The 478,630-nt window shown below is 50.4% G+C and overlaps 5 protein-coding genes, 2 long non-coding RNA genes and 1 pseudogene across 8 annotated transcripts; 3 read left to right on the forward strand and 5 right to left on the reverse strand.

Annotated features, from left to right (window-relative positions):
* The first annotated feature begins 34,697 nt into the window (after positions 1-34,697).
* On the forward strand, positions 34,698-48,586 carry GATA2 (GATA binding protein 2). 2 transcript variants are annotated; one of them, XM_030307534.1, is made up of 7 exons: positions 34,698-34,999; positions 40,026-40,234; positions 40,909-41,185; positions 41,621-42,262; positions 44,024-44,169; positions 45,998-46,123; positions 46,624-48,586. In XM_030307534.1, the coding sequence occupies exons 3-7, from the start codon at positions 40,957-40,959 to the stop codon at positions 46,921-46,923; spliced, it is 1,443 nt and encodes a 480-aa protein (XP_030163394.1). In that variant the 5' UTR covers positions 34,698-34,999; positions 40,026-40,234; positions 40,909-40,956; the 3' UTR covers positions 46,924-48,586. The 2 variants fall into 2 exon arrangements, with proteins under 2 accessions (XP_030163394.1, XP_030163395.1); XM_030307535.1 differs by lacking the exon at positions 40,026-40,234.
* LOC115508624 lies at positions 35,896-38,669 on the reverse strand. Its single transcript, XR_003967057.1, has 3 exons — positions 38,517-38,669; positions 37,865-38,155; positions 35,896-36,989 (listed from the first exon to the last, which is right to left on the reverse strand). It is a non-coding gene; the product is annotated as an uncharacterized LOC115508624 (long non-coding RNA).
* A 17,407-nt stretch (positions 48,587-65,993) lies between the features above and the next one.
* Positions 65,994-66,686, forward strand: DNAJB8 (DnaJ heat shock protein family (Hsp40) member B8). The gene has a single exon (XM_030294488.1). It carries the CDS (start codon positions 65,994-65,996, stop codon positions 66,684-66,686), a length of 693 nt encoding a protein of 230 aa, XP_030150348.1.
* A 39,875-nt stretch (positions 66,687-106,561) lies between these two features.
* LOC115500140 lies at positions 106,562-108,362 on the reverse strand. Its single transcript, XR_003964403.2, has 2 exons — positions 107,884-108,362; positions 106,562-107,327 (listed from the first exon to the last, which is right to left on the reverse strand). It is a non-coding gene; the product is annotated as an uncharacterized LOC115500140 (long non-coding RNA).
* Positions 108,363-115,310: 6,948 nt separating this feature from the next.
* EEFSEC (eukaryotic elongation factor, selenocysteine-tRNA specific) lies at positions 115,311-367,313 on the reverse strand. The gene is made up of 7 exons (XM_030307536.1): positions 366,998-367,313; positions 280,703-280,910; positions 255,546-255,642; positions 253,125-253,289; positions 181,095-181,751; positions 163,278-163,434; positions 115,311-115,860 (listed from the first exon to the last, which is right to left on the reverse strand). The coding sequence occupies exons 1-7, from the start codon at positions 367,311-367,313 to the stop codon at positions 115,670-115,672; spliced, it is 1,791 nt and encodes a 596-aa protein (XP_030163396.1). The 3' UTR covers positions 115,311-115,669.
* A 13,687-nt stretch (positions 367,314-381,000) lies between these two features.
* Positions 381,001-425,291, forward strand: RUVBL1 (RuvB like AAA ATPase 1). The gene is made up of 11 exons (XM_030307537.1): positions 381,001-381,237; positions 384,972-385,058; positions 393,640-393,772; positions 402,315-402,466; positions 406,280-406,369; positions 407,161-407,310; positions 409,058-409,121; positions 410,548-410,746; positions 419,400-419,502; positions 423,772-423,863; positions 424,909-425,291. Exons 1-11 carry the CDS (start codon positions 381,097-381,099, stop codon positions 425,066-425,068), a joined length of 1,371 nt encoding a protein of 456 aa, XP_030163397.1. The 5' UTR covers positions 381,001-381,096; the 3' UTR covers positions 425,069-425,291.
* Positions 416,764-417,385, reverse strand: LOC115527266 (annotated as a pseudogene).
* Positions 425,292-434,277: 8,986 nt separating the features above from the next.
* SEC61A1 (SEC61 translocon subunit alpha 1) lies at positions 434,278-451,436 on the reverse strand. The gene is made up of 12 exons (XM_030307538.1): positions 451,301-451,436; positions 450,973-451,040; positions 447,481-447,546; positions 447,313-447,391; positions 446,210-446,341; positions 444,418-444,527; positions 443,967-444,120; positions 440,199-440,359; positions 438,773-438,970; positions 438,309-438,500; positions 437,844-437,920; positions 434,278-436,395 (listed from the first exon to the last, which is right to left on the reverse strand). Exons 1-12 carry the CDS (start codon positions 451,305-451,307, stop codon positions 436,209-436,211), a joined length of 1,431 nt encoding a protein of 476 aa, XP_030163398.1. The 5' UTR covers positions 451,308-451,436; the 3' UTR covers positions 434,278-436,208.
* Between the last annotated feature and the right edge of the window lie 27,194 nt (positions 451,437-478,630).

Consider the following 478,630-nt stretch of genomic DNA (forward strand, 5'->3'; position numbering starts at 1 on the left):
ATACAGGCAGGGAAGCATTTCCCTGGGGTCTGTGCTTAAAGTTGTACTGTGGAAATATTGCTGCTGGGTAGAAAGGCATTTCAAGTTCAACTCTTCTAGATGCTGCCAAATAGCTATCAAGAGCATTCCATTCATCTTCCTTTTTTTTCTTTCTTTAACATTAAAAAATTTTAACCAAAGCTTTATATATATATTGATTTAAAGAGCCATATAGTTCTGCAAGAAATTTTAGGAGATAGCATTCTGTTTCAAGTTGTCTCTTTCAAATGTCCTGAGTTATTTTTCTGATATTTACCTCCATATCTCTAAATCATGTACTTGCCATGATACTTGAATATCAGCTGTAAATTGTCATGTGAGAGGAGGATTTAACCTCCACTTGTCCTCTATGCTCCACCCCACCCCGTGTTCTCCTAATCTCCCACTATAGTGAGAGCATAACTTTAGTTACATCATTGTGATGAGTATACAAACACTGCCTGAAATAAACTATGCTTGTATTTTCTTTCTTGCACAGCTTTCTTTTTTCCCGGAGTTGGTTTGTCTTAGGTTTCTGTTCTTTTTGTTTAGTCTTTGATGTATGTTTACTACTAAGTTAACCTCAGATGCTCAGCAGATTGTCTAGCTATCCCATCAAGATGTTCAGATGCATCACACATTATTCTCAGTTTCAACTTCTTGGTAACACATCCCTTGAAGCCCTTAGGCTTGCTCCAATCTCCCCTGACTTGGTGCATATCTGGGGCCTGGGAATTCTCTTCATTTCTCTCATCCTTGTTGGATCTTCTGTTTTTTCTGTGCCAGGCCCTCATCTCTCTTGGTTTCCTCCATTGTTATGGTGACACACATCCTCCAGGAATTTCTGAAAAAGGTAAGTAGAAGACACATTTTTTAAAAGAACTTGCATGTCTGAAAATGTCTTTATTTACCTCATACCTGGTTGATAGTTTGGCTGGGTATAGACTTTTAGGTAGGAAATCACTTTATGTTTTCATCCTCTTAACCCAATTCCAGATAGAGCCAGTGCTGCTCCTTCACGTGCCTTGAGGGTTTCCTGGTTCAGTTGCATGAGTTTTCAGCTTTCCCCCCTTCCAGTTTAGGACTCAGCTTTGTTGGGCCTGCCACATCCCTTCTCCCAAGACTCTCTGTAGAGTTGTCTTGCTGGGGCTTTGGTCTCAGGAGCCAGAGGCAGAAGGTGTATGAAGAGTTTCAGGGAACTGATGTTCAACGTTACGTGAGGAAGACCTTTCTCAGTCAGAGCTCCGAAGGGTCTTCTCAGAAGGAGGGAATCTCTCACCAAGGGAGGCATGTAAGCAGAGTTTAGAAGACAATCTGTAGAAGTGTCAGTGAAGGACTCTGCAACTTTCTGAAGGGTTGTTCTTAAGGACCCTCCAGGCCTCTTCCAGACAGAGTCTGAGAGTCCCTGAATTAAAAACCTCAACGTTCCCATTCAGGGTTCTTTCCAGGGGAGAAATGCTCCAAGAAACCCAGGAATTGAATTCTGGGAGTTGGAGTTGAAGGCTCCAACCTTCTGGCTGTGAGAGGGTCTCACCGAGGCTGGGAATAGGGCCCATCCTTTGGGGGGAGCATTGGCCTTCAGCCTTACTGAGAGCACTGAACAGAACAGCTCTGGGTCACTTCTCCCCAGATCCATCCATTAAAGGCTGGCTCTTCATGTGTAAAGTACAGTTGCAAGAGGAACTCATTCCTTCCAAGTGTTCCTTAGAGCAAGTAGATAAATTGCTGAGTTTGGTAAAATTGGTGAGACAATTGAGTTTCAGAAAATTGCTTCTTTTTCTTCTTGCTGGCAGATTGGCCTGCTTCCGAGGGACATCATCCTGGGAAAGACTAGCAGGGCATTTCTCTTTACCCCTTTCAGAGGTCTCCTGGGTCCTTGCTTCTTCACCCATAAAGGGAGAGAAATGCCAGTTCTGAGATTTCGTAACTACTTTCACATTTAGGTATGTTCTTTCACCACATTATGGAGGAATGAAGTGTGAGGATTCAGGTTGCTTCCTACTCACTTTTTCCAGCTTGGGCTTCTCTCTTGAGCTCCTGTGTGTCCAACAGCCCCAGGAACCCTCCCTTCAAGTCTGTCACCCCAACTCTGGACTTCTGTCTCAGATCGGGTTTCCTAGAAGCAGAGCCTGAGGCAGGGGTTTGGGTGTCTGTGGTTGGTTGAGGAAGGCCCTCTGAAGAACCCTGGAAGGGAAGAGGGGAGCAGGGCCAGGCAGGGGAAGGACGTGAGCAGGAAGATGGACTGGCACCACAAGGTTAGTCCCCTGCCCTCCATGGAAGCAAGGCACTGGCCTTTGGGACCTGTGTCAGGTAGCCATTTGTACTGGGCTGCCTCACCCAGAGGGGTGTGATCAGATCCGAGTCATTCTATGATGCTGCAGAGAAGGGGTAGCAGCGAGCCTTAGCAGTCAAGGCTCACCACAGCTGGGTGCGCTGGCTCGGGACTCCACGCTCCCCACTCCCGGCTCCTCTTCCATCACTCCAGACATCCTTAGTCAAGGAGCTCCATTCAGTTGAGGGGACCCGCCCCCCCCCAGGAGGGTTACTCCAGCTGCTGTGGAAGAAGGGCCTTGGTCCCGAAAGGGATCTAGGTGGCACACCACAACATCTATGTCCTCTCTGTAGAGATCACTCGCATTTTCCGGAGGCAAAAACCGAGTTCAGAGAGGCGAAAGAACACGGGTCACACAGTTACTAAACCCAGAGCCATGACGGGCACCAAAGGATAAAATTTCTGAGTCATCTGCAGTGGTGTGGTAGCAAATGTGTACTAAAAGAAAAACCCCTGTTTGTGGTGCTTGCCGGTTTCCACCACTGATTTCAAGGGATGTGACGTCACCGAGTGCAGAGCTGGGAAGAGCCGAGCATCACTGTGTGGTATTTCCACCATGCAGATATAATAGACATAAATGGTCCCAAGAACACACGTAATAGTCATAGGAAGTGGTACATTTTGAATATTTTTTTTACCGTTGTTTGAATAGAAATCACTTAATGATACGTTCATGTAATTTAATTTTTATCAGTAGTGTGTTTAACAACTGACCCACACGTTTCCCATACATTTAACTGTCAGTCTTGCAAACTGGTATGCAATTTGCACACTGGACAGTCTCAGTGTCATGGGGAAGCAGTCTTCCCCAAGCTCAATTCTGATCACATGTCTCCCTCACTCAATGACTGTCAGTGGCTCCCAGTGCCCCAGGAGAAAGTCCAGAATCAACTTACTTTTCCAACCTCACATCTAGACCTTTGTCTCCCCGATTCTTCTCCTGCCAGTCGGTGACCCAAACGAGCTCCTTCATTCATTCTGATCTTCCTACTCTGCTCTCGGTGCCTCCTCTCCTCTGACTCATCCTCTGAGGTCCAGAGTGGGCCCACACCCCTGAGCATGCCCCTGAACTCAGGGAGCCCTTCCTTCTCTGAACACGTGCAGGTTAATATCCCCGTTTCCCTACTGATCTCTGATGGGTGTGACTCACACTAGCTTCTCTTACAGATCTTAGGGGGTTAATGCAATAAAAATGTACAGATTTTCCATTCAGTGGCCCGGGGTGTGGTGGAGGAGGAGGCTCAGCTCTGTGCTGCTGTTTGGGGATGCAGGCTGACAGAATCCCAACCCCCTTGGACGGGGAGTTTCCAAGGCTTTCCCAGCTGACTGACATCCAGCTGGGCAGAGAGAGTAGAGGAATGGGGCTGAGGCTTTTGTAGAGCTGGCCTGGAGTCCGCTGACATCATTTCTGCCCACATTACTTTGCCCCGTACGCAGGCTGATGGCCCATCTAACTGCAAGGGAGGCTGGAACATCGAGGCTAGCCAGCGTGCAGAAGGAAAGGGGAATCGTTTGGGTAAAGAGCCGGCCCATCTCTGCAGTCACTTCCACGCCCCATGCCCGACCTCGTTCACCGACCTTCCCTGTGCCTCGGGGACGTGACTTCCAACAAGGGTGGGAGATCCCCAGGCTGTAGCCACTGCGCCATCCGTTTAGACCCAGTAGACCCTCAATGTGAGTGGCAAGGAAATCATATGCGATTCCCAAACAGCCCCACGAAGTAGGAACTCTTGTTGCCATTCTACAGGTGAGAAAACTGAGTTTCAGAGACGTTCGTGTCAGAGCAGGGCTCAAAGCCTTTTCTCTCTTCAACTGCAAACCTTGGGTTTTCTCCCTGACTCCACAGATGAATCAACGACTGAGTACCCTCTGGGTATCTTATCTCTGTTATCTCATTTCATTTCTACAATACCCTAAGTCAGATACGATTTTATGCAAAGTTTACAGATGGGAAAACTGTGGCTGTGTTAAGAAACACATCTGATAATATCACACAAGTCTTAAGACCGCAGCCGGAACGTGAGGCCAGAGAGTCTTTGGCTGAGAGAAGAATGTGGCCCCCTGAGCCAGCGTCCCTTGGTTCAAGTCTGTCCTTTACTCACTGTGAGATCTTAGCCAAGACATTTCACGAGCTCATGCCTCAGTTTCTCCATCCATGATGGTGATTTTACACATCACCTTGGCTAAGCTACAGTCTCGGTTATTCAATCAAATGCAAATCTAGGTGTTGCTATGGAGGTGTTTCATAGATCGGATTAAAGTGGTCCACAGTCGGTTGACTTCTAAGTAAAGGGGGTGATCCTAGATAATCGGGGTGGGCCTGATTCCACCCGTAGATAGCGGCTGCTGGGCTGGCCCGCCCTTCCTGCCTGGCTGCCCTAAGGATTTGGGACTTGCCCAACCAGCCCCAACATCAGGTAAGTCAATCCCTTGCAATAAATCTCTTACTGTACATCTCCCACTAGTTCTCCGGCTGAACCCTGCCTCATACACCACAGATACTACCTTCTTCATGGGACTGTGGTAGAGAGTAAATGAGCTGATATATAGTCTAAAATTATGCTGGTACACAGTGAGCTCTAGAAAACCATTCATAGTGCAGGCCAGACCCTGCCTGATGCTGCTTGTGTTCAGAGGGCGAAGCCAAGGGCTCAGTCTGTCCCACGGAGAGCCCACAGCGGGCTGGCTCCAGGGGGACATAGAACACAGCTCCCTGACTTGGGGGCAAGGGCTTGTGCCTGTCAGCACCCGTCAGTCCCCATCCTACCAGATACACTGTGTGGGGCTCCTGGGCTGCCCAGTGACCCTGCAGCTGAGACAGTGAGGGGGCCAGGGTCTCACGATCCTCCAGATGTACCCGCTCCCTGCTGCTGCTCACCTGAGCTCCATGGGCCATTTATGGAGCCCCCACTCTGCATCGTATTGAAGCTCAGACGTCACTGCTTTTGCAAGACCTGCCTTACCACGTTTCCTAAAATAACATCCCCCAGGCAGCAGCATCTAGCAAACTCTCTTTAACCTATCACTGTGAAAATGCCCTAACAACCCCCAAGACGTCCACATCCTAAGTCCAGACCCTGGGGAATATGTTGCTTTACTCAGCAAAAAAGATGGTGCAGGGGCGCCTGGGTGGCGCAGTCGGTTAAGCGTCCGACTTCAGCCAGGTCACGATCTCATGGTCCGTGAGTTCGAGCCCCGCGTCAGGCTCTGGGCTGATGGCTGGGAGCCTAGAGCCTGTTTCCGATTCTGTGTGTCTCCCTCTCTCTCTGCCCCTCCCCCGTTCATGCTCTGTCTCTCTCTGTCCCAAAAATAAATAAAAAACGTTGAAAAAAAAATTAAAAAAAAAAAAAAGATGGTGCAGATGTGATTAAAGTTAGGGACCTTGAGATGGGAGTTTATCCTGGTTTACCCAGAGGGGCCCAATCTCATCACATAAATCCTTAAAAGCAGAGAGTCTTTTCTGACAACTGTCAGCATTGCTGGCGTTGAAGACAGAGGAGGAGGCCACGAGCCCGGGAATGTAGGCGGCCTCTAGAGGCTGGAAAAGACAAGGAAATGATTCCACCCTAGAGCTTCCAAAAAGAGCACACCCTTGCTGACACCCTGATTTTAGTTCAGTGAACCCTGTGTCAGACTTCTGACCTCCAGAACTACAACATAAGAAGTTTGTAGTGTTTTAAGTCCCTGGACTTGTGGTCATTTGTTACAGCAACAATAGGAAAGCCATTTCCCCTCTGTACCCTCCACCCAGCCTCGACGATGACCGACAAACAGCCAGCCTGAGCACCCCACCCCACACACCCTCTCCCCTGGGTTATTTTGAAGCAAATCCCAGACATCACATCATCTTATTATCTGGAAATGTTTCAGTATGTATTTATAACAGATAAGGGCTTTTAAAACATTACCACAATAAAGTTATCACACTCTAAAAAATCAACAGTAATTACTTAACAATATAAAATATCTAGACATTATGATCGTCTCATAATTCTTATCTTATAAGTGTATTTGTTCGAACAAGGACCCAGATAAGATCTGTAAATTGCAGATTGATACAATTTGTCAGATTTCTTTTAACCCCCGATGTTCCTCTTTTGTTCCTTGTAATTTACTTGTTGAATTTTGCTACTTTGCATCCCTTTGGTGTCTTTTACCCTGTTCCTCTCTCTATTTCCTGTTACGTCCTGATGAGATTCAAGTTTTATTTGGGGGAATAAAAATTCTTTCATAGGTGGTGATGTCTATCGCCCTCAGGGACACATAGCATCTGGTTCTTCTGTGATGTTAGCAGCCACTGATGATAGCTGCCCAGATCTTTTTTACTTCGTTACTGCTTGCACACTAATGGATATTCTAATTCAATCATTCATTCATCATTCATAAGCTATCAAGACACACTTCCATTCATCAACTGTTTGATGGCCCCAAGGGGCAGTTTATATAGGAAACGCAGAATAAATGCTTGCTTCTTTCCCTTTTTCATTTTTATTTTTTTTATTTTTTATTTAAAAAAAATTTTTTTTAACGTTTATTTATTTCTGAGACAGAGAGAGACAGAGCATGAGTGGGGGAGGGGCAGAGAGAGAGAGGGAGACACAGAATCCGAAGCAGGCTCCAGGCTCTGAGTGGTCGGCACAGAGCCCGACGTGGGGCTCGAACTCACGGACCGCGAGATCACCACCTGAGCCGAAGTCGGATGCTTAACCGACTGAGCCACCCAGGCGCCCCTTCTTTCCCTTTTTTAAAAACTAGTTTTCGCTGGGGCGCCTGGGTGGCTCAGTCGGTTGAGCGGCCGACTTCGGCTCAGGTGGTGATCTCGCGGTCTGTGAGTTCGAGCCCCACGTCGGGCTCTGTGCCGACCACTCAGAGCCTGGAGCCTGCTTCGGATTCTGTGTCTCCCTCTCTCTCTGACCCTCCCCCACTCATACTCTCTCTCTGTCTCAGAAATAAATAAACATTAAAAAAAACCCTAGTTTTCGGGGGGTGCCTGGGTGGCTCAGTCAGTTAAGCGACAAACTTTGACTGGAGTCATGACCTCGCAGTTCATAAATTCGACCCCGGCATGGAGCTCTCTGCTGTCTGCACAGAACCCACTTCGGATCCTCTGCACCCCACCTCTGCCCCTACCCTGCTTGCACTCTCTGAAAAATAAATTAAAAACATTAAAAAAAAAAAAAAGCAGGTTTTGGAGTGCCTGGGTGGCTCAGTTGGTTAAAAGTCCAACTCTTGGTTTCAGCTCAGGTCATGATCTCTCGGTTCGTGGGTTTGAGCCCGTGTCAGACTCTGCGCTGATGGTGGGATTCTCTCCGCCCCCCCTCCCCCACCCCTCTGCTCTCTCTCTCTCAAAAATAAACTTAAAAAAAAAAACCAGTATTCAAAATAGTGAGTTGGTTCCTTAGTGCTCTCCAGTGAGGTGGTTGTTGCTAAGTATCATTATGAACATATGATTAAAAAATTTTTTTTAAATGTTTATTTATTTTTGAGAGCCAGAGCATGAGTCGGGGAGGGGCAGAGAGAGAGCACGGGGACACAGAATCTGAAGCAGGCTCCAGGCTCTGGGCTGTAGGCACAGAGCCCCATGCGGGGCTCGAACTCAGGAACTGCGAGATCAAGACCTGAGCCAAAGTCTGATGCTCAAACGACTGAGCCACCGAGGCACCCCTGAACATATGATTTAAATATATGGCCAGGGTAGACTGGCAGAGGCAGTTCCCTAGCCGTAGCAGCCTCTGAGAGACATGTGGCTTCTGGGGCTGCACCGTGCAGAGCTGGGTGCTGGCAAGGAGTGGGCACCTGATCAGCAGGTGCCCCGGGCGTGAGGGAAGCCTGAGGTGCAGGAGAAGGTTGATGGCGGGAAAGACGGGATCTCGGGAAGCGGCACTGGCCAGGCAACCACAGGTGTATCAGAGATGGGTTGCTGTCTAAGAACGCGGAGCCCAGGGCTCTGGTAGGGTGGGTTCCAGCAGCCTTTGTTAAGGGAAGGAGAAGCAGACTGATCCCCAGGCCCCACCCCGAGCCTCTATCATTCTCACTGCCTCTCTGTTCCTGCAACCTGGGACAAGACCGGTGTCAGTGCCAAGCCCCTGAGCATCATCCCAGGGCTCTCACCCCACTGAATCAGTTAGCTTCCGCTGGGTAAGGAACTACCCTAGGACTTAATAACCTCGAATGACAACCATTTATTATTGCTTACAAGTCAGTAGGGGCAACTGGGTGGCTTTGCTGATCTGGGCTGAGATCTGCTAATCTTGTCTCTGTCCCTGTAGTTCTGCCAGAATGTCATGTAAGTGGAATCGCATGGTATATGACCTTGAGTCTCACTTCTTTTTTTTTTTTTTAATTTTTTTTAATGTTTATTCATTCTTGAGACAGAGAGAGAGAGCATGAAAGAGGGAGGGTCAGAGAGAGAGGGAGACACAGAATCTGAAGCAGGCTCCAGGCTCTGAGCAGTCAGCACAGAGCCCGACGCGGGGCTCGAACTCATGGACCGTGAGATCATGACCTGAGCCGAAGTCGGACGCCCAACAGACTGAGCCACCCAGGCGCCCCTCACTTCTTTTTTTATGAAGTTTTTATTTTAGTTCCAGTATAGTTGACATACAGTATAATATTAGCTTTGGGTGTACAATAGAGTGATAAAACACTTACATACACCAGCCAGTGCTCCTTAATCCCCATCACCTATTTAACCTGTCCCCCACCCACCTCCCCTCTGGTAACCACCAGTTTGTTTTCTATAGTTAAGAGTCTCTTTCTTGGTTTCCTTCTCTTCTTTCTCTTCTCTTCTTTCTCTTCTCTTCTCTTCTCTTCTCTTCTCTTCTCTTCTCTTCTCTTCTCTTCATTTGTTTTGCTGTTGTTGTTGTTGTTCATTCCTCATGTGAGTGAAATCATATGGTATTTGTCTTTCTCTGACTTATTTCACTTAGTGTAATACTCTCTGGCTCCGTCCATGTTGTTGCAAGTGGCAAAACTTCATACTTTTTTATGGCTGAATAATATTCCATTATATATATCTTCTTTACCCGTTCATCTATCGATGGATACTAGGACTACATTACTGTCGTAATATGCAGCCAATGCTGCAGTAAACATAGGAGTGCATATGTCTTTTTGAATTAGTATTCTTGTTTTCTTTGGGTGAATCTCAGTCATGGAATCACTGGGTCATATGGTGATTTCTAATTTTTAATTTTTCAAGGAATCTCCGTACTGCGTTTCACAGTAGCTGCACCAGTCTGCATTCCCACCAACCGTGCACGAGGGTTCCCATTTTTTTGCTTCTTTTTAAAGTAGTCTCTATCCCCAACGTGGGGCGTGAACTCACGGCCCTGAGATCAAGAGTCACACGCTCCTCTCTGAGCCAGCCAGGTGCCCCGAGGGTTCCTCTTTCTCTGCATCCCTGCCAAAAGTCTCGCTTCTCTCATCCACCATAACTGAGATTCATCCATGTTGTCATGTGTATCAGTAGTCTATTCCTTTCTGTTGTGTGTTTGTTTCTGTAACAAATTGACACAGTGGTTTAAAACAACACAAATATATTATCTTATCATCCCCAAGAAATCAAAGTGCTGGCAGGTTGGTTCCTTCTGGAGGTTCTGAGGGGAGAATCCATTTCTTTGGCTTTTTTCTAGTAGTCATCGGTATTCCTCGGCTCATAACCCCTTCCTCCAATCCAATCACTTCATTCCAATCACTGCTTCCAACATCACATGGCTTTCTCTTCTGACTCTGACCCCTCCTGCCTCCCTCTTTGATTACATGGGGCACATCTGGATAATCCAGGAGAACCCCCTGTCTCAAGATCCTTAACTCAGTCACACCTGCAAAGCCCAGTTTTGCCATCTGACTCTTGCTTTCAGCTCAGGCCATGATCTCACAGTTTGTGAGTTTGAGCCCTGTGTCGGGCTCTGTGCTGACAGTGCAGAGCCTGCCTGGGATTCTCTCTTCCTCTGAGAGAGAAAGAGAGAGCAGGAGAGGGGCAGAGAGAATCCCAAGCAGGTTCCTCACTGTCAACGCAGAGCCCAACGTGGGGCTCGATCCTACGAACCAAACCATGAGATCATGACCTGAGCCAAAATCGAGTCGTATGCTCACCAACTGAACCACTCAGGCACCTCCTAACGTAGCGTATTTTAAAAATTCATTTATGTCATTGTGTAAATTAATATTTCGTTCTTCTTAATTGCTGGGTAATATTCCATAGCATGACGATACCACAATTTGTTTATCTGTTCTCCAGATGATGAACATATGGGTTGTTCCCAGTTGGGGGCTATTATGGATAATGAACGTTTACATGAAAGTCTTTATGTGGACCTATGTTTTTATTTCTCTTTTGTATATATCTAAGAGTAGGGTTGCTGAGTAACATAGTTAAGCATATGGTTAGCTTTATAAATTACTACTGTGTTCTTTCCCAAAGTGCCCAAACCATTTTGCATCCCCACCAGCAATGTGTGAGACTTCTAGTTGCCCTACATCATTGTCAACACTTGGTATGGTCAGCCTTTTTGGCTGTAGCCATTTTGGAGGGTGTATTTTTATATCCACTAACTTTTTTCATATTTTATAAAACGTTTATCTTTATACAAAAATATTTTAATATTTTAAAGTGCCTTTAATTTGCATTTCCTTGATGACAAGTGATGTGAGCATCTTCTTCTTCTTCTTTGTTTTTTAATGTTTATTTATTTATTTTTGAAAGAGAGAGAGAGCAAGCTGGGGAAGAGGGGATGGAGGGGGGAGAGAATCCCAAACGGGTCTCACACGGTTAGTGCAGAGGCCGACACAGGGCTCTATCCCACGGACTGTGAGATCATGACCTGAACTGAAATCAAGAGTTGGACGCTTAACTGACTGAGCCACCCAGGTGCCCCTCTTGTCATGTTTGTATTGGCCATTTTATGAAGTGGCTGTTCAAATTGTCCACTTTTTAAAAAAATCAGATAATTTGTCTTATTATTGAGATGTAGGAGTTTTCCTTAACAAATAAATGCTGGATACAAGTCCTAATCAGGTATATATTTTTCCTAGTCTAGTACTTGATCTAAGTTTCAATCTTAAGAAATTAGAAAAAGAGGGGCGCTTGGGTGGCTCAGTCGATTAAACGTCTGCCTCTTGATTTCGCCTCAGGTCATGATCTCATGGTTCGTGAGTTCGAGCCCTGCATCAGGCTCTGTGCTGACAGTGTGGAGCCTGCTTGGGATTCTCTCTCTCTCTCTCTCTCTCTCTCTGCCCCTCCCTTGCCTGTGCTCTCTCTGTCAATATAAATATATAAATTTATAAAAAGAAAAAAAAGACCCGTTAAAAAAAATAAAACCTTCCTATAAAGAAAATAAGGAAAAATAATATAAAGAAGGAAAAATAATATAAATATACCTATAAAAATAATATAAATATAAATAAAAAATAATATAAAAATAAAAATACAAACTACTTCAGAAAATAGAAGATGGAAGAAAACTTCACAACTAATTTTATGAGGCAAGTGTTATCACCCTGCCACCCAAAACAGACAAAACATCTCAAGAAAAGAGAAGTATGGACCCAAATCCCCCATGAACATAGATGCAGAAGTCTTCAACGAAACTTTAACAAATTGAATACAGCAACATATAAAAAGAACAATATATCATTAGCATGTAGGGCTTATCCCGGGAATGCAAAAGTGATTTTCTTTTCTTTTTTTTAATGTTTATTTATTTTTGAGAAAGCAAGCACATGCACGTGAGAGAGAGCGAGGGAGGGGCAGAGAACAGAGGGAGACAGAGGTTCCGAAGCGGGCTCTGTGCTGACAGCAGAGAGCCGAATGTGGGGCTCGAATTCATGATACCGTGAGATCATGACCTGAGCCGGAGTTGGACGCCCACCTGACTGAGCCTGCTCAGGCACCCACAAAAGTGATTTTCATGCCCCCAATAATTTCATGTAATTCTCAGTATTAATGGAATAAGAGGGGAAATCCATATGATCATTTTGAAAGCTGCAAATAAAGCATTTGACAAGATTTAACACTGATTCACAACAACAACTCAGCAAACTAGGAACAGAAGGGAACTTCTTCAGCCTGATGAAGGATATCTATGAGAAACCTTAGTTGACATCATACGCAAAAGTGAAACACTCAATGCTGAGATTAGGAACGAGATACAGATGTCACAACTTCCAGTCCACATTTATACTGAAGGTCCTAGCCGGTGTAATAGGCAAAGGAAAGAAATAAATGGCTCAAAGATAGAAAAGAAAGGTGTGAAATTGTCTTTATGTGCAAAAGCATGATTGTGTACACAGAAAACCCTAAGGAATAATAATTTTTTTTAAAAGCTACTAGAACTAACAAGTGAGTAAAAGCAAGTTTTTCAGGATGAAAATCAAACTACGAAAATCCATGTATTTCTATATACTATCACTGAAAAAGTAGAAAGTGGAATTTAAAAAATAATTCAATTTATAATATCGTCAAGGACAAAATACTTAGGAATAAATTTAGTAAAAGATATGTAATGTGTCCTCTCAAAACTACAAAATCTTTTTTTTTAATGTTTTCATTTATTTTTGAGACAGAGAGACAGAGCACGAGCAGGCGAGGGGCAGAGAGAGGGAGACACAGAATCTGAAGCAGGCTCCAGGCTCTGAGCTGTCAGCACAGAGCCCCACGCAGGGCTCGAACTCACGGACCATGAGATCATGACCTGAGCTGAAGTCGGATGCTTAACCGACTGAGCCACCCAGGTGCCCCTCAAAACTACAAAATCTTACACAGGGAAGTTAGAGTAGATCTAGTCAAATGGAGATATATACCATATTCATGAGTCAGAAAACCCTATATTGTTAAGGTGACAATCATCCTTTTTTTTTTTTTTTAATAGTAATCTTCTTTTTTATTTTTAGGTTTTTTTTTTTTTTTTTTTTTTTTTTTGAGAGAGAGAGTGCACAGACAAGAGAGAGGGGCAGAGGGAGAGAGAATCTTAAGCAGACTGTGTGATCAGTGCAGAGCCAGACGTCAGGCTCGATCCCATGACCCTAGGATCATGACCTGAGCTGAAAACAAGATTGGGTTGCTCAACCGACTGAGCCACTTAGGTGCCCTGAAAGGTGACTATTATCTTTAAAATGATTCAAACATTCAATACAATTCTAACAAAAATCCAGGCTTTATTAAGAGATAAATTGGGGTGCCTGGGTGGCTCAGTTGGTCAAGCGTCCAACTTCGGCTCAGGTCATGATCTCCCGGTTCGTGGGTTCGAGCCCCGTATTGGGGCTCCATGTGCTGACAGCTCAGAGCATGGAGCCTGCTTTGGATTCTGTGTCTCCCTCTCTCTCTGCCCCTAACCCGTTCACGTTCTGTCTCTGTCTCTCTCAAAAATAAGTAAACACTAAAAAAAATAATAATAAAAATAAATAAATAAAAGGGGTGCCTGGGTGGCTCAGCCGGTTGAGCGTCCGACTTCGGCTCAGGTCATGATCTCGCAGCTCGTGAGTTGGAGCCCCATGTGGGCTCTGTGCTGACAGCTCAGAGCCTGGAGCCTGCTTCGGATTCTGTGTCTCCCTCTCTCTCTGCCCCTAACCCACTCTCATTCTGTCTCTGTCTCTCCCAAAAATAAATAAACATTAAAAAATAAATAAATAAAAAATAAACAAAACATTACAAAATTAAAAATAAATAACTACAAAGAAACAGATACATTGACAACCCAATTAAAAAAATTACATGGAAATGCAAAGAACCTGGAAGAACTAAGATAATCCTGAAAAGGAGGAACAGGGTCAGAAGATTTACACAATCTGATTTCAAGACTTTCTATAAAGCTAGAGCAATCAAGACAGTTCGATACTGATGTAAGGATAAACCAATAGATCAATGAAAAAGAGCCCCCAAATAGAGCTACATTTGTATGGTCAATTGATTTTTTTACAAAGGTACCGAAGTAATTCAATGGGGGAATATGTTGCTTTTTCAACTTATAGTAACATAGTTTTAGTGCTTAAACAATTGACTATCTTTCTGGGAAGAGGGAACTTCCTTGGGTTGAAAACTTAGCCCAAAGGGATCACAGATCTAAGTGTCAGAGCTAAAACTCTTAAAAATCTAGAAGAAAACACAGGGGGGAAAAGAATCTCTGTGACACTGGGCTAGGCAAAGATTTCTTAAATAGGACAGAAAAGACACAGTCTAAAGAGAAAATAAATGTCATTTTATTATAATAATATTATTAGAAATAAATACTACTACCAGAAATAAATGTCATTTTATTATTTTTAAATCTCATACTTATGACACAGTCTTTACTAGGTTTTAAAAAGTCTTTATTGTTTTTTAGATTATGAAAGAAATATGTCTGTTATTACGATTCAAACGAGGAAGCTCATGGACAGCCCTGAGGAATACATACACACATTATCACATAGGGTTTTTAGAAAACAGTAATGGGACTATAACATACCTCTTATTCTATAACTTGGTTTTTCTTCCCTTGAAATAAACTGTGGACAGTGTTCCCTATCAGCACATGCAGTATTTTTGATAACAAGGTTTGTACATTCATTTTCTCATGTGCTAGTATTTCTGCACCATACATTGCTAAGTGTGTGGTTGTGGGTAAGCACACTTTAAATTTAGAGAGGTCCTAGCTAATTGCGCTTGCTAAAAGTTGCATCAATTTATATTCCCACCCATAGTAGAGGAGGATGCTTGCTTTCTGATAGGCTCGCTGTCGATGGCTGTTATCACTCTTGTCACTTGTATAATTTTTTGTGGGTGGCCAATCTGCTAAAGGAACAATGGCACCTCGTTGTTGCTTTTAATGATCATTTATTTGATTAATTGTGCTTTCCTTTCATATGTGGATGGACCATTATATTTCTTTTCGTGGGAATTGCCTATATTTCTGTTGGGTTGTTTGTCTTTGCCTTATTGATTTTTAGGAACACTTTGCATATTATAGATATTGACTGCTACTTCATTAGAAGCACTGCAAATACCCTCTCTCAGTCTATTGTTTGCCCTTTAAGTTTGCTTGTGGTCTCTTTCACTATACAGAAGTTGGAAGTTTTTGTGTAGTCCAATGAATCAATCCTTTGCTTTATATTTTCTGATTTCTATGCAATGCTTAGAAAATCTCTCCCTATCACAAAGTTACAAAATAGTTGTACTTTTCCTTCAAGTATGTAGTGAGTTCCTGTGTTTCGACTATATTGGTGATATTTTAATGCTTGAGGTGGGTGTTGGGTACATTTTTAATATATATATACACACACACACACATATATACATATGTATATTTTTTTTTTGCTTAACCTTTTGCATGCCTGATACCCTTTACAATATCTATCTATCTATCTATCTATCTATCTATCTATTTATTTATTTTAGAGAGGGAAAGAGCACATGAGTGGGGGAGAGGGGTAGAGAGAAAGAGAGAGAGAAAGAATCCCAAGCAAGCTCCACATTCAACACGAAGCCTGACGTGGGGCTTGATCTCATGATCCTGGGATCTTGACCCGAGCCAAAGTTATAAGAGCCGGATGCTCAACCAGCTGAGCCACCCAGGCGCCCCTTCAACATGCGTTGGTAAAGAAATAGAGGGGAAAACCTAAGACGTTGTTGACGGGGTTGCCCTACCAAAGAAAACTCCAGGTCTGGCAAACACAAACACAAACACAAGCCTATGTGATATTATCCCTGAGTGTAAGCCATCTCTAACATTTGGAATCTGCACCATGTGGAACTGGTGACTGAAGAGGTGACAGCCCCAGTGCCCACTGTAGACTTGGCCATGGAGCAGGATGGGCAGGCAGGAAACACGTCTCCGTTTGAACTGGCAACTGAACTGGCTGCCTGAGAAGGTGGCAGAGGGGGCACCTGGGTGGCTCAGTCGGTTGGGCGTCTGACTTCGGCTCGGGTCACAATCTCGCAGTCCGTGAGTTCGAGCCCCGCGTCGGGCTCTGGGCTGATGGCTCAGAGCCTGGAGCCTGTTTCCGATTCTGTGTCTCCCTCTCTCTCTGCCCCTCCCCCATTCATGCTCTGTCTCTCTCTGTCTCAAAAATAGATAAACGTTAAAAAAAAAAAAAAAGAAGGTGGCAGAGAGCCCCTGATGCACACCATGGCACGGATGACCTTGCCTGCGTTACGCTAAGTGAAAGATGCCAGGCACAAAAGCCCGCAGAGCGTATGGCTGTATTTATATGAAACGTTCATAATAGAGACAGAAAGTAGATTAGTGGTCGCCAGGGCTGGGGGGTAAGGTGAGGTGGAGGGTGATTGCCAGTGGGTACAGGGTTTCTTTAGGGGGGTTGTTAAAATCTTCTCAACTTAGATTGTGGTAATGGCCGCACGACTCTGTGAATACACTAAAAACCCTGGGATACCCGTTTACCACTGCTCTGCTTTTCCATGTGGTAGCATGAATCAGCACGTCATTCCTTTTTATGCCAAATAATATTCCATTGTACGGATAGACTAGTTTGTTCGCCAGTCGACTGGCATTTGCTTCTAATTTTTGGCCATCCCGAACAGCGCTGCTTTGAACGCTCGTGCAAAGCAGTGTCCGTGTGAAAACGTGTTTCCAAGAGCCCCGGGTACGAACGAAACTTGGAGTTGCGTCGCTGGGTCACATGGTAATTGTATGTCTAACATTTTCCAGTGTCCTAAGCTGGACTCTGAGCTAGGGCCCATGGGGCACTCTCCCCTTTCCCACACAGGAGTTGATATCATACTCCTTTCGTCTCTGCCCGAGTCATGTGGGGATGGCTGACGCGTTGCAATCTCAACCGGGGGTCACCGGAATCTGGTCCTGGGGACGTGTGACTGGAAGAGATAGTGTGTGGCCTCCAGTACGCTTTTCCGTTGTGGTTGTAACTGTGTACCCCAAACCAAGAGGCTCCCAACAGCCTCCTTTCGGTATCTCACAGTTTCTGTGAGTCAGAGATCCTAGGCGGCACACGACTCCACTGGGTTTTTGCTTAAAGGGCCCCAGAGCTGATCAAAGTGTCAGCAGGTTGGACTCTTTCCTGGAGGCTCTGAGGGAAGAGACGCTTGCTTGCTGAGGTTGTTGGCAGACTTCAGTTATTTGTCCTAAGACTGGGGTCCCCGTGTCTTTGCCAATATTTCTTTGCAATTGTGCTTCGAACCCTTCTCAAGCTTTGCATCTCTCTTCCCCTTGCCTGCCCCACTCTAACTTCCTCTTCCACTCTTCTTCGGCCCCCTGCTGGGGAGCGCTCTCTGCTTTTGAGGGCTCGTGTAATCGCATGGAGCCCGTCAGGATAAGCCAGGATCATTTCCCTACTTTAAGGTCAACAGATTAGTAATGTTAACTGCACCTGCGAAGCCCCATTAACTACGTGAGGAACAAATTCAGTTTAAGGTGGGCAGCCTGAGGGGCCATGGTTCTGCCTATGAGACCTCCCGCAGGAATGAGCATGGGAAGAAGGATGTTTATAGCAGATGGATAATCAAGATGTGAGCTGAGTGGGCTTCTGTGTTTTTTGCCACCCAACATCCATTCCCATATCTTGATCGTTCTGGCACCGCCGGGCTGAGGGTGGGCTCCTGGGTCAGGCCTGGTCAGTGTGGCCACTGTGTCCCAGAGGCCCTTTCAAGGATGGGCACACGACTGAACTAAAGCTAATGAGAGTTGTCAGAAGCTTATAGAAAGAGATCCCACATTGTCCCCGCTGGGGACAAAGGGATGTAGGGGCTGGAGCTGCTGCAACCATCTTGCAACCATGAGGACAGAGCCTGTCTGGGAAGGGACTCACGGTGGAAGCCAGAGGAGCCCGTTTGGAAATAAGGATGTCATTTGCATCCTGATTCAACCACCTGAAGCATTCCACCCTAGAATTTTCAGTTCTGTGAACCAATGAATTCCTTTTTTCTTCTCTTCCTTTTTTTTTTTTTTAAAGTTTATTTATTTATTTTGAGAGAGAGAGCGCATGAGAGTGAGAGTGCATGAGCAGGGGAAGGGCAGAGAGAGGGAGAGACAGAGGATCAAGAAGAGGGGCTCGAACCCACAAACCGCGAGATCATGACCTGAGCCAAAATCAAGAGTTGGATACTTAACCGACTGAGCCATGCAGGTGTCCTGGGTTCCCTTTTTTCGTAAACATATACAACCAAGTGGACACCTAAAGTGAGTGCTTGAAGATACACATCTGTGAAAACATATGGCCTTTGAGTGTTGGATGCTAATTGGAGCCACACAGATAAGAAGCAGAGGCATGGGCCCAGGATATCTCATGTGTGGGGAGAGGCTGTGCTGGGAGGAACGTTAGTGGGGGTGGGGGGGTATTTTTATAGAAGAGATTTTTTTCATTTTGGATAACTTTTTATTTTTTATTTTTTTTATTTTTAAAAAAAAATTTTTTTTCAACGTTTATTTATTTTTGGGACAGAGAGAGACAGAGCATGAACGGGGGAGGGGCAGAGAGAGAGGGAGACACAGAATCGGAAACAGGCTCCAGGCTCCGAGCCATCAGCCCAGAGCCCGACGCGGGGCTCGAACTCACGGACCGCGAGATCGTGACCTGGCTGAAGTCGGACGCTTAACTGACTGTGCCACCCAGGCGCCCCTTGGATAACTTTTTAAAATATTCATTCTTTATTTTGGGAGAGAGAGAGAGAGAAAGAGAGAGCACGAGCGAGGGGGTGGGGGGGGGGCAGAGAGAGAGAGAGAGAGAGAGAGAGAGAGAGAATCCCAAGCAGGCTCCGTGCTGTCAGCACAGAGCTGGACCTGGGGCTCGAACTCACAAACCGTGAGATCGTGACCTGAGTGGAAATCAAGAGTCGGACGCTTAATCTACTGAGCCTCGCGTGCGTCCCTTTATCCTTCCTCGTGTGGGGATTGTTGGACTGGCTGTTTTCAGGGGTGTTGTTACTTTCGTTGTGTGTATTTCAGCATCTGTTGGTGCTGCTGAGAACTTTGCCCATGATCAACACCTATGTCTGTATTAGTATTGCTGTCTGCCAAGACTTTCCACTCCACTGTGCCAAGTGTGTGTAAGAGGGAGTCCGCAGTGTGTAAGAGGAAGTGAGCCAATCCTATGGAGTCTGCGGCCTCGTCTCTCTGTCTCACTTCTCAATCCAATAAGTGCATGTGGCTCTTTGCAAATACCTGTTGTTCCATTTAGTTGTTGCTGCATTAAAAAAAAAAACTCGCCTGGGGCGCCTGGGTGGCTCAGTCGGTCAGGCGTCCAACTTCGGCTCAGGTCATGATCTCAAGATTTGTGAGTTCAAGCCCCGCGTCGGGCTCTGTGCTGATGGCTCGGAGCCTGAAGCCTGCTTCGGATTCTGTGTCTCCCTCTCTCTCTGTTCCTCCCCTGTTCCCTCTCTCTCTCTCTCTCTCAAAAACAAATAAACATTAAAAAAATTTTTTTTAAAGCTCCCCTGAAGCTTAATGGCTTAAAACAGGTCATTATTATTAGATCTCACAAAACTGTGGGTCTGGAATTTGGACAGGATGCAGCAGGGACAGCCTCTTACTGCCCCATGATATCTGGAGCTTCAGCCAGGACGGCTCAAATGGCCAGGGGTGACTACTCCTCGGCACACGGTGTCTCCACCTGGCTAGCTTGGTGGCCTGGTGACCTCAAGGTAGCCGAGCTTTTTACATGGCAGCTCAGGACTCCCATGGACAGGGTTTCAAGGGACAGGGGGTGGAAGCTAGCAATCTAATCCCTGAGCCTGGAAACTCTAGTGCCCCTCCCACCATCTTCTCTTGTCAAGTAGTCACAGAGACCACCCAGGCTCAAGGGAAGGGGATGTCTCTCTCAGTAACAGTAATCATCTTTAATCTATCATAACTCGGATTACCACGACTCCTTAGCTGGGAGATACAAAAACACCCACCTCAGACTGGCTAAAGGGAAAAAATGAGGGGGTCTGTATTATTGGCTCATGTAACTGAAAGGCCAGAGATATGTCTGGCCTTAGGCACAGGGGTTTAGGCATCTGGGGGAGGCTTGGTCTGCCCAGATGCAGCACAGAGCCTGTAGGGCCTCTAGGACCATCTGTACCTTGGCTGTCACCCACAGCTAGCTTGGCCTTCACCAGAAAGGCCTCTTGGGGAAGGCAACATTTGGGCAGAGACCTGAAGTAAGGGAAGAAGCCATGTGGATATCTGGGCAAAGGCAACAACAAGTGCAAACGTCCTGGGGTGGACACGTGCCAGATACATTTGAGAAACAGCAAGGAAGCCAGTGGGGCTGGAGTTGAGTAAGCAAAGGGGATGAGATGAGAGAGACAATGAGGGAACAGATGGCATGGGTTCCTCTGAGGGAGGCAGGAGCCATGAGAGGGTATGGAGAGGAATAGGGACAGGGTCTGGCTCACATTTTCACAGGATCTCTCCAGCTGCTGTGTTCTTAATAGATGGGGAGAGCCTGGGGGGCTTCCACTGAGGAAGCTAGTACAGAAATCCCAGGTGAAATGATGGCGGGGCAGTAGCTGTGTTGATGCTGGGATGTGGTCAGATTTGGGAATGTGGGAGAAGGGAAGGGGAGGGTGTGGGTGGCCCTGGCTTACACCTCTCTATCTTCTATGAATTGTTGCTCGGGCCACTTCCCGGCTGATTCCTTCCCCATCTTACCCCCTCCAGTCCCTCCTGCCCACAAGGTGGCAGAATGATTTCCAAAATGCAAATTTAGGGGGGCCTCGGTGGCTCAGTCGGGTTGCTTAACCGACTTTGGCTCAGGTCATGACCTCCCAGTTCGTGAGTTTAAGCCCTGTGTCAGGCTCTGTGCTGACCAGAGCCTGATGGCTCTGAGCCTGGCGCCTGCTTCAGAATCTGTGTCTCCTTCTCTCTCTCTCCTCCACTCATGCTCTGTCTCTGAAAAATAAATAAACCTTAAAAAAATTTTAAAAAGTAAAATAAAATAAACAATATGGAAATTTAACCCATCCTACCGCAGTAATTCCAGACCTTTTCATTTTTCATCTTAATAGTCAACTTATTTATTTCCATGTGATTCAAAAAAATATATGACTGGGGCGCCTGGGTGGCTCAGTCGGTTAAGCGGCCGACTTCGGGCCAGGTCATGATCTCGAGGTCCATGAGTTCGAGCCCCGCGTCGGGCTCTGTGCTGACTGCTCAGAGCCTGGAGCCTGTTTCAGATTCTGTGTCTCCCTCTCTCTGACCCTCCCCCGTTCATGCTCTTTCTCTGTCTCAAAAATAAATAAACGTTAAAAAAAAAAATTAAAAAAAAATATATGACTACCTCATTGAACCCATGATTTTGCCAGTGATACAAATTTGCCTTTTAAACACAATTTGCTTTACAAAGACAGGGATTGATTTAAAGGAAAGAGGTTAATGAGGGGCAACTGGGTGGTTCAGTTGGTTAAGTATCTGACTCTTGATCTCCGCTCAGGTCTTGAGCCCAGGGACATGAGTGCAAGCCCCATGTTGGGCTCTGTGCAGGGCATGAAGCCTACTTTATTATTTAAAAAAAATTTTTTTTAAACATTTATTTATTTTTGAGACACAGAGTGAGTAGGGGAGGGGCAGAGAGAGAGAGAGAGAGAGGGAGACACAGAATCCAAAGCAGGCTCCAGGCTCTGAGCCATCAGCACAGAGCCCGATGCGGGGCTTGAACCTACGGACCATGAGATCATGACCTGAGCTGAAGTCAGATTTTAACCGACCGAGCTACCCAGGAGCCCCACATGAAGCCTACTTTAAAAAAAAAAAAAAAAAAAGATTAAAGAAATAGCACAGGGGTGAAAAGGTATGGCAAACAATTCTGAAGATGGTAATTCGTGTGACCAGGCTTTGGGGAGGCTTTCCACACACCTGGGCCTCCCCTTTGCCCTGGCCATCTTGAATATCTGCTTTTTCCAGAACACGCTGAGGCCTTTTCCCCCTGGTGTTCTCATATGCTACTCTCCTGGCCAGATCTCCAGTGTCGCCTCTGGGAGTTTCTTTGCAAGGCATTTATTTTTCACATTAAACTTTTTAATCCATCTGGAATTTATTTAGGTATATGAGGGGTCCAATTTTATTTTCTTCCAGATAGATACTCACCTGTGCCAGCACTGAGTATTTCACGATCTACCCTTCTCCGACTGAACTGAAATACTACCTTTGTCAAGAATCACATTCTTGCATATACCAGAATCTATTTTGGGGTTCTCTCTTTCCCGTTGCCCAGTCTTGTGCCAATGCCATGTTGATTTGATTACAGCGGCTTTATAGTATGTTCTTCTTTCTGGTGAGGTGAAAAAAAACCCATGTTATTCTTTTTCTGATTTTCTTTGGTTATTCTTGGGTATGTATGCTGCCACACGATCTTTGAGGTCATCTCATCCAGTTTTGAAAAAAAAAAAAAACCATCCTAATCGTATTCTAATTTGAATTACATTAAATTGACACAGAAAATATGGAGGAATTGACATTTTACGGTATCCCCATCCAGGAACATGGCATGGCTTTTGCTCTTTTCCAGGTCTTATTTTGAGATCTTCCAGAAGATTTAATTCCATTTATGTTTCTATACTTTTATTCATATGCTTCATCTCCATAAACAACACACAGGACTGTTTCATGTTTAAAATTCTGTCAGTTCTTTCCTTGGCTAAAACATTATGTGCCTTCTCCCTTCCAGACAATTGACTGCTGTATAGCATTCCATTCAAAGAACTTTCTAGTTGTTTATCCAGTACCCTCAAGGTGGGCCATTAGCTTGCATCCAAAGTCTCCCTCTCTTTTTTTAATGCTTATTGATTTTTGAGAGAGCGCAAGCTGGGGAGGGGCGGAGAGAGGGGGCAGAGGATCTGAAGAGGGCTCTGTGCTGACAGGCTGACAGCAGCGAGCCCGATGCGAGGCTCAAACTCACGAACCGCCAGATCACTACCTGAGCTGAAGTTGGATGTTCAACCAATGGAGCCACCCAGGTGCCCCCAAAGTCTCTTCTGATTTTTTTTTTTTTTTTTAGCAAACAGTGCCCCATGAATATCTTTGCCGACATGTCTTTTGTTCATGTGAGATTTCTCACATGCCTAGAAGAGGAATTGCTGGGTCGTGTGGCATTTATATCTTTAACTTCACTAGGTACAACCAAACTATCCTGCAAAATACTTATGCCAGTTTACATTCTGGCCAATAGAGCAGGAGAATTCTGGTTTCTCTACGTTGTAGTCAGCAATTGGAAATTTCTCTCCTGACTTTTCTTGGCACACTCCATCTTTATTTTATTTTATTAATAATTAAAAAAATTTTAATGTTTTATATATTTTTGAGACAGCGAGCGAGCAAGAGAGAGCACACACCCGAGCATGAGTATGGGAGGGGCAGAGAGAGAGAGGGAGAGACAGAATTCGAAGCAGGCTCCAGGTTCTGACCAGAGCCCGACTCGGCGCTTGAACTCACAGGCCGTGAGATCATGACCTGAGCCCAAGTCTGACGTTCAACCGACTGAGCCAGCCAGGCACCCCCCCCCCCATTTTTTTTAACGTTTATTTATTTTTGAGACAGAGAGAGACAGAGCATGGGCAGGGGAGGGGCAGAGAGAGAGGGAGACACAGAATCCAAAACAGGCTCCAGGCTCTGAGCTGTCAGCACAGATCCCGACACAGGGCTCAAATTCACAGGCCGTGAGATCATGACCTGAGCTGAAGTCAGACGCTTGATCAACTGACCCACCCAGGCGCCCTTCCATCTTTATTTTTTTTTTTTTGAACAAAAAGCTATTTTTTCATTTTGGTTTTTAGTCTTTATTTTTTTGTATGGGATATATATGGAAATACATGTGAGGAGGCATGAATGTACATATCTATCTCTAACTCAATCTCTATCTGTGGAAGTTCAACAGAAATAGAAGTTTACACAGTGAAAAGTCTTCTCCGATCCCTATCCCTGGCCACCCACACCTTGGTCCTTTTGTAGGTGCCAGCAATTGTTAATGGTTTCTTTTGTTTTCCATCCAGAGAAAGTCTATCAATATGTAAGCAAATATGTATACATGTTCTTTCCTTATCCCGGTTTTAATCAAATGGTAGCAGACCACACTCTTCTGCACTTTTATTTCTCTACTAAATCTATTTGGGGATCATTCAATATCCTTTTTAAATTTTTTAAAGTTTATTGTTTTTATTTATTTTTAGAGACAGAGATAGAGAGCAAGCAGGGGAGGGGCAGAGAGAGAGGGAGACAGAACCCCAAGCAGGCTCCGTGCTGCCAGCACAGAGCCCGATGCGGGGCTCAAACTCACAAACCGTGAGATCATGACCTGAGCCGATGTGAAGACTTGAACACTTAACCGACTGTGCCACCCAGCTGCCCTTATCCTTTTTAAAAAAATGTTTGTTTCAGACTTTAAGCTGTATTACAAAGCTGTCATCATCAAGACAGTATGGTACTGGCACAAGAACAGACATTCAGATCAGTGGAACAGAATAGAGAACCCAGAAATGGACACACAAACATAGGGCCAACTAATCTTTGACAAAGCAGGAAAGAATATTTAATGGAATACAGTCTCTTCAGCAAGTGGTGCTGGGAAAACTGGATAGCAACGTGTGTGGAAAAATGAACTGGGACCACTTTCTTATACAATACACAAAACTAAACTCAAAATGGATGAAAGACCTCAATGTAAGACAGGAAGCCATCAAAATCCTTGAGGAGAAAGCAGGCAAAAACCTCTTTGACCTTGGCCACAGCAACTTCTTACTCAACATGTCTCTGGAGGCAAGGGAAACCAAAGCAAAAATGAACTATTGGGACCTCATCAAAATAAAAAGCTTCTGCACAGAGAAGGAAACAATCAGCAAAACTAAAAGGCATCCGACGGAATGGGAGAAGATATTTGCAAACGACGTATCAGATAAAGGGTTAGAATCCAAAACCTGTAAAGAACTTATCCAACTCAACACTCCAAAAACAAATAATCCAGTGAAGAAATGGGCAAAAGACAGGAATAGATACTTCTCCAAAGAAGACATCCAGATGGCCAACCAACACATGAAAAAATGCTCAACATCTCTCATCATCAGGGAAATACAAATCAAAATCACAATGAGATACCACCTCACACCTGTCAGAATGGCTAACATTAACAACTCAGGCAACAACAGATGTTGACAGGGATGTGGAGAGGATCCTTTTTGCACTGCTGGTGGGAAAGCAAACTGGGGCAGCCACTCTGGAAAACAGTATGGAGGTTTCTGAAAAAACTAAAAATAGAACTACTCTACGACCCAGCAATTGCACTACTAGGTATTTATCCAAGGGATAGAGGTGTGCTGTTTCGAAGGGGCACATGCACCCCAATGTTTATAGCAGCACTATCAACAATAGCCAAAGTATGGAAAGAGCCCAAATGTCCATCGATGGGTGAATGGATAAAGAAGATGTGGTATACAGATACAATGGAGTATTACTCGGCAATCAAAAAGAATGAAATCTTGCCCTTTGCAACTACGTGGATGGAACTAGAGGGTATTATGCTAAGTGAAATTAGTCAGAGAAAGACAAATATCCTATGACTTCACTCATATGAGGACTTTCAGATACAAAACAGAAGAAGACAAGGGAAGGGAAGCAAAAATAATATAAAAACAGGGAGGGGGACAAAACAGAAGAGACTCATAAAAATGGAGAACAAACTGAGGGTTATGGGAGGGGTTGTGGGAGGGGGGGATGGGTTAAATGGGTAAGGGGCACTGAGGAATCTACTCCTGAGATCATTGTTGCACTATATGCTAATTAACTTGGATGTAAATTTAAAAAATAAATTAAATAAAAAAATCATGACCAATCGGGGCGCCTGGGTGGCGCAGTCGGTTAAGCGTCCGACTTCAGCCAGGTCACGATCTCGCGGTCCGTGAGTTCGAGCCCCGCGTCGGGCTCTGTGCCTACGGCTCAGAGCCTGGAGCCTGTTTCCGATTCTGTGTCTCCCTCTCTCTCTGCCCCTCCCCCGTTCATGCTCTGTCTCTCTCTGTCCCAAAAATAAATAAACGTTGAAAAAAAAAATTAAAAAAAAAAAATCATGACCAATCAGTAAAAATTAAAGGTATTACATAGGAAGAGATCTCAGAAATATTTAAGTAATTGCTTCTGTCCTGAGATTAAAAAACACCAGAAGAAGATGGCTTCTTAGGTATCAATAAGTAATGAGAGGACAGCAGAAAAGAGGGGGCATGTTTTCAGCTACATTCTCTTCATAAAGTTTCTAGCTGTCTCAATTGGGCATTGTGGTATGTTAGTGAAAATGCTCGCATTAGGGTTCTGAAACTATTATTTTAACTAGTCAAGTACTATATAAAAACTATTTTGAGAGGCACCTGGGTGACTCGGTTGGTTAGGCCTCAGATTTTGTCTCAGGTCAAGGTCTCGCAATTTGTGAGTTCGAGCCCTGTGTTGAGCTCTGCACTGGTGGTGTGCAACCTGCTTGGGATTCTCTCTCTCCCTCTCTCTCTCTGCCCCTTCCCCACTTGCACTCGGGCTTTCTCTCTCTCTCTCTCAAAATAAACAAATAAGCTTTAAAAAAATTAAAAAAGCTATTTTGAAAAAATAAGTAAAATAAAAAATGTTTATTTATTTTTTGGCGGGGGGAGGGGCAGAGAGAGGGAGACAGAAGGATCCAAGCTGGCTCCACACTGTCAGCACAGAACCTGATGCTGGGCTCGAACTCATGAACAATGAGATCATGACTGGAGTCGAAGTCAGACAGTTCAAAGTCAGACACTTCTGACTGAGCCACCCAGGCGCCCCAGATCATTCAATATCCTTACATAAAAAGCTTCCCCTTTCTTTCTTCTTTTGTTCCTTCCTTCCTTCCTTCCTTCCTTCCTTCCTTCCTTCCTTTCTTCCTTCCTTCCTTCCCCCACTCCCTTCCCCCCCTCTCTTTCTCTTCTCTCTCTCTCTCTCGATAGCAGCATAACATTGCACTATTTGGTTGTATGACTATACTTTTAACATCTCTTCTAGATAAGCATCTTTCATTTGCAATCATTTGCCATAATGTACAAGGCTGCAGTGAATTTCCTTACAAATTCCACAAGCGTGAGAGCCTCTCTGTATCCTGTAAACGAAACTCTTGGTTCAAAGCAGAAACGTGTTTGTAATCGTGTCACATTGCCCATCCCACCCCAAGACTGCATCTGTTGACACTCCCCTGCAGGAACATATCAGGTAATCGAATGTTTGGGTGTGGCTAATACTGATTGATATAAAATGGCATCTCAAAGTATTTTAAGATGTGTGTTTAAACAGCATTATGTGGTATAATTTACACACCGTAAAGTTTATTCGTTTTAAATGGACGTTTCATGAATTTTAGCAAATTTATGGAGTTGCAGGCATCACTACAATCTGACTTTAGAACATTTCTCTCTTCCCAAATCTTTCAATGTGTTTTACATCTTCGTTTCTCTGAGTGAGACTGAGTATGTTTCCATCCATCTAAGAGCTGTGTCTAGTTCCTTTTCTGTGAATTTTCTTTTCATACCCCTGGCCTGATTTTTTCGGTTGTATTTTTGCCTTATTGATTCATTGGCCCTCTTTATATATTATGTTCTCAAACTAGGGTTAAGTGTCACTCCTTCAAGCACCCTGTGCTTCTAATTCTCATCGGCTGGAATGAACAGAATCTATTAATGTGTCTGCATCTCCACCATCCTGTGAGTTGTCTGCCCACAGTGACAGTATCTGGTTTCTGCCCACAGTGAGTTGGGCAGTATCTGGTTTCATTCCAGGCCCCCACCTCTCGGCACAGGACCTGACCCAGAGTTGGTCTCTGCAAATAAGCTTGGTTCCGGTATCTGTAAATATGTGTTCCTTGACCCTCAAGGTTCCTATCACAAGTTTTGATGATGTGTTAATCTGTGTGGTTATGTCTGAGGGCCAGGCACCACGGCGGTTTTATTCAATACCGTATACCCACAGTGCCAAACCGTGTGGCCAGATACATTATTTTCTTTAATTAACTTATTTTTTTAATGTTTATTTTTTGAGGGAGAGGGAGAGTAGGGGAGGGGCAGTGAGAGAGGGAGACAGGATCCCAAGCGGGCTCCTCACTGACACCAGAGAGGCCCGATGTGGGGCTCGAACTCATGAACTGTGAGATCAGGACCTGAGCCAAAGTTGGACGCATAATTGATTGAGCCACCCAGGCACCCCAACTCTTTTTTTTTTTTTTAAGTTTATATATTTATTTTGAGAGGGATAGAGACGGCATGAGCCGGGGAGGGGCAGAGAGGAGGAGAGAGAGAAATCTCAAGCAGGCTCCGAACTATCAGTGCAGAGCCCGATTTGGGGCTCAAACTCACGATTAGAGAGATCATGACCTGAGCCACAATCAAGAGTCGGCTGCTTATTCAAATGAGCCACCCAGGTGCCCCTACAACTCTTTAAATACATGTTCACGAGTAACTCTCATAATAACCCGGGAAGGAAGGTTGCGGAAGCAGGCCTGAAGCTCAGAGTAGGAAAGTGATGCCTAAGGCCACCCGGCCAGAAAGGGTGTGAGTGTGTAGGTTGGGGGGAGTGGCCTGGGAGCTCCTCTTCTGGGAGGCAACTGGGGCATTTCTGACAGAACAGAGCACCAATTCTCTGAGTCCTTGGGCAAAGCCTCTCACAGGGTTTGTCGCCAGCCCACCTGAGCAGGGCGAGGCTTGGCCTTGTGCCTGATTAGCCCCTTCTGGCCTGGAGATGGGCTGGCTGGACTCCCACCTGGAAGCCCAGTCGGGCTGTGGCCTTCTCTCCGTTCTCGATATTTCGCCATCCATGACTCATGCACGGCAATTAATCATCACCGCCTCATGACAACTCAGGTATAATTATCTTGTATCATGAGTGAAGTCTCAACCGGCAGCCCCGGCCTTCCCAGAGAGACCACGGTTCCCTGAGAATGCAGGGTGAAGGGTGAGAAGTGTTCTCTCCCCCCCAGGCAAGGCAGGCAGGCCAACCTTGTGGAGGGGCCTCCATGGTGCTCTCTCCCTTAAATATCCGGGCCCCTCTGGACTTTCTGGCGGGAGCAGGCATCCTGGGACTGGGGTGAGCAAAACACAGGGGCAGCTAAGGGGGGGGAATGGTATAATAGTAAGGAGAAATGATAAAGATAGCAGGGCATGGTCTGGCCCACTTGCTCTGGCCTCTCCGTGTCCTCATTCACTCATTCCCGAAGTTGTGACTAACGCCAACCAGTTGTTAGAGGAGACCCCAGCCTCTGAGCTACTGCTGGGAAGCAAAACAGACTCCCTTTCCCCAGGGAGCCTAGCATTCCAAGGGAGCAGGGGAGCTGGCTGCAGGCACACCCTGAGAGGAGACTATTTTGCAATGTGCCAAGTCCTTACTGTAAAAGAAATGCCTAATGCCGACCAAGGAAAGTCGGAAGGCTCGGTTTTTGCTCTCTGAGGGGTGCCATCTGAGCAGAGGCAGAATACACTCTTGGTAAAAGGGGCAGCAGACACAAAGGCCTGAGAGTGGGAATGTTCTGGTTTGTTCAAAGAACAGAAGGTAGGCTGCTCCCGCTGGAGCAAGAAAGGGGGAAACCAGGTCTGAGTGGTCAGCAAAGGCTATTGCACAGTTTGGCTTTTATTCTAAATTCAGTGGATACAGTCTAAGAAGTGATTTCTTGTGGCCAACTAAGCTGCGTGACCTTTGACAGTTTGCTGGGTCTGTAATTTCCTGCCATCCATCTCTCCTTTCAAGAAACACTTAAGGAGCATCTACCGTGCGTCAGCCCAGCCCTGGGGACACAGCAGTGACAAAACAAAGCCCCTGCTTCTGGGAGAGTCCACCTCCTGGAGGAAAGGACCCCTGCCACAGCTCTTCTGCCTGGTGACTCCGGTTCAGGCTGCCGGCTCCCGGAGACCCCAACTCGGGCCACCCGTGGCCGCCAGGTGGCGCTCTGCGCCTGCGCAAGGGCCGCAGCTCGAGGGTCGCCGGGCAGAGACCGGACCCCGGCGGGGGAGGGGCGGCCGGGCGGGGGGCGGGGCCCGCGCCGCAGGTTGTGTGACTTTGGGTTTGACCTGCCTGGAGATGAGCTAATCCCGCCGTATAATAGACTCCGGGGAGATAGGGAAAATGGCTGCGGCGCTATCTGCGTCGCCATGGGGACCATCGCGCGCGCGCGGGCGGGGCGCGAGCCTGGAAAAATACAGCCTTTGTCGGCGGCGCGTGTCACTCACTGCGCGGGGACCTCAGGCGGCGGGGCTCGGGTCTCTCTTTCCCTAGGTCCGGAGCGGGGAGCTCTGGGGCCCCCGGCAGGGCATGCCTGTTGAGGCTATTGGGACCCCTGGGTGTCCCCAAACTCCTCGAAGACCTTTCTCCCTTACACGCCCCCACACCCCGTTTTCTGTCACTAGCACATTCCACCCCTTTTGCTGTGGAGTCTGTCGCACCCGCACACACCATTCTCTCCCCTCTGGCTGTCTCTTTCCCACGCTGGAGAGGGGTCCCGGCCCGTGTGTCCTGAGCCTACCCAGGCAGGCGCAGGGACAGGCCCCAACGACCGCCCTTCCCCCGGCCCCTCCTACGGCACACCCGGGCACACCCAGGCACAACAACACAACCGCCCTCACACAGATCCGTGCACCCCGAAGGCACACACTGGGGTGAACTCTGACCCGCGGCACACTCACTCCTGACAGTCACAGGAATGCACGGATGCGCATGCTTACAGGCACGTAGAAACCCAGAGCACTGAGTAGGGTCGGACACCTGCAGGCACACACCCGTGTCTGAGTATACACACACGCACGCGACCTAGTGGCAGATGACACCGCCTCCTGTGTGCACTCCTCAACGGCCTCCTCGAGGGCAGGTACACTGTGGCACTCAATACGCTCATCCACCACACCTGTACACACGGATTTGCACACCCACTCCTTCACACACCTGCCTTCCCACCCTGAGTGACACTCGTGCCTACGCACTCACGTGCAATACCCCCTCCTCTGTGCACCCTCCAGCAGCCTCAGCTGGGCCCCCTCCAGGCATTCACAGCACACACGCCCACCACGCCCGTGAGCATGGGCTTGCACACCTGCGCTTTCTTGTAGCACACTTCTTTGACATGCCCGCGTGCACACCAATACCCTTTCTTGTTCAGTGCCCATCCACTGGCACACGCGAATGTCCATGCAAACATGCCAGGCACACCCGGGGGCGCACGCGCGGGTGCCCCCGGCAGGCAGGCAAGCAGGCAGGCAGGCGGCGCGGGCACAGGGCGCCCGGCGTGCCCCCCGCGGACGGCTATCTGCCTGCCCATCAGCGCGCGGATCTGCGGTGGTAAATGATGCATTCGATGGCGGGCGCATTTGTTGTGCGCGCTCTGAAAGGGCTCCGATAATCTGGAAGGCAGAGATAAGGAACACCATTTATTCCGCGGCACTTTGGAAACAATTCCCAGCCCTGTACAACCCCATTCTCGGGCAGCCTCCGGGAGCCGGGCAGATAACGATTGGCTATTCATTATCTTCGCCGGGAACAAAGATTAGCCGGCCGAGATGAAAAATTACCCCGGACAGCGGCGCAGCCCCGCTCGGACCCCCCTGCCCGCCACCGCCGCCCGCGCCTCGGTGCCCCGCCCGGCCCGCGGGCTCTGCGCTCACGCCCTCCCGGCCCGCAGCCTGGCGCTCGGCCTCCCGCGCTCGCGTCCGCGCGGCGCTCGGCACTGCCGCTGTCCTCCAATCGGTCTGTCCGTCCCACCCAGCCCGTCTTCGGCCTCCCTACTTTTCCCTCGTTCTCTTTGGGGTCCTTCCCGCTCTCCCTCTTCTCCCCACTGCTCCGGGAACCTGCCTGGGTTCCCCTCTCCCTTCCCATATCTCTGTTTTTGTTGTGTTTTGCTCTCTCTCTCTCCTCTCTGTATCTCTCCTCCCTTGTTTCTCTGTTCATGGCTGTGTCTGGTTAGCGCGTTTGCTGCTTTTGTTCCCATCGCTCCGACTCTTTCTGCCACTTTTAAGTTGTTTGTTTTTGTCTGTTCCTGCGTGTCCCCAACCCACCCCTCCAGCCCCTACTGGCGTCTCTGTCCCTCTATGGCCGGTGCTTTTTAAAATCTGTCCTCGGGTCTCCCTGTCCTCCTCTCCCTTCTCTGGGTCTTTCCATCCCTGGGCCTCCATGTCTCTCAGTCCACACCCCCTACCCTCTTAAGACTGTATTCCTGACAGCAGACCAGAGGCCAGCCCAGCCCAGCAGAGAGATGGCAGGTGGGGTGGGGGTGTAAGACTGGAACGCCCCTCTGAAGAAACAAGACAGAAGTAGAAAAGCTTCTGTAGACACTCAGGCGCTGCTGGGTTCACGGGGATTTGCTCTCGTGCCCCTGAACTGGCTCCCTCATGCCCCTCCTCAGTGAGGCTGGGGGCCTTGGGAGCGGGTGGTCCCAGCGAGGCCACCTCATTAGAGCAGTTATTCAGCATGGCGCTGGCGTCGGCAGATAAGCCTTATCAGCTCATCTCCCCCTCCCACAGACAGACAGAGAGTGCCCTGGCAAATGGCACCCCAGAGCTCCACTGGCCGCCTGCCCTGCCGGTTAGGGATGGTGGGTGATCTGGGAAGACACACAGTATGTGTGTCACCCAGAGACACACGCCTCCCCAGACGACAGACCCAGGGTAGTACTGGGTAGAGAAGTACATACACATAGTTCCAAGATACATTCATACACACAGATGTCCACACCCTAGATAAACAGACACAAAAACCCACCCCAACACGTATCAGTTCATACGTGGAGCTGTAGACAGATGTGCAGACACACTTGGATACACTGTCCACGCTACTATCATCCGTCCAAAGATACAACGTTACACGCCCAATACCCAGTGCTGTTAAAGAAGGACGGAACATACACACACACACACACACACACACACACACACGCACACACGCTCCGATTCATAGACACAGGATACCCAGACACACACTGCTACCGACCCACATAGGGACACACATCAATTTATAAATAAACACTTGGAAATACCCACTTCCCATCGTATGATTCACGAACACAATGATCTCACAGATACACAGCCACAGGGACACACATCCAGTTCCACAGACACACTCTCCCACAGGCACTTTTGGGGTCATGCTCTGAAACAGCCACACATAATGAAGCACAAACTCTCAGGGACCCACAAAACACAGACTCTCGATATAAAACTCCCAGGGACCCACAAGAAGAAATGGGCGTGCTAATATACTCAGTTTTGTAGACTTCCCACGTGCTCACAGATGCACACAGACACACAGGGGCCCTCAGGATAGATCTTCTCCCGAGCGCACACAGCACATACACGTGCAACAGAGTCACTATCAGCTTCAAAGAAAGACCCACAGATAGCAGATGGCCACAGAGATGGGGGGGCTGGACACTTCTCTTGGGCACACACTAGTTTTCCCAGGACCAGTCCTTCCAAAGCAAAGCACTTTCTCTCTGGGCGGAAGATCCCCAGGCCACTTTCACTCCCCAGGGCAGCTGGAATGGGACGGGGCAGGGTGGGGTGGGGAGCGGAGGACCCCCACTGTGGAGTTGAATTTTGATGTAGGGACTTTGGAAGCTCAAGGACCAGATTCCCCTAGCATTCTTGGGGTGAAGATTCCCACACCCCAGCTCCTCTGCCCAGCCTTCCTAGGACAAGCCCTCTACTCCCTCTCTTTCCTGAGAGGGTTCCTTGGGGATGGGCCAGGGGGCCGCCTCAAACTCCACTCCTGAAATGCTCTGGTCTCCTTGGGAGTTTGGGAATTGGGGCGAGAGTATAGGTGGCTTGGAAGGGAGAGGCCATGTGTCTACATTTAGCCAAAATCAGCCTGGAAGTGAGGGAGGTGTGTGTGTGTGTGTGTGTGTGTGTGTGTGTGTGTGTGTGCACGCGTGTGTGCCAGATTGTCAAGCTACATTTGGGTGTATGCCCGTGTGCATGTCAGTGTGACCCAGATCTCCTGGCTGAGAATTTCCACGTAGCCACAGCTGTGTGCGCTAACGCGTGTGCACAGAAGTGTGCATGTGTGAGCACTACTGGAAGCGAATTGGAGAAGGAGGAGCAGGCGTCTGTGTACATGCGTGTGTGTGTGTGTGTGTGTGTGTGTATGTGTGTGTGTGAGCGCTTGTGGCCACGGCTCATGAGGGTCCCCGGGGAGAGTCTCCAAAAAGAGACGTCCCGGGCTTTCTGAGCTTACACCCCTGAGAGAATAGGTGCTCATTCCTGCGCCCCTGCGAGGGCGGGAGTAGTCTGGAGTATGGGCGAGTAAGGTATTGCGCCTTGAGTGCCTTCCGGCCCTCGGCCTGCCGCCCGGCGGCTGGACCAGGGAAACGGGGCGCAGAGCTCTGGGCACCCTCCTGCCCCCCTGCGGCGCTCCCGCCCCCTCAAAGTGCTGTCGAAATAAAAAGCAGCGGCCGCTGCGGCCGGGGGAGGGGAGGGAGAGGCAGCGGGAGCGAGAGGGAGGTAACGAGGCCAGCGCCGCCCGGGCTCGCCGCTCAAGTCTCTATCTCCAGGCTGCCTTCGCCCCCACCCCAGCCGGCCCCCGTCGGCCACCAGGCGAACAAAAGCGGCCCGCCGCGCACCATGCGGCCACTCGGCGCGCCACCCGGGCCCTGCTGGTGAACGCCGACAGCTCGCATCGGGGTCCTGTGGGCCCACCTAGCCACGCACCGCGCTGTGCGCCCCGCTCCGGCCCCGTCCACCCGGGGGCGCCGCCCGCCGCACCTCGCTGGGTAAGTACCCCCACCTCCGCCTGGCCCCAGGGCCCTTCTAGTCCCCAGGTTTGAACCACCCGGCCCCCTAAACGCAGTCCCCCTAGCCCGTGGCCCCTGACTTGTGGCCTTCGGGGTTCGCCCTGGTCCTACCAGCGGCTCGAACCCCAGGTCATAGGGGCCTGATGCTGAGGGAGTATTTGCGGAGTCGAGGACAGTAGGCCCGCGTCGGGCCTCTTGTTTTCCCATTTCTCGGATGCAGCCACACATAGGCCGCGAGCCCCGGTTATTCCCGATGCCTCGCAAAGCGCCCCACCTCCCGGCCCCCGAGCTGGGGTCTTTGTCTCGGCCGCCCCCACCTCTGGGCCAAGGCGGCGGAGGCGCCCAAGCCCGGCCGCCGAGCCGCGGCTGCACCTGCCGGCTGGTCCCGTGCGCCGGCTTTGCGCGGCTTAACCCGGCTCGCTCCTGCGTGCGCCCCCGCGCGCTGCGCCCCGCGGCCCTTTATCCTGTGTGGCTGGGGTGCGGGTGGGGGAGAGCGCCGGGTCTGGAAGTCTCCCCCCTGCCCCAAGCCGGAGCCGGAATCTGTTTAGTGGGATTTCAATAAGAATGGGGCCGCCGCGGGCTCCGAGATCTGCCGCCGGGAGGCGTAGACGGCGGCGGTCTGGGTCTGTCTGGACGCCGGGCATTCAGAATCCTTCGGCGGCGGCCAGGCTTGAACTCCAGGTTGCCCCAACCGCAAGGGGAAAGATCCGGCGTTCAGGGCCCCCGGGAGTGGCGGCCGCTCCTTTCCCGGAAAACACGGAAGGAAATTCGTTGTTTTGGAAAAAGCTACGTCTCCCGGGGATCGGGAACATCTGGCGGTGAGCTCCGGGTCTACACAGGCACCTAGCGCTGGGATTCGTTTATGAGTGGGCAGGATTTGAGAAGCAGGTAGGGCCGTTGCGGCTACCCAGGCGTCTGGAGAGAGTTTCCCAGCCGGGTCGACAAATTGCAAACAAATTGCGTCTAACGAAACGGATTTACCAGTTGTCATGCTGCCGGGCCGCAGGACCGCCAGGCTCTCTGAGTAAACCGTGCCTGTGCTTGAAGGAAGGAGAAACGCTGACCGATTGTCTGCAGGTCTCAGCAGGGCCTATGGGGGAGGCTGTACGGCTTGGAGGTGGGTGGTTAGAACCTGATAAGGAGATACATGATCTCGCAGGCACCTCAGCCCAGGGCGCTGAGACTTCTCAGCCCGGGTTTTACGATTCGAAACGGCCCTAAAGACGTAAAGGGTGGGAAAGCCATCATGGAGGCCAGAGAGGAGAAGAAGCCTTCACATTTGGGGGGCTGAAAATGAACCCCAGCGAGCAGAAGGGGCTGTTGGAGTCCTGGTCCCTCCATTGCAGAACCCCTGGGTGGGGGGATGGCTGCAGGCCTGAGCAGATTTGAGGCCTTACCCTATGGGGACTTCTGAACCCCTCTGGCTAAAGCAGGCCCCCTCTTCCTCCTCAGTACCCCTCAAGGCACATCCCCAGTGTGGGGCTCGAAGGTCGCTGGGTTGCCAATTAAATATCCCTATGGAAGGCAGTCCTTAAGCAAACTGATTTCTTTGAATCTCCCCTCCACCGCTGGCCAATTAGATGCCCATAGGAAAAGGCGAGAAGAATTAGGTTACAAAGAGAGGGCAAACTTATGGTCCCAGAGGGGCCACCTTGGATGAGGGAAGTTTAAACAAAGGGCACGGAGGGGAGGGGAAGACCGGGCAGGGGCAGCTGAGAGCCGAGGCCGGTGGGTGAGGCCCACTAGAACCTGGCCTTGGATCCCTGAGCCTCCAGCTCCCCGGAGAACGCATCTTGAGCCGTTAGGACCCATGCTTTCTCGGGGAATCTCAGGCTACTTGAAAAAGGCTGTTGGAACATTCAGTTTCTCTGCTGCCCATTGCCAGTCCTTCCTGAAGTCTTGTTCTCATGTAAGGAAAGTGACAGCTTCTCAGTGCGATCAAAACGCAGCACCCGCATTAGCAACAACCCTTGGAAACCAACAGAAACATGGAAAAGGGGTCACGTCCCTCTGAAGGTGTTCTGGAGACCCTGAAGTCCCAGGCTATAAACCAAAATAAATCTGCTTTCCTCATGTGTGAGGGTGCCCCCCACAATCCTAGCTGATTGGGGGGGCTGCCCTGAGCCTCCCCGGACGTTTGTTTGCGTACAAGTGATAGGATGGTCTTTGCTGCCTACTGGGCAAGATGCCTGACTAGTGGCCCTTGGTCTGTCTGGCATACGCACACACTCATGATGGGGGAGGTGTGTTTTACTGACCAGCTGGGCCTTCTCCTGCCTGGTGCCCCTCTTCTCTCTCCCAGGCGGGTTCGTTCCTGCGGGAGAACGCAGTGGTCCCGCGTCCAACGCAGGAGCTCCAACCATAGTGGAGGCCTCCGCCAAGCCGGCTGCCTGCCTGCCTGCCTTTTGGAGGAAGGCAACCTCGGGGTCTCAAGAGACCTGGCAGGGCTCCCTCCCCCCCCCCCCTTTTTTTTCCTCCCCTCTAGGCCGGGATTGCGGGAAGGGAGACCCTTGCGGATCTCCCGAGGCCCCTGCTCAAGCATTGCTTAACTGCCCTGCTAAGCTCCTCTGCGCGGCGATTTTCTGAGCCGCCGAGCGGGGTAATTAAATCCCCGCCAGCGCTCGCTTCTGCGCCAGGCCAGCGGGCAGCTCAGGGCTGCCGTTCAGGCGGGGGGCCCGGCCAGGCTGGTCACCTCCACTTCTGCGGTGGCCCAAGACGCTGCCCCAGAGGGGCTTCAGGTTGCCTCGGAGGGGCTTCTAGCCGAGTTCGTAATGATGAAACTGCAGACCCACCCCGAACGGGGGTAATTTGAACCACGCCTTTGGGGAAAATAAAGCGAATTACCTGCTTTCCCGAGCGCCCAGAGTAGCCACCTCCCTGCGAGCCGAGGCGCGGATCGCAGACCCACGGAAATCTTCCGCTCGGCTCCGGCGTTCACGGCCCCGGGTCTGGCAAGCGGCTGGCTGCCTCCTGAGCTGGGTCCCGGGGTTCGAGCTGGCGGGGCAGTCTTGCCTGACACCAGGGATTGTCCCCGGGGCGGCGGTGTCTTTGATAAGCTCCTGCTAGGTTCCAGGGACGCAAAACAGTCTCGGGGCTCCGACGATCGCATTTTACGCGTTGATGAAGAATCATAAACTAAAGGCAGGGAGGAGAGACAGACGAACAGAGAGGCAGCGAGTCCCGGCCAGACCGCGCGCGTTTCGGGTAGCGCGAACCGGAAGGCACTGAGGCCAATCACCTGCCCGGCCTGGCCGCAGAGGCCCGGCGCCCGCGGCCTCGCGCTCCCACTCCCGGCCCCGGCGCGCTTTACTCAGTTGGCGCCGGCCTCCTCTTATGCGGAGCGGAGTTCCGAGTAGACCAGGCGGGCTCCGCGCGCCCCGGAGTGGAGCGGAGCGGGAGGCGCAGCGGGCCGCCAGGGCAGGCGGGTCCCCAAGCGCCCAAGACGCGCTGGTTCCCAGCCAAATGGGGCTCCGCGCCTCCAGCCCCGCGTCTTTACCTGCCGCCAGGGCCTCGGACAGATCAACGGACAGCCGGACGCAAAGGCAGGAGGAGGCCCCTAGCCTGTGCCTGCGCCCCCCGGCGCTGCCCAGAGCTGGTCTGGGAGAGGGTGACGGGCGCTCCCGCGGAGCTGGGCCTGGCCGGGAGCCCCCCGAGCCGAGGGGACCAAGGGCTTTCCTCCCTCCTCGGATTATTAAAAAGTTCATTTCCTGGCGAATCGGGTGACGTCAGGGCCCCGGCGTCGCGGTGGCGGGGCCGCCCGGCCGGAGAAGCCGCCTCCAGTTACCCAATTACCGACTGTCAATCCCGCCGCCCCTCCCCCCACCCTCCCGGGGGTGGCCCGGACCCCCGCCCTCTCCCCTGTCCCGGACCCACCTGGGATCCCTCTGGGCTCCCACTACGAGAGCCGTAGACCCAGCTAAGGGAGAGGGACTGGAGGACGACGATTATTCCCCCCTTACCCCCGCACCTGTCTCAATCTCCCCAAAGTTCTTTGTTTCCGACCCTCCCTCCCCCCCCCCCCCGGCGGCCATAGGCTCCCTTCGAGCCTCGGTCTCCTATGTCTGTACAATGGGAGAAAGCAAGGAGATTTGTGCACGGGGGCCCACTCCACCCACAGAGCTGGATCTGTGCATTGGAGGTGTGTGGAGAGCAGTTCCAGGTGACTTAGGGGACAGAGCTCTCAGTCTATCGCCTCCCTCTCCCCAGGGGCCGCCTTAGGGACCCCCAGGAGGGAAAAATGCCTTCTCCTGCCCGGAGGCGTCTCCTTCGAGCCGGCGCCGGCGCCAGTCCGGGTCTCCATGGCCTCGCCCCAGGCAGTTCGGCCCGTTGGTCTGCGAAGGCCACGCCCGGGAAGGGGACGCCCCCTCCCCCTCTCTGGAGCCGCCAGCCAGGCCACCTCCACCCGGTCAAGCACAGTCCTAAACGGCCTCTTGTCCGAGGCCCAGGTGCCCACTCGAGCCCCGTAGTTCCTGCCCTTCACCGCTCCTGCTGTCTCGAAGCTGTCCTCCCAACCCCCTGCTCAGCCATAGCCCGAGTCGGGGGAGGGAACGGCCTGGGTAGGTAGTTGGGACTCCAACTGGCCACGTTCAGTGGTAAAGGAGGTGGGATCTGAGAGAGTGGAAGAGCGGGGGTCCTGGGGAGAGGACACCCAGACGCCCAGAGGGTGCGGGACCCAGGCTGCCGGGGAGGGGGTCCCCAGTTGGTTAGTAACTGGGAAGAGGGTCTTGGGGTTAGGCGGATCCAGGAGTGTCCGCAAGAGGGGGCGCAGCAGTCGGCCGGTGGGGTGAGGGTCCCGGCGGGGGGCACTGGCAGCAGGGGCCGCCGGGAGGGCGCTGGGAGGGGGCCCGCCGGCGGAGGGGGGCAGGCCTGCGGGTCAGTCCGGGAGTCCGGCGGTCCGGGAGTTGCGGGCGCAGCCAATGGGGGGCGGAGGCTGGGCGGCGCGCGGCGCTGATTGGCTGGCGCGGGCTTCTTAGGCGTGCACGGCCCCCGCTTCATGTCTGTGCAGGAGTCGCGAGCTGGCGCCAGGGCGGCCGGAGGATGCCGAGGGGCCGGAGCCGGGCGGGCCTGAGGCCGAGGCGCGCGCTGTCCCCCGCTCCTACTCCGTGAGCCCAGCCGCCTGAAGCGCGGTTCCTGAGCCCGCCACTCCCGGGGCTCCCGCCGGTGCTGAACCTCCGTCCCCGAGGCCGTGGCCCCCCTCCCTGCGGCGTTGCGTGTGTAAGTTTGGGGTGCGAGAGCTGGCGGGGGGCCTGGGGCGCGCCAAGCTCTGAGAGGTCCTTTCGGTGGGTCAAGGCCGGGGCCAGGCTTCGGGTGACTGCTTTGGTGTGCCTTGGTGAGAGGTCTTGATTGTGCCTCCTGGGAGTGAGCTGGGGCGGGGGTTGGGAGGAGGCTGGCTCCCAGCCGCTGGGGCTTAGTGTGTGTGGTTTTTTTTGGGGGGGGTGGGGGTCGTCAAGCTGGTATGTGTATCCGGCGCCAAGTGCAGGTATGTGCGTGTCGCTAAGATCATGTGCCCAGTGGGTGCCCAGGCGCCTGTCTTCAACTTTCAGTCTGTGTTTATGCGTTTGTGTCCCGGGAAGGAGGGGGGGGGGGTCAGTGTGAGTGTCCGATTTAAAGTGAGACTCTGTGTTTGTTGGGGTCACTGGTGTCGGGGCTTGTGCCCGTGTGTGAGCCGGTGTGCACGGATGTGTGGCTCTGGGACTGGGGGTCACCATGTGAATGTGAGCGGCTGACCGATCTCCTCCGCCTTCCTTTCGTTTTGAGCTTTCCTCCCACCCGGGACTGTGCCTCGGCCGGGCTCTACTGGGGCGCAGCGGCGTGCGGGACTCCGCGTGGCGGGACTTTGGGGGTGTCAGGCCTTGGCGGCGCCCCTCACGCCCCCTTCCGTCGCGCAGGGACGCCGCCACCGCCTCGGCCCAGATCCCGAGCCTCCACTCCCCGCCATGGAGGTGGCGCCGGAGCAGCCGCGCTGGATGGCGCACCCCGCCGTGCTGAACGCGCAGCACCCTGACTCGCACCATCCGGGCCTGGCGCACAACTACATGGAGCCCGCGCAGTTGCTGCCTCCCGACGAGGTGGACGTCTTCTTCAACCACCTGGACTCGCAGGGCAACCCCTATTACGCCAACCCAGCCCACGCGCGGGCGCGCGTCTCCTACAGCCCCGCGCACGGTGAGCCCAAGGCCAGTGGGTGACTGGGAGCCCAGGAGCCGTGCGCCGCGCGCCAGGCGCGGGAGGGGAGGAGGGCCCGGCGGCCTGCTTCCCGGATGTGAGCTCCGCAGGAATCGAGGCAGCTGAAAAATTGGGGCGGGAAAGGTGGGGGCAGCAGCCTCTTGAGGAGGGTCTGGGCACCGCAGGGTGTTTGCCCAATTCCCAGCTGGCCTGTGGCGGGTTCCCTCGAGGCCCTGGTCTGGTGGGGTTCCTCGGGTGCCACTTGTCCTTCAGCTCCGGACTGACATTCTTGATTATTACCGGTTGGGGTATTATGTTTCTGGTTTTCTTTGGGAAGAATGTTACTGCTAGCTGTTTTGTGAGTTGTGGTCCCGTGTATCTGTCATGGCGCGACTCGGCCTCTGCGCACCCTGACCCCTCTCCCTCCTCCCGCAGCCCGCCTGACCGGAGGCCAGATGTGCCGCCCACACTTGTTGCACAGCCCGGGGTTGCCCTGGCTCGATGGGGGTAAAGCAGCCCTCTCCGCGGCTGCAGCGCACCACCACAATCCCTGGACCGTGAGCCCCTTCTCCAAGACGCCGCTGCACCCTTCAGCTGCTGGAGGCCCCGGAGGCCCCCTCTCCGTGTACCCAGGGGCAGGGGGTGGGAGCGGGGGAGGCAGCGGGAGCTCTGTGGCCTCCCTCACTCCCACTGCAGCCCACTCTGGCTCCCACCTCTTCGGCTTCCCACCCACTCCGCCCAAGGAAGTGTCCCCTGACCCCAGCACCACCGGGGCTGCCTCCCCAGCCTCCTCTTCCGCAGGGGGTAATGCAGCCCGGGGGGAGGACAAGGATGGGGTCAAGTACCAGGTGTCACTGACCGACAGCATGAAGATGGAAAGCGGCAGTCCCCTGCGCCCAGGCCTGGCTGCCATGGGCACCCAGCCTGCCACACACCACCCCATCCCCACCTACCCCTCCTACGTGCCCGCCGCTGCTCACGACTACAGCAGCGGACTCTTCCACCCCGGAGGCTTCCTGGGTGGCCCTGCCTCCAGCTTCACCCCTAAGCAGCGCAGCAAGGCACGCTCCTGTTCAGGTAAAGACAAGTGCCAGGGAGTCAATGGGAGTGGGGTTGGTCTGTGCTTTTGTTTGTGGGGGTCGGGGGCTATGATATGGGAGGCGGGGCAGTGCCAGTCTTCCAGATCTGGGGATGGGTGAAGTCTCTCTCTAATAGACCCCAACAGACGTTTGAGAACCCAGAATGGGGGAGAGGGAGCCCTAAAACTTTTGTCCTTTCCTTAACTGTCCAGGGTTGCCCCCAAAGTTCATTTCCCTTCCCCCTCCTCACCCTCCCTTCCAAGGTTGGCCACTGCCAGACTGAACCCAGACCGGGGATTCCCCCTTCCCTTCCCTGAATCTTAAGTGAAAATTTGAGCAGCCTCTTGACTTGTGTGAGGGAATGCAGTAGCAAGTGACAGCAGCGAGGCTGTGTGTGCGTGTTTTTGTGCGTGTTTTTGTGCGTGTGCGTGCTGTGGGTGCTGTGGGTACGCTCCAGACCCTTAAGGAATCTGGTTCTCCAAGTCAGGCAGTCCAAATCGTGGGATTTCGATGTTTCCCAATCTCCTTGGGAGATTTCCCCCAAAGCAGCATTCCCGGGAGTCGTTCCTGCTCCCTGCCCGCTGGCGCATCCTTCACTCTCCCTCCCCGAAGGCTGGAGTGAGGCGATGAAGCTGTAGGTAGCTTTGCCCCTTTGCCGGAGGAGACGGCTGGGGCCACACTGGTTCCGTCCGAGAACCTGGCTGGAGAGCAGAAACCGAGCTAGCGCGGGGCTTTCGCTGTCAATGCCTCCCTTCCAATCCCTTTAAACTAAGGAAGAAGAAGATTTTTAAAACCTTTACTCCTGAGTCCAGGAACCTTTCCTTGCCCAGATATATCGACAATTTAGTTTAAACTAAATAGGGAAAAATTTTTCCCGGGCAACACGATGTAAGGCATCCAGCTACCCTGCCTGATTGCCCCCACCGTCGCTGGCACCCACCTCAGCCCCACCCCAGGGCCCCTGTTCGCAGGCCAGCTACCTTGCCTTAAATTAGCCCTTTCTCCCAAGTTTGTTTTACGTTGTATTTGAATTCCAGATGGCCTTTTAAAACAACAACAAAAACCAAAAACCAAAAACACCACCACCGACAGAAGACCAAGGTCACTTAGTCTGCTTAACTTCAAAACGAAAGGGCTTGGGATGTGTTTTATTTTAAAGAGCAACACCTTGTATCCGAGTCCGGGACTGAATTCTAGGGCCTCAGCGGAAAAGAGGGCAGCTGGGGAGAAAGAAGGAAATTCCCTTGCTCCGAGAACAGAAAGAGGGTAGGAACTGAGGGCAGAGGACGCGGGGCAGAGAATCAATCGGAAGGTGGCAGACGAAGTTGGGGAAAGGGACAGACCGAAGAGGCAGAACTAGAAAGCAAGGCAGAGTCCTCCCGGGCCCAGCCGGGTCGAGCTGGGCCACTCCTGCCACCGCCCTGCCTTCGGCGAAGTTTGCTGTAAATACCCTTTCATTGTCGCGCCCAGAATCCCTGGGGCCCTGGCCCCACTCCTCCCTCCAGCCCCATTTCCCTTCCTTCAAGCCAGGGTTTTGAAGAGGGAGACTTGGCCTTAAAGCTACTTTCTGAACTCATCTCCTTCGGCGGGGAAGCCTCCTCTGGGTCCCTCTTCCTGCCCAGGGTTGGAGCTAAAAGTCACCCCCTGAAGCATCCGGGCCGAGGCAGACGGCTGCCTGATTGGCGCTGGCCCACCCCTGCCTCTCTCCCCTCGACCTTATCCGTTAAGCGGGCCTGCGTCTCTCCCTGTCCCCCTTCAGAAGGCCGGGAATGCGTCAACTGTGGGGCCACAGCCACCCCTCTCTGGCGGCGGGACGGCACCGGGCACTACCTGTGCAACGCCTGCGGGCTCTACCACAAGATGAATGGGCAGAACCGGCCACTCATCAAGCCTAAGCGGAGACTGGTAGGTGCGGGGCAGCAGGTGGCTGGGGAGGGGGCCGGTGGGCAGCACCCTGACGCTGACCTGGACTGGAGCCGGCAATTTATTTAAAAAATAAGAGTAACACCACCAAACCCTTCAAATGCAGCTGCGTTGCCTCTTGAAACCCTCTTATCATTTAAATCGCTTGGGGTCACCCTTCTTTTAGGCCAGATTTTTTTTCAGGCCAGATTTCCCCCTCTGCAGCCCACCAGGTACCCTCCCCCCACTGAGCTCAGGGCTCCCCAAAGTTGAGTGTCCAAGGGCCCAACTCCTGTCCCCTGGCCTCTGTTTAACTCTCTTTAAAAATAGGGCCATGAAGTAATTTTCCTTGTAGCCCAGAACACAGTCTCCTCACGCTTATTTAAATAAAACACACACACCAACCACCAAAAAAACCTGCCCTTTATTATTTTTCCATGGAGTCACCTATACTGTGTATTTTCATTTGAGTGATTTAAAAAAATGCCCTTTCGGATCTCCTGCCGGAGTTTCCTATCCGGACATCTGCAGCCTGAAGATAAGGAAACTTCGCGTATCTGTTTCCGGACTCCGCGAGTTTTAGAGCCTCTCCTCGGCTCAGTCCTGCCTCTCGCTGGGCTGTTTTGAAATTTCTAATACCCTCCGCTCTGCAAATAATGCGTAAAATGCTAAGAATAATAAATATATTTTTTTCAGGGCGAAGTGATTTATGAGGCTTAAATCGCTGGCCGCTTTGGGGGCCCCCTTTTTTTTTCCCCACCCTGAGCGCGGGCGGGGTGAGGGCCCGGGTGGGGGTAGGGGTGGAGGATACGGTGTTGGCCCCTGAGTCAGAATTCCAGCTTCAGGCTGCTTACTCACCCTCACCCTCCCCGCCTCTGAGGCAGCCGACCGGCAGGTCCCTCCGCTGTTGCTGTCGAGGAGGTTGGAGCTCCGGCCTAGGGCCCTCCTGGCCTTTGCTGGTCTCATTCCCCCAACCCCAGCCCTGCTGCCTGCGGTTCACTGGGGAGTGTTGCGGGGGACAGACACATTCTGTCACTGTGGGGCTGGGCCGGTGGGCCCACAAGAGGAGATCTGCTTTCTTGGGTGAAGACTCTCTTACTTTCTCTCACTTTTCCCTTTTCCAGAAACCAGGCACTTATTCCCAGACATCTCTGGCCTGCATTCCCTGAGGGGCTGCGGGGCAGTGAGCACTCTGGTTTGGGGTACAGGGTGTGGGACAGACCAGCATTGCGGTGATGGAAATGTTCTGGATCTGCACTGCCCACTATGGTTGGGGCTATGGGTTCCTTGAAATGCGGCTGTGCAAAGGAAGGAACGAAGTTCTAATTTTATTAAATCGTAGTTCAGTTGAATTTAAACAGCCCCACCTGGCTAGTGGTGATCATATTGGACGGTGCGGCTCTAGACTCCCTAAACATTTGACGTCCCTGCCCTGGCCTCAGGTGAGGTCACACCCAGGACTGTGGGTCGTGGAGAGTCATGCGGACATGTGAGCCAGCCTTCTAAACCAAAAGAGCCCTTCTCAGGGCCTCAGTTTCCCCTTTTACAGAGTTAGTTTAAGGGTTGGGGGCGGTGGCTGATTTTTCCCTTCAGCTCTTGCGCCCCTGTTGATTCTGAGATCAGGCTTCTGAGAGTTCTTTATTCTGAGTTCTGCGATGGCTTAGGTCTCAAATTCTAAAATTCCACGGCTTCTGAGATGCTTGGATTCCCCTGTGAGATTTCCCGCTCCTGGGCTAAGTTGGCAGGGACGGGGGGTTGGGGTGAGGGTCGGGGAGGGAGGTCGAGGTGGGGCGTGGGAGCCCAGCCTGCTGACGCCACCCTCCCCTCCCAGTCGGCCGCCAGGAGAGCCGGCACCTGTTGTGCAAATTGTCAGACGACAACCACCACCTTATGGCGCCGAAACGCCAACGGGGACCCTGTCTGCAACGCCTGTGGCCTCTACTACAAGCTGCACAATGTGAGTCCGCCCCTCCCCGGCCCGCCCCGCCCCTCCCCGGGGACCGCGGCTCTTTGTGCTGCCAGGCGCGGGGGCCCCAGCCACAATCTCCAGCGTGGCTTGGCTTGGGAGGCGGCTGTTCCCCCGGCGGGCAAGCCCCAAGTGCCAGAAGGGCTTCCCATAAGAGGGGGCAAGCTGGCTGCAAGTGTGGCCTCCACGGCGGCGGTCTGGGGAAGTGGTGTCTTTTTAAAACAAAAGGTGGGTGTGGAGTTCGGTTGTGTCGATGGGGGGCAGTGCTGGCACTTAGTGGGCTCAACGGCCTGGCCTGCGGGTCCCACACAGTGAAAGAGACCTTTCTTGAAAGGGCGGCAGGCTGATGGGAAGACCCTGGCGGGCCGAGGGTGTTTGCAAGTGGGGTCCCGAGCCCAGACCCGCCTTTGGCGCCACGTGGAAGCTGGGGGGTGGGGTCTTGTTCTGGGAAGGGAACTAGACCCCCCTGACGGTTTTGTGGTTGCCCCCAGGTGAACAGGCCGCTGACCATGAAGAAGGAAGGGATCCAGACTAGGAACCGGAAGATGTCCACCAAGTCCAAGAAGAACAAGAAAGGTGCAGAGTGCTTCGAGGAGCTGTCCAAGTGCATGCAGGAGAAGGCCTCCCCCTTCAGCGCCGCCGCCCTGGCTGGACACATGGCGCCCGTGGGCCACCTCCCACCCTTCAGCCACTCGGGACACATCTTGCCCACCCCAACGCCCATCCACCCCTCCTCCAGTCTCTCCTTTGGCCACCCCCACCCATCCAGCATGGTGACCGCCATGGGCTAGGGACGGCCCCCCACAAATGGACGGATGGATGCCGAGGAGGGTGGCCCGCGGTGCGAGGCTGGGCGCCCCTAGGCAGGGTGGGGTGGGGGCAAACCCTTAGCTGCCTGCCCTTCCCTGAAGACTGATGGCACTCCCGCCAGCCCAGTCGGAGCCCCAAGCTGCCTCTCCTGTGGGCGCTCCACTCGGCCGTCAGCGGTCACGGTGAAGATCCTCACCCAGGCTGGGGGGCGGCCTTGGCCCGGCTTCCTGCCCAGGTGGGGTTTCCATCATGGACGATTGTTTGGAGAACAGGACGGACAGCTTTTTGAAGAGAAAAGGAGGGAGGCAGGGGACAAATGAAGAAGACCGTTTTTGGGAGAAGGGAGTAGGCAAAAGTAATTTATTTTGCTCTTGTTTCTAACAAGGACTGGGAGACTTGGAGGTCCGCGCTGCCCTAGGTTCTCTGGGTCTTTTTGCGCCAAGTACCGCTTGGCCCACCTGCTTGCTAGGGCTCTGGGGGCAGGTGTGCGGGGCCCTCGGCCCACACCTTCCCCTCTGGCTTCCCTCTCTGAAACAGCTGGAGCTCAGGTTGGGCTGAGCCAGTATAGCCGGACCACCACCGGCCCGGGGAGGCTGAGCGGTGTGTGCCCTGGTGGCCCGGCCCTGGAGGGCAGAGACAATCATGGGCGGTCCTGCGCAGATTCCCAGGCCAGGGCTGGGTCACAGGAAGGAAACAACATTTTCTTGAGAGGGGAAATGTCTCCCAGATCGCTCCCCTGGCTCTGAGGCCGAAGCTGGTGTGACCCGTGTCCCCTTAACGAGCCTGAGCCACAGCCTGACTCCTCTGCCAGGTGGACCCCTGTACATAACATCCTTTTTCTGCTCACTCCTTGACCCCCTTCCCTCCCACTCTGAGACAAAAGAAAAAAAAAAATATATATATATATATACAAAAGACTGCATAAGCTTAACTCGCTGAGGAGTTAGTTGTTTTATTTTTAAACTCATTTTGGGTCCAGTCAATTGTACGTTGCCACGGAAGCCCTTGCTGTGGAAAGGAATAAAACCTACAAACCAAGGCTGTAGCTTCGCAATTATTTTTGGAAAAGTTCTTGGATCCCACAGCCCTCGAAAGGGGAGCCGGGGGCCTGGGGAGGGGCTTTGGCTGCTCTTGGCCTCCAGGGGCTGGTCTGGCAGGTGGCAGAGGCAGGAGTTGGGGGGTGGGTCCAGGGAGAGGCCACGACCCTGCCGGGGTCCCTGGAGACGCCTGGGTTGTGCTCTGCTTTGCTGTGGCTGTCTGGATCCTTCCCAAGGTACAGCTGTACATAACCGTGTCCGAGCTTAGATTCTGTATGCGGAGGTGGTGGGGTGCGGCGGCCAGCGAGGGCCGGCCCAGGACCAGGATTGTGCTGATGTAGTCGACCAAGTGCAATATGGGTAGGCGATCGCTGCGGGGGCACCACAGCCAGAAGTAACTTATTTTGTACTAGTATCCGCATAAGAAAAAGAATCCGCAGTATTTTCTGTTTTTATGTTTTATTTGGCTTGTTTTATTTTGGATTAGTGAACTAAGTTATTGTTAATTATGTACAACATTTATATATTGTCTGTAAAAAAATTGTATGCTATCCTCCTATTCCTTTGAAGTGAATACTGTTAAGAATAATAAAATACTTTTTGTGAATGCCTCTGGCCGATCTTGTGGGCTCCCAGGCTGCTGAGTCCTGTGTGTGGAGATTAGTGGTCAGACCTAACGGGTTCTGCGGCCCAGTGATTTGGAGAGAAGGGCTCCTGTCTGGCTGGGGTCTGAGACCCTGATGCCCCTCCCCTGCATTGCTCCCATCTGAATTTCCTCATTGTCACCTCATTGGGGGTCCTGATGGCTGGGTGGATACTGGGGATACAAGGGGAGGCCATGGTTTCTCCAGCCTTTGGCCTACACACTGATCCTTTTCCTGGGGCTCTTGTAGAAGACTGCCTCCGCCCCTGTCCCCATCCACTTCCTCCCAGATGATCAGCTCTTGTTTCTGTCCTCTCTGGTCCTCAATATTCCTGTTCATTGACAAACCTGATCACCAGTGTTTTTGATCACTGATGTCATTGATTGCTGTCATCCTCAATCAACGAGGTTGGTCATTGGAGATAGCCACCATGACTGATATTCGTGGTCAGTGACCTGTCTGATCACCAGAGCCTGTGACCATAGACATCTGATTACTATAACACTGGTCGCCAACACTCAGTCAACCAATGTTTTATCAATGCCTCTGACAGTGACATGTCTGGTCACGGACAGCCACAAAATGTGATCACCAGGGTCTCCAGGGACTGTTTTGGCTCGCTGGTAACATACCTGGTCATGAGTATCTCCTACCACCGATCAGCACCTCTATTCATCGATATTTATATTCAGTGTGTCTGGCACCAACATCTCTGACCATCACTGCGTTTTCCCAGTACTTCTATTCACCATGTTGTGATCACTGGTGCCTCTTGTCACTCATGTTCCTGATTTCCAATTGTGCTGGTCCCCAATGCACTCAGTCATCAATGTCCTAGTTAACCAAGAAGCGTGACCATCAACGTCACTGATCAATGGTTTTCTAATAGTTGATAGATCTGAGCACTCACATGTGTCTCCAATATCACCAATCACACTATTTTCCTCACCGGTGTCTCCTTAACAATGACTTTGGTCACTTGTCTCCGGTCGCCAACATCTCTAACCAACAAGGTGCCTGATGACCAATATCACTGATCATGGGATCCTCTTCTACCACATTTTCTTGACTGTCCGTGTGGTCACCAGTGGCTCTGGTGCCCAACATCCCTGTCTCCTCAGTGCTAATCACCCAGCTTTCTAGTGTCCAGCATAGGGGTTGTGGAGTCTTATCTTCCAGGACCCTTATGACCAGTGTCCCTTATATCCTGATCACCAGGAACACTGACTGCCAGCCCCCTGGTCATCGGTATCACCAGTCACCTGTGTCTCCGGTCACTAAATTCTCTAACCATTGCTGCCTTTGGTCCCCAGTAGATCACCCACCACCAGGATCTCTGGATGTCTCTAGCCCTTGAATGTGATCACTGATGTCCCCTCTGCATTCAGTCGTCAAGAATATGAGCACCAGATACTTCCTTCACAAACGTTCCTGTGGCTCACACCCTCAGTCCCCCATGTCCCAGAACAATGACGAATGATATATGCAATCAACGATCATGCTGATCACCAAGACCTCTGAACACCACCTCCTGATCCTCAATGTACAGCCACCACCTCTGATCACGTGCTTGAATGATGTCATCTCCCATGACGCCACTGTCTCTAATTACATTACTCTATTCATATGTCTCTGATGGATGACTCCTTTTGGCCCTAATCACCATCTCTGGTACCCTGAGTCCTTGACGATTAGGCTTTCTGATAGCCAACCTCCTTGTTCTCTGGCAGCCCTGATGTCTACATGAGCCAGGAGGCCCTCCTGTCACTCTTCCCATTGCGGACTGCCGGTGCTGGCAGGGTGCTTGCTTGGGGCCGGGGAAGCAATAGTCCCGTGGAGGCCAGCATGCCTCCTGTGAAGTCCCAGATACCTCAGCCCAGCAGGACAGAGTGGGAGGAGCATCCCTGGGTCTCTGACTCAGGAGCCCTCTGCTCCTGCTCTGCCGCCACCACCCTGCACACGTCCTTTTCCTGTAGAATGGACACCTAGAGCAGGCGGGAACTGACCTGGTGTGTAGCTGGGTGTGCACTTGCCTGCCCATCTGAATCCATAGTGGCTTTCTCAGCCCTTCCCCAGCTCACAGCATTCTGGCCCACCCTCCCCCATCAGCTATTATACCCACACTGAGGGCAGGGATGGTCGTGCCCTTCTGTGCCCTGGCTCTTGATGGCGGGATTGTGTGTCTATATGATCACGTACTCAAGTGAGCACGTATGTGTGCCTGCTGATCCCTTCGTCCACACCTGGCCGTGTTCTAGGCACGGGGGCTACACCACCCGATGAAACAAACAAGAATTCCTCCCCGTGAGCAGTTGACGCAGTAACGACTCTACCTGGCCTCTGGCAAACAATGCTATTACCTGGCCCCAAATCCAGAACCAGAACCTGGGAGTCCAGAGTTTTGAGTCCACAACTCTGTACCCCAGTACTCAGGAAGCAGACCCAAAACAGAGCACAGCTCCTGTCCTCCCAAATCCAGAATTTAGAACTTGGAGCTCAGAATCCAGAACTTACATCCAAGAACTCTGAGATGGTGGCTTAGAACTTGAACCTCAGAATCCAGATCCCAGAACACGGAGCCCAGGACCTAGGGACCTGAGCACGGACCCCCCCCAAATTCACAGCCTAGAGCGTGGGGCTCGGAACCCAGAGTGTAGCACCAAGGACGTGGAGCCCAGGGCCTAGACTCTACATCCCCGAGCTGGACCTGAAGACCAGAACCCAGAGCCCAGAAGAACCACAGAAAGAACCCCCGGCCCACCCTTGTTTCTCTATTACTACCCTGGTCTTATTTCCTTCCTACAGCCAAGCAATATTTTGGGAGCACCCAGTGCCAGAAGCAGCCAGCAAGAAATAAACAGAGGAGCGGATCCCCTCTCCCTGCCATGTCAGGTCCAAGAGAGCAGGGACTGTGTCTGTCACTCTTGTGTCTCCATTGTCTCTAACGGGCCTGCAGTAGGTGCTTCCCAAATGTCTGTCGAATGGATTCATTCACTTCTCCCCAATGTTTGTCGACCCTGGTAGTTGTTGGCGTTCTGGTGGGGACAAAACACACCCGTCTTGTCCCCATGAATCCGCTCTCTCTGGCTGCCAGGAAACTCACGGAGGGAAGGGGTTGTTTCTGACAAAGCCAGCAGCCAGAGCTGGGGAAGACTGTGGGCGTAGGGATGGTGTCCGGTGAGCGACCACCAGGAGCGAGGGAGGTATGGTGGCTTCGGAGGCCCTAAGTTCAAGCCCCAGGCACTCGTGCCACTACAGTTTCTGTTCCCTCTTCCATAAAATAATCAGTGCTAACAATGACTCCTGCTGCCCGAGTCATTGTGCGGGTAAATAGTTTCGATTCTGTGGCCTCAAAGCTCCCGGGCAGGGCAGGGCAGGGCAGGCAGGCAGGCCAAGTGTCGCAAGTGGCCGCCTTAGCTGGGAGATGGTGCCTTTATGATTCCGCGGGGGCCTGGCGCCAGGGCGCCTGGGGTGGGTTGGCCTTTGTTCCATCTGTTTGCACCCAGGTGGGGCTGGCTGGCCCAGGGCCCCTTCCTCCCTTCCTTCTACAGAGACGCTTCCAGGCCCAGCTTCTTATTCCCATTTTCTGTAGTGAGAAACCAAGCCCCCTTTGTAATTCATAGAGACCATCTCAGTCCTTCCCCAGAAATTCCTCCCACCTCCTGGTGACCACCACTAGAAACAATCAGTGGACACTGCCCCAGGGGAATAAGATTTGGGAGGAATGTCTGCCATCCACCTGATGGAAAGGAAGGACGAATCCCCCGAGAGGCAAGGAAGAAGGCAAACACCCAGAGAGCTTCTCCTAAGGTGAGTGGACTGCCCTAAGTGACTTCATAGCACCAGGCAGTAGATCAAAAGTCCACTGTGTGTGGGTTTTTTTTTTTAAAGCAAAATGATAAAATAATTCCAAACTTCATCTGCAAAAACTAACAAGACCAGCACAAGTCAGAAAATTAAGGAACATAAAAGCGAGGTGTATGTGTAAAGCATTCCAATATTAAACAAGATTCTATGATCACAATCTCTTTTTTCTTTCTTTCTTTTCTTTCTTTCTTTCTTTTTTTCTTTCTTTCTTTCTTATGTTTTTTAATTTATTTTTGAGAGACAGAGACAGAGACAGAGTGCGAGCAGGGGAGGGGCAGAGAGAGAGGGACACGCAGAATCCAAAGCAGGCTCCAGACTCTGAGCTGTCAGCACAGAGCTCGACGCAGGGCTCGAACCCACGAACCGTGAGATCATGACCTGAGCTGAAGTCGGCCGCTTAACTGACTGAATCACCCAGGTGTCCCAATCACAATCTTTCAAACCTTGTGGTTCTACTGTAAGAATCAGGAGATCAGTGGCTCAGACTCCAGTAAGCCCAAAATAGACCCTAGGATTTACAAGATTGTGGATGATGAAGGAGGTATCCTGAGTCAGTGCAAGGGGGAAGGATTATTCAAGCAAGGGGAGTTGGAAAAACTCACTGGTTAGCATCTCACTGAGGGAACACCTAACTCAGAGATCTGAAACCAGCAGCATGTGGCCTTATCCAGCCAGCAGACAAATTTTGCTTGGCTGCATGATGTTTTGCAAACGTATAGGTGCATTGCAAACGATTTTGAGTCAGGTGAGTCACTTAAAAATGGGTCTGGTTCTGAGGGGACTCTTATGTCTGCAGGGCCATTTCTCCATCTTTCCCCTCAGGAAAGAAAAGTACACGGGTTCAAGCCCTGCGTCAGGTCAGAGCCTGGAGCCTGCTTCGGATTCTGTGTCTCCCTCTCTCTCTGCCCCTCGCCCACTCACACCATGTCTCTCTCTGTCTCTCAAAAATGCATAAACGTTAGAAAAAAATTTTTAAATATTTGTGTAGATATGGAAAATAATGAGGGAAGATACATACCTAATGAATAATAGTTGTTAGTTTGGGGAAGTGTGATAGTCTGGGGATGGGGGAGAGGGTAATTTTTGACTTTATAAACTTGTGCTATTATTATTATTATTTTTAACTTTAAGAAAGAGAGAGAGAGAGATGGGCAGAGGGAGAGAGAGAATCTTGTGGAGTCAGACACAAGATCCCACTACCTTGGGATCATGACCTGAGCCAAAGTTAAGAGTGGGATATTCAACTGCCTGAGCCACCCAGATGCCCCTGTGCTATTATTTTACTGTGTTACGACTTTTTGCCACCTTTGTAACATAAAAAATAAAGAATCATCACAAACACCTATGTTCTTTTCTCTGCCTTATTTCTGACTGGTCTTTCTCCCTGAGATGTCCTCCCCTTCATCCTTCAAAATCCCAGAGAGCCTAGAGAAAACCTTGAGTTCTCCTTTTCCTTAGCCCTTCAGGGCCTCCCCAGGCCCTAACCAATGTCCCTCAAGGACAAGGCCTGGGTGTGGTGCGGACACCCTTGCCTCTCCCTTGCTGTGCAGCCCTAAGGAAGTGGATTAGCTTCTCTGAATCCTGACTCCTCACCAGTAAAACGTGACCACACCTTGCAGGGTTGTTTTACGGATGAGGGGGCCAAGGGGTCTCAGTCCTTGGAGAGCCTACCTAGCAAGGAGATATCCTTCTGATGCTATTTCAGCCCACTGCTCTTCAGACAGAGTTCCCTTGTCTACTAGAAGTGTCTCTACTCCTACTCAGTGTCCTTCTCTACTCCTAGAAGTGGGCAAGCCGCCTGACCTTCCTGTTCTTCCTTCCCACACATCCCCTAAGGCTGTCAGGGTCCCTTAGGAGTGCCAGTGGGATATACCTGGCTACTTAGTAGGTGTTTTCAGTATTTCCCCCCCAGCCTGTCCCCAACCAGTCGGGGTCCACACAGATCATCCCTCCTGTACAGCTGGGGAAACTGAGGGCCAGGCAGGGATGGGGGTCTCATTTCCTGGGGATGGGGGAGAACAGGATGGCTCCCTCTGGTATGCAGGCTAGCGGTGGGGGGGTTTCCTTCTTGAAGAGGGGACTTGGCGGACCCTTCGCAGCTGTTTCCTTCCGCCGTCCCATCTGTCCCTCCCCAGCCCGCACTGCGGGGCTCCCTCGGGGACCCTGGGAAAACACTGTCCCTCTCCTTCTCCCCGCCCCTCCCACCCAGGTTTGGCTGTACTGATTTGGGGTGGGGGCTGTGATCCAGGTCTCCCAGGCTTTGAGGGGCTGCTGGGACGGGCCCCTCCCTTTCCTCAGAACTCAGGAACGGAGGAGACGTTTTTACACAAGCACACATCACACTGCACCACTGCCGATACCGTCCGGACAGCATCAGAGCGTCTCCTCTGCACCTCACACAGCCCCGTGCTGTCCCTTTGCCTGCTGTAGCGCCAGACTCCTCCCTGGCCCTTGCCCCCGGCTGGTGCCCTGCAACTTGTCTCTTCCGCCAAAGGGATCTTTCTTAACCTTTTTATTTCAATGATGAAATATTTCAAACACCCACGAAGATAGCTAATACTAGAATAAATACCATGGTACCCCCCAGTTATTGGTTTTCTTAAAAAAATTTTTTTTTAATGTTTATTTATTTTTGAGAGAGAGAGAGAGAGAACACGAGCAGGGGAGGGGCATGGAGAGAGGGAGACACAGAATCCAAAGTAGGCTTTGGGCTCTGAGCCGTCAACATAGAGCCGGATATGGGGCTCGAACCCATGAACTGTGAGATCATGACCTGAGCTGAAGTCAGACGCTCAACCGACTGAGCCCCCCAGGCGGCCCTAGTTTTCTAAGCTGCACAGCAAATCCCAGACTCGGCAGCTTAAGACCACGCACACAGTGCAGAAGCCCAGGCGTGCCTTAGTGGGGTCCCACAAGGCTGCCCTCAAGGCATTGACCAGGACTGGGGTCTCGGCAGAGGCTTAACTAGGGAAGGGTCTGCTCTGCTACCAACCTCGCTCAGGTTCTGGCACAACCGAGGACCCTGTGGCCGTAGGATTCACAGCAGCTTGCTCCTTCAAAGCCAGCAACACACAGACACTCTGCAGGAGAGTGGCCAACACCAGGGAGTTTTATATAATGTCCCGCAATCCCGGGAATGGCAGCCTATCACCTTTGCTGTATTCTATTGGTGATATACATGCCCCAGGTTCTGCTTACCTTCCAGGCTGCAGACACCAGGAGGCAGGAGAACCGAGGCAGCTTGCAGTCCCTCTGACGCCCCCTCATCTCAGGTTAAGAAAGAAAACATCACAGGGGCGCCTGGGTGGCTCAGTCAGTTAAGCGACAGACTTCCTGTCAGGTTGTGATCTCGCGGTTTGTGGGTTCGAGCCTCACGTCGAGCTCTGTGATGACAGCTCGATGCCTGGAGTCTGCTTCGGATTCTGTGTCTTCCTCTCTCTCTCTCTGCTCCTCTCCTGCTTGTGCTCTGTCTCATTTGGTTTATTTAACCCCCCCCCCCAAATAGAGAAAACATTACAGGTGTATTGAACCCTCTGAACCTTCTTACCCTTACCTGCCTTCCTTCCCTGAAGTAGCTAGGGCTTGATGACTCCCATGTAGGTTACATTTTTTTGCTACATGTGTATGAATCCTTATGCCATAGCTCACGTTATTCTGCACGTTTTTACATTTTGCAAAATGGTATCTTAGCAGTAGATTTTTTTTGCTATGGCTTACTTTTTTTGGTTTACTATCACGTTTATGATATTCTTTCACACGAATATATGAAGTTCTGTTCCATTCATGTTTCGCTGCTGTATATACCGTCATCGTATAAATATAACACAATGTATTTGCCAATCCTCCTGTTTTCTATTATTTAATTTTTTAATGTTTATTATTTTTCAGAGAGAGGGAGAGAGAGAGAGAGAGAGACAGAGAACAAGCAGGGGAGGGGCAGAGAGAGAGGGAGACACAGATCTGAAGCAGGATCCAGACTCCGAGCTGTCAGCACAGAGCCTGATGCGGGGCTCAAACTCACAGACTGTGAGATCATGACCTGAGCCGAAGTCGGATGCTCAACCGACTGAGCCACCCAGGCACCCCCCTCCTGTGTTGTATTATAAAGAGAGCATATGCTTGCTGTTCTCATCCCTCCGCCATGCATGAGGGTTTCTCTGGGCACAGAAGCCTAGAAGTGGAATTGCTGAGTCAAAGGATTTAGTACCCTCACATCTCCAAGATAAGGCCAAAGAATTTTCCAGACTCGTTGTTCCCATTGACACTCCCACCAGCAGGGCAGGGAATCCCCGTTGCTCTATCCATATCCTTGCCAGCACTTGGTAATGTCAGCCTTTTACATGGTTACCAGTTTGTTGGGCATGAAATGGAACATCATTGCTGTAGAGAGATTGTTCTAGAACATGCCATTGATCACATTCTCCTTGTGCTTCAAATCCACCCGAGGGCTCCCCAGCTCGGGACCTGATCCAAGCTCTTGAGTTTGGCATCTGAGCCTTGCATGACCTTTGCACCCTCATAGACCCTGCCCCCTCATTGTCTCCTCAGTCCCAGGCACAATAGACCACAGACGAGGTTCTCCCACCACGCGAGGCTTTGTGCTCGCTGCTCCCTCTGCGTGAAACCACCCCCCCGTTTCAAGGCCCCTGCTTTATTAAGAAATAAATAACCAAACAGGCCGCCTGTATGTTTTGAACATTCACATTAAAGAAATGAATGCCTTAGGCACAGTAAAAACACAAATGCTATATAACCGTACTTTTCAAATGGTGGCTTCAGGGTTCAGACCAGAGTTCTCCACCTCGATAGCACTGACGCTGGGGACTGGATCATTATTTGTGGCGGAAGGTTGTCCTGTACCTCGTAGGATGTTTGGTGGCATCCCTGACCCCGCCCCATGAGATGCCAATAGCAACCCTACCCCCTTGTCATGACAATTAAAAATGTCTCCTGTCATTTTCCCCTGGGGAGGGAGGGCTGACCCTGTTGAGAGCACTGATTTAGGAAGAGATTCATTTATAATGCACTCCGTGGTCTGAAAGTGCTTACAGCCCTATGATGAACATTTTCTTCCCACTTGGAAATACTGTTTTTTCCACAACCGAGCAATTTATACCATTGGGAAAGGACATCCAGAGTCTAAATCCGAGGACCTTCATATGTGTGAGGCCCTAGCCAAAGGCTAATGTCACCTCTCTCAATAGACCCTGCTGGAACTGCCCTGTTTAAGCCCTGCCCAGATGTCACCCCAGGTGTCCCCAGTGCTTGTTGCAGCTGCCTTCACGTGTTTGTGGGTCTCTGCTCCTTTCCCACAGCCTGGGATTGGGAGGGCCTTCTGTGGGTGTGGGTGACAGCTGAATTCTGCTGTTTCCAGCTCGCACCTACACCAGCGCAGAAAGATGTGTGGATCTGAATTGCGAATTGCATGGAAGTCACCTAGGCCCTTCTCCAGTTGACCCAGTGAAACCCAGATGTGTGCTGGGACCCCAGTGAGCAGGCCTGGAGAGGGGATATGGGAAGGTCAGGGTGAGGAAGAAGGAAACAGTTCTGGCCAGAGAGGTGGGCCAGACCTCCCTAGTGTGGGTGGGCAGGGACATCTTTGGAGACACCGTACCCTCAATGCACAGCAGGGATGCAGGCCTTGTGGGAGGCACCTGTGTGCCTGTGTGCACACGTGGACACTTGTGTTCGTGTGTATAGGCACACACATATTGCGTGGGGGCATGGATGCCTGATACGCATGTGGAGGTGGGTGGGGCCCTATCTGCCTACCCTGTCTGAAAGAGAAGGCTTGTCATCCTCCTTCTGCTTTGTTTTTCCTCATGGCAGCTATCACTACCTGACATTATATTATGTTTATTTATTATTAGTTTCTTGTGTCTCTCCCACTAGCTGTCAACTCCATGAGGGCAACGCCCTGGCTAGTGTGTTCACTGGCATATATACCTGCAGCACCCAGAGGAGTGCCTGGCTTATAGTACATGTATGCATAGGTGCTCAAGAAACATATGGGATAAGTGGTTGGATGGATAGATGAAGGGCTGGCTGGCTGGATGAGTAAGTGGATGGATGGATGGATGGGTAGATGGATGGACGAGGAAGTGGATGGATGGATGGATGGATGAGTGGATGGATGGATGGATAGGTGGATGGATGGCTGGCTGGATGGGTGGATGGATGGATGGGTGGATGGGTGGATGGATGGATGGATGGGTGGGTGGATGGGTGGGTGGATGGATGGTAGGTGGATGGATGGATGGATGGATACGTGGATGGATGGATAGGTGGATGGATGGATGGATGGATGGATGGATAGGTGGGTGGATGGATGGATGGATGGATGGATAGGTGGATGGATGGATGGATGGATAGGTGGATGGATGAATGGATGGGTGGATGGATGGGTGGATGGATGGATGGATAGGTGGATGGATGGATGCATGGATGGATGGATGGATGAGTAGATGGATGGATGGATAGGTGGATGGATGGATGGATAGGTGGGTGGATGGATGGATGGATGGATGGATGAATGGATGGACGGGTGGATGGATGGGTGGATGGATGGATGGATAGGTGGATGGATGGATGCATGGATGGATGGATGCATGGATGGATGGATGGATGAGTGGATGGATGGATGGATAGGTGGATGGATGGGTGGATGGATGGATGGGTGGATGGGTGGGTGGATGGGTGGGTGGATGGATGGATGGATGGATGGATAGGTGGGTAGATGGATAGGTGGATGGATGGATGGATAGATGGATAGATGGGTAAGTGGGTGATGGGTGGATGATTGCTGGTATGAATGTGCGCATATGCATGTAGGTCTTGACTCTGGAAGATACTTCAGGCTTCTTTGTTCTATACTCTTTCCAGAAAGACCCAGGATGCCCCACATTCCAGAAGCTACAGAGGTCCATGGTGTGTATGTAGGCAGTGGGGGTTGAATCCTCCTGGAGGCTTAGGATGAGCTGTTGGAAGTGGGATCAGAGCTCTGCCTAGAGTTGCCCCATGCAGGTATGGGCTGAAGACTAGGGCACTATGGGTGGGGAGAGGAGAGTGGCTGCCCTAACATGCTGGTGCACTTTGGAACTTGGCAGGGGGGGTCCCCACAAATGATGCTTTTGCTCAGGCAGTAACCCTCGACTGGAGGCTAGAACTGAGCTTCCAGAGACCACGTGGACCACCACCAGGAAAGGTGTTACCCGGGTAGGGGTTGAGGGGAAAGGATCCTGAGGACCCAGTGGGCACCCATTACCACGGGCCAGGAGGGTTGAACAGGACACTTTCCTGGATGTCTTGGGGGAGGGAAAGCAGGTCTGAGCCACATCTGTGTCAGGACCTAAGCTGAGATTGTCTTGTTACCTCTGGAGAAGAAGAGAGGCTGCCCCCACTTCCCACGCCTCCCTGCCTGGCACTGGGCGTTCACTGTCTCTTCTACCTGTCTAGTAACCCACCACCTGACCAGCCCTCCATCAGTGCACCAATTTATATGCTCATCGACCCTTCTACCCATCCTTCCACAGACCTGTCCATCTACTACTCCTTCCCTTCATTCATCTGTCTGTTCTTCCATCCATCCATCTGTCTATCCACCCGTTAGGCTAGCAAACCCACATACACAGCCTTTTCTCTGTTCTAAGCTGTCCTCACAGCAATCCTATGAGGAAATGCTATTATTATTCCCACTTTACAGATGAGATGTAGAAAGTGAGACACAGAGAGGTTAAGTGACTTCCCCAAGAACACACAGCTGGTAAATGGCAGAGCTGTCTGACCTGACAGGCTGAGCTCTGAACCTCCCAGTTTTCTGTTCAGCCATCTAGCCACCCTTATAGCTGTCCATCATTCAGTCCCTTCACTCACCTGTCACTGTCCATCCAGTGGCCCATCCATCGCTGTCACCCATCCATCCTGAAGGTAATGCAGTTAGAGAACCAGGGGCCCTGAGGGGAGAGAAGGCCCGGACTGCCCATCTGGCTGGGCTGGGGTGGACTGGGGGGGTGGGGTGGGCTGCCCCGGGCTGGGCAGGGCTGCATGAGGCTGGAGGGAATTAGCCGAGTGACTGCCAGGATCATCTAATTAGGAACGCTAGTGATAAGAAGATAGGATCGAGGGTGATTAGAATCCTTTTAAAAAGCCACTCCATTAATTACAGAGACAGAGAGGGGCCTCTGGCTGCTCAGAATACCAATTGGCTGCCTAATCGGCCTCCATCAGCTCGCCCTGGGGAGGGTTCCTGGGACCGCTGTGTGACCTTGGTTGTGCCCTGCCCTCTCTGGGCCTCCCCGTGCATGCACTGGATCAGGCTCTTCCTGAGATCACCTGGTCACCCAAGGTCCTCTTTCTCTTCCCAGGCCATGGCTTGCGGGGGGGGCAGGCAGGCCCGCCTGAGGCCCTGAGGGTGGGCCTCAGACTGGGGACACAGAGGCCGCAAGCCAGGGAGGTTAGTCTGGCTCCCCAGGGAGGAGGCAGTCCTGACGGGGAGGATTTTTCCCACCGCACCGGTGAATGAGGACAGCAAGGGTCAGAGAGGGAAAGTGAGCAAACAGCCAGTGGTGGTCAAGGCTGTGGGGGCTGAGCTCAAGTCATGCCTGCACATCCCTGTGTCCTCACGCAGGCCCTGGGGAGGGACCCAGACGCCTCTGCTCTTAACACTTTTGGTCTTAGGATTTCAGAGGACATGACTCAGAACCATTTTCGGCAGGGAAAATCACCTCTGCCAAGTTCCACACCTTCGTCTGTAGGAAGCTCGCCCCACTTCGTCCTTGGTAAGCTGGAGAGGGCCCCCCATCTTCTGGGCTCCTTGGGCAATGAGCAGCTGAGATCTGCCTCTGTGTTGTATGCCCATCCTATAAGCCCTGGGACAGCCCTGAACCCTGGGGGTCTCCAGCCCTGTCTCCATCCTCGCTGCCTCCTACAGACGGACCACCCTAGGGTGGGGCCTCAGGCTGAGCACAGGGCCTGGGGTCAGAACAGTGCTGATCTTTGCTGGGGGAGCTCCAGGACCACAGGAAAGTTCCTCTTTGCAAAGACATTACAGGTCAAGTCTCAGGCAAGGCAGGCAGAGGGGACCCTGGGTCGAGGGAAGCATCTCATCATCCTGGGTCCCTTGTCTCTTAATTGGATGTAACCAGACACACAGCGTCCTGATTGCGTGGCCACGGGACCCTCAGGCATCTCCTGTAGTGGTGCCATTGCCACCAACTCCCCGACGGATGTTGCATGACCCCATTAGCATCACCGTAAACGTATGACCATCCCTATGTCCACCATCAACCTCCCTCTTCCCCACCATCGCTGTTACCATCGGCATTATGACCGTCCCCGCCTCCTCCAGTATCGCCAGCGATCGCACCAGGTCACTATCATCACACCGTCACCACTGCCACATCCCGCCTCTGACGCCACCGCCACCGTCACCACCCGCCTCCACCTCGACAGTGTTCACGTTACGCTGACCCACGTCACCGCCATTAGTGTCACCAACACCATCTTTGTCTCAGCCAGTGTCACCCTCGCCACGACACCATTGCTACCGTCACTGCCGCTACCATTACTGTCGTCACCACCACCGTGTCACCACCGGTGTGACCTGGCCCAGTGTCCCCACTGCCCACCTCCCTCTTCATGCCCACCGTCTTTGTCACGTCTGTCACCCCCACTGCCTGCACCACCTTCCCCTGAGCCACTGTCACCATGACCGCGTGCACACAGCTGCTGACCGTGACAGGTATGAAGACACAAAGTGTGAGTTTTCACGACCAGGGGACGACCTCGGCGCGTAAAGATCAGGGAAACGAGGCATCGCTGACGGTCTTGGTCTGCTGCCCCAAAGTGGCGAGATCTTAAGAGTTTGCCTGGAAGCTGCTGGAATCTCACGATCTTCCGGGAAGCCCCCCCCCCCCGCTGCCACCCCGCCCCTAAGCATCTCAGCCTGCATCTGTGGAGGGGGGTTGTTCTCAGAGGGTTGCCCAGAACTTCCTGCAGACCTCCAGTTGCCATCGGCCCACAACGGCCTCTCTCTCCGCTTTCTGTAGCTCATGCATTGGCAGACTCCACCCTGGAACCACATGGGGAAGGGGATTCTGGAAAATCTTCCCAAATTCTCTAGGACGCCGAGGGGACCATGGAGGAGGGAGGTGGCAACGCTGAGTTAGCAACAGAAACTCCAGGACACCACACCTGCTGCTTCATCACCATCAGCATCAACACCGTAGCTAGAGCACATCGTGACTGTTGTCAGCAAGCCCTCCATTGCTGTCACAGGTCCTGTCGTGTTGAGCAGCACTTCTGTCACCAGAGCATTGCCATCGCCGGCAGCACCAGGGCCACCCCCCACCCCCCGCATGCTGCAGGATCACCCACTCCCTAAGAGGATTGTGCCTCCCCACCTGTAGCCTGAGACGTGCGAACCCTTCCTGAAGGAGTGCCATTCCCCACCTCGCTGATGCTGGCCTTGGCCTCATGGCATGAGCAAGGGTGACGTACATCCCATCCCGGGAGAAGTTTCCAGAGGCACTCCGCCTTTCGCCCGGCTCTTTCTCCCACCCTCTCTGCCACGAGAATGCCACGTTCCAGACCGGAGCCCTTCCTCATCCGGAATCCCAGATGAGAAGACGTGCGAGTTGGAACCCCAGCAGCTGACAGAAGTGGGCAAGGCCTAAATGGCTGTCATAAGGCTCTGGGATGTGGGGGTTGTTACCAAAGCAAAGCTGTACAACACGCAACTTCCTCTACTCCATTGCCTTCGTCACCATCACCGTCACCAACGTCACCACCTCCAGGACCATGGCTGCCATGACCACCCTCCCCAATAGTAGCCTTTCCATCACCTCCCCACCACACCTCCACTGTCGCTATCAATGGTGCCCAATGACCGTCCATCCCGTCCATTGTTACACGTCCAGGGTCAGTGTCACCACCACCAGCACCTCGTCTGTCATTATCAACTCCACTATCACTGCCATACTTACTCTCACCCTCACCACTGCCTCCACGTCAGAAATGCTACCCTAATCACCTCCACCATGTTAACGATGCCTTACTGGCCACCACACACCCCCTTCGCCATCACTGTCCCCACAGTCGTCACCGAGAACTGGGCAGGCAGGCAGCTTTCCCCAGCTCCAATGGGCAGGCCCGTCGAGAACAGGTTGTGACTGCAGTGACAGAAACAGTTACAAAAATAAAGAAGCGTTTTCATCTGTAGCTACACTCAGTGGACTTATTCTCGGTTGTCTATTTCCTCTACTGAGTGATATGTGTTAGGTGTCAGCCCATGTGGCAGATGGACACGGGGCACAGAGGACAAGTCCTGCTCCTGGGGAGGTGTATGGGGGTGACAGCGTCTCTCACTCTAGGTCAGGCTTGCAAAGTGTCTCCAGATTCTGTGTTCCACCTCCTGGCATTTGGGATTGGCCAGAACCTGCTGTTCCCTGTTAGGTTCTGGGAATGTAGCACTGACAGGAAGGAAAGGAAGAGAGAAAGAGAGAGAGAGTACAGACAGGGGTATGGGGTAGGGACTAGAGAAAGGAAGACGGGCAGGGAAGGAAGGAAGGAGAGAAGGCAGAGGAATGCCTTCTTAAAAAATTTTTTTTATTACATTTATTTATTTTTGAGACACAGAGTGCAAGCGGGAGAGGGGCAGAGAGAGAGAGAGAGAGAGAGACAGAATCCAAAGCAGGCTCCAGGTTCTGAGCCGTCAGTACAGAGCCCAACTCAGGGCTCGAGCCCAGGAAGCGTGAGATCATGACCAGAGCTGAAGTCAGACACTTAACCGACTGAGCCACCCAGGCGCCCCAGGAATGCCTTCTTAGGTAGGACTTAGTGATCCCAACAGCTCTCTCCTCGCGGGTGCGCTTACTAGGCAGTTTAGCCTGTGTTCCACCCCAGCTGGAGGAGGGTGAGGGGAAGGGAGTAAGAGACGTCAATCAGTAAATCAGTATAGTTCCTTGCTATTTCTAAGTACGATCATGGGATCGTAGAATTAAGGATCTACATGGGAGCAAGAATTAAGGAAATGTAAATGCCTAGGAACCTGTGGTTACCTCACTCACCTTGCTAGCTTACTAAGTCACAAACTGGGTGACTTAACAGAGGGGCGCCTGGGTGGCTCAGTCAGTTAAGCGTTCGACTCTCGGTTTCAGCACAGGTCATGATCTCACGGTCCATGAGTTCGAGCCACGCGTCGGGCTCTGTGTTGACAGTGTGGAGTCTGCTTGGGATTCTGTGTCTCCCTTGCTCCCTATGCCTCCCCCACTCACACTGTCTCTGTCTTTCTCACAAATAAATAAACTTAAAAAAAAAAAAAAAAGAACAAAAGCCCCAAACGGCAGAAATGTAACCTCTCACAGTCCTGGAGGCCGGAAGTCCAAAAGCAAGGTGTCACAGGGCCACACACCCTCCCTCTGGCCTCTGGCGACTTCGGGCTCTCCCTGCGCCACACTGCTACCCCTCTGTTCTGTACGTCTCTGTAAGGACACTTGATAATCCAGGATGCTCTCATCTCGACACCCCTAATTTAATTACATCTGCAAAGATCTCTCCTCCAAATAAGATCACATTCACAGGTTCCAGCGATTAGGACAGGGACGTAGCTTTTGGGGAGGCCACGATCTAACCCACTACACCCATCATCAATCCTGATTTCTCTTTCTTCCAGAGTTTCGCGGAATGCTTCTTTCAATTTGCTGTCCTCAGGCAGCCCTGGGTTTGCCTCTGTCTCTCTCTCACTGACCTGCTGTGTGACCCTGAGTACATCCTGCATGTCTCTGAGCCTCAGTCATTAAACAAACATTTACTGATAGCCAGGGACGGAACACCTCTGCCTTTGTGGGGCTGACCTCTGAGGATCTGACCCGATTAAGGGGTACAAGAAGAATGAATTCCCGCGCCTGCCTCCCTGCCTGATTCCCCACTTCGGGCCCCCTCACTCCATCCCAACAACCCAGCCAGCGGGCTAAGTGGGCCTGTGGCAGGAAGGCCTCCCTCCCCCTCCCTGACCAAGGCGCACCTAGGCCCCATCCTGCGACAGATTCTGCCTCTGCTCCTTGGCTCCCAAGAGCTCAGCCAACAGACCCGGCGTGACCAAACTCCAAATTCCAGGCCCACCAAGGTGCCCACCTCTTTGGCAGGGGCAGGCCAGGTCCAGAGCTGGGGGATTTGCCCCGCCCGGGGGGGCTGATGTCACAAAGGGCCCAGCCTCTGCTCCGCAGGGGGGCCTGCCACTGGCCTGGCCCCACTGTGGCAGTGCTCCCTCCCCCTCCCCCTGTCAGTGGAGGCGCCCACCTGTCCCTGAGAACTGGTATTATGAAAGGGTAGACTCACTGGGCAGAGCCGTGCCCGGAGCCAGTAGATTCCAGCAAGGCCCCCCCGCTGAGGGAGCCACACCAGCTGCCGCCTCCTCTGAGCCCATCCCTGCCACCCAGGCCACCGGTGCCCACCTCGCCTTCTCCCCCACCTTCGCCTCCCCCTTCTCCCCACCCCCGCCTCGGCATGGCCAACTATTACGAAGTGCTGGGGGTGCAGGCGAGCGCCTCCCCAGAGGACATCAAGAAGGCCTACCGCAAGCTGGCCTTGCGCTGGCACCCGGACAAGAACCCCGACAACAAGGAGGAGGCTGAGAAGAAGTTCAAGCAGGTGTCCGAGGCCTACGAGGTGCTGTCTGACTCCAAGAAGCGCTCCGTGTACGACCGAGCGGGCTGCAACAGCTGGCGGGCCGGTGGCGGGGCCAGCACCCCCCACAGCAGCCCCTTCGACACCGGCTACACCTTCCGTAACCCCGAGGACATCTTCCGCGAGTTTTTCGGCGGCCTGGACCCCTTCTCGTTCGACTTCTGGGACACCCCTTTCAACAGCAACCGCGCTGGCCAGGGCCACGGACTGAGGGGGGCCTTCTCGGCCGGCTTCGGCGAGTTCCCGGCCTTCATGGAAGCCTTCTCGTCCTTCGACGCCCTGAGCCGGGGTGGTGGTGCCAGCCACACCACCTTCTCATCCACCTCCTTCGGGGGCTCCGGCAGCTCGGGGTTCAAGTCGGTGATGTCGTCTACCGAGCTGATCAACGGACACAAGGTCACCACCAAGCGCATCATGGAGAACGGGCAGGAGCGCGTGGAGGTGGAGGAGGACGGGCGGCTCAGATCCGTGACCATCAATGGCAAGGAGCAGCTCAAGCAGGTGGACAAGTGACCCAGGCCGCCTGGGCCCCTGGCCTGCCACCCGCCGCCGCGCCCCAGGGTGTGAGTGCGGCTGATGCTTAATAAAGGTGCCAAGTGAGTTCATGAGAACAGCTTGCCCACATGTGGCTGGGGTGGGGGGTTGCTGGGGAGCGTGGGGAACCTGCTCGGCAGGCCGGGCCCCAGCTGCAGAGGGGCGTGTGCGCTCTGGCCCGTGGGTGCTGCCTGCACACGTGGGCCGTGTTCGTGGTTTGTGACCCCTCTTGTGCCGTGACTGCCTATCCTTCTCGGCCCAGCCTTGTGACTCTGAGCCTGCCGTTGGCTCTCTAATGGGGCCGCATCATCCTCCCAGGGCCTCCCAGCTCCACGTCTCAGCCCCCTGCCCCCCAGTGATTTTTCATTCGGCCATCGTGCCCAACCCAAGCTGCATCACTTCACCTGCCTTGCTGTAAACCGTCAGTGGCTCCCACTGCTCTAAGCATAAAGACCTCAGGCCTCATCCTCACCGTGAGGCCCTAGTGGCCTGGCCCCTGAACGCCTTCCTGGTCTCACGTCCCGGCAACCCTCACTCTCTAAGCTCCAGACATACTGACCTCCTCTCTGTTTCTCCAAGGAACCAAACGTCTTGCAACCTCAGGGCCTTTGCACACGCTGTTCTCCCTGGTAATTGCCCACTCATCCGTAGGCCTTTGCTCAACCACCACCTCTTCAAGTAGGCCTTCTGAGGACTGGGACCCTGTTATATAATTTCCAATTGACCCCCAAAGTAACCCTATGTAGGAGGGACTTTTGCCTGAGGGTCACATGTGTGGACACTGTGCACACGTCTCTGTCTGTATATGTCCAGCACAGAGAAGTGGAAGATGGTTTGAGTTCAGTCTGCTGCCCCAGTGGACCATAAACACAAAAACAGGAGCTCTGATCCTGTTTTTGCTCACGTCCAGCACCTACCCCAGGGCACGAAGATAGTAGATACACAGTAAATATTTGTTGTATGAAGGTGTTTGCATGGGCATGCTTGTGTGTGTTTGTCCACGACCCTGAGTGGGGTTGCTCCAGCTGGCCCACAGGGCTCTGTCCTCGGCATTGTGTCCTCAGTGTTGGCACTAGGGCTTTGAAGGAGCCACAAAAGGCACGGGCCTCACATTCTCAGACACACTCCATTGGGAGTGAGCTTCCCATCACGGAAGGAGTGACAGTGCCGAATTCTGATTCTGTGTGGGCCTGCCGAGTGCTAGTCTTTTAAAAATATTTTTTAAGTATATTTTTATTTTGAAGCAATCTCCAGTTTCAGATGTGTCCTGCACTTTTAATTCAGTGCAATTCAAGAGATATGTATTGGGCGTATTATTATATGCCAGGCACAGCACCAGGTCCTGGGGATACAGCAATGGGCAAGACAGACTCCTGCACCGATGAGGCAGACGTTGTACTGGGGAGCCAGAGAACAAGCAGGTGCGTGGAACATTGTCCCCTGTCCCTGTCATAATGAATGCGAGGGAGGAAATACAGGCAGGTAGGCTCATGGAGAAGGATGGGGTCAAGGGCACGGGCAGGCGAGTTTTCATTTGGGGAATGGAAGTGAGATCATGGACCATGTAGTTATCTGGGGGAAAAGCATTCTCGACAGAGGGAAGAGTAAACGCAAACCCTGCCCTGTTGAGGAACAGCAAAGAGGCCAGTGAGGGCCATACCCACAGTTCCATTTGATGCCCACGCTCTCCCAGATTGTAGTCGTTGACCCACGTTACATAAGAGGAAACTGAGAGGAGAGTCACATAACTGGCAAGTGGCTGAGCCAGGATTTCATCCAAAGGATTTACCTTCAAAATAATAATGGTAACAATAACAATAATAATCGCGGCAACAAAGGTGAAGTGTGCCTGTGAGTGTGTCTGCCAGTGTGTGTGTATGTGTGTGTGCACGCACGCACAAATGCATCTATGAAAGACCGGCATGCTGGCAATTCCTTATTCCTTGGGGGCTGGAGTGGAGCCAGAAATAGAGGCGATTCCAGGCTTCAGGGTTCAAGGCCGATTAGTGACAGGGTCTTTGGTACCCAAGCTGCGAAGAGGGGGTGTGTGGGCATGGCCAGGAAAGGCACTGTGAGTACCAATCATCCTGGGGCCTGATCAGGTTTTGCTCACCTATGCATCTCGATTCCTGGCCTGGCAAGTAGTAGGTGTCCAATAAATGATGTGGAATGAAAGGAGGTCGGAGCACACTGTTCCAGGGAACAGCAAGAATCAAGGGGTGTGTTCAGAGGACAGCTTCCAGAACTCATGATGGGTGAGACTTCTGAGGAGGCCATAAACCTATAGGGGAGGGTGGGATCTGGTCAAAGACAGACCTGGGAGGAATTCATTCCCATTTCCCGATGCACACTTAAGCTGAGGAGCACCCATCATGGAAGTCAGGGTGTGGTGCTGGAAGCCTGCAGGTGGGCCTGGGTACTTATCTCCAAGGGGAACCTGTTAAAGGTTTCTTCTAAGAAGTCAAGGGGCACCACCCCAGATCTCTAGGGGATACAAAGCCCCTTGGGTGCTGCAAGTGCCCTGGCCGAGAGGACACTGTAGGTGACCTGGCTGTTGGCCGCACCTCCAGGCTCTGCCTAGCCTCTAGCTTCTCGGGTCCCGCCTCCGGGAGCCTCTGGGACAGACCAGCAGCTGGAGGTCTCCTAACCATGTTACCGGAGGAGCAGGAGAGCCCCATGACGCACAGAAGGTTGAACCCCAGCTCCCAGCCCTGCAATGGGACTAACTTCATCAAAGCCCCCACTACAGCATTAACCACCTGACCTGTGCCCCTGCCGACCTGCTAATTTCACCAATTACTGGCCAACCGCGGCTGCATCAAGTGGGCCCGCTTAGCTCTGACAGCTGCTGGGCAAATCCAATTACGGCCGGCCGCCCAGGCGGTCGCATGGCCCTGGAGCTGGGTGCACAGCACAGATCCGGGTGCTTGCAAAGCACTGGTGTTCCCAAACACCCCCAGGATCCCCGGGCCAAGGCTCATGGCCGGCACTCCCTTCCTTTCACCAAGCCTGGCCCCAAAGCCCATGCTTTCTCTCTCCAGCTCAGACCTGTGACCAATCATGGCATTCCCCTCCCAAACTCCTCCTGCGGCTGCCCGACTCAGTGCCTACTGTATCCGGCCACGCGTGTGCCGGGTCATCAGCCACCCGCTGAATCCTGTCTCAACGCTTAGCCCCATCTGACAGACTGAGGTACTGAAGCCCGGACAGGTTGGGGTGCATCTAGGGATGCACAACCGAAGATAAAGTCCAAACTCCCCAAACGGGCATTCGGGGGCCCTGCTGCCTTTCCAGCTGCACGTCTCACCCGCCCCCCACAGGCACTGGCTGTCGGGCCTGTACGAGCATCCACGGCTCGTACATTCTGTTCCCACACTCTGAGCCACCCTTCTCACCTCCTTTGGCCTGCCTGTTAAATTCATCCTTGGGGGCCTTGCTTCCATTGTCACCTCCTTGCAGAGGCCTCCCCGGGCCTCACCGGAGCAGGACCTTCTGGCCGAGGGAACCCGGCCGTCTGGGCCTGGCTTTGTGCCAGGTGCCGAGACTTGCGGCAGCGAGGAAGCCTGGGGCCCCCACAGAGCCCCCATGGCCCAGCACGCACACCCTGACTTGGCCAGGCTGGTTGGGTCCAGCTCTGTCCCACTTCTCATGCAAGAGTGCCCTGGGGGGGGGGGGTGACATTGAGGGCCCGCTCCTGGCCCAGCCTCAAGGGGCCTCCTAAGGGGTGAAGGGCCCCACCTTCAGAATGTAGCTCCTCATTTCCACTGCTGCCTCCTGGACCCCCCCATCACTCCCCTGGACATTGTGTCAGCCTCCCCCTGGGCTGCCCTGCCTCCTCCTTTCTCCTCCTTCATGCTGTTCTTATCCTGGCAGCCAGAAGGATCTTGTGAAAAACAGTCTGAGGAGACACTCAAAGGAAAAGCCAAAGTCCTAATGGTGGCTACAAGGCCCTGCATCAAGGGCCCCCCGCGACATCCATGGTTTTCCCATTGCTAGCTCTCCTCCAGCCCCACTTGCCTTCTCACCAGCCTGTACACATACCTGGCATGCTCCTGCCTCAGGCTCTTTGCACTGGCTGTACCCTCTGCCTGGAACCCTCCTCCCAGCTTGCTAAGCAGTCACCTCTTTCCACACTTGCCTTCCGGTCTTTGTGCCTCTCCCTAGGTCCCCCTCACTCTCTCTGCTGCTGTCCTGCCTCGGGACTTTTGCACATGGTGACCCCGTTGCCTGAAACACCTCTCCCCACTCAGCCCCACCCAGCTAAACTCCTACCAACCCCTCTGGTCTCTTCCCAGATGCCACTTCCTCAGGGAGACCTCAGACCTAGTTAGGCTCCCCCTTCTCCACCCCTCACCTCACCCCAGGCCCCCCCCATCCCTCCAGGGCCCCTGGAACTTGAAAGGGACCCAAATCCGGTGGGGAAGGAGTGGGGTCCCCATCACAGGTTGGACAACATGGCATCCCAGCATGTTCTTCTGGCACTACGATTTCGTGACACTGGAACATTTTACAAGTCAGGGCACCAGAGCCCTGGGGAGGGATGCTCTCTGGTTCACAGAACAGGTGGGGAGCCAGCTCTGCAACCTGTCTGCTATGAGTAGCCTCAGGCCTGGCCAGCAGTGTGACCCCCACAGGCGTGTTTCCACTGGAGTCTGGTTTCTGCATGGACTGGGGTTGGGGGGCAATGTTCTCAACCCTACTGAGTCCCCAGGAAGAACTTTGTCTGCATACTCTCCCCAGGGACTTGCACCAGCCCAAAAGAGGGCTATGTGCCCCCATTTTACAGATGGGGAAACTGAGGTTCAGAGGGTTAGAGACTTGGTCAAGGTCATACTGCCATGCGGGGGAGCCTGTTCTGTCCTCCCCATCCTTCCCCCCACCCCTGCACCCAGGGCCTGGGGCGGGGTGGGTGGGGCCCAGGCAGCCTCTGCCCGCCCTCCCTCCCTCTGGCCAGTCGATGTTATCGCAGCTGATTTAATTTCAAAGACGGATTGAGCCTTGGCGGGAGGGAGAGAGGCTAATCGCAGCCGCCATCTGCCCCGTTGTCATGGGGATGGGCTCCCAGCAATTGTGCAGGGGCTGGACCCAGATAAGGGCAACACAGTGGGCTGGAGGGGACTGCAGTGGGTGGGGTGGGGATGGGCAGGACGATGGGGGAGCAGGGCGAGACACAGGAGGAGGAGAGACCCACGGCCCCAAGAGAGGCAGGGGGCACTGAAGCACAAGGGCACAGGGGTGTCAGGGAGCTGGGGGAGAGGGCTCAAGGGTGCCCGAGCACAGAGAGACACAGGGAGACTGAGAGACACCGGAAGGCAGCTGGCAAATGGATGGCTGAGCAGAGGCTACGGGCAAGGCCGGTGATTGCAAGTCGGGTGACAAGAATGCCTTGCTCGCCCACTGCCCTCCTGGCCAAGGACTCGGACCGTGGCTCCAGGGCCCTGCTGAGCCAGGCCGCTCAGCCATGCCATCGTCTCCCACAGCGGCACTGCCACTGGGCCGGGGCCTTGGTGGGATGTTCAGACCTCCCCAGCCTGCCCCTCTATCTCAACGTCACAGACCCCGGAGTCCCTCCCTGGCTAGGCAGGGTCCCAAGCTCGGCAGGAAACTGGCACCCTAGCTATTTCTACCAAATAGCTGCCAGAGCCCTTGGTCTGGCTCTTAGGACATCAAAACTTGCTAAGTCAGCAAGGCCTCATCTTGGGGGTGGAAGGGAGGTGCTGAGCACCTCACGGCACACTTGGTCCACCAAATGTCATCCGCGTCCCCATTTTACAGGACAGGGGTTTGCAAAGAGAGCTCCCCTTGTAACTCATTCGACAAATACTTATCCGTCACCTCCTGTGTGCCAGGCCTGGGAAGGTGTTGGGACAAGACCTCCGGGCTCTGCTCTGCTGCCCCCACCGCCCAGGCTCCACGTTCCCGGGGCTCAGGGCCTGGCATGCCTTAGCTCCATCCTCAAGGTGCCCCCGCTCTGCTTTCACAGCTGAAGCTCTAGCACATTCCACCTCGGGTCTGTGTACCTTTGCAGATGTTGGCCCCTCCCCGGGAACCAATGGCGAATCAGCGATTTCAATTTTTTTTTTCTGACGTTTATTTATTTTTGAGAGATACAGAGACAGAGTGCGAGCGGGGGAGGGGCAGAGAGAGAGGGAGACCCAGAATCCGAAGCAGGCTCCAGGCTCTGAGCTGTCAGCACAGAGCGCGACGTGGGGCTCGAACTCACGGACCGTGAGATCATGACCTGAGCCGAAGTCAGACGGCCAACCAACTGAGCCACCCAGATGCCCCTCGAATCGGCAATTTTAAGACAGCAGTTTCCTGTGGCATCTCAGACCTCAGCCCGTAAGGACCTCCTGATTGCCCTTCCCTTACTGTCTGCCACTGTTTGGTCCTGCGTCTGCATCAGACCAGCAGAGGTGAGTGTCACTCTCTGTCCCGTCCAGTGCCCAGCTCACAAGGGCCTCAGGAATGCTGCCTTCTTCATTCTCCGCAGCAGGGTCAGACTTCAGATCTATCCACCCACTGTGTGCTAACCCGGGGAGGTCCCTGGTGGATTCTAGGAAGGAACCACTGCCCTAGCCTCCTCCCTGGGCTCTGGGCCGCCAGCCCCAACCTGCTGGAGGTGGCCCTCCAGGGACAACTCCTTTGACCTTGTCACCCCCCTGCTCCAGCCCTCAGAAAAAAACAAGGCACTTTGTTCCTTCCTGAAGGCCACGATCATTCTACCATCATCTGTTGCTGGAAGTCTAAAGTCCAAACTCCCCAGAGTGGCTCATAGGAAAATACCTGCATCTCCTCCGACTTGGGGACAAATGGGAACCTCCCAGTATACCCGCAGGTGGAGGTCTCCAAACCCCTCTTCAATACCCAGGACAAAGTCCCAACACCTGCCGAGACCCCGAATTCCAGCCTCCTCCTTACCACCTCCCACATCCCTCTTTTATCCACAATGGATGATTATTTGTTATCTGTCTACCTACCTACCTACCTGTCATTGTGAAATATACATAACACAGAATTTACCATTTTAACCATTTTAAGTGTCCAGTTCAGTGGCACCAAGTATACTCACACTGTCGTGCAGCCGTCCCCAACCATCCGTCTCCAGACTTCTGCATCTCTCCAAACTGAAACTCTGTCCCCGTTAAACACTAACTCCCCGTCCCCCTCCCCCAGCCCCTGCACCCACTACTCCACTCGCTGTCTTTGCGACTTTGGCGACTCCAGGGACCTCGCGGAAGTGGAATCATGCAGTATTTGTCCTTCTGTGGGGCTTTTGTTGCTCGGACTTGCCCTTTTCTCTCCTGACCCCATGGACAGGCGTCTCCATCTAAAGTGCTCGGCATGGCCGTGGGTGATTCGGCTGAGGCTGACCCCAGCCAGAGGCTTCAGTGAGAAGCAGTATTTCGGAACAGCTTTAAAGACTCCCGGCACCCTCTACGTACTTGGCAATTCTTTACGGACAAGTTTGTAGGACAAACCCGAAATTTCTTTTTACAGCTCGTGCTTATTACAACAAGTAAAAAACGTCTAGAATATAAAATAAAAACACCCCCATAGACACACCCCTCAATTGGCTCCCCAGAGTTTCCACTGGTGGCAGTTTCCCGAGGCCCATGGCCAACGTTTTGGAAAGCTGTACTGTGCGTGTGTAGATTTTTCCTTTTTAACCAAAAGGGGCATCATTTTACCCGTGTCATAACAGCCCTTGCTTTGTCCACAAAACGATATGCTGTGGACAGTGGCTGCCCTCCATAGCATGCAAAGGCGGCTCCGACAGGCGGGGATCCTCACCCCATCTCACGGGAGGGGAAGCTGAGGCCTCGTGGTGGAAGGGAGTTGCTTGGGCTCGCCAGACAGGAGGAAGAGGAGTGTGGCCCGATCCCAGGTTGGCCGGACAGCCAGCCTCTGATGCCCCTGAGTGGGTCTTCTCTCCTGGAGACAGATGCCCGACAGCCCAGGGGCTGAGGTCTGCAGACCCCTGTTTCCATCATCAGGCCTGCCAGAACTCAAGTGGACGGAGTGGGGACACCCCCTTGGGAGTAGCAGAGAGGGGGCGGGCGCACAGGCCTCCAGCTGCAGGCAAGATGTGCACCATCTTGTTCTGGAAGGAAGAAGGAGGTAGAGTCAGATAGATGGGAGTCCATCCCGGGACAACTCACCTCAACCCTCCGCACCTCGGTTTCCTTGTCTGCCCAAATGAGGAGTTACTACCCACTACGCGGTGCCCCTCACACTGGCACTGGGGGGTGTGGGGATACGTGGGCAATGCTCATGTATGCCTTCCTCCCCTCAGGGTCCCCGGGGCTGGCGTGAGGGTAGGGGCAGCCGGCTGGCTTCCTGCGGCCCTACAAACCACCCTCCCAGGTCCCACCCGCGGCCTTTGCTCTCTCCTCACTTCTCCACATCTCTTCCTTGGCAATCCAGGGCTCTCGCTTTCTTCGGGATTTCTCAGGGAAGGAGCCTGTAATGGTTTCCTCTGGCTGCTGTAACAGATTACCACACACTTAGGGGCTAAACGCAGCACAGCTTTATTCTCTTAGAGCTCTGCAGGCCAGAGTTCCAAAGTGGGCCTCACTGGGCTATTGGCAATTCCTTCTGGAGACTCCAGGGAGAAGTGTCTCCGTGCCCCTTGAGGCCGCCTGCATTCCTTAGCCCGGGGACCCGTCATTCACCTTCAGAGTGGACAGTGTAACGTCTCCAGTCACCCTCTCTGACTCTGACCCGCCTGCTTCTCTGTGACCCTTGTGGTTATACTGGACTAACCTGGATAATCCAGGATGATCTCATCTCAAGACCCTTAACTTAATCACACGTGCAAAGTCCCTTTTGCTACTTCCGGTAACAGGCAGGGTCTGGGGACTAGTACGGGGACACCTTTGGGGCTGTTATTCAGCCCACCACAGGGCCTGGAGAGAGGACAGGGGACGGAGGGGCTGGTAAGAGGCCAGCTCATGGCCACCTACTTCTCCAAATGCTTCCTGCCTGGTCCCCGGTGCCCATCCCCTGAACTGGTGGATGCGGTGGGATGTGTCTGGATCGGAGCAAAGGTGAAGAGATGAGGGGCTGTGGCTGGGAGCCAGGACTAGGAGGGCGGCCCTGCAAGGTGTGGCTGGAGCCAGCACCTGGGTGTGCAACGAGGCAGGCAGGCAGCTGGCAGGGTCCCAGCCCTGCTCGGCCCCCCATCTGGGGACCCCAGACCTGTTCCTCCCCCTGTCTGGGACTTGCTTCTCCATCTGCCAAAGCTCTCCCTCTCTCCTCTCCCCTGGCGCTGAGAGCCCCCCACCCCAGAGCCCCTGGCATCTCGTCCATCTGAGGCATTATTCGTCCCTTTGATTGAGCCCTGCGAACGGTCTGGACACAGGTCTCGGTCAAGGCCCGGGATCACAGCGCAGATCTAGTCCCGGTGGGACGTCCACAGGGGCAGTGTGGCTGAGGTTTGGCCAGCACAATGGGCCTCTCCTCCACAGGCCTTGCGAGGCACGGGAGTCGGGCGGCGCCGGGCCAGGGCCACCCTGCCCGTCAACCACACTGTGCTGTCACACCCCAAAGCAGGAACCTGGCACCGCCAGCCACTTGAGCCCCCAGGCGCCGTGGTTATGCCTGCGGTCACCCGAGCAGCCGGTCAGGAAACCCCTGGGGTCGTGGGGTTCTGGGGTGGCAGCGAGGGTACATACAAGCCACCTTCTCCAGATGCTCCGGCTGCCCTTTGCCACACCGAACCCTCTCCACACCCGCACGCGCTCCCTGGCGCCACACCTCCAGCCACGCGGCTCCCACCCCCAGAGCATCCTCCCAGCCCTTCCCCATCACGGCCAAGGAGAGAGGCCTTCTTACGGCCACGGTCCCCGCACCCCGTTCCTCCCTCGTTTGGAACCCAGGAATCAGCCTCTCTTCATGTGCGGGTTCCTGGGCGTCTTGCACCCGGCATCCGAGTTGCCAGCACCTCGAGGGCACGGACCGTTTTGCTCTGTCTCCAGAGCTCGGTAGTGACCAGAGTGGAGACAGTCTTCCCCCGCACGGCCAAAGGAGACGGGCCTGGTGTCCCAAGGGTCCCTGTGGCTAGGGGAGGGGGAGAAGCCGACCGGGCCCGGGTCCCTGCCCCACTCTGGCGCAGCCCTCCAGCCATGTGGCCCCGGAGCCGGGGCCTCCGACGGAGTCCCTTAAGAGAAGGAGAGCAGGGACATTAATTGCAAGGGACCGCTCCCCATACTTGTTTTAAATTGATATTTAATTAAAAAGTTAATTATTCATCAGGGTTATCGATCACCTGCCCGTTGCCGGCTGGGAAAGGCTGGCCTGTGGATTCGTCCGCCGCAAGAGGGTCTGTGCTTCTTGCCGAGCGGGGTCAGTGGCGCTGTCTCTGTTCAGATTTGCTTGGCCGCTGCTCTTGCTGATGGGCTGGATCTCTGCCCGGAAGGCCCGGCTGACGCGGGATGTGGGTACCGTTCAGATCTAAGGGTGACCCTGGGGGTGGCGGTCTCAGGCTCTCCATGGCTGCCACTGCTGGCCCAGGCACTGCCTCCCCACTCTCCTTTCCGTCTTGAGCTCTAGGCTATGGATCCGTTGGCCTGCACTCTGTCAGCCTTCCTCCTGGACGTCCCACAGCCGCCGCTCACTCCCGGGGCCAAGCATGAGCTTGGCACTTTCCTCACCAAATCTCATCCCCACTCTGTGTCCCTTCTCAGGGGTGGCCCCTCTGGTCAGCTGGTCACCCACCCGGGCAGCTGGGAATCATCCCGACTCTTCCCTCTCAGACTCTGCGTCCTCTGGATTCTTCCCCCGTGTGCTCTGTGCCACTACCCCGGTCGAAGCTGTCATAAACTCTCACCTGGAAGAGGGGAGGAATCAAGCCAGGGGAAGGCGTGGGGAGAGCATTCCCCGCAGAAAGCACAGTAAGTGCCAAGGCCCTGAGGCAGCGGCATTGACTGAAAAGCAAAGAATGGAATGAGGAGTAGTAGAAGAGTAGATTATGTACAAAGACTCATGGGCCCTTCAAGGGCTGCCTTCTTCGTTGGTCAGATGGGAAGCCATCACAAGGTTCGGGGCTAAGGAAGGGCCAAATGGACTCCATCTCAGTTCACCGCTCTCTCTCCCCTTCTGTTCCAGCTAGAGCTACCTGGTTACGAGAGAGAGAAAACCACAGTAGCTAACGTAAGTTAAAAGGGGGTGGGGCGCTACTGAACAGATACAGGCTGGGTCAAAGGAACAAGAAATCCCGACACGTGTGAGAAGGCCAGGAGCCCGGGCAGCTCCCGAATTGAGGGGGTGGACTCTCTCGGTTACTCTGCCTCCGGAGCGATCGGCCCTGACAGCCCTCTACCCTGTGTGAATCTGATCAAGGGTCTATTGGCCAGGTGTGTGTGGAGAAGGGCGGGCACCATGGTCAACAACACTGCCATCGCCACCATCATCCCCTCCACCACCATCAACACTCCAGCCATCAGTGCCATGTGCAGGGTCTCTGTGCCAGGAGGGACACGTGAGTACAAGGTCCAGGAGGGAGAGAGCCAGGAGCATGGTGGCAGGGACCGGACAGTGTGCAGGGTCTGGCATGAGTGTTGCCACCTTGATCTTCATGGCAATGGGGAGTCACAAAATGGCGTGAAGCCGGAAGGTGACATCAGAATTTGGATGGTGAAAAGACACATCTGACAGCAGGGTGCAGAGAGGATGACAAGGGGCCAGGATGGCAACAGGGAGACCAGTTAGGGGGACGTCACCGTCATCCAGGTTGAGGCTAACAACCCACCTAGGGGGGTGGGGGTAGAGATGGGGAGGCGAAGAGAGGTTCAACGGCTATTGGGAAGTAAGTCCTATATCAGCATCCAGCCAATCTTATTTCAACGATATCCCCATCTACTCCTCCAACCCTGGGCTATTTTAAGCAAATCCCTGATGTCCTATTATTTCATCCAGAAAGATATGATAAAGACTTAAAAGCATAACCGTGGTGTCTTTACCACACCTAAAAAGCAATAAATCTCAGGTCACCTGGGTGGCTCAGTCAGTTGAGCGTCTGACACTGGCTCAGGTCATGATCTCCCGGTTCGTGGGTTCGAGCCCCACGTCGGGCTCTGTGCTGGCAGCCGGAGACTGGAGCCTACTTTGGATTCTGTGTCTCCCTCTCTCTCTGCTCCTTCCCCATTCATGCTCTGTCTCTCTTTGTCTCTCAAAAATAAATAAAAATTTTTAAAAAAGCAACAAATCTTAGTATCATCGTCAAAAACCTAGCTATCATTCAAATTTCCCTAGTCATTTTTGATTTGTTCAAAACAGATTTCAAACAAGATCCTCCCGTTGCCTTTGACCAATATGTCTTTCAAGTTTTTAAGTTTACAAACCCCCCTTCCCTCCGTTTTTCCTTTCATTTGTTAGAGAACCTTGTATCTGACCTATAGAATGCCCATTTTGTAATTTGCTAATTGCAATCCCTGTGGTGTCATTTAACATGTTCCCTTGAGTCTTGTATTTCCTGTAGTTCTAGGGGCTTGAGATGGGTCTAGAGGCTTGATCGGATTCAGGCAAGAGTTTTTGGCAAGAAGCTGCATAGATAGCAATGTGTCCTTCCTAAGTAGCACTCCAGGAGGTCCCTAATATCTGATCACTTTCCTTTTGTGAAATTAAGGTTGAACCATGGTTTGGGGGTTCTCAGCTTGGCCCATCCAAGTGCCCCACCTGCTTCTCACTAATAATTTTGGTAAACACTGATGATCACACCTACTTCCAGGGTTGCAAAGTGGTGACTCTCTCTCATTTCCTTTTCATTTACTGGCTAGAATTTTCCTAAAGAGAGTCTCTGTCATCAACCAGTTATTCTGAGAAATAGTTCACAGAAGGAATGGAAGATCATCTGATCGTTCTTTCCTTTATTGAAATGTTCTTGGAATAATAAGCTCATTCCTAGCCAACCCAATGTTGACCAATAAAGTTTTTTAGCTACCTTTCTCTACACATGGATTTTTAGCATCTTTGTTGTGTTTCAGTCTACTGCAGAATTTTTTTTGATGTTCAAACTGTCCCCACCTTTGGCCAGTGTGGGAGCCTCTGCAAGTTAGCTCCTGAGTCCCATCCTCACAACCCCACAGACTATGATCAAGATTCCCCTCGCATTCTGCATGTGAGGTTCATCTTGAATATTTCCTTTCCTGGCCTGGAGCCAGACATATATCCAATGAGCCCTGCTCTTCTGTGTGGGACGTGATGTTCAGAGGTCACAGGAACCATGATCTGCGAAGGAGTCTGCAGTGTATAGGAGAGAAAGGGGTGAATGCCACAGTCCCTGTCATGGGACTCAAGGAGGTCCCATGGGGTTCAAGGAGGGCAGTGGAAGAATAATGGAGGCCTGAGGAGGCTTCAGTTTTGTTGAGAAGAATACAGTTGTATGAAATAGGAGGAGTGTGTGTGTGTGTGTGTGTGTGAGGGGTGGGAAGGAGGGAGGAAGAGAGAAGAAGAAGAAGAAGAAGAAGAAGAAGAAGAAGAAGAAGAAGAAAAAGGAGAAGGAGGAGGAGGGGGAGGAGGAGAAGGGGGAGGAGGAGGAGGAGGGCCGGGGAAGGGCTGGTTGATAATATAATGGTTAATTCCATTGCACTGATAATTGCAGTGGAAAGGAGAGGGGACTGGGTACAAGGCCCAGGGAACGGATTGGCCTTGGGTGGAAGTGACAATTCCTCTACTGCAACAGCAGAGAGGGAAGGTGGATACATGTGTGCTTGGTCCCAGGAAGATGAGGGACTTCCCGTAGCTTCTACTATTTTTCTGTGGAATTGGAGGTGAAGCCGTTTTCTGAACACGAAGTGAGAGAAGAGAGCAGGAGGGAGGGCCAAGTTTTGAAATGGCTGTTTAGAGAGTTGGAGGATAGTTAGGCCAGAGAGACACAACACAGTAGGTGGCACCCTACCTGGCAGTGTGGAGGGCCTTGGGCACTGGCGATCACGAATGCACACTGAAACCAATCTGCCCTGGTGTGTGGCTTTCTCTTTCCGGGCTCCATTGCTCTGGAGCTGACAAGAAGGCAGACAGCTGTGGGAGCCAGCATCCAAGATGGCCTCATGATAGTCAGGTCTCTGCGTGGTCCCTTCCCACAGCGAACAGGCTCACATACGGAACCAGAAGCGACAGTGTGACTTTTGAGGGGAGGTCGTGGAAGCTATTGTGATTTCCATCATCTGCTTCTGGGTCACTCGCTCTGGGGGAAGTCAGCTGCCATGTCCTGGGGACCCTCGAGTCGCTCCATGAGCCCGGCATCAGCTTGCAGCCGGGTGAGTGAGCCTGCTTGGAAAGCCTTCAGATGACGAGAGTCAACATCTTGATTGGAACCTTGGGCGAGACCATAGGTCAGAATCACCCAGCTAAGCTCCTGGGCTCCCGACCCACAGAAACTGTATTAGATAATGTGTGTTTGTTGTGGCTTGAAGCTGCCAGCTTCTAGGGTGATTTTTTTTTTTTTTAACCAGCAATAGACATCTAATAACATGAGTGTGATAAAAGACAGTGGGGCAGGAAGGAGATAGTGGCCAGGGTGTGGGGTGTTTGAATGAGTGATCTGGAGAAGTGTGGAAGAGCCCAGCGGGAGGAGCTCTTTTAAGCTGAAATGGTCAAGGAACGGAAAGACCAGATATGGGACAGATTGTCCAAGTGGATATTAAAATTCTCCCGGAAAGGGTGCCTGGGTGGCTCAGTCGGTTGAGCACCCAACTCTTCATCTCGGCTCAGGTCACGATCCCAGGGTCGTGGGATCGAACTCCGGTGTCGGGTTCTGTGCTGAGCACGAAGCCCGCTTGGGAGTGTCTCTCTCTCTCTCCCTCTGCCCCTCTCCCCTGCTCTCTCTAAAATGAAATAAAATAAAATAAAATCCTCCAGGAAGACGGGACAGCTTGGGATCCAGGCTTGGACTCTGGGTGTCTGTTTTTGCATGAACAGGATGAGTACCGCTCAGAATGGAGTGAATGGGCAGGAAGAAGACCAGTTCGACTCCCCGGCTCCGGAATGAGTGGGAATGGAGAAATGAAAGTCATCACCGGCACTGTTGCCATTACTCCGCCACCACCGTCCCCATCACCATAGGAGCCATCCTCATCGGTGCCGGCCAGATCCTGATCACCACCAGACACACCAGCGTCCCCACCAGCGCAGGCGCCATCCTCATCACCATAACCATCGCCACCCACCTTCCCCATCACCGCCCCCACCATCGCGAACAGCACCACGGCCACCGCAGACCTCATTACCGCGTCCACCTCTGCCATCGTCCACAGCCTGACCTCCACCGCCGCCGTCAGCCAGCATCGTCACCCCCGTCGATCACACATCACAGGGACGCAGCCGCTGGATGTCTGCTTCATGTTCTGTCCCCCTTTTCATCCTTAGAAACAGGGTGCCAGATTCTTCAGCGGGCACAAGGTCCTATGGAACAAAGATCATGATTCCCAGGCTCCTCTGCTGATGGAACATGAGAAGAAGCGTGCCCGGGGTGGGGTGGGGGCTTCCAGGAAGTCTGCTCAAAGGAGGAGGGGCAGCCCCTCACCTCCATTGTCATCACTGTGAGCAGGCAGCCATTATTGCTTGCCCACTTTGCTATAATAGCCTCCGAATGGATCTTTCTGCTTCTCCTTTGCCTCCTGACTCCATATAGCACCGACGTGTCCCATGAAAAGGTAAATCAGACCACGTGACTGCCTTGTTTAAAACCTTCCAATAACTTCTTAATGCATGTAGCATAAAATCCAAACTCTTTATCCCAGCCTATGAGGTTCTAAGAAATGGAGTCCCTGCCCACGTCTTGGTTCCCATCTCCCACCAGACTCCCTCTTGCTTACACTCTCTAGCTATGCTGCACTCCTTCTGGAGTCTCTCATGAACTAATCTCTTGCTCACCACAGGGCCCTTGCATGTGCTGTTCCCTCTGCCCAGAATGTTCTTCAACCCCAAACCTCTATATATTCTTCAGGGTTCAGCTAAAATATCTTTTGTTCCAGGACCCCTGCCCTGACCGCCGAGTCAGGTCAGTTTCCTATATACCGTTGCTTCATGGCAAGGATTGTTAGTGATGATGTATGTGCGCACTTACATGTTGAATGTGTATCTCTCCCACTAGACTAGAACATCTTTCTGGGCAGATATGTGAGTGGATGGGGTATGTGTTTGCTAATTTCTATAAATATTTGGTGAAAGAAATAAAGGCACGAGTGCATGCATGCTGGCCCATCTCCAGAGCTATACTCCTGCCTCCGTTTCCTTCTGGCAGGCTCTTAAATTGTCCCTTGAATCAGTTTCAACTGTAAAATGGGAATAGAAATAGACTACCTTCTGGGTTGTTTGGAAAATTGAATGAGCTAATATGGATAAAGTGTTTAGAACACCGCATACACTAAGGGCCGCATAAATGTTTTCTATGACTGGTTTTGTTCTTCCTGTCCACTGAGTCGGCTTTAATGGCACTGGAGCCTTCTCTCACTTCCAGGCTGCTTGGCTGGATGTTCCCTGGGGCCTGGACCAGCTCCCTACATTCCAGCTCCTAGAAGGTGGAGACTGTCACAACCCCTGCCCCCCCCCCCCCGCCCCTCACTGATCGTGCCTCCTTGGTGTAATCCTGGGCCCAATGCATGGCCAAGTTCACCTCCAACCCCCTCTGGGGCATCCCTTCCCTTCAGTGCCAGTGTCTGCAGTCAGAGCTGGTTCCACCGAAATGCACCTGATCGCAGCAGGGAGTCTTAAATGATGGATTCAGCAGTGTTCACTGAACTTTTTAAGATGTTCTTTCATAAAAATTTAGGATACTTAATTAAAAATTTTGAATGGCAGAAAAATGAAAAAGCGAAATTAAATAATTATTCCCGGGTTCCCCCTACCGCAAACAATTGTCCCCAGCCTTGGAAGGAACATAATTCCAGACACCTCCCAGAGAGGCTCAGAAACATGGAGCTGGGTCACTGGTGTAGAGGTGGACCGTATTATGCTGTCAGTTTAACAGCGTTGAAGGATTGCATTTAGTTTCACTTGGATTGAATCTGAGAGGAAAAAAAGCTTGACAAGCCACAGAAGGAAGCGCCGGTCTGGATGTGTGCAAAGTGTCATGCTGGTCCACTCTACGGGTGACGTCAGGGTCCTCGGACCTGGGACTAGGTTGTGCAAGCACACTTGTAACCCTAGTGAATCACGTGAGGCTTGCCATATCGGTGAAGATTTTTAAGAGTCTCAAGGCCTAGGGCATGCTGGGAACTCCCTTCTGGGGCGGGGGAGGACAAGCTCCTGTCCCTTATACCTCCAGCCATGAAGAAAGAGGCGAGGGGCACTCAGGGGGCCCCAGGATGCAGCAACATCACTCCGGGGAATGCTGCCCCAACCCATTCATCAGGTGACTGCATAGGTGGGGCCCAGAGCAAAAGTCTCTCTCGGCAGAAGGTTCAGACTGTGGTCAGGCTGCTCCTCAGTCATGTGATCTGCAGATCTGACGGGGGCAGACGCGGCCCCAGGTGGAGCTGCGGGCCAGCCCTGGCGAGAGGTTGCTATGTAAATGCTCAGAGGACCGCAGCAGAGCTGTTTCAGGAGCCGAGCTTCTGGAATGCTACAGGGGCCCTGCAGGGCCTGAGCGTGTGGTGATGTGGCATCATGTGACTGTGTGCCTGGACATGGCCACCATCAGATCCTCTAATCACAAGACAGCCGGGTCCTGCAGTGATCCGCTGTGTGATAGAAGGGGGGCACTGAGGATCGGGCTGAGCACGTGTGGACACGGGTCCGCAACAAGGCGGCCCGGACGCCCACCCACGTTCCCTACTTCTGTTGCTCTGATGCCTAATCCGCTGCCCGCCTATAGCTCCATTGGGAGGGTTCCCTCAGGTCAACTGAGGGGAGGAGGAAATACGGAGGCCAGGCTCACAGATGAGTCTACGACCAAATATGGACCTCCGCCGTCTTACAGCCCCCTCGGGAGCATCCCTGAAGGAGACTGGTGAGGGCAGACGGTCCCGGGGCAGCGCCATGAGCGGGACACCGGGCTACTCTCTGAGTAGGAGGGAAAAGCAGCCTGAGCCATGGCTATGTGTGGACTCCGGGGCAACAGTCAGTAGCCTGGCTGTTTGGTCATGCGCTTGGAAGTAGGGAAGATCTGAGTGGCGGAAATCTGCGAGTCGATCACCGGGTGGGCCCCACGTGTGGGCACCCGGCCTGGAGGAGAGGGGGGACAGCCAGGGGAAGACTGACTTGCCCTGGGGCCACTTCTAGCATTGCATGATGGGTCTGTGAACAGAGCAGCCTGGTGGCAGGTGGCAGGACGGACACCGTGCGTGTGCCCCAGTATGCCGCCACCGTCGTGGCAGACGACCACCGCTGAGTCCCTGGCGGGGTCACCCCTGGAGGAGACTGGCCAGCCGCCCGCAGGCGAGTTGGTCATACTGGATCCCTTCCACCCTGGAAAGGCCAGCAACTGACCTTTACTGGAACCAATACCCTCTCCGGGTGGCCTCCCCGGCTGTAGGGCCTCGGCCACGTCACCACCTAGGGGCTCACACAGGTCTGACGGCCACATTTTTTTCAACCAGGGTAGATGGCTTGTCAGTCGCTTTCCCATCTGAACCAAGCACCCAGGAAATGATTCAAGTGATTGTTTGCTCAATTTACCCAAGGATGGTACATCATTAGGACCATTCGAGATGTACAGGAGAGAAATTAGGTCATGAGATACAATAAATACCTTAGGTTATTGAAGATTCATTCTCTCAAGGAACCCTGGTGCCCTTCACCATACTGTCTCAGACCAGAGACCATAAGGAGGTGACAATGGAATATAACCAGAGGTCGATTGGTCACAGCCATCTAGAAAGAATGGCCCGTTAAAGGCTAGGCTCAGGTGCCAGTCTGGGACATCCCGAGGGCTGGGGGCTTGTCTTCAGCCACACAACGCATGCACAGAGCCCAGGTGGACACGCAGCACAGGGCTCCCTAACTGGAGCACGGCCAGGGGTGGAGGAAGGAGGGCCTGTCTTTCCCGCCATCATGCCCTGTTGCGGGATCCTTTCCTCCTGCCCCACAGTCCTGTCTTGGCCAGAACGGAGGTCCTGGTTTGGGGACTGAATGAGGGGACACGGCGACACTATATGATGAATTTGCAGCTACAGCTATGGCCTGGGAGCTAACTTGCTGGTAAGGATAACCGCTCGGGGAAGACACTGCTGTCGCACAGAGGGGACAGGGAGGGGTACCTCCGGAACTCCGAATTCTCTGGGGCTCCTGCTGGTCCATCTGTGCCCAGTGACAATGACGGCGGGCCGTAACCACGGCTGGACAGGGCAAGGCAACCGAGGTCTCAGACCCCTGGAGAAGATCCAGGGTATCCCACCAGGCAAACCGAGGGCCGCGGGAGTCCCGGCTGAAGAGGCGAGAGATCCAGAACAGGTGGCAGGAGGAGATGGTGAACATCCCTTGCGGCTTCAGGACCAGGTGTCGCAGGAGGGACCACGGCTCATTCTACTATTTCCTATATCACAATCTGACAGAGACCAAGGCTGGCCGTCACCCTGAATTGGACTCTGGGACATGCTGGATCTAACGGAGGCGGCGAGTGGAGCTGAGGAGGGGTAAGAGACGGGTTTTTGTTTTCTGTGTCTGCTGCTCTGACCTCTGGGCCTGGCTGACCCCGGAGGGACTTCTCCTCCCAGGACTGGCCAATTCCTAGAGAGTAAACCACTGGCCCAAGAGTGTGCTTTTCAAATGTAAGCCAGCCGATCCAGAGCCCCCAGCCCCAGCCACCTCCTCTAACTGGGCTCTCACACTCGGGGCCACTAACTCCCCCCTGCTCCCCCCCACCAGCATCCCCAGAGCCCGGTCCCAAACAACTCAGGACTGCCCTAGGCTCCAGAGCCTACAAGTGGTTCAAACCAGCCAACCCTAAGCCTCTTACCCCCGTACCTGTTCCTTCCCGAGGAAACCACAATAAAAGCTCCTGCCCGCATCACACCCCCCCCACCCCCCACCCCTGGCCACCGGTGCCCCCCCAGGCAGCCCCTCGGGGTGCGGCAACCACCTCCTCTGGGAACTACGACTATCTTTTCAATGACGGTCATCTGTTCATCTTTTGGCCTCATGAACCTCAAATTTTCTATGAAACCATGGACCGTACGGGACGCCTCTGCGGCCCACTGAGAGTCCTCCTGATCGGGCTTATCCCAGCCATGGCACTGTGGTGGCCATTCCCTGCTGTCTCTGACCTGCTTTGTGCAGGTGCGGGCTGACAGCCCAGTTCGCTCCTGCCCATGGCTTCTCTGACGCAGCAGGAGGACTGCCTATAGGTCCTGCTTGGCACTTGGCTATGTGAGTCTACGAGTGCGGGGGCTGATGGGTCACCCCCCCAAGCAACGGGGTGGAAGCCTTTGGCTACATATCCCCTTTTGTCCCTCTCGGGGGTGGAGTGTGGAGTCAGGATCCCACTGACTGTGGTTCAACAACACCTCCTTCTGCCGGCTTCCCCGCGCCCCCACTTCCTTGCCAGCCCTGGCTCCCCCAATCCTCTGGGACCACCTTCCTCAGATACTTCCCGCATGCATACAAACCCCATTTCTCCGGCTCTGCTCTCAGTCCCATGGGCTGCCTTTCCTGAGGTCTGTGCTGAGAAGGAGGGAAGTCCATGTCCAAAGGAACTGAGGCCCCTACAGGGGGCTCCCCCTTATAAAATGGGGCAACCATGAGTGCTCCCTAAGGCTGTGAGGATCCCAGAAACTTATTGGTCAGGGTCCTGGCAGGAAAGAGGTGACACTCAACCAAAGTGGAAGGGTTTCAAGAAGGGGCTATTTATAGGGGCACCTGGGTGACTCAGTTGGTTAAGCGTCTGATTCTTGATTTCGGCTTGGGTCTTGATCTCATGGTTCATGAGTTCAAGCCCCGCATCTGGCTCCGCGGCAACAGTGTGGAGCCAGCTTGGGATTCTCTCTCTTTCTCTCTCTCTCAAAATAAATAAATAAACTTTTAAAAAGGTGGGGCTATTTATAGGCACTATTTAGGACATGGTGAAGTTAGAGACACTAGGAGGGCCTTGGCCCCTGAGAACCAAGCCCATGAGGGCCAGCGGGTCCAGCCAGGCTCCCGGGGACTCCCAGGATATCTGACAGGCACGAGGCGATCCAAACTGGGCCCACCCGCAACGTGGAGTCCTGAACAACCTCACGCCCGGGCAACCTCAGTCTGTACTGCCTCTTGGCTTTAGAACGTCATCACGTGCCTGTACAAACTCTTTCCTGCAGTGCAGCCTGCCTGGGCAACCTCAGGCCTGGTCACCCTGGGATCGGCCCTTCCTGTGCCACCTCTCACCGCAGGCAGGGGTGGGAGGTGCCGAGACAGCACCTGGATGGCCCCCCAAAAGCCGGTGACAGCTGGGACAAGACGGAGGCAGACCCCAACCCACCTCTGAATCAGGCTGTGCCTGGGCCACCCCCAGCCTTTGCCCAGCTTGGGTCTCCTGCCCAGCCCAGCCAATCTGCACAGACCTTATCTCGGCCATCCATCGAGGGCCACCTGGACTAACCAGTCCTGCCAGAAACTGGATCTGGCCATAAAGGCCCCTCCCTGGAGGTGTGTGTGAGATAAACCCCCACCTTCCACTGGCCTCTACTGGAGCCAGAGGGCCAAGGCCTGGGGTGAAGGTGGTGGGTAGCTGGTTTCTCCTCCCCCTCCCCTGCTCTCTCCTATAAGGTTGTCTGATATCTCTCTCCCCACCAACCTCTTCCGCCTGAGCTGGCTCCGCTCTCAGAGCTAGGGTGAGGGAAGGCAGGGGTCAGAGGATGGGGCCACCGGGGTGAGCCCAGGAGCCACCCAGTGAGCTCCCAACACCAATTTTCTTCATTCAGAAAGGACACTGAGGCCCAGAGAGGTTTTTATGTCCCTTTGTAAAGACTGCTAATAGCCTATCACATCAAAAAACCCTGCTTTTCTGGGGTGCCTGGGTGGCTCAGTCTGTTAAGCATCCAACTCTTGATTTCAGCTCAGGTCATGATCTCGCGGTTTGTGGGATCAAGGCCCATGTCAGGATGTGCCCTGACAGTGTGGAGCCTGCTAGGGATTCTCCTTCTCCCTCCCTCTCTGCTCCTTGCCTACTCACGCTCTCTCTCTCTCTCTCTCAAATAAATAAATAAACTTAAAAAAAAAAAAAAGGACTGCTTTTCCTTCATGTAAATCTGTCCACCGCGAGCTCCTAATGTGCCCTGCGGTAAGGGCCCTGCGTACTGTGGCCTCATGCGGAAAAGACCAGTGTGGCTGTTATTCCCATCTTCTGGATGAGGAAACTGAGGTCAGCTGCCCCAGGTCTCACAGCCCGAAGTCCCACATGGCAGAGTTGGGACCAGAGCTCCCATCTGCCTGCAGGGCTGCGCTCTGAGGGACTCCGGAAGACTCACCACCATATGCATGCTTTCCCACTTGCCCTGTTGGTTCCCTTTAACGATAAATTCCTGGAATATGATCACTGGACCAAAGATCCAGCAGGATTTTGGGCGTGATTCCCACTGGCAAGCCGAGCACCAGCGGTGGTGCCCATGGGGACTCACCGTGGCAGCACGGAAAGGACCCCAGTCCGACAGCTGCCCGCGTTCCTGCTCTGCACCCAACTGGTGGGCAGTGACGCCATGTGACTCCCTCTGCGCATCCTGGGCTCCAAGCATCTTGTCTACGCATGTCGTCCGGTCATTTCTGTTGCTTCTGGTATGAATTCCAGGCCTCCATTCTTTGCATGCAAAGACAAGGGCTGGGGAGCCACAGTCCCCACTGCTCTCTGGCCTCGGGCTCCTCGGCTGCAAAATGGGGAGAGGGTGCTGCAGGGAGGGCGCCAGGACAGCAGAGCCTCTAGGCCTGATTCCTGCTGCAGGAATGCTTCTTTTCAGGTCTTGCCTCAGGCCTGACGCCTGATACTGGGCAGTAAATAACTTTCCGTTTGGTCACCTCTGTTTTGGTGAATCTTTTGCTCTGGGGAAAGGGGGCGTGTCTCCAGTCAAAGACCCACACGAGCTACTACCCCTCCATGGGGCCAGGAGGGGTAGGGAGAGGGGCAGGGAGGGAGTCCTGCCATCTTGAGCTTCTGTGCCATTACCAAGGGTGCCCACGGGGGTGCCAGGCGTTTACACCCCATGTCCATCAGCCTCCCTTGTGGCCTGTGAGGCCACAAGCATCATCCAGTCCTTCTCCCTGCCTTCCAGTCCCAGCCCTCAAAGTACAGATGGGGAGACTGAGGCCAGCGTGCCCAAGGATGGAGTCCCAACGACCCACAGTGCCCGCAGAGGTCTGGATGGCAGCGGGCCTGCTCTGCTGGTCTGGCGGGAGGGTGCGCACAGGAGCGATGGGGGCTGGTCCCCAAACGTGCTCCACACCGGCGGTGGCAACTTCAGCCTCTGCTCCCAGCCTCCAGGCCCCAGTACCCGCAGATTCCTTTGCCTGGAATGCAAGGAAGCAGACAGGTCCAGAGAAGCCCAGCGACCTGAGCATGGGGCCCAGCATCAAGGAGATCGGGTGTCCCCGCGGGAGGATAAAGCGGGTCTTCACCGCCTGCCTGGGCTAGATTCGGGAGCCCAGACCCCCACCCCCACCCCCACCCCCCGGGTCAGCTGCGGGTGCGGAGGCGCTCGGCCGATTACGGAGCACGGCCGCCAGCGGGCCATCTGCATGACAAAGGCGCGGCCGGCGGCCGGGGCGGGAGGGGCGGCGCGGGGGGCGCCTGGCCGGGCTCAGCCCCCGCCCCGCCCGCAGGCCCGCAGCTGCCCCGCTAAGCCTCCGCCCCGCGGCCCGAAGATTTGGGGGGCGGGGGCGGCACGCGAGCCCCGGCGCTCAGCTGTGTTTGCTCGGGGGGCGCCACGCGGGGCGGCGGGGCTGCGGCGCGGGACAAAGGCCCGGATCTGACCGACCCCGCAGGTGGCGAGGGGGGAAGGGAGGGTGCGCCGGGGAGTGAGCACGGGGCGGGGGGAGGGGAGGCCGCAGCGGCGTGGGGGATTGGGGATGCAAGCCCGCCGGCCGGAGTCCCGGGACCCGAGACCCACCCTCCTCTCAGGCTGCCAACCCCAGCGACCCGGCCTGGGTCAGGGCCCCCACGATCAACAGTGTCGGCTGGCTCCTCGGGTCTGCGTTCCGGAGCTGCCTCCGGGCCCCCTTCCTTTCCTGGAACCCCAAATGACAAACGATACCAGCGTCCAGCCTCTCTGGCCTGCTGTGAGCCACCGACCGCTAGAAGCCATGGGTCCTCACTTCCGGCGACACTTGCTGTCATCTGCACTTGCTCCCTGTGACTCAAATAGGCCCGATGTGATGGCCCTCTTGGACCCTCTTTCCCCAGTCTCCTCTCTCCACCTGCTCTCCCTGCACTTCTAGCCCAGCCCTTTCTCCGCCTTTCCCTCCCGGGAAATGGCACTTCTGTCTTCCAGTGCCTGGACCAAACCTGGGCATCCTTGACTCGGCCTGCACCCCGCCTCCCTTCTGCCGGCTTGACCTTCGAAATGTAAAGCCTAACCAGCTTCTCCCAGCCCCACTGCGGCCCCTTGGTCTAGCTCCCATCACTTCTTGCCGGGATGATTGCAGTAGCTTCCTTCCTGTTCTCCCTGCTTCTGCCCCAGCAGCAACCAGAAGGATCCTGTCAAAACCAAAGTCAGACATCACCCCTGCCTTGCCTTGCCCTCCATACCCTCCCATGGCTCTCACCTTACTCAGAGGAAAAGCCCGAGTCCTCACAGCGGCCACCAGGCCCCATTCGATCTCCTCCCAACCCCCAGCTCCTTCCCTTTCTGACCCCATTCTTTCTGCTCCAGCTACACCAGTCTCCTGGCTATTCCTTGAGCAGGCAGGCCTCAGGGCCTTTGCACTGACCATTCCCTCTGCTTGGAGCACACTCCACCCTGCTAGCCATGTGCCTTTCTCCCTCATTTCCTTCAGGCCTTTATTAAAATGCCACCTACTCAGTGGGGCCCGCCTTGGCCACCTGATCTAAAATGTCAACCCTCCCCCTCAACTCATCTTGTGTCCTGTTTTTCCCTATTTCTTCTCCTTGGCCCTTCTTGCTACGTGGTGTTTCTACATGTTTATCTTCTATGTCCTGTGGACTATAAGAGGCACCAGGGCAGAGACTTCTGTGTTTTCCCCTTTTATAAATAAATACATAAATTAATTAGTTATTTTTATTTTAGAGCGAGAGCATGAGCTGGGGAGAGGGACAGAGAGAGAGAGAGAGAGAGAGAGAGAGAGAGAGAGAGAGGGAGTGTGGAGCCTGACGTGGGGCTCGATCCCACAGCCCTGGGATCATGACCTGAGTCGAAATCAAGAGTCAGAAGCTCAACCGACTGAGCCACCCAGGTGCCCCAAAGACTTTTGTGTTTTCTGTTCACTGTGGTACCCCCATCCCCCAGGCCTGGCACTGTCCCTGGTACACAGTAGATGTTCAATAAATATTTGCGGAATGAATGAAGATTCAAGTTTTCGTTCCCCCCAAGGTGAGCCTGTAAGGTAGGTACCATTCCCTCCACTTTACAGATGAAAGCGCTGAAGTCCAGAAGTAGCAAAAGCAACTTGTCCAAGATCGAACAGTTAGAAAGTGTGGGGAGCAGGCACAGGATTTGAATCCAGGCCCTCGCTTCCTAGTGAGGTCTCCAGCTAGAGGCCCAGAGGCTAGTTTGGGCCCCCCAGAAAGGTTTTGTGTGGCTCGAGCACTTCCAGAAAAAGTTGAATCACCTTTGGCCATTTAAAAAACCAGAAGGTTTTATGCAAAAACAAAACAAAACAAAAAAACCCTAAACCTTCAGCTTTTCTGGCAAAATTGAAACCTTTGGGCCCTCCTGGGTCCTCAGTCCCACAGACAACCGTGGGCTGGAGCTGAGCAGCCGCTGGCCCTCAGGTGGGGGTGTGGGCTGCCTTGGGGCTTTGCCCCAGGCTCCACCAGGCTGCTTACTGGCCTGGCCCTGCAGACCTTCACCCTGCCCGGGGCCTCCTTCCTGTGAGCGTTCAGTCCTCTGGGCCTCTGCCCTTGGTGGTCCTTCTACCTAAAATCCTCCCCCATGATTCTTTGCTGAGCTGCCTCCTTCTTGTCATTCGGGTGACCTCCTCAGAGAAGCCCTCCCTGATTAGTCTGGCTAATGATCATGATTCAGAATTCTCCTTGGTGCCTGCGTACTGCCTGTCTGCCCCAGTGGAAGGGCAGCTCTAGGAGGGCAGGGCCTGGGTCAGTCTTGCCATACCGGTCCAGGACAGCGCCTGCAAGCATTGGGCACAAGCCTGTGCACTGACCGACTGAATGGGCAAATGAGCGAATGGAGGGCTTGTCTATAGCATCCTCTGCTCTGAGTACTTCCCGGGCATGAAACCCTCACATTTGTGCACAGTAGCCCTCCACAGGGTTCATGGGATTCGTGGGGCCAGGTCACAGTCCCCTTGTTGGGGGCAGGCGCGGCGGGGGCGGGGGGGGGGAGACAAGCCTCAGTGGCTCCCTGCTCCCCGGGGTCTTGCCACAGAACAGGGGCTCTGCATCTCCTGGATCAGCTGAGCTGCACTGCCCCACGGTTGCCCCCCTGGTGTTCCAGTTGCAGCCTTGCCTCTACTTTTCCGTTTGCATCGAGGGGCAGGCCCCCTGCAGGTTAGCTTTTCAGGGCTTGAAGAGACAGAGGGGTGGGCTGGCTGGTGAGGCTGAGTTCCAGGCCTGGCTCCATTCATTTCTGCCCGTGCGACCTTGAACAACTTAATTCGCCTCTCTGAGCTTCTTTCTCCGTCTGTAAGAGGGACTCCTGCCTTTTCCCGAGATCCGTGAGAACTCCTGGAGCTTGTGCGGGGCCCCCAGCACATAGTAGATGCTCAGGACGAGGGCAGCTCCCGTCCCACATGTGGCCCCCCTGGCTGGCTGGGTGCCCAGGAGGAAGAGCAGGTGGATGGGACTGCTGGCACCCACTCCATGACCGTCACTCATCTGTATGGGCCAGCCGGCCGTGCTCACTTGTGTGGGTGGTCTTTGGTGACCACATGTGCAAAGGTGTGTGTGAGTGAACACACGTGTGTGTGACAGAGCGGCTGTGAGTGACCGTGTGCTTGTGTGAGACAATGGGGGGGGCGGTGAGGTGCCCCGGTGGCCCGGCCAGTCCTCGCTGGCCAGTGTGCAGTAGGTGGGAGCAGGCTCGCCCGCCCCTCCGGGCAGCCTTGGGGGCAGGAGTCCGCTGGGTCCCAGCTGACCAGGGTTGGCTGGTCAGCCTGAGCCAGAAGTGACCGGTTGGTGTGGAGAAGGGGGGAGCCGTACCCCAGGGCAGTCAGTTCCCAGGATCTGGCTCCACTGCTCCTGTTCCAAGTCCCAGGACCAGGCACTGGGGTGGAAGGCAGGACCCTGGGTGGAGGGAGGAGGAGTGCCGAGCTCGCATGTGGACTCTCCACCCATGCCTGGTGACCCACCCAGAGGGCTGCAGCCCAGCTTCCCAGCCACCCCCACCCCCCTACCATGGGCGCCTGGTGAGGGCAGGGACCCCCTTACCTCACTGCTGTGTGCCTGCCAGGCTCAGTACCTTCATTCAACATGCATCCAACCCGTCTGTGTTTGCTGATCGGGTGAATAAACCAGATGTGTGGAGGGAGCGGAGATGTGGCCACTTCTAACCCCAGTGGGGCGGCCTCAGAACTGTCCCTGGGCCCCAGGGAGGCACGAGCTCCCTGCCCCCAGCTTTCAGAGTGGCGCCACGCGATGCACTCACCCCCCACCCAGCCGCCGTTCATCTCCACTGAGCCATTTCTGACTTTCAGCTTCAGAACCAAATGAATCTTGCTTTCCCCTGCCAAGAATCCAGTCTCGGCAGGTGGGGTCTGCCATGTACCCCCCTCCTACAGAAAGCTTCCCACCAGCCTGGACCTATCAGAGAACACCAAGACTCCATAGGGACTCAGTTTCCCCACTGGGCTCTCTGGGGCCACTTGCCCGAGGAAGGCCTCCCTCAGCCTTGACTCTGATCAGAGGAGGAAGACTTGGCTTGCCGGTGGGGGGCAAGGCAAAGACCCCAAGAAAAAGCGTCCTTCCTGTCTGCTTCTCAGCAGTAGGAGGAGACCTAGGAGGGAGGGCTGGGGCCCAGGGCACCGTGGAAGCAGGAATGGCCAGAGGAAGCTGCCTGCCGGGTTCCATTTCTAGAAGCATCAAGCCTGGGATAGAGGCACAGAGATAGAGACAGAATAACAGCGACACACACACACACACACCCACCCACACGTGCGCGCACTCAGAGTCAGCTGGAGATGGGACACGGGCCAGGCAGTCTCTGGTCTTCTCAGATTCAGACTGAGAATGCAAATTGTTAACCCCAGCCCAGACCGGCTTCAGCCGTCAACTTCCACACCATCTTGCGTGCACGTGCACGTGTGTGCGTGTGCACGTGTGTCTATTTGCAGGTGCAAGAAGTGTCAGGGGGAGCGGGTCTGTCTGTAGGGCCTGGCCCTGGGAGCACATAGGCAGGCCTGTCGGGGTGTGGGGTACAGGTCCAGGTGTAGGAGAGGTGACCTATGGGTGTCTGTGACCAAGTTGGAATGTGCTGTGCACCGGATGGCCACACCAGAGCCGGCCCAGGGCCGGAGTGAGGACCCTGGGCAGCCCTGACCCCAGCCCTGGCCTAGGCCCTGGACCCCCAAGCCAGGAGCTCCGGCCCGCCCACCCCGGTGCTTTTGTCTGTTTCTGAAGTGACAAGAGACACACAAAAGGGCTTTTAATTAAATCAAAGGAGGGGGAAACGGGCCAGCCGGGCCACTATTATGTTACCCAACGTGAAAATGAAAACTTATTTTTAAAGCTCTGGTATTAATTTGAGATTATTCAGATAGTTAATTAAAAGTGCAGCATGTGTTAAATATTATTTCAACAAAGATTATCATCGGGCCTCCATGTAATGCGATCCGCGGGCTTGGGGAGCTTTATGCAAATGCTCTGCAGCCAGGAGGAAGGGCCCACAGCGGCCTGGTGGCGGGCAGGGTGGGCAGCGGAGGGCAGGGCCCCCAAGCAGGCACACCAGCTCACCTCGGTTCCGGCTCCTGCACACAGAGATGGGGTCTCGGTCGGACCCTCCCAAGTCCACGCCTGGATGAGCAGGGGGACCATCAGGCCCAGCAGCGGGACCCCCAAAAGTCCTCCAGATGGCACTTGGGGGGTGCAGGTGTGTGTGTGTGTGTGTGTGTGTGTGTGTGTGTGTGGGCGTGAGCAGGGGGCCATGCACGTGAGTGTGGACACGTGCTCGTGAGGCTATCACCGGACCGGATGCAGCCATTTTCACGTGCGTCCGCCGGGACACAGGTGGCATATGTCTGTGCACGGGCCCGTCCATCTATTACATGTGTATCTGTGCACTTGTGATGCACATTTGGGCACTTGCCTGTGTCATGCGTGTGCACATGTGTACCTGGGCATAGGGTGGCTGGCATGCTTGTGGGGCGGCACTGCCGGGTGTGCACCCGTACCCAGCCCCGAGCGAGTCATGTCACCGCTTGGGGCCTCAGCTTCTCCATCTGTAAAATGGGGATAATAGTACAGGCCTCATGGAGAGGACTAGGTGAGCATCAAATGGGCTAACAGACATAAAACATGTAGACGAGCACATTCTGTGCAAAGGAACACAAGCCACACGTGTGTAGTTTAAAAATTTTTTTTTTAAATTTTTTTAATGTTTATTTCTGAGACAGAGCATGAGTGGGTGGGGGGGGGGGCGCGGCAGAGAGAGAGGGAGACACAGAATCCGAAGCAGGCTCCAGGCTCCGGAGAGTCAGCACAGAGCCCGATGCGAACTCACAAACTGGGAGATCATGACCTGAGCTGAAGTCGGTTGCTCAACCGCTCAACTGACTGAGCCACCCAGGTGCCCCTGTAGTTTTAAATTTTAAATAGCTACATTTAAAAACATTAAAGTGAAATTAGTGTCTGCATTTTATTTAGCCCCGCATATCCTAGATAACTGCCGTTTCAACATGTGATCAATATAAAAAATGATTAATGTGATAGTTTAGAATCCATTGTTCGTATTAAGCCTTTGAAGTCTGGGGTGTGCTGACCATTCAGCGCATCTCAGTTCAAACTGGCCACATTTCAAGTGGACTTCACAGGCTTTGAACCCGGTAAGAGCTCTCTGTAAGTGAGGGCCAGTTTTCCCAGGTTCTACAAGTGGCTTTCCTGGAGGAAGCCTCCCCCTTGCACCACGCAGGGAGGGCAGGGACCTGCTGTGATGTCCCCCCTCCCAGGATTCAGCTGCAGAGGTGGGGGCAGCCCAGAGCTGGGTGGGTCTGAGAGGACAGTCTTCCAGGCCTGGGAACGCTGGCACTCTAATGCCGTCTGCACCCCTACTCCTGTCCTTAACTGGGTCCCCGTCCCTGGGTCGTCCCAGTCTTACACCCCACGTAGGAGTACTTAAAAGGGGTGCCCACGTCCTGAGAGTACCTTGGGGCATGACCCAGTGCAGCGCCCGCCCGGCACGGGTCCCAGTTCCCAGACCAATGCTGCGCCCTTGCTACTCCACCGTGCGCTCTCGGCCAGGCCGCGGAGGCGCGGGCCGCTCCTGCCCTCTGTCGGCGCCCGGTGGCAGTGCAATGCTCACCCTCCTCAGGGGCCTGGCTGCTTCTGTCCCTGCCACAGGGAACAGCCGTGTGCCCACTGCCAGCACTTCTGTGCCAAGACGATTCCCAGAACAGTCTTCAAGGCAGGCAAGCCCTGCTCAGTTTCACAGGTAAGAAGGTGGAGGCTCAGAGATGGCCTGTGATCCACCGGGGTCACACAGCAGGACTGCAGGGAGGGACTCCAGTGAAGGTCAGAAACCCGGTGTTCAGCACACTTCTATGAGTCCCACTGGGTTGAAACCCTGGCTGTGCCCCTCATGGCCCTGAGACAGGTGACAGCTCTCTGAACCTCATAGTTTCTGGCTGTAAGCTGGGGATGACTATGATCCCTCAGCTTTGGGTTGCCATGAGAATTAAATAGGAAGATGTCTCTAAGGTTTTTATCACATTCCCGGCACACAGTTAAGTTCCAACAAATCTATCATAGTCACAGCATCATGAAGTGCCTGCCACAGGGCCTTTGCACCTGCTCAGTCCCCTGCCTGGAACCCTTTCCCCTGGATCTTGCACTGACTGGATGGGGCCTCCTCATCCCTAGTCTCAGTTCAAACTCACGTGCTGAGGGAGGCCTTCCCTGATCACCCCCTCCTTCTGGTCACCCTCCTTTGTACCCTCAGAGCTCTTATCCCTATCTGACATGATCCTGTGTGTTTATGAGTTTTCTTGTTTCTTATCTGCTTCCCCCAATGGACTGGCAGTCCCAGGAGGGCAGGGCCTTACTCATCCTGGCCGCTTTCATCCCTGGCCTTGCTCAGTGCCTGGCCCTAAGTGGGTGCCTGATAAGAAGGTGTTGATTGACAGAATAAAAACGCTGACTGTATACTTATAAAGTGTATACTTATAATATACTTATAAGATACTTATGAAGTGTATACTTACACACATATCATACAGCCCAAACATTTCCTCAAGCAGAAATCGATGAATATGTCTATAAGCTTTATTTATAGTCCCCCCAAACTGGAAACCATCCCCGCTCAGCTGGCGGGCTGGGGTACACTCACGGGGTGCAATGCTACACAGCGGTGGCAGGAACCAACCTTGACGGACGGGCGACCGACCGTATGACGGGATTCCCATTTACATGACATTCTAGGTGATGCAAATAGGGACAGAAAACAGCCCGGTGGCGGTGCAAATATAGCCCAGCGGGACGACCGGGTGCAGGGGGCATGAAGGATGCTGGAGGTTGCAGCTCTCATGCATTCCGGCCATGGTGAAAGTTGTACAACGGTATGTTTTTCAAAACGCACAGAACCATACCTCGAAGAGGGTGCTTTTCACCGTATGCACCAAACAACAGGGTTTGAAATGCAGGGTTGTAGACTTTCAGAATGGTGGGGCCCCCGGGTGCCCCGTGCCAGAAGCAGGGGAGGCCTGGCGAGGTTCGAGTTTCCATCGGCCCAAACCTGGAATTAGAGGAGGGACCGGGTCCCCCTGCCTCCCTGAGTGGGGCCGCCTCCGCAGCGAGGACAGGGCCCCGGGAAGGCCAGGACTGTGGAGCCTGTCAGGCTCTGTCACTTCTCATGGCTCGAGCTGGTGTTGGGGCATGGGAGTTCACTGTTTTATGCGCTTTGCGTTTTTTGCATGTTTGAACTATTTCTTTCACAGAAACGACAAATAATAAGCCCGCCTAAAAACAAGAACAAAATGATTTCCACTGCAGTCTCGCCAGCCGCTCCTGCAGCCCTGGGAGGAGGTATTGGGAGACCCACTGGACGGAGGCAGAGACTGAGGCTGTGAGAGCGGCCTGGCTGGCTGGCCAGGGCAGGGTGGGGTGCGGGAGTACGGGGTGGGGGTGCGGGGTTCCTACCAGGGGCAGAAGCCGGGGGGCCTGCACGAATGTCCCTGGGTGGCCTCCCGCACGCAGCTCTGTCCCCGTTCTGTCCCTCAGCCCCCAGGGAACGGGACACTGGTGCCTCATGCAGCCAGGCTCTGGCCCAGAACCAAACTTTCTGCATCTATTGGTTTACCTGTTCTGGACATTCTGTGCAAGTGGAATTATTCAACGTTTGACCTTTGGTGTCTGGCTTCTTTCACGGAGCGTGGGGTCCTCAAGGTTCATCCACGTTGTGGCGTGTGTCAGAATTCCACTCCTTTTCGCGGCCGAATAATATTCCATCTGTTGGAGAGACCACATACTATTTGTCCATCCATCAGGGGATGGACACTTGAGTTGTTTCCACGGTTTGGCTGTTCTGAATCGTGCTGCTGTGAACACAAATGTACAGGTTTTTGCGTGGACGTATGTTTCCAATTCTCTTGGGTAAATATCTAGGAGCGGAATGGCCGGGTCGCAAGGTAACTTCATTGTTTTTGCAAACAGCTTTCTTGAGATATAATTCACATACCATACCATTCACTCGTTTAAAGCGTGTGATTCAGTGGCTTTTAGCACATTCACGGCCTCGGACATCATCCATCAGCGTGATCAATTTTAGAGGATTTTCATTACCCCAAAAAGAACCCTCCACCTCTTCCAGCCCGTCATCTCTCAGCCCTAGGCACCCACTCATCCACTTTCTGTCTCTGGGGGACTGCCTTTTCTGGGCACTTCATATAAATGGAATCAAACAGTATGTGATCTTTGCGCCTGGCTTCTTCTCAGTACAAGGTTTTTGAGGTTCATCCATGTAGCATGCCCCAGTATTTCATTCCTTTTTATTATTATATTATCGCTGAATAAATTCTATGTAATTAGTCCATGGGGATGTGGGTATAGCACATTTTGTTCATCCATAAACGTTTGGGTTCCTACCACTTTCTGGCAGTAACTCTGTGTTTCACTTTTTAAGAAACACCCAAACTGGTTTCCCAAGTGACTGCCATAGAGCGCTTAGTGAGTACCGGCTGTGTACCCCTTTCATGCTCACCACTACCCAGTGAGGCAGGTCTAATATTCGTTTTGTTTTGTTGAGGCACAGAGAGGGTGAGACACTTGCTCCAAGCTTCACTGGATCCCAGATCTGTCTGTGCTGTTAAAAGCAGGGCTGCTGTGGTTTGCCGTGGGCTCTGGGAACCAGCCCCTTGCTCACACAACTGCTGGGGTGCTGCCGGGTTGCAGTGGGTGTCTGTGATTTCTTTTATTACCCGGTGCCCCCAGCAGATCTGGTGGGTACAGAACGAAGGATCTGGGCATCTGTCCCGGGCTTACCCTGGGCGCTGTCTCCCGGGAGGTGGGCCTAAGGCTCTCAGACATGATGGTGTAGAGGGTGGGCAAGGACATGTGGGCCTCTGGCCAGGGTGGCAGCTTGCCCAGCCCTCCTGGGTGCCCCTCATCAGGGGAGGGGCTGTTCCAAGCCACGCCGGGTCCCTGGCAAAGGTTCAGAAAACCTTGGTCCAATTATTGGTTGAACAAATGGACAAAAGCCAGCAGCCAATAGCAGCCAGAGGCATTTCAGGACGTCCGGGGCGAAGGCAAAGGACCCGAGGGCCCAGCTCTTTGGAGGTGACGGTCCTGCTCTGCGTGGTTCTGCTCAGAGTTCTGGGGCGACGGCAGGGTGAGGGGTGAGCTGCTGGCCTGGGGGCGCTGTCCCATCTCTGCCCCAGGTCTTTGTCCCAGGGCCACGGGGACAGGTGGAGCTGCGGGCGCAGAGGGCGGAACTGAAACCCACGGGCGCGTCTCAGAGAGACCACCGCGGCCCCCGGCGTGGGCGTCTAGTCTTCATGACTCGGTGGGGTTGCTGTCTTCTCCCAGCTGTCAGTCGCCCGGGGGAGTGTGCAGGGAGTGCTCAGGGCCTGGAGGTGTGTAAAAGGGAGACCGGACTTGGAGGGAGGTCCCGGTGGTGGGGCCAGGCCCACCCCCGGTAACCTGGGCTCGGGGACGTGATGCAGGCCGAGGTCCTGAGCACGTGGGGTCCGCGGGGGGGCGGGGCGGGGAGGGGTGGCCTGGGGCTCCTGTCGTGATGGTGAGATAGGGTGAGATAGGCCGAGGCCGCTGGGCAAGCCCAGGAGGAATGCGCTGGCCCCTCTGCTCATAAACCTGCTCTTCCCTGTCCCTGTGTGCTCCGGAGGTCGTGCAGAGGTCGCCCTCAGGAAAGGCTGGCCCAGGAGGCACGGTGGCCAGATCCAGGCCGTTCGCACCCAACGGGCTGTGGCCGGCCCCCGGCGGACTCGGGCTGCGCGGGGCAGGTGGCTCCCAGGGTGGGGCCCGCAGTGCAGCACGGTGTGTCCCAGAGGCACAGCAGGCCGAGAGCCCAGTCCTAGTTCTTGGGGGTCCTCGAGGCCTCGCTCAGGGCGTGCGGAGCACAGCCCCCCCACCCTTCGGAGGCCAAGATCTCAGAAGACCGCAGACAGAGACAGCGGGCTTCCTCTCAGCTGCGGCTGTCGGACTGTTCACACGGGGCCCCAGCCGGAGGGTGAGGCGGGGAGACAGGCCGTGCTTGCGCGGGCCGGGACTCTGAGCCCAGCTCGGTCACCCGGCCTGAGCAGGGTGTGGGCCTGGACAGCGTGGAGGCAGCGATGGACACCTGCCCCCAGTGCACCCAGGCCTGAGGATGCCACACTGGCTCCTGGGGGGCAAACGTGTGGTTGGGCTCGCTCGCTCCCCCGCTCTGGCTGGTGTTCTCCTGGGACTGAGCAGGCCTCTCTGAGGGGTGGTCCCCGGGTGGTCAGGCTGCTCCTCTCTGGAGCCTTCCTATGTGGCCGTGCTTGGGAGTATCCCCAGAGAAGGGCCCAGGATTGGGGGTCTGGGGGTGCCCAGGCCAAAGAGACAGGAGCACCTCCTGGGCTCCAGCATGTATATCCTCCCAGGGAGGCCCTGTGTTAGTTCCGGGGCTCAGCTGGCTCTGCTGGGGGTTGCAGAAGGAGGCCGGCGGCTGGGAAAGGAGCCACCAGGGAGAAGTGCTTCCCACTCCTCCCCTCAGGGGCTCTCCTACCACCTCTCCCTGTGGCTTTCTGGATATCAGACCACGGTGGGGACTGATGCGTCATGGCGCCTGCCCTCCCTGCTTTGAAGCCAGGACTGGAAGGGCTCTTCAAACGTGGATTAATGCCCTCCAGGCTCTGCAGCAGTATCAAATAGCCGGCAGCCCGAGGCTCAGAGAGGCCCCGAGTCCCAGAAGGGCAGACTGGGCCCCTCCGGGCCTGCCGTGGGGGCACAGGGGCCTGGAGGCTGTCGTCTTCCGGGCTGCTCCCTGCTCCGGCCTCTCTCCCTGTGCAGTGGAGGCTGGGGTTCCAGGCCCCAAAGGCTGCCCCACCCCCAGCCCACCTGCCAGGGCTGAGATTTCTCCCCAGCAGGGCCTGTTCTCCTGTGTGCAGTGAGGAAGGAAATTGCAAATTAATCTTTATTTCCATCTTGGAAGAAAACCTTAATTCTCTGCATTGAAATGATCCTCGTCATCCCAGGGAATCAATTATGGGCTTTAATTGCAGCCAGTCCCAGCCAATCAGAACAGGGCAGACCTGCCAGGCCCAAAGCACACCTCTCTCTCCTCCCCGTGCTGGTCTCTGTCTCCGTCGCCCCTTCTGCAGGTGCACGGAGCGGAGCGATCTGGGACTCTCCGTGTCTCTTTTCTCTCCCTATTTCCTTCACTCTGTCTCTCTTGGTATCTCTCTCACTCTTTCCCTTGGTATGTCTCTCACTGTGTCTCCATCTCTGGGACTCAGCTGCCCCTCCTGCACCAGCACGGGGTGCAGGCATGAACCCCCAGGTCTGACAAGCCCCACAGGGGCTAGCTGGCCCCCGGCCTTTTCTTGCAATCAGTCTCTGGTCCCAGAACTGCAGCTTTGAGGGGGTGCTGAGGGTGAGATGAGTTTTTAGCCTGTCCCTGTCTCCCTGGGTTGCCCAGACTTACCCACACACTCACCCAGAGTGGTCATCCCTGGCCCCACCAGTCATGTCAGGCCACCCTTCCAGGCCAGAGTCATGCTGAGCTCTGTGCCTGGAGATTTGGGTGGAGGTCACACAATGGGGGAATATAGTGGGGCCCAAAAGATCTGGGGCCCCGGAGATGCCCGGGACTTCAGGGCAGCCACTGCTCCGGGTTAACCTGGGGACAGGGTCCGGGAGGGAATCCAGGGAAGTCACAGAGGAGTGTCAGGGCCTCACCCTTCAGGGCCACCCTTTTGTCTACAGACACAGGACCGCCCTGAGGGCTGGTCTTCTGGAAAACTGGGCCAAGTGGTGTGCCTAACAAGGAGCTCTCAGGACTCCCCTCATGGCCCACGCCTCTGCGTCTGCGCCTCACAGAGCTCTGTCCCTCATTCATCTTTACTTCCTGGCTAATACGCCACACGGTCTCTTTGAGCAAAAACGGAAACATGAAAGGTAAGGCGACAGTGCCCTTTGTCCACCACCTTTCCAGCGGCCTCTGAGGGACAGTCACCGGTTGTTGGCTCGGAGCGCATCCTTGCTCACCTAAATACATACACCTGTGTTCACAGAGCGCATGGATTGCTTAACGGAATTTCTTTCAAGGGGCAAATGTCTCATTCTTCAGGTAGCCTTTTGCAACCTCTTTTCACCTGTTTTGGGATCCAGCGCAGGATTCTGGGGGTTCATTCCCTCCACCTGCTGTAGAATACTCCTACCTAGGGCACCCACTGTGTTTGGGGACCGCTCCACACCGATGATGGTTTGTTTTCTCTGCTCCTCCTTGGGCGCACGTGCGGGCGTGCGGTCCTGCCCACGGGGCACTTGCGTTTTACCTTTAGTGGATGCAGCAGCTTGCCCTTCAGAGCAGCCGTGCGACATCCCCTCCCTAAACACGTGGGCAAGACCTCCCATCACCCCACCTGTCCACCAGCTCTTGATGTTATCACACTTTTTAAGTCTTCACCAGTTTGACCAACGCGACACGGCATTTGTTGCCTTAATTCGTATGGGGATGAAGATCATGGCTGCCTAGCATGGCGTGGGGGAGGGTGACAGGGGTCCCCTGGTCTTGGGGAGGTGGCATGGGGGGGCAGAGGCCCAGATCCGGGGTGGGGAACAGCAACATGTAAAGTGAGAGGATGAGAAACACCGCTAAGGAATCGCCAAGTCAGTGCATGTGTCGTTCCAAATTCTTGCAGCAACCCCGAGGCAGCGATAAAATCCCGTTTTTCGGAAAAGCCCGTCCAAGGTGATGATGGTCAGAGTGGGCAGGACAGGGAACTGGGTCTGCCTGACCCTGCAGCCCTCACTCAGGCTGGGTGTAGGGAAACACATGTGCAGAGCCCCACACACGTGCCCCGCACACCTGCGCACACCCCTGCTGAAACCCACATACGCAGCTTCGTGGACCCACACCTGGCAGGCTCCAGAATCACCCAGCACATGCCAGAGGGCACCTGCCTGGGCCATTACACAGACTTGTGCATACAGCCCGGCCCAGAGATGTGATCAGACTCACCCGAACAGGTGTCCCATGCTGGCACATGCAGGTGCGTGCCAGCTTCCCCACAGGTGTCCCAGCCTTGCATGTGCTCCCGCTCCTGTGCACAGACCCCCCCCTAAAAACTCTGGCCCATTCACGATGGCCCCTGTGGTCAGGCCGAGACCCACACACAACCGACCTTTGCAGACCTTCCTGCACACACCCCCTCCCAGGCTCCCTGGGCAACTCCTGCTCTAGACTATTAACATATTTGCTCAGGGATCTGTGGTCCTAACCAGCATCTTCTGAACTGCACTCACCAGGTTTGCCTGGGTGGGAGAGGGGGCAGGGAGGGACAGGCTGGGGGCCAGTAGCGGGGAGGGAGGGTTGTGGCTGTGGGTATCTGCCTCCATTTCTGGTCTCCTTCTCCTCCAACTCAGAGACCTTCCTCTGTGACCCCTGGGGGCTCCCTGTGCCCTTAAGAAGTCCCGGAGACCAACTCAGTGCACTAGGGCCCCACGCCAGGCCTGCATCGGCCAAGGATGGCCCCCACAGGAGGTACCTCTCACTGATGAGCTTGCTGTGAAGGCTGGCACCATGCATTCTCCCAACTGATTCAGCCTGCATTTATGGGGCGCCTACTACGTGCCAGGCTCTGTTCTGGGCACTGGAGCAGAGACAGACCTCTGCTGCCGGGAGCCTCATGCTCTTGTGGGGGGCCCTCTGCTAACCAGGGGAACCACTGAGAAACAGCCCTGCAGATAACTAAACTGGGGGCCGTGGATGAGAGGGACAGGAGGAGCACTTCTCCCCAGGGAGGTCAGCCGTCTCTTCGGAGGTGATACCTGAGTGGAGAGAAGGAGCCAGCAGGGCAAGGGCAGCTGGTGGAAAGAACAGCTAGTAGGAGGGGCAGTAGGGGACAGGGTGAGAGGGCCAGCAAGTGCTGGGAAGGGGGGCAGCCCTGACTCGCAGTGGACGGACAACCCTGGGTATTCGTGCTCTGGCTCCCTGGCCCTGGAGGAGTCGTTCCCAGGACCGAGAGCACAGCTGCCCAGCAGGGTGATTCATGATAACACAACTTTTTGGCACCCGCCCTTCCCCCCGCTCACTCCCTCTCCTGCTGGTGCTTCCCCCCAACCCCACTGCCCGAAGGTGAAAGTTGCTGTGGGGGCACATAGGCCAGGCCAGCGTGGCCAGAAAGGGTAAATACAGCAATGATTGGGCCAGCTCCATTTACGGGGACATATGCTCCATGGCAGGGACCCACGGGGATTCGACATGGACTAACTCATTCAATCCTCAACAGCCACGGATGCCCAAAGAGTGTGGGGCACCCGGCACGTGTGCTAGGTGCTGAGGATGAACAAACGGACAGAAACTCCTGTCTCTGGAGCTCACATTCGCATGGGGGACACTGACAGTAAGTGAGGTAAATGGGCAAGATATTCAGTGTGTTAAGAACACTGAAAGCAAGGAGGGATGAGAGGGTTCTGGGGGGGGGGTGACTTTTACTGAGGCACCCAGACAGGGCCTCACAGGGCAGCGGGAGGGAGCAGGCTGAACGGGGTCAGAGGGAACAGCAGGTGCAAAGGCCCTGAGGTGGGGAGGCCAGTGGAGCTGGAGCAGGTGGGTTTGGGGAGGGTAATGGGACAGGAGGTTCAGGAGGTCACTGGGCACGTGTGTAGACCTGAGGGAGGTGGGGACCTGGGAGGTTCTCCACAGAAGAAAGACTGATGACAGGTGTGAACAGCAGCCCTCCGGCTGGTGTGAGTGCGGATTGCAGGTGCTATAGGGCAGAGCAGGGGTACCGGTAAGATGTGTTGGCCATTGCCCAAGCCGGTGGTCTAGGGCGAGGAGACACTGACCCTGGGCAGGTGCCAAGGAGGATGTGAGAGACAGAGAGGGCCGTGGGGGCTGCTCTTGGCATCACCAGCTTTGGGAAGGGACCACAGGTGTCAGTAAGTAGCTCAAGGTCACAGTCAGTAAGTGGCAAAGATCATGTTTTAATACGAAATCTGTCATTCGAATGCTGGCAATAAACATTTAAAAAAGGTAAGGGGCATGGGACAAATAAGGGGCTGTCCCCAGCCACAGCAGAGGTGTGCACTCTGGGGCAGAGCCAGGTCTCAGGGGGCCCAGTGGGTGGGCAGCCGTGAGAATTCATCCAGATGGGGTGGTGATTTGTGCGGCACCCTGCTGGGCTGTTGAGGGAGGCGGGCAGAGGTGGCTGTTAGAGCATCCGAGGCAGGAGGGGGTAATTGTGTGTGTGGGGGAGGGTTGGGGGTGCACAGAGAACATACAGTTGGGAGGAGGGAACTGCCCAAGGCCCCACAGCTGGGGTGGGAGTATTGGCTGTGGGAAAAGACTTCCAGAGAGGGCAAGACTGGGATCCACGTCCACAGGGACATATGAGGGCTCCCGTATGTCTGCAGCAGGGCCCGGGGCCCCGGGCATGTCCCAGACTGGCGAGAGTCACTGCTGACTGATCCTGTTCATGTGTACTCTGAGTCATAAACAGAAACTCAACTGCAACCAGCTTCAGCATCAAAGAGAAGTCACTGCCTCACATAACCTGAGGGTAAGCTTCAGGCTAGCTGGTTCCAGGTATTCAGCGGATACCTTCAGGAATCTGTTTCTCTCCGTCTGTCTGTCAGTCTTTCCTCGGTGTAGACGTCACTCCTTTGTGGTGTAAACGTCATTCACTTTGTGGTACCAAGATGGTCGTAGCAGCTTCAAGTTGATATCAACCCTAGCGAGAAGACAGGGCCTTGTTCCCAGGGGCTCCAGAAAAAGAACGCAGTGACATGCCCAACCCTTGTCACCCCCGCATTTTGGGGGCACTGTGCCCTCCCTGAGTCTCTACCCCACACCTGTGAGGTAGAAATGGCCAGAATGCTCGGGGAGGGAGGAGAACAAGGTGCAGGAATTGTCCCGGGGAGCAATGGCACCATCTGGGAAGGGCATGGGCTCTGCACCCCTCCAGACTGGTGGCACGTCCCCATCCCTCACCGACTCCCAGGGGACCTTGGTCAAGTCCTCAGGACCATAAAGCCCCTCCGGGGCCAGAGCCAGAAGGGGAGCTGGGGGTGGGGCTGCAAGCCACCAGCCACGGACAGAGCTCACTCCTGTGGCTGGGTGCTCCGCTCCCCACAGGGCCTGACTGAACCCTCCCCTGAGCACCCCTGAGCCAGGCTGCGGCCTCCAACGGCCCAAACACCTCCCTCCAGGTGGTTTCATCTTGGACACGTCACACTTGGCCTGTCTGGGCCTCAGTCACCCAAGGAAATCAGGGTGAGGATTCTTACCTTGTAGGGTGTCCCGCGAGAAAGCACGTGATGCACCCTGCACTGAGTCTGTCGCATGTCAGTGGGGTCCCCCCCACCAACTCTGTAACACCCCTAGCTTCCCGGAATCCTCTCGTCTTGGCTGGATCGTCCCTCTTTCTGGGGCAAGCTGTGCCTGGATGAAGCAGCAGGGTGTGAGCGTGGGGGGGAAGAGTGCAGGGGCACAGCGTGAGCAAAGGTGTGGCGGTGGAAAGAGTCTGTCAGGCTAGGGGCCCTTGAGAAGCTTGTTCGGAGCAGTCTAGGGCTGAGGTGGGACTGGGTGAGTGGGCAGGGGAGGCGGGGGCAGGGTGGGGCTACTGGCCTGGTAGCAGGTCCTGCCAGGTGACCTCAGGCTTGGCCCTGCCTCTCCGGGCCAGGGTCCCCTGGCTGCACTGTGTATAGCAGTGGCCCAGATGCCTTGGTGGGGGCTGCTGGCTGGGGGGACGGGCGGGTGGGCCCTGTGCAGAACCAGCAGCCTCAGTGTTTCCACCCGAGATGTGGGCACCCCCGGGACTGGGCCTCTTCCCACTATCTTCCGGCCACCGGGAGATGCTTATCTGGTTTATCAGTGGCACCCCGTGACTCTGACAACCGTCTCTCCTTATCAGCAGCCCACTTGGCTGTCCATGGGGTGGCAGTCGCCCTGCCGGGCAGCATGTCCATGTGTGTACCGAGACCCCCAGTTCCCAGGGACCTGCACCAGGACCAGCTAGGCACTGGGACCGGGCTGGGCATGTGCACTGTGCCCAGGGGACAAGAGTTGGCAGCGGCCGTTTCCCGCCTCCCCCCTAGGGTTTCCTGTGCTGGGGGCTGGGGCAGGGGACAAATCCTCCCCCTGCCTCGGTTTCCCCTCTGTGAAGGAAATCCAAGAAGCCGATCCAGGGGTCCCCAAAGCTGTTCCTTGCCTTGCAGCCCATCTGTAAGCCAGGGGCCTGCAGTGCCAGGAGGGGCAAGGCAGGTCTGCCCCCTAGGGGGCCAGGACACCACCCTCTGAGCCCTGACCTCCTGTTTCAGCGCCACTGTCCTTTGAGCCTCTTCCCCTGCTCTGGCCGTCGGCAGCCATCTGTGAGGGGAGCCCCGAGGCCCAGAGAGAGGAGGGGGCTGGTCTGAGGCCCCACAGGGACACAGAGCATGAGTATCAGGCACAAGGAGCGCTGAGGACACGGGCCTGGAGAATGTGGGGACCCTCGCGGGGATGGAGCAGGGGACTCTGGCCCGGCCTTGATTAGCTTGGGCTCAGCCCAGGGGAGGCTCCGAAGCCAGGCTGCTGCAGGGGCCCCCTCGAGGGCCTGGGCGGTGGGGTGGGTGTGTTTCCCTCCACCCTGCCGAATACTGAGAATCAGCGAGATGTTGCCGATTGATGGCTATCAGCCGCCCCATCTTCCGGCTCCACATCTGATCAGGGAGCGCATTGCCTCATCTCACAGCACACCCGTTACACAGCAGTCCTGCCTGGCGCCCACTCCCGCCCACCTGCCCCCAGAGGTGTCTGGCCCGCTTCCGTTGGGACCCTGCCCGCAGCCCCCCTGCCTGCAGACCTTTCCTTCCCCGTCTCCAGCCGCTCCTCTGCCTTCCTTCTGGGCTCCCCTTGCCGCCGCCCGAGTCTTAGATGCACACCCCTACCCAAGGGCTGCGCCGGGCGGGCTCAGGAATCCACACCATGCTCATCGGGAGGTCTTGGCCAGACCTGGCCCTGCTGCTGGGTTCCCTTCTTGGTGGGCCCGCGCTGTGCCCAGTGACCCTGCAGAGGCTGCCCAGGTGTCCCGGGTCCCCTCCCTCCCGGCTCCCTCTTGCACCCAAGCGGCGTCAAGGCCAGCAGAGGACATCACCTCCTAATCATTCCCGATCCCCTCCTTCCTGTCTCTACGGAGCCCCACCCCCACACCTCTTCCACTCACAGCACCTCCTTCCTGGCCAGTGGCCTCACGCACTTTCCCCACGTGCGGCGGGTCCCCAGTGCTAATGGCGGAGGCGGTGGTCTTGGGTGTGGGCGAGGTTAGTGGCCGTAGGACAGTCTAGGGACCGCATAAGGAGCTGGCGTGGCAGGTCCTGCTTGGGTAGTGAATCGGGAGGACACAGGATGGGCCAGGCCTGGCTTCCGTGGCCTGGTGTGGGCTCCAGCCCCAGAACCCTTGGGAAATTTCTGTTTCCAAGGCCTTCCCCTGGAGCTCTGGGGAAAGCCTGGCTCCTGCCCTCTACCTGGCCTGTCCCCCGACCCTGCCTTTCTATATCTGAGCCGGGGAGCCCCTCTGGGCCTTCTCACCCTCAGAGGGAACTGGAGAGACGGGGAGAGGAGGGGCTCTCAGAGGCTGCGGGTATGATCACACCTAGGGACAGATGCTGGGGTGGAAAATGCAGGAGAAAGGGTGCGAGGGGAGGGCTGACCAAACTCCAGTGGTGCCTGTGCTTCGCAGGTGACCAGCCCCCCCCGCCCCGAGCCCGCACTTCTCAGCCTCCAAACTGCCCCTGTCAGCTGGCTGTCCAGCAGGCTCTGTGCTGGACACAGCTCGGGGGCCGGACCGGGCCTCAAGGTGTGGCAGGTGGGAGAAGTGAACTGGACGCGAGAGAGGTGGATGTGGAGACCCAGAGACAGAGTGGCGCTGGGGGAGTGAAGGAAGACGGCCGTGGGGATGCAGGCTGAGTTTGCCGCCACGGATGCTACCCGCCCTGCCACCCCGGGTGGCCTGGCCACAGGCACCTTCGCTGGCCACCTGCCTTAGCTCGGTGGGGCTTGCGGGACCCACCCCGGGGGAGGGAGTGGGGCGTGGGCAAGGCGGGAGAGCAGAGGCTTGGCCCCAGCAGAATAGGGTGGCCCTTAGCAGCCTGACTCCCGGCCCTGGTTGGTGGTGACTGTGCTGGAAGCCTGGGGGCTCAGGGCTGAGTCTGTGGGGTGCCCCTTGAGGGGCCAGGCAGGTAGCCGAACCTGGTCCCTTACCCCAGCCTCCTCAGGTCAGCCTGGGCTCCCAGCTGGCCTTTATCTGGAGCCCCAGCTGTGGCTACGGGAAGTGGCCGTTTCTCTCCGCTGTGCTGTCTCCCCACCAGACCTGGCGATAACGTGGGAGGGTGTGGGGGGATGGAGCAATACCTCGTGGCGGGGTACATGGGGAGGCTCTGGGGCTCATGACCTCTGACCTGCTGGCCTGGGGGAGGACAGGAGTCTGGGGTCCAGGGTGCCCCACCTCACCGCATCCAGGGAGCACCAGGCTGTGACCCCAGGACCTGGCACACAGGAGGTGCTCAATAAATGCAGAATGACCAACTCCGGGTCTCTTCCCAAATCTGTCCCTGCTCCCAGCTTCCACCCCTTGATGCTGAATCCCCAAACCTTCTCCAGAGCCCTCTTCTTCCTCCCAGGGCTCAGCCTGCACTGCCGCCTCCCCTGGGCTCCTTGGCCAGTCCTGGAAGTCCTCCTCTAGCCCTGAGGTCTCTTGGGGCCCTGATCTCCAAGCCCTGGAAATTTAGCATAGGAGTGTCCAGAACTGGCAGGAAGTTGGGGTCCAGAGGGGTCTCTTGAAACCCCGATCTGAGGCACTCTCCCTGCCCCTCCATGCCCTTCAAGGCCACTGACAGCAGCCTCCAAGGCCTCTGGTCCTGCCCAGCCTGCCTGCATAGCTGCCCCCTTTGCTTCCCTTGCCCCCCCCCCCCCACCAGCACTCAGCAAGGGAATGGGGCTCCCGCAGGGGACTCCGCAAGACCAGAGTTGGGGTCGGCCGCCCCCCAAGGGAGTACGCAGGGCCCCCCTCACCAGCATCCCTCCGCTGCCTCCCTGCAATCAAGCCCTGGTGCTGGCTGAGCTTGGCTAATTAATGGCATGACTCTGTTATCAGCCAAGTGTTAATTACTCTTTTTAATCAGGGCTGCCTATGTGGAGGCTCCTGGAGGCCCGGTAGGGGCTGGAGGGAGACTGGGAACCATGACCTCATCCCTCCTCAAGCAGGCCCTACCAAGTGCTCTCCTGGAGCCCTCGCTCCTGCTGTGCCCCCTGCTGGACGGTACCCTCCTCCCCCTGGCCAACTCCTACTCTTTCTTCGAGACCTTGCCTAGGTGGTCCCTCAGTGAGAGGCCTCCCTTCGCCCCAGTCATGGTGACGGAGGACAGACAGAGCTCAACAAGGAGGTGGGAGGCTGTGAGCAGGACTGGCCTTGGGCTCCAGAAGCAGACCTGGAAATGCTGACCCCAGGGGAAGGCAGAGGAGGCAGGGAGGGCCTGAGGCCTGGATCAGCCCTAGGGTGAGCTGGCACTGAGAGGGTCTGGCTCACCTTGAGGGGGGCTCTGGGTCCATAGAACGGGGGCAATGAGCTTTCTGCCATCCCACCAGGTCCTGGGGACCAGGCCCCACCCACTTGCAAGTCCCTGTGGCCCTGGACACATGTGTTGCCACCCTGTGCACACTGGACCCGACACCCCTCTTCTTAACCCCACTCCCACACAGATGCACCAGAGATCTCCAGCCTGACAGACCACCCTCAGAGATACATACACACCCAAGACCGAGATCCATTCACATGCCCAGACATACACAGACACAGATACCTGGGACACACACACACACACACACACACACACACCGGCAGGGCAAGAGGCCTGGGAGAACAGAAGCTGCCCCATCTCCTGCCCTGGGCCCCCAGGGCTTCCCGTTTACGAGACTTTATCTATCAAAAATATATTAACCCAGAAGCCTGTTTCCATCAGAGTCTCGATTCCAGGGACATTTCCAGATAAGCCTTATCTCATTGCTGGTGCATTAGCCCCGCTGGTTGGGGGCCTGCCAATCATGGCTGCCCCTCCTGCCCCAGCCGGTGGCAGGACGCCTGCCCATGACTTCATTCTGTATGGGCGGGTGGGCGGGAGCACTAGGCGGGGTGCTGCTGCCCCTTGTGCCTCCCCCTCCCCCCGCCCAAAGCAGGGTCCCAGAAGGCACCTCTTTCCAAGGACACACCCAAGGCCTTGAGGCAAGGGTGTCATCCAGAGCCTAGGCAATGACACAGGTCGGCTGAGCCCCAGCTCCCACCACCTCCCCCATCTATAATTGAGGTGATGCTTCCCAGACCACATTCCCAGATTTGGGGAGTTTCCTCCTGTGATGGTGGCTGCAGTGTGCTTGCACTCTCTTCTGGAGCACCTAGGGCTGGCGGGGGAGCCAGGGGAAGGGGGCTACTGCCCGTCAGAATGCCCCTGGGTGCTGGCCCCTGCCCCTGTCCAGCCACCCTGGCTGCCCTTCTTCAAAGGCTGTGCTCTGACCCAAGCCTGCTAATGGGTGCTCGGGTTTCTTCCGATGCCAGGCCCGATAGGGGCTTCTCGGAGCAGGCCACCTCACCGCACTCTCTGTGGGGGGGGGGGCCTGAGGCTTCTGGGAGTCAGTCACACCCCAGGCGGCTCTCCCTCCTCTCTGTGCCTCAGTGTCCTCCACCTGAGCCCGCCTCCTTCCCTGGGCTTTAAGGAGTGTTATCTTCAGGTGAGGTGGGAGGCAGGGAGACAGGTGCAGGTAGCTGTGGGGATGGTCACAGAAAGACGTTTGATTTGGCACACAGCTGGGCCTGGGGCGGCCCGCACCACTGGTCAGGGGTTTGTAGGCCCCTCACCTTCCTGTGTGAGACCCTGTGTGCTGGTCCCATCCTCAGGGGAGTGGGTAACACGATGGGCCCAGTACCTGAACAGCCCCACAAAGCAGCTGCTTCTGTTCTCATTTTATACGTGGGGACACTGAGGCACAGAGGTTAAGGGACTTGCCCAAGGTCACACAAGCAGAGAGGCCAGGCAGTGGCTCGAGTCCACGCTATCTCCCTCTCCCCCATGGATCTGCCCCCAGAACTAGGTCCTGCTCAGTGGGCACCCCTCTATGCCTGCGGGGGGTGGGGGTGGGGCTCTGCTGGCCACATGATGTGTCCAAGGGCAGGACGGGGCAGGGGATACCCTGGAGGTAGGTTCAGGTGGAGGACCCGGAGGCACAGAGAGGAGGGGCAGCTGCCCAGGGAGGAGTCACCGAGCCCAGGACTACTCTTGCAGGGACGCCCGGAAGGGGCCCAGAGGGAGGGGCCAGCCTCACACCCCTCGGTCAGGGAGGACTCAGCCGGGCTGGGGGGCACCCAGCAGCTCTGGCCTTAGAGTTCCATGCTGGGGATGATGCTGGAGGGAGTTTCCTCCTCTAAGGGGCAGGGCCTGGGGAGACCCCAGCTCCTCCCAGCTGTGTCCACTCCAAAGGGTTGAGTAGCCACGGGAGGTGGCCGGGGGGGGGGGGGCCTGGACCCTGGCCTGCAGAAGGCTGAGGGCCAGGCAAGAAGTGCCACTGCTGTTACTGGAGGTGTCCCCTCAGGCGGTGGCAGTGAGGCTCCAAGGAACCACTGGATGGTCTGCACACAGTGCCTCCCTCTCCCTGCACCCAGCCCTCTCCCAGTTCATTCTCAGCCCAGGGAGAAGTGGGGGCCGGGCCTGAACTCTCCCAGCCTTCAGCCCTCAGCTGTCGCTCCTGACTGCTGTTCCTGGCCAGGCCTAACGTTCGGTCCCTGTGAGGGCTGGGGAGGGCCTGCTGGCCAGCTGCCCTCACACGTGCCCTTCGAGCACGCTGTGGCCCAGGCCCCGCACATACAGCGCGTCCTGCATGCCACGCCCTTCTCCTCTCTGCCCTCAGCCCCAGGACCGCACCCCTCCAAGCCCGTGGATTGCCACCGCCCCCCGTTAGTATCTTTGACGCTAGTTCTGCAAGTTAAAGCACAATGCACCGATCACCAGGATAAAAGGGTGGCCCCTGCGTCTGTCTGGAGGCCAAATCAAGGAACACCAGTGCGTCTGTTTGTCCTATAGATGTCTTTAAAGGCTTTGATTTCCCCTCATTAAGTTGGTTTCACCATCTCACTCTTTCCCGAGTATCCACAGCTCGGGTGGCAGGGTGGGGTGGCCTGGCCTGTGGGGCAGAGGCAGAGGAGCTGAGCGGGGGCTTCCTGGGCTTTGGAGAGGCCTGTGCTCATGGTTCCTGGCCCACCGTGTACTCTGCACAGGGCTCCCTCACCTGCCTGCACCTCCACACGCTGGGGAGTACGGACCCCAAGCTCAAGGGCTGAGGTCTAGGGACTCCTGGTGTGGGAATGACGGAGCAGGCTTGCCTCTGCCCTGACACCCTGCCCGGCACCCCACGACTCCCCAGAACCCCATGTGTGCCCCTCCTGGCAGAGCCCTCTCAGGACCTGGCTGCCTAGAGCACCCCCATGTGTCTCAAGGCCGAGGAGACCCCAGGGGCCACCCAGTCTGGCCTAGGGGCCTGACACCCTGTGGATCCCTCTGCCCCCCTGGGCTCTGAGTTCTGGTCCCTCCCCCAGCTCCACTCTGGGAAGGAACCCTGGCAATTCCCTTGATATTCCCCTTAGGAACAGAGGTCAGGGGACACTCCCAGTGAAATCACAGAGACCAGCAGAGAGAGCAGGCACCACAGGACATTTATTTGCAGCTGGCAAGTGCCAGGCCACCTGGGGTCAGGGCATGGATTGGCCCTCACATGGCTGCCGGCTGGGCAGCTGGGGAGACACTGGCCACCAGTAGGTGGGAGGGTGCCAGGGTGGAGGGACAGACCCTCTCGGCCCCAGCACTGGTGACACTGCCCCTGCATCCTCCAGGCTTCTCAATGGGGCTCAGTGCCAGGCCCGGGGGCCCGTGCCTCCAGAGTCATGGGGAGGGATGTACTAAAGGGGGTCGAGGCACATCTGGTTGGGCATTTGGCATCGCGGCCCAGCCTGGGGCCTGGGCAAGGTGGCCCCGGGGGAGGTCACTGGAACGTTCAGGGAGACTGGACCATGCGCTTGTGGGTGTCAAAAACGTAACGCTTGAAAGACAGGCTGAGGGCCACGTGCTGTGTGGGCTCGGGCCGCTCTGCCCCCTCCTCCTGCTTGGCTGCCTCCCCTCGTCCGGCCCGGCCCCGCTTCTTGAGGGTGGGCGTCAGGATCTTCTTGGACTCGGGGCTGAGGCCACCTGCAAGGCACAGAAAGAGAGCCTGTTAGCCTGCCGCTCCCTAGCCTGCCCCCTCACCTGCCCGGATGGGCACACACCTGAAATAGCACATCTCCAAGTCCCCTTCTCCCAACTCTGCAACACCCTCACGCCCGCCGAAGCCGAGCCAGGACCCCCGTGCCACCTTGGCAGGCTCACCCCCTTCTACCTCCTTCCCCAGCCAACGGACCCCTGAGGCCTATGGTCCACTCTGCCGCCTAAATCCCTGCATCCTGGCCCCTCCCCGCACCACGCTAGTCCACGGCAGGTCTGTCCAGCTTGGAGCTCAGCAGGGCTCCCTGCCTCCGTTTCCCAGTCCCTTGCCCACCCATGCACTCTGCACTCAGGCTCCAGTGGGGATCAGCCCCACACTTGGTGGCCATGTCCTTCTCCTGCTCTACATGGTCCTGCTGTCTCCCAGAGCACTCACATTAAAACACATGCACTGAAGCTTGCCTTTGAGGCTCCCTGGGCTAGGAGTTCTCCAGCTGCCCCTGGGGATCCATTCTCTGCTCCTCTGTGTGCCTGGGAGGCTGGCCTCTGCAGAAGGCATATGGGCTCCTGTGGCCCTCTGGTTTCTGGTTGGGTCCAGCCAATGGGAGCCCCAGTGGATCAGAGGACAAGAGGGGAGAGCAAATGGGGTGACGATCCCTGCTCCCTAAGACCGGAGCTCCTGTCGGGGGTCCTTCCCCCTGGGCTCTTGCACACGCTGTCCCATGCAGGGTGGGGGTGGCCCCTACTCCTTCCCACCACATCTTACCGGCTCCTTTCAACTCCCCTCTGGCCACTCCCTCCATTGCATACAGTGTACAGACTTTATATTCACTCCCTCTGGACAAATGATTAAGTGGAAATCAGTTTCCTGCTGACAACCCTGACTCAGACCAACCCCAACTCTTCCGGCCCCTTCACCCACTGCTTTTGCGCTTTCCCTGCGGCCCTGAGGAACACACGACTGTCCCTGGGCTCCCCAGCGTCACACTTGTGGGCCTCTGCAAATGCTGTTCCCTCTGCCTGGGACGCCCTTCCCCTCCTTGCTAATGGGAAGAAACCCTGCCATCCTTGAACAGCAGGCTTGTTCTGGGGCTCGTCTGTATGAAGAAACTGCTTGGTCGTACCATGGTGCGGCCTCTTCGGGGGCTGCTGGCCAGGACGAGCACTCGGCTGCCTCGAGCATAGGGGCCGAGGCTCTGGCTCACCCGAGGCTGTGGTCAGACCTCAGACTGGCCCGGCACAAGCAGAGCTCCCTGGGGCAGGCGTTCACCCTCTGAGGCCGCTCACGACCCCACTGGGGGAACCTGGGGGGAGCAGACTGGCAGGGCTGTTGGGGGGTGAGCTGAGGGGGCACCGTGAGACTTGCATGGGGCAGGGAGGCCCAGCGGGCGGCAGCTCCTGGAGCGGCTACGGGGAGAGCTGGGTCCAACCCTTCTTCCCCTGGGGAGAGGCCAGTGGGGTGGAGTCCAGCCTACACTGTGCTTACTAAAAGAGGGGTCCTGGCAGGCCTGTGTCCCCCAGAGAGGGCGCTTACTTCTAATAGGCACAGAGGGGCCGCATCAGCCAGTGGACCCAGAGGCCGGGTGTCTAGAGCTGGTGGGAAGTTGGGGGTAGGCACCAGGCGGAGGGCTCCCCTCCCTGCATGCCCCGGGGCGCCCTGATCTGCATCTGCCAGCACGTGAAGGGCATCCTCCTTTGCCCCAGTGCTGGCTGGGTGCCAGCTGTCTGCCTGAGACGAAAAGGCAGATGTGCAGCTCTGGAGGACCTTTGCACATCGTGTCTTAACCAGCTGGGGGCTCTGGGCGGCAGCGGTGGGTGGATTCTTCTGGCTTAGACCAGGCACTCACGCATGCTTGCTGAAGATGTCAGCAAGCCCTTCGTCTTACAGATGAGAAGACAGAGGGCCCCATGGAGGGCTCCTCCAGGCCCCACAGAGGGTCCGGAAGAGCGAGGATTTGAACTCTGGGCTTGCTTCTGATGGCAAATGCTGGCCAGCCCGGCCCTCAGTGGGGGTACCCCTTAAGCAGACGCCTGAAAATGGTTGTGCAGGGGACCATCAGCTGTGGAGCATCCTGTACTGGCCCTGCAGTTCCCTGATGTTCAGAAAGGTGGCCAGGAGGCTGCTTGAAGGGACACGGTACAGTCTGTTGGGGAAGTTCTGCCTCCTCCATAAAGGACTCTGTCTCCCTGTCCACAGGCCTCTCAGAGCCTGCACCACCTGCATTGCCCAGGAAGGCTGGGACTTGTGGCCAATGTGAATGGGGCTCTGGGACGCTAGGAGCCTGTGGGGCCCCTAGCATGGGGAGCCACCCTGTGGCTGCGCAGCATGGTGTCTGATCACAGGCCCCACACCCAGCTGGTCTGCGTGCCTCTGGGATGGGGCGTGGGAATGGCCCCGGGCCAGGCCCCCAAGCAAGCACCAGGCCTGCAGGTATCTGCCTCCCTGAATCGGAGTCCTGGCCTTCCTTCTGCAAACAGAGAAGGTGGCTGGCACCAGACCCTGACAAATGGCATGGGCGGCCTGTCTCCCTGTGGTGCCAGGAGGTCTGATGGCTGAAGAGGCACGGGGCTCCCCGGCGTCTGCGCCGGGCTAGGGAGACAGGCGTGGCCCAATCGGCGGTCCATCTCGCCCGCGCTGGCTCTCATTACACACGGTGCATACCTCGCATGGCCCAAAGCAGGCAGAGCCAGAAAATCTATCTGGCACAGGCAAACATGCGGCCGTTTAATTGCTCTACTGAGATGGTCAGGCTCCTTTACCTCTGCTCCGTTTGGGGTGGCCTGGACACAATGCCCAGAAAGCCTCCCCAACGTGGGCCTGTTCTCTGGTGCTGCCGAAGCTGTTGGATTTGCGGAAAACGTCGCTGGGAGCTGCTTCGTTTTGCAGTGGCTTTTTCCTCCCCTTAGCCAAACAGCCAAAGCAGGGAAATGAAGGGCAGGTCAGGGCGTCGGGGGTCGGAGCTGCTGCCCACCTAATCGCCGGGCTTCTCCCAACCTGCCCCTGTGTCTTTCAGTGAAAAATGCTCACAGGGGGCTCTAGGACTGGAGATGACAGCGGTGAACACACAGACCAGGGCCTGGCCCCCACAGAGTTTACTAGTCCGAGAAGAGGCAGAGGGGAAACAAGCCAGCAAGATAATCCAGATAGCCACTGAGGCCATCAAGGAAGCAAAAGTGCTGTGTCACCAGGAGGGGAGGATGCCCAGGTCGCTTGCGCCCAGGGCAGGCTTTTCTGAGGGGGAGTTCTGAACGGGGACCAGGTGACAGGGACTGGCCGCACGCAGACCTGGGCAAGGGTCTGCATGCAAAGGGAGTCTGAGTGCTGGGTGGGAATGAGCGTGACGCTCGAGTATGGATGAGGACGTGTGGCTACATGCTGGTGGGGCTACAGGGTGACCGCAGCTTACCGAGTCCCCATAGTGCTCCCTGTGTGCCAGGCTCTTCGGGAGCCCAAATCAGGGAGGGTCCCAGGGACCTCTGGGGGCTCAGAGTGGTGAGGGATGTCCACCCGCCCAGCATCCACCAGGGCTCCCCACACTTCCTGTGCGCCCTGGGGATACAGAGGCAAGCAGGACGGTCCCACTCTCATGGAGCTACCGTCCTCTCTTAGGGACCTCCCCCTGAAGCACCCTCGAGAGGCCCCATGGGTTGGGTAGCCATGTGTCGCCCCTCCTGGGATGGCCCCTGACGTTGAGAGCATGTCTGGAGCTCCTGGCCTCTGACTTCTGCATCCCTCTTCTCCCACCCGAGCTGGCCTGCATTGTGTCTCTGAACTGTCCCCCTCACCTGACACACCAGGTGCATTCCCACCTCAGGGCCTTTGCATTCACTGGTTCCTCTGCTGGCAGATCCGCCCCAGGAGTTCCAGTGGCTCCCAGGCCCGCCTCCTTCTAATCGCTGTGCAAATGACACCTCCCGGTGAGGCCTTCTTGACCACTATCATCCCCTCCTGCCCCAACCCCCCCACCCAGTTATTTTTTTCCAATAGCTATTATCACCTTCTGACATACTGCTGTAAGTTCCTCATTTTGATGTCTGTTCTCTGCCCCTGCTGTATGCACGTCCTACCACGGCAGGGATTTTTGTCTCTGCATGCACCGCTGCAAGCCCAACACCTAGAACACTCCCTGGCTCACGGGGGGCGGGGGGGGGGGGCTCAAAGAATACTACGAATGAAAAGTGCTGGATGAGACCCTCTGAGACCCTGCTGGGTGAGCACTGGCTACTAAGCTCCCCAAATGGTCACCGCATGGACCCAGCCACCTACTTCTAGGCATTCCGTCCCAATAAGCAACCTGAGATTTGTATACACAGATGTCACCACGTGTGCGGGCACTTGACCCCCACAGCCCAGTGTGGAAGAAACTGAGGCCCGGGAGAGTGACAGGCCCCAGGTCACACAGGTCTGGAGAGGCAGAGCTGGACTTGTGAGGCTACCCGATCCCAAGGTCTGTGTGCACCACGGAGGATGTGCATTGGCCTGTGGAGTTACAAGGGTGCTGAGACCTGTGGGAGGGCAGTCAGGACGGGATTGGCATGCATTTGCTGCGGCAGAATATTCTGGGAGATGAAGTGACACCTGAGAAGAGTTCACAGTTACGCAAAGGCAAACTTAAAAATTAACTGAAAAAAAAAAAAGAAAAAGAAAACGCCACAGGAATACAAATTTGTTGGAACAGTTCTGCTCTAACTCTGGGATGCAGAAAGAAAGACTAGAAGACTATCCACTAGGCCGTCAGAGATCGGGGGTAAGTTACAGGCGATGCTCTTCTTTCTACTTTTCTCCACTTCCCGGGGTTAATACTGTGAGCCTGGGTGCTCACGGGACCATCTCCTACGGGCCACTGGCATGGCCTCCTGCACCCAGGCCCAGAGGAAGCAGAGTGCGGCCCAGTGCAGTCTGGCTGCTGAATGCACGGCCACACGGGGAGGCAGCGGGGAGGGAGGAGGGCTCCAGGGGAGCGGGCAGGGGAGGAAGGGGAGGCTGGGGAGGTGGCTGTCACCCCGGGCCAGGTCTCGTCTCCACGTCCTGGTTAAGACCGCCGTGGGCCAGGAAGCTCACTGCCATCTCTGGGCCAATGGCGTCGTCTCTGCAGTAATCCGGCCCCGTGAAGGACGAGCTGAGCACCACCTCAGGCCATGCTCATGGCTCCTTTGTGGCCACTGAAAGCCCAGGGTTTCTGACGCTGCTGCCGCATCAAGGGCAGTAACTGGAAGGCACAGGCTTAGGGTATCACTCTCTACAGCCTCCTGAGGGTCTGCTCCTTGCTCCCCAGCCTTGCTGCCCTGTCCCCCGGGGGGCCTCCTCCCGGGTCCTGCTCCCCCCCATGGAGGGGCTGCTCGGAGGCACATACGGAGCTCTGGGCTCCAACAGGACAAAGTCTATGGCCTTGCCTGGCATCCAAGACCCCGGGTCGTCAGGGTGTACCTCCCTCTACGCCTCACCCTCTGCTTCCTCTCACTCCCGTTCGGCTTACACTCCAGCCCGCAGAAATCAAGCAGGGCCTCCGACGACTTCCCTTTGTCTGGAACGCTCCTCCACGCCTTTCCTGTCTGGCTGATGCCTACTCTGCCACTGTCTCTGTCAGAAGGCTTTCCCTCACCTGCCCCAGCGGAGCAGATTCCCTCCTGGAACCCTACTTGGCATGACGTTTGCCTTTTTTTTTTTTGGAGAGAGGGAGCACATGTGTGTGTGTGTGTACATGTGCACATGCGTAAAATGGGGGAGGGGCAGAGGGAGGAGGCGGTGAGAGAGAAAGAAAGAGGGAGAATCTTAAGCAGGCTCCATGCTCAGCGTGGAGCCCGACAGGGGCCTGAGATTACGACCTGAGCCGAAATCAAGAGTCGGACGGACATCTAACCAACTGGGCCACTCAGGCGCCCCAATGTTTGCTTTCTGCATCCATCTCCCGGGTGGCCTGTTGGGGGGACTGCCTCTTCGGTGCTGGGCACAGGGCCTGGCAGGCGGGCTCAGGGAGGGTGCGCCAGGTAAAGGCAAAGGGAAGGAGCAGTCTCGCCCAGGTGTGCAGGGCAGCGGAAGTGAGAGAAACACTTGCACAGAGCCTGTGCCTCCAGACTAGGAAATACCTGTCTGCAAGGTCATGGCCCAGGAAGCCCAGGCTCAGACAGCAGGCCCCCTGCTCCATGTGAGCGGGAACGTGGCTCCCTACCTGGCAGGGTGGGCACAGAGCTAAATGAGCTCCGTGTGTGAAGTTCACACCGTGGCCGTTGCTCCACAGGGAGACCTCTCTGCTCCTTCTCCCCAGACCTCAGGATTCCCGGAGCTGGGCTGCCCGATCCATTCTCCAACAAGCCCAGCCTGGGATGCAGTGGGGGCGGGTCGGCCTGACCTCGGGGTGACGCTGCTAGCCGTGGCTTTCCTTGGGGACACTCTCCCAGGGCCGGGCTGGCCTTTCTCACCCAGTGCCAGCTCCACACAAAGGCACAGTGGGCTGGAGGCTGCTGGGTCTTGGCTTGGGCCGGGGGTAATCAGGGAAGAATGCGGGAAACACAACAGTTTCCCAAGCCCTGGCCGCGGGTGCCGCCCTGACATGGCCATCAAAGGCCGGCAAATTGCCTCCAATTGCTGGCGTCGCTTTCATGTTGGGGGCCAGACTGGAAGAAGGGCCTCCACGCTGGTGGGCGGCCTGCACCCCCCAGTGGGAACTGAGCCCTTGCAAGCAGCTTGGGGTCAGCGGCCCCCTCAGTGGCCCCGTGGGGCTGCAGCCAACTCCAGCCGCCCCAGCTTCCCCTCCTAGAACAAGCAGCTTTGGAAAGAGCCGAAATGACAGGGCAGAAAGAGAGCCGGGGTAAGGGGTGGTGGCGGGGGGGGGGGGGCGGAGGGGGGGAGCCCTTTTTAGGGTCAGTATCCTGGTGATGACAGAAGGGCTGGGGAGCTCAGAGGGACATGCCTGGCAAGCTGGGCTGGGCTGACATATGGGATGGCTGAGACGGATGGCCACAGAGGGCCTTGAATCCAGCCAGGTCCTGAGTCTAGACTGGATGCTTGGCCTGGGAGCAAGAGGGGCTGCCCAAAGGAGGGGACCTCTGTCAGCGAGGTGACCCTGAGCAGCGAGGCTGAGGTCCTTCAAACAGCATGGCTGCACCGTTACCCAGTGGGATCCACCGTCAAACTTCACCTGAAGAAAGGCGTCTCTGCATGCCTGCCCTGTTAACGAGGCTGCCTTGCACAGGTCACAGGTGGTCACAGGAGGTACGCGTGGCACAGTGCCTGATGAGACCTCTGATGTGGCTAATGTGGTGGCTTGTGCAGGATGTGCTGCTGAGGGCGAGGCTGGAGGTCAGTCTAGCTGGGAGTGGGCTGCAGGGGGTGGGGAGGGCACAGAAACTGGAGGCGGACTCGGCCAGGGCGGTAGTGGCCATGAAACAGGGCGGGGCCCTGTTGTGTCCGATTGGCACAGGGCTGTTGCTGCCGCCCCATCCTGCAGGGACATCGAGGTGCAAGGACTTGCCCGCGGCCCTGCTGTAGCTGGTGGTGGAGCTGAGATTGGAACCCAGATCCCTCTGCCGGCCAGTGGCCCAGGATGGCGTGGGCCCTGTACAAGCTTAGCTCTGACAGCACCACTGGAGAGGAGAGGCCCAAGGAGGACAGGCCTGGTTTTCAGCACAAGGCCCAGAGGCGAGCTGGTGCTGGGAGGCTGGCCCAGCGGGTTAGGGAGAGCCTGGCTGGCCACAGGAGCCAATAGGAAGGTTGCAGGGGAAGAGGAGAGAATGGCCGAGAGGGACAGCCCTTGGGGACACCAGTCGGCTGGCTCCCTTTGCTGGGGCCCCTGACCTCATCTGTGAGAGGTGCTGGTGACTGTGGAACCCTCCCGCCATCTCTTTGTCAGCCCTGGTTTTCCACATTTATCCTTGGGAGCGGAAGCCTTTAACGTGCTGCTTGGGGCTGGGAAAGCTGCCTGGTTTTCTCTCCTTTCTCTTCCTGCTATGGATCCCGTATGTAAACAAAGATGCAATTTGCTTTAAAAAGATAAGGTGATTAAGTTTTTATCAGACATGTACTCCGCTGTCCCTGCAACAAAGGGAATTAGGGGAAGGCGGGCGACAGAACAGGCCCTTTATTGGAACTGCGCTTTCTGAGGCTCTCGAGCGCACACTCGACGGGCTCCACGCAGCCCCTTTGATTGGGTGGAGGCGAGGCAACGGGCGCCCACACCCCCATTTTGATGTCTTAATGTTGCCTAATTCCTCCTTTAATTTATATTAAGCTTCTTAACAGCAATGATGAATTCTTCAAAAACAAAAAAGGACCCTTTGCACAAATCTTTCCCACACCGTGTAAATTGAAATTATAATGTAGTCAAGCCTTTGGAGATTGGGGGTGCGCGGGGAGGGAAAACCAGTGCATTATGTGGAAGGAAGGACTTTAAGGCAAAAACAAAGCCGTTCTGAAAAAGGCAATGACTTGGTCTCAAGAATCAGAAGCTCAGTTCTTAGAGGGGCAGCCCAGGAGGAGGAAAGTTCCCTGTCATTCAGGGGGACAGTGAGGGGGCCGCTGGGGTGGGGTTGGGGGCGTTCTGAACTACCCAACACCATCCACTGTTGGCTCCCACCTGTTCCTCACAGGGGCGGCCCAGCACTCACCTGGGGCAGGGCTTCATCCCCCTAAAGTGGCTGTGGGGGGTCACTGAGGCTTATAGTCCCAGTAGCCAGGGGCTCCACATCCCATCCAGGTCATGCCTGGTATGCAGCCCAGAAGTTCAGGTAGGGTTCAAACCTCTGCTTGACTCTGAACAGCCCCAAGTGGGGAGCCCGCTCCTTCCCAAGTGGGGAGCATCTCTGATGGCTGGCCTTGTGCTCCATGGGGGCCCCTTCCCTCAGTGTCCCTCCAGGCCCTGGCGGAGGGCCTGGCACTAGGGCCTCAGGCACTGGCCTCTGGGCATGAGCCACCAGGCTGCTCTCCCACCAGCTCCTTCTGATCTGCCTGTCGCCGAAGAGATGTTTCCAGAACAAAATCTGATCATCCCTCCCAGCTCAGAATCTTCCGCCATTCCTCAGGCAGGTGTCCAGATTCCTCCAGCTGGCTCCCCACCTTCACCACTCAACCCTACACAGCCCCCAACCCATCACAGGCCCTTTGCACTCACCCCTGCCTGGGAGCCCCATCACACCCATTCACAGGCCTCACAACTCACCCCTGCACAGGGCTCCCCACTCACCCTACCCTGGCTCTGTACTGGTGTTCCCTCATCTTGGGGTGACTCACAACACTCGTCTACCTGGCAAACCTCACTCCTTTGGTTTTTCAGCAAAAGTTTTAGCATCTTGGCTCGGCCTTCTCTGCTACCTTCCAGGCCTCTATCCTCCAAGGGGACCAAGGCTTTCCACAAGCGGACCACATCTAGACCCTGTGTCCTCAGGAGACAAAGTGCGGCCTGCAGCCGTGGCCAGCAGCCCCAGGAAGGGGGACTACCGGTGACCTAAGCCTGCTCCCACTCTGCCTCGTCTGCCAGTGGGCTGGGCCCTGGCGGCTGGCTCTCTCCCAAGGATGACCGTTCCCAGGGGGTCAGGGCTCACCCACCTGACCGTCTGGTTCCTAATCACCCTCTCACTGCTGGACAGCCAAGTCAGGCCCTGTCAGTTCACAGGAGGCTTGGGGAGCAGGAGGCCGGGCAGCTGGGCTGCTAGAGGAGGCAGGAATGTGCACTGGCCCTTTCCTCCAACATGTCCCGTATGCCCAGATCTAGAGGCCGGCTCCTCAGCACCCAGGGGGCCTGGACCCCAGTCCCAACCCCTGGGCTCACATTCCCCATCAGCACAGGCGGTACAACCGCATGGGTGTGCCAGGCACGGTCGAGGGGCAGGGGGGCTGCGGGTGTTGGTGGCTGCGACCCGGGGATGGAGCTGAGCTGCCTCGGAATGGCAATTTCCAGAAGGGGAGCCTAGACAGCAGTGTTCCCAGGGACTCCTTCTGGCTGGCCCTCTGGGCTGAGGTTTGAAGTCTCTAGGTGGGGAAGGCTGGCTGGAGCTTAGGGCCCAGGTCTGCCCTGGGGGGAGGGAGGGAGCAGGGGTGAGGCAGGCTTTGAAGGTCAGTGGCTGGGTAGGGGACTGGCTAGGTCGCTTTGCCTCTACTTCTGCCACCACTATCATAGGGACTGCTTAGCTAGTGTCCTTGTCAACATACCATCCAGCCAGGTGGGTTCAGACAGCATCTCATTCAAGCCTCCAGACATCCTATAAGTCACTTTGTAGGCAGGGAGGTGACTGCCCAAAGTCACACAACAGTAAATGGGGAGTAGCACTTTACATTCGAGCCTGTGGCTTTACACAGCTGTCTATCCTGCTGCAGGCCTGGGAGTCTGGCTATGGGTCTGGCCACCCCAGAGCCCTGCTGCTTCTCACTGGGAACAAAGCAGCAGGGACAGCAATGCCATGGGCAGAGGGGCCTAGGGGGCTACTACCCCTGAGGGTGGGGAGGAGATGGCAAAAGGCAAGGGTATTGACATGACTGGGGGACCACCCTGACTTGGGCAGCAGGCACCTCTCACCCAGTACTCCCAGGCCAGGGCAACCAGTGTGGGCTGGGCCAGGTGGGGGACCTTGTCTCCAGAGACTTCCAGGGATGAGGCCTCACGTGCCTCTATGTTCTGGATTCCAGAGGTGGGGGGGACACTGCTGGAGCTTGGCCACTGCCTAGGCAGACTCTGAGAGCGGTCTTAATGGCAGAGAGGGGGTCTGAAGTAGAAAGCCCATATTGTGTGAGGCAGGCCTGGCCCAAATTGCCCCAAAGATGGGCTCTGGCCAGTTCTCGATAATGCTGAAAACACCACCAATGGTCACCCTAGCTAACGTTCACTGTGCCTTTCTTACGTCCTGTTCGTACGGCTTCTCCACTCCACAACCGCTCCCTGGGGGTTGGCTCTATTTATACACAGAGGCACAGAGAGAGCCAGTACGTGCCCAAGGCCACACAGTGAAGATGTGGTAGGCTGAGCTCAAACTTGCAGTCTGGCTTCTGAGCTGGACTCTCCTCTGCTGCATTGTGTCGGAGGTGCACCGTGGGGCCACCCTCCGGCACTGGTCCTGGCCCCCAAGACCTCTGTCATGGGTGGACATGAGCTCGTTTCCCTGACTGTTACTCTGTGAGGGCAGAGACTAGATCCCAGAGCCTGGCTCAGCATCTGGCCAGGGAAGGATCAGACAAGCACTTTTCCGTGTCTCAACCTGCTCAAGGAGGGTACAGTATTCACTCCATCATTCAGAGACACTGAGGCCCAGGCATATGAAATGATTCGCCCGAGGTCACACAGTCAGTGGCAAACAAGGGCTCATCCATCCTCACTGCTACTGGAATCCCAAGTTCTTTTCCAGGTAGCTAGAGGAAAGGGGTCGTCGCCCTTCTTCAGACGGCACTGCAGAACGCCACTGACAGTGAGCCATGCACACACACGTGCGCGCACACAAGCACACAAATCTCTGGACTGAGAACCCCCCGAACGGGCAGGATCCATTCCCCTCGGTAGGGTCTGTTTAGCAATCGGAACACAGTGGCCGCTGAGACAGTCTCAGGTAAACGCCGGAGGGCAGTGACCAGGCCAAGGAGCTTGCCTAGAGACAGGCTTCCGTGAGAGCTGTGCAGGCGGGGGCGGGCGGGGGATGGTGGGCAGAGACAGAGCTGAGTCCATGGCCCAGGACTGGACGCCAGGCCTTGTGAAATGGGGGCCTCACCGCCCTGCTCTGAGCTGTGGTGTCCTCCTCAGTCAGGATGAGGGATGACGGGAGTAAGGCTCACGGCAGTAGCTGCTTCCAGGAGACCAAATGCTGTTCCCGGACTCTCCCCAACCTGCCCCTCCACGCAAAGACAGTGATTCGCCTCTCCTGCAGGTGCCCTCCTGCATGGCCAGCGTCTGGAGGCCAGCTGTGGGGGAGGAGCACGCTTTCTGGTGGCCCCCACGGAGACTGTCCCCACCACCGAGGGAGCTGAATTTTAATGCTCCAAACACTCACTCCCTAAACGTGTACACTCTTTAACAGCAGTTAATCTTCAATTAAAATACCTAGAGCAGAAACTAAGATAACTGGTTTAAAAGGTAGAGCTTATTGACAATAAAAGTCTTCTTCATATTGCTTTTCTTTAGAAAAAAAATTCCACATATTAAAAATGTCATTTTTATGACTTGGGGGAAAAAAAAAACCTCATCCAGAATAATGAAGGCGAACAAAGGCCCTGGGAGCAGCCATCTTCCAGGGTCCATATGTGGCGTCCTGATTACTGTATCAGCCCCGTTTGCAGAGTGGAGGGAGAGGCGGGCGGTGAGCTTCGCTGGTCCCTATCCACACTCCCGATTTGACAGCTGCAGGCTCCAATGGTTTTACCCCCTCCCTGACCTGTGAAGACTGCAGCTGGGGTGAGCACAGGAGTGCCCCCCCCCCCCCCAGACACACGGGGCCGTGGGCACACGCACAGCCCTTCTCAGGCAGATCCCAGGCCCGGCCGGTGGCTCTCAGGCCCCGGGGAGGCTGGTTTGTGTGCGGGGCGGACCCACTCACTCGGCATGCCAGCCACCCGTCACCCTGCCAACTCCCAGCATGCTCTCTGAGGCTGGATGTACCATTACTGTGTGCACACAATGTCCATTTGATGGCTGTCTGCTGTGTGCATGGGGCACCAGACCCTGGGCTGGCTCCCGCCACCTGCACTCTCATGCCCACATGGCTGCGTGCGTCCCTAACGCCCAGCACAGGTACCTGCAAGTGGTGTCACTGCCCATCCCCTCCTGTATTTTACGCCATAACTGCCTCTCGGATCACTGGCCAGCGCTACCAGCCCTGGGGTTCTCTGCAGGCATGGTGGGGATCAGGTACCCTCCTCTGGCTCAGTGCTACCCCACGTGGCTGCTGATGGGCTGATGTGGACCCTCGTCCACCGGGAGGTGTTCTCCTTCTTCCAAAACACCATCTGGGGCTCTGCCCTGGGCAGGATTTAATCACGTTGTGGCCACAGGGCACAGATCCTGCATCGTGGCCCGGTGGGGGGTTACTCTACATATGGGGAGGCTGCCCCTGAGTCTGGAAGAGTATACAGGCTTTGGCTTGGAGTTCCCCCATCCAGGTGTCCCTTCACCCTCAGGAGCCTGGGCTGCAGGGGGCCTGGGAAAGACTGGCCCAGGGCTGGAGACAGCACTAATGGATCTGAGCTGGTATCTGTGGGTGTCTCTGGGCCAGTATGAACACATGGGGGGTTCCTATCTTGGAAGTGCAGCACGTATATCAGAGAACAGCTGTCATTGTGGCCCATTTCCCAGGCTTGGCCCTGCACCACAGTCAGCCATGGGAGGGTCACTGGGTCAGGAGTTCTGGGCTCTGCAGGGTACTTGGAAGATGGCCCCGTAAATCTCAGTTTCCATGTCTGTGAAATGGGCCAAACAATCCCCTGCTCTATCAGGAGTGGAGAACAGCCCCTCGGAGAGGCTGTGAGCAGATGTGCATCAGACCTCTGGAGAGAGCCTAGCGTGGAAGGGGGGCCCCGCAGATGCACCCTGCCTCCCCCAGCCCTGGAAACAATGCTTTCTTCCTCTTTGTTTTATCAAGCAAAGTTTGTGGAAGCCTCAAACATCAGGTGCCTGTGCTCTTGGTAGTGAGCAGTGAGCTGTCACACCCTGCTTTGTGTACACGGATGCACGTCTGCCACGTGTGTGGCCCTGTGTGGGTGTGACAGCAGGGGCTGAGGGGGCCCGAGGCTGGCTCAGAGGAAGACCCTGTCCTCTGAAGACCCTAACAGGCCAAGAGAAACCCAGGGGGCCAGGAGACAGCTAACACTCGCAGAGCCCAGGGGGAGAGGCTGGACCTGCCATCCCCTTCTCAGATCACGGCGCCCCCCACACCAGCCAAGGGCACTCGGAGCCCCGTAGGGAGCGAGCCTGGGCCAGGTACCCACAGCATCCTGTATCACCCTCCAGCAACCAGTCAGGTGGGCATAGGTGTGGTCACCCGTGTGGCCAGGACAGTGAAACTGAACAGAATGGCCCAGGAACTCAGAGGGTGAGCACACAGCCATGCTGGGTGGGGCCCAGAGCTGGGCAAGGTTGCAGAGTAGTGGGCACACGGCCTAGCATCTCAAGGTTGGGGGCATTTTGGGGGTCATCTTGGGAGGCTGTGCCAACCCAGGAGGGGTGGGGGCTCTTCGGTCTCTCGGGAAGATGGAGGAAGCTGGTGCCCTGAGATCTGTACAGCTGGGGTCTGGAGACAACTTCGTTTCTGGATTTTTGGAAGCAACAAGCACACAGGCAGCCGCTGTCTCCCGAGATCAAAAGCGGCACAGGAGCTCGCCCAAGGCATGGAGTCCGTTCGCTCATTTATTCAGTCACGGTTCCTGAGTGCCAACTTGGTGTCAGGCATTGCACTGGGTGCTGGGCCTGGCAGAGCTCATGTTCCAGCAGGGAGACAGGCCGCTCAACCGAGTGAAAATGTCAGGTGTCCGTGCTGACGGTGCCTCGCAAAAGCGCCGAGAGCTTTGCTGCTTTGCAGACAGGGGCCGGTGGTCTCCCTAGGGGCCAGGCACGAGGGCCAAATGAACGAACATTCTGGTCAGGTTCCAGAACCTGACAAAAGGTCTTCACCCGCTGCTCTTGCTTCTCTGGTGGTCAGAGTTCTAACCCCTCTAACGTCCCCAGATGCAGAGAGAGGGGGACAAAAAGGTCCTAGAGGCCCCTTGCATCTGCGACCAGCGGTCAGGAATTCCATGTGCCACCGTGCCAATCCTGCCGCTCTCCTGTCCCTGATTGTGGCCTCCCCCTGCCAAGGGGTCAAATCAGAACTGCGCAGGCTCCCACGGAGGCTGCAGGCCCTGACCTCTGGCCCCAGCCTGGCAACTTTCCACACACACACATACACATGCCGTGGGCTTCACAGTGGTCCATCTGGGGCCACTTGTCTCTCTCTGTCCCCCGCCTCATTCCTACCTCTCTTACCACACCTCCTCCACAGAGCAAGGGGAAGTGGGAGACGGAGTGAAGGAGAGCCAGAGGCTTCCACACGACGGCACTGTGGGGCACACCTGAGCCCGGGATGGCGCACCCAGCTCTTACTGGGCAGGAGTTCGGGCCCCTGCACTGAACAAGCCCCGTGCATTTGTCTTCGTCATGACGTCGAAGTGCTAAGGCAATGTAAATCCTATCCGAGTTCTCTGAGGAGGCAGGAGAGCCCCCACTCCATGTTTTCACGAGGGAACTGACTCTCACGAGACATGGGTAGTTGTGAGGATACGAAGAAAATTTAGGCCCAGTGCCTTCTATGTATTTATTTTTTTCAAGTTTAGTTATTTCGAGAGAGAGACAGAGACAGAGACAGAGACAGTAGGGGAGGGGCAGAGAGAGAGGATTCCAAGCAGGCTCTGCTCTGCCAACGCAGAGCCCGGCGCAGGGCTCAAACTCACGAACCGTGAGACCACGCATGACCTCGGCCGAAACCAAGAGTTGCGCGCTTGACTGACTGACCCACCCAGGTGCCCCCAGGACCTTCTATTTTCAAGGGCAGTTATTGGGGGGGCAAGATACCTATTGTACCTGGCCTCCCTGACTCTAAGACCCCAACCCAGGTTTTCAGCACCTTGCTTGGGCCCACCCCCCTGAGCCACCCTACCCACCTGACTCGCAGCTCTGGCTGTTACAGCAGCAGGCCACCAATGGGGCAAAGAGGGTGGGACTGGATCCACATGGGCCGAGGCCTGATCACGAGCGTACTAGGTGCTTACTCTCAAGGTAGGCGGCTCACCTATTCTCTCATCTGTAAGACGGGCACAATCCCTATCCCATGGGGATGAATGCAAGCGAAGACGCGTGGTGTGGAGGAGGAGCTCCAGAAGTGCCCGGCTGGCTCTCCTTTCTGGCGGCCCTGATAACAAAGGCAAATGGCAGGGGCTCCGAGAAGTGCCTGGCCAGAGTCCTCATGGGACTCTGAACTCGGGATGCTGGCGGACTTGTCACAGCAGTGGGATGCTACGTGTGAAGGCTGACCCCCTGCCTGCCCGGTGCGTGGCGAGCCCTCCCCAAACACTGGCGGCTGGATTACTGCCCAGGTCAGCGGCCGTTACTTCAGGCACGCTGTGCGGTACCCCTGGTCACTCGGCCAGCTCACAGCCACCCCGGGTCAGATCAACTGGGCTCCAGATTCTGAGGGGGGACTTAGCCCGGACAAGCACCAGGCCCAAGGCTAGGCTCAGGCCATGTCAGACAGTTGGCGGGAGATGGGGCTCCTAGAGTTAATCCAACACTCCCCTCTCCTGAGGGAGAGCACGGCCCGCTCCCTGTCAGGGTGGGCCCGTGAAATCGCTGTGTCGAATGAAAACCAAAAGCCCTCCCGATCTTCCCGTAAGTGGGCCATGTGTATATGCTGGGGCCTCCTGTGACCGGGCAGCCAACCCCTTGCAGGAGTGTGGGGTTGGTTCCCAAGCTCCCGGGGTGAGGGATGGCTTTGCCACTGACCACCGTGTGACTCAGGATGGCCACGTGAGCTCGATGGGCTGGCTCGTCGTCTAGCAACTAGGGCCGAATGGAATATGCGTCCCAGATGGCTGGGAGGGTGCCAGGTAGGAGCAGATGGTGGAGACCGCGTGTGGGTTCGATGCCCTCCGTGTCCCTGTTGGACAAGTATCAATCATCAGGTGGTGCTAACCCCCTTGCCACCAAAGCCCTGTGCTCCCTCTGTAGATTGGGTTACAAATGACCCCAGCCTGCAGCTCCTCCCCAGTGGACCATCTCTCCAGTCCACTCAGTCAATGGACATAGCAAATGGCCTTAGCCCTCAGCTCCTGCCAGCCCCCCACCCAGAAGGCCTTTCCCAGTCCCCTGCCCGGCTGACTTGGCCTCTAAGTGGCAGCTCAAGCTGACTGTCCTCTCTGGTTCTGCCTGCTCTGGGATGCGTCCCACTGTGCAGGATAGGCTCCCAAGCTCCTGAGGGTTCTGATCCCACAATACAGAAAAGGGCGGTGTCAAGTGGACTGGGGAGATCCTGAAGATTGTACCGCAGACCATCAGCCCAGGGGATCCTCTGCCTTAAATCAGAAAAGCAGACTGGATGCCCCCCTACCCCCTTCCACTTTGTTTTCTAGACTGGGTTTCAAGGTCCTGCTGAAAGGGCATGGGCACCTAGACATGGCAGGGCTGTCCTCTCTCAGCTAGACACACTAGCCATGCCACGTGAAAAGACACAGTCAATGAGGAGAAGCCCGGGTCGGGGGGGCACTGCACTGCGGGGAGGCCAGGCCAGGCTGGTTCCTCACTGGAAAGCAGTGAGTCTGTAGTGGGTGCTCCTTCCAGCCCCTCTCACCTCTGGATGAGTTCCGAGCTCTTGGGCCCGGTCTGCCAGCCCCCAGGGTTCCAGTGAAGCCCACCTCTGGCTTCAGCCACACCACTGGGGCCCACCCAATATGCCCTGGGCCACCCTGTTGGCTTTTCCAGCTACGTTGTGAGGGCTGCTCCTCTGGACGCCTTCTGGAAAGACCCACTGCCCTTCTCAGTCTGCATCTGCCCGCATGCCTTTGCAGAGCCTTCCCTCTGGGCTGTGAGTTCCTCGAGAGGTAGGACGGTAAGGCACTCACCACCTAGCCCCAGGCCTGTTCAGGGTCTGGAACAGGCATTTACTCGACGTCTACCAGAGCGTGTTGATTTGGTTCCCTGTTCTCATGGGGCTTACAGGGGTCACACCCAGCAACCACTGGGGGAACAGACCATAACATCAGAAGCTGACAAGTGCTATAGCTTTGCTGCTTATGTTCTTGTCTGAATGTGCTCTTCCATTAGTCTGTTTAGCTACAGCAACCCTATGGGGAAGTCCTATGATTTCTCCTAACTTGGAAATGAGGCAACGGAGGTCCAGAGAGGCGAAGTCATCTGCCCAAGAACACACAGCTAAGTAAGTGGTGGAGCTGGAATCTTGACTGGCTTGGGCCTGAGAACCGTGCTCTCACCATTTGGCAACGGCACGCCTCTCACCTGCCGGGAAAGAGACAGCAGGGTGCGGTGAGTGTGAGGGCTGTGAGGTACCGACCGACGCAGGGAGACCACGGTGGGGGCCTCTGGGTGGTATTTTAAGCCGAGACCTGAAGGAGGTACACGAGGAAGCCATGGGAAGGAAAGAGGCGGGAGCTTGGAAGGAAGTGACTTGCTTGAAGCTGGTGTGGTGGGGCGGGGAGGGTGAGGAGTCTGGCAAGGCTGGCCTGTTGCTCAGGCCTAGAGGCTGTGAGCCACGAGAAGCCACTGGGGCCGACGTCTGAATGAATGAATGACAGAGTGAATAAATGCATTGTGGCAAGTCAGAGAAGAGAGCTGTGGAAAGAAGGGGTCAACGGTGTCCTCTCCCAGATCCCTTCTTGGGGACAATGACCCCATCAAAGGTCACTGTGAGCTTACCCCCCACCTCCAGGGAGCACAATGATGCCCCCCCCCGCCCCCTCCACAGGTAGGTGGGTGGGCTGTGGCTAAGCCCCTGAGGGGGGCCAGGCCCAAGTACTGGCAGCAGGAGCTGGAAAGCGGGAGGCTTCCAGGCCTGGCAGGAAGCCACCCAAGATGCTGACCCTGTGCCCAGTGGGTCAGACTGGCAGATGTGGTGCAGAGGCTGGGAGTGCTGGGCCCCACTGAGGCTTTGAGAGGGGCTCCAGGGGTCCTAGGAGTGGGAGGGGCAGAGAGGAGTTCTGTCCTTGACAAAGGACCAGGGCTTTGCTCATTGTCCCCAAGTGACCCCTGTACTGGCGATTTCCAGTGCTGAGCGTAACAGGGAGGGGAGAATGTGGGAGTGCCGGCCCAAATCACTGCTGCCAAGTTTCAGGGGCGTCCGGGTCCTGGGGAAATGGTTGGGTGGGCCTCTGTCCTCACAGACTGGGTGGACCCAGAGTCTCCTGCCTCCCAGATTACCTCGTTTCTATTTACCTCCCAGCCACCAGACCCACACACCCTACTTAAGCCTCCAGGTCTGTGATCCTGACCTTCCTCGGGCCCAATGCCTCTCCTAAGCCCGCCAAGACCACCTCTTCCAGGGAGTCTTCTGTGCTGTGTGGATGAGGCCTGCAAGCCCCTGGACAAGTGGCTGGTGCTGGGCGGCCTCAGGCCAGCTTCATGACTCTTGAGGACGATGGTCATCGCCACGGGGGTAGTGGAAAGGGTAAATGTGATGGTGGCACTGGGCAGGGCTTTCCTTTCAGCTCTGCTCGGCTGACAGGGAGGGTTTCAGTAGCGCCGGCAGGGCCCTGCCCGCCCAGGACCAAGCAGACGTGATTCAGGATGGCCCTCCTCTCCCACTCCGGGAGAGGTGACTCCAGTGGAAGCCAGGGACCGTCTTAAATGCCAAACCGGCATTTAGTTTCCTCAGCTGGGGTAGACACGGCCCCACACGTTTGGCCACACGGCATCATCATTTCAGTCACTTGGAGGAGGATTTTTACTTGGTTTTCTTAAAGACTACAACAATGAGAACTGCTAGGATCCGGGGGCGTTTTTTATCCAAGGAAAACCCAAGCGTGCACGGGGAAGAAGGGTCAGGGCTGCTGCCCGCTTCCCGAGGTGGAACCAGATCTGAACCAACCCCCTTGCAGTGCCCACGGTGCCGTGGCAAGGTCCAGAGTCGGGGAAGGAGGAAGGGGGCCCAGGAGAGCGGCTGGACCACCCACGGGCCCCTGTGCCAGGCACCTGTGCTGTCATGCAGACGGCAGCGTAGGAGGCTCCGGGCCGCGTCTGCTCCCCCTCTGTCAGGGACGCGCCGCGGATGGCTGCAGAAGAGCACCCAGGGCCTGGCCCCTCTGCCCACAGCCCCCCACCCCTCCCCGAGCCCACTTCCCTCTGAAATCATGGTGCCATGTGCCATCACACAGCCCCTCCTGCCGGTCTCAGCTGTCACTAGATTCCAAATGCACCTGCCCACGTGGCTGGGGGAAATGTGGGCTGGGGGCTGCAGGGGACTGGTGGGCAGTGTCGGGTGGCTCCTTCACCCCTGGGGATGTGTGCAGAAGGGCTACAGCGCCCTGCTCTCCAGCTCATCTGGCATTCCTCTTCTCCCTGATCTAAATTCCACCTGCCCTCTAAAGCCCACCTGAGTCTCTCATCACCATCAAAACTCGTGGATGGTCCACCCAGGGTTTCCCAAGTGTCTCTTCCATGTCACTGCCTTTGCCACCACTTCTTTTACCTATTTCTTTAAATCAACTTATTAATTTAATTAGAAAACGTTATGGACTACCCACTACCTGCCTGTCAGTGCCAATTCCCCGGGCCTCGGTTTCCTTGCCTCCTGTCCATCTGTCCATCTGCGGGCCGGGGGGTTGGGAGCACTGGGCTCGAGGCCAGCCTCAGAGCTTGGCTGTGACTCTGCATGAGACTCTCATGTCTTATACATGAGATGCTCAAAGCCAATGACTTTGGTAGGAAGGGACTCAAAAGCCAACAAGGCAGTGCATGGGACACAGCCAACACCGGGGGGCTGATGTGTGCAGGGCTCACTGAGGAAGTCCTACACACTCCACATCTGGCTTTCTGTAGCTCAAATGTGGCCCCTGGAGGTGCTTTAAAAATTGTGGATCTGGGGCGCCTGGGTGGCGCAGTCGGTTAAGCGTCCGACTTCAGCCAGGTCACGATCTTGCGGTGCGTGAGTTCGAGCCCCGCATCAGGCTCTGGGCTGATGGCTCGGAGCCTGGAGCCTGTTTCCGATTCTGTGTCTCCCTCTCTCTCTGCCCCTCCCCCATTCATGCTCTGTCTCTCTCTGTCCCAAAAATAAATAATAAAACGTTGAAAAAAAAAATTAAAAATTGTGGATCTGTTGCCAACATTTAAAAATGTGGGCCCCAGGGCACCTGGGTGGCTCAGCTGGCTGAGTGTCGGCTCTTGATTTAGGCTCAAGTCATGATCCCAGGGTCATGGGATCGAGCCCCATGTCAAGCTCTGTGCTGTGTGTGGAGACTGCTTGGGATTCTCCCTCCCTCCCTCTCTCTCTCTCCCTCCCTCCCTCCACCCCTCCACTGCTCACACACACACTCTCTCTCTCTCAAAATAAGTAAACTTTAGAAACAAACAAACAAATAAATAAAAACATGGGCCCCCATTCCCAGGGCAACAAGTGGCCTGAGGTGAGCAGGGGCTGCTCCTTAGAGAGGGCCTGGGTCCCCTGCCCTGTAATCAGTGCCCCCTACCGCAGACGCAGGGCTCGGCAGGGCTGCCTGCCTGGTCCTGGGGGCGTTCTAGTTTCCTGGGCCCATCCTACAGACCCTTGAACTAGGTCTTGTCTCAGGTCTGAACAGCTTTTCCATGGTGAACCCTGATGGCTGTCTGGAGAGCCTGGAGGAATCCAGACCGCGCACCACGCCCAGGGGTGGCCCAGGGAAATGCCAGAGGAGGGGGCTGGGGCAGATGCGATGGAAGCTGTGCCTTTGCCACCCAGGGCCCTTTCTCAGGTCTCTGAGCAACGTGGGGTTTGGAGAAGTCACAACGGTAGGAAGAGCTTACGCATTCAAACAAGACCCCATATGGGCTGCCAGGGAGCACAGGGGTGGCATGTGGGTGTTGGGAGGCCTGGGACCCTGCCTTGCCATTGCCACTGTGGTGTGCCCTCACTTTGGCCCTCGACCGTTTCCTCTGTGAAGCCCTCACCGGCCTGTGGGGGGAGGAGTAAGAAAATCCCCGGTGCGCTTGGTGCAGTGGATGCTGGGGAAACGGCAGCTGCATGAAGAAGTGGCATTCTGTTCTCTGGGCACGGCCCCTCAACACGCTCTTAACCTTGGACGCATCTCCTCGCCAGCATCAGGTGCATTCACGCCCTCTACTCTCTCCCAGCAAGCACCTGGTGATCCCCCTTACTGCCACAGCTACTTGATCACTGAGTCTGGTCTGTCTGCTGATTATCTTTCTCCGCCCCCTCCACCCAAGCCATCGTCCTGGACCCTCCGACCACACCCCTCACAAAGTGGCCCATGAGATTTTACTGGAGGCTTCATTGGGCTCCTGCCAAAGACTCTTCATGGACCCATCATCCCTCAGGAGGAGCCCTGACCTCCTCAGGCATCAAAGCATCCCATGCCCTGTCCAGCGCTTTGGGCAGCAAGAGTGTCCCCTCTCCCGAGCACGGCCATGGCTCCCTCTGCTTGGAAGTTCCTTCCCCAGAGTATTCCTCCCACCTCCCAAGGCTGAGCTCAGTGCCACCTCCTCTGAGAAGGCTTCTCCCCCAGCTATCGCCTTTCTCTGGGCCCGCAGACAGAGGTGCCTGGGCCCTCCTTCCTGGGGCTCACACTCTCATCAGAGACAAAAGAGAAAAATGCCAGACTGAGAGTGGAAACCAGCCTCCACGGCATTTCTGAAATATTTGAATGACTCACTCACCTGCAAACGCAGGACATGTGACATACAATTCTGAATTTCTAGCTTGTCTTGAAAAGCCGGAGGACCTATCCTCACATTCCCAGCCTGCGGCAGTGGGGTGGGGCAGGCTGTGCTGCACCGTGGGCCCACCGGCTAGTCTGTGTCCCTCTGTTACCTGAGACTGGCTCCCCTCATTTCTGTGACCTGCTTGTCCCCTGTAGGCACCCAAACTGGCAATCCAGTGGGATAAGCCTCTGAGCCTGAGCCCCCCACCCCCGGCCCTGCAGCCTCAGAGCTTCTGGCCCAAGTACTGGCCGACGCCTGCTGGACAGGGCTCAGTCCAGGCTGCGGTGGCCCGAAGGGCACACGCCTTCTCGTGCTTGTTCTCACCCAGGAATCAGGTGTGATGGCCAGAGCTCAGGCTGCACACTCAGACTGCCTAGGACCCGAACCCTGGTTTGGGCTCAGATAAGCTGTGTGGCTTTGTGCAAGACATCAGACTGTCTCTGTGCCTCAGTGCCCTCACCCCAACAGTGGGGACAGCACTAGACCTTACTTCACGGGGTTGTTGCAAGGCCTAGGTGAGTTAGAATGTAGAGCACTTAGAATTAGTGTCCAGCACAAAGCGAGGTCGGAGCAGTATTAGCCATTTTGATTCTTACACCACAAACTCTATCACCCTGGTGTCCACCATTCATTCAGCCCATAGCATAAATCTCAATTACTGAGTACTTACTGTGCACCTGACCCTGTTCTGGGTGTGGGGGACACAGCAATGTATAGGTTATGTTTGTAATGGGGACAGCCTTACAATGAGTAAATGAACGAAGGAGGACACTTCGGAGAGATCTGTGAAAGAAATACAACAAAGCAAAGAGCGACGGCACCGGGTCCAGGGTGGGGGTGCTGTTTGGGAGAGGTGCTCAGGTAGGCCAATCTGAGGCCCAGATGCCAACATCTGAGGGGGGGCGCCAGCGGGGGCTTCACGCGGGACCTCATGGGGCAGGAGGGAGGCTGGTGTGGCTGGGGGAGGTAGCTCTGCCCAGCTCGCCCTTGCCAGCCACGGCGGCTGCCCCTCTGAGGGAGGAAGCCGACGGTGCCCACCCACACCCTCTGCCAGCCACCTTTTGTGGATGGCTGTGAGCTGGGCCGAGTGCCTCCCACCCCTCCACCGCCCATGAGGCTGGGGAGGGGCTGTGGGGCAGCAGGAGGGAGACGGGTAGGGGTTATTTCTTCTTCCCTCTCTTTGCTCTTTTTTTCAGGTTCACCCTCGTACGGCTGTGAGGACACGGAGGGAGAAAGGGCAAGAGTTGAGAGTGGCGGGAATTTATGAGCTCAGAGTGCAGGCTGCCTTTGGCAGGGGTAGGGGGAAGGGGGCTCCTTTTGCCAAAACGATATTTAACTTTTTTAAAAGGCTGCTACAAAGCCATGATTAAGCTCAGGGCCCTAAAACAAGACCATAAAATCGAAAAATATTTATCTGGAAGGGTGGCAAGTCCAATAAAAGTTTTATGAATGTTTTATAACTGCCCTGTCAGGAAGCTGGCCTCTCACTCACCTCCCTTCTGTGAAAAAGAAACAACATACACACCCTGGCACAGCCTCACGCTCACTAACACAGATGCACACTCACTGGCACACGCTCACATCCGTGGACACAGAGACTCAGATGCACCTGCACACACGCACAGCCCACACGGTCCCCTGCTGGCCCGCGTGCTCTCAGGTGGGAGTGGGGCATGGGATAGGACGGCAGGCAGGGTGGCCTGTCTCTGGGCCTGCACCAGTGGGCAGGGACCTGCATCCCGCGGCCCGGCCAAGACCGCCAGCATCTCAGCTCTGGGCACGCTGCCTCCTCCTCCGCCACGTGTTCTGGCTCTTGGCTACAGTGTCTGCCCTCGGCAGGCACAGGGCCTCGGGTCCAGCCTCCAGCTGGCACCCTATTTTCCCGGGAGACGCGCCTCAAGGTCCAGGCGTTTAAAGGGAGCTTTCCGCTTTGAGGCCTTAGATTTCTCTCCTGTAGCAGCCCAGAGGGCTTACCAGGAGGCCAAAGACTATCAGGGGCTTTATTCTTCATAACAATCCGCGGGCATGGGGGTTAGGACCCCCATGAGAGAGGGAGACCCTGAGACTCGAGGGTGTTGCCAGAAGTCACCCAGGAAGAGGCCTCACAGACGTATGGTCAGGCCTGTCTCTAGTGCCTTCTCCTGTCCTGGGCTGTGGACAAAGTCCACACCAGGCCCTGGTGGGAGTGAGCCATGCCAACCACTCTCACCGCATCTCCCATGGCTCACTCCTGCCCGTCTGTTCACTGCCTTTCCTACCTCGGGGCCTTTACACAGCACACGAAAGATGAGCACACGGGTGGAGGAGGGCCAGCTATGCACCTGGCACTGACAGGTGCATCCAGATCCCAGCTCACCCCATTTGCACATACTTCCCGTCCTTTGGGTAAGGCGACAGGCTATGGATCTATGAAGTGGCCAGCAAGAGGACTTAGGAGCCCACAGGGATCTGACTCCAAGTCACAGATGGGAAACGGCCTTTGGCAGAAATCAGACAGAGTGAACCAGGAGCTCAATTTCCAGTTAAGCACCCAGACTTCCCTTCACCTCCAAGAGCCGATGAGGAACCCCCAGTTCTCCCGGAGAGGCTGGAGGGATTGATATTTAGGGCCAATCCTGAGCTTCCAAGAACCCTGGGCTGAACACAAGCATCCGGGGAGAAAGTTCCTCCGAAAACCCAGGGACTGCCTTCTTCTCTGGCAGGAAATGGTGAGTGGGGTAAGGGTGGTGGGGTGAGGGTAGAGGAGAGGCCGGCAGGCCCTGGCCCTGCCCGTAGCTCTGCACATTCTAGGACCAGACGACCACGCTCCTGTGCCTGCCTACAGCAATGCTCTGACACTGCTCAGTGGAGGGCAAGAGTGGAAACGGCCCCCGTCTCAGACGGGTGACAGGCACACCAGCACGGTGCATTCAGACTTTGGGCTAACACACAGCAGTCACGCAAATGTCACCCGGAAATGCGGCCTAGAACAGCAAGAGTCCCATCCACACTTGGTTCAGTGTGAGACTGGATATGGAAACACTGAAACACGCAGGAACCGTCGACACTGTTTGGATGCAACGGTGTGTAGGCAGAGCACAAAGACGCACATGGACATGGGATCCAGCCTAGGGGGGTGGATGTTGCCTTCAGGGAGAGTGGGGGAGTGGGGGTGGGAGGGCTTCCACTTTATTAGCAATCTTCTGTTCTCAACAAAAGAGAGGGGGACCGGAGCAGGTGACAGATGCTCACATCTCTTTGCTCTTGCTGGTTTCAGGACTGTCCATTCTGTTCTGTCTGGCCTAAGTGTTTCAGGCTTACAGATTTTATTTCTATTTTTAGAACATCGAATACTGATTACAAGGAGAAAGAGGTGCAGGGATGTGAGATGTGAAGTCGCCACAGCTGTGCTCTGGGTGGTCTCTGCCCCTGCCTAGGTACCTGCTCCTCCGGCCTTGGCTTCTTTATCTGCCCACGAGAGACCGTGGCTGAGTCAAGCCGGGCCTTCGGCGCCTGCTACCACACGAGCCTCTACCCCCTTGCTGCCGACACACCCGGCCTGGGAGGCGCCAGTAGCCACAGGACCCTTTCTCATATGGGGGAAACAAAGTTGCAGAGCTGTGCAGCAGTGGGAGCCACAGGGACAGCTGATGAGGCTCAGTCTCGCTGGGGGTCAGGGCAGGGTTCCTGGAGGAAGCTCTATGACCCCAAAGAAGATACTTCCTCAGTCCTCAGTTTCCCTTTTGTTCATGGAGTTCCTTCTACATGGAGGGGTCCCTGGCCACAGGCCTCTGTGTGCTGCCAGGGCACATGCCCCAGACGAACTCTTCCCAGGGGCTCCTTTCTCACCGTGGCCACGGCAAGAAGCCCCTGGTACCACCCTGTGTGGACGACATGGGACCATGCCCAGGGTGAGGCTGGCCGGCAGATGGTTTCTGTCCACTGCGCTGTGTTTATGTTAATTGCAGATATTTTTAACGTATTGTGTTACTCCATCCATCTTTGTGAACGGTCCGTCTTGTAAAATTCTTTTAATGATGTTATTTTTCCTTGCCTATCTTCATCATCTACAATTATTTATAATATCATTGTCTTTGTTTCAAACACCGGGTATAAACATTGTTGTAACAGTCTTCGATGGGGTTCATATAATTTTTACAATTGCTTTGAAATGCTTCGATGGCCAAAGGGGGAGGAGGTTGGTCATTGGTTTGGGGGAAAAAAAGGCACCCCGAAGTGCTCTCTGCTCTCGGTGAGAGGTCCTCCTCCATCAGGATGGCTTCCAGGAGAGGCTGGCCCTTGTCAGGGGTGGTTCCTCCCAGAAAGCGGGGGGCTGGAAGCAGCTAGCTGGCTGCGGGGTTAGGTTTCAGAGCAGCCTTCCCCACAGACATGGGGCAAGATCCATAAAGGCCACCGTCGGGGTAAGACGCCAGTGAGGAAGACGGATGGCTTGTTTTCATTTTTATAGGGAGTTTCTGAAGCCTCTACTCTCACCCCTCACCTCTCCTCAACTCTCTTTTCTCCCAGCCAAGTGCTTTTCAGAGTCTGGAGCACAACACAGTGGAGTGCCTGAGACTAGGGCAGAGCCCACCCTCCCCTCGAGGTCGCTGGGGGCTGTCCATAGCTATCCCTGACAGAGTGGCTCTGGGCCCCCCTGTGGGATGAGTCAGCTCCACAAGGGGAGTCAGCTGTCAGTGGACCAGCAACCGGTCTGGAGCCCTGGGGACGCAGGGGGCTGCCGGAGCCTCCTGCCCTGTGCCTGCTCTGCCGTGCTTGCTGTGAACTGTCAGGGGCTCCCCAGCAGTCCGCCAGCCCCCTCGGAGCACCAGTACCCTCATCATCGCTGAGCGCATTTCAGACCCCGGCCTCCTCTGCCTAACATCCTCGGTGGCTCCCTAGTGCCTGGTGGTGAGCCCCGGGCAGCCCACCCCCCAGCCTCATACCAAATCTCCTTGCCTCCCTCTGTGCCTCCCAACTGGCCAGGTGTGCCGGCCTGCCTGCTTTCCTCAGGTGTGCAGAGCTCTGGGGATGTGCAGGTGCACAGATCTGACGTGGTTCCTGCCCTCAGGGGGCTCCCAGGCAGCTCTTGAGTCTAGCAAAGGGTAATTCATCCTTTAAGGCTCGGAGAAGCCCCCTGCCCCAAGTCCCCGGCTCCCTCCTGCGCTGTCTCAGACCACCTCCACGGCCCTGGCCGGAGGACTGATGGAGCTGCCCACCCATGACGCAGCTGGCCTGCCTGGGGACTGAGCAGCTGAGGACAGAGCCTGGGCTCTGGCACTGAGGGATTTGTGTTGGGTGAAAGAGACCTTTGGACCAGAGATGCGGGAGCCACAGTGGATGAAGGGTTGTCTGTCTGGGTAGACTCCTGCGCAGGGCTTTGGGGAGACAGAGCTTACACTCTGGGTATCTGAGGGTCGGCATCTAAGAGGTACTCAGACCCCACGGTAGGAAGGCAAAGTGGGGAATTCTGGCAGATCCTTGTGAGCATGTCGGGCTGTGAACCACAGCCTCTACTCCACTCACCTTCTTTTCTAGACCTCTTGAAAGAAACTTAGATGTGGCAAGACAGTTACCAAAGAAACGCAAATGAAAACATCCAGATGCTGGTTTTCATGGGTCAAACTAAGCAAGGATCAACAACACAGGAGCAGCCCGTGCTGGCGAGGTGGCAAAAGAGCCGGTGCGCTCGCACAGGGCTGACAGCAGTATAAAATGACGGGCCACTTCTGAGATCACTTTGCCAGGAGCCTTGAAGAACATTTTAAATGTTTACCGGTCTTTTCTTTTTAAAAATCAGAGCAATTCAACTTCCGAGCATCCATCTGAAGAAAAACACCCTATATTAAGAGAGTGATTTATACGCAAAGATGTTCCCAGCCATGTTATTTATGATAGAGGAGTTGTCGACACCTGAATGTGTAACACAGTAGGCTGTGGTACGGCCAAGGGTGGGGGTGGGGGTGGGGACTGCCATCACAACACCATTAAGATGACGGTCACGGCAATGGTGACAACAGTGAGGTTTATCGTGCCCTTGAAGGGTGCCGGGCACTGTGCTGAGTGCAACACGTGCTTGTATATTTTACCGTGCACTCAGATCGCAGGGCACCCACATAGGGCATGCCTGTTATCCCCATTTTATGGATGAGGGGACCGAGGCTTGGAGAGGCCCAGTCACTTCCCCAAGATTATAGACCTGGTGAGTAAAGATGCTGGAATGTGGGCCAGGCTCTGGTCTGAGGTCAGGACGCAGGCTTTTAGTGCACTGCTCAGCCCCCCGAAGACTACGGGGTAACATACAACAACAAGAATAAAAGCTTGCATAATAATATTGATTGGAACACCACACAAGATTGTGCACATCGTATCATCTCAATTACATAAAAAGCAGCCTTTGCAAAGAAAAGGCAGAGGAAACCAAGTGAAAATATTAATGATGGGTATGGGAGACCTGTTTCCCTCCTTGTTACTTTTCTTCAAATGTAAATTTCCCTGAATGAATATTACTGTTACTTTTGGGTTATAAAAAACAGGCTGTGATTTTGTTTCGAACCACCTAAAACATCTCATTTGGAAATAGCGCCTGCCCCCGTGTGTGAGACTGTGTGTCCCTGCTGGGACGAGAGGAGGCCAGTTGGGCGGTCTAGGGCCAGAACAATCACCTATACAGACCACAGTTCTAATGGGAAATTCTCTCCTGTTGCTCAAGAGTCACAAATATTGCCCAGTCGGAGATCCGGTTAGGCCACTGGCAGACTCTGATGCCTTACTGCTTTCCCACCTCACAAGTCAGCATGCCAGGGTTGATGAGAATAAACGACATTATCCTTGCGATCGGGCCAGTCACTGAGACTGGGGAGAGGGAAGGTTTGTAACAGCCGAAAGGACATGGGTCTTTCAAAGGCCACCATGTATGCAGCTGACAAGACAGAGCTTAGTCGGGGCTTCCTGCATGGGGCCCTGGGGACCCAGGAAGCCTTGGCTGGGGATCTCAGCCTGGGGGAGGCACCCAGGGAGACAGGTGAGAGGCCAGAGCAGTCCAGGGGGCCCAGGGAAAGAGGCACCCAGGATGCTAAGGGAGTCCTACAAAGGGCATCTCACGCTGTCCTAAGGCTGAACAGAAAGAAGTGAGGCGGGGAGGGAAAGGCTGTTCCAGCACGAGGACAGCATCACTGGGCATGCCTGCTTGCAGTGACCACTTGTTTCTGCTGCTTGCAACAGGTCCTGATCTTCCCTGGGGAAGCAGGGTCTACCCTTGGTGCCAGGAGGAGCCATGACACAGGCTGGCCAGCGGGCGTGTGCACGCCTCCAGCCACAGTGCTGGTTTGGAATGGGAGTGGGGCTCCACTTTGGTGAGACTACTAGAAGAAAATCTCTCTCCCCTGACTAGACTTGCAGCAGGGAAGACCACTCAAGGGAAAGCCTGCCTGGGGACAGCCACCTGGGGGAGGGCAGGGCTGAACCTGAGGACACTGGGATGTAAGAGCTAAGCTGTGCCTAGAGCAGAGCACCGCTGCTGGACTTTTTCGGGCACATGGGTCAACGAGTCAAGGTTCCGTTACCTGCAACGGCGACTTCAACTAGTCATTTCTCAGGCCCACCAGGGTGACACAGGTGACCGTCTGGAGCAGCATGCTCGCTCACCCATTCCTTCAACAAGGAGCAATCGGCACGTGTAAAGACAAAGACACCCTCACCCCCCTCCCCCCCCCGAGTTGCTCCTTGCATAGCGGTGCACCAGGGTGGATGCGGCTGAGATCCAGAGTTGTCTGTGCGGAGAGGTGACGGTGGCATTGTAGGTGGGGATGGCGGACCGGAGAAGGGATCTGAGCTGAGCCCAGAGGACCCTGCACAAACGGTAGAATGAGGGATAGCCGCTGTGTGTCTACGAGGGGCAGATGGGCAGCATACGGCCAAGATGGGCAGGGCAGGAGTGGTGGAGAAGGCTGGCGGAAGGCAGAGTGGGAAGAAGCCATGTGCCATGCGAATGAGCCTGGACTCTGGTCCAGACAAGAGGGCCAGTCACAGCAGCTTCCTGAGTGCCAGTGCCTGGCATACTCTCGTGACAAGCCAGGGGCTGCTCAGCAGGGGTTACAGAAGTCACAGAAGGCAGTGCTTACCCAACAGCCAGATGCTGGAAGAGGTCATCTGAAGAGTTAGTACATTTACCCATCTCCTGAGAAACACAAACACGAAACTTCACTAAAAGCAAATACTAAACTAACTGTCTTACCCGATGCTTGACTCCCCAGGTGAGTCAGAGGGGCCTCATGGCCCCCTGCCCCTGTGCAGAGGAAGGGAACTCAGAGTGACTGAACTTTGATAAGGATCCAGGCAGATCATATACATTTTCTCATTTCTCCATCACAACCCTGAATGGGGAGTGCTCCCCATTTTTATATAGGAAAGCTGAGGTCCAGGGCATTCCTTTACCCCAGGGGGGACTGAGCCCAAACTGGAACTTCTGGAATTCATCTTGGGCCCTGAGCTCAGGCCGGGTGGAGCAGGTGGACAGGAAGGTGAACTGTCAGAGGCAGGGAGCAGAGGGGGAAGAGCAAAGACCCTGGAGCCAAATGGCCTAGATTCCAATCCCAGTGCTGGGACTCATGGCTGTGTGATTGTGGGAATGTTCCTGTACCTCTCTGTGCTTCTGTTTCCTCAATGGTAAGATGGGAATTTCAATCACTGTATTTCAATAACTGTAATTATAAAACTCTGTGCTTCTGTTTCCCCACTGGTGAAATGGAAATTTCAATAACTATAATAGCATCTTCCTTCATATCGGTTGCAAAGATTAAATGACATCGTTATATGCAAAATACACTGGACGGCACACAGTACCAACTACGTAAGTGTTTTCCACGCATACATTTAAAAATTCTCCCTCTGATACTGGATCACAGACACTGAAGGAACTCATGTGTCCCGGCCAGCTTCCGTCACGCCCTTATTCAGCATGTATGTATTGAGCCCCTACTCCTGCCAGGCACGGGGATGGGGTCTCCCCGAGTCTCCCCTCATCTGCTCATGCAAACTAATCTATGGGACGGTCAGGAAGTGCCCACAGATAGAATGGCCCAAATCCAAAGCCCAGTGCCTGAGAAAGGCACGCAGAAGTTCAAAGATGACTTCAGATGTTAGCCCCAATGGGAAAAATCAGAAAACACGTGGGTCCCAAACGGGAGGGCGACGGGAAATTAAGTGCGGGACGGTTACACGGCCCAGCGCCACGTAGCCTTTGGGAGGGAGGTGTAGGGAGGCTGTGCACCAACACGAAGAGCTTCTTATGACAGACGACCCCAAGGGAAGACCCAGGGTGAGCCAGGGGAGTGGCGCTGTGCCATAGACAGCAATGCAGTCACTGACTGAATCTGGGCCGGGCCCTTCACACACATGGCCCATGCCACTCTTTCACTGGCCCTCCTGCACAGCCGACACACAAGCCCAGCGAGGCAGAGGAATGCTCCGGTGCCTCAGCTGTCAATGACAGGGGGTACTTAAAGTCTCACTCTCGACCCTGGGCTCTTTCTGCCCCCACCCAAATGACACCTGAAGAAATCCTGGATGGAGATGTAACCAAAAGTCCACTGGGGTGCCACTGGGTGAGCAGATTGTGGGTGGCATTTTTTTCTCCAGATTTCTAAGCTTTCTCCCTAATGAAACCATGCAACTTATATAAATGAGTGAGAACTGGTTTAGGATTGGCAGACAGCATCTGATGTTTCTGGTTACTCCCATCCAGAAGTGACCCAGTCCTGCCAGGAGAGCTCTCTGGAGAGGTACAGGTGGCGACCCCAACCTTTGAGCTACAAATAAATAAACATGGGGCCACAGGAGCTCAGCTAGGAGCCACGAGTCCCTGACTCACTAGCAGGCAGCAGCAGCCCCTTCAGCCCAGGGTTGGGCCCTATGTGAGCCACGAGTGGCTGCCTGGGGACAGGAGCTGCCTAAGCAAGCCAATGGCCATCTGCAGCTCACCAAGTGAGCTAGACTTGACTCAGGTGGTTGTGTGGCCTGGTGAGAGGGCCCCAGGGGAGAACGAGGGCAAGAGCGAGGTGAGCCCCAAGCCTACGCATTGGGTGCCGGGTTCTCTCCCTGCTCTGGCCTGCCTGGCTCTACACCCCCTGGAATTCTACACTCTGCTGTCTCCCAGTCCTCTTTTAGCATCAAGACCGGAGCTTTGCAGTCGGACAAAGTGGGGTCCAGACTTAGCTCCCGTCCAATGCCCAGCTCTGTGACCTGTGTAGGGCCTCATCGAGACACCTGTACCGTGGAGACCAAGTGAGACGCTGGCTACCAAATCCTCAGCCTTGAGATGGCTCTCCAAAGGCTCGTGTTGGTGCAGTGACCAGTGTTGCGGTCGCTATTCTCCTCGCCTTCCTCAGGAGCACCTGCTGACAGGGAGGAGCCCGGGGAAAGCTCAGCGGCTTGCTGGAGCAGCAGTCACAGCAGGGGCAGCAAGCTCTGGGCTAGCGCTGACCTCACAGACACAATTCTGAGCGCCTGCATGGATCACTTGCAGAAGCATGTGCTGGGCTGGCTCCCTTTTGTCCTAACCACGGTCCTTCCCAGGAGGGCTGGGTGTAGTGTGGCCGCCAAAGTCAGAGGGCCGTCCAAGTGTAAGACCCGGGGCGAGTGATTTAACCTACAAGTAGTTCCCAAGTCCAAGGGCCATTGTAAGAACGGAATAGCATCGTTTACGTAAAGCATCGGGACCAGAGTCTGGCACACAGCAAGGGCTGAAGACCGGCCAGCAGGAGAGGCTGTACCAGTCTGCGCCATGCTTGGCCCTCCGGTCGGTTTTTCTGCGCTCCAGCATTCGGCTGGGAAGGCCAGCCACACCCCCTTGTCAGTAACTGTAATTACCAAGGCTCTCTGAATATGTGTTAAGCGTTTCGGTTAATGTGGTGAGTTCAGAATCTGGGGAGCTGATGCACAGGTTAACTCTTGTTACTCACACGTGTCTCTGAAGGTCTCGAGGTTTAGGGTGCATGACCAACTGCCATGGCAGTCCAGGGCACTGGGGATTAACACACGACATCTGGCAGGACTGCCCAAGCCAAGATTGTTCCGTGATAGGATGTGGGGCTGGCTTCTGGTTTCTGGGACTTTCTTTCAGGTATTTAAGACTGCTGGTTGTCTGTTACATTAAGGCTTTCTGGAGAGACAGTACTGAGCCAATCACAAAAGTTCCCGTTAGCACTGCTTGAAACATTAAAGCAAATAACCAGTTTACCGTAATGATTTTATTTAGGCAGCATAAATGTATACAGAAAAAATGAAATTTTCCCTAAAACCACAAACTGGTAAGAAATCGGAGAGTTCTAGAGAGTGCTAAACAAAGAGAAGTACTTCTCAAAGAAGTTTCACTCAACCTGTAAGAATCCAGGTAAATAAAGGTGCTGTGTTTCTAGCACATGTCAGGCTGGAAAAAGCCTCTCCCTCCCCTCATGATTGCTGGGCCCAGATCTCAGGACCTCCCATCACCCCAGCACCCAGAGAACATTCCAGAAGATAAGGCCTAAGGGAAGAAATAGGCACAGCACTATAGTGTTGAGGCAGTGCAGGCGCCCGGGCTAAGTGGGTTGCGACTGGGGCCCATTCCTGAGGCCCATTCTGCTGGCCACGGGGGACTCTGAGGCAGCTGGGGTGGAGTCTGTTTGGGATGCCCCCTGCTCACCCCTCCTTATTCTGCACCCAGCAGGCATGGAGTCACTGCAGCTCATCCACCCTGCCCCTGCCCTGCTCTCCACATGCCCACTGCCCCAAGGCTTGGGGCCTTCGGTCTCACTCTCCAACCAGTTGCCTGGGAGAGCTTTCCCACCGTGTCCTTGGCCTATACACCACCCACTTCCTGGAAGGGTAGCATGGTATGCTACTGGCACCCAGTGAGCAGAGGCCAGGGATGCTGCTTAACATCCTAGAGCACACAGGACAGCCCCCACCACAGGGAACGACCCGGCCCCAGACGTCAGCAGTGCCGAGGCCAAGGAACCCTGACCTGACAAAGGCTGGGTGCCAAGCGTGGGATTCAGGGCCTCAGGCCTGGGATTGAAGGTGCACAGCAAGAAGGACCTCCAGGGGGCTCAACTGTGGTTGACTCCATGTAAGACCTCAGGGGGAAAAGTTCCACTGCTTTAAAAAACTCCTCCAAAACCACTATTTTAAACACGCTAAACTAAATGAATTCGTAACAGGGCACCTGAGTGGCTCAGCTGGCGAGGCATCTGACTCGGTTTCAGCTCTGGTCATGATCTTGTGGTTTTTTTTTTTTTGTTTTGTTTTTGTTTTTTTTTTTTAATTTTTTTTTTTCAACGTTTATTCATTTTTGGGACAGAGAGAGACAGAGCATGAACGGGGGAGGGGCAGAGAGAGAGGGAGACACAGAATCGGAAACAGGCTCCAGGCTCCGAGCCATCAGCCCAGAGCCCGATGCGGGGCTCGAACTCACGGACCGCGAGATCGTGACCTGGCTGAAGTCGGACGCTTAACCGACTGCGCCACCCAGGCGCCCCTAATTTTTTTTTTTTTTTAATTTTTTTTTTTTTGATCTTGTGGTTTTTGAGACTGAGCCCCACGCTGGTCCCTGAGCTGACCGTGCACAGCCTGCTTGATTCTCTCTTTCTCTCTCTCTCTCCCTCCCTCTCAAAATAACTAACTAAATGTTAAAAAAGTAAGTTAGTATCATATAATGCATTTAGAACAACATCCCACACATCAGAAGAAGCAACAAATATGTCACACTCCTTCCAGCCTCTGTGTGTTAGCATACCCTGTTCCCTCTGTCCTGAATGCTTTTCCTCCCTTTCTCTAGCTGGGAAAACCCCCGCACTTTCAAGCCAGCTCAAGACTCACTGTCTGTGGAACCTTCCATCCCACTCCCACCCACTCTGGAGTGGTCACCTCAACCTTCCTGTCCACCCATCATGATGCTTAATTTTCTGTAGTCATCTCTGCCATACTTGTTTCCCCCTGGGGAGGGGCAGAAACCAATTCTCTGTGTTCAAGGCTGATGCTAGTCACAGGAGAGGGCCACAGCTGGAGCAAAGGGAGGGGAGTGAGAGAGACAGACAGAGACAGAGGCAGACAAAGAGAGAGAGAGAGTTCTGCAGACTTTGGCAAGTAGCAGCTCCTCCCCGCAGGCCCTGGCTTAGCCTCCACAGGGCTATGGGAAAGGGCAGGACACCGCTGGATCGGGTCCCCTGCAGCCAGTTCTGCCTCACTGCTACCAGACCAGGGCCTTAACCTTGACTTCCAAAGGGACCTCCTGGTGCCCTTTCTTGCATGCGGGCCACAGCTCAGCAGCTGTGCGGCCCTGAGCCCCCTCCACACCAGCCATATTTGGGCCACGGGCTGACTTCATCTCTTCCTTGACCCTGCTAACCACCACCTTCACCAAAAATCACAACTACATCACGCATGGTGAGCAAACTGACGTCACATGCATCCTGGGTGGTGCACTAAGAAGGACACGAGAGGGCCTCTGTGGGGTTCCTTCCAAAAACGCACAACCTGAACTTAGTCATGAGGAAAGAGCAGACTGGCCCAAAGAGTGTATGTGGGAGACACCTGACCTGGACTCTTCAAAACCCATAGGAGACACGACAACCAAATGCAGGGTGTGAATCCTCCGTCAGGGAGAAGTTTTGAAAGACAGTATCGGGACCACTGGGGTAGTCTGAAAGTGGACTGTGTCCTAGACGGACATCCAGTTTCTCGAGAGAGAATCATGTTGTGGCTATACGGGAGGAGGCCTTTGTTCTTGGGGGCACGCACTGAGGTATGCCGGTGTCACTGCTGTTCCACAGCTATCATTCAAATGGCCCAGCACTCACACAGCAGGCTAACGTGACAACACGTTCACAACTGAAATCCAAGGGACTATGCGTGTTCAATAAACCAGTCTTCCAGCTTTTCCACGTGGTTGAAAGTATTCAGAAGGGTGGTCGGGAAAACCCTCGAAATAATCCTTCTTATAGACGAAGACACCGGGGCCCAGAAAGGTGACTACTCTAGCCAGGATTCCAACTCAGGTCTGGCCGCCTCCAAAGCTCTTGTTCTTTGAATGTACCCTGTTTCTACCTCCTAGAGGGGGCAGGAAATGCCAGGCATGCACAAACCCCAGCCCTGCCAGTGTCTTTCAGTAAAAGTCAATCTGGTCCTGGCAGGGGCTACTCTGGAGGCGGCCGGCTAAGAACTCTGATGAAATCCCAAGGACAGGTCACTGAGGTTGCCCGAGATTCCGTGCCAAACAGAGTCTACAGTTGCAACTGGGTGGGTGGGTGCAGAGAGCACATTTTAAAGGAAAAGAAAACCAGTTTCATTTCAAACCCCAGAGGGAGCACGCAACCTAATAGCCTATTGTGCGAGGGCTTATTTATGGGAACATGACAATACCCACAACCTCAGGACTTCTTGCGGCCCCTCCCTTTGGCACCAAGGCGAGGTTTCACTTTTTTTCTTTGCTGGCTTTCCAGAAGGCTCTCCACGAAACGGTGGCCGTGAGAACTGCCCACTTCTACCTGGGGACTCTGGGGTCTGCTGGGCAGGTCATCTAGCTCCTCCAAGCCTCAGTGTACCCTTCCGGGAAATGGGCTGGGGGCTGCAGGAGGATGAAGAGGCAGCACATCAAGGGCTTGGCCGCAACAGAGGCTAGACACGGTAACCCCACCGGAGAACTGGGGATTTCATGTAAAAACCTATATCCTCAGTCTCTCTTGAAAAATGGGAAGATCCGATCGCATGGTGGCCGTGCTGCAGCCCAGAACCACCCGTGTGGAGCTGAGTGGCGGCTGCCTGCTGGGATGTGGCAGCCTCAGCCTCAAAGCCCCCAAGTGGAGGGGCCTGTGCTTCCGGGCCTGGGTGCCAGCACGCGGCAGGCAGATCAGGGCATCTTTGTACACCAGCCTAATCGTCACAGCCCCCCAAGATTGCATCGTTAACCCCATTTATCAACTGAAAATGGAGGCTATGAAGGCAGTGAGCTGCCCCGGATGCTTCAGCTGACCTACTGCATCCAGGGATCACGGTCTACAACACAGACGGCTGATTCTGGAACCCTTCTTTCTTACAAATGAAATGCAGAAAACTTCATTGATTTTTGTTCATACTGGAGGCACTTCCCACACCATCCACCATGACCTGCTACAGCTGGAGAGGGGACCGGAGCCTGGGCTGCGTGGCACCATCCTGGCCCAGCCCGATGGCAGCAGGGCCACACTCGGACACTTTAAATTGCATGACATTTGCACCACAGGAAGTCCTTAGCCCAGCTCTCCCAGCCGAAGGTGGAAGGACCGTCAGGCATGCAAATGCAGGCAGCTGGAGGCGCAGGTCTGTTTCCAGAGCTTGCCTGAGCTGCCCGCCAGCTCCCATAGGGGCAGGCCCGTAGAAGAGCAGCTGGCATGGGGCTGCCTTGCCTTCCTGATGGGGGCAGGCTCCAGGACGAGGGGATCTTCCCATAGCGCCGGCTTTCTTGGGTACTTGATGGAGCCAGGGCATAACAAGGACATAAACAAGCACTTGGTCCCAAGTCCTCGATTTGGGGCCGAGGACTGGTCCATGGTGCTGCAGTTTTGCAGCGTCCTCGCAGGGGGGGAATCCATGCTGGGGGTCTGGGTGCATGCCTGTGCCAACACTCAGGGCCAGCAGCAATGTCTGGGCAGCATGGGCTGAGGACCTATCCTTCTGCTGTGTGCAGACCTGTGCCCATTCTTCAGGACACGGTGAGAACGGGGCAGTGACACCCTAGGGAGGTGCCAAGAGCTGTGGCTGCCGTCTGGGAAAGCTGAGATGGGCTCAACTGGCACCCTGCCTCCCAGCCACCTCCATCCACAGCCCTCTGCCCCATGTAGCAGTACTTTCTCACTGGACTTGGGCTTCCAGCTGTATTCCCTCCGAGCCATCTCCCCTCCCCCAGAGGGGAACCTTGGGACCTGCAGACTTGACTCCATGAGCCAGGGCTGGCCCGCGAGGCACTCTGTGACCCTGGCTTGTCACCCTTCCCGCTGCTCTCCCTGCTGCAATCCTCAAATGCGCCTGAAGACTCAGGTTTCTGAGCACAGCCTTCTTTCCTTGTGGTTGGCCTGGGGAAGTCCTCTGATGAAGTCAGGAGTCTGCTCCAGTATCCACCTCCTCCGGGAAGCCTTTCTAGATTCCCATGCACATGACACAGGTCTCACAGTCACTTGTGCACTGCAGCAGCCCTCTGCCTCCCTGCTTTCCCCGTGGCCTTCCTCAAACCATTCTCCAGAGGGATCGCTTTAAAAATGCAGATCAAATCGAGTCAGTCTTTCACTTAAGACCTTCCTCTGGTGGATTCCCACACAGACCCAAACTCCTACCGTGGCTTCTGCCCATGTCTCTGATGCCATCTCCCTGCATCTGCTCAGCTTGCTCATATCCTTTGGGGGCAGTCCCCCCATGGCCCCATGGCACTTTGCAAACCCCTCTGAGAGGCACGCCTTGGCATCACCAGAGGGTCACTGCTGGTTCACTGCTGTCCATGTCTCCGACACACGGCTGTGAATGCAGCTCGGGGCCTTGGGAAGAGCATGTGGGTGGGGTGGGAGCTGCGTGGTGTGGGGCATGGCTCTTTGAGCCTCATCTGTGAGTTGGGGGTGACAATACTCCTTCCCAGGGTTGGTGGGAAGATAACTTTTCGTGTACTGCCTCAAGCCATCTTCTGCGATGGAAATCTGATGTTATGTCCTGCTACAGGCCCCCCCAACAATTCCTCTCTGCACTAGGGTAGAGATGAGCAGCCTCCTGGGCCTCGCCAGACCCCACATGGCGGCTCCCGCCCGTCCTCACTCCCATCACCCACCGGTTTCCTGGGCCATTACCCTCACAGGTGCCGATCTTTTCTGCCTCAGAGCTCCACTCGGGTACCTCCTTGCCTGGGACACTCCCCCTACTCTGCTCGAAGGACTCCTATTCATCCTCCATGGCCTAGTATCATGCATGCCACTGCCCCAGGAAGCCTTCCTAACCCCAGACGGAGTCAGTCTTGCTTTGTACTCTCAGAGCACCATGCACCTTCCCTGCACAGCCTGATGAGGTCTGCCAAATGGCAAACGCTTGGGAGATGCGTTCGTTTTCCCAACTGCTGTGGGCTGACTTGTGTGCCTCAGATTCACCTGTTGCAGTCCTAACGCCCTGCACCTCAGGATGTGACTGTATTTGGAGACAGGGCCTTCAAGGAGGTGACTAAGGTAAAATGAGGTCATATGGGGGCACCCTAATCCAATCTGGCCAGTGTCCTTATAAGAAAAGGGACTTATTGGGGTGCCTGGGTGGCTCAGTCAGTTGAGCGTCCAACTTCGGTTCAGGTCATGATCTCACAGTCTGTGAGTTTGAGCCCTGCATTGGGCTCTGTGTTCACGGCTCAGAGCCTGGAGCCTGCTTCGGATTCTGTGTCTCCCTCTCTCTCTCTGCCCTTCCCCTGCTCACTCTCACTCTCTCTCTCAAAAAAAAAAAAAAAAAAAAAAGAGAGAGAGAGAGAGAGAAAAGAAAAGGGACTTAGGACAGAGACATGCAAACAGGGATAGCCACTTGAAAGAGACAGGGAGAACACGGCCATCTGCAAGCCAAGGAGAGGGGCTGCTAAAGAAACCAGCCCTGCTGACATCTCGATCTTGGACTACCAGCCTCCAGAACGGAGGGGATAAGTGGTCCTGGTTTTGGCCACCCGGCCTATGGTTCTTGTACAGCAGCCACAGAAGACCCCCCCACACTAACCATGCTGCAAACCCCATGAGAACAGGGGTCACGTGGGCTTTTGTCACTGTGGTCCTTCTAGAGCCTAGCCCAGGGATGACACATAAGAGGGGCTCAAACACTCATTGCTGAGTGGATGAATGACTGGCTATGAAATCCCAGAGCAGGTCCATGTCCTCTTGGAGCCTACATGCCCAGAACACCCCGCACTGCTCCTGATACAGAGAAGGTACCAGTAGAGAACCAGACAAAGGTACAGTGAGCTTGTGCCAATGTCCACGTCCTGGCCAGCTGGCTGTCTCTGAGCCTGAACACTGGGGTGTGTTGTGGTTCAGTGTGTGCCCTGGCCACCACTGGGCTCAGCCCCAGCCACCTCCTCCTGCCACATGACCTCAGGAAAGCTGCTTGGGCTCCCTGCTGGTTTGGGTCCCTCCTCTGTGAAGTGTGGGTGCTGTCAGGCCTGCCTCCCTAGGCTGCCGGGAGGATGCAGTGGTCTGCCTATGTGAGGACGCACTCCCTGGTGCAAAGCGAGGGCTCCAGAGTGGCCACCATCTGTGCCACTGCTACCATTATCCCTGCTATGGGCCCTGCCTGCTGCTCGCTGCTTTCCTGGATGGCTGCTATCCCTGCCGTGGGTCCCCATGCTGCAGACTCCTAAGTCTGGCTGCTGGCCCATCTGGCTTCAGACAACATCCCTGAACACCTCTTAGAGGCCATGCATCTAGTGTTTCACCAATTACCTGCTCAGGCCAAGGGATTCTGTTCTCAATCAGAAGGGAAATGTATAATCCTTGCTTGTCACCAAATGCAAAGTGCCTTCCAGGATCAATCAAGGGGAGGGGTCCTGGTAGCAGAGCCCATCTCAGCTTGAGAGAGGTTAACTCTCCCTGTTCTGCCATGGGGCTGGGGCCCTCGGTGGACATGTGGGACCCCCAGTGAGGACAGGGGCCTGGTGGGTGAGAGCAACACACAACCCCGGCCACCATTCACAGAGACCCTTGTGATGGGTCAGCTACCATGGGCAGGGATTAGTGGTCTAATCCCCATTCCCTTCTTGGAAATCAGAAGTTTTCCTTGGTCTTAGCACCAAGGGGCTGAAGCTCCAACTGGGGGTGGCCTGCCAAAATCAGAAGGGGCTGCCTGTCTCTGCAGGTCATGCCCTGTGCTGTGCCCAGGGACCTTCCGAGGAACTGGGCCTACAGCACCTGCAGCCCTGGCCTGGTCCACCTACCCTCCTGGGCCGACCGGGCATGGAGAGCCGGTGATGCAGAAGAGGTGGCGCTGCCCTGCCCAGTACTCAGCCTTCGATGGGGCACCCGGGGACTTTCCTTCCACAGCCAACATCCAGGACCTCCCTCCCCTCTGACACATTCCAGGACTTGGACAGGGCCTGGCACCTGAAGGGCCTGATAAACAGCCGATGAGAGACAGACAAATGGAGGTGCAGGGCTACCCCTGGAGTCCTGGGACACAAAGGGAGGTCGTTTCGGCATGTGGGTGCTCAGGCAGTCTGCCTGAATGGAGGCCTGGGAAAGAGCCCTGAAGGAAAGAGCTTCTGAGAAAAGAGCCAGCTGGTAGGGCCTCTGCACCCCTCGCTCCTGGTGGCCACTGTGCATCTCCCTGGGGGCTGAAGAGGCAGGAGGAGACTCTGGGCTCTTACTAGCTGCCAGGGCCTGTGATCAAGGGGCCTCAGTTTCCCCATCTGTGGACTGGGGAAGAAACAGAAGGACTCCATCCCTTCAGCCCTGGCCTCCTCTTGCACAAGTGCTCTGGGCAGTGCCAGAGAGGAGCACCAAGTGGTGGTCTGGAGTCACGTGCACCTCCAGAGGAGGGCTCTGGTTTGGGTCTGCAGAGTGGTCCGGACAAAGAGAGAGGAACGAGGCCCTGGGAAGAGGTGAGGGGAGTATTCCCACAGCCAGCGTATGGGTGCAAAAAATGGCGCCCAGAGCAGGCACTCCCCCATCCACAGCCCCTCCCACTGGCCACAGGGTTCTAGAGAACACCACACATCTGATTCCAGTTCTCTCCACTCACCTCCTTCTCCTCTTCCCTCTCAATCCCTGCCTGGACAGCAACCTCTCTGGGAAATTTGCCTTTTCCTTCCCTCAGCATGGCCACTCTCCCTGCCCTGTTTCCTGGCCATGTGCCCTTAGGGACACCCACCATGGTGACTGCAAACTGCTGGTCTGGGCTTCCGTCTCTTCCATAGGGACGTGCTGTGGGGCAGGACTCTGTCCAGTGGGTCTCTGCATCCCCAGCCCTGAGCCTCCCCTGAAGTTTGCAGACCTAGGCAGACTGGTACCCTCTCTCAAATCCTCTTTAAAGCACCAGAACCCCCAAAGCCATGTCACAAGGAATTGCTGGGCCGAGGGGGGTCTGATGATGCTGGTGCCTGCCTGCTTTGGAGGAGTTTCTGGGGAGGCCCGCGGCATACTAGGCCCCAGGCTCTGTGGCCCCCACAGGCCCGAGTTCAACCGTTTGTTCATCCCAGTCCAGTCTGTCCCACTGAATTCCTTCATTTCATTCATTGTGCAAGCAGCATTTCTTATTCCGTGGAAAGCCAGCCCCTGTCGTGAATTGGGATGGTACACCAAAGACCCGAACACCTGTGGCTGGTTTCAGGGGACAGAAGCTGAAGCCAGCGTGGCTTAGGGACCCTCCTCGGAACACCCATTGGAGGCGAGCAGGCAGTCGTTCTCTAGAAGTGCCACCACCCTGCCGGGGGCCACACAGCAGCCCCCCCACCCCCCGTCCCATCTCTCAGGCCCTCTGCCCAAGGGCCCGCCCAGCAGAATAACTACGACAGACCCCTTCTCCCACACAGGGCCAGAGGGCCAGAGCTGTGCTTCCTCACCTCCCCACCAGCCCTGCATGGGAGGAGCCAAGGCTCAGGGGGCGTTGTGGGCAGTGGGCAGCAGAGGGGTGTTGTGGGTTCAATCCCAGCTCTGACGCTTCCTACGGAGCGACACTGGGCAAGCTGCATTGCTTATCCACCAAGCCTCAGTTTCCTCATCTGTGAATCGGTGACACTCCGATGCCATGGGTGCCAACCTTTCTGGGGGCTTCACAGGGCCCCCTCGGACAGTGGCCACGGCTCCTGGAGAGCAGTAAGCAGAAGTTCCTTCTGGGTTCTCACTACAAGTACAATGCCACGCATTTGTTTTTCTTTTCTCATCTGCCTAGGGTCCATTTGGTTGTGATTAGTAATAGTTGAAAGGGTATCAAAGATCACCTAAATCCGGTGACCCTAAATGCGAATTATTAGCAGGACCCGAGACCTCTGTTTCGGGGACTGAGGGAGAGCCTGGCTGCCCCAGTCCGGGTCGACTTCCTGACATGTACGAGGCGGGGTGGTCTCGGCGGGGCAGGTAGGGCAGGCCCGTGGAGAGGACAAGGCCCTCGCTGTGGCCGCCAGTGGTTGCGGTTCTCAATCGCTGCTGCTCTGGCTTTTCCAAGGCATGTGTCTGCTCAGAGCTCTGTGACTCGTGAGTTGTGCGGTCACTCGACTAGGGGCAGTGATGCACATCATACCAGCGGTACTTGGGGCCCAGGGCTCTGCAGTCACAAGGCCATAAGCTGCACATGTACCGTGGGCCATCCCTGCCCGTACTGCTAGCACAAACCACACACACTCCTCCCCAGACTGGCGGTCCAGGAGCACCCTGTGGGAGATGGGCCACCCAAAAAGCTTGCCACGTCCTACCAAGGTACACTTATCAACCTACTAGGCAATTGCCGGTGTCTGAGGCATTGTTTCAGGAGATAAAGTTGCGTGTGTATGTTTACCTCCTCCCCTAGAGTAAGTGGCTCATGGCTGTCATGAGGGACAGTGCCTTTCTCCCCTCACTTGACTCTTTTCTGGCAGAAGTCATTTACCCTGTAGAGTGGGGTATGTGGGGTTGGGGGGGCAGCTATGGTCCCAGCTTCCCCACCCGCCCCGGGCTGCCTCTCAGAGCCAGAGCTGGTGCTGGGACACTGGTACGGCGTGGAGGGCGGGAACAGCAGGACAGCACTCACCAGGGCGGGCCATGGCAGCCTCGGCCAGGCCGCCCAGCACAAGGGTCTCTCCCACCATGTGTGGGCCCCATGGCACCAGCTCTCCAAAGCCCTGGCGCCTGTCTTGGGCTGGTGGGGCAGGCAGGGACTGCCCACTGAGACCATGTTCAAGGTGCTCTGCCCCTCTGCTCCCGAGGCCTACGTGGAGACAGAGGCAACCAGCCTGGCTCCACGAGGACGCACCGGGTACTGAAGCAGCACCTGGGAAGCACGGACACTACGGCACGGACAGGATCCTCAGCAGGGTCCTCATCTCTGCCCGCAAAGCCCTCCACCTACTCTCTTTGCAGTAAGGTGACCCGGTGGGCTCCCAGCTCATCTCACAGGGCCTCTCAGCCTCCCAGGACTTACAATGAGGCCACTTTTTTGAAGGGAGCAGCTGCATACATGTGGGGCTTTCTGACCTCGAGGCCTCCTCCAAGACCTGAGATAGCTCCTCGGGTGTCAGGATGGGACTGTCTCACTAGCCCCACAGATTTTGGGGAGCATTTCCCGGGGGAAGCAACAGGCCTAGTGTCAGGACCCTTTTCTCAGAGGCCGGTGTCTATGGCTCCGTAAAACACCGTTTCCATATTAGGGTTCACCTTTGGCTTGTGAACTTGAGGACCAAGTGTCCATCTTGAAATTCAAGTAGGAGTTACAAGTCACCGTGGGCCAAACCCAGCCAAAAGGTAGGTTTTGTTTAGTTTGGAAAGTTTAAAATTTTTAGCCATAAGTTTTACATAAACATTAAATTAGATACAATTTGATTACTGGGCATATAGCAAGGGACCTGAGTGGCACAGCCCCCGCCACCCTGTCTCTTGCCTGCCACTTGGTCTGTTCAACACCTACTTGGCCCTGTCAGGATCTGGCCTTGCCACCCGAGTTCAGAGGCCCCAGGGAGCAGGCGGGCCTGGAGGTCAGGGGCTGATGGGAAGACACCCAAAGATCTTCAGTCGGCCTCCCCCCACTGTGTTGCCCTGTGGAGCTAGCACCAAGGGCCATGGGCCACATTTGACCCCAGCCCCCCCACAACCTGTGGGCTGGGACAGCTCCCCTGGGCTGCTCCAGCTCTGGGAGGCTTGGGCTGTGCAGGGCCATGACCCCGGGCCTCCACAGCCGGCACTTCCAGCCTGCAGCCGGCAGCGCCCCTCCTCCTCCACCTGGCACTGGGTGTCTCGGGTTCGCTGAAGAGTCTTTCACAATTAATGAACTTCAAAAAGGTTAAAAGTAATTCTTCATGGGAGGAATCGGCAGGAAAAGACAAGCAGGAGGGGGGTGTAGAGTTGGGGGGGCGGGGATGAAGGAATCTGACCAGTTATATTTAATAAAAAGCTTAAAAGCCACAAACAGGAAGCAGACCTATTAAAAAGGCAACACTGATCTAACAAAGGAATGTGAACTTGAGTTGACTGAAGCCGCGGCACTGTGTCTCCCTCCCTGTACTCCCACCCCAGTACCCAGAGCCCCCAAACAAGCCTCCTCTTGTACTCTGGCCTGTTCTGAGAACACCCCAACTCGGAGTTTGCCTTGGGCTAGAGGAAGGGGGCTGAGGGGAAGGTCAGCATGACCCCCCAAAAAAGGAAACAGACGGTGCTGGCCTTCCTTCATCTGGACCAGCAGGCCCCTGCCACCGGGGGAGGGGTGAGTGCTCCGGGGTGCGGTCCCCCCCAACTCCAGACAGCTCCCTTCCTGCCCTCCCAGTGCCCTGTACCCCTCCTTCCCAGTGAGCCCCCACAGGGACAGGCCCAAAGCCCTGGGAAGTGAGGTCTGGACCTTGGCCTGCCCGGCTCATGCCCTGTGTGTGTTTCTTGGAACCCAGAGCAGGACACTGTGGACCCTGGTTGGGCTGAGGTAATGACCAGGAGCAGTGGAGAGGACAGGACAGGAGCTTAAAGCCTGGTATCATGGTCACTTTGCCTGCCCCAGGGGAGTATGTCCAACTGTGACGGAGCTGAGCCCCACCCTGACGGAGACCTCAGGGTGCAAACAGCAGATCCGAGTGCCACAGGGAAGCAGGCCTCCGGTGCCCACTGCTCTTCCTCATGCGAGGGCAAATCCCACACATGACCCTCTGGGCTCGAGGAAGGACTAGGGAGGCAAGGGTCCTTGGCCAGGCTCTCAGGAGAGCAAAGGGTACTGACTTCACCTGGCGAGCTGCCGGGGAACTTGGCCAGGGCACCACCCCACCTGAAGATGTCACTCAAGAAGCTCTACACCAACATCGTGTTGCTGACTTGATCTGAACCTCCCCGTGGCTTTCCAACCCTCACAGAATAAAACTCAGAGCCCTGCAGATATGCAGGGTACAGCAACATGCTGATGCAAAGTCGGGGTTTCTCTGTAAAATCCTTCAACTCTGTTGCATGTCTGAAAACTGGTGTAACGTACTGCTGGGGAAGAAAAGTGACATCCCACACACCTCCCGGCTTGTGCCAAACAAGCAGTCCTCACGTCAGGGCCTTCGTACATATCCCCTGTCTCCACGAACGTTCTTTCCCTTGGTGTCAGTGGGGCTCCCTCCTTTCCTTTGGTCAGGCCCCTACTCAACTGTTCTCGCCTCAGAGAGATCTTCCCTAATTGCCCTCTCCAGAGGCACACACAGTGATTCTCCCCTCACCCTCCTTTATTTTTCTGTGAGGCACAGTCAATACTCATTGAGTGCATTCCCACCCACCCCCTCCCATGACTGTGGCAGCCTGCCGGGTGTGCAGCGGGACCTCAAGAATACGGGTGTGGGGTACGCACAGGAGTGATGGGATGGAGGGCCGAACTAAAGAAATCCAAGGGCTCTATTCCCAAGAGCAAATGCACACCCTTGATCCCGCCATGGACAAGCCCCAACTCAGGTTGCACAGAGCCTCCGCACCTACTGGTCTCCACGGGGCAAAAAAGGAGGTGGCAACTCACATTCTGGCTACTGGGGCAGCGTGCCAGGCCCCTGGTGGTCTCTCTCACCAACTTTTCCTTCAAAGCAACTGTCAGATCAGTACTGGTACCATACTTCACAGACAAGCCAGGTAATACATTCAAGGTCACCCCTATATGGTAACGGTGGAGCAGGCGCTCAGACTCAGACCTTGACCTTGGCTCTACCCAGAGGCTAACTCCACGCCAAGCCCCTCCAGGACCCATCCCGGCTCTTCAGCCACAGGGGACCAAAGGCCATGAGACCGAGTGGGTTGGGCCCCGTGTATCAGCTCAGGCAGGCTGAACATCCTGAGCCAAGGGGCACTGTCCGTGCACCGTCTCTGCTGTCTCTCCATGCCTGCATGGTGCCTGCCAGTGGGAGGAAGTGACTGCACTCACCAGGGATGTGGATCTTGAACTTGCCACTCTGGCCGAAGGCGCTGTCGATGACCCCCAGCTCCTCAGTGGACAGGTGCACCTTGAGGCCCACGAAGAGCTGTATGTTGGTCTCCTTTTTGAACAGGGACCGGCCGATCACGCTGTGGTCGTCTATCACCTGTCCCCACACACCCGGCCCCGGAGAGACAATCAGTGTGTGCTGGAGGAGCCTGGGACTGCCGCTGCCCCTACCCGGCCCTGGGGTGATCTGTCTTGCCGACAAAGGAACGCACTGGAGTCACGTGGCAACCAGCCCTCATCACCACCACTGACCACCGCTGAGCTTCGGCTGCCGGCAAGCTGGCCGTGAGAGCTTTGTGTGGCTCACGCATAGCACACGGCAGCAATGGGAGGGAGGCACTGTTTCCCCACTTCACAGATGTAGAACTGGAGGCATAGCAGAGTTAGGCCATCCGTCCCAGGTCACAGAGCTCCCCGGGCAGACTGAGCTCAGAACCCACAACCTCCCCGCCCGTACCAGCCTCTGCATGGCCACTGTGCCCTGCCTGTCTCCAAGCACCTGTCTAATGATGGCTAGCGGCATTCTCCTCATGAAAGCTTGCTCAGACTCCCCAGGTCGAGAGGATGACATCCACACTTGAGTCTGCATCAAGGTTTTCTAGAACTTGCCTCACCCTATCTCCGGTTTCCCCTCCCACAAGGAGTGTCCGAGAACTTGGTCTCTGACTCCCCATCCCGCTAAACACATATGCATTTCAGCCAAGGCTGTACTCACTCTGCTCAGGGCCCCTTCCTGGCCTGGCCCACATCTACCTACACCACACCCCACCGCCTCTTCTCTGTGATGCCCTCTTGCCCCAACCCCAGGAGAGGCTCCAGCTTCCCTGTCTCCCTGCTGGCCGTGGCCAGGCCCTGCGCTGCCCAGCCTGTGCCCCCTCACTCTTTGTGGAGGCCCAGGCCACAGAAGGGACACACACGTGCATGAAAAGCCGACCTAGTACAGCCCTGATTTCAGCAAGAGCTGTGTTCACCTTGAACCTCTCCCCGGGGGACTGAGTGCGGGGAAGGTTGAAGTGTCACGCTCCCCTCCTGTGGCCTCCCCTGCCCTTCCTGGCTCCTTTCCAGGGCCTGTGCCAGGAAGGTGCCAGGCCTCTGTGTAAAAGAGAGAAAGAGGGACATGTGTATGTGTGTGTGTGTGCATGTTGAAGACTAGACCCTCCCCCAGATGACCTCAAACGGGCTAACGAGCTGCTTCTTGAGATTTGCTGCTACTTCAGAGCAGGGCCCATGCTTGACCTGGCGTCCGGCATGCTGGGTCCCACACAGGTGCCACAGAGCAAATGGGGGAGGCTTCTTCTTGCTCTCCAGGCCCTGTGAACCGGCTTTGGTGCTTCTGGGGACCAGGGTTGAGTCTGAGCAGGCGTCAGCCCGGGCAGCAGCATGGAGGCTGGAGTGCTGACAGCGGTGGGGCCTGCAGCCTCCACGTGTTCTCCTCCTGAGGCCGAGACTCATGGGGGACCCCCATGGGCCGGGCTGTCCTCAACCTCAGAAACCTCTCACTTCTGCCCAAGACACCAAGATTTGGCCAAGGGCCCCAGATGGATTGTTTTGAAAGGCAGAAACTGTCCCATTTACCCTAAAACCCTTTTAGAAAAACATATCCTATTCTATTTGATTCATAGCGCCAGATAAAAGGTACTTGAATTCCTCCTCTCCCCGGTGATGGATGAATCGGATACAAATAACGATAAGAATAATCATTTCCACTTGCACAGCCCTTTATAATTCACAAATCTCATTCCCACACATGAACTCCTCCTCGTCCTTCAGGACTCAGCCCCGGCAGAGCTCTCCCGTGGGCGGGACTGCCATGGGCTCTGCCCCGTTTGTGGGTACCACAGGGTGAACTGAACAGAGGTGGCTCCTGGGAGCTGCAGGACACGGGGAGCGAGGGTGAGCGGATGTCAGCAGTCCCAAATGCTTTCCCAGGCTTTGCGGCTCCCAGGACCTCTGCCTCCACACCCACCAGAGCGGCCTGTACGTAGAAGTCTGTTCCCAGCCTGCCCGGGGCCTGGGAGGCAGGGCTACCTATCATGTTCGGCAGCCAGGATGGTTAGCCGAACTGACTCTGGACTAGCCATTCTGTGTGCCCCATGACTGAAGGTGCTCAGTGCCACCTCCTGTCCTAAGCTCGGCCTGCACTACTCAGAGGCCACCAGTTGTTAGAAGAAAGTGCCTCAGAGCACCGCAGCCTGTAACAGAGGCATCAGGGGGCCCCAATGAGCCCCGGGGCACCCTTGTCTGCAAGGGGTTTTCATTCCTACTTCAGGGCAGTCAGAGGCGAGATCTGAGGGAACTGCAGTCACCAGGGCCAGTGGCACGGTGGAAGTTCAAAGCCAAGTATGCCGGGCCTTTGCAGAGCCCGTGCTGAAGACGCCCGCCGGGATGCCCCGGGGGGCACTCTGGGCAGGACGGGTGGGTCCCAGGCCCTTGCTAGCCCATGAGACAGGGCCAGCTGAGACCCAAGACCTGTCCTGGGCCCCGTGGCTGGGCGAGAAATGACACAGTCAGAGAAAAGGCACAGTCCTTGCACCAGGAGCTTACAACCTACCTAGAGAACCACCTTATAAAAGGCACCACAGGGCCCCAACAGGCAATCCAGGCAGAAAATTCACACCCAATTCCTAACAATGTTCATCCTTTCTTCCTACAAATATTTACTGAGAGCCTACCATGTGCCAGGTGTGTCACCGAGGGCAAATCCAAGCTCCTGCCTCCAGGGGCTCATGTATATCCTTGTGGAGGGTAATTATATTCTTTCCTCCATCCCATTGCCTCTGGACGGCTCACTGGCTACAGGGTGTCCCTGTTTCTGGGCAGGGCCCTGGTGCCTGCAAGGGCCCCAGTCAAGCTTTTCGTGCCTATGTCCTCCCAGCACCCTGGCCCTTGCTCCTCTGTAAACCCTGGTCCTGTCTCTTGTCTTCGGAGCACAGATCACTCCCTAATATTATGCCATAGCTTTATCTGCTGTTTGTTTAACGTTTATTTATTTTGAGAGAGAGAGAGAGTGAGAGAGCAAGCAGGGGAGGGGCAGAGAGAGAGGGAGACAGAGAATCCCAAGCAGGCTCCACGCTCAGCTCAGCGCCTGACGCGGGGCTCGATATCCCGACCGTATCATGACCTGAGCCGGAATCAAGAGGTGGACGCGCAACTGACGGAGCCACCCAGGTGCCCCTGTCCGTTACTTGTTTCTTCCTCCCAAGCGGGACACAGGTCCGTGAGAGCAGAAACATGTCTCTCTTCTCCACAGCTGCGTTCTCTGCACATCAACAAGCCTTGCTATATGCTCCCCGAATGCCTGAGTCAATGTTAAATGTACCTAACTGTGGTTGTTGGTACGTCTGCAATGCTCAGTCCTGCCTGTGGTCTTTCATTTTTTAACACTTCATCCACGCATAACTGATCTATAAAAGCACGTACACATTTTAGGTATGTAGCCTGATGATTTTAGAGATATGTATACACCCATGAAAACATTACCACGATCAAGCCGATGAACATAATGAACATGTCTATCACCCCTCTCCCCCTCCCCTCAACCGTACCCACCCCAGACTTCGCCCAGTCCTCCCAGGCTCAGTTTGGACAAGCCTTCCTTCAGACAGCCTCCCCACACGGCAGGAACCTCCTGTCCTGAGGCCTGGCCGCTCTGTCTCATCACTGGCAGCTGGCCTGTCTGTGTCCCTCACGAGACAGACTGGGAGTTCTGCCCTGCAGGGCCCTGGCCCATGACAGGTCCCAGTAAATATGCACGTGATATGCAGGTGGGGAGGGAGATACTGCTGACAGAAGGGGACTCTTGGCTCTTTGGGCGCAAAAGTAGATCACTCAAGTGGACTTGTGGCTGGGGGTACGTTTCATTAGAGGGAGCCCACAGCCCCGCCTTGCACCTAGGTCCCCTTCCGCCCCAGTATAGGCTATCCCTCGCACCGGAACACAGCAGGCTCTCCAACGGGCCTGGTGGCGGGGCTTCGTGGTGACCAGGGCCCTGGGGTGGCAGGCATGCTACCTATTAGCAAAAAGGCATTTCACAAGACTTTTTATTGGGCCTTCTCCCCCGCCTCTTCCTTTCTTTGGGTTATAGAATATTAACTTAAAAAGCTAAATGCCACAGACACAGCGGAGGACCCATCTCCCACCCCCTCCCAAGCCTCGCAACGAGGGCAGACTAATTTTATTAACTTCAGGGGAACTTCAAAAAGCTTCAGGGCCTTCATGGCAGACTGCAACGACCCCAAAGTTGGTTTAAGTGCTACATAAACAAAAGCCTAGGGCCAGGGAAGCTGAGGGCTCCCGGCGCTTCTTGTTTATGTTCTCATCTGGCCGAGTGGGCCAGCGTGCGGGCTGGCGGGCCCTGTAATCCTGCCGGTGTGTGGTGCCGGTCAGTTCACTGACCTACATTACCACAATATTTTTTTAAGCATCCGGGATAAGGTGAGGAGCGAATGGGCTTTTTCTGACCCTCCGAGGAGGGGCCCGAGGGGCTCCCTCTTGCTTGCTGCCTCGTGGTCTCCCTGGGCTGGAGTGGCAGTTTAGAAAGGATTCAAGTTCAAAGGCAGGGCCCTGGTCATTCCTGTTCTCTTGTTTTATGGCTTGGCCAGAAGGCATAATAGCACTGATTAGGTGTAATGTCCCTCCTACTAACTTCTGTGTCTTCAATTCCACTTGTAGGGGCCAGGCAGTGCGGGTGAGGAGGCCGGCCTTCAGCATATTGCCAGGAACACCTTGTGGTCTCAGAAAAGCTGACGCACCACCCCCCCTCCCCGATGGTCCACACTATCATTTCCAGCAGCCTGAGTGGATCCTTCCAGGAGCTGGAAGATGGCCCAGTCTGGCACTATGGACACAAGCTGCCAGGACAGCGAGAGGAGCTGGCAGCAACCTCCTCTTCCCTCAGATTGTCCAGCCCTCTGCACCTCCTCTGTCCCCGACCCCAGCACCCTCAGCAGGTGAGAGCCACAAACTGTCCTTGGCCATGCTCTGGAAGAGACGCCTCCACACCATTAGTTATTCTTCCGAAAAGCCAAGTAGGGATTTAGCAAAGTGAAATGACTGGCCCAAAGTCACACATTCCAGCTTTCCCTGCCGTCACCTCCACGGCATGAGAGCAGAAGAGGTGGATGTTTGGCAGCAGTGAATGGGCCCGGCCATGGCATTCCCATTCTCTGGGCTCCCCTGAGCCATGCCATGATTGCCTGGGCCCAAGCTGGCAAATTCAGCCCTGGGGCAGCAGGGTAGCCCTACCCCTGCCTGTCCCAGCTCCTAAAAACCCCAAGCCACCGGAGAAGCCGACCCCAAGGACAGGGAGTAAAGACAGATGGAGCCTGGCCACTCCAGGCAGGAAGTGAGGTGGGGCCTGAGCACCTGTCAAAGGAAGATCTGCCAGCCCAGTGGACTCAGTGCCTTGGGAGGGAGGGCTGTGTGGCTGTGAGGTGCTTCTGGTCGGCTCTGGGGCCAACCCGGGGTGGAGGCTGCCAGGTCCAGAATGTACTGAAGGCCAGTGAGGCAAGCTGCTGACCCTCCAGGGATTCTCCAGGCTCCTCATCCATAAAATGAGGCTGGAGGGATGGTAAGCTTTCCTCTAGCTATGGTTATGAGGCCAAGAGGCCAGTTACCCTTCTGGTGAATTCCAATACAGGCCACATTTAGGAGCACGGGCGCACTGGAGACCAGAAGAGACAAAGAAAGAAGGTTAAGGGGATGGGGACCAGGCGAGGGAAGATGGGAGGAGGAGGTGCTCAGCTAGAAGCAACAGCTAAGAACAGACTCAAATGCTATTGTCCAACATGGCTCTTGACTCTCTGCACAGAAGGGCCAATTCCAGAGAAAAGGCTGAGCTTCTGCTCGTGCAGTGGGCCGGAGCCTGGGCTCTGGAGCCAGCTTGCTTGGGCTCAAAGCCCTGGTCTTGTGGTCTTGGAGCCTCTGGCCCGTGGCCTAACCCCTACGGGCCTTAGCTGCTCATCCACAAAGTGAGGTAAGAGAGCTATGGCAGGTTTACACAGAGTTGGCACTGGCCTGGCCTCTGCCACCCCCACGCTCCCTGGGCAGGGTGTCTTCCTCCCTCAGGACCCTCCCCACTGCACGATACACAGGAAGGCAGGGGGGGCAGGTACGGGGCCTGTGTCCCCCGCCCCACTGGCTGCCACATGCAGATGCGAGCAGACATTGCTGACAGACCACGGCACTCTTCCATGGCCCCCTGCTGGTCACTGACCCCCAGGCAGAAGGCTGTATTGGGAGCAGGCCGGGACAAAGCCTGTGTGAGGGTCTTGGCCCAGCAGCAGCTTGACTGCACCGGCTGCCCCAATTGGAAGAGGGGTGGTAGGGGAAGGCAGGAGCTGGCCGAAGTGCATCTCTCCATCCCCAGAATGTAAGCTCTCCAGATATTACTGGGGGTAGACGTGGTAAGAGGGGACTCACAAATGTCTGCTGTAAGAAATCTCATGAAAAGTCTCGTTAGAGAGAGGGACGATAGCCTTTCCTGCTGGAGGCAGTGAGGCCGATATCTCTGGGGAGCTTCCGGAAGACCAGGGGTCATCATTTGTCCTGGGTGTTAAAGGGCAGGGGGGCTAGAGGACATGCCTTTTCTCGGCCCTGTCTGTCTTTGAAATATGTGTGTGTGCCCAGTGGTTGGCTCGTCTCCAAATTATAGACTCTTCCAGCTAAAGGAGAAAGACCTCAGAGATTAGACACCTGAACATCCAGCAGGGAAAAATCTTCAGAGGACAGTTGGAGGCTTTTCATTTTGAAATCAATCATCGTGACGTCAAACCAAAGGCAATGCATGTGGGACTTACTCCTTGGGAACAATGCTGAACCTGGGCCAGCACGGTTACAACACTAGCCCGAAGTGGGGACTTTCACTGTTTGCATGAATACTTCGCTTCGTTTATTAGCCGTCAGTCATCAGAGGGTGACTTCCCAAAGAGCACTCACTGGTTGCGTATGGAAGCCCAGGCCCTTGCTTACGTGCCGGGCAAGTCCCCACTGTCCCCAGCCCCTGTGCGGGAACCTGGCTGCCAGTGCACATAATTATGTCATTACATGTGTGTGTCTCTCGGGGCCCAGTTCCCAGGATGAGGCTTGGGAACTGCCCAAGTTCCGAAGCGACTATTCTAATTCAAATTGGAGAAGTGGCACCAAGAAAAGAAGGGCAGCCTGCCGTGCAGTGGGGACCCGAGTCGCTCGCTCCATTGGCTGTGAGGAGGGCTGAGGCAAGAGAAGGGGTTGGGAAGGTTTGAGTCCAGACTGCTTCTTTCAGCTCTGTGCCCATGACCTGGGGCAAGGGACTTCCCTGACCCTTAGTTTCTTCCTCTGAAAGGGCTGTTTTGGGGATTAGGGGTGTTGGTGTTGGCAGGGACAACTAAGACACATCCAGAGACCACAGATGGAGAGTTATCTAACCGGGAGCTGCTCTCGGGACTCTGGTTCTCTCCCTCTTACCCTCCACCTCACAATGAGGTCCTCGCTGAGGACAAGAGCCAGGGAAGGGATCTGCAAGGGATGAACTCAGAAGTTGCCTGGATCCCCGATGCAGCCCTCACACGGGGTGGTAATTCTCCCAGGGCACTTGACAGCCACCAGGATCGACAACTTCCCCAAGCGTCCCTGGGATGACGATGCTATTCTGGTACACCCATCCTTACTTGGCGTAAGAAACATCTCGCCCAAAAGATGCCTTTTCTTCCTCCCCAGTACAGGGCCATGGCCTGGTATGGTGGGGAGATGGGGGCCCTGGAGTGGCCCCCAAGGTAGGGCCACTCCTCCACCAGCCACGGTGGGACCCTGGGCAGACCACATCACTCCTCTGAGCCTTAAGTGTCCTCCCCTTTGAAAACAGGGTGAGCCTATCTGCCTCCAAAGTTGTTGTGAGAAGAGGCAAGATTTCTGACTGAAAGATTTGTGTGAGCGACAACCAACCTCACTGCAGTCCCCTGGTGCAAACCCAGGAAAGGAAAGCGGCCTTCAATTCATCTCCTTTTGTCAAGTGATTTGCAGAGGCCCAGTGAGGAGGCCCAGGGCAGGCGCCCCCAGGGCGCCCACCCAAGGAGGAACCTGCCCGCCTCTGCCCCACCTCTTGGGCCAGCAGGGCTGGCTTCCTCAGAACTAGGGCCTGCCCACCACTGGGCAGAGCACTTGCTTATCTGTAGAAGCCTTGCCACCCACTTCCCTGCACCCCCACTGAGCCTCCCTCTCTGTTTCTGTCCTCCATCACCCAGGCACTGATGCAGGTAAAGCTGTCTGTCCACAGCTCATAGGGAGGTACAAAGGCACCACTCCTAAAGGCAGCCGTATTTTCATGGAGGAAAAAGGAGACGCACATTTTAGTGAGCACTTGCTTCGTGCCAGGCCCCCCCTTGGCCCTTAGCACACGTGATCTCATCAACTCCACCACAGCTTCCTCATCTAAGAGACAGGTTCCGGGGGTGGGGTGGGGAGAGAATGTCCTGTCTATGGCCAAGCTGAGCCAGGCCAGTGCCAGCTCTTTCCACTGTGTCGAGCTGCCTTGACCCTGTGTCTATATTCAAGCAAAAAAGCAATCTTCAATCTGAGGAGGCTCACAGGCACCTCAATAGCCCAGCAAGATTCTCCACTATCAGATGCTGCCGTTTGGAAGGGAGGAGAGAGGCCAAGGGCTTGGGCCAGGGCCAAGGCCAGAACAACTAGGGCTGATCTTCACTATCTGATCTTCTCCCTGAGGAAAGAGCCCTCCTGACCTCTGGTTCAGGGGGGAACCTCTGTTCTCTTGAGTGGCCTGGGAGCCAGTACAGTCTTCAGCCTGCTGGACAGGGGCCTAGCGGAGCAAGGGTTAGCAGAGTGGGCCAAGGGACCAGGTGGACCACAGCACTGCTTCCTCCGAGGGCGGGTCAGGAAGGACTGCAGGGAGCCTGGGCCGGCCGGCACCCCAGCCAGCACACTCTCCAGTGCCCTGGGCACATTGAACAAGCCATCAGCAGTACCGTGGGGTGAGCCAAGTGCCAGGAGGCAGCAGCACTTTAGACTTCAAAGCCAGCCAGTGCCCCTGGTGGCGTCTGTGTGTTTACACTTGGTTGGGCTGATGCCGCAGGCTCCTTGGCCCAGCCCTAAGGCCTTCCCCATCCAGCGCCAGGGTGCCAGAGCCAGGGTAGTCGGCATGCATGGCCTGATCCCACCACAGAAAAGGTGTGGGTATCAGCGTCTCGCCACCACCCGAGTTGGGAACCCAGGCATCTGTGCCTGAGGAAAGTCCAAGTAAATAGCAGCAAGGAGAGCCACTGCTTAACAATGGCCTAGTGTGCCAGGAACAGCACTCGGCATTTTATATGTACTCGTCTCCCCGCCTTCCACCAGTCCATGGAGTAGGGAGGATAGCCCCTATTTTTCCAGGAAGGGTGCTGAGGGTAAGAGACTCCCCCAAAGTTTCACACCCACTCAGGGCCGTTCAGCATCCCCTGGGGCCTTGGCTGGAGCCTGAGGTCCCTGGGCCCTCAAGGCCTCAGCCCGCAGACATTGCCATACTTGGTTCTCCTCCCTCCTCTCCTCTAGTCCTGGTCTCAAGGAGGCACCATCTTGGTCCTGTGTGGCTGCTTCCCCGACCTGCCACGTCCTGGGACCCCACTTCACAATTAGTAGCAGGCCAGCTGGGGTAGCTAAGGTGTAAGGTGGGCCCAAAGAGATTTCTGAGTAGGCAGTGGCAGGGCCACCTTAGTTTCTCAGAGAGTGATGTGGGCGGAGGTGCACAGGCTGCTAGGGCAGGGAGGGAGGAGAGGAGGGCCCCTGGGGTGTGGCAGCAGTCGGAGGTGTGAAGTGGACCATGGCAGGGCAGGCCAAGTGCACAGCACTCCGCGTCCTCGGCACTGAGCCCTTGGTGGCCCCACCTTTTCCCATGCAATTGTTACAAATGAGGAAACAGGGCCCCAGAGAGTAAGTGGCTTCCGTCAGGCCAGACTACTCGACTCAACCTGGGGTGCCCAGGATCTGGGAATGCAGGCTAGGTGACAGGGGACAAGGTTGAGGACCTCATGTGGACACCTGTCTGTAGGCTGCCCTGGCTGGCCCCACTCAAAGGATTTCTCCAGCACAATCTGAATGAAGCTTCAGCCTCCCCCAGGCCCCAACCTGCTGGTGGCTTTGGTGGTTGGCCCACATACACCTTGGAGCTGCCTTCTGTCCTCCAGCTGCCAGGCACCCTGGGCCAGAGGGCCCTGTTTCTGTGCCTCTGCAGAAACAGTGCCTGGCTCTGGGACCTCCACCTCCCAGTCTGACCAGTCACAAGGCACAGCTCAAAGGTCATTAACTCTTTGTAATTTTCCCGTACAAGACCACCTCCTCCCACCTTAGCAGAGTCCTTGCCCCTCTCCTGCTTCCTGCGGCCCTCTGTAGGCCCTCTGACCAGGCACATGTCTCCTCCGTACAAAGGCCATGTTGCCTGTGACACTCAGCCTGGCTCACTGAGAGAGGAGCAGCTGGTTTAAATCCACACGTGGCTGGGATACAGGGACCTCTGGAGCATGGCCCAGGAGCTCCACCCCAGCTTAGAAACACCACCCTTTACTTTCACCAGATCTTTGCACACCTGCAAAGAAAGATTCTTTACCTAACCGTTTTCTTTAAATACCGACGCTTAAAAGAGAAACTTCACATGGTACCCTAGAGAGAAAATGAGAGTCGCCATAAATAGGAACCTAATGGTAAAGTAAATACAATTAAAAAAATGAATTGGATCCTAGTCACAGACTGTTGATACTGGAAGGATCTATCTTGGCCCTGTTTTCTGCTTGTTCAAAAAGCAGATCAGCATGTAAGAGATGGGTGTTAAAGTCACCTTCAGAGGAATCTAGGACTTTCTTTGCGATGTAATCAAGGGACCAACAAAACAAAACAAAACAAAACAAAACAAAACAAAACAAAAAACAAACCACACACACACACACACACACACACACACACACACACACCCAAAAAACAAAAAAACAAAAAAAACCTGAAAAAGAACAAAGTGATTACTAAGGGATTCTACATTGTAGAACAGTATGGGAAACAGCCTTAACCAAATGAACAGCAACCTACTGCTTGCCAATTTCCAAGCAGCAAATGTATGAAAGAATAAACAAATGAGCACAGACACACACACACACAACATATATCTATGTATCTATATCCATTCTTCATTTCTACTTTTAATGGTTCATGATTTCTACTTTTGAAAATCTACTACCGTCTTCTCTGTGGCCACAGGTACAACTAGAATCTAAGGCCCACAAGCACAGGGATTTGGCTCTTATTTACCGTTATACCCCCAGCCCTGAAAACAGCACAGGGTAAGTGTTCCACAAATGTTTTTTGAATGACTGTTGCTGAATGCCCAGTTTTGTAAATGTTCCACAGAAAAAAGGAGAAAGGGTATTTTCTCTGTCTGAGGGATATAAGGGTTTTTATCTATTTAGAAATCAAGTGTAGGAATTGTGTTACACCTCTGTGTCCTTCCTTACCTGTTGTTTAGCGGGCCTGTCCAATTCTGGAACCTGCATTCTAATGTGCCCCACTATAATTATCACTCCTTTTTTTTTTTTTTTTTTTTTAACCAAGTTCTCCTTGAATTTCTAACAGATTTTGTTTTTATATGTTTGGCAGGTGCAAGTTTGTAACCATGCCTTTATCATTACATGGTATCTCTCTTTATCTTGGTAAGTATTTTTTTTTTTTTTTAATTTTTTTTAACGTTTATTTATTTTTGAGACAGAGAGAGACAGAGCATGAACGGGGGGAGGGGCAGAGAGAGAGGGAGACACAGAATCAGAAACAGGCTCCAGGCTCTGAGCCATCAGCCCAGAGCCTGATGCGGGGCTCGAACTCACGGACCGCGAGATCGTGACCTGGCTGAAGTCGGACGCTTAACCAACTGCGCCACCCAGGCGCCCCTCTTGGTAAGTATTTTTGTCTTAAATTCTAGCTTGTCTGAAATTAGCATTACCACTCATACTTTCTTTTTGTTCACAGTCTCCTGACATTTCTCTGTCTGTCCTTTTATTCCTAACCTTTGTTTACCATTGCATGTTTCCTATAAATAGCATATTACTGGGTTTTGTGTTTTAATCCAATCTATCATACTCTGTACTACAGAGGAGAATTTGGCCATTCACGTTTAGTGTAATGACTAACACTCTTATTCCTCCTGTTTTTGTCATTATTTATGAACAATGTTTTTGTTTCCTTCATTTTTGTTGGTTTAATCAAATTCATTCCAGATTTTCCTTTGTGTGTGTGGAAGTGCTACACTTTCCTGGTCCATTCATAGCTTCTTCCCCTTTCTCTGTGCTTATAATCTTATACATATTTCTATACTTTTACCTGAAAACAGGATACTAAGCATCTCCCTCACCACCATATACTCTAATTCCTTTCCCCAAGCCCTCCCCTGAGAAAGGCTAGGCCTTTAGAACACCTTCACTTCCCTTCTTCTCCCCTTCAGGTGAGACCTCTGGAGTGTTTCTAGTAACCTGAACTCCCTTGCTAGGACCTAATTCCTGAGGAATGCAGAGAGAGTAGAGTACTTGTGGTTGTAGATGGTGATTAGATTTTCCTTGCAGGATGCTCAATCTGTTTCAAGAGTCATATTTACCATTTAGACCAAGCGTGAACAGATAGCTAGAGGCCCAAATTCTGTCCAGTATCTGTTTTTGTACGGTCTTCAAGCTAAGAATGTTTTTTCTGTTTTCTAATGGATTGAAAAACATCAAAAGAAGAACATTTCATGACATATGAAAACTATAAGAAGTAAATTTCAATGTCCCTAAATAAACTTTTACTGGCCCCCTCACCACACCTACTTGTTCCTACCTTGGTGCAGCTCCTTGTGTGCCACAGTGGCAGAGTTGAGCAGTTGTGACAGAAACCTAGGAGCTGCTGGGTGCAGGAACTCTGGGATGGCTCCACAGTGTCTCACCTGGCTACATGTTTTATTTATTCATTTTTATTACCAGTGCATAGGCGCCATGTCACAACAGGACAAGTGGACTTCAAATGTCACACTTTCAACAATGCTCAGTGAGGTGTGGATTATTATTTTGTCGAATCACATGGCAAAGCTCTGTGTTTGTTACTGGCTGTGTTAATAAAATACAGCATATACTGACATCAGAATATTCCCAGCTCACAGAAAAAGAAAATGAGATGACTTCAAGCAGTACATCTCATCACAGCAGAATTTCTTCACGAAACGGCAACAGAGAGAGACAGAGAGAGAGAGAGAGACAGAGACAGAGACAGAGAGACAGAGAGGATATAAAGCTATAATCAAAGTAAGTTTCCAAGTGGCTCATTTGTTAGCCAAGCAAAGAAAAGCCATTTACTGGTGGTAAGTTAATTAAATTGTGTTTGATTGCAGCAACTAAAAAAAAGTATCCAGAGAAAACAAGCTTATTGAAGATGATTAGATTTGGGGCAAGACCAGTTGCTTGGTTGTGTCCTACAGGCCACAGACACTCAAAACAACAGTAATGAGTGCGGCCACATCTATAAGGGAGCCTGACCCATCCTTCGATGTGAGCAAGTGAAGCAGAGCCCAGAAGGAAGAGAAAACCTGGGGAGGGCAGATGGCTGGCCCCTGTACGGGCCATACACTGTCCGCAGCATTGTGTATTTACTTCACTCTGTCACTTTCTTTCTAGAACTCACTACTACCTGAAGGCATCTAAGGTACTGTTCCTTGTCAAGTCTCTCCCATGAGAACAAGCACTCTGTCTTGCTGTACCCGCAGTGCGCAGCATACACAGGAGCTGAGGAAACATCTGAATATATGAATGAAGAGCGTGTTTTAGGCAATGAGCCCAGGACTGTATGCCTTAAGTCTGTCCAGGTGGAAAACGTTTATTCAACACACATCTATAGAGGGCTGGGCCTTCCTTGGTTGTAAACGGAGGATGTCTCAGAGGCCCAAGTCGAGCTCCCAGAAAGCTAACTGGGTTTTGCAGAGTAGACACAATGAGTTTGCCCAGCATCATGGAGCAAGGGCTCGGAATTGGTTCACCATAGTGGTGAAGAACCTGCCCAGGAGACTGGATTTAATCTTTTCAAGATGGCTTGGCCTCCTGGAGATGTCTTTGAACGGAGACATGCCTAGGGACGGGTGATAGCTGTGATGTGTCTAGGAATTTTTCAGAGGCAGGCAAGCACAGCTGGGAAAAGATCAGCACTGGGTACTCCCTGCCCTTGTCAACCACACCCAGCAGTCAGCTTGGCTCTTAGTTTCCTCCCCAAATATGCCACTTCCAGCAGTCCTGGCTGCCTCCTGACAGGGACCGGGGCTGCAGAGGGAGGGAGGTCTCTGTGCTTCAGAGAGGAACAGAAGTCCTGGGGAAAGGATTGGAATATCATTCTGGGACTTTAAGGGCTAAACTAATAACAATAAGACAGCAAACACAGAGTAGGAGCCAAGCACTGATCTCGGAACCTTCATCCACTCCCCCAGCTCACCTACATCTCACCCCACGGTGCAGTGCTGTGAAATTCTCCGGACACAGGGAAGTCTCATGACCAGCCCATGTTTCCACACTAGGAGGTGGTCAGGCTGGGACTGAAGCCCAGGCCTGCACATCTGACGGGTCTGCTGCAAGGCAAAGGCTGTGGCCAGCCAAGCTATCTGAAAATCTCTGTACACTCTGAGTCCTGCTCAAAGCAAACAGGGTCACCTCTTGGAATAAACCAGGCCTGCTGGTTAGCTACACGAGGAAATCTTCCTCCTTCCCCTGAGCTGGACTCAACTCTCGCATATGAAGCCACACGCTATTGTGGCTCTTTCAAAATAACCCTGAGAGGAAAACTGCTTGCTCCACAAATGAGTGAGGATGGTGAAAGAAAATGGCTGCACAAGGCATACGGTGGTTATGTGGCATAGCCAGGGTTTGAGCACAGTCCGTGTGACTCCCAAGGTCAATGCCTTACCAACCTTACAAGGAAGGAAAGTCTCCCACCAAGGAGGCTCCAGTTTCTTAAGAGCACCCAAGCCTCTCAACTCACTGGACAAGAATCGACCTGACATGCTGGAAAGGTAAGGACGTGGAGGCCGTTAAGGGCTGGGATCCAATCCTGACTTTACCATCCTGTGACCTTGGGCAGGTCACTTCACCTCTCTTGAGCTAGCTTCTAGTGCGACTGCCTTTGTAGAGGCACCCTGGTGGCCTGAATTCAGAGTAGGAAGAAAATGTTTTTTCGAGTAACTTTTTGTTTTGTTTGAATTATGTTTCATCGTGCGCACATATTACTTTTCTCAATTAGTTACATATAATTTTAGGAGGAAGAAAGTGATCTGTTTAATACTTTTTTGCAAAAGTACATATAGGAAAAGTAATAACTTCCTCCTTGGATTTTTATAAGGATTTAAAATAATGTATGCAGCTAGTAATGGCACACAATAGGTGCTGCATAAATAGAGAAGGGATAATGTGGAGGGAAGCAGGTGGTGGGTGTATTTCTGGGCCCAGAAGGGAACCTGTGGCACAGAGGTCCCCAGCATCAGGACAGGTGTCCACTCAGCCAGAGCCTTAAGGGGGCTGGTAGGGGGAACCTGGGTGCCTGTTCCCTTACTTCCTTGCAGGAGCCTGGTCTCAGGTTCCCTCCACACACATCTACAGCCCCACCTGAAGCCAGCCCTGGTTGGAGGGAGCCTTTCCACTTAGGGTATCTTTGTGGGATCTGCTGACTGCAAGTCTAGGGCTCTTGTGCCTTCACTTCTGGCCTCCGTGGATTGAGCAGGAAAGGGTTGGTGGCCCCAGGGATGCCCCAGGTTGGTGGCAGGGCCTGGGTCAACTCGCCTCCTGGGTCCTCCCCACTGCCCTTAGGAGGCAAGAGTCATTTGATAATATGTCCAAGCCCACACGTCTCATTCTCAAAGGAAGTAACGGCTCCTCCCCCACCAATGGGCCTCTGTGGGCAATTAGACCTGTGAGCTCGCCAAGTGGGGCATTACTCCATGACAGATACTTCCCCAGAGAATAATTACACTTCATAATACTGCTAATAAACAAAGCTAGACAAACGAGTGACGTGCACTTTATCACCTTTGTCTTCAATCAGCATCGCAGGGCTGGCCCAGGGCTGATGGAGCCCTTGAGTGGCCCCACGGTTGGTCCTTGACCCCTCCTGGTGGCCCTGGAGTTCAAGCTGCCACTGTACAGATGAGGAAACCAACATCCACAGAGGGACAGGCCCTGTCCAGAGAACAGCAGAGGGGGATGCAACACGGCTCCAGCTCCCAGACTCACACAGGGCAGCAACGCAGGGTGACCACACCTGCCTGGCAGAGTGGGCAAGGCTGGCCTTGAAGTGGGAGCCCTGAGTTAACAAAGCTGAGGATCCCGAGTTTCAGACCGATATGAGCAGGTAAGTAAGAAGCTTCTACTGATTCCCTCATCAGAGGGCAGGTCTCGATACAGGCAGGAGAAGAAGGGGCTGAGGTCAGAGGGCAGGTCTAGATACAGGGCCTGACCACCAGGAAGAAACCCAAGACAGGGAGTAGGGGAGTGGGGGTTTCCACTGTGACAGAGAGTGCCAGAGGAGAAAGAGATCTGGAAGATCTGGGGATCCGAAAGAAGGGAAAGAGACAGGTGGCAATGGAACCCCAACACTGTCTGGTGCCCAAGGCCCTGACACTTTCTCCTGAGTGCCTGCTTGGTAAGGATCAGACACCATGCTGGAGCCTAAGCTGACGTGGGCAGGGCTGCACCAGGAGGGGTGACCCTCATCTTGCTAAGAAATAGAACTGTAGGCCTGCTGAGAGCCTCAGGGTAGACCCCACTGGAGCCTAAGTCCCCAACACTGGGGCCTTATCACCACCACGCTCACCTGGCTCAGAGACAAGTCCCAGGACCACCCACAGCCACCCCTGCCCCACAGAGGTGCACATCCAGGGAGCAAGGTTTAGACATTCTTCACCCATGTCTTCAAGGCCCAGGAGGCAGGGATTCCCAGTGAGACCTACAGGGACAGACAAAGTGGGTGGGCAGGGCCCACCTGACAGGAGGTAATCCGAGGATTTCTGAACCCTTTCAGGCTCTAGGCCACCCTCATGAAAGGTCTGGGAACCATACTGGTTCACCCACATCTAAAGACCTGCCTCCAGTGATGGTGACAGGGACCCCAGGAAGCCAGCAGCCCGGGGCCTCCTGCCATGTCACCTTCCTGTACCTTTCCACCTCTTGCCCTCTGGTACCCCCCTTCCCCAACCCCACAGGCTGAGGACATGCTTGGCCAGGCCTGCCCTGCACTGACCAGCCGTGCTCTCTCCTTTGATACGATTGGCTTGGGGCAGACCCAGCAGCCACTCTGCCTGATGGAGGCTCAGCCCCCACTGAGGCCACGAGAGCCAGGGCCTGGTCATCAGGCTGTCAGGGGCAGGGCCCAGCGCCCTATCTGAAGTTCAGGGAGGCCACTGATACACTGGCTTCTGGCCCAGCTGAAGTGCTGCTGTCCGGACCCGGACTGAGTGAGGGCCAGGGCTGCCCTGCCCTCCTCTGCCAAAGTAGAGGGTAGGGGTGGCTGGTTGGGGGCAGGTGAGGTGGAGCTTGCCGACCTGAGTTCAGGCCCCGGCTCTATGACCACGGGCAGAGAGAACCCAGGCCACTTGACCACACGGGGCCTCAGCTTCCTTGTTCAAAAACCTCAGAAGTTGGGACCAGAAGGCCGCTAAGGTCTTCCTGCTTCTCATTATGGACCCCAACCATGCCCATCCTGGCCATCCAAGCCTGACAAGGAAGGGTGATGGGCAGACGGACTACTTACCCGCTCCACGAGGCCATGCTTGTGCTTGAGCTTATATACTTTCAGCCTGGGCAAGAAACTCTCGGCATAGTCCTTGTCCTCCAGCCCGTGGAGCAAGATGCCGTGGAAAGCCAGCCGGCACGTGTTGGCATGAATGTCTGCATCTAGCCTTGAGCCGATCACCAGGCACAGCCGGGGACAGGTGACAGGCTTCTCAAACTCCACGAGGGCCCACTGCTGCCGAGGACAGTGGCCTCCCGTGGCCTGGCCCGTCTTCTTGTCAGCCTCGCCACTGTCTGTCACCTCTGGTGCCAAATCCTTGCTTAGGTACTGCTCCTGGAAGAGGTATTCTCGAGAGAAGTCGAAGGAGTCTAGCACAGGCTCATGGTCAAAGCTATCAGGGGCAGGGCTGAAGAACATCAAGCGGCCCATCACCGTCTCATGGCCCACTGTGATGTGGAACTTGGCCTTGGTCTGCAGGGGCCCCCGGAAGTACGGGATCTTCTCCACAGAGATGAGGGCTGCATGGACAGTGTGCAGGGACTCGGGGGCACACACCAGGCCACGCTCCAGCAGCTTGGGGTCAAACTGGGTGACACAGATGCCTAGTCGGTCTCCCTGCATAGCTGACGAGACGGGCATGTGAAACATCTGCATGGACTTCACCTTCTTCACCACCTGGTGTAGCAAAAGAGAAAGCTCATGAAACAAAGAGCCTTGAGGCAAGAGGGAGGGGCTCCAGCTGGAGAAGTCCCTGTCCCAGAGCTGCCAACACTCACCTGGCACCTGGCACCTGGCATGCCAGCCTAAGGGAGCACTGGGGCGGTCAGATTCCCCTTGGCCACAGCAAGCTCCACCCTGTAAACATGGGGCCCGGGTCCACACAGCACACTAGTCTAGCATGTGGGGGGTAGGCACAGCAGCCAAGTCCTGTGTTACTGTAGCTCCCTCCGTCATTTGAGTCCCCGCTCTGCCCCAGGCTCCATTCCAGCACTTTCTTGCCTTGAGCCCTCTATACAGGCTCACCACTGCATGCAGAACGCACCCCCCACCCCCCACCCAGGTCCTCAGCCTGCCAAGCCATGACCACCTGTCCTTGAAAACCTGGGCCAAACACCACTGCTCTGGAAGTCTGCCCTGACCCCCAGCGGGCAGGATCTGTCCCTCTCCGGTGCTACCCCAGCCCCTCTGAGTCATACCCAGACTTCTCTGCAGTCAGGGCCCACTCTGCGCCAGCCTGCCTGCTAGCCTGTGGGCTTCTCCAGGGCAGGCCACTCCTCACTCCCTGGACACACAGTCACTGGGGGACCGCAGTGTGCCAGAGACCGTTCTAGGGGTATGAATAGAGTGAGAAACAACAACTAAACTATAAACACATCAAATGAACTAAGTCTATATTGACAGAATTAACATAAAAATCTTATGTGTAAATATAACAATAATTACATATGTATATAACATAATTACATATGTACATTATATATAGCATACTATATTATACATAGCATATGGCATATAATATAGTACATGTAGTATACCATATTAAATATATATGGTATATATAATACTATACTATACATATTACATACAGTACGCCACATTACGTATAATATGTGTTCATATATAACATCTAGAGAAGGCCCAGGGTTGGGGAAAGGTCTGGCTTTTCGGAGCGGTGGTCAGGGAAGACTTCTGTACAGGTGATGTCTGAGCTATCACCTGATTATAAGAAGTTATGTGAAGGTCCAGGAAAAGATAGTTCTGCACAGAGGAGCTGATAAATGTACAGGCTGGGACAGAGGTTCCGTGAGTCTGAGAAATAAACAAAGAGGCAGGAGGGCTGTAGCAGGGAGGGCAGGGAGGGCAGGGAGGACAGGGAGGGGAGGCCGGGCAGGTCGGAAGTCACCGAGGAGTTTAGGCAAAGGAGTAACCTGATCTTATCTCTGTTTGGAAACCATCACACTAACTACTACACTGGGCAGATCTCTGCACCCACAGTTTGTAAATCAGGAACAGACGTAGGAAAGGCTCTAATAAACGTTCATGAAATCAATGGACATTCCTACTAAGAGCCACTGTCAGAGAGGAGATGAAATCACATTCACAGATTTCTGCTTAGTGCAGCAAAAAGATGGGTAATAGATTTCAGAAAACCTGCCATCAAAACTTGTTAAATTAAAGACACTGGCCTTTAGGTCTCAAGCATCCCCATCTACAAAGCCTGGGTATGCGGAACACTCTCTTTTTCCCTGGATAAAGGGAGAATGCTGAGCTGATACCGGGCGCAGGAGGCCAGGCCCTTTCCTGGAGAGCCATAATACTCAAGTGTTTGTTTAAAGATCATTAACTACCTAACCACGAGGTCAGGGAGCAGAGAAAGTGAGAAGTGCGGTGTCAAAAGCCACAGCCAAGATCAATCAAAGAGAAACATAAAACACCTCTAAAATGGTCTACAAGGGCGACGGGAAACTAAGATTTTCAGGAATGCATCTCAGAGTAACTGGAGAATATTATCTTACACTAAGCGTCTGCCCAGAGAGGCAGGCCCCGAATCGCAACTCTTCCCTTGAGGCCCGTGGCCGCCTGGTGAGCTGTCCTCTGGCCCCCACCCCACCCCACTCCCTTCTCCAGGCCGCCTTTCTCAAACACATGTTGGATGATGCAATTCTTTGGCACCAACCTCTACACGGGCTCCCCTGCTCTGCACCACTGCTTTCAAACCTCTTGGGCGTAGCTGTAGTGAGCAGGATGATCCTTTGGTCAACTGAAATTCTATGGGAGGATCGGCCCCCTGGCCGCCGCCGCCCCCCATCAGGTGAGCTGCTCAGGGTGGATAGGGGCTCCTGCACCTCCTGACGCCCTCTGTGCTGCCCTACCAAGGACTTCGGCTTGCCTGGCTTTCCCGCATGGCCTTCCCTGGAGCCTCCCGCAACCCGGCCTGCCTCGGCAGCTCTCTTCCTGCCCTATATTCTTCCAGCACCTCAAGCCCCAACCAGGGCAAGCTTGAGCAATTCCCTACATACAGAACCCCATTCCCTACATACAGAACGCAGGGCCCTGTATGCCTCTGCGTTTTGCCCGTGAGGCTCCTTCTCCCTGGGACTTCCTCCACCTGAAATTCCCATTCATCCCGAAACTCTGGCTCTCAGGGTACCTCCTGGCATGGCATCCCTGCCTGCTCCAGACTGAACTGGCTACTCTCCCTGGGTTGCTCTGAACCGGATGCACTGAGCTGTCATTGCTGCCTCATGGCCCTGCCAGTCTGTGCCTCTGTGTATCTACTGACTTAAATGACAATATAGTAAATACCTGTGGCCCCATCGTGCACCCTGAGAACTACAACATTACCAGTAAGTTCCATCTCCTTCTGTGCTCCTCCCCCACCTAGCTCTCCTGCCTGCCCACCAGCTGGAGGCAACCATTCTCTTGAATTTGGTGTGTGGCATTCCTTTCTTTATATATATATGTGTGTGTACATGATTGAGCAGAGACTCACTACATATGTAGTACATATGCCTAATCAATACTTTGCTTTGTTTTCTGAGTTTTTGAACTTCGGAGTTCGTGTCCGTGCTGCCTACACCTGCAGTTCATTTGTTGCTGATGCCGTCTGGCACAAGGCACGCACCGACCCCCATTCACTCTTCTATTGGTGTGCACATGGGTCGTTTCCAGGTTTTCGCGGGAAGAGGATGCAGTGAATGCCCTCTCACACAGGAATCCTGCCTGGTGCACAGTGCTAGGAGGGGTTCTGGAAGACACGGGCCCTGTACCAGAACTGCTGGGTCAGGGGCAACTGCTCGTGTCTCCTAGATAAATAAAGTATCAATGTACACTTCCACCACAGGCTGGAGACTCTCAATGGATATAGGTCTTCTCCAACATCTGGCACAGCCAGATTTCTTCATTTTTGCCTGTCACATTTTTTTTTTTTTTTTTTTTTGCCTTTTAAATTCTGAAGCCAGGGGCCATGTTCCTACTGCTGCATCCTCAGTGCCTAGCACAGAGGGTGGCTGAAAATGCTGCTTATGGCAGACCCAGTTACACACCCAGCCATTGGAAGAGAATGGCTGCATCTGATTCTGGAAGAGAAATGCCTCCCGTGGCAAAAACACACCTGGCAAAGCACGGAGCTGAGACTCCAGACTGGCCGGGGCCTGAGCGGGATCCTTGGGTTTATGACACTTCCTGTGACAGACGGCTCAGGGCCTTGTGCCACCCTGCCAGTCCCCACCCCCACCATCAAGCCCATCTGTAAGCAGGCTTTGTCACAGGCATGTTCTCTTTTCAACGGGGCTTGTGTTCTTAGGACCGAAATGATAAAGAATGCCTTAAGAGGGCACCGGGAACAGCAGAAAGACAAATAACTGTGCAAATCAAGATTTCAAGGGCCCAGACAGGAAACTGTGAAACCGATAAAGCTGGGGACAGGGTGGCATGGCACTACCATGGGCTCTCCTGGGTGCACGCAGACGGCATCGCCCACACAGACCTATCGCCAAGCCCACGTTTACAGGGTATCCTTTAAGAACGTAAGATCCCATCTAGGACACCAAAAAACACGGGAAAGTAGTTTTGCCAACTCAAGAAGGGGGAAAAAAACGGCCTTTCATTTTCTAGCCAACTCTGAGGGATTCCATCCATCCATTCAACAACTCACTCATATTTACTAATATCCAAGGGGAGTGGTGGCACACTGTGTGTGCATTCACTCAACACGTATTTATCAAGTTTCTCTCATGTAGCAGGCCCAGGCCCTGGAATGATACGGGGTGAGCAGAATGGACTCTGGAGTCTACCGTTGGGGGCGGGGGAGACGTTAATAAAATCATCAATTAATAAATTCAGAATTACAAAACCATGGAGAGGTGTTATGAGAGAGAATAGCTGGGGGATGTAATCCTTCCTGGGTCATCAGGGAGGGATTCCCTGAGGAGGTGGTACTAAAGCTGAGACCGGAGGGAAGAGAAGAAACCACCCATAGGGGATCCAGGCAGAGGGAGCAGCAGAGCAGGCCTGAGGCCCTGAGGGGGGAAAGAACATGGCCTGGTTGAGGGACTGAAAGGCAGTGGGCTGGCTGGCTGGCAGGGAACTGGCCAGGGGCAGCGGCATCGGGATGGAGACACAGGCCAGCCACCTTCACCGGGGGAAGGACAACAGAAGCCCCTGGTGGCAGTGGTGACCTGGGGTTGAGCATAAGAATAACACCTGCTATGCATACTTTGAAAAGGTCACTTTGGCTACACGGTGTGGAGAAGCCAGAAAGGACACAGGGAAACCAGCAAGGAAGCTACCCCAAGAGTTCTTTATGCAGTACATTGTGGGGATGTGCTGATAGACTGGACATGGGGACGATGGAGACACGCTCAGATGGACACTGAGGCTCCGGCTGGAGGAACAGCCCAACGCTGAGGTGGGGAGGGGCAGCTAAGTGACCTGTGCCCAGGAGAGGCCTGCGAGGCAGCTGAGCAAAGGCAGCAGGCCTTGGGTGAGCACAGAGGTCAGAGCTCCAGGAGACGTGGAGGCTGGGGACTAGGTGGAGGTCGGGGACTAGGAGAAGACGGCTCACACACCTAACTGCCTCTGGCCTTTTTCCACCTAGACGTCTGGTCATCTCAGAAACGGCAGCTCTGTGCTTCTGGCTGCTCGTGTGAAAACGGTGGGTTCTCCCTTGACTCCCCTTGTTCTCTCATACCCGTACCCAGCCATCGGGGGCTCTAGCAGGCCTCACCTTCCAAACAGGGCCAGCACCTAAGCCCCTCCCTCTGTAACCACTGCCCGTCCTGGTCTCAGGCCCACCTGGCTTTGGCTATTGCCCCTTTCCCTGCAGCCTGTTCTCCATAAAGCGGCTTAAATATAAGATATGACTCTGCAGTTTCACCTCTGAGCTCTCTAGTGGCTTCCCATTTTGCTCTGTAAAACTAATGTCTTCGCTAGGACCCCAAGGCCATATAGTCAGCTCCTGTCATTTCTCTGACTTTATTAGCTAGGTTTCCACCCTCAGCCCCCATTGAAGCCACTTTAGTCACATGAGCCTTCCTACTTCTTGTTCCCGGAACACATCAAGCGTGCTCCTACCTCAGGGCCTTTGCACTTGCCAGTGCCTTTGACTGGGATGTTCTTCCCCATACACATTATTTCTCTTTTCCTTATTTCCTTCCTATCTGCTCAAATGTTTCTTTAAAAAAATTTTTTTTAACATTTATTCATTTTTGAGAGAGACAGCAAGCAGGGGAGGGGCAGAGAGAGAGAGGGAGACACAGAATCAGAAGCAGGCTCCAGGCTCTGAACTGTCAGCACAGAGCCTGATGTAGGGCTCAAACTTGGAATGGCAAGATCATGACCTGAGCCAAAGTCAGATGCTTAACCAACGGAGCCACCCAGGTGCCCCTCCGTTCAGAAGTTTCTTTATCAGAGTCCATTTTTGGGGCACCTGGGCGGTTCAGTTGGTTAAGTGTCTGCCTTCGGCTCAGGTCACGATCTCACACTTTGTGACTTTGAGCTCCACATCGGGCTCGCTGCTGTCAGTGCAGAGCCTGCTTTAGATCCTCTGTCCCCCACTCTCTCTGCCCCTTCCCCACTTGTGCTCTCGGTCTCTCTCAAAGTAAATAAACTTTATCAGAGTCCATCTTTGACTCTGTAATAAGAACTCATTCCTCTCTATCTTCTTTTCTGTGTTTCACTCTTCTTCATAGCACTCACCACTAGCTGACATATATATTTGTTTACTGACTGTCTCTCCCACGCTGGAATGTAACCTTCATGAGGGCGAGGGGTGTGTTTTTATTTTTTAATTTCTGTTTCTATCTCCAGTGCCCAGCGCAGTGCCTGATGTATGGAGGACCTCAACACATGTTTGTGGACGGAACGAATGGAGCCATGGATGGGCGCGGCATTGTCTCTGCCCTCAGGGAGCTCTGGTCTGGGTCTGGGGTGTATACATCCACAAAGGCCCATGGAAGTACGCACCCACACTGTGGAGTAGGGCTAGCCCTGAGGCTGGCTAGGAGTTGGAGGTTCCAGACAACCCAGGGGGAGGAGCCTTCCAAGCCTCTCCCAGGGACTCAGGTTTCCCTGGCAGGGCACAGTTAGAATGGCGGCAGAGAAGGCAGGTGGCAGAGTGGGGAGGTCACTCTGTGTGGGACCACCGGTCAGGCCCATCCCCTGAGCTCGGCTCCCAGCAGGGACAGCGGCTGCTGAGTCTCTTCCCCTTGTCCTTCCCCTCTTTCCGGCCCCAAGCACTTCTGGGGAAGGGAGGATGGACCCAGGGAGAAAGGGAGGAAGGAATACATCAAGCAAGCAAACAATTTTTAAAACTCAAGTTCATGCTTGCTAAGCAGTTTGGTCCTTTCTGACTAACAAAGAGGCTTTGCCATCAACTGGGTCAAGTTATTCTTCATGAAAACCCTACGAGGCAGGTCAATATTTTTACATTCAATTTTATGGATGAAGAAACAGAGGTTTTTGATGTCTCCAAGGTCACAAAGCAAATCGGGTGAGACTTGGGACAATGAATGCGGGGACTGTAAGGCAGGCCTGACATCCCACGGCCCGGTCTCTGGATCAGATGAGCAGAAACTGTGCCTGGGTGGCTGGCGCTAGGGGCAGAGTGGCCCTGCCCTGCCAGGCTCCTCCAGGTCCGGAGGACCAACGATGTGGGTGCCCACGTGGTGGGAACCAGAAAGATGGCTCCAGGGAAGGGGCAGAAGGAAGACTCCACTGTGAGAGGGCCCTGCTCAGGTGTGGAAGGAAGCTGAGGGGAGGCCAGCCTGCCTGGGACTCGGGAGCGGTGGGGGCAGGGACAGGGACAGGGGCGGCCCCTTCCTCCCCCTGCCCAGGCCGTTGCAGCTGCCCTGGCCGTGGTCAGCAACAGCCTCCTCCTGGCCAAGCACAGAGGACAGCTTCAGACCTGACTTCTCAACACCTTTGTTCCTCCCTTAGCTGCCTTTGTGTCTGTGTCTGGGCAGATACCCCTTCTGGTCTTCTGAGCATCTGAAGTGTAGTTTTCCAGCCTCTGAGGACTCTGTAGGGAACTGTACTCAGAAGGATCTGGTTTCTGTTCTGGAGACTGCTAAAAACCTCCAATAGAAGTGACTCGAAGTAGAGATCATAAAGCATTCATCTCTGCTCTCCAGGACACCTTGCACGGAATAGTGGCACCTAACTAACATTGGACTTCATTGCTTTACTGCGTGATCTACATAGAAGTAAAGAAAAGAGACCCTCGACGTTGGTTGGATGTCTACATGTGACGACGCTTTACAGAGCTGGGTCCATATCATTCCCAGAGCAACCTTTAGGTGGCTAACAATGACCTCGTTTTACAGACAAGGTAACTGAGGTCCCAGGGGTTAAGACATTTATCCTCGGCATCCAGATACGCCCACCATGAAAGCCTAAATTCTTTCACTATATCATGCCATAAAAACCCATCTACTCCACCCCGGAAGTCGAAACGAAATACGATCACTGCAGTGAAGTTCCCCGGCAGCATTCCTTCTGTGGGGTAAGAAACGGAGAGGCCTGACACCATCATAATAAACTGCAAAGGAACAGCAGTGTTGAGGGTCCTCCTGGTGTTCTACGGAATCAACAGATGCTTCGAAGAAGTGGACAGTAGCCTGTGCCTAGCAGTCTTTCTGATGTGCAGAGATTCTGTAATAATGGCACTGGCTGTAATGAGATTGGACCGCTATTATCCATTTTTGTTCCACTAATGAGCCTGGAAGCTCCTGGCTGTGCCAAAGGCGAGGGTCGGGGCCTTGCAACTTCATCATTACTTAATAAAATGTAAATCGGAGAGGAAAAGAAACACGCAGGGTTTGACACTAATAAGCTTACAGCAGGATCAGTTACTTCAATTCAAAGAGGTTCAGACCGGAGGGGGAGAAATGAAATAAGCTTTTAAAGACCAGTCTAGGTTTGGCTCCATCAGACCTAACCAGTTTTGTTTAATAAGGTTTCAATTTGGCTGCTCTCATTTCTCCCTCTTCTTCGAGCTAGGCCGGGTACAGATAAGGCATCCCCCCACCCCACCTAATGCATTAATTGCATCTCACACAAAAAGCCAAACTCGGGACTCTGCACAAGGAGAGAGCAGCGTGGGCCCCTGGGGGCTGCCGGCACCTCCCCTGCCTGGTGCAGATCCTGGCTCCCCTGGCACCACCGCCAGGACTGCGAGAGGAGAACGTCACATGGGTCCTGCGGACTCAGTTCTCACCCGCTTATTTTTCAGAGCAGCGAAAACCATTCAGAAAGGTACTGGGAATCAAATGACATCGTGACCACCTGTGTTCCCATCGCCTGGAACTGACCACTCAGATCTCACCATTCCATCCCGACATCGAGCTGAAGACCTCTAGTCCCACTTCCCTCCTCAGCTCCGTGTAGCAATTACTTCCATGAATTCTGCATGTGTCCTCCTATTTTATATACTTTGACCCGTGTGTGTATCCCTGAATAGTATATACGTTTATTAGTTCATACAAATGGTGCCATATTATTGCTTGACTCCTACCTGCCTCCTTCCTTCTGTATTCTATTTCTGGCATCTGTTCATCCTGGGAAATACAGATACGGAGAGAGCTGTGTATTTACCATATACTTATCTCAGCAGAGATACTGCTATCTCTGTACACATCTAGGTGATTCTTTATGACGGCCGCGTGGTATGTCTTTTTAGGAAAACTCCACCCCGTATCCATGCCTTTATTGACGGACATGGGTTGCTATTCTCGTTGCTATAAATGATGCTGCAGTGACCATTCCTGCACACACGGACTTGTACACATATGCAGAGTTTCTCTAGCGTGGGTATCTGCGTGGAAGACTGGTGTGGGGGACACATTCCAGTTTCACCAGGTCTTACCGACTGCTTTCTGCAGTGGCCGGTTTCCACCCCCACCAGCAGTGCATACCCTCGCCCGCACTTGGTACTGCAGGCTTTTTAACTGTTGCCAGGCTGATGGATTAGGCCCGGCGTCCCATTGCTGTCCTAATGTGCGTTTCTAGAGCCGGGCTCCTCAGAGTCCCTGCTGCTGCTAGGTCACCCAAGATAAAGTGGTGAAGAGCCTGCCAGGCCCCGGGGGGCTGTGTGGGCATGCCCCCGAGCCCACACAGCTCTGGAGGAAGGAGCGATGCATGGGAGGGGCAGGGAGGAGACGAGGTGGAGGAGATCTGCGGAGGCCCCTCCTCGCCGTCCTGGGCTCCCTGCCTTCTGAGCACCAGTGCCAGAAAACGCGGTACTCGTGGCACTTGACACACTTCTCCTCCCACCTGGCTGTGTCTCTGAGGAACTGTGCTGGCCGACCAGAGGTGGGGTCTGTTCTATGCAAAAAAAATTCCACTGAGGCCTCAACAAAAGACATTGTGCCCTGGAGAGAGAGAAGAGGGAGCAAAGGAGAACTTCCTCTCAGAGACCCCTACTAATAAGGAATGCCCCCTATGCGAAGGAAAAGAGGATCTTCAGGAGTCTGGGGACCCACAGGCCCCCAAAGGCCCAATTCGCCTGTCTGCATGTCTGTCTGCTCTGACTCTCCCCCTCGCCCTGGACGCCCAGGCCAGGCTCCCACGCCCCGCAGTCAGCGCTGCCCAGGGCCCGCGTGCCTCGTCCCCACCCGCGTACCTCCCCCACCGAGAGCAGCTCAGGTCACCTGCTCGGGCCTCGGAGCACCCTACAATGTTCCTCGCGGCACTCGCGGCACCTCGTCATATCGTCCGCTACGTGCCTGCGCACTCTGTTGTTTTCTGTGGGACTCCCACGCCACACGGACAGCTGCCCCTGCATAGGCCAGGTTTATTTTGCTCACCGCCGGTCCCCCACAGGGCGCCTGCCACACAGAGGGCAGCCAGGGAGGAAGGAATGGATTTGGTTTCCCACCACATGGCCCAGCAAAAGGCCCCTGCGCCTCCATGGAGACCTCCTCGCAAACAAACCCTGGTTATGAACCTCCCAGTCGCTGCAACAATGGAGAACCGTAAAAGTGACAAGGGGCCTGCCAGGAAGCTTTATGCTCCTCCTCCCAGCCACCCTCCACGCATTTGTCATCCCATAAAACTTTAAATTGAATTACACCAATGTTAGAGTCTTCTGTTTTCCATACAACCGGGGCTTTAATTGTTTTTAACGACATCCCTGGGCTTTTTGGGGGGTAAGGAATCCTTGGGAGGTAAGCCAAGGGAGCCAGCTCTGTCCTCGGGGCAGGGCCAGAAAAGCTGTCTGTGGAGCAGCGAGCATGACCACACCTGTGCGTGTGGGCCTGTGCAGAGCACCCAGGCGGGCTTGGGTCTCAAAAGGGTCGGTCCTAAGGCTCCCATGTCTGACAGCCCTCTGAGTGTCCCCTCTCCCCCACGGCCCCTGCTCCTGGGTGGGCACACCAGGCCCTGTGCTCTAGCTCGGAGCTTTGGGCAAATTCCGTGACATTCCCAAGTTTCAGTTTCTTCACCGATAAAATGGGGGTAATACATCGTAGGCCACAGGGCTTCTGTGAAAGATTTAAGGAGTACCTAGTATCTAGCACCTAGTATCTAGTGGAGCACTTGGAATATGCCAGGTCTTCCATGAACATGGTGACCCAGCCCCAACTCACAGTCCAGACCTCAGCCTCTGGCTTCTTCCTCATCCTTCAAGTTCCCACGGCCCATTAGTGGCAAATCCTGGAATTCATCTGCCCCACACCCACAGTTTCTTTCCATTTCTGGGCCTCATTTCCCACTCAGACTCCCCCCAACAGCCACCTTCCCCACGTTTCTGCCTGGCCACCTGCCTAGTACAGAGCATGGGTCATACAATGGCCTCGCTCAAGCCTGCCCGGGCTCCAGGTGTCTCGCTCCCTCTCTGCCTGGCACTCAGCCCAGCCCTCTGCTCCCGCCTGGCCTCCTTCCGTGTCTAGGCCCCGGCTCACTCCGAGCCTCTGCTCCTGCTTAGTTATCCACCTTTCACAGGGGGCATTCTTCGGGGTCTGCTGTCAGTGTCATCACCTGCGTTCCCTCAACACACATTCTAGTAGCACCTGCTACCAGGCAGGCTTTCACTCAACACTGGGGACGTGGGGGAAGCCGTGGCTCACTGGGGGCAGCAGACGTGTAAAGTACTATTTAGAACACAGTGTGCTGAGTGCCATGAGAGGGACTCGGGAGGCCTGCAGAGAGGAGGTGACATCTGAGTCGGATTTTGAAGGGTGATGCCTGCAAATGAGATCAGGAGAGAGGGGATGGCATGGGGAGGGGGTTGTGAGGAGAGTGCTAGGAGGTGCTGGCAGGCTTGGGCAGAGTTCTATGGGGTGGGGCTCAGAATGAGATGAAGGTAATGCCGGGGTAGGGCTCTGAGGGCCAGGAGGCCCCTCTTTCCATCTGTGTGTCTTGTCCTGATGGGCAGGGTCTGCCGATACAGAAGGGATTCAGGAAGAGCTTGTGGAACTGAGTTCCAGGAAAAACAAGGCTGGGCTTCTCACTCCCGGATACCTACCAGGGAGAAACCCGTGCACGCGTGCGCAAGATAAGACGGTCACTGCGGCACAGGTAATATCCACAGAGACTGGGCAGAGGCCCGAGAGCCCATCAACGGCACGTGGCAATGGACAATATGAAATGTCCATACTCACACACACTGGCCAGGCTCCGTATGTAGTGACAAGGTGAGGCCAATACTGGGCCGAAACAGAAAAAGTGCAAGCTCCACATGACATGATACGCTTACAAAATGGCATTACGTACTTTTACATAAATATACGTGTACTGCATAGAGAAGGGTTTAAAGGATACACTCAAAGGAATTAACAGGGGGCCTCCTCTACATGGGAGGCCAGGATGAGGTATGATAGAACGGGCCCTTTTTCCCCCTTAACTGAAAAGTTTCACTTTTGTTACATGGAGGCATTCATAAATTGGTTGTATAATTAAAAATTAATTCTTTAAAAATAAAAGACAGACATTCTAGTCAATTAAATTTAATAGAATCAGGTTCCAATCAATTCACTCAATGAAGACTGACAGTCTACTCTGAGCCAGACTCTGTGAGGGTGCTGGGCCAAGAGAAGCAAAAAGGGATGTGGATGGGGTGGGAGGGGCAGCAGGAGGAGGAGACACGCTCCCCAGCCTCCCTGCTGAGTGCTGTAACCGCAGACTTGAGTCTCCATTTCCCCAGCAACACCCTGAAGCCACCGCCGCGGGACGAGGAGACAGAAGGCCCCCTAACTAAAGTCTGGCCCAACCTACACTCTCCACATGGGGAGACCGAGGGGATTCTGGCAGAGGCCTCTGGCACAGAATGGAAGACTCTTGTCATTGTCCCTAAAACCCACCTGCCAGGATGGGGAGGACAAAAGAGATGGCCCAAGGCTCTGAGTTCCTACAAAATAAAAGGGAAAAGTGGCACAATGTGAGACGCGGCCACTCAGAACAACCCCAGCTCTGTGCAGCATCCAGCCGGAGGACTGGCTAGCAGGAGGGGCAGCCCCGGGCCAGGCAGAGAGCCAGGTGCTCTGAAGACACTACACTGTTTTGTCCCCAACCCAAGGGGACGGACCCACCTTAACTCCACCTAGGTGCATGATAGGAAGCACCTGTTTTTCACGCAGTGGCCTAGAGACAAAGACATGCGCCCGTGACCACAACCCTCATGGCCACAACCCGCACGGCCACTTGAGATCGCACTGGTCCAAGCCTTTCTGAAAGGGCTCATTGCTTCTACGTTTCAGGTCTAAGAATCCCACCCCTTAGGAAACTCTCAGAAGGGCAAGGACGAGTTACTAAAATATTCACTTCACTCTTCTTTATTGTTAACCACAAGACGGTGACAACCTCGCACCCCAGCTATAGACGGACGGCTAAATACACAGCAGATGAGATGTCGTGTAAGTAATCAAATACATGAAGCAATTTTATCAGCATGGAAATATACCCTATAATACCGGACAACTAATCAAGGCATAAAAATATTGAAAATACTATCCTAACTATAAATAGCAATGGCCTCTGGGCAATGGGCTTCTCGGTGAGTTTGTTTTCCAATTTCCTTATACTTCATAAAAACTTCTGAAGTGATCACATATAGCTTTGATTTAGGAGGAAAGGCTTTTAAAAACCTAAGTTGAAAGAAAAAGGAAGACCATCCCACCGGGCTGCAGCGATGTGTTGTCTCTGCAGAAGGACCATCAGATTCCTTCCCCAGCCAAAAGCCCCTGCCTGGGAAGCCTGTGTCAGGCGGGCGTGCTGCCGGCCACTCTGTGTGTTCTGCCCATCCTCACAGTTACCCCACCACGTAGGTGCTGTCACCACCATCTGTCAGGTGAGGAAACAGAGTCCGTAACCTGCCGAAGGCCCCTCGGCTGGAAAATGGTGAACCGAGACTGCAAACCCAGCCATAATGCTGGTCCTGGAGTGCGCACTCGGTGGCCTATACTTCAGGCTACGACTGAGCACAGAGGCCCAGCCCCAAATCTGCAGCGAGGTGGGGAAGCAGTCAAAAATGGCTCGGTGTCATCAGAGAGAAGAATGAGGGCCTTGCCTCTCCTGTCCCCAGGAGTAGTACGGGTGGCAGCAGCGGTGGGTGGGCCCAGGCCCACTTGGGGGACCGAAGAATCCCACCTCCAGACAGAGCGCAAGGCTGGTGGGGAACGTCTAGGGCTGGGCCTTGCCTGTAATAAGGGAAACTGCACCTGACTGGCCTTTGTCGCCTTCCATCATGAAGCCACCTTCTAATTACAAAAGAAAAACCGAAGTAAGGCCCTGGGAGACAGAGGCGGCCTCACGTTTGGAAGTCTTGAAACAGTAATAGGAAGGGCACCCTGTGCCGAGGATTTTTTCCTCCTTCTTTCTATTTTCTGTACGTTATTCTGTGTTTTCCAAGTCTGTCGTTTTCCGAGTCTTTAGTATTAGACTGAAAAAAAAAAAACCAACTTTGAAGGCAAATACCAATATCTCATTTTTTTTTTTTTAATTTTTTTTTTCAACGTTTATTTATTTTTGGGACAGAGAGAGACATAGCATGAACGGGGGAAGGGCAGAGAGAGAGGGAGACACAGAATCGGAAGCAGGCTCCAGGCTCTGAGCCATCAGCCCAGAGCCCGATGCGGGGCTCGAACCCACGGACCGCGAGATCGTGACCTGGCTGAAGTCGGCCGCTCAACCGACTGCGCCACCCAGGCGCCCCACCAATATCTCATTTTTAAGCTCAAATATATCACTGGGAATTGATTCCACCAACAACAATGAAGGTCCTACTATGTGCCAGGCCATCCAAGGCACTGGGCCTACAGCTCTGTACCACTTATGGGCCACCAGGGCAGGGAGCTCACATTCAGGCAGGGTAGGATGGAATGGGTCAGAAGCTGGATATCAGAAAATAAAAGAGCGGCTTCCCCCCTCTCGACCCCTCTTCTTTGGGTTTTCTTAGGGAAAGCTCTCAGTTCCACAGTGGAGTCTGGAGCCCGCTGACCCAGAGGAAACCTGCGTTTTCCACCCGGAGCCCTCAAGAACAACGTCCACTCCTCAGGGGGGCCTCTTGCCAAGATGCCAGGGCGCCGAGGTGCCCACAGTTCCCCAAAGACAACGTGATGTGCGTCTGCCCTTTCCCCGTGGCAGAGGAGAATAAATGCCTAAAGTCATCTGCTAGAAGCACAGAATTTCTTGGAAGCCCCAAGTTTTATATGTTAATATAAACATTTTTTGTGTGTTTTATGCCATAATAGATCCATGGTTGTTTTAAATATGAAGTTTGGAATTAACTGCCCTTGTGAAAACTGATCTGCCAGCTGGGGGCACATGGTGGCATTTACCCCGGCCCCCTGGCCCCAAAGCAAGGAAGGCGGAAGGAGGGGTGCACTCAACTGAAGGGCAACAAGCACTCACGGGGCCTGGGGCAGGATGCAGACCAGCCGAGAGAGGCTCTTGCACACCACTGCCCATCTCCCCGGCTCACTCACTGGCTGCCAGCCCAGGAGCGCATTCGGATGGAGTGGGGAGCCCACTGCCCTCCAGCACCTAACCTCTGCTGGACTGAGCGCCCGCACGCCACCGAGGGAGGTGCTGGTATCCAGAGGTACGCGTGCCATCCAACCCTGCCTCTCCTGCCGCACCGAAGGAACACTGGCTGTCCCAACACTCACTGACCTACTGAGGGGGGAGCTGGCATCCGACCTGGCAACCGCCCAAGGGATTTTTGAGGGGAATGCTGGTCTCTGTGGTGTTTGCCCCGGGGCTGGCCTCGGAAGGTAGTCCCGTGCCAAGATGCGGCTCCAGTGTGGCAGGAAGCGCTCCAGCTTCAGAGTGAAACGTGCTGGCCAGATCTGCCGCGTCCCAGCCAGCCGGGGGGGAGAGCCTGGCCTCTTTACCCTCTGAGCCTCAGCCTCCTTGTTTGTGAGGAGGAGAGGACAGCACCTGAAAGGCTGTGGCAAACCGTTTGGTGGCAAAACGATGTGAGTGAAGCCCAAATGCAGGACCCACGACTCAGGAAAGACTGACGATGGGAGGAGAGAAATGAAACGACCTGGCGTTGGGGGAGTGGGGCAAGCAGCAGAAGGCTGCATCTGGAAAGCACACTGTCTCCAGCGCTCAGACGACACAGGTCAAAGGCCCTTCCTCCCAGGCTAAGCCCTAAAATCCCCAAGTCACCGGCTCGTGTTGCGGAACAACCCCCACCGCTGCCAGAAAACCAGGGAGCCCAGCACAGGGAAGGCCCCTCGCTCTGCTGTGCCCGGCCCTTAAGGCACCACCCTGGATGGGGGGCTCCGGGAGAAGCTGGGTGGCCAAGAGACTTGCAGGAGGCGTGGCTGCTGGCAGCAGTTTCCATTTCCATATTCGAGAGAGCCCTCCAAAGGTGCTGGCAAAGCTTGGGGCTGACGACTGTCTTCCTGGATATCTGGAGAGGTTTATCTAACGCGAACTACACCCAAGTGCAGACAACCAACATGGAGCTGAGACAAGCCCTTTCCCAAAAGCCATTATGAATTTCTAAGTACCTGCCCAGAAAGGAGGTTGGGGGATAATAATATATATATATTTTTTTTCAACGTTTATTTATTTTTGGGACAGAGAGAGACAGAGCATGAACGGGGGAGGGGCAGAGAGAGAGGGAGACACAGAATCGGAAGCAGGCTCCAGGCTCTGAGCCATCAGCCCAGAGCCTGACGCGGGGCTCGAACTCACGGACCGCGAGATCGTGACCTGGCTGAAGTCGGACGCTTAACCGACTGCGCCACCCAGGCGCCCCCAATAATATTAAACACTATCTGACAGTTCCGGAGCCGTTAAGGTTAATGAAAATCAGTTTAAACGTGTAAACGAGAACTTCGAGGGGGGAAACGTCAAAGGAACGAGTTGCCCCAGGGTGGGACAGCAAAGCAGCACCCTCCCACCTGGAGAGTCAGAGGGAGCTTCCCACAGGGTGACAGCCGCATGCCAGCAAAGACAGACAGGAGGCACCGCACAGAGGTGGCGTGCAGGACGGAAGTGGAGTCCCGACCACTCCTGCTCTGCCAGCTCCGGACCTGAGCTCCCCACCGCTCCCAGCGTCTCCTTAGCACAGTGCCTAGTGTCCTGGATCCAAACCGCCCACCCCCAGGGCTGGGGTGAGGTGACCCGCTGGACCCAACTGCTCCATCAGCTTGGCTGCTGCTCTCTGTGTCCGAATGGCCCGGGATCTGCACACATTCTGGTAACATGCTAACCGATGCACCGCCAGCCAAGGGGAGCGGTCACGTGCGGCTGACGGGTAGCCTTCTTCTCAGTGTCTCTCAGGCCCCTCACCCTCCTCTACCTGGCTAATTCCTCCCTCTCCTGGCTCAGCTGAAGCCTCTAGGTTGCCTCCCAAGTTCCAGGGTCCCAGGTTCCAGGGCCCCCTGCCCCGATTCCTGTCACCATCACCATCACCAGCATCCCACTCCCACCCTCACCACGGCTGTAATTTAGTGAGCACCTGCTGTGTGTCCCAGATAGTGTTCTAACGAGTTCACATATATCAACCTACTTCATCCTCATGAAATCCCTGAGAGGTAGGTCCTACTGTGACCCACACTGCATGGGGGTTCAAGCTTAAGGGCTCTAGGTCACCCAGCTTAGCCGTGGTGGAACCGGAATCCCAGGGGGCCTGGGACGTTGCTGTTGGTAATAACTGCTAAATGATCGTGAGACTGAGGGCAGGCGACCGAACCTCCACCTAACGCAGCAGCTGCAGAAGTGGTGTTGGAGTCAGACTTCCCAGGTTCAAATCCTACATACTGGCCATGTGACCTTGGGCAAGGGATCTTACGTCTGTGTTTCCTTAAATGGACAACACATCTACCTCGTGGGGCAGCGGTGAGCATTACATTGACACGGTCCGCGTGAAACGGTGAGTGTGGTGGCATCGTGAAAAACAGAAATTGTTCAATAACGATCAGTCACTGACACTACTCCTACTACTACTGCACCATCAGCAGAGTGGAGATGAGCATCCCGACTTCACTTGGATGGTGACGAAATCAAAAGAGGTGAGATGTGGGGGGCGCCCGCCAATGCCTGGCATAAAGGATCTGAAGGAACAGCATGAAGAAAGGCTCTCTGCTCCGCTCCCTCCAGGCCTGTGGACCAGGGCTCGCAAACTTTTCTGGGAAAGGCCAGATAGTAAATAGTTCAGGCTTTGCATGCCCTATAATCTCTGCGGCAACTACTCAAGTCTGCCATTCTGGGACAAAAGCAGCCATCGACAAAAAAGCTTTACTTCGAAAACAGATGGCAGGCCGCAGTTTGCTGACCCTGCCATGCACTGAGGCCTAGGCTACTCTGAGCCAAACAGCTGAGCATGGAAACCCAGCCCTGTACCTGCAGCAGCCATAGATCTGTGCCGCCAGGCACTGAAGGCACTGACGGGTGCAAGCGGCAGAGCAGGGCCACAAGACAGGCATTCGCTCAGCGGTCATTTTCTGAGCACCTACTCTGTGCCCGGTGCACGGGACAGAATATGTCACGGTCCCTGCAGCAGAGGGGCTAGCAGCCCAGTCCAGGAACACAGCCATAAAAATAGAACACGGTGTGACATTGAGGTTCAGTCTCCTCATCTGCAACCTGGACACAAGAATAATACCAAATCTTGTAAAGCAGAATGAGAAAAATGCATGGGAAGCCCCTGGTTGGGTGCTGGAGTGATTATTATTCTTACCCGTCTCCTAGGAAGCAGAAGGAGAGGGCAATCCACTTGAGATGACTTTCAGAAGCTTAAGGGCATAAGCTTCGTGCAAAGTCTGTTTGGGGTAGAACGGGTAACACACAGGCCAATGTGAGTCATGTTCTATCGCAAATAAAAATCGGCCCATGAATATACATAATCCCCAAGGTAATTCTCCCAATCTCGCAACGGTAATGGAGCCACCCTCGCTCACTGAGGCATGAATATTTACCGTCCTCTGGCTTTACTGCTCTCGATCTGGGTTCAATTTTGCAAATTAAAATGAGGGCTGTGTGGATAGAGAGATTACAGGAGAGCCTCCTGAAGCCTGCTGTCCCTGGTGAGGGAGCCGGGCAGGGTAAGCCAGCTCTTGCCCGCTGGCCTGGGCCTTCTGCCTTGAGGGTCAGAAGCAAGAGAAAATGGGACGAGGGGTGGCAGGGGGGTCAGGACCTAGGAAAACAGAGCGGGAACAGGAATGTCACTTAAAATGGAAACCTGCTTCAGGCGGGAAAGGTGGGAAAACACCCCAGGCGTTTCTTTTTGACGGTTGAGGGGGGTTTCCGAGTAGCCAAAAGAGCAGCAACTTTATAATCAGACAGACCTAGCTTCAAACCCCGTCCAGGACTTGAACCTGGGGCATGTCATCTCACTTCTCTGGGCCTCAGCATCTCTCTCTGTAAAAAAGGTTGGTTAAATACTGCCTTCCTCCCATGGCTGATGTGAGAATCGAGATGTCTGTGCAAGGTGCCTGGCTCCGAGCTCTTCCTCGGTGGCCGCAGGCCCGCAGCTCCTCACGTATCTGCTGCCTGTCAGAACACGCGCCGTGCAGGATGGCATATGGGATGCGGGCCGAGACCTCATGGGCAAGGACCAGAAAGGCTTGGCAGGGGCATTGATGCCGGCCAAGGAGGTGACACTGACTCTCACCCAGGGCAATTCTGGCACAACATCCAACCCCCAGACCGACTGCAGTCTAGCTGGGCTTAACTAGATGCCTGCAGTGAGGCCAAAGAAGAGCCAACATTTCCAACTGGGCCTCGCTGGTCGAGGGAGCAAGAACAAAGCATCCCGTGACTTTTGCTGTCCTGGGCGAGAGGGCAAGGTGGGGGGCGGGGGGGGGGGAGGACATCAAGTGGCGGAGCGGGGCTGCGGGTGCTGTGACAGGTAGCTAGGGGAAGCTGCTGGCCTCCTACAAACGCGGGACACCTGTCTGCCCGCCACAAAACCTGGTTCCCTGGAAACCAAAAGCCAGAGATAGAAAGAGTCACTTAATCTGGCTCAGCTAATCTCAGGGCTCTCAAAAACCAACTGGCACAAAACCTGGGCGAAATTCAGTCCAAAAAACCTTTGCAAAGGACAAAACTACCACTTCTTGAGCGCCTATTGTATTTCGGGTATCAGACGAGGCCCTTCTCTTTCTGTCTTTAAAAAAGATATATTTTTTTTTAAAGATTTTTTTTTTTTCAACGTTTTTATTTTATTTTTGGGACAGAGAGAGGCAGAGCACGAACGGGGGAGGGGCAGAGAGAGAGGGAGACACAGAATCGGAAACAGGCTCCAGGCTCTGAGCCATCAGCCCAGAGCCCGACGCGGGGCCCGAACTCACGGACCGCGAGACCGCGACCTGGCTGAAGTCGGACGCTCAACCGACTGCGCCACCCAGGCGCCCCAAAAGATATATATTTTTAACATTTATGTTTGAGAGACACAGAGACAGAGTGTGAGTGGGGGAGGGGCAGGGAGAGCAAGGGAGATGCAGAATCCGAAGCAGGCTCCAGGCTCTGAGCAAACTGTCAGCACGGAGCCCAACGCAGAGGGCTCGAACTCACGAACCGTGAGATCATGACCTGAGCCAAGGTCAGATGCTCAACCGACTGAGCCACCCAGGCGCCCCTGGATGAGGCCCTTCTTAAGCATGCCCTTGACTCACAACAGTCCATGAGGGAGGGATTCCCATGCAGCCTTAATGATCAAGGAGCCTAGGGCTCATGGACTTTCGCCGTTAGCCACACAACCAGAAGGTGCTGGGGCCAGGCGGGGCACACGAGAAGCCCGTCGCATGCCCGACACTACACCACATCCAAGGATCCAAGGATCCAAGGATGAACTGGACAGAACCCTCCATCCCCTGGAGCTTCCTCCCACCTGACGACCTGCTCCTGTGCATCATGCGGCAAGGGCTGTCCCGGGGTGGCAAGGAAGGTTTGAGGAAGGAACCACTCGGCAGGGAACCTGGAGCGGAAATCCAGAGAGGAAGTGACGTCTGCGCTGGGTCTTGAGGATGGGGGTGGGGAAGCACACAGGTCAGGAGAGAGTGAGAGCACACGAGGAAGCATGGCTGCAGCTGGCAGTACAGAGCCCCAGAGCTCACGCCAAGTAGCTGGAGCTTTCTCCTGGGGGCAGGAGAAGGCCATGAGATGCCGTCATGCAGAGGGGAGATGTGATGAAGTATAAAAGTCAGAAAGACCCCAGGGGTAGCACATGTGGACAAATGGCTGACAGGGAAAAGACCGAGGGCACGCGGAGCAGATGGAGGAACTGTGGCAGGCAGACAGAACGCCGGCTCCGGGGGGTGGGACCTCGGTCTTGTTTGCCAATTACATTCAGAGTGCTGTGTGTCTGGCACACAACAGGCACCAAGTAAATGTCTGCTGAGCGAATGAAGAACAGAATGAGAATCTGAAGTCAGACGAGAGCCCGGGCCACGAGCCTGGACAATGGGAGCACACCTAGCGGAGTGTGCAGGGGGGTAAGGCGCACTGCCTCTCGGGCCTGGCAGTGGTTGGTGTGCCCGGCCCTCGTGCCCTTCGCCAGCGGGGCACACCATCTGCAGGGCTCGCACGGTGCTAGCGAGGCCTGGGACCAAAGGGTTACTAGCCGCGCCCGGAAAACCCTAACCCCCAGCCTGACTAAACGTCTTCTATTTTTCTTTCTGCTTTCTTTAAGACCCCAGATGTGTTCTTGCACATCAAAAGAGAGCAACTTATAAAGTTAAACTAAATCAAGGGCTTTTGTTCTGAGGCATCGTTGCTGAACTAATTATTCCTGTATGTTGTTTAATGAAATAGTGGTGCCATATATTAAACCAGTTAACAGGATGAGCACATGAGTTACAAGGAAGGTCGGGGCTGGGATTATAAATTTAACTTTTTCTTAAGAAGAGATGAAACAAACCACTCAACTCCCCGCTGTCGTATGTCACGGGAGGGGAAAATGATGGCACCACGCAGCGCCGAGGGAGGGCCGTGCCCTGGTTCACGGATGCTGGCGGCACCGAGCCGGGCGGTGGGTGGAGGGCCTCAGCCTTCTGGCTCCCAGCCCTGGTTCCTCAGCACCCAACCTCCGGGCAGGCTCAGCGCTCACTCCTCATCCCCCGCGTTCCCTCGGTCTCGTGACCTCCAGGCCCACGTGACACCGTGCACACAGGCTGACCGGCCGACCCAACAGCCATCCAGAAAGTCAGAAATAGCCCTCACAGCTCTGTACACACAGAGGGGCTGTGCAGCAGTTCCCGGAGCCAGAAACACCCGGAACAGTCCACAAGTCAATCGTGAGGGATGGCTCAACAGCATGGCACCACCCTTTTGTGCATCAAAACGCAGGACACAAAGACAGAAGCCACATGTGAAGATGCCACTACATATTAGGTGAAAATACTAACATAACAGTGCATGTAAGAGAAGCCCACTTTGGCTTTTCATTCTTAAATATGCGTATGAGTATGAGCTTGTGTGTGTGTGTGTGTGTGTGTGTGTGTGTGTGTGTGTACTGTACGTACGTAAAGAGGGGTATGGAGCATGCTCTTAACGCTGGCAATGTTGGGGAGCAGAATTTCAGGGAACTTTAACTTTCAACTAGAGGTGACGGTGTATTAACTTTCCACGAGTATGTATCTATTGTAATTGAATAAAACAATAAATAAACATCATTCTTCAAAAAGTAAAACCACAAACAAGCAGCAATACCCCTGTGTCAGAGGCTGGAGTCAAGTTGATCCAGAAGGGCTTTCCTTTCCCGGCAATGCAAGAAGCATTATGATGAAGATGTACTTCATGGGTTACTTGCATACGTAAAATTAATATAGAACAATTTAAGAAAGAAAACACTTAACATAAAAATAATATCAGGCAACCGATAAAAATGGCAACTAACCAAGAGCTCTCAAATATATGACCCATATTTGCGAAAGAGTAGTGCTAAAATGCATCAGAAAGAGTGACATGACATTACGTAAAAATTAAGTACTGTGATCTCTGCTGTGCAAATATAGAGCATATAATCACAGGAAGGTGAATTAAAGGAAATTCACATAAAAATGATCGTTAGAATTATGGTCAATTTTTTTCCCTTAGTTTTTTTTTGCATTTTCCCCATTAGGCATGTATTGCTTTTATAATCTGAAAAAAAGAGGTCAACAACTAAGAAGAAGAAAAAGTGCTGAAAAAGCGTGTACCAGTCAGGGCCCACAGTCCCAGCCGCCCTGGCAGTAGAGGAGACCCTGCAGGTCCCAGGTGAGTGTAGGGGCTCCTAGAAATGGAGCCTCACCCTCTACGGCGCTAATACTGTGCAGGGACCTCAGGCCAACAAGGACTTCCGCCAAAGGATTAATTGGCTGCAGCGCGTGGTACCATTGGCAGACTGACTCTCCTCCTCCAAAGCCCACGTCCTGCCTTCTGGAAGCACAGAGCAGAGGCTGCAGGAGGAACCCGAGCGTGGCCCTCAGCTCCGGCCCTGCTCACTACGACTTGCCAGCCATGTGACCCTGAGTAAGGGCCCCTGCTTCCTGAATGTAAACCGGATGAAGGTCCCCTCTCCCCATGACTGTAGACAAATTTAACTGCCATCTTCAGTGGGAAGACCCTGGCACACGGATAAACCTAAGCACTTGTATTTTCTGTAGAGAGTAAGGGTGGTGCACACGCAGCATGTACGACACACCTGACCCTGGACTAAGTGGGGCTCTACACGCACGAACGCATCACTCCCCACACCCATGAGTAGGTACTGGTCTCATTCCTGGTGGACAGCCGAGAAGAGAGGGAAGAGGGAGGGGTAAGGGTCCCTTCCCGAGTCACACAGCTAGGGAACGGTTGCATGTTGTCCAGAATCGACAACGTACCAGGTGCTTCATGTGGGCGTCCTCACGGCAATGTTGTGATGCAGAACTAATGTACGAGCGGGGGACGAGACCTACAGGGGCTGTGTGACTGGACCAAGCCCACATGGCCAAGAAATGGTAAGCCCGAGACTTCAACCAGGAGCTGCGAGTCCAAAGCTGACACTCACCCCAAAGCAGACCACCTTCCCGGGGACCTATATCTCCTTGCAGAAGGGCTTAGAATTCTTACGATGCATTCATCGTAGAGCAAGAACATTGTCTTCTTAGTCTTCATTTATAAAGAGACACAGCTAAATGGTGAAGAGAAAAGGGAAGGGAAGAGCACATGTGAAGAGGGCCCCTCCCATCGGCCTGTCGCGCAACTAGGAGGTGCTGGGAGACGAAGCCTCGCCCATCGGCAGCTCTGCCTGTTGTCTGCACCTCCAGAAGCAGGTCAGGACCCGAGGTGAGGCAGTGGCCTGCCGCAAGGATGGTGGCCCACCCATCTCTCAACTGTTCCTCATTAGCTGGAACATTCCACTTTTCAACAACCAAGGACGCCTCTGTCCTTCCTTGGAGGGCGAGGGCGGACCCTGTTCCTAACACTGGTATTTCTCCTGGTGGGTGCTCACACCAAACAAAAGCTCCCCTATCTCAGCACGGTCTGGTGACACAAGGGCGGCAGGCTCTCTCTATCCTGTCCTCTGCACGTGGAAGTGGCCAGCAGATGGGCAGGGCCGACGTTCTGGAGAAAAGAGCCTAGCCTGAGAAGGGGCCCCGAGCCCAGGGAGCCGGTGCAGACTCAGGCTCTGAGGACGTCTGGGAGGCCCTGCCCATCTGAGGTCCACGGCTGACGCGGGACTCAGGCACAGAGTGTGCCCTTTCGCACTGTGGCGCCTTCATCTCAGAGGGAAAAGGACTGTGATAGCATCTCTTTCACAAGGTTGTCTGGCGTTAAATTTTTTTTTTTTTAATGTTTATTTATTTTTGAGAGAGAGAGACAGAGCATGAGCAGGGAAGAGGCAGAGAGAGGGAGACACAGAATCTGAAACAGGCTCCAGACTCCGAGCTGTCAGTACAGAGCCGATGAGGGGCTCAAACTCACAAACCGCAAGATCATGACCTGAGCTGAAGTCGGACGCTTAACCGACTGAGCCACCCAGGTGCCCTGGCATTAAGGCAGAAGGAAGGACCCAGAAATAGCTCTGGACCTGCCATGGAGCTGGGTTCTCTCCTCCTTCTGAGGGGAAAGGGTTCTGATCCTCTTCTGACTGCCTTTCGGACTCTGCGCTTTGCAGTATGACAGCCCCAGGACGAGGCCAGGGGGTACAGGCGGGAACCCTGGCTGCCGCAGATGCTATGCAAGAACAACACGTTGCAGTCCCTGTGTGCTGAACGTTGCCCACGGGCCCACTGTTGAAAACTGCAGAAAGATCACATTTCTGTAAAAATAACTACATTGTTAATGAATGAAGGGACCATACAATTAAAGAGAATCTCGTGGTTAATCCTTTTCTAAAACATATTACCATCCTCTCATGAGACTTTGGTCTGAATCCAAATTTTAATTTTTAACATTGTCTTAGAGGGAGATCTCCTACATTATCCATAACCTTGGTTCATTTATTTTTCCAGTTGGTTCACTTTGTTGTGTAGTTTGTGTCCTTACCTAGACTCCTTTAAATACATACAAAAGTTTTACTGAGTGGGCTGTTCCCCACAGAGATTGCTTTATTTAACAGAAGGCCTCCCCCGGGGCAATGCCAAAGTCAAAGGGTGCTGCTGAAGGCGGCCAGAGGCGGGGGTGGGGGCGCGGGTAGACCCAGGGAGCACAGAGAGCCTGCATGCCTGATCCTGGCGGCACCTTTCCAGACTGTGAGTTGAGAATTCAGAGGGGTCAAAACCAACTGTTCTTGTTTTAAGTGAAAAAGGAACCGAACAGAATGGAGTATGGGGCAATGCAAAAGAAACCAGGAGGCGAATGTGTTGCTTTGTAAAACTTGCATGTTCTCTGCCTGTATGTGTCCGGCATCAGGATGTGAAATCTACCGCTGCTGTGGATTATGGGGGAAACGAGCGGGCAGACACTGCACTACTGTGTGCTCCTTACAAAGAAACCAGCAGCGTCCCTTGCCCTCTGGCTCCAGTTCCCTGCCTGCAGATGTGTGAGCGGGGGAGGAGGGGGTGGGCGCCAGGCCACAAGTGTGCTAAGAGGCAGTCTCCCAGCTCTGATGACTTTGTACAATTTTAGGAACTCTCAAGGTCAAGGTGAAAGCCCCAACCCCACTGGGATGGAGGTGAATGGTAGCAGCATCCCTTCGGTGGCCTCCAGTTCAACCCTGCGTCTCCAAGCACAGGGGGGAGGCTTTGGAGCTAAGAGGCGGCAGGAAGCAGTTCTATATGGCCCCTTCCTTACAACGAAAGAAGAGAAAACATAGGAAATCCTGCAACTTTCTCCTGTCTTTAATTAAATACACAACTCTGCTGAGTCCTAATTTCCTAACCTTGCCGAGAGGCTCATCATAGACCATGCCACAGGAACGTTCTCAACGGTGCCTCAGATGGTCTCAAAACGTTGTGACCAAAGGGCATCCAGACGATAATGGTGACACCTGCTTTTCTTCCTGGAAAGTGCAGATACCGCGCACTGCCTTTGGTTCTGTTATGACTTCATTAAGCTGCACAAGGTGTATGTGGTTGGAAAAACAACTGCTCCTTTGTGTTGCTTTTCAGTTTCCTTCTCTAAATGTGTCTATTTTAAATGGGTCAGTGGATGTTAAAGCTAGGAAAAGATGGCATTTGAATAAGATCCCAGAATGTGGCATCCAGCATCTCAGCAGGCCAAGCCAGGCTAGGCCGGGAGAGCCAGAATAGGGAAGAGAGACCCTGGAGACGGTGCCAAGTGCCACATGCCCAGGTGCCTCCTGGGAAGCATCTCTGCTCTCCTCGAGTGGAAGAGGGGGTCCCAGAAGCTCCCCAGCTAGAGGAGGCCACGCTGCTCTGGCCAGGAAGAGCACTCTCAGGTGATTTGGATTTATACCTCACTCCCCAGGCAATCTGCCTTTCCCAGTTTTTCTCTAAGTTCTACCACAGATCCTCAAATAGCGGCTTTGAATCTTTACATATAAAATCAAAATGACCTACAGACAGAACTAATGGTCTTTTGGCAACTAAAAATCCAAATTTAAATCCTGGTTCTTCTACTTACTAGTTGTATGATCCTGGACAAGTTTCCTCCTTGAGCCTCAGTTTCCCCATCTGAAAAATGGAGAAGGTACCTCTGGCAGAGCACCCAAGGGTCTGCTCAGTGAGCGTGTTTGTCATCTGCATGGAGCCAGCAAGCCCTCAGCAAACCGCAACTGCCTGCCTCCCCAGCCCTGTGTGTTGCCCCTCTCCTCCAAGAAGGTCTCGGCCCCTTGACATCTTGCCTCGAGGCTTTCTCTACCACCCTGGATCCGTCCCTCTTCTAACTGACCCAGCCTTAAGGGGCTGCTCTCAAACACGTCCCCATGGTCAGCCCCCCTGGGCTGTCTTTCCCGCAAGGACCCATGGCTCAGTGCTGCCCACACCCCTGCCCAGCTGTGGTGCCCTGTGCAAATCCGTGTCCCCGCACGGGTTCTCACCCTTTCTGGACACACCATTCACAGATCACCTGCACTTGGATGGACCCTGATCCCCGAAAAAGGAAACTCACCCAAACACATTCATCTTCCCTCAAAGGTCCTACCTGGCCTTTTCTGTGAACAAGGACGGTTGCACCAAATTCTATCTGTGGCCCCCACTCCCGCTCCATCCTGGAATTCTGGTCTCTCCAAGACTTGTGTTAGGAACACCCAACAGTAAGCAACATGCTGCTTTATCATCCTCCTGTGACCAGTCCGCTTCAATCCTCAGTTGATTTTCATGAAGAATCAATAAGAGAACAAGTAAATGTTCCCTTTCATACTCTTACGGTCAAAGCCAGTCTATTCAAATGAGATACTGTGTGCAGGCTTCTAGTTGGCTATTCAGCACACAGTAGGCCCTGAAGCAGTGCTAGCTGAAACACCTCACTTTCCAGCTCAAAAGAACAGAATCACTGTCATGCGGGCAAAGCCTGGCCTTTGAGGAGACTGGCCCTGACACTCAAGTGCTGTGCAATTTAATGGCACTGGCCTCAACTGCTTCATCTGCTGGGAGGGGATAAGAATACTGACTCCCTGGGGCGTCTCAGTGACTCGGTCAGTTAACTGTCCAACTTTGGCTCAGGTCATGATCTCAAGGTTGGTGGGGTCAAGCCCCACATTGGGCTCTGTGCTGACAGCTCAGAGCCTGGAGTCTGCTTCGGATTCCGTGTCTCCCTTTCTCTCTGCCCCTTCCCGTTCATGTGGTCTGTCTGTCTCTCTCTTAAAAATAAAATAAACATTAAAAAAAAAAATCTTTGTTTAAAGCCTAGTTTAGCCCATGGCATACAGTGGGAACTCAATAAAAGCTGTGTCTTTTCTCAACTGACACCTTCCGCCCACCTTCCCACATTTCCCCACTTAGTCTGGTGCACACACTGAGCCCAGAGTAAACCTAGCCCCAGAGAGGCTGAGGTCAGAGGCTTGGCCCTTTTCTGGATGGACGGCCTGGCTCTTGCAGCCTTGAACGGGCAGGAACCTGAACCACCAGGCACCATGCAATATAGGCAGAGCTGGGCCCAAGTTTGGCATGTGGCCTCTTCTCTGAGGCCAGCCCACGGCCTGAATGGCAGAGACCTGGGCTCACTGCTGAGAGTTCCACTTCTCCAATTGTACTTATCTGCACGTGCACAGCACGTCTGGAAATTGCTGTAAGTTCAAACTCCTTGGCCCATTTACTCTTAGCCACACAGCTCAAGTGGCAAGACAGATTACTGGTGAGCGCAGGGTACCACTGGGACCACACACGGTCTGGGCCTCATAATTTAGGACTGAGGAGAAATGCTGATCTCACAAAATACCAGCAAGTCAGTACTCCTCCCTGCCACAGAGAGCACACTGAAATCCTCCTCATCGTCCCCCAAACGGAACCAGCTCAGGGCCCAACCGTGCAAACAGCATCATCTCTGCTTCCCAGGGAATGTCCCAAGAGACCCAGCGATGGCCCCGTGCACACAGCTGGAAGTGGTGAGGCTGGGCTGCTCCCCTGCTTCGTGTGAGTCAAGTACCTATCTCAGAGCCGAGTACTGATACCCCATGGTTCAGTCTAAATACACCTCCCTATCTGTCCTTGTTGCAAATAAGACAGCTCAGTGAGTTCCTGGCCCCGTTCATCCAGCCAACATTCACTGAAGGCTGCTTGGAGCCAGGCCACAGGGGAAGAGAGACAAAGTGAACATGGGCTGTGGCTCAGGATGCTCTGTAAAGGCTTTTCAGATACCAAGCTGGGCTTGTGGGAGCCAGGCCTTACCTCTCGGGAGCTCCTCGCGTTAGCTGGGCCCCTCGAGTCCCTCCTCCTCACTGACAGCCTGAGACATCACCTGCCACAATGAGAAGATCTAAAAAGAGCCCCCCACATCCCTGCTCCCCCCTCCCAGGAACCAAGCCCTTTCCTCCACATTCAGCACAGTGGCCTTGGCCCCAGGAAACACGGACTCTGAACTGGGTGTCCTTTTTCTCCAAGTCTCTGGCTCCATCTGCTGTCTCTGAATGTCACAAGGAGCTGAGGCTGGAAGCAATGTCCAGAGGGTGCCTGTAAGCCTTGAGGATGGCTTGTGGAGGGCCAAGGCCAGGGTAAGAATGGCCCTGAGTGTGGCCAGGCCCCCACACCCAGTGCAAGGCTGCCCTCGTTCTCGGAGGATGGGGCGGAGCAGGAGGGTGCTGGTGAGAAGACTGTTTGCTTGACCCTTGAGCCCACCACAGTCTGGTTTCAATTAAGTACAAAAATGAGCCTAGTTACTAGGTTACCCTACTTGCCACAACTCGTCTGAAAAGCCAGAAATCATGTCACACAGAGTGACCTGGGGTTTCATCCACGGTGCTACAGTGGCTATATGGGAGAAAGAATGTGGGCTTGGAATTAGAAAGCCCTAGATTGGGGATGAATCATAGTTCAAACACATCCATTGTGCAACTTTGGAAAATTCACCTTCCTGAGTCCTACTCTTCTCAGCTGTCAAAGGGAATAAGAAGTACCTATAAAGGATAGCATTATGCGAATTAAGGGAGATAATGTATATACAGTAAATAGCACGAACCTTATCTTAGTCAAATCTTTTGCAGAAAAAAAAAACTACCCATTTTACAGATGGGGAAACTAAGGTTCAAAGAGCTCTGTAGGACTTTAAAATTCCATATTGATTTTAAAAAGGCCATTATGTATTATAAATCAGAATCACATCTAAACCAAAATGAACCAGAAGGTTAAAAGTGAAAAAAGATAAAGAACAAAAAGAAAACTGGATCAACAAATTGAAATCTAACAACCCGAAATTCTAGGCAGAAAGGTTAAATGAGTCAAAGGGGGCACTGATGATTAATGAAGGTTTAATTCACAATAAGGATATGAGTCATAGATATTCACATACCAAAACACAGAGCAGCAAAATACATAAAGCATAAATTGCAGGGAAGGAGACAAAACTCAAAAAACAACCAATTCACTCCTGTGAGCCTCTGACGGCTCCAGCAAGGAAAGTAAGTAAGAATATTAGAGGATCTGAACAAAATAAGAAACCAGCTTGAACTAAGATCTACATACATAGGATATACAAGAGGTGTGTGTGTGTGTGTGTGTGTGCGCGTACGCGTGTGTTCACCTCAAACTTTATATCCTGATAACAGAGTAAGTCTTTTTAAAAGCCCCTGGAACATTTACAAAATCATATATTAAGCCATGAAGGAAAACTCAATAAACTCCAAACAGTTGACATGATACAGGCCACATTCTCCCCCCACGGTGCAATAAAAACTCTAAATGCACAACAAAACTAATAGGAAAAAAACCAACTTGGAAATGAAGAAGAGTTTACCATTACACAACTCTTGAGTCAAAGGAGGACTTAAAACGGAAGTGGCAGACTATCTAGCAAGTAACAACAAAATTAATAGTGGAACACAATAAGAACAGTGCTTGGGGACAGTCACAACCTTACACGCCTAGAGAACTACGCGAGAGCAGTACACTTAGCTTCTAAGTCAGGAGGCTAGAAGAACAATGAACCCAAGGAGAGAAGTACAGAGCAAAAGTAAGAGCACAAATTATTCAAAAAAAAAGAGAATAGTGGGATTGATAAATGCAACAGCAAGTTCTTAAAAATGGTAAAAAATAATTACACAGAATTAGAAATAAAAAAAAAACAGGAAGTGACCATATATAAAAAAATAGCATGGAGTTCATTTGCAACACTCAATGCAAATACATTTGACAACAGAACTTAAATAGAGAATTTTCTAGGAAAGTGTGTTTCCCAAAACTGTCCCCGGAGGAGGTGGAGGTCTAAAAGAACATGGAGGAAAAACATTAAAGTTACCGAAGTGCTTAATCCCAAGGCAGTACCAAGTTCAGATGGTATCAGAGACAAATTCTTAAACTGCAGTTTAAGATTCCAAATGGTCTAAGGAACAGATAACTATTTAAAATGTTTAAAAAGATTCAAGAAGGAAAGCTTCCAAATTCCTTCTGGGAAGGCAGTATACTGACACCCACACTTGATGTGACAAAAGCAGATGTTTCAATCCCAAATATCCATGTAAACAGCTGAAATACCAGTAAATACAATTCAGTGGTATATTAAAAGAATCGTCTGCTACAACTCAGGAGGACACATCCTAGAATGCAATACTGGAGAGCCGGGGAATGTAAAACAGCATGTTAACGGTCAAAAGACAAAAACCCTGAATCTTTCCAAAAGATGCCATAAAGGATTGTGACAAAATTCAAGGGCAGCTCTTGACTTAAGAAGATAAGAGTAAGTGGATATTTTCCTTTATACGAGAAAAGAGATACATGAGAGCAAAAGCTAGCATCTTGCTTAAGGATAAAACGTTAGCCACATTTTCATTAAAATTATAAACAAAAGGATGTCTGTCATTTAACATCACGCTGAAACTACTAAGCAATGTAATAAGACAAGAGAAGGAAACTGGAGGTCTAAATAATGAAAAGGAAAAATGGAATTAATTATAAAGCTAGAAAACTGAAGAGAATAAATGGAAAAAAATAAGGGAAACAATATTGAAGTCTGTTTCAGTAAAGTGGTGGGTTACAGTATTAATATTAAAAAATCAACAGCTTTCCTATAGAGACAAATTAAAATTACAATAAAGAAAAGATCCCACTGATAATAGCAGCCAGAAAGATGAAATGCCTAGGTAAAAACTGAAGAAATGTGCAGGATCTATTTGAAGAGAACTCAAAAACTTGAAGTAAATGAGAAGACATACAGTGCTCTCAGATAGGAAGAGTCAAGATTTTAAAGATGTAAACTCTTTTTGAATTAATCTATAGTCAACTCAATTCCAATTATAATATCAAAAATTACCTTTTGGCAATTAAAAAGGATATTAAAGTTCATCTGAAAAATAAACACGCAATAATAGCTACAAAGATGCTAAGAGAAAGCAAAAGGGGAAATGGGAGTGGGGGAGAGGCAAGTCTAGCCCTACCAGCTACAAATATATTATTATGAAGCTATAACAATCAGAAAGACAGCAAAGAAACAGGTTGGGACAGGAGGAAAAAGTGAGCAAATCAACAGAACAACAACAACAACAACACTGCGATGGATTTAAATAGCTAGTAACAAAGGTAACACTTCAAATGGGGGGGCAAAAGGATTATCAACAAAGGGTGCTGGCATTACCAGCTGACTGGTGGGGGAAAATAAAGCGAGATACTACCTTCCTTCCTCCTTGTACCAAAAAAAAGTCAGATTAAATGTAAGCATATGGATGGATGAGAAAAATTTCAGATGCAAGCATGGGTGAATTATAAGCTTGGAGGCCATTCTAAGCAGGACAAAAAACACAGAAGTCATGTAAGTCCCATGAAACAGCCTATAGAAATGTGTAAAACTTCTAAATAGGGGGGAAAAAAGCCAAATCAAAAGATTAACAAAGGGGTAGGGACTAGTTATTTACAACACAACTAACATGGGACTAATTTCCTCATTGTACAGACTTTATGTAAAGTAATGTGAAAAAGAAAGCCCACTACAAAAATGGACTAGAGCAGAAATAGGGAACTTACGGACAATGAAGCTCAAATGGCCAATAGACACATGTGGAGATAGCCTCATTCATAAATGAAAGAAACAAAAATCAAGCTATCAGGAAATACTGCTACCTTACTTACCAGGTCAGGTAAGAATTAAAGTAACTGATAATATTTCATCTGGGCAGAGTGCTGGGGATATGGGCAACCTCACACATTACCGTAGGACTGTAAGCTGGCACTACCTTTCTGAAGAGAAATTAGGCAATATTTATCAAACTACAAGTGCAGAGCTACAGATCATTTGATCTAGTAATCACATTGCTAAGGATTTATCCATGGATATATTCACACAAGGCCATCAAGATAAACAAAATAGGGTGTTTATGCAGCATCACTTGCAATTTTTTTTAAAAGGCAACAAACAGACCAGGGCTCAATAGTGGTCAAATAAAATACGGTACGTCTACATGACACAATATATACAAAACATTTAAAAGTAAGAAACATGTACATGTTGACAAATATCTCTAAGAGTGTAATATTAAATTAAAAAGCATTTTTTTCTGAGTATAACTTTAAGATTTTATTTTTAAGTAATCTCTACACCCAACATGGGGCTTGAACTCACGACCCTGAGATCAAGAGTTGCATGCACCATAAACTGAGCCAGCCAGGCGCCCCTCTGAGTATAATTCTTAAAGGACTTTTACATATATATACACAGCTATGTATATAGTGGTTTATGCATAAATTTTTTTCTGGGAAACTTTTAGAAAAATAGTTAACACTGGTTATAGGAGTGGGTCTGGGGTGAAATGGGGAGACTTTCACCCTTTATTAGTAACTCTTGTGCTGTTTGAAGTTTCAACCACATACATGATTTATCTTTGTAGAAAACTCAAGGATTATCTGAGGAATGTGATTTGGCCCATTTCTTTTCTGCATAAAAAACTAATAAGGGGCGCCTGGGTGGCGCAGTCGGTTAAGCGTCCAACTTCAGCCAGGTCACGATCTCGCGGTCCGTGAGTTCGAGCCCCGCATCGGGCTCTGGGCTGATGGCTCAGAGCCTGGAGCCTGTTTCTGATACTGTGTCTCCCTCTCTCTCTGCCCCTCCCCCGTTCATGCTCTGTCTCTCTCTGTCCCAAAAGTAAATACACGTTGGAAAAAAAAAAAAAATTAAAATTAAAAAAAAAAAACTAATAAATGTTTTTAGGTATTCTGCTTATAAGCCAAACCTTTTTAATTTTAATTTTTAAAATGTTTATTTATTTATTTTGAGAGAGAAAGAGCGTGCATGCACAAGGGCGCAGGGGAGGAGCAGAGAGAGGGAGAGAGAATGTCAAGCAGGCTCCACGCTGTCAGTGCAGAACCCAATGCAGGGCTGGATCCCGCGAACTGTGAGATCACGACCTGAGCTGAAATCAAGAGTAGGACGCTTAACTGACTGAGCCAGCCACCCAGGCACCCTATATCAAACCTTTTTAAAATAATTATTTCAGGACTTTTATTGTTTTTAATTTCATGTTGGAAATCAGGGCACTAAATCAGTCTGTCTATATGGCTGACCTCTCCTGCTATCAGTGTCACCAGATGGGGGGTAATAACCCACCTTATCCCTTTTCCCTCCTTCATGAATATGACCACTGGTTTTGTTCTGCTTTGAAACCAGGCACACATTTACAGCTAAATGAACACTAATGTTATATGTGATAACAAAAATAAAATATTATTAAAATAGCATCTTTCTACCACAAAAGGAACAGAGAGTCATATTGCTGTGTATACCTTCCGCCCCCACTCCCAGCCCTCTGCCTTTGGACCAGGATGATAAATGTCATGCCAAGAAAGTTATCATTATAACCAATCCACTAGGAAATGGAGGGAAATGATTTTAATTTTGACAACTAAATGAGCTTTGACAAATGACTTAACTAACACTCTAACCAACTTGCCCTGATAAAAATCTGGCAGTTTTTCCACTTCGATGAGAAAAATTCATCTTTGCTCCATTACGTAAATGTTAGCAGCCACCCAGGCCCGTCAGCAGCCTGCTCCCACACAGGCCCACAGGGCCACTTTCCCAACGGAGTCCTCTGCTGCGCGCTCTTCCCCCGTGGGCCACTCCCCGGGGACCATGGTGGCCTCTCCCCCTGCTCTTTCATCATGAAAGGACTGAGTCTGAAGTCCCTCCAGGCACCAGGCACTGCTCCTGCCCTGCTCCCAACCCACCAAGTTCTGCTGCCCTCCGGCCTGCAAAGTGAACTGCCACAGCCCAAGGAGAGAAGCAGGTTGTCTCGAGGGAAATGAAGGACAGGGAGAGACAAGAAAGGGGCCGCACAGGACACCGGACTGGTGGGGTGAACAGAGGCGGGTAGTCTGGGTTCACAGGTCTGGAATCCAACACCTGTCCCCACTTTCCATTCTGAAGACTCCTGGGGATGACCCCCCGAGGGCCAGAGTGGGGCTGCTTGTGACTGGCAGCTGTGAAGCCCGACCAATTCACCACCTCACATGTCAGCTGTGCCGAGCCCAAGGCTAGGAGGAGCTCCCAGCCGAGGTGGGACGGGGTTTCACGGAGGAAGCAAGATGTGTACCAAGCCCTCACTGCCGGGCGGGAGCTTGCTAGGCAGATGGGAGGACCGGGACGAGGGTGTACGCCAGGCACAGCTGGAGGCCAGGGCACTGGACACAGATGGAGCGGGATGCCACCCAGCCGCACACCCTTCCAGTACGGCCAGCAAGTCTCCAAGGTTCCTCCGGCTGCTCCAACTCGGCCAAGTCCATTTCAAAGCACGCCCTGGGATGGGACACCACACACATCACATGGTCTGGCCTGGTGGCCAGAAGGTAGGCTCCTTGGACACATCTCAGCAACCCTTAGGGGCAAACGATCCCATTTCGACCTGTGCAGATTGGGAGTTGTTTCTCCATCTGCAGATCTGGTTTGGGAGAACCAGGTATGGAATTTTACATTCATGCCTATTTAGCTATAACAGTCAAGGGCAGAAACCTAGAATCAGCTTAAATATCCAAAGAGAAAATAACTTATAGTGTGTGCAATATTTCACTGCTTTTAGGAAGGATGAAGGATAGTGCCATGAATTAACAAAGAAAAAAAACGCCTCAGCATAGAACAATCAATATGGTACAGTCCGACTTCTTTAAAAAATTATATATTTGTTTATACATGCATAGAAAACGTCTGGAAGAGTGAATTTTCAAATTATCGGACTTCTTTGGAAAGGTATTAAAAGGGGCTTTGACTTTTCACATGGCATTAGGATTACTCAACATACTCGGCATATGTGTACGTACAGGCATGCACATGTGTGCACACACACAGCTTTAAGGCAGCATGGCACACGGGTTTGAATCCCAGCTCCTTCCATTTACTAGTTGAAACTTTGGGCCAGCACTGGGCCAAATAGGAAATAGGACCTACTTTCTCTCCCATAAAATAGGACTCTGTCAGTTCTTTATGATGCAGTTGTAAGGGATTAATGTGAATTTATGTACATTGCCTCATATATAGCAGGCACTCCAGAAATGACAGCTGTTTCTGTGACTGTTAATATTACTGCTGTGGCTGGCAGAATAATGCCCCCCTGGTGTCCAGGTCCTAATCCCTGGAACTTGTGGTATGTTATGGTACATAACAAGGGGGAATTAAGGTTGTAGATGGCATTAAAGTTGCTAATCACCTGACCTTAAAATGGGGAGATTATCTGGGATTATCTGGGTGGGCCCAATGTGACAAGGTCTTTAAATAGGGAAGAGGGGGGCAGAAGAGTCAGAGCCAGAGAGATGGCATCAGAAGAAAGGCTCAATTGGCCACTGCAGGCTTTGAAGACCGAGGAGGGGGCCACCAGCCAAGGAATGAGGGCAGCCTCTAGAAGCTGGAAAAGTCAGGAAAATGGATTCTCCCTCGGAGCCTCCAGAAAGGAACGCGGCCCTGACATGCTGATTTTAGCCCTGTGAGACCCATTTCAGAATTCTGACCTTGACAACTATGGGAGAAAAAAAACCTGTGTTGTTTTAAGCTACTAAATTAGTGGTAGCACAGACCTAGTGGTAATTTGTTAGAGCAGCAATAGGAACAAGGACAGGGAACTAACACAACAGCCATGAAAAATATATTCATAATATAGTTCATCCCAGTAGCCTTTGATAACCCTCCCAGCCTATCAAGATCCAGGAGTGAGATAAAAAGCCAACCTGCACACAGTGCTGGAGTCAAGCAAGAACAGGAGATGAAAAACACAGAAAGTCAAGATGGGGGAAATTCTCAGACAGGGAGAAAGGCAGCTGTGGAAGTGGCCAGAACATCTGTCCCACCAGGGGTCTCTAGGCCAGCTCTAGTGCACCCAGACTCAGGAGACAACAATGAGCTGGGGGTCTACTCTTTTGGGGAGCTGACCCCCACCAGGGAGTGCCACCAGGGAGGACAACCCTGCCTTGGCCCCGACCCCAAACCACGGAAAGCCATGGGGCTTGTGTGGTGGAAAACAGCACAGAGCCAGGGTCCAGGCCCCACAGCAGTGGGCCCACAGGAACCACAGGGGGCTCAGGCCACATCTCCAGCATCCACAGGGGGCCCAAAATATACATCTTTTCTGATTTAATCCTCACATTGACTATGTGAAAAGGGTGGGAGGACAGGTCATGTCTGTGGAGCAGGCATTACAAGCTCTGTCTTAGAGATGAGGAAAGTGAAACTCACAGAGATGAAAGGACCACACTACATAGTGACCCAGCAGCCGGGCCTTGACGGGAAACCAGGTCTGTGCTACTGGCCCCATTACTTTTCTCAAAGCCCACCCAGATTGTTGTGTGTTCATGAACATGTCTTCTTAGGGCACTAAGTAAATAGTTCCCGAGCAATATGATGTGCTAGAAAACAGGGGTGACCTGGCTTGGCACGGGGAGCAAGAAGAGCTGATCCAGGCATGTGCCCCTCTGCCCCAAGGGTAAGGTGATTTTCCAGAAGGCTACGTAAGCCCCCCTGGCCAAACACTACTCTAAACTGGAGGATGCCCATTCCCTGCATGAGGGTACACACGAAGGCACCTTCCCCTTCTGCCCCGGGGCTCCCGACTCACTCCTGGGCTCCAGGCAAGGCATGTCCCTCCAGCATCCGGCAAGCGCTAGGAGAAATTAGCAGGGTTGGCGGGAGCTCATGGATGAGGGTTTCTAGGGTACTGAGACCAGAACCTGCTTTGAATCCAACATCTGGGAGAGTTGAAGGGACTAACTCCACAGAACTGGCTGGAAAGAACCTCATTCTATATCTTTTTATCTTATATATTTATGTGTTGATATTTTCAATGATTTGAAAAAGTATTATTTTACAGCATGGGAGAGTTATGAGGAAGGAAGCTCGCAACCAGAGCCCAGAATCCAGGGTAGTCCTGTGAAGTCCTGTGACGAGGCCATCAGAGGAATCAGAGTGAGGCCGGAAAGAAGCTTTGGGGTGCACGGAGTAACTATGAACACAGATTGCCTTGTGAGGCCATGCCTACTATGCCACGCTTTGCAACATGAGCTGCTTGCCTCCCTAAGGCAGCCCCTAGCCACCGGAAGCTCGGAAGGCTCCTTTGGTCTCTCCTCCCATTAAAGACGCCAGAGCAGAGAGCTTACTCCAAAAACAAAGATGGAGGCAGTGGTAGAGCCAAGCCTCCAGAAAGGAGCTCCATGAGGGGTTTTTCCCCTAAAATAATTCTCCAGAAAGTTATTATCAAACCTAATGGTAATCAGAAAGGAAAGCATATATCCTGAGCAGCTACTACATGCTAGACTTCCAATTTATTATCTAAGTGAGTCCCCACAAGCCACCCCTCCCTTGCGACAACTGAGGGCTTTCACAGGGTATCTCTGACCACCCCTCCCAGACCCTATTGCAAACGGTCAGGCCCAAGATGGCACGCCCTTATTCCTGCGTGCTGCTTCTCCCCAGTGTGCACTTCTGGTCTCCCAGGAGGAGTGTGCTCCTGGAGGACAAAGGCCAGCACCAAGCTGCTGATTCACCAGTGGGTCACCAACACCTCGGGTATCGTGCCTGTATTTCTCTTGAACAGAAAAGACTGCAGAAGCTTTGCCAAACCTCTGGGCTCTGAGAGATCCTGTCACCTGGCTGCTACACACCATGAGGTGCAGCTTTGAGGACCAGAGGCACTGGAGGCTACAGTTCCCCCACCCCACTGGAGGCCTTCCAGCCAGTATATACAGAGTGCTGCCTCTAAGCCAGGCCACCTCTCAGGCCTCCCAGGGGCACTGAGGCCAAGGGATCACTGCAGCAAGGCAACAGTCGGATGCTAGAGCAACACAGAGGGCGGAAGCGTGCAGGTTCAGGGAGCAGGAGAGTGGAGGAGGAGAACTTCAAGCCGCTCCCTGAAGTGCCTGCACCCATGCTCCCTGTGGGGAAAGGGAATATAAACACAGAGGAAATGCAGTCCTTGTGTATGAAAGGAAGGCGGGGGGCACAGACTAGCCGGCCTTGAATCCTGGACTTTGGGGTGAGGGAAAGAGGAGACGAGGAGGGTTTACGATGGCCAAGTCAGGGTCAGAGGGGCATTTTGCGGTGTTGGCTGCACGGAATGGTCAGCTCACACTCCCTCCTTCCTCTTGCCTCTGCCCCACCTTTCTCCTTACTGAGAAGCAGGAGGTCGGATCCTGTCAGTTGCATTCTAGGATCCTATGTGGACTACACCTCCCAGGGTTGGGACTTTTGGGGGCTTTCTTGAGTCAGCACATCCACCTGTGCCCACTATGCCTCAGCTGAGGGTAATGAGGTATGATGTGACCGTCAAAGGGGACACAACCATCTCATGCTCTGCCAGGACCCTGTCCCCCAGAAGAAGCCAGGCTAGCTCAGTCCTAGGGACCAGGGCCAATCTCACCTCTGTCTGTCCTCCTCTTGTGGGCTGGCAGGGTGAGCTCCATCAAGGGGGAAATGCTGAGCCTGCCCCACAGGCCGATGCACTTATGAGAAGTACTGGGGCTGGAGGGTCCAAGCCCCCACACCGGAAATGCTCCCCCCGCCCTCCAACACTGTGTATTAAAAACATCCACAGTTCTTGTGTGGAAGCTCCCTCTTTGGGCTGCTTTCCCCTCTTCCCCACTCCCATACTTTCCACGGCACACCCTGTGGGCAGGAGGACGGCTGGGCAGAGGAAGGTTTGAGAACTTCTGGGCTCCCACCATGGCACTGAGACCCTCTCATCACTGAGGAAGGCAGGGCCCACCTCAAGCGGTCCCTGCCGCATCCTGGGACTCTGCTGGTTAACACTGTGACTCTGGACAGGAAGCAGCCTTGAGCCATGTGACTTCTCCTAAGCTTGGGTCCTTCTCTACCTTCGCAGCCCAATCCCAGCCCCAAGGAAGATTAAGGAAAAAGAAAAAAAGAAAAAAAAAAAAAAGAAAGACCAGGGACTGTAGGAAGGCCATGTTATGCAGTTTGGAATTGTTTATTTTGTAAACAAACCAACGGCAATAAATTATGCTGAACTTTTAATAAGATGCACATCATATTAGGTCTGTATTTTTGCCAAAAAAGAAAAAAAAAGGTAGGGGGAAGTAGAGAGAGAAAAATGCCTTGAAGTAAAGATCACAAAAGGGGTTTCCTGTTATGAGATACGGATGCATTTCCTTGACCAAAACCAGACTGATCAAAATGCCAAATCAAGAATTATGAAAACTGCAAACAGGTGACAGATGTGAACTCGCTTCCTCTGCTGCCCAGACCCTAGGAGGCAGCCTGGGGGTCATCCTAGCTCCGGCAGTTGGCAAGCGCCCTGACATCACTGAAGGTGGCACTGAGGGGCTGCCTCGCGGGTGCCAGTATCAAGGAGACAGCATCTTGGGGTGCCTGGAATCAGTGGCAACCTTTCGAATGGGCCCCTTTTGTTTTACTTGAGTCTGGGTGACCGTATGAAACAAATACCCCCGACGGAGCACATTCCAGTACAGGACCAACACCACACACGCTGTAGCCAGCAAAATGCCCTGCCCTGGCCTGCTGCTGGCCTGACCACAGCTGCCCTCCCGGCATCCCAGGAGCAGCCCTCCCTGTTGAACACGGCACAGTCCTGGAGACACAGGCAAGAGGCTGGCTGACTTCTGGCCGAAATGGTGGCAAGCTGCAGTGGAGGGATTGTTTGTTTCTGTTTTTGTTTTGTAACAATTACAATTCAAACAAAGGGTCAAATATCCAAGCATAGTCTTTGCTATTCTATTCTTCTGGGTCTCTGCATAGGCTTCTCCCTCTGATGAGAATGCCCTTTCCTCACTTTTCCCACCTAGCAAACTCCTGTTTACCTTTTAGGAGCAGGTCACATGTCACTTTCTTCTGAGCACCCTCCACATTTTCAAGAAAGCCAACCGGTCCCTCCTTTGGCATCCCCCCTCAGAGCATGCTCCCAACGTTCAGATTCGGTATCTCTTGGCACTCTCTCTTCCACAGATCATGAGCTCTGACAATAGAGCCAGTGTCTAGTTTAGATCTAGGTCCTTGCCACTCAGCCCAGGGGAGGCACTCAGCACAATGTGCTAAGACTCTCACCTTCTGTGCCTAGCAGAGCACTGACCTGTCATTGCTAGGGGCCCAACATCTGACCTTTTTTTAATGTTTGGACATGACCAGGCTGAATACACTTTTCCCCTCTAGGTTCCCCAGCCTAGAACAAAAAGATACAGGTCTTCCTGTATGCACTTCAAATGCCAGGTCCCAGTGGGGTCAGCCAACTCTATTCCTGGTAAACTTCGTGGGGGGATGGAGAGAATGACCTCCTACCCAGGTCAAAGGGGACCCCTTGACCAGGAGGACCGTCTGCTCACCAGGCATCAGGGTCAAGACCCCGGCAGCAAGACACGGATGGCTCTCCATTTCAACATCCCCGCGAGCACCAGCCAGTCAGTCTACTGGAGCCCTGGCCCTGTGCTGGCTGTCTCTTCTGGGACCCCTGGGCCAAGGATACAGCCACATGTAGGGAGCAGCCTTTCACCAATAGCAGAACAAACACTATAGCTCAAATCGGGGGACCGGGAACCTGTGTGCACGTAAGATTTCCTACATCCTTTGAGTACTGGTACTACTAAAAATATCTACCATTTACAAAACCATGAACTACGAAAGGCATTTTATACATATTTCATTTAATCCTCCTAACAAGTCCATATGGAAGGTATTCCCATCATTGTTTTAGGAAAATTAACTGAGGCTCAGAAAGGTGGAATCATTTGCTCAAGGTCATCAAGCCAGAAAGTGACAGAAATGGCATTCTAAGGCAGCACTTTCTGACTCTAAAGCTTGGGTACTTAAAACTTGGGTGATCCTAAAAGCAAAGTTTGAAAAGGTGGCAGCAAATACAGATGTCTAGTAGAGGCAGACAGACACAGAACTAGAGGAGGAAAGAGAGATGTCCCCACGGGAACCCTTTCTACTCTGAGCTGGTCCCTTGCACATCTACAACTTCCTTCTCCCAGGACACCAGCACCTGCCTCACCTGCCTATCCACATTCCCAGAGTCATCATATAGGCCATAAAGGAATTATCAACTTCAAGAGACTAAAACCATAAAATATTTGTTCTCTCACCACAGTGGAATGAAAGCATAAGTCAACATCAAAAAATTAGAAAATCCCCAATGTTTGGAAATTAAGCAACACATTTATAAATAACTCATGGGTCAAACAAGGAACTACAATTTTGAAAAGTTTGAAAAAAAATGGAAATAGTTTTAACCAAATGGCAACTAAAAATATGGCATATTATTGGGATGAAACTAAAGTAGTACTTATAGGAAAACTGATAGCTCTAAATTACATATTAAAAAAAGAAAAGGGTTGATAATCAAGGATCTAAGCTTTCATCTTAAGAAGCTAAAGAACTGCACAGTAAATCCAAGGAAAGTAGAAAAAAGAAAATAAGATGGAAGAGAAATCGGCAGAATAGAAGCAAATGAATAATAAAGAAAATCAACATAGCCAAAAGTTGGTTATTTGAAAATATTAGTAAAATTGATAAATACCTAGCAAAACTGGTCAGGAAAAAGAGAAAGAAAAAACCCACAAATCATCATATCAGAAATAAAATGGGGACAGCACTACAGATTCCAAAAAATATAAAAGGATAGTAAGAGGATCTTATTAATCATTTTAAGCCAATAAATAGATAAAAATAGGTTAATTCCTTATAAAAACATAACAACAAAACTGATAAAAGAAGAAACAAAAATATATATGACTATATATATATATAAAACTATATATATTTGATATAACTAAATATTTGACAACTATATCCAGCAATATAAATCCATCAATATAAAAAAAGAATAATTTTCACAACCAATTAGGATTAATTTGAGGAATGCAAGGTGGGTCTGATATTCAAAAATTAATAAATATTAACTCACCACATTAATAGAATAGAGGGGAAAAATCATATAATTGTCTCAGTAGAAGCAGAAAGGGCATTTTACAAACTTCAACACTTATGTGTGATAAAAACTTTCAGCAAACTAGGAATAGAAAGGAACTTCCTCAATCTGATAAAGAATATGCATGAAAAAAACCATGGCTAACATAAACTGGTGGAATAGTAAACACTTTCCCTTAACATCAGGAAGAAGACAAAGATAATCTGTTCTCTCAACTTCTATTGAACATTCTACTAGTTCCTAAGCAAGTAAATTAAAGTAAGGGAAACAAAATGGCAAAAAAGATAGGGAAAAAAGTTTTTCTAGCTGACATGATTGTTTACTAGATCTAGTGATTTTAGCAAGGTTGCAGGATACATGATCAAAATACATAAACCAATTTTATTTCTATACTGTAGCAACAAAGAATTGGAAAACAAGAAAATATCATTTTCAATAGCAGCAAATAAAATACTTAGTAATAAACTTAATAAAAGACCTGCAAAACTTTGCACTTAACACTAAAAAAAACTGCTGACAGAAAAGAAACACCTAAATCAATGGAAGGATATACCATGTTCATGGTTTGGAACAGCTCATATTTATATGATTTCAATTGTCCCTAAAGTGTTCCATAGGTTCCATACAATGCCAATTAAAATTCCAATACACATTTTTTTTAAAAAAGAAATTGAGTTGATTTGAAGATTTATAAGGATGCAAAGGACCTAAAAGGGCCAAGAAAATATTTTAAAGAAGAAAGGAAAGACTCAGACTACATGACTTCAAAATTCACTGTAAAGCTACAGTAATCAAGACAGTATAAGACTGGAATAAAAGTAGACAGTTCAAGAGTACAGAACAGCATCCAGAAATAGACCCACTCATATTCAGATGGTAAAATAATTAAACATATGAAAAAACCCACAAAATTCATCACATAATAAAAAAATAATAATCTGGGATGGAACACAGACCTAAACATAAAAGCTAAAACTATAATGCTTCTAGATGAAAACATAGGAAGGCAAAGACACTCTGGAGTAGGCAAAGACAAAAGTTTCTCTTTTTTTTAAGTTTATTTATTTTGAGAGATAGCACGTGCGTGCATACATGTGCACGCACGAAAATGGGGGGAGGGCCAGAGAGAGAGGATCCCAAGCAGGCTCCACACTGTCAGCACGGAGCCCAATGCAGGGCTCAAACTCATGAACCGTGGGACCATGACCTGAGCTGAGATCAAGAGTCAGACGCTTACCTGACTGAATCACCTAGGTACCCCAAAGACAAAGATTTCTTAGGGCAAAAAAAGCACAAGCCATAAATGAAGTACCGATAGCTGAAGTTCATCAAAATGGAAAACCTTCAAAAGACACCATTAAGAAAATGGAAAGGCAAGCTGCAGACGGGGAGAAATTATCTCACATGTTTTCTGACAAAGGTCGCACATCCCAAATTTATAAGAACTCCTACAGATCAACTGTAAAGTAAACAGCCCAATATAAAAATGTTTCAAAGAATTGAATGATGATTTCAAAACGATAATCAAGTGGCCAATAAACACATTAACAAACAAGCAACATATTTATTCTACTATATTGGTGGCCCCACAGTAATGCAGCAAAAGGATGGACAAAAGGGTGGTGCAGAGGGGTGAGCAAAGGTTCCCAAATGTAGCCCCAAGGCAGGATCCAGGCTGTGGACAGATTTTGTTTGATGCACACTGTGTGACAAAAAAACCTTGAGCCTGTATCTAAATATGGGACACTTCACATGAAGATCTAGATTTCCAGCTTCTCTTTAAAATGGCAAGATGTGGCTATGCCAGCTCTATATTCCCCTACAGAGCTGAGTGGTGAGCAGTGTCTCTTGGGTGCACCAAGGTCTCTGTTACATACACAGGGCACAGAAATGCAATTCCTCTTGTGTGCTGCTTCCCTCCATTTGGCCTCTGCCAGGCCCCAAAGGGCACCTGATCCACTCTAGAACCTGTATCTTGGAAAGACTCTGGAAAGCACTGAGACTGTGCAGGATGCAGAAAAAAATGTGTGACAGGGCCTCCAGGTGTTTGTAAACTGGTTCTACAGGGGGACACCCACTTGGAACTCATCCAGGGGCCAGCACTGAGCCATCAGAGAAGCTCTAAGAAGCTAACTGGTGGTACCAAGAGAAAGTGGCAACATTTCTTAGAGAGGCCCAACTGGTTAAGACTCAGCTGTCTCAGGAGGGAAAATGTGTGGGGCATGGATTGAGGAGTACTTACCCTGCACTAGTAAGGAAGCTAGCCCACATCCCTGTCACCACCCCTACCCCCCCACTTCCAGACTCTGACTTCTGTCCTCTCATCTCTGTAGGTTACTACTCCAATTGAAAAGACCACCAAAGGACAATCACAATCACCTTCCCTTGAGAGTCCCATGCCCAAAGCACAAAAGGACCCAAGAGGAACTGTAAATGTTTCAGATAGGAGATCCCTTGACTACAAATAACTTACTAAGCCTTTGAAGAATGCCTGAGCTGTCTGCACTAGCCTAGTCTGACAGTGCAGATCTTAGGGTCTCCTTACAGAAACCCGGCTTACTACAATCATGGGGCAGAACAGTTTCATTTGGAGACTTCTGGTGAAATAAACACTTGTACCTGAGAAGAATAACGTAGAGGCTTCCCATCCAACCCCAACATACCAGCAGACCGCCATATCCTATGAGCCAATGGCCACAGTGGGCCCCAAATCCCAGGGCCCAGGGGTGCACATATGTTCAACAAGAGATTCCTGATCCCTGCTCTGGGCCTGTCCCTATCCTAGGATCCCAAGGATGAGTCACCTCAGTGACTACAACCCCAGGCCACAGCCCCCTCGTTTGCAGATCACTGTCAATGGAGGTAGGACTCAGTCTTTTGCTCTAGCATATATAACTTATATATGAACATACACATTCTTTCTACCTAGAAGATAGTGAAAAGGGCCCTGGATGTAGAGTTAAGAGACCCGGACTCAGGCACCTCTATGATCTGAGCAAAAACATCATTCATCAGAGCCTCAATTTTTGTCTTTGGAGAATCTGCTAAAGCCATCTCCCAAGGATCCTGTGAAAATGTTTTACAAACCAAAAACCACCAAACCCAAAGTAATTGCAAAAAGCACCTGCACCATGAATTTACACACTAAGACAAGAAATCGAAAGTCCGCAAAAGGTCTGAAGCAACAGATGTGTCCATCACTAGAAGGCCAGTATGAACGAAGGGGCATCCGTACATACTATCACGATGGCAGTGGCAAAAAAAAAAAAAAAAAAGGGGGGGGAAATCCAGCTGTTTTCACATGCAAGTATCTTTCAAGACACTTTTTTGTGGGGAGGAAAAAAAGCAAGGTACAAAACAATGTATATTATGGTATCGTTAATTTAAAGAAAAAACAGGGGGTAGGGAATGTACACGGATATGCTTGAATGTGCATGGACTATTTCTGGAAAGAAATGATACAAGGGTGGAAAACATTCCTTACGTCTTTTGTACAGCTTGGATTTTTTCCTATCATGAGAACGTTATTACCTAATTTTTTTTAGCAATTAAACATTAAGTCAAATACTGTAATTACTGAATCCCCATCTGGGTATAACCCAAGAGGGAACCCATCCCCCCCTGGTCCCTGGATGCCTCTGGCCCATGGGCTGACTTTCCCAGAGAGCGACTGACTCCCCAGCCTAGTCCCAGGCAGGCCAACCACTGGGGTTTCCTCCCTCAGCCGTCCGCGCCATTCCTTCCTCCTTCTGTCTACAACTGGCCTTGCTTTCCACAGCAATCATTCCGGGGTGTGCTGGGGTCTTAAGGAAGCCAAGGCTAGGAGGTAGGGCGGTGCAGCTGTTAACCAGCTTCTGCCCTTCCCCAGCCTCCTCCATGTCTCCCAGTGAATGCAATCTGCCTGCTGGGACCAGGCCTTCCCAGGGCTCCCTGATTCCACTCCTGGTCTCAGTCCTTCCTCACACGGCATCCTGCCTCGGGGCAACCTTCCACGGCAGCCCCTGGACAGGCCGACCTGCCCACTCCCCTTTGCGTCACTAAGAGCTTCTCCTCCCAACCTCCTCTCCTTCCCAGCCTGCCTGCAATTCGTGCTCCGGGGTGAAGGCAGACGTTTCACCATTTTATCTGCCAAATTAGCTTTCAGGGTTTGCTCCTCAAAATATCTGCAAGAACAGCAACCTTTCTCTGCCACAGATGGGGCTCGGGAACCTGCAGGCGACCAGTCAAAACAACCCCCGGGGCATGGACTCACAATCTAGTAGAAGTCGCACAGGTGTACGGAGCCTGAATGCAGAAGTGGATGGTGGGTATCAGGTCTGTCGGCGTTGAGGGGAGGTTACCAACAAGCAAGGAGGGAAGGCTAGAATGATCCCTGTGTACTCGCTTAGCAGCAGAGATGCCAGCATCAACTCATGTGTAGCCTGACATAGATACAGACCGATCGTGACCTCTGCATCTGCAATTGTAGACACACATGCACGGGTTAGCATACACACACACACCTCCACGCTCTGTCTGCTGAGAGGCCCTAGAAACAATGACATCCTAGCAGCAACAAACACAGCCAGCTCCAGACTTTGGTCTCTGATACCATTCTCCAGGAAAAGGAATGGGACTCCTTCAGAGAAGTGGTGGGTTCCAGGGTTAGACAGAAGTAGCACAAGATGAGCCTGGAACATCTTGTAGTGCCAGAAAGTAAGGAAGTACTCAAAAGGCTAAAGGATGGGGGCATGTCAAGGGACATGGGAGCCAGCCTGGAGGAGCTCCCGGTGGCCAAGGCTGGAACAATTCAAGCAGCAAAATACTATAGTGCTGGATTATAACCCAGAGCATAAAATACATATCCATGGCCTACACAGATAAAAATAAATACTGAATCTATAAAAGGTGAGAAGAGACAAGTCTCCTATAAAGAATTCCAAATACGGGGCGCCTGGGTGGCGCAGTCGGTTAAGCGTCCGACTTCAGCCAGGTCACGATCTCGCGGTCCGTGAGTTCGAGCCCCGCGTCGGGCTCTGGGCTGATGGCTCAGAGCCTGGACCCTGTTTCCGATTCTGTGTCTCCCTCTCTCTCTGCCCCTCCCCCGTTCATGCTCTGTCTCTCTCTGTCCCAAAAATAAATAAACGTTGAAAAAAAAATTAAAAAAAAAAAAAAAAAAAAAGAATTCCAAATAATTTGCATAGATACTCTGCCCTCAAGGAGGTGGAGGCTCACTTCCCCACCCAAACTTGATCAAGACACTGGTTCTGCCCCCAAAAGAACTTCCAGTGGGTACATGGGGGTGGAGACAGACACCAAACAGGGAGCCAATGAGTGTGCAGGAGCCTTAAGAGAAGGGTGCAAAATGCTCTGGGAATGTCCCTCAAGAGAAAGAGCAGATAAATGAACTAGAGTTGAGTCATAACAGAACACTGCACAGCAGGAGAAATTCATGAGCTAAAACCATACCTATCAGCAAATATAAACCTCAATATCACAGTGTTGGAAGAAAAGGCAAGCCTGGAGTGGGACACACAGAGGACCTTACCATTTGTACATAGCTTTAAAACAAATGAAAAAATGTTATATATTATTTGTGAATACAAACATGTGGGGGGGGGGAAGTATTTCTATCAAATTCCAGATAAAAAAAGAATATAAAAGAATATAACTGGCAGAGTGAACTCATGAATCCATGGCTATTGTCAAGTTCCCCTTTTAAATAAATTTAAAAAAACTTTTAAGTGTGTTGGCTAAACGAATATGGAGTACATGACAGTACAGGTAATACACATATTTGGGAACAATCAGGAAAAGGGTGACAAGAGGCCGAGTGCCAGGTACTTTCCGGGACGATGTGAACCAGCCCTAAGGCCAGATAGGAGCTGGCTAAGCGTGCATGTGCCGGGACAGCTGGGTTGAGGTCCACAGGCTTGCATGTGAAAGGAAACCACAGCTGAACTATTGAGAATGCACTACAGATTCGGAAGGAGTGGGTAAGCACACGGGTTAGGGACAGGGTGGGGACTATTGCCGATCCAGCAAGGAATACAAGGAGGAAGTGGACATTGGGATGGGTGGAGGGAGGAGGGGGGCAGGCAGGAGGAAAGGGAAGGAGAGGGGAGAGAAGAAAGGGGAGGAGGAAAGGGAGGAGGGAAGGGAGGAGGGGAGGAGGACACAACGGCATCGAAGTCCTTGCTCTCCCTCTCCCCTCATACTGCTCTGGCCAGTCCTTCTATTTCACAGGCCTGTCCCCTTCTGCTCAGTCATGACATGTCAGTTCTTAAAAAAGCAAGGCCTGCTCCTCTTCTTAAGCTCTCCAGCTAATATCATCCTGCCCGCAGCTTCAGTGACTAGTAGTCAAGGATGACTCCCGGGGCGCCTGGGTGGCTTGGTCGGTTAAGCGTCCGACTTCGGCTCAGGTCATGATCTCATGGTCCGTGAGTTCGAGCCCTGTGTCAGGCTCTGTGCTGACAGCTCAGAGCCTGGAGCCTGCTTCAGATTCTGTGTCTCACTCTCTCTCTGCTCCTCCCCCGTTCATGCTCTGTCTCTCTCTGTCTCAAAAATAAATAATGTTAAAAAAAAATTAAAAAAAAAATATGACTCCTGCCCTGTACAACATTAACTGGGCACCACGTTCTCCTTGCCAATGTCCCTGGCACCGCAGCCTGCACGCCAGGTACACCTTCCTCCATACCTGGTCTCCCTGCACCCTCAGCGCCACCACCCATCTTATCCACTGGTCCTCTTCAGCCCTCCCCCTTCCTCTTGCCTGACCCGGTGCATAATGAAGCCTTACTGTATGCTGGATACATCTCAACCCCGGCCTGTTCTCTCTCCCAGCAGTACCCTAACCCAAACCAATGTCATCCCTCGCCTCCCCACACCCACTCTGGCCTCTAATCAGACCTCTAGCTAGCCGGGGTGGTTACTACTGCCCCCCCACCCCCACCCCTTCCTTGCTGCTTAAAATCCTTCAGGGCTTCCTCTTGCTCTCTAGGCAAAGACAAATGGGAAGAGGGTTTCCTCATCATTAGGCAACCTGAAGAGCACCAGAAGCCCATTTGGACCCTCTGCCCGCAGCCTAGCTGGCCTCTGAGAGGGCCCTGTAACAGGGAAGGTTCCGGATCCCTGGAGACTGGTGACTGCCAGGACCCCTCCCACCGGACAGGCCACCACAGCCTCCAGGGCCTGCTTGCATGGAGCTATTTAGAGGAGCAAACAGACCATACATTTCAACAGCTCCAATCTTGTAATATCAAGTGGTTCATCAAAATGAGCTGAGTCATCAAAAAAAAAGATGAAATTATATGCAGTATTCTAGGAAGAATTGTGTAGTTCGAGGAACGAAGGGAGTATAAAACACATTTTAGAAAGATTCCCAAACTCAGATAAAACATAATTACTTTTGTGCTTTACCGTCAGCTTCATGACTATATGATCTCTACTTATTGAAAAGGAGTGATGTCCAGGTTGTGTGGGAATGGAGGGGGGTGGAGGATGCACAGCAACATATAAATGTGACTCCACGGATGTCATACTGTATCCATGCATCTGTGGATTCACCAGAGCTTCGGGAGGGGTGCTGACAAAGGGTATCAGCGCTTCTCTCCAGTGGGTGGGACTGGAGGTCATTTTTACATCCTTTTCAGTAGTGTTGAATTTTTAATGATAAGCATTTTTTTTTTTTCATCTGAAGAAAAGGTTAAAATGTGAGTTTCCCTTTCCCATCGGGAGGGAATGAAGCTTTCTCCAAATCCCCCAATAGGGACACCTTCGTTGGTCCAAGACTGGAAACGGAACAGGTGTTCCTGCAGGCCAGGGGTGATGGCAGTACCACACAGTTGTCTCTGGCCTAAGGTAGACCACCCACGTGCAGCAGAGCCCCCCACGGGCTGCTGGCCAGGCCTCTGATGGTGGCAGCACCTGAGTCCTGGGGATCGGGCACTCGCGCAGCACCGCCGGGAAGGAGGGGCTGGCCATTGGTTCCGGCTCCGAGAAAGGTAACCTGGAGCTGCTGGCAGCTCCCACAAGGAGAGTCTGCCTGAGGGCAAAACCGTATGGAGCACAGCGTCAGTCAAGAAACGGGAGGAGATTTAAGCCTTCAAGTACCAGAGGAGCCTTGCTTCAAGCGGGAACGCCCTGACTTGTCAGTGATGTAGACAAATAGATTCTCTTCTTCTGTGTGTACTCACCTGAGTTGGCCTCCGTCACCGGTAACCAAGCACGAACGAGCTAGTATGCCCACCCCTCCGGGCAGTGTCCCATTCCAGGGACATGCTGAGCTGGACTAGTACTCCCAAGCTGCCAGCCTGGGGTAGAAAAGAGGTTAACCTTCACCGCCGTCCCTCTGTGTGCCTCCCAGGTACGATGGGGCCCAGGGAACAAGGAAGGGTTAGCTGCAGGAAGGGCTTTCTGAGTAGCCCTGTGTACACACAGCAGGTCCCAATGGAGACGGAGAGATGTATTTTCAGAAGAAATTCACTGCAGGTGTTCTGGCAGGAAACATCCAACTGCATCCGCAAGAGAAGGCCACTCACTCAAACAGGAACCACAAGTACAGAGCTCCACATTCCATTCCCTCTCCCTTGCTGACTGCAGACAGACCTGCCTGCTCTCCAGAGCCATCACTCACATCCGGCACAGAGTCCCCACGGTGCGTCTGGGAGGTGGGGTGAGTTGGCCCCAGAGTGGGAAGCCTTGGCCCAGAGCAGGCAGGTCCACAGACAGCCATGGCGGAAACAAGGTTCCACTCAAGCCAGCCTGATCCCAAAGCTACATCAGCCACCAGGCTGCTTCTCTCAAGGGGTAGCAGACCCTAGTTTCTCTGCATCTGACTTCCTGCCATTGCTAGCACCTAGAAGCTGAAAATCTTCAAGCTCAAGTCTCCAGGGAAAGAGGCGACTTCCCCTAACCCTGCGCACAACCATGCATATTCTTGGGTCCTAGACTACTCTCCACAGATGCTGCGTGTGCATGTATGCGCGTGTCCTGGCGAGCAGCTCAAGCGCGTGTCAACATGTGGGTCTGCTTTCAATTGTGCTGGAACAATTCTACCTGATAAACAAAAACAGATCCAAAATAACCTTTGGCAAGCAGCATATTTTTAAAAGAAAGAGAAGGTCCGAATGAACTGGCAAGAGTAATGCTTAAGCAAACAAACTTGGTCAAGCCAAACATCCATGGTGCACATCAAAAAGCCCCTCAAAGGGCTCCCTGTGAACCGAGGCCGGCAGCTGGGAAGGAGGCTGGAGCTGATGCACTTATGGCCTGGAACCGGACAGGCCACCCACTTCCCACCACTGATCACTGGCATTTCATTCAGGTCATAGGATCAGACCACGAGTCAGGGCCAGGAGGCCAGAACCCTGCTCGCAGCAGGAAAGGGCAGAGCCCCCACCATCCCCTCCAGCCAGGCGCCCTTGCTCCAGACAGCCAGCTCCAATGGGCCCTGCAGGGCAGGTGACAGTGAGAGCAAGCGGGCAGCATGGGGCTCTGTGCCATGGGAGACTCTCAGAGTCCCCGCTCGGTGAGACGGCCAAGTTCCCAAGGCTTTTGCTGTCGAAATCCATTCAGACCCAAGGGCCAAGACAGAACCGGGTCTGCAACTGCCTGCTTCGGACTCCACTCCACCGCCGACTGAACAGGACTCACGGCTTCCCACCCATCCACCGAGGATCACAGAGCTGGAGTCACTAACCCAGAGCCCCACAGCAAGGGCTGAGGCACAAAGGCTGGTGCTAGGCCCACAGGAGGACACCCAATCGCCTTTCACAGAAGGCAATTTCACCCCTTCACCCAATCACCTGTCCCTGGACGGCTTCACAAGCTGGGCCACCGAGACCTCCAAGGGTAGAGGGCTCCATGCTGCTAGTCCCGGGCTCTGGGCCACCAACTCTGACCTTCGGCAAGAAGGTCCCCTCAGCAAGACACAGAGGACGAGTGCGCACTCCTCTCCATCCTGGTGTTTCCACAGTGAAAACGCCCCAAGAGCTTCCTGTCGCCAGGTCCAAACCCCTTCACTGCCCGGCTTCCTGAGGTTCTAGAACCTCCAAAGGGGCCGTTGTCTTCACTGTCTCCCCCAACCCCTGAAGTACATGGCTTACGTCTGCCCACAAAGTGTGTTTCTGGGGCCCTGCTCTTACCACAGCTGTGCTGGAGTCAGCCACAGAACCCAAGCCACATGACACCAAACCCGTCCTCTCTCAAGGTCCCACAGGCTCAGCCAACACAAAGGATGACCGGGGAGGTCTGTGGAGCTTGAGACCACGCAGTGCTGGCAGGGGCAAGGGCACTCCCAGGGACCCCCAGGGGAGCTGAAGAAAGCTGGGCTCAACTCAGGGGGCTCAAATCCAAAGACGCTGTAAACCGTAAGTTACAGGCTCACAGAAGAGGCACATGGGCCAGATCTGTGCCGCGGAGCGCACGTTCTGCTGGGGCCAGGTCTATGTTGAAGACGTGTGAGCCTGGACGAGACGACTTGACTTCTCTGGGCCTTGGTTTGTCCTCACCTGTTCAATGGGGGAGTAAATGCCTCTTTCCTGGGGTCACGGAGAAGCAAGAGAAAAAAAGAAGCTGCTATGGCAACGAAGAAAGAGCAAGCTTTTGATACCTGGAAGCTTATCACCGTTATCGTCGCAAAGGCCCGCCTGCCGAGGCTGAGGCCAAGCGGGTGACTGCAAGTGGTGGATCCGGTCTCCCCGGACACGGTCAGGGAAGATGGCCACAGCTGTAAAAGGGACAAGAGTATCCATATATGCTGAAGTGCAAGAGGCAACGAGGCAGCGGGAGATAAAGATCACCAAGCAAGGACTTTTATGCATCTCTGAGAGGGGAATGTGGAGAGCGCAGAGTGGGGTGGGGGGCTGAAGGCCGGGAGAAATGGGCTAGAACAGCCAGAGTCGGGGTGAGGCGGGGACTGTGGCACCTGCTGAGCGCACTGGGCAGGCACAAGGGGCGAGGGGCGGGGTGCCGGGAGCTGGGCCGAGGCCATCCACGAGGAGGGCCCAGGTGACCACCAGCCCTGCCCCCTCGCTCGGGCTGCCGGAGGAAGAGGTGGTCTTCCTGAGCAGCAGAGCCAGGCCTCCCTGGGGAGGATGGCTCTCCCAGGCCCAAGCGGGGTGAGGGCACAAGGGAGGTGAGAGAGAAGCAGGGAAGGGCAGAACGAAAGTTGCTCTTTCTCTGCTTCTTTGCATTTTTTTCTTTCATAAAAGCCACACACGAAACAGATGAACACAAGCTCGTGGTAAAAGATTCGAACACCAATTACAGACTTAGACATGAAAGCTCTCTTTCAGCCCCCTAAATTCCACTTTCCCTCACTCCCCCAAGATGTAACCACTATTCACAGTTTGCTGTGTCTCCTTTCAGATCTTTTGACGCATCTAGATACAAACATATGTACATATGTACACCGTTTTCCTACATAAACGAGACCAATCACACATATTGTTCCGAGACTTGCTTTTCACTTAACAATATACGCATCCCATTTATTTACAAAACGTTTATTAAGGACGGAGAAACAGATGGACCAGAATCTCCAGCCTCGTGGATCTGACGGTTCTAGTGGCAGCCTTGCCACCTACATTGACGTCACCTTTCTCAATGGCTGTGTTGTGCCGCCCGGTTTGTATTAACCAGCCTGTCACTGCACACGGACTCCGGTTCCATCTGCTCGCAGCATAAACATCGCTGCAGCAGACACCCCCACGCACGTCTCCTTGGGCTGCCACACTCGGAACAGGCAGAGAAAACAGACCCAGTAACCGGTCCTCCCAGGAAGCAAGAAAGGAGGACGCTTCCTAAACCCCACTCATAACCAGAGGGGCGCCTGGGAGGCTCAGTCAGTTAAGCATCCGACTCTTGATTTTGGCTCAGGTCATGACCCCACGGTTTGTGAGGTTTGTGAGACCCCCCTGCATCTGGCTCTGCACTGTGTCAGCATGGAGCCTGCCTGGAAGTCTCTCTCCCTCTCTCTCTCTCTCTCCCTGCCCCTACCTCCCTCTCTTTCTCCCTTTTTCTCAGAATAAAAAAATAAACTTCAAGAAATTTTTAAAAAACACTCACAACCAGAGATACTGTTACAGGCATAGGGTCCCCTGGTCCCCCAGCCGACTGTGCCCGGGGAATGCAGAGAGGGGTGCCCAACCAGCTCTCAACCCCAGGAACACATGAGTTCACATCCCGGCTCCTACTAGCCATGCAACCCTGGGCAGGTCACACCTCCCCTCTGACTCTGTGGCCACCTCTTTCTTGAGAAAATGTCCCCCACATGCTCACCCCACTCAGGGTCCCACAGAAGGAAGTGGTGTGTCCAAGGACGGATCCCTAAGGGGTGCAGGCCAGTCAGAGCCCAGGCCAGGGCCGAGGGACCAAAAATGTCAGGAGACACTTTTGGCCGGCCTGGCTGGGGAGGAGGTGCTGCTGTCATCTCGTGGGTACAGGCCAGGGATGCTGCTAAACATCTTACAAGGCACGGGACTGAGAAACGTGAGTGTGCTCAGGTGGGGAGCCCACTGGCGGCCCAGCAGCCGAAGGGTTAAGCAGCCCACTGCCCAGGCCGCCTTCCTGCCCGCCCGCCTGCCGGCAAGGACTGCATTAAGCCCGGCCAGGAGATGGGCCGCTGCCTTCTGGTTCGCATTAGCGGCGCTCTGCTTGGCAACGTTCCCTCTGGCGGGCTGCCTTCCCTCCCTGCCCCAACCACTCTCCGCCCCAACTCAAAAGAAAATACCAGGATCCACATATAAAACCCGCGCACTCCCCGCCTGTCTCTTACCCCGTCTTGAATAAAACAAGCTCTTAAACTCCTGACCTTCCGCCCAGTCACCCCGTTTGTTTTGTGGCGGCAGCATCTCGGAGGCTGGGGGGCACGGCGCTGCCCTCCTCGCTGCGGGGCGCTTTGCACACCGGGCTGGCACTGGGGCAGGCCAGGGCAGCTCCTCCGGAGGCTGGCCCCGGTGCCTGTGATCTTAAAAAAGGCAACTGTGCCCACAAATACCCTCCCCTCGATCCCCAAATGCCAAAGCCTGAGCTACTCAGGCCCTCACCTTTCAGAGTGGGGAAGGCTCCCAAGCTGAGAACAAGAGGAGGGTTGGGAGCATTTAAACATCAGAAATAAAACCTTAGAAGAAACAGCGAAAGCCCGCTTTTTAACTTTTCTTATCTTTCCTCACCAGAGGCCCCAGCAGCAAAGGTCGGGTACAGTAAGAGCTCACAAACTCAAGTGTCTTCTCCCAAACTTCTCTGAGCTGCAGCCCCATGTATCAGTTTGCCTCCTAGACCTGCGCGCCAACTGGAGGCCCCCAAACACCTCAAACTTATTAAAGCCCACCGCATACTCCCCTCTTGGCCTCCACCCTCACCCTCGGACCTTCCACGGCTCCCCGCTCGCTAACGGCTCCACCGCCCGGCCTGCTGCTCCAGCCAGAGGTCTGGGAGTTGTCTTGGACATGTCTCTCCCCTCCACTTTCCCCATATCTACTCCATCGCCAAGTCTTGTTAATTCCACCTCCTGAACATCCCTAGGTCCTACTGTGCCGCCACCAGGTTGGCCCAAACGACCTCAATCTGCCTGCACTGCTGCAGCAGCCCCCTTCCTAACAGGGCCCCAGAAAGGTACCGCGGCCACGCCGAACCCGTCCTCCATACTGTCTGCCTCTCTGACACACAATAAATACATATGCACACATGTGATGTATACACACTCCACCCTTCAAAACCATCTGCGTTATTAAAGTAGATAAAATCTTTAATAGACTGCAATCTCTAGACCCTATGTGGTCTGCTCCCACCTACCTCTATTGCACGTCTTACTCCGGGGCTCTGTTTGCTGAGCTCCAACTAAAACGCCTCGTTTGCAGGTCTTTGAACGCACTAAGTTATCTCCCACCACAGGAGGTGGCTTTGCCCTGGCGGTCCCTCTTCCTGGAACACTTGGTACACCCACGCCTCAGCTCTTTTCCTAGATCAGTCCTCCTCCGCCTTCAGATCCGGGAAAGTCTGCTCTGACCCTTGGCCTCAGTTGGTACCTTTGCTCTCCGCTCTCAGGGAGCTCTACCGGGTCCCAAGGAGGCCCTACCTTGGGCCAAAACTCTACCGGTGTGTGTATGTAGGGAAAGAGTATGCTGTGCGGCCCGCAGAGGCAGTTATGCAGACCGGGGACTCATCCTCATCTGCACACCCGTTTGTGTCTTCACCAACGCCGGTGACTACTAGCAAAGCCAAGGAGGTGGTGGTGCGGTCTGATGGGGGCAGGGGCCGCAGCTGCGCCACAGTCAGCCCCGTCCCACAAAGGCTGGCTCAGACTCGCCGAGTTACCCTGGCCCAGCATCATCTCATTTAAATACTTCGGAAAAGACAACAAGAAAAAAAAAGAGAAAACCCTGAATGGCTGGAATTTATTTTTAAACACGGACATGTTATAATCAGGCGTTTTAGCAAAACTTCAAACAAAAGCAGGCGAGTGCCTTTATTTTAATAAGACATCTCACTTGCCCTTTCCCTATGATGATTGCAAGTTGAAGCCTGTGAACAATTAAAGCAAAGTTTATGGTATTTTTATTATTGTTTTATTTCTCAAAAGAAGGAATTAGAAATATTCAGTTTAAGTGGTGCATTGGTTTTATGCACACTCAGGAAACACTCAACTTTCCTTTAACAAGAAAAATAAAAACAAAAAGGTCCCAGCAGAGCCCCAGAAGGCTGCCAGGGCAGTTAGGGACTCACCACAAGCTGAAGGTTGGCCTGCCTCTCCATGAGGTGCCAAGTCAGAGGGGCTGGTGGGGGCTGGGAGAGGCACCCTGGCCAGCCCGGCAATGGTTCCTTCAGCCGAGGGAAAGGAAGCCTAGTGAACCGTGTGTTCACAGTCAAACCCAGACCCTGGCCATGGCCTCCGAGGCCCTCGATGATCTCCTCCCCTCTATCTCTCTACCCTCCCCCCTACCTCCCTCCTCTCCATCACAGGGGCTGCATGATGTTGCCACTGTGCTCTTCCCCCAGAGCTCTGACAGTCCAGATCCTTTGTGTCCAGAGTTTTCCTGACCTAAAGCAGCCCCCAACCCCTGCTGTTCTCAGTCACGTCACCATAAGGTAAATCAGGCCATTTTTTTTGCCCATACCCCCTACCGTTAGAAGGTAAACTCTGTGACAACAGAAATATGACCTGCCTTGTTCACCCTCGACCCCTATGACCTGGTCTAGCGCCTGGCGCACAGTAGGTAGTCAATGATACGTGCTGAGTGGACACCCTGGCCACTTTATGTGAGGTCTTTATCCCCTCCTACTTCTCAGAGTGACCCTGCAAAGCAGGCGCTGTGATCCATACCTCCCTGCTGTGCAGGTGAGGAAGCCGAGGCAGAGGGAGGTGGCTACATGGCACATGGCAAGTCAGGGATGTGAGCCAGGTCTGTCCAACTCCAGACCCCCAATTCCTGGACGTTAATTCCCTGGTTCCTGTGGACTGGGATTTAGCAAACTAGAGTCGAGCTGAGAATTTCTAACAAGCATCCTCAGTGATTCCGAATGGCCCACCCTCACCCCCAGCTGAGTATGAGAAGTAACGGATCAGATACCGCTAGGCCCTGAATTCCTGTCAAGGGGAGGAAAGCCAGGAACAGAAGCTCCATGAGGGATTTATTCCAAACACTGCACAAAGGGCCTGGGACCGAGCCTGGGGTCCAAAACCAGGAGGGTGTGGAGAGCAAGAAGGAGCCCAGACAAACCAGAACACGGGGCCCAGAGCAGAGGAGCAGGGCACCAGAACCGCCAGAAGACTTCTCTCACGAGAAGCCTAATTCCTGGGTGCAGCGGTGCCTCCCCAACAGGACAAGGTGTACTCTCGAGCCACGTGGGACTTTACCATAGAACATGATGCTGCTAGAGCCTCTTCTAGACGTGGCCTTCGGAACACCCTCCCTATGTCCGAAGCCCAGCCCTCCTAGCGATCTTCGGAAGATCGCCAAAACCACGTGCTGCCCAGTCTTCTTCCCAGACTCTGCCATGATGAACGTCACGCTTCCCGCGGACGTATCAGCATGCTCTCACCTCTGGGTTTCACCACATGCTACTCTTTTGCTTGGGATGGCCTGGCAAAGCTCCCCGCCGTCCTCTAAGCTTCAGCTTCAGTACGCCCCATCCGAGGAGCGGGGCTGAAAGTTCCCCCCGGGGTATTCGCCGGGTGTTCTCACTTAATACCTTTCCCACATGGGGAGACAGCTGCCTGCCGGCCCACCACCCCTATGCCACCTACTCCCACAGCAGGCTCCCCAAGGGTCAGCCCGGGCTTTAACAGCTTTCAGCGCCCAACTCAACGAGAGAGGCACCGACAGTGCTGTGAGAAGGCTGCACTCAGGGCTGGCTTCGCGGGTGTGCAATCTCCCTGGTTAAACAGAACCTGTATGGCCATGCTTCCTGCTTGAACCAGAACTTGCTTCCGGGCAGAAAGAAGGCAATGGACCTCAGGCCAAAGATCAAACACTCTTCCCTGGGGCAGGCGGCACCCATGTTTGCACTGGGCACAGCCTAGCACCAGTCAACTGGCTGCTGACTGAGCGTTTTCTGCAGTGAGACTGCTTCCAGCTAGTGCTCTAATCCTGGCTGGGCTCCCACTTCCTGACGGAGGAAGCCCCCTTTGGGCCCCCAGTGTTCTAGGTCCTGCCTTCTCGGCCTCGCTGCCAGCTCACATTTTCCACCCCCTCGATGACAGGCCTGCACGTCATACTAGCCACGGCCCACAGCCGAGGAGGGAATTGCAGCACCCCCGGGAGTCTCAGTAAGCCCGCATTCATGTCTGTGCCAGTTCCCCTGGGCTGAGTGGGTGCCTCCCCGTGACACTCACCTGACTGCGGTGGGGTCAAGAGCACTGGGAAAGCAGCTGCCCGAGGCCCATGGGAGGAAGGGCTGCAGTGTGAGAACGATTCTTACTTCTCTGTGAAGGTGGCCTGGCAGGAAAGAGGGGAGGGACCTACCCCTGGTCACACAGCTGGGCATCACACCCAGGACCCCAGACCCTGGTCCCCTGCCTGGAGTGTGGGCAGGGACTGCCCTGGCATGGTGCCTAGGCCACAACACAGCACTCATTAGTGTTCTTTCTAATTGAATCACAGCCTCTTCCAGGACACGATAAACTGATTTAATTTGACTCGGAAGCTTTTATACGTTTGAGGGGTTTTCACACAACGACTTGCAGGGCACAGCAGGTCCCCTGGCTACTCTGGGGGTCTTGTGAGGCCACCATGGTCTGGGATACACACTTTCCTCAGGAGAGGTCTGGAAGCCAGCCACGCTCCCCTCCGACCCCACATTTGCCACTTCTGTGTCTGCTTGCCACCCGGCAACCTGCGGGTGCCACCTGGCCACCAGGGCTCTACCTGTAGGGTGCTGGCCAAGGCATGAGGGACACTAGGTTTCACGTGGTGGTAACAATAGGCGATGATTACTGAGCATGTCCTAGAACCTAAGCACCATCGAAAGATGCCGTATAACCCATCTAATTCTTACAGTGACTCTCTGATGTAGGTAACATTACCCCCACCTTACAGAGGGGGAAGCTGGAGCACAGACAGGTGAGGCGGCTTCCTTGTGGTCACAGAGCAGGTGTGTGGCATGCAAACCCAGGCAGAGTGGTGCTCAACGCCCTTCTCTCCACCTCCCTGCTATACTACACGTCGGCTGTGAAGGGAAGGGCACGTGTGGGCAGTGGGGGTGCCTGCATTCAGGCTTCGGGTGGGCAGGCGAGAGGCTGGCTCCCAAGATGCCCATCCAGCCTAGTGAGAGCTGTAGTAGCAGGAAGCTGCAGGGGGGCAGTGCCCACTCTTGCCCTCAGGGGAAGCAGCTGGTCGGATTAGGACGGGTTTTATTTGTGGCCTCAGGGTCCCGAAAAAGGGCTAGGAGGGCTGCAGGTCAACCTGAGCCCAACCTGCCCACACAGTTGTGAGCACAAGGCTCAGAACATACACCGAGCACACCCAGATGAGCTGGCAGCTTCACAAAGGGGGCCCGCCTTTGCAGTGGGGCAGAACTAAGCTGGGGTGGGCTGGACAGCCACTCCGGGCTCTTGCCCTTTCTTCAGAGGGTACCGCTGGGGTTGTAGCAGCCATTTCTCCCCCACTCCAATCGGGGCCTGAGAGAGCCAGGGTCAGCTCTGCAGAGGACGGTGGGGCATGCTCAGACCACCCAGGATCAGATGCAGCCCACTGTGGTTGGTCCGGGCCCCTCCAGGCACCAGAAGCTAGCTGTGGCCCCTGCCCGCACAGCTGTTCTCGGGACAGGCCCAGGACCTCCAGCTCCTGGACGGAGGGTCCCGTGGAGTTATGAAGAAGGATAAGGCAGAATGAAGCAGCACCTCTAAAGTCAGTTCCAGGATCTTCTTGTCTGAGAGTCCCTGGGTCATCTCCATAACGACTTCATCTGATGTGAGAGGGACAGGGTCGAGCTGGCCTTAGTGGTCTCCTCATGCCTGCGCAGGGAGCTGGAGTGAGCACACATCGGAGAGCCTGGCTGCCAGAATTTGACTCCAGAGTCCTCCACTGATTAGCTTATAGAAGATTTCTGTCTCTGTGTCTCTGTTCCATGCCTATCAAATGGGGGACAACAGCACCTCCCCCAGGGCCGCTGGAAGCACAGAATGAACACCTCCAGAGGTCTTAGGCCCAAGCCTGGGACACAGCACCGCTCAAAGACAGCCAACAAACCATCCTACAGTGCTGCCTGCGCTGAGGCTCCTTCCCCATGCCGGCCCAATACCCTGCTGTGTTGCGGAACTCACACTTCTAGAAGCCATCTGAGGCTAAACTAAGAGAAGCTGGACCTCGACGAGGCCAGACGTGGCGGCCTTCTTCATCCAGCCACCAGTGTCTGAGTGATCAGGACCCAGTATGGGCGGTGGGTGTCAGCACCATCTCTGTAGACGGACACATGAGCGTGATGAAATCCATTCTCAGAAATAAAGGAAGACAAACACACAAGAACAAAAGAGAGGGCTTCTGGGAGAAGAAACTGCAGCCTTATCCAGGGGCTGAGGCAGAACGGCACTCGGTTCCCTTGGGACTGAGGGGAGGACAAGCCAGAGGGAGCCCACAGGAAAAGGCCTGTAGGGAGGCGGTATCCTGCAGCCTGCTAGATCTTTACCATGCTGGGCACACGCCTCTGACAACAGCACCTACACAGAAAAACCTTCCTGAGCTCCCTGCCTGCTCTGAGATCAATCTCTGTCCTCGCCTGTCGCCTGTCCTTCCTTCTCAGGGCCTCGCTGGGGAGACAACAGGATATTACAACTCAGCTGCAGATGTGATTCTGATCCCCAGGCCAGAAGGAAGGCGGGGCACAGGCAAAGGTCTCACCGCGCCAAGGTGCTCAGGGTTGAGGGGGGTGGTGTGCAGGCTATGCTAAGCTCAGGGACCCCACCCCTGAGTCACTGCACTCTGTGGGCCAAGTAACAATGCACGGTAAATGGGAGGAAAGACAAGATTCTGAGTGGCACGTGATAACAATGACGGCGATCCCCATGTGCAGGTCTGGTTACAAGCACAGTACGTAAATGTCCTTGAATCTTCACAAGTAGCTCAGGAGAAAACAGGCCCCAGGAGGTGATGTAACTTCCCGAGCAAATAAGTGAGGGGGAGGGACTCAAGCTCAGCCCCTCTGTGTCCCAGGCCGGGCTGTCAAGGCAGCCATACGCAGGAACCAACACCAAGTATGTGGATGTCTCTCAGTTTTGCCTGCCCGGCGTCTATCTCCTAGATCAGTACCCCAACTTCTTTGGGAACCATTCTTCCCAGTAGTCCCCACCCCTGCTCCAGGGGTGGGTGAATGTGAAATCCAGCTCACCCAGCAAATTGTTGCACTCGTCCTGGCCTTGGGGCTGAGCTCCTGGTCCAGCCAGCCAAGCATATCCCATTCTATAACTGCAGACGAGTCTGACTGAACAGAAAGGAAATGTCATTTCTCTCCTAACACCAAGTGCTGAGGTAGGGCAGACTCAGGCACTCGTCAGGGCCCTGCTTTGGGCTGTTTTCCTCTGGCATCTTTCTGCATGCCTCCTCCTCAAACTTACCCCTCAAGTCCAAAGGTCACATGGCCCTCCCTGCTTCAACGTCCCCCCAAGAGACCTCCCTTCCCATCTCACTGGCCAAATCTGGCTCACCAGTCACTGGCAGGGGTGGCGCATCCTCACGTACCAGACATCCTCTGGGTAGAATGGACTTGGGGAGCTAATCCCAAGGCCACAGGCCACTACATCCTAGACTTGAGGGGGAGGAACTAGAAAGCCGGGGTGCAGGGACTAGGCCTGGGAGAGTCGCCCACACAGAACAGGTCTGGAGGGAGGTACCAGCCCCACCTGGCTTAGTAATGGAACCAGCCTGTCCCCTTCACATCAGGCCAGTCTGAGCTGGATTTCTGTCACTTGCCACCAGGGCCCTAACTAACACACGGAGCACAAGAGATATGGTGTTGCTCTGGGATGAGAAACTGAGGCGGAGTGAGAGAGGTGAGTCACACACACAGAAAGGCAGATACCATGACTTCATTCCTGTGTGGAATCCAAAAAATGAATGAACGAACAAACAGAGACAGACTCATAAATACAGAGAACAAACGTGGTTTGGGCAGCAGGGAGGTGGTGAAAAAAACCAGAAAGCAACCGAGGCTGGAGAGGTGACAAAGGGGAGGCTACAGCCAGGTCTCTGCCACACAGAGCACTTCAGATTTCATCCTGGAGACGAGGGGCCCACCAGCAGATAAGTGGGACCAAGCACGGCTCTACAAAGACCTCGCCATCTGTCCCTCTGTCAGCAGGGAGAGGCTGGGCTGGAGGGCTGGCACCTGAGCAGGGGAGGGCTGCAGTCCCAGCAGGAGACAGGGGAAGCTTGAGGGCAAGGGCCTGATGGCAGAGACCACCACCCCCCCCCCCCACTCGCCACCCTGAGACAGGACACCAAGTGAAAGTTGATCTGACACAGGCACCTGATCAACGCCTGCCTCTGCCTCTGCCCCCTCTCCCCTGGCTTTTCCAAACTGTTCCCCATTTCCTTCCTTCCCCTTTCTCCTTCCCTGTCCCCCTCTGCTCCATTAGCTCCACGTCCCTGGCACATGTGACATCCAGGTACAGAGAACGGACTCCCAGGAGTTTCCACCCCGAGGCCAACAACCATGAAAACATCAAACTCACAAAAAGCATTCCTTCTTTATAGATCTTCTGAAACATGAAATGATCAAGGATGACGATCAGGCTTTACATTTTTGATAAAAGACACAGAAACAGAGGGAGCTCAGTCTTAAGAGCTGATGTGCACAGGTGGCTCGGGAAGCCGCTCTGTAGCCCTGGGCCCCTGGTTTATAACCGAAAATGAGCTGGCACTGGGACACAGGAATATCTCGCGCTACTCACTAGTGAGGCATCAAGACTCGAGCCTCAAAAAGAAGACTGCCCTGCCGGTATAGGAAGCAGCCAGCTGCCCGACTCTAGGCTTCTCCATCTGGATCCACGAGGTTGGGGAGCAGCCGCTGCAAACCCAGCCATCCACAGTCGTTCACTATCTATTCTGAATCAAAATCCTACTACAAAACAAATCATTTATTTGCTTTATGGGTGTTCCCTACTGTTTTTTTTTTTTTTTTCATCAACTAGTTTCTGGGGCCTCCTCTGACCCTAGCCCTAGGACAGGTGCTAAGAGCACAGAGAAGGATAGGACCCAGTCTCTGCCCCCCAGGAGATGAGTGTGGTGGGAGACGCAGGCACAGAGACAGACACAGTGCCAGGCAGTGCCTAAGTGCTGACCCAGAGCACCCATGGGAGGCAGCGGCTAACAATCCAGAGGAAGGGAAGAGGTCACGTGCTCCAGGGTAGGGGGACAGCCCACCAAGGCTTCTGGGTGAAAAACAAGGACAAGGGGAGGAGGGTTGCTAGGAGTAGGGGCAGGGCAGGTCAGGCAGAGGATGCGGCTGTGGGCTTGCTGATGGGAGAAAATGCATCTTTCCAGATGCCACGGCTTTCTCTTCTCACCTTGCGATCAACACCCAAGAGTGGAGGCAAAGGTCAGAGTAACAATGTCTAGTAGTATTTGATATTTTTTTTTTCCTTTCTGGAGGTGTTCATAAAGGAAAAAATAAGTCTGAATATGAACTCAATTTAGAGAAATATGCTATCAAATTCTGAACTTTCCTCTAACAGTTTTACCAACTAAATAGGCATCTTTATATACCTAATAATGTTTGTCACCATTATGAGAAAACTGACGTGAGGGCAGTGACACGTATTTCCATCTCAACGACTCATTCAGCAGCCCTGAAAAGAACTGTTTCCTTGCAACCTGGGAAGTGCCCTGCCATTTCCTCCTCCCGTACCCCACAAGAGAAATTCCACAGGAAAGTAACGCTGAATGGCAACAATAAAGACAAGAATTATCACCTAAAACCCACGTGCCTACTCGGTGCTAGGAACCTTCCACCCGCCATCCCCAGTGGGCACCGCACCATAGTGCCCCTCTTCCAGAGGCCCCAGACTGAGGCAAGACTTGAGTTTGTGAAGAATCAGCGAGACAGAGAGAGGCCAAGAACTTGCCTCTGAACTCCCAGACGTCTCTCTCTCTCTCTCTCCATGGTGTGTGGCTCTGACAGTTTCTGACGCTACAACTCTGACAGCCAATACCCATTGGAAACATCACTAGCCGAAAATCCCAGGATCAGATGCGACCAGAGGGATTTCCCAGGCCAAAAAGCCTTGAGGAGAAGGCTGGCGAATCTCAAGATGGCTGGTGTTTACGCCATTCTGGGCTCTAAGTGGGATTTGGTTTTTCTCCTTCATTCCCGTTCCCCAACATTTCCTCAATTGGCTAATGGGCCCCAGCTGGGAATGGACACAGGCAGCAGAGACAGGGGCCAGGGTCTGACTGGCTCCAGCGGGCCAGCCCTGGCCAAGAGGGGAATGCGACTGTTTATTTGGAATGGCTGTGCCCTGCCTCTGAGGGAGTTCAAGCGGTCAGATGTGTCCAAGTTGATTAGTGAAATCTGACAAGGATGTCACCAGGTTTGGGAGGAGGGCCATCTAATTTAAAGCCCCCACCCTGCAATGTCCCCAGTGCCCAATAGGCACCGGCCACTAATTATGGTTAGTGGAAAGTGGGGGGTGAGAGGGGGTCAGGAGCTCTAGACCTCAGGAGCTTCTGAAATGTGTTTTTATAGGCTCCGTGGCCCAGGAGAGGCCTCAGTGGGGTACCCGGCTCACCTACAAAGCTGCTCTGGAGGTTGGAGGGTCCTGCCCTTCCCCAAGGAGGAAACGCCACTGGTACCTACCGTCTCCTTGGGGTCTCCAGGGGCAGTGGGTATAGTGGACAGAGCCTGGTCTTTGGAGCCAGACAAATGGCTTCAAATGCCGGCTCTGCTGTCTGGTTGCAAAACAAAGCCCTGGGCCTAGGTTTTCTCATCTGTTGGGTGGGAACTACAGGAAAGGAAGGAAGGAACAGAGCTAGCCATCAGTATGCAGCGGTACTGACTCTATGTTAACCTGTAAAGCCTTCTACTGCCAACACACACTCAGTTCTCATGGCAACACCTGCCATTCCTCATGCCAAAGTCCAAGCTCAGTGGAGTTAAGAGGCCTGCCCATAACTGCAAAGGACTTCAGACTTGTTCTGACTTCAGTCCTTTCCATCTAAAATCTGTATTCATTTCCTAGGGCTGTCCTAACCAACTACCAAACTTGGTAGTGTTAAACAACAGAAATTTATTCTCTCGCAGTTCTGTTGGCCAGAAGTCCAAAATCAGCGTGTCAGTGGTTTGGTCCCCTCTGGAGTCTCTCAGAGAGAAGTCCTTCCCTACCTTTCTCTTAGTGTCTGGTGGCTTCAGGCAACCACTGGCATTCCTTGGCTTGGGGCCACATAACTCCAGTCTTGGCCTCTAGCCTCATTCACCCTTCCCTCTGTCAATCTGTGTCACTGGACACACACCGTTGGGTAAAGAGCCCACCCTAACAGGGATGACCTCATCTTGAGAACCTTACCTTAATTACATCTGCAAAGACTTTGTTCCAAGTAAGGTCATTTCTGAGCTTCTAGGTGGATATGGCTTTTGTGGTCCACAGTTCTACAAACCACTACAGTCCGCCCCACCCTCCAGTCCCCAAAACTTCATTCACATGTGTAAAATACATTCACCCCATCCCAACATCCCCGAATTCGCACCTCACTAGACCATACTCTAAGTCCAAAATCTCTTGTAAGTATCACCCGCTCAAAAATATCATTTAACCCCTCTAATCAGGCATGGGTTATACTGATATGATCCATCCTGGGGCCAAATGCCTCTCCATCTACAGATGTGTGAAACTAAAAGACAAGTTTTCTGCTTTTAAAATATAGGCACAGGGAAAAAATGAAAGGAACATAGAGGTCACTGGACCCAAGTAAATTTGAAACCCAATAGAGCAAATTCCTTTAGCTTTCCTGGCCTGAAAGTAACCCTCTGTGGCTTGGTCCTCCACCCTCCGGGCCCACAGAGGCTCCACAGGCCCCTGCCTTTAGGCTTGCTTCTCTGGCCTCTGCCTTTGTGTCCACAGCTCTGCCCCTGGAGTCATTCTTCCCTTTTCTTTTTTTTTCTTCTTTTTTTAAAAAAATTTTTTTTTCAACGTTTATTTTTGGGACAGAGAGAGACAGAGCATGAATGGGAGAGGGGCAGAGAGAGAGGGAGACACAGAATCGGAAACAGGCTCCAGGCTCTGAGCCATCAGCCCAGAGACCGACGCGGGGCTCGAACTCACAGACCGCGAGATCGTGACCTGGCTGAAGTCGGACGCTTAACCGACTGCGCCACCCAGGCGCCCCCATTCTTCCCTTTTCTTAAAGGATAACATGAGTTAGTAGAGTAATTCTATCAGTCCATTTCCTACAATTAGAATACTAGAAGTCCAAATGCTCTATTTTTTTTTTTAAAACATTTCACCAGGTCTGTCCCTTTCAGTCCACACTGCCAGTGTTTTTGCGATATAACATTCTCAAAAACCTCGCGTGTCTCCCATGTATATCAAGGGGATCTCCACCATTAAACAAGAAGGTTCTCTATAGATTCTTCCTGGAGAAGCCTGTCTCTAGTCCTGGCTTCTGCTAAGATGTTTGATTGGATCCACGAGTCACATACCCAATCTCCACAGCAAAGGCTGTCTAGCCTCACCGCTGGCCTTTCTCCAGAGCATGCTTTCTCAAAGCCAATTTCCTACTTTTAGCATCCTTTGGAATCTGAAGAGGCAGAGAATCTCCCAAATCATCAAGCGCAGGCTTCTTTTTGCTAACAGTTCCATCTCCAATTCACTCCTTTCCTCTCACATTTTACTAGACACAGCAAAGGAGAAACCAGGCTGCATGTTCCATGCTTTGGTTGGAAAATTCCTCAGCCAAATATCCGAGTTCACTACTTACAAATTATGCTTTCCCTGACTAGCAACTTAGACAAGAACATGACAATAGAGGGTTGAAAAGTAGGCTGGGGAAAATGGGTGAAGAAAAGCAAGAGAATTAAATTTATATTTGCCAGGCACTTTCCTTGTGTCCAAGTACTACAGATCAGTAACTGGGACCTTGATAGGCAAGCTCCATTTTCATCAGGATGAAAAAGTAGCCAAAGACCTCAGAACATGTCCCCACTCAAACATCTCTGCCTAACGTGGCTGACTATTTCTGCCTCGGCCCTCCCCAGGTCCACGCTTTCGGTCAAACATGGCAGCCACTGACCCTGTCATCAAGCACCTGTTCCTCCCTCAGGTACTGCACTTCAAAGTCTATGTCCCACAGCAAGTTCTTCTGACACCTCCTTCCTGCTCCCAGCTGCTCTCCCAGGCTGCAAACAGGTCTTCTCCCAAGGAAGAAGGGATACTGGATCAGGGTGGCCCCTTGGGGTCTGCCTCAGGGAAGACCCAGAAGGCAAAGAAATTTAGCATTTGACTCATTCTCTGTTCCAGCTAAGAATTAACACACAGCACCATAATAATCTAAACTGTGTTAAATATAAGTTTGGTTTATTTTCATAATTTTGTGCTTTATTTTTCTAAGATTTACACTTTTAGTCCCTGGCGCAACATGGATTTGATTTAAGTGGTATTTACCCAGGACTAATGGTGTTCAGGGGAGGAGCTACAACAGCCAGTGGAGGAGGGGATTATGACCTTAGGACTCGGGTCCTATGTCAGGAGAGGCCCTAGGCCTCGGAAGGGCAGGGCCTTGTCCTTCAACTCCTGCTGCTGCCCCAGGGAGCCCTGGAACCTGGCCAGTCTCAGGCCTATAAAGGAAGCTTTTCTTTTGGTTGGTCCTCCCTGGTCAGGAGGCTCTTCCCTAATAACCTCAGCCCTGCAGGAGGAAAGCAACAGCCACAGCACCATAAAATGAGTGAAGGGGGTAATTTAAACCTGAGATTTCCTTTACCTGGGGAAGCCCTGGTCATTCCTGTCATTCCTGAAATACCCCTCTCCTACATCCTCCCAGGCTGTCCTAGACCAGAAAAGGCCAACACAACAGATAGGTGCCCCTTGCCCTCCCCTTCCTCAGGGCAGACACTATAATCATGGTTCTCCCCCCCAAAAGGGTGATGGTATATTTTACATGTCAACTAGGCTGAGCCACTGTACTGAGGTATTTGGTCAAGCACTATTCTGGATATTTCTGTGAGGTTTTTTTTTTTCTTTAATTTTTTAATGTTTATTTAGTTTTGAGAGAGAAAGAGCATGAGCAGGGGAGGGAAAGAGAGAGGAAGACACAGAGTCTAATGCAGGCTCCGGGCTCCAAGCTGTCAACACAGAGCCCAACACAGGGCTTGAACCCACAAACCATGAGATCATGACCTGAGCTGAAGTTGGGTGCTTAACTGACTGAGCCACCCAGGTACCCCAATGTGAGGGTTTTGGGGGGATGAGATTAACACTAAGACTTTGAGTTAAATAATTAATTAATTAAAAAAAAAAAAAGACTTTGAGTAAAGCAGATTACTCTCCATAATGTGGGTAGACTCTGTCCAATCAGTTAAAGGCCTGAACAGAAAGACTGACCTTCTTAGAAGAAGAAAAAATGCTGCCAGTGAACAGCCTTCAGACTTGAACTGCAACTCTTCCCTGGGTCTCCATCTTTGCTGGCTTATCCTGCAGATTTTGGACCTGCTGGGCCTCATAACCATGTGAGCCAACTCCTTAAAACACACCCCTTTCTCTCTGTATATGTATATACCCACATCTTTTTGGTTCTGTTTTTCTGGAGGACCCTGACTAACACATCTAGTGATCCAGACAACCACAGAATCTGTCTCAACACAGCCCTCCAGGAAGCACTCCCAGTTAGCAAGCAAAGTGAACTCACTGACCTAGGGCTGTGCACATCCAGAAGCTGGTATTGTCCCTGGCTTAGTACACGGGGCCAAGTGCATGCCTCCGTGTCCCTGCACTCCAGGCTCTTCTGAGAACTAGACAACCACCCTGGACCCCAGGTTTCCTCAAAGGCTTTTCCTAGTTCTAACCAGGCCTTGTTCCCCACCCTTTATACCCCCTGAAGAGAAGGGTGGTTGAGGAGGCTCTAAGTTGTTCTTCTCCAGTAAACTAAAACCGTAAGAAAAGCCCACTGAAGATGGGAACTATCAAGGCCATTGAACACCTTTTACATCAGACCACGCTGGTAGTTACCAGGAGGTGGGGGGCGATAGGGAGATACCCAGCTATCCATCCCTCTCACAGGTCTTCGGAGGGATAACATGGCACCTACTAGTGGTCACTGGGAGTATAAAACTCATCTGGATATCTTCCAGATTTTATGACTCTGAGTGACACAAGATTCTAATTGTGTTTAACTTGAAATCCTTGTAGCTAAGCAAAAAGTACCCAGAAATAAGTGCACATGTACTCGCCACCCTGACGTACGGAGCTGGTAGAAAAGGAGGGTGTACACCCAGCACCCTCACTTGTTGACAGGTGATCCTGGGCCCGCCACACCTTCTAGAGCTTCCGTTTCTTTATCTACACAGAACACCCACTCAGGAGGCTCATCACGGCACGTCACAGGCCTCCAGTAAATGGGTATTGTTCTGAGGATGAGGGAGAGTGGTGGCTCCAGAATCCAGGCAGGGCAGTACAGAAGACAGAGCAGAGAAGAGCCAGAAGGCCAGCCCCAGGGATCTGGCCCAGGGGCTCAGCCACCGGAGAGGCAAAGGGACTGTCGCTCTCCCTTGCCGCTAGAGAGACAGGCCAAAAGGAAGGCCAAGGTAAGACTGACCTTGAGGGCAGGAATCTCCACACTGTCGCCGAGGCTGATGGAGCCTGAGAGGATGGTCCCTGTCATCACAGTGCCTTGGCCTCTGATGGAGAAACAGTGGTCCACAGACATGAGGAATGGTCCCGAGGGGTCCCTCGTCGGGATGGGAATCTGGGACGTCAGGAGCTAGAAAAGAGATGCTGCTGCCACACCCTGCTGGGGAGAGGAGCTGAGTGGGGCAGGGCAGAGGAGGGAAGAGGGAGTAGCCAGGAACGGGGCAAGCTGGCCCAGATCAGAAACGGACCGCTTCCTGATTACACTCCAAACTCCTGCTGTGCTCTCAGCTCCTCTCGGTTCAAAGGAACTTCTCTCTCCTCTCATTGGGATAATGAACAGCCTCCTAACAGGCCGACCCCCAGGCCCTCGCCTGCACTGCAGCACAGGGACCTGCTGCAGGACAGCCCTGGACGCGTCAGTCCAAGCCTCGTGCTTTCCTAGCCTTCCAAGCCTGCGGAATTTAAGATGTGTCATCATCTAGCCCCTAGGTACCATGGAAGCCTCGTCCCCCACCACTTGCCCTCTCACAGCAGGCACCAGCCGCTGGCAGGCCCTGGAAGTGTACCAGCTAGCTTCACCTCCCTTCTCCAGGGACACATCACCTCTGGGAAGGCTTTCCTACCCTTTCCGTATGGCTCCCTTCCCCAGCCCATCGTCAACCAGTTAACATACCACTGTGATCATTTGTTTATTTGTCTCCCTCCTAGAGCCCTGGGTCCTTCCAAGTATCTGTAGCAGCTGGCACGGTGCCCAAGAGAGGGACACGTGTCCAAAGGATGCAGGATAGCAGGGCTGCCACCACGTGTGGTAGGGAAGGAGGGGGTGAAAGCTGTTTCTTTAAGCCCTGGCAGAGACAGAGGGACCACCTAATGTCTGCCAAGGTCCAGTGTTGCCCCCTCAATTTGTGGTTCTGAGTTTTCTTCTCCGCTGACACTTTCCACCAGCTTTGACCTCAGCCAGCCCCTTTTCCTCATGCTATCTATGTGGTTAGAAATGTCAGAGCTAATTCCTTATAAACAAATGGAAATAAAGGCTGCATTATTCCTTTTATTTTGCTGCTTTCTCCTTTCATCAGGGAAGAGGCTCTCAAAAAGTATTCGGTAGTGAAGGTTCTAAACTCTCAGCCTTGTGATAACAATTCTGGAAAAAGACTAAAGATTCAAAACAGGCTTTGCCTGATATTTATGCAGAGGCTTCTTAAAGGAATAGACAAACATCTTTCATAGCAACATGGGCGAATTCTGCTTTAATAAAAATGACTGTCCCAGGCTCCCAGACCAGTGCTCCCTGAAGCTGACGAAAAAATAACAAAAGCGTCACCCAGAAAAGGTTTGCTTTGCAGAGTCAGCCAGATCAGCACCTTGTTATCATAGAAATGGTGGCAGTGTACTCGGTCACATTTGATCTTGGCTCTGTGGCTCCAGATACAGGTGGACCCCAAAGACACCCAACAACCGACCTGGGACTAAATGCCAGCTCCACCACATACTTGCTGTGAGACCTTGGGCAAGTTACTTGACTTCCCTGAGTCTGACACTTTCCTTGGTAAGATGCAGATAACTTAAGCCTCCCAGGGCCACTGTGAAAGCTAATGATCATTGTGAAAAGGTTAATGATCACTTAACCTTCATACCAAGTCTAAAGGGAAGTGGTGCTGGGATTTTCCCTACTTAAAACTGAGGGAATACAGGCAAGAGACAGCAGGTGGTAGGCCCAGCACGCAGCCCCAGAGTCGAGGTACCTCGCCACTCCGCCCCTCTTAGTGAGGGGACACTGAGGTCCCCCTTCTCACCGCCATCCTTCCAGCAGCATCACCACCACCCCACCTTCCCCAACCTGCCCTCTGGCTACCCTGGACACCCCACGGTGGCTGGGCTCCCTCCCTTTATCTACCACTGAGCCTGGACACAGAGCCTGTGCCTCAGAAGCTCCACTATTTGGTGGAGACCATGAGGACCTGAGCTGCACTGTCCATCTCCATCAGCCAGTGGGACACACTGGGGGACAGGCACAGTCTGCAGGCCTGGAATGGATGACATGGCCCAGAGCTCCAGGAGGCAGAAGCTGCTGTGTCCGGGTGGGGGTGTTCAGCAAGAGAAAGGAAAAAGAAAGACTTACATGAGTGTGGACAGCTGGGCAGGACTTTGAACGAGATGGGGGGGGGGGGGGGCTCTGCTTCTCTTTTGGTTTAACTCTTGCAGGGAGGTGAGGGAGGATATACTAAGGTGCTCATGTACCTGGGGGAGGGGTGGTGGTAGTTAAAGGAACCAGCTCAGAGTCGTCTTGCTGGGGTGCCTCCTCTCTTTCTCCCCGTCAGACCAAGTAGGACACAAAGGGACCTGCCTGAGTGGGACTGGGGCCAGAGGCCAGCCTGGATTCAAGTACCTCAATGAGCTCTGAGATGCCCTGTGGAGCTTCTGTTTCGGGGGCCTCTGGTCCCCCAGGCTTGGCCGCCACGGATATAATCGGTGCACCTCGGAACCTGAAATGGAAAAACAAGCCCCGCCAAGTTACAGAGATCACCAGCACGGACACAGCACATCTGTGGAGTACCTGGCAGAGCACCAAGCACTTCGGATAGCCTCTCCTTCCATCCTTTGGAAAGCATCAAGGAAGAGTACCATCATTTTCCCACTTGGCAGGTGAGGAAACAGAGGCCCCACAAGAAAACCTTTGGATTGGACGATAGAATTTAAAAGGGCGCTCTTAGGTTTTAACCACCACGTTCAGAACCCACCCTGAGGAGTCAGCAGTGACCCCTGGCCCCCAGGACGCTGAATAAAAGACCCTCTTGAAGACGACCAGGAAATACATCCTAGTTTCCTGCAGAGACTCGGGAAATACTGGTTACCAAAAAGTCCCTGAAGATGCATCTGGAAACACATTTCCACTATCCCAGTGTCTAATGGGGGGGTGTTCCTGCCTGGGCCCTCCTGAAGAGCCTCTCCTTCTTTAAGAAGAGATTCTTACTGTGAGTAGACATTTATCTTTCCCAGTGATTCTTAAAAAATGGAAAAGAGAACATATACAACCCATAATCCTGCCATTGTGGTGTGCTTTCTTCCAACCTTGGTTTTTCCATGCGTTGCCAGGCATTTTTTTTTCTTATATTTTGGTTACAGCATACATAAAATTTCACATCCTTCTAGCTGTTATTTGCCATTATAGCATAACAAATTTTCTGTTGGATGATAGCAACAACAGCGATAACAACTCACTTGGCTGAGCCACACATATTGCCTGGACACCTTCACTGACAGCTCACAGCACCACTATGGAACTGTCACCATTTAAAAAAAATTTTTTGATGTTTATTTATTTTTGTGTGTGTGACAGAGAGAGAGAGTGCGAGTGGGGGAGGAGCAGAGAGAGGGAGACACAGAATCCGAAGCAGGCTCCAGGCTCCGAGCTGTCAGCACAGAGCCCGACACGGGGCTTGAACTCACGGACCGCGAGATCATGACCTGAGCTGAAGTCGGATGCTTAACCTACTGAGCCACCCAGGCACCCCGGAACTGTCACTATTTTATAGATGAGAAATTGAGGCTTAGAGGGGCAAATTAATTTGCTCCAAGTCATTGGAGCAAACTCCAATCCAGCCCATGTGGCCCTAGAATCAAGACTCACAGCTTCCATGTTATAATTCCACCATCCAGGCCTCCTCTTTCTTTCCTAACGGCTGCATAATAGTGTTACCCAGAATTTACACGCTTTCCCCCACCAAGGTCACTGATTTAGAACATTTCAAATTTTTCACTATTATAAGTAACACTGATAAAACATGTTGGTGAATGTGAGTGGGTTTTCTCCCCCTTGCTTTGGGGTTCATTCATAAGAAAGAAGTCCAAGACTCAATATACATTGAAAAATCAGCAAGATGGTAGAATAAAGACATTCAACAAGTCTCTCCTCCATAAAAGCAAAAAAAGAACAGTGGCAAAAATCATCAGAAGTAACTTTTCCAGAATTCTAGAAATTAACCAAAGGTTTGCAGCAATCTGTGGAATGTTTATTCAAGAAAAATGGCTGAACCTTGGTAAGAATAACAGAGCTTTGTGGCAGGGCACCTGGGTGGCTCAGTCAGTTGAGCGTCCAACTCTTGGTTTCGATTCAGGTCATGATCTCACAGTTCATGGGATCAAGCCCCAGGTCAGGCTGTGTGCTGACAGCATGGAACCTGCTTGGTATTCTCTCTCCCTCTCTCTCTCTCTGCCCCTTCCCCACTTGCACGTGCTCTCTCTCTCAAAATAAATAAACATTTTTTTAAAAAGAGCTTTGTGGGGGCGCCTGGGTGGCGCAGTCGGTTAAGCGTCCAACTTCAGCCAGGTCACGATCTCGCGGTCCGTGAGTTCGAGCCCCACGTCGGGCTCTGGGCTGATGGCTCAGAGCCTGGAGCCTGTTTCCGATTCTGTGTCTCCCTCTCTCTCTGCCCCTCCCCCGTTCATGCTCTGTCTCTCTCTGTCCCAAAAATAAATAAACGTTGAAAAAAAAAAATTTAAAAAGAGCTTTGTGGCATTTTAACTTGCTTTATTCCCATCCACCCCTCCCCAACTTCGCACTAGCCCTAATAGCCAACATCTGCAATCAGAATGGAAGCCAGCAGCCTGACAGCAGGTTGCAGAGTGGGTTTGAGTTCCATCAAAGCCCCTTTCCCAGAGAAGTATCATTATTTTTCCAATCTGGTAGCTCCCTGGAAGACTCTATTTACAAGGCTATCTTTATTTGACCTGCTTTGGAGTTTGCCCAGTGTGAACAGCATTTTCCTCGAGGGCATTTGTTGAAAACAATTAGAGGCAGCTGCTTGAGGCAGAGGATAACAGTTTGGGCAAACTGGTCATAGAAGGAAAAGCTGGGAGCTCCCATGGGAGGTTTGGAGCTTTCCTGGTAGTCTATAAGGCTATTTGATGGCAAAAAGCTATGGGCATGCCTGGGCACTGTCAGGAAAGATATGAGAAGGCCCTAAACTCTCACCTTTGGCTGATCATAAGATTCTATGCAAGCAGGAAGTGAAGGCCAAGGCAGAGTTGTCAAATGCCTACCTGAGCACTGAAAGCATGACCCAACAGAAATCCTTGGCAGGGGCCCCTGAGTGGCTCAGTCAGTTAAGCGTCCGACTTCTGCTAAGGTCATGATCTTTCAGTCAGTGGGTTCAAGCCCCACGTTGGGCTCTGTGCTGACAGCTCAGAGCCTGGAGCCTGCTTTGGGTTCTGTGTCTCCTTCTCTCTGCCCCTCCCCCCGCTTGCACTCTATCTCTCTCTCACACACACACAAACAAATAAACATTAAAAAAAAATTTTTTTTAATCCTTGGCAAAGACTGGGAGACTTACTGATTCTAGCCTTAATGAAAATCTCTGTCTAATCATTAGCTGACCAGTAAGCTAACTGAGCAGAGACTTCAGTGGTCACACATGACTGTACAGAATTACTTCACAAAAGTCACTAACAAAATAATAGCAACAAACTCTGAAAGTGTGGGTGAAGAGAATCTGACATCCAGAACTGCCACATTATATTATTCTATATGTCCAGTGTTCAACAAAAAAATAACAATACAACAAAGAAACAAAAGTATGGTCCATCCACAAAGAAAAAAAGGAGTTAATAAAAATTGTTCATGAGAAAGCCCTACTAGACAAAAACTGAAAATCAGCTATTTTAAATATATTCAAGAAACAAAGGAAACCATGTCTAAAGAGCTAAAGGAAAGAATGAAGATAATGAGTCACCAAATAGGAAATATCGAAAAAGAGTTAGAAATTACAAAAAAGAACCAAATAGAAATTCTGAAATGGAATAATTTGAGCAGGCAGAAGAATCAACAAACTTGAGAATAGGTCAATAGAGGTTATGCAATCTGAGGAAAACTAAGAAAAAAGAGAGAAGAGAAATGAACATGGCCTCAACAATACAGGAGACATCATCAAGTACATCAACATATGCATATTGAGAAGTTCAAAAACAAAGGACAGAGATGGGGCAGAAAGATCTGAATAAACTTCAAAAACTTTGGAAGTTTTTGAAGGACATCTACAAAGCTCAGCAAATTCCAAGTGGGAAAAACTCAGAGATGTGATCTAGACACACCATAATCAAGCTGTCAAAGCCAATGACAAGGAGAAAGCAACCAGAGAGAAGTGGCTCATTCAGTACAAGGCATCCTCAATAAGATTAACAGCTGTTCTTTCATCAGAAACCAGGGCAGCCAATCCCAAATACCTAAACAACAATAACAACACCCCCCAAAATCTATCATAGAACAGACACTTGATAAGTATTTATTAAATAAATGAATAAATGAACAAGTTAAAAAAAGAAAAGAAAAAAAAAGAAATCATGGCAGCTTAGAAGGTAATGCAGATGCCATATTCAAAATGCTGGAAGTTAAGAAAAAAAAAAGTCAACCAAGTCTTATGTTTCCAGCAAAAGAAACCTGCTTCAAAAATGAAGGAGATGTAGAATTACCATATGGCCCAGAGATTTCTATGTATAAACTCAAAAGAATGGGAGGCAGGTACTCAAACAAATACTTGTGCATGTATGTTCATAAAAGCGCTATTCACAAAAGCCAAAATGTGGAAACAGCCTAAGTGCCCATCAATGCTAAGTGAATGAAGCCAGATGTAAGAGGTGACATATTGCGTGATTTTTATGAAATATCCAGAATAGGCAAATTCAGAGAGACAGAAAACAGACTGGTGGTTTCCAGGGCTGAGGGAATAGGAAACAGCTGCTTAATGGGTACAGTGTTTTTGAAATCAGATAATGGTGATGGTTGTGTAATTCTATACACAATAAAAGGGTGAATTTTATGGTATGTGATTTATCTCAATTAAAAAGAAAAAAACATACATTGAAAGGTTTGCTACCCTTTTCACTACCACAGTGAACATCTGGTATGTCTATTTCACTAAACATACATCAAAAGCTCATTATTTTTTATACATACCTCATTTTAATTTGTATTTCCTTAGTAAGCCAGATAATGTTGAACATCTTCCATCTGTTCACATACTAAGTGTACTTTCAGGGGACATTTCCATACCACTTCTGGTTCTGGTCTTTGCCTCCTCCAGTAGATGCACCCTTACCTTCCCCCACGTCTAAAAATTTCTCCAAAGTGCCTCTTTGTATGCAATCCAGTGTCCAGCACAGTGGGGGTGAAGGGAAGGGAAGGGGTCAAGTACCCACAGTCCCAGCACCTGTGCTAGAAGCTCTGCACTCCTCATGTTATCAACCCCATGAGGTGGCTGTGATTCCTCCTCCTCCAGTATTACAGAAGGGGGTCCTAAGCTGGCAAGGTTCTGTCATTTGCTCTAGGTCACACAGCTAATGAGTGGTGGGGCTATGATTAAAAGGTAACTCTGGGTTTACCATCCCCCTGAGAATATCAAGAGAACAGTGTTCCATCTGCCTGGGTTAGAGGTAGGGCTGTGTGCCTTTTCTCAAATCCATGAGAATTTGGAAAGTGGCTGATCTTCAAAGATCAGGGAACATAACATATTTAAGTCCTATAAATGGAGTAACAAAATCCTTGCCCTTCAGTAAATTTTATTCTCAAACCAATGAAAGAAAGATGATAATAACTATAATGACAGTACTTAATATTCTCAGTTTGCTATCACTTTCAGATAAAGACATAAATTTACTGGATCCTTAAAACAACCCTCGGAGGTAGGAAGAATTGTTAACATTCCCATAACGTTATTTGAGCACTATGTGAGTGGCATAATGCTTGGCTAAAAGCCTTCATACACATCACCCCATTTAACCCTCGATGGTAATGAAAGGAGGGGTAAAAGTGGCATTTTAGAGATGGGGAAACTGAGGCACAGAGAGGTTAAATGATTGCTAAAGAGTTGTAAGTGAAGTAAATGGCACAGGCAAAAAGCCCTGTTCTAGAGTAGTGTCCTTCCCACTGTGTTGGACATCCTAAGGGTGACCCCCACCATCCCTCCCCTGGGAATGACTACTGTGTCAGATGTCACCACGGCTCCCTTGAAACAGAAGAACAGAAGATGGAGTCCGGTGCCCCCACCCACCAGGACAGGGCTGGGCTGCTCTGCTCCATTCCCGTCTGCCTCTATTTCAGTGTCACCTTCACACGGGTCACTGGTCCTAATGCCCTCTTCACAAGGTTCGTCAAGTTGACGTACCACCTAAGCTATTACTTTCTCAGTTTTTTTTCCTTTAAAACAGTTCACGTTCCTCCTTAAATACATTTATTGAAAAACATGACTCTGTTACTATCTACATGGAAAACCAGTATCATCTGCAACAAAGAAAAGGCACAGGAGAGGCCCTCCCACCACCAGCCACAAGGACAGCCATTGGCGGATGGGTCTTCACTCCCTCTGCTCTGCAAAACCCGTGCCTAAAGCCTAGTGCACTAGGTGCCCACACCCAGGAGACGGCTTGAGTTTCGAAGCTCCGCTCGAGAGTCTAGTCCACCCCACACTTTTGCCTTCACCACCTGACCTTTAAGTTGAACAGGAGACACAGTGGTTATGGCATAAACTTGGTAATGCCAGCTGTGTTATTTTAATTTAATTTAGTATCATAAAACAACAGTGTGAAAAATAGCTGTTTCTATGAGAGCTAAATAGAATTATTTAGAAAGATGAAATACAGGCAGATCTCTTTACAACCTGGTGCCAAATTAAGTGCGAATAAGAAAATGATAAAAGACTTCAAAGGAGGCTGTGAAAACACAGAAAAATTCACTCACGCTGCTGTGCAAATCGGGCTTCGCTTTAAGGAGACCCAAACTACAGACGGTGCATTTGGGAATGGCTTATATGCAAGAGAACTCAGGGTGCCAGTCAGCGGGCTCAAACTAGAAGAAAAGATGGGGCGGGCAAAACATTTTCCAGCAAGTGACAGATATAACAAGGTCATGAGTTACTGGGGCAAGGACTTTGGCCACAGGAAGCCATGTGATGCTGATACTCACAACAGAACTGAAGCCATTTGTTTCGTTTTCTCCAGGTTATTTAACTGGAGAACACCTCTACCACACTGGTAGAACTATTCTAACTTATGCTACCAAGAGAAACAATCACACACACACACTCACACACACACACACACACACACACACACACACACACAAGCATGCTGCACCTGGATATTAAAAAAAAAAAAAAAAAAAGCGCCAAAATGACAACCCCAGCTGCCTAAGGTACTGCAGCTGGACTCGCAAATTACAACTTTTTAATGCTGGCAAAGCAACAAACCCTAGAGCTTTTAAAAACATAAATTCTGACCAAGAAGAACATCCAGAATATAGCTTCCTTTCCTGAATTCAGACCAAAAGAATGAATGGTAACATGAATCAGGAGTGCTAACTTGTGTGATATTGAAATTACAGATAGTGCAGAAATCACACATGCCTAAACAAAACAGCACGAAGAAGAGGAGATGGGCCTGAATTCAGGATGCAAAATTGCCCGCAAAGCCAAGATGACTCCGATGAGCCTGGATTAGCTGCTAATGGAGAAGGAGAGGCACGATGCTGAGAGCCTTTTATGTTTCCCTGGAGCAACTTATGTTATTGATATTATAAGAATGCACGGATATACTCTAAGTTAAAATATTATGTAAGGTTTGAATGTGCCATTTTTTATGATTCTCTGCTTTAAGGGACGTTTGATTAATCACCCACAGTTCCCTTCAGGGGACAAGAAATCTACTACTGCAGCTACAAAAATAAATAAAGAAAACAAAAGAAGGCTATTAAATCCTAGCTAGATACTATTCCTTGCTGAAGGTTCTGAGCCTGGTTAGAAAGTTAGGGAAGCACTAAAGACATACTAGGACCAAGCTGAGACATTTTCTTGAACTTAACTGATGAAATTTAAAGATAACTGAAAAAGAATTAACTTTTTAAGATAACTCCATGCATTTCCCCCCACTCCCAATTTTTTTTATAGTGGTAAAATAAATACCCATAACAAAAAAAATACACGTAACAAAAAAAAACACATAAAAATACACATAACAAAATACACATAACAAAAATACACACCTTAACCATATTTAAGTGTGCAGTTCAGTGGTATAAAATACATCTGTAATGTTGTGCAGCCATCACCACCATCCATCTCCACAGCTTTTTTCTTGTAAAACTGAAACTCCATACCAATTAAACAATAACCCCATCCTCCCATCCCTCAGCTCCTGGCAACAGTACTCTGGCTCTATGATTCTAATTATCTCATGTAAATGGAATCATGCAGTATTTGCCTTCTTGTGACTGCCTTATTTCATGTAGCAAAATATCGTTGAGGTTCATCTATGTTGTGGCATGTATTAGAATTTCCTCCAGTTTTAGGGATAAATAATATTCCATTGTATGTATTCCACAATTTGCTTATCCATTCTTCCATCAACGGACACCTGGTTTGCTTCCACCTTTCGGCTATCGTGAATGATGTTATTATGAACATCTCTCGGGGACCCGGTTTTCAATTCTTTTGAGTATATACCCAGAAGAAGAATTGGTGCATGGTAATTCTATTTTTAGTTTTTTAAAGTTTTTACTTAAATTCCAGTTAGTTAACATTACTATTTTTTAATTTTTGAGGAACCTCCATACCATTATCCATGTCGGCTGCAGCATTTTACATTCCCACCAACAGTGCACAATGGCTCCAATTATCCACATTTCGTCAACACTTACCTCCTTGTTTTTGACAACTGCAATCCAAATAGGTGTAAACTGGTATCTCACTGCAGTTTTATTTGCAATTCCCTAATGATTAGTGACGCTGGCATTTTTTTTTTTTTTTCATGTACTCATTGGCCATTTGTGTATCTTCTTTGGAGAAATGTCTATTCAAGTCTTTCCCATTTTTGAATCAGGTCATTTGTTTTTTGTTCTTCAGTTTTAGGAGTTACTATATATACTTATTATCAGATATATAGATTTACAAATATTTTCTCCCATTCTGTAGGTGGTCTTTTTATTCTGCTGATACGGTCTTTTGATGCACAAATTTAAAAAAATTTTTCTTCTGAGAGTTTTAAGTCCTACATTTGGTTCTTTGATCCCTTTTGAGCTAATGTTTGTATATGATGTTAGATATCATATTTGCATGTGGATATCCATCCAATTTTCCCAGCAGCATTTGTTGAAAGACTGTCCTTCCCCCATTGAATGGTCTTGGCCCCCTTGTCAACCCTCCTTTGACCATATATGCAAGAGTTTATTTCTGGGCTCTCTACTCTATTCCATTGGTGTATATGTCTGCCTTATGCCAGTACCATACTGCTTTGATTACTGTAGCACTGTAGTAAGATTTGAAATCATGAAGTGTGAACTGTCTAGTTTTGTTCATCTTTTTCAAGAATGTTTTGGCTATTTGGGGAATTTTCAGACCCCATATGAATTTCAGTACAGGTTTTTTTATTTTTGCAAAAAACTTGATTGGGATTTTGATAGGGATTATGTTGAATCTGTAAATTGCTTGGGGTAGCACTGACATGTTGACAGTAATAAGTCTTCCAATCCATGAACATGAAATGTGTTTCCATTTATTTATGTCTTTTTAAATTTCTTTCAGCAATGTCTTCATTAGTCTTCATTATATAAGTCTTTTGTCTCCTTTGTTAATTCCTAAGTATTTTATTATTTTGGATGCTACTACAAATGGAATTCTTTTCATAATTTGATTTTCAGATTATTCATTGTTAATATATAGAAATCCAACTGATTTTTACACATTGGCTTTGTATCCTGCTACTCTGCTGAATTCATTTATAAGCTTAATGAGGTTTTCCACATATAAGATCATATCATCCATGAAGGGATAATTTTACTTCTTCCTTTCCAACTTGGATGCTTTTATTTACTTTTCTTGCCTAATTGCTCTGGCTAGAACTTCCAGTACTGTTTTGAATAGAAGGGGTAAAAAGTGGTAACATCTGTCTTGTTCCTGATCTTAAAGGAAAAACTTTAGCCTTCTACAACTTCATATGATGTTTGTTGTACGTTTTTCACATATGGCTTTTATTATTTTGAGGTACTTTCCTTCTCTTCCTGGTTTGTTGATTGTTTTTAGCATGAAAGGGTATTGAATTTTGTCAAATGCTTTTTCCCTATCAATTGATGACCATGTGGTATTTTACATTAAATGGTTTTTGTATGTTAAACCATCCTTGCATTCCAGGAATAAGCCCCACTTAGTTGCGGTATATAATCCTTTTAGTATGCTGCTAAATTCAGTTTGCTAGCATTCTGCTGAGGATTTTTACATCAATATTCATAAGGGATTTGGGTCTGCAGTTTTCTTCTCTTTTAGTATCTTTGTCTGACTTTCGTATCAAGGTAGTGCTGACCTCAAAGAATGAGCTAGAAAGTGTTCTCTCCTCTTCGATTTGTTTGGAAAAGTTTAAGAATTGGTGTTAGCTCTTCTCTAACTGTTGGGATTTGCCAATTAATCAGATCCAGAGTTTTTCTTTGTTAGGAGATTTTTGATTGCTGATTCAATATCCTTCAAACAGGTCTATTCAGATTGTCTATGTATTTGTGATTTGATCTTGGTAGATTTTATTTTTCCAGGACTTTGCCCATTTCATCAAGGTTGTCCAATTTTAGTTTCTATAGACTTAATAGTAATATTCCCATTTTCATTTCTGATTTTAATAATTTGAGTCTTCTCTCTTTTTTTCTTAGTCCATCTAGCTTGTCAGTTTGGTTGATCTTTTCGAAACCAACTTCTGGTTTCCTTTTCTCTATTGTTTTTCTTTTCCTATTTCATTTTTCTCTTCTCTAATCTTTTATTATTAACTTCTTTGTGCTATCCTTAAGTTTAGTTTGTTCTTTTTCTGGTTCCTTAAGTTGTAAAGTTAGGTTGCTAATTTCAAATCATTCTTATTTTTTAATGTTAGAATTTATAACTATAAATTTCCCACTCATCACTGCTTTTACTGCATTCCATAATAGTATGTTTTGGTTATCATTCATCTCCAAGTATTTCTAATTTGCCTTATGATTTCTTCCTTGATCCATTGGTTGTTTACATATATTAATTTCCACAAATCTGTGAGTTTTCCAATCTTACCTCTGTTATTGATTTCTACCTTTATCCTGTTGTGGTCAGAAAAGATATTTAGTAGGAGATCTGACTTTTTAAATCTATTGAGACTTAATTTGGCACGGCCTGTCCTGGAAAATGTCCCATGTGCATGTGGGAAGAATGTTGGATCAAGTGTTTTGTATATGGCTGTTAGGCTAGTTGGTTTGTTGTGTTAAGTCCTCTATTTCCTTCCTTATCTTCTGTCTGGTTCCTCTATCTATCATTGTAATCTCTAACTATTGTTCTAGAACTAGGTCTATTTCAATTCTGTCAGTTTTTACTTCATATATTTTGAGGGTCTGTCATTAGGTATGTAATATGCTTATAACTGTTATTTCTTCTTGCTGTATTGGAACTTCTATTAATATATAATATCCTTCTTTATCTCTCATAATCTTTTTTTATTGAAAGTCTATTTTGTCTAATATAAACATAGCCATCCCTGGTCTTTTTTGATTATCATTTGCATGGAATATCTTTTTTCATCCATTCACTTTCAATTGATTTGTGTCTTTGGATCTAAAGTGAGCCTCTAGCAGAGCACCTATAGTTAGACCATGTGTTTTTGTCTATTCTGCCACTGCCTCCCCTTTAATTGGTGAACTTAATCCATTTACATCTAAAGAAACTACTAATAAGGAGGGAATTCTGTCATTATGCTATTTGTTCCCTATGTGGCATAGAGCTTTTTTGGTCTCTTATTTCTTGCATTAGTATCTTTTTTGGTGTTTAGTTGTTGTTGTTGTTGTTGTTGTTGTTGTTGTTGTTGTGAAACAGTTAACTTTCCTTCCCGTTTCTTTTTATATATATTCTATAGCTTTGTGTGTGTGTGTGTGTGTGTGTGTGTGTGTGTGTGTGTGTGTGTGTGGCTGGCTAACGTGGAGATTATATTTAGCATCCTAAAGTTATAATATTCTAATGTGAACTTATAGCAGCTTAACTTCAATAACATACAAAAACTCTGTTCCTATACAGCTCTGACCCCATCTTTTTCTGTTGTTCATGCCACAAAATGACATCTTTATACACTATGTGCCCCAAATCAACTAATATTCTTTTAAATACATTAGTCTCTTAAATCATCTTGAAAACAAAATGTAGAGTTAAGGACCAAAGTTACAATACTACTATCTTTCAGACAAATCATTGTTTTATTCTTTTATCTTTATTAGTCTCTTAAATCATATAGAAAAAACATGGAATCACAAACCTCACCATAATACCAGCTTTTATAATTGCCCACGTGAGACTGGATCTCACTATAGAGCTTCAAGTTACTACCTAGTATCTTTTCATTTCACTGTGCAGGACTCTGGAGCATCTCTGCATGGCAGGTATAGTAGTAACAAACTCCCTCAGCTTTTGTTTATCTAAGAATGTCTTAATTTCTCCCTCAGTTCTCAAGGCAGTTTTTCTAGATATACAATTCTTCACTGACAGTGTTTTTTTTTTTTTCCTTTAACACTTTGAATGTATGGGCCTACTACCTTCCAGCCTCCACAGACTGTGCTGAGAAATCTGCTTATTATCTTATTAAGGATCCCTTGTGTGTGGCAAGTCACTTCTTGTTGCTTTCCAGATCTTCTTTTTGTCTTTGACTTTTGCCAAGTTGCATGATTATATGTCTCAGTGTGAGTCTCTTAAAGTTCATTTTACTTGGAGTTGATTGAGCTTCTTGGATGTTTATATTAATGTCTTTCCTAAAATTTGGGATTTTCAAATATCCTCTCTGCTTGCTTGCTTGCTTGCTTGCTTCCTTCCTTCCTTCCTTGACTCCCACAATGTATATGTTCATCCACTTGATGGCATCTACAGGTCCTTTAGGCTCTGTTTACTTTTCTTCAATTTTTTTCTTTCTGTTCCTCAGACTGGGTAATTTCTATTGTCCTATCTTCAAGTCTGCCAATTCTTTCTTCTGCCTGCTCAAATTTGCTTTTTAAATCTCTCTAGTGATTTTTTTTTTCCTTTCAGTTATTGTACTTTTCAGATCCAGGATTTCTTTAGTTCCTTTTTAGATTAAATTTTTTTGGTTAATATTTCCATTTTGTTCATACATTACTTTCTTGACTTTCTCCACATTCTCCTCTACTTTTTTTGACTGTTTTTAAGATAGTTAAAGTCTTTGTCTAGTATATCTACCATCAGGTCTTTTTCCAGGACACTTTCTATTGATTCTTTTTCCTTTGGGCCATACTTTCCTGCTTCTTCTTATGCCTTATGATTTTTTTGTTGGGAGCTGGAAATTTGAGTCAAATAAGATGGTTAACTCTATAAATCAGATTCTTCCCCTTCCCTGCAGTTTCCTCTTTTCTGTTGTTGTTCTTGGGGTTTTTTGTTTTTCTTTTTATTATTGAAGGCTGTCTCTATGCTGTCTCAGCCTGAAGTATAAACTTAGAAGTCTTCTTAGGTCTTATCTGAGCCCTTTCCCTGGGCATGTGGTTACTCTGTAATTTCCTTCCATATGTTTGCAGTTGTTTCTGAATGTTCTAGTCTTTAATGTCTGACTTCTGAAAGAGGAAAAAGAAAAAAATGAAGGGGGAACCAAAAAAAAGGGGGGGCGCTGGTCCTTCAAATCCTTCAGAAGTCACTTCTGCTGGGGAGAGGGGTCTTGTAATAGTGGAGGGAGGTATAAAAATAATGGCTGCCTGTCTGTCTGTCTGCACCTCTGTGATCAGAAGCAGCAATCAGTGATCAGAGCACAGATCTCTGATATTTGGAGGACAGGGTCATTTTTGCCCACTCTGGTTCCTGCAAGCTGTGTGCAAGCTGCTCTAGAAACACCTGCACAGACGCCTGCCATGAGACTGAGGGATGGGGATGGATAGCTGCTATTGTGTCAAGAGCTAAAATTAACTGAAATTAAGCCTTCCCCTTGCAAGCCTTCCCCTTGCAAGCCTTCAATAGACTCCAGAGTTCCAAAATGGTTCTATAAGACAGATTCTGCCAGTGTAATTGTTGTGCAGATAGGGAAATGGATTCCTGGTGCTCCTACTCTTCCATCTTTCCAGAATCTTCTCCATACATTTGTGCCACATCCAAGTACAATCTCAGACATCTTTTGCCTAACATACAGTGTAAGACCTTTACTGTGAATAATATGGCTTTCTTCATCTTCCTCAAGACCCTTGGCCATTTCTTCACATTTCTCTACTGTGGCACCCAATGGGAAGCAGGACAAAGGACCCAGTTCAAGAACAGGCAAAAGAAGGCAAGAGTCCAAGAAAAAAAATCTACTGCTACCTGGTCTCCCTGTCATGTCTGAAGGTATCCTCTGTCTGACCACCCTCATCCCCAATCCTCCCTTCACCAACCCCTCCAATGCTGTCTCTAGACTCATGCCTGCTGCCCATTTTCTGTATCACCAGATTTCTCTTCTCTTGTGGGAGAGGAAATCCTTTTGCTTGACACCATTCACTCTTTCCCCACTCACATTTCAAAATCAACACCACTTCTGTTTACTCACCAGGAGCTTAAGCTTGATTTCCTTATAACATCATTTCTGTCTCTGCTTTCAAGCTGAGGGACATTTACTAAGCATCTCCTCTGTGCTGGCCTTCATGAAGGTTGCACAATAAACAAAGGGCTCCCCAAGCAATGGGTCAAGAGGGTCTGGGGCACCAACTCTGACTTCAAGAGGGATGGGGGAGGGGTCACAGAAGAGAACTAAGTTCCTAAAGGACAAGAGCAACTCCAGTGGTCAAGTCAATGTTCTTCCCTCAGACTCTCTCTATGACATCTGACCGAGATGACCATCAGCCAGCTGGCTCCCTTCCCTCTTCACCCACAATCCCAAGGCTTTATTTCCATGGCCTTCCATCGAGGGCCTCTACCTCCTCAAGAGGCCTTCTTCCTTCCCTAGCCACTGCAAGTCTCTCCCAAGAGTACCCTGAGAGTCCAGCTCTTTTCCCCCTGGACTGCTATCCTCCAGGTGTTCCCCATACTCTGATGACCTGTGCCAAGGCTTCTCTGTGGATGGTTCCCAAATCTGTGTCTTCAGGTAAGGCCCCTTTCCCGCACTGTAACCATGTACCATCACCTGCCAGCAACACTTTCCCAATACCACATTCCCTGGTTTCTGATCACAGGACAACATTCCCTGGTCTCTGAAGCCATCACTGGCTGCATGGTCATCACTGTCTTCCTCAGTCACTGCATTTGATCAGTTCTTCTCTTGGGATCTGGCTCCAATCCATCCCCTGATGTTCATTCTCAACAAGTTCCACTTTGGGTCAGGCCCTTACCATCCCAGGACAAATACTTACCAAAGTCTGTGCACAGCCCTATACCAGGCACTGACCATGGCTGTGATGATCTTCCACCTACACCACTCTGAAGTATCAGCCTTCTCCCCTACACACTTTCAGGGGCTCCATGACTATCCCAGGATGAAGCCCAGCATCCAGGCTGGCCCACAAGGCCCTCTATGGTCTGCCCCAACCTTCTCATACTGACCCAACTCATCAAACCCCTGGACATACAGGTAAAAACTCAAGCCTCTGCCTAGTGCCAAACTCTACTCCGACTGCTGCCCCCACTCCCCTCCTTTCCTCTGCCTATCCAAACCTAACCCTGGTGACAGGCAACCTGAGGCAAGGCACAGAGAATGGGACTTTGAGCAAGAAACCTAGGACCCTAGGAATACCGATCCGAATCTGACTCTGCCTCCATGTCCCTGTCTTATAGGAAACAGCATGACCTACGTTGCAGGGTTGTCTCCCACTGCAAACAAGTTCATGTGTGGAAAGTACTGTGGGGAGTCTGGAACCAGTCCTTGGAATCAGGGCAGCCTCTAGCCGCCTACATCCCTTCTGAGGGGTCAATGCCCTGACCTGCATCACATAGTGTGAAACTCGTCCCTGCTTGGTTATCACTTGCACTTCTAGAACCAATACAAATTCCTGACTTCCAGGCCAGAAGCAAAGTCTCCTTCTCAGAAGCCCCCCATGATATTCTGGAGAAGCCAATTCAGCTCTCCTCTTGAACTGCTGGGCAAATCTCCCACTGTTACTTCCTCCACAAGTTGGTCTTTCCTGTTCAAGTACACAGTACATGTCTTAGAATGTGGGAGGCTTGGTTCAGTTGGTCTTTGACTCTATGCCCACTGGGTCTGGCCTGCTTGGGCAGGCAAGCCCTTTAAAAAACTAGACTTTTAAAAATGTTTATTTATTTTTCAGAGAGAGGGAGAGCAAGTGGGGGAGGGGCAGAGAGAGAGGGAGATAGAGGATGTGAAGCAGGCTCTGTGCTGTCAGTGCAGAGCCCAATGTGGGACTTGAACTCACAAACCATGAGATCATGACTTGAGCTGAAATCGGACGCTTAACCAACTGAGCCACCCAGGTACCCCAGATTTTTTTTTTAAAGAATAAAGGAAGTAACTCTGACAAGCAGGAGTTACCTAGAGAGTAAGTTAAACAATCTCTGGAGCCACTGGCTGCCCAAAGGTCAGTGTGACAAAATGATGCAAGTTCACAGGGGAGATTCCAAACAGGGCCTGCGACCCACTCACCCAACAACCCCAGAACAGCTCAGACGGGCCGTGCTACCCCGCAAAAATGGCAAGATGGAGATATCAGCCTTGGGAAGGCCAACACCCAGAGCTGACTGTGAAAGAAGAGACACTGGAGAGGGAGGGATGGAGGGAAAAGAATGAAAAAGAAAAGAATAGTGAGGGGAGAGAGGGAAGCAATAAAAACACCAACGAAGAGAGACAGAGAAAGAAAGAAAGAAACACAAGAGAAAAAGAAAGAAAAGGAAAGGAAAGGAGCAGACACCCTGCTCTGTGCCAGCACCATGCTACGTGCTCTCGTGTGATCCCAACACCCCATGAGCAGGGGGCCTCTGATGTGTATTCAGAGAAGCCAAGTGACTTGCCTGAGGCTGCCAGGGGGCACAGGGAGTAAGTGGCTGGTCTGTAGGAGTCCAGAGTCTAGGCCTCTCCCATGACAGAGGAGAGGAAGTGTCCATTCTCAGTCCGTAGGGAGGGCTCCAGCCACGGCAATCAGTGACCCAGGACCCAACCACAAGCCAGGGCCCAGTACATGTGCATCATCTCTGCTTACACTCCATGAGCCTGAGGCCCAGAGGGACAGGGAAGGGTAAAAGCGTGCACTGAGAATTCCAGCGATTAACCATAAAGCTTTCGGAAATTCAATTATTTTTTATCCAAACCCTTTTGGGCAATGTATTGTAACAAAACATAAAGGCGTGTTGGGCTGAGTATCTGGCCCTTTCCCAGGCTCAAGAGAAGCTGGCCTTGCTGATTTCCTGAACATGCCACACACTGGGGATCCTGGCTTCTGGAGGCAGAAGTAGAGTTCAGCAGCCCCTTGGGGGAAAAGAGGCCCCTCTCGCCCTGGGTTTCAGATCCAGACTGGTGTCTGGGTTCTAGAAGCACAAGAGGCTCCAACCAGAGATGTCAGGATGAGCCCTGAGCCCAGCCCCACAGCTCAGCGGTGCAGGCAGGGGCTGACCTGGAGCACATTCAAGGGCTTCTCCTGTTCCCAGCACCCACCACCTCCTCCAGACTCCCCGCACAGCTGTGGTGCATCACGCTTCCAACCAAGCCCAGACATGCTGACTATGCACGCAGGCTGACCTTCGACAACACACGAAAACGATCTGAGATAAGTTAAAATGTGTGTGTGTGTATGCGCGTGTGTGTGTAACTTGTGTAAAAGACATAAACAATAGACTACAGGTTTCCCCACTATCTGAAAATAGAGCGTTCCTATGAAATGTTCAGTGAGGCAAAATGGCATAAAGAAGCAATTACCATTCGTTTATATGGAGAAATTAGCGTTCCCAGACCCAAAAAATAACTTCTCCTAGGCTCTTCTGATACCTTAGGACACATCTTACTAACAGATGCACAAGATAAATCGACATAAAGCACAGATGCTCACAGACACAGTTCAAAGCTCTGGCGGCTGGATGCTGAGTGCAGTCCCGGGGAAAGGGACTTGGTGGGGCTGCTCTCGCTGTCTGGGGTGCATGCACACTGCCTCTATAATGACGCTCTGCAAAGCAGACACTGAACACTATTGTCGCTTTTCGCCTTTTTTCGTAACAACAAAAATCCTCTCCAGATTTCTTTTGGTTAGCGAAAACAAGAACTAATAAGGTAGGTCTTTCATAACAGCAAAGTGGTGCTATGCAATCTTTGAAAAGCAGGGGATACTTATATAAGTTTTAGGTCTGGAATAGTAAAATTCAAAATAACCAGCATTTATTATACTTTGTTTTTTTTCTCACCAGTCAACCCAGATACAAAACCTCCCTCCTGGGGTAACTGAGGATCGGACTGGGTATGGGAAATCCCTAACATAGCGCCAGGCACACAGTAGGTGCTCCACACCTTACAGCTGTGATTGCTAAGACCCTACTGTGTGCCGGGCCCCACGTCAAACGCTCCCTCACAACAAATGCTGAACTTAACAGTGCCCATTTTACAAAAGAAGAAGTACAAACTCAGATGAAGTGAGTTGCCTAAGACCACACAGCTAGTTGGCCACAAAGCCAGTATGAAAGGCACACCTTGTAAGTCAGCTCGGCAGCAGCCCAATCACTTGGGATTTGGCAATGCACCCAATCCCAGGGAGGGAGGCAGGGCCAAGGGAGCCCCGGGTGGGTTTAGCAGATGGCCTTGGCTACAACAGAAACAAAGAAATAGAAAGTGTTTAAAAAGTAGGAGGAAACACAGAGGCAGCCGGAGTGAAAGATGCATCAAGGATGCTGTCAGATGATAACATTTAGTGGAAAAATAAACAGAAAAGCCTAGAACACAGAACAGTGTCAATGTTGTGATAACAACTACCTCAAATTATGTACATGTGGGAAAGAATGACAGGGATCCTAGGGAAAGAACACTTTAATTTGATGCATTGGAGAGATTGTGGGTACGTTTTTATCTTCTATTTTGATTTCTGTTAACATTGATAAATGCTTACGCAAGAGTAATTTTAAATGCTTTCAAAGATAAAGAAATCACAAAGAAAAACAATCAAACAGTTTGACTACATAAAAATTAGAAACTTCTGCATGTCAAAAAAAAAAAAGCAACTAACATGGAAAGACAACCAACAAATGCTGAAGGCTTATTTGCAGCAAATACGATAGGCAAAGGGTTAATTAATAACAACATCTTTGTTAATATTAAACACTCCTGAAAATCAAAAACATAGCATTAAAATCGCTAGAAGCAAACAGACAACATATATGGGCATAGCACATAGCACATAGCACAAAAGCACAACTGTTTAGTACATGTAAGGAGAAATGTTCAATGTCCCCAATAATTACGGATTCACACATTAAAACAAGAGTAACATACCACTTCTGTCCTACTAAGTTTCAAATATATGTTAAAATTAGAAACCAAAGGTAGCTGCCAACACCTGTGTAAACACTTTTGGAAAAGAATACGGCACTACACAACAAGTTTGAAAGGATTCATGCCCCTCAGTCCAGTAATCTCACACCTGGAAATGTCTCAAGAGGAAAAAAAATGAGAATACAGAAAAAGTTTAAGGATGGTCAAAAATGTTCACCCCAGGATTACTTCCTTATAAGAAGGAAACCTTATGCCAATCTAAAGGGCCAACAAGGAAGTGATGGTTACATGAAGAAGTGCTACACAGATGTTAAGTAACACAGGTAGAAATCCAAGATGCAAATACCTCATCTGTTTCAAAGGGAGAAGTGAATTCAGCAAAGTTGCAGGGTACAAGATCAACACACAAAAATCAGTGTGTTTCTATACTCTAGCAAATAACAATCTGAAAAGGAAATTAAGAAAGCAATTCCATTTATAATGGCATTTAAGAGAATTAAATGCTTAGGAATAAATCTAACCAAGGATGTGAAAGACCTGTAGACTGAAAACTACAAAACACTGATGAGAGAAACTAAAGATCTAAACAAATGGAAAGGCATCGTGTTCATAGACTGGAAGACTTCATTACCACTGTTTAGATGTTCGTGCTACCCAAAGCGATCTACAGATTCAAGGCGATCCCTATCAACGTTCCAACAACCACTTTTTGCAGAAATGGAAAAGCAGATCCTCCAAATTGCAAGGGGCCTCAAATAGCCAAAATAATCTTGGAGAAGAAGCATAAAAACGTTGGAGAACTCAACTTCCTGACTTTGAAACTTACTACAAAGGTAAACAAAGTGGTGTGGTACTGGCATAAGAACAGACACACAGACCAATGGAAGAGAACAGAGAACCCAGAAGTAAGCCCACACATGTATGATCAATTTAGTTTTGACAAGGGTAAAAGGGGAAAGGACAATCCTTTCAACAAACGGTGCTGGGAAAACTGGATAGCCACATGCCAATAATAAAGTTGGGCCCTTAACATACACCATACATAAACTTACACCATATATACAAATTTACTAGAAGTAGATGAATGACCTAAACTTAAGAGCTAACACTACAAAATTCTTAAGAAAAAATTTGGGGAAAATCTTCATGACATTGGATTTGGCAACAATTTCATGGATATGACACCAGAAACACAGGCAACAAAAGAAAAATCAATATATTAGATTTTATAAAAGTTAAAAACTTTTTTTTAATTTTATTTTTAATTTTTTAAAATTTACATCCAAATTAGTTAGCATATAGTGAAACAATGATTTCAGGAGTAGATCCCTTAATGCCCCTTACCCATTTAGCCCACCCCCCCTCCCATAACCCCTCCAGCAACCCTCAGTTTGTTCTCCATATTTATGAGTCTCTTCTGTTTTGTCCCCCTCTCTGTTTTTATATCATTTTTGTTTCCCTTCCCTTATGTTCATGTGCCTCCAAGGACAGTATGAAGAAAGTGAAAAGTCAACCTACAGAATAGGAGAAAACATTTGCACATCATATATGTGACAAGGGATTAATATCCAGAATACATAAAGAACTGCTACAATTCAACAACAACAAAAACCCAACAAAACAACAACAAAAACCTGATAGAAAATGGGCAAAAGACCTAAATAGACATTTCTCCAAAGAAGATACATGAAAGGCCAACAGGTACACGAAAAGATGCTCATCATCACTAGTCATTAAGAAAATGTAAGTTAAAACCATAATGAGATATCACTATCATTTCATACGAGTTACTATGGCCACCACCAAAAAGACAACAGATAACAAATGCTGGTGAGGATGTGGAGAAAGGGGAACGCTTGTGCACCATGGGTGGGAGTATCAACTGGTGCAGCCACTATGGAAAACAGTATGGAGGAGCTGCAAAAAATTAAAAATGGAACTACCATATGATCCACTTCTGGGAATATATCCAAAGGAAATGAAAACACTGACTTGGAAAGATATCTGCACCCTCATGTTCACTGCAGCATTATTTACAGTAGCCAAGACATGGAAACAGCCTAAGTGTCCATAGATGGATGAATGGATAAAGAAGTTGTGGTGTATATGTATGTATGTATGTATGTATGTACGTGTGTGTGTGTGTGTGTGTGTGCATGTGCGTGTGTGTGTGTATTTGAATATCATTTATCCATAAAAAATCCTACCATATGCTATAACATGGATGGACCTCAAAGGCATTATGCTAAACGAAAGAAGTCAGAGAAAGGCAAATACTGTGTGTTATTCGCAGAATCTAAAAAAAACAAAAACAAAAACAAAAACACGAGAAACACAACTCAGAAAGAGATCAGACTTGTGGTCACCAGAGGCAGAAGGTTGGGAAAGAGAGAACTGGAGAAGGTGGTCAAAAGATACAAACCTGCAGTTGTAGCATAAGTCCTAGAAACATGATGTACAACGTGATGACTGTGGCTAACACTACCATCTGATATGCAGGAAAGGTGTTGAGAGAGTAGATCATAAGAAATCTCATCACAAGAACATTTTTTTCCTTTTTTTCTTTCCTTCTTTTCTTTGTATTGTATCTATATAGGAGGATGGATGTTAGCTGAACTGACTGCTAATCATTTCACAATATGTGTAAATCAAACCATCATGGTGTATGCCTTAAACTTATATATTGATATATGTCAACTATTTCTCAATAATACAGGTGGTGGTGGGGGAACCAGCAAAAGGGGATAGGGGAAGCCGAAATGAGATACCACTTCATAGCTACTAGGATAACTATTTAAAAAAAAAAAAAGAAGAAGAAAAATGACAGGTGTTGGTGAGGATGTGGAGAAATTAGAGCCCTAACACATTGTTGGCAGGAATGTAAAATGGTGCAGCCACTGTGGAAAACTGTTTGGTGGTTCCTCAAAACGTTAATCATAAAACTACCATATGATCCAGCAATTCCACTCCTAGGTATAGACCCAAAGGAATTGAAAGCAAGGACTTGAATAGATATTTGTAAACCAATGTTCATACAGCATTATTCACAATAGCCAAAGGAAATAAGACAAGTGATTATCCATGATGAATGGAAAAACAAAATATGGTACATACACACAATAGAAAATTATTCAGCTATAAAGGAGTGACATTCTGACACCTGCTACAACAAGGATGGGCCCTGAAAGCATTATGCCAATGGAAATAAGCCAGACACAGAAAGCCGAATATATGACTCCATTTATATAAGGTACTTGCAATAGGCAAATTCAAAGAAACAGAAAGCAGAATAAAGGCTATGCGGGGGGAAGGGGAGGAGAGAAGGGGGAGTTACTGTTTAAAGGATACAGAGTTTCTGTTGGGAATCCCGAAAAAGTTTTAGGTATAGACAGTGGTGATGGGGACACAGCTTTGTGAATGTATTTGATGCCAATGAACTGTATATTTGCAAATGGGTAAAATAATAATTTTATGGGTATTTTAGTATGCATATTTTACCACAATTAAAAAAATGTGGACGAAAAGGGGGGTGGTAATATTATACACAGTGAAAAGATAGGAATGAAATAAACCAAAATGTCAGCAGTTATTTTGAAAAAAGAAATCTTTGGGTGGTCTCCTCTTTCTTTTAATCATTTTTCTCCGTTTTCTAATTTTAATTACTCTTTGGATGGAAAAAATACGTTATGTTTTTAACAGGTTTTATATTTTCAGTTTTGATATGTACATAATTCATCAGCCCAAATTTTTCCTTCTTAGGTAGAAAGTTTCTTCACATATGGGCCAGCATTTACAAAGGATTTACTTCACAAGGGACCATAAGGAAAGGAGATGGTCACTTAAGATGACTTAAAGTTCTCTGCTGCACAGAGGTAAAAGCTTATGTTCTCTTACAACCTGGCCTGGCCACCGGCCCTGGAGCCCACTAGCTACAACCCATCAGGGTGGCAATCCTTTCTTTTATGGGAGTTTCTCCCCCCGCCCTCCAGGCACTGAATGAGGAGAGGAGAGGTTTCAGGTGGACAACTGCCTCTGGATATGATACAGTCCATAATTTGACCTTCAAGCAATAAATTAAAATAGGAATAATAACTTAAACATGAAGGTGAGAATCTGCCTTAAATTTAACTGATCAAAATAGCTAATATTGGGGCGCCTGGGTGGCGCAGTCGGTTAAGCGTCCGACTTCAGCCAGGTCACGATCTCGCGGTCCGTGAGTTCGAGCCCCGCGTCAGGCTGTGGGCTGATGGCTCAGAGCCTGGAGCCTGTTTCCGATTCTGTGTCTGCCTCTCTCTCTGCCCCTCCCCTGTTCATGCTCTGTCTCTCTCTGTCCCAAAAATAAATAAACGTTGAAAAAAAAATTAAAAAAAAAATAGCTAATATTAATTTACCCTTAATGGTAACCCAAACCCTTCCCAGAAGGTCCCGTTTATATACAAATGATACTGACATTGTACTGGGTCTTCATGCAGGACTCCAAAGGACCTGTTCTCCCCTTTCTGACAAGTAAATAAAACGGCAGGGAGATCAAATAACTCACTAAAAAGAAGATATAATTTTTTATCTTCCTTTTTACAGTCTCATATCCACTTCCGTTGGGAATAACAAAGTCTGAATTCTTATGCAACACTTATCTAAATGTGTCGATTTTATCGGATTGATGAATTTTGCTAACAAAAGGCAGTGCTAGGAAATCTTTTATGACATATTTGGCCCATTCACAGGGCTGGAGCTTTAATTTAACCAACTTGAGAATTCTGAGGGAGAGCTGCAGGTGTTGGATCTGAAAAAAAAAATCATAAATGGGAAGGCATATCAATCTTTATGACGGGGAAACAAAAACACTCTCTACTTGCTTGCCCTCCACAGGCAGGAGAAGGAGAGGTGGCAGCAGCAGGATATTGTCTCGGGCTGCATAGCAAAGAGGAAGCATCGCTGTCTCCCAGTGACCGCTATTTAGTATTGATCAAAAGGCGCTGGCCCAGAGAGGAAGAGAGGAATTGATAAAACAATGAGGTTTGCCAACACTGTGTTCTCAACAAGGACATTTTCTCATTCTCTTGACCACACCAGAGTAAGTCACTCCTGTGGCCGCCTGAGCGACCCGGCGGCTTTCTGTCCCACGGCCCCACAGCACCGCTACCTCTCTGCCCTCATGGACCTGTCCTCAAGGACCGTAAGCGTAGCCAATCACTTGACAAGGCCTGTTGCTTCTCCTGTCAAAGGTCTCCCCGAGTCACCCCTCCCCTCCCTCCACAGCCTTAACTCGGAGGACACTTCTCTCCCTGAGAACACCACCAAATTGCCTCTCCCTCTCTGTTCTCGGCTCCCCCTGGATCCTCATCGCTGAGCCATCCCTTCTGCCTGCCACCAGTCAGCTCTGCATGGGAGAACTTCTCAGCCACTTCTTGCACAAACTCTTTAAGGACTCCTTACTTTCTGCAAGACGAAATCGTAAACTCGCTGGCATGAGATATTACAAAGGTCCTTTGTGATCTCGCCTTTCCCAGTCTCCCCTCCAACAGCAAAGTCTGCCCATCCATCTACCCAATTTTACAAGCCTCTGTGACAGAAACATCCAGTCATCCACCAAAACTCATCTCCGCCTTCAGATAACCGAGTTGCAGCTAAGCAGATGGTGAGGGGATGTGTTTCCTGGCCTGACACCGAGGCATGACCAACATGAACGGGCAGGACTGAGGCCTCACCCACAGAATCTGTGGCAAGGGTGTGTGCCTCTTCCAGTCCGGCGTTCCTTATACACTGGACCCTCCTGTGAACGTGAATGCAGCACTGTCCGTGCCTGGCTTTGACCACACGGACAGGGACACACCCTAAGTGGAAGCAGGACGGAGGACACCGGGGTTTCTGAATGCTGTACAGAGAAGAAACCCCCTTGTGCTCACGTTAGGAAATTACCTGGAAAATCAGCTTCTAGTCTCTTTACGCTTCTGTATTTTTTGGTCTCTTGCAACAGCATCTTAGTCTTTACTCTTGTCGTGCGCAAGGGCCAGGTGAGATCCTGCTTACTAGGACCCACAGCTGACACCCGCCTGCCCAACCTGTGTTAATGAAATGAAGCATGCCCCAGAGCCAGCTTAGACACGTGGACACTCCTCTCATTAGCAAACCTACTTGGTGTTCTCTAGGGTCTTCTGCATTTTCTTTGTCATTTTATCAATCGCTGCCTGTCTCTTCCCTTCAGCTAAGAGGTCTATTTTGTTCAGCACCACGACCAGCTTCTGGCAGGCAATCTGCCCAATCACAAGGCACTCCGCGGACTGGGTCTGCATCCCTTTGGTCACATCGATGACCAGCATCATCAGATCAATGATCTGGGCCCCTGCAAGGAGAGAAAGACAAGGTTAGAAAGGGAAATGGGGGAGAGGACTCTGTAGAAAGTTGCCCAATTCCTGAGCTTCAGCAGAACCAGCCAAATTCAAGTATGAAGATAAAGGTGGGTGGATGACCACCACACGCCTCCTAGCCCCGGCCATGGGGGACGGACTCGGACCAACACGATTTCACTGAATCCTCACGACCACCATGAGGGACAGGCGTGTTACCTCATCTGGAGAGGAAGAAACTGAGGCCCGCAAAATACAGAGAGCCCACCAAGAGCCACGGCCAGCACGCAGTAGGGCTGGGGACCCCAAAACACCCTTTTACTGCATCAATCCCTTCATTTTATTCCCATCTTAGACCTGGCAAATGCCTAGAGATCTGCCCTTGACAAGACAGCAGATGGAAGGAATGGAAAACTACCAGGGAGGTGGGGGCTCGTCTCCTCTATGGCTCCTGGGTCTTCTCCTCACGGTAGTTGGGTTTAGTCATGATCCTCCCACGCATGGCTGCGTCACATCTACTCGCTTCTTTTGCCCTCTCCATTCCAGGTGGTAGGCTCCTGTCCTTTCAAGGAGGTAAGAGCAACCCAAGGTTCAACTACATCAATGCTGAGCACCGCCAGCATGTACGTGTGTGTATTTCTATATGTGTGTGTGCGTGCACATGTGTGTGCATTCCACACGTATGCATGCATGCCTGGCTGGGAGCATGCCCTAAATACACAGCCACACCTGAGCTGAACAACAGCAGAGGGAGGAATTACAGAGGAGTCCATGAGGGGAAACCACCCTGAGCCATGTTAGGAATACTCAAGTTAGCCAATGAAGGGAATGTGTCCTTTTTAATGGGATTTGAAGTAGTTTTACCAACAAAGGGGGCGGGAAGTTATTTTGGGGGATACAGAAATATGCAGCTATTTCCCCCTTTGCCCCAGGAGGGATTTCCAAGGCCCAACTATCGTTGTGGTGAAACGGAGGAGGACTGCTCTGTGGGTGACTCTCATGACCCAAGATCATTCCTGGGGAGCGAGGGAAGGCGAGGAGGAGGGCAGTTTTCTCTGCTGGCACATTTACTGTGTGCGCTAGTCAACCCCTTAATCTCCACGACCAGTGTTTCAGACGCAGGTGGACTCACGGGGTACTTGCTTTGGCACTAAGGGCCACCAGACACCGGGGAGCCTGGCTGCACTGCTGAAGGATTCTTTCCTGGTCACCACTGACGTGCGCAGCTCCTCCAGCCTCCCCCCAGGAGAAACAATAGGCGTCTCCGGCTCTAGGCAGGCCTCAAAATGTCCCAGCTATCCTCCCTGGCCCTTCTGTCTGCCCTCCCAAGCCCCCTCTTCCACCTCACCCAGTCCCAGGGACTCCGTGCTGCTGTGGTCCAAGGGGCCTGGAGGGGCAGGCGGGTGCTCACAGCAGCCGGCACTGGCATCTCCCTTGTCCCACCGGGCAGCATGTGGGGACGCGGCAGGGGATGACGCTGGTTCTATCACCCACACCTTTTAAACAATGGAGGTCTAAAAACCTCACCATCTGACAGACTCCCTTTCTTATCTACCGAATCACCAGCTCCCCTCTGGGATGCATCTCTGCTGCAGCCTCAACCCCCATGGCGCATGGCAGGCCCATGTCAGCTGCTCCCTAGCGGGAAGAGACCTGTTCTTTGCCTCAGACTTGTCCCTCTGAAATCCATCCTCCAAACAGCCTCCCAGAAGGAACTTCCTAAAACTCTATGACTAATTCATACACTGAGTCAGGGAGAGGGGTAAATCGGTATTTCTATGAAAGTCAATCGGAAAACAGCTATCAGAATTCACAGCATCTTTGACCCAGCCAAGCCCACACACATGTGCAGCCTCCCATAGTGTAAGCAGGCTTGTTGTAGCTACAGTTGGAAACCATGTAAATGCCCATCACCGGGGGGCATGTTAAAAACAAAGAATGTTACACCCACTCCAGGAGAATACTATCCCACCATTAAAAGGAATGAAGAAGCTCTTTGTGTACCACTATGGAACAGTCCCCAAGGTAGAGCGAGTGAGAAGAACAAAGGGCAGAGCGATGTAATCTGTGTCAAAAGCGGGGGGCGGGGGGAGGGAAGGTGTGTGTGTATGGGTGCTGTATGGGAGGAAGTGTTTGCTCCTCTGCACATAAAACATGTCTGAAGGAACGCAAAAGAAACAACTAACTTTTGGTTGTTTGTCGGGAGAGCCAGGTGGCAGATGTGGGATGGGGTAGGAAGGAAACCAGACTGCGTGTTCTTCTGTACCTTTTACACAGGTGTGCAGTACCCATTCAGAAATAAATAAAATGATGTGACGTACATAAATAGATAATGAACTAAACGCTGATCTGCTGTTCCCCTGCTAAGAGCCCTCACTGTCTTCTAACTGAATGGGAACTCCGTGCTGTGGCTTTGGGCCCCCTCTTCTACCTCACGGTCCTGGCACGTCCTCCTTGCGCTGCGCACCAGGGTGCACCTCACGGAGCCCTCCCTGCCCTGCCCCAGGGCACATGTGTGTGCGCACATGCACGCCCCCACTCAAAGCCTGAGCCCAGCTCTCCCCAGAAGAGGTGACTTCTCCCCAAGCAAACCTGTCATCAGTCACAGGGCTGTGTGGCGAGGTGTTGAGGCAGGATAGGACAAAGCCCACAGGTGAGCAGAAGGAGGAGTGCCTGGGGTTCCCAGCCTATGAGCCGTTCTCCAGGAAGACTGGAGAGCCATCTTCACATGAAATGGTCCCAAGCGCCTGACCAGGTGACCCCCAACTGTAGTGGGCAAAGCTGTGCCCACAAAGCCAAGGCTACGCTATCCCAAGGATGTCTCAAGGACTTTTCCAGAGTACTTCCAACTGCCCTGGCTCCCTCTAGGACCTAAACATCATCCCCTCCCTTACCCAAACTACCATGGACCCCCCTGTACGGATGAGGAGGTGTTTGGTAACTGCCCTTGGTCACTCAGCAAATAGGTGCTAAAGGAGAGATCTGAACGCTGCTGTCTGTCCTCACCTATGTGCCATGTGGCCTGTCCTTCCACATGGGGACCCATCCCCTCTCCAGCCTCTTCTCTTACTCGTCCTATTCCTCGCCCACCTCCTCATTTTTACACTGAGAATCAAGGTACACTCCACGATAATTCTCACCCTTCCCGGCCTGGCTTTTGCTCCTGCCCCTCTACCTATACTTCACTCACCCCTGGCCCTTCCTCCCCAACTACCCCAATGCTCAGAGCTTACAGATCACAGGTCGGGCTGTCAATCTGGATTTACAGGACCCAGCGGGCACAGCATGGGCAATCTTTCATGGACTGAACTGAGCTAATGATAGCTTGCCCACCCCCCCCCCACTCTATTCACTAGGACTCTGTTCCTTTTCTCAGAGATTCAGTTCCCCATTGGTATATAAAACTACCCAGGAGCACCTCGTCTTGGCCCAGTGGCTGGAGGGGAAGAACTCGTATATTCTACGTATTTAGCCCATCTCACTTATGATGCCTGTTGGGATCCTGGGGATAGAGATGAAACTGGCCTGACAGAGCCAGAAAGACAGGTGCAGATGAGACCCAAACACAGACTGGTCAGGATTTCCTCTGCAGCCTTAATCCAGCGTCCACAAGCCGCCTTTGTTGCAGGGAGCACACAGCTCCATTCCAAAAGGCCAGGCTCTTGAGCAGACCCGCTGCCAACATCAGGCACTTCTAAGGAGACCAGAGGTCACAGCGACGTGACAGGCCCCACTGAGAACCAGGGGTCATCATCAGGCAACTGCCCGCTGCCCAGCAGCGGCTCTCAGTTACTCTCGTTGCTTCATCAAACTTTTGATCAGGCGACAGGAAGTGACATAACTGGCCTGTCTTGTCTTTTTCAAGATCCCCAGTACTTCCACAGAATGAATCAAGCAGTGTCCTTCCCAATTCCCACGAACCCAGGGTAGGAAACCATTCTGAGACGAGAGGGGCACAGCGAGCGAGTGGGCGGGAAACACAAGTCAGGAACTTGCAGCTTACAAATGACCCTCTATATTTTTCAGTCTATCAGAGTTTTTCATCTAGTTGTTCTGACTATAGATCCCTTTAAAGGTTTGCAGAATAATTATAACAGGGTTCAAGTTTCTCGGTACTTTTATAAGTTACAATTTCCAATTCTGTAGAGGATACATCTTAATCATTTCAAAAACAAAAATAAAGAAAAACTTACAAAGGTCGGCATTTAACTAAGTGTAAGTTATCTGTGAGATGTAATTTTCCTTCTGGGACTGAAGGCGGAAAACATGCGTGTGCAGAAAAAAAATGTTTCAGCCAGAGAAACTGAACATAAAACTTTAAACATTTTAGCAGCCTCAAAATCAGGTATTTAATCAAAACGTGATTTTTTTTAATCAAAAGCTATGAACATCCTAAAAAGAAGAGAATAGTATTAAATTTAAAATAAAGAAAAATGTATTTTTAACTAGTGACTTATTAAATATTCAATAAACAACGTAAACACACTGTCATCAACAATATAAAAGTGCAGTGGCAATTTATGTCCTATTATTATTCCAACCCATTCGCCGGATACATCAGACCTCCGTGGGCCTCAGCTTCCTGGTCTCCATGAGGACAAGGGTGAGCCCAGCCAGCGGGCTGCAGCGAAGGTTAAAAGAGATAACACGCGGAGCGGGTTCAGAACAACACGTCGGCCATAGGAAATCCTCCATAACGTTAGCTGCTGTGATTGTTTTTCCTTCTACAACTCCTACTGTGGCAAGCACGTTTGCTTCTCGTCTTAACTTTGCCATGTGGGGATCACAGAATCACAGACAGCAAAACAAAAGCTCAGAGAGGTGAAGTGACCAAGTCAAGTCAGGAGCAAGGGCTCAGTTGGAGCGATGTGAACATGGGCCCCCGGACCCCTTTCTCCCACAGCACCCTGTGTCCCTGGGCTGCGATCCTGCGCCCAGAGTGAAACACTCACCCCGTGCGTGGGTGGGGACTTGTGCACCAGCCCCTGTGGGTGCTGCAGAATGGCAAAGCAAGTGTCAGAAGTCCCCCATGGAGCGTGGGGCAGGAGGAGGGGCTGCAGCTCTACAATCCCAAGGTGCCGTCAGTATTGCTGTTATTTGTATTCATTTATTCAATATATTGCTTGTTTCCCCATTTTCCAGCCAAGAAGACTGAGGCTCGGGCAGGTTAAATACTTGCCCCAGGCTATCTAGCTAGGGTGAGAAGCCAGCATCGTTTTGACACCAACACAGGCTCACCTGTCCTGGCCCCGCCTCTTGGCCAGGAGGCATCGAGACTTTGATCACACTGGAGCCCGTGATTCCTCTCAAGGAGAGTCCCCCCGCGTGTGTGTCCATTTTGTGCATTTCAGTTTTCCTCCCTCTGTATCCTTTCCCCCAAAGTACAGTGGCCTGGGAACCCCCTCTCAGATTCCTACTGGCACAGGAGAGTGTACAACTGAGCACCAGGGATGTCCGTCCTGCCCTCCTCAGCACAGAATCAGAGGGTTTGGAAATGGAAGGGGCTTGGTAAAGAAGGTCCATGTGCAGGTGGGGAGCCAAGGGCCATGAGCGGGAGGAAGAGGTGAGCACTGGGCTCGGAGGCACCCAACCGGGCATTCAAACCACAGCACCCCTGGGGGCCTCCATTTCCTCATCTGTAAATCAGAATCTAAACAAAGATGCCCACTGCAAGAGGTTGGGGCGGGGGTAGGGGGCATGGAATCAAAGGGAAGGCCAGCCGGGCACTCAGTAAGCGGAGCTACATTTAGGGCTGTTGGTGCCGAGCCAAGCTCTCAGCCCAGCCTCACATTCAGAGGCTGCTGTTCCCACCTGTCCAGGATGCCCCCAGGCAAACACATGTGGACAAAGAACTGAGGTTACTGACCAACTTGGGGGGGGGGGAGGGGAGTGGAGAAGGAAAAGCTTGCAGAGTGGTCAGACGTGAACCCACCTGGGCACAGGCGCATGTCCAACTTGCACACACTGCCCGCCAGCCCCTCTCCTCACTCTCCTTGCCGGTTTTCTTCAGGACCTGCCTCCCTCACAATTCCCATGCTGCTGGCCAGGCCCAGAGCCTCCAGTGGGGGGACAGAAAGCCAAAGGAGACTCCAGTCACTGGAGGAAGTTCTGAGGACCATGCCCCTTGCTCCTATCAGATGACCATTTTCATGAACACCTTCAGACAGAGGGAAATTTCTTAATGCTATTTACCCTCTCTGAGCTCTAGTTCCTCATCTGTAAAACAGGGATGATCACCCCACTGTGATTTCGACTGACCTGGTTGAAAATCTCAGATACGGACATAGGACAGAGCCCAGAGGGACGGCATACTTGTACATGGGGCATGTGAGCAAAAGAAAGCCTTGGAGGGGGTGCTGCCCTTTAGCGGGAAGAAAGCTGCAGGAGCATGGAAGGCCACCTCACGTGCCCTGGAAGGCATGCTATGGAGAGCAGCAGGGCAGGGAGGCAGGGAGCCTGAGGGGCTGGCCCCAAGCCAAGGCACAGCTTCACCCCTGCCGGCTGTGCAGCCTCAGGCACGCATGTGAGTACACCTCTTGACCTCTTGGAGCCTGGGATTCCTCCCCTATATCCTGCTGATGTCAGAGACAACACCTTAAGGTGCAGGGAGGGCATCGAGCACAGCACGTGGCCCATACTAAGAGCTCAAGAAACACAAGCTACTATCAGTATTGGGACTTGTATCATGAAGCCCAGCACAGTAAAAGCTCAAAAGGGGCCATCTCCTTCCCTGTGGCTCACATGTCCACAAAGGCCCCATGCCCTTCCCAGGCAGAGAAGAGACAGTATCAACAACAGCATGGAACAAATACTAACGATACCTCCCGCGATCCAGCAGTATCCACAAGGCCCCTCACAGGGGATGAGTGGCAGACCACAGCCTGGAGCACTGCATCCACCAAGGGGCAGGAAGCCCTTACTGTTTTAACCCGGTCTGCAAAGGTAGGCTCCCCCACAAACATCCTGCCAAATCCCACCAGACCAGCAGGGAGACACCTGAGCAAGAGAACTTGGGTGGGCAGGACTGGACATCTTCAACAAGTCGTCAAGGTTCCACAGCCCATTCACACAGCCTCCCTCACTCCTGTTCTCTAGGAAAATGATATGCTTCACCGAATGAACTAGAAGAACAAGCTTCGGGTGTTCCAAATACTGTAGGTAGCAAGCAGGAGTGGAGCTGACCTAGTAGCCAGCGGAACCAGCGTAATTCTTGACTGACAAGAAAGCCAACCAGAGCAGCCACAATCCAAGTGACTGCTACCATGGCTTGGGGGCTGGATCAGTGCCAGGCCCCGGGCTGAGGACCATTCGCATCCCTGATTTCAAACCGACAAAGATACACCAGGCTCTAGAAAGGACACTGTTTAGCCTGCATGGTGCTTCTGGGAATATGAATGCACTGGGAAACACTTACAGTTCGAGAGGTCACATAAAATCCTTATGAATCAGCAGATATGGCAACACTGGGCCTGTGCCCAACGTGGCTGAGGAGCAGCTGCCCCCTGGAGAGCGGCTATCTTTCCCAATTTTACCTTGGTCTCCACAACTCCCTACTGCCCTGTACCTGGCATTTATGCCATCAGCCTGGCTCCTAACAGGCAAATGGGCTCATGACTCCAGCTTGACGTGTGTTAGCTCTGACCCTCACCACGTCCCACGAGGAGGAGGCTCTCCCATTCGAATCACGAGAAATCCGAGGTCTGGTCACACAACAGTAGCCAGCAGAGGCGGGGCTAGAACTCAGGGCTGGCTGACTTAAACATGTCTTCCTTTTCTATTGCCAGCTGCCTCTTGGCCAGGGTCCCGCATGGCCGAGTCTCCAGGGAACCCTACGGTACCCCAGGGAGGAGGCGGGCAAGGCCCTGGGGATGGGAAGAGGAAGGAGAGCGCACAAGGTGTGCAAAGGCAAACTGCCAGCGTCCTTTAGGACACGTCCAAAACCAGAGGTACGGTCCTTCAGGAGGGAACGAAAGGAAGCATTCATCAGCACCTAAAGAAACCCGGGAGGAGAACAATGGGAGCCATGTTAGCAGTGGAGGAACAGGGGAAAGAACAAAGAGAGCCCGTGTAAGAGACCCAGGAAAAAAATAAACAGCTGCGGACAAGATAGCAGACAAATAGAGGCGCTGGAGCCCCGCCAAACGGAAGAAAAGCCAAAAAACAATAAACGCTGGAGACTCGCGGCCAAACACCCACAGAGCTGAGAGAGGGCAGTGGTGCAGAATAGGACGCACCGGCCGCAGATCCTGGGTGAGTCGCCTCCCTGTCCACATCTGTCGATGGGAAAAGCACACACCTGGGACACAGGGACAGCGGGTGGCCGTCTAGATAAAACTAAGGTTGAGTCTCCACCTCATACATCACACCAAAATAAATGCCAAAGGACCAAAGCTTTCAGCATAAAGATATAAAACCGTAAAAGTCCTGGAAGAAAATATGTGAGAGAATTTTTTTATAATATTAAAAGTAAAAAAAAAAAAAAACCAAAAAACCAAACCAAACCAAACCAAACAAACAAAAAAACAACTTAGGTAAGATACAAAACCCGGAAACACATAAAAGAAAAAAAATGAAAGACTGACAAATTCAGCAACATAAAAATCAGACATTCCTGCATGGACAAAAATATGATAAAGGCCAACACGACCAGGGACACGCTACCCACAAAGGGCTACTCTCCTTAATAGTTAAAAAGCTTCTTCAAGTGGATAATAAAAAGAGCAACAATCCAATCAAAAACGGCAACCGTATCTACACATAGCTCACACTAAGCACATTCACAGAGTGCTTCCTACTTGCCAGCCCCCTAAGCTGGTGCTTGGCACCCTGGAGATGAGGACAGATGACGGTCCCTACCCCTTACAAGAGGGACTCACCGTCCAGTGAAATAAGGCTAAAAGTAAACAATACATCTAAGACGTGAGTTTCACAGAAGGGGGGAAGATGGTTAAGTATCCTGGGGAAAAAGAGAGCAGGAAAAAAGGCTCAGGAATGTACAGGAGGCAGGCGGGTTACAATTTTAATTCAGGCTGTCAGGGTGGGCCTTCCTGAGAAGGAGACATTTGAGCCAGGACTTGGAGGAGAGGAGCTGGCAGTTAACCAGGGGAAGGGCATTCCAGGCAGACAGAGGGGCTGGTACAAAGACCCCGTGGGGTGTCAAGGTGTCTGGGTGTCCAAGGACCAGTGAAGAGAGATGGGTGGCTGGAGGGAAGTCAGGAAACAGGGCAAAGAAAAGAAATACAAAGAGTTCAGACATATAATAAGATGCCCTACCTCACCAATAACAAGAAAATGCAAACTGAAATGACCCCAAGATTCTAGCTTTCACCTGGTGGGTTGACAAAATCATACCACAATAAAAGGGCCAGATGAGTAGTAAGGTCTTGCCCTGCCAGGCACTACTGACTGACTCCTGGAGCTCTCCAGACGACCTTCCATCACTACCCCCATTGAGAGGTGAGATTAGGTCACACGACTGGGAAGTGAGGGCTAGAATTCATTGTCAAGCTCTGCCAGCTTCAGGGTCACGTCATCCCTCAAAACACTGACGACACCCTGCCACTAAGAGTGTGGGGAGACAGGCGGTCCCGTCCATCTGGGACGTGTGTTGACAAGACCTCTTCTGAGGCCATTCTGGCAACAGCCATCCAAAGTGTGGATGCACAATACCCTGGGACCTGGCAACATCCCACATGCAAATGAGGTACATACAAGGCCACTGTTGCAACGTGTCTGCAGTAACCCAAACGTGGGGCCAGCCTAGCTGCCCATCGGGAGGGAGGCAGTTATGTACATCACAGTATATCCACATAACAAAACAGTATACAGCTACTAAGAAGCACAGAGCAGCGCTATGCCCTGAGTGGGAGTCTCACCAAGGCAGCGTGCACAGTACCCTGCCATTTCTATAGGCTGTGCATTAGCACATATATGCCTGAAATCACTGTCCTTGTAATTTTTAGAAGAAACTGGTCACAGTCATTTGTCCCTGGGGAAGTAAACCAGGTAAGCAGGGACCTGGATCCAAGGGAGATCCACTTTTTACTGTCTATGCTTTCGTACCTTTTAATTTTGTTTTTCATTTTTTTTAAGTAGGCTCCACGCCCAGTGTGGAGCCCAACGCAGTGCTTGAACTCACAACCTTGAGATCAACACCTGAGCTGAGATCAAGAGTTGGACACCGGCTGCGCCATCCAGGTGCCCCTGCATTTGTACCTTTTAAATTTCAAACCACAGGGGCTCCTGGGTGGCTCGGTCGGTTAAGTGTTGGACTTCAGCTCAGGTCATGATCTCGTGGTTCCTAGGTTCGAGCCCTGCATCGGGCTTTGTGTTGACAGCTGGGAGCCTGGAGCTTGCTTCAGGTTCTGTGTCGTCCTCTCTCTCTCGGTCCCTCTCCTGTTCGTGCTCGCTTCCTCTCTCTCTCTCTCTCTCTCTCTCTCTCTCTCTCTCTCTCTCTCAAAAATAAACATTAAAAAAAATTAAATTTCAAACAACATGCATATATTACTGGTTCAAAATCAATTTGTTTTTAAAAATTTTAAGTTAAAAAAAAAAAACTACCTACCTACCTAAGTAAAAGGACCAAAAAAAAGTACAGAAAAACGAAAACACTGCTATTAAATTCTAGCCAGACACAGTTGCTGCCATAGGTACATAGCTCACAATGTTAAGAGAAGTGTTAAAACTCCAGACACCAGAGATATTCTCCTTAATGGAATCAGAGGATTTAAAGAATCCCAAAAACAGAACTCTCTTGCAGTGGTTAATGTTTCTTAGTGCTGTACCTACACACACATAAAAGCATCTCAGACACCATCCCTGGCATGCATCTCTCCAGCTTGGAAACTCTCCTAGGAAAGAGCCTGGACTTGGATCCTGCAAGTTATGACAATCCAACGACAGGGGCAGGGGCATAAGAGAGAAGGAGGTAGAACCCATCATGTCTGTTTAGAGGTCATAGAGATGTTCTGTGAATGACATTTTGTCCTTCCGCAAGACCGATGTAAGAACCACAGACCTGTCCTCATCCCACTCGGTGATGGTCAGGCGCGCTGGAGAGAGATCCCCATGTCTGGGTGCATCAAAATCAGACAAGGCATTTGGAGATGGTCCTGAGGATCACTAAAGAGTGGAGGGTATATGGCAGTTTTGTACCATTCTGTACCATTACAACCGTTCTGCAGGTTGGAAATTATCTCAAAATGAAAAAGATAAACAAAACAATGACTGAAGCATCAGGAAATTGGGGAAACAGGGAACGAAAATGAACATTCAGTGAGTGCCCAGGAATGTACCATGCACACTATTTCAATCAGTCTTCACTACAGCCCAAGAAGGAGGAGTTTATTTAATTATGCACACTTTATAAATGGAGAAACTGAGGCTTGGAGAGACCTAAAGTGACTCTCCCACAGTCACACAGCTAGCAAACTGGAGGTATGAATTCAAACCCAGAGCAGTGTGCTACCAAACACTGTGTGGCCACAACAAGGTCAAGGGAATCAGAAGCTGCCAAGTTCAGAAGTTGAGACCACATGTTCCTCATTGGAGGAAAAGACAAAGGAAGCGATCTTAAACAGAAGCATGAAGGAACTCAGGTAGATCTATAAGAGAACTTCCTGAGCGGCAGGGCTAGTAAAGATGTACATGACATCTTTATACAATCAAAGGGCTCTTTGCTGAAGGTCTTGGGAACAGTTGCGTCCTGCTGCAGGGAGGGAGGATGAATTACACCAGGGCTCCCCATCCGTGCACTACCTCCGATCTCTGCCATGCCTGTGGATGCTACTTCTGCTGTTATTTACTTAATGTGGGTTAAGTCATTTTTTTGAACTCAAATCCATTTATATTTAAAAGAGCTTGACTCGACAATAAATGCATTAAACTTGCCATAAGTAGAAGTTAACCATAAAGATGAATAAAATGAGACACAAAGCGATGTGATGCGATGTTATTACATGCTAACGAGATAATGCTGGCTGTGGAAGCCCTGAACCTGAGGCCTGCTCTCTGTGAAAAGAGGATCGGCAAGAGCTAGTATAAGACATCCTAGCACTAACGTGAGTCTCTCTCCGACAGGCGGGAGGGACAGGATGAGAACTGGAAAAGGCACGACCTTCCAACCCTGTCAAGCAGGAGTGTCAATCATGGGCCAGGCACCGCCTTGTACCACACCACCAGGCGTGTGGCCCACCCTTAGAAGGCCCTGGAGTAAACACCATTCGCACTGCCCACCTCATGAGAGGGGCAGAGGCAGGGTCAGGCATCGCAGCCAGAGCAGAGGGGTCCACACTCCCTCGGGTCAAAGGGCCAAAGGGGGTGCCAGCCTCTCTGCCTCCTTTCCTGATAGAGGCAGACGCATGGGTTCTGCAGGGCCACGACTCCCAACTTAATAGAAAGTTTTGCCTGTTTGCTTCTTTAAGCTACTGTGTCATAGTCTATCTGGGGTAATCTTTTTAGCTGACTTTGCACAACAGTACAACTCCTGTTCTAGAGCAGTGAAAAGGAGCAGAAAATGGAATTTGAAATGTAGAAATAAAATAATTGTGGGCCATGAGCTATAATTTGATTTCATGCTTTACAAGGAAATGAAAGAAGGCTTCCTTAAAATGTATGGTTTCTGCTCCCCCTCCTCCGTAAGCCCCCTCCCCCCGCCTTTTAACCATTTTAGGATTTCCTCTAGCACCGAAGAGAAAATAGGATTGTGGAAAATGTTCAGTTCTCAAGTGTCACTGCCACTCAGGGGCAAGCTCGATTTTAATGTGAACTTCCCATTCTGGGTAAGAGGAAATTCTTCAATTAATAAACCGGGTGTGCGGAGGCCAGTCTTTAAGGTTTAATCAATTTCATCTGTACTTAGGATAAAAAGACTGACTATTCTACTTTTTTCCCCCCTCGTTTTCCTTCTTTAAAAAAATAATAAAATGAATGTTTTATTTTAAATTCTTTGAGGTTCGTATCTCCTGTTTCAGGAAATATTGTCTATTTCATGCGGTGAGTATGAAAACTCCCCCCTCCTTTTTTACTTTTGCTAAGAATCTTTTTTCAAAAATAACGAAATTATCCTCTGCCCTCATATACTATAACAGCTTGGGAGATGATACGAATTATACAGGATTCTGGCAGACACCTTGGGGTCGGTGGGCGGGGGGAGGGAAACAGAGACAAATCACCAAATATGGATGCAAGAGCTTCTTCTGGACAGTAAGAGGTGGACATGGGAATGTAAATTATGAGGAAAACCCGTCCTAAGGCGGCCGAGGCCAACTTCACAGTCAGTGATGTCTGGGAGGCCCAACACAAACCTCCCCAAGAAAGAGACCCTGCCCCGTGGGTCATCCTGTCTCTCTCAGGTCTCTCAGCCAGGGGTGGGCACAGGAGGGTGGCTCAGAATCTCAGAATCAAACCAGGGACCTCCCAACAGCAGCACAGAATAAATATTCAGATTTGGTGATCGACCAGGAACAACAGGACTTTACGAGGGATGAAGAGTTCCTGAGTCCTCCTTAAGCGGTCACTCGACACTCTGGTCCGCTTAGGTGCCGGGGCAGAAGTTACAGTCAGGTCCCGCAGTGGAGAGTTCAAGAGCACAAGCTTTGCAGAGGGGCAACTCAGATTTAAGTCTGAATCTCTGCTTGCCTTACCAGCTGCTATGTCTTTCACATCCCACCTAAATTCTCTGGGCCTGTTTCTTCACCTGTGAAATGGAGATAAAACCAGTGCTAATCTTTTAAGAAGCTATGTACCTCACACAGTGCTTGGAACAAAGAAGGCATCTGATCCACAGGAACGGGAGGACCCAGCATTACGGGGACCTGTATCCCAGTGTATCCCAAGTCTTCCCAATGCTTTGATCAAGGTGCCCTGGGGAAAATGCTACTTGTTTTTTGTTTTTTGTTTTTTTTTAGGCTTATTTACTTATTGAGAGAGAGAGAGAGAGAGAGAGAGAAAGAGAGAGAGAGGGAGGGAGACTGTGAATGGGGGAGGAGTAGAGAGAGAAGGAAAAGAGAGAGTATCCCTGACTCAGGCCTTGATCTCACGAACCGTGAGATCATGACCTGAGCCAAAATCAAGAGTCAGTCAGCCACTTAACTGACTAAGCCACCCAGGCACGCTGAAAATGCTTTTTAAGTCAATATTTTCACGAAAAGTCTATAATCCTAGGGCCCTGTCGATGTGATTTCCAATGTGAAAATGAGCAACAGAGGCTCACGGTTCCTAACAGAGCCTACCAGTCATCGAAGGTCTAAACTTTGCAGGCCATAGACCCAGGCAACAGCCCAGCTACACATGAGAAACCTGCGGCTCAGAAAGTAAACTAAGAGCTCACTAAGTGTGAGAGAGGAGGGCAAGGAGCAGGGGAGAGAAGACAGGAGAAGGAGACGGAGGCAAAAAAGGAAGGGAGTTAGGGGCGCCCGGGTGGCTCAGTCAGTTAAGCGTCTGACGTCAGCTCAGGTCATGATCTCACGGTTGGTGAGTTCGAGCCCCGTGTCAGGCTCTGTGCTGACAGCTCGGAGCCTGGAGCCTGCTTCCGATTCTGTGTCTCCCTCTCCCTCTGCCCCTTCCCCACTCACACTCTGTCTCTGTCTCTCAAAAATGAATAAACCTTAAGAAAAAAATTTTTAATTAATTTTTTTAAAAAGGGGAGGGAGGAGCAGAGATAGTGCAAGCCTATGGCTAGCTGGGTGATGGTGGAGCCAGAGCCGAACTTGGGTCTGCCTGATCTGAGGCCCATTTCTGTTCCACCAGGCCTCCTTCCTGAAGTGGCACCCGTGAGGATTTCTCTTAAAGACAGCCCCCTGTGACCCCAAGGGAAACTCTGCAGGAAGCTTTACCAGGTGGCTTTCCATCCCCAGGAACAGGCGGTCCCTGGGTCTTACATCACACACATCTCCTGTTCCTACGAGAGCTGTGAGAAGAAACACACGTCTCAAGGTGCAGCTCAAGGTGAGAACGCCAAATGTCAGGGAAGGGCGTGGGGGGGCAGGGGGGAGACACACATAGGCTTTGCAGGGAACATGTTGGATCCCACTTCAGCCTCCCCCACCTACATGTCTAGTGAGACCCGCCCAAGGCCTTTACCTCTCTGAGCCTCCGTCTCTCCCACCTGCAACATGGGGATTATTCACAGGGCAGCGTGGGGCTCACAGATCATGAATGCAAACCTCATAACTCAGGGCCCGGAACATAGCAGGTGCTTAACTACGGAAGTGATAATGATCAGTGTTCTTGGGGGTGAGTTCTCATTCTCACAAATTCTAGCACTGGACAAAGGCCCACCTGAAATGGAGACCGTGAGGAGCAGTGTCCCCAAACGTCAAAGCCCACAAGGCTTGGTGGGCACCTGAAAGTGAGTGACGTGGGCTAGGTGCAAGATAAGGTGTCAGTCCAGAGGGGACAGAAACGCCTGTGCCCCAGCTGGAAGGGACAGTTTCTCCTCAGCCCCAGCCCATGTGGCCAGACAGGAATGTTGGGCCTGGAGTTGCCCGATCTTCCGATTTTTCAAGAGAAGCCAAAAATCTGGACTATTATATGAAATTTGCCAATTTTTAAATGTTGACAACCAATTCAAAAAATGTTTAAACCGTGTGGCCCAAACAAAACATGGCCATGGGCCAAAACTGGCCCGCAGCTCCCCAGTATGAGACCTATGGAGTGCATTTTCTCCAGAAAGGAAAGTTGGAAGAAACAATAAACATCCAGCTTCTTTGTTACCTTTTTGAATCAGAAAAGCACTCAGAATCAGTCTGCTGAGCTGGGAGGTTTCACAGCCCCACGGCCAATGGCCTCTGTGTCCCACATTTGGCCTTGATGGGGGTGGGGAAGGTGGACACCAGGAAGGGTTCATCCTGGAAGAAAAGGGCGGTGTGACCTCTGGTGTCACCAGGCCCTAGAGGACCAGAGCAGGGGACAAGAGACAACGGGCTTGGGGTCAAACCTCGGTTTGAACCTGGCCCCCACTGGGCCACAGGGCAAGGACGGTTCCTCTCCGACCTCAGCCCCTCCAGGCTGGACAAGGGACAGTGCTGGCATCCCCACACCCCGACATTCTGACTAGACCCTTGCCTACTGCAACCCTCACACACAGCAACACCATATAAACATGGGGACAACAGAAATAGCACCCACTTCAGCATCAAAGCAGTTCACACCGTCTGACCTGTTATTTTCTCTCTGGTGGAGTTTCTTTGTATGGTTTCAAGCACCCCATACTGAGTCTCAAAATACCCCCAGTGAGTAGAAAGTCTGAGAAAAACTTAACGCAATGATTTTCCTGGAAGAACGGAGCAGGAAAACCTCAGAGACACCAGCTGGAATTTCCTGCAGGGCAGAAGTTATCCTGAGTCTCTGGTATAAGCTCTTTCCTTAAAAATTGAGCGTTGTCTTCAGAGCCAACTCTTAACGAGGTGCTTCTTATGAGTGAGGCACTCTTGTAAGTGCTGTGTATGATTGATTAGCTCATTTAATTCAGTCCTAGGATGTAGGTGCTTTTAGCAACACCCCCTTTTTGCAGATGAACACATCAAGGCACAGAGTGTAAATCACTTGCCCTAAATCAAAGTGGCAGACACAGGCACTCTGAGCCCAGAGTCCTGGTTTCTTTAAAAAAAAAAATTTTTTTTTAATGTTTATTTATTTTTGAGACAGAGAGAGACAGAGCATGAAGGGGGAGGGGCAGAGAGAGAGGGAGACACAGAATTCGAAACAGGGTCCGGGCTCCGAGGTGTCAGCACAGAGCCCGATGCAGGGCTCGAACTCACGGACCGTGAGATCATGACCTGAGCCAAAGTTGGATGCTTAACCGACTAAGCCACCGAGGCGCCCTGAGTCCTGGTTTCTAAAGGCTCTGTGTTACCCTGCATGGCGAAGGCAGTGGGAAAACCAGTACTCCCACTGAGGAACAGAGAGGAGGGCAAAGGGTTGGGCCCCTACCTCCAGCAGCATACCTCCCAGCCCCATCCAGCACTCCCTACACCTCCTCACATTCCCTGCTGCGGCCATGTTCTTGCCCACCCCAGCAACTTGGCAAGAAGACAGGGGCCTGAAGCACTCTTTTCACCCCGTCCCATCTCCTGGCACTTCAGCTTTCCGATTTCAGCTCAGACGCCACCTCCCAGGTATTTTCCCAACTCTCTTGGGTCTGGACGAGGTGGCCCTGTCTGGGGTTCCATGGTGCCCACACCGCCCAGAAGAGCCCTGTCCTGCAATTCACTGGCTTCCCTACAGGCTCAGCCACCGGAACAGGGACCGGGCTGGCTTTTCTTCCCACAGAATCCCTCATACCCAGCAGCACACAGCAGGTGCTCAACAAATATTTATGGAGTAAAAAGAACTGGGAGGCCAGAGAGGACTGAGCCTTCTAAATTACTTACAATGTCCCCTCTATTAGCAATTAATAGATTCTTCTCTACTTTTCAGCAGTGACATTCTAGCGCACTCCAAAAAAGTATGTGTGCTTTTGCTCAGAAACAGAAAGAGAAGGAAGAAAAGCTGAGTGACGGAAGCAACTGTGCCAAGGCCAGGACTGCATGCCATGAAGATCAGGCAGCCTGGGTCCCAGGGGCCACCAAGGGCTGCATTCACTTGGAGAAGACCCAAGCAAACCCCAAGCGGGGGAGGACAGGTCCTCACACATCCACTTTACAAATGAAGAAACTGAGGCTCAGAGTGGTAACGAGTCGTCCACTGCCGCCAAAGGCAGTTGTTCTGGGGAACAATGGTTGTCGCTGTGGCCACAGACAAACGGGCCCTTGTAGAAATGGGTCCTGGGGCCCCAGAGAGCCCCTCCTCTGAAGCACAGAAACCAAGGCAAGGCATTCCGGACTAACCCCGGGCAGAAGGTGCTGGAAGGGCAAGGCCCATCCGCAGCTCTACCGAATGAAACACTGAGTTTGAGGAGTCATGAGCCTGAGAGTGGACTTAGGAAACCGTTTACTGGGGCAACAGGAGGAAAAAAGAAGAAAAGAAGGGGGGAAATCGACCATAAAAAGTAAGTAAAATCAGCAGAATTCCTTCATGAAAAGGGTGGAATTAGCATATGGCCTCAGCTGCCAAGTGAGGCCATTGAAGCAAGCAATGTAAATGAGTTCAAGATACAATTAGACATTTTTCTGGACGCAGACAGAGGGGACTGAAGAAGGCATGGCAGGTCACATTTCAGATGGAGCAGCAGGAACACATTTCACTGCAGAGCCCACCATGTGACAGCCCTGAGCGAGCGGCTGCAGGGACGGGGCACAGAGGCCAGGCCGGGCTAACGTCCCAGGCAAGAGTGCCCACACCAGGGGGTGGGGAGGGGCGGTGGTGCTGTCCATCCCCACTACCGATGTCCCAAGGTGCCTCATACAGGACCTGCGAACCAGCCACCCGTTTATTTTAGTGAAATAAGAGTTCACTGCCATTCCACTCCACACACCTGTATGCGGTTCCCTGGACTGGGTCCCAGTCCCTGCCCTCAAGGAGCTCACAGTCTGATAGGGGAGGCACACACAAGCCCGAATAACAACAGAGGGAAGTACATCCAAGTAAGACGAGGAGTTTCTGCTAAGCAAGCACAGAAGGGGAATTTAGCAACTGGAGGGAGGGAGGAGTCCGGAAAGCCAAGGGGAGAGGCCGTTCCGGGCAGAGGACACAGCAGGACGCTACGGAAGCCCCAGCTGCCAGTGTCTCACAGAGGATGCTGAGCACGCAGTTCCCCCAGGATCTTTGGGGAGAGGGCCAAATCACCTCAAGCTTCGTGAAAAAGGACGGGATGACCAGAGGCGCCAACCGCTGGCCCATGGACCAGATATGACTCAACGGCAACAGCTGTTCCCAATCTTCTCCAGAGTGCAGCACATGTGGCCCACCCAAGGAACAGACAAGTCCGGGTCCTCGTGAGGGACACAATTTATTAGGCCCTCTCTAGCCCAATTGGTCCTGATGTCCTCCTTTATGTGGCTCGCCGCATGGGCTGTCTAGCTTTGTCAAGCTCCCGGGCCCCAGTTCCCTTCTAGGTGAAATACATGTTTACTGCAGTCACTCCAAAAGGACCACAGACATTTCCTTTGTGTCCTCAGCGCACTCGATGGTGAAGAGCATTTCCATGGCCCCTGCGCTCCAGCCCCAACCCTGAGCAGGGTTCTGCCCCCTGTATATCCTAACAGTCAGAACAACCTCTGCCCACCTCTTGCGTCAAAGAACTGGGTCTCTGGATATGAAACCAGAAATGATGTACACCAGTCTGAGAAGAAAATGAGGTACTTCCTCGTCTAGCCCAGCACCCAGTCCATGAAGTGGCCTCACACCGCACCAGGTGGAGTGACAGCACACAGGGCAAATGCACGGCACCGTCCTTCCATTCTTCTCTCCAGAGCCCCATAAAAACTGGGCCCCTGGCCACCAGACCACCTTGTACAACAGCAAGGGAGAGAGAAAAGGGCTGTAGGAGGTGCTCAGCAACGGGGGGCAGGGGAGGGCAACGGCTGGTGCTGACTCTCCCTGTCTGGCAGAGAGAAACGGGATTATGCTCACATTTATCATCAACCACTCTGCCTGGCACATGCTGGGGACACTTTTACCTATATTCGCATAGTTCACAACAACCCTTCAAGGTGAGCCCAGTAATTCCATCTTCCAAAGGCAGAAGCTGGATCAGAGAGGTCAATGAACATGCCCAAACACACAGTGAATGAACAGCAAAGCCAAGACCCCAGAGGCCATGCCATGCTCCTCCCTGTAGCCATGTGTCCTCATTTTAGGGGGCCTTGTGACAGCCACTGTTCCTGCCCCAGGAGGAGGGCCTCAAGAGTAGACACAAAACCAAAGAAGAAACTACACTGGCCAGGGCTGGTGCTGGAACTGCCTCACCATGGCAACCAGCTCCATCTTTTTTTTTTTTTAAGTTTATTTATTTTGAGAGAGACAGAGACAGTGTGTGTGGAGGAGGGGCGGAGAGAGAGGAGAGAGAGAGAATCCCAAGCTGGCTCTGCGTGGGGCTCAAACCCAGAAAGCTGTGAGATCATGACCTGAGCTGAAACCAAGAGTCGGACGCTTAACAGACTGAGCCGCCTGGGCACCCTGCATCGCTTACCATTCTTGAAAGAAGAGATACATACTGCAAATGATTTCACTAAAACTAAGGAAAAAACCATGGAACAAACAACCAAAACCAGGAAGGCAACTCAGAGCAGGGCTTCATTCTGGAAGTCAGAAGCTTGAGAAATTCAGGCTTCAGTATGTTTATTGAGATACGAAGTCACTACTGGTTAAAACAATACTAGCTCTAAAGAAAAATAAGCTGTCGACTTATGCAAATTTTAAAAATCAGAGAGAGGGGCGCCTGGGTGGCGCAGTCGGTTAAGCGTCCGACTTCAGCCAGGTCACGATCTCGCAGTCCGTGAGTTCGAGCCCCGCGTCAGGCTCTGGGCTGATGGCTCAGAGCCTGGAGCCTGTTTCCGATTCTGTGTCTCCCTCTCTCTCTGCCCCTCCCCCGTTCATGCTCTGTCTCTCTCTGTCCCAAAAATAAATAAACGTTGAAAAAAAAATTTTTTTAAATCAGAGAGAGAAAATCACATAGAAAGTAGGAGAAATAAAGAATACAGCAAGGAAGCATAGAAAATGTTTTGAAAAAATAGAATATGGTGACAAAAGACCAAAAATGTAATAATAAATGTAAAAGGGATATGGTAACCTATTAAAAGGATGGGGCTTTCAAAATACAAAATAGAATCCTCTTTTGATGTCTTTGGTTGGGTGGCAGCATTTGAAATGATTTCTTCTCCCCCCCCCCCCCCCCCCCGCCCAGGTGTATTTTCGGATTTTCTCACAATGAACACAGGCACATGCACAGGCATTTCATGTTGCTTTCAATGGGCCAGGCACTGGTCTAAGCACTGCACAAAGATTATCATACAACAAGCCTAGGTTGTTATTACATTTTCCATTTTACAGATAGGAATATTGAGACACAGAAATCAACCTTTCATTCTCTTAGCTAATCAAAGTATAATTTTGTACATAAGCCTTGGCAAGTAATTGGTAATATATATCATAAATGGTGAGTTGCACAAGTTGAGGAAAGGTCCCCAACAAGACTGCCCTCATTTTAGACACCAGCCACCAGTTCAGGGGTTCCCAGGCCACATGCATTTCGGATCCACTGGCTACAGATCTGAGTGGTCCTCACAACACCCCTCACGTTAGATACTTCACAAGAACAACTCACAGAACTTAGGAAGTACTACACTTACAATTACAGTTTTATTATGAAGGGATTTTTATGCAAATCAGAACCAGCCAAACAAAGAGACACATAGGGCAAGTTATCTCTCCCCACAGAATTGGGACGTATCACCCTCCTGGCACATCAGACTGTTCACTAACCAGGAAGTTCCACTGAACCTCAGTGCCCAGAGTTTTTATTGGGGTTTCATTAACAGAGCTGTGACTGATTGAAGCATTGGCCATGAGATGAACACAATCTCCAGCCCTTCGCCTCTCCCCAGAGGTCAAGAGGTCAGACTGGTGTCTCTGGCCCAAAGCCCCAACCCTCTAATCACATGGATGGTCTTCCAGGCATTACCAGCACATCCTAATTCTTCTCTCTCTCTCTCTTTTTTTTTTTAAATTTTTAACATTTATTCAGTTTTGAGAGACAGAGAGAACAGAGTGTGAGTAGGGGAGGGGCAGAGAGAGAGGGAGACAGAATCCGAAACAGGCTTCAGGCTCTGAGCTACCAGCACAGAGCCCGATGCGGGGCTCAAACTCACTGACTGTGAGATCATGACCTGAGCCAAAGTGGGATGCTTAACCGACTGAGCCACCCAGCTGCCCCTAATTCTTCTCTTTAGAGAAGGTGTGGTCCAAGGGCCCACCATGAACAACAAGGACACTCCTATTACTGGGGAAATTCCAACAGTTTTAGAAGTTCCATCTCAGGAATGCAGGACAAGTATCGGAGATAGCTAGGGGCACCTGGATGGCTCAGTCGGTTAAGCGACCAACTTTGGCTCAGGTCATGATCTTGAGGTTCGTGGGTTCAAGCATTGGGCTTTGTGCTGACATCTCAGAGCCTGGAGCCTGCTTTGGATTCTGTGTCTCTCTCACTCTGTCCCTCCTCCGATTGCACGCGCTCTCCCTCTCAAAATACATAAACATTAAAAAAAATAAGATAGCTAAAATATGTTCAGATGTAACTGTCTTCCATTCCCTCCTACCCCCACTGCAGACTGTAAGTTCCTATCTATTGATGAACCTATCTCATTTCTCATGTGTTCTAAAGAATAATCTGAAATGCCAACAAATGCTGATTATAGTGTTATTAGACTACAAAATATTATACACAATGCATATATTCATCAAGAACAGTGGATAAGCATAGGAAAGCAAGACAATAGAGCCACTAAATATGTTTTCAAAGAATACTTAATGATATAGAATAAGACTCATGGTTCAAAAAACTTTCTAAATCAGGGTCTAAAATTCTACATTCAGTGGGGTTCCTACTAGAAAAAAGAATATGTCAAAATATTAACAGGAATTATCCTGAGTAAACTACATTCTTGTGTCCTCTTTATATTCCCTTCTATTTTCCAGATTTTCAATATTCATAAATTACTAACATATTTAGGGAGAGAAAGGCTTTTAAAAATAACACATGAAGAAGAAAACTACCTACTGCCATAAACTGCCAAAAAACTACTAACTGCCATAAAGTGTTAATAAGCTCATTAATCTGAAAGTATACAGCAATGACTACATTTGCAATACTTAGAATTTCTTTTTGGCTCTTTTTCAAACCCACCTATTCTTTTTTCATAATGTCCTAATCTCGTTATGGATTCTATTCCTTCATTTACATTTCAAACATTTCTTATTTTAAAGCCCCTTTCAGATTTGTTTTATGGTTTCTAGTTCCTAGAATGTGAATTTTCACACTTGTGTCTATAGAATGTCATTTCCATGGTGGTAATTCTCCTTACATGCCTCGTGATTTGTCTGTAAATTCAGCCCCAGCAAGGACTGTGTTTTGTGGGAGGTGCCACATGTGTGTGACTGAAGTGCCCTATGGGTTCAGGAGCTACAGTGGCCAGGGCCATACGGCTTCACAAGTGTGGACGTTAATTTCTTAGCTCAGGGTTTCCAGAAGCACCATGATGTGAATATGAGCCCTGCATCTAAACGCATGCAGTCTTGAGACTTCTGTCCTCTCCTGGGTGACCGGAGCTCTTTCTGAGCTCACCTTCCAAGGTAAGCAATTTAATCCTGACCTGTTAGAGAACTTTCCTAGTTCCTATTCTTAATTTATGAGGGGACTCTTCATATCTCCAATTTTGATACCCCTGTGAACCAACAGCTTCCAGTCCTATTCAGTGTTGTGACTGTGACTTTCTTTTTGTGTCCAGCCCTTAAAGATGTTCCTTTCCAGGAGCACCTGGGTGGCTCAGCTGGTTAAACGTCCGACTTTGGCTCAGGTCATGGTCTCATGGCCCGCAGGTTCAAGCCCCGTGTTGGGCTCTGTCTGACAGTATAGCCTGGAGCCTGCTTCGGATTCTGTGTTTCCCTCTCTCTCTGCCCCTCCCCCGCTCATGCGTGTGCGCACGCTCTCTCTCTCTCTCTCAAAAATAAAGAAAAACATTAAAAAAACAAAACAAAACATGTTCCTTTCCAGCTTCCGAACCTAGCTGCATCTGTCTGCTTCTCTTTGAGTTTCTTCACTTCATCCAGCTTGTCAATGTATCTGGGACACAAGACTTCCAGGGACAACATGGCCTACCACATTAACCAAAAGTCTGAAAGAATGTGGTGAACTGTGAAGGTCAGGTGTGGCACCCTGTGAGGGAGACTGGACATTGTGCCATTCTCACCACTCGAAAACACTGATAGAAACTAAATTTATTGGGGCGCCTGGGTGGCTCAGTCGGTTGAGCGTCCGTCTCGTAACTTCCATTCAGGTCATGATCTCACAGTTCATGAGTTCAAGCTCTGCATTGGGGTCTGCGCTGACAGCACACAGCCTGCTTGGGATTCTCTCTCCCTCTCTTTCTCTCTCTGCCCCTCCCCTGCTTGCTTCCTCTCTCAAAATAAATAAATAAACTGAAAAAAAAAAAACAAAACTAAATTTACTGGAAGTAACTGGAAGTCATTCTGGTGAACAGAGAACTATAACTGGAATTGTGTTGGAGTCTCAAAGCCACAAAGACCTGGATTCGAACCCAGACTCTGCCAGCTTTGTAATCTAGGGCCGCTCTTCTGTCCCAAAACGCACCCACAGGGGTATTGTGAAAACTGGCGATAACGCAGAGAGCACTGCAGAGGAAACGCAGCTGCTCCAATCTGCTGCTGGGAAATTGAGCTTTGCTCCGCCCTGTCTCATAGTACACATCCACTGATCGACTGGGGTTATATACCAGCTACTTCAGACAGGCACAAAGTCAGAGCTCCAGAGCAGTGAGTTAGAAGTGGGGACCAATGGGAATGACTAACGGAGCGTCTTACCCCTGGAGGAATCCTCAGACCACGTGGCTAGTAGCGGCCACAGCTGTATGTCCCTGGGAACTTAGGAGAACCTCGCCGGTCACAGCTCTGTCTGAGAGCAGGTTGTGGTGTCTCCTGCTTCCTACAAGTGGTCTTCCTATCGTCTGACCTGAAACGTTTATGGCCTCTGTGTCTGCGGGCACTTTTGCACCAGTGACAGCACTGGCCACACTGCAACAGCCACAAAAACACCCTAACAGAGTGCTCCATAAGTGGGAGTTATCACCCCTCTTCCCAGTTCTACCTCTAGGGACATCATGTGTCCAATTCATTCGACTCCAAAGATAATGCTGAAAGGAACTCAGGCACCTTTGGATGAGAGCACAGACTCTGGAGCCAGAGTGTCTGGCTTCAAATCTTAGTCCCACGGCTTATAATTAGTGACTTTGTTAAGTAATGCTCCCAGTCCTTGGTTTCCTTATCTGCAAAATAGGGATGATAATAGCACCTATCCCATAGGGTAGTAATGAGGAAAGCATGTTGCCACAATAAAGTACACAGAACAGTGCCTGGCACACAGCAAGTGTTACGTGAGGCTTTGCGTTTATTACTACTGTCAGTCATTCTTCTTGCTCAAAAGTGCTATTTAGCGGAAACACTGTACTCCCAGCACACAACTCTAAGTATACCTAGGGCAATGTTTTCCCTAATGAGCTCAGACAGCAGGGTGGTGCTAAGTCACAGGGACACACTGAAAGAGCACTCTCTCAAGATCCATTTAACCAGGACATTTTTGTTTAGTATCTACTACGGGCCAAGCACTGCTCCAAGGGATGCAGCGGTTTCACAAAACAAACAAGGTCCCTGTCCTCATGGGGTCCGTATTCTAGTGCGAGACATAGATATTTTTACAAAGAGATAAATGTTACGCAGTAAATAAAACAGTGTTATGGTAGATAGAGTGGTAGGTGCAGTAGGGCAATATTCTAAAAAGAATAGTCAGGAATGTTCTCTTAGAAGATAAACATGGAGAGTGTTCTCGACAGAGGAAAGATCAGATGAGAAGGCCCTTGTGGGAGAACAGCTCTGAGTGGCTGGACACAGGGAGCAAAGGGGAGGGTGAGAGGGGAAAGGGCTGAGTCACATGGATCCTTAAGGCTAAAGTAGGTGCTTGGATTTTATTTTACTTGTAACAGAAGGCCAGTGGAGGTTTTTTAGTTGGGGTTGCAATATGCTTTTTAAAGTTCACTGTGGTCCCCGTCAAAGGCAAGGGCACGAACAGGGAGGCCAGCGGGGAAGCTGCTGCTGGCCATGAGAGAAGGTGGTGGCAGGGGCCGGCAGCACTGGGGAGGCTGGCGTGCTCTGCTCCAAAGCACACGGCTGCGGTGAACCAGGAAGACGCTCGGGATGACAAAGCTGACCAGGGATCTCAGCCCCCGCCCCTTCCTCGGATCTAACACAGAATGTTTACTCCTTGGACCAGGCCTTACCCACCTTCTCTCATGGCCCGTTCACAGGCCTACCTCCCTGCTGGGCTGTGAGCTTCCTGGAAGCAAGCGGTGGGTTTTATTCAACTGCAAAGTATTCTCAGAGCACAGTGCTCCCTAAGCTTTTGGAAGACAGAAAGGAACACGGGTCTGCAACTGAAAAGAGTAGATGGAAAGGGGAAGAATTCTTGTGTTCCTCAGGAGGACGTCTACAGACAGTATCTAAAACCGAGGAAGACAAAAAGTAGCACAATAAACACGTTTTACAGATTGTACAAAAATAATCAGGTGAAAGAGCTGAAATGGTCGCCTCTGGAGAGAGGTGCTCTGTGCTTACTTACTCACTTGGCTGGCTGGCTTCTCCTCTGGCTCTCAGGCCAGGAAGGGCCGGGGCCCTGATCCTACCGACCCAGTGCACCAGCACGGTGCTGGCCACATAGGACGCATTCAGTAAATGCTGCCCCAATGAATATCCAGTCCAGAATCACTCCTTTAAGGCCAAACCCAAGCCTCTGGAAACGTACCAAAACAACGACTGAATGAACACATCTAAAGAAAGGCTGAAACACAAATCAAGACAGTGGGGCAGCTCAAGGAGCCCACTCTAGCACACGGACACTGAGTTTGGCCCAGAAAGCCAGCCGCATCTGTTTGTTAAAAGCAACTAAAACAAAAATTGTTTTAAGTTACAGCTGGTGTCTGGGCCACTTTATCAAGCACTTAAGATATAGAGCTGATTATGTTTCTGGCAACAACGAAAACAGAAAGGCTGAAAGTACGGTGTCCTGTTACCAGCTGTCTCCGGAGCGGCTCTTACAATCTCTGTCTGTGTCGGGGCCAGAGACGACTAAAAAGGCCTCTACGCGACGCTTGCAGTGGTTGGTCTTTTTTTTTTTTTTTTTGGTCGTTTTCCCCCTCTTGCATTTCAGTTCCTTGAATCACGCGAAGTACAACCCCTGGGAGAGCATCTTTCTGTGTTCACTGCTATTTGCAAAAACAAACAACAACAACAACAACAACAACAACAACAACAACAACAAAAACCAAAGCAAAAAACCCTTAAAAGGAGACTTGGCTTCAAAGAAACATCTGTGCTGTGGTCCTGACTCTTGGTCTTTCCCCCTTACTGGGATCTGGATTCCAACACCAGCTCTCACTGGCCTACTGTGTGGCCTTGAGCAAGCCTCCCCCCTCCCGACTCTGAACCCCGGTTTCCTCATCTGTAAAACCTGAGACATTGGGAAAAAAGTGGTAATGCTTTCCTAGTGCCAAGCATAAAGCCTGAAATATGGAAGGTGCTCAATAAGTGGAATGACAATTAACATTCGATTCACCCTCATCACTCACACCACCCCTCTCCCTATAACACGGAGGCTTCCCCTGAGGCCCACCTCCAGGACTGTAACAACGGCCAGAAGAAAGAAGGCTACAGCTGAGCCCACACTTGCGTACATGGGAGGCGGGTCAGGGGAGCTGGCCCCTTGCTCCCTGGCTCTTAGGCAGGAAACTTAATTCACACACGTCCACACAGATCCTGGGTGTGAGTGAGCAAGCCTAGGCGGTTCTAGGCAGTGGGGCCTAAGGGCCAGGCTGGAGGGCCAAAGAGTATGTCTAACCGTCTCACTGAGTAATCCTTAAGCACATACTGCTGAGGGGCGAGGGAGGCAGGGCTCTGTCCTGGGCTATGCCATGGCGGCCTATGATGGCGGGGACAGGGCACCACCTCTACCCCAAACCACATTCCATCGGGAACAATATCCACACAAGTACCGGGTTAACACTTGGTCAACCCTTAGGTGACATGTAAACCAGGGCTTTATATCAGCAGCGTAGGTGTCCTTGTCACATGCCCACATCACCAGAGACCTGACTTCTGTTCCAGAACTAGGGATGGGGATAATAGTATCTCCTCCTACCTCATATTTCTGCTGTAAGAATTCAACGAGTACATATTTTAAAAGCTCTCACAACGGTGACTAGCACAAAGCAAAAGCCATAAAAGCGTTAGCTGCTATCATTATTAACATCTCTGGAGGCGGGGTTATGAGTAATTTTTATTTTCTCCTTCCTGTGCCATTTTCCAAAATCAGGATAAGAAAATTCACTTCACAATACATATAAATACTTTATAATAGAAATTATTACCTACTACAATATTCAAGTAAAATGCTGGAACTACATATATGATAAGCATCCATCCCAGGAGCCAGAGGTTTCCATCTGTTATATCAGGCATCTGAACCAGTTTTCAGGACCACTGCCAAAGCCAGTAGGGCAAAGTCTGCCCCCGCCTGCCTCTCCTGCCAAAGGATTCCAACCTACCAGCAGTCCCCACTGTCTAAGTCAGTCACAATGGTGGGACTACATTCAGCCCCAGGAGTGGCCTCACCAGAAACCAGCCAGCGGCCTGCAAGCTAGGCCAACAAGGTTCTCCGAGGACCCTGGGAGTGATTCACTGGGAGATGGGGCCAGTGAGCCGGACAACAGGGTGAAGGATATGAGGCAGATCCCAAGTACCGGCAGCTGTCAGAAGCCAGGCGTGGGTCCGAGTGGGCCAGTCAAGGGGTGAAGGAGCAGATGGGTGGGCAGGCCCCCTGGCTGGGGCAGGCAGAGGGCCAAGCCACATCACCGTGACTACCTTGTATGGACAACCACTGGACAACCACCTGCTGCAACTTTGGCTCAGCAGGCCCAGCCCAGGCACAGCTCTGCTTCTCCCAAACCACTCCCTTTACTAGACCCATGCTGAGCTGGTTTCTGCTTCCTGCAACCAATCAAGCCCAAACTAAAACTCCAGGTCTGCAGACCTATTAGTGGACATGAAGCCACTCCAGTGGAGCTGAGCTTGGTGATGGGCCAAGCTTTGATGTTCCTCCATTCCACAACTGGCCAGAGTCTCAGACTTGTTTATTTTTCCTGTATAACTTTTGCAATGTTTCAACTAAACAGGACAGTTTTTATCAACAATTTCCAAAGCAAGAAAAATAGCAGGATGCCTGGTTTGTAACGAGGACTAATAGATCTGTTAGGCTGTGTGATGCATGAGAAAAGGTCCTACGAGAGATGCAGAAGTCCACGCAGGAGTTGCCCATCTTCTGTTGCAGTGGAGACCCAGCACCCCTTCGAATGACTGGTCACAGAGCCTCTCTTCCTTTGGGATCGTCCTTTTCCCTGCCTCAGTCCCTAGTGTTCAGGTGGTAGGAACTTCAGTCCCAGCTCCAGGTGTGGGCACAGGACCCAGGTCCAGCCACTCAGTTTCTCCTGCGTCTTCTGCTGGGACTCCGGGAAAGAGATCTCTCTCTGTCAGAGGAGCTGACTTGGCAGGACAAAAGTCAACTTGGGAGAACCATGGGCACTCCATTATCTCATGGGAGTCAACGGGCCTGAGAAATAAGCTGACATGAGAGAAGCGAACCCAGGAAATGGAGGCAGGGTCCTGACCACATCATTTGAGGGCCTGGATCCAGCTGTGCTTAAAGCTGGCCTTTTTGACCTTGCTGGTTTTAAGCAGTAGTGTGGGTGACATTTCTGTCTTTCACAGTCCAAGACCATATGGACGAATGCAGTGTATTAGCCCCTGCTTTAACAATCCAATTCAACTTGAGTATTGTGATTTTAACACCATCATAGCATCTTCCATACCACCAAACTATGTACACACGTTATGTCACTTGACCCATCAACGTGGTACAGTGCCCGCTACAGCTACCCTTACTTCACAGACCAGGCCCAGTGCATTAGCTAACATCTGCAGCTACTAGGTAGTAGAATCAGGATCCAGACCCAAATCCTCTGACTCCAAAACCCACGTCTCTTCCCTTGGGGAAGGCCCTGCTGCCTCTGTGTGGACAATCCCATCGTAAATGCAGGCAGACACACAGGAGGAGCATGTGCCGCATCCCATCACATCCAAGGGCTTGCAATCGCCTTGAAACTAGACATAAGTCCATGAACCACTTAGGGATATTAAAAGCCATAATATAATTGAGAGTCCAAATGTGTGGCCCCGATTCTATTCACCTGGCAGGAAGGCGAAGTCGTGAAGGGCTGCGTGTCGGTACAGAATATTCACCGATGTTAGGGGTGCCTGCCTGGGTGGTTCAGTTGGTTAAGCGTCTGACCGACTCAGGTCATGATCTCGCGGTTTGTGAGCTCGAGCCCCACGATGGTTCTGTGCAGACAGCTCATGGAGCCTGGAGCCTGCTTCAGATTCTCTGTGTGTGTCTCTCTCTCTACCCCTCCCCTCCTCACTCTCTCTAATAAAAAATAAACATTAAAAATTTTTTTTAAAAAAACACTATCACCAACATTATTACAACCTCAGTAATGAAACACTGCATCTTTTGAGTCAGTTCTTCACCAGCCACCTCAACTGCCCCACAACCACATTCAACTAAGGTTTCCTCTGTTATGCGTTTTTTGCTGCCCTCCCTCCCCAGATTGCAAAAGTGTTCCGCCATAACTATACACTAAGAGTTACAGAGATCACCACCAGGAACTGCAGCCCACCACCTTCGTGAAGAGCCCCTTAATTATAGCTTTCAGGAGACATGGAGCATGACAATTTTCCGTTTCCCTCCTGGAAATAAGGAGAGGTAATTCTATAATCCTACATTACATCATTAATATTCTAGTGTCAACTGATGGCCTCTGGGTCTGTACTAGGTCATTTTCTATTAAGTATCTTAACTGGTGACTGCAAATAGTTACTGAATGAATTCCACCTCACTGATTGAGACAAAATTTTTAATTTAGCCATCTCATTTTATGTAACTGAGAAAACTGATATTTTTTATCTCATATCGTATTTTCTAACCAACTTACATTATATTAGTGATGTGTCACTGAATGATTTTTCTTAGGTCAAAATTTTTTCTTATCAAATCATAATATAATATTAAAGATATGTTCCAGAAATGAAAAGTCAGCAAGGACTTCAAAAGGACTTGAAGGAAAGTCCCACAGCATTGGGTGGTTCTCAAATATTAGTCACTCCTGTGCCACCATCGCAAATTCTGCTCTATCTACCATATACGTCCTAGTCTCATTTTCTTCTTCAAGGATTCTATGCTCACGGACCTTACACTCTAGTGAGAGAACAGATAAACGATACCATAAAATTAATTACAGAGGTCATTTCATGTGGGGACAAATGCAGTGAAGAAATTAAAGTGTGGGGCCGTTCTGGGTGTCTCACTAGGTTAATTATCCACCTTCGGCTCAGGTCATGATCTCACAGTTCGTGAGTTATGCTCCACGTTGGGCTCTGTGCTGACAGCTCGGAGCCTGGAGCCTGCTTTAAATTCTGTGTCTCCCTCTCTCTCTCTGCCCTTCCCCTGCTTGTGCTGTCTCTCTCTCTCTCTCTCTCTCTCTCTCAAAAATAAACATTAAAAAATATTTTTAAAAAAGAAATTAAAGTTTGATGTTGTGACTTGAAAATTAGAAAGCAAGTTTGGGGACCCCTCATTCAGAGAGTTACCTTAGAGCTCAGATCAAAATGGTAAAACAGAGGCAAAGTAGTACAAGCCAGGGAAACAGCAAAAATGCAAAGGCCCTGAGATTCAAACAACTGGCCTGTGCAACTGAAGGACAAAGGAGAGGATAACCATCTAGGTGCCACCTGTCACCACGAGGGGCCTGGTGTGAGTCAGAGCATGATGCCGAACCACGGGAGGGTTTCTTCACGGGGAACAAGCTTATCGCTACTTTTAGTTGTTTACTTTCCTAACTTTGCTGAAAAACTTCAAACCTATAGGAAAGTGGAAAGAACAGAATAACGAGCACAGTATGCCCCTCATCTAGTTGCCACCAATGGTTAACGGTTTGCTACATTTGTGTTTTCTCTATGTACATATGTGCATGTACATGTGACATAAGTATACATGATACATACAATATATACATAATTATGTAATAGGTAATAATATAGAAGACATAATTAAACATATAATTTCTATAACATATATAAATGTTTCCCTAACCATTTTATAGTAGATTATAGACATGACGATACATAAACCCTTAACATCTATCTTCCGAGACTTAGGACATTCTCCTACCCAAGAAATTTAACAGTGATGCCATAATATTACCTAATCTACTGCCAGTATTCAAATTTACCCCAATTATCCCCACAGTACCTATCACAAATATTATTTTTTCCAGATCTGGCCTCTTTAGTTTCCTTTAATCTGGAAGTGTCACCTGTTTTTTTTTTTGGGGGGGGGGTCTTTTATGATTTTGACATTCTTGAAGAGTCTTGCCTAGTTTATTATTTAGTTAATATTTTTCTTTACATTGACACACTTTTTTACACTGAAAAAATAAAGCTAAAGAAGAGCAAAACCTTCCATAAAAATTCCAGGTTTGATGTACTATGTTGTTTGAGCTTTTTCCTAATATACATTAAAATAAGGATGTAACTTTTAAGACTAAAAGTGTCTGTCTGATGGTACTCAGAGTTTAAGTGTCTGTGTGTCACCTATAAGAAGCCACTTGAGTCCAGCCCGGTCCCCACCCAGGCTCGGCCTGACTCCTCCACTGGTTCAGCAGCCCAATGGCCCGTGCCACTGTGTGGGGCGGCTCCACCAATGGTTCCAGAGCTTCTCCTTCCTCAGGAGGAGTCAAGACCTCCCTGTCAGGGACTTCTGCCAAGTCCCAGATGATGGCACTGGGCCAGGTGTCTACTCTGAGATAAGTGCCACACTCCTGCTGTACAGATAAGAAAACTGAGGCTTACAGAGATTATGACACTGGCTCAAATCCTCCAAAGCAGCTAGACTGTAAAAGCATTTTCCACTATACCACCTACATGCCGAAACATGCCAGCACTTTCCTCCTGTCCCGGCTACAGACTCCCAGACCCATCACCAAAGGCATCCCCAACTCCACAGGCAGATGAAGAGGTGTGCCCAAGCCACACGGCCAATGAGGAACACAGCTGTCACAGCCGGGGTCTCTGACGCCTGCTCCTTGGTCTCCCAGTCACCCTGCCTAGCCAAGGCCTTCCCTCAAGGCAATCCACCGGGTAATTCGGGAGGTGTGGTGTAATAGCCAAACCTCGCCTGGGGGGTCGGTGAAGGTTGTCAAGGTTCTTCCTAAAACAGAAGCTCAAGGACAGAAGCCAGTGCTCCAGCTGTGTGCTGGCTGCCTGCTGCCCCCCCAGCACGTGGCCACCACGCTCACGGGAAAGCAGCCCTGCAGGGAGCTCACTGACGTGGCAGCCCCAGGCCAGCCCTGCTCGGGGAAGCTGGCAGTCAGCTACAGCTCCCAACGCTCCTTCCACTCACTCCTGTCCCATTCGCCATGTTGGCCTTGGCTCAACATCTAAGCCCCCAGAGACGACCTGACTCTTGATGCCGCTGTCTCCAACGGAGTAGAAACTACACCTCCAGATATGCTTCTGCTCTTTTCACAAGCCTTTCTGAAAACATCAAACAGCAGAAGGCCAGAGCAGAATTCCCAGGTCTCTAAACCAGAATCTTCCCCCTGCTGACACAGCTTTTAACCACTGTTCTTGGGATGTGATTCTCACCCAGCGTCAAACCCTCCTCCAGGGCAGCCCTCACATCACTGCCCTACACACTCGCTACCAGGAAGAGGTGAAGCTCAAGAGCAGGGCTTTAAGTGCAACAAGAGCTCTCCGGGGTCTCTCCCGGAGAGCAGAGGACCTGAAGGATCCCAACGCTCCCAGCAGGCAGGACAGCCAGTCCCTGCCTGGCGCACGGAGAAGCAGATGGAACAACAGAGGGAGACGACTCCAGAACTGAAGGGCTGTGGCAGGAACCCTTGTGATGAAGGGCCAGCCCCTGTTCGGACTAAGCCGGGGCTGCCCCCTGACCCTTCCACAGCCTCAAAAGAAAACCAGAGATGTCTTCCAAAGTCCCATTCCACACCAACACTCTCTGAGTGGGAAGCAGTATACGCAACTTTCTTTTTGGCCAGTCTGGATTTTCACAAGTTGCATTACCAAGCAACAGAGTTTCATCTCTGGACCAAGGCTTTCTTTCATGTTACTACCAGCCTCCCCACATCCCTCCACATTGAGAAGTTGTCCACTACGAACCTTCACCGGTGACAGAGAACTGAGAACAATAATCCCTGTATTTTAAGTATACACCACCGACCTGCACACGGGGCTAAACTGCCTCTCCGCATATATTATCTCAAAACCTCCCAACCGCTCTGCAAAGTAAGCATTAGTGATCCTCCTGAGAAACTTAACAGGAACCCATGGGGGAGGGGAAGGAACAAAAAAAAAAAGAGGTTAGAGTGGGAGAGAGCCAAAGCATAAGAGACTGTTAAAAACTGAGAACAAACTGAGGGTTGATGGGGGGGTGGGAGGGAGGGGAGGGTGGGTGATGGGTATTGAAGAGGGTACCTTTTGGGATGAGCACTGGGTGTTGTATGGAAACCAATTTGACAATAAATTTCATATATAAAAAAAAAAAAAAAAAGCATTAGTGATCCTATTTTGAATGAAAACACAGAGGCTTAAGGCAGTGCCACTGCCTAGGCTCACACAGCCAGGAAGGGACAGGGGCCATCCGACTGCAAAGCATCCCTTCCCCCCTACACCTGTCTACGCCCTTGGGCAGCTGGTAGAGCCTGTGACCAGACTGGCAGGGCCCTTTGCTTTCTGTTCACGTAGGAGCCGACAGAAATGGACAGGAAAGAATGTCGGTGATGCCCGGCTGCCCCGAGCCTCTGAACCCTGGCAGCAGCAATGAGCATCTTTCCGGAGGACGAAGATCAGTGACATACACCCCACGTGTGTGTTTTTTCTACCCATGGGAAGGAATGCTGCATCCAGTTGCCTTAGTGGTAAAAAAAACTTCCATATGATTATTTAAAATGCAAAAACTGAATTGATTCAAAGAAAAACATTAAATCATGATGTACGTGGCACCAAGACCAAGACAGAGACCGTGAAGACAGTTCTAAAAGGACTGTACTTCGAGGAAGACAGACCCAGCATGCGAAGCAGTTTTTGGGAAGCTGGCCCTTTCTCTCCAAGTCCCTTGAATCTCTTCATCGCCTTTCGCTCCCACACGTCTTCTACTCAGATACCCAAACCCACAATTTTCTGGGTCAGCCATGGTTTTTCAAACCTACGTGACTCTGCATGTGCTATCCACCCTGCCTAAACCAATCCTTCAAGATAAGTTTGAGAAACACTAAATACCACACCCTGCTCTTTAAGATTCATAATAATACACAGTATATTTCAGATTAAAGGCTCTGAGAAGTCCTATGAGGGAGGAGAGAGGTCACTGAACTTTGTTCAGCCAGTGCTTCCCAAGCTGACCCTCTTCTTTTCCCATAACACAGATCATCATCCTGTGGAACAAATGTGCCAGGAAGTGTGCTTTGGGAAAACACTGGCCCGGAATGTGCTCCCTTTCCCCATCTACTCAAATTCCACTCCTGACTCATTCCTCAAGAACTTACTCAAATGTCACTTCTTTGAGAAGGCTTCCCTACGTCCCCCCACATGATCAGGTGTTCCTCTCATCCATGTGACTGTAAAACTCTGTGAAATCACACCATATTTGTATTTAACTCACAGGAATTCATTGAGGAAACAAAGGGAGGGAGAGAGAGAGAAGTTCAGTGAGCCCGAGAACTGCACAGCACCTGTGCGCTTCCCCGCTCGGTAAGCTGACGTGCCAAGTGGTCCCTGAGTCATCTCAAGTGTCACAGGCCTTTCCACAGTGACCACCTTCCTAGGTGAGCTGGGATTCTAACGGTTAAAAGGTAGGCATTTTTCTGGGCACCTGGGTGGCTCAGTCAGTTAAGTGACCGGCTTCGGCTCAGGTCATGATCTCGCGGTTCGTGGGTTCGAGCCTCGCGTCAGGCTCTGCACGGACAGCTCAGAGCCTGGAGCCTGCTTCAGAGTCTGTGTCTCCCCCTGTCTCTCTGCCTCCCCCCCCCACCCCCACTCACACTCTGTCTCTCTCTCCTTCAGAAATAAACATTAAAAATAAAATAAAATAGGGGCGCCTGGGTGGCTCAGTTGGTTGGGCGGCCGACTTCGGCTCAGGTCATGATCTCACAGTCTGTGAGTTCGAGCCCCGCGTCGGGCTCTGGGCTGACAGCTCAGAGCCTGGAGCCTGTTTCGGATTCTGTGTCTCCCTCTCTCTGACCCTCACCCATTCATGCTCTCTTTCTGTCTCAAAAATAAATAAACATTAAAAAAAAATTAAAAAAATAAAGTAAAATAAAATAAAATAAAAGGTAGGCATTTTTCATACAGCATGGCCCCTAAATGGTAGCCAACTACTTCGTCTGTGCTCAACCAAAGCCACAGGAATCTATTCCAATGCAGGGTGAACCTGGCCCCGCACCAACCTGAGGAACAGGACACTCACCTTCAACATGGCCCCTGCCCAAGGGATTTTCAAGGGCAATTCAGACAACACCCTGTTTTGGGCACAGACACTAGACCCGACACACTTCGGGTTAAAGGTGGGACTTCCCCACAGCACTCGCTGCACAGAAAGTCTCCCTCCCTCTAGACTGTGAGCCCCTTGAAAGCGGCAACATCTTGGTCATCCTTTCTGCACCTGACTTAGTCGCATCCGATACTCACGAGAAGGAATGGACAGATGAAAGGAAAGGAAGTGGGGGGTGGACAGAGGGAAAAAGTAAGGCTTGCAAAGGCCAAGGAACTTTGGTTTCTACTAGAGTGAAATCCCCAAGACTCTTGGGGTGCTAATGGGGCAAAAAGGCTACCTGTCCAACCATCCAGGGGTGGAGACTCCAAAGTGGAGGTGAGTTTTTGCTGGCACACCTGAATGACAGAGAAATGGGTGAGCCAGCCAGCCCCAGGTTTCCATGGCTGCCTCGTGCAAATGACTTCCTCCTACTGAGCCAAAACCCAACTGCCTGGAATCTCCCCTGTGGTGCCAATTCGGGCTGAGACAGACAGGGAAGCAAGCAGACTTCCCAGGGGATCTGATGCTGCCACCAGCCTGGCACCCTTGCCACAACTGAGGTCTGGGGTGCCAGAAATAGTAAGCCTGGAAGTCCAACCAGAAGTTCATTCAGCAGCCAGATGAACATTGAAACTCTCTGTAGCACCTGCCAAAAACACTCGGGGAGAGGTTTAATGATTATGAACAGGGACTTCCTCCTCTAGAACTTTACTGAACTGTCCATCCACTATCAGTTCTGGCTGGGTAATGCGAATTCTTAGCAACAAAGAAAAAAAAGCTTTGTCAGCTAGCACCCTGCATTCTATCTCTAAATGCCACGAGACATGTTGAGTGAGAGGGCCCAATTCACTTCATCCTTATTTTGCTGAAATCTGTGTGTACGTTTGTGTAAAGGATGTGTCTGGAGGAGAGGGGGTAGGTGGTTTTGGAAAGGATTCGTGAGATAATGATTTCATAGATCCTAAAGTCCTGGACCCCTTCACTTAGCAAGCCACGAGTCCCAGCCTCCCTGGAAACTTGAGTTCATCTGATGTTAACATTTGCTCTTCTTCACAGTTGCCAGTTAAAATAAACCTCTTGCGGGGGGAGGGAGTAACAAGACAAAGACAACACACTGCAGAGACTTGCTTCCATAGAACCTTCCCAAGCCTCACCCATTTTCTTTTCTTTTCTTTAACTTTTTTTAATCATTTATTTATTATTGAGAGACAGAGAGACACAGAGCGTGAGCAGGGGAGGGGTAGAGAGAGGGGGAGGCATAGAATCTGAAGGGGGCTCCAGGCTCTGAGCTGTCAACACAGAGCCCGACGCGGGGCTCGAACTCACAAACTTTGAGATCATGACCTGAGCCGAAGTCGACTCAACCGACTGAGTGACCCAGGTGCCCCATGCCCTCACCCATTTTCAAGGGACATTGAGGTCGGGTGAAAATTGATTCCTAAATGGAAAGGAAGGGAGGGAAGAGGAAGGAAAAGCAAGGGAGGAAGGCAGGGCCCAACATTTGTAAACTTGGTCTTATAAGGCTCTTACTCGAGTGGAACAAGTTTGGTGTTTTACAATTAAGCAAAAAGCCCTGAATTATAGCAACAAACACACTCTTTTCTGGTTCCGATGCTCAAAGACCCAATTTTCTTTACCTAGAGCTGTTGAGGGCCCCCTTCCGACGTCAGGGGGTGTGAGTGCAGAGCGGAGCCTGGCTTTAGTGCAGGCTTCTGACTGCCCACCACTTTTCCTACCAGCCCCCCTGCTTTCCCCGCTGTTAGGCTTCTGAGTGGGCAAGGAAAAGCCTCCCCTAGATCTTATTCCATTCCGTCTCCCGACCGGCCCTGAGAAGTGCAGCAGGAAGTCAGGTGGCATCCCAATCCTGGTTCTGTGTTCTCTGTGCCTCGGTTTCCTCATTTGTCATGCAGCCAATCCCACCTATCTCGCAGGTCATTGTGAGCATCAGAAATAACACATGCTGCACAGCCAACTGTATCTACCCTTGTCCCTCATCTCAAAAGGCTTCCTCCTCCTCACTAAGAGAACCTATCCACAGCAACCCCGTTTTACACAACGGTTTACATGTCAAACCCGCATCAGGTCTTTTGGCAGGGCGGCTCAGTTTTCCACACAGATTGCGTTCCGTGCACATGCGGACAGAAGTGGCTGGTGTGCTCTAAGCCAAGTTAATTCCCACAGCAGAGACGCAGTGCTTCCCATCACCCCCTCCTCTAATGCTTGGATTCAAAACGTGCCTGATAAAAACAAGGATAATTTTTCGAGGTTAATGGCTGGTCAAATGCCTCCAAGCAAGCCAACGACAATGAGCAACTCATGCCTCCTCCTGGAGACTGAGAATTCTAACAGGGGCTTTGCAAACACTGCTAAGAAGCCAAAAAGAAAGGAAGACTCCGTCTAGGAATGATGGACCTGAACTCAGCAGGCGATCCCTCGCAGAAAGGTGTCCCAGAATGCTTCACACAACTCCTTCATCCAGTTCCATATTCCTTAAAGGACCACGAAATGCAAAGCTAACTACTAGAGTGATTCAAGCTTTGCACTTATCCCCCTACATCTTTAGCAGGGATCCTGAAAATCAACATGACATTGCATTCTCAAGTACTCGGGGTCATTACGTTAACTTGAAAAGGAGGACAGAGACAAAGACATGTTCCAAACGGGTTGATACTTGGGACACCCCACTCCACTCCCAAAATGCTGTGCTGTCAGTAATTTTTAACAAGAAGAATCCTTTTAAGAGGCATATAATTGTACTGCACCCCCGAATTCCTCGGCAGGCCAGGGCCTCCGGAAGTTATCCAGCTCATCTCCCTGCTCCAGGAAAACCCTCCCTTGCAGACAGTGATCCCAGTCAAGCAAATTAAGCCAGATCTGGGGGATGAGGATGCAGAATAAATTAGGTCAAAGAATAAGCCTCTGGAAAAGCAAGAATTTCAAAAAAATGGAAGTGTATGCTCAGCCTTCTCTGGCATTACTAAATGTGGGAGAGGCTAAAGGAAACTTAATGGTCTAATAAAACGTTTACAGGGCGAAGCTTCTTACAAATATTGCCCAAGACCAGCAGACCATCTGCTGGGGTTTGGGGACTCTTTTATTAGGCAGATCTCACTATGCTGGCATTAAATGTGCTGCTAGAGTGCACCCGTCCATCGCGCCAGATCTGCAGGGCTCCAGCCTCAGCTCCTCCCTCCACTGACAGGCTGCTCAGCAGCACTGGAAGGTCTCCCCCGGACTGGAGTTCCCCTGGGGCTGGGGTCTTGCCCCCTACATCCGAGTCTCTGAGCTCTCCTGGAGGGGAGGGGTGCCCTGTGCGGCCCAGAGGAGGGAGGGGTCTAGGAAATTCTGGGGAATAGATGAGCACACAAACCAGAACATATCAGTAAGTGACTAAACGTTTTAATTCATTTAAATTCCTCTTTCCTTCGACCAGCTCTTCTTGGGTACCTATTTTGTACCAAGTCACACAGAATTCGCAAACAACGAATCCAATCTGTGTGACAAGCTATAAATTCAAACTGAAAAACTCTTCCAGGGAGAGGCCATCATAAAGCAGACAAAAGTACCTAATGGGGAAATGTGACAAATACAGGCTCCTTTCTTTTCATGATCATCTAGACAAATCTACCTTTTAATTTTTTTTTTTTAACATTTATTTTTGAGACAGGGAGAGACAGAGCATGAGCAGGGGAGGGTCAGAGAGAGGGAAACACAGAATCTGAAACAGGCTCCAGGCTCTGAGCTGTCAGCACAGAGCCCGACGCGGGGCTCGAACTCACGGACCACGAAATCATGACCTGAACTGAAGTCGGCCGCTTAACCGACTGAGCCACCCAGGCGCCCCAACAAATCTACTTTTTATAGTTAAGTTTTGATCTGTTACCTGGTCAGGCAAAACTTACTGGGTGGATTTCTCTCTGAGCTTGGGAGAGTCTTAATCACACACACACACACACACACACACACACTGCTCAGCATACTTAAAATGCCCTTAGGGGGCAGGAGCACCTCAGGGTGAGGCCAGCCACCCATCTCCTGCTGCTGGGAGGGTGGCGGGCTGTGCAACCCTGCTTCCGAGGCCCGCAGATGCCCTCAGGGGAGGAGGGGCAAAGAGCAATTTATTCTTTAACAACAGATATTGATTCTCCAGAGCAACTCCGGGGAAGCCACTTGAGCACGGCACTGTTAGGCCCCGTGACACAGAAATAACTCTCAGAGAGTGCTGCCCTGCCTCACATAAGAGGTAGGGGAATGCCTGGCTTACAGCAATTCTTGATTGGGCTGACCAAACTAAATCCTGCCAAAGGAAATCCTGCCAAAGGTTAAGAAATACGTATCACAATTATGCTAATACAAAGAGTAGTATGTATAATAATAATAGCTAATATTTATTTCGAGTTTACATACTAATTCACTAATCCTCACAATGATGATTCTAAGTAGTTATACTACTATTCTCCCCATTTTACAGATGGGAAAACTAAAGTACCGGCTTGTTAAGTCACCAGGCCAAGATCACAGGGCAAGCAAGTAAGGGTGCAGACGCAGGCAGTATGGTGCAGGATGGAGCCTGTCCTCCTAACACTCCTATCCCACTACACTGTGGAATCTTCCACATTCTTTCTTCATCAAAGTTAGCCACAATCAATGAAGGATTTGTTCCTTGAGAATATATCACCTGATTCCGTAATATGGAAGTCATCGAGAAAACAGGAATTACCTCACAGATCTGCTTCACAGCCTGCTCTAAAGAACCGTATCTCTGGGGCACCTGGGTGGCGCAGTCGGTTAAGCGTCCGACTTCAGCCAGGTCACGATCTCGCGGTCCGTGAGTTCGAGCCCCGCGTCAGGCTCTGGGCTGATGGCTCAGAGCCTGGAGCCTGCTTCCGATTCTGTGTCTCCCTCTCTCTCTGCCCCTCCCCCCGTTCATGCTCTGTCTCTCTCTGTCCCAAAAATAAATAAACGTTGAAAAAAAATTGTTTTTAAATAAAAAAAAAAAAGAACCGTATCTCTAATGTAACATTCCCGCAAACAAATAATTCTGGGGTCTCATTTACATTTGGCAACCACATTTCATGCTAAGAATTCCTGGGATTACGGATATATTCTAAAAACTAGGTCTTCCTATCTTATGGAGCACCAAGCTTAGCATTCAACAGGCTAAGCAGCTCTATTATTAATAAGACAGGTGGTATCAACTAACTAATAGATTATCCTGGGAACTGTGTTACGACGTTATCCTTAAAGCTTAAAGATTCATTCCAGAATTCAGATATTCTCATGTTTCACAATATGAAAAGGTAGGTGTTACCTGAAAAAAATCCAACAGCTTTGAAGTCTAGCAGACCTGGGCTCCAGACCCGTTTCTGTCACTATGTCACCTCTGACAGATAATCTAATCTCTGTGGGCCTACGTTTCCTCAGCTATAACTGACTCACGAGCTGTTGAGAGGATTTCATGAGATAATATGTGCATGGCACCTAGTCAGCGCTGGGCACACAAGAAGTGGTGGTGATAATGCTAGCTGACCTTTACTTCCCTTAGTCCTGGCACCTGTGTCCACCCCCTTCCTATACTATCCTCCAATAGTCACCTTCCTCTGCCCAAATGGAAACAATGACATCACATTAAGGAAATAGCCTATCATGATCCAAGACCACGGGTTAAGGCATACCGAAAGACAAATGTGAATGACTTGGCCTTCTCCATAATATAAACATCACTAAACGGCTAAACATAAAATCAGATCATACTTCCCCAACAAATTCCACTGGAATGTAAGAGATGGAACAAAGGTCCTGCCATTCCTGCTGTTTCTCTATCTCAGATTTCCACCTTTTGGGCATAACCATTCATTCTTACCAGCTACAGTCTGTAATCCAACTACTGGCTAATCCATGGGCAAAATAATCCACTCCTGGAAAATAAAAATCTAGATCAACCCATTAAAACCATGTTACAAAGCAATGCTTTGAGGGAAATTTGTAACTTTTTATGTTTAGTATTGTAAAAACCAGTCAGTGTAATTCACCATATTAACTGAATAAAGAAAAAAAACTACGATCATTTCAAAAGATACAGAAAGAACACTTGACAAAATTCAACAACTACACATGATAAAAATGTTCAGCAAACTAGGAATAGAAAGGAACTTCATCAACACAATAAAGGATGTCTATGAAAAATCCATGGCGACCATAATACTTCATGAGAAACACAGAATGCTTTCCCCTCCATGATCCAAACAAGGCAAGGAAGTCCACTCTCATCACTTCCATTCAACATTTTACTGCATATTCTAGACAGTGCAATAAGGCAAGAAAAAAAACTAAAAGACACAAAAATTATAAAGGAAGATGTAAAACTATCTTCATCCATAAATGACATGGTTGATCATGCCAAAAATCTAAAAAGTCTACAAAACAACCACTAGGACTAATAGCATGTAGTGCAAGCTTCCAAGAAAGAAGATCAATATACATAAACTACTTATACTAATATATTACCAACAAAGGAAAATCGTTTACAATAGCATCAAAAAGTGTAAGATACTCAGGAATAAATTTAACAATATGTGTAAGATCTCTACTAAAAACTACAAAACAAATATTGCTTAAAGAAGACCTGAAAAAATGAGTAGATATGCCAAGTTCAAATAAATGAATAGATACGCCAAGTTCATAGACTAGAAAATTCAATATTGGGAAGAAAAATCAATTCTTCCCAGCCTGAGCTATAAATTCAATGTAATTCTAATCATAATACCAGGATGTGTGTATAGGTATGTCTGTGTGTGTTTGTGTAGAAACTGAAAACCTACTTCTAATATTTATATAGAAATGAAAAGGACCCACAACATTCAAAGCAACCTTTAAAAAGAACAAAATTGCAGGACTTTCACTACTAGACTTCAAACCTTACTTTATAAAGCCACTTAATAAAAATAATGTGGTACTGATGTAAGGATAGACAGATCATAGAAATACAACACAATCCAGAAACAGACCCACACTTAAATGGTTATATGATTTTCAAGAAAAGCAACAAACCTATCCAATGAAAAAAGGAAAGACTTTCAACAAATGATGAACTGGAACAACTGGAGAGTCCTTTGGTGGAAAAAACATCAACGTAGATTCCCATCTCATATCATATGCAAAAATTATTTCAAGGTGGATGGTAGACCTCAATGTAAAAGCTAAAGTCATAAAGCTTTTAGAAAGAAACAGTAGAATGCCTTCATGGGAATAGGCAAAGATTTCCTAAACAAGACACAGAGAGTGATAGCCAAAAGGAAAAAAAATGATTAGAATGAATCAAAATGTAAAACTTCTGCTTACCAAAAGACATCAAGGAAACAAACAGGCAAGCCATAAATTGTAACAAAATATTTACAAAACATATATCTGACAAAGGACTGGTAAACAGGTTACATAGAGAACTCCTATAAACCAATAACTTTTTTAAAAATGTTGCACCCAATTTAAAACGAGCAAAAGATTTGGAAGATACTTCATAAAAGAAGATATACACAAAGCCAATAAACACATTAAAAAGTATTCAATGTTACTAATCATCAGGGAAATAAAAACTTAAAAACACAAGGAGATACCACCACATAACCACCAGAATTGTAAATTCTAAAAACCAGAACACAAAATACTGTCGAGGATGTGGGACAGCAGGAACTCTCCTACACTGCTAGGGTGTGAGGTGGTATAACCACTTGGAGAAAATATACCCACCGTCTGATCCAGCAATTCCATTCCCAGGAATTTATCCAATAGAAATGAAAACACATGTCTACAAAATGACACCAACAACCATATTCTTTTTTTTTTTTTTTAATATTTATTTATTTTGGGGAGACAGAGAGATAGAGTGCAAGCAGGGGAGGGGCAGAGAGAGAGGGAGACACAGAATCTGAAACAGGCTCCAGGCTCTGAGCGGTCAGCACAGAGCCCAATGCAGGGCTCAAACCCACAAAACGCGGGATCATGACCTGGGCCGAAGTCAGACGCCTAACTGACTGAGCCATCCAGGTGCCCAAGTAAGCATATTCTTAAGAGCACAAAACTGAAAACAACCCAGGTGTCTATCAATAGGAGAATGGATAAGCAAACGGTGGAATATTCATAAAATGGATTGGCTTCACAAAGGAACAAACTATGGATACATGTGACAACATGGATGAATCTCATGCTAAGGGAAAGAAACTTCACGCACAAGAGTACATGCCGTGTGATTCCACTTACACGAAGTCCTAGAACAGGAAAAGCTAATCTGCAGTGGCAAAAAATCACAACAGTGCTTATCTCTGGGTGAGTGGGGAAGGGGCACGGAGAACTTTTTAGAGCAGTGGTTCCCAAGCCTGTCTACACATTAGAATCTCCTGGTAAGCCTCGGTAAGTTCCACTGCACAAGCCCAAAAAGCCCAGTGACCATGCTAATTTTTTTTCCTCGCGTTTATCGCCACAGAATTGAAGCCTGGTACACAGTAAGCACACAATAAATATAGGATGAATACATGAAAGGTGACTAACCTGATACACTGGGCTTTTCAAATTCAAGTTTGCAAACCCAGGTTCGTATGATGGTGTGTCAGGGCACACAGGAAGTTGTAAAATAAATGCGGTCCTGAGATTTTAGACAAAGTCTTCATTTTCCCCGAAGGTAAGTCACTTAACATATTATTTTTATAAAACAAACATAAAGAGTATGACCTTTGGGGGCCTGGGGGCGGGGTTGGCAGTATTTGTTAAAATGTAACTGCCCCCACAACTCCCACTTCTTTTTTTTTAAATTTTTTAATATTTTTATTTTATTTTTGAGAGAGACATAGCACAAGTGGGGAAGGGACAGAGAGAGGGGGAGATACAGAATCCGAAGCAGGCTCCAGGGTCCAAGCTGTCAGCACAGAGCCTGATACAGGGCTCAAACTCATGGACGGTGACATCATGACCTGGGCCGAAGTCAGATGCTTAACCAATTGAGCCACCCGGGCGCCCCTGCACTTTTTTTTTTTAATTCAAAAAAAAATTTTTAACATTTATTCATTTTTGAGAGACAGAGACAGAGCACATGTGGGGGAGGGGCAGAAAGAGAGGGAGACACAGGCTCCCGAAGCAGGCTCCAGGCTCTGAGCTGTCAGCACAGAGCCCAATGTGGGGCTCTACCCACAAACTGTGAGATCATGACCTGAGCCCAAGTCAGATGCTTAACTGACTGAGTCCCCCAGGCGCCCCTCAATTTCCACTTCTGAGACAGCCACTCACAGAAATATTCCCACAAGGGTACAAAAAGATATGCTCACTTAACAAAAGATAAGAGATGCCCTAAGTGGCCACCACTAAAAGACTGGCTAAACACTACATGCACTCGAGGGAATATCCTGTAGCCACTCAAACAGAGTGAATCTGAACTATCTGAACGCATGTGAAAAGATCTCCAAGACACTGCTAGGTGGTGGAAAAGCAGAGTGCCAAAGGGCAGGTGTAGTATAACAGCCCCACTGTGAAATTTAAAAATAAGCTTAAAATGACAATACTAACACATTAATGTGAGGGCAAATACAGGTGTGTATGAAAAAAGCCAGATGAATATGAACCAACCCATCTGTTAACATCATAAAGGGGTGGGGAGGCTCTCACTTTCTCTGAAAGCATTTATGAAATGCTAGAGTGTTACTGAAACTTTAGTCAGAAAAATAGTTTAAAAACAAACAATGTGTTCCCATGTGAAAATACAAATATAAAAAATCTAAAAAAAGACTTAAAAAAATGTCTCCTTCCTCTGAGCTTACCTTCCGACCTGAACCTCCACGCCCAGGTTCTAAGCACACTCGAAGGCTTCGGTGGGGCCCTGGGGAGGAGAGTGCAAGGGCGCTCTGAGAAGGATGAGCCCAGCATTTGCAAGAAAGAGCCAGCCTTCCCTAGGCAGGGGTGCACCCAGCACAGCCTCTCCGCCAGGCGGTTTTAGACTCCAGTGCTCTCCCATGAGAGACACAACATCCAACGCTCTCCACCATCTGGGTTCTCAGCCCTTCCACTGGTTTTCACGTCCAACTTTCCTGCTGGCCCTGTACTAGAAGACACTATGGACCCGAGTGCTGCCAGAAGAGTGTCCTTTCTGAACTTGAAGACCTTTATGTGTTCTGTACTTTCTGGTTACGTTTTAGGGGACTTGACGTTATTAGGTTATTACTGAAGATCCTTTCTGGGGATTTTTGCTTTTGTTTAAATATACATATACATAATTCAACCGTAAGAACTGTTTCCCAGGAGGAAATGCTAAGAGGCCACAGGAAGACATAAAGTTTCGTAAGACTAAGCAACTCCAAGACAGAACCGATCTCTACCAAACTTGAAAACAGGGAAAGAATGAAGTTGGGGCACTCACTCCAGAGCTATATAAAAATAAACAGTTTTTGCAAAGTCCAAATGACTGCTGGAGGCAAGGAGAACCGGCCTCTCGTTTTCTCCTTTCCTCTCGTCCGCAGTCCTCCCCCTCCTGCCTACACTGAAATAACATCGCTCAGGGCTACAACCATCTGTAGCTGCCAGGGCAAGGCACAATACACTCAGAAACTCTTGGACCCACATATCCCGGAGCTCGGAACTACACAAACAAAAGGTTAGGGGAAGGGGGATGGGGTAGAGGGAATAAAGGCTTAAAGATTAAAGTCACAGGCAGAGACAGACGGCTCCGTTTTTTAATAACTGAAAACACGAGTTGGGTTTGAATGTGCTCATTGTTTAGCAGAGGGGGCAGCCTATGCAGGCAGGACTGGCTGGCGACAGGACTGCCTTCCCATCAGAAATAAGATTTACCAAAAGCAGGGGGGTTGGAGGCTGGAACAGACCTCAAGCTGGAGCTCCATTTACTGATGATGACATAGAGCACAGCAGCCAGGTGAGCATCAGGTCGCTGCCATCCTGGGCCACCGTGGGGAGGGGCTTAAAGAGAAAGATATTGCTCACGTGGACTTCAAGGAGTTAGTGACATGGGTCTTGCCCCACGCGGCGGCTCTTTGGGAGTGGAGACTGCGGTACAACCTCCTCAGAAGCAACCTGGCGATCCGGATCAGAGGTGTAAACACGCGTATGTCCCTTTAGCCTTGTAATTTCACTTCTAGGATTCTAGCCCCAGGAAGTAACCCAGCCCAGGACAGACCCTGATGCACAAAGGTACTCTGTGCAACATTACTTACAACGGCAAGAAATCGGAACCACCTAAATGTCCAACACCAGAGGGAATGGTTAAGTGCTTATTTATTTATATCTGCCTTACTGCAAAAACGATGTAAAGCAGCTTACATAAACACACGACGCAAAGGGGGGAAATGCAAGAGAAGGAATCACCGCGACAGAAGAAAAGAATTTGTTTAAAGAATGAGGCCAGAACTGGGCTGCTTATTCTTAACACACTGTGAGGGCCTCAACTCTTTCTAGAAGGGCCATAAGATCTAGCCACCACCAATAGTTAACGGCAGCTACTGCTTGCTGAGTCCCTGCTGTGCACACACTGTGTGAGGTTCTTTATTTCATTCGCAGTCCGCTCAGCAACCCCACATGGGATTCATTCTGTCTCCATTTTACAGATAAGGAAACCTAGGCTCCAGAGGTCACCCAGGGCCAGGAAGTGACAGACACAGGTTCTGACGGCAGATTTTCCTGGAGCCGAAGTTTGCAGCAATACCCATGTGCTCGAAGAACCCATATATTCTATACAGTGGAAATCCTGCAGGCATGAAAAAATGATGTTTACATAAAGTGCTTAATGGTGTGGGGAAAATGCTTAGGACATAATGCTAAATTTTTTTAAAACAACAGAAAAAAAATTACATGCAGTACATAATTTCAACCCGGTAAACCAGATGATCATTTCTGTCCTTACAGTCTTGCCTATTATCCAAATTTTCTAAAATAGATCATATTAGTTTTAGAATCAGAAAAAAAATGACTCCATATTTAAAAACTATACAAAGGGCCACTGTGTTCTTGTATCACAGCTCCCATCCCACCCATATACACACCAACTCACTTTTGTTTTACATAAAAATTCTACATATGTGGTAGAATCAGAAAATATGCATGCTGAGACCTGAGCTAAGGAAAATCTTGTGTTTATGTCCATCATCCTGTTAAACATAAATCAACACTTTCATTTTTTTCAGAACCTTGTCTTTACGAGTGATTTGGGATTATATACATGTGTGTGTCAGAAGACAATTACTATAAATGAGTTGTTTCCCTTTTTTTTAAATTTTTTATTTGAGAGAGAGAGAATAGAGAGAGGGGCAGAGAGAAAGAGAGAGAGAGAGAGAGAGAGAGAGAGAGAGAGAGAGAGAATAGATCTCAAGCAGGTTCCGCACCATCAGCGCAGAGACTGATGCGGGGCTTGAACCCACAAACTGTGAGAGCATGACCTAAGCTGAAACCAAGAGTCAGATGCCCAACCAACTGAGCCACCTAGGCATCCAGAGTTGTTTCCCTTTTATTTTTCACTTTAGATACGGACTCCTACACCAATAAGCAAAGAGGCACAAACTTTCTCAGCCTTCCTCCTGGCTACAGCAGAGACCTATCCACATGGACATTGGGGCCCCCCCATTTCAAGCCCTCCCAGAAAGGCAATGAGGCCACATGGGTCGGCCCACCACCCAAGCCTAGCCAGGCCACAGCTGCTTCTCGAAGGTCTGGCAACCAAACGCCTACTGAACAGCCATGTACATTTTGCTGGGGAGAAGGGCCAGAGCTTTCCCAGTTTCTCCAAGAGCTCGCTAACCACTAATCAAGACATGCCAGCCTCAGACTTCACAGCAAGTCTCAATGGCAGACCCCTCGGCTTTACCATCTGGCCCCCATGCCCTAACCCCAATCTATCTTCCAGGGACATGGGGAAGGTTCAGCCGTCTCCAAAACCCAAAGGAAGGAAACAGTCATCTAGCAACGACTTATATGAAGGGGAGGCACTCCTCTGTCCTTCCTGACGAGAAGGCTGCGGCTCAGAAGAGGGTTGCCCAGCCAGGGCCGTCCTGTGTCTTTGAGGCCCCGTGCACCCCACCAAATAAAACAGATCTTGTAGATGACAGCGGTTCCAAGTTTGACTTTGGAATGTTCTTTTTTCTGCTGGTCACCAAATGCTAGGCTCAGCAACCAGACACAGGCTTGGTTTTCTATTATGAGACAGAAGAATAACAATTTCCCAAGAGCTATTTAAATATTTCTTTAAAATCTGTGCTGTCCGTTACCATCAAGTGAACCACCCTCACTGGGAGCTAGCTTCCAGCACTGCACAGCAAGAGAGAGTCAGCTGTGTTTTGGTTACCTGAAAGAAGGGAAAAAGGTATTTTAAATGCTTTAACATTTAAACAAATAGAAGACAGATTTCTTTCATGTTTCCTCAACTCCCAAAGTCGCAGAATAGCCGGGTCCCTAAACTTTAAAATGAGTTTGGATTAAAAGGAAGTGTCCCAAACTGGCAACAGACATGAAGATTGCGTGAAATACTAATCATAATGCTGCTCCTGGAAACGAGCCCCCGGCGCCCCGAGAAGGAGCCCGGGGAGCAAGCAGCATCAGCTGACCACATCCGTGCGCCTCCGCTGTGCAGCCGGTTGACCGAAGAGTGAGAACTTCCTAGCCAGCACTGTGTTTTGATTTTTATGTAATTGGGGTGAGGAGGAAACTATTAAACTAATAATGCCCATGACATTATTTTGGAAAATAATGTTGGGAAAGAATAAAACCTTGGGAAAAACACCTTCTTTGTAAAAGGAAACTGAAAGTGACCCACATTCCCAACCCCTAAAGTTAGCCACTATTAACATTTGATTTCTGTCTTTCTAGTATTTTTCCTGTTTCTCCACTTAGTATTACATTTAATGTGATTTTTCATGTTTTTAGAATTTCTTTGTAAGTGTTGTTTTAAGGAAGGGCTATACAAAGTACCTTAATTTGCTGTATTTGGGTGCCTTCCAATTTTTTGCTACCATACGTAACGCTGTGAAGAACATCTTTGAGCATAAAGCTCTGGCCGATTTCAGATTACTTCCTAAAAGATGAATTACAAACTCACAAAGTAGAATTTATTTAAGGCTCTAGATAGATTTTTCACAATTAGTCCCCTAAAAGGCTGGGCCAAGCCAGAGCTTTCTAATAACCTGTTGCTAAAACAATCATCACATTCCCATGCAGCCACTGCGGGCCCCTGTGGCCCCAAAGTCATCTGAACCACAGACACTTCCTCCAGAGGCCTTCCCTGTCCTCCTGGGGAAACAACAACCGCCACAGGACAGGATCGGTGCTGAAGCAGGCAGCAGCATGCCCTGAGAGGCTCAGGCTGATCCCCAGCCTGACAGTTTCCATTAAACACACGATGCAGGTGCCCCGCGTGTTCTATGAACTGGAAAGATTTCACATCCCAAGAAGGAAGACAGGGAAAAGGGGGATGTGAAACCTGAGGTCCAGCATCAGGGATACTGGATCAGTGCAGTTGGATTCATGAGAGGTTTTGAGTTGCATTTTCTTCGTCCTCACTCAAGCCCCTGAAGAAATTGGAGTCCCCCGACCACCCCCTCCAAGAGAGGGTTACATATGCACAGAACCCAGCTGTTCAGCATTCCCAGCTCAGTCTCACTTAGGTAAATGCACTGTCTTCCCTTCCACCCTCCCATCCCAGAGGGAAAAATCTACCCGCTGACACCAAATCTCTTCTTCCTTCGGAGAAATGGCGGAGCCACACAAGCTATTCCTGGCCTACCAATTTGTGTGTGACCTTAGGCAAGTGGCTTCCTTGTGCTGTGACTGAGTAATAGGGAGTGTTGTGGTGGGGGTCACACACCGTGACGTATATAAAGCACATAGGTGCGGCGGCTGGGGCAAAGCAATGAAATTAATTCATCTTTTAAAACAATACCTTTAATTCCTTATTATTATCCAAATGGTCAGATGAATGATCATCTGCAGGAAAAATAAATAACTAAAGAAATGAAGAAATGCAGGACAATGGCCCCTTGCCAACGCCCATGCTAGGGGGCAGACAGAGCAGACCCCTCCTGAATACTGGCGGGTTAGCTCTGTCACAGCCCCCAAAATCCCCCACCAAATCTGCCGGATGGGCCCTGCTAGTAAAGGTATTGAATCCCTGGCCTTTGCTACTTCTCTTTCAGATGCTTATCTGGAGAGGACCATGTGGCAGGGCAACAGGACCTTGCGGGGTGGCGGGGAGCGGACACTGGGATTACAGCATCCACTGATTCCCCCAAATCTGACTGGAGAACTTCAGCGACACAGAAGGAAGATACAAAGAGGTGAAGAGGAAGACACAGGAACTCACCCGCGGGGCCTCCCGAGTGTGGTCACCTTGCTGGGCACCTGACACATGGGGCACCTGACCACCCCATGTAACCCCACTGCAGCCTTCAGAGGCAGGTGACACCCTTCCCGTGCTGCTGTGTAAGATCCCGTAGCTGATTTTTTTCCGTTGAAGGAAAAGTCATCATTTTACCCAACAACTGCACTCTCAGGTAGATACTCCAAGGAACTGCAAGCAGGAACTCCACCAGATACCCACATGCCAATGTTCATCGCAGCATGATCCACCACCTCCAAAAGGTAGAAACAACCCAAGTGTCCATCAGCTGATTATGGAACAACAAAATTGGTCTGTGCAGACAATGAAATATTATTCAGCCTTGGAAAGGAAGGCAATTGTGACACATGCTACAACATGGATGAACCTAGAAAACTTTATGCTAAGCTACATAAGGTTGTCCGAGGGACAACTACTGTGTGATTCCCCTCACCTGAAGTACCTGGCAGAGACGAATTCATAGAGACAGAAGGTAGAATGGTGGTTGTGAGGGGCTGGGGGAGGGGAGAATGAGGCGTTCTCGCTTAATGAGTATGGAGTTTCACTTGGAGGAGACAGAAGAATTTTGGAAAGAGCTAGCGATGATGGCTGCAGAACACTGTGGATATAGTTAGTGCTGCTGAATTACACACTTAAGATAGTAAGTTTTATGTCATGTATACGTTACCACAATGTAAAAAACATACCCTCAAAAAAGGAAACTTATTCTACGGCTGCCATAAATGGGGAAAAAAATGACCCGCCAAAAGTAGAAGGTAACCATTAAAAAAGTATATTAAAGGATGCCGTTGTGCTTTCACCTCCTGCGAGCCGCTGACTCCTGGTCAGGGAGGGGTACGATCCTCTCTCCCCGACATCACCATCAGAGGGACGGCGAGAGAGCCGGGAAGGGAAGGACCCACTCACCAGGTGATACGGCATCACCTGATCTGGGCGGCCCCTGACTACATCACTGGCCCCACTGTGGTGGGGGTACCCCAACTTTGGGAGTGCCGCTCATCACCACCCCCGTGCCGAGGCTTTGGGCACTAGGCCTGGGCCCCATCGGTGCCCAGTGGGCTCACCCCACCTACCCATCCAGCTCCATACAGACCCACACGTGGAGACAGCGTGGGCAGTCCCAGGGCTGGGGCAGTCCTCCGCACACAACAGCCTCACAGGCAAACCCCAAGGTGAAGAGGGCCAGAAGGACAACAGGTGGGTGAGGCTGAGACATGGACAGGGCTTGGAGGAAGCAAGAGCCTGTGAAGGGGGGTGGTCCCAGCAAACTTTGCAGATGAGGCAGCGTGAGCAAAGAGGGGCTGCTGGCAACCTTCCTTGCTTGTACAGTCAAAATGTACAAGGACGCTTGGAAATAGTCAATTAGATGTGATACTGTGGAATAATAATACCAAAGGTCCGGAGTGGAACGCATTAGCTATGCATTCCAAATACCTGATTCCAGGGCCTGGTCTGCAAGGCAGATACTTTCACCATCCAGTACAAAGGGTCAACAATACCAAGGCCGCCAAACTGTAGCCTGGGGGCCACATGGCAGCTAGCCAGGAATCCCAAAGCTGCACCTGATAGGCATAAAACAAAGTCGAATGGAGCCCCTTTCATCTACCCCACAAAAGCGAGGCCTGAGGCTGTCGTGGCCTGTGCCCCCAGCCCGGCCTGCCAGCCAGGCCTCATCTCCCTGCACCAGAGCTCTCACCCCTCCCACTTCACACCCATTCTGTCCAAGCACCCTTCCTCTTCCCCTCCCCTTCTTCAAACTGCACTGACCCTTGGCCAGTCCACTACTAGCCTGGGTTTCCTCCTCCCTTCCCTTCCATTGCTGCCCCACCACCCCGATCCACGGCCCCACCTCCAAAATGATCTCCTGGCCTCTCTCCCTTCCACCTCACCTGCACCAGGGTGAGTTCCATCAACTACAGATCTTCACTTCCCTGCTTAAAACACACAACACGTCCTGATGCCTCTAGAACTAAGTCTGGATGTCTTAGCCCAAGACACAAGAACCTTAATAATCTGCTTCCAACCTGCTTCAGCAGCTCACCACTGGCTGCTACACCTGTGACCCAATCACACCCAACCCAACTTATCCTTCCTGCTCCCGAACCCCTACATGGATAGTTCCCTGCTCCTGGAACTCGCAGTCTCTCACTTGCCACCAGGCAGACTCCAGCTCATCCGTCAGGACCCCACACAGTCACCTCCTCTGGAAAGCCTTCTCTGACTCTCCCACCTCTGAACCCCTACAGCACTTTTCTTGGTCCTTGATTATGGCACATCTATCTGACACTCAGCACATTTGCTTTACAAGTCTATCCCCTATCCTCCAACTCAATGTGAGTCCTAAAGGGCCATCCTTTATCTGCCAGGGTTCAGAATGCCCTGCTCTCAACAGGAGCTAAATACATGTTTGTGGGGGAAAAAGTGGTATCCACTCTTCACTGCACGGCCCTTTCACTAAGGTACTGAAGATTTTTTTTCCCTCACGAGTAACAGAAACAAACTAATTCTAAGCAAAAAGGAGTTTCTATGAGAAGGATCCTGGGTACCTCACAGAGAGGCTCTGGGGACCTCAGCAGCCTTTCTCTGATCTAGCACACTATTTCCACCAAATGCCCATTTCCAGGACTCCTAGTTTCTCTACCCCTTCCTCCCGTGTTTCAAATTCCAAGGGGAGAACGTCTTTTTAGTCCAGCTTGGCACAGGTATGTATCCCTGGACCAATTAAATATGGATGGGGCTGGGGTTGGTCAGGGTCACCAAGCTCAAATATGGTCCCTGGGCACCTGCACCTGTACTGTGAGGTGTTTGTTCAAAGATAGGGGACTTGTTGAGGGCTTCAACTTTCTAGCTGCTGCCTACAACATCTTATATCCACATTCAAGGTTGGGATTCTAAAAGTAATGGCATTATCATGCCGAAACAGTGATGGTGTGGATATCAGAAAATCTACGATGAGCCTCAGCTCTGCTCCCAGGCTTTCCTCTGGTGTGCCATGGAGATCACACGGTAAGAAAGCAGCAAAGGTAAATATGGTGACATCTGAGAACCTGGAAAAAACAGGGCCCTCCCTATGAAGCAACAGCAATCTATTAGTATCTAGTCCCTAAGATTCTGGGGACAAATGTGTTTCACAATTCAGAACTTTTTAAAAGTAGTTTAGAATAAGGAGAGACGTACAGATCAATGAAACAGAACTGAGAGTCTCACATTTACGGCACCAACACAATTCTCTGGGGCAAAGAACAGTGTTTTCAACAAATGTTACTGGGACAACTGGACATCCACATGCAAAACAATGAATCTGGACCCTTACCCCACACCATATACAAAAATTAACCCAAAATACAGCAAAGACTTACATGTAAGAGCTAAAACTATACAACTCTTAAAATATAACCATATATCTGTGTAACCTTGAATTAAGCAGTAGTTCCTTTGCACAAACAACAAAAGAAAAAATAAATTGGACTTCATCAAAATTAAAAACTTTCGTGCTTCAAAGACAACAATGAAGAAGGTGGAAAGAAAACCCACAGGAGAAAATATTTACAAATAATATATCTGATGATCTAGAAAATATTAAAAACACTTACAAACTCAACACTTAAAAAAACCCAAATTACCCAATTTAAAAATGAGCAAAGAGCTGAATAGACATTTCTGCAAACGAGATATATTAATGGCCAAATGAAAGGGTGCTCAACATCACTAGCCATCAGGGAAACGCACATCAAAGCCACAGTGAGCTACCATTGCACACTCAAGGCAGACAAGAACAAGTGTCAGTGAGGAAGTGGAGAAATTAGAGCCTTCATGCATTGCTGGTGGGAACGCCAAGTGGTGCAGACTGGTGGGAAACAGTCTGCATCTCCTCAAAAAGTAAACACAGTTACCCTATGACCCAGAAATTCTACTTCTAGATATGTATACACCCAAGAGTTATGCCCATACAAAGACTTGTGCATGAATGTGCATAGCAGCATTACTCGTAATGGCCAAAACGTGAAGCCAAATATCCATCAATGGATGAATGAACAAAACGTGGTCTGTCCACACAATGGAATATTATTTGGCCATAAAAAGAAATGAAGTATAGATTCATGCTACAACATGGGTAGACCTTATTCACATTGTAAGCAAAAGGAGTCAGATATAAAAGACCATACACTGATATGACTCCACTTATACAAAATGTCCAGAACAGGTATACCTAGAGACACAGAAAAGTAGATTAGTGGTTGCCTAGGGCAGGGAGAGGCAAGAAATAGGGAGTGACTGCTTAGAGGTATGGTGTTTCTTTTGAGGGTGATGAAAATGCTCTAAAATGGATTGTGCTGTGGTTACTCAACTCTGTGAATACTAAAAGCCATTAAATTTACATTTTAAATGGCTAAATTGTATAATAGGTGAATCATATCTCAATATAGCTATTATGAAAACAGTTTTTTAAAAATATGATATGGTTACCATACAAAAGAATGTTCTACACATTAATGTGTAGAAAGGTGTCCATGTTATATCATTAACTAAAAGCTTACATACAAAATACTTTAAATTATGGAATTATGAATAAGTTAAAATGTATTACCTCTAAAAAAGGTAATTCAGAGCATACAGGAATAAACCATAATTATGTAATATACCCTAACAGGTATGGGGACATTCTCTATAATTAGACATTTAACTATTCACACTCAGTGGGAAAAATTAAAGCTATAAATAGCCTCAGTTCAGATCAGGCATTCACCCAAACTCCTCCCCAAAATACTTTCAACATTTAGAGTTTTGGAGTTACAAATAAAGTATAGGTAGATCTGTATTTCTCACCAGGGCTAGGTGAGGCACAAAATACAGCCACAGCTGCTAAGTGATTCCAAAGAGTTTACAACACAACCAGGAATCTCAAAAGGAAAATAAGACCGAGCAGACCACAAACTTCTCTGTCTCCCTGAGAAATGTTGTTAATTTTAGAAATATGCAGAGTTTAACACAACTAATTCTATAAGCGATAAGGAAAAGCAGCAGATGCGCTTCATTTTAAAGAGAATCAAAACAGATGTCATCACTAACAATAACGTTCACAAAGATGAAGTAATGACATAGAAATTAAAATGTAAGGGGCGCCTGGGTGGCTCAGTCAGTTGAGCATCCGACTTTGGCTCAGGTCATGATCTCACGGTCTGTTGAGTTCGAGCCCCGCGTCAGGCTCTGTGCTGACAGCTTGGAGCCTGGAGCCTGCTTCGGATTCTGTGTCTCCCCCTCTCTCTGCCCCTCCCCTGCTCATGCTCTGTCTCTCTCTGTCTCTCTCTGTCTCTCTCTCTGTCTCTCTCTCTGTGTCAAAAATAAATAAACATTAAAAAAAAAGAAAGAAATTAAAATGTAAGTCAAAGCAAAACACAAAACAACGGAGACACTTGTAAACAAACATACTGGTAAGTATAGATGTATGTTTATGTATTTAACCTATGCTTTAAAAACTTGGAAGAATATGGGGCACTTCAGTGGCTCAGTCGGTTAAGTGCCCCAACTATTGGTTTCAGCTCAGGTCATGATCTCACAGTTTGTGAGTTCGAGCCCCATGTCAGGCTTGGCACTGTCAGTATGGAAACTGCTTGGGATTCTCTCTCTCCCTCCCTCTCTCTCTCTCTGGCCCTCCCCCTCTTGTGCTCGCTCGCTCTCTCTCTCTCAAAATAAATAAATAAACTTAAAAAAAAAACTTAGAAGAGGGGCTCCTGGATGGCTCAGTCGGTTAAGCGTCCAACTTTGGCTCAGGTCATGATCTCACGGTTTGTGAGTTCAAGCCCCGCATCAGGCTCTGTGCTGACAGCTCAGAGCCTGGAGCCTGCTTCAGATTCTGTGCCTCCCCTCTCTTTCTCTCTGTCCCTCCCCTGCTCGCTCTTCATCTCTCTCTCGAAAATAAACATCAAAGGGGCGCCTGGGTGACTCAGTCGGTTGAGCATCTGACTTTGGCTCAGGTCATGATCTCACGGTTCGGTTCGTGAGTTCGAGCCCCACGTCAGGCCCTGTGCTGACAGCTTGGGGCCTGGAGCCTGCTTCGGATTCTGTATCTCCCTCCCTCTCTGCTCCTCCCCTGCTCACACTCTGTCTCTCTCTCAAAAATAAAGATTAAAAAAAAAAAAAATCTAAAAAAAATAAATAAATAAAATAAAAATAAAAAAATAAACATCAAAACATTTTTTAAAAAACTTAGAAGAATACTCATACAGTGGAATGATATTCAGCCTTAAAAAGGAATACAGTTCTGACACAGGCTACAACATGGATGAACCTCGAGGAGGACACTGTGGTTAGTGAAATAAGCCAGTCAAATTCATAGAGACAGAAAGTAGGGTGGTGGTTGCCAGCGGAGGGCGGGTGGGGAATGAGCGGTTAGTACTTAACAGGGACAGAGTTTCGGTCTGGGAAGAGGAAAGAGTTCTGGAGTCTGGAGACGGATGGTAGCGATGGCTGCACAATGTGGTAAGCGTGCTTAATGCCAATGAACTTAAAGATGGTTTAGAAAGTAAATTTATGTTATATATATTTTATTACCATTTTAAAAAAGGCTTGAGAGACAATACAAGGAAACATTAAAGCAGTTGTTGGGGGGACTCGAGGGTGTTCTGAAGGCCAGGTCGGTCAAATACACCTTTTTCTTGCTGTGCTGTCTCTCCGCTTAGCCTTACGTCTCCCCGGGGAACAATAAAAGAGTGCTGAGCCACAGAAACAGGCCCGGTGCTCTGCACAGCCGCTCCCGCTGGCGGTCCACGGCAACCTCTCAGGCACCGCGGAAGGCATGTCTTCACAGTCGGGCACCCTTAAACCTCAGAATCCCAACGGCACCCCCACTCCTGAAGGGAATCCTCCAATCACTTCCCACAGGGACAACAGACAGAAAGCAACCTGACGGCAGGTCATTCCACAAACATTTGAGGAAACCTCACCTTTCTTCCGGTAGTCTTTGAATCAGCCAAATGAAGAAAAAAAAGGAGCCAACACGTTGTTAACCGAGGACCTACTACGTGCCAGACGCTGTTTGGGGTGCTGCACGTGCGTGAGTCCTCATGACGCCATGAGAAGAGAAGGTACTGCTGTCTCCATGTTACAGACACGGAAACTCAAGTGCAGAGAGAGGACGTATCTTGTTCCGGGTCACATTCCTAATAAGCATGGTAAGAAGCAAAATTCCAAAACTGTTGTGAACAAATGATCATCTCTGGCGTGAAAATGGAAGAAAAAGAGCTTAAGCTTTGCTAGAAGTGGAATGCAATCAACAGAGAACAACCATCTGAACGATCAACTCCGGCCACATTTATGGGTGGCCCGCAGAGCCTCGTGGTCGGGATCACAGGCTCTGGGGCAACAACTGGGCATCAAATGTCTCCTCTGCCACTGTTACATGAATGGCTCTCGGCAAGGGACCTACTTTCAGTCACTTAGAGGAGAAGGATTGGAACTGTGTCTAACTCACTGGGGGCTTATCAGAATTAGATGAGACGACACGGGTTAAAGGATTTACAACCGGGCCTGACACGGTCAAAGCTCAATAATGTTAACTACCACCTACTAGCAGAAGTATTTATTTTCTCACAGCGACTCTCAGGCAGGTATCAGGAGCACCAATGTCACTTCTTATAAACCCAAAAGGTTAAAGAAGTTGCCCAAGACCACTCAGCTAATAAAACAGAACTAGAATTCAAGCCTGGGCCAGTGAGATTTCAAAGAAGGACAAGATCACAGAGCACAAAACAGACAGTGAATAAAAAGAACGTTCTCTTGCTGCTCCTTCTCTCTGGCAATGGCACGTCCTCACGACCACCGTCCTCTCAGTGGCTGGCTGGAGGCAGGCCGAGAGCCGAAGCAGAAGCTGCCACCACAGCAGAGGCTGGCAGCAGGGCTGGCGGGAGCCCTTTCACCTCTCTGGGCAAGGACAGCAACGCTGAACCCGACCGAGAAGACAGTGGTCAATGGCGTCTGCACAGGCCCGGGAGTGAGGAAACCCAGGTTCCAGGCAGGGCTCCTTGTCTGGGAATCCATCCCATGGTCTGTGCACACAAATGCAAAAGATGAGATAGCCAAGTCCATTCAGTATTGCTTGAAATAGCACAGGTTCATGCCGAGGGAGTGAAGCAGTATGCTGCCATCAAAAAGAATAAAGCTATTATACGCCTATATAAACCCATCTCTGGAATATATTCATAAATGGAAATGGATATGTTGTGCAGGAGGAGAATGAAAGACTGGGCACAGAGACAGGAGAAAGAGATATTCTTCACTGTATGTCTTTCAGTACTGTTTGAATTTTCTTTCATGTGTATGCATTACCTAATCAAAAACATGATAAATACTTTTTTAAGAAATCCTGGATCAGGGGTGTCTGGGTGGCTCAGTCGGTTAAGCGGCCGACTTCGGCCCAGGCCATGATCTCCTGATTTGTGTGTTGGAGCCCTGCATGGGGCTCTGCACTGACAGTGCGGAGCCTGCTTGAAATTCTCTCTCCCTCTCGCTCTCTGCCCTTCCCCCACTTGTGTGTGTGCTCACTCATGCTCTCTCTCTGTCCCCCAAAATAAATAAATAAGCTTTGAAAAAAAAATCCTGGATCAGTCACTTTTCTATTATATAAGCTTTGGGTAGTTACTTGACCTCTCTGAGTCTCCTTGTCTTCATTTATTCAAAAAGCAAACAAACCATCCTTCTTGTTGGGATTAAATGAGATAATGCAGAATAACAGGTACTCAAGCACAGAGCTTTATTACCCTTAGCTGCCATCCATAAACTTAGTCTGGGCACTTACTCCCATTAAGAAAAACAAACAGGGGCACCTGGGCAGCTCAGTTGGTTGAGCGCCCGACTTCAGCTCAGGTCATGATCTCATGGTTTGTGAGTTCAAGCCCCAGGTCAGGCTATGTGCTGACAGCTCAGAGCCTGGAGCCTGCTTCCGATTCTCTCCCACTCGCTGTTTCCCTCTCCCACACCCTCTGTCTCTCTCTCAAAAATAAATAAAAACATTAAAAAAATTAAAAAGAAAAACAAACAAAGGGCCTAACAATATTAACCCTGCAGCATTCCTGTTTCATTTCTTATTCCTCAGGACATTTCTGAAATTAAAGACACCCAGTCTCGGAGTGATGACGAGCCCACCCCATCAGCCCAGCTGGGGCATCTACAAGGGTCTTACTTCTCCAGCAAGAAAGACTGTTCAAAGGAGAGACACTTCAAAACTCCTTATCACAATCTCCACTAGCCGCTGCCAAGTTCCACTTCCATTTTATATCAAGGGTTCTTTTTTGTTTTGTTTTGTGTCTTTTTTTTTTTTCTTCTAAATCTGGAATCAGGATGGAGTCTGGCCGTATCCCTTGAGAACTAAGGACCATGGCTGAAAACACAAAAAAGTGCTCAGAGGGCCCACCCGTTTGCCAAGCGCATGTGATCTGCTCAGAAGAATGTCGGCACAGGCTATGGGTCTTGATGGGAGGACAGTAAACAAACAGACAAACTCAGAATGCTCTCCACACACAGAAAAGGATTTGGGAATGGAAACAATGAAAGTTATTCTCCAAAGTATTTTATCCTTTATCTGAAATAGAAAGGCAGCTACATTGGATGGAAATGGCAGGGCCCCATAGGAAACCCTGAAGGCCCTTTACCAGGGAGCCAGGCCACATACCCACTCACGCCCAGGCTGGGTTCCCATGTCACCTGCCCAAAGGACGTGGTCAGTCGGCCATGCGTTCCAGGGCCATGTCCTGAAGTGCCCCTCAGGCAGCCAAGGTTACATGCTCTGAAGGGAAGCTCAGGTCCTGGCAAAAGGACAGCTGCTACCCAGGAATGAAGGACCTTCTCTCAAATGGCTGAGGGCCCCAAATTCCTGAAATAAGACAGATAGTGGAATAAGAGCTTTCAGAAGGAAAGGGTTTCTACAGAAAATATGGAAATAAAGGACTTTACCACTCCATAAGCCACTCTTTTTTCATTTTTCATTTTTAAGTCACAAGTGCTTTTCGACGGCTAAACTTTTCCCTGTCTTCTGGAATAAAGCAGCAATTTCTTAATTTTTTTTTTTAATGTTTATTTCTGAGACAGAGAGAGACAGAGCATGAGTGGGGGACGGGCAGAGAGAGAGGGAGACACAGAATCCGAAGCAGGCTCCAGGCTCTGAGCTGTCAGCACAGAGGGCCGACACGGGGCTCGAACTCACAGACTGTGAGATCATGGCCTGAGCTGAAGTCAGACGCTCAACCGACTACTGAGCCACTCAGGCGCCCCAATAAAGCAGCAGTTTCTAAGCCTCAGTTACCCATAGCTCCCAGTGCCTGCCAGCTTCTAGACCAGTGCTCTTACTTCTAACACAAGCCTGCCATGTCCCCTTCATGTAGGGCTTGGTGTCTCCCACTAAGTTTAGTGGGAGAAGAGACATCCCAGAGCTGGCACTGTGGGTTTGTCACTCACTGCGTCAACTCCTCACATGGAGCCGTCCTCACAGCCCTTTAAGGTCTTACTTTCCCCATCTTAAAGACAAGGAAGTAGTATTAAGCACTCCACTGCACCCCAAGATTGCACAGGCACTCTGTGCAAAGCTGAGTGTCACACAATGAAAATCAATGTCATACCTGAATGCTGCCTGCCGGGTGGGAAAGAACAGGTGTAAGGGTACTGGCTCTGTAGAAGGAGAAGGGGTTTATCACAGAAATAGCTGTTACCCCAGTTCAGGCCCTTATGGTCAGGAAAGCACACAGCAATTTGGATGGAGCAAGTCTGGATTAATAGGACAGAAGGGTTTCGCCACGTATTGAAATCCTTTTTGGTTTTGTCTTTTTTAAGTGTTTAATCCGACAAGACAAAACAATTTCATGTGATTTGAACAGTTAAATGAATGATCTTTTTCAACAAAGAAAATTAAGTTCTCTTTCAAGCTATATGAGCAAAAAAAAGAAGAAGAAGAAGAACATGAGAACATGGGAAAGGAGACTGGAGTCTCCTCTATGCTAAACATAATGCAATTATTCCCTCTTGTGTGTTTTAGTGGTTAAAATCTGGCAATGTGAGGTGGTCACTCTCAAACGTGAACCTCAAACAATGGGTTTTATCTACTTCCTAAAAAGTATGGATCTTCGGAAGAGAAATTTTTCTTACCCTGATAAGACAGTAATCTCCTACCTTGCTGACTCAAACGTACTTGCATATTAATTGCTTCAGACCCCCAAATCCCTGCTGAACTGGCTAAACTGTGGGCCAAATTCAATAATCCAGCAACCTCCCATTCAATGTCTCACCAAGATAACTTTGCATGTTTAATTTAAAAGTACCGATCGCTTTTAAATGAAGTGCTAACGCAAGCCCGTCTACGTCGGCCCAAGGCAGGGTTGCGTCTCTGACAGACAAGATCCAAGTCAGGGAGCAAGACTCACGTCTGAACGCTCTTCGGACAACAAGGTAAACACAGCTTGCATCTCTTCCAAGTGGTGTCTGTTCCCCCAAATCAACCCTTTAAAACATGCCCCTGTAGGTTAATTTTCCTGATATAGAGGCTATGAGATCTAGCCTCAGATACTCAAATATTATCTGTACCGATTGGATCTGATTAGCGAGAAATACACAACCCTCCCGCCAATGTGAATGCCTACGCTATTTTAGCTGAACTGACCTAAGGCATTTTTTTCCTTTCTCTTTTGCAACTGTGTTCCATGTTTGACCCCTCAAATTTATTTTAAGTAGTTTTGCAAACAGCTTCCTCTCCCCCTTCCTCCCCCATGCAGCCAGCATCTCACGTTTCTCCCGCACAGAACATGTTTTGTCCACCTTGGGAAGTGGCACTTGGGGAAACGGAGAGACTGCTTCAGTGAACTTAGAATCCGAAATAGGTCTCATTCATTCAAGAGATTAAAACAGTATCAAGGGCTTATTTTTATTTCACTAGAACAAGCTGTAATTAAAACTGTGATTCCCAAATGTTACAATTCACAGTAACCCTCCTGGCTTGTAAAAACAAAAATCTTACTCCCTGGTATCACGGTGAAAAAGCCCTAGAAATATATATAAAATCCTTGCATCGCTGCATACTCAGCTACACACACACACACACACACACACACACACACACACACACTAATCACCATAATCAAAATGCTCAGTGGACTCTTTTCAAACCAAACATCCAAAGCTTGTTCAAAAATAGTAACAATAATTATTACAATAAAATAATAATTACAATAATAACAACAGGGATTTAGAGATTTAACTGAGTAAGGTAGTACGAACAGTGAAGGCAGTTTTTGGTTGCGGCAAAGCAGAACGGTTCTGAGACGTCACAGGAAAAAATAGTAAGTCCATCTGAATTCATTTAGGATTCTGAGGTCCTAGAGTCACAAATGTCCCATTGTAAAGATTCACTATGAATTTTGCAATGTCAACAAGTACAGGAGTTTAACAGGAAAAAACAAAGTGCCATTTTGTCCTTGTAGTTTATGTCCTTGGAGTTATGTTCAAAAGTTTCATTTAGAAATTTCACTTTTGAACTAAATTTGAGTCTGCCTACAATAGCAGCAAAATCTGCTTATGGCTTTGCAAACATTCACGTGAGAATTTGTCTGGATGCTACTGCCTTCTTACAAAGAACTCATCTTCAGGAGCTGACTTTCTAGTGCTTCTCCTCGGCCCCCAAAATACAAGTTACCTATCAAAATTATTTCCATTTTCGCTTTACGTGCTGAAAAATTTTGTGGGAAAATATGGTATTTAAATGTTTCACTTACAGGAAAATAAGACGGTTTTCATATTTCAAATCTGCCCAAAAGAGACATTCCTTTAAGACAACCGAAAAGAGCTAGTTCCAAAATAATAAAACCTTCTTTGAACATGATGCCTTTTTACTGTATAACTAACTTGTGCCTCTGAACTCCGTTTTATTTGTTGTGCATACATTTTATTATGGTATACCGTTTTCCCATGAGTTCTACACATGTACCAATGCGCAGATAAGCTAATCCAATAGTCTGAAATTCCCCTTGAAGTCCAGTGTGTTTGTGTCAATAAGCATGTTTTTGAGAACCAGATGGCCTATCCATTTACACAAAGAACATCTACCCGTTTTTTACGGCTGTGATTTCTCCAAAGTCTAAATGTGCCACAGGTCATCTCCTGTCTGCTACTCTTCATTCACCTCTTTGCAAGTCAATTTTCCTATTTATAAAGACAAACTGGAGCCTGCTCCTCTAAGACAAATTTGACAAACACGAGTGTGTCCATACTGTTAAAAATTCACAGCCAGTTTCCCACTGAGTTTAAGCAATCTGTGCTACAGAAAAGCCCAAAATGAAAGAAATTGGGAGGTTCTTTAAAGTTTGATGGAGTAAGATGTGGCTTGATAGGGAGTTCCTTACCACCCCAAACGGAGTGTTTGCTGGCTTAGCTACAGATGGGAAACTTCCAGAAATTTCAGAGTCCTGCAAATCTGGGGGAAACTGAAAGTCAGCAAGACCTTTTTAAATTCCCTGCAGAGGTCTATTTGATGTTTTATGTTAGTTTAAAAACTAGAAAAAAAAAAAGTGTCATTTAGATTTGATGTATTTGGAAATGTGCATGCCCAAAAGATAAACAGTAAATTCGGAAGAAAAATGGCTTCCTCAATTGAAAGGAGAGCACCCCAACAAGTCTTTAGAAAAACTAAAGTTTTCTCAGTTTGTCCCCAGGCTTACACAAAGGTCTAGCTCAGTTCCTAAAAATACTAAGCTATTAAGGGGTGTTTTTCTTTGGTCCTGGTTTTAAAGTAGAGTTAACAAAAAAGAGCCTTCCAAAACTTACACATATTCACATATAAACCTCTCCACAACACTGAATCAATGCTCTAACATGTTCATTTATACTACAGAAAAAACTACAGCATTTCAGGGAAGCCCACATTTATAGTTGGCAACGTAGAGTCACAAGAGACCAGGAGCCTTTATTATCAGTAGGAAAAGTAACGGCGATAACAATAACCATGTTTATTAAAAGCTTATCGGGTACCAGATATATTTCTCCTAATCCTTAAAATGGTTCTTTCCTCCTCTGCAGACCAGGAAGTCAAGGCCCAGAGAAGTGAAGCAATCTGCCCAAGATGATACAGCTAACAAATGCTGAAGCCGGCATTCAAATATTTAGTTTCTCTAAACCTCAAGCTTTAAAAATTGTATCATGTTTGCACTCATGCTGTTTTGTGCTGCTTTGTGGGTTTTTTTTTTTTCCTTCAGTACTGACACATAAATTGCCTCAGGCAAAGCTAAATCACATATTTTGGGGCACATCTGTATTCAGCAGTGATTGGCACCTATCCGCTTCCGAACACAAAACAAGCCAAGGCTTCCTGCAGACTGGTCTCTCCTGGTAGACAAAACACGCTGCTTTCTAACAAACCATTCACGTTTCTCTTCTGGTTTCTGTCCCGTCTTTCCCCATGGAGGGACTTCCTCCTCTTAGCTCCAACTGCACTCACAATGTTAATAGACACATCAATGTAAGTAAGTACTGATACTCTGATTACTTCAAGTTTGTTAATTTAGTTTCTCCCCAACTACATTATCGCCAAGTTAAAAACAAGGCAAAAATCATATACTATCTACAGTATCAGACGCCTCCCACCTAGCCTGCCTTCCCAAGCAAAAATAAGTGAGAATTCTGACGTGAGACTTCTGACAATGTTTTATTTTTAAAGATGAAAAGATCAAATCATATTTGGTTATGATCACCATCGCTAACACCATTTGTTGAGTATTTTATAGGTTACAGGCATGAAGGTAAGCACTATACATAGATGATCTCACCAGATTCTCACAAAAAACCTGCAAGGTGATTCTCCCCACTTTGAAGATGACAAAACTGAGATTCAGAGCAATGCATCATCACAATCTAACCTCAGAGCTGGGGCTTAAACCTAGGCCAGCATGCTGAATCTAGCTCTTTCCATGACTCCTTATAAATAAGCATAGCTAAGTGTCAAAAGCCTCTGTTAAGGGAAAGAGGACCACAGTGCAAATCTAGACCCCTTAGGGTGAGCACATCATGGACGCCAGAGGAGTACCCGTGTGCCTCACTGGGACCCCCCACTGAACCTGTGTTCTCCCAAGTTGTGAAGAGAAGCCAGCCAGCTCCTTCTGGCACTAAGTTCCCCCAAAGCAGCAACCGTGTCTTCTTGAGCTTTCCAAAGCCCGCACTGTGTCGGGCGGGCAGAGCCCACGTTGCTGGTACTCATGAAATGGTAAGCAGCTGTTGAATTTTATCAGCCCTCCCAAAGAACTTCCCCCAGCATCTGCCAGCCTCTACCTGGCCTGACACCAGGCCAGCTTCACCCGGAGGCCCGTGCCCATCTTCCTTTAAACCTTGCTCATCATGTCACCCCATCACCTACGGCCCTGGCTGCATAACAGTGGGACCGTGAGAGCTTCTGTTTGCTCCTCTTTACAGCACTCCTCACGAACCCCAAAACTAGCCATGGGGCTGGCACCTGGCACCTTCCTTTGAAAGCAACAGGAAACATTGAAGAATTTGAGACCAAAGACCACAGAAGAGGAAATAATTTCTGGCATTAGAGCATCTCCACAGCATGAGATTTAATCCCAGGCTCAGAACCTCAGAACGACTTGAAGAAAAGGGGGGTTTTGTTGCAGTACAAGTAGGGAAAGGAGGGGGAGGAGGGGTACAGAGAGGGGAGAAGAGAGAGGGGGAGGAGGAGGGGGGAGGAGAAGGGGGAGGGGGAGGAGGAGGAGGGAGGGGAAAGGGGCAGAAGGGGGGAGGAGGAGGCGGAGGGGGAAGAGGCAGAAGGGGGGAGGAGGAGGCGGAGGGGGAAGAGGCAGAAGAGAGGAGGAGGAGGGGGAGGGGGAAGAGGGAGAAGGGAGGAGGGGGAATGGGGGAGAAGGAGGAAGGAGGGGAAGAAGAAAAAGAAAGAAAAAGAAAGAATGCCGATGATGACATTAGACAGGAGAGAGGCCAGCTTTGTCCTGCATCCTGTTCAATAGCCAAGTAAAACAATGAATCTATTTTTTCCCTCCTCTTCTTTGCCTTAAAAAATTCAAGAATTTCATTTCCTTCTTTGAAACATAGCTCTTGCATAATTCCAGCACTCTTTCCTGCTGTCTGCAGTGCTGAGGGAAGAGGGCGTTTGACTCTCCCCAGCGACCTCAGAAGTGGAGGCATTCCCGGGCCAAACCTTGCAGCGCGAGCCTGCAGGCCACAGTGGCCCTGGACGCGGCTTCCACTCACTGCGCCTTTACCACGCACCCAGAAGGAGGCCGACTGCATCACAGTCCCTACTGCTAAGCCTAACTGCAAACCCCAGAGGCAGGCATCAGTCCTTTTTTATATGGGCAAAGAAACGGGTTCAGAAAAGCACAGTGTCCACATTCACGCACCAAGCTAGTGGAACAGCCAAAATTTCAGTTTAAATCTTGTCTTTCTGACTCTGGTGTGCAGCCTCTAAACTCTCTGGGAAGTTCTAGGAGGCAAAGTCTGAAGCCTCCTCTGGATTTCCCAAAGGCAGCTATTAATTAGGCATGACAAGTAAAGTATCGAAGTTTCCAGTGTTTGCAAACTTCAAAATGTTTACTGGCTCCAAAATACAAAAAGAAAACGGCAAAAACTGGAATTACTCAAAGTTGAATTAAATGTCTGTTAAGATAGAAGAGGATGCCACCAGTACACTTAGGATTCAACGCCGACAGAAGCATGTAGAAACTGTATTTTCTGTGGGATGTCAGCACATTTTATTTCTGTCCGGCTGCTTTCTGGGGAGGGGAGTAGCAGGGAGGGGATGGCTCAGGCCACAAAGGTCTTAGAGCAGCCCTCGGTTTCTCCGGCCCTTCTTACCAAAGAGCACTCCCACCAGACACGTGGGCAGACCCCGAGGAAACAGAGAGGGGCTGGCCTCTGAGAGTAGAGACTGGGGCAAGCATTTCCTATGGGCAAGAGCTTTCCCAGCCTCTTTGGAGTTCCCATCCCCAAAAGACCGCTGGGCAAATGGGTCCACGCAGTCCCCCATCCATCTGAGAGACGGCCGGCGAGGCTGGAGGCAGCCAGACAGTGCCAGGCTGGGGCCCCTGGGCCCCTCTGCCATCATCCACATGTGGGCACAAATGACCCCTGGCGCTATCTTCATCTGGGGACACCCTTTTCAGCAGCACTTCCTCTATTTCCAACTCTTCCACGGTATTGGTAAATATTGATAATTACCTCCAAATGCAAACGCGACACAGTTTGTGTTTTGAAATGTGGATCATAATTCAAATTGGAAGCTGACACTAATCATTTGATGCTCACTTGAAAAGACCAGATAGGCTGTGCAGGAACATTTCAGTAGGGGGAATGATAAGGAGAAGGGAAATAAAAATTATTGGTATTTACTCAGCCTGCAATGCTTGTGGAAGGAAACTCTTTTAAAAGGGAGCACTTCAGAATGGTTATTCAATCTGAATTTTACAGATAGCACTGGAAATATTTTCTCACAGAATGCACTCTATCTCTACCATCATATCTCGCCGGTGTGCCGTTCACGTCTTTCATTGCAGGAATTCTCACTCAATTTTGCTCCATTATGAGCTGACGGTGACCCAGAGTATACAAGGCATTCAAGAATCTGACTGGAAATTACTACCAAGGAACATCTGTCCTATTCCCCGCTTGCCAACCCTGCCTTAGGGAGCGAAGATGGAAAACAACCCAGAATCCACACGCAGAAACAACTTTTCATTCCCCTTACAAACTAGGTTGCTTTGGAAATTGAGGGCTCCGGCATTTTTCAGAAATTATGTTCCTGGAAAAACATGGCGTGAGCCTCTTTTGAAAGCCTGCAGCTCAAAAACCTTCCTTTCCTACCCAGACCCTTCTAATAAAAGCCAGGACAGGAGCTTCACGGGGAAGCAAACGAGAAGGCCACCCGTGGTTCTCCTCACTCGGCACTGTCAGATTCAAATTCTGTACTAAATGCTACTGATCAATTAAAGACCGTGAGGATGTCATACACGCTAATATATTCCACAGTGTATGCGGCATCTATCTTATGGACACACTCACTTTGGAAGATTTATGTTGCGATTAGAAAAGATTAGAAGAAGACATCTGATTTCATATAGGGCTAAGCCTGGGAACCCAGCTTTTCTCGATGGCTATCAGGGGATCGGGGCGGTAGCATGGCACCCCCCCACCTAGATTTCATTTTGTCTTGTTGCAAATGCTCAGAGGGGCCGAGCAACAGACACGCTCAGTGAATCAAATAAAAGGATAACCATCCATGCCTATGTTTCTAGCCTCGTGTCCAACAACCACCCCCAATGCCCACGGGCTTATAATCGGTCAGGGTCGCAGGGATCAACATCACAGTAACCGCTCCCTACTACGTGCCACAAGTTTTGCAGACATTTTCTTTGATACAACCACACCGCACAAGATAATCACCTGCATGCCAGGTGTGCAAACAGGCTCAGAGAGGTGAAGGGGCACTGCCACTGGAACACGTGGCTCCTTCCACCTCACCATCCCGCTCTCCGTCACTTCAGGCATTTCCTTGGGGCACTGGCCCTGGCTGCCGCTGTCGCTGTGCATCAAGCCCCGTTGAGTGTCAACCTGCTGGAGGTACCCGGTACCCACAGTTCCAGGTTGGGGGGCGGCAGGGACAAAATAGGTGCGAGGACCCAATTCTGGCACAGGCTGCTAACTCGTGGGACAGGGGACTGCACACTCCTGTGGATCTCTCTGGCCTGAAAGCCTCCACAGAAGAGCACGCGAGAGTTGAAAACAGGCCAATCCTTATACAAAAGCAGACATGGCCTATTTCAGATAGTAGATTGTGCCCCCGGGAGGCAGAGAGATCACCTTGTTTTCTCTCCTGGAAATTCCTCGCTCTGGTTAATACCATGAACTTGCAGAGAAAGGTTGATAACTGGAGCCCACATCTTCGAATGTTTTAAAAGTTAAGTCAGATAATCTTTACACTGATGTGAAAGGGGGAGAATATACATTTGACCTCTTGCTTCAGACAAAAATCTTTCCATATGGTTTTTAATGAGAAAGCATTTGTTTTGCCTTCGCAACACTTTTTAACCTCTGCCGTCGTAGGTACGAGGCTGCAAACCGTACTTTCGTTTGATTAAAAAAAAATAAAAAATAAACGTTGAAAGAAACAATATTTTTCTTTTTAGGGAAAGAAAAGATAGCAAGCAGCTATTTTCTGGAAGGGTCAGGCGCTTAAAGGCATATATGGGAAGCCATCGTGGCTGTGGCTCACAGTTTATTTTGTCTTGAAAAAGTCCGAGGTCATTCTAACTATGCTGACCTGTTAACCTACACACTGATCATCTCCATCCGGGACCGTAAGCAAACACTGCCCTCTTGTGCACCGAACAGTCCCGAAGTCGGCATGGAGATGGGTTCTACCCACCGCCCCGGGGACGGCTTGCAATTGTACCACTGCCTCTTTGGGGCCTGGAGACGTGTCAGGAAAAGGATGACACACATCTGTTACCAGGGCGCTTGCTAAAATGTCCCCAGATTGCCTTCTGAGACAGATTTCGAGATAAGAGGAAGAGAGGAAGATTCAGCTGAAGAAATCAAACCAAAAATAACTAGAAAATATTCATTCCTCGAAAAGAAACTTCACTGGTTACCATGGCAAGTTTTCTCATTATGTACCTTAAAAACTTAGAAACGGCTAATGACTCTACAATAACAAGTATACAGTACTTTTTTATCTGGGAAATATTTGTCAGGCAAAGAAATTCCATTTGATTCTAGAGGGGGAAAACAGGGGGGCATGGGAAACCCAGGTTGCTCTTTCTCAAAGGAATCCCCCAAAGTTCAGTGACATGGTCCGCTTCTCCTTTCTGAAAAACCCCAACCTGTTATAATTACCTGCAAACATTCCCCCAGCCTGAGGCCATGGCTGTCCCCAGAAGACCAAATTGGCATCTCAAGACAGCTTTAAAGAACATAAACTACTGTTCTCTTATTAAAGAACTTGACAAAAATCAAAGGCAGAAAAATACCCACTCAAGTCTGAGGGCAGGCTAGGCCTGCTTGGCAGGAGCCCCAGGGTAAGGTCCTGGGCTCTAAGTGGGTCTCCAGCTCCAGTTCTGAACCATAAACCATTGAAATGTTGTAGCCACGACTCTACCCTTCCGGGCACAATCCAGGATGGGCCAGATCTCCTGCTGAACTCACTTTCGGGGGAGAAAAGGAAGGCAAAGTTTGCCCCCAGTGCAGTACCTTCCACCCAATGGGCACCCCAGAAGGAAAGGGGATGGAGAAAATATTTAGGGGAGTGTGTTTCAGGGGCTGTGGCCAGGACCCAGAAGGTGGGCTGGGTGCCAGCAACTTCAGCTACTTCACTTACCATCTCTGATATCCAGTGCTTGGTTTTAGTGCTTTCGGAATGTATCCGTAAACTTCACCTGGCTTGTAAATCACGATCAGTCAATGTTAAATGGCCAAACAGGAGCACAGAATGGTGGAAACTGTCTAGTTCACTTTGTGCCAGGATTACCAGCCAACTCCTGTTTCCACTTCAGCCCCTCCCTCTATCATGGGAAGAAAATAAGGGGTACAGTACCAGAAACAGACAGGACTAAGGGTGGGTAAAGGCCAACAGGATGCAGGATGGCCACCCTGAGACCATTCACCTCCAGAAGGCTGGCAGTGTCCCGTCCCCCTGCTCTCTGTCCTCCTATCAGAATGATAAGACATATGGATGCTTTATCTTCCAGCCAAACAAAGACTGACGTGCACCTCAAGTATACATATCCAGTAGGGCACCCCACACCAGGTCCCTTTTGTGGAAAACAGCTCTGACACAGTCAGCTAGAGTGACCCTCTCTCTTGCACCACAGCCCCTATCTTTCTCCTGCCTCAAAACCCTCCCATGTGCTACTCCCTCCCAGCACTCCAGCAGCCGGGACTCATGCTCAACCTTCCAATTTTAGCTCAACCTTTTCCTCAGAAAGGCCTTCCCTGGCCTCCAAATAAAGGAGATTCCCCATGTCCACTCGTGCGTCTCTGGGCATCCTCTAGCATCCTTCACAGCACTATCACAATTTCCAGTTCTGCGCATTTCTGTGTACTTCCGTAACGTCTGCCTCCCACTACCAGGTGGCGAGCTCCCCGAAACCACAGCCACTTCTGCCTTGCTCACCAATGGAAACCCACTTCCTAATTGTATATTACTCTGAATTTGCTGAATGAATTAACTGATGTCATGACACACCTTTCCTTCTACAATGTCTGATCTTAAGAAGTACAGTCCCCTAGGACACTAGAATCCTGGGAAAAGGAATGAAAGAGAGCTGAGGAACCAAGCCAGGTGCTCGGACAGCCCCCAACCTGTTGCAAAGAGTAGGCGACAGAACAAACAAGAGCTGCCTGGACAGGGACTGGAAAAGTCAGGTCTCCGATGCTGCAACACCCAAGGTACCAGCCCCTGAAGCCCACAGGGGCCTAGGACTGTGAGGTCACACATTTTCAGGTGTCCTTTGGGTTTTCCTTCAAGAGAACACAAGAACTCAACGGTGAAACTGGCTAGCTGATGGGGGTGACACAGAGTCTCGGGGCAGGGGTGGGGACAGGACGGCAGGAGGAGTACCAATTCCCTACCCTCTTGCCTCAGGGAGCCCCCTTCTTTTTCCCTGGCAAGTTTCATATCATGCAAGCAGTTTGTAATGGTATGTGAGCCCCAAGTTTACAACTGTCTTCCCAAGTTCATAAGAACTTGGTGCTCCAGGGAGTTTACATTCAGGAGGAACTCCAGGCCCAAAGCTTGACCAGCACAGACAGGAACCTCTTTCTGTCATGTTGTCAACCAGACCTGGGTAAAGCTAGGGTCATCCGCTGGACAGCTAACACGCCCGATCTACCTCTGGGGGGCCTCCTCTCCCTTCACCTTCGAAGCCTACTTGCAGAACAATCACTGGCACTGGCCACAGGCTTGCATTATGCTCATTTCCCCATCCCCAAGCTCTGGGGCAAGTTTAAAAGTCCTCGTCCTGTCTCAGAATCAGGTCTGAATTAATACCCTTCCTCAAAAGAACTCCAGTAGCAAAGTGAAAACAGACGCACTAGACAATGCCCTTTGAAAGCCCCAGCAGGGGCGACCGGTGACAATGCAGCCCCTGGCTCTGAAAGAAACCTTAAGGTTAAAGGTTCACAGAGGCAGAAGAATTACCAAAGTACAAGTTTGTTCAAATTTCCTCCGGCAGATTTAAACAACCAGGGTCAAGCTGAAGACTGCTGGCAAAAACCTATGAGACAACTCAGCCCCTTTGAACTGCGTGGAGAAAGGAAAATATACGGTCTGGGAGGGATCTATGTTATAGCTTTTAAAAATGATCTTGAAAAGGTCACCCCTGTTAACTCAAAATCAGCCCGTTGAAGGATGTTTGAAAACCGCTTCTCTAAAACAACAGGGCTGCCGGGCCCTCACCGTGTGCGGTGAGCAGCACTGAGGTCGCCGTGTTCCCGGCATTAGTGTGCTGACCCTCTGTGGGCCATGAAATTAACCATCAGCACGGCAGAAATCTGCTCTGAGTTAAACTACTTTGCTACGCAAAGTGGCCTGAAAATGAAATATGAGGACTGAACTTCCACTGAAAGATGAACTTGTCTAACCTCAAGGCAGGCTTCCTCAATATGAACTCTGTGTGGCCATTGGTTTCAAGCGCCACAGGAGGGTAGGTAATTGCCACAGGCAGTGGGAAATGACCCCTCCATCCATCCATCCATCCATCCATCCATCCATCCATTCGTTCATTCACTCATGTCTGCAGGCACCAAACATTTACTCAGGGCCAGGCCCTGTCCTGGGCCCCTGGAGACAGAGCTGAATGATAACAGGCTCCTGCCCTCAAAGGGATCAAGTCCAGTGGGAAACATAACCCAGTATATAGAAAACGACAACAGATGGGGAGAAAATGAGATCCTGGGGTAGAGAGGATGTCACAGGCCCTCAAATGAGGGTCACCTAATTTAGGCTGGGGAAAGCCAACAGTGAGGCTTCCCAGAAAAGTGAACGCAGCCAGATGACGCAGCATCGAGAGAGCATGGTGTCTGTCCAGAGACCTGCAAGTAGTTCGTTAATCCTGGATCCTGAGAGAGACAGAGAGACACACAGCCGTCCGGAAGGACTGATGTCAGCCATGCTGAGGAGTTTGGCCTTTACACCAATGGAGAGCAACTCAAGACTTTCAAAACAGGGAGGTAAAATAACTCTATTAGCAACTTAGAAAGAGTCCTTGGCTACAGAGGGGAGGACAATTTCAAGAAGGGGTGCTGGAAGCAGAGAGACCGTGAAGGAACGTTGTCCTCATCCAGTCGGGGACTAACGGAGGCCTGTCTTAAGGGAGCAGCTGCGGTGACGGGGAAGCCTGAAGGACACGCAGGAGGGACAAGACTTGGTCACCGATTTATATGAAAGAGGACATACTGAGGATCATTTCAAAGGTCACGCCACAGGAGAATGGAGGTGTCATTCCCTGGGAAGGTGAGGAAACAGAGAGGGTGGTCTTGAAGATGTGGAGTCTGAGGGCCTGTGATGTTCACTGCCGAGGAAACTAGCCCAATAAGCGGCTGGAGACACAGGTCCAGACCTTCATATTGAAATGTAATTAAAATTAAGTAAAATGAAAATTCCGGTTCCTTAGCTGCACTAGCCACAGAGCAAGTACTCATTAGCCACACGTGGCTCACAGCTACCATACTGAATGGTGCCACCAGAGAACATTCCCATCATCACATCCCATCTGTAGCAAAGTGCCGATCAAGGCCCTGCAGACTTTTCTGAAAAACTGTCACTCGCAGTCAAAGTGTCTGTCAGCCCTCTCTTGGCCACGCTGAGTGCTGCTGGGAACAATGTCTGTGCTGGCAAACACCAGCTTCCCTTCTCAGTCCTTCCATCTGTGCAAATCCTCAAGAGATGGAAGTCTTCTTATGTGGTCTTTTTTTCTCTAGAGCAGAAGTTCTGAGGACTCTCTCTGAACGTGCCCTGGATCATCGTTTCAGAGAACAGTGAACACCAAGTCTGCAAGCGCATGCGAGGGCCTTTGGTGCTTATGGCACGCGGCCCTGAAAGCCACCCAGAAATGACCACAAGCAGAGCTAATTTTTTAAAGTGCCACGCCGCAATGTAACGGGGAAGACAGAGCTCTAGTCCCGGTCTCAGATGACCAAGGACATGCCACTGACCCTCCCTGAGCTTTAAGCAGCCCAAATAAATCTATGATAAAGAATGAAGCCATAAGGCCAGACAGGGCGGGTTCCTGAGGCCAAGCAGGTCAATGCTAGCAATTCCAAGCACTAATTTTACAAGAAAAAAAGTCAGGTTTATCTTTAGGTAGCACCTGTGTATGCCACCAAATAAATATCCTCAGGAAGTAGGTTAGAGACAAAGGAAATTATTTTAGTCTTCCTGAAGGCCCCAAGACAAGAGAGGCATCATCACAACATAAGAGATATGGAAAGAGGGAAAGTCAACTTCTCTCTCAACAGCAAAACTTGTTTCTTCTCCTGCCAAGAGAGGATCACCACATTAACTAAGTCCTCCCCACTCTCTCCCCACCCAACGAAGGCCACTTCAAAGCAGCAGGAGCCTAATCACACAGCACAAGAAAATAAAAGACCCAATTAACAAAAAACAAAACTCAAATAATCCGGGGGAGAATGGAAGCTGAAATCTCTGTTTTTGACAAATTGACTTGTATATAAACTGCTCCTCAGGAGCCACAGTTCCTACCAAAGTAGGCGTGGGCGAAGGCCTGAGAGCAGCACAAGCAAACCGGGGTCTCTGAAATCAGACGGGGTTCGACCCCCGCCGAGCCAGAGACTGGTCTCTGGAGTCTTGTTTTTATGGGCTGTACAATATAGAGGGAAAGGATCACCTCTGGCTGGCAGGGTGGAGAGAGAAAATCAAGGGTCTAGAACAGTGGCCAGCAAACAATAGATGTTCCCAAAACGTCCATTCCCCATCTTTCCTTCTGAGAGGCAGACCTTCCTCAACTCTGCTCTGCACTCCCCCGTCGGCAACGCCAGAGCCACAACTTTCCCCCTGATGGTGTCCATCCTGCCTGTGGTCGCTCTCCCTCTCCCTGCCAGATCTGGAAGCCCAGACCACTTCCCACAGGCCCTCTTCTCAGACTCTTTAAAAGCCAGCAGGATCTCTCGGCTTAAAACCCACCCACCTGCTTCCAACAACAGACTCTCCAAGCTCCTGAGTTCTGGAGCCCAAGGGTCTCTGCAGCTCAGCCTCTCATCCTGCCTCTTCCCTGTGAGCTCTACACTCCAGCCCTCCCTTCTCCCCTGTGTGTCTGTCCACTCCAAGTCCTCGAGCAGGAAAGCCTCCCATCTTCCCCACTGGGAAAATCTCAGCCATCCTTCAAAGCTCTGACAAGACAGCCCCTCCTCCTAACTCGCCCATGACCCTCATGCCCAGCCTTACCTCCTCCCACTTCTCCTGCTGACTGACTGCCCTCTTCTTCGGCCAAGTTTGCTCTCACACCTCTGACTGATCAGGCTGTTCCCTGGGTCTGCTCTGCCCTTTCTTTTTCTCTGCCTGGAAACCTCCAGGTCAGCCTTCCAGGTCCAGCCCCGGGGTCCCCTCCTGGGGGATGCCCTTCCGGCCTGTCCCAAGCAGAGGCACTCACACCTTAAGCTCCTCTTTTATAAAGCCCTTCTGACTCTGCATCTTGTCTCAACTGGCTGTTGGCGCTTCCTGCTCTTCCCTGGCCCTCTGGACTGTGAGCTCCTTGAAGACAGGCACATCTGTATCTGCCCTCACATCCGACAGAGTGTACAACAGATGGCTGTAGAGTCTCTGAATAAATGGGTGAAAACACCAAATAACAGTTCCATCTGATCCTCTCCCACCACATGGGTTGACAAGTCCTCAAAATGGGGGCTACAAGCCCAAATGTCTATGGGGCCCAAGCAATCTGAAGAGCACACGCCCCTTCTACTCGGTTCCAGGACTGTGCCACCACGCTAGAGCGTGGAAATCTTCTTGTGTTTCTAAAGAAGCCAGGAATCTGGGTCATTAAATGAGGTCACCTGATTTTTTTTTTTTTAATTTTAAATATTAGATGGGCCACCAAAACACATCTGCAGGCCAGATCCCAGACAAGACCCTAACATGAGAGGAGACCCTACCACGGGATGAACAGACAGGATGACCCATCTCTGGCCAGGCACTAAGGACAGAAATGGGCAGATCCAGGAACAGGTCCACAGGGACCCCAACAGGCCTTCCATACACAAGCAAATGGCACTTACTAGACACTTACCTTAGCCCAGATAATGTGTTGGGTACGTTTAATCCTCTCAACATATATTCATTTACTTAATTCAATTCAACTCAATTATTTACTTAACGTTTTTGTTTTTGTTTTTTAATTTGAGAGAGAGAGAGCATGAGTAAGGGAAAGGGGGAGACAGACAATTTCAATCAGGCTCCACACTCAGCATGGAGCCCAACAGAGGGCTTGATCCCACAACCCTGGGATCATGACCTCAGCAGAAATCAAGAGTCAAACACTCAACTGATTGAGATAACCCACAGAATGGAAGAAAATATCTGCCAATCATCCATCCATCCATCTGTCCGTCCGTCTGTCCATCATGTATCTGGTATCCAGAGTACACGAAGAAATCTTACAACTCAATAATAAAAACCAAATAACCCAATTAAAAGATGGGCAAGGCATCAGACAATTCTCCCAAGATCACTAGCCATCAGGGAAATACAAACGAAAGCCACGACGAGCTACCACTTCACACCCACCAAGATGGCTACAATCTAAAACACTGACAATAACAAGTATTGGTAAGGATGTACAGACACTGGACCCTTGAATGCGGCTGGTGGGCATGTGAAGTGACTTGGCTGCCGTGGAAGACTGTCTGCCAGTTCCTCGATAAGTAGAAATAGTTACTCTCTGACCCAGCAGTTCCATTGGCAGACATACACCTAAGGGGATAAACACACACGTCCACACAAAGACTCGTACGCAAATGTTCATAGCAGGATTATCCTTAATTGCCAAAAAATGGCAATGACCCAAATGTCCTTCAGCTGATGAATGGATTAAAAAGCAGTCTATCCATACAGTGGAATACTATTCAGCCATAACAAGCAACGAAGTACAGCTGCAGAAGCAGCTGGGGAGTTACTGTTTAACCCGTATAGACTTTCAGTTTTTTTAAGATGGAGAGTTCTAGAGACAGATGCCATTGAACTATAAACTTAAAAATGGTTAGATGATAAATTTTATGTAATGTTGACTTTACCACAATTAAAAATAAACTAAGAAAATATTCTTTAAAAAAGGAACGAAGTGTATATACTTCACGCTACAACATGGATGAGCCTTGAAAGCATCACACTGAGCAAAAGAAACCAGATACAAAAGGCCACGTATTAGAGGACTCCACTTTTATGAAATGTCCAGAAAAGGTAAATCTGTGGACATTAGGCAGACAGATCAATGGCTGCCTAGGCCTAGGGGAGGGGAAAATGGAGAGTGACTGGTAATGAGCATGGGTTTCTTTCTGTAGTGATGAAAATATTCTCAACTTCAATTGTGGCAACGTCTGTTCACGACTCTGTGTGAATATACTGGAGACCACCAAAGTATACATGTGAAATGGCACATTTTACAGTATGTGAGATATGTAGCTCGATAAAAATGTTTACAAACATTACTGAGTATCTACTATGTGCTAGGCCCTGAACTGGCCCCGGAGCTACAGAGACAATTCAGACGCTGTCCCTGATCCTGCGAGGCCTTCAGACGCATGGGAACGATAGAGGGAAGCCAGCCATCACAGCAGAGCAGGAGACACACGAGGTGCCATCTGAGCCAGACCCTAGAAGGGCTCATTCCTGCTCCTTGCCCCGCCCTGAGACCATCTCAGGAATGCCAGGCTCCACCTCACCAGGACACAGGCCTCCGGATTACCCAGAGCTCCAGACCCTGTCACCTTGGGCACAGTCTCAAAGGGGACAGACTCGAGCTCCATGACAAGGGTGCCCCATCCCCAGCTTGTTCGAGGCTCCAGCCAACAAAAGAATGACCGAGCAGGGAATATGTCTCAGGGCTTCATTTACGGGTTGTTTCCCGGGACGCCTGCCCAAATCTTATTCCAACCTGGATGAAGTGATTTTGAAGAAAAACCCAGGAGACAAAGAAGATAGGAAACAAAGGAGATGCTAAGCAAAAAGTTTAAAAGCAATTAATTTTAAATGATTACAGCTTTACCAAAAGCTGTGGCTACGATTTCCTTCTGACTTTGATTATAACCTTCCAGCAAAATATTTGCCTCCAGAAGGCAAAGTCTTTGCATTATTTTCTATTCCTAGCATGACTACAAAAATATTCTTTGATTTAACATTTGATATGTTTTGTTCTCAAGGGCAAGCCCCATGAGAAGAAAAATGTACCCCAACAGAATGAAATATGACTACCTGCTTCCATTTTTCTTTCCTGTTGGTTCCTGCTCAAATATTCTGCATTAATTTAAACTCAAGGCTGTGTCTCTGATGTTGTGTTACTCCCACACTGTCACCCAAACCAAAGCAAAGTCACCCGCTGTCCAGCACTAAGAGAAAGTGTGGCAAACAAAGCTCAACTTGAGAGTCTCCTGGAGACAGCTAAAGGCACTCCAACTTGGAAGGAGATCAGGAGGGGTCAGAGAGTGATAAGGTAGCAGGCAAAACAGAGCAACTTGTATTTAAATATAGGCACACTTGGCACTGAGGGCAGCCGACTTCCTGCTGGACAGAACGAGGTTTTAGGCACATGAGCACAAGAGACACCAGTACTGGCCTCAGTTTCACTCGATGGTAGAGGGCATCCCAGAATGGACACCGGAGAGGGGAATCTGCCGTTATGGTGCACACCTTTTAACAAAGAAGAGAAAATAAAACGCAGCCATCCCTGAGTGAGCATGAAGGTAAGGGAACTAAGGCCTGGCGGATTCTAGGAGCCAAAGGAGTTAAGATTAAAGAAGCATTTCCATTTATATCGACTCCTTTAAAAAGGTCTCAATATTTCAGGACACACATATATGAATACCATAATACAACATAACGTATTTCTACACCAAATCATAAGACGAGAGGCAGAGAAAACCAAAATTGGGGTTTTTGTTTGGTTGACTGGTTTTACATTAGAATAATGCCCAAATTCCTTGTGCAGCTAGGCCCCTTTGCTGTCTCCGCTTATAGAGCCAGCACACTGCTTTCTGGGCAGATGCCCAAATGGTAAGGTAAAAAATCTGGTCGAAAACACACATTCATTCACACACCTTGGTTCACGGGTCCAAAGAGAGCATCTCAGACAGACTGCAGAAAGACTGCAGGACACATTCCTCGATAAAACAAGCCAGAGGGACAAGCACTCTCTCCACATCAGCACCAAGAGGCACGGAGTTGGAAAAACAGAGAAAGAAGGCAAAGTAGCAGTAAGTTTTACAAAGAATGTTTTCTCCCAGGCTGCGGAGACAAAGAGCCCCAGGGCTGCTGACTGTTTTCCCTCCAAAGAGAGTAACCAAGTCAGACTTACAAGGCTTTGGCAGCTCTCATCGGCTCCAGCCAGGCAGGGCCCAGAGAGGGTCCAAGCCCTGCAGGAAGCAGCGCTTAAACGGTGGGCAGAGGAGGCGAGGGATCAGGGCGACAAGTCGTGGCAGAAGAGCTGCTGTTCATTAACAACTGGAACAAAAGACCAGGAGACAATACACTGTTAATCCTAGCAGCCACCAGAGGACTATAAATTGCCAAGCCAAGATACCAGCATTTTTCAGCTCTCCTCTTTCCTGCCAGAGTTAGATTGAGGATGGGTCCAAGTCCCTCACCCCCCACCCAAGTCTTTAAAACATACATTACTGAATCTTTTTGAAGTTCTAACCCTGAAAGATTTATACCCTAAAATGGATTAGAGAAAAATACTGCCCTGAGACACTACTGCAGGGGGCTGCAGTGGATGGATACACTTTTTCATTCCCATTGAGAATGCCAGAGTAGGAGCTGTGTGGTCAGATCCACATGGGTTCAAACCCAGCTCTGACACTTATGAACTATGCTTCCTGACTTCTCTGAGCCTGATTTTTCATCTGTAAAATGGGAATATCACCTCTTACCTCACAAGATTGCTTTGAGTGTTAAAAGGAAAAAAAAAAAAAAAACCCATAGCATAAGGGCAGCACTAAATAAATGCGGAGTATTACTGTCACTATTAACCTCCCCAGTACCACAGGAGTTTTATCTATGGCCACATGGATCAAGGAGATAAAGCCCAATTTTCTCTAAGTTAAGAAAGGATTCTTTTGGGTAGTGAAAGCACTTTGAGGGGGAGGGGAGCAATGGAATTAAAGAGAACAGGCTTTAATATAAGATATATTAAACTTCAGAGATATCATCGTGGAACTCAGACAATCATTCTAATTTCCTCCTACTGGGGATAATGTATTCAGCAAAGAGTCTAAATCATTCACAGCAAGCCGGGAACTCCAACAGGAGCCCAATCTTCCAGCAATCCCAGGTTTAGGTGCAGTCCCTGCTGCCAGTAGGAGTTCTTGCCCGGCAATGTTGCATAGTTCCAAAGCTTAGGCCCGATCCTGTCACAACCCTGTTTTAAAAGCCTTCCAAGAACCTTAGGAGAAATCTACACTAAGGGCCTAATCTAAGCCCAATACTTACCACTCTATAGGATCTGGCCCACTAACCCTTCTACCTTTATCTTCGACATGTCTCCCTACACGCCATGCTGGTTTCCAGACACAACTAAACGGTAGCAGTTATCTCTGACTCTAAACAGACAAAAAGGCGGGTTTAAGTCACAGATCCTTGACCAGGCATTTCCTCCACTAGGAAGGCTCTTCGTTCCCTATCACATCCTATACCCCACCCACAGCAAAGTGCTTTTGGCCTGTGTGCCAAAAGCTCTGATAGGTCACTCTGCACATTTGACAATGCCCCCTCCCCAGCTCTGCTGTTAGCTCCCAGAGGGAGGGAAAAGAATCAACATGGATAGTGTACCTACTACAGGCCAGGCTCCATGCTGATTGCCTTCTGTCCACTAACCCATGAAGAAAGTTCTTTGCTCACTGTTACCATCCCACCCAGGAACTGGTACACAGCTTCATCCATTCAAACTAACCGAATGCCTATCACACACCAGGCTCTGGCCCAAATGCTAAGAATATGTTGGGGAAGAAGACAGACATGATTCCTATTCTATTCTCATGGAGGACAGAGACAATCAACAAGTAAACACGTAAGAAATACCAGATGGTAAAAAGGGCTGTAAGGAAATAAAACAGGGACATGAGAAAGTACATAGGGGAGAGAGCTGAGGATACTCTAGCTAGGTCAGTCAGAGGAGCTCTCTCTGAGGTGACACTCGAGCTAAGATATAAATGAGAAGCCAGATGTACCAAACAGAGGGAACAGCAGGTACAAAGACTGGCCCATTCAATAAGTAGAAATGAGGTCAGTGAGACTAAAGGTGGGGGGCAAGGGACGATGCTCAGAGGAAGACAGAGGCCCGACCGTGGGTTCTGTGGCCCACAAAGAAGAGGCTGGGTTTTACTCGAAGCACAGAGAGAAGCCACTGGGAAGTGTTGGAGCTGAGGGTTGACATGATCTGATGAGCCTCTGAAGACGGAGGCTCACTGCCTACGGCGTGGAAATGGAGGGCAAACAGGTGAGAAGTGCAGGCCCAGCATTGTAGGAGTCCAGCTGTCAGAAGCAGGGACTCAGCCGCTGGAGCCGTCTCATGAAGGCAGAGATGGCTGTGGATTTATGAGTTAGGATGATAATCAATGGTATTAACCAGATCCAGGTTAGCAGCAGCAGAGTCAGGTAAACACCAGCCCAGGGCACTTTACTTCCCAAGCCTCGGTTTCTTTATCTGAAAAACAGGCACCCCTTAGGGTTGTTGCACACATGCAAGTTCTTAGCAACAAGCATGGGCCAGAGCAGGTACTCAAATGTGCGTGTCCTTCCCCTCATTTTTCCTCATTTCTCCGAAAAGGGTGGGAATCTGCTCTATTGAAGGAAGGATAGTGGCAGCCTCGGTCTCACCATTCCACTGCGTGCAGGTCACATTTTAACGCCTATAAGAAGATAAGGAAAGTCTCCTCACTTAGGAAGTAAAAAGAGCCACAATGTAGGTACAAGAAGAGAAAAAAATCCCTCTTCTTTTCTTCTACAGTTTTACAACCGTAGGAGACCTGCTAACTGTAGACCAAACTAAGGACCTGCCAAATCCTTGGGGGTTATCATTTGGTTATATGGGATAAGGCTGGTGCATGAAACATTTTGTCCTACAAAGAGGCTCTTCATAAATGCATACATTAGAAGGGGGCAGGGGTAGTGTGAAGTGACATGGGGAAGCAGGTGAAAGAGCTCCGGCTTTGGGATCAGGAGGACCTGGGCTGTGCTATTTACCAGCAGCCTTCCCACAGTCCCAATTTCTTCAGCTATTAAATGGAAACCGCCACACTCCTTGCAGGGTTCGCCTGGGAAGTGGCAAACACACGAGAAAAGCGAAGCCAAAATAAAGAACTGCATGTGCTAGTGTGTAGAACCTCCAAAATTAGGTTCCGTGGTCACACAGCAAAGGAGAAAGCCAGACCTCAAGCCTGGCTCTGACTCCAAAAGTATGTCCTTCGCTATTCACCTACACTAGTCACTAAAAAAAAAAAAAAAAAAAAAAAAAAGTGCCTTCTTGTTTTATTTTAACCTGTCTCTTCCATCTCCAACCTAGACTGGCTCAGAGTACATGTCTTAAAATGTGCTTGGACATGACTGACCAAACAGAATTCAGTTATAAGGAGGGGGGAAGAGAAAAGGGTAGTCATCTGATGACTGAGACATAAATTGAAGACTTTAGGCAGAGTGACCTTGGGCAGGTCCCTTCTCTGAGCCTTCATTTCCTCTACTGTAAAATGGAGTAATGACCTCAGACTGCCTACAGAATGGAACAACTGGTAGGGAACAGAGATGAAAGTACTTAACACACTCATCACTGCAGCTGGGACCCCATAGGCCCAGCGACCAATGAAGCCATCTGCCACCAAGCCAATGAAACTATCTTCCTAATGTATATTTCCATATGTGCTTGTAGGTGTAGAGAATATCATATCATTGGAAGGAAACAGAAGGCAATGAAAAACAAGATAACCAAGTACTCGGGTCAGCAGTGAAGAAAAAGACTTCTTTTAGCTATACACCCTTGTGTGCCATGTGCTTATACGAATTCTTCATTTTCATCTGAAAAACAGAGCAAGTTTTAAAGCCCTGTCCATAGATTTAACTGTGGCAAAATGCGTCCAGAAAAATAATCCACAAAGGTATGATAGCAGCTTCCTCTGGAGAAATAGGAGAGGTCATTAGGGGACTTTTGCCTAATTTGTAATGGTGTATTTCACAAGCAGAATGTATTTATGTATTATCTGTATAATTAAAAATTAATTAAATGGTATATCTTCTAAGGGCATTTCGGCAGTACCCATTATGACTGAAAAAGCACTCTGCCCTTTGCCCCAAACCAGTTCAGTTTCAGGAGCTAATTCTACAGATATGTTAGCACCCCCACCAGACTTGTTCTAGAAAATTCACCGAAGCATCATTAGCAAAAACTGGAAACGAGATAAATGTCCATCATTAAGAGTTAAGAAAACGTTGGTGCCAGCGCACAAAGGAATTTTATATGACCTTTAAAAATTATGTAGCTTTGTGTGTACTGACATGGAACTCTTCGCGTTGAGTAAAATAGTGTATATGGTGTTACCATTTTGTGAAGAAAAGGAAGAGAAAGGGGGTTTACATACACACGGGTATGCTTGTCCTTAAGTGGTTTTTCTGAAATGATACAAGGAACGGGGAACAGCGGCTGACTCTGGAAATGGGAACCAGGAGACCAAAGAACTGAAGAGTGGAGACTTCTTTTTTTGACACTTTTGACATACACCCTTTTTGCAGTCTTTGTGTTTTCTTACTAGTTCGTGTATTACAAACTTATCTTCTAAAAAAAATTAATAAACCAAAAAAACAAAACTAAAAACTTTAAGGAAGGCACCTTCCTGCGCGGTCGTTGTGGGTGGTTAGAGCTTCCAAGTCAGCCAGGCCACGAGTTCGAGTCCCAGGGCCTCCGCTCCCTTGCTGCGGAGCCTCGGGCGCGTCCCGTCCGCCTCTCGCGACCTGGGTGGCCCCGGCCGTGAGGTGAGGCCACCTCCCTTCCCCGGCAGCGGCTCGGGCGAGCTCGGACCACGGGGCCCGGCCGCTCCGCCCAGCGTCCCCGAGCCCGGCTCCCGCCCCGGCCCGCGCTCACCGCCAATGATGGTCCGGATGAGGGAGGCGTGCCCGGGGCAGTCGACCAGCGTGACCTGAAGCTGCGGCTCGCCGGGCTCGGGCTCGGCTCCGGGCGCCGCCGGGGGCGCGGGCAGCGCCGCCCGCAGGCGCGCGGGCAGAGGCACCGAGAAGCACGAGAAGCCCAAGTCGAGCGTGATGCCGCGCTCGCGGCTCTGCGGCTGCTTGTCGAAGGCGGCGGTGGAGGCCGTGGTGCTCAGCGCCCGCGCCAGCGCCGTCTTGCCGCTGTCGATGTGGCCCAGCACGCCCACGTTCACGTTCACCCGCCGCCCTGCCATGCCGCCGCCGCCGCCGCCGCCCGCCCGACCCGCCCCTCCCGCGGCCGCCGCTGCGGTCCGGCCGGTTAAGCCGCCCCCCCGCAACCCTCGCGCCGGGCACGCCCGTTCCGGCCCCGAAGCTTCCGCCCTCTCGGCGCCCGCGGGCTCTGCCTGGCACTGGAGGAGAGAGTCCCGGGGTCGAACTTGACCCGGGTCGCCGACCGTGAGGCTGTTCTCTCACCTGGCTCCTGCCCCCCGAAGCCTCGAGGAGTCCAAGATTGGGCGGATCCGTCCATCCATCCATTCATTCATTTTAACAAGCCCTTGTCAATTGCCCCCTGGGTACCAGGCACTGCTTATTCACGGTACTGGGATACGGCGCTCTCTCCACGTTACACTGTATTTGGGCGGGGGTGGGAGTCAGACACTAAATAGGTGAGCCTGGAACCAGACCCTTTCAGAAAGTAAGAAGGCTTCCAGGGAAAATAAAAGCAGAGATTAAAAGGACTAGAGCACCAGGGGAAGGGAGGACAGCTAACTTACAATAAACGGTCAGGGAAGACCTCTCTCCAGTTGCTGACTGAGCTGAGGCTGGAATGTTGAGAAGGAGCCAGCCCTGGGAGAATCTGGGAAAGACTTAGAAGATGAAGGGCTGTCATCTTCTGACCCTGGAAGTCTATAGCCTGGCCTCAGGACAGGCTGTAGAGCTCCAAATTATACGTAAAATGTTATGTGCATGTGCTTGTACTGGGGAGTACATAACTCTCAAGGGATGCTTGAAGTGTCTGGAACCACTAAAAAGATTGTCAACCACGGTCACCAACCAGGGTTCACAAGCAGGTGTCTTCACTGGCTAGGCACCTGTCTCAAGGAGAGAGATTAGCAAGACTAAAACTCTTGGACTTAAAATGCCAGCAAGTGTGGAGACTGGAGACAGGAACAGCATGTGCCGCATAGAGGAAGCCACTGCTCACCTCCAGACAATTGGTACCAGGCAGGAATGCTAGCCCAGCATTGCCCATCTTCCCATTTTTCAAGAGAAGGGAGCATTTCTATATGAAATCTGACTTTTTACATGTCAAAAACTAATTTAGCTTTTAATTGAAACACTATGGTAGGTAGCCAAGCACAGAATCTACTCCATTCTGCCTGACTGCCAGTTTGCCGTCTGTAATGAGCTAGGCCGTGCTCTGATATATTCACACTTGGCAGTAACTGCTCCCTGATGCCTCCTGTGGTCCAGGCCCTGCATTAGCAGCAATAGGGTCCCCGAGGTAAACAGACACGGTTGGTCAGTCCATCCTGCTGCACAGGGAAGAGGAGGGCATGTGTTAGGATAGCTAACACCAAGCAACTGCCACTTGAGAAAACACGTGCACAACATAGGATGAAGACGGAGGGCAGGGGTTTAGAGAAGGGCCAGATAAGACACTTTGGTCGGGCACATGGCACTCACTGATGGAAAAGGTACTGCTAGGTGCTTGCACACAAAATACCCAGACAGGAAAGAAGCCGCATGGTAATCTTACTCTGAATATGTCTTTCCCAGTATAGTTAGTTTGAACAAATGGCCTTCTAATTTTTTTTAATGTTTATTTATTTTTGAGAGACAGAGAGACAGAGCATGAGCGGGGGAAGGGCAGAGAAAGAGAGGGAGACACAGAATCCAAAGCAGGCTCCAGGTTCCGAGCTGTCAGCACAGAGCCCAACGCGGGGCTCGAACCCACGAACTGCGAGATCATGACCTGAGCCGAATTCAGACGCTTAACTGACTGAGCCACCCAGGTGCCTCCGAACATGTGGCCTTCTAAAATGTCGCAGGCAAAAGCTCTGGAGAGTCAATTATAGGCTGTGATACTGTGATTTATAATAAGAAATATTTTAGGGACGCATGGGTGACTCAGTCGGTTAAGTGTCTAACTCTTGGTTTTGGCTCAGGTCATGATTTCACAGATTCATGGGTTCAGCCCCACGTTGGGCTCTGCGCTGGCAGCTGGGAACCTGTTTGGGATTCTTGGTATCCCTTGCTCTCTGCCCCTCCCCCACTGGTGCTATCTCTTGTCTCTCTCAAAATAAATACATAAACTTAATAAGAAAAAGAAGTATTTATTTCATAGGGTGCCTGGGTGGCTCAGTCAGTTGAGCATCTGACTTTAGTTCAGGTCATGATCTCAGGGTTCGTGGGTTCAAGCCCTGCGTTGGGCTCTATGCCATCAGCACAGAGTCCACCTCGGATCCTCTGTCTCCCTCTCCCTCTGCCCCTCCCCTGCTCTCTCTCTCTCTCTCTCAAATATAAATAAACATCAAAAAAAAAAAAAGAACTATTTATCAGGTCTCCCTCCTGCGCCTGGCACAGAGCTCCAAAAACCCTTGGAACTTCCTGTGATGAGAATGAGGTGTCTTTTGTTATGTTACTGAGGTGACTTTTGGAAAGCACCTAACGATGGGGGCTGGCTGCCAGGGGAGCCAACCAAGTGATTAGAGTTGGGACTTTTCACCTGACCCCTGGGGAGGGGAAAAAAGAGGAGCTGGAAATGGAATCAATCGCCAGTGGCCAATGATTTAGTCAATCATGCTTGTGTAATGATGCCTCCCTAAAATTCCAAAAGGGTGGAGTTCAGAGAACTTCCAGGTTCACTTCTGGTGAGCTCAGATAAAGCATGGAAGCCCCATGCCCCTTCCCACATATTTTGACCTATGTATCTCTTCTTTCTGGCAGTTTCTGAGTTAAATCCCTTTTTTTATGTGTTTATTTTTATTTTTGATAGAGAGCGTAAGCAGGGGAGGGGCAGAGAGAGAGGGAGACAAGGAATCTGAAGCAGGCCCCAGGCTCCAAGCTGTCAGCACACAGCCTGACGCGGGGCTCAAACCCACAAACCGTGAGATCATGACCTGAGCCGAAGTAGGACGCTTAACCAACTGAGCCATCCAGGAACCCCAATCCTTTTGTAATGAACTTGTAACCCAGTAGTAAGTTGTTTCTCTGAATTCTGTGAGCTGCTGTAGCAAATTAATCAAATTTGAGGAAGGGGTCATTGGAACTTCTGATTTAGAGCCGGTCCTCAGAAGTGTGGTGACAAACTAAACTTGCAGTTGGCTGCTGAACAGGTTGGGTGCAGTCTCATAGGACTGAGCCCTTAACATACAGAAGCTGATGCTAGCTTCAGGCACATAGTGTCAGAACTGAGTTGAATTGTAAGAGAAAACTTTACCCTTCTTCCCTCCTAGATTCTGTGGCTAACCTAATAATTAAATTGATATAAGATTCACAAGTTAGCCAGGCAAATTTGGTTTTGTACATATGAGAACTCACAAAAATATGAGACTCAAAGAAGTGACTAGAGCAGACAGCTTTTTTTATGTTTTAGATAAAGAAATAATACATTTGTGAAGAATCGACAAGAAAAAGAAACTTGGGCTTAGCATAGCAAATTAGCGAAGAAGTAAACGAGGTTTATTTATACAGCCTTCTGGGTCCTGAATTCCCCATCTCTGGCGATAAGGATGTCTTCTACCCGGGTACCCTTCGTGTGGGAAATTTATTTCCTGCTTTCAGGGAGACAAAAGAGGGCCAGCATGGTTTTATCGCACTGTGTCCTAAGTACTTTAATTCCGAATAATCCATATGCCAAAGTGACATATTTGGGGACAGCCTGCCCTGAACCTCAACCCTGTTAAAAACACCACAACCGGCCCAAAATGGAGTCACTTATGCGAAGCCCTGTGTCACCAAACTGAGCATTAACTTAGTTACAAATTTGGCTCTCCGAGAAATGGAATCTTAAACCAGTCAATGCCTGGTGTAACTTCCTTGTTCCTGCACCTTGTTCCTGCACCCCTAGTATAGTGCATTTGAGATTCGTCCACGTGGCCACATGTCACCATATCATGATTGCCTTCTTGTGGTTGTGTAGTATTCCACTGAGTGGACGGACCACCATTTGCTTACCCGTTCATCCACTGAAAGACAGGAAGACATTTTACTGGAGGTGCATTGGCAGTTTTGACTTTTAAATTATGCAAGAGTATTACCTATTCAATAAACAAGTAAATTTTTTTTAATGTAAAATAATGTCAGGGCGCCTGGGTGGCTCAGTCGGTTAAGCATCCGACTCTTGGTTTCGGCTCAGATCATGATCTCATAGGCGTGATATCGAGCCCTGGGTCGGGCTCCAAGCTAAGCGTGGAGCCTATTTAAGACTCTCTCCCTCCCTCTCCCTCTCCCCCTCCCTCCCTTGCACCTGCTTCCTCTCTCTCTCTCTTAAAAATAAATTAAAAGTAAAATAATGTCCTAAAGACACCAGTGGGACTAAGATCCTTTAATTTTTAGTCCTTAGTTGGAGAGTTATAAATGCTTCTCACTGTTGCCTGTAGACGGACTTGTCACCCCGCCCCATACCCGCCACGCTCCTCTCTGGCCCCCAAGAACCTGTGCAATCCTGCGAATGGACAGTGCCAATCCACCTTGCCCCACACTCACCCAACAGCTATGCCTTTGGCCTGCCACAACTTCAGGAAGCTTCCTCCTTATTATGTTCCGCACTAGTCACAGTTTGAGGAAGTAAATGACAAAAACCCTCCATGAAACTGACTGAAACAAAACAGAACAAAAAGGAAATTCACTGGCCCGTGGTATAGTTAAAAGTACAGGCCCTAGCAGCTGTGTGCTCATGCTTGAATCCCACCTCCGCTGTTTGAAAGTTGCATAGTCTCAGGCAAGTTACAAAATCTCTTTGTGCCTCAGTTCCCTCATTTGTGAAGTAGGAGGACATCATAGTTCCTAACTCACAGAGTTGCAAGGATTATATGAAGTGGTATTTGTGTAGCACCTAGAACAATGCCTGGTATATAATAAGTGCTGTATTATGTTTGTTGAGTTAAATAAATAAACCTAACTAAAAAGTCTAGAGGAAGAGCCCATTTTCATGTCGGCTTCACCCAGGGGCTCAGACGATGGCACAGAGCCACCAGCTTTGTTCTTCCCTCCTCTGGGTTTCTTCCATTTCCAGGCACGTTCTCTCCTCATGGTGACAAGACAGCTGCCAGCACCTCTATCCTTACAGCCTCAGCAACTCCAGCTCCCCACATCAGGTCTCATTGTCCCTGATAAAGTTGTGTGTCCTTGCACCAAGCAGAGTAATTAAATGCTCTGCCTAGCCAGGTGTAAGTCACGAGCTCACTCCAAGCACCAGGAGGAAAGTGGGGCAAACTCCCTATGGGAACTGGGGTGCTATCACCAACAAAATACAAATCACATCATGCCCCTCTGTTGTCAATTTTGTCTCTGCCCTGACATCAATTCCACTGAGTTGAGTTTGCTTTAAGCCAGGCTGGTGCTCTGAAGCCACCCTTCCTCCCCCCCGCCCCCCTACACTCCCACACCAGCATCCTAGTAGGCTGAGGATCCCTTATACATCTTTGATTGCCCAGGGCCTGACACAGGCAAATCTTCCTGTTTCTTGGACTCACCCCCAAACTTCCAGTCCACAAATACATCCTTCTCTGTGGCAGATTCCGGGGTCCCCCACAGTTTCACAGGCTGAGCATGGTCCCTGGGAAATGATTGACAGGAAACGGCCTGCAGAATTGCGATTATTTGGGATTTGTTCTTAATGTTAATGCGATGCTGGTTCCTTTCTGTTTCTTTAATGCCATTTTGTACTAAGGTAGTTCAAAGTTCTTTACAAGCAGCTAGTAATTAATTCAACTTCATTAAGGCCAATTAATCCAGGATTAATTATAAATTTGCCCAGAGGAAGTTATTATACTTTGCTCTTTGATTTAGGTTTTGGCTTCTAAAGATTCTTTTAGGAGTGAAATGGAAATTTCCCTTTTCTCTGAGGGTATCTACCTTGCCAGTGATTGTGTTAACCATGTACCTTCCTCAAAATGTCCTATATTAACCTCGAATGAGATTGTCACTCAGGCCACCAGCTGTGTGCTACATGACATTGCCAGCACTAAACAGATCTTCTAATGCCACATTAGACACAGGGTGAGGAAGAGAGTGTCCTGGCAAGAACTGGTCCCACACAATTTCAAATCATAGCCCTACCTCATGCTGGCTGTGTGACTCACCCTTTCTTCTGCCTACATATGGACATCATAATGTTTTACAAGATCATTATAGTCTATATTGGCCAGCATCCACTCCCTCTTTTCCTGAAAGCCTCCATGATTTTCCTTGGAGGCATCACACCTTCTCTCCTCCAGGTCACTATGGGGACTGACTCCACTTAGTTCCAGAGTGAGACTGAGACTCAGGTCCAGTCCACCAGCCATAGCAATTGGTTGGGTAGTGAGCATGTGACCCAGTTAGCACAACTGGAGAAAACCCTGGAATTGTTTCCAGGGCAAACAATACAAAAGTGTGCTCTCTGACACTGGACTAAAACCTATAGAAATCGGTCTGGGCTATGATGGGATCCCATGAGGGGAGCCTGGCCATGGCAGAATAATGGGCCTCCAAAGATGTCCATGTCCTTTGAGTATGTGAGTATGTTATCCTGTAAGTATGTATCCTGTGAGAACCTGTGAGTATGTTATCCTACATGGTAAAGAGGACTTTGCAGGTGTGATTCAGTTAAGGATCTTGAAAAGGGGAGGTTATCCTGTATTATCCTGCGGGCCTGATGAAATCACAAGAGTCCTTATCAGAGGAAAGCAGGGGGGTCAGATTCAGAGAGATGGCGTCATGAGAAAGGCCCCACTGGCCATTACTGTCTTTGAAGACGGAAGACAGACATGAAGCCAGGAATGAAGCTGGAAAAGGCAGGCAGTGGATTCTCCCCTAGATCCTCCAGAAGGGAATGAAGCCTTGCCAACACCTGGATTTTAGCCTATTAAGACCCATTTTGGACATTGGTCTCCAGAACCGTAAGAGAATAAAATGTGTGTTGGCTGAAGCCACTAAGTTTGTGGCAATTTGTTACCACAGCAATAGGAAATGAATGCAAGCATTTAATTGGAGTACTGAGTCTATTTTCATATTTGTTGCATAAATGAATATCTCCTAATTCCCTCCCACCTGATTAGAGGTGTAGGGGGCCTTTACTGGGCTCGCTCCACATCTTAGACCCGAGGATCACTAAGACTTACACGGTAAATAGCCTCAGTGTGTGTCTTCTGCTCAGATCTGCCGCTTTCATCCAGGCCACCCTGACCTCTGCCCCCACTGCCGTGTGACCCCAGCACAGGTGCTCAGGAGCTGCAGGCCCCAGCTGCTTTCCTAGGCTAACACTGGGACTCAGCAGATGCCACCACCGCCAGGTTTCCCCATTGCAGTAGGATGTGCCCTGCTGAAATGGAAACACTGGTCCCCAGCAGAGGGGGTTACAATAGGAGACAGAGGACTAGCTCTTGCTAACCTGACCCCTGTCCCCAGCCTGACTTCCGCCTCTACTCTCCACAGCAGTTCCTGTGAGTGCCCTGGGGTACTGTTTCAGCTGAAAAAGCACGACAAAATTATTCACTAAGGCCAGGATACACACAGAGAAGGCAAATATCCAAGGGTGGGGCGGAAAGCCATGCCTCTATATTCCAAGGATCTGATACCACTTTCTGTGCCCTTCCCAATGCTAGAGCCCCTTGTAAAAGATCTCATTTAATTTTCTTAGTAATCTCATACATGCATGTTGTTACTGCTGTTTTACAGCACGGGGAAGTAGACCTAGAGAGATAACTTGCTCAGAAAACGTCGGGATTTGAATCCAGATCATCCACGCAGGATCCTTCTGTTTTCTGCCAGCTGATCCTTGTTTTATGTTAGGTTCCTTTAACCCCAATGATGTGCACCATCTTCATAATTTATGTCCTATCCAGGTACCACCTACCACTTAATATGTTTCTTTAAATTAACCCACCTTTTGACTTAAATGAAAGTATTTTCCTGTATGTAGAAAAACTGTCACTTGCAACAAGTACACAGGAACCACACAAACCTTAGTTTCAGAGTCTTTAGGGAGAGAAAGGGGTTAAAGTTACACTCTGCCCCCCTAAGACTTATTGAGAGAGAATTTGAAGGGCATTCATGTTCTTACTATAAAAAACAATATTATTTAGTTTTATGTCTTTGTACCACCTCTAAGTTGCCAGCAAAATTCTCTTTGTCTGCTCTGTCCTCAGAAATCAGCCTAGGGCAGAAAAAACAAGCATGCCAATTAGGTTGGCAATAATCAGAGAGGCGTGTAATTCCAAATGTAGGTGAGGATGTGGAAACCCAAGATCACTGAATAAGCCAATTAGTTTTTGTTTTTTTTTTTTTTAATTTTTTTTTCAACGTTTATTTATTTTTGGGACAGAGAGAGACAGAGCATGAACGGGGGAGGGGCAGAGAGAGAGGGAGACACAGAATCGGAAACAGGCTCCAGGCTCCGAGCCATCAGGCCAGAGCCTGACGCGGGGCTCGAACTCACGGACCGCGAGATCGTGACCTGGCTGAAGTCGGACGCTTAACCGACTGCGCCACCCAGGCGCCCCTAAGCCAATTAGTTTTAAAAAGAGATTCCCTCAACAGGGTATTTCTTTGACTTATTGCTGATTGGCTGGGATCTTGGGACCATGGCTCTGAAGTGCACTCCACATGTTGGGAATTATTCTGCTTATAATAAGCATAGTAGGCTCCTTGGTGTGACATACTCTCTCAAAAGCTTTAAATGCACATTCCCAGCCATTGATCACCATGCAAATGATCTCCCTAAGACTAGACTGTCAGAAAAGGAATGAAGAGAACGATTAACTTCAAGAACGCAAACCTCACTTTGTGACGCGTGAATACCACAAAATTCAACAAAACACGGAGGATTCTAGAGCAACCGCTGGGAGGAGTGCTGATGCCTTACATTTTGATCACATCCTTCAGTTTGGCTGAGAGTCTGATCAAAAGGGAGGAATTGTTAAAAACAAGAAACTAAGCTCAAAATGGACTCACTTATGCTAAGCCCCACATCACCAAACCAAGACTTAATCAGCGTTGGTTCTCCAAGAAATGGAATCTTAAACCTTATCAGGAATCGTCTGATCAGCACTAGATAATCTGCCTGATAGACCCTGCATCCCCTAAAGGAAAGGAACCTTGTAATAACCAACCCACTTCTTTTGTCTAGTGGGACTTCCTTATTTCTGCCCCCTTTCATTTTGTGTGGCTCCTTGGAGATCCTTTCTGCTCATTGGATGCTGCCTGATTCGTGAATTGTTGAATATAGCCAATAACATCTTTAAAATTTACTCCGTTGCATTTTGTTTTTTAAGCTTGCAAAGGATATCAAAAGATATGGATCAACTGCCAGATGAAGAGATACATAGGTCAAGGTATGGGGAAAGAGCCTGAAGCCTAAGCACATCATACTCCCCAAATCTTCACGTGTTCATCAAGTTCTCTGAATCCTTTTGGGTTTTTTTGGAGGCTTCATTACATGGGCACAATTGTTTAATCACTGGTCATTGGCAACTGATCTAACCTCCAGCCCCTCTCATCTCCCTGGAGACCAGGGGAATGGGACTGAAAGTTCCAACCCTTTAATCACTTGGCTGGTTCTCTTGGTAGCCAGCCTCCATCTTAAGGTGCCGTCCAAAAGCCACCTTATTAACATCATAGACCTCCAGCTCCCATCACTTAGGAAATACCAAGGGCTTTAGGAGCTCGATGCCAGAAATAGCACAAAGACCTGTTAAAAAACAAAATTCATTTGACGATCTAATTGGCTTCACTTAATGATTCATGAATTGAGAAGCATCCCATCTTAGCAGATAGAAGGGAGCTCTGGGGAGCTGTACAAAATGGAAGGCTTTTATAGGAAGAAGGCGGGGGGGGGGAGAAAAAGGAAGTTTCTAGCAAAGAGTGGATTGTTTGAGGCCAGGTCTCCTTCCTCTGCAGGAAGGCAGGGGTCTATTAGGCAGATTACCTCACTAGTGCTGACCAGATAATTCCAGATGGACTGGTTAAAGTCATATTTCCGGAAGGTGTTGAAACTATAGTCAGGTTAGGAATTAAGTCGTTTGCTGCCATGGGTCTTAGCACAAGTGACTCCATTTTAAGTCTCTTGTTTCTTTTTTAACAGACCAAATATGTATTTCTTATTATAAAACACAGTATCACAGCTCCTGTGGATAATGCTGCTATGAAAACTGGTGTAGCTAGCTCCTAAGTCCCTGTTTCCAGTTCTTTGGAGTATATACCTCAGAGTGGGATTGCTGGGTCACATGGAAAATTTGTTTAACTTTCTGAGGAGAAACTGTTTTCCACAGCAGCTGCACTATTATACGCTCTCATCAGCAATGCACGATGGTTCCAATATCTCCACATCTTGGCCAATACTTGTTATTCGGTTTTTTCTTTCCCTTCCCTTCCCTTCCCTTCCCTTCCCTTCCCTTCCCTTCCCCTTCCTTCCTTCCTTCCTTCCTTCCTTCCTTCCTTCCTTCCTTCCTTCCTTCCTTTCCCTTTCCTTCCATCCTTCCTTCTTCGTTCCCCCTTTCTTCCTTCCTTCCCTCCTCTCCTCCTTCTTCCTCTCCCTCCTCCCTTCTTCTCCTTCTTCTCCTTCTTCTTCTTCTCTCTCTCTCCTTATTCTTCCTTAAGTCCACCCTACTGGGTGTGAAATAGTATCTCAGTGCAGTTTTGATTTATATTTCCCTGATGATGAATGATGTTGAGTATCACTTCATGTGCTAGTTGGCCATTTGTACATCTTCTCTGGAGAAATGTCTATCAAGTCCTTTGCTCATTTTTTAATGGGTTGTTTATTTTTTTGTGTGTTGAGCTGTAGGAGCTCTTAGAATTTGCTAGACATCAAATCCTCATCAGATACATGATTTGTAAATATTTTCTCCCATTTTGTGCATTATTATTTCATTCTGTTGAGAGATAGAGTCTTTTGATGCGCAAAAGTTTTAAATTTTGATTGAGTTCAACTTATCTGTTTTTTTCTTTAGTTGCTTAAATATGGTACCATATTTAAGAAACCATCGCCAAATTCAAGATTATGAAGATTTACCCCTATGTTTTCTCTTAAGAGTTTTATAGGTCCTCAACACAGGTTTTGGATCCACTTTGCGTTAATTTTTGTATATTGTATAAGGGGCCAACTTCTTTCTTTTGCATATGAATATCCAGTTTTCCCAGTACAATTCATTGAAGAGATTGTCCTTTCCAACTGTCCCACTGAATGGTCTCGGCACCCTTGACCATATATATGAGGGCTTATTACTCTTCATTATGCCTTCCTGAGGCAGTGGTGAGGGCAGAGGTAGGTTTGATCTGGGCTTGTGGTTCAAAGGTCAGGTGTGAAAGAAGTCAAAGCAAAGAAGAAACAGAAGGGGTTGAGAAACAGTTAGCTGAGATCATCAAACTTGGACTGGAGAAAAGAGGAGATGAGGAACTGGAGATGAAAGAACAAGGGTCACAGAAGTAAAATGAGAGAGCTGGCAGGTCTGAGAGTCTCATCCAGCACAATTCGGGAATGTAGCAGTCCACATAGTTACTTGTATATATGTCATCACACTGATAAGGACTTTCATCAGTACCCATGGATGGAGACCTAACTCAAACTATTTTAAGCCCCAATGTCAGTGCCATTTACACTGCAAGTAGGGCAGAGCTGTGCCTGGGAATGTAAAAGATCTCATTAGGAATGTCTGGCCAGCTTTCTTCTCCTTTGTGTTGACTATTCTTAGGCAGTTTTCCCATGAAGTGGCAAAGATGACCTGGAACACCATGACTCAAGTCTCTTTCTTGGTATTTCCAGTAAAGGGACCGGGATTCAGTGTCACTGGACTGTCTGCTCACATTGCTGAACCAATCATCATTTTTGTGGGGGGGAGAAGGGATACTTTGATAGGCCAGGCCAGGGTCCCATATCCATTCCTGAAACAAAGCTGTGGTTGGGTCAACCCATCCAAACAACTTGGACTCAAAGTCAAAGAAGGGTGGCTCTCGAAAGAAAATTAGACTCATGGTAGCCAGAAGAAGCAGGAGGACGCTGGGTAGGCAACATATGTCCACTGCTGTGGGCTTCACCTCCCCTTTACTCACCTGTGTATCTTGGACAATGGCCTGCTACATAGTCTTCTGTTGAAATGAAAGAAACCGTCTGGTTCCGCAACCAGACCCAGCTTTTTTCTACACCAGATGTGGGTCTAGGCTTTGCCAGGCACTTCTCAATTTGTGATCTTGGACAAACTCTGACCCCTCCTAGGGCCTCAGTTTCCTCATCTGTGAAATGAGGATATGGCTAGGCCCGATCTGTGATGGAACAGCTCTGGTAGAAGGGGAGGTGGGGGCATTGGACTGGCATCCTGCCTCTCAGCTTTCCCTTTCCACACACCTACTGGCCACAAAAGAATTCTACAACCCCAGGGAATGTGGTTTGAAAACCACTGGATCAAGTGATCCTACTGAGTTCCCCTGAGCTCCCAAATCCTTATTCCCCAACCCTCGCCACTCATATCAGCCAGAAGGAAATCCTTCTCTTCGTGCTAAAGTTTGGGGCTTAAAATACTAAATGTAGGAAAGGTCTTCTCTCCTAACTGAACAATACACAAAGAAGTAAGTCCCACAGAGTGCCTCACTTCGACTACTAGTTGGGGGAAAGTTTTCCTCTTTACAGGGTGAAAGAATTGCTCCTCACCTATGGGTAATGACCAGGAAAAAGTCTATGAGGTGCTAAGCAACCTTCTCAGTGTCATAGGGTTGACGAATCATAGGCCACCTGTAACAAACTCAAGCCTTCCAAGGATTTTCCAAAAGCTTCCATTCACTGACAGAAACCATTACTAAGTCCCATAAAACCTACTGTTTAAAATACATGCAAAATAATAATAATAATAGTAAGGGGCACCTGGGTGGCTCAGTTGGTTGAGCATCCAACTCTTGATTTAGATTCAGGTCATGATCTCAGGGTCATGGGATTGATCCCTGTGTTGGGCTCTGTGCTGAGCATGCAGGCTGCTTAAGATTCTCTCTCTCTGTCTCTCTGCCCCTCTCCTCCGCTTGGGCTGTCTCTCTTGAAAAAAAATTTTTTTTCTTTAATTTTAAATAAAAAATAAAATACATGCAGCAAAACTACATGATTTCAAGCGTGTATGTGGTGGTTTAGAACCTTATTTGGATTCATAAGAAGACTCCATTGTGAGTCAGGCTATGTGGTAAGCAATTGAGTTAAAATGAACACAAACATGGTCTACACGCTCCTAATGCCTGCAGTTTAGTGAGAGACAAACATTGACCTAATAATCTTGCAAACAGAAACCTAGATTCAAAAATAATGTTGATGTATAAGATGCGAGAGTCAGAAATTAATACAGTAGAATTTAACTTCAGGTCTGCCTCAACCCTAATGCAAGGCGTCCTAAATTCTAGATAAGTCCCTCCTTTTCCCCATCTCCAAATCGGAGGTAATAACTTGAGCTCCGCAGAAGGGTATGACTTTCAAATAAGATAATACATAGTGGCACAATTAAGAGCCAGACTCCAGGACCTCACTTTGGTGCAGCGCCCCACTCCAAGGCCAAACTCCTGAGGAGGTCCCCTTGTATTGTCATCCCAGGGTCAGGGCAGGAAGCGCTGGCTGCGGGGAAAGCCAAGCGCGCAGCACAGCCGGAAGTGGGTGGGCGGAACCCTGCCGGCAGTCGCGATGGGCGCGGCTACGAGCCAATGGGGGAGCGGAGGCGTTCCCGCCCTCGCCAATGGGACGCCGAGTGAGGCGGGCCTTGACAAACCGCCCTAGTAACAGCCGCATGGTAACCCAGGTGCTGGGCGTGTGGTACTTGCTCCCGGTTTTCCACGCAGGCTGTGGCTCCCGGCGTCTGCAGGATGAAGATTGAGGAGGTGAAGAGCACCACGAAGACGCAGCGCATCGCCTCCCACAGCCACGTGAAGGGGCTGGGGCTGGACGAGAGCGGCCTGGCCAAGCAGGCGGCCTCGGGGCTTGTGGGCCAGGAGAACGCACGAGAGGTGTGGCGGGCCGGCCTGGGAGTTGAGAGGCTGCTGAAGTGGGGGGCTGAGGGCGGGGTGCGCGCTTGGATGACCCGCCGAAGTTTCCGTAGGGCAGTGAGAATGGGCTACGAGGGTCGACGAGGGAGGTGCACCCTGGGAGTTGGAGAGGGGCCCCAGGAGAACAGGTGCCGCCCCCACGGGGACGGTTGACTGCTTCACCTCATTGACAAGTGTCGATTGAGCCCCGTCCACTGTGCCATGACGCAGGGATAAGCGGGGAAGAAGATAGTTAAGGTCCCTGCTCTCCTGGAGCTTACATTTTGGTGTAGTGAGAGACGATAAACGTTTAACCAGTAAATAAAATAATCATTACGTTTTGGTGGAGGTCAGGTCCTGCAGGACTTTGTCGGACCTGGTAAGGAATTTGGATTTTTGTGAACGGCAGTGGGAGTCAATGGGGGCTTTAAAGTAGAGGAGTGATCAACCTTAGAAAACTCACTTTCCTTCCAAGGCCTTGGCAGCTGAAGGAGGAAAGCGGGAGTTAGGGAGAGGAGCATCCTTTCTGACCGTTCCAGTCAAATCCACTTTTTGTTTTTAAGTGGCAGTGATGCCAAGTCATTTCACCTACATTATAATCGCGAAACTATTCATGCTCTTCGTATTGTATTTTTTGCAGATGAATAAATTGAGGGTGGAAGAGGTCACTTCACTTACCCACTTGCCACTGTTTAGCAATGGTAGTGCTGGGATTTGTACCCCCATGTCTTTCTGACTCTCAAAGCATTGCTCTTTCTGTGATATTACAGTCCCTTTTCTGCCTGCTGTGCTCTAAGATCAGATCCATGCCAAGGCCTTTCATAGCTTAGCAGCTATAGAAACCTGCACTTAATGTGAGGTTAAAGCTATTGCCTCCTAGGCTGATTGTGCTAAAAGAAAGGTCCAAAGAAAAGCCTCTGGCTTCTCTTTTGAGCATCGTCTTTCTAAAAGGAAATATTGACAAGGTCAGGGTGACTTTGAAGCTTCTTTATCCAGCCCCTCTCTGCTTACTGAGGACGTTTTACTGAAAACAGCTAACTAACACTGGTTGAATGCTTGCTCTGCTCCAGGCAGCTCTTATCTCCAGTGTCTTGTTTCACCTCCACCCTAATAATTGTCTGTCCCCTACTTTATTATGCCACTTTTCGGACATACAAAAAAGTTAAAAGACTTGTATAGGCACCTGCGTGCCCAATTGTGCAATGAACATTGTACTCGTTTGGTTTATCCTGTATCTGTTCATTGATCCATCCACCAATCCACTGTTGCATTTCAAAGTAAGTTGCAGACTGTAGTACACTTTACCCCTAAACCCTTTAGCCTGTGTGCCAGTCATGAACTGTGTTTTCAGATTAGGAACTTGGATTCACAGAAGTTAGGTAGGTAGGTCCAAGGTCACTCAGTGGGTAGTGGTAGAGACAAGATTTAAACCCAAGTCTGTTTGACTCCAGAATCCATGCTCATAATTCTGATGCTTTATGCTTCCTTATGAATATGAGCTTCCTGAGAATAGAGATGGTTAAATATGATTATATTTACTCGTTAATGGGGCGCAGTATTTATTTATTTATTTATTTATTTATTTATTTATTTATTTATTTATTGAATTAATAGGCATCCTGCTGCAGCTTCCAGGTTCTTGCATGACTCTGGTCATATCAGCAGTCTCCCTGGTGCTTAACATCCACTCATCTGAGTGTTAGATGAGGCAATCTTTTAAAGGCCCTTCCAGTTCTTTTTTAGAATTTTAGAATTCACTAAATACATGTCACTGGAGAGAATTTGGAGCTTAAACCGAGGGAGAGAAATGGAAGAGCTCATAGTGTGTCAGTAAGAGTACACATCAACAGTTTGGAAAGTTTCTTTCCAAAGAGTACAGAGGATTATGAGCTTCCATTATTAAGGAAGACCATAGTGGGTGGCTCTATTTTCTTAGAAATGCAGTATATCTGAAGAACACCTTCTGGGCTCTGTTCAGGGCACTGCTTTTCCAACTGAGCCAAAAATGGAATATAGCCCATCCACATGCACACTTTGAATCCACCTATTTATTTATTTAACAAAAATTTTTAATGTTTATTTATTTTTAAGAGACAGTGTGAGCAGGGGAGGGGCAGACAGAGAGGGAGACACAGAATCCAAAGCAGGCCTGGAGGCTGTCAGCACAGAGCCCGACGCTGGACTCAAACTCACAAACTGTGAGATCATGACCTGAGCCAAAGTCGGACGCTTAACCGACTGAGCCACCCAGGCGCCCCTATTTATTGATTGATTGATTGATTGATCGATTGATTGAGAGTGTGTATAAGTGAGCATGGGGGAGGAGCAGAGAGAGAATCCCAAGCAGGTTCTGTGCTGATACAGCAGAGCCCAACTCTGTCTTGTGAACTGTAAGATCATGACCTGAGCCGAAATCAAGAGTTGGACACTTAACCGACTGAGCCACCCAGGCACCATTGAACCCACATTTTTGTAGTGGCTGTCTAAGTTTGGGACCAAGGTACTTCTCCACAGTCCACGGGAAGTAGTGGTAGCCTGCCCTAAGGCAAGGAGATGCACCCTTAACAGTTATATGTTAGGTTGTTAAATCAGTGTAAGAAACCTGATAGTCCTGGGATGTAAGTGTTCAGTAAGTGTGACTCTCAGCCTTCTTTATAGTTAATATCCTAAAACATATAAAAATCAGTAGCCCATTTATGGAATTTATATATACACACATTTATATATCTATATGTATGTGTACATATGGCTATAAATGATTTAATAGTATTCAGAGAGTTAGAATGAAGTTAGAATTCAGAGATGTATTATGAAATCATCAAGCAATTTACTCTTGAGGATTTGAAAGACATTCACATCTTACGGCGCCCTAGTGTTCACCTCACATGCAGCATTTGCAACATTCTAGGAGTTAACTGATGGCCAACTAGTAGTGTGTGCCTTGATTTTTAACCCTTAATGAGTTAATTTGGGAATCTGATGAAAGCTGTGACTCTCTTCCCTGGAAAAATGCATATGGGAACATATACACACAATTTTGTTTTCAATTTAATTCCGAAATTCAGGAGGTGTTGGGCCTCTGAAGTCTATCCCTGGTCCCAGGCTAAAAATCACTGCTCCCATTTGTACCCTACCATCCATTCTCCACACAGCAACCATCAAGGTCTTTTAAAAAAGAAATCATCATCTTGGGATGAATAGTCTATGTAGATGAACTTAAACTTTACTAAAATTCTTTTCTGAGTCCTGGCCCCTGCCTGCCTCTTCGACCTGATCTTCCCATTCTCCTGTTAGCTATGCTTTGGGCACTGCGGCCTTTCTGTCCCTTGGATATATCCAGGTCATTCCTGCATTTTGAATTTGGGGTTTCCTTGGTCTGCAACACTGATTCCTCTTTGCCTGGAGCTTTACGTGTCAAATAAAATGTCATCAGAGAGGCCTCCCCAGATCATTACCCTTTTTTCTTTACGTTAGCGATCTCATACAGTGTTTTTGTGTATGTCCCTTCCGCTAGACCACAGGCGAGCTCCATGACCACAAGGCTTTCTTTTCTGTCGCCCTCCACTGCTTCCAGCACCTAGAACGCTGCCTGTAGTGTAGTGGCACTCATCGTTGGCTGAATGAGTATGTGAATTGTTTGAACCAGAAACTGGAATTTTTCCCCACGTGAAACGTTTTAATACTGATTTATTATTTCTTTCCATTGTGGTGTCTAGGCATGTGGTGTGATAGTAGAATTAATCAAAAGCAAGAAAATGGCTGGAAGAGCTGTCTTGTTGGCAGGACCTCCTGGAACTGGCAAGGTACTCATTTTCTCTCATTTTCTAAATCTACCCAAGAGAATGATCTTAATGTTTAAGCCAAATTGAATTCGTGTCTTAACTAGTCTTTGTTTAGCTAAATTGGTTATATGTATGTTTTAAAAACTAATGTGCAGTAATACAATTGAGTATCTAAAATCCATGCTCCTCTAAAATTCAAATTATCCTGGCTGACCTCCAGAGAAGAGAGGATGAAGTCCTCAGAGGGGTCTCATTGTGTCTAGAATTTGTCCTTTATCTCTTTCCAGTCTCCTTTGCCTTGGAAATACATTTCTTTTGGCCTAGGGCTTCATTAAATCTTGGGGATGACATCTTACTTGAAGGGGAAAGAAAATCAGGCAGCGACCATTTTTCCGAATGCTAACTTTGCCTAGTGCTATTCTGGCTGTGTGAGAGATGGGGGAAAAGGAAAGAAGAACGGAATCAGAGATACGATTTTTATCTGTAAGGGGCTTCTCTCTGGGGGAGAGAGAGGAAACCATGACAGTACAAAATGCTTCAGTTGAACACTCAGCTGCGAGGTACTGACTGATCTTAAATGCAGTTGGAGTTTGAGCTGGAGGTGGGACTGAGGGTTGGTAAAAGCTGGTAAAACTCTGCTGGACGTTTGGCCTACAGTGTTTGAGAGCATTTGGCTTCACAGGGAAGAAGAGGACCTTCCAGGCAGAGGAGGCAGTACGGCTTGTTGAGATTTGTGAGAGCACTGGCCAGATACTTGAGACGTATCAGTGTCCCCAATCTGAGTCATGCACGTTCCTCCAAAGGGCCACTTGGTACAGGAGCGTAGGAGCTTGGGGTTGTGTTTGTAAGGAAATAAGCTTTAAATTGCAGCTCTGGTGTTGACTTGCCATGGGACCCAAGGCAGGTTTCTCCACCTTTTCTGAAGTAGCACATGCCTCATTTCAGACAGTTACTCCAACCGGTCAGTTGTAAGATAATGACTGTAATTATCATTTTGAAATCATGTAATTGAATCGGTGGTGTCTTTACATAAGTCGGTGTCTTAAAATAGAAGAAGTGCTGTATTTGTGAAAAAGTCTATCTTAACCTTTAAAGTGCCATATAAATATGAGCTTTAATTATCTCTCTGCAGACGACATCAGGTTGTCCACTGCATTTACCATGTATTTGCTTACTTTCCTTTTTCTATCTTAAGCCTTCCCTCTCCCTCCATTTTTCTTCTTTCTAAAGAAGAAAAGTACATCATTTAGATGTTGCTTCTAGACGTTTGTTGGTGGCCAAGTCGGGCTTGTATTTATCATGTTGCCCTTGTTTTCAAAGATGGTTATGTTGGATATATAAGTCTGTTGATAGCTATTTTCCGTTGGTACTATTTCTCTTGATATTTGCTACCTGTTGGCTTCTCTCTTTGCTTTTGAGAAGTCTCATTTTGAGGGTTTTGTCTTTTCTTTCTGATGTTTTTGGTTTTGGTGTTTCACTATGATACGTTATCTCTTGATATCTCTTGACTATGATATTATTTCTTCGGATATTGCATTTCCCTATTTGTGCTCTTCTTTTGGAACTCCAGTCAGATATTTGTTTGTTTTTAAATTTTTTATTCTTTTATTATTTTTGAGAGAGAGAGAGACTGAGAGCAAGCAGGGAAGGGACAGAGAGAGAGGGAGACACAGAACCGGAAGCAGGCTCCAGGCTCTGAGCTTTCAGGATAGAGCCCGACGCGGGGCTTGAACTCACAGACCGCGAGATCATGACCTGAGCTGTTGTCGGCCGCCCAACCGACCGAGCCACCCAGGCGCCCCTCCAGTCAGATATTTGAATGCAGCGGTTCTCAACTTGGGGCAGTTTCACCCCCCAAGGGACATTGGTGATGTCCAGAGACATTCTTGGCTGTCACAGTTTGGTTGAGTGGGTATCTTGTGGGTGGTGCGCACAGGTGCTGCTAGACAGTGCTCAGGACGGTCCTTACAAGAAGGAAACACCCAGCACAAAATATCAGTAGTGCCAAGGCTGGGAAACCCTGCGCCAGAATTTCTCATTTTGTCTTCTTTCTCTTGCAACCTCACTTTCATGTTTTCCATCTCTTGGGCTTTGCTGCACTGTGGGTAATTTCTTTAGGCCTCTGTTCCAGTCTAATTGTTTTGTGGATTATGACTAAGCTGCTGTTTAATCCAACCCACTGAATATTTTTCTCTTCCTCGTTTTGAAAAATTTGAAACCTACAAAAGAGTTGGAAGAATGGTATGATGATCCCCTCTCTACCCTGCATGTAAATAACTAATTGTAAATATTTGGTGACATTTGTATTTTCTCTATTTCTGAACCATTTGAAAGTCAGTGCAAGGACATTCTCCTGTTACCAAGATACTATCATCCGCCCAAGAAACTTAATGTTGCTAACGATATTAGCTAATGTCTAGTCTAAATTAAAATTTTTCCCAGTTGGTCTTTTTGGGGGCTTTTTCATATTTTATATTTGTAAATTCAGAATACAATCAAAGATCATACGCTGCACACATTGTTATGTCTCTCTCTTTTTTTTTTTTTAAGTTTTTTTATTTATTTTGAGAGAGAGGGAGAGCATGTGTACACAAGATAAAGAGGGAGAGAGAGAGAGAAAGAGAGAATCCCAAGCAGGCTCCGCACTGTCAGTGCAGAGACTCATGTGGGGCTCGAACTCACGTACCATGAGATCACAACCTGAGCCAACAGAGCCACCCAGGCACCCCTCTTTAGTCTCTTTTTATCTAATCAGTTACCCTCCCCAGCCTTTCTTGGTTTTGTTTTCTTTTTTGACATTGACCTTTTGGAAGAGTCCTGGACACTTGTTTTGTAAAAAGGTTCTACAGCTGTCCTACAGAGATCATCTTATTGTTTTGTCAGTAGGAGAAGTTAAACACTTGGAAAAACACTGCCCAGGTGATGTCGTGTCCCGTTGTGTCACAGCAGGAGGCTGACAGGAAAGGGGGATGAGGCCACATTCAACGGGAAGGTCCTGGTTCCCTTTATAATTAATTAGTAATTGGAAGTGAAGTGACCTGTGGAGATGTTGCAAATACCCTTTCACCCTAAGGGTGTAGTGCTCCCTCTGATGGTTATTGCTGTATCAGTTACCACACTGGTAGTTGCAAAACAGTGATTTTCTAAATCTGTCATTCTACATGTATTAGCTTGCTTTTGGTTTTGTCCTTTGTAAATAAGGAGCATCCCCCTCTTACAAGTTCTATTTTTTTTTAATCTGGATTTTTTAAAATTCTGGCTATTTTTGATAGCCTTTTATTCCTTGTTCATGAATCAGTTTCTTTTTTCTGTATTCTTGGTCTGCCTGTGAACTTATGTTTGGCTGGTCAAATCTGCGAGGCTTCTCCTGAGAGTGCTTCTGAGGGGCCCTGCTGCACTATCCAGGGCACTTGCTGTGAATTTTGTGGCTTGGGTTTTCTGGTCATCAGCGTAAAGACTGATCCTAGAGTCGTGTGAGAGCATGCTGTGGAGACTTTTCTCCTCACCCAGAGCCACAGGCAGGACCTACAAGTTTATACCTTGTATGTCAGGGGTTTTTTGTTTGTTTGTTTGTTTGTTTGTTTGTTTTTGGGCTTTTTTTGGCTCACCTTTTCTACTCATGCATGGCCCTTCAAGCCTCCTTTTTATTCAGGGGTTTCTCTCTTACCACTGTAGTACCTTGCTGAGGTTTCTGCTGTCAAAACCCTCCAAACTTTTTTTTTTTTAATGTTTGTTTATTTTTGAGAGAGAAAGAGAGAGAGACAGAGTGCGAGCAGGGGAGGAGCAGAGAGAGGGAGACACAGAATCCGAAGCAGGCTCCAGGCTCTGAGCTGTCAGCACAGAGCCTGATGCGGGGCTTGAACCCACAGACCGCGAGATCATGATCTGAGCTGAAGTCGGACACTTAACTGACTGAGCTACCCAGGCGCCCCAGAACCCTCCAAACTTTCAAGGCAATAATAGTTTACTACTCTGGATTTTTTATTATTTCTTTATTTCTGACTGTTTGTAACAGGAAGGATTTTCCATGACCCTCTCTAGTGTGCCATATTCCTGGCAGCGTAAACCGTTCGTTCCTTTTGTAGTACTGTACCATTTTCCTCCAGGAAATACGGGAAGTTCTCACCACTGCTGGTTTGTCCAGTCCCTTTACATGAAGGCATGTGGTAACTCTTCTGCTTTCCAGGGCGTTGATGGGCCCCACGGTTTAGGCAGCTTAACTAAGTGGAGGCAGGAATACGGTGGTGCTTATTTTGGAGAAACAAAAAAGTGGTTCTTATGGATGACCTGTTCTCTTGAGGATGTCACACTGTTTGTAGCAGGGCTTTGTGTTTAGGTTTTAGAGAAAGGTGGTGTTCTAATGAGATGGGAAATGAAGCAGACTTCTTCAGTCTTCTTTTGGCAATAACCTCTTTTTTGTGTGCCACTTGCCACTTGCATGAGGGGTAGTCACAAAGAAATAATGTCTTAGAGGTTGGGGTTTGCATCTTGGCTTTGCTGCGTGCTAACTGATGTTGGGTGAGTTAGTAATGTGTGTGTTTCAGTTTGTAAATCTATCCAACACGATATCAGACATCAAACACTAGATCATCAAGTTCATAGGCTAGTTGGGAGGATCCACTGAGACCTCATGCAAGTGACCTAGCACTATATACCAGGTGTGGGTATAATAGCTATATTGTATACCCGCCTTCTGGGAACCTTTACAAGGAAGAAACTAGACACGCCGGAAGCATTTCTTAACCAAGTATTTATCATATTTTAGTGGAAGGATACTGATCATCTCGTCTGTATTAGCTGGAGGTAGGGAGATGTCACCGAATCAGATACAGTCACTGTCTTTGATGTTCACAACTGAGGGTGTGGAGTCAGGGCCCGTGGAGATACCTGGGTGAGAAAGAGGAGTGACTGAGAAGGTGGCAGGTTTGGATAGCGGGTGGACGTGGTGCTGGAGTCTGCTCCTCACACTGTACTCTGTCGTGCTCCAGAGATTATTCCTTCGCTTTAGGGTATCAGAGAATAACAGTTTTAGGGGCATCAGTCTCAAGGTCACAAACTCAGATGCCCACTCAGATAGGCTGTGAGGATGAGGGAGGTGCCTGGGCACCAGCATGAAGGGGCAGGGTGGCTGTGGGGGCCAGAGCGGCACACCCTCACTGAAGGTGGCAGCTGTTCCTGAGGTCTACACCCGGTGCTGCCACGCAGTAATGAGGGCCCATTGTGGTCAGACTTTCTGGGTCCTCAAAAGAAGCCAGATACCTCGATTTTTTTAATATATGAAATTTATTGTCAAACTGGTTTCCATATAAAACCCAGTGCTCATCCCAAAAGATGCCCTCCTCAATACCCATCACCCACCCTCCCCTCCCTCCCACCCCCCCATCAACCCTCAGTTTGTTCTCAGTTTTTAAGAGTCTCTTATGCTTTGGCTCTCTCCTACTCTAACCTCTTTTTTTTTTTTTTTTTTTTCCTTTCCCTCCCCCATGGGTTTCTGTTAAGTTTCTCAGGATCCACATAGGAGTGAAAACATATGGTATCTGTCTTTCTCTGTATGGCTTATTTCACTTAGCATCACACTCTCCAGTTCCATCCACGTTGCTACAAAGGGCCATATTTCATTCTTTCTCATTGCCACGTAGTACTCCATTGTGTATATAAACCACAATTTCTTTATCCATTCATCAGTTCATGGACATTTAGGCTCTTTCCACATTTTGGCTATTGTTGAGAGTGCTGCCATAAACATTGGGGTACAAGTGCCCCTATGCATCAGTACTCCTGTATCCCTTGGGTAAATTCCTAGCAGTGCTACTGCTGGGTCATAGGGTAGGTCTATTTTTAATTTTTTGAGGAACCTCCACACTGTTTTCCAGAGTGGCTGCACCAGTTTGCATTCCCATCAACAGTGCAAGAGGGTTCCCATTTTTCCACATCCTCTCCAGCATCTATAGTCTCCTGATTTGTTCATTTTGGCCACTCTGGCTGGCGTGAGGTGATATCTGAGTGTGGTTTTGATTTGTATTTCCCTGATGAGGAGCGACGTTGAGCATCTTTTCATGTGCCTGTTGGCCATCTGGATGTCTTCTTTAGAGAAGTGTCTATTCATGTTTTCTGCCCATTTCTTCACTGGATTATTTGTTTTTCGGGTGTGGAGTTTGGTGAGCTCTTTATAGATTTTGGATACTAACCCTTTGTCCGATATGTCGTTTGCAAATATCTTTTCCCATTCCGTTGGCTGCCTTTTAGTTTTGTTGGTTGTTTCCTTTGCTGCGCAGAAGCTTTTTATCTTCATGAGGTCCCAATAGTTCATTTTTGCTTTTAATTCCCTTGCCTTTGGGGATGTATCAAGTAAGAAATTGCTGTGGCTGAGGTCAGAGAGGTCTTTTCCTGCTTTCTCCTCTAGGGTTTTGATGGTTTCCTGCCTCACATTCAGTTCCTTTATCCATTTTGAGTTTATTTTTGTGAATGGTGTAAGAAAGTGGTCTAGTTTCATTCTTCTGCATGTTGCTGCCCAGTTCTCCCAGCACCATTTGTTAAAGAGACTGTCTTTTTTCCATTGGATGTTCTTTCCTGCTTTGTCAAAGATTAGTTGGCCATACGTTTGTGGGTCTAGTTCTGGGGTTTCTATTCTATTCCATTGGTCTATGTGTCTGTTTTTGTGCCAATACCATGCTGTCTTGATGATTACAGCTTTGTAGTAGAGTACAGCTTTGGTCTTCTTCTTCAAAATTACTTTGGCTATTCGGGGCCTTTTGTGGTTCCATATGAATTTTAGGATTGCTTGTTCTAGCTTCGAGAAGAATGCTGGTGCAATTTTGATTGGGATTGCATTGAATGTGTAGATAGCTTTGGGTAATATTGACATTTTAACAATATTTATTCTTCCAACCCATGAGCACGGAGTGTTTTTCCGTTTCTTTATATCTTCTTCAATTTCCTTCATAAGCTTTCTATAGTTTTCAGCATATAGATCTTTTACATCTTTGGTTAGATTTATTCCTAGGTCAGATACCTCGATTTTTATATGAAATTTCCCAACATTAAAAAATGGGCAACAGATTGAGTTTAAAAACACACATGACACTCAGCAGGGCAAAACAGAACTGGGCTGTGGGCAATGAGTTTACAACTTGTGATTTAATCCAGGACCTTGATTTGGCAGGTGGGGAAATAGGGCAGCAGAGGTTTGCCATGCACCCAGGGTCACGGTAATAATTAGTTGCTGAACCAGCACTACCACCCAGTTTTTGCCCTTTCCACCAGTGCTTTTTGTGCTACATCACATGCTGCTTCTCTAGCAGATGCTACCATCTTAAAACTATCACCAAAATGGCACTGAAAAGAAAATCTGAGAGGAACCTCTGCTGGGCCAGTTTTAAAATACTGTCTCAGGGGGGCGCCTGGGTGGCGCAGTCGGTTAAGCATCCGACTTCAGCCAGGTCACGATCTCGCGGTCCGTGAGTTCGAGCCCCGCGTCGGGCTCTGGGCTGATGGCTCAGAGCCTGGAGCCTGCTTCTGATTCTGTGTCTCCCTCTCTCTCTGCCCCTCCCCCGTTCATGCTCTGTCTCTCTCTGTCCCAAAAATAAATAAACGTTGAAAAAAAAAATAAATAAAAAAAATAAAATACTGTCTCAGGGTGCACTTTGTTGTTCTGGGCAAGCTTGTTTTCTTGCTTAGCCCTGACCCCTTGGGAACTGACCTTACTTAGGCTCTTGTTTCAAAGTTGAGGAAAGATGAAAACAGCATTAAAATGCTATGGCATCTCCCTGTCCTGTACCAGCTTTAAAGCATCAGCTTTTCATACTTGATATTTGACGATACATCTATTTGGTCTGCTTGTGTTTAGCATCTGTCAGCTGTAGTTATCTTTTGTAGTTATCTACAAAATCAATTTGTAGTTTACTAGGGCATGTTCAAATGTAACTTGGGACCAGCTCATAGCTTGAGAATCTAGCTCCCACATCCTTCTTCACCGTGTGTGGGCCACTCAATCCAAAGCGAACGTCACGTAATTCATTCTTTGGTTAGTGTTTTCTGATGCTCTCCAGGTTGGTGTCCTCCCATGCCTGTAAAAACAGAGAGTAGTATCTCAGAGACTGGAGTGGTGTTCCGAGCCCTGTTTTGATATTGAGGGGACAGTTTGGGAAGTCTACTAATTACAATGGCAACAACGATCTTTGGAACCCTACTACTGCCAGAGTTCAAGTTCCCACTCTGCCATTTTCTAGATTATGATTCCCAGGACATGTTATTTTACCTTTCCTGTGTCTCAGTTTCCCTATTTGTAAAGTGGGGAAAGTTCAGTGTGTAGCTCATAGGCAAGTGGGAGGGTCACGTGATGCACTTAGAGTCGGGCCTCACTGGTGTCAGTGAGTGATAACTGTGGTAATTACAGAGATGATTAAAGGTGCCATTTAGGTTATAAATCGACTGTCCACAAAAGTCATTCAGCATTTATTGTGTGAAACATGCCAAATGATGTTGAAACTAAAAGGACTAGATTTTCGGTTATTCCTGATTCATAATTTTTTGATAGGATATGTTTCTGAATTATCATATTTTCAAGAATGTAAAACAAGTGCATTCCCATTGTTCTCTGTAGACAGCTCTGGCTCTGGCTATTGCTCAGGAGCTGGGCAGTAAGGTCCCCTTCTGCCCAATGGTGGGGAGTGAAGTTTACTCCACGGAGATCAAGAAGACGGAGGTGCTGATGGAGAACTTCCGCAGGGCCATTGGTGAGTATCACGTCTGTGGCAAGAGTTGTTCTCATTTGCCCAGTTCGCTGAAGCTGCTTCGTTGTGCAAACGCCTTTACAGCTTGTATTTGTCGTGCTACCATTTTTCTTTTGGCACCATTAGTGTTATCTTCGCAAGCCAAACAAAAACCCAACTTTTCTAGTTGAAGTGTTTTAGCAGTCAGAAAATGTAGACCCTGGCTACGGGACTGGGGTTTTTCACATGACAAAGTAGATGTGGCCATAAAATGATTTTTTAAAAAACAAGTCAGATTTTCCCAGCAGCCTTATTATGCTTTTAGAGGTGACTGTCCAGTGAGAAGGTTTGGACTTATGCCATAAGCTTTGTGTGTCGCGATGCTAGAATGTCCCCGGTCCTGGATGTTGAGCCAGAAGAATCGTGGCCTGTCAGAGAGTGAGGAAACCATGGGGGGACGGGCAGAGGTTTGAGCTTACAGGGTTTGGTGCTTGTTACATGGCAGGGCCCCCCTCAACATTGATTATAGCCTTTTGTTCCCCCAAGAGGAATTCTCTGTCTTCATTTTGCATATGATGACACAGAGTCTCAGGACGTTATACGACTTGCCTACAGTGACCCAGCTAGTGAGTAGCAGCACTGTAGTCTGAACCTATAGCTCTCAGATTCTAGAGCCTGTGCTCTGAAGACCTGCAATGAGAAGAAAATGGCCTCTCCCAAATAGTTACGTCTTCTCCACTAGGAGGTCTGGGCCTGTCTCCCTGCCCCATTTTTGTTGCCCTCGCTCTGGGAAAATCCCAGTGTCCCTCACATCTAGAAATAGTTTATTCCTTTTAAGATACTAAGAACTGTTTAATGTGTGTCTACACATGTGGGAGCCTATATCTAGGATACAGTTGCTGAGTCATGGGTTATGAACCCTTGTCATAGCGCCTGTACAGTTTTCCAGGCCCTTTGGTTGTCAAAACAAGGTGAGCATTCTTCAGAAGGAAATTTACTGGAAAGCTTGGAGGAAATGACGAAAGTTTAAGCAAGAGTGGATTTGTCTAACCCAGAATCCTTGCCTTAAGAATGCTAAAGTCTAGGTCAGGGGTGAAATCATGTAGGGTCTTAAGCACGATTAGGGCTTTGCATCTGTCACTGAGTGAAAAGGGAAGCAATTAGAGAGTGGTTTTGGTTGTCCAAGGATCCCTCTGGCTGGGGCATGGAGAGTGGACAGTGAGAAGAGTGAGGGGACAGTGGGGAGACTGTGAGGAGCCTGAGCAGGAGATGGTGGTGGCTTGGACCTGGTGGTGGTGGCAGAGGTGATAAGAAATGGTCAGATTCTGGATCTAGTTGGATGGTGGGGCTGACAGGATTGCCCAGAGGATTAGATGTGGGTCTGTAAAGAAAGAGAGGTGGCCATTTTGGGAGATAGGAAAGTCTGGAGAGGAGCAGACTGGGTGTTGATTGAACGTCTGCTATGGACAGAGTATCTCCTGTGGCCCCAGTTCCTGGCACATAGTGGGGCTCAGTGAAGTTTTTCTGAATGAGAGAAGGGACTGGGCTTTTAAAGCAGGTAGAAAACAGAAGCCTTTAGCCGAAGAAAGATAGCCCTCAGTCTGTGTCTGGTGATAGACATACTCCGCTTGGTCTGCACAGGGTTTTTTAAAATAAATGTTGCATTGGTTGCCAGTGTTTAGAAATTGGGAAATGTCCTATGAATCCTTCTTTCTGGCTTCCTGAGAGAAGCTTTCCTTCCCACATAGCAGCAGTCGGGTGGGGCTGAGCAGGGCCCCTTTCCAGAGCGGGGCTCGCCCTCCAGCCTGCCGCCGTCCCTGGTACACCGGCCCTGCTTCTTCATGTCGCCCGCCAGGCACTCGCCCGCACCAGGTCCCTGCGATCGCTGGAGGGTGGGACTCTTATTCTAAGCTAGAGACCCTGTGAGCTGTGTCTGTAGGCTTTGTGTTGTGTAGGTATGGACTTTTTTTTTTTAAACTGTAAAGTGTTTCTTACTGGAAATCTTTTTTACTGTGAAACATTGATTTTTTTTGGTGGCTGTTATAAACTGAAATATAACATACTTAGAGAAAAGTATGTAAAGCATGCCTGTAGTTTAACAATTTCTTATGAGGTCAACGCTTATGCCGTCACCACTCAGCTCAGGGAACGGAACAGGGCCAGCACCACAGCTGTCATTCTGGCCCTGGCTGGCCACAGCCCCTCCCCTCTCCCACGCCAACCCACAGAGTGCGAGGGTTGTGTGGCCACGGCCTCTGTGCTCGTCAGAGCCTGTACAGCAGTGTGGCTGAATTTTTCCCTTTTCTTTTCTTTCTTTGTTTTTTAAAGTTTATTTGTTTATATTGAGAGAGAGAGATTGAGATTGAGCAGGGGGAGGTGCAGAATCCTATACCAGCATTGTCCATGACTGTCAAACGCTGGGAAAACTCCAATATCCATCAAATGTGGAAGAGATGCTTAAATGTGGCTTATTCATACTGTCAGCACGGAGCCTGACGTGGGGCTCGAACTCACAAACCATGAGATTATGCCCTGAGCTGAAACCCAGAGCCGGTCGCTTAACTGACTGAGCCACCCAGGTGCCCTGTATTTTGCCCTTTAAACGTCTTCTAAATGGAACCTGGTTTAGGTGTTGTTCCTTTAGCAGCATTGATGTTTGTGAGGTTCAGCGGGTGTCATTACATGTTTGGCCATCTTTGGACTTTTGCATCGTATCTGGAATAAGGGTGGAAATGGGTCACAGGACCCAGGGTTTATAAAATCTTTCTCTGAGTGCCTTCTAAAAACTTAATGAACATATGGCAAAGATCGTATTTAACTCACTAATTAAGACGCTACAACTGGCCCAAATCCCTGAGCACTTTCAATATGTATTGTTAATTATTAAAAAGAAATATTTTTCTGCCCTTGATAAAATCTGACAAAACTGACTTTCGCACACGTGCGTGCGTTTAGGTTGCATGAAGGTAACTTTAATGCTCTGCAGTTTGAAAAAATAGAGATAAATTTCCTAGGTATCTATTTTGCAATTTGCCATTTTTGAGGGGAGGGGCAGCGTAGTTCTTTTGATGGCAGTGAGGTAAAGAGAATTTCTTGATCCTGCCACAGAATAAAAAGGCAGGCCATTGACTGTCTTCAAAAAGGAACCCTGCCCATCTTCCTCTGCCTTTGAATTCCTGTGAAGTTGGCAGAGGGGTGGGGAGGAAGCGGTAAGCTGACCAGAAATAAAAAGCAAGGAGTCTGTGCTGTTTCCTTGACGTGATGAAGGTCCCTGTCAGGGATTTAGAAACCTGAGCCAGCAGATGAAACCTGTGTCATTTGTGTTGCCGGTGCCAGAGATAGCGCCAGCTCGGCCCCTTCCCTGGCTAACAGCCGCTTTCATTGTCCATCACCCACATCCCCTGCCTGCTTGTCAGCACAGAGCGACTTCTAAACAAATACAGGCACTAGTGAGAGACGGGAATGCCTTTCTTCCCCACTCAAGGAATTTCATGTCATGGTCATTAACAGGAAATAGAGGGAAGCATTCCACTGGAAGGAATTTATCTCTGTGGGATATAAAATTGTTGATTGAAAAAAAAATCCAAGTTCATTTTAAAAGTACAGAATTTTCCAAGTATGTCACAGGCTTCTGATACATTCATGTAGTTTGGAAAATTTTGTCTTGATGTTCAGGAATTGAGAGTTTGGTAAGGCAAAATGTAACACAACATCTCTTTTGGGGCTGTTCCAAAACTTCCATTTGTAGGCTATCAGATTGACTGAAAGTAGAGTAGAACTTTTCCTTAACTTCAGTATCTGAGAGAGTCTTTGTCCTGGTTGGGTTTCTGGAGAAAGAAGGCAACCGCTCCAAAGATAAGATAATGACCACATTTAAAAATTCGAAGTGATGGAGAGTGTCTGACCCCATTGGCGGTGTTTCTTTGTGCCGCTGGGCTATTTGCATATCAGAACAGAGGTGGCTTGATGGTGAGGACACCCAAACCATATCTGGGCTACCTGTCATCAGAAGTGGTTTGTGCCTCTACATTGTGAGCAGAACAGAGTTCTTCATTCCTTCTTACATGAGTGGTTCTCAGCTGTGACTGTACATTGGCATCATCCGGGGAACAGACCCAACCCCTGAGATTCAGGCAGATGGTCTGAGTACAGCCAGGGCAGGAAAAATAGTAGAAACCTCTCGTGATTCTAAAGGGTGAGAGCCATGATGTAGACTCCAGCTGAGGTTTAGAGCAGTGTTCCCAAAACTTAAGCCAGCAGTGTTCCTCCTTTGCCAGGTCTTACCAGTTTTACTTACTTAAATATTTCTTTTTAAAATGACGTGGTACTTTTGTGTGCACATACAGTAAAGTGCACGGGAGCGTTAAGCGTATAGCTCTGTGAATTGTCGTACATGGAAAACCCATGCCACCAGCATCCAGTCAAGAAAGAGAGTATTGCCAATACCCCAGAGTGCCCTTCATGTCTGCCCCCAATCTCCATTCTTCCTTCCTCCCCGCCCCCCCACATTAACAACTGTCTTGATTCTAACATTATGGTTGTAGTTATGCCTGTTTTTGAACCTCATATACACAGTCATGCAGTATGTATTCTTCCGTGTTTGGCTTCTTTTCCACAAAGTTATGTTTGTGAGATTCATCAGTATTGTTGTATTTAGAATAATTCTTTTTCACTGCTCCGTGATATTCTATTGTGTGAATAAGCCACATTTAGGCATCTCTTCCACATTTGATGGATATTGGAGTTTTCCCAGTGTTTGATAGTCATGGACAATGCTGCTATGACCGTTACTGGCCATGTCCCTTGGTGCACACGCGCGCCCATACCTAGTGGGTATATACCTAGGAGCTGAATTACAGGGATACAGGATATTCATGTGTTCAACTTTAGGAGACGTCAGTTCTAAAGCATTTGTGTCAATTTATACTCCCATTCGCAGTGCAAACCTTCCTGCTGTTCTGCGTCCTCACCAACTCTTGGAATTGTCATCCTTTTAATTGTAATGATTCTTGAGGTTGTCGAATAGTATTTCATTGGTTTTTTTTCTTTTTAGTTTGGAAATTTTCAAATGTACAAAAAGTGGTCAAATGCTGACCTTCCCACATGGTCTCATCACCAGGCTTCAGCTCATAGTTAATCTTGATTGATCTGTAGCCCTCATTATTCCCCTCCCAGATTGTTTTGAAGTTAATTGCAGACCTGCTTTTTCATCCATAAATATTTCAGTATGTGTCTCTGAAAAATAAGGACTTAAAGGAAACCCCATTGTACCACTGTCCTGCCTAGAATAAACAATATATTCCTTAGTATCATCAAATATCTAGTTAGTATTCAAATTTCCAGTTGTCTTGTGTCACAGTGTGTTTTTTTTTTTTTGAAGATTTTTTTAATTGTTTGAATCAGGACACAATCTATCTGCATGATAGATTAGTTGATATGTGTCTTCTATCTTTTTAACCTATGGGTTTCCCTTACATTTGTGTTCTTTCCTTGGGGCAAAACATGAATTTGCTGGAGACTGGGCTCACACCCAAGGGCTGGCAGAAAGGACCGCTGAGGTCTGTGGGCACATGTTACCTGGAAGAGGAAGGACAGAGCAAGTGTTGTGGGAAAGGCAGTCAGTGAGCTGGGGCCCTGTGGTGTAGTGTGGTGTGGTGGGAAGAAGCTGGTCTCAGAACCAGAAGACTTGCACGCTTGTCCCAGGTCTACCATGAGGAGGAAAGGACCCTTTGCTCCAGTTCCCAGAGCTGACTTCCCCTCTGTAAAATGACCTAAAGAGTCCTCACTCTGGCTGTTTCACGGGGCTAGGTTGGGATGTGGTGGCACCTCCTCTTGTCCTCACGATACCAGTGTAGGATCAAATGAGGCAGTGACATGCAAGCCCTCCACAGACTGGCAGGAGGGCTGCTTCTGTGGGCTAAGAGGCTGCCACAGCCAGAGGTAAACCTATAAATAGTATGTTCCTACTGGTGTGGCCCGCAGCTTTCCTAAATGTAGGGACTCCTTCTGTACCCATCTTCAACTAGTATGACCCAAGGATGTTTTCCTCCTTGTCTTTGAACCGATGACATGTACAGTGACTTAAAATTATTTTCTTGTTGATGTAGAATTCTTGGAAAACAGATGCATTAGCTGTTAACTTACCTATGGTGGGCATGGTTTCAGAGAAAGCCATTTGTATCTCTAGACTCAGACTTTAGGAATTTGGGAGAGTTTGTGCATGCACGTGTGTGTGTGTGTGTGTGTGTGTGTGTGTGTGTGTGTGTGTGTGCTTTCAGAGCAACCGTGTTCAGTGGTATGCGTTTGTTTTCCTGTCTTAAGAAAACCTTTATTTGCAGGGTGTTTGGGTGGCTCAGTCGGTTAAATGTCCCACTCTTGATCTCAGGATGGTGAGTTCAAGCCCCTGTGTTGGGCGCCATGCTGGGTGTGGAGCTTACTTATAAATAGCTTACTTATAAATACATACGTACATACATACATACATACATACATACATACATACATACATACAAAAATCCTAGCAGAGTTAAAAAAAAAACGAAGAAAATCTTTAGTTATTAGTAATTATCATTGCTTTGTTAGAAAAACTCATGGGGCACCTGGGTGGCTCAGTTGGTTAAGTGTTTTATTCTTGATTTCGGCTCAGGTCAAGATCTCACGGTTCGTGGGTTCGAGCCCCACGTAGGGCTTAGTGCTGACCATGTAAAGCCTGCTTGGGATTCTCTCTCTCTCTCTCTCTCTCAAGATAAATAAATAAACTTAAAAAAATTTAAAAAATTTTTTAACGTTTATTCATTTTTGAGAGACAGAGAGACACAGAGCATGAGCAGGGAATGGGCAGAGAGAGGGAGACACAGAATCTGAAATAGGCTCCAGGCTCTCAGCTGTCAGCACAGAGCCCGACGCAGGGCTCGAACCCAGGAAATGTGAGATCATGACCTGAGCCGAAGTCAGATGCTCAACCGACTGAGCCACCCAGGTGCCCCAAACTTAAAAAAATGTTTAAAAGAAAAGAAAAACCCAATTTTCTTGTTGTTATTTTAATGTGTTGTTAAAGCATTATATATATGTGTGTGTGTATGTATGTGGATACATACATACACACAGGAAGAAAACATAATCATAGGTATATAGCTCAGTGAGTTTTCATAAAGTCAGCATACTCATGTACCCTACACCCAGATCAAAAGACCAGTACTAGAACTCCAAAAGCTCCTTGTGCCCCCTCCAGTCACTCTTCCCTGCAGGGGCATGCCTGTGTTGACTTTGGAGGCAAAAAACCTTTGATCCAGATGAGGCCTGGGTTTCAGGCTTGGGGGTGTCATGGTGGACCTGGGCTATTGCATCACATGGCAACTTCCTTAGAGATCTTGGGCATTACAGAGAATACGCAGAAGTATCTGTAGACAGATTTCTTAGGTATCGGATGGTCTGCCTGATGGCACTCCCTTTCCCCTTGAGTATCTTCCTGCATTCATCCATTTTTGTGTGTGGCTATTGACTGTCTAGCAGAGGGGGAGTCAGGTCTCCAGAGTCCCTGCACTCCCATGTGTGAGTGCTGGGTGGGAGGCACAGGTTGCCATGGGAGTCATTGGAGGGTAAAGAAGAAGGGTGTGTCAGGCAAGCTTTCTAGGAGGAGTAAGTATTTCAGCTGGGGAGTTGGCAAAGCCAGAAAGGAGGGAAGAGTACTTTAGGCAGCAAAAACATTATATAAAAAGGCACTGAGACCATGTTGTAAAAATTAATTTGGTAACAATTCTTTGTTTGTCAACAACATTTATTGACTAGCTTATGTGGTTGATGTTTTGAACAAGGAGAGACATTTGCCTTTACTTATGATATTCTAATCTGAAAACTGTGAATGCTTTATTATAGGGTTGAGGGGGGGTTGTTTTGGGGTTGTGGCCTTGGAAAACTTCTAGAACAACCCACTGCAAATGCTGAATGACAACTGGGTATTTCTTCTTGGGGTGTGCACCAAGGGTCAATCAGAGGCCCAGAACATTTGGCAGGTCACATATCACTTGCTGTTGGCACGGACCTCTAATTAACATAGCATACCTAGCTCAGGTCTGTTGGTGACACAAGGGATGTAAGGAGTTATTCCATTGGTTCTGAAATTATTTTTCAAGAATCAAAAACACAAGAAACAAGGGTATATGTAGTTGCTGCTCTAGTGGAGTAGAATGGTTGGGGTTCAGAGATTGGATTAGAGGCTAAAGCTCAATTTCACCCCCTTGGAGGTGGAACAGATGGCGGATACAATTTTGAGAATTGTAGCTTGTCTAATTGATTCTAGATTTGAACCGAGAAAATCCCTTTGAAAAGTTGAAATAAAATTGTCTGCGTTCTGACTAGCTCCTCCAGTTTACAGTTACAGTATTTTCCTATCCAGTACTTTTCTACCCTTGGATGTACATTATTAGTAAGGCTGACTTGTCAGTCGTTGTGACATGGAAGGTTTGTGGCTAAAAAGGCTATTAAGGACTTACGTAAGAGAGAGGGAATACGAATCTGTGAGAGAGAGTTCTGCTTCTTACTGGAGCTCACCTGCCGTCTCTTCCAGGGCTGCGGATAAAGGAGACCAAAGAAGTTTATGAAGGCGAAGTCACAGAGCTGACTCCGTGTGAGACAGAGAACCCCATGGGGGGATACGGGAAGACCATTAGCCATGTGATCATAGGACTAAAAACGGCCAAAGGAACCAAGCAGCTGAAAGTGAGTATGTGTTTGTCCTCTGTTTTCTCTTGCCTCAGAATCTCTCCGCACTGCATGGCCTTGGGCAAGTGGCGTAACCGCTCAGTGTCCCATTTTGCTCTGTGCGCTGTGGGTGATGATACATCACAGGGCCGTTTGAGGATGTTTCGTGTACGGAGCAGTACCTAGAATAGGGCAAGTACACAGGGAGACTCAATAAAGATAGCTCTTGCTTTTCTCATTCACTCCTGTGAAACTGTGCATTAAGACATGAGCTGCGTGCCTGCCATCGTGTATCCTGTATTGTGACCATGTGTCAAAGGTCACGGGCCTGTCTCTGAACCTGTGGATTAATTTTTCAGATATCAGTGCCCATGCTTCCAGAAAGAAGCAGCGGTGACTAATCTGGTAAGAGTCGTGTAGGATGACGAATGGACATCTCAAGGGGCCAACCACAGAATCCTGACTGCCAATTCCTTTTAGGAGTCAGGGCCCCGAAACCTATAGTAGCTTTAGCGGTTGGTTCTGCTCAGGCTACAGCTTTGTGGAGAAACCATAGTGGTGGCAGCGTGGGGCCCTCGATTACGCTCCTCAGACACTTGTCTGTCAACCTTGAGGATGCGGGTGGCAGGGGCACCTGGGGGAAGAGTGTGGTTTGGAGGCAGACAAAGTCTGAAAGAGAGACCAGCCTCTGCTGCTGACAGCGGTGTGGCTTTTGGCAAGTTACTTAATCTCTGAGCAGTAGTTTCTTTGTCTGTTAAATGGGGATAATGGTTGCCTGTCTCATGGAGTTCTTAGAAGGATATAAAAGTTGTAGCTTTGGGTGTAGCCCCAGTTACCTAGGAAGTGGTAGCTGTTGATGTTACTGTGAGAGCCTTCAGTTAGAGAAATGGGACGATTGGGATTGTAGGTATTGTCTTATTGCTATTTATAATAAACAGTATTATAATAGTTATAAAAGCATTATAGCTCTTACTTACTGGATGTGGCAGACCCGGGCTAAGTGCTTTAACAAATACTTCATTTGTTGTTATTTATAGCTTTCTACATGTGTATGTGCCACGTGTATAGTTTCCCTCATGTTACAGATTAGGGAACTGAGCCTGCATAAAGAGGTTAATAAGCAGGTGTCCTAGGGTCCTACAGCCTGTTAACAGGGAGAGCAGACTCTGCATCCCAACTGTTATGCTGTCCCTCCAACTTGCTGTGTGACCTTCAGGAGTCAGTTGAGCTCTCTGGGCCTCTGGGTGCCCATCTGTGAACTGTGGTAGGTTGACCATATAATGTCTCCATCTTCATTCTCTTCTGCGATTTTATGGTTCTTTGATCCTGTAGGGTGGTTTCTTGGTCACTGCTTTATGGAGATCATAAAAATGTCACTTCTTCAGAGGGTCATTTTTCTTTTTCCTAACAGGGTTTCTATCTCAGGAGCTTGCCTCTGCAAATATCTCTTTTAAACCTCCCCCTCATCTCTCCCATTCTGTATTAATTAGATTTCTTAGTAGGATCTGCCGCCTTTCCAGTAATTACATCTTCAGCAATTCATTTGGGAAATTAACCGATATTAAAGTGCTTGAGGCAAAAAAAAAAAAAAAAAAAAAAAAAGGACCCCTCCCCATTGTAGGATAGCTGAAGTCAGGCCTGCTGTTTACATTCCTGCCCTCCATCAGGCCACTTTGCACAGTTTCTTCAAGAAAATAACAGAAGCGGGGCACTTGGGTGGCTCAGTCAGTTAAGCATCCAACTCTTTTGTTTCAGCTCAGGTCATGATCTCGCAGTTTGTGAGTTTGAGTCCCACGTCGGGCTCTGCGCTGACAGCAGGGATCCTGCTTGAGAGTCTCTATTTCCCTCTCTCCCTGCCCCTCCGCCACTGATGCTGTCTCTGTCTCTCTCCAAATAAACAAATAAAGCTTAAAAAAAAAAAAAAGAAAGAAAATAACACGAGAAAGAAAATAAATTTTTCTTCTTCCCAGATGAGTACTTCTAGCTCCTTTGAGCATATGTACAAAATACTTGGACAAACAGAGCTCAAATAGTTGGTGTAGGGGGGCGCCTGGGAGGCGCAGTTGGTTAAGCATCTGACTTCAGCTCAGGTCATGATCTTGATGATCTTGCGGTTCGTGAGTTCAAGCCCCACATCAGATTCTATGCTCACAGCTCAGAGCCTGGAACCTGCTTTGGATTCTGTGTCTCCCTCTTGCTCTGTCCCTCTCCTGCTCGTGCTCTGTCTCTCTCAAAAATAAATAAAGATTTAAAAAATTAAGAATAAAAAAGAGAAATAGTTGGTAGAGGTATTGATTTGTGAAGGAGAATACCGTATTTGCCATCGTTATCACGTACCTGCCTCGTGCCAGGCCTGTCATAAGCTCTGCTCCTTGTGCTCTAGGAGGTTACCAGGCCTCACCACGCCAGTGACACAAAGCCCCGAGTTTGTTCCTGTGGTTACTGTCTCTAACAGCTTTATTGAGATTTAATTTTAAATAAAATTCACCCATTTTAAGTGTACAACTCTAGGAATTTTAATCTACTTACAGTGGTACAACCATCACCACTGTCCAATTTTAGAACATTTTCAGCACCCCAAAAGAAACCTCATGCCCATTGACAATAGTGCCCATTCCCACCCACACCTCCTGGCAACCACTAATCCATTTTCTGTTTCTGTGTATTTGTCCTTTCTGAACATTTCATGTAAATGGAGTCATACAAGCATGTGTTCTTTTGTGTCTGGGTTCTTTCACGGAGTCCTAGATTTTTACTCTTTAATTTTGAGACAAAGTTTTTTTCGCATTATAAAATATAAAATTTAACTGAGAAACAGGTGTCCTTGAAGTTTAACAGAGAGAAACTTCCTATTTTTTTTTTAGTTTATTTATTTTGAGAGAGAGAGAGAGAGAGAGAGAGCGCGCACACATGAGCAGGGAGGGGGACGCAGAGAGGGAGAGAGAGAATCCCGAGCAGGCTCCATGCTCAGCACGACGCAGGGCTCAATCCCACAACTCCGGGATCATGACCTGGGCCGAAATCAAGTCAGACAGACGTTTCACCAACCAGGTGCCCCAAGAAACTTATGTTTAAATCCTGACTGCTGACAAAAGATGCTGTCCTAGAATATTAACATCAAAGGTAGCCTGAATCTGGATGATCCGGAGAAAAGCAGCAGTCTGCAAAATACGCTCCTCTCCTTTTTCTGGAGATTTAAGCAGGCAGGTCCGAGAACAGACATGGATTTGAATTAAAAGGCCTGGGAAAGATCCTGGTTTGTGTTTCCCTTTGGATATTTACACCTGGGTGCTGCTGTGTAGATGAGGAAACCTGAGGCTCAGAGAGCCTTGTCTAAAATCACGACCACAAAGTGCCAGCCGTAAAGAGCAAGCAGGTTCCAGCAGGTGCTTCACTTGCAGGAAGTTCCACCCCCACCTGAGGTGAGGAGAAGAACTGAAGCAGGGAGAGCAACCCCAAAAGGGAGCGTTAGGGCCTGTGGTCCCCTGGACAGCGTAGACCTCACCTAAAAGCAGTCAGAGCCATATTTGCCATTTTGTGACCTCAGGAGTAAAAGGAAGGAGAATTCTAGATCTCCCCTTGTGCTCTCCTTGGGTGCCCTCACTCTCCTGCTGTCTCTAGGACACACATCCCCAAAGCCAGTGTTCTCCTGTATCCACTCACACACACACACACACACACGCACACACACACGCACAAATATACTTTCTCCATATAGTCATGAGGTAGCTACAAGTCTCTTGTGGAAAGGTACCTTACGGTGAGTTGGAAATAAATATTGTATTACAGTTCTCTGAGCCCCATGTTTTTGGGTTTTTTCTTTTTTTAAAGCTGGATCCCAGCATTTTTGAAAGTTTGCAGAAAGAGCGAGTAGAAGCTGGAGATGTGATCTACATCGAAGCCAACAGTGGGGCTGTGAAGGTGATGCTATGACTGGTTTGCGCGAGGAGGCCTGGGTTACAAGGGGGTTGCTTTCTTCAGGGGGTGCGGGGTGCGGGAGGGGGCTGGCATCTGGCACGATGCTGATGGAAGGTCAGCAGTTGCCCCTTTAGGTTTAATAAAGTTTGCTTTCCCTTTATCTTCCTGCTTTAACCTTCTCATGATTAAAACAGACAGTCTGTTCGAAAAATACTAAAACCTGCGTAGAGGGGGAGTACAGGGTGAGAAAGCAAAACAACTGTAGTCATTTTCAAATTGAAATGTGCAGCGTATTTAATCTTCCTTTTATCTCTTTGGTATTTTCTTCCCAAGATATATGCATGTGGAAGGGGATGCTGCATTAGTTGGCATTCTTTTTATATCTGATTTTCAGTGTCCTGTACAGTGTTCCTCACTGTTTAATGGATGAGCATAATACTTCATATCATACGATAAATCACCCACCTACAAAAGAGTCTGAACAGCTCCCTCCGTCTCCAGTTAATCTACTGGATTTGCCCTTTATCAGGAATTGCATACAGTTAAAAGAAAGAGAGGGGGGAAAGATTCTTGGAGAAAGTATCAGGTGTTTTTCAACTGGGTTTTTGGAGCCCAGTGATGAGCAGATAGCTTCCTTCTCTTGGCAGCAGGGGAGTGGGGCATATTTGGAGTTTGTCAAGTAGGCTGTCAGGCCTGCGGTTGGGAACTGAGACTTTTATCTCACTTAGCACTGTGCCATTTGGGGACTTGGCAGTGAAAACTCACCAGGCACTCGGGTTTCTCTCTTTTTGCAGAGGCAGGGCAGGTGTGATACCTACGCCACAGAATTCGACCTTGAAGCTGAAGAGTATGTCCCCTTGCCAAAGGGGGATGTGCACAAGAAGAAAGAAATCATCCAGGATGTGACCTTGCATGACTTGGATGTGGCCAATGCACGACCCCAGGTGCTGCCTCGATGCCGGCGTGACCTGGCACAAGAGCCCTTTTGTGTGTGCTCGGAAGCCCTGGGAAGCCCTGGGAATGAATTGTCAGACTCTTGCTGCCCGTTTCTTAGGGCAGACGGTCCTTTTCTATCTGTGATGTTCAGCAATTAACATCGACATGAGCTACGAGTGACTCCTTTGTTCGAATTCAAATGCTCTAGTCACAGATGATTTCGTGTGTATTGTTTCTTATCCCAGCCAAGCCTCTGGCCCTGAGCTAGCCAGCTTCTTCTGTGGCTTCTCTCCAGCATCGGGCTCACGCTCATGCCTGGGATTCTCTGGGTGTTAACGGTGGAGGGCAGAAGTGTTCTTTGAGACCTTTGCAGGATTTCAGAAAGCCCGACAAAGCCGTGTCTTCCCCCCTGCTTAGCAGAATCTTCAGTGTTTCCGCTTTGAGCAGGAATTGTGTCTGCTTCTCACGCGGACAAGATTGATACTTACGCCTTGACTGATAAACGTGGGGGAAATATAGTATGACTTTATGACATCTCTGGGAAATGTGTGATTTTAAGACCCCACCCCTTCCCTGCTGCTGGTCTTTCAGTTCGATTTCCTCTTGATCTTAAGAGAGTCCACCTCCTCATCAGCAGGGAATAGACTTTCTAACTTGAAATTTGACCCTTGGTGTTTTGCCCCTTGGAGCCTTGGCCAAGAGATTGGTGAAGAATTGTCTCGGACCTCCAGGTCCCTCAGTGTTAGAATGGCTGTCCCCAAACCAGCCTCCTGGGAGTGTTTGCCTTAGTTAGAGTGTTTGGCCAAGAGTTGGGAGTCAGGGATTGTATCACTCCGACGCTAATGAGCTCAGCCAGTTAGTCACTCTGTGTCCCCGGGTTTTCCGTGATTTAGGGCTATCTGGTTTTGAGTTCCCTCCTCTGTGAAGAAAGCATTATAGTTCTTGTCCTGCAGGATCAAGTGTTGTAGGTTCTCAGGAAACATTTGCTACATTTTACAGCTGAACATTTAGCAAGCACCTCTGTGTCGCAGGGCATGGCAACAATGGGATCTCTTAATCCCGTGCAGGTGACAAAACAGCACCTCTTGCTGATGGCACTGGGAGGGGCTGGGGGGACGGTCAGCAATGGGCAGGTGGTGAGCAGCTCCAGACCAGGACTACGTTAATGTGACTGTGTAGTCGAGTCTAGTAAGGAGACACAGGAACGTAGATAAGTATGTCCTAACGCTTCCTTCCACAATCCCTGTGTCCCCAAGGGAACCAGAGCATCGGCAGAGGGCAGGGGCCTTTGACCTGAACTTTATGGGTAACTGGCGCTTCCCAGAAAAGAGATGGTGCTTCCTGGCAGGTGGATTAGAGTATGCCAAAGCACGGAAAGAATGTGGGCGTTCAGAGGAGGGTACAGTCCTGTGTGGCTAATCAGGGAGTGCTGATTGGAAAGGAAATGGTTGGAGAGGGAGACTAGGGCGGGCCCCACAGAGCTGGTACTTCCCACGAAGGGTTTTGCTCCTTCTTGCAGGCCGAGGGGAGCCTCTTAAAAATCCCTCTTTTTGGACGCTCCTCACGCTTTCCGTTGTGGGGGAGGGGTGGGGGAAGCGGTCTGGCTTCTCAACGCCTCAGGACCCTGTGTCCAGTTGACAGTGGTAACTGGTGTGATGGAGGTGGTGACGATGAGACTTTTGGAGGTGGTGACGATGAGACTTCTGCAGGTGCCTTAGAGAGCGGGACTGACTGTGTAAATCTTCTGTTTTGCAGGGCGGACAAGACATCCTGTCTATGATGGGCCAGTTAATGAAGCCAAAGAAGACCGAAATCACAGGTAAGAGAAATAGTAAGGCCTGTGAGCAAGATGCTGAGCTGTAGGGCCCTGGATTCTGGCATAGCGTGAGAGGCTTTTCAAGTGAATCCCCGGACCTGAGGAAATGCCTTGGGACAGGTTCTTTCTTCCTCTTCATTCAGAGCCTGACCAGCCCGTGGCTGCTTTAGACAGTTGTAAATAAAGCACACTGTGTGCTGTCTGGCCCCAAGTGCTAGCACGGCCTCCTGGATGCACTTAGTATCCTTGCACTCGTCTGTGAGATGGGGGCTGTCACAATCTCCTGTCCCTTTGAGGTCCCAGAAACCTGGGTTGTATCGGGCCAGCCGTGCAGGACAGCTCCTGCCAGAGCACCCCGAGCACGGCAAGCCCCGCCGCCTTAGTTCCCTGCAGCCACCCCACAGCTCCCAGCCTGCCCCGCTCAGCCTCCTGGGCCCTTCCCAGAGTTTGGCAGGGATGTCGCTGCTCCCTTGTGGACCTTGGGTGTCCTCTCTTCTCACCCTGGTGAGGACCCTGCCTCTCCTTCTCACCTGGTACGTCCCTCTTTTTTCTAATTACCACCTATGGCTCTGTCACCTTGAAAGGTTTTCTGTTTCACGTTAGCCCATGGAATGATCTGAGACCTTTCTCTTAGAGTTGCCAAGACCAGTGTCTGTGCTGTAATCATTTTCACCATGTCTCCTCTTCTGACCAGCCCTGCCTCAAGGCTCTGGTGGCAGATGTGGCATCCGATCTTCCTTTTCTGTGTTTGTGAGCTGCTCCCTCCTGATGCTAGTGCAGGGGCTGGGCAGGAGAATGAGAACCGTGACCTTAGATGGTCCTCTTTGATGCTGAGAGCCCCGCCCCTCTAGATCTCTGAAGTGGGACCTTTCCTCAGAGCCTGCAATTCTCCCAGATTTCCTGCCAGAGAGGCTTGTGAGAGGCCTGTTCACGCACCCTGTTCCTTCGCCTAGGCACTTGATTGAAAGTTAATTAACCTAAGCTTTGTCTACAGGGCCAAAAGAAAGGGTCATTTCCCGAGTGCAGAATGGAAAAATTTGCATATGAAAACTCACTTCACGCAGGGCTCCCCAACTCTGGGATGTGGCAGGGCACTAGGTGGGTGGATGTGAGCAATAAGGCAAAAGGTGAGAAGTGCGACCGGGGGGAGGTGTGTGCCCTTGTGAAGACATGCAAAACTCAAAGCCGTTTACAGACTTAACAGGACATGTTGGCAGGGGAAGCTGCCGGTTCTGTGACTTCTACGTGGTGATTATCCCAATTTTCAGATGATGGCACTGAAGCGGGGATGTAACCTGACAAAGGTCACACAGCCAGCAGTAAAACTGGGCTCCACACTTGGGTTTGGGTCAGATTTGGGGGGGGATGAGGAGAAAAGGTGACCATTCCCGCCACCTGACCTTGCCTGTCTACTCCTGCTCTCTCCTAGACAAACTTCGAGGGGAGATTAACAAGGTGGTGAATAAGTACATCGATCAGGGCATCGCTGAGCTGGTTCCAGGTGTGCTCTTTGTTGATGAAGTCCACATGCTGGACATCGAGTGCTTCACCTACCTGCACCGGGCCCTGGAATCTTCTATCGCCCCCATTGTCATCTTTGCATCCAACCGAGGCAACTGTGTCATCAGGTAGGGTGGCTACCTGCCAGCCATGAGGCTTTTTCACCCTCCGTCTGGGTTTGTGTTTTCCTCTGGGATCACTTTAAACCCGTAACATCATGAGTGGGGATGGAGATGAAGGAGGTCATGTTCATTTCGAGAGAAACCTGTCAAAGTGGCCTCTGCCTTCACAGGTAGTTCATGCATCAGCCTCATACCATCATGGCCATCAAAGGCAATAGTCACCCTGTTGCTGAATATGAGGGCCTCCCACATGGTCTCTGGGGCTATGGTGTGGTGTGATTTGGTCCTTCAGTTGGAGTGGGCAGAGGTCAGGTCAGACAGGCTGGCCTCCAGTGGTCTTACATATGTTGACTTCTATCCTCATACTAGCTGTGGGCAGTAAGTATTTTTGGCTTCATCTTTTAGATAAAGAAACAGAATGGCAGAATAACTTGCCCCTGGTCATAAAGATAGGCCGAGGACCCAGATCTTTCTGATAATGAAACCAGTATTTTCTCTCTATCCCAGATCTTCTTGGAGCCACACTGGCGCCTGCACCCACTCCCAACCCCTTTGGCCTGCTTTTGGGAAGGGGGTAGATGTTCAGGCCCGGAAGGCACATGCCCACATGGTGCTCCACCCTGCCAGGGCTGGGACCGGGGACTTTCTTGAGGTTCTTTTTCTCCTGATTACTCTGGAAGCTTATGAGCCCCTGAGAACAACACACTGTCTTCCTAGCTCTCAAGGGCCCTGGACTTGGTCGTTTTCTTGCTCTTTTGTTTGAATGTTGGGGCCTGGTCCCAGCAGTGCTGGGGCGTGAAGCAGGGTGGCAAGGAGCCCTTTTGAAGCCTGCAGCAAAGTCGTGTGGGTGAACAGAGCCCTGGAGGCTGCCAGCTCCTGGCAGCAGGGCTGGTAGGAAAGAGACCCTCAGGCCCATGACTGTCTCAGCACAGAGCTGGAGCCAAACCAAGTGAGGAACCCAAATTGCTGATTCACCTAGACTTGCCTCTGAGTGATGGCGGGTCAGATCCAGGCATTTAGCTCACTCTTGACGGAGAAGCTTTGTCTCCATTGAGATTGTTCAGAAGCTGTGCGGCTGGCTGTGGGGCAGCTCCCCTCTCAGGTGATCACTCTGGCTCCGAATTAGGATTTGTGAGTGTGATTCAAGTTCATGTGGCAGCAGCCTGTAGTCCCTCTTTAAATCCCTGTAATGCTGTCTTGACAAGATTATCATCACAGGTGTTTTCTGCATCCTTGGGAAGAAGGCAGCTTGTTCCAGGGCTGGGCCAGCCATTGGTGAGAGGAGCTGGCTACCTGGGCAGCTTCTGGAAATGGGGATGTGGCCTGGTGCCCGGTGAGCCTGGCATCCCTGCTGCACAGACCCTGTAGGTTTGCCGGACTTTGCATGCTTTGGGGAGGTCTGGCTTTGGTCTGAAAGTTGGTAAAAGGCTCAGCCTGGAGTGATGGCTCCCCCTGCTGGGGACTGCTAACAGGCTCCTCTCCCTTACGGCTGAGCAGCCTGGCAGCTTCTGACAGGAGCAGAGTCCCTTAGGACTCAGAGTACCTTCTCTCAGACCCAACCCATTCAGAAAAAGAGCGCACAGTGAGGCAGCTCTGATCTCAGAACATGCCCAATAGACATGGAGCTCTGGTCCGCCTGAAACCTGGGATACTTGGCCTCAGCCTCTCCAGACTGATTTCATCAAGGGCTGCTAGAGGTTGTGGCTGCCTGCTGCCGCCAGACCGCAGTCACCCACCTGGGAAAAAGATGCTCGGGGTGTGAAGCTCTCTGCTGGGGCCACCAGAGTTGGGGTGTATGCTCTCGAAGCGGGTTGTGGTGCTAAGCCCTAGTAGGAATTTTGTTGTCGTGGTGTTGATAATAATAGTGTCAAATTAGCAACAATAAAAATAATAGCTAACGTGTATCGAGGAGTCCTTCTGTGCACCAAGCACAGAAGTTCACACCTCAACTTACTGAGGAAGGGACTGGTTCTCACCGTTCAGATGGGGACACTGAGGCTCCACTAGGATGGGGGACTTGGCTAAGGTCATACAGCACAGAAGGAAGGCTGGGATTTGAATCCAGTGTTGATTGAGTTTAAATGTGAAATGAAATTTCTGGAACGTTGGCACAGTGTTGGCAATATCTGACTTGCTTCCCAGCAGACTTTTTCCTAGAGGGGTGCTGTTGAGCCTCCTTGCCCTTGAGACCCTCTGTGACCTCCAGAGCTCGAAAGAAAAGGGAAGAGGAGGAAGCGCCCAGTAACTGAGGGCTTCCTCTGTGCCAGAAACTGTCCAAAGTACTTGACATGGGTCATCCCATGTAGTCTTGGGCATCTGACAATCCTGTGAGCAGGTGATGTTATTTCCAGGTGCACACGGGAGGTGACATGAGTGGGCCACAGGCCTGAGGGTCGGCTGGCTCCAGAGCTCCTGCTACCCCTGTTCTCCTGTGTTGCTTCTGGTCAGTGTGTGTGTGTGGGGGGGGGGGGGGTAGGTTGAGCTGGTGCAACGAGCCTTGACCACCGCCAATGAGTGGCCCCCTCGTCCTCTAGGTCATGGCTCCCTGTGCACAGGGGAGGGGGAGCCATTCCTACAGCAGCATCTGGCACTAGGTTTCTTCCTTGAGGCCTTAGGCTCCTCCTGGGAAGAGATGACACCCCTGGGTCCCCAAGGAGGTGCACCTGTACTGCTGTGCCTTAGCTCCACCCTCCCTTGCTTCCCTAAGAAGTCCCCTCTGTGCCAGGACCCTCAGCCATTAAAGGAGAGCCTGACCTTCATCCCAGCTCCCAAAACTTGGGAGGTCTTCTTTTCTTGTGGGGAAGAGCCCCCTGGGGCTAAGAAGCCTTCAGAGGAGTTTCTCTCCACTTTGTTGCACCAAAGAGCAAGACTTAGGAAACAGCGTGGTCTCCATTCTGTGTATTCCCGTGGCAGAAAATGGCAATTTTTAAAAAATGTTTATTTATTTCTGAGACCAAAAGAGACAGAGCATGAGTGGGGAGGGGCAGAGAGAGAGGGAGACACAGAATCAGAAGCAGGCTGCAGGCTCTGAGCCTGACGTGGGGCTCAAACTCACAAACCGTGAGATCACGACCTGAGCCGAAGTCGGTCGCTCAACCGACTGAGCCACCCAGGTGTCCTAAAATGGCAATTTTTTAAGAAAACAGCTTTATGGAGATAGAATTCACACACAACATAATTCACCTATCTAAAATGTACAATTCAGGGGTTTTTAGTATATTCACAAAGTCGTATAACCATCACCACTATCTGTCTTAGAGTATTTTCATCACCACAGCAAGCAGTCCTATGCCAATCAGCAGTTACCTGCCATGCCTCATCCCCCAACTTAGTTTCCCTCATCACCCTTCCCCACAGCCCCTGGCAGCCATTCATCTACTTTCTGCCTCTGCATTTGCCTTCTCTAGACATTTCATATCAACTTCACCATACAATCTGTTTTCTTTTGTGCCTGGTTTCTTTGACTGGGCATAATGTTTACAAGGTTCATCCATGTTGTAACATGTGTCAGTGTTTTTTGGTCTTTAAGGCTGAATTGTATTCCATACTGTGGAATATTTAATAGCACATTCACCCATTCATTAGTTGATGGACATTGGGTTGGTTGTTGGGTTGTTTTTACTCATGGCTATTATGAATAATGCTGCCATGAACATTTGTGTACAACTTTTTATGCAGACTTAGGTTTTTATTCTCTTGGGTACCTACCTATGAGTGGAATTATTGGGTCAGATGGGAACTCTTTTTATTTTTTTTTAAGTTTATTTATTTTTGAGAGGAAGAGAGAGAGAGAGAGAGAGAGAGAGAGCAGGGGAGGGGCAGAGAGACAGGGAGAGAGAGAATCCCAAGCAGACCCTGCAGTGTCAGCATGGAGCCTGACACAGGGTTTGAACTCCAGAACCGTGAGATCGTGACCAGAGCCGAAATCAAAGAGTCAGACACTTAACCAATTGAGCCACCAAGGCGCCCCCAGATGGGAACTCTTTTTAACCTTTCACGGAACTGCCAGACTGTTTCCACAGTGGCTACACCATTCACCACTACACAGCAGTGTCTGAGGGTTCCAGTTTCTCCACATCTTGGACAACACTTGTTACTGTCTGTCTTTTATTTTATAGCTTTCCAAGTGTGAAGTGGTGGCTTACTGTGGTTTTGATTTGCTTTTCCCTGGTGGCTACTGATGTTAAGCATCTTTTCATGTGCTTATTGGTCATTTGTACCTCTTCTTGGGAGAACTGTCTATTACTGTCCTTGCCGCTTATCTTATCCGGGTTATTTGTCTTTTTATTAGTGAGTTGTAAGATTTATGTGTTCTGCACACTAGACCCTTACCAGATGTATGATTTGCAAATATTTCCTCCCATCCTGTGGGTTGGTTTTTTTTTTTTTTTTTCAGTTTCTTGATGGTGTTTTATGTTTTGATGCAATTCAGCTTTTCTGCTTTTTTTTTTCATTGCTTGTGTTTTTAGTCTCATCTGTGAGAAACCATTGCCTAATTTAAGGTCACAAACATTTACATCTGTGATCTCTTCTAAGCATTCTATAGTTTTAGCTCTGTTTAGGTTTATGATCATTTGTAGTGAATTTTGTGTTTGGTCAAGGAGGAGGCCTGTCCAGCTTCAGTCATTTGCATGTGGATGTCCATTTGTCCCAGGACCATTTATTGAAAAGACTTCTTTTTTCATTGAATTGTCTTGGCAGCCTCTTCAAAAACTCAAATGGTTTTCTTCATAGCACTGTTTCTGTGTCCACTGAGCCAGGGTTCAGTGTGCTTATGGGGATTACCCTTCACATTACCGGAGAGGTGTCCTTCACGGCACTTCCTGTCATCAGAAAAGCTTTGTGTTATCTGTGTCCCCGCAGTTACAGGGTTATGTAAAGAAGCAGTCAGGCAGTGGTTCTCAGCTGGGGACATTTTTACTTGTCACAACTCATGGTGCTACTGGCATCTAGTAGGTAGAGGACAGGGATGCCACTGAAGATCCTGCAATGCACGGGATAGTCCCCTACAAAAAATTGATTTGATCCGAAATGTCAAAAGCGTCGCAGTGGAGGAGTTCTGAGTTGTAGTAAGAGGGAAGCATTCACAAATGAGTCAACCATTTACACTTGTAGGTGTAGCTATAGGATAAATAGAAGTGCAGTTACCTTGTTCTTGCAGATACACCATATTGGATTTGAAGGAGAATAGGCGTCTGGCGTCACAGCCCAAAATCGTGTGCCTGGAAGAGGCACAGCGTTAACACCATTTGAACAGTTGTCAAATGGCCTAATGGTGAAATCAATATTGGGCTGGGGCCAAAGCCAGAAATGAGCCTCTGGGTACAAGAATAAATCTGCAGTTTTAGCCAAATGTAGTTATTACAGCTTATTATTAGCAATTTCATAATCTAATAGTGCAATTATGGCAGCCTTGTCAAACGGTGATTGCTCTGCACGGAGAGCTCCTTCTGGGCTCACCACCTGGGCAGGAGCTGGTAAGTAGAGGCTTCCGTTCCTGGCCCACTTAGTGTGATGGACTCTTTTTGCAGAACAGAATTCCAGAAACCATTTTTCACTAATAAGTTTTCTAAAAGAAACTTTGTACCTAAGATTCGTAGCTTGGACAAATGTTTTGGCTTTAATTCCTAAAAATGCTTAGCAGTCTTTAAACAGACTTTTTTGTTTAAATTTTTAGTTTTGTGGACTCAAAACTATAAGAATTTTTTTCCTTTTTTTTTTTTTGCGTAAAAAACAAAATCAAATTAAATTTTAAAAAATCAGAAATAATTTGAAAAAAAAAAACAAAAGAATGGTGCAGATCAACTGAAAAGAGTTCTATGTTTTGGTGAGCACATTTATTGGAAGGGTTGGAGAAAAATAAAAATGCCCTTTAGCTTGAGAATTTGTGGGTTCTCTGCAAATCGACTCCTTTCAGGAGTGGAGGAATCCTTGGTTCTTTCTTCATATCAAAATTTATGCAGTTTTCTCTTTTGAGTGTCTTCTGTAATTAAGGAGGCACTCCTTCCTACAGACTCTCCTATGTCCCGCGGTCAGTTCTTTGTTTCAGCCAACTCTCAGTGGTTGGGCAACTACTACAACACCATCTTCCCGGACAAAGAGCATCGGAATATTCCGTTTCACCGATTTATGTCTCTTTGCATGTGTCCTCATCAGTTTCTGTAGTAGTCGCCGTCTCTCCCACATCTCCTGATACCATATTTAAATGTTGAACATAAGCATATAATCTGCCTCGAAGCTCTCTGTCATTTCTCATCTTTGTGTAAGGTCACATGTCCAGGCTGAGCCTGCGGAGACCCAGGGGCTCTTCTGAGGTGCTGGGGATTTGCTGCTGGTCCACTTGTCTGCCGTGGGTCAAGTCCCTATGAGAATTCTTTTTTTTTTTTTTTTTAAGTTTATTTATTTAGAGAGAGAGGCGAGTGAGGTGGGGGCGGGGCACAGAGAGAGAATCCCAAGCAGGCTCCATGCTGGCAGTGCAGAGCCTGATGCGAGGCTGGATCCCACAAACTGAGATCATGACCTGAGCCGAAATCAAGAGTCAGATGCTCAACGTACTTGAGCCACCCAGGCACCCCCTCCACGAGAAATTCTTAGTGCACTGTTATAAATACTGTTCTTTTGAAGTTTAATTAGGGAGTACTTCATCTTTTCCTCTAACCGTTTCTTCTTTATACTTTCTATGTTTGTTATTATATCTGAATGGAAAGCTATTTACCACAAGTGTTACAGAATTTGGGATATCTTAACATGGCAAAGTTGAGATCTTTTAAAGAGTTCCCGAGAATTCCCAAGAGAAATCCAAAGTAAGACTTAAAAAAACTGAACTTGCGGCCTAAACAGAATCAGATACTTCAAAATTAATTGTAGTTTTAATTTTGCATGTGAAGATTGCAAGCATACCAAATACTGAGATTTGAATCATGATAGAATTTACTCTTTATAATTCTTCCTTGTTACTTTGGAAATCTTTTTTTGGTGGAAAAGATTTGTTTTCTCTAAAGTTACCTTAATATTTATATTTGCTGTTAGTTGACTTCCCTATTTATTTTGAAAGGTCTTAATTGTTTTTTCATATTAGATTTAACAATTATTCCTTAAGGATAGCATTTTATTCTTTCTTTGAATTGTTTGTATTTGAGAAAATGTATATAACGGAATTTGCAATTTTAGTTACTTTTGAGTATACAGTTCAGTGGCACTAATTGCATTCACAGAGTCGTACAACCATCCCACCACCCGTCTTGAAAACTTTCCCATGTCTCCAGACAGAAACTCTGTACCCATTAACCAGTGAGTCCCATCATCCCCTTCCCCGAGCCCTTGGTAACTTCTACTCTACTCTGTGTCTATGAATTTTCCTTTTCTAGGTATTTCCTACCAGTGAGATCCTGCAGTATCTGCCCTCTTGTGACTAGCTTCTTTCACTTAGCATCCTGTTGTAGTGTGCATCAGAACATTTTATTCTTGCAATGATAAATATACATTTATACTTCGACTGACGACCTGATAGAATTTCAACACAAAGATTTCTTCACTAAAGTTGTATTTCTTGAATGTTCACTTATGTTTGAAACTGAATACTCTGATGTTAACAGCTAAATCCAGATGACCTTCCTTGTTCTTTGTTCTGTTGATGAGTTATGACCATGGACTCTGCAGCCTGGCGCAGGTTTAGGGACGCAGGCACAGCACCGATGTAGACCTACGGCCGCTCTGACACCAGTGGCTGTGGTGGGAGCCTGTGGCACGTCGGGCTTCCGGACCCTATGGCTGAGGCCAACCTCATTTGCAACCAGGTCTGCCGGGCACACGGCCTATCGGGCACCTGGAGTCTTGGGGCCTGGTGGGTCGGCAGGACTCCCCTCCTGGGCTGCTCCTCCCACGACTTGTTTAAGGACTCGAGAGAAAAGTAGGCACCAAGGACACAATTAGTTCCAAAAGGAAAGAAAATAATTAATGCACCTAAGGGAAGACGTTCAAGTGATTTGCTAGTAATCCAGGAACTGTAAGTTCAAATAAGGTGTCACCCTTCCTTTTTCTAAACCATGAAAGCAGCAAAATATTTAAGAATTAGACTACCCTGTGCTGGCTGCAGTGCAGTGAGATCGGATCACTCATGTAGCTGTGTAAATTAGGACATTCATTCCTTCAGACAGATATTCAGGATCGTGTCAGGCACTCTGAGAGTGGCTGAGGAAATGTTCATGACTGTATGCATAAAATTATTTATCAGACATCATTATTAATAGCAATACTTGGAAACCAGCTAAATCCCCAACAGGTTGGGTTAAGTAAAATACTTGATAGGTTATTAAGACAGAAGCAGTGTGGGCAAAACCAAAACAAAAATCTACATACTTAGTGTAATTTATAAAGGCATGTATATGAAAATTTGGTAAATATCTATATGAATATTTTTAATAGGATTTTAGGTGTCTCTTTCTTCTCTTCCCCAAATATCCTATGATACTGATATTTGCTAAAATAACGAAGCTGTTTTTGACACCACCTGAATGTTAGTTAATTTATTCTGTGGTCGCAGCTCGGCCCTGGATGTGAATTGGCTGCTCTTTCATTGTGAGCACCTCAGCCATGTTTCCGGTGTCTAGTTTCTGGTCTCAGAGAGGCCCGGGTGATGTGATCATTCTGGTCCTTGCAGGGGTACTGAGGACATCACCTCTCCTCACGGCATCCCCCTTGACCTTCTGGACCGCGTGATGATCATCCGGACCATGCTGTACACCCCACAGGAAATGAAACAGGTGAGTCCCCCTTCCCCCTCTCCACAGTCTTCTCCCCTCATTTGCCCCAGCATCCCTGATGCTGTGTAGAAAGGTATTCACGGAGCACACCTGGCTCCCACCACCGTCCCGGCACTTAGCTCCTGGCCTTGGGCAAGTCACAGTACTCCAGAGCTTCAGTCCTCACGTCTGAAAGATGGGTGGGCTAACGGGGGGCTAACGAGACATTGCTTGAGGTGTTCCCAAACCCTAGCTGCCTGTGGGTCTTGGCTGTTGTCTCTTCTATCATATCCCTTCTGATAAACTTTAGGAAAGGGATAGTGAAAAAATCAACTTGATGACAGCCTTTAGGGAAGCCACCAGCTCTAGGAAAGAGGCAATAAAATATGATTTTGTGGTAGCCTCTTGCTATCTAGGCCACGCCCCCTCCAAGTCTTCTTCTGTTGAGTAGGCGAAGCCAAGAGCTCTGTCCCACCAGGACCCATGCAGGCTGGCTCCAGCAGGGCACAGAAGCTGGAGGGGGGTGAGAGCGTATCTGCTGCCACCAGTGTGACTAGTGGTAGCCGTCCTGGGGGCTTCGGAGGCTGTGCCTGAGGCTGCTGCGGAGGCCTAGAGAGCTGGTGAAGCAGGGTCACACAGCTTCAAGGGGCCCCCGGGAGTGGAGATCCTAAAAGCAGCCTATAAGAGGCTGAAGGAAGTGTACCTAACACAGAGTGTATGCTCGACATTCCACGTGAGCCGAATTTGCGTTAGACCTGGGGGTGGAAAATGACATGGGTGTCTGAGATTGGGCCTTACCCCAAAGGGCACTGCCCCGGCTCTCTGCACAGGGACTGCCTCGTGCTTGATCTGGACCTGGGGCGCCACGTGCCCAGGCACTTTACACTTAGAATTTCTAGTCCCCTTATGCGTACTTCCAGGTAGTCATTGGTCACCCTCTCTTCCTGCGGATGGCTTAGTCCCTGGGTGACAAGTCCAACATGCAGAGCCAGCCAGCACCCTGCAGAGCCCAGGCCACGTGCTCAGTGGCGGCCTGTGGCCTAGGTTGGTAGCCCACCGGGGCAGCGCGGCTGTGCTCTTGCCCTGCTCTGCCCGCCCTTGCCCCAGATGGTCCCACTGCCAGCGTAGGTCCCTCACTGTGGGTCCGTGTGGACCAGGGCTGCACCAGTGTGTGTCTCCACAGGCCCTGCCTGGACCCTCTCCTCTCACAGAGCGCAGGCCCCCTTTGTTAGATGTCATGCTGAGCCCATGGACACACTTAGCCAACACACTTCCGTTTGATCCCCGGTACCTGTGAGGTGGGAGAGTTATTACACTGTCATTCTTAAAGGTGAGGACCCAGAGACCGAGGCTGACTAAGCCACCCAAGCTCATAGAGCTTGTCAGTGGCCAGTGGGTGACAGGACTAACAGACTGGAGTCCAGGCTGCCTGGTCTGGAAGCCCCTGGTCTTCATCACTGTGCCACCAGCTCCCACGTGCTAGAAAGGTCCCGGTTGGGGGTGGCTTCCCTGTGGCAGTTTGTCGGCAGGGCCTTTCCCTTTGGAGCTCTGAAGGCCTCTCCTGGCGTTCCCTGGCAGCACTCCGCTTGCCGTGGCCCGAGGGGCCCGGCCCTGCTGGTGTTTGTGGTCGACGGTGCCCGTGAGTGCCGTGGAGACTCGGGAGCCAGAGACCTCCTCGTGACCAGCACTGACAGGGGTGCAGAGCAGCGGCGGGCACGCTGTGTAGGGGACGGTGTCCGTGGCCGGGGGCCTTGTCATCAGATCATGGTCTCCGGCCCTTGGACGAGTGCCGGGTTGAAGCCAAGGCATTCACTGAACAGAAGCAGAGGCAAAAGCAAAGGAGAAGCCGGTCGCGCCCCCATCCTTACCCTGGGGACGGGGGCACCGCGTCATCGTGCCAGGGAGGCAGCCCACACGCTGGCGGTACTTCCTGGCTGAGTGACTAGAGCAGTTGGCACAAGGTCTGCTGTCTCTTTTCAAGGTTGTCGTGAGGACTGAGTGAGACAGCGAGGCTGACTGAGGGAAGGGATGGGGCCGGCCGCCCCGCTCCACTGCGGTTACTATCATGGCTGTTAACAGCTTGCGGGGACTTCACAGTCACCTGCTAGGGTCCTCACAACAGCTCTCAGTAACCAGGCTTCGGGGCTCGGGAACAGCGAGCATCCCCGGGTCACAGAGATGAGCTGCAGAGGTAGGACCTCACGTGGAGCCAGCTCACCATGGAGCACGTGGTCTGGGCTCTCCGGGAACGTTCCACCCCATGCCTCTGGCTCCTCCAGAGGGCTGGTTCCCTCTTGGCTCAGCCAGGAGAGCCTCTTCTCAGGCTCTCTCTCTCGGGTGAGCAGAGGTCAGACTAACTGCCAGGACGCGCACTGCTTTGTTCTTGTGGGTTCAAGGGATAACCTCAGCATTTTTACGGGAGCCTGTGGTGGGTTTTTAAAAAAACAAAGTAAATGTAACTTGTGTACCCTGCCATCAGTGCCGACACCCTCATAAACTATCCCTGCAGGTTATTAAATGATTAAAGATCTAATTTATGAACTGTCCATTTCCGAGCAGTCTGCAACAGGAGCGCTTGGGATTGCTCTGACCTGCTCTCGAGAGAGAGTGAGAGCAGAGCGTCCCTGACATTCCCGAGGCCCGACGTCCAATGCCATGGGGCTTGCTGACAGCCGGATGCTCTGGTCTGAAGCTCTCACCTTGAGCGGGCTCCAGGATTCAACATTTGCATCTCCCTAGAGTTTCCGAAGGCCCCCAGGGGACATTTTTCTTGGCAGGACCTGGAGGTGTCCTTAATCCCCAGCTGTCAGTGAGAAGCCCTCTTGCACAAATCTGTCTGGCTCTGGCTGTTGTGGTTGGAGGGGCGTCCTGTGGTCGGAGCCAGGAGCAGGATCTCTCTCCCTGCTCCTTTGCCAGCCACCCTTCTGCCTATCCGGTAACTTCCCTCTGCCCGGTGCCTTTAGCTTCACACCCTAGACGGTGGACGGTGGAGCTCCTCCTGCACAAGCTAAGAGTCTTTTGACAGAGGTCACACTGGCAGCCCGCTCACTGGCTGAACAGAAGAATTCTACACGGCCGGGGCCGTGTTTGTGAATTATTCGAACAGGTTGCCAACATTTAGACATCAGAACATTTCACACAGAAGTCTAAGTTCTGAGTCTCTCCTGACAAAATGAAACTTCCCTGCCCTCTGCCCCGGTGGCACTGGTGGCGTGCAACAGACAGGCTACCAGCCCTGGCTCACGCGGTCTCATCCACCTTGGCTCTTGCCCTGGTCCAGTTGTGCGGGGCCTGGCTGTCCTACCGAGCAGGACTCGTCCCGTTCACGGCAGCCGACGTGCTGGGTGCCCTCCCCGGGGTCCCTGACGCTGAGCTGCCTGCCTCTGCGGGTCTCTGCCCGGGAGCTGTGAGGCCAGTCTGAAGAGCCCGGCTCCTAAACCCCGGGTCCCTCTCTTCCCCATGCAGGGCTTGAGCCGGGGGCTCAGTCTTTCCCATTTCCTATGCCTCTACCTCGGGTGTTTTTATGGCTTTAATTTAAACAAGGGCTTCTTGATATCTTGTTTACGAAGCTGCCAAAGTGAAAAATTCCTGTATTATATGAGGCTCGAAGTCCTCGAGTTATCTCGGCTCCCCAACACACAACATCATTATCCCAGCTGCCCCTTATCACTCAGCGCCGGTGCGCCTGCAGGATGCCGGGGCCACTTGTGCTCCAGCGGCCGCGCCGCCAGCCTGCCTCCCCTCCAACTTCGCCAGGATCTTCCAACCGCAACAAGCGTCAGCCTCTCTGTGATAGATTAGATATCTCCCAGTGATGTTATGAGGGCTGGTAAATCTTTGAAAGTAACTTTTTTGATTTATTTAACCATCGTATTTATCAAACAAATAAAAAATGTCTCCTCTTGCCTGAGTGCTTATAGGTGGTGGTACCCACGCTGGGGAGGAAGGTTAGAGCCCTTGAGGGAGCCTGGGCAGGTGTCGGAGAGGCCCACGTTCTCTAGGTTTGGGGACTGCCACGAGGAGGGTGGGGAGGTAGGAGCCGAGCTACCCGGCCCACACCTCCAAGGGTACCAGCCACCATCTGGTCACCGTGAACACTGCACCCCGGAGGTGTGCAGGGCCAGCAGCCCAGGGTAGAGGCCAGCTCTCTGCCCTTCCAGCCCAGATTTGGGCCTCTTCGGCACGGTTGATGCCAGGCAAGACACGCTGGACAAGATTGTTTTTAAAGCACTGGATAAAGGGGACACTTGAGGTCAGTCACTATTGATCATGGTCTTTCTCCTCCAAAAGATTATTAAAATCCGAGCCCAGACAGAAGGGATCAACATCAGTGAGGAGGCGCTGAACCACCTGGGGGAGATTGGCACCAAGACGACTCTGAGGTGAGCACGTCTGCCCGGAGCTACTCCCTGCCCATCTGCCCTGTGGAGCCTCCGTAGGGCCCATCTGCCCTGTGGAGCCTCCGTAGGGCCCATCTGAGACATACTGATGGGTCCCTCACAAGGGCACAGGACCACGTCTGCTCTCACTGCTGTGATGGGTCTCGTCCTGGGCACTGCGATTTAGAACGCGGAACATTTAAGTGACGGCGCCCATAAAGCTAGAGTGACAGGTTAGGTCCCTTTGTCCTACAGTGGATGCTCCCCTGTGTGGAGAGCTTGCCAGCTCCCTTAGTGGAGGAGATGGACAGTCCGGAAACCAGGGTCCGAGGCAGAGGGCTCACTGGCCAGGCCCCGCTTGACCCCTCCCCCTGGCTCTGTTCTCCAGGCTGTGGTGGGCAGGGGGTGGCGGGTGCAGGGGAGGGGGAAGGATGAGCATGGACACAGATTGCTCTCCTGACTGTTCGCCAGTGGCCCAGAGCCACCTGCCTGTGGACAGTGTCCCTCTTGGTGTCCCGACTGCTTGAGAAATCACGACCTCACAGCTCCCAGCCAGTCCCTGTTTCCCTTTGAGTCTGTTCCTTGCTCGGAGGTTGAAGCAGAATTGCAAGATGTTTTCTTTGGGTGGAGCGGTACTTAAAAACTCCAGGATTTTTGTGCCTTTGCTTGGGGAACGTGCTTTTGGTTGACTGTGTGCTCATTTGCCTGCCGTCTGCCGTGTCCAGTGTCCAGTCTGGGCCTTAGCATTCCTCGCCTGCACCTGTGTCCACCACAGTTTGTGGTCCCTTTTATTTTTCTCAAAGATTTTAGTTTTAAGGAATCTATACCCAGTGTAGGGCTCGAACTCACAACCCCGAGATCAAGAGTCTCGCACCACTGACTGAGCCAGCCAAGCGCCCCTGTGCTCTCTTTCGAGTAGCAGCGCAGTTACAGCCTGTCTGAGAACTTTCAGACTGTGACAGATTTGGGGGCTGGGATGTGGCTTGTGGCTTGTAGCCCTCCTCTGATGTGGCCCCGTCTCACTCCTGCCCCGGCCCCGTCACTCTAGGTACTCGGTGCAGCTGCTGACCCCAGCCAACTTGCTGGCCAAGATCAATGGGAAGGACAGTATCGAGAAAGAGCACGTGGAGGAGATCAGTGAGCTCTTCTATGATGCCAAGTCCTCAGCCAAAATCCTGGCTGACCAGCAGGATAAGTACATGAAGTGAGACGGCCGAGTTGGCTGCGAGACACTCCGGGCGAGCCTGGCCTTGGGTCTGGCGGGAGGCCGCCCTGCGCTTGGGCTCTGTCCCCACTCAGCCGCGGTCGGGAACGACATCAGTTCAGCGTGGAAAGTGTTTCTTTTTAAATTATCATAACTTCTGTGGTTGCTTTGAAGGAACCCTGCTTTACCTGGAATGTTTTCTAATAAACCCTTGTAGGTTATTTTGATGCCGTGTCTCTCTCTGAATTTTTTAAAAATAAACTTTGTATTTTAGAACAGTTTTAGATTTCCAGAATGTTGTGAAGACAGTGCAGGGGGTTCCCGTGTGCCTCACACCGCTTCCCTCATTGTTAACGTTCCACAGTGCTGGTGTGGTTCCTTTGTCACATCTGATGTGCCAGTATTGGCTCGCATTGTCCTGCCCTGCTCAAATTTCCTGGGTTAAGGAATGGCCTTGTCTGTCCCAGGATCCCACCCAGGACACCACACTACATTTAGCCGGCCCACCTCCTTCAGCCCCTGTTGGCTGTGACGGTTTCTTACCCGTTCTCTGATTTTGCCGACCGTGACAGGTTGAGGGGTGCTGCCCAGGCGTTGTGTCGATCAGCCCTCCGCGTTTGTCTGAGGTTTTCTCACCATCACTCTGTGGAAGACCACGGAGGTGCAGGGCCGTTCCCGGCAGTCACCTGGCTCCGGTCATGTTTGTCACCTTTGTCTCATCCCTCTTCTATATCGTCCTCTTCGGAAGGAGTCACTAAGTGCAGCCCACCTAGAAGTGGGGGGGGAGGGGGGCTGCTCCACCTCCTCGAGTGCTGGGGATCTACAGAGATGATCTGGAATTCTGCATGGGAGATACCTGTTCTCCCCCATTCTCTCCCACTTGCGTGTTTACTCAATCCTGTATATCGGTGTGGATCGGGGAGGGATATTCATCTATACTTGGGGTTATAATCCAATACCACGTTACTTATTCTGTTACACTGGTCCGGCTTCGACCGTTGAGAGCTCTTTCGGTGGGCTCCTGTGTCCCTTTGACACGTTAGTGCACCGAGTGGGGCTTTCGCCCCTTGAGAGGAAGGGGAAATGGCAGCCCTGGTAGATACCTCGGTGGAATGTTCTCGCCTGGTAGGATGAGCACAACACTCTGCCTGCCCAGCCTGGTCCTCGTCTGCCAGCTTAGCCACCGAAGTGGTTCCCGACGCGGGCGGGGTCTGCGTGCTCCTTTTTTTATTTTTTAAACATTTATTTATTTTTGAGAGAGAGACAGAGAGCACAAGTGGGGGAGGGGCAGAGAGAGAGGGAGACGCAGAATCTGAAGCAGGCTCCAGGCTTGGAGTGTCAGTGCAGGGCCCGGTGCGGGGCTCCAACTCACAGACCACGACGAGATCATGACCTGAGCTGAAGTCGACACTTAACTGACTGAGCCACCCAGGTGCCCCATGTCTCCGTGCTCATACACACCAGAGAGAGGACCAACCACGATGGGGATGTTGATCCAATCAGGGCTTTAATCCCACTTAGCCATGAGGGCCTTGTGGGGCAGGCACAACTGTTGTCCCACGAGTGATCTCCACCTGAAAATGTCCGGGACACTGAGGGCAGGAGGGCTGAGGTCTTGTGTGGGAGTTCATCTAACCCTCTGAGGGTCCCCTGGCCATACTCACACCCCGAGAAGGCCCCAGCTGGTCCCTGTTGCCAGAGTGGGCCTGGCCCCAGAGGGAGGTGCCACCTTGGGGGGGGGTGGAGGGCGGGTGAGGACAAGGGCTTTGGCGGGAGGCGGCCAGACGCTTCCCGAAGTCGGGGCTGAGTGCTGCGCCTTGTCCCTGCGGCCTATATCCTCTGACCTTGTGCTTGTGTCTCTGGCCTCCCAACTCAAGGCACGTTAGAAAAAAAATGACACCTAAGGTGTGGCAAGAGCTATTCAGTACTGGAGCCCGTGTAACTGTTTTCCATTTCCATCCACGTCCATACAGCCCAGCCAGGAAGAGGTGGAACCGGGATTTGCGGTCAGACTGGCCTGAGTCTGTGCTCCTAACCCCCGTGGGCTAACCACCTTGCTCCATGTGGAGTTGTTGGGGAGGCCTCCAAGATCTGACCTCTGTACCAGGCAGGTGAGGCAAGCAGGGTCCGGTGTGAGGACAGTGACTTACCTCAGATGTCCCATAGGCCGAGAGCAGGCTCTGCCCCTGCCGGACCTCCTCCCCTGGCCCCCAAACCTTTTCCAGTGTTTAAGGAGCAGCAGTGCTGGCAAACCTCTCAGGCCTGGGTTAGGACAGCTCCCTCCCCACTGCTCAGGGAACCCCCCCACCACCATGGCCAGAGCGCCGAGGAGTTGGGGGGGGGGGGAGGAAGGGAGGGGGGTGGTGTCACAGCCTTCCTGCTCCTCAGGTATCTTGGCCTTGGAGCCACCCAGGGAGCTGGCCCACCTCCCTCATCCGTGCTCCAGTAAGGGAGATGGTTCTGGATAGGTACGAAGGTTGGGTTATTTTAATTTTCCTCCTATTTTTTTCCAGCAAGGCCTGTGATTGTTACATTAATCTTCCAGGCGAAGTTTTTACGACCGATCCCTCGCCGACTATGAGAAGTTTCTCCATCCATTACCAAGAGGGAAACAGACCCTGGTGGGGAGGAAAATATTTGTTACATCTTATCAGGCTGACACACAATCTAACAACAATTACAGCAGCCCCATTTTTTGCACTATTTCAGCTCCGGTGTGAAAAATTGTTGTAATATTAAAGTGAGGCAGGGTGGGGGGCTGGTCGGCTGATATTCAGAGCCCTGGGCCCAGGCTCTCCTGGGGGCCTCCGGCTTGCCCAAGTTGATTGGGTGGCTGAGGGGAAGTTGTTGGCATGTAAATCCCAGCTCCCCGATGGGAGCTAATGGCCCTTGAGATGCAGAGATGCATGTGAGAGATGGAAGGGCTCCTGAAAGACAGAGCGTCCCTTGTCTGGGAAGTCCCCTTGTCCCCCTCCATTTTCTCAGCCCACATGCCTTTGCCCCGGCCACACACACCTCTTAGGGTGCGCTTCCTACATTCGTTCGTAGGATATCATGTTTTTTAAGGACTGAACAGATAGATGGTGTCACACCAGAAAGTGACTTCTTGGTTAGCAAACAAGAAGCAAAACAGAGCTGCACAGCGGTGGGGGGTGGACTCCCTGGTGGCCCCCATGTCTGAGTGCAGCGTCAGCAGGCTTCTGCCAGGAAAGCAGCAGACGTTGGTCACCCAGCAGTCCTCGGCGGCCCCCAGAGCCTGCCCTGGGCTGGGCAGCTGGTCCGGCCCGAGCAGCTCTTGAGGGATCCCGGTCAGGCGACAGGTGGGAGTCCGGAGCATCTGGGTCTGGGGGCATGATGCACAGGGATGTGTTTTTGATTGGGTTAGGCCCTTGGTCCCGATGAGGGTGGTCCCTTCTGGTCCTTGAGCTTTGGCTTCCGCATCTATGAGATGGGGGCAGCTGTGTCCCATCGATGGATGTGGGGACACGGTGAAGTGATGTGTGGCTGCATCGGGCGCTCCAGGTAAGTAAAATTCAGAAGGAGCGCCGGATCCCTCCCTATCTCCTGGGAGAAGAGAAGGTCACGGTTTTGCCCAACGGGAGGCAGAAGCTGGCTAGGCTCTGCCCCTCCCTATCTGAGGAGCAGGCCCTTGGCAAGGCCTAGAAATCCCAGGTGGCTGGACTCTTCTGTTAGGCCCAGAAGGACAAGCCCTGCTCAGGGATCTGGAAACCTGCAAAGGCAGGAGCTTTTTCCTCAGTGTTCACAACTTCCCGAAGCCTGTGCTGCCCCTCACTGGGCCCCTGGGCCCTGCACCCCCAGAGGCCCAGCCAGGGCTGGAGCAGCCAGAGGGCAGAAATGGCTGCCTTCTGATTCCAGCCAAGCACTGGCGGCTGTCAGGACAGTTCAGCCCTCCCTTTTGGTCTCTGGGAGGCCGCGGAGCCCAGAAGCAGAGCAGGGTCCACCTGGGCGCACCTGCTCGGCGCTCCCCACTCCACACCCCTCCCCCCTCCCATTTATCCCGCGGCCAGCAGCCCCCTAGGGACCAGCCGGAGGCCCGGGCAGGGTCACCGGGCAGCCCAGGGTGCGGGGAGAGGCGCGCAGCAGGGCCGGGTGGTGGGGAAGGGGTGGGCCGGCCGCGGGGGCTGGCTGTCGGCCCGGCTGGCCCTGTCGCCCCTCCCCGTCACTCGGCGGCAGGCGCGGTGATTAATGGCCGGGCCGCGCCGCCCGTGCCGCCATCAGCGCGCGTCTGGGCGGCGATGGATGCGGCTGTCAGGCCGGCCCGGCCCGCGCTGACCCCCGGCCCCGGCCCGGCGCGATCAATGGGCGGCGCGCGGCGGGCGGCGGCTGGGCCGGCGCGATAAGATGGGCCGATGGGCGCCCGCCGATTGCCCGCTCCGTCACCCGCCGTCACCGTCCCCGTCACGCCGCCCGCGCAGATCGGCGCCGTCAGCGCCGCGTGATTAATGGGGACGCGGGCAGCGGCGGGGAGGGCGCCAGGGCGCGGGCGCGCGGACCCCGCAGCGGAGGGACGCGCCGGCGGCGGGGGTGCCCCCAGGGGCCCGCCAAGCCCGCAGTGCCACCTGCGGCGGTCTCGCGCACAGCACACCGCCCTCTCACACTGGGGCACAGGGGTCACCGAGGGGGTGGCGGAGTGCGGGTCTGACAGCGCAGGGAGGGCCGAGAGTAGGGGGGACAGCTAATGTGACCTCTGCTCCCAGACTCCTCCAGGCCTCCGCCACCAGGGCCACCAGCCTCCTGGGCCTTTGCAGGCCTGTCCCCACTGTCCCAGCCATCTTTGGAAACTCCAGACCTGAACCAGTCAGGCCCCTACTCAAAACCCTTTCATAGGTCCCCACGGCCCAGGGGACAGATCACAAGGATCGCGGGTGGTGTCCCGCCAGCTCCCTGGCCCCTGCCCTCTCGCCAGCCCTGCGTCTGTAGGGCACGCATCACCGCGCTCCCCTGCACGACACCCGCCTTCAGCTCGGCGTCCTGGGTTCACCCCGTCTGCCCCGCCCGTGCCACACCAGGTGACTGAGAAGAGCCTGCGGACCGCCAGCGCCAAAGTCCACAGATGCCCACCGAGGTGACCCGTCCCCAGGCTTCTGCTGGGGAAAGAGCCAGGCTGCCTGGGACGGTCAGCCTCGGAGACAGACGCCAGCCTACCCACCCATTGACAAACTGACAGAAAGGAGCCGTAAGTCAGGTGCTCAGGCAGGCGTCTGGAGTGCTTCCCAGAGGAAGCGACGGGAGCGCAGGGGAGGCCAGCGGCCCCAGGCCGGGATGGAGGAGAGGCGGGTAGTAGGCGGGAAGCCCGGGTGGCTGAGCACAGCGCGGGCGAGGCGAGGGGAAGGGCGAGGGGCCCGGCTGCGGCCTATCCGGTGGGCGGCGGTGTCCCAGAGGCGAGCGACTGCGAGGACAGTGCCAGTCCCTCTCCCTTGTCGCTTCCCGGGGGTCTTGACCGCCTCCCCACCGCGGCGCGAAGCCCGTGACTGCGAAGCCACAGCGCCCCCGCGCGGTCAGAAGCGCACAGCGCCTGCCTCCCGTGTGCCCGCCCTGCTCCCAGCGCCCCGCCCGCGGGGCGTGGCCAAACCTGGTCTTCAGGTCGGAGAGGAGAGCGGACCCCGAGCCTCCAAGCAGGCTCCCTGCAATGGAGGCTGAGGCCAGGCCGACTCCAACACGCTAGAGAAAAACAACGCTGTTCTGGTTTTTTCTCACCATAGATCAGCTCTGCCTGCTCTCGGACTTAAAAATGGGGTAGTACTTACAAGCGTGGATGCATTCTCTTGTGACTCGTTTGAGTCCGCTTCAAACAGATCCACGCTTCTGAGATTCGTGCAGGCTGTGCTATCACTGTTCTTTTGATTCCTGGAGATGCCACTGTATGAGTGTACTACTGTTTCCTCCTCCACCTACCTGCCGTTGGCTGTTTGGCCCAATCTTACATTTCAGCTACTATGAATCAGCTGTGATGAACATTTAAAAAAAAAAAAAGAGTTGCCTTTAATTCTCTTTTCCAATGTTCAGCAAATATATTCTCACAAAATAGTGAATGGCAGTACAGAACGTGCATGTGATGTATATAGTCTTTTTATTTTTTATTTTTTAAAATATATGTATTTTTTTTGAGAGTGAGAAAGCAGGACGGTGGGGGGGAGGTGCAGAGGGAGAGAGAGGGGGAGAGTCCCAAGCAGGTTTCATGTCCAGCATGAAGCCTGACACAGGGCTTGATCTCACGAAAGTGAGATCATGACTTGAGCTGAAATCCAGGTCAGATGCTGAACAGACTGAGCCACCCAGGCGCCCCTGATTGTTTTATTTTTAAGTAGTCTCTGCACCTAATGTGCTTGAATTAACCCAGAGATCAAGAGTCGCATGCTCTACCGACTGAGCCAGCCAGGTGCCCCAGACATTCTTGCATAAAAGTCTTTGTGTAGACATAGATTTTTATGTCTCTTGCGTAAATACCCGGGAGTGGAGCAGCTGGGTGCAGATTCATGAGAAATTGCTAGACCTGTTCCTGATGCACAGTGTGTTTTTTAACCCCCCACCAACCTTTAAAAAAGTTTATTATTTATTTTTGAGAGATAGCGAGCATAAGTGGGAGGGGGCAGAGAGACAGAGAGGGGGAAACAGAGGATCCAGGCTGACAGCAGAGGCTCAAACTCTACGGGGCTCAAACTGTCGAACCTGGAGACATGACCTGAGCCGAAGTCAGACGCTTAGCCAACGGAGCCACCCAGACGCTCCACCCCTGACCCAACTTTTAGAATACAAATAGTGACATATGCTACTGCTGCTTCTAGGGTTTTTTTTTTTTTCTCCCTCAACGGCACATCTTGGAGATTCCTCTAAGACCATATATAGACTTTTCTCCTAGTTCCGTTCCACGGGAGGGAGGGGCTGTAATTTATCCAGTCCCATTCCGATGGGCATTCCAAGGTTTCTAGCTTCATTGAGCTGGGCTTTGAAGGATGAACAGGAGTTTGTCAGGCAGACAAAAACTGAGGGAAACTGGGGAGAGCCCAGAAGCTAGGCAGATGTTGCAGAACCTGTCACTGGGGGGGGTGAGCTTTCTGAGCATAGAATCAACCCCTGCCCCATTTACCCCCGGGGGCTCGATAATGTGCTTCAAATGGAAAGGAGTGGGCGATGTGGACGTGTGCTGGCCAAAGGTTCTGGAGCAGGGTGATGGAAAGTCCCAGAAAGTTTGGGGCAGTGGGGCAAGGTGGGCATCGCCACCAGGGGGCACTCCTGGGACTCTCCAGAACCAGGTACTGGTGGATATTATAGTTCGTACTAGGGCTTTTGCTGAGCCTTGGACAGGGGTCACCTGCCCACCCCTGGGGCCTCATGTCGGGAAGCTGTGCTCTTCCCTAGGAAATGGCTATCCTCTTGGGGCAGAGACAGGATGCTCACCTGTCTTCCCCACTATACACGGGCTTCTTGGCCCAGCCAAGGGCAAGGTCTGCACAGGTTCCCAGCAGGGGGAAGCTCCCAGGAGCGCAGCAGGTTTCCCGAAGCCCCCCATCCCTGGTTCCAACTATGCCCCTTGCAGAGGAACCCACAGGCGGGCAGGCCCAGCAGCCAAGCAGGAACTTGGGGCAAGAACGGCACCTTGGGCTTTCAGTCTTGGCTCTGCCACAGAGTGGCCGTGTGGCTTCGGGTCACACTCTATTTCCCTGGGCTCAGTTTCTGCACCAAATGGGGCAAACTGTTTCTCTCCCTCCCAGGCCTTGACTGGGTCGGGGGGCAGCGAATGAGATCACGTGTAAGGGGGCTAGCACAGCACCAGCCCCACGGGGAAAAGAAGAGAAGGCGTTACTAGGCGGTTAGAAGGAGGCACTGCTGGACAGTTCCTGGCACAAGGGTCCCGCCTAGCGTCACGTGAGCCGAGGCAGAGCCTGGCACCCCGAGCCACATACACGGCTGCTCCAACATGGGCTCCGCTTGTTCGGCTCCCAGGTTGAGGCCGGTCTGGTCACAGGCCCAGCCAAATCACCCAGGCAGCGAGAGAGGGTGCAGTGCCTCTCTGGGGGCGGGAGCTTCTCTGACTTGAGTTTCTGGATGTCACAGCCGGGGACCCTACCTGCTTGCCTGGCTCCCATCGGGGGTCTCATCCCATTCCGGCAGCCAGCAGTCTGGAGGGAGCACAGGGCAGGTTGGCCACACACCCCATCTTGGGCACAGCCTCAGCCCAGCTCTGACAGGGGGCTTCTGCAGGGTCAGGCTCCAACACCTGTCCCTCCAGGGATCCCAGAGGGACATCCTGCCCTGGCCCAAGCCCATCTCAGAAATCAGAAGTTCTTTTTTTTTTTTTTTAAAGTAGGCTCCACATCCAGCGTGAAGCCCCATGTGGGGCTTGAACTCATGACCCAAAGATTAAGACCTGAGCTGGGATTGAGAGTTGGACACTTAACCGACTGAGCCACCCAGGTGCCCCAGAAATCGATTTTCCAAGACAAAGTCTAAGGTTGTCCTTGGAACACTGAGGCTGGAGCCCAGCTAAGGAGAAAGGGTCCTGCCCACCGGTCACTCAGGAGTCACTGAGGCAGCACCAGGCCGGTGGTGGTGGCAGAGGGTTCGGGGTGAGGCACCGTCCAGGAGAAGCTTGTCAGCTTCAAAACCAGGCAGGCAAGTGGGAAGTTTTCCTCTCACATCACCCTGGGAACATGCGCTATTCTCTTCAGGTGGAATCCCTCGGGAAGACTTCCACACGCCCATCCCAGGGGAGCAGTCATCATGTCGGCCCCCGCCATCCGCGTGATGCTGGGGTCCAGGACAGGATGGAGACCCTCCTGGCTGAGCTACAGGTCCGGCTGATCAGTGGCTGGATGTATAGCGATGTCTGCCATCACAGCCTAGGGCAACGGTACCCCTTGGCCTGGACAGGGCGGGAGGGCGCTGCGTGGGTATGGCGTGATGGGCTGTGCTCACAGGGGTGACACCCGTCTACTCCCTCGCTTCTGGGAGGACCCGGCACTTCACCCGTGTTTCTCTTCACCAAAACCCTGGGCGTGCAGCTGACACACCCCTGGGAGAAGCACATTTTCCAGGGGCTACGCCTGCCCGGGGAGGGACTTCCGTCTAGTGGAGAATGGGGCACCCTGTGCAAAACCAGGACTCAACCACGCCTCACACACACCCGAAGGGCACCCAGCTCTTCTCTCGCTGGCCTTCCTGGGAACTGTAAACCAAGAGAATGTGACCAAGTGGCTTGTAAAAAGTTGGCTTTATTTGTCACTTATTCACCTTAACTCAGTTATGCCATTACGGCGTCCACAGTGACAGTCCCCTGGAAGCTGGGGTCGGCCCCCACCCACCATGATCATGGACCACAGAGCACAAGCCCCGCGGGGCCCCACCCACAAGGCGGGCGCTCCCAGCGTTGCCACGCACGGGCTCGCGCAGACTGTGCGTCGCGGGGAGGCATGGAGTCTCTGCTCAGGACTGGGTCTGACAAGGCCACGTGTGATATGGTGGTATGCCCTGGACTGGGGGTCGACAGACCTGCCGGGCCCATCCTGGTTCTGCCGCTGGCTTGCCGGGTGGCTTTAGGCAAGTCGCTTTTTGTCCCTCGGTCGGTTTGTTTCCTGGTTAGCGCTGCTAGTGAGGTCTCCTAGGACTCCGACTCAGACGGGCGCCGGCCCTGTCACCTCTGCTGAGTCGTGACCATGGCTCTGTGCTTCGAAGGCCGCTGTGTGCCTGCTGCTGGTGGGGCGTCTCCTTCCGCAGGGCCCCAGGTGCTCCCTTTTTAGAACCGGGGCGTCTTCCGGTGAGAACCCCTCAGGGTTGTGGTGCCTGACTCTGCTGTCCCTGCTGCCAAGCACAGCCTGTCCCCTGAGGAGCCTTCCTAAAGGCCTCAGAAAAGGTTCCAATTCCTAAAATCTAGGTCCTCTGTTACTGCAAACAGAACTTAATTTAGACATAATTGTGAGTCTTTTCATTCCAAACACACTGGAGCCACTTACAAAAAAACAAAACAAAACAAAACCCAAACACCAAAAAACCCGAAGCCCTCTGACCCAGATCTCATCATGGATCTGAGGCCCGAGTCCTCCTCTCTGCTGGGTGGTCCCGATGGAAGTCGACAGGAGACGGGTGGCATCTAGTCACTTACTTTACATGCATTTGGTCCCAGGCACAATTAAAAAAGTGCTAAAAACATGATAGGAAGTCCTCAGCCTGGAAGGCAGCGGTGCTGCGACAGCCAAGCTGCTGCCTTTCCACATCTGCGTGCGTCTCCCTAGGGGTGAGCGGGAGGCCCGTCCGGTGACAACCAGAAGGACTGGACAGACACACATCACTCCAAGGGACCTCTATGCAACGTCCACCTGGCTTGGGTCAGCCACAACGCCATAAAAGCTGGTGACTCCTGGCCCCGCTCGATCAGGGGACACAAACCGACTACAGACAGACATGGTGGAGCCAAGCCGACTCTGTGCTTTTCAGCCTCAAAGCCCGACTAGAACAGTCAATGAGAAGAGCCAACAGGCACATGCAGAAAAATTAACAGACGGCCCAAGAGCGTCTTCTGGAAAATCCATCCCTTTCTTTTGGAAGAAGCTTGGTCCTAAAAAACTACTTATAAAAAAGGAAGACAATTGTGTCTTCCAGAAAAACAGTTTTAAGCCAGATATTCCCACCCCTGATTGTGAAAGGGACTCACTAGTGAGTCCTCCAGAAAACATGATTTGCTCTCAGCCTCGTGCCCTGTGGCCACGACGTAGACACTGCCACAGGGTTTGTGCTTCTAACCAACAGGACATTCCCTTGGTGGGGGAACAGCTCAGACCACTGCAGCCGCCTACGGCACTGAGCAGGTGCAAAGGTTACAACAAAAGTTACATGGACACTTGGGGACGGTCACTTACCACCCCCACCTCTGGCAGTCAGCTCAATAAAACCTCAGTTCTACCGTTCTTTCTGCCAATGCCAGAATAAAAAGCAAAATTTCAAACTGGAAAAATTCTAGCACTTTACAAAGTGGAATGAAAGAATATGAAATTCAAAACCATTATTAAACAAAAGTCCCGGTGCCGTAGCAGCACTCCCTGTGATGAGCACCCCACGGTGAGGTCTCGCTGTTCCCTTCCCCCACAATTCCGTGCACGGCCCCTCTCCCTGGTCCGGGGAGACAGGGCTCAGAACAGAAGGGCCCCCATGCTGCCGACCTCGCTCTGCTCCTTCACGAAGATTTCAAAGTACTGGTAGATGATCGTGACCGCGAGCAAGATCCCGGTTCCAGACCCGATGGCGCCCAGGAAGTCGGCCAGGACGGAGAGGGCCCCGATGCACAGCCCGCCGAAGGCTGCGGCGGTGGGGATGTACCTGGGGAGCAGGAGGGGCCGGTCAGCCACGTGGCACCATGCAGAGTCCCCCGGCCGGGCCATCCGACATGCCCACCTCTGATTCAAGACCCTGACTCCTTAGAGGCTACTCCACTACCTCCTTGAACCTTCACCTACGTCACGGCTTGTTGGTCTAGACTGGGGCTGTGCTGTCCAGTGAGTGCCGTGTATGTGGCTCGTGAAACGGGACTAGTCCAGATCGAGATGGTAAAGGCCTCACGTGAGGTTTTGAAGACAAGAATGTAAAATCTCAATATGCTTTTTCTTATGTTAACTGCAAGTTACAAGATGATATTCTGGACATAACTGGATTAAATAAAATATACCATGAAATTTCACTTCACCAGTTTCTTTTTAAGATATAGTCTACATACGACATTTTATTAGTTTCAGGTATATTCTTACTTTTTTCAGGTGGCCGCTAGAAAATTTAAAATTTCCCACGTGGCTTGCAACCTATTATGACCGAACAGTGACATCAATGCAGAGGGCTCAGAGAATTCTTAAAACTGCCCTGCTAGAGATCTGGAAACAATCCGAAACTTGCAGCACTGGCTTCCCCTGTGGTTGCTTCCTTTAGGTGAGGTGAGCAAGCTATGGGCCACAGGACAAACCTTGTCGGCCACCTCATTCTGTGAACGGTTTTCCAGGAACACAGCCTCCTTCATTCGTGTACTGTGCACGGCTGCTTCCCAGAGGCATTGGAAGAAGTAAGAACTCACAACAGAGGCTAATGGCTTGAAAAGCTTGAGACACCCGTGCAGCCCCCAGAGACAGCTCACACTGTAACCGCCTGTCTATGAAGAGGGGGTGCGGACAGCACGGTGATGCGTAAGCACCCTAGGGGCCAGCCTGGAGCTTTCTCCAACCCCAAACCCCCACACTCCTCCTGCAGCTGGTTACCGAGCGCTGCAGCCAGCCTCTCCTCCACGTCCCCAAGTCCCTGCGGCACTCGGGACCCCGTGCCGCCATGCTCACCCAAACTCCCACAGCGGCCTCTCAGTCAGCCTCACCTCCCTCTGGTGGGTCTGCCTCCAGCGCTGAGCTTCCTGAAGGGACCCGGGGTGCTGCCCCTTCCCTGTGCGGCCTTGTTAGCCTCACCTCCACCTTGGCCCTCATCTGCACTCAGAGCATAAGCGGGGTTCCCGTGCCCCAGTGGCCAGCTCACCGTCCTGTGACGGTGGGGCCGTGTGCCGCTGCCTTGCTCCCTGGTGGCTCCTTCTCCGAGGAGAGGGGCTACACGCACTTACTTTTTCTATTTCCGGTCTCCAGCAGCTGGCAAGCTCACAGTTACAGACGCAGGGGTCTTTCCTATCCCGTTACCCAAGGGTAAGAGTTAATAAACCCGAGTCCCTAAGCCTGATCAGGATGCTGAGTGTGTAAGGAAACCACAAACACAGAGTCTGGGGACCTGGGGCCAGCACTCACCGATTGAGCTCATGGACCATGGAAGTCTCTCGGTGGCCCCTCATCACCATCTGCTGCTCCTTTAGCTGCTTTGCAACCTGTGTGACGCCCACCAAAGAGACAACGTTAAACTCCAAACTTGAAATTGAAGGGAAGGCAGCGGTCTCCTGGCGGCACTCGGCCCTCACCGCTTTCCGCTTCCACCCCCTCAGCGCTCACACGGGTAACCCTGACACCTGCTGCAAAGGCGAGTCCCACAATTTGGCTCCAGCTTCCCAAACCGAGTGCTCATTTACTTTTGGGCTTTATCTCTGGCCATCAACGCTTCACAATTGCCCCGCAATAGGACGAGGGGTGTGCGGGCATTCACAGACCGCTCTCTCAGGAAGAGGTGAGGAGTGGAGACTCTGTATACCACTAAGGGGTGACGGCCACTGCTTCCCCATTTAACCGCTTGTCCAGCACCCTACTGTAACTTCTACTCACATCTTTGGCGGAGGAGCCCGAGACCTCAATCCAAGTTTTGGAGAAGAACGCACATGAGCCGAGCATGAACACTATGTACACCACGGCATGGACGGGGTCTTCTAGCACGGAGCCGAAAGACTCTGGAGGGGACAGGTAATAGCACAGGCCACCAACCGGATAAGCACGTGCGGGACCCCCGGAAGAAGTATCCTGGAAAGAATACGCGGAAAACCTATGGGTGCCACCTTGTCATACCTTAGCATCAAGACACAAATAGTTCCGAGCAGACGGAAGGCAGTTTTGCTCAAGTGCCCGCAGTGCGGTTCACGCACGGACAAGAAAATTTAACGCGCTGAATTTGTAAAAGGCACGATTAGGAAAAACCTCTGGGTGACATATTTGGTCAAGAGCAAGACACACGGACGCACACACTGCCACTTGCCACAGCACTGACACAGACTGTTTCGAGCAGCTGTACTTACAGACCAAGTGCCCAGGAGGCTGACCAGCAGGTTGCCACTGAAGCGGGCGGACAGCATCTGGGAGATGACGTACAGGTTGGACACCAGGGCGGACTGCAGGATGATGGGGATGTTGGAGGTGTAGAAGAGCTTGATAGGGTACGTGTTGTACTGGCCTCGGTACCGGGCCGACTTGATGGGCAGGTCCACGCGGAAGCCCTGAAGAGCCAAACAGAGCGAAATGGCCCTCAGAGCCTCATCCGGCCGGTTGCCCAGGACGGCCCGGCATGGCGCAGCCGGGGACAGCCTCGAGAGAGCCGGCCCGGAGCATGGGTTCCGGGGCTCTTGTGGCCCTGCCTTACCCGCCTCCCCACCTGGGGGCACCTGAACAGAAGGTTCCTAGAAACACTGGCGTAAACACGCACCAAACCCCAGCAGAGTGAAATAATCCCACTTTTGTCAAAAACCAAAGTCCAGCATGTCACATTCACCTCTCTGCAGGATTCACAGAGAATCCAGAGAGACGTGTGCCTGAGTCCCAGGGGCGCCTCCCTTGCCTGTGCTTTCTGTGGCCACCACGGCCTCTGCCTCACTCCCCACAACAGCCTTTTAGGACATTTCTGATCATAAACAGAAAAGCTAAGCTCTTCTAGGAATTCAGCCTCTCCCTCTGAAACCCCTGAGAAGAGAAAGGGTTTTTCTATTGTTTTCACAAACTCCCAGTGCCTAGAACAGGGCTCAGAATACATACGATTTCAAATAAAATGTTCACGCTCCAAGTGCAAGTAGTTGCCAAGCCCCCAATAAGTCCACTTGTTAGTAACGAGGCTTCTAAGTCTCAGCTGAAGGACCAGAACTGTTAAGCCCTCAGAAAAAGCATTTGCCTGGTTTAAATACCCTTTCGACTGCTTCCTCAACTGTTGTCCCTCCTTATCAATAAATACCAGAATACAAAGCAGCCAATCAAAAAATAAAAAGATTAATCTGACCCCCAGCAGTTCAAGTCCCTCGTGCAGACGCGTGTGACACAGACTGATAATTTGGAAGGTAAGAGGAAGGCCTTTTCCAAGATGAGGCTACTGCCTGCAATTACTACACAACCTTTGGGTAACACACAGACGAGGTTTTAGAGCTTGGTTACTTCTCATTTCCCCTGAACTAAGAACTTAAAGATAGATCTTCTCTGTCTGCTGACAGGCCCGACCCAAGGGAACACGATTTCAGGAGCGTTCTGCCTAAACTGTGTTTAGCGCAGTCAAGTTCTGACTCAGTGGGAGGAACCTGTGCCGCTCACATGGAACGCGTGCTCTTCAAACGCCATCTCATTTCAGTGCGATGCAATGGGATGTGCGCCACCCCGGGGCGTGGATGGGGGACATGCACACCAAGGCGCTCTGAAACTTAAATGCAGTCCATCAAAACTCGCCGTGGCCGGATCTGGACGCACCTGGAAATAGATCACCACTGCGAAGACAAAGATGGTGGCGATCAGATTCATGAGGTTGGGGAGATTCTGGCGGTAGAAGGCCTCTCGAAGGGCTCGGACCTTGTCAGTGCGTGTGGCCAGCAGATGGAACAGTGCGATGATGGCACCTTCGAATTCCATTCCTGTTGGCGAAGGAGAAGACACGTGTGGTAAAGAAACAAACCACCAACTCAATTTGGCTCTAAGGATCTTGGTAGCCAAAAAGAGTAAGCCCTACCATTCGCAGTGCCTGCTCCTATAACCACAGGGAGAGAGTTCTCTCACACCTCTCTCATCCTGTAACCTGCAGAAATGGGCCATTCTACCTTCTGACTTAACTGATCTCAAGTCTTCGACATATAGGAGTCAATGGCTACCAGATGCCTGGCATGATGATCGATTACGAAATCACACCGGCAGAGTCTGCTGAACTTCCGCTGAAGGGGTCTCCACTGCAGAGTGGCCTCCCAGCTGTCAGATCCTCCTCCTGGAGACGCCGGCAGCACGAGGAGCAGGCTGGCCCCGACAAGGCGGGGCTCGGACTCTGCTCCCTACACGGACGGCTGAGCGGAAAGGACCACACGTGTACCTACCACGTGGCGGATCCGAATCCGAGTTCATGCCTTACCCTGAGAGAGTGTGGAAGGAGGCAGCCCGGTCACAGGGCCAAGAAACCAAGGCCCCGAGGCAGACTGAGCTTACCCAGACACCGAAGGAAAAGAGCAAGCGTGGGCACCTGACCTGAGGAGCAGGCAGCACAGGGGCAAGTGAGAGGGCCTGGGTGCACGGGGCAGCAGCAAGGCCTAGGGGTGTATACGTTTTCAGGAAATTTACATAAACTGAACACACAAAAGCTAACGCCAGAAACGGGAGCATTGCATTACTGTGACTGACCACTGCTGACCCAGGACAGTCTAACTATCCTGTGACAGACGTCTGGCACTCATGCACAAAGCTAGTGCCACATCCAGGCCACGGTCTCTGAGGACCGGTAGCGGGTACTGGGAACAGTGGCATGTGGTGCGCCTTGGTCCTGTGCTGTGACAGCGTTTGCTCAAGTTTCTGACGCGTGGTGACTGGTGCCACACGTCGCGTCTCCCTCTGGCTTCTCCTGGACCGTTCTGAGACGACACTTGAGGTCAACCATCTAATGGGCATCACCACTGACCTTCTGGATGTAGCTTCTATGGAAGCAACACTTGTTCCCAACTGTCAGGAATTCCTCCCCTCACCCTATGATGCCGTCCTCAGTCACGTGACTGGCCCATCTTCCTAGGGCACAGAGTTCAGGGATCTTAAAGCTGGAGCCAGGACAAGCGCTTACTTCACAGAGGACACCCCAGCTGCCCAGGAAGGGGGAACACCCTCTGCCCTCTGTCAACACTGCCCCACCCCCACACCTGATCTCAACTCTGACTCCTCTCCCCCTTCTTCATTCTGCGCCAGCTGACCTGGAACACCAGCTACATTCCCACCTTAGGGCCTTTGTAGCTGCTCGTTCCCTCCACATGGGACATTCTTCCCCCACAGTCACGGGGCTCCCTCCCCTCTAAAGGACTTTGTTCCAATGGAGGGTTGGGAGGATGGACATGGTGGAGGTGGGGGAATCTTCTTGATCACCCAGACTAACCCTGCGACAACCTTCCTGGCATTTCCATCTTTTTCCTCTGCCTTGTTTTTCCCCAAGGTACCTGTCCTAACACCTAACCTACACAGTACTCGGCTCCCTTCATATTCCCAGTGCCTAGAAGAGCGCCTGGTCCTTAATAGATGCCTGGCCAATACTTTTTCAGTGAAGGGTGATGCCAGGGTTAAGCTGTAGTTCTCCTAATTTTTAATACAATCATTTCTTAAAATTCGTTACCTGCTGAATCTCTGGGAACAAGACCGGGTTTCCAAGGGCGAAGTGTCACTTCGAGGGCACAGGCAGTTTTGTACCTGCATGATCCCTGCCAACCCCATTTGTGCTGTCCCCACTTGCCCACGGAATGGCTACTGTCCCAGACCTGAGAGGGTCACAGTAAGTAACCTATTTCCATGTGCCCAACAGAGTTTCAGATGTGCCGCCATGCTGCCTTCTCAGTCCTGTGACCTCTGTGACCTGTGCCCTCCTCCAGGGTCCAGTCCTCATGAACCCCCTCTCCTGTTCCCTTCACCCCATGGCTCCCACGGTGACACTCACCGCCCACACACGTAGCTGTGGAGTGACCCTTCCTGGCTGCATCGTCTCTCCAGCTTGGTCCCAAAACTACCAGCTGACAGCATGACACTTTTATTTTAAAACCAGAAACAAACCCGACTTTGCTTCACAATTTTCCGTCACCCTTGAAAGAACCTCCATTGTCCCACCTCTTACACGCTGTTCTCCTTGTGCCCTCGCTCAATGTTTTCTACGACAGGTTGGCTCATCAAAGCTGAAGGACTGATTAGCTCCCTGGCTTTGCTCTCTGCCCGTCTCCCCCAGTCCAGGGTGAATCATTCCTTCCACACCCCAGCTCTCAGTGCCTCATGGCCTGCTCCTGAATAGAGGGTGGCACAGTGGCCAGAAAGCCCTGGCTGGTGGTTTCTACTATCCCTTCACCGTCCTGCCTTTTCACATCCATTCCTGAAAAACCCTGACCTCCTTCCCACTTCCAGCTTCTCCTAATCTGCCCTGAATTTCCTAAAATTCCGGGAAGTGCCCAGGGAGGAATCAAGTCTGCTCCTGTCCATTTCTGAGGCCCTTCTGACATTTCCTATGTCCAGTTACACTCTTTTCCTTGTAATCTATGGGATGCAAGTGGCCCTCATTTGTCCAGGGACCTACTTTCAGTCTCACAAATGAGACCAGGTGGTCTCTGGAGGCCAGGGACTGTTTCCAGCAGTCAGTTCAAAGAAAAATACTCAAATATGCATGAATATTGACTTCTCATGGGACTCTTCCGAGTGAACAGCATATTTAGTGATGAAAAAAACTTGATTTTCCTTTTCTAGTAAGTCATACTTCCTTAAATGTTTAGAAAGTTTTGTTAAAAACACTGCCTGTAACACGATTTCCATTCTTTATAGGTATAACGTGGAACACCTATATGCGGTATGCACCTACTTTGAGCCACATATCACTGAGTTCATGTTATTTCTCACTGAATCTTGGCACCCATGGCCACTTACTACTACCAGCAACAGCCAGGATTTAAACCCCGGTGAGCTCCAAGTTCAGACCTCTCTCACAAAACTGCCCTTTGCATGACCAAGTGCACTAGTTTAGTAATTTCATTTTTAAAAACGTATTCGCTGTGAGCAACTACCAAAATACGTCAAGATGAATGTGTGTGGATGTGCTGTAACAACAGTGGAACTGGAAACAACCTCAGTGTCCATCAGAAAAAAACTGGTTATGACAAGTGTTGCTTTATCCTCGCAACAGAAGTCCATACTGTGCTAAGGAAAATGAGCCAGAGCTATTTATTCCAGCATGGCAAATGTCCATGAAACGCTCACATGAAAAAGGCAAATTACGTGTGTTTATGAGTACAAACCTACCTGTGTTTAAAAATTTCTACAGATAGAGGTTACTCTAAACCAAACCAAAGCAAACCAAAGCAAACCAAAGCAACGAAAACAACTCTGCAGATCCACAGAGAAAAATCAGAAGAGATGTACCTAAAACCGAAAATTTTTCCTTGGAAGGGGGGGGACTACTGTTTCCTGCTTTGCGCACATTGGTACTTTTTACTGAACCCCATCCCCAGAGAAGGCCAGGGCCCTTACCTCGGCCGGTGTTCACAGTGGTGGGGCTGAACGCCTTCCACACAATGGTCTCGCAGATGTTAGTGGCAATGAAGAGGGAAATCCCAGAGCCCAGGCCGTACCCTTTTTGCAGAAGTTCATCCAAAAGTAAGACAATTAAGCCAGCGACGAAGAGCTGTGAAAATTAAAAAAAGAAAAAAAAAAAATTAAAAACCCAAACAGACTACGCACTTCTGTTCTTCATGGGCATAGTTCTCTCCTTCTGCGGTAACGACCTTCCCTGATATCAATGCTAAAGGCAGAGTAGGCCTCGGAGAGTACAGCCTTCCTCTGGTGAACTCAGAAAGGCCAACACAGGGGCTCCGGCTTCCTCTCCTGCTTATTTTAGGCATGCCTCAGATTTGTCACATGGGAAGTCTAAGTGCGTGTGAGGGACTACTCCAAAGGGGGCATATGTCAGAGTAGCAATTACCTGGATGGTGATTAATAGGCAGATTCCAGCACCCATCTCAGAAGGGTCTCCGTACATTCCTGTCATCACATACACGATGGACTGGCCGATAGTAATGATCATGCCGAATACTGGAAATGAAAAGAAAACGGTGTTCAAAGTGGGACATTGCATGGTCCAGGAGAGAACAGTTACTAAACACCAACTCTGTGCCAGGCACAGCAGAAGACGAAGGTGGAGAGGAAGAATATGGATACTGCCTGCAAGGAGATTGGTCCAGGAAACACTCAACAGCCCCATGGCCAAAGCACAAGGTAATTCAAATGCCTTCTAACAAAAGCACGCAGGCTCGTCAATTTCAGCTTCTCCTAAATTCACTTTCCTTTCAGTGAGGGCAGGAGAAAAAGTTGAAACATGACAAATCTAGTTCTTGATAAAAAGGTGTCGGGGAATTAGGGGAGATGACATCCAGAGACACCTGATTTGGTGATGGTGCTGACCTGAAGCACCCGAACTCAGGGTAGGTCGCTGGGGCTTGGGAGAGCTCCTTAACTGAAGTCCATGCCCGGGCCCTCTCCAGGCTCATCTGGGTCTGAGTCCAAAACACTGAATATTAACTCTGGAATAAAGTGACCCCTTCCCAGTTTGTAGTTCATGTGTTTTTTAAGGAAAAACTTCACAGTGCCATCAATTTAGTTACCGGTTTCCTCTGCCACAAAGGTCTTCTGGCCTAAGACACTTCTCTTTTTGTATGCAGACGTGTTTGTTTTTTGTACCTCATGACACTCCATTGTTAGGCACAATGGAATCCATTTGTTTTTATTGGTTCCACGAAACCAAATGGGTTTGGGACTCAATTTCCCTTTTCTGCTTAGTTTGCACATAAAATACAATTTTATTTCAAAGTACCTATCAGATATAGTTTCCATTGGACTTTTTTAAAAGTGCCTAATAAAACTGAAGTCTTAAGACAGAAAAATTTCAAAAAATTGTCCAAGACTGAAGAGAAAACAGCTGGTTTGTACTTTTGAAAAATATTTATGTATATCCTTTTCAATCCTGATTTGTGTCTGAAACTGACATGTCTGAATTAGCTTAGTCTTTCTTGTTCAGTCACTTAACCTCCTAACTTAAGATCTGTAAAACATGCTGGTGTGGAAGAAAATACGGCTGCAGAGGAAACTGTAAACGTCGTTTCCTAGTTAACACATTCCACTTCAGAGGCTGAATGTGGTTAATTCTGAGGCCCACTCACTGTTGCTAGTAACACGTTATTTGCCATAAAGCAAATACCAATATTCTGCTTACTTTTACAGATGAAAAAACTGAGACTTCAGAGCTGTCACCTAACTTTGTGCGAGGCCACAGAGCTAGGAAATAGCGGAGTTGGACTGAGAGGATCCTTTTCCCCTAAGTTCAATCCTTTCAAACTCCCAGAGGAAGGAAAACAACACTTGTAGAATAACTACTGTGTGCCAGGCACTGAGAGAGGTTTTACACGCACTGTTCAACTGAATTCTTACAACAGCTCTGAAGTATCTCCTTCGAAGTGGTTAAGTGGTAAGGAAGAGTGAGACCTCCAAGCCCCACTCCTTCCACTTGATCACAGGGTGTCTGGGGCCTGTGACATTGCTTTCCCCTGCCTCATCCCACCCATCCAAGTGCTCTCTCTCACTAACAAAGCCTAACAAGGTGGTGGGCCAAGGAGGTTACCTCGTACAAAAATACCTGTTTTTTTTTTTTGTAAACCTGTTTATAGGAAATTTGAATTCCCAACTACAGACATCTGAACATTACCCAAAATCTCACTTACACTTTTGGGCTCCATTGAAGAGAGCTCGGTCTTTTGGGGTGTCACCAACTTCAATTATTTTGGCACCAGCCAAGAGCTGCATGATGAGGCCGGAGGTGACAATGGGAGAGATACCCAGCTCCATCAATGTGCCTTGAAGGAAGGGGGAGGCAAAACACAGCCAGTATGAGCTTGGAAAAGCAACCGATTATTAATAACTGAATGAACAAAATTCGACTGTGAACACCGTATACAATGTGTTTCAGTTTGCTAGCGGCAGTTAATTTCGAGAATAATCCCCCAATATCAATGATGAGAGTGTGATTCAATTCGTTCCATTCAGTCTGTCAGGCAACATCTTATTCTGTTTAGGAAGTCACATGGCATTTAAACAGATGAATGCATTTGAATTCACCATAAACAGATTCATTCTGGCTTTACAGAGATAAGAAAGGTTCATCTCTTCATCAGTTAATAAAAACAGGATAATATTCAAATAATTTCCAGAGTTTGGAAAGAAGGTCTGTACCACTGTATCTAGATGGGAATAAACGTCTACTTCCATTATGCTAAAATGAGCTACACTTCCAAGGAATTTGAACTTAATTTGAACTATATTTAAAAAATGAGTTAATCAAAAGCAGTATCAACATAAGTGTTCAAAATCCTCCCCCCATAGGTAATGGGTTCAAGTACACAAAACACCGTTACGTATTTTCTTTGACACATACATGTAACCTATACATACGAAAAAAAACGTTGCAGGGAAATAAATGACATATTCCAAAGAATGTTATCAAAACGGGAGAAAGACTGGTACAAATGTCGCCATTTCAGCTGTTTAAAACACATTCTAGTTCTTCCATGCTTTTTTATCCTCTACGACCTAGACTAATCTTGTTAGTACAGGTTTTGTGTTGCATTCAAATACAATTCCGAATGTGACATTAGGCCTCGGTGCGGAATTTGGCATTTGCTAAGGCTATTCAGCACAGCACGCCAACATTCTTCCCCAACGCCCTCTGAAGCCCTCTGAATTCCGCATAAAGCCAAAGCCTGTCATTTAACTGAGGGAGGCCAGGCAGGTCTACACTGCAGGGAAGTGCAGGTGGCCAGGGTCCTACCTCTGTTAGAGGCCAGGATCACTCTCATCCAATAGAAAGGGTCAGCTGAATCTGAAGACATGATTCCGAACAGGGGAATCTGGAAACAAGCGGAGAGAAGGAGTCAGCACACTTAGCCCCAGCCTGCTCTCATCCCCACTCCAATTCTGGGATGTGAGCTGTGCTTACCTGGCAGCATACTAAGAAGATAAAGAGGGTGATTGCGGTCCACAGCACTTTCTCCTTAAACTGAATCTGTAATGGAAGAAGATGAATTCAGGCAAGAAGGTATTTTCATAAGCAAATTAATAGAAGCGACCTCTACTCAGACCTCTTTCTTGGTTCACCAGACAAGTGAGCGCTGAACACTCCAAACTACGTGCCAAACATAAAACATAAGCACGTGTACTGCATGCTTTCTACGTACAAGACACTTATACAGAGACCTTCAGAGGTACTATCTCATTTGATCCTCTTACCACATGGCATTATCGTCTTTATTGTATGAGAAAACGGAGTCTTAGGAAAGCTAATTTGTCCCAAATCCCACAGCTGAAGTGAGTTTGAGTGCAAAACCCGTGCTCTTAACCACCAGCATTGACACTTTAGGATTAGACCCAAGATCAAAGACTGTTGCGACAGAAAGGGATTCCGAAACCAGACACGCCCTTACAACCAGTGAACAATCAATTCTCATTCGAAAAGCTTTTGTAATTGATAAAATCTTGCAATTCTGTAGGTAACTAATTTGCCATTTGTGATCAACAGTGTACTTGCTATGAATTAAGCGTAAAACAGTGTAATAAACAATACTGGGGGGGAAGACACCTCTAACCTACTCACTACCTACTAATGGCACCTATTTAAGACTTTTTCACATTTCCTTGGGTACACAGGTAGGACAGGTGACTATTAGGAATCATTTCATAGATAACTTGTAAGTATCATTAAAGAGTTTAGAACCCGCCACCCCAAGGTCCCTCTGGTACAAAGTAGTGGCAGCTTTTCCAGGTATTCTGCCTCTACAACTGCCTTCCCTAGTACTTGCTGCCTATACTGCAAGAAAGGTTTCAAAGGGCTTGAAAAACACCATAACTATTGCGTGAGCTGAGGATTCTGACAGGGAAAATACTTTGCGAGCAACAGTGTTAAGTGAACAGAATTGTGTTCTGAAAACCTACTTTTCAACCGGAGGGGAAGAGAGGTCAAGCCTAAGCGAGCTCCGAGTCAGAGTCTGGCTTTCTGGTCTGAACAGAAGCTGTGGTCTTCCCGGACTACCCCTTTTGGCAGACCCCAACGAGGTTGCAGCACAAAGGTGATGGGCATACAGTGTCTCACACTCCACATGAAGCTGAGCTGAATTCCCAGAACACTTCTTCCTCCTGAGAATGCTCCCCTGCCCACCTGGCACCTCGCTGCACCAAGAAATTAGGCCAAGGGAAGGCGACATCCCTTCAGGCTAACTAGGAACGCAACATGCTTGTACTGAAATGATTCTTTAAGGGAAAAAAAGAGTAGATAATTTTTAGAAGACTCCTCATTTTTTTTTTTTTTCAACGTTTATTTATTTTTGGGACAGAGAGACAGAGAATGAACGGGGGAGGGGCAGAGAGAGAGAGGGAGACACAGAATCGGAAACAGGCTCCAGGCTCTGAGCCATCAGCCCAGAGCCTGACGCGGGGCTCGAACTCACGGACCGCGAGATCGTGACCTGGCTGAAGTCGGACGCTTAACCGACTGCGCCACCCAGGCGCCCCTAGAAGACTCCTCATTTTTAAAAAAAAAAATTTTTTTTTAACGTTTATTTATTTTTTTGAGACAGAGAGAGACAGAGCATGAACAGGGGAAGGTCAGAGAGAGGGAGACACAGAATCTGAAACAGGCTCCAGGCTCTGAGCTGTCAGCACAGAGCCCGACGCGGGGCTCGAACTCACGGACTGTGAGATCATGACCTGAGCCAAAGTCGGTCGCCCAACCAACTGAGCCACCCAGGTGCCCCGACTCCTCATTTCTTTTTTTTTTTTTTTAATTTTTTTTTTAACGTTTATTTATTTTTGAGACAGAGAGAGACACAGCATGAACGGGGGTGGGGCAGAGAGAGAGGGAAACACAGAATCGGAAGCAGGCTCCAGGCTCTGAGCCATCAGCCCAGAGCCCGACACGGGGCTCAAACTCGCGGACCATGAGATCGTGACCTGAGCCGAAGTCGGACGCTTAACCGACTGAGCCACCCAGGCGCCCCGACTCCTCATTTCTTAATAACCAAGTCTCCTCTCCTGGACGCAGCCAAATTCAACAGCAAAACTTCAAAAGCACTTATCCCAGTCCTATCTACCTGACCTTTGAAACAGCCTCTTGAAACCTTGTCTCCTAGCCCACCCCACACACCCTCTACTGCAAAAGCCTCTAGACCACTCTCCTCTCTACCTACTTCCAGAGCAAGTTTCTAATCATCTGGCCCTTCCACTGCTCCCCACCATCTTTTATGTTCTAGCAATGTGGATCTATAGCTAACAGCCTCCCACCTGCTCATCTTCCTGGTCTTTGCACACCATATATTCCTTATGCCTGGAATTCCTTCTCCTCTCCTCAAAAAAACTTCTATTCTTCCATTAAAACCACCATCAGAAACCACATCTTCCACAGTTAATCCTTCCTGAGCCACTGCTACTCCTTGCACGTATTTCCACTGCTCCATCTACCGCACTTACTCACAAGGCCAAGGATGGACAGCTTTTAAGAGATTTGTGAAGGGTAGGTCCAAAGCTTGTCGGCCTCCAGAGCCATACCCTTTCTACTAGGCCAGGAGGGTGGAGTGGAGGGGACACCTTTACATTCTGCCCCCTGAAGGCAGCACGCATATGGAGCACTCTTACACAAAGTGATTGTAAGTTAAGAAAAAAAAAAAGGAGACTCCAAGAGTAAGTGTCCACGCTGCTGTCAATTACACACACGTACACGTGAATGCATGAGCAACAGTCTGAAAAGAATCTAAAAACAAAAATATTGCACTATTCATTCTTTTCAACGCAAGAATCTAAATAAAACTTTCTCATTGTTTAACAGCTTTACTAACAGTGGACACACTCGCTATCCTGGGCTGTCGCTGTGCAGGAGCAGAAATTCTGATAAAGGGTCTACATTTTTATCTTCTCTACATTTTATCTTTAACGTGTCTGCCGTAAAAAGTAGGGTTCCTAAAACGCCTTTCCCCCCCCTCAATACTGTGACAGTCTACATACAAACTCATCTATACGGGGAAAAGTGACCGCTCTTAGCCTCTTTTAGCACATGCATACTAAGATCTTCTCCTAGGAAAACACCAACCATAAAGTGCTCCTGGTGGAGGTGAAGAAGGAAGGGTGGGTAACCCAGTCCGAGTATCCTGAGGCTTTCGAGGCCTTATACATTCACAGCCGAGATCCCTTTTTGGGACAGAGCAAACCGAAGGCTTTGTTCCCTAGAGATGCTCCAAATAAAGCACGACTTGATTTCGGTGCAAACTCCCACACAGCCGGTCACCTTTCGACAAAGCTCAGGAGTACACACAACTACACTCCAGGAGGAAGGAACAGGAGACAGAGTTTCCATCTGGCGTGTTGAAGCCATTTTTAATTGTACTGTAAACTTCAAGCGCCCAGTTTCACGAAACGTTCTTTGACGGCGATACGGGGAACTTACCTTCCTCTCCGGCTTCTGAATTTCCGGCAGGATGACACAGAAGGGCTTGATGACTTCCAGAAATTTGACTTTGATGGGAGAAACAAAAGCAGAGTTAGGGCACGTAAAAACCTCCTGCGCTCCCTGGGGAAGCCTTCCGCCCAGCACGAGTTGGAGCAGGGACTAGGGGAGCAGACCGCGCGCGGGGACCACCGAGGGGGCCAGGGGACGCGGGCCTCGTTCAGAGGGGACCCGGGAGGGCCCGGTGGGTGGGCGCTCGCCCGGACCGATGAGGGGAAGGGCGATCTGATCCTTCCCGGCTTTGCCGCGGCTGCCCCGAGGGACTCACTCGCCATGGCGGCGGCTGTTCAGGCTCCGGGTCCCGCTTCTGCTCCGCTCCACTCCGAGTGAGGTGACACTGCCCGCGCGCGGCCCAGCCCGCTACGGAGCGCAGCACCTTCGCCGAGAGACACGTCAGTGCTAGCACCGCGGCGAGCGGCGCGGCGCGGCGCGGGGCGGGGCCGGGGGCGGGTCGCAGGCCGCTTCCGCTTCCTGCCACGCGCCGTGGCGCCGCACGGCCTCCGCCAAGACCACAATTCCCGGCATACAGCGGGGCTCCCGGGGCCTGCCGGGAAGAGGGTGCCCTCCGGCGGGGTGGGGTGGGGCACGCCGGGATTGGGAACCTGCGGCTGCGCAGACCTTGCAAAGTGACAGGGCAGGGGGGAGGCCGGGTTCGGGTGATGGAGAAACTGAGGCAAAGGGAAGAACCCGTCTGCGCCGCAACCCTGTGAGCAAGGCGAAGTCCCAGGTCACTTCTATACCCTACATAGCACTTATAATTCTGAATTAATGAATAGAGCGTAACCTCCTTTAATCAGGAGCCGTGTCCCGGCGTAGACCGCAGTGCCCGACTCCTACTAGGTTACCCGGCTGGTGGGGCCGTCGGCACACCCTCGTTTGTTGAGTCATTTAGCAAACCCGGAGGCCTGCCCTGGGCACAGGGTCCCAGAAATGATTCCTGTCGTGTCCCTGCAATCTCAGGACGAATGGGAGGAGTTCCTGGAGAGACCTGGAGAGACTGCCTTAAAGGTCTATAGGGGAAAATGTCCTGTTTGGAGCAAAGGCTATATGAAGGGAAACAATATGACTTAATGTGCGTTGGAGGATAATGGGTGGGGCAAGGTATGCTAGATGGGGAGTTTGGAATTTATTTCCGAGCCATGTATACTCAAAGGGTAGCACTGAGGGAGAGACTTCATGCTGTGATCGTTTAGAGGAAGAGGAGATGGGCGATGCTGGCTGGGTATTAGGGAGGGTTTCGGTGAGCTAAATCGTGACCTGGACCTGGTATAAGTTAGAGGTGCAGATGTGGCAAGATGCATTTTTGTAATATTAATTTAGGGTTGCTATTTCTCTTTCCCCCCTCCCTCCCCACTCAGCCAAGATTTGCAAACTCTTGCCTCAGCAATTTTGCTGGGACAGGAAGTCTTTTTTTGAGAACCTAACCCGGGGGTGGCAAATTACAATGACTGCAAGAGGCAGGCAGGTGACTTCAATTATTAGTGAAGTGGTCCAGGTGTGACATCACTTGATATCCATCCCCCACACAAAAAAGTGATCATGCACGACTCTCAGAGGTGCTTCTGAAATGCAGCCTCATCTTCCAATCAAGGACCCATTGATAGTCTTTTCTGGGGTGGCGGCCAAATGCTAGAACTGGCAGCTCCTGGTCTAAATCCAGGAGATAGGCCAGAGCTGGTTTAGCCAGCCCGCACCCTGTACCACACTGATGGTTAAATTATTGAAAGACAAGGGGTGCCTGGGCGGCTCAGTCAGTTAAGCATCTAACTTCAGCTCAGGTCATGATCTCACGGTTCATGAGTTCGAGCCCCGTGTCAGACTTTGTGCTGAAGCTCGGAGCCTGGAGCCTGCTTCAGATTCTGCGTCTCCCTCTCTCTCTGCCCCCTGCTCCCATTCATGCTTTAATGTTTTAAATAAACATTAAAAAATTTTCTTTAATATTGAAATACATAAGGGTAAATTGTATTGTACTAATTGTGATGTGTTATAGTTAGTTAATATAAATTTAATATAAACTCATTGGTGACAGTTTTAGGGTATTAGTACCATTGAAAATGGGCCTCCTGATGTAGCTACATCTGAGAAATAGTCATGACATAGTTTGGCCTGTGTCACTGAAGGAACTGGCTGAGTTACTTATGTTAACAAAACGCTAATTGCTTTAGGAGAATCACTAGCTAAAATAATCTTATTGTTGGCACTTTGTGATTGTTTTCAAAGTAGTAGCTGTGCAGCGTCTCGTATTTATACATGTAAGATTTTAGTATAAAATACTAAAAAATACCTAGAATGAATAGAAAAAAATCTGGATACATTTTTAAATATATTTATTTTAAATATAATAAACATGAATCTTGTCCATCTGCAGAAGAAGGAGTTCTAAGAGCAGTGAATCCCAGCCTGAGACTTGTTTCGATGCTGTGTGAGAATCTGCACAAAATGAAACTTGTATTAAATAAACTTTATCATATAAAATCTATAGTTCTGGAGTGAAAAAGAACTTGATTTTTTTTTTCCAAGCAAGAATAGGACTTCTTGCTGGTGACAGAAATGTTGGATGCAAATAGTGCTCGAAAGTTATGTGTTGAAACATTAAAGTACTAAGCAAGTGTATTTCAGCAGGATGCTGTTAAAACTTGTTCAAGTGAAATCTTTGGTATTACATAATTGGGCATTTTTATGAAAATATTTAGAACTTTTTTTTTTAATTTTTAAAATTTATTTCTGACAGAGAGAGAGAGAGAGAGTTTGAGCAGGGAAGGGGCAGAGAGAGACAGAAACACAGAATCTGAAGCAGGCTCCAGGCTCTGAGTTGTCAGCACAGAGACCAACACAGGGGCTCAAACTCACGGGGGCCACTAAACCGACTGAGCCACCCAGGCACCCCTAATAGGACTTCTAAAGGACTGCTATTGATATGGACATGGGTACCATGGACCCACTCGTTACAAAACATAGATGTACCTAAATGAGAAAACAACTTTTTGACAAACATAAATGAAGGCAGTGCATTTAATTTTTTACTTACTAGATTACCGGTTTATTATAAAAAGTGTACTCAGGAAAAGCCAGATGGGAGAGACACACGGGGCAAAGTATGTGGGAAAGGGCTCAGAGATTCTGTGCCCTCTCCAGGTGGGCCGTTCTCCCCAAATCTGCATGTGTTCACCAACAGGGAAGCTCTCCAAACCCTGTCCTCTTGGGTTTTATGGAGGCTACATTACATAGGCATAATTGATTGAATCATCGGCCGTTGCAAATTGATTTCAACCTCTAGCCCCTCCCCCAAGGCAGAGCGTTTTATTTTTCTATTTATATATATTAACAAAAATTTTTTTAATCTTTATTTTTGAGAGAGACCATGAGCAGGGGAGGAGCAGAGAGAGAGGGAGACACAGATTCCGAAGCAGGCCCCAGGCTCTGAGCTGTCAGTACAGAGCCTGACACGGGGCTCGAACTCACAAAAGCGAGTTCATGCCCTGAGCCCAAGTCGGATGCTTAACCGACTGAGCCACCCAGGTGCCCCTATTTATATATATTTTTAATGTTTTTATTTTTTTTTCCTTTAAATTTTAAAAAATGTTTATTTATTTTTGATGGAGGCAGAGACAGAATGTGAGTGGGTTGGGGCAGAGAGAGAGGGAGACACAGAATCTGAAGCAGGCTCCAGGCTCCGAGCTGTCAGAACAGAGCCTGACGTGGGGCTCGAACTCAGAGCTGTGAGATCATGACCTGAGCTAAAGTCGGACACTCAACCGACTGAGCCACCCAGGTGCCCCTGTTTTTATTTATTTTTGAGAGAGAGGGAGAGCCAGCAGAGGGGTGGGGGGGGGGAGAAGAGAATCTGAAGTGGGTTCCCTGCTGACAGCAGAGAGACCAATGTGGGGCTTGAACTCAGAACTGTGAGATCACGACTTGAGCTGAAGTCGGAGGCTTTTCTTTCTCTTTTTAATGTTTATTTTATTATTTTTGAGAGTGAGAGAGGCAGAGCACAAGCAGGGATGGGCAGAGAGAGAGGGAGACACAGAATCCGAAACAGACTCCAGGCTCTGAGCTGTCCGTACAGAGCCAGACGTGGGGCTCCAGCTCGGGAACAGCGATATCATGACCTGAGCTGAAGTTGGGCACCCAGCCGCCTGAGCCACCCAGGCGCCCCAGGCAGATCGTTTTAAATCACCATCAAAGAAACTTCATTTGGGGGCCCCTGGGTGGCTCATTTGGTTGAGTGTCTGACTTTGGCTCAGGTCATGATCTCTCAGGTCATGCGTTTGAGCCCTGCGTTGGGCTCTATGCCGATGGCTCAGAGCCTGGAGCCTGCTTTGGATTCTGTGTCTCCCTCTCTCTCTCTCTGCTCCTCCCCTGCTCATGCTCTGTCTCTCAAAAGTAAATAAACATTAAAAAAATATTTTGAGGGGCTCCTGGGTGGCTCAGTTGGTTAAGCGTCCGACTTCAGCTCAGGTCACGATCTCGCGGTCCGTGAGTTCGAGCCCCGCGTCGGGCTCTGGGCTGATGGCTCAGAGCCTGGAGCCTGCTTCCGATTCTGTGTCTCCCTCTCTCTCTGCTCCTCCCCCGTTCATGCTCTGTCTCTCTCTGTCTCAAAAATAAAAAAAAATATTTTGAAAAAAAGAAACTTCATTTGTTTTACTTAAAGTGTTTCAATAATTTGCTTAAAATACAAATTTCACGATTTTGAAGATGATGGTTTTTGTTGACCTTATGATGTGAGCCACACTTAATACAATGTAAAGAACTTTGTAGGTAAGAAAAATTATATTTCACTGAAAAATATTTCCATAAAAATGTCATTGGAGTATTTGACAGCAATTAAAAAAAAGCCATTGGATTTTGTACAAAAAGTACTAGTGTAATATTAGAGGGTCTGGGGTTTCAGCCAAAAGTTTAGAAAAAATTTGGATGTATTAACTTGGCACTAAGTTACCAAATTTAATTAATTTTGGATAAAGCAATATACAAGATGCAAGTCAAGTAATTCTCATATTTTGCTTGATGCACTATATTTACTATCACACATCAAATAAAGATCAAAAAGAACTGCAAATTACAGAGTGAAAATGGAACCTTGATAGACAGCTTGAAGCCCTAGAACTTCAAAAGCAGTTTGGAAATCAGTAAGTTGTGTATACGTTTGTTCACTGTCAGAAACAAACGGAGTGGTTAACTGTTTCAAAAACATGTTTTAAGCATGTTGGCCTTAATAAATGATATTTTCATGGAAATGTCAAAATTCATTTCAGTTTAATGAGAAAAGTGATTTCATTATTGTAGCTGATATTTTAATGAACTCCATAAATGAAACAGCTGAACGTATGTAAACTGTTTAGTCTGTTTGGGCTGCTATGATAAAATATGAAAGACTGGTTACTTATAAACAACAGAAACTTCTCACAGTTCTGGAGGGTAGAAGTCGGATTACGGTGTCAGCACAGGGTGGGTTCTGGTACAAACCCTCTTCTGGGTTGCAGACCACAGACTTTTCTTTGTGTCCCCACGTGGTAGAGAGCAGAGCAGAGGAAGCAAGCTCTCTAGTGACTCTTATAAGAGCATTATTCGTTATGACTCCCACCCTGTGACTTTATCTAATTCTAATTATCACATTGGTGGGGCGGGGGTATGGCTTTTTTTTTTTTAATTCTTTAAACATTTATTCATTTTTGAGAGAGAGAGACAGAGTGTTAACAGGGGAGGGGCAGAGAGAGAGGGAGACACAGAATCCAAAGCAGGCTCCAGGCTCTGAGCTGTCAGCACAGAACCCAAAACAGGGCTCGAACCCACAAACTGCAGGATCATAACCTGAGCTGAAGTCAGACACTCAACCGACTGAGCCACCCAGGCGCCCTGGGACAAGACTTTAGTATGAATTTGGGGAAGACACATTCAGTCCATAACATAAACAAATAAAGGAAATTGTGAAACAGATGTGGAGGATACAGATATGAAAAAAATAGGTATACTGTTTGAAACTAAATAAAGTATCAATTTCAATAAAAAAACTATAAGATTGTCCCACAGATAATATGAAAACGTATTTGAGGACAAAAGTGAAAAATGTAATGAACTTTCTGATTGCTTCAATTTACTGAGTTCTGAAATTTGGCCAACTAGTTTATGCAGTTCTGCAGATTGAGGGTGAACAAGAAGTAGTAAATTAAGCCAACTGGTTAAAAGGCATTTCAATAAATGATTTTTGTGGTTTAGTCAATAATAGAAATATTGAATATGTAAAAGCCTCAGAGTATAAGTCTGGGAAATGTTTAAATATAATTGCTATTCATCAGAAGCTGAGAATTCAACACTGTCATTGATGTGAAGAAAGATTGGCTACTTAGAAAACTCATCTAGTGGTTATCAATTTAATGAGGAAGTTGTTGGAAGAATTTGATGTCGCTCCCTATGTCAAATCATGACAGAATTTAGTGACAGCTGCATCAAAAGATAAATAATTTCCAAATATAAACAAATGATTTACCCTTACTGGAATGATCTGATGAATTATTTTTGCTACAATTATATTATTTAACTAGCCATTTTATAATACATATTGTTTATCTAGAAAATAGCGTAAGATGTGTTTTAAGTTTTTCATTTACATATTGATCCATATATTAATATTGCTAGTTCAATATTTCTGTGGAAGATAGCTTTTGTTGTTATTTTTTAAATAAATACAGGGAGAGTACATAAAGCATAAAATCTAAATTTTTACTTTGAAAAATCAGAAGACCTTACAACATTGTGCCTACATTCCTACAAGTGAGAACTCAGCCACATAGTGGTTGCTCTTTTTAGGTTGGTCATGAACTCTTCAGCTCCCATAAGCATTTGAAATTGTGGCCCCTGCTTTAGAGTTTTAAGCCTGGGCTCCTGGCTGGATGGTGGTGTCATCTACTCCATTTACTAAATCAGAGGAATCAGGAACAGAACAAGTTGTCTACCCTTAGCTCTGTGGTGAGTGTGTGTGTGAAGGAGAGGGAGAACTGTGGGCTTGATTTTAAACATACAGAGTTTGATGTGCTGGTAATGCGTCAGGGAAGAGAGGTCTGATAAGCAGAACTGATGCTGAGAGATGGGTTAGGTTTAGAAAGGTTTGAAGTCCTCTTCAATGACAGTAGATGAGATTTCCAAGGAAGAAAACATGGAGAGAAACCAGATTTAAGGAAAGACCTTGAAAGTGAGAGCGCCACCCATGTTTAAGGGTAGCGAGGAGGAAGAGCAGTAGTTCAAGAAGTAGAAAGGCTGAGTGGAGGGGGCGTGTTATTTTGGCAAGTTTGTTGATGTACTACTTAGGATGTAAATTTGGCTGTTGCTGCAGAGTCCGAAAAAAACACAGTACAATAAACCAGAGGAAGTCTGGGTAGCAGTATAGAACTCAAGTTCTGCATATCTTATCACTTCTCTCCCTTTAGGGTGGTGTCCTTGCCTACAAAATCCATCATGGCACATCACTGTGTCTACGTTTTGGCATGCCCTTCCTTTTAACACACAACCAGGAAGGTGAGCACATTACTTCTGCTCATATCCCATTGGCTATCACCTAGTCATATGACCACACTTATCTGAAAAGCAGGCTGGGAAATGTAGTCTCTATCTTGAAACGTTATGTGCTGGCTAAAAATCAGAATTACCATGGAAGAAAGGGAGAATGGATATTGGGAGACAGCCTGAGCATAGGATGTTAATATAGGAATTACCATCAGAGAGAAGTCTAGGAATTAGGTTTTAGATTGGAGAGCTACCAAATGGAATTTGTTCGTTTTCTCTCTTCTGTGGGGGAAATTGTTCCTTTCTGTTTTTTTTTTTTTTTTAATTTTTTTTTTCAACGTTTATTTATTTTTGGGACAGAGAGAGACAGAGCATGAACGGGGGAGGGGCAGAGAGAGAGGGAGACACAGAATCGGAAACAGGCTCCAGGCTCTGAGTCATCAGCCCAGAGCCTGACGCGGGGCTCGAACTCACGGACCGCGAGATCGTGACCTGGCTGAAGTCGGACGTTTAACCGACTGCGCCACCCAGGCGCCCCTGTTCCTTTCTGTTTTTATTTTATTTTATTTTATTTTATTTTATTTTATTTTATTTTATTTTATTTTATTATGTTTAAAAATTTTACTTTTAAATGCAATTTGTGTTGCCTCTTCTTTTTATTTAAAAAGTTTTTTTTTTAATGTTTTTATTTATTTTTGAAGGAGAGAGAGAGACAGCATGAGCAGGGGAGGAGCAGAGAGAGAGGGAGACACAGATTCCAAAGCAGGCTCCAGGCTCTGAGCTGTCAGCACAGAGCCTGACACGGGGCTCAAACCCACAAACTGTGAGATCATAACCTGAGCCGATGCCGGACGCTCAACCGACTGAGCCACCCAAGCGCCCCAACCTCTCTAATCTTTTTGTCAAGTTGAAAAAGGTATGCAAAAATGAAACAAACATCCTTATTCCTACCGCTCACAATTAACATTGTCAACAGATTGTTCACAGACAAGGCTGGGTGCTACAGTGGATTTAAGAATCCCTTGCATTAATTTCCTCACCCTCTTGGCTTAGCTGTATATGACAAAAAAAATACCCAGTTTGAATACATTGGAAAAAATAAACAATCCTGGAATTTTTTAGCTGATGTACATCTAACCATAGGTGAGTCTAAGGGCTCAAAAAATGTCATCAGACTCAATTTCTCTCCACCTCTTCTCTGCTGTCTTTTATATATAGGCTTCCGCCTTAGACTGATTCTCCAAAGTTCCAGGCTTCCTGGTTCAAGTCCCCCAGAAGGAGAGATTCTCTCTTTCCCACAGTTCTTACAAAAGTCCTGGGTTTGAGTATCATTGGATTGATTTGGACCAGGTGTGCATCCCTGAGCTGTCCCTGTGACTATATGGGATGAAATAAACTGATTGGTCAGGCCTGAGATTAATCTCATCCAAACCATAATGGATGGACAATGTTTGAAGGGTGGTTGTATTGTGGAAAATCAGGGTGCCCCTTTCAGAAGAAAGAGGAATAGATCCTGGGTGAGCCAAAAAATATGCATATCCCTACCTGTCCACAACCTGCCACTGGAACGAGCATTGGATATGGAGTCCAACAGACTCACATTCCCATTCTGGTTCAAATATTTGATAGTCACATAAGTTATTTAAAATCTGAGTTTCAGTTTTTAATCAAAGAGAGATGCTAATATTCTTATGGGTTTGTTGTGAAGGTCAAGTGAAATAACACAGGTGAGGACACCTAACAAAATAATGGGCCTGGACGGCCTAACGTTTGCAAATTTCCTTTTTGCTATTAATTCAAGCCTCTTTGAAGCATCCAGGGGCAAGTTCACCTTTCTTGCAAAAAAAAAAAAAAAGTGAGTTAATAATTATCACACTTGTTAGCACCTATTGTTTGCTGTGCACCATATGCATTGTTAGATAGGACTGTCTCACAAGCCCACACAGACTGGGCTGCACAGCTCCCCATCTGGCCAATCACAGACTCCAATGAGGATGGCGCCCCCTGGGTGTGGCAATGCAGCAGTCCTATTTACAGGTACTAAGTCAGTCCTCATTGGTCCTTTGAAGATGGTATTATTAACCCATTTTACAAAGACCTTTGTAACTTAGGTTAAGGAACTTGCCTAATGTCATTTAACGACTAAGTGACACGAACCAATGGAAACTGTACCCTTCGGAGATACCTTGCTGTGGCATTATAAGCATAATCTCAGGATCCACAATGAGTACAGTCCTCCACTGAGGGGACGGGAGGGGAGGCAGAGGGAGAGGACAGACCATTTCATTTTGTAAAACCATCTCCAACCTCCCCTCCCCACCCCCAATAAAAAACGCCTACCAGAACCCTGGAGCTGAGAATATTGCCAGCTGACTCATTTATTATCCCTAGCCTCTAGGAAAGGGACAGAAACATAAACAGTCTGGAGCATCTTCTACCTCCTCCAAATAATTTGAAGCAATTATAGCAATCGTGAAATGTGTCAGATTGACAAGCTTTGGAATGATGCGGTTTATTTATTTACTCAGTGGATAATGCTCTGGATATGGTAGCAGAAGTATCTTCCAGGGTCCTGTCAAAGTCAGATGGTACCGTTTCTTGGATTTTTCATATGAAAATACATGCTTGTAATTCTGGAAAGGACTTCAAGCACTTTTGCTCCAACCACGTTGGCCTCAGAGTTAGTTGAGAGAGTTAGAGAGTTAGTTTACTTCTGTCTCTTAAAAAGGTTTTGATTAACACCTCTCCGAAGGCCATGAGTCCTCACAAAGTTGTTTACTTCAAAACAATAAATTTGAGATATTTTTTAAGAAAATATTTTAGGGGCACCTGAGTGGCTCAGTTGGTTAAGTGTTCAGCTCTTGATTTCAGCTTAGGTCATGTTCTCACGTTTCCTGAGTTCAAGCCCTGCATCAGGCTCTGTGCTGACAGAGTGGAGCCTGCCTGGGATTCTCTCCCACTCTCCCTGCTCCTCCTCTGCACTCTCATGTGCGTGCACGCTCTCCCTCTCTCAAAATAAATAAATAACTTTAAAATATTTTTAAAAAAGAAAGAAAATATTTTATAGATCACAAATAAACCCAATTTTTTATTTGATAGGCTTTCATGACAGGTTTTGCCAAAACTCGCAGTGGTTTTCAGTGGCCTTCAATGTTTAGCTTTGGGGAAGCACCTGCTGGCCGTCTGTCAGGTCAAGGCCAGCAGGCTGTGCGTGGTGCTCAATATCAGTCTTACAAAATGCTCAGCATGACTCCTCGCTTGTTCAGGGAACTTAATGGCAACCTCAGCTCTCAAGAGAACAGCTGAGAGTAAATCAAAGGAGACTCCCAGATGGCCCTCACAGCCGTCCTAGGGCTCACTTTACTCTTGAAAGAATCATTTCAGAACCTATTTGCTTTTCTAGAGGTACGGTCATATGTAGTTGTTTTCTGAGATGCAATTCAAATACCATAAAATTCAACCACGTAAGGTGTACAACTCAGAGGCTTTGGTATATTCGCATGTTTGCACAAACATTATTATCTGATTTCAGGACGTTTTCATCACCCCCAAAAGAAATCCCACACCCATTAGCTGTCGATCCCCATTCTACCACCCTTACCCCTAACTCCCAGTCACTGGCAACCACCTGGTCTGTCTTTAAGGATTTACATTTTCTGGATACTTTGTTTAAGTAGAATTATATAATATGTGGTCTTTTGTAACTGGCTTATTTCACTTAGCATAATGTCTTCAGGGTTCATCCATGGTGGAGCCTGCATCAGTATTCCATACCTTTCTATGGCTAAATAATAGTCCGTTGTCTGGTATTTAATAGCACTTTTCACCTTTTCATTAGTCGGTGGATGTTGAATTCCTTCTACTCTGTGACTACTATGAATAATGCTGTTACGACAACTCACGTATAGGTTTCTGTGTCAGTATTTGTTGTCAGTTCTCTTGGTTATGTATACATAGTGTGGCATTGCTACATCATATGGTATCATTATGTTGAACTATTTGGGGAATTGCCGAACTGTGTTCCAAAGCAGCTACCCCATTTTACATTCCTGCCAGCTGCATACAAGGGTCTAATTTCTCCACATCCTCCCCAGTGCTTGTTATCGTCTGTTGTTTTTTAATTGTCATCTTAGTGAGAGTGAAGTGGTACCTTGTCGAGGTTTTGATTTCCGTTTCTGATGGCTCATGAAGTGAGCATCTTTGATGATGTTGAGAATTTTCTTTTTAATACTTATTGGTCCTGCATATATTTTACCTGGAGGATGTCTATTCAAATTCTTTGCCCACTTTTAAATAGAATTGCCTTTCTACTGTTGAGTTGCAAGAGTTTTAACATGTATTTTGGATATGAGTCCCTTAGCAAATATATGATTTATAAATATTTTCTCCCATTCTGAGCACTGCTCTTTCACTTTATTTATTTATTTTTTTAATGTTAATTTGATTTTTGAGAGAGAGAGAGAGAGAGAGAGAGAGAGAGAGCAGGGGAGGGGCAGACAGAGAGGCAGCAGAGGATCCAAAGCAGGCTCCACGCTGACAGCAGCGAGCCCAATGTGGAGCTCGAACTTACAAACTGGGAGATCATGACCTCAGCTGAAATTGGATACTCAACTGACTGAGCCTCCCAGTGCCCCTGTCCTTTCACTTTCTTAATGGCCACCTTTGAAGCACAAAAGTTTTTACTTTTGAAGAAATCCAATTATCTGTTTTTCTTTTGTTGCTTGTGTTTTGGATATCGTAAGAAATTATTTCCTCATCTAAGGTCAAGAAGATTTACAGCCATTTTCTACTAAGAGTTTTATAGCTTTAGCTCTTAGATCCATTTTGAGTTAATTTCTGTATATGGTGTGAGGTGGGGATCCAACTTTATTGCTTTGCATGTGGATGTCCAATTGGCCCAGCACCATTGGTTGACAAGACTATCCTTCCCTACAAAATTCTTATTCGGAAGCACTGAGCAACCCCTAGGACCTCAGAAAGTGACTGTACTTGGAGATAAGACCTCGAAAGTGTTAATGAGTTAAAATGAAGCCATGAGGGGGGACCTCATCCAACATCCAACTGGTGTCCTTTTAAGAAGAGGACATGTGGACACACAGAAACATCAGGGATGAATATGCCTTCTGGATGGTCATGTACGTGAAGAGGCAGCAGGAGGGCAGCCATCTGCAAACCCAGGAGAGAGGCCTTAGAGGAAACCAACTCTGTCAGCCTCTTAATCTTAGATTTCCACCCTCCAGAACTGTGAGAAGTAAATGTCTGTTGTTCAAGCCACACGGTCTGTGACGTTTTGTTATGGCAGTCTTAACAAACTAATACAGCTGGGGTGAAATAAGAGTAGGTTCAAGGGCAATTGACAGATAGGAGCCATTTATCACGCCCCCTCCTCCCCCTCCACTGCTGGCCCAGGGTGATATTTCTGCCTTTTCTTGCTGTGGCACCTCTCACTTCCTCTTGGTGCCAGTGTCTTTCTCTGATCATTTCCTGTCCCCTTTACCAACCTGACATTGCCTGAAAAAACAATACCCACAGTAGTTAAAACTGGACTGCTGTTGATGTTAGTGCAGTTGGCAGAGTGAGGACCTCGCCCATTTTCTCCTTCATAAAAGAAACAAGAAAACTGCCAAAAATGATTAAAAAAAAAAAATCGACTGGGGCGCCTGGGTGGCGCAGTCGGTTAAGCGTCCGACTTCAGCCAGGTCACGATCTCACGGTCCGTGAGTTCGAGCCCCGCGTCAGGCTCTGGGCTGATGGCTCGGAGCCTGGAGCCTGTTTCCGATTCTGTGTCTCCCTCTCTCTCTGCCCCTCCCCCGTTCATGCTCTGTCTCTCTCTGTCCCAAAAATAAATAAACGTTGAAAAAAAAAATCGACTTATTCAGAGCTCTGAAGGGTAGCCAAAGCCTTGCGGCAATCTGGTGAGCATTGATTCAAGAACAAAAGCAGAATCATGATGAAAGTGGTGAACTTTGTGGTGTTTGAACCTGCCCTGTCCTCTCCCCACAGCCCCCAGCTCTGCGGTACCCCTGGAAGAGCAGCAGGTGCAAATGGCGAAAACCGATGGCCTGGCAGTCACCGGAGGGTGCAGAGCGGGGTGGAGCTGCTTCAAAGCCCCATTCCAAGAGAACTGGCACTGCTTGACTTGTCCGGAGGGTCTCTGGAAGACCGCACTTGCAAGACCCCACTTTATTTGACTTGATTTGGAGCTCAGAATTCACCTAGTGCAAAAAAGCCTTTTCCCCAGGGGCATTTGCCAATAACACGTGCAGGCAAGGGTGCAGGCAAGGGTTCAACTTGCCTTCACAACTGCCTGAAGTAGCAAATAATGCTTGAGACAATAAGTTAGCCAAAAAGGTTAAAAGGCAGAACTGGAGAATGGGCATCCATAGCAGCTCCGAAGAGCTCTAAAACATTCCTGAAATCTAGAAGGCCACATGCATGGGTTGAGCACACACATGTGTACGGCTATGCATGTGCCCAGCAAAGACTCTAACGCGGGGCGGACCTGGAGGCTCTACTCCTTGAGCTGTCCACTGACTCGCTGAGTGTTGAGGGTTTGCTCAGGCAGTGAACCCCTCTGTGTATGTTAGGAGAATATTGGTCTCCTGTTTTAAGGAAATCTCCATCTAATCATTAGGTGATCACTAACCTAACTCAGCAGAGACTTCAGTGGCCACACACAACAAAGGATACAGAATTAGTCCAAATAAATCACTAAGCAAACAAACAATAACAATGATAAAAGTAAGCCCTAGGGAGGGGACAAAATCGGCTTCCAGATTTGCCCTATTATATTGTTTAAGATGTCCAGTTTTCAATGTGGATTTGAAAACATGCCCCCCAAAAAAGGAAGAAAAAAAGAGAAAGAAAGAAAGAAAGAAAGAAAGAAAGAAAGAAAGAAAGAAAATATGACCCATACACAGTAAGCAGAAGCAATCCATAAAATCTTGTTCTTGAGGAAGCCTAGATGTTGGACTTAATACACAATGACATGTATGTATGTATGTATGTTTAAATGATTCATTTATTTGTCAGTGTGTTTACTTCAAAACTTTTTTTAACATTTATTTATTTTTGAGACACAGAGAGAGACAGAGCATGAGCAGGGGTGGGGCAGAGACAGAAAGGGAGACACAGAATCTGAAGCAGGCTCCAGGCTCTGAGCTGTCAGCACAGAACCCAACGCCAGGCTCGAACTCACAGACCGTGAGACCATGACCTGAGCCGGAGTCTGGTGCTCAACCAACTGAGCTACCCAGGTGCTCCTGTCCGTGTGTTTGCTTTATTAGTAAGGTACAGCATACATACTATAAGATACACAAATCTGTGTCCAGCTCAATAAATTTTACTTACATACACACTTGTTAACCATGATCAGATCTAATTCACCAACATCCAGAAGCCTCTCTTATGCACCCTCCCAGTCATGACTTTCTTACCAAATATAACCACTATTTTGACTTCTATCACTATATATTAGTTTTACTTGTTTTAGAATTTCATGTAGATAGAATTAAACAATATGGATTCTCTTGTCTCTGCTCTCTCATTCAACATTGCACCTGTGATGTTAATCCATGCTCCATGTAGTAAGACCTTGTTCTTTTTCGCTACTGGTAGTATTCTACTGTACAATATAGCACAATTTCTTATTCATTTTATTGTTGTGGAACATTTGGTTTGCTTTTCATCTTTTACTATATTGGACAGTGTTGCTATGAACCCACTTGTACATGTCTTTTGCTGCATATATCTATGCTTTTTCATTGGTATCTAGAAATGGAATTGCTTATCATATGGTCATGTCACACTGCCAAACAGACTTCCAAAGTGATTCTAGAAGTTTATACTCCCATGAGCAGTGAACGAGAGTTTCTGTTGATCTGTACAGTTGTCTACCCTTGGTTTTACCTTTTTTCTCCTTTAAATTGTATTCATTCTAGTGGTCATGTTGTGATCTCTCATTGTAGTTTTAATTTGCATTAGCCTAGATGGCTAATGATGTTGATCACCCTTTCATGGGTTTATTATCTGGTTATGAAATGTCTGTCCAAATCGTTGGTCTTTTTTACGTGAAATTTTCAGGGTTGTTTTTTCTTGTTAATTTGCAGGATTTCCTTATTTTTGGCTCTATTATTGTGAACATAATTCTGTTCTGTGACTTGAGTTTTCACTTCTTGGTGATATCTGTTAATAAACAGAGAAGTTCTTAAATTCAATGAAGAAGAATTTATAAATCTTCTATATTATAGTTCGTGTTTCTGTACTTCTGTAAGTTTAGTGTTTAAAAAAATTTTTTTGCATACCTCAAAAGAATGAAGATTTTTCTCTTATATTTTGAATTTTTATTGTTTTATGTTTTGTAGTTAGGTCTTTGACCCACTGGAAAATGATTTTATGTACAGTGTGAAGTGTGAGGTAAGGGTTCTTTTTATGTTTTAATTTTTTTCCTCCAAATTTTAATTTAAATTCTAGTTAGTTAACATATAGTGTAATATTGGTTTCAAGAGTAGAATTTAGTGATTCATCACTTACATATAACACATGAGAAGGGCATCAAAACAAGTGCCCTCCTTAATACCCATCACCTCATTTCGCCCATCCCCCACCCACCTCTCTCCACCAACCCTCAGTCTGTTGTCTACCATTAAGAGTCTCTTATGGTTTGCTTCCCTCTCTCTGTTTTCCCCTTCCCATATGTTCATCTGTTTTGATTCCTAAATTCCACATATGAGGGAAATCATATGGTATTTGTCTTTCTGTAACTGATTTCGCTTAGCATAATACACTCTAGCTCCATCCATGTTGTTTCAAATGGTAAGATTTCATTCTTTTTCATGGCTCAGTAATATTCCATTACACACACACACACACACACACACACACACACACACACACCACATCTTCTTTATCCATTCATCAGTTGATGGACACTTGGGCTCTTTCCATAGTTTGGCTATTGTTAATAATGCTGCTATAAACACTGGGGTGTATGTGTCTCTTCAAATCTCTATTTTTGAATTCTTTGGGTAAATACCTAGTAGTGCAATTGCTGGATCATTGGATAATTCTATTTTTAACTTTTTGAGGAAACTCCATACTGTTTTCCAGAGTGGCTGCACCAGTTTGCATTCCTACCAACAGTGCAAGAGGGTTCCCGTTTCTCCGCATCCTCGCCAACACCTGTTGTTTCCTGTGTTATTAATTTTAGTCATCCTGACAGATATGAGGTGGTATCTCATTGTGGTTTTGATTTGTATTTCCCTGATGATGAGTGATGTTGAGCATCTTTTCATGTGTTTTTTTTATCCATCTGAATGCCTCCTTACACAAAAACTTTAAATGTGCTTTTCCAAAACATGTACAAAGAGTTAAAGCATATCTGAAGAATTAAAGGAAAGTATGCGAACACTGTCTTACCAAATAGAAAATACCAATAAAGAGCCACAAATTACAAACATAGAAATTACAGAGTAAAAAAACAAATACAGTAACAGAAATGAAAACTCCACCAGAGGAGCTCAATAACAGATTTCAACAGGTGGGAGGAAGAATCAACAAACATAAAGGTAGAACAATTGAGATGATCCGTTCCGAGGGAAAGACAGAAAAGTGAGAGCGAGCTAAGCCCCAGGCAAGCATAAGGAAGCATATGACAGTCACAGTGATGACCACGAGACCTAAAAGGGGGCTTTCAGTTTGGTACAGTAGTTAGTCCTTCTTACAGGGGATTGTAAGGTGTATTTTGCATATATTCAAGTCCCGTTATACAAAAGTGTGTTGATCACAGGATAAATCCTGAACCCCCAGAACAGCTAGTCCCAATGTTGTTCTCTGCTGGGATGTCTCTGACCGGTAATAGTTCTATTGCAAGCAGTCCCTTGGGTTGTACGCAGTGTCTTGCTTGTACCTTCCTGGTACTCCCTGTAACACCTTCATTCCCTCCCAAGAAGCCACTTTTAAAGTGCAAATGATGAGTTTGATCTGATTTAAATAAAGCAAATCATTACTGACAGATCTCTCACAGTGCACTTTACTCTGATCAAGTCACATATGTGACTTAATGCATTTTCCAGCATGACAGTTGAATACTGTTGGCCTAGGAATTATGCTTACTAGAAAATCTTTATTCTCTCATGTTAGGGATAAATGAAGTGTTCCACCAGCAATGACTCATACTTCCAAAACTGTTTTTGAAGATCCACGGGGCCAACTCGTATTTACCTCTGAGAAGTTCAGCCTGGGTGGGCAAGGATGCCAGAGAGCTGCCGTGGACGAGAGAACAGTCAGTGAAGCGATTCAAGCCCCTCCTCCTTGTAGTTTTCCCTGTGCCACGGACCCGTGGAAGAGATGGGGCCAGTTTTCCTGTAGAAAGTCCCTTTCTCTGGATTGATCTGCTTGCTCCCCTGAGGTATTGTATTAACTGCTTCTCCATTTTTTGTTTCCTAACAACTTAAAGTTATATTGAAGGATGTATTGGATGTAGTTACAACATTTTTGGCAAGAATCCTTCACAGGTGGTGGTGGGTACTTCATTCCGTATCATGTCAGATGGCACAGAATGTCTGCTTGTTTTGCTCTTACTGATAAGTGGGTCCAGATAATGACAGCTTGCTCTCCCTTATAAGGTATATTTTTCCTCTGGATTTTTCCCTAGGGGATGAGACTTTGTCAGCCTGTGGCTATCACCCCACGGCTTTGGCATTCATTGATGATTGTAGCCTGGATCAGTTATTTCAATTGTGATTTTAAAGCTGTCCCTACTTCCACATTTATAAATGGAATGCTTCTGCAAAGAAGAGCTCTCCCACATCAGCTGGAGTTCCTTGGTAACCCAGAATTCCAGTTTGTACCAGTAAGTCAGGAATTACGCTTAATTATGCCCCGTAATAATTTTGAGAATAAGGAGTTGATACTCAATAGTGGCAAATTAGATTTATTTTTGCTTTCCCTTATTTTGATTATCCTTATACACTTGTGAATTTTTATTTTATGGGTTTTAATCAATTATAATAATTCTTTTTAATGCTCAAATATTCCCATCTTTGGACAATGGGGCCTTTTTTTAGGGGGCTCCTTGTGACCTTTGACATGTTATGGAGCTATTTTTAAACATTTAATTAAATTTAATTTTAAATACCAGTATAGTTAACATATCGTGTCATATTAGTTTCAGGTGTACAATACATTGATTTAACAGTTCCATACATCACCCGATGGCTCATCATGACAAGTGCACTCCTGAATCCCCATCACTCATTTAACCCATCCCCCCATTCACCTCCCCTCTGGTAGCTGCCGGTTTGTTTTCTGCAATTAAGAGTCTGGGGGTGCCCAGGTGGGTCAGTCAATTAAGCATCCGACTTCGGCTCAGGTCATGATCTCACCGCTGGTGAGTTCGAGCCCCACGTCGGGCTCTGTGCTGACAGCTCAGAGCCTGGAACCTCTTTCCTCTGTGTATGTCTCTCTCTCTGCCCCTACCCTGGTCACACTCTGTCTCTCTATCTCTCAAAAATAAACATTGGAAAAAATTTTTTTAAAGTACATATATCTTTTTGAGTTAGTGTTTTTGTTTTCTTTGGCTAAATACCCAGTACTGCAGTTACTGGATCATAAAGTAATTCTATTTTTAATTTTTTGAGGAACCTCCATACTGTTTTCCAGAGTGGCTACGCTAGTTTGCACTCCCACCTGCAGTGCACAAGAGTTCCTTTTTCTCTACATCCTCACCAACACCTGTTGTTTCTTGTGTTGTTGGTTTTAGCCATTCTGACAGGTGTGAGGTGGTCTCTCATTGTAGTTTTGATTTATATTTCCCTGATAATGAGTGATGATGAGCATCTTTTCATGTGTCTGTTGGCCACATGTATGTCTTCTTTGGAGAAATGTCTATGTATGTCTTCTGCCCATTTTTTAAATTGGGTTATGTGTGTTTTGGCATGGAGCTAGGTTTTTCAAAGCTGCCTTATCACCACTCATGTGCCAGACTAGCTAATGAACAAGTCTGATAACAGCAAGGGACAGTGAGCTCATGGAGCCATAGGACCTCTGGTACATTGTTGATGGGTGTGGAAATTGGTGTGACCGTTTTGGAAAACAGTTTACCTTAAGCTACACATACACCTATGCTACGACTCAGAGATTCCACTCCTAGGAAGATACTCAAGAGAAATGATTGCATATGTTCACCAAAGGACATGGACAAAGTGTTCATAGCACCCTTCATAACAGTTTCCCAAACTGGAAACTATGTGTTGATTGATGGCAGAATGGAAATATATCGTGATATATATATATATCATATATATATATGATATATATATATATATATCATATATATATATCATATATATGATATATATATATATCTGCACTGTCAGTGTAGAGCCCAATGCGGGGCTCATACCCATGAACCATGAGATCATGACCTGAGCCAAAGTCAAGAGTTGGACACTTAACTGACTGAGCCACCCAGGCCCTGACTCCTTCATTTCTCCTGACAGGGTAGCTCTTACTATTTTCCTGATACAGATAAGGAAGCTCAGATTCAGACAGGTTAAGTGACTGGGCCAAGGCCACACAGCCAGTGGTGCGGGAGCTTGGGTTAGAACCATGGAGTGCTGTGTGGCTCTTTATAAAATATATTGGAAACATGTAGGAAAGAATAGAGAACAATGTAACAGATATCTGTGTGAAGATCACAGGGCTAGAACAAATCCTGATGTTGCCTCCTACTTGGTTGGGAATCCTTGAGGTCCTGGAGACATTCTGATGAAACCGAAGTCAGCTTTGGGCCTTTCTCCATCGCGTTTCTCTCTCTCCCTACACATAACCCTGTCTGAGGTCATTGTGAATCTTTGTCATCCACGTTATTTACTTTATTACATCCGTACACATCTCTAACTCATACACAGCATCATTTCGCATGTTTTACGCTGTGGTTTCATGCGGGATCTATAATCCGGCTACATGCTTGTTGTCATTCAATGTTATGTTTCTGAGATTTATCCACACAGATGTGTGTATTCTGGTTTGTTCTAATTTCTGCAGATGGTTCCGTTGCACGAATGCACCTAGAGTAGCCATCCATTCTTCTGTTGAGGGGCGCTGGGTTCATTTTCTGACACCTTCCCAGTTATTACAGAAAACGCTGCTGTGAATGCCTGGCGTGCATGCCTACACCTCCCTTGGCCTGGGGGCAAGGGTTTCTATCCTCTGCATCTGCGAGGGCGGCAGGGCGTTTGCACCTTCAGCTTTACCAAGTAATGCCAAGCCATTCTCCAAAGAGGCTGCTTTGAGGTGCTCCACGCGGCAGAGGGTCCCGGCCAGGCCGGGTCAGGACTGCGCTCTTGTCTGCTTTCTGCCAAAGGAGGGGTGAGGAGTGGTGTCTTCTCGGCTGCTCATCCCCCCCGCCCACCCCCCCTGCTTTTTTTTGCTTATCGTTTTGTAGACCTTCTTTAGGTACCCTGTTTCTAAACCAGGTCTAAGGGACTTTGCCGATGCGGTTCCTGCATCTCCGGATCCCTGCTGTCCGGGTTGTGTCGGGAGCAGGCCCTGCCAGGGCCTGGGGAGCGAGCCTGGTCCCGGGGGCAGGGCGGGGGCCCACCGCCTCAACGCAGGCAGTTGTTGGGTCCGGCCACCAAGGGGAGGAGCTGCTTCCCTGACATCCTCGCCCGGTTCGCGGCCGCAACGTTGGGAAACGCGGCCTCCGGGAGAGGGGCAAGGAGGGTGGGTCGGGGCTGACGCCCCAGGAGGGGTGTGGCCTTGACCCTAAAAGCAGGGTGAGCCCACCTGATGGTGGCGCTGAAGGAGGCGGCCCTGGCTAGCTGGCACCTGACGCCTGGGCGGGGCAGCCCTTGTCCACGGGACAGTGACCCGAAGGCTGCGGCTGGAGCCACCAGGTCCAAGGCCGTTTTCCAGGTGGCCCTGTTTTCCCGCTCCATTTGCTACCATCGTTCATCCTTCCTGGGTTTAAGTGGACCAAAGAGCAATCCGTTTGGCAGCTCGACCTCCCTCCTCGGGGGAGCCTGATGTAATCAGTGTTCTTGGCCCTTGAGTCCTGACTGCCCTGAGTTTCACACCCCGCCTGTCTGACCCGGGTCCTGTCTGACCCGCAGCCACAGCCGCTGCAGGCGAGACTGGGGCTGGGCGGGGGCGGCGGAATCCTGCGAGAGGAAAGCCCTGAAGGGGGGGAAAGTCTGGCTGGGTGGCTCCCAGGGGAGAGAGCCAGGGACGCAGGACTGAGGGCTGTAGGTCCCCAGGGACCAGCTGTGGGTGCCGCCACTCGGACCCCTGCGCTGGAGGGACACTGGGCACGTGGTTGGCACACAGAGACAGGTCTGGGTGTGACTCCCCACCCCGGTGTGCCCCCACCCCCCTGACTTTGGACAAGCATCAGCTTTCCTGTCTCTAAAATGGAAGTCATCACAGCAGCAGCGATTGGCTGGCAGGTCTGCCAAGTGCTTTGGAGGTTAAATGACTGAAGGATGTAGGGCCCGTAGGGAGCTGTGGTTGGGTTAACTGTCATTAGTCATATAGAGAAAACCCTACTGCAGACAGTGCAAAGTGACTGGAAATTATGCCTCTTTCTGAAGGACAATGCATGTGCTTAGTTCAATTGCCACACAGAGTATATAGAAAAAATTTGGTTTCAGGGGCACCTGGGTGACTCAGTTGGTTAAGCATCCGACTTCGGCTCAGGTCGTGATCCTGTGGTCCATGAGTTCCAGCCCTGGCTCGGGCTATGTGCTGACAGCTCAGAGTCTGGAGCCTGCTTTGGATTCTATGTCTCCCTCTCTCTCTGCTCCTCCCCAGCTCACGCTCTGTTCTCTCTGTCTCTCAAAAATGAGTAAACGTTAAAACAAAATTAAAAAAAAAAATTGGTTTCTCCCTTCCCTGTCTGACCACAGTCTCCCAGTTCCAGAGCCCTGGAGGGGTGCAGTGTACCAGCTTCTTAGGAATCTTGCTATATACCCCCACGCCCCCCAATGCCTACATATACACCCAGGCACACACACATGTATACACACACACTCAGTCGTATACACATGCACATACTGCTGGGAAAATAATTAAAATCTCTTGCCAACCCAGAAAACCTCTCCACGAAGATAGAAGAGAAAGAAAACAGTTTTGTTATTGAATAAGCATTGAACCAGACTGCATGCATCATGGGTAATCCGCTAAAGAGGTTGCAAAGAAGAAAACGACAGCTTACCTTTTTATACAGCCTGGCAGACACAAGCCATTGCCCACGTGCTAGTTGTCTTTACCCAGAGGAAAAGTGAAATTCCTCCCATCCTTTGACAAGCAGGCAGTTGCGTCCTGGGACCTGGCAAGAGGGGGGACAGGCACCAACCTTCCGAATGTTTACATTTTAGAGAGGGAGGCTTGACTCTGAGAAAGCCAGTCCCAGGATGCAAAACCATCAAGAAGCTTATTTAGCTTTTATTTATTTTTAAAAAGTTTATTTTATTTATTTATTTTTTTTGTCATCTCTACACCCAATGTGGGGCTCGAACTCACAACCCTGTGATTAAGAGTCACATGCTCTTCTGACTGAGCCAGGTAGGTGCCTCCTTATTTAGCTTTTTTTTTTTTTAATTTTTGAGAGAGAAAGAGAGAGAGAGAGAGTATCCCAAGCAGGCTCCATGCTGTCAGTGCAGAGCCTGATGCAGGACTCAATCTCATGATCTCTGAGATCATGACCTGAGCAGAAATCAGGAGTCTTATGCTCAACCAACTGAGCCATCCAGGCACCCCCTTATTAAACTTTAAAAGAGAGTGACATACCAGGCACCTGGGTGGCTCAGTTGGTTGGGTGTCCAACTCTTGATTTGGGCTCAGGTCATGAACTCACAGTTTGTGAGTTCGAGCCCCACGTGGGGCTCCGTGCTGGCAGTGTGGAGCCTGCTTAGGATTCTCTCTCTCCCTCTCTCTCTCTCTCTGTCCCCTGCTTTCTTGCTCTCTCTCTCTAAATAAATAAACTTAAAAAAAAGAGAGAGGTTTACATACATCTCAGGGAGACAGAGATATAGCATTTACAATGTCAACTTTTCTAAAGGAAATGCTGAAGTGTGGGAGAGGGTCTGGTTTTCCTGTCATGCACCAGATAAGACTCAATTTCTCTAGTTTTAGGTTTGTATTCACCCTTACAGGGCACACTCATACATATATACACACTCACACACCGCCATACACACATTATAGGCACACATGCTCTTATACACATATACACATGCGTCTGCATACACACATAACATTCTCATAAACACTCACACACATGCATACATGGACACAGACATGTATGGTGGTGCTCATGGCCTTGTCCACATCCCGCCAATGGAACCGGGTTATATACTTAGTTCTCCATCTTGCCTTTTTCACTTGACATTGCACCACAGAGATTGTCTCTTCCTGGTAGAGGAATTAACGATAATTAATGGTAATGCAGACCCCTAACTTTTAGGTGAGCCAATATTCCCCTAGGCGTTTCATCTCCATGCATGCTTTTAACCCCCATACCCTAAGGGTTGCATACTACTATACCCCCATTTTACAGATGGGGCAACAGAGGCTCAGAGAGGCCCCGAGGGCCACACCTGGTGCTGTTTCGTGGTCTTTAAGCAGTGATGTTCTCCACCACGTGCATGCACAAGAGCGAGTGGGGAGGGGACTGGGGTCAGCTGAGTGGGTTGTGTTTGGTTCTGCCACGAGCTCCTGGTGTGGCCTTGCAAGAGTCCTTCCCAGCTTGGGCCTGGGGTCCCCCTTCTGGCGGGTGAGAGGTTGGGCCTGTGGTGCGTCCAGGCCAGCTCTGAGTTTTGCTGGTTCAAGGGCCTCCAAACTGTGGGTCCGTTAGCTCCTGAGAAGCAGGCGCTGCCCTGCCGAGGCTCTTCAGTGACTCGGGCATGGAAGGCCCTTTCCTGCAATAATGGAGAACACCCGGCATAGGAGTGGAGGGTGCCTGCTTGTTGAGGATCTTTCGTCCCTGTCCTCACCCATGTCCCTGCCCCTATTCCCTTCCTAGTCATTAATTCCAGCTCAGGCTTTGCGTTCTTGTAAACTGATGTAAACACCAGTCATAGCTGAGCCTTAGTAAGGTGTGACTAGCTTTCCTCTCCGGGGTTAATGATGCCCTGATTTTTATTTATTTTTTTCCTTTGGCTTAGCTTTCTATGTTCTGGAGAGACTGAAGAGGGGAGTTCCCAGAGCAGTGCATGGACCATGGTAGATACTCAGCAAGAGTGTGTCGCAAGAGTGAAGAGTTCTTGGTGCTGTGGGGGGAGGTGGAGAAATCAGAGCAACAGAAGACTGTTCTAATCTCTTCATAGCTCTGAACAACGGTCTGGTCCAAACGTCTGGTCTTCACAGCTATCCTGAGACCGATGCTGTTCTTTCTCACCCTTCTTTTCGCAGACCGAGAAACTGAGGCAGAGAGGTTTCAGGTCACATAAGGTGGGTGGTGTGGGATGTGGCCCTGGAGAGCTGTGGGTAGAGAGAGGCCCCAGGGTCACTCCCCCAGGTTACGAAATTTTCTCCTCCAAGGGGGGATATGCACTTCACTTCATTCGATTCTCCAACACCCTGCAAGTGGAGTAGAAATGATTAGTCCCACTCTCTAGGTAGGGACCAGAAAGGTAGGAGAGGGGATGAGGGGTGCCCAAGGCCACACAGCAGGGTGTGGGGGCTGGGATGGGAACTGGTTGGCCCCGCTTTCTCTGCACCCAGCTACCTGCACCTGGGGTTCTGGGCCATGAGAGAGGCCAGCAAGGTGGTGCTTGCGTGGGTCTGCTTTTGAGACAGAAAACTTTTTTTGGTAGGGCTTGGTGGCAATTAGAGAGTATGTGTGCTGGTATTTTAACTAATCTCTATGCCCAATGTGGGGCTAGAACTCACAACCCTGAGATCAAGAGTCACGTGCTCTACCCACTGAGCCAGCCAGTGACTTTTTTTCCGGCTGAAAGTTGTGCACATAATGATTGGAAACCACTTGGGCAGAGTGAGTGCAAAATGTGTAGACTCCAACCCCTCATAAGATGTCCTTTGCTGTATGTGCATTCGTCTCTCCTCTAGAACGTGAACTTGTGGAGGGCAGGGCCCTGCATCACGGATCTCTGCCCAGCTCAGCCCTGGCTCAAGAAAAGTGAGAAAGACCAGGTTCCCCACTGCGGGTGAGTTCTGATCCTCCTCGCGCGGCTCCCCTCTGAGTAGCTCCTTGGTGGCAAGGGGCCTCCCGCTAGCTCAGGGCTGAGCCCTCCAATGTGCCAAGTGGAGAAAGGGGGAGAGTGGCTCCATTTGGGCCGGAGCTGTCAGATCTGTGCCATGGGATGTCCTGATCCTGCCCTCTCCCTCATCCGTCCTCTCAGGTCCCGCCCCTCAGATGCTACAGACACAGAGTTGGCTTGCTCCCCTTAGAATATGGTTCTGGAGACCCACAGCATTGCAAAGGCAGAGAAACCGGCGATCATTGCCACTGCTGGGCCTTAGACCATGCCTCTGACTCAAAGGAAGTGCCCTTGGGGGTGAAGAGCCCCAGGTTTGGTGTGGCACCAGAAGCTTCGGTTGCTCTTTCTGACCTCATTTTTCCTGTGCTGCACTGGCCCTTGGAGATGACCCACTGCTGGGTCTTTCAATGCTGAGGGAGGTGCCTGGCCTCCCACGTGGGCTGCGACCACGCTCACACACCAGGTGCCCCTCTCGGTGCTGACTGGGTGCCCTCCTCGTGAGCCCTTCAGTGCGGCTCAGACCAGCCTTTGCATGAATCCACTCTGCTTCCTAACTTGGCTGCTACCTGCCATGTCTCTCCATAAGCCCAGATGCCACTGAGTGGCTTGAGACCACATGCAGCACAGCCAGGCACACCCCTGCGTCTGTCTCCCAGGCTCCTGGCCTCCACAGAGAACCTAAGTGCCGTGCAAAGCCCACTTTCCAAACAACCGCCAGTCTGGAATTGGGTGCCACAGCTCACAGCAATAGAGCAGGTCAGATCCCTACCCCTTCAAGTAACAGCTGGAGGGAACAACTGTGAAATCCCCATCCCTGGGTGATCTGTTAGAGAAATTAGGTCACACCTGTGATAAGGTGCGATATGGCCCATAGAAAAGAAAGTGAAACCCTCTCTTTTAGCCATATTGCTGAGCAAAAGCAGAATGGAAGAGAACCATGGTATATATGTGAAAACAAAAGACTAGGCCTCTATTTTCCTTTATAATGGATGTATTTCCTTAGCTCAGTATTTCTCGTCAAGGGAATCTGATGGAAGGCACTGGAAGTTGGCAAACCTTTTCTGTGAAGGACCAGATGGTAAATATTCTGGGCTTCATGGGCCGGAGGTCTCCATTGCAGCTCCTTGGGTCTGCTGCTGCAGCCGGAAAGCCATAGACAAAACGTACATGGTGAGTGTAGCTGTGCCCCCAGAACATTTTATTCACAAAAACAGGTGGCGGGTGGGATTAGTAGGAAACAAAAACACTGGAGTTTTGAGAGGAAAATACTGGAGAGATAGCTCGGAAACCATCGGCCAGGCATGCAGAACTCCCCTCACAGAGGGAATGAAGACACTCTCAGATATCCCAGCAACTGGACTGTTTGAGTCCTCCCCTTGGGCGGGGCTCGCAAATGTCGCCCCAAGAGCAAGTGGCTTTGGTGGGGGAGGGTTGGAGTGTTGGGAAATCTTGGGCTGCAAGTAACTCAGGGAAGTCTGAACTTAGGGAACATTTATCGAAACAAGTGGCATGTGGCAAAAAGTCCCATGGCTGGTTCATTCCGTGGCTTCAGCGTGTTATCCAGCACCTGGGTCTCTCCACACCCCCAGCTGGTCCCCATCTATGGGTCAACTGCAGCTGTCTCTGTTTGTCTCCTTGTCACCGCAGGGCAGTGGCTGCAGCCCCAGTGGCACACAGACTTGAAAAGACTTGGCAGAGAAAACCCTTCCAAAAGTCCCTCCAGAGATGTCCCTCTAGATCCCTTTGGCCGAGACTATTCCACATGGCCTGTTAAGCTAGCTATGGTACAAGCAGTGGCTTCTGTGACCGCTTCATGCAGGACTTCCTGATGAGCTGGGACAGCCTCCTTGTTGTTGCAAACAAGGATGGGGCCAGCT

Source organism: Lynx canadensis, chromosome A2 (assembly GCF_007474595.2).
Source record: "Lynx canadensis isolate LIC74 chromosome A2, mLynCan4.pri.v2, whole genome shotgun sequence".
In the NCBI taxonomy this organism is placed as follows: Eukaryota; Metazoa; Chordata; class Mammalia; order Carnivora; family Felidae; genus Lynx; species Lynx canadensis.

Excerpts from the sequence above, each read along its gene's own strand:
- RUVBL1 (XM_030307537.1), top strand. The coding sequence starts at position 381,097 with ATGAAGATTGAGGAGGTGAAGAGCACCACGAAGACGCAGCGCATCGCC. Across the intron at positions 406,370-407,160 it reads CCAACAGTGGGGCTGTGAAG|AGGCAGGGCAGGTGTGATAC; the intron begins GTGATGCTATGA and ends CTCTTTTTGCAG. Across the intron at positions 409,122-410,547 it reads AAAGAAGACCGAAATCACAG|ACAAACTTCGAGGGGAGATT; the intron begins GTAAGAGAAATA and ends GCTCTCTCCTAG.
- DNAJB8 (XM_030294488.1), top strand. The coding sequence starts at position 65,994 with ATGGCCAACTATTACGAAGTGCTGGGGGTGCAGGCGAGCGCCTCCCCA.
- SEC61A1 (XM_030307538.1), bottom strand. Across the intron at positions 447,392-447,480 it reads TCTTCTTAGTATGCTGCCAG|ATTCCCCTGTTCGGAATCAT; the intron begins GTAAGCACAGCT and ends GCTTGTTTCCAG. Across the intron at positions 444,121-444,417 it reads GCCTATTAATCACCATCCAG|CTCTTCGTCGCTGGCTTAAT; the intron begins GTAATTGCTACT and ends TAATTTTCACAG.
- EEFSEC (XM_030307536.1), bottom strand. The coding sequence starts at position 367,313 with ATGGCAGGGCGGCGGGTGAACGTGAACGTGGGCGTGCTGGGCCACATC. Across the intron at positions 163,435-181,094 it reads AGCATGGCCTCGTGGAGCGG|GTGATAGACGACCACAGCGT; the intron begins GTAAGTAGTCCG and ends GTGTGGGGACAG. Across the intron at positions 115,861-163,277 it reads GTTCAAGATCCACATCCCTG|GTGGCCTCAGCCCCGAGTCC; the intron begins GTGAGTGCAGTC and ends TGTGCCTTGCAG.
- GATA2 (XM_030307534.1), top strand. The coding sequence starts at position 40,957 with ATGGAGGTGGCGCCGGAGCAGCCGCGCTGGATGGCGCACCCCGCCGTG. Across the intron at positions 42,263-44,023 it reads CAAGGCACGCTCCTGTTCAG|AAGGCCGGGAATGCGTCAAC; the intron begins GTAAAGACAAGT and ends GTCCCCCTTCAG. Across the intron at positions 46,124-46,623 it reads TCTACTACAAGCTGCACAAT|GTGAACAGGCCGCTGACCAT; the intron begins GTGAGTCCGCCC and ends GGTTGCCCCCAG.